This window comes from Thunnus thynnus, chromosome 4 (assembly GCF_963924715.1).
Source record: "Thunnus thynnus chromosome 4, fThuThy2.1, whole genome shotgun sequence".
Classification (NCBI taxonomy): Eukaryota; Metazoa; Chordata; class Actinopteri; order Scombriformes; family Scombridae; genus Thunnus; species Thunnus thynnus.
The window spans coordinates 24,266,531-24,738,480 of NC_089520.1; the positions used below are offsets into that span (position 1 = coordinate 24,266,531).

Genomic DNA, 471,950 nt, shown 5'->3' on the forward strand with positions numbered 1-471,950 from the left:
TGTGTGTGTGTGTGTGATGATAGGAGAAGGTCAACAAGGAGTGGTTTTTCTCTGATCCTCTGCCCCAAATCTCACTGCATGCTGCACACACACACACACACACACACACACACACACGCACAAAAGACTAATAGAGACCATCTGTGTCAGCTGACAAGAGAGGAGGTAGAGACCCCCTACAGATCCAGGAACAAGACTGTGTTATCTTGACTTTTCTAGATATGAAAAATTAAAATTAAACATTAGAAAATTAAATAAATGATACTAAAAATGTTGCTATCAGATCTGTTCACATACAAAGTATATCCTCAATGATCAATACATGTTACCCATAGCACTTGTGTGTGCTAATGTTTATAATAATGCACATAGGTAAAAATATCACAGATTTTTGAATTCAAGAGAAAATATAATTCCTGAGATCAAATGAAATAAGATTCTAACTGAATTCAGCTCTGCTTGTGAGAATCCATTAAATATTACAAGCTAGTTTAACTAACTATAGTAGTCAATGAATTAGTAAATTTACCTAATCTATTCGTGTGCTCAACTTATCTTACCCCATCACCTACCCTCTGGTCTCTCTATGGGCATCCTGCACCTTGTTTCTATGGAAACAGCCTCTGAAGAAGGCAGGCATAAAGGGACAGGAAGAGATGCTGAAATGGCAGAAAAGCTTCTTTGTGCTCACAGAGGGTCTCAGAGCACAGAGCGCCTATAGAGGGTATAAAGGGTTAATGGCACACACACACACACACACACACACACACACACACACACACACACAGCTTCCACCTTAGGCAAAATGGGAGATAAGGAGCATCACCAGACTCCCTAAATCCCCTTGGAGCCATACCACCAGAGCTCTATAGAAAACTTTTACTAGGACACAAAGTTTTGTTAGTATTATGTTCAAAGATTTGTTTTTAATATTTTTTTTTTTTTCTTTAAAGACTGGGATTGTGATTTTCTGTCATTTTGCTGTTATGGACAATTATAGCTGTTGTATCCACTTATGAGTGCTGTGACTAACATGTTTGCATTCTTATAAAAAACACTCAAAGTATATAAAAACACAGACATGCAAAAAAAGTGTGAAATCCCGAGCTCACTTGCGTCTGCAAACATCCCACTCTCTCTCACTCACACTCTCTCTCTCTCTCTCTCTCTCACACACACACACACACACATGAAATCTCACTCCATTCTGTATCGGAAAATTGGATTGCTGCTCCTGAATAACTTGATTATGAACAGCCTCCCTCTCACACTGGGGCGGTATCACTTAATAAAGCTAAGTGCATTGACACACTCATACACACAAAGACACATGCACATACACCACAGCAGATCTATATATCAACCTATTACATGAACCTGTTTCATTGAAAAATTAACTGTAAAAAAAATATTAACTAAAACTAAGCTGAGAGAGAATATATTTATACAATAAAACAATTCTCTGGTCACAAATCAGGCTCAAATAACCCATCATTCAATCAACCACATGCTTATTGCATTGAAGTATTGGCTGATTAGGATCTGAAGGCTACCTAAAGGTCAAATATGTCAGTATTTGGCATGCAACAGGGCTTCTTTAAGTCAATACATTCATGTGTTGTCACAGCTAAGCAGTATGTGGGCCAACAAAGCACAGAACAGGCATGGAGAAACATGTGATGATGGCATGTGTTATGTTACAGCATTTTTGACACTGCTTTGGCAAAAACATGATCTAAAGGTTTTGTTGTTTTGTTGTTGTTTTTTTTTTTTTTTTTTAAATGTAATGGCCTATTAGAAAGAAAATGTGGGTGTGCAGTATTTGGACAAAACCATACCTGCACCACTTTTTCACTTTCCTCAGCTATCTCTGAAAATGTAAGTAAAGGCGTCCAGAAAAACCAAAAGATATATAGTACCAGTCAAAAGTTTGGACACATGTAACCATTCAGGGGTTTTTTCTTATTTTTACTATTTTGGACATTGTAGAACAATACTAAAGACATCAAAACTATGAAATAACACATATGGAGTCATGTAGTAAACAAAAAAGTGTTAAACCAAAATATCTTTCATGTTTTAGATTCCTCAAAGTAGCCACTGTTTGCCTTGATGACAGCTTTGCACACTATTGACAATATCTGAACCAGTTTCATGAGGTCATCACCTGGAATGGTTTTCAATTAACAGGATGTTAATCCTGTTAATTTATTGGGATACAGCAAATAGGTCTATTCGACTAGAGTAATCCATATTATGGCAAGAACTGATCAACTAAGTAAAGAGAAACGACAGTCCATCATTACTTTAAGACATGAAGGTCAGTCAAATTTCAAGAATTTTGTAAATTTCTTCAAGAGTGGTCGCAAAAACCATCAAACACTGGCTCTCATGAGAAAGGAAGACCAAGAGTTACCTCTGCTGCTGAGGATAAGTTTGTTAGAGTTACCAGCCTCAGAAATGTCCAATTAACGGCACCTCAGATTAGAGCCCATGTCGGTGCTTCTCAGAGTTCAAATAGCAGACACATCTCAACATCAACTGTTCAGAGGAGACTGCATAAATCAGGCCTTCATGGTTGAAGTGCTACAAAGAAAGAAACCACTACTGAGGGGGACCAATAAGAAGAAGAGAATTGCTTGGACCAAGAAACACAAGGAAACGGACATTAGACCAGTGAAAATCTGTACTTTGGTCTGATGAGTCCAGATTTTAGATTTTTGATTTCCAACCATTGTGTCTTTGTGAGACGCAGAGAAGGTGAATGGATGGTATCTGCATGTGTGCTTCCCACCATCAAGCATGGAGGAGGAGGTGTGATGGTGTGGGGGGGTTTTGCTAGTGACTCTGTGGGCAACTTATTCAGAATTCAAGGTACACTTAACCAGCATGGCTGCCACAATATTCTGCAGAAACACGCCATCCAATCTGGTTTGTGCTTTGTGGGACCATCGTGGGGACAATGACCTAAAACACACCTCCAGGCTCTATTTGACCAAGAAGTACAGCGATGGAGTGCTAAATCAGATGACCTGGCCTCCACAATCACCTGACCTTAACCCAGCTGAGATGGTCTGGGATGAGTTGGACTGCAGAGTGAAGGAAAAGCAGCCAACAGGTGCTCAGCATATGTGGGAACTCCTTCAAGACTGTTGGAAAACCATTCCAGGTGACGACCTCATGAAGCTGAAAGAGATATTGCCAAGAGTGTGCGAAGCTGTCATCAAAGCAAAAGGTAGCTACTTTGAGGAATCTAAAATATGAAAGATATTTTGGTTTGTTTACTACATAATCCCATATGTGTTATTTCATAGTTTTACAGCCTTCAGTATTGTTCTACAATGTAGAAAATAGTAAAATAAAGAAAAAACTCTGAATATGTTGGTGTGTCCAAACCTTTGACTGGTACTGTTCATTGCTATTCTTTCTTGGGAAAGTTGGGAAAATTTGACACACATTTTTTTAGTCATCTAATCAAATTTTGACTGATTGTTTCAGAGTGTTGTTTAAATAAGCAGATGTGAGATGACTGCTGGTTTTTCAGAAGGAATTAAAACAAATTTTATAAAAATATGTTAATATATGAAGGAAATGTAACATCCTCCTGTAACATTGCATTTGAACATTTTAACACATTTCTACATTTCATTAAGTTACTTAGCAGATTTAAACTTTACATACAAATCATCAGCTTATAAATACAATGTATTGTGTGGTAGATTAAACTACCCGGTATGTAACAGGATATGAAGTAATTCAAATGAGCTCCACCTGAACCAGCTACAATTTTAAAATGTTGCTTAAACGTGAATGCATCAGCATTCATAAAACGACAGTTATATAATATGTATAATATACAACACTGCCTGCATAATAAAAACTTTTATTTTTGATACTTATGCTGTACTTTTCCTTGCGTAAGTTATAATTTTTCATGCAAAACTTTGACTAGCAGTTGTGTATTTTTACAGCCTTATATTGCAACTTGTAGGTAGCAGGTTTAAATCCTGTCAGTTTCCTTTGGATTTACTACATTTTACTGGTCAAGTTGTCTCTTTACTTTTCTTACTTTATCCCAAAAACATGAAAACATAGCTACACAACACAACTTGGGATTTGTCTGTGATTCATTGGAAACTGGTTTGAACACCTGTGATATGTTGATACAGTTGAATTGCAGCTCTGTATCTCCATCTAGTGTTAGACTGTAGTACATACAAGTAAGTTATTCAGACCCTCACAGTTTCTCTATAGTCTCAGTTTATTCAAAGAAGGCTGTGATGAATCCCACGTTAAATCCATTAATTTACCTCAAGGAATCTTGGAGTCTGGATCTGTATGCACACAGTGTTTTTGTTATTTCTTATGAATGGCAAATTGAACTTGATTAATTTTTTGCAATTGAAATATAACAAGTATACATCTGTAGGCTAAAAAGGGTCTTATCTGAACAGAGGCCCTATGGTGCAAAAAACATTTCAAAACATCTTTTGCAGCTTTCAGGCCACCGTAATTGAGTTTTAACTAATCACATAAAGTCATAGTGACTTCATGTCATGAAAAAGAGGAATTCATGATACATCCAGCATAATTGAGACATGCATTACGTAAGGATATTCTTTTGTACCCTTATTATAAAGTCTTGTAAAAATATCCATTTTTTAAAAAAAAAAATCATCATATTTCAAAAATGGGGGGAATCTATTCAGTTGGTTGCAATCTGCAACCTCACCGCTAGATGCCACTTAATCCTACACACTGCTCCTTTACAGTCATATGCATGCTTCTTGTAAGATGTTGTAAAACTGTCTGAGTTTGAAGTCCCAGAAAATCTGAATTGTCTATGTTTTTAATATTTGATTAATTTCAATCATTTACACTTAAAATATTGAAAGTAGTTGCTGTATAACATTTTGTAATGAAACACCTTTTCAGAAGAAACGTATCAAGTTCTCTATAATTTCATTTATTCTACAAATCCAACCAATCTGTGTTTTGCTTTTCCTCTTTCCTCAGAGAAGCACTTTGTGGATAAACATGAGGTCGAGCTGATCCAGTTGTGTTTTTTGTGCTTTTATTTTTATACTCCACTGTAATACAAAACATCATGTTGGGCTATTAGTGTAGTCTTCAGTTTGTGTTTTTTGGTGCTTTGTGTGTTTTTTCAAATAGAAAGAATTCAGTCTATTGTACTATGTATGATGAAAGCTTAAAGTTTGACGTCACTTTGGCAAAGTGATGTATGTATTTGTCTCAATAAAAAAGTCAACCTGCTGAAGTGTAATGATGACATCATGTTCTGAAGATCCTTTCTGACATGTGCAACTCTTTATGATGTCATGCAGACTGCTTACCTATCAAGGGACTAAACTCTGTAAGTTCCAAGCTGGAATCCCACAGAGACATATCTCTCAGTGAAACCAGAGCGTCCACTAGACAGAATCTACAGTTCGAGCACTACGAACACGACAATACTACAACTCCAACACCGCTACACCATCGGAATTACGGAGAAAATGGAGAATAGCAACATCTCAAGACCTGAGGTAAGAATTTTTCGACAGGAAATTCTTTTAGGCAAATTTTTTGATCTACTTATTTGGGCCAAACAAGTTTTTCTGATTTCTTCATCTTCTGTCTAAAGCTTGCACAAATATCATTGTGAATATTTTTCTAGATGAGGGATGGATTTTCAATAAACAACCCACATTGTGATATTCTAATATGTAGTTGGGTGCTGTGATATTTAATGTCACCATTGAGTGACTTTATTTAAGTGAAGTACAGAAAGTATATTTTAGTGTAGTTTGACAGACTGAAACTAAAGAAGACACATGTATTTAGTATTTGAGTGAGTAACGTATCTTGTTGCATGAAAATTGTAGTTGTTAAGGCTTCAAATAAAATATGAAGACTTTAAAACAATGAGAAATGCTCCATATACATATACTGTGCAGTGCATGTACATGCTGTTTTGAGAATAATCATTATCATTCAAGGTTTGTGTGGCAACAAATAAGAACAACTGTAAAATCATTTCTCACATTCAACTGTATAAATAAGTATAAAGACCTTCTGTCTTTTTGTGTGTATCCAAAGTTAGGATGGGACAGTATTTTTACCTGCATGTACATTTCTGTCTTTCAGACACTCACACAGCGCCAGGGCTCTGCCCGACTAAATGGTGCGGCCCATGACAGCCCAGCTGGAATGGAGAGGGAGAGCCCGCGCACTCCCAGCAAAGTCCTGCAGGCTCTGCGAAGAGCCCTGCTGGACTCCAAGAATGAAAACCAGCAGCTGGCTGAGGAGATGACTGCTCTGAAGGAGCAGATGGACAGCAGAGAGATGAGCTGGAGGAAGAAGCATCACGAGCTGCTTGAAGAAAAAGAGAATTTGGCCAAAACTCTGTTTCAGGCCAAAAACGACATCAAGGGCATGATGAATGCTGCGAAAGAGAGGCAACAGCACTTTGACAATCGGTGCAGGGAGATGGACTTAATAATGACACAAAAGGAGGAGGAAGTCCACTCTATGAAAAAGAAACTTCACCTCCAGAGACAGGAAATAACCAAGGTCATTAAACATTGGACAACTGAATATGACCAGGTTACTAAATTCTGGAAAGAGGAACATAACAAGATATCAGCGGCCTGCGAAAAGAAATCTGCAGAGCTGGAATCTTCATTTGAGCGGACAATCGCCAAATTACATGCAGAGTGGGAGAGCAGGTTTGTTTGTCAGGAGATGGCCGCCACTGACCTAAAAACGGTGCAGGAGGACCTGGAGCGAAAAGTGCGCCAGGTCACCCTCGAAAAGAGTGATCTGATAGCAACCATCAAGGAAAATAAGAAGGCTCTCTTTGACAATATGGTAAAAATAAGCCAGAAAGAGGTGGCCCTAAGGAAGAATGACACGGATTGGAGAGCAAAATATGACGCTCTAGAACATCAGTTCGCAGTGAAGCAGACCAGCTCCGAGAAATTGCAGCAAGAAATTGAAGATGAGTGGCGCCGGAAGTCAAGACAAATGGAGGAGGACATCAAGCTCCTGATGCAAAAAAATGCTGAACTTCAGGTACGTCACATCAGCTGATCATTTTGATTTAATAATAACCTGTTGGATTGACTTTGTTTTAGATTTAACCTTTAGACACACAAAATACTGAATTATATGCTGTCGCTGTCTTTTCAGGAGCTGGCCAGTAAAAGTGATAAGGAGAAGAAAAAAATGAGGAAGGAGGAAAAGAAGGCTCAGAAAGAAACAGAGAAGAGGCTGAAGAAGGAGAGGAAAGAGGAGGAGGAGAGAGAGAAGAGAGAGAAAAATGAACATGAGAGGAAGGAGAAGGAGAGATTGAAGAATGAAAAGAAAGAGCAGGAGGAGAGGCAGAAGAAAGACAAGAAGGAGCAGAAGGAGAAGGAGGAGCGGGAGAAGAAAGAGAAAAAGGAACATGAGAGGAAGGAGAAAGAGAGATTGAAGAACGAAAAGAAAGAGAAGGAGGAGAGGGAAAAGAAGGAGAAGAAGGAGAGGAAGGACAAAGAAAAGAGAGAAAAGAAAGAAAAGAAGGAAAGAGACAAGAAAGAAAAGGAGAGAGGGGCAACTTCCTCTTTCTCTTCCTAATCTCCCCCAACCCCTCCTCGTCCCTTCAGCCCTACGCCCCCAAACCATGCTAACCTCCACCCAACTCCAACTCCTTACCACCTCCTCCATCCAGACTCCCCCCATCTCATCATCTCATCCCCCATCTCCATCCATCCATCCATCCATCCACTCTTTGTCTCCCTCCTTCTCTCTCCTCTACAAGGGCAACATGGTGGACCAGTAATAAAGACCTAATCTCTCCCAACTGCTCGTCCCTTCAGCTCTACCACCCCAACCATGCCAACCTCCACACAACTCTTTACCACTTACCACCTCCTCCATCCAGACTCCCCCCATCTCCATCCATCCATCCATCCATCCACCCTTTGTCTCCCTCCTTCTCTCTCCTCTACAAGGGCAACATGGTGGACCAGTAATAAAGACCTAATCTCTCCCAACTGCTCGTCCCTTCAGCTCTACCACCCCAACCATGACAACCTCCACACAACTCTTTACCACTTACCACCTCCTCCATCTTCCCTCCATCCAGACTCCCCATCTCATCATGCCAACCACCCATCCATCCACCCTCTGTCTCCCTCCCTCTCTCCTCTACAAGGGCAACTCAGGGGACCAGTACTCAGCTCTGCAGCCTCACAGAAAGAAGAAGCTGCTGTCTTCTTTCTGTGAGGCTGCAGGTAAACTAATCATACTGTCAATATAAATGTGACAAGAGAGGCCCTACCGGTCAAGGCAGATGGCCGCCCACCTAGAGCCCGGTTCTGCTTGAGGTTTTCTTCCATTCAAAGGGGAGTTTTTCCTTACCGCTGTCGCCAAGTGCTTGCTCATGGGGGAATTGTTGGGTCTCTGTAAATTAAAGAGTACGGTCTAGACCTGATCTGTGAAAAGTGCCCTGAGATAACTTTTCTCATGATTTGGTCAAATATCAATAAAATTGAATTGAATTGAATTGAATTGAATTGAATTGAATTGAAAGGTTCTTTATGCAAAACTAGTTGATATTAGAAAAAAAATTACATGACAATAAACTTTTCGTTTTGGTTCTACTTGATCTGCTTAATTGCATTGAATTACTGTCACAAGAGCTCACTCAAAGCATTCTTCAAGGTTCACATCAAGGAGCATTCATTCCTCCTCCTCTTCATCATCTATCGGGTTCATACACTTCACAGAAGTAATAAATGGTCCTCAAACCTTTTCAAACGAATTCTGTTTTCTTTTTGTTACATAAGTATTCTTTGGTCTGCTAGTCGTTTTCCAGAACAGTGCAATTATTCTTTTGGCATGAGAGCCGGAAACAAAACTTCCTATCTTTGTAAGCCAACCTGAAGTTACAAGCTACAAATGACAAGTTTTACAAGACTACAAGAAGACGAATTTTGACCCTGTTTTTACGGCTGATTCCGACTGGTCAAACGTAGAGTTAATCTGTCCAATCAGAGGGCAGATGGTTCTGGTTGATCATACTGTCAATAAAAATGTGACAGGAAAGTTTTTTCCAGTGCAAAAATAGTTGCCAGTAGGCTAGTAGGATAAATTCAGGGCCGGCCCGTGGCATAGGCCACATAGGCAGTGGCCAATAGAGGGAGGGGGCACCAATTGAGTGGGAAGTGGGTTTTTTGTGTTTTTTCTTACCAACAGGTATGCTTTTATACAGCTTTTGGAAATACATATATGTTCTCCCTTCTTAATGGTTTTTCTGTCTTTTTCCCCATTAATTTACATGGGTTTTCATCTGGTCTGATTTTTCCAAAGCTTTACTGTTCAGTCAGTTTTTGCACAATAGCCACCAAACTTCATGTGCTACCTCAGGCAATGCCACCAAACACTCACTGAGTGACACCTTGACCCCCACTTGCCTTTTTGTCACAGTCTAATTTGAAAGAGAAAATTTCTCTGTGTTTTGAAATAACTGACTTGACCTTTTGTTCTTTATAATCATATTGAGTATATGTATGCAAAACAGAGCATGACCTGGATTAGGTCTTTAACACTGGATTTGGAAATGGTTGTTAGAGACTCCATCTGTGTCACTACAAGGCTAATAGCCAATTGCCCGTGTTGGTATTAAAGCTAAGGGTGGGTGGGTGGCAGTGCTGGAGTGGGTGTGGATTAGGGGCCCAATTTGGAAAACTTTGTCCCCCAGTCCATAATTCCTAATGGCTGGCCTGCTCTGGGAGGACTTTGTCTGGGATGGGGGTACCATTGTGGTTGATTTTAGTGTGAATTCATATCTGAAGTTCTTGGACAGGAGGTTGCACCTTTTTGGGGGCTCTGATCTCAATCTTTTGGGGCTTCAGTCTTTTCACTATAGGGCACCAACATATTCAGGGCCGGAACTGGATGAATGTAGATGTTTTGTTGTTGAGTTTTCTGATTTGTTAATGTGTTTTGTTTTTTCGTTTTCTAAAATGTGTTTTTGTTTTGTTGTTGTTTCTGACTTGTTAATGAGTTTCTGTTGTGTTTTGCACATCAGGGCCAATGTAGAATAGCCAACGTTTTATATCAAAGAGACAACAAAAAATAAAAGAAAGAAAAACAATAAAATCTCACTAAAACAAAAGAAAGTGATGAAGTCATCTATACCCTTACGAGTGAAAGGAGACCTGGTTGCCATCTGTCCAGGCTCGCACTGTGTCACTCTATTCTGCGGATCTTTTAACCATTAATCATTCATTATATGAGGACCGCAGCCTCCCCTGGAGAGAAAACACTCTGCCTGCTGATACAGAGGTTATAAATAACCATCCACTCCCCTGAACACTAGAGAAAAACATCAGTGCTGCTGGTATCCAACAGTTTATAGACTATTGTCTTCTGTGGGGAAGAGAAAGGGGAGCGCGCTTCTCTCACACAGGTGTGTTTTCAGGAGCTGTCCGTGGTTCTGAATACAACGAGACTTCAGAGAAACTTATTCAACGTCTCATTCGTATTTGATCCAGCACTCCACCACAGTAAAAATGGCTTATTTTTAAATGACTACTAGGTAAACAGGGGGGTGAAAGGCTGTTTGGTCACTTTTTCACTCTTTAACAGGAAAGGAAGAGAGTAAATCCAGGCAAAGGAGTTTTTTTGTTCACTTCTTTAACTTTTTAGACTATCCAGGAGGTGACAGTTAAAGGTCCCTCTCTCTCGCCATGCTCCCTGCTCAGGAAGCAGCCAAAATCTACCACACCAACTACGTGCGCAACGCCCGGGCTGTAGGCGTGCTGTGGACGGTTTTCACCATCACCTTCGCCGTCATCACCGTGGTGGTGTTCATCCAGCCCTACTGGATCGGAGACAGCGTCAACACCCCGCAGGCCGGATACTTCGGCCTCTTCCACTACTGCATCGGGAACGCGCTCACCTCGGAGCTCACCTGCAAAGGGAGCGCGCTGGACTTCGGCTCCATCCCGTCCGGCGCCTTCAAGACTGCCATGTTCTTCGTCGGGATCTCTATGCTGCTGGTGGTGGGCAGCATCGTCTGCTTCAGCCTCTTCTTCTTCTGCAACGCGGGCAGCGTCTATAAGATCTGCGCCTGGATGCAGCTGGCCTCCAGTGAGCACAGTCTGACCAAAGTTTGGCAGCAGCTGCACATTAGGAAGTTACTGCAAGATGTGGCTTACATACCTTAGACCTATGAGAACATACTATGCTTGTGCATGTTATCTTACATTATGGCACTTTCTATAACATTATGATGAGGCAGTATATGCTTAAGCGTTATAATCCTACAGTATGCTGTGTTTTTGTACATAAAATTAATGGGAAATGTCAAATGCAAAACTTAAGTATGCAGTTCACTAATTATAAACAAATACATAAACTTTGTATATTCAAAAAACAAAGCATTATGACAATGGATAGGTTATAGGTTGTATCTGTGTCTGTTCTGCATGCCCAAAAAATTCCAGGACCCCAGCATACAATAATATATGTAATATCACACTAGGAGGAGGAGTTTTATTCCTAGACTACACTAGTTCATTTAACCTTTAACCTTTCCCAATATGCCTAATTTTATTTAAAAAAGCATGGTCTCTCACTAAATTCAAATGACTTTATTGACCAAAAGCAAGTTTTAAAGGACTTCACATAGACAAAAAAGGTCTATTTTATTATAGGTCAAACCAATTACAAATCCTGCGGCAGAAAAATTAAAAGAGCATTATGCAGGAAAGATATAACGCCAAACAAAATCTAAGCAGGGTGAGGACACCAACACTAACCTTATACCCCAGCCTTAATTTGCTCTCCTTTCTATCTTCTTGAGGACACTTGAGAGGTGGGAAGAGGTGTGCAGTTGCATAATAGAAGTTGGACGGTGCACTGACAAATCCAAGAAACACCAAGTCTAGATTAAGTAAAAAAGAAAGAAACATTTCAATGTTTTCCTCTAACAGACAGAAATGAAACTCTCATCGTGTGTACTGAGGAAACGTAGGGACCCAGAACACAATCCTCAAAAGGCTCCAGTTATTAGACCTGAAACATGAGGCAGCTTGTGAACAGATGTAGCTAGAAGTGAAAGGTCGAGCCTGTATGAAAGAAATAATGAGATTAACCTGGAGGTGTGCTGTTACACCTTCACTGTCCCTTCCTCCTCTTCGTACGCCTCACATCTGCTGTTCAGTGTGTGTCTGTATATTAAAGAAATACTTAAATATTCATTTTTAATCATGTACAGTTTGACCTATGCTTGACCTATATTTGTTTTTGGATGATATCAACATTTTACTTGCTGATTTCTTAGTAAGCTCATGAGAAGCTGCAGTTTAATTATTTTCTATCTTGAAATGAGACTTGGAGAAAGTGAGCGTGAGAACTTTGGGAGTCAGTGAAGGTAAACCAGTGTGTGAGGCTCAGAAAGTGAAAGTGAGACGTGTGTGATTGTGTGTTAATGTTTCACCTTGTCACCTGATAGTTCACATGGCTCTAAACAGGGTGGCGGGATGGCACGAGGCCGGCTGTCAGTCTGAGGAGTCAATAATGGATGAACAAGTTAATCTCATGGAGTTGGGATGCTCTGGAGTTGCTAGGCAACACACTTGAATGAGTGCAGTGTGTAGACTTTATTTCTCTGGTGGCTCCTCTGTCTGTTTGGTTGGTTGTTTGTGATTTTAACTTAACAGAGCTGCAAGATGCTCTTTTCCCAGTTAACATGTCACTAATAAAAATCAAACACACAGTTTGACAGGTTTACCACATCAAAATTGTGGAGTTTGTGGATTTGAAAAAATCAAAGCCTAAAATGTTTTTAAAATGAATGACTGATGAAAGAAGTCCTTGATTTAAACTAAAATATAGCACCAGAAGTTCTTAGTGTGCCTCTATGACCTTCTCTCCACCCTACAATCAACATTTAATATCATAAAGAAAACATTGTGATAGAAATTTTAATTAAAATAAATTTCACTACATCATCAGATATCTTATCCTTAAACACTTTAAAAAAAAAAAAAAAAAAAGCCCTTAAATTTGAGCATCACCACCCTGTTCCTCTCTCTCTCTCCCTCTCTCAGGTACGTGCATGGTGATTGGCTGTATGATCTATCCTGACGGCTGGGACTCAGAGCCAGTGAAGCGCATGTGTGGCCAGCGGACAGACAAATACACGCTGGGCAACTGCACGGTGCGCTGGGCCTACATCCTGGCCATCATCAGCATCATGGACTCGCTCGTCCTCTCCTTCCTGGCCTTCAGCCTGGGCAACCGGCAGGACAAGCTGCTGCCCGAGGACTTCCAGGTGGAGGAAAAAGGTACCAGATTGGAGGGATGGTGGCAAAACGGTGGGACGTGGGAGGAGGAGACAGGCTGGACAATGATATTTAGATGGAGAGAAGTAAAAGAGATACAGATTCAGATGAGAGGTGGACAGCAGGGAATTAGCAGGAGGAGAGTTAAAGGTTTCAGTGGGGGTGGTGTAAGAGTTGTCTGGGGGTAAAATGAGGTGAAGCAGAGACTGGGCAACCTTGAAATGTCAAGGACCTCTGTGTTGAAGCTCTGAGGTTTGAATAAACTAAGAGCAAAATGATCAAAAACATTGCCTGAGCTGATGATTACATCACCTCATCTTTTTTTTTTTAGTAATGCTGTTTTTCTCTCAACTACAGATAATGCCTAGACCCCCTGTGGACAGCAGAGGGAAGAGATGGATCAGACTTTAAGAGGACTGACAAGGCTTCAGGACGATTAATCAGAATCTACAAATAATTTACAAGAAGTTCATCCTGTTCTCAAAACATCTCCACCTCCAGCTCCAACCTTAAGTCTTATCTAAATGTTATTTTGAATGAAAACAACTGGATTCATATTCTGTGGACTTTGGTTTCAGGCATTTTCTCATTAGAAGTTATCCATGCAGAGCAGAAGCACACTGTCCTAACTGACAGCATTACATTTTTTTTTTAATAATCATGTCAATATTTGTATGTATTTGACAAGCAAATAAATAGTGTTGTGTTCAAGGACTATTGGAGAGCATTTTGGTGCAACATCCCAAAACATGATTTCATCAGCCCTCAAAATAACCTGATGAATCTGTTGCCTCTAAATATGAATAAAATCTTCCTGTCGAATATCTGACATCACTATTTTACTCCTACTGTATCTGCTTTCTGGATGTTCTTATAATGTATTAGGTAAATGATGTGTTAAAAAAAAAAATCATCTCAGGGGATTTCTATCCAAACCTGTCCACGCTGAGTTGCTCCAACAGTGATGATTCATGAGGCAAAAACAATCCAAATAGATTTTGAAAAATGTTTATTCTTGTTACCTACAGAAAAAAACAATCAAAGGAAGAGGGGGAGACATGGACAGAAAAGGAGACTTTATAGAAAAAGAGCTGGGCAACATTACTTTGAGAGGAATGAAAGCAGTATTACAGCATCCGTATTAATACAATCTATTATTTTCAAATCCAACGCCTTAATGTGCAGTAGAAACACCTGAAACAGAGCTTCAGCTTTCATACACCTGGAAATCACCTGAATATTCTTCAAGGAATTTCCAAAAAAAAAAAAAAAGCCTTCAATCATTACTGACAGTCTCTTCTGGACACTGTACAAAGCTTATGCTGCAGAGAGGGAGAGATTAAAGGCCAACTCTTTGGTGCAAACTACTGTACACACTGGACCTGGATCCACATATAGTTTGACTGTTAATGCGAGAAATGATACATCAAGCCTTTCTTACTGGGCAAAAAGTAAACCAAGTATGAAACAGCAAGTTTTCTTTTGCCAGCTTGTGCATGAAGCAGAGAAGGAATCTGCATGTTGTTCACATTATCATGTTCCAAGTGCTTTTTTTCCCCAGGACAACATAAAACAATGTTGAAACGAAGAATAATACCTGTAATATGACAAATCTGCAATTTCTGAGTGTGATTTCAGATCAGTCTCCTTTCTTCCTGTCCAGCCTGTATACAAATGTACAAAAGTGTTTTTTTTTCCCCAAGGACAAAGCTTACTTAGTGCTAAGAATGATACTAGTTTCTCTTCATGCCTGTTAGCATTACACAGCTATTAATTCGAAGAATTAACAAAGCTAAAGGCATAAAAGCTGGCATGGCAAACTAGAGTACACACAGATTTGGCTTTATCAATGATCTAAAAGATAATGGTATGTGATTTTCATGGCAATGTTTGAGTTTTCATTGACATCTTGTCAACTTCCTTTTAAATCCATCCATTAACTATCTAAAAGTACCACAAGATCGGACAAAATAACGTGCTGCAGAGAAAGAGCTGGAAAAAGAAGAGAAATAACAAAAGGAAAAAAAAGTAGATAAGTATGCAGCCAGTAAAAAAGAGCCATAAATACAGGAAGAAGACGACCTTGGGTTCCCTCTATAACCAGTGTAATCCATCATTTTCTGGACAAAGACTCAGCAGCAGTCTCTCTCTTATTATGTGTAGTTAAGTGTGTGTTGGAGCATCTGAGAGCCATGACAGGAGGATGCAGGCACGATGCAGTCACAGGCTCTTGCAGACATGAATGTGTTTTGTTTACTGTATGTTTTTGAGGCCAGAATCTTCAAACCAAATGGATCCTTTCACAATATTAGGGGTAAAGGTGTGCATGGGCGGCCTCTAGGATGTGAGCCATGGATGGGAGAGGCACTGGGCTGCTGTGGCCCTCCTTTCAGGCACCAGGTCCAGCATGGGCAGCAGGAAGCTGCTGAAGTTGTAGGCCTCCTCTTTAGACCACTCGTACTTTTCTACTAACACGTCGAGCAGACCCCACGGCTTCAGCTTGGTAATGTGACGCAGGTCGCCTGGGAGAAAAGGCATTTAAAATACATTTCAATAATTACAGCGATGAATGTTAGGGTATTATGTAGTATTTAAAGATAGTTATTGACTCTCTGGGATTGAAATAGCTGAACTGGATTTAATTTGCAAGTTCTGTCCTCAAACGGAGCAGGTGGTTGTTCCCTTGAGTCATCAGGTGCTCAGTCTGAAACAGTAACTTTTGCACTGCATACCTGAGTTTATTTTAAGGACACTCTGGATTTAGCGACAGAAGACAGCTGGTGGTGAGGCGGGTGTGTTTACCTTTCTTAGTGAAAAACTCCTTGGAGTATTTGCCTGACAAGATCAGCTTCCGAGGAACTTTACCCAGCAGCTCGATGATCAGCGCTATGTGATCTACAGGGAGACAAGACAAACACACAGAGGAAAATGAGAGAATTTAGTCCTTTCCGACTAATGTAATCAGTCACCATTGTCACAAGTATTTGGTCTTCGCTCTGTAGATTTTTCAGTCTATGATGCCTCAGATAAATCTGTCATTAACAATCATTTCAGCATGTCTAGCCATTATTACCCTGTAGTTAGAGCCTGTAATCTTACATTTTGATGGCACTAACCTTCATCTCTGGAGTAGTCTTCTCCAGAGTGGGGTTCAAACAGATAGTCTCCAGTGGCAAGTTCAAAGGCCTGAGGAAAAAACACACATGAACTCAACAACAGGTAGATACAGAGTAGTATTTGAATAAACCTAAGTATGGATTTAAAGCATGTGTGTTTGTGCATCTTGTCATGATTCTTCAAAATCCTTTCAGAGGATTGTAGATTCAGTCTGAGGGTCAGTGACCATCTCCTCTCCATTAACAATGAAGGCTTCTCTGTCTTTTTATACTTCCCTCCAACAACAGCCATGTGTCTGTGTGTTTGAAGGCTGTTTTTAAGGAAAAGTTTTCCAACTCCTGATCTACAATCAGGCTTTAATTAATTCAAATATTCCTGTGTAGGCAGCAAGGTCAAACTTGAGGTCAAACTCAGTTAGTGGCGGTCAAGCTCCTCAAGAGGTACAAATGAGCCAATAAAGGAGGAGACGAAGAAACTCTTAAGGCTATACACATTATGTTTTGGTGCAAGGTGTGAGGTGAACATGGTGTAACAGTTTAATTACTCCACAGGGTACCTTAAAAAGTTTAAATAACTTCAGTTTGTCTTTCCAGCAGGTGTTTATGGCATCAGTTCCTTACAGTTCTACAGGCATTTGTATGTGTTTGTATCTGTTTACCATGCAGGCTGTGCTCCAGATGTCTGCTGGTGTGCTGTAGCCGGATCCTATCAGCACCTCAAGCGAGCGATACTGCCGTGTCTGGATGTCATCTGTGAAATGCTTATGCTGTGGAATGGAGGGAGGAAAAGGAAAAGGAGAGCCATTTTTTAAAAAATTGTTTTTTATTATTCAAATAGGTCATATTTAAAGCACAGGGAAAATTTACAGTGGACAGACCTTTCAAGTTACCGGTAAGATTCCTGAATTTAAAAAAAAAAAAGTGCTAATGTATATTTGTACTCACCACCCAGCAGGCGTTGCCCAGGTCAGCAATTTTAACCTGCAGCTTGTCAGCATTGATAGGCTCCAGCGGGTTTACCAACATACTGCCTGATGCTCCTGTTAAAGAGAGGAGAGGAGGGAGACAGAGACAGAAGAGGATGATGTGGAAAAGAAGGGGGAAGGATGACGGAAACAATTAGACACATGGGAGAAAACAAAGACAGTATGAGCTAATTGGTTTTGTTTTGTTTTTTGTCCTTCCTGTTAAGGGAGATGCTTTTGTTTGTCTGAGTCACTGTCATTGTTTTTTGTTGGTGGTGTTCTACTTGGTTAACAAAAAAACAAGCATAAATAACAAAACCCATCTTCGGGGTGGGCATTTTGTGAATCATAAATATAAACCAAAACTTGAGGCTGCTACTTTGCAAGTATGAGAGCTTACAGTTCACAGTAGAGGGTTTCTCCACCAAGTAATCGGTTAGCGAAAACAATATATGTACTGCATCTCTTAGCTTTACTAACAACCTTTGTTTTCTAATACAGCCTGCTCACCTCCGTCTCTTTCTGTAAACTGTACAGCCGGTTGGTGGGATACTACAGCTGAAGCTATACTGGATTTTTTTCCCCCTCAGTGTAATGGATATTGAACTGATGTGCATACTGAAACACATTATGATTTACACTGGACTGTATGTGCTGTTATACACCTTTAATAAACTCATGTTGTTGAATATGACATCAAATAATTCCTGAAGTATCCCTATCCGTAATTCTGCAGAATTCCTGGAGTGGCCACATATTCAAACAAGATTGTTAGTTTGGGGAAATGTGTAGAAACATGCATAAGACATCCAAAACCCAAAACATTGTTTTTAACCAACCATTTTGGCCGTCTTCCTCATCATCCTTTCTTTTGTTTTCCCCGAGAGTATCCATCTCCTCCTCCTTCTTCTCTGCCTTATCTCCCTCCTTTAGCTCAACAGTGACAGAGTCTGGGCTGAGAGAAGCTGGGAGCTGCGGTGGGTCGAGGTTGGGGTCCATGGATGAACCGTTACAGGTCTGGCGGTCTTCTTTGTTAGGTAATGTGTCGTCTGCCTCTGTTTTGGTTTCTGGTTGGTTTGCGTTCTGTTGGTCCTCCAGTTCCTCTGTGGACTTCTTGGTCCTGTGTACCTGGCTCTCCGGGCTGGCCTCGCTCTCCTGTGTGGAGGCGTGGCCATTGCAGTTCACTTCCATTCTGTTCTCCTCCTCGGCTGCATCCTCTCTCTGTTCATTTCCCTCAGACATCTGCTGGGGCTGCTCGTCGGGAGTCGAGTCTATAGCAGAGAGAAGCGTGGATTATTTAACTCAATTTCATTCTTTATCAAGATACACGTTTATTGATTAGAGCTTATCCCAGATATTATCTGTTCTTTCTGAATAGTTTTTAATCCATAAATTCAATCAAAATCTTTAAATTAAATTGAATCCAGTCAATCACCTGTGATAGTATGGTTAACAATGTCCTGCAGTGTGGCAGACATAGAGAGGGTAGTAGAGGAAGTTGTATCTTCTGTGGTCTCTGTCGTCGTCTCCTCATCCTCCTCCTCCTCTCCTCCTTCGGGTGTTGCTCCTCCCTCCATCTCCTGGATCCTTTTCTCCAGCAGCTCCGCCTGCTTCTTCTGCTTTTTCTTCATCTTCTTCTTTTTGTTCTTTGACATTTTGGCCACCTTGGCAAAAAGAACAAGAGGAGAGAAGTTTTTATTCTGACCTGACTCGCAAATGTATTTTGCACAAAGTCCTTGTATCACTTGATGACAACATAACTTACTGGTTTGGGTGCTGGGGCTGTGCTCACTGTAGGAAACAGGAAAAACAAGAGGATTACATTAGTGAACGACATATGTGGCATATCCATCGCCTCTCTATAATTAGTATTCTGCTCGGGTGGCTGAGTTGATTCACACCAAGCTGTACTAATAGACTGTGTCTGCGGCGACACCGGGCTCAGCGGGAGTCACACACTCCTCTGAGCAAGCTGGTAATTTCCATAACCAATCTAGTGGTGACTCATAGCAACACACAGTGAACCGCTCCTCTTTTATTAGCAACTTAAACATGCTTTTAAGTCAGAATCCTCAAGTTTATGAACACTTACTATATATCACACACACAGGATTAAATCATAGAGCTGGAAAATCATCTTATTCCCAATTTATGGCCCATTTGTGCCTCTTGACAACACTATATTGAAAACATTTTAGGGCTGCCCCCTAAAAGTCGCTGAGACGATAAATCAGTTGATAAATCCCTGAGTCATCTGGCATTTTTTCAGGCGAGTCGCTGCCTTTTTTTTGACACGTCATTATACACAGAGTAACACAGCGTGACAGCATGACAGGCTGCAAACTTTTACAGATTCTTGTCACTAAATGACCTAAATACACAACTGTGATGGAAACAGAGAGAAATAATGGAGACAGAGGACAGTGCGATACAGAGCGGCTGTTTCCTGCTCCAAGCTCACAGCTCCGGTGTTAAATGCAGTGAAGTCGGCTAAACTCCTGTTTAAAAAGACATAACAAGCGTCTCTTCCGTCTCCTCCTCTACCATCCAGTGTGATTGACTCATCAGCTGACAGCGCTGTCAGCAGCCGGCAGGAGAGACACTCTGTGCTGCGCTTGGATTTTATAACTGCACTGATACCAGGACGCACACGTTTTATTTCTCTGATTGGAAATCTGATGTTTTCACATCACAGATGATGAACAACAGCATTAAAACACGAGTCTTACAGATAAAACATGAGACTCATGTTGGCTGTGTGCCTGATTGTACTGTAACTGCAGTAACTGGGCGGAGACATGAATAATATTCTCATAGGAGGCTGTATTGAAAAAAACAAATTTATAATGTTATGCTGTTTAGTATGTAGAAAAAAAAATAACAGCTACAACAAGTATAGAGAAATATACACATCACTGTCCCTCCTGCCTTCCGAGTCGATGCATTGGTCTAAAGTGCCGACTGTGAAAATCCTGAGATGGGGACAGCCCTAAAATATTTATTAATTAAATGAACAGTTTGAGTCATGTTTAAGTATGTTAACAATTATTGATGATAAGGGCTTATATTTGAGCAGTGAACTACTGAATAAGTAAAATGTCAATCAATCTATGGAAAGCACTGGACCAGCTGAAAAATCTAAACAGCAAACCTTGTCAGAAAGTTGTCAGAAAAATGCAGACGAAAGCACAAAACTTGCTTAGAGGAGCACTGAGAAGGGAAAGGTTGTGACCTGCAGAACCGGAGGGAGGTGCAGCGCCAGTCTTCTGCCACTGCGTCGCTTCGGCGGCCATTTTCTTGATGTAGGGCTCATTGACAGTCAGAAGAATATTCTCTGGTTTGATGTCTGTGTGGATGATCTTACACTTAGTGTGGAGGTAGTCTAAACCCTGAAGAACCTGCAGGGACAGACCATAAGAGTAAAGCATGTCATGACAACTGTAGAATTCCTCAACCCATCAGGGGTGTTGTGGTTTTAGACTACACCCAAATAAGTGAAATACTTCTTAAATGTTATTATTATAAAAATACAGTTAATACTGTCTCGCAAAGATGCACTAGTATTTTATTTTTGCCAGTGTTTGATAGCACTGACCTGTCTGACACTGCACCAAAACCAAAGCATGAAAAGACTATTTTCCCATTTGAAGGGTGATTAATGATTTAAGTGATAACTTGTTTTCGTGCAGCTTTACAGTACCTGTCGTATGATGCTTTTCACACAGGGCAGCGGCAGGCCTTGATAATTTGACTTGATGATCCACTTCAGTAGGTGGTATCCCAGCACCTCAAACACCATGCACACATCTGAGATCCAAAGTCAAGGACTAATGGAACAGGACTTCTAATCTGACTTTAAATCTGAGCAAATTAGAGTTTTCGAAACCGACAGTGGACCTAAGCAAGTAAAACTGATAAAGCACACACACACACAACATACACACAACATACACATATCTACATCATTTTTTGTTGGGCAGCTGATTTAAAGTACAAATTCTTGTATTTGATACACAGATAACTAGATTTTGCAGAAGCAAAGCTTGACAAGGACTGTTTTCCAGGCACATACTTTGACTTTAATAACCTTTCATGGTTTTTCCATGACTGTGGTAACAATTTTTCTATATACGCCACAAAAGTTAACTTTGATTTCCAGAGGATGCTTGGGCGTACTGCCTGAACACACAGCTGTAGACTGGATGGCGTGGGAGAGAAAGGGATGGCACAAGTGTCAGTGCATCAGGGACTGTGACACTTAAGGACGTGCCAAAGCACACAGCTAGATGCACATCTGTGAACCACAAATAGCGGAGAAGGGTGTGAATCTGGGGGTGTACTAAAACTGAAGTAGACTTTAGAGAGCCAGATAGAGGACTCAATAATTCTGGCAGATCTTTGGCTCATCTTTTAAAGTAATGCGGACAAATGTTGCCCCCGAGGTGATGCAGTCTTACCCTTGGATACTAACACTAAAGTAGCTATTTGGCCTGGAATGAGTGTAATCAGTATGTCCAAGCTGTCACATTAAGACAGCAACAGTGGGAAAGACAAAAATGGAAAGACGCCAAGCAATTAAGTTGCTATTGTTGCACTGTTTCCTTCCTTCACAGAATGACGGGTCACGACAGCTCCTGCAAACCCTCCACCATGTTAACTAACAGTTAGCAAACTGGTCAGTATGCACCATCTTAAAAGGCACTCAATTTAGTACATTTTGTATACAGTCATATGTGTCAAATGTTATCTTTATTCAGTTTATGAACAAGATATCTCTTTGCAATAGCTGCAACTTAAAACTGTGGACAATAATATTGTATCTATTACTGTATTGCTGTATGATTAGATGTGGTGAAGAATGTAATGCATATTAGGAAAACTATAAAGTAGATTTTTGTATTTTAGGAAGACGTGAGATGTCACTTCTTCACAAAACAACAGAGGATACGAGTGCCATTCATGCCAGAAATTTTGAAGTCGTCTAGAAGCTGCACCACTTTCTCTCTGCTGGGGTCACTGGGATCTGTGTTTCTCACCTGGAAAACACAGACACACATACACACAATTGTAGGAGTTGTGGGATTTGAATATAACTCTGTGAAAATAGTAGTCTTGATGACTGAGTGTCTTACAGATTTGAGCAGCTTGATCTCATCCAGGGCCGTCTCTGTATAATGTTCAGCACTTTTCACAACCTTCATGGCCACAAAGCGCTTGTCCCTGAAAATTACACACAAACACACACAATCAGTAATTTCACTCATCACGACCACATAAGCTTCTTACAAGAAAGACGACACCAGGCATTTAGAAACCATTATACCATATATTATACCATCATTTCCTACAGGTGCATGATACTCAGTTGTTGCTGATCAAGTTTTATATAATTCTCATGCATATAATCTATAAATATTACATATGTAGGCGACAACATGGCTGAAATTCCTGGCTCTTTCTGTAACTTACTTATGAATACACACAGCAACCCTTAGCTCTACATGCTAGTCGGTCACTTCAACACTATTGAGAGAACACACTTCTTTGCTATCAGCAACTATGGCTTCATGAAGTCCACTAATTCTGTACATTTCTGTCCAACTTCCACATAGTTAAGCGGAGTCAAGAGGAGCCAACTTACTGGATGTCCCAGGCCAGCCACACAGTGGAGAAGTGCCCCCAGCCCAGTTTACGGATCACATGATATCTCCCGTTGAACAGATCTCCAATCTTCACATGATGATATCCACCTGTCCGAAGAAAGATATACACAGATCTGCTCATAAATGTTTTTTATTATTGTATATTGTGTGTGTGTGTGTTTAAATTAAGGTAGACTGCAGCAGGGTTTGAGTCCCACACATAAATATGCACACAGCTGTTTTGCAAGAGCATATTTCAGTCTTCTCATAATTTTAATCAGGTTTAGTCCAAGTTCATCTGTGTGTTATTACTGAAATATATTTCAATCCTGATAACAGTGAACTATGTGAGTCAATGCACTAAATGGACTCAAACATACACAAACACATTAGATATCTGAAGAGAAAACTGGAATGAGATTCGTACCCCTGCAGTAGTCGTTGGGGTCCTCCTGCTCATCGTCATCAGAGCCCAGGATCTCCTCGTCCTGCTCTGGGAGGGGAGAGTCTGCCTGACCCGGCTGAGAGCCGCCTCCACGACCATGAGGCTCTGGTCTGGGAGAGGAAGAGATATGGTGAGATTAAGAGGAAGAAATTGGAAAGGCAGGCGAGGAATGCAAAAGACAGGAAGGAAGGAGGGAAGTGCAAAGGGTGACAGTGGGACAAAGGGTTAAAGACGTTGTTGGAAAGGCCCAGAGAGGAAAAGAGTGATGCTGAGACGACAGAGTTACAGATTCGAGAACGTGGTTTCCATATCTCATTTTCAGAGGCAACGCACCCTACGCTTTAATCCAAAGAAACTCATAAGCGATATAGTAGATAAGGATCAATTCTAATTTCACCAAAATCACAAGCAAGCAAAGATCCCATTTGATATTTCTGTGAAAACAGAACAGTCGTGTAAGCACAAAAGGACCAAAACGAAGAGCAGTGAACATTGTATTTAAAAAAAAAAAGAGAAAAAAAAGTAAAAAAAGAGTACTGTAATGCTATGAGCTGCTACTCTGACTCTGAGATATCAATACTGAGAAGATCTGAAGATCAATCAGAATCTAGCATTGATACGGGAATGTTTCTGTTACAAAACTATGTCCAGAAATCACAGCAGCCATGTCTCAAAAAGACTAAAAGTCTACGGCCACGCTAACAGCTCTGTAAATGCTAACATGCTGATGTTCAGCAGGTATAGTGTTTACCATGTTCACCATCTTATTTCAGCATATTAGCATGCTAACATTTGCTACACCAAATACAGCTGAGGCTGATGGGAATGTCATTAGTTCTGTAGGTTTCGGGCTAGTGTGGCTAAAAAATATGTATCAAGTTAAAGTGACACATTTTTTGGAAGTTGTGATGGATGTTTAGATATTTCCAGCAGCTTCGAGAATATAACTGCAGATCATTTTAAATCGTGTCCAACTCTGTAACTGACACCAGTAACAGCTTAATTGAAGTGGTGGCTTTAAGGGTATCTTACACAGCAGCTTTCTGTAAACATGTTTAAATACCAGAGCCATTTGTTGATGGTTTCAGCCCTAAGAAGGCCGACAGGAGCATCCCTATTATTTAGTCACTCTAAATTAGTCAGCATTTGGGGTAAACTGCTGAAAAATACTGATAAGTTTAGTTAGATGTGTGTTTTAAGAACAAATCAAAGTGTCAAAATGCATGTACATACAAGAAATGTATACATGAAGCTACAGTTTTCTTTTTGACTGGCTATTCACTACATTTTGTTGAAAACACTGACATTATAAGGCTGCAGGTTTGCACACATAAACTCAGAAAGGCTCAGACAGAGACATCACGTCACCTGTGGAGGCCACAGAAACAGTGCAGTAGTAAAGTGGATCAGACCAGCTAAGTGACCTGGTTATGAGAGCTGCTGCAGCGCTGGACATTTTCAACTCATAAATCGTTTCTCACCTCTCCTGCTCTCTTCGGTCGAGAAAGTCATTTTAAGCTGTGGCAAAAATAGCAGACACTGGACTCGGGAACTGCATATTTTTCCCCTCGAGCAGCTCCTTAATTGTAACAACAGTGAGCAATAAAAGCTTCATAACATTTTAGTACCACCAAATATTAGGAAATCTGAGGGGTTGTTTTCAAAATGTGTCTATACATTACTTTTGCTACATCACACAATGTCATTTGATAAGTTGTTATAAAAACGATTATGGCCGCTTTGAATCCAGCTTGTAGTACTTTTGCTTTCAAGTATTAGTAAGAATGAATTAATATTTGGTCTAGAACTTCCGTCTGACACACATGATCATTATTAAAAAGTGAATTTTGAATGAAATTAAAACAAATCAGCCAAAGATAAGCAACATTTTTTTCTTTCAAACCCACCAACTGAGGCTGGAGCATCACCACAAAGAGTCCTTCGACCAAGACCTAATATCATTAAACATTAATTGCTGAATAACTGATGGTGATTCAACAATGCTTAAATGAGCAGATTGTGTTGTGTGAAACTGAACATGGTGGATTAAATTATTAAAGCTAATTCTCCAGTTGCTCATAGAGGACAGCTCACTGGAAGCTGACAGAGACTGTGTGTGTTTCCCTAAAAAAAAAAACCACAGGGTTGGAAATCAAACAAGTAAAACAAGCAGCCTGTGTAGATGGTGAAGGTGTAGCATGTCACTACTATCAGCACTCCAGAGGAAAGCATCCAGCTGCTCCAGCTGCACGTAGCTGCGTCAGTCAATAGAACATGACATGAAGGACTTGCGCACAAGTCCAATTACTGTCCCACATAATCATCTTTAGAGCTCAAACAATTAATCTATCAATCAATTGATGCAAAATTAATTCACAACTATTGTGATAAATGATTAGGTCCTTTTTTTCAAGTTAACATTCACTGTTTCCAGCTTTTCACTGTTTTATATCATTGTAAACTGAGTGTATTTGTGTTTGAACTGCTGATTTCAAGACGTCACCCCAGGCTTTTGGAAACTGTGATGTGCATTTTTCACCATTTTATGGAGCAACCAATAATCGAGAAAATAATGGCCAGACTAATTTATAATAAAAATAATCATTAGTTGTCCTTGTTTTTGTGATGTGTTTGGCTGATTATTCACTTTTGGATCAACTGAACACTGTTTGGTGTGTTGAAGCAGCTGCACACTAGGTGCTGTCCATGGTGCTGAAGGAAGAGACTGAACTGTCACCAGACCCTCACCATCAAGTCACAAAGACACATGACCAATGAACAACACAGACACAGATCAACCAATCAGTAACAGCTATGGCCACACCCCCCCCCCCCCCTCTTTAGGCCAACCAGTATGAAGCAATTACATGTATCATCTAAACCAAATGCAATTTCATACAAATTCCTCTTCATCTTTCAGCAAAATAAGCTCAACTTCTGCTTGGCTTGTTGCTTGCTGCTTAATGTTGTCTTAACACAAACAGCTGCACAAAAACTAAATTTAGATTTGATAAAAATGCTAAATCAGGAAACAAGACTAGGAATCTGGGCCAGCATTCCTGCACAGAAGGCATTATTATCCATTTCTTTATGTTTGAGTCCTAATAATGCTTTACTGTATTCATGCAGAGGATGGCTGTGCAGGTAAGAATGGCCAACAGCTTCCGGCAAGAAATCATGTTATGTCTATGCAGCATGAACAGATGTTGTCTTCACAGGAAACACTGTTTTTCTTAACAGCATTTCAATCCTCAAATGAACTCTCAGTGGTCTTCCATACAAACTGCATATGCACATTTGGACTTGAGTTATTGAGTCAAATGGAAAACACTGGAGATGGTGCTGAGGAGGATTTACAGCTAATTAAAGCAAGTTAGATATGATCTCTTAAGCTATGAGAGGGTCTAAGCAGCTGACTTTGCCGTACATCCAATCGAAGAAAACAGTTTACTGGGAACTGTCACTGCCTCTAAAACAGTAATTTAACGGTGGAGGCAACAAATTCAGTTTGATTATTTCGGTTGAGGGTACTTTGTTGTGATCTGCCTGCAAACAGTGTAAAAGTCATTAGGATTAGCATGGCTAGCTAATCAGTTCATTGGCTTAAGCCTGAGTAGAAGGACCACTTTGGATGCATCTTAGCAAAAACATGCTTACAAAGCTGCGTCATGTTCAGCTGCCTGCTGAACTCTACTGTTTGTGTTACTATTCCTGAGGGGAAACAGGGCAATTATGATGCTGAGATGAAGTCAGAGGTGTAGTGATTAATTAATAAATTAGGTCCTGTGCTACGAGTTAAGTCCATCAGTAAATAATCAGTGTTTGTTAATTCTTCAGAGCAAGGTTTTTGTTTAGATAAGGATTTATGTTGTTATGCTATGACCGATATTAAAAAAAAATCTAAGAATGCAGTTAACGAAGTTGTATCCTGCAACATACAAACCAATAATGATGTATCAGTGATAATCAAAATATCATCCAATAATATGGGCCTGCTGATATTGATTATCTGGTTCATGTGTGTAGGAGGCAACCAAAAAGATTCAGATTTATATTCATGCTTCTACATATTCACCCATCTGCTGTGAGATTTTTCTCTTGATTCTTCAAAAGAAAAAAAAAGGTGTCACTGATGTGGGAAAACTCACATTATTTGATTTGGTCAGAATATTTAAAAAAATGTTTGGGTCTTTTATTCAGTGTGTTTAGATTTGAAAAAGGTAGATCATGCTCTCATTATAGATCGTTGTTACAAAACACAACATTTGTGTGTTTACATTTACGCACACATGGTATATGAATTTATTCAAACACTACCTGGGTCAATCTCCTCCTTGTTTTTCATTGCACTTAAAGTAAAGACAATTTTCCATTTTCTCTCCTGCTTGCTGTCCCTCAAATCCTCAAACACAAAAGCGTTTGAGTAACAATAACTTCCTGATGAATATTAAAAAAAAGGACTAAAACTGCGCTTTGATGTGCTGGCTAATTTCTGTAATTAAAGCTGTGACCAAATGTATTTTCCAACAACCTTTTTTCTCCTGGCAGAGATGATGACAAGATGAAATTAATATTAGCCAACAAAAACTGACTAAATCTCTTCATGTTATTGCTGTTGAAAACAGACATACAAGCGTTTTAAAAGACTGAAGATAAAACACACAAAATATCTTAACATTATTGACGAATGAGATTGACATATATTGTTTAAAATCTGGCTCACAAAGTTTTTATTGACTAATATATTGACCTAAAATAAGACATTTAAAATACAAACTGTTTTCATTGACTAAAAATAGATTTAAATGTTGGTGATTCTTCATGGCTATGACTAAAACGTCCAGTTTTTTTCTGTTGAATTTATTAGTAAATATTTAAGATAAAGCAACATGAACATAGGTACCTTCAAGGACTAGATCTAAAAACAGCTTCCAAAATTAACACTATGTTCAGTAAGTAGAGGGCAAAAAGACATGAAGAAGAAAGAGAGAGAAGAAGAAATACAGAGTTATGTATGACTTAAAAACAACATTTTGAATTCAACAGGAGCATTCCCACATTCAAAGCCAACACACTGTGCCTTTCAAGTTTGTGCAGGCGAGTGTTTTCTCTCACCGCGGTACACTGACAGTTAGACAGAGACAGTTCAATGCCCTCTGTCCACCAGATAACAACAACATGAACAATCAGGATACTTCAAGGACTACTGCAACAATCAAAACACCTGGACCTAGTGAGCAATATATCAATAAGACATCGATATCATGATATGAGACTGTTCCAGCTGTTCTATTATTTACCTTTTCCCACTTAGTCATTATATCCACAGTACTGGTGATCATTTATCAAAAATCTCATGGTGTAAATATTTTGAGAAAGCACAAATAGTCATCTCTACAATATTGTCGCAATATCAATATTGAGGTATTTGGTCCAACATATTGTGACATTTGATTTTGACCGTATCACCCAGCCCTTCCTGGATCAGGATGACCTGAAAACGTCTCTGGCTGTCACGACTGCCCACACACACCCACAGCACTCTTACCTGCAAGATGCACGGATGCCCATGGGACGTGATGAAAAGAGGACAGGAGAGGAGGAGAGGAAAAAGTGCAGGTGTTAAAAAAATCCTCTCACTCCATCCGCTGGGTGAAAAAAGAAAGAGGGCTCAGAAGAGGACCAGGAGAGTGAAAAGTAGAGTGGAGGAGGAGAGAGCGATCACTGGTGATAACTGAAAAAGCAGAGATTACAGAGGAAGGGGGGTGGCAAACAGAATGAGAAAAGGAGGGAAGAAAGATGAAAGAGAAAGAGGATGGAAAGGAGCAGAGAGTGGGGGAGTACGAGTGAAGAGGGGAGAGGAAGAGGAGACAGAGGAGGAGGAACGTAGAGGCTCTGCTGCAGGCTCTGAGTCCTGGAGCTCAGGGCAACACACTCGCCGACTCTCTCGCTCACTTTTTCCTCTCACAAACACTAACTGCCTCTCTCTCTCTCTCTCTCTCTCTCTCTCTCTCTCTCTCTCTCTCTCTCTCTGTGTCTCTGACCGAGAACTCTCCTTGGCTGTCGTCAGCCTCTGGTCCGGCCCCCTTTACTGACAGCTGGGAGATGATTGGGTGATGCGGCACAGCACTGCATTGCAGGTGAGGGACGACATCAGCACCCCCCTCCTCCTCCTCTGACCAAAACAACACCATTCCTTCTTTCTCCTCTTCATCTGTCCATCATCGTCACCCTCCCAATCTTATATGCCAGCCAGTGTTTCACTCCTTTTTTTTTTTTTTTTTTGCACTGAAACAGCAATGCTACTGAGACAGTTTGTTGCGCACTCATTATGCCCCAGCCTCTGCAGTTGTTGCTCTTCATACTGAAGTGCTAGAAGCCTGTGTGAGGTGTTTCAGTATTTCTCTGCATCTACTCAAAAGTATTTTTAAGAAATGTGTGCCAGAATTTTTCTGTTTTTTTTTTTCTATCTGTACACAACGCCTATCTAACAAATCAAGTTGCACACTGGAGAAGCTTCAGAGAACACCAGAGGCATGAGCCCAAATGTTTGACTGCCATTTCCACTGAATCACTGTCAAATAACTCTTTGGCTTTATCTATATAATGTTTTATAACATTTTTTCACTCTGAAATGTATTATTTGACCTTTTAACTCTTGGAAAGAGTTTATCATGGCAGTATGTGACTTTCATCTCACCCTTATTTTTATTTTTTCCCATCTGTGACTTATTAATATAATCTTCTCTTTCACAGATTATGTTCTTTTATTTTTGCTGATTGTACAGTACTCAAGTTTTGGTTTGACAAATGATAAGCAACACATCTGTTCTCAGGTCTGAGCTGTCAAAGATTTACACAAACATGTCCTCATTCAGAGCCAATGACGAATGATGAAGTACTTCATTATGTGGATCAAGTACAAAAGTGAGTCCTTGTAAGTCATCCGTGCTTCCATCAGAAATGAATATTATTACTATGCAGCAGCAACGGATATCAGTATTGGTGCACCTCCAGATGTTGAGCTAATAGATTTTAACATCCCATTGCGAAATAATACTTTATTGAATTTTGTCAATAACAAAAAAAAATTCTACATTTTATTCAGTGAGTCAAACATCTCCACAGTTGTCTTATGTCAGTGTTGTGTGTTTAACATATTTAGAAACAAAAAAAGAGGCTTAAATAGCAATTACACATGTGAGGTATTTACTAACCACCCTGCTGGGCTCAGTGGTGACACGCAGCACCTCAGAGGCTTGCTCCTCCTCACAGCACAGTTGGCACAGTTTTGTAACTCTGAACAAATCCTGGTGATTCTTGCACGTATTAGTGGCTTGTTTCATATTTTCTAACAAAGATACAACATGTAACATATATCACATGTTAGACAATAGACCTTTTTCCACAGCAGACTTTTTTTTGCATTGCATAGCACGAGAAGCACAGGTGTAATTAATAACATCAATAACGAGCTGCATCCCATTTCAGGGACCTGCTATTGTGCACGCCCTGTTACTGACATGACTTACTGGGAGCTTTAACAGAACTGAGCCATCGTTAACGTGATTAGTGACACCTGTGCTTTTCCTGCTATAATATAAAAAGGTCTTTTTGGTGGCTGTTGGAGGGCATTTTTCTGCTGTCAGCGGATGAAAACTCTTATTATTTTTACAATTAGTCGACCAAGAAAAAATTAATATGCAACTATTTTGATAATCGAATAAATAGTTTAATTATATTTTCAAGCAGAATTGCCAAGAGTTTTCTTTTTCCAGCTCCTTAAATGTAACAGTGTGCCAATATATTTGGATTTTGGACTGAAGATTAGACAAAAAGACATGTGAAGATGTCACCTTGAGCTCTGGGGAGCTGTGATTGACATTTTTTCATCAGATTAATCGCTAATGAAAATAATCATTAGCTGGAGCCTAAGTGACATCAAAAACGAATTAAATAACTACCTTTTTTCACAGGATCACGCGCTAATCCCTTATTTGAAGTGACTTCAGACATTAGATTAGATTCATTAGATTAGAGTTGATGGTCTCAATTTTCATTTTATGATGAAGGAAACTCGTGAACTTCACTTCAAAATAGAAAAACAAGTGCAAGAAAGCTTCTGTCTCTCTCTAAAAGATGGACACTAGATGATAAAGTACACAATGTGTACAATGACACTAATGAGAAAAATAAAGTCCAACAACAATCCCCAATCCAATATTTAACAAACTTGTACACCTCTTTAAACCTTTTCACATTAGCTGGTGCTGAAGCTGTCCTGTGCAGAGTCTCTAACGGTCAGTTTTAGTGCGGCCTGGACCACATTTCCCTATGGGCCATAGTGATTGTGCCAATGAGGGCTGACATCTAATACAGACCCACCACCACTTGACATCTCCATCACTCCTGTGCACACATCTGACGTGACAGCATGTGTCAGCGTCTCCTGGTTTCTCCACCCATCCAGCCCTATCAGATCTCCAGAGCAAAAAGAAACAGGGGCACAGAGGAAGAAAGAGTTCTTGGGGGATGGAATGTGGCCAAAACGTTATATCCTCTCCTCCTCCCCTCCTCACCAACCCTTCAGATATAATCAATGCCAAGTGCCTGGGCAGCAGAATGAAACAGCAGCACTAGGTGACTGTACTTAGGAGCTGAGGGTGCATTGCACAGAAATGGTGTATGTGTGCTGCAGTGTTTTCACTTCAGCACTCCAACACCTGCTTTTTAAGGCATACAAGTGTTTCTGTGTATAGAAATGATGCCTTTTCATTTTTTTTAGCTCCTGAAATGTTCTTAGGTAGCTTTTATTTTCATGTTTGATGCTACACCATTTACACATTGCAGAGCTATGTAGTATGAAGGAAAGTATAATTTTAAGGAACACTATTAAAATGTTTCAGTGATTGCATGACTAATCATACTGAGAGAAAGACACACAGCTGTGTATACAAACCCAGTTAGACTAATGCAGGTTTTTCTTGTACTTCACAAAAAATTAGTCTCTTTGCACAAAAACCTGAAAACCCATCATCTTCATGGCCTGAAGCCACCTGCGTCCCCTTTACATATTTTTTGCCACTGACTTGATGGTTAGTTAACCTGCAGGGTGAGGACAGAGAGCAAGAGAGAGAAATAGAGGGACACAGAGCTGTAGTGGGCTGCAGATGATAAAAGATTTGAAGGCTTATGTAATGAACTGCAGCTATGGCTGAGAGAAAACCCAGAGAGAGAGAGAGAGAGAGTGAGAGATGAAAGCAAAATACAACAGAGAGCAGCAGTGCTGGTAAATACTCTGCAATACAGGCTACTCCTTTTCAGTCTCCTGAATGCACATTTAGTCCTAAAATTACATCTGAGGCACTGAAACAAGTGGTTTCATGTCTGAAGTGATGCAAAAAAAAGATACTGTAAATCACACAAGTGAAAAGGATGAGTTTAGCAATTAGCTCTTTCAACAGATGCCTGCAAAAATCCACCAGGGACATCATCAATCCTGTCCCTGCTCACACACACACACACACACACACACTAAGCAAAACACATGAGCAGGTAGTCAGGTACCTCATAGAGCGACAACAGTCAGCATCTGCTCCTTAATGAAAAATGGATCAGCCCATCAATAAGTCAGCCAAGCTCTGTTTAAACTGGCATCTTTAACACACACACATTCAAACTGAAACACTACTACCCTGACTCCCTACATCACACATTCAACCAGCGGTGCAGACATGAGCAAAGCCTCAAACTTGCTTTCTCTTTCAAGCACACACGCACAAGATTTGTTGTGCTACTCACTTGCATGTGAGACCACTGGCTAGCTTCACCACAGCTGTATTGATGGAGAAGATCCAGTCCAGGAGCCACATGACCCGGGTGACACTATGCTTACAGCTATGTTACAACCAGTCTATAAATGGGCTAAACTGGGTCGAGTGGCACATCAAAGCTAACCAAAGACTGCTGTGACCTGGGTCCAGGTCTGCGCTCAGCTCTCCTCTCCCCTGGCTGTTCAGCTCAACAGTAGCTGCTGCGTCCTCTCAGCACAGCAGCCACAACAGAGCGACTGACACGAAAGAGTGGGAGGGAAGGAACGTGATGGGTGCAAGGGCAAGAGAGAGCGAGACAGAGGAGCGAAGATATTGATTTATGCTTGGATGCTTGTCGCTTGCTTGATGGTAATCGACTGAAATGATGCATTTTCAACTGAGCACTGTATGTAAAATTTGACGTGTAACATTTGGTAGTTTTGCGAAAATGTCAACTTGTCACACAGCGGTGTTTGTTGAGTAGAATAATCCAAGTGGAGCCATACTGTCATCAAAAATTAACGTTAATTCACATTTTGAGTCAGAATGCTGTGAAGACTATGTTGGTGCCATTTTTGTTGTCCCAGAAATAAACTTAAAATTACCACAACAAGTAGGAGAAACCGTAGCCTAGTAACAACAGAAAAGATTAGTCGTCCAGCTATGAGCATCAATTTAGGACGTGATGAGGCTGCTGTGTTTAAGTCAAGCAATTATCTAAAAATGCTAAGCTTTTTTAGATGATTGCATGATTATTGCATGATGATTTTACAATAATTACTGTAAAAAAAAAAAAAAAGGCAGGAGAGGAAATAAGAATGTTATTTATCATCAACATAGACATAACATTGAATATTCAGGGTTTGTGCCAGAGTGAACCATTGCAATAATGTCCACCTTAAAACATGTACAAATACATAACAAGTAGACAACTATACAGCATTCACCACTAAATATAACTACTTTTACCTGTAATGATTAGAATAATAAAAAAAGTAACTTCAGTTACTGAGTAATATGGCTATTATCACTAAATGTGAGCTAAAGTAAATTATTGTGGTTTTCTACATAATTCACAGATGAATTATCAAGTTCTTTGAAGTTGATTAAAATAAAGGGGTGCCCCTTTCTCGACTGTCCAATTTTTGCATCATATGATTTTATCATTTTCTATAAATTCTCTTCTGTAAATTCTCAGAGTAATCGAAAAACAAAACATGTCTGAAATATATCTAATATCAATTCTCATATCATTTTGTCACACTCACAGTATGAACAATTTTCATGGCATGTTTATTCATGGGTGAATGACCGGGTGGGAGTCGGGTTGAAAAGGTTAATAATGTGATGGCTTTATTTGGCCAGAGATAACTGTCAAGACTGCTGAGCGACTAAGCATAAATGAATCTTTATAGAAAAAGAGGTAGGTGGACTGGCGTGTTGGCAGAGAGCAGGGAGATGGGTAACGGTGTGATTAGAGGGATAAGAGCGCAGAGGTTCAGTATATTTATATAGCTCGCCCAGGAGGAAGGAGATGAAAAGTGAGGTGAAGCCCAAACAGGTTGAAGGTTGAGTCTTAAGAGATGTGGAAAAGGGGGACGGAGGGCTGTCTTGCAAATTTACGAGATTATCAGTCGTTATTATTAGTGGTTGGTGATACTGTGGTCGGCAATGATGGAGAGAGTTGATGGAGACAGAGGAGTGAAATAGAGGACGAGGACTGATGAGGAGAATAGAAGAGATACTCTTATCTAACAAGACAAAAATCACATCATGATTTGCAGGTGCAGCGATCAAATATCTTTACTCAGGTAGAGCAAGTAGGTGACTTCAGCACAGAGCACACAGTGGCTTTTTGTTAGACTGGCTCCTTTCCATTATCCACATCTTTATCTTTTTTTTTTGCTTTTTGTTTTTAGCAGTGTTGTCCTGCATGGGGATCTAATGGTGTTTGTTCATTTCAGCACACAACATTTTTTCAAAGGATGTTCATATGGAATAAATTTGCTGTTCTTACAAGCTGCTGGACAATCAGCTTATTTCTGACAGCATTTAGCCTAAGGTAATGTCGACACATCGATAGTGACTAACTATACCTTCGAGTGTCATAAGATAAATAGTTTAACTAAATTTCTAAGTGACTAGGTGCCATTGCCATCAGCTCATGGAAATTTTTATTAATAACTTAATTTTCTTGTTGTTTTTTAGTTTAATAATTTAATCATCCATACTTCTTTGTTTAAACATTTAGTTTTGAACAATAGCAAATTGTTTCATAAGACATGGAAAGCTCCAAAAACGGAGTGGAGTATTTCTCTTCCCTGGGCATCGCCTGTAATGTGTAACCAATAAATGTTTATTCTAATTATCTAATTAGTTGAGAGAACGGTGAAATGCTGGCCTAAACAATGCAACAACTATTACAAAAGAAAACATAAAAAAATCCAAGCAGCTATTCCAAGCGAGGCCATTGAAGACATTCCTGACAGTTCTTGAATAACTGACATTTCAGTCAGATACACACAACAAACTGAGCTTCACAAATCTGATTTAGTGCAAGACATGTAACATTAAACATCTAACAGACATTGCTGAATTAACTCTCATTAGGTTGTTGGAGTGTTGAATTGATTTGGATCTCATCTCTCAGGTTTATTGATACTCTGTCAGCGTTCAGCATAAACAAACAACCTTTCCATTTTACATGTTGGGCTGAACATAACGAGGCTGGTCTGTTGTTTTTGCTGTTGATGTTATTAAAAGCTCAGTTGGCACAAATACACAGTTGGCTCTGTTACCTTTACAGTGTACTCCATTGGAGGTTTACACATTGTCATAATAACTTCAGCCACACGGAGTTGTTGTTGTGTGGTGCCTTGGGGTCGTTTGCATTTTTTTAAACATCATTCTTAGTTTAATTTGCATATAACAGAAGTGGCCCCTACCATCCTGAAGTCAAAGCAGAATACACAACAACAGTTATTGAATGATTTGTCTAACCTCAGATACATTTCACAATACATCACGTGTACCTACAGTACCAGTCAAAAGTTTGGACACACTAATGGGGAGTATACATACCACAAACACACACACACACACACACACACACACACACAAGTCTATATCAGGGTTCAGGTATCTTTCATGTTTTATATGTCAAGTCAAATCCACTTAAAGGGAATCTTTAAAAGTACTGATTGGGATTAAATGCCTGCCATAACCTAAATAATAAACTACTTCAGCACTTGAATGTCAAGGTCATTTGTTTGTATTGATGTAGTTAATTTACTCGTCCTTTAAAGGACCAGTGTGTAGGATTTAGTGTCATCTAGTGGTGAGGTTGCAGATTGCCAACAAATGAATCACCCTCCCCTTCCAAGCGTGTAGGAGAACCTATGGTGGCGGTGAAACTTGCACAAAATGTGAAAGGCCCTCTCTAGACCCAGTGTTTGGTTTGTCCATTCTGGGCTACTGTAGAAACCTGGCGGTACAACATAGTGGCCTCCGTGGAAGGGGGGCCATTCCCTCTGTAGATATAAAGGGCTCATTCTAAGGTAACGGAACCACAATTATTCTTATTTTTGTGGGATTATACACTAATTAAAACACACTTATGAATATTATATCCCTATATTTCTGCCAAGTTTGTTCCGCAAGATGCCACTAAATTCAGACTGCACCTTTACATCATACAAAGTGTTGCAACTCACAAACTTGCTCATAGGTACACTGTGATGCTGCATCTCCCAAAACCTCCAACAACACGCACCTTCACCTGCATGCTGCAAGCAGGGCAACTGCATATCACATCATTTCATGTCAGCAAGTCATTACTAGGAGCAAAGTTTTTCAGCCAAGTGAGAAAAAGCAGTTTAGCAGTGCTCCTGAGTGAACCTCCTGCTGTGTGCTTTCTAGCCAGTAAGTAAACTGTGAGATGAAAACAAACAGGGAGAGCTTTACAACTTACTTTTTGCCAGGTTTTCTGGGCCTTATCCTCTTCTTCCTTGCTTGCATTGCGAGTACTGAAAAGTAGAGGCGAAAAAAATAATAAGGCTTAACGCAACAACTCAACGCCCAACCTCACCCATATACCTCTGTTTCTCCACCTGCTTTAGCTATTTTGTGCTTTTAGAGAAACGTCCGGCCTGCAGGTGCAAAAAAACAACTCGTAGTTACGGGTTATATTAGCCACTATATGTCTGGCAGGTTACTTAGCTGAAATAAAAGCCTCTCAAACAGCTCAGTAAACCGGCCTCGGCGGTGTGTTGCCCCTTATAAGAAGGCATTTTAAGTTAGCTGCTAACAGTAACTTGGTGCTTTTCATTGTAAATACCACACATAGTTTGCCCAGTATCTTGTGGAGCACTGCTACATTTGTTAATAACGCTGAGGACCCTGTTTCTTATTTATTTCACCCAAACCTGTATGAAAGTTTTGGCGCAGACGATCACATGCTAGTCTGATGCTAGAGCTAGCATGCCGTTAACACACTCACTCACACACTCCGCAGAGCGCATGGTCCACTTTTACTTTTCATCAACTGTTACGTGGCTTGTTGAGACATTAGTTGTTACAATCCTTATGAGAATTAATCTGCCAGAGAAATGTCTAGGAAAACAGCGAATGTGTTACAAGTAGTGGGTGTAAAAAAAGCGTTTCAGAGTTGTTAGCAACGTTACCTTTTCTTTCCATGCTGATAACAGGCAGGAGAAGAGTTGCGTTCACGGACTGTTGGAAATGTCGAAAATCTGAAGTGCGCGAAAATGAACGACCCAACAAACAGTGGAATGAGCTACACGGGGCGGAGTGAATAGAAATATGCTGTATTTATTGCATGTATACTGTGTCTGTTGTATTTGTATAGTATCTTTTTGTGAACCGAATATTACCCATTTGGTCATATTGGTTATTTTATAGCTGCAGCACAGCAAACCTTTGAGACGTTCACTTCCTAGAAAGAGTTATGTAGTTAACTAGTTATATGCTGTTATATATTATTTCATCATGTATTATTTCCACTGCAAGTAAAAGGATTGAGTTCACAGTTTTTCACGTGTCCTAAAACAATAGCCAGGAGCCCAAATGAACACTGAAACAGGTTTTTCTTGCTGCAATCATTCCTCCTGTTCATACTGACCATTAGAAGATCCCTTCATAATGCACTTACAATGTTAGTGATAGAGGGGACAAAATCCACAGTCCTCATTCTGTGCAAAAATGTATGTAGTTTTTTTTAAGCTAATATGAAGCTTCAGCCATCCAAATTAGTCAAATCAAGTCAATATCTTTCAATGTTACAGTCTTTTTAGTGCTAAATTCTCTCTTTTTGTTACTGTACTTCCACTGCAGCTCAACAGGAAAACACTGTCCATTGAGACACTGAGGGATTTTTTTCACTAAAAAGACTGTAACTGTGGGAGATATCCAGTTTATTTGACTAACTCCGATGGTTGAAGCCACATACTATCTTCAGATAAAATTTTAAATACATTTTTGCTCAAAATGAGAACTGTAGACTTTGTCCCATCACTTACATTGTAAGTGCATTTCGAGAGGATCTTCTAATGGTCAATATTAACAGGATTGCAGTGAGCAAAACCTGTTTTATATGGACACCTGATTCTACGATAGACTTGAAAAATTTTGCATTTGTACTTTAAAGTAGTGGTTATATCTGGTCCATGGTGTTCAGGGAAGCCCAAAGGGCAAGATTTCTAAATGCAGAAGGGCCCCAGATCATCAAGTAACCAAATTATTAATATACATATGCATATATATAGCAGCCATATATATATAGCAATAACTGTCTAATTTCAATAAGATTATTTTCCCATGCAGATAACATTGAAATGACTCATAATTTCAGCTCACTCAAAGTCTAAAATTGAATTTAGTGTCCCTTAATTTTGAGTATTTCATGCATTTTTATTCATAACTTTCATGGGCCTTCATAAATAAGACTCATTAAAGTGAGAGTCCATGAGGGCCCTGAAAGCATCAAAGCAGCCATCAGCCTGCATGTAGCATTCAGACAGCAATCTGTTTTACACTGTGAAGGAGTCTAACCTAAAGAAGGTGAAACATATTGAGAGTATGCACTCACTCAGTTTTCTTCCTTTACGCATTTTTATTACCTATATTTTTATCTATTTATTACCATTTACAGGCTCAATTAACCTCTACAGGGGTTAATTGGTTGTAACTTTGATTCTGTTATTGCTGTATATATATAACAATGAGGATTCTGCCTGTGTTCATGTGAGTATCCATGTGTGTCTGATGTTTTATTTCATTTGTGAAGTGTGCACAGACTCCTTTGATGATTTACACTATAAATAAATAAAGCTTAAGTTTTATTTACATTTTAAATAAGTTTCTGTTTTGCTTCACCTTCCCTTTCTTACAGGTTTTGTCATCCATAGAAGGATCTACATGTTGACAGACTATTTGCTCTACTGATGCTATGCTGCCACCTACTGGTGCCAGCAGGTTCAACTGTGCCACAATATAACTGTACACTGTTACAGATTTGAAAAATAGTAGTTTTTATTTTCTAATGGTGGTATTTACAGGTGGCGTGGCCTGCTGTCTTAGTACATGTGGTATAGAACATAGTAAAAAGATATGAACACATCTCAGGCAAAGAAAGCATAACCAATAACCAAATTAACTATTGACATTGGGATATGGACGAGATAAATATCCTATCAAATTGATGCGGTTGTTTTAATATTACAAAGAATGAGGCTTCAGCTTTGCCCTTCAGCATCCAGTGAGTAAACGTACACTCTTTCCCACAAACATGTGCCCTACTAAATTATTCAACTGAATGACAAATATGGTTCTAGCATTACTCAAAAAAAAAAAACAATATTTCAGAATCACAGAATAACATCAAATCTTGATTCAACACACAAATAATAAAATAATACATTAGAAAAAGCACTACATGAGAACAAGCAGATGCCGATGAAATTGTGAAGACATTGATATTGTGTGATTGACATTAGCCAGAGCAACTGTGGATATAGCTTGTATGTCACATGTAAATGTGATTTGACTCCTAAAATGGTTCACATGGAAAACATTGATTGAAAAACAAAAACAAAAAAAAACAACAACATTTTTTTCCAATCAATGTTTGTACACATAAGAAATAGGAGTCTACAGAGTAGTGGTTTGTCAGCCAATGCAAGATGTACTTGGAGCACACAGTGTGTGTGAAACTGATGGGAAAGGATATGGTTGTCCACAACAACTTAACAACATTGTTGGCTCTGATACAAGCTGTAACTGCAGTCACAATGACTCAACTGACATATGAGATTATTGATGATACATTTGGTTTCCGGTACTGTAAGCTCTCCATAAATAATAAAAAGAACCTTAAATTTTGACAAATAATATTCTCTTTTACATCGATATACAAACATGACAAAAGATCATAAATACAGGGCAGACTGGTGCCCCCAACATTCAATAAACATTAATAGTACTGTGTTTTATAAATGCAATATGATTAAAGTACATTGTCAGATGATGTTGTGATGTAAAACATCAAATTTCAAGACTAACAAGCCACTTCTGGCTTTATCATGCTTGAGTGGTACTGTAGGTCGTGATAAGGGTGACTACGCTGAAACATTCCTCTGAAACAACAGTACAGAAGTGCTAAAAGAAGAATTCATACGGAGCAAAGGAGTTGACACTATAATCTAAAAGTTGAGTGAGTGAAATGAGCTAGTGGATACATACTTTTCCATACTCAGACTTTTGTTAAAAAAGGGACACTGTAACTCCTTGAATTCTACAAGAAAAACAAAGCCTTGAGTCTGTGCCATTGAGAGGTGAATATTTTACATATTTTTAGCCCATGCTATAATACACACTTGTATTAAATAACATATCTCTTTATATACCTTTTCTGACTAAACTCTGGTAATAAAATTCATACTGTGAAAGGGGTCAGCTATGACTGTTACACCAATGTGGTAACTGGTTTGACTGAAGTACTTCTGTACAAATACTGTTTGCTGTCATATTTACACAGATCTACGCACTGATAGAAATAACAGGAAATTCTAATGTGTGGAAGAAAGATACATTGTAGACACATCACTGTTCCAAACTTTTCAATCCAACTTGTTTTTCATTCAATGTTAATTCCTGCTAAGTTGTATAACTTTATAAAATACAGAATCCAATTCACTTTAAGATACTGAAATGTAATTACTTGTTTTCTGAATCAAAGAGGGGACACTAAAACAATAAATGTCTGAGGTAAAAACTCACTAAAAATATAAAGGAGAATTAAAGTCTGCCTCAGCGCGTTTGGCTGCAAGAGAAAGTAACAAAACCAGCAAAAAGTGAAGGACGGGATGAACGGGATGTTTTATCCCTGAAATCGCAACGTCCCCCGGAGATGAATGACGGCAGGCACTTGAATGTCGTGGTTGTGCGTGTGTGTGTGTGTGTATGTGTGTGTGTGAGGAGAGTGGTGGATAGTCACATGAGACTGATAGTCCTTAAAGAGTGTTTCTTGGAAAACGATGGATGCCTCCTCCTCAGGATTCCATTTCGTCTCCGTCGAACGACGGCGGCTCAAAGCTGATTACCTCCTCATAGGTTAACCCTGAGAGACAGAAAATGGGGATTTATATTTATTTACCAATTTACTGAATACATAACCTGTTTTTTTTTTACCCAGCAGTTCCAGTCCTCTTTACTATCCCCAATGTCCCAACTTACTCTTCCATTGCTCAATTTCCAGCTCACGGCTTTCGAAGCTCTGGTCATACGGTTCTGCTTCAGGCTCGTCGTCTGGATCGTGGTACTGGGCAAAGTAAGGGTGGGCCAGAGCCTCAGACGCTGTGATCCGCTTGTCTGTGTCCAGCACCAGCATTTTCTCCAGCAAGTCCACCGCTAGAGCACAGCAACAATGAGAGGATAATGGTGAGTGTGAGAGAAGAAAGACATGCACACACTTTATTAAGAAAAGTCAGTGGTAGAGAAAGTTGATAATAACAACCTGTGTTTAATCACATAAAAACAATCATCCAAACTCTCTTTCCTAATCCTATCCTCCTATCTAACATGAAAACTGTTATTACGTGGCTATGGGAAGTATTGTTTTCTACTGGACAGACGTACAGTAATTGAGGATAACTCTCAACATAAAAACAGGGTCTTCATGATACCACTAGAGGGACTCAGTGAGCCAGGAGTGGTGTCAGCGTGGCACAGACGCTGAAAAGAGAACTTACCAAGGGGGTTGGCGCCAATAAACACATCAGCAAAGTTCCTCTTGGGCATGTGGGGAAGTGAGTTGATGTAGTTCCTTGCCTGAGAGGGAAGATGAACAAAACAGCTAAACTGTAAAAGACCATAAAGAAATACAATGGTGCTACGACTGAAAACTCAAAATCTTTTGACATACTTAACTTTGATTTACTAAATTTGCCTGGTACGAAAATGACTTCAACTCTACATCCTTCTAGTAACACATGCTTCGAGCACTGTTAATTTATTTAAAACCCAAATCTCACACATTAAAACAACATGCCCCAATTTTTAACACTCAAGATCTGTTTCCCAAGGACCAAGACAGATTGCTTATCAGAATACACTGGCTGCACTGGCAAAGCACTCTCGGAAGCCTCGCTGTGACAAGCATGGTGAGTCAGAGAGGAAACGGGAATAAGTGGAGTGAGAGCAGGGGCTAATATGCAGACAATGCAAAAAGGAATGGTAGGAAATACTTCCAAACAATACATCAAGTCTAACGGTACAGTATGTATCCCTCTTGGATGTAAACATAGGTATCGGCTGGTGGACGTCTGAGGCTCGACACCCAGATTCCAGCTGGGGAAGAGCCGGTGCGCATGGGAAGGCGGAAGGGGGGGGGGCACGTGTCTCACCTCATGGCTGGGCATCCTGCTTATGAGGGAGGCTGGGGGCGTCCCCGTCAGGCGCATTATCTGCTGCAGCTGGTTTATATCTACAGCTTCTGAGTCAAGGGGCATCATAACATCAACAAGTCAAAGAGCATGGGGTGGTTAGGAGAAGTTGTGTATGAGGGGGTGGAAGAGGGGGAACACACACAGAAAGACAGTTTTTAAGCTTTGATATACCTAACCTATAATGGAGTATCCAGGTATTTACAGACTTTTATGGACACTGTAGCCCTGAGCTGCACTAGAGGCGTCTTACTCTGTCATATAAAGAGATTAGTAAGCTGTATGAGCTCATAGTACATGCTAGAGAGAAGTAGGAATCAAAGCCTTGTGCTGAAGTGCAATAAAGCCATTAAGAAAACGCATTTTCAGAGCAAAAAAAAAAAAAAAAGGTGCAGCGTAAAGTAGGAGACTGACTAACTCTTGCCAGGGCAACGCAGAGGCAACACAAACACAGGCAAGAGGAGTAGCGCAACAAAACCAGGTGGGGTGGGTGCTCAACACTCACAGACTCCGAAGAGATTTTCATCAAGAACTCGGGCCCTGGGGTTCCGACCAGCATCATTATAAGCTTCAACTGATCAATGTCTACCACACTCACATGAAGGAAAACAGGAAGGGATGGAGGGTGTTGGATAAGGAGAGAGGGGTGAGAGGTACAACAGTCAAAGCTGTCATCTGTGTCTGAAAAATCTTTCATTCATTCTGAAGTAAAAGGGAAAAGAAAAAAAAGTTAACCCAGGTAGTAGCAACAATGGATACTGAATAAAGACTGAAAGAATAAGAAATGTCCATTAACACCACACATTATCCGTTTTTCTAAAGAGTTAAGGTGCTGATGAAGGAGGCAAAACATAAGGAAAGGCTTTTTCCTCTAATGTCATGTAATGTTAGGTAATTATGAAATTAATACAACATGGCATGCAAGCCAACATGCTAAACTGAAGTTCAGAATTAGATGGTGGGAAGTTAGATGTTAGGTGGTGAGTAGTATCTGCTTCTCACATATTACTAGCACAAATTTAATAACCATTAAGAAAGGAAAGCGCTTTCTATCCTTAATGAACTGTGAATCCGCACTAAACGTCACAAATATAGCACAATGTTTTGGCAAAATAAGGCAGAAAGCCAAAAATAAGCCTCTCTACACTATATCTAAATACACTGTAGTTATATGTGCAGTGGCTTTTAAGATGCAAGATCTTATTTGCATTGCATTATTTGGTTCGTTTTTCATTTTTCCTGCCACACACGTGTAGCCTGTGTACACGTGTGCAAGGATCACCTTCATTGAGAAAGGTAAAAGGAGACAGACTACTCTGCTCTTTATATTCAGCTCAGCTCCGTAGGCAGGTAACTCCCCCACCTCTGCAGGTCATTTAGATTTTGTGAGAGTGCACACATCACCACACACACACACACACCCCCACAGAGCATGCAGTGAGGGAGTGGATGGCTTGATTGATCATTAAGAACACATTATACAACAGCCAGCCCATGCTATAGAGCTCAGCAAAATTCTGTATTTGAACATGTGTGTGTGTGTCAGCGTGTCCTGATTACAAAGCACCTCCCTGTGTGTGTTTTTCATATTAAAACATCTTTATTCTCTGCTACTGTGTATGGGTAGCTCTGTGGAAGGGAAACAGGAAGGTGTACTGTGGAGAAGCAGTAGAGACAACAGTGGGCAGCGCTGAGTCATAGACCGCAGGGGACTAACTCCTATCACACACACACACTTCCTTCACTATTATGGCATGCAGCTCACAAAAGTTAATAATCAGCAATGCTTTTGAGTGAGTTTGAAGGAGGTAACATTTTGAGTGTGTTTGAAACACTGAGGGAGAGTCCAGAATGCAGAGGACAATAAAACTCATGCAGCTAATCTATAAATCTAATCACAAGTCCAGCATATCCATACAAGAGCTTAATGCATCCATCTACTACCTCCTCGAAATTTACCGGAGACCTACAGGTTGGCTCCAAGGAGCCACTTTATTTTTGCATAGCATTGACATCGGTGGAAGGATACGGTCTGTGCCGGGGAAGAGTGTCCGTCCAGTAAGTAGTTCAGCCATGATGCAGCCCACCGACCAGATATCCACTATTACATGTAAACAAATGAAAAGGAAACATGCAGGATAATGATGCTTTAGAACATGTTACAACTTGTCTGTTTAATATTCTTTATCAGTGACTTTACATTCATTTGGTAATTACTTTTAGTGCAAAGTGACTTGCATTTTTTTCACCAAACTCAAGCTTTTCAACAGTATGACAGACCAAAACGACTGCATCACCTTGCAATGATCAGTACAAGGTTCTTTAAAACTAAAAAAATAAACAATTCAGCATTAATTTTTTTGCAGATTCTCTTAAACATACAGTACTGTTGCTTTTGAGATGAAATTTCTATTTTTGTTGCCTTATATGGTTCATTTGTTGTAGAATCAACTGTAAAAAAAAAAAAAAAAAGCTTTTGTTGTATCAAATATCTGCTGAGAAACCACAAGCAGGATCCTTTTGTTTTATTTGAAAGTCTTAAATAGTATATCTTTTTATAAGGTTTAATATTGCAAGAAATTGAGAAAGCATGGAAAAAAACAAGTGTTTTGTGTGATTATGCATTTAAATTTAGTGCACAAGACAATAAATGTATGAATTGTTGGTTAAAAAAAACACTGCTATTTGGAAGTATTTTGATTTTAAAAAAAGAAGATGTGGACTAAACAGGCACTCTATCAACAGTGTCACACAACTTATTTATTTGACAATTTACAACATCACAAAGCCACGTATGACAAGTGCAAAGTGGAATCAAATGCCACTTTGACAAGCGCTGCGTTGTATAAAAAACGTCATGTTGAATCAACCAGGAAATTGAACGTTGTCCTAGTTCCTTTATAATCACCATAATCATTTCTTGTGTAATACATTTGTAACAACTGTCACTACAAAAGAAAAAGCTACATATACCTGGTGAAATGGATTGTTTCTATTTTCAATCAGCAATTTATATTGAAAACAACAAAATAACTCCAAATTATTTTTTTCCCAATAGTTTAGATAAAACTGAAGTTATTGTGCTTGGCCCTAAACACCTTAGAAACACATTATCTAATGATAAAGCTGCTCTGGATGGCATTACCCTGGCCTCCAGCACCACCGTAAGGAATCTGGGAGTTATCTTTGATCAGGATATGTCCTTTAACTCCCACATAAATCAAATTTCAAGGACTGCCTTTTTTCACTTACGTAATATCTCAAAAATCAGGCACATCCTGTCCCAAAAAGATGCAGAAAAACTAGTTCACGCATTTGTTACTTCTAGGCTGGATTATTGCAATTCCTTATTATCAGGCTGCCCTAACAAGTCTCTAAAGACTCTCCAGCTGGTCCAGAACGCAGCTGCACGTGTATTGACTAAAACTAGAAAAAGAGACCACATTTCTCCCATTTTAGCTTCACTACATTGGCTTCCTGTAAAATCTAGAATAGAATTTAAAATCCTTCTCCTAACTTACAAAGCCCTTAATGGTCAGGCACCATCATATCTTGAAGAGCTCATAATACCGTATTATCCCACTAGAACACTGCGCTCCCAGTATGCAGGCTTGCTGGTGGTCCCTGCAGTCTTTAAAAGTAGAATGGGAGGCAGAGCCTATAGCTATCAGGCTCCTCTTCAATGGAACCATCTACCGGATTCAGTCTGGGGTGCAGACTCCCTCTCTATGTTTAAGAGTAGGCTTAAAACTTTCCTTTTTGATAAAGCTTATAGTTAGGGCCGACCAGGCTCTCCTTGGATCAGCCCTTAGTTATGCTGCTATAGGCCTAGACTACTGGGGGACTTCCCATGATGCACTGAGCTCCTCTCTCCTCCTCTCCATCTGTATGCATTCATGTAACATCAATGCATGTCACTAACTTTGCTTCTTCCCCGGAGTTTTTTGTGCTTTCTCATCTCACAGAAAAACCTGACTCCCGGGCCGAACCTTCGCGGTCCTTCACAGTCCTGATGGCATCCTTCCCTGGCTGTTGCTGCTTGTGCTTGTTGTTGTTGTCATTGTTTTTCTTCTGTCCCCCCTCCCCCTTTCCCTCTCTCTTTCTCTCTCTCAACCCAACCGGTCAAAGCAGATGGCCGCCCACCAAGAGCCGGGGTCTGCTTGAGGTTTCTACCCGTTAAAGGGGAGTTTTTCCTTACCGCTGTCGCCAAGTGCTTGCTCATGGGGGAACTGTTGGGTCTCTGTAAATTAAAGAGTATGGTCTGACCTGCTCTATGTGAAAAGTGCCTTGAGATGACTTCTGTTGTGATATGGCGCTATATAAATAAAGATTGATTGATTGATTGATTGATTGAGTTTTCTGCCCTTATGTTATATTGAAAGGTGAACTTTGTGTCCAACTACAAAACACACAGATGTCAGTGAGCCATTTCAACAGAAATGCACATGATGTAACGCTACATTTACTCTCAGCCCAAAACATTATGACTCAATGTGTGTGTGTGTGTGTGTGTGTGTGTGTGTGTGTGTGTGTGTACCTGTCATATTATAGTGCATCCAGTTGAGCATGATCTCTGGGGCTCGGTACCACCGGGTGGCTACGTAGCCCGTCATTTCATCGTCTGTGTGCCGTGCCAAACCAAAGTCCAGGATCTGTAGGGTCAAGATGTTTGTGTGTAGAAGAAGTAGAGAGGCACAAAGGGAAAAGGAGATGAGGAGGTGGTATACTTCATTGAACACCTTCCAAAATCACATATTGTGAATCTTGTTTCAAGTTGAGACTCACCTTGAGCTCACAGTCTTCATTCACAGCCAGATTACTGGGCTTTAAATCCTGAGGAGAAAAAGGAAAGAAGGAAAACTCTAAGACAGGACAGAAGAGCAATACAAACAGCATATAGGACAGATGATGTGGAATTTATTGTTTTGGCCTTCTGATAACGAATGATAATGGGACTTTGTAACTGATCCCACTTTGATAAGTTTCACCAGACATGTATTCAGATGTCGGAGCTATTTATAAGCTCATGCAACAGTGTCACAACTTACTCTGTGGATGATGTCTGCAGAATGGATGTACTGTGGGAGTAAGGAAGAAAATATTTACGATTACATTTAAATTACACACTAAATTTGAACACATCACACCTTGAAGTGCATTTCATTTGCCATTTTTTGATAACAATGATAGCTCACTGTACTCTGTACTGTGTGTGTGCGACCATGTGTCACAAATACAGGAGTTAACAAAACTACTCCAGTTTCTGCTAACTATTTCCCTGCTACTCACTTCCTGTGTGCAGAAATCGAGCTCAGCAAGTGAAGCAATCACGGGGACTGACATCAGAGATGGAGCAAGCTCTTATGATTTACAGTAACTTCTGTCTTAGATACCTTGACCTTGGTCCTTCTTACTTTGTGGTTACTGTGTCAGATGTCAAAGTTCAACAGAGAATTCATTACCAGGGACCATAACTGGTTGCAGAAAAACTTCAAACCAAAACTTAGACTAAAGCCAACAACCATCTGTTTCTTAGTAAGTTTCCGGTATTGTTTCACATCTACTCAGTCAAATCTGAAAAAAAAAGAACTATATTTTCAATATACTGATGCAAAGCAGTTAGTAACTTCACCTTATCAGTTCGGTAAAGTTAACTGATAAGCAGGGTGAAGGAGGTCAATGTGGAGCTGAGAAGTAGTGTTACGCTGGGAGCTTAACTGACCTTTAAGCCTCTGAGAATCTGATAGATGAGGAACTGGACGTGGTCATCAGTCAGCTTCTGACACTTGACGATGTTGTTGAGGTCTGCCCCCATTAGATGGGTCACCAAGTACCTGCAAATTATACAGCCAGTCAGATGCAGTGTCCATCTTCTTCTGGCATGTCTGTCTTCATCTGCTGCAGCTTACATTAATTCATTTTTCCTCTTACTATTATTACTTCTTGAGATATAAAGCATTTTTTTTAACTTTATTATGAACTTGACTGACTAAGTTATTACAATTAACTGTATTACTATCTGTAAAAACTATTTAATAAAACATAAGTTTATATATAAACAACTTGTCTGCATTACTATTCTGTGCACTACACCTATATTAAATAAAAGCCAGTGTTCATATATAATTCATGCACTTTAAAAAAAGAGAAAATGGGGAAGAAAGTGATATAAAAAGGGTGGAAAGAGCAACAGCAGGACAACAGATGCTGGATGCTTTTGTAGATACTGCAGTATTAATGGCATACAGCCAACAGATCAGCTGGAGAAGGCCAACGATTGTATATGTACAGACTGTATGTTATATCTGCTCCATCTGACCTCATTCTATAACAAGACGTCAGTCATAGGCTGGCGCTTGAGCGTTGTGTGTGTGCCACATGTGCTTCTCTGCCGTGCATTAGAGGGATTGATTTCACCATGTTACTGGTCACAAGAAAGAAGGGTCACATCTTTCTTTTTCAGTTTCAATGCAGCATGTGTGTGTGTTTGTGTGTGTGGGTTCATCTCACATTTCAACAAATGTGCAACATGCTGATGACGCCACACCATGCAGAGAATTCAAGGACGCTGATTGAGTATTCTGCACACATACACATACACACACACACACGTTGTACCCCCAGAGCCTGCCAGATGGCTGTTACCATGGAGACTGGCTGTTATATGCATAGTGCACGTGTTCACTCTACGTTCACCTTGATAAAACTCACCACATGCTGGACTTGTATGAAGTTATGCAGGATTATGGTGCATTTGTAACTCTAGCTTCACTCTTAATCTTAATCTTGCAGTCATCTGCTGATATGAATGGTTTCATTGTGTGAGAAGGAAGGCAACTAAAGCTATAGGAGAAGCTGAGGCAGAAGAGAGGAAGAGAAATAGATTGAAAGGAAAAGTAGGGAGTCGGAGACGGAGAAAAAACTAATAGACAGGAGTAAACAGACAGAAGAAGTCTGACTTACACATCATTGAACTCCTCTAAGCTCCTCCCTGGTGTAAAAACATCTAATAGACCAATCACCTGAAGACAAATAGAAAGGTCAAAGGTCAGAACACATCAGCAAAAGTTCGTTGTGTTACACATATTCATATTTAACAAAAAGACGGTTTTCATTAAGTTTCAGTGCCATGTTCATTATGTTTCATTTCCCCTTTGATACCAAAGACATACGTAAAGGTGTTCTGTGTCAATGAGGACAACAAAACCACAGCTTTAGTGTCATTTCTAAACTGCTTGACATTTCTACCAGGTGTTTACTGAATTAAAACCTTGAAATTATCCTGCATTATCTTAAGTTTCATTTTATTTAGTCAAACAAGCAGCCCAGTTTTGCTTTCTTACACTCCTCCAGTTTCAAGGATCTTTGCTTTTAAACTCAGTGACGTCAAGTGGATTATCCTTGCATTTTATTTTGGTTACCAAGAGGTTCAATCACATAAATGGGGCAGATAACCACAACAGATATGATTTTAGAGGAAGCAGTAAACATTATCTGGTTAAGTTTGTGCATCAAGCTGAAAGGACAGGCACCAGCAGTGCAATAATGGTGTGTCAAAGTGTGAACAAAGGAAAATATTTCAGTAATGTGTCATATTAGATTGAGTTACATCTGGTTTCATATGCTCAGAGCAACAATGGCCAGTTGTTCTGATACCATCTAACTTCTGAACGTGTTATACTTCACCGACATTTCAAAGGGTTTGGAGATTACATGTGTTAAAGTGTCACTTTACAAGATCTTTTACTCTTTTCTATTTTTCAGGAGCTACAATGAATAACTGAGTAATAATCGGTTAGTCATTTAGGTCATTTTTTATAGTAGAAAATGCCAAATATTAAGTAAGTTCCAGCTTATCATCTGCTTACCATTTGTGATGGTTTGCTGTTATTCTTGGTCATGTGTGATAGTAAATTCAATATGTTTGGATTTTGGACAGTTGGTTGAACAAAACAGGCAATTTGGGGACATCACCTTAAGCTGTAAGAAGCTGTGATGAACTGTTTTCAGGCATTTTATAGACCAAACGATTAATTGATAATGAAAATAATCATTAGTTGCAACCCTACTGCATATAAGTAAGACTTAGATAATGAGTACATCTGCATAACAAACTTGTTTTTATGAGCCTCGGGTTTGAACATAGTGAAGGAAGGAAGAACAAAGAGGAAGGATGATCATATGTCTGTGTATGTCTGCCCACATTTACACTTGTACTCATGCATGCAAGCACACTGGCAGAGTGAAGCCAGGGGTGCCAGCCCTGCCCCCGTCCCCCCTGGAGAGAGACCGAGTCGGATAGGTATTGAAAAAAACACAGTAGCAGCTCGCCCACACAGGGCACAAACCTACAGCTCATTGGTGGACCGGAGCCACAACAAACAGCTGATTGGTCTGCTCAGGCTTTCCAAAATCAAAACCCGGGGAGTCTCCTGGCAACAGCGTGAGCAAAACACAGAATCCCTCTCTATGTAAAGCATAGGTAGCTATTAAAAACACTTTGATGATTTAGGAAGAAAAAAAACACAGCTTTATGCAATTTCCCCTGTTATAATGAAACGGAATCTGACAACAACATGCTCATTAATGATGACAAACGACATTATAACTCATTAAATAAGATATAATAAGTATCTGGATCACCACACTAAGAAAAAAAACTAATTATGTTTCCGTTTTGAAAAATATCAGACATTGTCAGACATATTTATCTGACATTTTTATACAAAGTCAGCATCTTGCAATAAGCACAGTGATGTACTGTAGGCATTGATTCTGTATAATCCCGAATAATCCTCGTCCTCTGTAAAACCTGTTTTTCAAATGAATGCGCTGAGGTATTTCACTAGCAGTACCAGTGCACCGTGCAACACTAATTCCACAACAGGAATGTTCAAGCAGCTACTGTAGTGAAAGAAGAGCCTGTATAAAAAACAGCATTCAGTACAAGTTGTGTTGTGTGAGCTGAGCGTGCACAGACTGAACCACAGCTAGTTTAAATTATGTTTTGGAACGAGATATGATTTCATATCTTGTGAGAACTTTTTTCAACTCGATGAGGCCTGGATTTTTTTCTGAATGTGTTTGGTGTCATGTAATGTACTTTGTGTACATTCCTTCCTCTCAACCTTTCATCTAAACACACGTGCATGCAAGCGAAAAACTGCGTGTTTCCCCTCCCATCTCATTTATATAACATTTAACTACTGTACTGCGGTAAAGCCACTTCTGCATGCTCCGACTATCAACAATCCCAAGTCATGTTGCTAATAACCTCCTTTCAGTCATTTCTTAGGCTGATGAGACACAAACATATGCTGTGATCACATTTAGAGTGTCTGAGGAGGCGATGCATGAATTTCCAGGGTGTGAAACGGGTCCTTCAAGACAATTACGGGATGTAAAATAATATTCATATGAAATTAAACGAACTGTCAAGAGATGGGTTTTCATCTAACCACGAGATCTGCTGTACTGTTGGTCTTAAATTGCTGGTGGGTTTTCCCCTTTGAGATTTTCCATACTTCTTCAAGCTGCGAGGTCTTTTTTCCTCTGTGTGTGCGTCATTTAAAACTGCTTCACTTCGCCGTGCCTGCAGGTTGACGATAGCACAATTTCACCCTGTCACTCATCAGTAAGCACTGATAACAAGCTTTTTCTAACTATTACAATGGCTAACACAAAGGTACTGAGCAAACTCTTTACAATGTAAATTTCCTCCTTTTTTTCCCCTAAAAAGAAGCCAGCGCTAACAGAAACCTCTAGTCTTACTCACACATTCACCAATTGACTTGCTCCCACACAGAAACCCATCACCTGCACTTCAGCTTGACAAACCATACCCACTGCCATTATGTAATACATAAAAGCCACACTATTTGGTCAAAGTATTAGCTAGATGTACTGGCTAGCACACAGTGTTAGTACCTTTCTATAGCAGCAACTAGGAACTGTGTTTGCGTTTTATTTGTGGGCAAGTGTCTGCTTGCACACACACACACACAGAGACACAGAAAACCAAAACCAAAGCAGTGATTGCAGAAGAGGAACTAAAGCCACTGCCCTGAAGTAAAATGGCATGAATTGAAATTGCTGCAGCAACAACATGACATGAAAGGAGAATACACACTACACAAGGTGATGGGACTGCAGCTGTAAACCTGTTTGGTGACTCGCTGCTCGTAGAACGATACAGCACAACATGCTTTTATCAGTCGCGGGGAGAACCTTTTCTAACAGGACATCACATCAACCACAGCCCTCTTCGCATAAGGCCAGCGAGCTCATGTGTATGTTTACGCTGTCACACATGAAACTGACACTAGAAACCACTTAACGCTACATTTTGTTGCTATTACATAAATCCACTGATTGTGTTAAACTCCTGTTGTCGTGGCGTAGCAGGTTAGCTGGAAGGAGAATGATGTGTTCAGTAACGCCCTCGGCTCTGCTCAGTAGTTTACCTGTTTGTTCTAGACCTTGGACGTTCATAGAGTGAACGTCTGTGTGTTGATGCATGCGTGTACATACTGACGACTACATAGTGAATTAGGTGGCTGTAGATTGTTGAGACTGTCAAAACCACTGTTTGTCAACAAATGCCTGTCCTGTGTACATTGCCTTTGAATGAGGTCGTTTACATTCTTCACAAAAGGAGCTCATGTGAATGAAAATTGGAACTTTTGAGACAAATCAAAGCTCAATTTTACACTTGCAATTTGAACCCTTTTCAAGTAATTTTACAACAGCTTAAACTTTCAAACACTGCTGTTACAAGTGTTTTCCTGTTTTACAGTTTCAGTTTCTAGTTTCCGTCCCATAGACAGATCTTAACAATGAGCTCAGTCATTATCTGCTACAACAACAAACATACAGACAGCGTAACAAGATAAGTAGTGGTGAGCAATGCAGACCTGCCAACCCTTGACGGATTTTTTGAGTAACACTTTGGTGACCTGGATGCATCAGATGCAAATCACTGCTGTTCGCACAATGAATTATTGTACATAATTTGCATACATAGGCATAACAGTATATAATTTGCATACATACAGCTATCAAACAAACAAAAAAGTGAAGGAAACACTGATATGAAAATTCTTGATACCAATAATAGATTGTTTACAAAAATATCTGCAGGTGCCAATAGTGTTAGTGGGTGATTCATGCCTATGTTTGCCTGTTTGTCTTTCACCTGCCTAAACATAGCTTACCAAGGAACACAATTTCACTTACACACTAACCTACCACTACTGTTGCATTTATATGTCTATTGTTTACACCTCCACAATAATCAAACTTTTGAAAATATGATTTTCAGCTAATTTGAAAAGATGATGACAATGTAGCTGTAAAATCCAAACCAAACTGAACAGACTATTTTGTGGCTACGATTAAATAAATAAACAATTCTTTTCATTAAAGGTAGGTTATTACTTCATGTTATGATGACCTAATGACAATACAGGCTGAATATGAACATGGCTTAGAAACTGTAGAAGCAATCACAAAGTTATAGACTACAGTACCAACACACACACCTAGCAGACCACAGGCCCATTCTGCCTTTTACACACACACACACACACACACACACACACCTCCGGGTAACTTTCTAGGTAACATTATTTTTGCGGCACGTGCAGTCGCTTTGTTTCATCGTGCCATGATCTGCTCCTCTCATTACAGTTACGAGTTTGGCTTCAATAATAATTATGAATACACACTGTGAAAAGTGTAACTAACAATCTGCACCACAAAGACAATATAACTTAACGTTACTTTGCCAACTTAAATGCCTGGTGAACAAGCAAGTTAGCTTGCAAATTACGTAACATAAAATTACGTACTCTGCTTTGAATTATTACTTGTGTCTAATATGGGTTTTTTTCCACAAAGAAGTTCAATTACCTCATAAAATTCCTTAAATTATATCTACTCCTTCTTCCTCATTGAATAATTCAGAATCTATGAGTATGCAAATATTGTTCATTTCAAAAGTTTAACTGTAGGACACATAGACCTATAGGAAATAGGACCTATTTCACTGTAAAGTCATTCTCAGTGAATTCTTCACCACATCTGTCTAAGTTGTATACTGGACCCCAATTGGCTCCCAACTAGCTGTGATGTAACAAATTATGTTGGTTGCAGGTATACACATTGAAATCAGATTTAAAGTGAGCTCAGAGAAAGGTTCCCCCTTCAGCAGATGAATGAGTAAACAGCCCTCTAGCGTCAAACGCGGCACAGTGAAGCTCAAACATCCAACTGAAGTAACAATAAGGAAAACACTTTTGTGGAGGGGGGACTTTAAGTACAGAGCAGTACATAAATATAGGAGTCAGGAGATTTGAGGCTGTGGGTTGTGGTTGGGTCGGCTGCAGGTGACTTACATTCTCGTGCTTCATGTGTTTGAGCAGCCGTAGCTCTCTATAGGTTCTCTTTGCGTGGATGATGGATTGGAAGGGTCTGGACAACTTCTTTACTGCTACCTTCAGGCCTGACCCCACATCGAACGCTGAACTGAAAGACACACAAAGTGTATGAAAACCGGTAAGATGTTATTACAAAAAGCAAGCACATTATATCAGGCCAGGAATAGTTGTCATATCAAAACCTAAAACATTTCCCTTTATTTAACTGAGAATGAGATATTCCACTAGACTGCGTAGGTGGCTGTAGCCCAGTAAACAAAGCAAATATTGCATAACACTGAGCTCTTGGTTTCGCTTCTTATTATACACTGCAGCTTGAGGCTGTATTGGGGAACACGACCTAACGTGTTGTCGGATATCAGCTGCATTGTGTACAATGGCACAAGAGTATGAAAATCCACTAATTATTTACAGCAAGAAGAATTTACAGGAAACATTGGATTCTGAACATTTGCATTAAAAAAAAAGCAGAGTTACACCATCTTTTTTTCACAAAATGCTGTTTAGATGTTCCAGGGAGTTGGCACTATAAATATAGCCCAACCCTAACTGTCTGGCTTAGCATATGATGCCTAAGACTACTTGCCATTTGCTATTGAATGTGGGTTATTACAGCTTCATATAAGAATTTATTATTCTTAATTCATCCAAGAAATACCCTATTGACTACAGCATGTCTGTTTGTGGAGCCAATCCATCAAAACAGTATGAGTACTATTCTTATTATAAGAACACTGAGAACATAACAATGAAAGAAAAATATCTCCAATAATTAGGTATGTGACCCTATTTCCCAATTTTGTTACCTAATTTTGAACTCAGCACCTGCCCTTTAATTCTGCTGAAGCTGTCCACATGAGTGGGCAATGTGCATGTCCGTGTGTGCTTTGGTCCTCATTCATCCTTTCATTCATTGTATATTTCACTCACTGTAATGGTGTAACTGAATACCTCATTGTTACTGAAACAGGTGTGGCGAAAAAGGAAAAGAAAGTAACATACAAGCCAAAAGTGACGTGTGTTCTTGTTCTGTGGCTGTGAAATTAACAATAAGGGAACGCTGTTACTAAAATTTGTACAATTTGCAGTAAGGATAGACAGTGACTATTCTTCCGCTATGATCAAGAATTGATTAAATCCTATACAAACTGTAAAATCAAGACAATTGTCCACAGACAGACAAAGACAACATGAGGGTGGCAGAGATAAAGAGAGGCAGATGGGCCTAGCTTCCCCGAGAAGTGTGACATCACTGCATTTCCTGTATGTTTGAGGGAACACAACCCACTTACAATAAACCACATGCCTTCCAGGTCAATCACTAAAGCTGCACCACAAATGGATGATTGCAAAATCAGTCTCGAAGAAAAATCTGAGCTCAGTTTTGTGCAGACACATGCATGTTTTCCCTCACTGTGGCCAAACTGCTTTTGCAAACTAGATCATTTGCTGAAACTGAATCTGGAGTAACTGCAGGGAGTGGTTAAAAGACATCCATGCAGTCATGGGAGCAAGCAGCTAAAACCACCTGAACTACTGACCCAATCTTAAGCTGCACTGTAGCCTTTCAGTGAAGTTGAGCTGTCAACACTACTTATTAAGGGAGGAGAAGAGATTAATTTCCTCTGGAGACATTTTACAGACTGATTGAGAGATCTGAACTCACTTTTCATCTTTTATCCGCATATGACTGAGAATTCAACATGTTTTAGTTTATACTGTAGCTGTTAGTAGCGTTGAAAATAAATCTGCGTTGGTGATAAAGTTATGGTCCTGAGTGTTACGCATCCATAATAACAACATTAAGATAAGTGGTGTATTTTTTTCCAGTAAGAGATAATCTCCCACACTCAATGTACTCTATGTTCCAGTTTTGCAGAACAACTTGTATTTGTGTCACTTGTAAGGGAAAACCCATTTTCTGTAAACACAGACTAAATGAAAGCTACGTGACAAAACAAAGAGACGTGCGTACAGTCTTTAAAAACTGCTGCTAATCTGCAGGACAAACAAAACAGGTCTAAGTATACACCATTCAATTAGTCTGTAATAAATGCAAGTGCAATAACAAATGACCATAAAAATGTGGGCTGTAAAGGGAGCAACGTTCTGAGGCTGGCATCACAGGAAAGCAGTGATTGTCAGCAGTATGTTGACTGACAGACAAGCTGCCTGAGCATTCAGACAAACTTATGCTGTAAATCACAGAACACTGTCCTGTCCGTCTTGTCATCAGTTCTCTTTATTTAAGGTATAACGTGCACAAGAGATTAAAGAGAAAAATGATAGACCATCACATTAAACTGTCATCCATTACACATTCTTAAAGTGCATAAATAAACACCAGAGTCACCAAAACTGTGTGTGATCTATTTCTTTTGTAGATTTTAGTCAAATCAAACCACTGCATAAATTGTTATTCTCGATATGTCCAATCTGTACATACATGTATACATAAGACTCCTTATCAGAGCCTGACGTGTGGATTAGGGCTGCAATCATCAATTATTTTCATTATCCATTACTGTACCAATTAATTTTTTAATTAATTGATTAATTGCTTAGTCTATAAAATGTCAAAAAGTATGAAAAACTGTTCATTCATTTCCCAGAGCCCAAGATAACGTCTTCAAATATCATGTTTTGTCCGACTTACAGTCCAAAAACCAAAGATATTCAGCTTCTAATGATACAGAGAAAATCACTGCAGCTCTAGTGTGGATACATTTCTGCTGACAAACACTCACAATAGCAGCCTCATGACTGTAATTTAAAGTGTTACCTTAAAGTATATAACTTTGAACATTAACACAATACTGTACATCTCTGCCATTTATTATGTCATATGTAAAAGGATGACTAAGATGTTATAAGCATTTAAGTGCCACTTAACAGAACAGAAGAACTACAATTTTTCTAGCCTCTTTACATCTAATTATCACCACTTCACTCTTTTCAGCATTAAATCTGATATCAAAGTCATCACTAGGAGTGTATACTTAAAATGATTGGTAGTTAGATGACTAAAAACACAACCTGTGTTACAAGCGTTTAACAGCTGCGGCTGACACGTCACCCATACACAAGTCAAACAAGAATAGAGATAATAACCCACCCTGCCTAACCCCGTTCACTGACAATGACATAAAAGTCAAATGCAGCAATACCCCATCTAACCTGTATGACGTGACCATGTGCACATACTGAATACTGGTGTACAAATCCTTTCAGCGCTCACTTGAAGTTTTTCATGGCTGATTTAGAGGCATGCAAATGGTCAATCATATTCAAATTGTAACTGTAATATCTGACAAAGTTTTACATCAAATATGAACATTTCTCAGGCGTGCTTGCTTTCAGAGCAACCTTGATAATAAACTATGAACATAAAAAATTCTTATCTGCCCATCCTAATTTTTTCTGTCATCATGGAAAGGACACTTAGCAGTTATATAAGTCTACAGTTATAAATACCAGTATTTTAATATGTTTATGGGTATGACTAACAAAACTAATCGGACGGAGTCAGGTATTTAAAAACCAGTAAAACTGAGTAGCGAGAAGCAGAACAAGTTGTTTTGAGTGTTGAGTGTATTTTCGATGTTCAGCAGTGATGTGATCAGTTCCACATTCCCTGACATACGGCTTTCCAGTAGCTAGTGACACATCATCAGATCTATATCTTTGTCAGTAAACACTTACCTATGCTCACAGTGATTCATATAATCTGCAAGTAAAGGCTTTTTTACTGACCTCTTCACAATGTAGTCATGGAAAGCGCAATGACTTATTAATCCAGCTCTGTTAAAAAAAAAAACTTGCTTACTCTGATTATGACCTCAGTGAAAGTAAGATAACCTGGTTATGATGTTTGCATGGCAGCTGCAATAATCTCAGTATTTCCATACTCCAGCTATAATCAAATTATTACCGGGGATTTAAACACACACTCATTTTCTGATTAGCTTTGCTCACAGATGATGGTAAACCATAGAGTCCACCTGATCTCATAGATCAAGTTATTTATGCCTCGACTTTCCTAACATGACTAAACCATGAAGTTCCTCTTTTTCTGTGACTAGTTCAGCAACTTTTAAACAATGATTAATTATGAATGAGTCTCTTAGTTTATCCACCTTGCATTGTTGAAATGTTTTATAGTCTGGTAGCTTACAGCCTTTGTAGGCAAACTGTTGGGCTATTTTTTCTGAGACATTCATTTTAAGGCTTTTAACTTCACTGTTATTTATTGAGAGCATTTGAGAGTATACTGTGCAAAAACATGTCATATACTCAAAGTCATTGGTCAGACGGAGTTCACACATTTCATTTCTTCTATACTGCCTGAAATACAGAGATTTACAAAATCAAACCACATGCTGCCCTTCACTTTACATGTCAAAAAGCAGCATCCCGGTCATGTTTTGGATGCCACTGACAGCTGAAAAGTTCTCTCTTTTGAGGTTTCTCAGCACCCATGATGTCAGCACGCCAAAATGTGTTCAGGCTCTAAACTCTGATCCATTACTTTATACTAAAATGAACAGTTTTACTCCTCTGACATCACACAAGCATTCGGTCAGGTACCTCACATGACCAAATGCTGGTGTTAAGTTGTGTAAAATTGCTGGTTTTACACTTGAGCCTCCTATTTGTTTGGAGACAAGTCAACGCACATTTTCTCTGAGGTTAAAACCAAGTGCGTCAGCCAGAACTTGCCACAAATATTGCACCTTGTCGCCACATTTTTACAATATAATCTCAATCTGCAAAATATCTAAAGCTATACATTGTCTCTAAAGACAACACATAACATATTACAGGACGTGTGGGCAAGAGAACAAGAAAAAAAAAAAGGCTTCAAAGGTGAGACAAACTAGTGAAGAAAAGCATGTCCTGCTAGATGCTGAAACCACGTGTGAAAGCTGGTGACTTCCTAGGCAGATAACAACAACAACAAAAAATAAAAATGAGAAAAGTAGACAAAGCTGCACTCAGATTTTTTTTGCTCCAGATTTGTAGAAAACTCATGTCTCAACACATCAACAGCAAATCTTTCTAAAATTCTGTGCTGTTCATAAAGAAAAGTATGTTGTTGTAGAGCCATGTTGAGCTGAGAATGAGCCGTTGCTTTAATATGCATACATGCCTAGTGGGCCTGTATGGTTTCATGCTTGTTTCTGCTCAGCTGAGAAACCTGGAGTGAAAAACACGAGGCACTCGGCACACAGTCCATACTGTAATCCCAGCCAGCAGCGATTGCTGTGAACTCTCTCTTTGTACACTACAACCCTGGATCTCCTCCATGTAGGTCTTCTATCTGAGTGGCAGGTTGATGAGGAGAAATGATTAAAAAACTCCACGCAGTATATCCGCTTTCCATATTTACGAGTCGGGAGGAATTCAAGCTGAGAGCCTGAAGAAAGTCATGGCAGCAGCAACAAAGACTTTGCCGACTGACCGACTGAGCATGTATGTCCAGCTGACCGACAGCCGTGACATGCTGGAGGAAGTGTTGTGAGGTTATTTATACTTTTCAGATACCTTCCGAAGGGGTTTTATAACGCCCTGCTGTTTATACCACTTTTATTGTAAGCTATAGTATTCCAAAGGCTTGGTGACCATATGAAGAGATGAGTTTAAACATGACAGGTCTTTGCTGGGGTTGTGAAATACAGGCAACCACAGTGGAAAATTTTCTCAAAAGGCAACTGCATAGCAGCTGCAGGTAAGACAGAGAATGATGTGCTGTAGGGCTGCAATGATTGGTCAATCGAAAGAAAAAAAATAAGAGACTATTTTGATAATCAAATAATCTTTTCAGGAATTTTAAAAGCAAAACTGTCAAACATTCCCCAGTTACAGCCAGTCATTTTTGAGGATTTGCTGCTTTTCTTAGTCTTATGTGAGAGTAAACTGAATATCTTTGGGTTTTGGACTGTTGAAGATGTCACCTTGGACTTAAGGAAATAATAATAATAACGATAATACATTTATAGAGCACTTTTCAAGATACTCAAAGACCCCTTTCACAAGTTAAAAAGATCTGAACTATTAAAACAAAACACAAGCACACTAAAACAACAAGGTAGCACAGGACGTTAATCACACATTAAAGTCAGACCAAACAATGAAGCAATTAATTAAAGAAATAATTGCCAGATTAGTAGAAAATGAAAACAATCGTTAGTTGCAGCTCTAGAATGATGCGTCTGCCTTTTTTGTACACAGTGTGGAGCACCAAGGGCAGACATAAAGATATTGATCAGAGATAACTGATTTAAGAGAAGATAAACTTTTCATTTGTAAGCACTTTTCAGACCTGGCATTGATGTATATTCTTGGCACATTTCACAGGAATACGTCTTATATAGATTTTTATCAAGAAACATATTGTGAACATGAACACCTTTCCTTTGCACTAGTAGTTTCTTGCCCGGTGATAGTGTTAGGTAAGAAATGAGGTCATGGTTTATCCTTTGTTCACCACTAATAACTGGGCACATGGCTCAACAGTTCAAGTAAAATTAACAGTAAAGTTATAATTACGGGACGTTGCCGTCCACGGCCTGATGATGACTAAAAAGCGTCAGAGGCTGAGGCCACTACCTCACCTCGGGACCGTGAGTCATGGGTGCACCACAACGAGAGAAAGGGTGACATCATTCTAGAGTCATCATCGTCGTAGTCGGATGGGCTCCTATTCAAAGCTCTCACTATGCACGAGGGGGCCTACTTTCTGAAAACCACGTGACCTTCTGGCACTCTGCAGGCTGCACCCAACTGGAAAAATGCATAATGCATGCAATGTGCGGATGTACAAAGTACCAGGTTGTACATGCAGGACGACAATGCCATACTGGTGGAAGACGATTGTTTGTCTGGGTGTTGGTCAACCCTCGCTGTATAATGAGCTCAGATCGGATCTTTGGCAGATGATGCAAGCATGGACATGCCACTGATGAGCCCTTCTTCAGGAGACAGACTGATGTACGATTAAGGGCAGTTTGCCTGCACATTCAGACGCTTAAGAATCCAAATAAACTTGCTTGTGAAGGACTTATCGTGCTTACTGGAAATGTAACAGTACACACAGGTGTTTACGGGACAAGAGAAAAGTAGGACAGCAAAGCAAAATAATGTGCACAAAAACAAGAATAATCCCCACCCGCGGAGAATACGCGAGCCGCCCCGAAGCGTGCACGATGCGCTATCAAATCGTACAGTATGAAATGTAAACAAAAGGCACAAGTAATACCCCCCCCCCCCTCCTCTCTCTCTTCCACTGGCACCCTCCACAGATTGATAGGCAGCCCCGTAGAGAGGTAGCTCTGATGGGCCTCTGTGGGTAGTGGGGACCCGTTGTGCAACCGTGCTGTGTGCTCTCGATAGTTACTCTGCAACAACTGCTTACCATACGGATCCGTAAGCACCGGAGCCGACGGGAGATAAGTGCTCGTAGCGCACCGGGACCTCCCACACGGTTTTGTTGAGCTCCTGTCGGTAGAAAGTGGGTCTATCCTCCTGCGACATTCCTGCGGATTTCACCAGCAGCCCCGCAGTGACAAAACAAGCCAGCGGAAACTTCTGCCCTCTCTCTCTCCTCTCTCCTCTCCTCCCCGTGTGGCACGACGTGGTGCGGTGCTGCTCTCCAGTGAAAACTCACAATCGAGACGCTCCTGAATCAAACAACAACTTCAGCCGCCCAGTTGTGCAAATAAGGTGCAGTTGTGCAAAGAAAAAAGACCTCTCCGTGCACGTCGGGGCTCCTGGAGACAACTTCCTCCACAAATCGCGCTCGGGTCAGGCTGGACTAGCTTTCGCTGGATTTTTCGCCCTACTCTCGCGCTCTCTGTTGGGCGCGCGGAAACGTGAACGCGTACGTCTCTCCGTGACAGCGCGTTCCCGACAGCAGCTATTGTATCGCGAGAATTTAGTCACTATTGGGAAACCAGGGGATATCCCGTCCCCACAGCTGCAGACATGAGTGGGAATCTCCCTTTTTCAATCACTGTGTTTTACTACAATGTTTTACTAGTTCAAAGATAGATAGATAATGAAGCAATGTAAATTAACAATCACACTAGTGTTAAGGAACAGATTTATGAGATAAATTAATCAAGTCTTGACTAAACAACCTCAAAACTTTTACTAATGCAGCAATAACACTTGAAAATAAAAAATCTATAACGTTGAACTTCATGTTTTTTCACTCACAGTGATACCCATCACATATAATACTCTTAGCTGTCAAAGTCAGAAATGTGAAATTAAGAACAAAAATGTAATACTATTTACTAAGGCACAGCTAAATATCATTATTGCAGCCATTTCTTTTCAAATGTTGCATAATTGGTTAAATAGAAATCACCTAATAATAATAATATTAATAATAATGCATTTATTATTTGCACTGCACTTTTCAGTCACAGTCAATCTCAAGTGCTACAGTGTTATAAAAACATATAAAACATAAAGAAAATAACAAGAGTTAAGATGAAAAAGCCTTCCTGAATAAAAAGGTTTTTACATTACACTGGAAGGTTCAATAGCTGATTAGTCAATTTGTAAAATAAGGAGTACAAATGAACATTACAAACAAATTCTAAATAATGTTAGATTAGTGACACAAGAACATTTCCAAAGCAAGTCAAGTCAAGTCAAAATTTACTTAGCACATAGCACATTTAAAACAACCACAGTTGATTCAAGTGCTGAACAGGCTAAAATATAAAAGTAAATAACAAATAGGAATAAAAGAAAACAATAAACATAATAATAATAATGAAACAATTGCAGCACAATAGAAGATGAAGTCAAGGTGTCAAACTTAACTTGAATTGAATGCCAATGAAGAGAGGTGGGTCTTCAGCAGTGACTTATACGTTTCTAGGGTTTGAGCAGTTCTTATATGAATAGATAAGCCATTCCAGAAATTTGGGGTAGCCACCGCAAAGGTTCAGTCGCCTCTATTTTTGTGCCTGGATGATCCAAGAGCATGTAACTAGACTATGATGATGCAGGAGATATGCTAGATAAAGTGGTGCCAGCCCATTTAACACCTTAAAAGCCAGCAATAAAATCTTAGAATCAATCCTAAAATGGACAGGAAGCCAGTGGAGAGAGGCCAATACTGGTGTTATGTGATCATGCTTTCTTTTACCAGTTAGAAGACAAGCGGCTGCATTTTGTACTAACTGCAGATGACAAAGAGACGACTGTTCCACACCCACATACAGAGAATTACAATAGTCTAATCGAGAGGTAATAAAAGTATGAATAACGCTCTCTCAAAATCATTGGGAGAGAGATAGGCCTGAACTAACCCTGAACTAATCTGTCAAATTTGAATGAGCTATCAAAAATCACACCAAGGTTCTTAACAAAAGGTCTATTGTAAGAGGCTAAAGGGCCAAGAGTACCAGCAGAGTCATCCGATAAGTCAGGTTATCCAAACATAACGTTCTCAGTCTTATTTTCATGAAGATTGAGAACCCATCCAAGTTTTGATATCTTTTAAGCAGTTCAGCAAAGGCTGCATTGAGTCTTTACTTTTTGTTTTCAAAGGCAGATAGATTTGTATATCATCGGCAAAACAATGAAAGGGAATATTATGTTTCTTAAAGATGGATCCCAAGTTATGTACAATGAAAAGAGGATGGGGCCCAAAATGGAGCCTTAAAGGACCCCACAAGTAAGTGAGGCTGTAGTCAAAGAATATTTGCTCAGGTAAACTGAGAAACTCCTATCTGTCAGGTATGACTGAAAATATTTGAGGGCAGGGACTTTGATGTCTACGCACTGTTCAACGCATGATAAAAGGTCCTCAGTGTCAAAGGCAGCAGTCAGGTCTAAAAGCATCAGAATAGCAGTTTCCTGAATCAACAGTTAAGATAAGATCATTTAAAACTCTTAAAAGAGCTGGTTCAGTACTATGATGTGGTTTAAAACCAGAATGAAACTTTTCATAAATGCATTGCTTATCTAAAAATGTTTGGAATTGAGTTAGAGAGAACAGAAGAGTCCAGATTTCTCTTTTTGATAAGAGGCTGCACTACAGCATGTTTAAAAACAGCTGGAACACACCCTGAAATTTAAAAAAAGGTGAACGAATACTTGACCCAACAGTATTAAAAACTTCTTTTAGTAGAAAAGAGGGAATACTGTCTAGCAGGCAATTTGTAGGCTGTAGATGCTGAACTAACTCTGATAATAAGGAAAATGACACAGACTCAAACTGATCAAAGACAGCTGGGCACAGAGTAGGAACCAAAGGGTCTAGGGCAAAGGAAGTGGGTGAAGACCTAAGAGCAGAAATCTGGTCAATAAAAATTTTTAGAAAGTTTTCACAGAGTGTAGGTGTTGGCACAATATGAGCTGTATCACAAGGATTTATGAGAGTTGAGAGCATTGAAGAGACCCAGAGGCCTATGACTGTTATTAGCAATTAGATCCCTCAGAGTACAGTGAGGTCGGCCATAAAAAATAGATATATGACACAGCTGTAAATCTATAAGGGAGTTGCAGATTTCCCTAACTGAGACAGGAGACATTTGTGTATACAAAACTGCTGCCAGGGTGCTTGGCAGCTTTATGGTAGTGTGGAAACAAGAGAGTCACTACTGGAAAATAACTTGAATGATATCTTGGATAGTGTTTGACAGAAAGCATGTGGGAGTAACAAAATCTATGGTCTGATGATAACAAAATTTATCTTTTTGGCAATCATACTACAAGATATTTTTAGTGAAAGTCAAACACTGCACCATGCCCACCATGAAGAACAGTAGTGGCAGCAAAATGCTGTGTGGATGTTATCTCTGCGGCAGGTCCTGGAGGGCTTTTGAAGGCAAAATGAATGCAGCAAAATCCAGAGATATCTTGTAGAGAAACCTGTTGTGCAAGAGGACTGGGACTTCAGAGATGATTTATTTTCCATCAAGACAACAATCCCAAACATAAAGTCAAAACAACAACAGCTAAATCAGAGACCTCAATCTAATGCAGTTCGTGGCAGGCTGACAGTCCCCTTGTGCCTTGATAGAGCTTGAGTAGTTTTGCAAAGAGCAAGGAAAAAATGCAGCGTCAGATCTGCAAAGCTGATACTGATCTATGCCACTACTGCCTCTATTAAATACAGATTTAATGGGTGTGAATACTTATTCAGCTATTTCAGATTGATTTGGGGAGATTTTTCTCGTCTTCATGTTCTAGTGTCAAAAAATCATAAACATTGACCGTGATTAAAGGTTATAAAACAAAACCTTAAAAAAATCCAAAGGGACTGGGGTAAATACTTTTTATAGGCACTGTATGTCACTTGAAACCTGACATTTGTTATATAAAGACAACATACACAGACATTGTGTGATGAACATTTTACTCAAAATTACATTGCATCCCTTCCCAAAACATTTTCTTCTTTCAATAATAAAAAATAAGGTGGCATTACTAAACTTAGAATAACAGCATGTAATGAAGATGGCATAAGAAGCACCATCACTATTTGGCATTGCATTTAAATCTTCAGGCAAGTCAGATACAGTTATGCAATGTTCATAATGTTGAGATATGCCTCTTTTTTAGGTTATTACTCTTCTCTCTGTGACACTACAATTGTGATAAAAAATCTTAAGTAACCTACAGGCGAATTTGTAACAATCTGTGACATTAAAAACATTGTTATCCAAATAAGATGCACTGAGTTGGAATAAGTACAGTATACACCTGTGCAAAAATGTGTATTTCAAACATGAAAAAAATTAAGAGATGCCCAACAGAACTGTTAAGAAAAGAGATGCCCCCCCCCTTTCCAAAAAAAGAGAGTAAAATATAGTGTACACATAAACTACTTTATATATTAGCTTTGTTTATCTCCCCCTCCACCGTTGAAAGAAGACGGCATAGCTGGGAGCAAGCAGAATTGATTATTTTCAATTTGATCACACATAATCTCTGGCAAATCTTTATTGGTCATATTTTTTTCCAAATATATACAGCTAGGCTAATTTTAGGTTGTATACAGGTATAATGCAAAATGTTACACCTTTCACACACTGCCCTTCCATATTCTGCATCCTTCAGTATAAACAATTACAGGGTGTGGATGGAGACAACAAACAGTATTACCCAACAACAGAATGATACCATGTGACCCATCAGGCTCTCTCCTCTGTAGTAACTGTGGAGTAGATTCAGGATGCTCTTCATGTCTTCATGACTGTAGTGTAGTGCACACACATTAAGGGAGGAGTTATGTACCCAAACACCAGAAGGGGGCAGCACTGGCTTGTCTTTCACATAGGTCCACAGGGCAATGGGGCTTCATCGGTCACATAATCCAAGAGGTGTCCCTTGACAAGGATTATGACACAACCACTGAGATGAGTCCATCCCAAGCCCGCACCCATCCAGTCCTTTCATTCCGGTCTAATTCTATCATTTCAAGAAGACCACGTAGAAAGCCATGACCAGGCAGGAAGCCGCCACGGCAATGTGGAGCCGCGTCCCAATCACTGCAGCTGAGGAGAGAGATGAAGGATAAAGAGGATGGGTGAAGAAATATACAGGTGAGTGTTGATATGCAAATCAATAAAACCCAAAAAGCCTAAAGATGTGCAGTGCAGGCTGTAAATATTTGGACAGTGACACACTTTGTTGTTTTGGCTCTGGACTGCAGCTCATTGGATTTGTCTGAGATTAAAGTTATGACTGACATTTAAGTGTGTTTATGAGTGTTCACATTCATACTGGGGGTGCAGTGTGCAGAACTAGTTGCCCATTTGAAACATATTCCCCCCAATTTTAGAACAGTGTAGCAGAGCAATGAATACACCTTATTAATAAAACAACTGCAAAAGATTTCCAACCAAACAATAAATATAATACCTTTTATTACGTTATTTAAGTTTTATATTAAAGTATGTCAAATCACTTTTGGTCACCAAAAAACAAATAATGATAATCCAATTGTGAAACAGTCTGTTTTTGGCTAATCCAGTGACTTAAATACCTGAAATATCATGGTACTGCAACAAATTGATGCTAAATTCTTGTAATTCCAATTATTACCAGAAAGCAACATTGCCTGTAAAGTCCTGATACAATCAGATATATTAAAGAGATAGCTACTTTGGTATAAATGGTATAGTAATTATCTCACTGTATATACTGTCACTGTATCACCCACCTTACTCATATTTTACTCAAAGGTTCGATTAAAATCCATTGTGCTGGCGTATCAGCTGCAGATGATATACTGCAGCTAATGTTAGAGAAATATAAAATGGTGAATGACTATTTGACTGACTGATTTGGATTCTTTCAGACAAGTCTAACATCTTCACACTTTAAGATTTCATATTCTGAGGACACAACCTATTCAAGACTGAGTTTGTGGCATTCCCACATTCATTTTGTGTATTAATCACAGATGTGTCTTGAATCTGAATATTATTAATGTGTGATGTGCTGTACCTACCTTTGTAGAAGACTCCCCACACTCCTTTCTTCTCCGACAGCAGCCAGCTGTTGAGGCGAGGCACCTTTTTGAGGTACGCACACGTGCAGATGAACAGCAGTCCAAACACCAGGATGCCATCGAAAGAGTACACTACGAAGGAAGGGGAGGATGGTATCACACAGTCTGACTAACTGGACTTATTCAGAGAGTCCAGTTCATTACAAAACAAAACCTGTTGGCTGCATTAAATTAGACAGAACAAAGAAAAACTCAATAGAATAATCTTGACCATTGGAAAAAAAAGGTAAAAGTTTAAAATCACTGGTCTATGCCAAGGCTACACAGCATCAACAAATCTAACCTAGCGCAGCCAGTGATTTAAAGAAAAAATCCATCCTGAAATATAACTCACATATTACTTCTGTAGTACAAGATAGTGTTAATCTGTGAATTTGAAAAAGCTTTCCTTAATTTGAAAAAGTAAAGAGACAGACTGTAGATGATAATGCCAACAAATCCTGTAGCTGCTCCATAAACATCTGATGCTAAGATGCAATAAAGCACACCCATGGTGATTTTTTTTTCACAAGACTATGGGTACATATCTTAACTTTAATCTAATATCCAAAAATACAAAAACTATGAGGCAAGAGAGTAAGTTCTGTTTCAATGAACAATGAAGTATCTGTTCATGAACCTGTCACCTAAAAGGCATCTTCAACTAATGTTCTGATCCTGACGTCCAGCTTTGGGAGACAGATATTTATTTCTACTACTGCTGCTTTGTGTCTGATATTGTGAATACTATTTTAAGTAATTAAAACACCACAATGATAATTCTGGGATAAAGTGAATTTTTCTTTAACCAATATGTGCAATCTGTGTTGTTGATAATGATGAAGTTGCAGCATCATAAGAAGTAAGTAATAATTTTCCTTTGGTGTACCTCCATCAGCAGTTAACGCCAGTTTCATGCTGATTCAAGAGATTTTTCTAGCCTTGTTCGTGTGTTATTGTGGTGTAATTAACTATGTGGCATTTTTAGCATTAGCCACCGATTTCCTAGTCGAAGCTAGTTAGCCAGTTACATTGTAGCCTGACAAAAATGCAATGTCATCAGCATTAACGGGTTTGAATTCACAATTTCACTAAGGACTGCCAGCCGTGCATTAAATTTGTAACTTTTTGACAGTTATAAAATGAGTAAAAGGTTAGTTCATGTGCTAACAGACTGACTGTTTTCAGGGCCACGTCTACAGCTAACCTCACGTTAGCTTCCACGTTAGCCTTCCGTCCAATAAGTAACTTACAAGACACTTCTTAGCTAGTTTCAGAATACAGTAAACCTACCATTTGTCATATTTGCAGTTTGCACTTTGAAGATGTTATATGACTGTTTCTTCCTTTAGGTTAGCAGTCCATCATGTATTTTAAAGTGGAGATGTAATGCAGTCTACTTCGCAGTCATTCGGCTGACATTTCCGGTTTCACTGGCTTACTGACTTCTTTTATGGTTTTGTGTTTGTTGTTATCCATCTAGCTTTACTGCCATCTACAGGAATTTATGATTTACAGCTCCATGTACCCGTCCTTGAAATTTGAATTTATCTATAAAATCAGTTTACTCATACATAATTAAATGGAACCCTAATCCCTTGATCCCATCCATTTGTCATACCTCATTTGTCAAACATAACTAATAATGTTTTTAGAAGAAATAAGCTGCTATGATAGTTGTTTCTTACAGTTGTTTATTCTTGGGCTCCCCAGAGGGGTGAAAAATGAGGGTTAAAGCTGAAGCATCTGATACTTTTATGTTATGCACTCTTCTCATAAAATTACTTTACTATTGAAACTTAGGACAACCATCTCTGTGTGAATCACTGTACAGCATTTCGTTTTTTGCTGGGAACCATCTCATAAAATATTTTGCATACAACATAACCAAGGTGTCAAAAATGAGACATGTTTTGGGAAGGTGAAACTGAATTATTCTTAATAGACCACGTATAACAGAGCATGCCTGTATATTATATTTCTCCAAGTAATTCATGAAAAAGCTCATCATATAAGTGAGGAAAGTGAAAAATTGTTACAGTGTCGGGAAAATGTATCACCAACAAATGGACAGGCCTGGTAATATACACACATACAAATTTGGGTTGCACTTAGGTCTTTCATGGCATACAACAACATTTCTTACAGGATGTGGCCAGCATGCTGCTCTTTACCTTAAAGTAACATCAGGCACCTACAGCAGGTGGAACACAAAAACAGGATTAGCAAACTGGTGAAAAAGGCTGGCTCTGCAGTTGCTCTGAACCTGGACACACTTTAGGCTGCAGCAGAGGGAAGGATGAGGATTAAACTGGGCTTCCACCAACACTACAATGAGCTGACACCATTATACAGCCAGCTCATCTCCTGAGGTGCACCATGGAGCAATTTGCACTGACAATAATTAGCCTCTCTGCAGTGCTTTCTGTTGAAACAGCCCCAGCTTCAGCACGTCAGGGGGGTGCCGAGCAGGGCGCCTGCCCTGTTTGTGCAGAGCTTTAATCATGAAAACTTCTTCGTATCATTTTGCTATTTTTTTTTCCAGACCAAGCTATAGAGCATTCACTTATACAGTTTATTGTATGTTTTAATAAATATATCTGTATATTAGTATATCTATAACAACATACAGTGAACAATAATATTACAACATTGAATCAAAGGCAAGTAAAGTTTATTTATATAACACATTTCATATACAAAGAAATTCAAAGTACTCAGATCAACCAAAAAAAAAACCCACCTCTAATGTCAAAGAAAAATCTAGATGTAGATTAATAACAAATACTTGTTTACTCCCTTTGAGAGGACACACCTAAATCCCCCCTGCTGCAGCCACTTAATTAGTTAAATGGATATCACCTGTGTGTGGTCAAGGGGTCAGTTGATTGTAGAATAAACACAATTGAATCTGGCAGGAACTTTTACTAGGTTAGTATTATAGCAAATCACCATGTTGACGAAAGGACACCCTGTGAAAAGGTGATTGAAAAGCACAAGCCAGGTGATAGAGACTAGAAAATATCCAAGTCTGAACATCCCATTGAGCCCATTTAAATCAATCACTAAGAAATGAAAAGTGTATGGAACAGATATAAATCTGCTTAGAGATGGCTGTCTTCAAAAAATGCACATTTGAGTTAATGTTGCACCACAATAAAACATGAAAACTTCCACAGGATACTTCTCATACACAACCAATACATTCTACAACTATCATATATGTGTTAACTGTGAGTTTATTTAAGTGTACTTTTTTCATATGACCATATGTCCATATATCACATATATACTGAGTGTTAACAATTGATCATTTTCACTTACAGTCAAAGCTCTTTCTACTGCTGTTATTTACCATACCTTCTAATGACACTTGTTCTTTGTTTTTAGTTAATCAAGCAGTTCTATTTAATATTGTAGCAGGGCTGTCAGTTGCTACTGCTACACTGATTTCTCCACTGGGTCAAGAAAATTTCATTTTGTCCTCTGTTTTGATTTAACAGATGTAGTTTCAGGGAGTTTTCTTTATATTTAAAATGTAAGGCAGTAGGTCAGTAAAGTGTAATTCTGATATTGCACAAATCCCAAACTTTTCACTCTTTTACACAGTAACTTTGCATTTGTCCATACTGAAAATATTATTGCCAACAGAATTCATACAATGTGCTCAATAAAATAGTATTCCCACAGATTCAACATGAAAGTAGATTGTCTTTGGATCCACAAAGTAGTGATGAAAAAGCCATATTAGTTTTTGTTATAAGTATTTCATGTTGCATTACTCTAATCTTTACATTATCCTAATCCGTCCGTATGCTGTTGCTGCCTCAGAGACAACAGAAGTATCTCTCCTGAAGGGAATAAGGATGGAACAACGGGACGTAAGAAAGTTAATAAGATTTGATGACAGGACAGCGTGGCGCACCTGTTCAGATCAGCCTCACTGTAGCTGCAGCTTGCTGAGCGCTGTGAGTACAACACAGAGCTTCTGTTGCTTCACAGACTTTAGCACATCTTTCTTTTCAACAATGCGCCTCTACCAGGGCACACAGGTAAGATTGATTTGATCACTTTTATGCTGTTAGGTGGGGAAATGCTGATATTCAAATATGATGTATTTTCATTAATAGTGATTGAATTTAATTTGTGTTTGTATAATCACAAACAGAGTTTGGTTTGAGTTGCCTGTGCCTCTGTTTGGACAAGTGATGTTTGTTATGGGCTCAGGTTGTCAAAGAATGGAAGAACATTAGGAATTTAAACCATGATAAAGTTGTAAAAAAAATATGATTGATAATATAATAATGATCAGAAACCATGCTGATGTTATTTTGCACAACTTGTTGCTTCTGACATGGATGTAGCTGAGACAAACAGTCATTAAACTCATAGAAATCCTGGCTTGTGACCCTCTTTATACAGTATCTCTGAAAAATATTAACTATACAGTAGAGTTCTATGAATCTAATTCACAACACTTCACCACAACAAAATACTGAAAGCTCTATTACAACAATGATTACTTGTTTGTGTTGCTGTTTTGAGAAATGTTCATTCCTGGATGTTGCACCTTAATGGATATGCTGAGGAGTGATGAAGGGTCTGTGGGGGTTAAGCCATGTAAAAACTTTAAATGGCAACACATGTGTGTGTAACCTTTAAAACTCAACATATCTTTACATCATTTAAGTTTATATTTTTCAAAAGGAATTGACTCTCCGGTGTTCTGTTCTTCACTCAGGTATCACAAAAAATGGACCTTCGAAATAGAAGAGGTGAGTGGAAAACAAGTTCATGAATCTAAAGAAACAAATATTGACTTTAACAACCAACAACTCGTATGATAACAATACAACTAGTTTGAGCATAACAGTATAGTTTTTGGTGCTGACTGAAGCTATATCCATACTGTGTGTACAGAAGTGTGCTGTATATAAAAGTGAAACTGACACTATATGACTCTATGTGCTGCACCTGTGTTTATGTGTGTCAGAGAGACATCACTGTTGGACGGTCCCGCCTCGCCAGGTGATTGAGAGACAACAACAGGAGGGTGGTGACCTCATCAAGCCCTGGAGGCTGCGAAATCCTGTCCTGGCTTCTCCCCAACACAAAGCCCTTCACCAAGAGCTGCTCTTCTGCCACAGACGGTGAGAAGACACTGAGCTCCGTACCTGCTGCCTATGATCAGGTCACATACTGTAACAGGTCTGCACGCTGTGCTGTGTACACACAAATGTAACACCAGTCAAGATGTATTCAGATGATTTTGTTTACCCGTATCTTAAGGTGGACTCTTTTTGTTAAGTTGTTTCTGCCTTCCCGGAGTTTCCTGCAGTGTCTGGGAGATAAGCAACATGCTTAGGTGGTGTTTAACACAGATCGAGTCAAAGGTATAACACCTAATTAGAGATCACTGCTAATCTCTCAACAGGGGACTGTGCTCTCACTCTCTTGTGTCTGAGAAAGCAAAATAATATATACTGTATTGGAGAAGGAGGTTGCGTTTCAACAATGGGGTTCTCAGTAGAGTGCTAAACCCAAAAACCAGTTAGCTTGTTCCAAAAATATAAAAAAGGTAGCACATCTCAAATTTCCTAGTCAAGGAGGACAGAATACTAACATTTCACTTGTTTATTTGGCTCACATCACATAAGAGAAACACTTACGCTCTGAAGAATGCACAAAACACTCTGAAGAAGGCTCTGTGTAATAATAATTAACGAGTGAAATGTTAGTATTCTGTCCTCCTTGACTAGAAAATTTGAGATTTGCACACCTTTTTAAAATATTTTTGGAACATGCCAAATGTATACTGTATGTCATTCAGTTTAATTAAGAAGCACTCCAGGGAAGTTTCATAGTATTTTTTGGTTAAACTGGTCCTTTAATTACACTGTAATGAAACTCTTCATCTCTAGGGATCCACCTTCTTATCAGTCTTTTTGTTGGTGTGTCCTCAGAGGTCTGCTGCCCAGAAAAAGGCCGGAGCTGCAGTGTGTGCTGGAAAACAAACGGAGAGAGCAGCTCAAGCGCAGGGAGCTCGACCTCCTTCCTCCCTCCGACTTGGAAGTGAAGCTACGCAGGATACAGCACAGAATACAAGCTGTAAGTTAGCCTTGGGTTAAAACCACAAAACCTGGGCAATATTCCATTTACTTTTTGGGTATATGCGAGCCAGCATGCAGATACAGTTTAGTCTTGGTTAGGAATATATCCAAAAGTGTGCTGTATATAAAAGTGAAACTCTTGTCTGTCTTGCAGTATGAGCTGGAGGAGAAGAAGAGGAGTGAGAGTCTGCGGAACTTACCAGAGTTTGTCCGTGTGAGAGGAACCCTGAAGCATATCCAGACTTGTTTCTTATGATCACCAGTTCCTGTTCTTCATTTTTGATTGACAACCAAAGCCTTGACAGACACTGATTACTTTTTACATACTAAAAATTGTGATTTATAAAAGCTTTATATTTCAGATTGGAATATTCAAAATTCATGTACCATGTAAATTCAGATGGTGCTTTGGAGTTTTAAAATCCTCCTGAAACGTTCCACAATGTGAAATGCATTTCCTCTAAAATCTGAGTTTTGTAAAGACAACAACCTAAACGAGTGTATTTTTTTACACTAGAAACCTTCCTAAATAGTCTGACTATAGAAAGTTAGGTTACTGTATTTTGTCGTATTATATAAAGATAATTTTGTCTTCTTGTCTATTTGATGCAATTCTGCCCTCTGTAAAGCATGAAAAAGACTCTTGAAATAGTGTAAACAAAGTGAATATAGGCGACAAGAATACATTTAAAATTTTTAATAAAACATCCAGGGAGGCTGTACGTTAAAACAAACACTGAAACGTAAGACAAATCAGAATCTGCTAGTGACAACAGTGAGAAAATAGTCATGTCATCATTCACAAAAACTTAACAGCAGTCATAAAAATTACTTTTTTGCAGCATTCCTTAATTATTTAATCAGTACTCCAACATCATGTACCCGATAATCAAAGCTGCTGCACATATGTCAAAACTTTGGGACACAGCTACTGTCATCACAGGGTGAGTTTGAGTCAGAGAGTCCAACATCAGAAAAAAAAACAATCACTGATGATTTATTAACTTCAAAATCATGTGTCTCGTTTAAAAAAAGTGACCAAGTGCCAGCTGGTAGTCTGTATCAAGTTTCTCAGTCTGAATCTGTGGTTTGCTGCAAACAGACACTCACAAATAACTTGAAATCTCTGCACAGTAAATGTACTGACCTCCGCTTTCAAGTGTGGCTGTTGCCTTGGAAAAGTAAATATCATCACAAACTCCCCACAAACAAGGAACAAGAAGGCCTGCTGCTGAATAAAACACATTCAACCATTTTCTCTTACACATTCTGTGCAACACATGAAACACCGTGTGTACCGTTGACCGTAAACAAAAGCTTTACATTTAAAAAGTGAACATTTCTTGTCCATTAATCCTGTGAATTATATGTCCCGACATGTTTTATAAATACAAATTCTACTCACAAGCAGCAACCACATCCACTGTAGCTCTATCCCAACCGAATACCAGTGTGTTGGGTTTGCTGCATAATAAATTAACAATAAATAAAATACAAAAAAAAAAGCTTTCACAAACAAAAGTAGACATCATGGCAGGGTAAGAATCTCCAGTCTGTGTTCGCCTGTACTATCTATTACACTGAAACAACCTTAAAACATATCTCATAGTGTTTGAACATATAAAGCAAGAGGTACAGCAGATGAAGCACAGACAGAGGAGAGAAGTAAGCCACCGATGTGGAAGGTTGGCAGGAAGGAGAGCACTGACATGATTGTGGGTCCAGATAACAAGGCCAAAGGAGCTCACAAGGACAAGGAGTTGGCTTCTGACTCGTATCTTGTGATTTGGGAGTTAAGGGATAATATTTCTCAGCCAAGTCTATGTTGTAACATCGCTTAAAAGTTGTGAAACACAGCATTAAAAGCTCTAGTAATGTTTAAAACTCCACATAACTTTTTCTTTTATTTTGTTTTTCTCCATTCGAACCACATTAGACCAGATGTGGCTGAAAAACCATTTGACTTGTCAAACCCTGACTAAATTGACATGGAGACTCTGAAGATTGTATAAACCCAGTTTTAGATTTGTGAAAACACAGAAACTATTGTGTCTAGTGGTTTTTCAGTTAGACCTGCTCTTACATGGTTTGAATGGAGAAACCAGTGAAATTACCCTTTTTTTCAGGTTTTTTACAAATCTGAAACAGGATTCATAACATTGTGAAGTAACCGTTTCGCAACTTTAAATGGTGTAACAACAGAACTGGCTGAGGAACATTGTCAGTTAACTTTCCCGAATGCAAACTTTAACTTTCCTGAAGCCAACTTCATCTTTGTGAAAAGGAGAAACATTAAGGAATGCCGTCCTTCCTTTGGCAGCACTGTGAGGGTGGCACACTCCAGTCATACACATAAGACAATCGCAGCTTGACTTCCTCCTTGCAGAGCCGGCCGTCACGCTGCAGAGTCTGGTGCTTTTCCAACATGTCCTCCAAGCTCTGCTTGTGTGTCACCAGGTACTTGTTGTTGCAACCACGCGATTTATACTCTGTGTCAAAGCGTGGGTCATGCGTCCGTCGAACATCCACTGGTGCCAGCCAGGCGCCCAACGACACATCCTCACTCTGCCAGGTCTTGAAGTAGCCCGCATTAAGATGAACATAACGTACCAGGTCAGCCGAGAGGATGTAGCCACCGCCCAGCGCGTAGGGCAGGTAGTAGTCACAGAGCTCCCAAGAGCTCTCCCGCCACTTTCCAGCTGTTTTCACTCGCCCTCTCCCTGAGAAGAAGCCCCAGTACAACCGATTGGGTTCTTTCCCCTTCAGTTCCTCTTTCAGGAGGTCCAAGCGAGCAAATGTGTCATCATCTGCTTTGAGGACAAATTTGAACTCCACATTCTGGTCCAGCCAGGAGTACATGTGAAGCAGCTTGAGTGTTAAGTTCTCATAGGAATCTCGCAAGTCAGGCATTAAGAGCAGGTCCTTGTGCCGCCCTTGCTCTGTGTTAAGGTTCTGGAGGTCCTCGCTGGAAAGCCCTTGAGTTCCGACCACAAACATGGCCAGAACATCCGAGTCCCGCTTGGCCAGCCAGGTGCTGCGGATGATGCTCCTGCGCTCAGTGTACTTAGGTCCGGTCGTGATGAGGACCACGAGGAATGCTGACAAGTCTTTGGATGTGGAGGAGGGGTTATTCTGCTCTGGACGGGGTTGCAATACCATGGCATGGGGGGCTAAGCCTGGGGGATCTGCATGGCCCTGTTTCAGGGTTTCTGAGGTACATTTGGCCAAGAAGACAAGAACTACAGCAAAGCTGCACACAGTGCCAATGACCAGGGCTGTCTTATGGCGGCACACTAGACGTAACAAATTCATGGTGCTGAGCCTGAGGTAAAAAAAACAAAACACATACACAAAAGATTGTTAGTGTTAATGTAATTCAAAATATCAGGTGCCAGTAATATTAGCTATATGCCTACATGTCCACAAACAGTACCAGAAAACTTGTATCAGGTTGCTGAAATGAACAAAGTATAATAATACTTCCCCAAGTCCATTCAGTATTTTTTACCATGTGATTTAAAGGTATAATCAGTTTGACTTATAAATGACAAATGTGGAATGAAGGTAGAGACAGTAAGTACATTTGTACATTCTAGCCTGTTACTGTTGTGTTTACAGACATTACAGATGTGCAGTCTGTACATCTCATGTGTTGCAGTGTATGTATTATTAAATCTGTCAATCAATTTGGTGGTGAAAACTCGATTGTTGCGTTTTCAGTTTTTAGTGGTCCACCGTTTTTTTTACATTTAAATCACAAATTTGGCTACTGAACTAGTCAGCTGCACCTCCATGTTTCTATGGACTTAGCATTTGAGCTGTACAATGTATACACGTGTTACAACAGTGTGATAAGTTGCAATGACATCAAGATGATTTGTTGGTTACCTTAGCTGACAGAAACGTGTCTGTTCCGTGAATGAACGAGGCAGAGCGATCCAGAGACAGCAATTTTGCAGAGCTAGCGTTCACGTTAGCTACCGAGATAAGACCCTCTGCGCACTTTGTAAGCTCGCTGCACTCAAAGTTAACACACACACGCTACTCATATTGGTCTAAATATGGAAGGGAAACCACTCCGTTTAGCGGCGTTGGTTATTCAGGTCACAATAAGCAGGTTTTATCGTGTGCTGCTGAGTGAGTTGAGCCGTCAGATACCGATGTGTTCATTTTTTTCCTCTCCTACAGTGAAGCTAGTCAGATTTATGTGGCCGTGACGAAGAGGAAACGGAAGTGAAGCCCCCCGAATTAAGAGAATGAGAAAAAAATAACGTAAAATGAACACTTACATGGATACAGATTGTGTTTTCGTCCAATAAATGTGACTATTAGGAATATCCTACACAAATTGAAAGGAACTAACGGACATTTTTTTATTTACATGTAACGCCATATAACAGTAAAGAAGCGGTGACTTTGATATTGGTCTGAAAAGACATTTCAAAAGGCAGAAGGAAGAAGGAGGCGAGAGACATCCATGGCAGCAGCAGAAGTCTCGCCTGCTGACCTGCGCATGCGCATTACTGACGCTAGTGCTGCAGCGTCAAGTCCGGTAGAGACAGCAGGGACACGACCGGACATCACACATTTTAACTTCAAGATCTAGTTCAACATATATCTATGTATGTTTTTTGACGACTGTGACAGCCTGTGATATAGATGTTACGATCATACAGTATGTTCCACATAAGTGTTGCGATTGTGCTTTTCTTTTTTCCTACTCAGCACCAAAAGAAACAAGCATAAGTGGATCAATTAAGCATATTAATATACAGCATAGAATTAATTATTCAAGAAATGTACCAGTGTATGAGGATTTTTAAACAACACCATTAGTTCTTTTCCATACTGTTATGATTTTCAGTTTATATTTTGATTGTAGATATACATTTATAAACTTTCACTTGCCATTGCTCACAAACTGTTGACGCAAATATGGGGCAATATCGGTATATTATTATGATACCGATATATATTTTATATTATTTAGTGTTTGTTTATTTGTTTTTCTTTCTTCTTATTCCCCCTTTTCGAGTGTTTTTTAATTGAATTCCTTAATCTTCCTTCTTGCTTCTTTCTTTTCTTTCTGTAATGAACACCTTCTCTGTTATAAACACACACACACACACACACACACACACACACACACACACACACACACACACACACACACAGGTGACTGCTCTGGCAGGAATAACGGGCTTGCATTATTATAATAATTATTGTTATCAGTATTACCATTATATCTGGTGGGTGATGTTTGTTTGTTTGTATGTGTTTTGTTTTAAGGTTTTGTTTAGTTTTTATCATATTTTCTCACTGTATGTCTCTACCTCTGTCTTTACACTTTGTACTGATAAAAAAAAGAGAGAAAGTGATGGATATATGTTGTGTGAAACACTTTTTTATTTGTATTATTGAAGATGAATCTTAATTTATTATTTTCAGTTACTTCATTTATTTTGAAAATTGTAACCGGAAGCTTTGCATTTCCTTCATCATCATAGTAACATAGCAGTATGTCGTCTATATCTTAACTTAGCATTTGCAAAGTCAACAGAGCCAATAATGTATGCTCTTAGCTTGTCATATATATCCGTTATATAGCTTTATAGCATTACTTTACCGGGCAGCTCGATAGCTAACTAGCGTAAATTGACGTTAACGTTGGACGAAGACAAGCGATGGTGGTTACAGGAAGCAGCCCACCTCGGACCCTGCTCACCATCTTCCTGCTCATTTTGAGTGAGCATTTGGTGAAAACAGCTTCTGAACATGACCCTTATAAAATCCTGGGTGTCAGCAGGAGTGCCAGCCAAGCAGAAATCAAAAGGGCATACAAGAACCTTGCCAAAGAGTGGTGAGTGACTGACATCAGAAGTCCCACAGCTAGGCCATCACATGTCAGCTGTGGCAGATCAACATCATTTAGTTACAGTGCACGTTTGACACCTGAACTGCAGCTTGTTATCACATAATCCATCTCCAGTTGGTCTAATGTAGACTATTTAACAGATAACCCCATTTTTTAAAACCCTGCATGACCCAGCAGTGATGTGTGGTGTCCTATATGGGCTTTTTCAGGCATCCAGAGAAGAACAAGGACCCAAACGCTGAGGACATGTTCATCAAAGTCTCAAAGTCATATGAGGTGGGTGAAATGCACTCAGGCACACACAGTGCTCTGCATCACAACATATCATGTAGTACTGTAGCTCCGGCTGATGCCACTCACTTTCTATATGACAGTCAGTTTCACTTTCTTTATCATGGTCTCTCAGTGATTATTATAACATTTGATTAATAGCACAGTCCTCTCACCTTTTATTCTCTCTGGCATGCAGATTTTGTCTAATGAGGAGCGAAGATCCAACTTTGACGAATATGGACAGATGGATGAAAACGAGCCCTTCGGCCAGTCACAGCATCACCGTTTCCGCAGCTTCCACAACAGCTTCTACTTTGATGAGTCTTTTTTCCATTTCCCCGAGTACGCCAATTTCAAATGTGTAGTCTATCACTTATATATAATACTTAGACAATACTTAGAATGAGAAAACACTGATGAGAGTCTCTGTTGTTTTGTCCGTTTCCCTAGCTTGAAAGGAATTGTTACAATGTCACATGTTTGTGAAGACACTATTGGTAGAGGTGTACATCATTAGCATGATTATTATGTTTTGGATTTCTGCCTGTCAGTCAGATAAAATAAGACATTTAAAGACACCTGATTGAGCTCTGCTAACCTAAGAGTGGAACTTGTCTTTTTGAAAAACTTAACTAAATGGTTAATTAAAAAAAATTTGATTGGTAATAATTATTGGCAACCGTGATGTGCTATGTTGTCCTAATGTCCAAATACATCGATTTTTAGAACTCATAACACTTATTAAAGGAGAGAAATTTGTTAGTTGTTAGTTTTCTAAAACTAACATGTTAGTAGAATTGTCTTTTATAAGTTGTTTTGAGAGAAGGAGCATGATGTAGAACCAGAGAACAAATTGGAGTTATAGGTCTTAAGTCTTAAAAACACTCACTGTCTGCTTCTGACCCTCCTCCAGGTCCACGGACTTTGAAAACAGCAAGTACCGGCTTCGCCATGCACAGTTTAACAGCAGTGTCCTTCCAGACAGCCACAAGAGGCCATACCTAATCAAAGTGACCTCTGAGAGGTGCACTGCATGCATCCACATTGAGCCTGTGTGGAGGGAGACGGTGCAGGAGCTGGAGCCGCTGGGTAAGGCTGCTGTCACTACACTCCCATCACTCTGCTACCCTCCGTTTGCTTTACTATGCTAAAGACACCAGTCATAAGCTGTGGGATTTGGATTCAGTATCTATAAAAATTAATGTTTTTAGATTTTAACCAGATATATCCTGAAGCTCAGTACATAAAGCTAAAAAATACTCTAGTTGAGTTGTAGCTTTTGCTTTAAACAGCATGTATCCTCATAATGTTTCCATATTGGGGTAACAAGCTGAATGTCACACCTTATGAAGTGTTAGCAAACAGTTGCCTATTTACACTGCAGCTGATTTGAACAGCATCACCATTCATTTGCAATCGTGTTTCTGATGACTTGGCAAACGTAAGTCAGCCTGCCATTGAGCAATATTCACCCTCCTAACTCTGTTTTTGTTTTCACCAACTCCTGAGAAATACATTTGGATGCTTACCTACTGAATTCCCCACCATGCTCATGAACCAGTTGCTAACTTTGTCTGCCATTTGATGCTGGGCAGGTAGCTTATAGTCTGAGCTTTTTATGCTGAAGAAAGCTGCATGCTGCAGCTGGAAATGAGGTTAATGAGAGCAGTGAGAGTGAACCAAAACTGTAAAGTTGTGAGCCGTACGATCAAAACAATGAGCTGAAAGACACTAAAAAACTCTTGGGAAACTGCAGAGGTGATAAATATTTGTGGGTTTGTCACCATGAGTGACACCTCTCACATTACACATCATTTGACCCACTGTTCATATAAAAATATTGACAAATGCAGTTTTTGCCTACCTTGGATGCAAGGTTTAACAAAATATCCCTTTAAAGTTTAACAAAACTTGTTTGCTGAACTAAAGAAATGATCTTAAGATAGAATAGTTATTTGTGTAATATTTCATGGGTACTGTAGCATGTTTCCGTTTTTACTTCAACACCAGGTGTGGGCATTGGCATTGTGGACCGGGGTCATGATCGTGGTCTGGCCAACCAGCTGGGAGCTCACCGCGCTCCCTCCATCATCGGGCTGGTGAACGGCAGAGTGACCTTCTTCCATCAGGCCGTGGTACGAGAGCACCTGCGACAGTTCATTGAAGACCTGCTGCCCCAGAGGCTGGTGGAAAAGGTAACAACGTAAATGTAGTATGACTGCATGTGTGCAGTCTTTTCATTAATTTTAAGTCGGATACTCTCAATGGAATTTATGTAAACCTGATCAGTGATTATTTTTAACCATATAAAGAAAATCCAGGCTTGATTTAAGTTTACAAATATATATAATATATATGATTCAGAAGTTGTTGTTTAGTTTTGGTTCATTTCATTCCCCATTTCAGGAAATGATCTGAATATTAGAATTCACTAAAAGCATGGTATATACTATATAATGTAATGATGAATGCTGTGTAGAAGAAGGTTTTTTAAGATTCTGGACGTTTTGTATTCAGTTTCAGTAATTATGATGTCCATAGACTTTTACACAGAGCGACTTATGATGGTGAATGTGAATAATTCTGTTGTTTTTCTAGATCACAGATAACAACTATCTGGCTTTTCTGGATAACTGGCATGTGGAGAATAAACCCAGCGTTCTCTTGTTTGACCAAGTCCCTGTTGTTCCCCTACTCTACAAGGTAATTAATGTATTCAAACTCACATATGCACCATACCTAGCAAGCTACTTTCAATCTATTTGCTTTGAAATCTCCTCTTTTACACCTACTTGTCTTCTTTAATTTAATATATTTATAATATATTATCCAGTTAACAGCGTTTGCCTTCAGAGACTATGTTCGTTTCGGCTATGTGGACCAGGGCGAAACGCACAACATTCGGCTCCTGCGGCAGTTCAACATAAACACATATGCCCCCATCATGCTGCTGTTTAAGGAGGACACAGAAAAGCCAGTTGACATCATCCAGGTACATTATACATTATACAGTTTTAAAATTTTACATTAATGTTGCTATTTTTCCAGCACACCCCTTCTCCTACTTGTATATCCCCTGCCCTTCCTCTCTCACAGGCCAGAGGGATGAAGCGGCAGATCATGGATGAATTTGTCTCCAACAACAAGTTCCTGCAGGTGCCACGACTCGTCAACCAGCAGCTGTTTGATGAGCTGTGTCCTGTCAAGCAGTTGCACAGACGGAGGAAGTAAGACATTATATGAGAATGATTGTAGTCCCTCACTTAAATTGACCTCCTGTGTATCAGAAGAGCCTTCTGTCATGCCTGTCCTTTGCTTGTCCACTACTGCAAAATTGATGTAGAAGGGAAAGCAAAACCAGGGAAGCCTGACTTTGAATTCTAACATTTTATGACAAATGTAAGGGGTTAACTGAGCTGAATGGTTTGCAGGTACTGTGTGCTGCTGATCACAGGTGAGGACCAGACCTTTCTTCCGGGCAATAAGGCCTTCCTGGACTTCGCCTCAGCTAACGCAAAAGAGGTGCTGCGGTTTGCATACGTCTATCAGCGTCATCAGAAGCCTCTTTGTCAGGCGCTGCTTAACAACCAGGCTGCACTCTCACCTCAGGTCAGTGGCAGAGGCGCATGTGCTAACGGCTGTTCCAAACATACAGGGAAGCAAACCGAATTTTGTTATAAAGGTCAGAAATGAAATAACATTAAATAAAAGTACAATTTTTAGGTCTATTTGCATTAATCATGTGTTTGTCTTGTACACAAACTCACCAACATGTTCCTAAAATCATGAGTATGGCACAAATTAAGCTATCTGGAAAAAAATAGAATTTTCTATCCTCCACTCTAAACAAACTTTGAGGACAAAGTTCATTTGCTGATAAACCTTTTTTTATCCAGAACAAACCAAAATGGAGGTTGTATCAGATGAACACAAAATGTTCAGAAAGTGATATGTGTCAGATTACTGATATGTGCATTCTGAAAGGCTGCATAGCCTCAATTTGCAGTAAAAAAAAATGAAAAAGTGTTTTTTAACACCACTGACAGGTGGTGGTTCTGGAGAGGCAGAGTCAGGCTGATAAGGTCCTGTACCGCTCTATGAGTGGTGGCTGGAATGGCAGTGAAGAAGACAAGTACCGCTTACATGAACAGCTGGAGCTACTTCAGAAAGATCCCACCTACCTGAGCTCAGACACCACTCTGCCAGAACTCAACAACGAGATGGCCCCTGTAAGAGAGACCACAGACTCGTACACGTGAGTCTGACTGTGAAGTTTGAACTAGAGCATTTTGTGGATTAATCTCAGTTTTCTGTTTCATTGTTGACCTCCCACCAGATGTTTCTCATTCAGTGGATGAATGTTGCGTACGATTACGTCCTTCAAATATATGATGACCTTCTCTACTCAAACTGGTAAGACAACACTCATCCAGGGAGTCTGCAGCATTTAGTGCAAAAAAGCAAAAGACAGACATGTTGAGATGCACATGTAGGCTAAACAGGCTACATGGAGACTTCAAGGATCAAGGTTATTGGTTCAGTGGACTGCTGTGGTTTTTCTCCTACATGTTTCTGCTGCCAGCAGTATTTATTAATAGTGAAGATAACATGGAGCATGTTAAAGAGAGTTTAATCATGTGCTTTTCAGTAATGATGAACAAATTAGTATTTTGTGATCAAGCAAAGCTATTTCCAGAGATCACTTTGGGTATGCCTTATGATAAATGCACATCACTTCCTGTTAGTAATAATGCAAAACACATCTTTTGTTGAGACAGTCTGTAAAATTGTAACATTTGTTAGGGCACATAACTTTTTATTTAATCTTTTCACTGTCTAATGTGTTCCCAGTTGTTTAGAAGTCGTGGACATGAACAATAATATTACGATTTTAATGTGTCTTTCCTCAAGGAGAGAGATGATGCCCATCCTGTCGCTGATTTTCTCGGCTCTCTTCATTCTTTTCGGCACCGTCATCATCCAGGCCTTCAGGTGAGAGAGGCATGGTCCTTTTTCAGTCTGACACGTTGTAACCATATACTTTAAACCTGCGGTATGGAACTTTTACATATAAATGAACATCCGTTACATTCAAGCCCTTGTCAAATCAGTTCATACAATGCTGATTAAGCCTGTCACTTCCAGGTAAATCTCTGTATTTTACAGTATACAGAGTTTTTAATCTGGTGTCAGGTTTGACATTCCCACCCTGGCCAGATGAATGGATACTGCACATGCTCTTATGGACAGAGTGTGTGCACCAGAGTCTTCCGCAAGCTGAACCGGCTAACTTCCAGTTAGCTCTCTGCTAACTTGAATGGGGATAAAATAATTGAATCGTGCGGTTCTTCTAGACTTTCCAAATGTTATTAGACTGAATGGATCAAATACCGATAGTGAAATGAGTCTTTTTCTGGGGGTTGTGTGACACTCAAAACAATTTATCCCCCGTTTTACAGCTGCAACAGAAGTGACGGAGTAGGCTACAGTGGAGTCCATAACATAAGCGCATCAACAGTGTTTGTAATTACTCTCACTGCCATAGGGGGGAGACAAAAGTCCTGCACTCCAGCTTTAATTAAAAATGTCTCCAATGTAGAAATTTGTTCATCATATTTGTTTTCTAATTCTACGTATATGATTGTTTCTAGTTTTGACTTTTGATTCTCTTTTCTGTGCTGTATTTACAGTGGGCCAGGTGAGAGCAAACCCGCAGCATAAAAGCCAAAGGAGAAACCGCAAACTCAGGAAGAAGCATCAAGTAGAGCTTCTACCTCAGGGTAATGTAGTGACATGAAGCAAACACAAGATGGATACAGAATACTTTTACTAAAGGTCACAGCAGAACTACCAAAATCCCATTTCACATGGAAAATCTACTTTACTTATCAAGTTAGGGGAACTGGAAAGAAAGCAAGAACACCAAAGAACATTATCTTCACAGCTGCTGCATGAATTGTGTTTCTTAAAACTTATTTTGCAGTTGAATGTCTGTTTGTCCAACTGGGTGGACCATCATGGTTTCTTCTAACTTCTAACATGGTTTGTGAATGTGTAATAAAGTTTTGCAGCTGTAGAAATATTTTGTGCATGTGTGAAAAAGTTCAACAAAAGGTCATAACATATCATCACTAACAAGAGTACATTAAATTGAGCACATAAATAGACATTTTTATACATGAGACATGATCATATAAAAATTACAATATTGATAGCACATTACAATCATTCAACATGTGTTGCGTATGTGTATGTGTGCACGTGTGTATGGTCCTTAATTCATGGCAGTGTATGTACATAATATTTATGGGTGTGTGTGACCATTTGCATGCATGTTCACCATGTCACATAAATGTTTCACAGACTTGCAATAAAAAAATTAACATGTTCCGAGTCTTTGCTTTAAAAAATGATTTGGTAGTAGTCTATTTTAATAGCTGGTATTACATGAAGAGTAAATTTTAATCAGTAACGCAACATGTAATGATGTTGTAATGATGTAATGAATTTAAATTTAAAATGTAATTTTTAAATTATTATTATTGTTTAGAACCGTGTCAACGTTATAACCTTCATGGTGAGTGATGGGGACCTCTGCTGGTGACTTAATGCCACTCAACTATAATAATATCTCTATATATCACACTAACTAGCTAACTAGCTTAATCTGATGCTACCGGCAACCAATTCATTCATAAAGTGCCCGCGGTTGCGTTCTGAGGCACAAACGCACCCACACCACTGCAGCTGTACGCCGCACCGACTGATTTGGTCTGAATAGGGGCTAACACAAAAACGGCAGCCCCCTGTCCCGCCATGCCGGCTGTCCTGTTTATACACACAGTCGATCGGGCTCTGTGACTACCTCGGTAGCCGGCTTAGTGGCGGAACAACTCTGCCCCCCATTCAATGTTTGTACTTTTATACAGAACAGCGAGGCGGGGTACGGGCGCAGTATTCCCGCCTTGAACGGGCTGTGTCAAAGGGGCTATAGTTGGTTTGCCTTCAGTTTGAAAAGTTCCTGCCAGCGTTGACGCTGCTACTTTGGTAACGCTTGCGGACATTTGCGAACAAAAAGCTACACTACTGTTCAATTCTGGGAACATTAAGCAGCTTTCCTGAACATGAAAATATACATTTGGACTACTGCGTTGCCTTACAATAATAGCGAACTAACTACAAGCTAAATGCACATTACATCTAATGTTTACCGTTAATATTTAAAGCATCTACAAGTACAATTAAATCCACTTACAGATTGAACAGATTGCCACGCGTTTGTCGAATCGGATTCACATGTCAAAACAGGGTCAAACTTCGTACTCATAACTTGCAGTTTGTAGTTGTGACGTCAGTGTCGCACGAAAAGGTAGCAAATCTGTGTCGGTCTCTCTGACTTTTTGAAACCTCAGTGTTAAAAAAAATACTGCACAAATTTTAATTACACACACACAACATATTTCTACAGCTACAAAAACGTTTTACACGTGCTAATTATATGTGCGCACATAATTTTTTCACACATGCACAAAATATTTCTGCAGCTGCAAAATTTAATTACACACTCCTGAACCATTTCACAAGCTCAAAATATTTATGACTATTATTTGATTCCATACACTGTAAAAAAAAAAAAAAAAAATAGGGGACTAAATCTATAATCTCTATAATCTCCACAGAAATAATAGTAATAATTCCTGCTTGTCATTGGTCCATACAGCCGTCCTCCCAAGAAGGACTGTGTGGAGGTGACAGAGCTGACAGACATCACGTACACCAGTAACCTGGTGAAGCTGAGGCCTGGCTACATCAATGTCGTACTGGTGCTCACCAACGCCTCCAGGAATGCCCTGCCCAGGAAATTTGCTAAGGAGGTTTTCTCGTTCTCTGGGTAAGTTTCAGCAATGCACATGTTAGGAAATTAAAGGCCTTAATAAGAACTGTGCATCAGTATTGTGGAGGTTTTAATTAATAGTTTTAAAGTTTTATTTGTTGTTCAGAGCGTATTAATCTTTGTAATTTTGTGTCTAGTCACTTTGGTGATATTGTAATAACTTGCATTTAAATCACAGAACTAAGGCTAAATGATGGAGTTATATAAACATCATTTACTTAAGTATGTATCTGGTCCACTAAGATGATTGCATATTTTTCATTGAGCATTTGCTTGTTCTACCTATTAATCCCAAACCCCTCTGCCACTACAGGACTCAGACCCTCCACTTCTCCTTCCTCAACGCTGATAAGCACCGCCACTGGCTCAACCTCTGACGTTGCGCAGAGCGAGGGCCATTCAGATGACAATGAGGAGTCTTCAGACTACACCAGCCACGTCTATCATTTTTCCAAGCCAGTTTAGCTATTTTCAATTGGTCTCCACTTCAATCCAAAATGGTAAATCGTAAATAGTATTTGAAATAGGTGTGACCAGCCATTTTGCTGTGTTGTCAATGCAGAAAAAGCTAAACTTCCAACGTGTCTTCTTTGGAATGTAGTCAAAAAACTATTTATGAACAAAATCAAAACTATAGGGGAAGTTACTCATCAATAGTTAATCTTTCAATATGCGTTGTCATTTTGTCTGTATCTCTATCCTATGGTGTGCTGTTGGCATTTGAAATTGGCCAAAATTTCTGGTCCAGACAGCTGGTTCAAAGTGTAGATGTTTCTGAAGACTGACTGCCTGAAAGAAAAACAGTTTGTAGGCTGAATACTAATGTTCTATCATTTATCATCTATGGATGATAAATGAGCCAATTTCAGGATTTACAATTAAACAATAACTTTAATTGATTTTCAAATGTTAATCACATTTAGACTAGTAGTTTTAAAACAGGTCATTGTGAGAAGACATCAGTCTTAACATCTTGAAGGTCATTATCTGGTCTCAAACTAAAAATCATCTGAAAAGTAAAGATTAAAAATTATTGCTTATGTTAGGATAGAATATAGGCCTATCCAGAATGAATTGACCTATGCAAAGTATTAATTATCTGAATTATGGAGCTGATTCATCAGATGAGGCCAAAATTACGGAGGAAAATGGTTCAAAAGGTCAAAAGAGAGAAAATCCCCATTGAAACAGTCAAATGGGCTTAATGGGAACATCAGTGAATTTATGGTTAAAAGACAGAATATTTGATTATATGCACATGACATTAAAAAAACAACGATATGAAATAAATCTATATATGGTGCACTAACATAACATGAAGAGTAGTAATTGATCATGCAGAGAAATAATTAGTTATACTCATTTATATCCACCCCAGACAGTGGGTAAAAATATTAATTAAAAAATAAATAAAGATAAACATATACATTTATTATCTATTTAACAGTATAATAATATAAACTGCATACAAAAATGTAAACTATATATGCTTATCATGCTTTATGTCATTGCAATGAACCATACTATGCAGCTACTGTATTGATGCAGCATGTGGTCTGTTTGCCAGCATGCTAAAACTCATATTTTGATTTCAAAAGAAACAATATTTGTAATTCAATTCATATTCTAACATATGTCTTAATTAAAACACTAATCACTTAAATTTTGATAACAATTGAGTATTTACCAAAAAACAGTGGTAGTAGAAATATGCAAAAAATGTTATCTTCTGAGGGTACCAAAATCACCAAAGTTTTTTTGTAACTTCTTCTGGATCAGCAGGCACATGTCACTCATGTGCTTTGATAACTCAATATTGACAAATCTGATTGGCTTACAACAAAAAAGTGTAGTTTAAGTAACAAGCAGCTTCATTGGAAGAAACATCACACAGCAAAAAAAAATTTTTTTTTTTTCATTTGACTCAGAAGTTGCAAGTGGGCTTATATGGTAAGTGGGCTTAATAGGGACGTTTACCCTACGTTAGCTGGGTATTGTTCGTAACTAATGAATTAGTGATGTAGCTAAGTTAGGCCTGCCGTATTGTGATGGTTTCGTAAATGTTTTTTGCTTTTATTTCAGACCTGGTTTTCGTGTGTGCTCAGCAAAACAAGACAACATAGAGGAGCACCCGCAGTTGAAGGTATCTGACAATATCTGTCACTCAGTAACTTAGTATGAGGAATATCATTCATTACAATCGTTGTATTAGCTTACAGTATTAGATCATTTAGCCTACGTATCACCCAGATGCTTTATTTTTCCTAATAATATCATAGTCATTCTCCATAATAGTGACTGTGTTGATATGGTAGTTGATAGTGTTACAGTATCACTTTTCTTAAATATCAGATATCTAAGATATGGGTATGAGATATGTGAAGGCAGACAATTTTATTATGTTTTGGATTTTAATTAATAGTAGTTTGTTTCCTACTTGTAGGGTTTGGTTACCGAGTCAATTCAGGTACCATGTCTGCCATTATGAAGAGGTGGCTTCATTGGGAGACCACACTGGTTTTGATGCCACTGTGCGGGTGGATATCTGCACTGCTCAAACTAACATTGGGAGGTAAAGCCAATATTTTCACAATAACTGGTATAGTAAAACTCCCAACATTTTCAGTTTAAATTACACAATAAGGGAGAGACGCTTAATTTTATTTCAAGTGGCCAATCAGGCCACCAAGCCACTGAATTTGGTAGCCAGTGCAAGTAATGTCATGCCATGGTTAATGTTGATCCCTCTTATGTTTTATAGAAACAATCTCTTTGGACTTCTTACAACCCCTGAGGCTTACTCAGCCAGCATATCAGTCATTTAAGGGTAAGTAATAAACAATAGTGACATCAAAAATAGTAAAAAGAGGAAATATATTTTATATCAAGATTCTGTTTTATCCAAACAGCACCCGTGGCCCCTTGTCGTAATTTCCATACATTTTGTAAGAACTGAATAGTGGACTGCAGTAAAATTACTGATAAACAAAGTAGTTCTATTCAATTACTGTCCACCCCTGATAGCATGTGAGATACATAGAATGGATATATCTCTTTGTATCAATAAGAGTCACCCCTGAACCAAGTACTACACTTCAGGAGCAACAGCAACTGCAGGAATCTTGTTAGTTATGAACATTTCAACTGACCAGCAAACATGCACACACACACACACACACACACACACACACACTCCACAAACATTATATATACATGAGACATTTTATTTTGTGGATTTCAACTCTCACAGACTTCACTGTTACTTAATACGTGTTCTACATATGTAACACAAGAGTACAGTATTTTGTTGTATTATTCTCATAAAGCCTTAAACCTGTTACAGTAACCAACATGTCTGACTTATCAAGTCTCTAACTAGACTTTTCTCTGCCTCTCACCATTACATCAGAAAAGGGGCAGTTTTGAGAAATGTTAATAATTGATTTAATATTAGCATCTACTACTCTTCACAGGTGTACTGACAGAACAACAGGCCCATCCCTCCACAAGTGCCGCTGCTGACAGGCCACAAGAAGGTGAGTTGTGAATGTGCAAGTTTATGTTCACATGTGATTTGGTACTTTTGACAACAAATATGTCTATTTACACAGTAAGATTGTTTCAAATAACTTCTCCTATCTAGAACAAGCAGTTCATATGAAGGATGTGCAGCCTAGAAGCAGAGTTGTTCAAACCATCTGACTACCATACAGTCAGACCATATTCTAGCACTCATAGCTTCAACAGAGAGCAACATGCATAATGGCAATTTTTACTTTTGAGGACTGTTCCTTTATGTACAATGCCAACTTAAAATTTAAAAAATAAACATATCATTCAAACTTATTTCCTTCACACATTCAGGTGATATCTCTCTTGTGGAGGACATGATGGAGAATTTGAAAAGACGTGGCCAGGATCTCCTCTTCACTGCTGGGCTAGTGGCAATGGCTAAGCAGTATCACCTCCCGAAGACTAAACCCTCAAAACTAATGTCAGCCATTCACACTTTCGGGAAATCCAGCAGCCTGATCAGCAAAAGGGCTGCCACATTAAGGCAGGCTGCCAGATGTCAAGGCCTGATGATTGGCTGCCAGCCTACTGCTGTGGCACACAGGAAGTCAGGTTCTGGCTCAAAGAGGCATTTTTCAGCTGGGCGTCACAGCTTTAGTTCGTCAGTGGCTTTGAACACCACCCTTGCCAAAAAACACTGAGGAACTCTACCCCCTTTCCTTGGAGGCAGGATGTTGGGTTTCGACGCCACTTTATCCCTCTCACCCCTCTCTCAACGTCCTGCCTCTAAGGAGAGGAGTGAGAGGGGGTAGAGGAGCATTGAAAGTTAACTTTCACTCATATTAACAGCTTAAAAGTTTAAAAACTGAGTAAAATTGGTATTAACGGCAAAGTGCACAGTATGTTTGTAAAGGAGGATTGATTAGTTAGCTTAGTTACCTTTTGGCTTTTATATTTTTCTAAATTTTTGTGTCGTCTATTTGTTTATTTGGCCACTATAGACTGAATAAAACAGAGGGAAATCACTGACAGACAAGGTCAGTTGAGGATAAGTAGGATAAACACAATTAATGCTAATTATAATTATTACAACCCCTCCCACTCTGCTTGTGGTTCCTTGTGTGTGTTTTTTCTTTTCCTGTGTAGGAGGCAGAGTGGCAGAGGTGTGTCAGGAGGATGACCTGAATCAACTCATCCTGATTGATATATAAGAGGGCTGGATGTGTCAGTCTACTCTCTCTTTGCCACGCTGCTGCTGCTGCTGCTGCTGCTGCTGCTGCTGAGGCAGCCCTCTCTCACCTTTTCTCTATAGGCACCCGTTTTAGGTTTGGTTCAGTTATGCTGTCCTAGTTATCCTTATACCTTGTTTCACACTTTACAATACACACACACCCACATTCATAGCTCATGCACACTTACACCACTGACCATACTGACATCCATACCCCATATCTCATTAATCCTTAATTGCCATGTTAATTTACTTTGGTTTAATAAAATATCTTTTTGTTAAAACTTTATCATAGTGTGTCTCCAGTTTGTTGTGGCCAAAGAGCTAGGTCATGACAAAAATACTCAATCTTTATCATATATTAGATTGTGATAAGCATATATAGATATATAACAGTTTGAGTTTTTATTATAGCTAATTTACTGCATCTCTCTGTCAATAAGATTATTTTTTGTGAGAAAAAAAGTGTTAGTGGAGCTATCAAGTAAAAATAAATAAGAAGAGACTTGACGAACACCACGAGATAATTGAAAACGGGGTGAGGTACCATGTTTGAGTTTAATTGAAGCATTACCATTTGAGTAAAGTGTTTTGATAGATTTACAAAAACAGTCACCAAAACCAAATTTGTAAAGTGACTGATAAATAAATTAGTGTTCCGGGGAATCAAATGCCTTATAAAAATCCAAAACAGGATAACTCCATTTTCATTAATAAATTAAGAATAATCCAATAAATAGAAAAACAATCCAATATTGTTTGCAATATGCCTGTTTGACATAAAACCAGATTGTGATTCGTCAATTATAGTTGCTAAGGATTTCTTAATTCTATTAGCAAGAATAAGCCAGTACTTTGTAGTCATTATTGAGTAAACAGATAGGGCGCCAGTTGTCTATCAAATGCAAATCTTTTTTGGGTTTTGGAATGAGGGTAATAAGGCCTTGTGTTAGTGTAGGTGGTAATACTCCAAGTTCAATACTTTCAGAAAAGACATTAAAAAGAAAGGATGCCAGTTCATTAGAAAATGTCATAAAATTCTGTAGTGAGTCCGTCATTGCCCGGAGATTTGTTGTTTTTAAGGCTTAGAATAGCATCCAGAACTTCATCATGAGTTATTTTGCTGTCACAAAGTGCTTTATAATCTTAAGAAATTACTTTGCAGTTTTTAATGGAGTTTAGAAGTTGAGATGGTTTTTCTTCTAAAAAAAAGTGTAGTATAAACTTTGCTGTAAAATTCATACTGAACAAAAGGAAGCTATCATTTTGTGATCATTAACAAGTTTACCATTCATTTTCAAAGCATCTATGGATATTTTTTTCAGTTTGGATTCCTCTAAACAAAAGAAATAATATGAGTTTTGCTCACTTCCTCCAATGGTTTCATTTAAACTGCATCCATGGGAAAAACGATAGACGCACACCGGCTACATCCCACGTCCTGGCCCTCAGTGGCTACTAGAAATGCTTTTGCCTTATTAGACCCACTCCAGGTCCAGTTCCAGCTTCCACTCTCGATCCCGCTCCCATTCCAGGGAGGACGGACCAACCCCAAGAGAGGCTCCAGCAGGGCCACCAGCATAGAAGTCCACCACAAGCGTGACAGGCTTGGATTGTGGATAGAGAGACTAATGGAGAGTGATGGATATATGTTGTGTGAAACACTTTTTTTTAATTTGTATTATTAGACATGAATCTTGTTAATTTATTATTTTCAGTTACTTCATCATTTATTTTGAAAATCGTAACCGGAAGCCGTATTTCCTTGTAGACATGACTGACGGTTTGTTAATGCCCAGCATTAGCTAGACAAATAATGGCCTCATCATTGTAGTAAAATAGCAGTATGTCGTCTATATCTAAACTTACCATTCTTTAAGTCAACAGAGCCGATAATGTATGCTCTTAGCTTATCATATATATCCGTTATATAGCTTTATAGTATTACTTTACCGGGCAGCTCGGTAGCTAACTAGCATAAATTCCTTTTAACGTTGGACGAAGACAAGCGATGACGGTTAGAAGAAGCAGTCGACATCCTCGGACATGTCCAGCTCTGCTCGCCATCTTCTTGCTCATTTTGAGTGAGCATTTGGTGAAAACAGCTTCTGAATATGACCCTTATAAAATCCTGGGTGTCAGCAGGAGTGCCAGTCAAGCAGAAATCAAAAGGGCATATAAGAACCTTGCCAAAGAGTGGTGAGTGACTGACATCAAAAGTCCCACAGCTAGGCCATCACGTATCAGCTGTGGCAGATCAACATCATTTAGTTGCAGTGCACGTTTGACACCCGAACAATTGCTTGTTATAACGTAACCCATCTCAAGCTGGTCTAATGTAGACTATTTAACAGATAACCCCATTTTTTAAAGCCCTGCATGACCCAGCAGTGATGTGTGGTGTCCTATATGGGCTTTTTCAGGCATCCAGATAAGAACAAGGACCCAAACGCTGAGGACATGTTCATCAAAGTCTCAAAGTCATATGAGGTGGGTGAAATGCACTCAGGCACACACAGTGCTCTGCATCACAACATATCATGTAGTACTGTAGCTCCAGCTGATGCCACTCACTTTCTATGAGACAGTCAGTTTCACTTTCTTCATCATGGTCTCTCAGTGATTATTATAACATTTGATTAATAGCACTGTCCTCTCACCTTTTATTCATTCTGGCATGCAGATTTTGTCTAATGAGGAGCGAAGATCCAACTTTGACCGCTATGGACAGATGGATGAAAACCAGCCCTTCGGCCAGTCACAGCATCACGGTTTCCGCAGCTTCCACAACAGCTTCTACTTTGATGAGTCTTTTTTCCATTTCCCCAGGTACACCAAGTTCAGATGTGTAGTCTATCACTTATATACTTAGTTAGACAATACTTAGAATGAGAAAACACTGATGAGAGTCTCTTTTATTTTGTCAGATTCCCTAGGTTGAAGGGAATTGTCCCAGTGTTACATGTTTGTGAAGACACTATTGGTAGAGGTGTACATCATTAGCATGATTATTATGTTTTGGATTTCTGCCTGTCAGTCAGATAAAATAAGACATTTAAAGACACCTGATTGAGCTCTGCTAACCTAGGAGTGGAACTTGTCTTTTTGAAACATTTTACTAAATGGTTACTTAAAAAAAGATTGATTGGTAATAATCATTGGCAACCTTGATGTGCTATGTTATGTGCTATCTTAATAAAAGGAGAGAAAATTTGTTAGTTTTCTAAAACTAACATGTTAGTAGAATTGTCTTTTATAAGTTGTTTTGAGAGAAGGAGCATGATGTAGAACCAGAGAACAAGTTGGAGTTATAGGTCTTAAGTCTTAAAAACGCTCACTGTCTGGTTCCGACCTTCCTCCAGGTCCAGGGACTTTGCAGACAGCAAGTACCTGCTTCACCATGCACAGTTTAACAGTGACGTCCTTCCAGACAGCCACAAGAGGCCATACCTAATCAAAGTGACCTCTGAGTGGTGCTTTGCATGCATCCACATTGAGCCTGTGTGGAAGGAGACGGTGCAGGAGCTGGAACCGCTGGGTAAGGCTGCTGTCACTACACTGCCATCACTCTGCCCCTCCCCCCGCCCACACTTCCCACATGCTTTTCCTAAAAGCATCATAACATAAGGTTGATGTTTGTTCAGTTGCAGGCCATTAGAACAAATGTAATTCTAAGTATTAAGATGGCTTACAAAGAGCGGGCCATTTCTTTTAATTATTTGTAAGGGTTTATTTGTTCTTCTTGGTTCCCTGGAACAGAGAGTGAAGCCATTGGGAGGCATTCAGCTCTATGTAACTATTGTCTGGCACTGGAGATGAATTTAAAGTTAATTTAGCTAATTAGCAGTGTTCCCAGTGCCCTTCAGACTAAGGCTGATATTTAGTCTATAATAGCTAAGTGGCGGGCAACTGGAAATATATCTTGCATACTAATGTAACCCATTGCTTTACTATGCTAAAGACACCAGTCATAAGCTGTGGGATTTGGATTCTGTATCTATAAAAATTGACGTTTATAGATTTTAACCAGATATATCCTGAAGCTCAGTACATAAAGCTAAAAAATACTCTAGTTGAGTTGTAGCTTTTGCTTAAAACAGCATGTATCCTCATAATGTCTCCATATTGGGGTAACAAGCTGAATGTCACACCTTATGAAGTGTTAGCAAACAGTTGCCTATTTACACATGCAGCTGACATGAACAGCATCACCATTCATTTGCAATCGTGTTTCTGATGACTTGGCAAATGTAAGTCACCCTGCAGTTGAGAAATGTTCACTCTCCTAACTCTGTTTTCGTCTTCACTAACTCCCGAGAAAGCCATTTTGATGCTTACTTGCTGAATTCCCCACCATATTCAACAACTAGTTGCTAACTTTGTCTGCCATTTGATGGCAGGCAGGTAGCTTAGAGTGTGAGCTTTTTATGCTGCATGCTGCAGCTGGAAATGAGGTTGACAAGAGCAGTGAGAGTGAACCAAAACTGTAACGGTGTGAGCCTTAAAATCAAAACAATGAGCAGAAAGATGCTGAAAATTCTATATTGACAAATGCAGCTTTTGCCTAACTCAGATGCAAAGTGTTTAACAAAATATCCCTTTAAAATTTAACAAAACTTGTTTCAAAGCCTTTCTTTTTGGTTGTCTCAAAGTCAGCTATGGCTTGTTTTCTCTGTCCTGATCCATTAGGCAGTCCCTCACTAATTTCAAAGACTGATAAAAATCCCACAGCATGGAGTGATTCTTTCCAGAGATTTTCTCTTGTCCCAGAGCTGCACAGTGGTTATTTGATGAACTAAAGAAATGATCTTAAGATAGAATAGTTATTTGTGTAATATTTTATGGGTACAGTAGCATGTTTCCGTTTTACTTCTACACCAGGTGTGGGCATTGGCATTGTGGACCTGGGTTATGAGCGTCGTCTGGCCAACCAGCTGGGAGCTCACCGCGCTCCCTCCATCATCGGGCTGGTGAACGGCAGAGTGACCTTCTTCCATCAGGCCGTGGTACGAGAGCACCTGCGACAGTTCATTGAAGACCTGCTGCCCCAGAGGCTGGTGGAAAAGGTAACAACGTAAATGTAGTATGACTGCATGTGTGCAGTCTTTTCATTAATTTTAAGTCGGATACTCTCAATGGAATTTATGTAAACCCGATCAGTGATTATTTTTAACCATATAAAGAAAATCCAGGCTTGATTTAAGTTTACAAATATATATATAATATGTATGATTCAGAAGTTGTTGTTTAGTTTTGGTTCATTTCATTCCCCATTTCAGGAAATGATCTGAATATTAGAATTCACTGAAAGCATGGTATATACTATATAATATAATGATGAAGGCTGTGTAGAAGAAGGTTTTTTAAGATTCTGGACGTTTTGTATTCAGTTTTACACCTAATTAAAGTCTTTAATAATTATGATGTCCATAGACATTTACACAGAGCGACTTACGATGGTGAATGTGAATAATTCTGTTGTTTTTCTAGATCACAGATAACAACTATCTGGCTTTTCTGGATAACTGGCATGTGGAGAATAAACCCAGCGTTCTCTTGTTTGACCAAGTCCCTGTTGTTCCCCTACTCTACAAGGTAATTAATGTATTCAAACTCAGATATGCACCATACCTAGCATGCCACTTGCAATCTATTTGCTTTGAAATTTCCTCTTTTACACCTACTTGTCTTCTTTAATTTAATATATTTATAATATATTATCCAGTTAACAGCGTTTGCCTTCAGAGACTATGTTCGTTTCGGCTATGTGGACCAGGGCGAAACGCACAACATTCGGCTCCTGCAGCAGTTCAACATAAACACATATGCCCCCACCATGCTGCTGTTTAAGGAGGACACAGAAAAGCCAGTTGACATCATCCAGGTACATTATACATTATACAGTTTTAAAGTTTTACATTAATGTTGCAATTTTTCTAGCACACCCCTTCTCCTACTTCAACTTTTGCTTTACCACCCGTATATCCCCTGCCCTTCCTCTCTCACAGGCCAGAGGGATGAAGCGGCAGATCATGGATGAATTTGTCTCCAACAACAAGTTCCTGCAGGTGCCACGACTCGTCAACCAGCAGCTGTTTGATGAGCTGTGTCCTGTCAAGCAGTTCCACAGACGGAGGAAGTAAGACATTACATGAGAATGATTGTAGTCCCTCACTTAAATTGACCTCCTGTGTATCAGAGGAGCCTTCTGTCATGCCTGTCCTTTGCTTGTCCACTCCTGCAAAATTGATGTAGAAGGGAAAGCAAAACCAGGGAAGCCTGACTTTGAATTCTAACATTTTACGACAAATGTAAGGGGTTAACTGAGCTGAATGGTTTGCAGGTACTGTGTGCTGCTGATCACAGGTGAGGACCAGACCTTTCTTCCGGGCAATAAGGCCTTCCTGGACTTCGCCTCAGCTAACGCAAAAGAGGTGCTGCGGTTTGCATACGTCTATCAGCGTCATCAGCAGCCTCTTTGTCAGGCGCTGCTTCACAACCAGGCTGCACTCTCACCTCAGGTCAGTGGCAGAGGCGCATGTGCTAACGGCTGTTCCAAACATACAGGGAAGCAAACCGAATTTTGTTATAAAGGTCAGAAATGAACATTTTTATGGCAAAAATTTCACATTCATAAAACACCTCTCTAAACAGGGTTGTGGAAAATTAACATTAAATAAAAGTACAATTTTTAGGTCTATTTGCATTAATCATGTGTTTGTCTTGTACACAAACTCACCAACATGTTCCTAAACTCATGAGTATGGTACAAATTAAGCTATCTGGAAAAAAAAATAGAATTTTCTATCCTCCACTCTAAACAAACTTTGAGGACAAAGTTCATTTGCTGATAAACCTTTTTTTTATCCAGAACAAACCAAAATGGAGGTTGTATCAGATGAACACAAAATGTTCAGAAAGTGATATGTGTCAGATTACTGATATGTGCATTCTGAAAGGCTGCATAGCCTCAATTTGCAGTAAAAAAAAATGAAAAAGTGTTTTTCAACACCACTGACAGGTGGTGATTCTGGAGAGGCGGAGTCAGGCTGGTAAGGTCCTGTACCGCTCTATGAGTGGTGGCTGGAATGGCAGTGAAGAAGACAAGTACCGCTTACATGAACAGCTGGAGCTACTTCAGAAAGATCCCACCTACCTGAGCTCAGACGCCACTCTGCCAGAACTCAACAACGAGATGGCCCCTGTAAGAGAGACCACAGACTCGTACACATCAGTCTGACTGTGAAGTTTGAACTAGAGCATTTTGTGGATTAATCTCAGTTTTCTGTTTCATTTTCGACCTCCCACCAGATGTTTCTCATTCAGTGGATGAATGCTGCGTACGATTACATCCTTCAAATATACGATGACCTTCTCTACTCAAACTGGTAAGACAACACTCATCCAGGAAGTCTGCAGCATTTAGTGCAAAAAAGCGAAAGACAGACATGGTGGTGTACTTTTACTGATATTTTTGATATGTATGAAAAGCTGAGTCATGTTTCTGCATCAAGATATTGTCATACCCACCTGGTGGGGGCTCTGTAGGTACCTACTCAGTGTGTCCCATCACAATTGAGATGCACATGTAGGCTAAACAGGCTACATGGAGACTTCAAGGATCAAGGTTATTGGTTCAGTGGGCTGCTGTTGTTTTTCTCCGACATGTTTCTGCTGCCAGCAGTATTTATTAATAGTGAAGATAACATGGAGCATGTTAAAGAGAGTTTAATCATGTGCTTTTCAGTAATGATGAACAAATTAGTATTTTGTGATCTAGCAAAGCTATTTCCAGAGATCACTTTGGGTATGCTGTTTAATAAATGCACATCGCTTCCTGTTAGTGATAATGCAAAACACATCTTTTGTTGAGTCAGTCTGTAAAATTGCAACATTTGTTCAGGCACATAACTTTTTATTTAATCTTTTCACTGTCTAATGTGTTCCCAGTTGTTTAGAAGTCGTGGACATGAACAATAATATTACGATTTTAATGTGTCTTTCCTCAAGGAGAGAGATGATGCCCATCCTGTCGCTGATTTTCTCGGCTCTCTTCATTCTTTTCGGCACCGTCATCATCCAGGCCTTCAGGTGAGAGAGCCATGGTCCTTTTTCAGTCTGACACGTTGAAACCATATACTTTAAACCTGCGGTATGGAACTTTTACATATAAATGAACATCCGTTACATTCAAGCCCTTGTCAAATTAGTTCACACAATGCTGATTAAGCCTGTCACTTCCAGGTAAATCTCTGTATTTTACAGTATACAGAGTTTTTAATCTGGTGTCAGGTTTGACATTCCCACCCTGGCCAGATGAATGGATACTGCACATGCTCTTATGGGCAGAGTGTGCGCATCAGAGTCTTCCGCAAGCTGAACCGGCTAACTTCCAGTTAGCTCTCTGCTAACTTGAATGGGGATAAAATAATTGAATCGTGCGGTTCTTCTAGACTTTCCAAATGTTATTGGACTGAATGAATCAAATCCCGATAGTGAAACGAGTCTTTTTCTGGGGGTTGTGTGACACTCAAAACAATTCATCTACTGTTTTACAGCTGCAACAGAAGTGACGGAGTAGGCTACAGCGGAGTCCATAACATAAGCGCATCAACAGTGTTTGTAATTACTCTCACTGCCATAGGGGGGAGACAAAAGTCCTGCACTCCAGCTTTAATTAAAAATGTCTACAATGTAGAGATTTATTCATCTTATTTGTTTTCTAATTCTACGTATATGATTGTTTCTAGTTTTGACTTTTGATTCTCTTTTCTGTGGTGTATTTTCAGCGAGCCAGGTGAGAGCAAACCCCGGGCGTCAAAGCCAAAGGAAAAACCGCAAACTCAGGAAGAAGCATCAAGTAGAGCTTCTACCTCAGGGTAATGTAGTGACATGAAGCAAACACAAGATGGATACAGAATACTTTCAATAAAGGTCACAGCAAAACCACCAAAATCCCATTTCACATAGAAAATCTGCTTTACTCATCAAGTTAGGGGAACTGGAAAGAAAGAAAGAACACCAAAGAACATTATCTTCACAGCTGCTGCATGAATAGTGTTCATTGAATTACTGTTTGTGTACATTTGCCAGGGATTTTCCAGGATCAGTAGAGTAAAGAAGAAATAATAGTAATAATTCCCGCTTGTCATTGGTCCATACAGCCGTCCTCCCAAGAAGGACTTTGTGGAGGTGACAGAGCTGACAGACATCACGTACACTAGTAACCTGGTGAAGCTGAGGCCTGGCCATATCAATGTCGTACTGGTGCTCACCAACGCCTCCAAGAATGCCCTGCTCAGGAAATTTGCCAAGGAGGTTTTCTCGTTCTCTGGGTAAGTCTCAGCAATGCACATGTTAGGAAATTAAAGGCCTTAATAAGAACTGTGCATCAGTATTGTGGAGGTTTTAATTAATAGTTTTAAGTTTTGTTTGTTGTTCAGAGCTTGTTAATCTTTGTAATTTTGTGTCTATTCGCTTTAGTGATATTGTAATAACTTGCATTTAAATCACAGAACTAAGGCTAAATAATGGAGTTATTATAAACATCATTTACTAAGTATTATTATTATTATTAAGTATGTATCTGGTCCACTAAGATGCCCTGATTGCATATTTTTCATTGAGCATTTGCTCGTTCTACCTATTAATCCCAAACCCCTCTGCCACTACAGGACTCAGACCCTCCACTTCTCCTTCCTCAACGCTGATAAGCACCGCCACTGGATGCCGTCACTCCTTCGCTCAACCTCTGACGTTGCGCAGAGCGAGGGCCATTCAGATGACGATGAGGAGTCTTCAGACTACACTGGCCACGTCCTGGCCCTCAATGGCTACAAGAAATACTTTTGCCTCTTTAGACCCGTCTTCACAGGGGATGATCCCAGCGACGCCTCTTCCTCATCCGAGACTTCGTTCTCCTCTGACAGCAGGAGAAAGTCCCGCTCCAGGTCCAGGTCCAGCTCCCACTCTCGATCTCGCTCCCATTCCAGGGAGGACGGGTCCGCAGCCAAGAGAGGCTCCAGCAGGGCCACTAGCATAGAAGTCCACCATAAGCTTGACAGGCTTGGACTGTGGATGGAGAGGCTAATGGAGGGTACCCTACTTAGATTGCAGGTCCCTGCCTGGCCCTCTCTCGGTGAAGCTGCTAACAACTCTTCCACAGAGAGCTGAGGTCAAAGTAAGAACTCTGTACGATTGGTAGCTATTACACTACATGGTCTTGCCTCCTGATTAAGTTCTTTAGCAAGAAAACTGCAGTTAGTTCTCTTTGGCACAGGTAGGTTTCTGCACTGAACTGTTGCAACCTGTTTACAGATTGTCTCATTTTATCTTTTAGATAGCGTGGTCACATGAAAATTGATGGCTTCAAGTAGTGTGCTGCCAGTAACCTGATGAATGAACCTAATGAATCTGTGTGCATGTTAAATATCTGAGATGAACACTTATTGAGGCAAAGGCAAAGTCTGAGCTGCATGACGCTGCTTCATGAATGTGCCGAGACAGAAGGAGGAAAACAACAAAGACAGATGAAGTTTCTCCTGATGCACATACACACTCTGTGCTCTGATTGCAGGGCAAGTAAATCTTTACTTTTTACACACATGTGACTGCTGGGGTGTTTTCACAGCCAACAGACATGACATGATAGTACAAACATTAGCTGTAGTTAGCGTGTGTGTGTGTGGAGTAATTCCCTGTATGTGTGTGCTGCAGCTCAACACCGGTACTTGTGTTAATTCCCTCACTCTCGTCTTAACGATTATGAAATGAACTCATGCAACTCGAGATAAGCGCACATTTTCTTGCTCAACTTTAGCAGACACATCATCAAAGTCATTTGAACCACTTGGAGCCTCTGAAATAGTTTAGAGCCTGAACACATCTTTACACTTGACAGTCTTCTATCATTGAGTTTGACCATCATCATTGTTTCCTTCTGTTGGAGAATTCTGCTTTATGTCATCAGATCTCCACATGGGCTTTCTTTGGAAGCAGGTTAATAAGAATAAAGGCTAGAAAACTGAGCTTTTTGCACTGAATCTATAGATAAATTATGTTATTTTAAGGACCTTTCTTTACAGTTAGATCTGACACTACTTTTTTAAAATTCCAGGCTTAAAGGCATACAGAATTTCACAGCTTGGTAAGCAGCAATAATAGACTTATTTCATATACAGTAATAAAACTCACATTTCAGAACATTTTTAAAGGATTAATGAATAAAGAGGGTTCTCCCTAATGTTTTCCAGTGCAGCTCAGACCAAGTTGCCATGTATTTGCTGCTGTTTTGTTTTAGGGAATTTTGAACTGTGATGACATGAAATATCATTTTGGGTAAATGGGACCTAGAATGTTGAAATCTGCCTTTTTTTGTTTTGTGGTTGCTTCTTTTTTTGGGGGCATATTTCACATATTTTTAAGTTCTTGTCATTATTGTCTGAATCAGGGAGAAACGATACATCCACCATGTCGTACTTTAAGCCCTTAAACCACTGTAAATATTAATGCATGGAATAAGTAGACCTAAAATCTCTAATAAATGTATAGTGAATTTGCACTGGCAACTTAAATGTTTCACCTACTCTGTTTTGTCCTTCGTCTGTAATTGAATCATTTCCTGCTCAACAAATAATATTTGCAGTACACTGTAATAATGATTTTTTTTATGGCATTTGAACTTCATTTATATCCATATCCAACTGTAAGAGATGAAACATTTGGAAAGAATCTCCTTTTAAAACAGTTTATTTATTAAAATGTGTGACCTGCTTGGATATTTGTCATTTCCATTCTTTAAACTAATACATATTTTTAACTACAACAATACAGCATTCAATATGTTAATGCAGATGAATAGATCACTAAGGTACAATGAATTTTCCAGCTAATAGTATGGGCATTATCTTGATGTCTTATTAATATTAAAGTAGACGTAAAGTAAGGTTAAATGTGACATTTTTTCCAATCAGCAGATAATACAACAAACATTTGCCATAAAACAAACTACTGCTAAACACAATGTTCAGCACGTGCATTAAGCACAGTACTTGACAAGTTCAAATTATGGTATTAACACTTGTGTGTTTTTTGAACTAGAATACAGGTTCAGCACTAATTATGGCACGTTCTTCATGGACAAATCAGCAGGGCCGAACGAGACTGGCAACAACTCGTTCACAGTCATCTTCTGGTAGGTGCCGTCAGGCTTTGACAGGTATACGTCCCAACATAATCCAAACTGTGAGGGGATAAAAAAGAAAATATAACAAATAGCTAAATCCTCTTCTAAAAACATTCCTTCTCATTGCTTGTGTGTGGCCCTGACAAATCTGAAGACTGTTATTAAGAAACTAGCATGTGATATTCATTACTCACACAAGTGCTGGTGGGTGTAATTAAACATTTACCACCAGTTTCTCGGAAACCAAACCTCCAACTTGAAACTACATTGGTCTAAAACTGTATTAGTTTAGAAGTTTATTATTATATAAACATTACAGAATGAAAAGCTACACCAAGCCAGAATACCTCTCTCATGAACTGCCTGCAGCCACCACACGGGGAGATGAACTGGTCATTCAAGTCACTGCAAAGACAATATGAAAATAATGAAGCAGAGAAACAATATCTGCAGTTTGATTTTGAAACAAACTAAATGTGCAATAGTTCATAAAGATAAAAAAAAGAGGTCTGTCTTTTAAAATAGGATATGAATAGTGATTATGTGGCTGGAGGTGTACATCAGGAGAAATCTCTTAATGTTGAACACGAAGACCTTGTAGCCTCTGTTGAGTGTTTTAGACTGATGTCATTATTGTAATTATATTGTAGATTTTCTCATTCTTATGGGAAATTTTCTGTTTTCACAACATGTCTTCACCCTGTGTTATATTTGGCAAACTTTTGATGAACAGATCGAAGCAAAAACATGAGCAAAAATGGTTAAAAAAGTTTTAAAAAAAAGTTTTCCTATGAGTCCATTTTTTCTGTCTGGTGATGTGCAAACGGAAACCACAAAGAGTCATGGTTTGTTAATACAGAAATTATGACTGTGACAGGGTGGGGCACACAGGCCTTGCATCTTACAAGAAAAACAGAACTAACCTGGCAATGGCAATGGCCTTGAAACTTCTGTAGCCTTCTGACACTGCCTTCGAAATAGCGTTCCTCTCAGCACAGATCCCCAGGTTGTAACACGCATTCTCCACATTGCAACCTGCCCAGTGTTGAAGAAAATACACTCAGTCCTTGTTCAAAGTTTGCTGTGGTGGAAGTGGTTTAATAGCATTCCGGAAATGCGGTGAGCTTACTGACACAGAGCTGGTCTGATACAGTAGACTGACCCAGGGCAGAAGAAATGGAGAGACTTTATACAGTAAAGATCAAAGCACAAAATGGTGAACAAAAGCTATAGTAAGGATCAAAGTAGTGACCAACAATTGGTGAACCAAAGATAGGAGGGGGGGGCATTTACATACAAGATCAAGGTTTGCCAGGTTCAAGTCGGGAGGGGTCAGATCAGTAGAGGTCAGGAGGGTGACCAACAAATGGTAACAAAAGATAGGAGGGGAGGGCATTTACATACAAGATCGAGGTTTGCCAGGGGAAAGTCGGGAGGGGTCAGATCAGTAGAGGTCAGGAGGTGGAAAGGACACAAAATTGGCAAATGTTTGATCGAAGAGTTGTCTCAGACGTCATTTGATTATCAAGTCTCCAAACCAAATGTGTGTTCTCTATTGATGATTAAGTCTGCTCCTAAAAGGTATTCTTCTTCACCAGGAAACATTTATTTATAGTCAACGGCTCTTTGTAGTGCATTTGCTACCGTAAAATTAAATCATCACATTAGAAAAATGATCATATTTGATTTAAAAAATTGATTTAGAATAAAGATTATATCTGAAAAAAGAAAAGAGGCCTTTTCACCACGACAGAAGTTGTCTATTTACTCCTCTCCTGGTCAAACAGTTACTAAACGGGTCTTTGTACTTGCAGCTATTTGCCAGGCATTTGGCCCCCACACATTTCTTCTGAGGGACACGTGACTCGCTAAACTTTGTAGATTCCAGCAACACGGAGAGGAAAGTTATGTCTTTGCCTAAAAATAGAGAATGATTTGACGTCCCTGGCATTGTGTACAGTGCCAGTGATGCAACGAGAAAAGTATTTTTTCCGATCTCAAACAGTCTTGCCGCTTGTTTAAGAAGAACCAAAGTGTCAGTAACAGTTGAGCTTAGTTAATAAACTGTTCTGTAATCAATCCAAACATTAATCTTTTAAATTAGAGGGAGACATAACTACTATTTAATACCATCTCTCTGTTTTTCTATGAGTATATCAAGAGCAGAGTTATTATTGCATATGTGTCATCAAGACATGAACATTATTTATAAGCTAAATTAGCCACAGCTTGTCCAACTGATCTGTTTGTGACTGTCAGGCATCATTTTATTACAAAAATCCTGTCGGCAGCAGCCTGAGCAGCACACAGACACACAGACAGGTGAGCTGCAGCCTCTCAGGTGAACTCTGATGTCATAGTGAAAGATCCAGCCATGAGGTCAGGAGTTGAATGAAAAATAATACAAATAGAGGTTTTTGAGATGATTTAAAGATTTGAGCATCACTGTGGCTCTGTCATGAAACTCTTGAGTTGGGTCGCCTAAATACACAAACTGAAAGAAGGACAGAATCTCAGGTGAGGTTTGAAAACCTTCCAGCAGTGAGTTACAGAGCAGCACATTACCTACAGGTTTCTATACATTTATTTTATTATGACAGTCTATGATATGTTATTTTTTAAATATTAATTTTGGTCTCAGATTTATAGTTAAGTAGTTTATTGGTTCAAAAAAAAGTAGAAGTCAGGAAAAAAAGGAAAAATAAGTCCAGTTTCAGGCATGTCAACAAATTCAGTAAACAGTAAACACACAAGAGTCAGGCTCTTTATGTGTGTATAACTATATACTGTTATACACATATATATACTGATCATTGTCCTCTTACTTTAAAAAAATCTAAAATATCAGATTACAGTCAATTCTGTTACTTCCCCCGCATCTCAGATTATCTCAAATGATAACCTGTTCTTGTCAGTGACATGACAAGAACAGGCTTGTCATGTCACTGGTTATTTGTTGCTGCTGTTAGTGAACAATTTAATTAACTTTTACAGCACTTCTTTTTGGATTTACATGACTCTTTCGAGTCTAATTGCTGATGATGACAAACAACTTGATATAGTAGTTTGCATAAGAATTTAAAGAATTTAGAAAAAGCATATTAAGTAAAACTTGATTTCCTGTTCACCCTAAACCAAATTTTAAACCTCACACCAAATATTTACTCTAACCCAGACCCTAACAGTCTGTGGGTTAAGTCTCACATGAGCCTTACCTGTAAACATGTGGTCATCGAGGGTCAGGAGAGCAGCTCCCACTCTGAATTTGCTGTAGGGGCAGTAGGCTTGCTCCTTTGCATGCTGGGACTGGTCGATCAGCTTTTTAACTGTTTCCTGGGGGTCATTAAAATGCATCACCTTTCCACTGGTCTGCACTTTATCCATATTTGCGCTCTGGGTTTCGAAGGCTTCTTTTGAGTCAGTGAATGAGTTCATGATAGTCCAGCTTCAAATGTGAAAGAAACAGAGAGGAGGGAGGGGGAGAGGGTGCAGTCACAGCCAATCACTCACTGGGATGTCAACACTGTACTGTCATGAGGCAATGTGGGGCAGTTTTGTTGAAACCGTTACTCATGTATAATTGTTGAGCAGGTGAGATATTAAAGGGGAGGTTTAGGAAGGTTGTATACATTTAACTGTAAATGTCTGACTGAAATACAGACTATGGGAAATGATTTTCCTAATTACTTTTGTTCAAAACCATCAAATACACAATGGATAAGATCCCATCTATAGATAAGATCCTATCAATAAGGTCCTAGGTAGATGACCAATAAAAGAGGAGACAGTTTGAGAAAATAAATATCTTTATTAAGTTCAGCCTCTCTTTGAGCTCTGAAATGAAAGCTTCGAAACATATGTTCACTGATGGGTATGGTCCAAAATCTGTGACATGGTTTTACGTAGCTTTTGGAAAACACTAAAAACACAAAAAATACAAAGTGCATTTAGTTGCATATATATGTCAGACTTGGTCTATTATTTTTTTGCCCACAAAGCCCATTAAGTGGGCAAAAAAGTCACTTAACCCTTGTGCCTCACTAGGGACCTAAAAGGCCCTTTAATGTTTTTTTTTGTTGAATATTTTGGCTGTGATTATGATGTAGCCATGATTTTTGGCAAAAGTGTGTATTTTTTTATCCAATTTTGGAAATCTAACCACATATCCTATATTAAGTCTATAATATGCTGTGTAGAAACAATACTAACTTTCATCATGTTAGGGCCCTTTTAGGTCCCATTGAAACCCATTAAAACCACATTTTTTGATCCCATGGTTGCTACTACGTGAATTCATGCATTCTGTTTTATAAGACTTTTAAACTGAAGCCATGGCTTCAAAATTTTAGTTTTTACTATTTTCCAGCTGATTGAGACATTTTTTCTTTTTTAATCCGTTGTGCAAAATGCATACTATTTTCCTGGTTCCAACAGGGGCATTAATCCTCTATTATGAATACTGCAGCCAAGTATATTACAGCTTCAATGAGTTGTATGTGTGGGTAGGGATATCTAAATGTGATGTATGTGTGTGTGTGTGTGTGTGTGTGTGTGTGTGTGTGTGTGTGTGTGTGTGTGTGTGTCTTTTTTGATTCCATTGACACAATATTGCATAAGCATGCATTCTATTTGATTAGACTTTCAAACTGAAGCCCTGGCTTCAAAATTGTAGTTTTTACTATTTTCCAGCCGATTGAGCAATTTTCTCCTGTTTGCCCAGAAGAACAAATACATACCATTAGAATTTCTCTCCACTAGGGGCTATGCCAGGGGCATTTCATGCATTATCAAGTTTTGCAGGATATCGTAGCAAATTTATTCATCTGAAAATGGTTTGTTTGTATTGATATGGATGTGCAAGGGTGGTGTATGTGTGTGTATGAAAAAACTAGTGTCTGTGTGTGTGTGTGTGAATGTGTGTGTGCGTGCATGCATACGTGTGTGTGTGTGAGTGTGTGTGTGTGTGTGTGTGTGTGTGTAGCTAAAAATAGGTCATTTATATGGTCTGCAGGTCACATTACACCTCTCTCCTTCTCTCTCTTGCAGACACACACATACACATACCTTCACCCTCCTGCACAGACTTGTACACACATGCACACACATGCACATGCACGTGCAGGCCTTCTGACTGAATAAAATGTAAGATATTATACCTGATACAGATGCCTACGTGAGTTACAGTATAGTATATGCTATTGAGCTTTGAAGGTGTGTGTGTGTGTGTGTTTGTGTGTGTGTGTATGTGTGTGTGGTGTGGTGTGGTGTGGTATGTGTGTGTGGGTGTGTGGGTGTGTGTCTGTGCATGTGTGCTTGGAGTGACAGAACAAGTGCATATCTGTCACTCTGTCTGTGTGTGTGTGTGTGTGTGAAACAAGAGGGCAATTGATTTCCATGGCATTTTTTTCATTTGTTCTTATGTATGTGTCTTTTCAACACTGATTCATATGTTTTTGAAATACAGAGATAAAAGTACGTTCAAAGCCCCCCAATTACATAGATGCCCATACACACCCATACATGCGCTCCTTCCAGACATAGAAACCCGCAGCACCGCAAAGGCTCAGCGGGGCAAAAACCAAACAAGGCACCCTAAACCATTACTTTGTTTATGTAGCTGCAGTCGTAGGTAAACTTATAGATACAGCCATAAATTGAGCTATGCATTTATGTGTGACACACACACACAAACACATATGCACAAACGCACACACAGACACAGACCCACTCACTCACTCACAAATTCACTCACTCACTCACAAACTCACCTCTGTTCTGATTTTTTATATGTTAAATGTTGAATTTTGTTATTATGTCTATTAGAAAATAAAAACAGATCAGATTACCTATACCTATACCTTAATCTTATACTGCACAAAACATAATAATGTATAAATTTCAATGTTGTTGCTAATCATTGACATATCCCAGCCTGTGATAATCAAATTCCCACTTGCCTTTAATATATTGAAAATCTTTCAATTTTTGTGTTTTTTCTTTTATAAAAATTAGGGGTATCATCACAAAATCTGGCATTGAAAGGGTAAAATTCTGAAAATGAATGAATATTTGGTAGTTATGATCAAGACTGAAGTTAGTTTAAAAATTAATGGAAAAAAATAATGGAAAAATAATATAATAATATTATATAATATTTTTATGGCAGTCTTTGATGGGGACCTTTAAGTTCCCTAATATGCTCTATTGATACTATTTTAAAGCAAGGCCCAAGGGTTAATATGTATTTTACCTATGTGTGCTTTAATTAGTTCACACTCATGGGATGTACACATGTACACTTTCTTTATATCAAATATATTTATTTTCCTACCTACAGTATTGCATATTTATATAAAAGATAACAACAACAAAAATATCCATTTAGGCCTTTGGTTCCATTAGGATCCGTTCAACTCTTCACTCGCTATAAAGAGTCTCATCAGCTGTTCTGGATGACCCAGTTGATCCATCCGAGGTAGTTTCTAACCTTGGTGTAGACGCCAGGGTAGTAAGCATAGGCACAGCCGATGCCCCAAGATACAATGCCCTCAAATTTACCATCACAGAGAAGAGGCCCTCCTGAGTCACCCTGGAAATGGAAAAGTCAAGCGTTAAAAGTCTTTTTGTTCAGGAAGTGTGACAAGTTAATGTAAAACAAATGTTTGACAGATGAAAAATCAGCATTTTATGTGTTGCACAACTGATTGTGATTGAAAATATGGGCTTGTTTTCCTGCTGTAGTTACAAAGGTAACTAAACGTTTAAGGCTGCACTAATCAATATTTCTGTATTAACAGTAGATCAAATAAAGCCCACAACTCTCTCATCAGTTTTGTTTCCAGTGATAGAAGGCAGCAGATGGACAAAAGTAGCGAGAGCCTTCGAGAATAAGTGCCGCAACATTCAGTTCCATGTTCCACCTGATGTAACACATAAGTGCAAGCAAATGACAATTTATATTTTTGGAGAGAGATATATAAGGAAAGTAAGAGTAAGAAAGTAAGTAAGTTATCTCGGAAGATGTAGGTCTTCAATTAATTTTTGAAGACAAAGAGAGATTCTACTGACCAAATTAAGTTTAGTAACTTATTCCACCACTGAGGGACCACACACAAGAAGAGATTGAAATTTCCTGCCTCACAGTGTATAACTAGCCATTGTTCATTTTCAGATTGTAATTAACGATAAGGTGCATAAACCTGAAAGATGGCATTCATTTAGGTGAGTATCATCAGTGACTTGGCCTGAATGCGAGCAGTGACACAGAGCCAGTGGAATGTAATGAAAAGTGGAGTGACATGAGCTTTTTGTGCGCTGGCACTGATTTATATGGGTAGGGTTGTTGGGCAGGAGGGACAGGTAGAGGTGGGTATCATCAGTGACTTGGCCTGAATGCGAGCAGTGACACAGAGCCAGTGGAATGTAATGAAAAGTGGAGTGACATGAGCTTTTTGTGGGCTGGCACTGATTTATATGGGTAGGGTTGTTGGGCAGGAGGGACAGGTAGAGGTGGGTATCATCAGCATAGTGGTAAAAAGTTAAGAGAATCCATTGGATAATCGTTCCATGGAGTGCCAAGATGCAGGAAAAAAATTCCAAGAAGGCAGCTTTAACAATTTCAGAAAAATGCATTTTTTCCTACTTAGTTCAAGACTTATATTGCATTTTGATGTGTAAGTAAGAGTAAGAAAGTAAGTAAGTTATCTCGGAAGATGTAGGTCTTCAATTAATTTTTGAAGACAAAGAGAGATTCTACTGACCAAATTAAGTTTAGTAACTTATTCCACCACTGAGGGACCACACACAAGAAGAGATTGAAATTTCCTGCCTCACAGTGTATAACTAGCCATTGTTCATTTTCAGATTGTAATTAACGATAAGGTGCATAAACCTGAAAGATGGCATTCATTTAGGTGAGTATCATCAGTGACTTGGCCTGAATGCGAGAAGTGACACAGAGCCAGTGGAATGTAATGAAAAGTGGAGTGACATGAGCTTTTTGTGGGCTGGCACTGATTTATATGGGTAGGGTTGTTGGGCAGGAGGGACAGGTAGAGGTGGGTATCATCAGCATAGTGGTAAAAAGTTAAGAGAATCCATTGGATAATCGTTCCATGGAGTGCCAAGATGCAGGAAAAAAATTCCAAGAAGGCAGCTTTAACAATTTCAGAAAAATGCATTTTTTCCTACTTAGTTCAAGACTTATATTGCATTTTGATGTGTGATTACTTTACCTGGCAGTATTTGATTATCAGTTGCTGTGACAGTCAAAAGTAATCACATACTTTCTCTGTTAGATGGCTTCGTTCCTCACCTGACAGGAGTCTTTCCCCCCCAGGTAAGAGCCAGCACAGATCATGTTCTCCGTGATCCTGAAGTAGTAGTAGTACCAGCAGCTGGGGAAGATGTCCACATCCACAGACCTCAGCACAGATGACAGTCTGTAGCTGTTGACCCAAGTCACACCCCAGCCACTGACTGTGCACCGGGTACGGCCAGTCAAGGGGGGCGAATCGGGGGCTGGCAAAGGGGCTGGCTCGACCCTGGCATTGATGGTAGCTGGCCGGTCCAACTGAGCCACAGAAAACATGTCCTTCAGTCAGTCAGTATAAAAAGCTAGTACTGAAGGTGGCATTTTATTTAGTTGCATTACAAAAGAGTTTCTTTACTGTTAGTACAGAAGGTAGCTGTGTCACTGATTTTACACATAAAGGTCAGATTACTCATGGGTCAGTTGTGTACTTTCCTCTGTTGCGCTGGAGCGGCTTTTCCAAGTCGGTCAAAATAACTCTGATGACATCATCAGGTTTATTTCAGCTATGACTGAATTAAAAATGTGCAAGTAGAGTCTGAAAGACATGGGCATTTACCAGGCAGAGAGGGGCCAACAAAAATATTCTATCGGTTGCATTATGAGAAATGTAGGATTGAGTTTTTTTGGAATTTGACCCTATTATGGAGTAAAAGTCAAGATATCTTGGCCTCCACTGCACTGACCATGTTGTCCCTTTTTAGCCCCCAACTTGGAAGTGGAACATGGAAGTGCAATACTGTTGTATCATATCATTGAAGCATGTAAATATTGGTGCAGCTACATATTAAACAGTTTATATAGTTTATGATTTATTTAACATGACATTTTTCAATAGTCTGCCTCAGAATTGTGACTCATCAACATCTGGAATAGGTGACCTGATCAGTGCCTCACATTGATTTCATCTCACACCCATACTTCCAGGATCTGTATCTAACCAATATTTGCATCAAAGCACAGCACAATGTCATATACCACAGTCATCCCTTACCTTAAGTAGCATGATGTCGTTATCAAACGTCCAGTGTTGGTATTTGTAATGCTTGACGACTAAGGAGACATTGAACAGCTGCTCAAAGCCATCTTCACTGCTGATGCTGTGCTCACTCAGGACCACTTGGATCAGGTGATTCCTACAAGAGCAAAGTAAGAAAGTCAGGATTTTTAAGGTGCTTGTCTGTGGACAATAAAAACAATCCAACACCACAAAAAAGTTTGAGCAGATCATTTGAATGTTTGTCCTTGAAACTTAGACAGCTTTGAGATCACAAGCTGTGAGCCCAAATCAAATGTAAGGTGCAGCATGTGTTTCCAAAAGTAAATCTGACAGCTCAGTGTTAATGCCACAAGTGTAAAACTGCAGTAACTCACGGTCTCCAGCAGTGGGCAGCAGACACCACCCACTGCGGGTGAATGAGGGTGCCTCCACAGAAGTGGTAGTCCATATAGAGGAGGGAGGCTTGATACTTGATGGAGTAGGGGTACACCACTGCACCCCCGATGATTCTGTTCCCTTTCACACCTAAGAGTTAGACGTGGAGAGACATGAAGAGACTTCTGCTAAAATATTATGTTGTATTCATGAGTGAAACATTTCTCTATTATAAACATAATACATAATAAAATAATCTCACAGGTTTTAGTTTTTACTTGGGTAGAGTTACATTAAGTCAGTCGTATGTCTGTGGGTTTGAAACAGTATGTAAATATATTGTCAGTAGTAGATGCCACTGTTCCTCACCCGTTTGGTTTACAACAAGCAGCAGGAGCAGTGAGAGGTGACAGGATGCAGCCAAGTTCATCTTAGTTGCTACCAAACAAAAAATAATTAAATAAAAGACAGATGTGATCAGTATCACGGGCTATAAACTGGTAAACATGAAGAAAAGATTTTAATAGTGCTGGCTTGTCTCACACTTTTCATTCGATTGATTGCACGCTTGATAGTTAATAGGGTAACTATCACTTTGTTTGGAATGTCCAAATTTTGTTTGTTTGAAATGTGAAAATTCAAAAGTATCTTGCATCTCAGATCATTTTTATAGCATAAAGAGTTTCTTCACTCCTGCACTGCGGTTTTTTCTTTCCGTGCAGACATCCTGAAGAATCTAGAAATATGTTCCAGAAAACTCTCTAATCTCATGCAGTGTTAGAAAAGTGTGCTGAGACTTGAACTTCTACAATGAAGATCATCTTTATTCAGTGGTTTACAATTTATAATCACAGTACTTAGAGATTAGATACAAACACGGTGGCATTTTCACTAATGGCATTGCTTCTTCGCAGTCAATTTGAAATAAAAAAAAGTGGGTTTTTTTCAGGTTTTTAGTGATTCATCTTACCTTTAAAAAATCCTGCATTAAAATAATAACTTTTCCATTTGGTGCTCTGTATCTTCCACCTGGCAGCCATTAATCTACAGTCCCCACAGCTGATTAACAATAACACATGATCAAACTGATATCCATGTGATGCAAATTTCCCTCACCTTATTAAGAGTCAAGTGAGAAAACAATCCAGGTCCAGCATCCAAACACTGGCGCACACACTCTCACACGCTCCTCTCATACCGGGACATACAGTACAGCTTGAGAACTCTCAGGCCTCTTTTATACTGTAACCATGCCTGTCACTCTCATTGTTCCCTGCCATTGTCAGCCATATATCCAAGTGTCACGTAGTGAGTCTCTCACACATAGAAAGCAGAGAGTCTGACCTAATACATGGGAAAAAGAAGGGAAAAAAACAGTAGCCTTCTCTTTCATTACACTCTCTCTTTCTAAGGCCTTTGTTCTCACAGATTCAGCCCATTGTCTAGTGGTGGAGATAAAGTGAAGCTTTATGGAGATGAAACCCAACAAGCTTTAGAAATGATAGAATATACTCGCCCGACATGTTGTTTGTGTATCCATTGATGTTGCAGGGGGCAGGACAAAAGATACTATGATGTCTGAGTTTGATAAACTGTTTATCAACCTGAGACGCAGCAGAACACAACAGAATTTATTCTTCACAAGGAAAAACTGATTCTCAGAAATCTAGATTTAATTGAACATAGACTAAGAGTGCCTGAGGATGATATTTGGGTGAGTGCATGTCTTTTGTACCTCTGTTTTCCCCTCCAGTTGACTCGGAGTCAACATAAAACAATCATGTTAAAAGTAGAAAGTGCTAAATCAGTGCCTCAGCCTGGCCTGTGTTCATGTTGATAAGTCTGATCCAGCAGGCACACACTGTGTCTCCCGTGTCCTTTCTCTCCTCTCCTATGCTCATCCATCTCCCCGGGTGTCACTCTCATTTAGGTTCCCCGCAGTTTTATTTTGTTTTCCACTGTTAGCTCCCACACACGGAGGTGTTTGGTTTGTAACTCATAGCCTCCATACAGTCTACGCTCCCCAAGGTGTCATTCCAACTGTGAGGGTGAAAGGCGATAGCGTGCTCCTCTCTCCCTCAGGTGCAAAGCTGAGGTGACAAACAGTATGCCTTTGTGTGTGTGTGTGTGTGCGTCCATGTGTGTGAGACAGAGAGAGAGAGCGAGGCAGATACCTTGCACAATACTGCATGTGCAGTATAGACATATCAGCCTGAGAGGAGCACATGTCACTGAAATGTAGTCGGTACAGACACTTGTTTCCCTCATCCAGACTTTTGTGTTGATATAAAAAGATTGAAAGACTGTTTTCAATGACAAAGCAACACTAGATCATTGTACTGTTAATAAAAGAGCAGGACAAGTCAAAATATTAATTTTGTTAATGTTTTAGCTCAAAAAACTGTAAATGGAAGAAATGAAAAAAATCTGATCCAACTGTGTATGTAAAGGGTCAGTTCATCCAAATTAAAAAAAAACAACAACAAAAAAACAAGACACCTGTGTATTTTTTATGTGACAAGTCAAAATGTCTGATTTGAAAGACTTCTCCAGCAAATGAAATGCCTGACAAGCCATGGTATTTCATCACACTGGCACTAAAACCAAATAAATTCCAACATTGCAATAAAGCTGTCCTACTCAGTGACAAGCATGCAACATTTCCCACAATGGCTGAATCATCAAAATATCTGATGCTTGACAAATTCATATCATCTCAAGGTCAGTGGTAGAATATAACTAAGTACATTTACTCAAGTATTGTACTTAAGTACAATTACGAGGTACTTGTACTTTACTGAAGAATTTCTATTTTATGCTACTTTGTACTTCTACTCCACCACAATTCAGGGGGAAATATTGTACTTTTTACTCCACTACTTTAATTTCACAGCTGTAGATACTTTTCAGATATTTCTTAAATTACATAAAATAACAGCTTTTAAAACATAAAAATATGTTACAGATTAAACCATTAGTTCCCAAACCTTTTGGCTTGTAACCACTGTGTGTAGTTGTTGCTCCTTGTCATGTTACAGATGTTTGAGTTGTTAGCAGCGCCACGAAATAAATTATTGTTCAAGGCCCAAAGACCTATAACTTTCCAATATTTAACAAAAATACAAAGTTTAGAGAGAAGTCTGAAAAATGAATCCAAATTTGTGCAGCAGAACTGTTTTTTCTTCTTTCCTGCACCCAGCTGACATCAGTCACAGTCACAGCGACTGATTTTCTGCAAAACAAGTACTTTTACTTTTAATACTTTAAGTAAATTTAGCTGATAATACATCTGTACTTTTACCTAAGTAGTATCTTAAATGCAGGAATTTTACTTGTAATGGAGTAATTTTACATTTTGGTATTGCTACTTTTACTTAAGTAAAGTATCTGAGTACTTCTTCCACCACTGCTCAAGGTATATATTGTCATATCGTCCAACCCTAGTTCACAGCATCAAAAAACTACATTTGATGGAATAGTTTGACATTCTTGGACATGCACATTCATTTTCTAGATGAGAGTTAGTTGAAAAGATTGATACGACTCTCATATCAGTGCATTGAGTGTGAAGCTACAGCCAGGAGATGGTTAGCTTAGCTTAGCATGGAGACTGGAAACAGGGAGATACAGCTTGTCTGGTTCTGTTCAAAAGTTAAGCACCAATCTAATCTCGCACTAAAGCTCACTAATAAACACATCATATATTGTGTTTAATTGATACAAAAAGAGAAAATGTTAAAACTTCAAGTTTTGTTCTTTGCATACTGGCCAGGCCAACGTACAGATGTGAGAGTGATATCAATGTTTTCATCTAATTCTGGGCAAGAAAACAAACGTGCATCTTCCAAAATGTCAAACTAGTCCTTTAAAACAATTCAATGACAGTAAAGTTAGTAAGTAAATAAAGTTTTAGATCAAATGTCACATCTTTACATAAAAGATAAAAGCAAGATATAAAACAGAAATACTAAAATAAAATAGAGGTAAAAATAAATAAAAGGCAAATCTAAACAGGTTGGTCTTCAGCTGCATTTTAAAGGTGTCCATAGAAGTCCAAACACAGAGAATTCCTAAGCAATGACTTCAACTAGTGACATGTCTTTCCTGAAACAATGTCCTCAATGTCAACAGTTTTCCTTGGAACAGCTTTCTAGAAATATTATAAAACTATAAAACTTGTTGACATCCTGTGCTGTGAATTATCCAGAATAACCAAGACAATGTTTATGGAAAGAGAGCCTGCTGTTGACTTTTGTTTTACAAGTTATGTTTCATAGCTAGTAAAAGAAATTCCATTCACCCTCATTGTTTTATTGTGGTGGCAAAAATACACCAAAACACCAGAACTAAATACCACAAGTGGTGAACTGACTCTTTAAAACTTTCAGCTTGAAAATTTGCTATATTTTCAAAATATTTGCTTTTGCAAGTCATCTTTGTTTTGTCTGTACTTATGAAATGGAAAGAGAATATTATGTTTGAAGTTGATTGTGTGTGAAGTCGGGTTAGTGTTGGTCCAGGAAATACCTGACAGTGGGAGGTCACACAAAGCCGTCTCACCCATTCTACTGGGTGAAGCATCAATTATTCAGCTCGCTCTAAATGTGGGACAAGAGGAGGTCAGGGAGATTCTGCTCCCATGCTGTGGATGATGCTGACTTGCCAGAAGGCTGATGATGATGATGATGATAATGATGACAATCAGGCTGATGATAATGAGTTATTGTCATTGCTGACAACGATTCAGTGATGATAGATGATTCATACTCATACAGCTGTGTAGAATACCTGTTTTGTCTTGACTCAGATGTGCATTTCCCCACAGACACAAGGCAAAGTCATGCACGAACAACACACACATACACACACACACAGCACACAGTAGGCCATTGAAATATTTCAGCACGGATAAGCTTGGATGATGACATAGACAGAGCATGCTGATACAGTATAGATGAACCCGTTCGGCACAGTACCCTGTGTTGCCATGGCAACAATGTAAGGCCTTTCGACAAGTCAGGAGGGTCAGGAGGAAGAGTTGTGATAGTGCTGTGGTGGCAGGATGGAGAGGGGTGGGGGGCTGGGCAGTTTTTGAAGGTGAACTTTGTTGCTCTCTTTCTCTCTTTCTTTTTCAATCAATGCTACAGTGTTGAACTGAGGTGCTGCATGTCATGATAAACGATGAAATGAAAAACAAGGTTGTTAGTGACTGACTCCTAGTGTTTCCAGAGAGGAGTGGGTGCCCTGGATGGGAGCAGAGAACACTGGTAGTCTGGCTGTAGAGTGCAGTGGTTGAGCTGCTGGTATGGTGTAGGAGAACAACCTCAAACCTCTAAAGCTATGATGAATCCTCTTGTGTGTTTATGTGTTATACTTCTGGACCTCCTAACAGTCCACAGTGAGTACACCTTTTTCAGTTTTGTGAACGAACTACATGATACTTTCTTCCGTTTAAAATGTTGGATTGTGTTGTGTTTTAATGGTCGTAGCTTTTCATTTAATAAATGTTTAAGAGGGTGCTAGTTTCAGGGTTTCTAGTTTCACCCTTTTATCTTCTGCTTTAAACTTCCCTGTTTCCTAATTTGAAAGGACAAGATTTTATTAAAAGGAATAGTTTGACATTTTGTGAAATACACTCATTTGCTTTCTGGTAGAGAGTCAGATGAGTAGATACCACTCTCATATCTGTACACTAAATAGCACAAATGATTGGCCACAGTAGTAGGTGAAAAAATCTGAAGAACACCCCGAGGTACAGGTAGACATATTTTGTTGCCTTCATACATTGTCAGGCTACCTGTTTCCTCCTTTTTCCAGTCTTTATCAAGCAGCAACCACCACAGCTTTAGGCTAAAGCCAATGCGGAAGTACCTTAAAGTGCAATGCCACCAATGGCCACTAGATGCTGGCTCCACAAGATCCCTGGCTCCAACTGACTCCCATTAAAAAAGTGTCAACTTTTCTGGAAATAAGTTTTTTCAATGAGACATTATGGTCAAATAAACTATGGGTCCTCTAATAAATGTGCTGGTTGTCATTTTGGAAATTATTGCTCTGTTAGTAAGATGTGAAGCCATAAGCTGCAACTCTGGGCTTTCAAACCAGCTCCATTGCAAACCACTGGGTGATGTCACACCTCGCTAGGTCCATCTTAATATCGCTCGCTAAGTCTATGATGTTTATGCTAAGCTAAGCAGCTGCCATCTATAGCTCCATACTTACATTCATCTAAATGTAAGAAAGTAAATAAAGTCAAATAGTAAATAAGGGTATTTTCCAAAATGTTGAACTATTCCTTTATATTGCTTTCCTCTACTATACAGAGTTGAGAGATTAGTTTGTGATTACCCACGTTTACAGGAAGGAATAGTAGATATTTCCTGGAAATAGTCTGCTCTTACTGCTCGCTTCATGTCTTCTTTAGATCCTGAAGCCAATGTACAGTAGCTAAGCGGTTGCATAAGACAGATAGGGAGAGCCCCCACTCTAATGTTTCAGAGCCCAGAGTGAGGTGGTGACACTAGAAGGTCAGGTTATATTGGATTACCTTCATTATGCAATGGCCTCCCAGGTGACAGAAAACCACTAATTGTTAGGGCAAGTCAAGTGGCTTGAGGGGGGGATTGGGAGGGCCTCACTCCTTATGTTTCTCTTTTGTTCAGTGAAATCTTTTCATGTTTATAATATAGATTTCTTAAGTGTGAGTGAAATCAGTACTTCTAGATATCCTTTGAGCTGAGTGACTGAGAATGTTCAAAAACATATTTAACAATTGTAAAGTCATCTGCCACAACTCCTCTGTCTTGTAAATTTCTGTCTCTGTACAGGCCATGTACTCATGCAGGGCCGTATAGTAGGTGGCTACACTGCTGCGCCAAACTCCATCAAATACATCGTGTCACTGCAGAGCACCAGGGGCCAACACTTCTGTGGTGGATCATTGGTTCACAGGCACTGGGTGCTGACTGCAGCACACTGTAACATAGGGTAAGAATGTCCTATACTAGTTATTGATAAGCTGTTTATCATTTTCGCTGTTATTGTTGGGTGAAAATAGCCTACCTAAAACCATATTGTCATGATTTCCATGTTGGGAAGGTTACACACTTCTTCATCTGTAAAAGTATCCATCCATCGATGGCAATGTCGGTTGTTCATTCAGTCAGTTGGTTGGTCCGCACTGAAATACCTCAACAACTATTAGATGGATTTCCATGAAGTTTGGTACAGATATTCATGTTCCCCAGACTCCTAATGACTTGGGTGATAACTTCACTTTTCCTTTAGCACCATTAGGTCAAAATTTATTGTCCAATACTTTCTTTGTATTACCAAACACCTGCAAAACTAATATTCCCATCAACCTCAGCCATATTTATATTATATAGCATAAAACGTTAAACTAAGATGGTGAACATGGTAAACATTATACCTGCTAAATATCAGCATGTTAACATTGTCACTGTGAGCATGTTAGCATGCTGACCATGATGCTGACATTAGCATTTACCTCAAAGCACAGCTGTGCTTATTAGCCACTACTTGGTTAAGTATCATCAAGCAAGAAATCAAGGCTATTTTTACCTTGCCATTTTTATGATCTACACAGGAATGAATCTAAAATGTCACTTGACAGTTTTGTTTGAACTTTGTTTAAAGTAAAGATCAAACAGTTTCTGAAACACTTGCACAGGGAATGACATTCTTACTGGCGTTCTTTCAGTGGACGCTGTAGAAGTCACTGTGTAGAAGCTAACTTGGCATGATTTTATAATGTGAGCAGATGGTCCTAACAGATGCCTAAAAGCAAACATCCATTCTGCCACGGGTATGTAACGTCAAAACGATGCCGCTTGATCATTATGCAAAGTAAACCTATATACAGGCCATTGGGAAGTCTAACAGCACACAGATGCGGTCTAGTCAGCTGACCTTGGTACATCATTGGGATGTGTTTGTGTGTGTGTGTGTGTGAAGTGTGATCTTGTCTGGATTCAGGGAACTGGCCGTATTTCTGTTATACTGTCCCAGCCATGCCTGCTCACAGTAAGCCATTGTTCCTTGATAGACAAACACCTCATGGCAGCCACGGTCAACCGGTGTGCTCACATTGTGCTGTGACTTTGAATCCTGCTCATAATTGTAATGCATGTCATTCCACATCACTCTCACCTTTCTGGTGATAAACTATCTGATTCAACAAAAACACTACATCATCTTTCTTGCTTTAGAAGTGATCAGTAATGATCATATCTCAAGGACATGATGTATTTAGTGCTGTATCTATTAATAAATGTGATGTAAAATGGAAATGCCTTGTTTTAGGGCAGAGCACATGATGATAGTGGCGGGGGACTACATCGTAAATACCTTTGAGGGCACTGAGCAGTACGCTAAACCCTACAGGCTGGTCACGCATCCCTTATACAACAGGAGCACCAACAACGCCGACATCATGCTCATTAAGGTACCACAGGAGCACTACAGAGATTCAGCCAAACAATGTTATCAAATTCTTACACAACAGGGATTTATCTAGAGAAAAGCACAGTTAAAAAATATGAAATGTTATATATATATGTATATGTATATACATACATACATACATACATACACACACACACACACACACACATATATATATATACTTTCATAGATATCAGTCAGGAGAACATTAAAACAAATATATTTTATTGTTAGTAGAATAAAGTATTTTATTGTAATAAAATGCATTTTCTTCTCATACGCTATATATGGGACAGTATATTGGATAATATATATTTCAATGACAAAAAAAGGTCTATCACATAGCCACACATTTATATCATCATAATCACAGCAACCGTCTGTGGCCAGTAGGCAAAGCAACATTTAACACAACAATAAAATCCATGTCAAGTGTACTTGATGTTCTACAATGATATCTTGTATTACATAAATGTGTTTTTATAAATCAATGAAGGTCTGTATCTTTATTTTGATTCCCACAGCAGAACAAGCTATACACACAACACTGACATATTATCACCTTATAAAGGTGATATGGTAAACGGGTGAACAAACAGTTGCCTATTTGCACATCCAGCAGAAACGGACCAACATTTATTTGAGATTGTGTCTGAGGCAACCTAACAAATGTAAACCCGATATTGAGTCTCCTTTTATGTGTTGGATGATAATTCATCACTATGAGCAACCTATTTCACATTACACATACACATTTGATCCACTGTTACTATAAAAAATATTAATTAGTGCAGCTTTAACAGTTATCAAGAAAATAATGTATATTTGGATAATGTTGACCATTATAATCATACTACATGCCTACTCAGAAACTCTCCTCTGATTTTCTGTCCAGTTACGAGCCCCCATAGTGCTGAACAAATACGTGTCCCTGGCGCCTCTTCCCCGGCAGGGGACGGGTGTGGTCGAAGGCAGGGTGTGTCGGGTGTCCGGTTGGGGCTACAACAGTCTGGGTGGAGGCCATGCACCCTTCACCCTGAGGACGGTCACAGTGCCCATTGTCTCGACTGCAAGGTGTAACAGCAGCGAGTCCTTTAATGGAAACATCACAGCAAACATGATCTGTGCTGGCTACAGGACTGGAGGAAAAGATGCATGCAAGGTACAGGAGACGACTTATGTTACACCTTTAATCAATGTCACGCAGCCACTTAAAACTGTTTCAGCTGCAAAGTAAGTGGGTGTTGCATGTTTCCAATCTGCTCCCCTGTGAAAAACAAGATCATTTGATCTTTGAAAAGCCATTAAATCCATTTTGAAACATAAATTCTCCAAGGTAGAGGCCTTGATTCCTAGTGTATATCAAATAGCACAAGGTCATCCTCTTTTCATCAGCTCACATTAGAGTGAAACAATAACACAGTTTGTGGAAGCTTATTATCACAACAGTATGAAGATACAGTTCATTGTGTCAGTGTTGGTTCAGATACAAACTTTTATTAAGCAGACGTGGCCGTCCACCCTCAGGAATTGTATTAGTTATGATAGTTGCGGAGGAGAAAGAAAAGCAACCTGAAATAGCATCAGGACTGAAAACATGGTGGTAATTTTGAGATACGGTTACAGACGACAGCATGTACTGATTTGGTTATTTGTATCATGAAAGAATTCTTGCCACAGTCTTCAGTGCGAGAAGAACATTACATGAAATTCAATGTGTGATATACCAGTAGGCTATATTTTTGCCTCAGGTAAAGAGCTGAATGACTAATTAAAACATGCTATATTTAAATCTGCAGTAGGCAACTTTGTGTGTTGGCATTTCTAAGTGGCAGCAAGATGTTACCGTTTAAATTTGCGAAGGTTTAAAAGCTATCATCACCTAACAATCAAGGTAAGCAATAAACAGTAAAACTGGCCTTTCCATGACGGCAATGTTAATGGTGAGAAAAGCTTTTCACAGCAGGTTCAGCCATATATGATGATATATGAGACTTTTGTATCTCACGTCTCCATTGGTCACTTCTAATGTGCTGTAAAAATTCCCCTTGGCCCCGAAAAAAAGCAAATGTGAATTTATCGCATGTATCACATGAGTCCATGTAGTTCTATGCATGTGAAACTGCATTTCACATAAATTCACATAATAGAGACACATATAGTTTTCTGAAATTTGATATTTCACAAACTAAGTGTAGTAGGCCTGTTTTTTGTGCTTTTTTGTAAGGCAGTGTCTGTGCCAAGACATTTATTTTGGGCTAACATGATTTTACAACATCTAATTTGGGAATAGGATGTTCTCGCAGCCACAGATTTGACCATCCTATTCTTTATTGTCTAGCCAGATTTACAACAAAGAAGTAACCTAACCTTGCTGGGACATCTAAGATACTGGAGAAGTAAACGCTTCTTAAAACGGTTGTGACCGAGACCCCCTCTGTTCGGACTGTAGCATAATTTAGTCTTTATTGTAACACCAATCAAGGACATTAAAGCAGCATCAATGCAACACTAATGGTTGTGGCATGGTAACTGATGTGGGATGTGGTCTTGTCCTTGCAGGGAGACTCTGGCGGGCCGCTGGTGTGCGGGGGGCGTGTTTATGGCGTGGTCTCTTGGGGCAACGGCTGCGGTGATGCTAAGTTTCCGGGAGTCTACACGGCTGTGTCCAAATTCCGCCGGTGGATAGACCAAGTCATCTACGGGTCGTACTTACGCTGCACCAAATACTGAAAAAAAGGATGAAACAAAGATAATTAAAATAGCCACTGATGCCTTAAAAGGATCATTCCCCCTGAAATGATTAAAGCTGCCACAGACCAGAGGTAGTTCTGTGTATTCTGTGTATTTTTATCATGTTTTGAATACCAATATAATGATGATTATGTTACATCATTGTTGAAGTTTCCATCTGGCATAAAGTTGTATTTCTTCATAGATACTGCAAGTTATCTAGTTGTGAACATTGCCAGCTACGGTTGTACTAATTGTGTGCACAGGCACTTTATAAGCCTATTGTCACAGCAGTGGTAGTACTACAGGAATGATTTGTTGTGACCATGACACCATTGTAGACTACATACAGTTATTCCTGTGATATGAAGTTCATAACCTGTGAAAACCTTTTATGGCAATAAATATTCATATATCCAGAGATCATAGCTGTGTCAGACTTTAGTGGTGAATGTCTTTGTAGTTTTTGTTTGTGCTCTTCTTACTAGCTCCAAGTGGTGGAAAAATGTCATGTCACAAACTTCCATGCAACTTTTGAATCAGAATCTGACAACAGTTGTGGGGTCATTTGTTTACCCACACAACCCACAGTTACTCAAAACTGGAATAATCCACCCCCACATAGGCCTGATGAAGCAGATTATCTGGGTCTTTGAGTATTAAACGTTTCATAAATAATAACGAAAGATGTTTTTTCTAAACTTCTACTTTGGTTACATTTTTACATTGTTGTGGGAGTTCTTTGGTTTGGTAATTTTCAGGTTTTCTCCTATAGCCTGCTTTTTTCACATTTTATAAAATCTCATAAATTTTGCTCTATTCTTTCCTATCTGACTTTTCAACTGACTCACCCACCCACTACCCACTATAGTTATTTGGTAGGAGATTAGCCTATGTTTTATGTAAAAAAAAAAAAAAAAAAAAAGGTTAAGGTTAAAAAAAGTTGTTTCCTTTTGCCTTACATTGAATAGCAGCAGGTGATCTGATATGAGAGTTGAGCCTCTGATAAAATCATGGCGTCTGTAAGTCCACAGGGAGTGGGCGTGTCATGACTGCACCTCCTCTATGAATAGTTGAGGGCATAATAAGTTAGTTCTGCTGCAGGGTCTGATATCTTGTGTCATCACCTTTCATTTCATTGTCTGTGTAATGATATTTGGTTAACTCTTACATAGCATTCATATTCTGACCACTCATAGTATGGAGTGGGTCATTTTTGACCTGGCACCACAAGTGTATTTTGCATCTATATATATCTAACACATGGGTGATTCATCCTTCATTAACGTTTCAGAGAGCAGAGATAGTGTTTTTTTTAGGTTTGACACTATTCGTTTATAGAGAAAATACATTCACCATCACACTATATTATGATCTCATGTTATCTAAATCAAGGAGAACAAAACAGCCATAATTATTTCTTTGAATTTTATTGAAAGTGAGGGGTGCAACAAAATTTTTGAATGGTATGTTTCATTATAACCATCGATTAACACTGCCTGTAAACCACATGCCCTCCTTTTCTGTCAACTGTACACAATCAACTCTGCACAAACTGGTTTGCAAATTTCAAACTAACAAAACTGCAAAAAAACATGACCTTTAGAGTCCTTTTTTTCTTGTGCAGAAGTTGCATCTCCCTCTCTTTTGTCCCCTTGTGACAATTGACTGTGGGACTGCAGACTGATCAGGGCAAGATTTGGACTACTTTGCTGCTGCGGCTGCTGTGGTTAGCATGTGGGGAAGGTGGTGTCGCCTTTTCATGAGAGAAGTCACAAGGGTCTTTCCTCCATTTATTCTATGTTGTCCTCCTCTTCTAATACTTTCTGTTCAACTCACAGTCTCTTTTTCATCTTGGAATAACAGATCCACCAAATCACTCCTTCTACTCCACCAAATCAGTGAAATAGGCTCCCAGGTACTTTTTATAGCCCTATGAAAGCTGCCCTCCACTACAGGGAGGACTATGTTGGGCAACCACTATGTTGGTTGCAGGGGAATTGATGGGTTTGATTACTTTGTATAGGCTTGTTTGCAGGTGCAGGTGCCTACCTGGGTGGGAACCCTGGCAAATGTAGCAATATGATGGGAATACAGGCGGTTCTTGTGACAGTGTCAAGTTCCCCCTTGACCTCTGTTCCCATCGTCCCAATGACAGATACACAGACATGCCAATTTATAGTTTCACTTTACAGATTCCACATAACCAGACTTCACCTTGATATGATGCCCTCTAGTAATCCCTTTGGATAAATACAGGTCAAATTTGACCCAGACCACTCTCTATGTACAAATATTTATACCATTTGCACAAAAATAAATCATTTTGACATATTTCCATTTTTGTATATTCTCAGCCACTTTAGGAAAAGTCATAAAATTTCAGGCTTGTAGAATGAAATTTATGGTGTTTTTACTCCCCTCAAATGTCAAAATGGGTCAAATTTGACCCTAACAGTACGTAAGGGTTAAGTTCCTCGAAGAAAGGAGGGTCTATGTCAGGATTTAATGGGTGTCCTCTGCTGCATGTCCTTTACTGTAGCCTATATCTGTTTTGTAAGACAGTCCCTTTGTGCTGCTGTTCCTATACAGAATACAGATTTAAGTAAACACGACAAACAGCAGTGGGTGGTAAATCTAATGAGAATCAGTTGGTTCCAACCTGAAGGAAATCCTTGGGGCACGATTAAGCAAGCAAGCTAGTTGTTTAATGCCACCCTTGGATCTGGAAACTTTTCTCAAACTGGTTCCTATTAGGTTTGAGGACATTATAACTATGTCTATCATTACTAATTGTTTTATTAATGAAAATTTACACATGACGCCATTTCAGGAATACATTTAAAATTGACATAATCTGGGTGTTATTTTAGTTTTTGGAGGGCCTATTAAAGAACAACTGTGTTTATTTTTCTTCAACATCTCAATATGATGTTTTATCTGGATAATTTGCAGGTCATGAGTTCCAGGGTTCACTCAAATCTGCTTAATCTGGAAACATGAAATAATCTGGTTAAAAAACACCTGTTCCGGGGTTAACCCAGCAAATATCCTGATAATTTAATAAACCTGCTTCAACCCTCATCCCTTTGACCCCTTCTACGTTTAGCCTGTATTATATAGTACCCCAGAATTTGTGGTGAAAACAGTGCAGGCCCTCAAGGTGGAACTGGAAGTGCGCCATGGGGCCAAAAGTCACAACCCAGCCCATGAAACTACTGCCATCCTCTGGCGAGGTCTGACTGGATTGATATATGAAGGCTAATGTTAAAACCTTGTGGCCAAACAAACTGCATAATCTGTAAAACTGTAAAGCAGGTTTTAGTATTTAACACCTTTGCATCGTCGAGTGGTGGCGCGTAAACGGCATTTTCCAAAGATCTGAATTGGTTCACATTTACGTGCCATCTTTGAATATAAAATCGCTATTTGTTTGATTGCATCTAGATCCCGGAGAGTGGAGCATTGGTACACCACGACTCCAGCTGGAAGCTTCTCTGGGCTGCACCAGAAAACCCCCGTACAGCTCCCTCGCCAGGTCTCCCCGGGATCCGTGTTTTGCATCGCTCCTCAATTTGCATTTCTTCCTCAGATTTTCCGTGCGACGGGTTCAGCCGCTCGAAACCAGCGGGCGCTCCACGGCTCTATTGTACGTGCGCCTCCATTTCCAAAGCAATACGCACAGAGAAGAAAAACACCTCTGGAAATTTTGAATAATGTTGCCGAAGCCCCAGGAGCGGGGAAATTGAGGACATTTTGATTCTACTGTTATTTCTGTTGCGTACCTACGGAGACAAACACGTGTCTTCGGGGTAAACAGAAAGGACTAGATCGTGTCAGCAGATTGCATTGTTTTTTCTCCTTTTGTTTGTTATAGACGACCGGGTTCAAGCTTGGCGACGAGCTATACATTTCAGTTTGTGCGCCTTGGTGATAAAGACGCATTTGGAGATGTCGGAAGTGCTGCCTTTCAACGAAGAAAAAATGAGTCATTATGGAAATGAGGGCGACGAGGGACACCTTTCCTTCACCTGTCGTCTTCAAGACACCAACAACTTCTTCAATGGCTCACAGAATAAACGTCCGCCGAAACTCGGACAAATAGGCAGGAGCAAACGGGGTAATTATATAATTAAGGCGTTTTCGTTTGTATGGTGGTGTGTTGAATGCGCACATAGGTTAGTAGTGAACCATAATTAAGGATGCCTCTGTGTGAAGCCAGATAGGCAACACCGTTGCCTTTGACATGGTCTTCAGCAGAGTGTAAGATCAGAGAAATAGTCTATTCTTTGAATGCGTGTGGGATGAATGGGTTTTTTAATATTCTATTCGCATTGCAACACAAGTTGGATGCGCAATGCGTGCTGTTAAATGCCTTCTGAATGCTGCTCAACAGAGTTGTGCTGAATGTCCTCTCCCTCAATGAATGTTTATGATTGAGATTTATTTGCTGTGTAATTATGATTTGTGTCAGCGTTGATAAAATATGGCTGTTTGTGTTTTTGCTTTTGTGTGTCCTGCATCCCTGATGAAATCCTGATGGTCCTTGAAAATTGAGGCTCACTTGTGGTGCCACATACATGCACAGACAGACACACAGTTGCACGTACAGTAGTGCACAGACACAACATGGACAATCATGGCAAACAGGCAGACATGTAGGAACTGGATCTGCAGGTGCACAGTGAGAAGGCACGCAGAAATTCAAACATTTCCAAATGTGCATCACGCACACAATCACACTCATGGTTATCTTTCTCTTTTGCATGTTCTTACTCTCTGATGCATGCGCACACCACTTTAGCTCATACAGCGCAGTGCTAATAGTTGTGAGCTTTAATGCCCTCCTGTCAGTCAGTGGTGAATTTTCAAGACGCCACACCAAGATGAGCCCCCCCTCATTAACTCTCTCCCCTGTCATCCACAGTTGTGATCGAGGATGAGAATGGCGACGACGAAGCACTGAAAAATGGAACAGAGAAGACCCCGGCAGATGCTTAGAGCGCTCGGCTCATCACCCCCCAAAAGACACTCTTGAAATTTTTTATGGCGATATTTACCAGTTTTAATCCAAAGACACTGTATATAAGCACTTTCTCTCATGTGGCAGCAAGCAGCACTTCCACACCCTCCTCTCCAAGTCAGTCATGGCCATCTGGGTGACACACTGGCAGGGGCGGGAGATGGCAGTGAAGGAGACCCCCAGGTGGACCCCCCCCCCCCCCAACACATACACACAAACAAACACACCCTCGATTACAGGGTTTCGCCATAAATCCAAAAGCGGGAGAAGACAACAACGGGGGAGCGGGGGGGCGATGTGGATGAAGGAGGCGACGAAATGCAGAAATCAGGGACAGGATAGAGAAATAAATCTAATATAAAAACTAAAGCACACACTTCTCCTATATATTATCAATCAAACCTATGATAGCATTCTTTCTGCTCTTCATTTTGATCGAGGGCAAATGAATAACAGAGTTTGTAAATATGGAAAGGGTAGCCCATATTTTCTTGCACAAAGTGGGAATTGGTAAACTGTTTGTTCTCTGTGTTGAAGACTTTATTTATTGATCCTTTGGAATATGTCTTTTGCAGTGACTTGAGGCCAGAGGGAGTGTTTTTATGTATGTTGAGAAAACCTTGAGCGAATGAGAGTGATGTTTTTTTTCACTTAACAATTCTCGATGTTGCCTGAGTGTTTTTTGTTACCATACTTTGCAGCTAACAAGTCATTTATATACAGTGTACCTCCCACCTGTTTGTAAGCTTCCCAGGCTTTCACCTGGATTGGTTGATACTGTAACTTGACTGTACACACCCTATTGATAAACTATTTATATTGCATTGTGCATTATCGTGTGTGCCAAATCTCATGAGGGGATATACTGTACCGGACAACTTGTTCTTTTATGTGCTTTATACATTTAACTCATACAGTTGTTTTGTTGGGTTGCCATTTTTAGGGCTCTTTCTTAAAACACTGAAATACCAACTCATGCATGGCAAATATGAAATCATGCATGCACGGCAGAAGTTCTGAAACTCTTGTGTATTCTTGAAGCACCTCGTATACAGCTTTGAATGACAAACCTCGAGAAACAGTCTTAATTCTGCGTTGTACTGTACGATTCACACTGATTTGTACAGTGGCCTAATATCTTGTAATAAAGATTATGACGAACTACTATTTACTGTTTAGTGTTGATTGTGGTTTACAATTTACGATAAGGAATGATGTACTTGATGTTGCTTTTTGTTTTTTTTTTAACTGTTTTAAAACTGTAGCAAAAACACGAAAAAATATAGTTTTGTATCAGAAAGATAAAGACAATAGCGAATAGCTTAGCTGACTTTTGGATGTGTCCCTTGTACAGTTTCCCCTGTTGTTATTGGATTGTCTATCTGGCTGCCAAGGAAGGTCAAGTCAGCATTTTCCACTGTGAGAAAGTAGCATCCCATTCCTTGGAAAGATCAGAAATGGAAGGAGACAGAGATGGGAAGAAAGACGAGCAAATAATCACACTGAGAATTTGAAATCCACACTTTGTCCTGATTTGTTTGAAGGAGAGTCGGTTTGGACAACTGCACAACAGACTGTAAAAAGTGCTTAAGTATTGCAAATGATTCTGTGGGGAAAATGTACACCGCTGCTTCCCAATGCAATAAATGTCTGTTTGCATCTAAAATCTCAGCTCCTCTCTTTAATCAAGCCCTCCCTTTAATTCCATGGCCAGAGATGTAAATGGTGCAGGGGCACCGAGGCATGAGGAACACTGATGAGACGTGACATTTCCAACTCTGCTGTGGTGACTAAATGATTCATGTTGTGTGACGAGCCTCTGTCAGCGTACAGCATCTTAAACCCCGGACCGCCGGGATGTGTGCTGGGAACACATACATGCAGCAAACATACACACACACGTAGGCACTCACATGTCCGTTTCAGCTCCAACTGCAGGCTAGACTAACATATTGCCAGTCTCTCTCCCTCCCCAGTCTTGACAGACATGAAAGGGGCTGCCTGGGCCGGGTACCATGGTAACAGATGCACCTTGCACTCGATGGGTGCTGCGGTGGGTTCGGTGCAGAATAGTCTTCCCTGAGCCTCAGCTTGATACCATCGCTATCTTTAATGGAATGTTCTCCATTCTCTTATCTCTGCCCTCCTCTCTCAAGACCCCCTATTCACTCTGTGGCGTGACCGCATTATCCTGCCAAAATAGTTCCTTCTTCCAAGATGGCAGTCAACCATGACGATGGCGCCTACTGCAGCAACAGCCTATCCCCTCACACAGGATGAGAGGGTGTTACATTTAGGGAATAATAGTGTATGATTTTCTGTGTGGTGGATCCTTTCATCTGAAATGTTGCAGTGAAAACTCGGTGTGATTGGTCTGAGCTTAGTTCTCAGTCTTAACACAAGGTCAGGTACCATTCCCATACATTCAGTTAACCTGTAGGACTTGACCAGAAGCATACTGCTGAACATCACACAGGCTAAACAGTCACATCATCTATTTATCATAGAAACATATTACAATAATTGTTAACTGATTGCCTTTCAGTCAAGTTGAAGGTGCACAAGTTGTCGCTTATTCAGTTTTCCTGTATTTCGGATCTTCATGATTTCTGAAACTTTTCTCCTTGCTGCATTACATAATTTTGCAGTGTTTGCAACAGATACACCAGCAATCCAGGCAGTAAGTGCACATAGTAAATAAAAACTACAAAGGCAGCTACACATGTAAATCTATGTTGAATACCAATTTCTAGCATGAGTCCATTTTAGCACAAGTTTAAAACAGACAGAGTGGATTTTCTAGCCACAAAAAGGTGACCAGCGAAGGTACAAAGAGGCCAAAGAGTTGCTATATGAGCTGCAGGTGCGTCAGTCACAAACACTGCAAAATTACACTGCAGCTCAATAATCATGATACCAAAATGCTAAACATGGGAAAACTGCATTAGCAAAGAGGAACAGGTGTGACATGTGTACACACACTGACACTGACAGACACCAAATGAGAGATTTTAATAAAAATGACTGGCAAGTTAAATCAACACCTCTGACAGTGTCAGCTTCAACAAAGGGCAGGATTGTACAAAATCGAGGTTCTGATCAAATAGTTGGGAAGATTTAATAGTTGATACAGTATATCAGGTTACTGGGACAGTGTCATGGTGACGTTTTGCTTTTTTGTTTTGTTTTACCAGAACATTTTCTCAATAAAACAATATTTCACCACCCGAACCTTCAAATATATTGATTCTCATGCATCATTTTAATTGGATTCCAGATCCATGATGATGATGGGATGATGACAGTGGTAATTCTTGGTTTCAGTGAAGAGTTCAAATCTCCTATGTTCCAAATGTTGTTTCCAATCCTATTTAATGTCCATGTTTTTGTAAATGTTATATTGTATATCAGCACAGATCTTTACACTGATAGTTCTAAACTGAAAGGGATCAGTACATGCCCTATACTGTTACAAACTGTAGTTCACAGTGTGTTTGTTGTCCCCCCAAAAATCGTAAGAGGTAAGTCAGATGCATCAGATGCGACTTGAAGCTGAAATTATGAAATATGCAGACAGAAGGAAGGTAACTCACTTCTTCAGTCTCACTGTGTCCTCCAGTATTTGCACTAGTATTTGCAGAAATAGAAATAATCAGCTTGTTTTAATAACTAGTAAAGTTACCCATTTATTGTTTCATGTCTTTAAAAATAGAAACTTACAGAAAAGGAAAAGCAAAAGAAAAACAGAAAGGGAATAATAATAGCTGTCATTCTAACTAGAGCTGTATATTGGAGTTTATGAAATGTCTTTCAAGTAATTTTCTGATCAACAGTCTGTTAGGACATTCCTTTTATTATTAACTACATTTCCTGGGGAGGCGCAAAGGTCCAACTTAAAGTTACACTTACACGTCGTGTGCATGGTTACTGTCTGCTTCAAATGATTTCCAATGGATTAAAACTGAAATCTTGAAAGTGATAAAAGCTGCAGATCAGAGTGGAGGAAGTCGCAATCTGTGATCTGAAATATATCACAAAGTATCCAAAAGTCCAGCTCTTCACTTTTGCCTGAGCCACATTCTGTTTTTAAAGTTCATTTAAAGTTTGTCTTGCTCATTTGTCCTTCACAATTATTTTTATATACAGATATAATTAACTAAACTTCATGAAAATCTATCTTCTTACTGTCCATCTGCATCACCATGCATGTTATCACAATGAAAATCCAGGAGGGTACACACATACAATACATATTCCCAGATAATCATAAAGACATGTCTCAAATGCAGGTTATGTGTTTATCACACAGCACCTCATAACTGTATACTCAGATGCTAAATCCTAATACTGTTATCACAGAGATACAGCAGATGCTGCTCACCTCAGGCTGTCCAGATAAGTTCAAATTCAAGCACAGACTTTGGCTAGGTGGCCACCGCTGCTGGAAGAGGCTCAAAATTACACTTGACAGTGAATAGATCCTCCATTATTGTCATTACTGTAATGGGAAGCTTTTGATTAACTAAGTCAGTCACTATTTGGATAATATTGTGGCAGATGGGTTTTGTAGTGAGGACTCATGAGAGGCTAATCACTGGTGCTGTGAAAGTGGGCAGACAGAAGTCAAGAAGTGGATAGTTGTTAGGTTACATAAGCTCTGACAGGTGTAGCAGAAAAAGAAAGAAATAGGAATAAATGGGGAAAAAGCCATTCATGGGAGAAAGGGAGGGAAGGAAGCATTCATAGGTCACTGACACAAGGAGGAAAACCACACCCTGCAAACTCCCTGGCTGCACACACACTGGACACACACTCTGGCCTGACTGATTCTCACATGGTTGTCCCTGAAGAACCCCAGAGCTCTACTCCACTGGACTCCTGAATCTGACCTTTGTGTGGTAAGCATGGCGCAGGGGAAATACCTGCGGTGACCTCACACACTGAGCCACTCACTGGGAAAATCAGCTTTTCTCTTACTTGGTGTGAATCAATGGGCTTTATATGATGCAGAAATAGAATCTGTATGGCATGCAAATGGCTGAGGCAACATTTGCATTTCATTCCACTGCATGTGTGCATTTGTGTGTATGCATATGTGCAGATGTTGAGCTATTTATTCAGATTTTTTTCTATTTGTGCATAGATGTGCACACCTAATTGTGTGTGTGTATGTGTGTGTCTGTGCGTGCATGTGTGTGTGTGGTGGGAAAGCTCAATTGGCATTGGGATCAGGTATTCTCTCGCTGATTGAGACTCTTCTGGGAATTCACAAGGACGACTGCTGATGGGAGGGAAAAGGGAAATGCAGTCCTAGTTGGGAAAATAAATAGATCCTTTTTGATACCACACCAGTATATTGTGTCTGCTCCTGACTGGGGTTTTACGTCAAGTTTTTTTTGGGCAGAGCTGAATCAAACAGAAAAGAAAAACGAACCCTGCCTATGATATGATAGTGAGTAAAACACACTTTGGTTGCAGCTAAATCATGACTCCAGATGACGTCAATCTTTCAAGCAAGTTCCCTATCAGATATCGGTCCAGCTTTTATTCATCTACAAAGTCTGAATCCCTACCAAAAAAAATCCTTCGACTGTGGACACTGTCCTCATGTATTGTTCTTGTTTAAAAAGGGTACAGGTCTAACAGATGGGACCGTCAGGACAGAGTAATAACAATGGACAAACAGCCAAAAAAGATAGAGACCACTCCGCATTAACATTAAACACTCTTTCTCTCTGTTTTCCAAGGAAAGTGAAGAGAACTGAAGAAAGGGCGGAGGACGGGTGGCAGGCAGGCAGATTGGAAGAGAGTGGGAGAGCAGCACGAGAGGGAGATGAGGAGATAAGAGTGAGATGGAGAGCCAGGAGAGAAGGAGGAAAAGAGAGGGATAAACAAAGTGAGAGTGGAGGAAGAGAGAGGAAGAGAGACAGAGGCTCAATATGATGAAATGAATGCCAGGGAGAAACAGTTCAGACCCACCAGATGGTTACTATAGCAACCACATCCCCGGTCTCTCTCTTTCTCTACCTCTCACTCTCTGTCTCTCTCTCACTGCCTAGTTGCTTTGTTGCTGCTTTAAGTCTGTGGAGGGAAACCAACGGCTGAGAGAGACAGCTTTTTTCCATTCTGGTGCAGTGGCATCGTAATGCCTCATATAACCAACTTTACACACTTGCACTTGTGTACATTAAGTATGATGATATTTATTGCATGCTGGTTCTGTTTTTGACAGCAGGTTTCTGTCACAAGCACTGACTGGTTTACTCATGTGGTATAATTCCTCTGCAAAAGCTTATGTATGTGTAAGGGTTAGGAATGATTAGCCCTGCATTACAGAGCACGGCAGCAGTGCAGGGTCATGAACAGTTCAAGGAAATGACACTAGCGAGAGTCTCTTGTGACCTTAATAAATGCCGTGTTTTACCTTTGACCCTGCCTTGCTCACAGTCACACAGGCAACTACTGTGTGGTGGTTTGTATTGCAATGTGTGCATTGCTTTAAACACCACAGACAGATTGAGATGCTGTAAGCGTTCTCCTCAAGCTCAGCAGCAGCGCACTACAGTTTCATACCAGGAACGGGCATCAGATGTCTCCATCGAGATCGTATTCATCCCTGCATTGAGCAAAGCGCCCCATTAAACACACACACAAGCATATGCATGCTCTCAACTGCAGCCTGGCACCATGCATGCACACCATGCACACATTCACACACACACACACACACACACACACACACACACACAGACACAGACACGCAGGCACCAGCCGGGAAATATCCAAAGTGGGATACACAACAAAGGGAAGAGCTTGTGGGCCCCCCAGCTAATCTCATGCATGGAGATCATTTTCAAAACAGAACAAAATGGTGGGCCATCTCTCGGTGGCAGAGTGGGTCTCCGCAGGGCCCCCGGGGCGGGATGGCATGTAACTGTGTACGCGTGCCTCCTGAATAAAAGATGCTGACCTAGATGGAAATCCGCCATTGGTCACTTAATTTGTCCTACATGCGTGATTGGCTCGTGCCCAAACTTACAAGTGGCTGAGGGTGGAGGTCACGGTCACGTAAGATGACATGATGCTAAAATGCTGCAAACTTCGCACTGACAGTTTGAACAGAAATATCTGTAAGATAGAAAATGGGGAATATGATGCAGTTGAAATAAATATTTGGGAGTTTTGAGAATGTATCATATATTTTGTTAACATATTGCGCTTCTATCATTTCAGTTCACCAGGTGCAAAATTTGTCCTTATTTGTCATATCTGTTTGTCTGTATGTGTTGTTCTCTCACAACCCCCCCACACCCCAATTAAAGAGCCCAATGTTTCACCTCTGGGGCTTCGTCCTGCATACATTTTCAAAGTCAGACTCATAAAAGAAAACATGAGAAGCATTTTTAGTTGCTCCATCATCAACTAGCATTACACAGCTCACTGATGCAGATTGGATTCATGCAATGTGCCCGAGCCGGACCACGTGGGACTAAACATAGTACATATGTCTGCAGGTCTGTGAGCATGAATGAGCCCGACTGAAAGGGTGTTTTGTATCAACATTGTACTGAGCCCTTCTACATTATTGATATGCAATTTGACTGCCCGCCATCAATAAATTATTAAGGAATTGAAAATTGTTGAGCCGGGGCTTGACAGCCTTGAAGCTCTTTGGCCCCGATAGATGAATGAACACGGCTGCATGATTGTCAATGGATGTGAACTCCAAACTGCGTGAGCGAATGAAAAGTCTACTTAATCCTTTTTTTTTTTTTTTTTAGATTTTTCAAAGGACTCGGGGCTATTTAGCCCCCACCACATGTTATGTAACAATCCAGCTGTTTATTGAGTGAATTGGTTGGGGTTTAGTGAGAGCTGGGTCTCCCCTGGAGAAAGAAGGGAGGCTGGATCCAGATGTCTGGCCAACCTTGGGACTGAAACACAGTATGTTGAATCCTGGAGGCTCAGTCTGTGAGAGTCCCACACACTGATTCTCCCATCTTACCTTTCCCACACCTTTGTGATAAATCCAACTACCCTTGATCTGCCTTCGATCTTTGTATCAATCACTTGAAACACTGTGAGGAACTCAAATATTCAAACGGACCACTGACAAATGTCTTCTTAGTAAACATTTATTGCAATGGTCTAACATCACGCAATATATAACGCTCACATCTGTCCCTCAAAGGCAGAGCAAAGACCAACAGGTGAGCCCAAACCAGAGCAGTTATAAAACATTACCCAAATAGAGGCCAAAATTGATAAGAAATCCTTGTGTAAATGCTTGTGACCAGATGGTTGGCAGTTCAATCCCAGCCCAAATACCACCACCGAGTTGTTCTTCAGAGAGGTCTTTAGCCCCCAACTGCTCAGTGGAGCTGCCCACGTCAGAACATTGGGCAGCTTCCAGGTGTGAATATGTACAGTATAACTGTGAGTGTGATCAAGGCGTTCTTGTGAAAGAAAGCATTGCTCTCAGTGATACACTACTTCCCTGAAGAAAAATTAAAAAATACTCCTCCACCAACTGTATCAGAATAAACTATACAAAAAAATGTATTTTGTCAAATACAGATTTCCCGAATACAGATTAATCTGAGTCCTCCATTTTTTAACACACAGTAGTTCGAGAAACACTCAGACCTGTAATACAAAGCTCTGACTCCAAAGCCGCTCCATCCACATTGAAATTCCTTGGTGATGTCCACTCTGCACCATCAGCCTCTCTGGCTAAGCCTCAGGAATACCAACCAGCTGTCAGCCCCTGACTCTCTCTCTCTCTCCCTCTTGCCCTCTCTCATGCTATCTCACTTTCTCGCTCTTTTTCTGTATGCTCTCTCTTGTTGACAGAAAACAAGTGCTGTATCACCATTTTAATTCCGGCGTGGGTATGCAGGTTCTCTCTTTTTTTCATGGAGCAAGCAGTGAGGAGCCGGCACAGAGTGAAGGATCAGGGGTATGCATCTTAATGACTTCCACGAAGAAGAAAGTATAGGGAGAAGAGGTCTAGGGAAAATCCTCCTTTAATCTCCTTCTCTCCCCCTCTGCTTGTCTCTCTCTCACCTCTGGACCCTTGGATGCAGCCTGTCTGTGTTTACAGGATTTGTCTCCCTTTGATTCTGATTAATTAGCTGACGACCGAAGACCTGAATGTTGCCATGTTAAAGACAGAGAAAGAACAAGTAGACAAACTCCTGCTACTGCATAGTTTAACTTGTCGTGTTGCCATCACTTCACAGTCGTACCACATCCAGCAGTTATAATGGAACCATGTTGGTAGCCATTTTGGAAAGGTTGCGCAAGTCTCATTATCCAACCAGTCACTGGGGCCATAATAATCAGTGTGGGCACTCAGATGAAAGTTAATTTATTTACACCATATGTTCAAAAGTATGTAGACACCAATGTTTACATACTTTTGTGTATTTTTTGGTCTGTGGCCATTTTCCATGATTTGGACCCTTTAGTTCAAGTTAAGGAAAATCATAATACATAATGATACTTTAGACAATAGTGTGTGTATTTTTTGTGGTAACAGTTTATGAAAGGCCCTTTCCTGTTTCAACATAACAATAGCCTACTCCAAGGAGCACAAAGTGAGGTCTATAAACAAACGTTTTTCCCAGTTTGGCGTGGAAGACCTTGACTGGCCTGCACAGATCCCTGACCTCAACGCCATCCAAAACCACTGAGATGAATTGAAACACCAGCTACAAGCTAGACCCTATCACCCAACATCAGTGGGTGACCCATAATGCTCTTGTTGCTGAAGGGGAACAAATCCCTGCAGCCAGTCCGTCTCTGAAGAGTGGTGGCTGATAAAGCAGCGTCATGATGCCTGTGGATTTGAGATGTTCATTAATCACATATGTGTGTTGTGTGTTTGGGTGTCCCCATACTTTGTTTGGATGTCCATAGACTTTTGGCTTGTTTGTGAATCCTCCTACTACAGTAACATGCAGAGTTGTGTCCCCTGACTCATCATATAACATCTAAACCAACACATTTATAATGTCACGGCAACTACTAAATCCTCATGTCCTCCGTCACCAGTAGTTCATCTGATTACCATCTTCTGTCTTTCTAAACATGCTGTTCCGCACCTTCCCACTAGTCGTCACAACAGAGTCCCCGCCTCATGTGGCCCAGTCACCAGCACAGCTGCCCTCAGTCCCAGTGTGTAAAGAGGTCAACTAGCACTCACTTTCTGCTAGATCATCTGTGGCTGAGTGGTCTAACTCTGCTAACCTTTGTTCAGTTCTGCCTGTCTATCCTTGTTATGCCTTCATGCAAACCTGTTGTTGCCTGTCTGCCTTTAAGCCCTTATTGAAAGGACTGTCCCCAAGTAAAGACTATTTTTACCACATCTTTCCCGCCTCCTGAGTCTGCATTTTGGTCCATTCACTAGACTGTTAGACCTAAGACGACACTGAATCTGAACCACCTGTGTTGGGCCAGTTTCAAGGTGAAATAATTTAATTATTCACTTTCTTTAAGCAGTTATTCCTTCATTGTTACGGGGGTCTTTCAAACTAAAAATAACCAAAACAATGAACAACTTCTACATTTGCTTCCAAACTGAGGGCACAGCTGACGATGAACCGCTTGTTCACCCTCTCGCTGTTCAAATCAGCCTCGAGGCAAAGTATGAATGATTGAATGAATGGATGAATTAATTTTTTATTTTCATGTCATACCAGTGAAATGGACCATCCCGCATTGGATTACACGACACATGATAATGCTACATAGAAATAAAGTCCTAGGTCAGTTTACGTTCATGTGGTAAAGAACGATAAATCACACACACATTCCCATAAACAAAAGAGAAGTTAAGCAAAACCTGAGTTACACAAATACGGAACAGAAACATACATAAAAACCACATGTGTTTCCCAAAATGTATTACATCTCCTTTTTAATTCTGCTATGACAGTTTTTTCTTATGTTGCGACACAAAAGAAAAAACTAAATTTGTTCATCACTGCCAACATAATGTCCAGTCATTAAAAATACTAACAATGTTTTCATTTTAAAATTAGTTTCCCATTTTCACACAGTTTCGAGCATGTGATGTGATGTGTTACTGTATAAAGGTAAGGAGAGTATAGGAGAGTATATATACTTCCTACACGAACAGTGACATAGCCTACTGTATATTTATGAGCACTGTAGTGTTTGAGCAGTCTTATAGACATTATGTGTTCAGGGGTTGAGTGTTTATCTTACTTCAGATTGTTCACACAGAAAACCGATTTCTACTGTGACCACTCTGCTTTGATATCCTTTCTGTCATATTCAGCGCTTAAAATGAGTCCTTATGTGGTAATACAAAGTCCTTCTCTCTGTCTCTTCCAAATTCTCCGGAGACCTCAAACCTTACTTTTACTCTTTCAGTTGCCATGGATACCTCCGGCAAGGCAGCTGATTGGAGGCAACAATAAACTCAGCTCTTTTAAGCCTTTGACAAATTTGTCTCCAAACTGACGATCTAAGAGACTCCCTGTATCTTCCCTCACATGCTGACACACATCCACACGCACACATACATGCAGATAAACTTGGACTGACGCACACACGAAGCGGCGTTGACCATTGGATGACAGTGGAACAGAGATCAATGTAATCTTCTTCAGCACAATCCAAGGCCACTGTCATCATCTATCTGTCTATCCCAGTGGAACAGGGGAAATGTGTGAAATCAATTCTGCATTCAATTAAGGAGCAGCCAGCCACAGCAGTCTGGCTCCAGAGGTGACCCTGCATGCTCCTCCATGGTCCTTAGTAGAGGCCAGCTCTGGTTAATAGCCTGGTTTCCACTAAAGCACCAAACAGGGAGAGAAGGCTTGCTTGTTAACTGTACTGCAGACTACATCTAACTGTGCCAACGCAGTAAGGTACATGCGTCATGGCTGAAAAGACTGCTGGACTGTGGCTTCAGATAATGAGTAGTGCTTTCTGTCAAGAGATCACGACGCTCATGGAATTATAAAGTGTCCTTTACAAGCATCACAGGTTCCTCCAAAACTTTAAAAAAACAAACACATTTACTGTTTGACTAAAGATTAGGTGTCGAGAGCTATTGATCGGTCAGTTGGTTGGTCCACCAACCAACTGACCGATGGGGGGGGCTTGCTGTCATTTACAGGCTGGCCAAAAACGTACACCTATTGCTGTTGGCAATTTTATCTCTTTTGAGCTACTCTCATTCACATCCTCCCACCCTACTGTCATTTTTGGCTTGTTATATCGCCCTCTCAAATCAAAAGGTGCCTTTTTGACAGAATTTGGTCACTTACTTTCCACCACTACACTAACCACTAACTATGAGAAGGTTTTACTATTAGGAGACTTAAATAGCCACATCGACAACCAGAATGACAAATTCGTATCTGAGTTCCTCAATTTTATCCATACTTTTGACTGTACTCAGCATGTCTCTTGCCCTACCCAACACGGTCATACTCTCGATCAAATTATTATTTATGGCTTTAATCCGGTAAATCTCTAGACTATGAGCATGCACGTTTCTGGTCATGCTGCTGTCTTTTTCAATGTTCCTCCAGTGCCTGCGGTCTCTAACCCGAGATGCCCGCGACACTTTCAACCCATCACTTCACTGCTAGATTTCTCATGTTCTGAGGAGGAGCTGCCTACTAGATTCATGCAATAATGTGCTGACACTGTAGCTCCTTTTAAAATGTCTAAAGCCTGTCCAGCTTTAACAAAACCACCACTGTGGGTTAATGATCATGTCCAGAACATTAGAAGAGTGTGTAGACGTGCTGAATGGAAATGGAAGGCCGCCAAATTAAGGTGCAATTTTGATGCCATGAAAGAGCTTTTAAACGAGTTTAACAACATTATAAAGGAAGAAAAATCTTCTCACATCTTACTGTTGCAAATCCTCACAACCTCAAGTTGCTATTTAGGACCATTAACTCTCTTATCCACTGCCCTCCCAATTCCAATGAAGTCTCTTCTATTGAGAGACATTTCAGTCCTTTTTTGTCAATAAAGTTTCCAGCATTAGAGCTCAAATCATACCATCTGTGTTTATTCCACCATGCGGTGAGGTGTATCAGATTTTTTCATTTTATCCAGTATCCCAGACAGATTTACTGAGATGATTAATGGCATGAACTCTTCCTCCTCTCCTTTAGATGTTTTACCCACAAGATTTTTAAAAGAGGTTTTTGCCTTTTTATCTTCAAATATTTAAGCAATCTTTAACAAGTCTCTGTCTTCAGGGGTTATTCCTCCAATTTTTAAATCGGCTGTTGTTCAACCCCTACTGAAAAAATCAAACCTTGACACCAACAATCTTAATAATATTAGACCCATATCTAAATTACCCTTTCATGCTAAAGTACCGAAGAAAGTGGTTTATTCTCAGCTCATATCTTTTATGAAGGACCGTTCATTCTTTGAAAAGTTTCCGTCCAGTTTTCGAATTCATCATATTACAGAAACTGCACTTCTAAAACTTTTAAATGACATTAGGATGAACTCAGATTCTGGCTGTTGTACTGTTTTGGTGTCATTAGACTTCTGTTGTGACCTATATCTGTAACGCCAATATTTCTTTCCATTTACTGACGATACAAAAATCTATTTGTTCATAAACCCATCAGACCTCACCTCAGTTACCTCACTCACAGCCTGTCTTGCAGACATAGCGTCCTGGATGTCCAGTAACTTCCTGTTAAACAATGACAAAACGAAAGTGATGGACCCAAAGCACATAGTGATTGTGTAAGTCAGAGTTTAGTTTCCAAGGGTTTGCAGTGCACCCATGAGGCCAGAAATCTGGGAGTAATCCTTGATTCGGACCTGAACTTCTCTTTTATTTACATTTTAGCAATAACACCAAATCAGCTATCAATTAAATCAGGAATATTGCCAAGATTAGATTTCTTTCATTCAGCGATGCACAAACTATTATTCATGCTTTGGTCTCCAGCCATCTAGACTACTGTAACTCATTATGCCCCAGAAATCCATCAAGCGCCTCCAACTTGTACAAAATACAGCAGCTAGGGTTCCTACAAGAACTTGAAAATATGAGCACATTTCCCCTGTTCTCGCCTCACTACACTGGTTACCTGTGGTGTTCAGAATTGATTTTAAAATGTTATTGCTTGTTTTTAAATCACAGCGCAGCCTTGCCCCATCTTACATTATTGACCTTTTCACCCCTTACACCCCTGCTCGTACTCTCAGATGTGCAGACCAGCTGTTGCTCTCAGTCCCCAGGGCAAGACTTCAGACAGGAGGTAGTAGGGCATCTGCTGTAAGGGCTCCACAACTGTGGAATAATCTTTCACTGCAGAGAAGCTACCTCAGTGTCCTCTTTTAAAGCTCATTTCTATAAATGTTAAGATTTGTATTTATTGTCTTTTACCTATGTTTCTATTTCTTGATTGCATTGATCTTATTTTAATTTGTAATTGCACTGTGTATTTTCTATTTTTACGTCTGGGAAGCATTTTGTAAACTTGCTCTTGAAAAGTACTATATAAATAAAGTTGTTAATTATTATTACTATTATTATTATTATTATTGTTGTTGTTGTTGTTGTTGTTGTTGTTGTTATTTGTATTATTATTATTATTCCCTGACATTTCCTCTAGCTCCACAAGCAGGTTGATACTTTTCTTTTTCATTCACTTATCTTGACAACTGTTGGGTGATTTGTTGTAAGATTTTGTATGCTCACGATCCCCAGACCTTCCCTCTAGCGCAGGTCAAAGTTTTATTCATCCAGTGAAATATCTCAACATCTAGGCCTACTCAATGGATGTACAGACTTTCATGGTTCCCAGTTAATGAATCCTAATAACTTTTGTGGTCCGCTGACTTTTCCTCCAGTGCCACAGTTGTGACAGTTGTGGTTTTGACTGAAATCTCTACAGCTTTTGGATGGATTATCATTAAACATGTACACATGTTCATCCCCCCTCACAATGAAATATTATCACTATTTACTTTAGCACCATTGTCAGGTAATAAAAAATATTATGTCTAAATACCTGCAAAACAAATTACTTTCCCATCAGTCTCACTTCCCAAATATTTGAGATTGGATGTCTTTAAATCCTATTTTCACAATTGTTTTTAATTTGCCTTAATATATAAACAAAGGTCACTCTTTCTGTATGTTTTTATTCATATTTGACTTTACCACACAGTCCTCCCATCTCTGTTACTACATGTTTGTGAGCTTTCTTTACTTAACATTAATTAACAACGTTGCCTAGCTGACCAAATAACATAAGAAGACAGAACATTTTCTTTCTCAATATTGCTATTAAATGTAATACCGTGTTAATAGAGGCCAAAGCAGATGATTACTGGTAACAACGTGGGTTGGTGTGAACATTCACATATGCATTGTGAAACTGTGCCCCCTCAAAAAAACTGACTGCATGACACCCTTGGTCTCAGCTGTAGTCTGTGTTCAGTGCTAATTAGCAAATGTGAACTAAGAGGGTGAAAATAGTAAACATTATATCTGCTAAACATCAGCATGTTAGTAATGTCATTGTGAGCATGTTGGAGCCTCACACAGCTGCATGTTTGTAGACTCGGTCATGTTACTTCAGAACAAATTCTCCTGACTTATACAGTATTTATAGAAGTTGGACACATGGTTTCATGATTATGTGATGATATGTTGTTTCACCTAAACGTTGGAGTGGTCGAAAATATCCATGCAGCTCAATAAATGGCAATTTATGCTTTCAAAGGGAGTTTTTAATCAGGATTCTGCCTCTCTCAGTCAGTGTTAGTTGTTTCTTTTTAATGATGATGATACACTGGTTGCATCATAGGAATTCATTGATGCTTCTTAGTTTCTTTATTTGGGACTCTTCGTATTTGGGACTTTCCCCTCATTATTTCAAGGCTCATTACCTTGTAGTTGTTTTAAAGAAGCTTATATGACAACAATGACGTTTTTGTGAAAACTTATACAAAGGTTTTACCTCAAAATGTTTTCAGTGACCTCACAGAAATCTCAGAAAAGGTTTCTTCATGAAGTAGTGCATTGTTAGCTCACTGAGAAAAAGTCTTGACTTAATGGTATTTTCTAGATTGAAGAAACTAACTGGAGGACGGACTTGGAAGGGAAAATCAATTGTATTAAAAAACATTCACTGTACTAGCAGATGGCATACTAATAAATCCCCAAACTGTAAATTTAGATTCAGTGTGATGATTAGATGTAGCTTCTGATACACCAGCATGGATATACTGTACAGGCATGACTGCTGCTTTATTCTAGGCCCTCCTATAAGAGCCGCCCCACTCTGATGCATCTATTTCAGTACAACATCACTTCACCCTCCAGAAGCATCCTCTCTTGTTTGTTACCATCCCTCCCTCTGACTGTAGAGCCTGCTTACAGGTCCCTGACATTTAACTTTTCTTTTATACAGCACACAATGTAGGAAACAGTGATGAAGAGAGACAATGAGAGATCCATCATATACAACACAGATACAGATAACTGCTGTGGCTGTCTCCCAGCGCTTCACTACTTTTGGGATATTGTCCTATCTGGCTGTTCCTACCCTTTGTGTTTGGATCAACCACTAGGGGGCCCAAGGGCAATGATGAGCTGTGTGGGGCCCTGATTCAGGTCTCACCTCTACCCCCTAGTCCCCAAGTAACTTAGTGAAAATTTAATTACATTCAAATTTATTAAGGAAAATTCACATCATATTGCAGGTAGAAATATTAATTATATTTTTCTCTCAATTTATTATAAACTCTAATTGAAATTAGAGCTCAAAGAAGCCAAATTTCACTGCCTTGAATGTTACCATCTGCTGTGTTGATGTGCATGTAACAATAAAATCTCTTGAATCTTGAATCTAAAATGGATAAGGTTTGAGTTGATAAATGTAAAAAAAAAAAAAGGTAGGGGAGAATGGGGTAACATGAGCCACTTTTTACATTTGATGATTTTACTGCAAAATGAAAGTGTTTCAAATAATAGTGACTATATATACCTCAGGTTGTTGTGTGCCCATGGAAATTAAAACAAGTTATCTAATTATTATGGTTTTTGAACAATGACCCATCAAAAAAAGTTAGTCCCATTGCACAAATTACCCCAAGGTAGGGGTAAAATGAGCATGGGGATGGGGTAAATTGAGCGCTCTATGGGTAAATAGAGTTACCATTAAATAGTGATATAAAAATTACACAAAATCAAACAAATTTGAGATAATTTTGAACTTTATTAATGCCATCAATTTAACAAAGGCAAAAACTCTACTTTTCAGTAAAATTATATGTTTGTGTCCTGTTGTTCAACATGTTACCTAAACACTTTCAGTAAAGATTAAACTGTGATCTTTGTGTGTTAGCTACAGAAAGAATGTGTGTGTAAATGTGCTTTTGTGTATACAGACAGGTGACAAATTAAAAGAAAAACTGGTCCAGGTCTGAATGCTTGGCCTCTACAGTGAGGGGATCTGGTGGCTCTGTTATGCTTTGGGGGGCATTTTGCTGGCATGGTTTGGGTCCACTTGTCCCCTTAGAGGGAAGGGTCACTGCTAATCAATACAAAGTTGTTGTGAGTGATCACCTTTATCCTATGATCAAACATTTCTACCTTGATGGGAGTTGCTTCTTCCAGGATGACTCTAGTGGAAATTTAAGATGAATTCACAGAGAGCAAGTTGTCTTTCAGAGTTTTATTGCAATATCCAGAATACATATTTGCAAGTCCAGATCTCCCAGTTTACTAGGCTTAAGAGATATTGAATGAAGTTCAGTGTTGGTACTTGCATATACAGCCATATGCATCACGATCATCCCATATTCATCACTCTAACAATTATTTTTAATCAATTCACCGGATCTCTAGGGAGTTTCTTTCAGTCTCTGCTGAGAATTAAGAGTTGAAGGCCAAATCCTTATCTGCCTTTCCTCCTTGGACGTTCCCTCTAAAGTTACAGTGGCCGGGTCCCACACTTCTCCTTTGATAGTACCTGTTAGGAACATTTTCACACAGGAAGCAGAGATCAATGAGCTTTTGACTATAAGGCAGTGTAACATAATCTTAAGACAATAACATAAGTGTATATGTTTCCATTTCAATGACAATGCCCCAATTCACAGGGCATGAGGGGTCACTGAATGGTTTGATGAGTATGAAAATGATGTGAATCATATTCTATGGCCTTCACAGTCACCAGATCTCAACCTATTTGAACACCTATGGGAGATCTTGAACCTATGTGTTAGACAGCGCTCTCCACCACCATCATCAAAACACCAAATTAAGGAATATCTTTTTAAAGAATAGTGTTCATCCCTCTAGAAGAGTTCAGAGACTTGTAGAATCAATGCCAAGGTGTATTGATGCTGTTCTGGTGCTCCAACACCTTACTAAGACACTTTATGTCGGATTTTCCTTTAATTTGTCATCTGTATGTACAGCATGTTTGTGTGCGGCTTAAACTTAACATCAGTCAACAATTAGGTATCTATTCATCAACATTGTAATACTTGTAATAGTGATCAAACATTAACATGAACAGGGTCTCTAGTCTCTAGAATATCAGAAAATAATTTTTTTGGGGTTAATTGAGCCATTGACTCATCTTGCCCCAACATCACTGGCACGTTTTACCCCACTACCTCCATTTTGACAAAACTGTTTCACACAGTGGCTCAGATTTGGCTCAGATTACCAAACCATTTTGCAATAAAACATATTTCCACAAACTAATTGTCACACAATGAACCTAGGACCCTTGAGGCCGCTGAGGGTTTGGGGGGCCTTGGGACAGGTGCCTATGCCTGGTTGGTAATCCAGGCTTGCCTATCCTCTTTGTCAGGCAGGTGCACAAATAAAAAGACCTGCAGCATCTTTGTTGTCGGTGTGTGTGTGTGTGTGTGTGTGTGTGTGTGTGTGTGTGTGTGTGTGTGTTCTATTATTACAAGGGGCGTATAAAGCAGTGGTTCTGAAAGTGGGGTCCTTGAGAGGGTTCCAGGGGGTCCCCAGCAAAACGGAGAATCATTTATTTTTACTATAATTTCACCCATAAGTAACACAATGACAGAATTTGTCACCATTCTGTTGTTGGGTTTCATACACTTTCTGAAATAAAACATCTAAAAGCAAATATCGTATCAGATGGGGGACCCTGGGACAAAATCTTATCATATGGGAGCCCGGGGTCTAATTTGTGTCAATTTAGGAAAAGTTTGAGAAGCACTAATATAAAGTATTCTGTAGGGATGAGCCTATTCACAACGTTTTGACTCCATCTACAGGTTCAGCAGAGTAGTGCCTCTTAATATCCAGCCTCTGATCTGCCGAATCCTAACAATATAGGTCGAATTAAGTTTTATAACTCATAAAAATAAAGTTATCTGCTCGAACTTTGAGTTTAGGTCCCAGTATTAGTGGCTGCTGCTGTGCAAGCCGGGTGGGAACTTTTAATAAGATGGGAACAAATTTATTTTGGCAGTGACATTACCCGGACATGTGAGCGGTTGCACCGGTGTACAGGATCGGTTTCGGCACGCCATTGTGGAAAATAGTTACATTCAAATTGCCAGACTCCTCGCTGTGAGCTAGCTGTCCTAGTTGAGTTATCCTGAGTACAATAACTACAGAAAAAACAATGGCTACGGACTCCTGGGCGCAGGCAGTGGACGAACAAGAAGCCGCGGCGGAATCGGTAAACCTGAACTTAACGTTACACAACGCGAGCTAACGTGTTGTTAGCGTGTTTGGAGGATGCTTTGGCCTGTTCTGGCACAATGTTGACGACAAACTAGCTTCACAGACTTATTTGTGACAGTTACAATTTTGTTTAAAGATACCGAAGCACTGAATAAAGTGGCTCCAGTGACAGTCTGTGTCAGTAACGTTCATATTTACTTAGAAACGAAACTAACGTTACCGGGTAGCCCCGGCTTGACGTCAGAGCTAACCGAAAGTTAAGTTAGCTTGAGACGAGATGATGCGTGCTCAACGAGCTTTGTTAGCTGCAGCCACAACTCGTTGAGCCAGCTTTAGCAGGCGAGAGGCTCCAAAATAGCCCCACTGAAGAAGCAGTGGTCCTGACTCAGCCCTCGTTTGTGCCCCTGGTGTAACCGTTAGTATCAGGACTGGCACAAACTGGGCTAATCCTGACTTTCGTATAATGGCAAGCATTATTTTGTCAGTCTAATAACTGTAAACTTTCCTGTGTGTCTTGTGCAGATCGGTAACCTCCAAATAAAAGAGAAACCAGAGGAAAATGGTAAGTGTGAAATGCTGCATTAAGAATTCAAGAATATCCAATGATGTGAATGTGAGAATCATTATTAATATCGCAGGTACCTCTGCAAATGCAACAGACTCCAGCAGTGCAGCTGCAAAGTCAGAAGCAGAAGGAGAGAACAAGACTGCAGAGGACGATGACAATGGTAGGCATTTAGTCCACTGAACAAGTTTGACTGTTAAATAAATAATATTACATGTGCAATTTGTTATTTGCCTCCTGTCTCCACTTATTCCCCCCCTCTGTCTTGACTTCTGTCATCCTTTGAGATGCTTGGTTGTCAGTTACTATATGTGTTTTGTTTTTTTTCCAGAGGACAAAGCAGCTCAGTCATTGCTGAACAAGCTGATTCGGAATAATCTTGTCAATACCACTAATCAAGTGGAAGTTCTTCAAAAGGATCCCAACTCTCCGCTCTACTCTGTCAAGTCCTTTGAGGAGTTGCGACTGTAAGTGAATCTTCTATTTGTCCATTCATCTCTCATGTTGCCCTGCAGTAATGTGGGGCATTGGTTATTAATTTTTAATCAATCATTACTTAGCATTTAGTTCAAGAGGGTGTTTTAGAACCAGAAAATTCCACCGCCAAAATGTGTATATGCAAGTGACGAGGTAAAGATTTGACCATTTTCTTCTGTGTGCAGGAAACCACAGCTGCTTCAGGGCGTGTACGGCATGGGTTTCAACCGGCCATCCAAAATCCAGGAGACTGCCTTACCTATGATGTTAGCCGAACCGTGAGTATGCCTTATTGAAATCTCACTGAAACTATATAACTGAAAAATTAATTCACTCATACCTTTTTTAGTCCCTCCAGGATTTCACAGAGTTTTGTTGTGATTATTGCGGCCAAAAGTAGTTGATTTTTGCAGCGGCTTTTCTCAAAAATTGCAATTACAATTTGCAATGTTTTATGAGCTCTCATTGCGGTATAATTGCAGGGATTAGGAAAAATTGCAAGAAAAGGAAAATAATGTAATTTCTTTTAAACTACTACCAATGAAGAGTCATGTAATCACTTCCTTCAAAGTTATATAAAAAAGAAAATACTGTACTTGAGTTCCATTTATAAGCCTTTATTAAATAAACATTACCATTTGCACCAAATAAAATCAGTCAATAATGTAATTAAAATAAAGCCAAACATAAAAATGTAGTTTCAAGTGACCATTTTTATGTTTGAGGTAGATTATGTCCATCTGTGCTGTCTGAACAACACATCAACTTGTGTTTTTTCTGACTAACTGAATGCAACCTCATTTGGGAACATTTTGGGAATTGTTTTGCGCGGTCTATGGCAGTAATTTTTGAAGAAGTGAGATTTGTCCATCTTCCACCTGAATGTGTTTCTGAATGCGCACTGCAAGTATGTAAGTGACCACGACATGACATGTGTTCCAAATCACAAGCAGCCTATTCATTTGGTCATTTCATGTGGAAAAGATACTGTAATATTTCAAAATTGTAAGTTCTTGCGAATATTGCAGCGATTTCTGCGAATTAGTGTTAATTATTGTAATTTCAAAATTTCCCAGAGGGTCTGCTCTTTTCATTAACAGTAAAATTTAAAATGAAATGAATAGCCCCTTGCATCAGGTGCTTTTAAATACAACTAACAACAATATTAATTCCCTTTTTCTTCTAGTCCACAGAATCTGATTGCCCAGTCGCAGTCAGGAACAGGGAAAACCGCAGCCTTTGTCCTGGCCATGCTCAGCCATGTAGATCCCAACAACAGATATCCTCAGGTTGGTGTTGTCTTCCCTCGATGTACTCAAATTCTCCAAAGATCTCAAATTTATATCTTCATCATAAGTTTCAAGATATGTGTGACATGTCTTTTGGAAAATAACTCAAACAGTGTCCTACCTGCTCTTTGTGTGTCCTCTTTTCTAATTATATTAATTCTAATTCTGTCCTTCACAATTTTATACGTTTATTATATAAATATTAGGGATGTCAGTTTCAGTTAAGTTTGCTTTTGATAGACCAGCACCCATTAACCAGTAACTAACCGGTTAATTTTTAAGAAAAGTTGTGATATAGCTTTTGTTTGTGTTTGTGAGAGCTATGCAGCAGTAGGTGGTCAGTGATAGTTTGTCTGCCCTGGCTAGCTTGACTTTTAGCTCATCCTCCTTCACCTCAAAGTGTTTTCATTGCATTTAGGCACAGTGGCTCTTGATGGCATAACATACTCAAGGTACCAAACTAGGTCTTTCAATCCCTCGCCCTCTACCACACTGAATGGCAGCCTATTGGTCTCAATCATTCGGCACACCAACTCGGTGATAGCATTAGACTGGCACACATCACACTCTCTCCTGGCTAGCAGTAACATGATCTTTAGCTGTGACTGCAAACCATCCTCGGACATGGCAGCCAGGTGTTTGTCATTACTGTATTGGCCCGAATATAAGGCGACCCTGATTATAAGACAACCCCCCCCTTTTTGGAAAATTAGGTTAACATCACTTTTTGAATATAACTTGCATCATAGTATAGTTACATACTCACACTCTCCTACTAGGCTCTTTGAAGCAGTCAAAAATTATTTCCTCCAGCAGTTAACATTTATACGACTGCCTGTTTGTCTTTTTGAGCTCCTTATCATCTGTGACAGTGGTTTTTGGCAGCTTGACATATTCCATTTCTGCAGTAGAGATGCCGGAAGACACTTTGGACTCGATTTCACTTGTCATGAATTTATTTCCTCCATGACAGAAAAACACATTACACAAGCCTTCAGACACTCCTTCAGGTTAAACAAACAAAACACTTTTAGTGCTGACTGACTCTTAACACATTCACTAGAAACAGACTTTTAAGACCCCTGCTAGCCTAGCAACATTAAGGCTACAAATGACTCATAATGCAGCACACTGGTTTTACACCGGTACTTTATCCATTCAAAAAGATCTGATGTTGTGAACACATCATTTTCTAGCTGTTAGTGGAGTGTGTATGCAAATTAACCTACAGACCAACATGCGTAACCGTTCAAAAATATTCTCTACGGTTAACCAATTAACGGTCAAGCGCTGACATCCCTAATGAATATTTCACGTTGATAACTTGAACTAAGTGATGAAATCAGTCACCTCAACTTTAATCCTTTTATCCCACATTTCCTTTCTCTCAATCAGTGCCTGTGTGTGTCACCCACCTACGAACTGGCACTTCAGACCGGCAAGGTGATCGAGCAGATGGGCAAACACTATCCTGAGGTCAAATTAGTCTACGCCATCAGAGGAAACAAGTGTAAGGTTTTCTGCTTTCCACACTGTCATAAATAGTGAGAACATTTTTAAATGAAATACTGCTGCTATTCCCCATCTGACAATTAAATCGTGGTTTTGTGTGTTGATGAGCACTTGTTTCTTGTGAATGTTCCAGTGCAGCGAGGCATGAAGCTACAGGAACAGATAGTTATTGGCACACCTGGTACCATGCTGGACTGGTGCGGGAAGTTCAAGTTCATAGACCCCAAGAAGATCAGGGTGTTTGTGCTGGATGAGGCTGACGTTATGATCGCCACACAGGGTCATCAGGACCAGAGTATCCGCATCCAGAGGTGAGAATATATGCCACACACTGAAATAAAAAAATACAAATGTGCGAAAAGCTTGAGATAAGTGGAGCTAACATCAATGTTGCACAAGATCATGCAGTGTGTTTATTCACCTTATCATCGTATCTGTTAATTTGGATCATCTCAAGCTGAGTTTCTGAGATGTGCACCTACTGACCTTTCATTGCTCTCTTCCTTTCCACACAGGATGCTGCCTAAAAACTGCCAGATGTTGCTGTTCTCTGCCACATTTGAAGAGTCGGTGTGGAACTTTGCCAAGCGCATCGTGCCTGACCCCAACATCATCAAATTGAAAAGAGAGGAAGAGACGCTGGATACTATCAAACAGTACTACGTGTTGTGCAACAGCAGGGAGGAGAAGTTCCAGGCCCTGTGTAACATCTACGGCGCTATCACCATCGCGCAGGCCATGATCTTCTGCCATGTGAGTTCTCACTGATGGCTTGAGTTTACCTTTTATTCCCCAAACAGTTGAAAATGAAGACAGATTTCTAATGTTTCCTCTAGTTTTTGGAGCCAGTTGAGTTTCTATTCTGATTTTGAAAGAAACTATTCAGATATCCACACATCTACATCTGTATACAGAATTCTCAATTTTAACCCTTTTTTCCCTCTATGTTGTGGTTCAGATATTAGAAAATAACTTAGACACTAGCTGACTTATTGGAAGAGTTTGCTCTTTATTTAACCAATATTACAAGGCCTTCGCCAGGGTGTTTTTACGAGCTAACTCTTCCTGTAAGTCAGCTACTATTCCCGAGAAGTACCTTGTTTGCTGATGAAGTACAAACACTAAACATTTCCCTCTGTGTAATCTAGACAAGGAAGACTGCAGGCTGGCTGGCAGGGGAGCTTTCCAGAGAGGGCCACCAGGTGGCGCTGCTCAGTGGAGAGATGCAGGTGGAGCAGAGGGCGGCAGTCATTGAGCGCTTCAGAGATGGCAAGGAGAAGGTCCTGGTCACCACAAATGTTTGTGCGCGAGGTAAGGAACAAGTGGAGACATAACGGGATGAATCTGTGTCATGTCATCATATGACTTCTATTAAGCTGTTACATGTACATTGAAAAAGACATTCTCACCATATTTAATAACAACTCTGGACTTTTGCCACTAGTTAAGGGCAGGATGTGTGGCCCAGAGTAAGCATGTGTTTAGAAATACCATGTGGGAAAAAGTGGATGTTAAGGTGTATGTATTGAATGTAAATGCACAATGCAATATATCTTCCACAGACTGTAATATAACTACAAATACGGCTCACTGCTCTCTTCACTGAATGGAGTGGAGCAGTACGGCCAACAGAGAAGAAGAAGAAGAGTGGAGCCATCTTTGTTGTTCTGTTACTGATTAAATTGTTGGACTAGCGAAAGCATATTTATTCTACATATTTGAATGTGGAATTGTTTAGCAAATGCAAAACTGAACAGTGTGACTACAATAAATATACAGAATATAATTCATTAATTGTGACATTTTCTTTGTTTCCCTGCTTGTCTTATACGCAGGCATTGATGTCGAGCAGGTGTCCGTGGTGATCAACTTTGACTTGCCAGTAGACAAGGATGGTAACCCAGACAACGAGACATACCTGCACAGGATTGGCCGCACAGGTCGATTCGGCAAGAGGGGACTGGCCATCAACATGGTGGACAGCAGGATGAGCATGAACATCCTCAACAGGATCCAGGAGCATTTCAGTAAGTCCGACAGCAGCTTCACACTTACGATCGAGTTGATAAGGTGCATTAACACAGTCTCTCTGTGGTGAAATGTTCATAAGCTTAACAGCGATAAAAGTTGTGATTATGTAAATACCATATGTATTGTTGTTTCTCTTAAAAAACATTTCCCCATTTAGGGAGGTGGTGCTTCTCAGGCTGCTGATCTGTTATGTTTTAACCCTCTAAATGAACCCCACCATCATTTCTCCCTCTACAGATAAAAAAATTGAAAAACTAGACACAGATGATCTGGATGAAATTGAGAAAATCGCCAGCTAAGGAGAACTGCGTGATGGCACGAAGGACACCAACTTCCCTTCCCCCTCTACGCTCTCCAAGGACTGTACGCTCCTACAGTGTTTTATGCTTTTAATTTTTTTTTTTAGCCATCGGAGAAAAGAGCAAAACCACAAACAGCATATGTTTACACGTAGATATGTCTTCTCTCAGACAAGTGTTTTGTAAGTCTCTGGAACATACCCCATTTCACTCTTTGTACTTCTTTGAATAAAGTCTATGAGTTTATTGCTGTGTAACGTGATGCTGCAAAAGCAGCGGGCATAGTCGACTCTCTTTTACTGAACACACATGGATTTTAAAAAACACTTTTTGGTGTTGGCTGTAATGGTGGCATGATACAAGCTATTCTGTCTAGAGATTCACAAAAATCTAATAAAAAAAAAAGACAATTTTATGTGCCACAAAGTTTTTAATTTTAAAGAAGATAATGAACAAACTAAAACTGAATGTAACCGTATCATGTTGACTATTACAGCATTTATTGTGCCACTAAAACTCCGTACAAAGGGTGAAGTTGGGTATGCTGCTCCGAGTGGTAGTTAAATCATTAAGATTATGTTTCTGAGATGGTGATGGTTGGGTTTCAAGGGTCTATGCAAACTTATCAACCTGCGATAGCTATTATCAAATACTATCAACATGTATTCACATGACAGAAATTAATCCTGAATTAACCTCAGCTTTTAGCATCAGGGTGTGTAGTATAATGTCAAAAAAGGCTCAGTGATAATACACTAACTCCAAGTCATGAACATTTAGATATTTCTGTGTTTAGCCAGTAATCAATCATCAGCCAATCACGTCTCACATGCATGTTATTTATGTCATTTTAAAAACAATTACGGCCATTATCAGGACAGGCATAATCATTAGTCTTCTTTTTCCTTCATCTGTCTCGTAACACCTGATTTTATTCCAAATGTGGCCATCCAGGCCTGATGTGATCATTATCCCTTTGTGTCTCACTGTCCCACACAATCTTATCAATCAGGGTCTCCAGTTTGACTTTAGCTCAGCTACATTCTTCACCCAGACTGTGCTGTTATTAAGGATTGTGAGTTTAAAAAAAAAACAAAAAAAAACGCAATGCCTTCCTCAAGTGCATTATATATACATATGATTTTGTTATTGATATTCTAAGACATCGGGCTTAATATTCTGACTAACACTTGAAATTTTGATTATATATTGAAATACGGGCGTCTTTAGGATGTGTGAATTATCTTCTTGAAACCAAATGCTGAATTGACTTGAGGACCAGAGGACCTATGCCAATCAGATTCACTGTGTTACTACAACATGGTCGCATGGATAGAAGACATGTACTTGTGTACATATTTGAAAAAATTTTAGGTAAAAGAAATAGTGTGACTGAATTATTGTAAGTGTGTCACTTCTAAGAAGTGCAAAAACATTCCTCGTGAGGTTCAATTTTGACAGACGCAGCACTTCGAATAAGGTGGGCCGAAATCAGTTAAGCTTTCACCAGTGGGTGACGGGACAAAATTAAGGAAACGGTGTGATGTCTGGTGTATTTGATCAACACACTGGAACATTAAGGGCAGTGATTGGTCAGTCTGAACCTTCTACAAACCTCATCTGGCTCCCACCGGCACTGAGAAGACTGTCGGTGGTAGTTTTAATGGACTGTTTATGGACAACTTGCTGAAAATCATTCAACTCAATGAGCAGATGCAGCCAAATTAGAGGCAAGTGAGTGTGTGCTGAGAATCCGCTAGAATGGTCTGTAAAGACTTTTGGGTAAAGAAGCAGTGTATGCAGTTTCTTTTGGACATTTGGATGTATACATTATCAGCGAGAGTGTGTGCACTTTGTCGATCCATAATGTAATACCACTGTATGAGAGCCATGGACACACAAAGCAGTTTTGGCTATAGAACTTAACACTCTTCTCCACATGTTGTATACCTTGTTTGATATTTGTCAGAACCTACAAAAACCCAGTTCATACTTGTATACATAGGAATAATACTGCCTGACTAGGCTTTAAGCAAATTGTCTGTTGTAACATGAAGGTCATGTGTAGACAATGATAGGCTCGAGGTGTGTGGTATTCTGTAGCTGAGCTGCGTTCATGGACACAGTTATGTATTCTTAATATGTTGATTAAAAGAACATGTAGATGTTCATCTGTATGTAGTCTAATGCTTATTTGTGCAAGTGTGGAAATAGATTTGTTACACTCAATAAGACCACAAGCTGCCTTTTGTAGCCAGAAAAGAAACATATAAATACAAAAACTTTATTACATTCATTGTATACAGCTGCATGAAAGTACATAAACATGAATGAACTTGTTCAAGTCCGATTAATCCTCTGAGTTTCCACTGGAGGGAAGCTGCTGCTCCGACGTCTGCTGTGAAAGCTGCAGGTCTGAGCAGACAGAAATAAAAACATGTGCTAATACAAGAAGAGTGACGCTTAAAGAAGGTTTTACTCTGGAATAACGCAATCACATTTCCCCAGTATACGGGTAGCTTGTGTACATAAGGGAGTCACATTGACAGGAATTCTAGTTAGCCGGATGTATCAGCTTTATCTGACAATTGTCCTTATGCTAACAAGAAACTAAAAGTTCCATAGAAACCAAATTCTCAATGAGTCAAAGGTGCTGGTCTCAGACATTGTGACTACATGGTAAATTGAGGAAACTGTGCTGGCAAACATTTTTTTGTTGCCGACACAGGCTCAATGACAGGAACAAATAGTCACTTCAACTAGAGCCTCAAAAATGACGTCTGAATTCAATCAAAACCTCACTGAGAGTGTAAACTAAAGAAAAGACTACTCTGTATGCTTGTATGCAACCAACAATATATGTATATCCAAACAGGTGTATTTAAGTTACTGGTCTGTTAAATGCTCAACCAAAGAAGAAGTTTTGTCTGTATAATTTAAAGTTTTTAGAGGGCTGGAGTGGTAAAACTATCCAGAAGAAAGAAAAAAATTTGAAAACAAATAGTTTTTTGTTTTTTTTGTCTTCCGTATCCCACTAATCATACTGCAACTCCTCAGATTTTACTTGTTATCGTATCTCTGGAGGCAAGCCTTGGTATCGCTTAATTGTTACTTATTAATGACATTCAATCCACAGCTGCCTCAACTCACCCAACACATCAAATGAGTCATACAGATACATTATGATTTATAATGGATGGAAAAAGACCAGTATAATACGATACAATATGAGGATGTGATACTGAGAACGTTTGTCATTGTATACAGTGTAAATTTAAACAGCTATTTTTGGGGGGGTTTTTTTTAGATTTTGGGGGTTTTCCAGATGTAGTTTTAGTTGGAATCCTTCTTACTTGTTTTCATTCAGCCCTCACTCACCTGTCTCTCTGTAGTCCACCTTAGTGAGGAAGAGGCCACGGGCTGGAGCAACTAGGCCCTGTGGGTAGGCCAAAGAGTCCCGAGCCTCCATGATCTCTTTCAGCTGTGGAACCGAGAGCCTCCCCTGGCCCACTGCCACAAGGGCCCCTGTCATCCTCCGCACCTGGAGCGACAATTTTTACACTGATATTACTGAAAGTATCACAAAAGACAGCATCTTGGACATTTTACTGGTCACTTTTTTTTGGTTGAAGGATCTTTAATTATGAGCCATATTTTTCAGTCACCAGCAGATGGTGCTATATAAACATCATGAATTTTACACAATCACACATGCACACCTTAACAGGAGGTATATCAGAAGAAATTGAAGACATTGAGAAGGAACGTACCTGCTTGTAGAGGAAAGATCTACTCCTAAAAGTCAGTTCCCAGAGCGGCATCTCCCTGAAAGAGACACATTTTTTAAATTAGCACAAATGATACATAATATAAAAAAAAAATAATACAGTATAAGAATTGCACATGCATCATTTTGTCTCTATATTGGGCAATAGGTGCACAAATGTTTAAAGGCTTATTCGGAGCCCATTTAATAACACATTACATTATTAACGTCAAGTCCAGCAGGCATGACAGTCTATTTGACAGCACTGACTGAATGTGCCATACTAAAGAAAGGTTAAATAGTGCCACAAGGGCTTAATTGTCATTTCAGAAGCAAAACAATATCTTGAATGGCTGTCAGATCTTACTGATGATTACTAGTCTCATAAGGACAAGTATATAGGAAGAGTGTGGATCAAAATGACACCAATTGACTTATTTCTGTTCTACGCATAACACTCAGGGGGAAAAAAACAGAAATATATGAATAAAATACACCAAAACACTTTTCTTCAAAAAATGTGTTTCACTGGACCAGGCTCTGCAAGTGAATTATTTATTTTAACTGAAATGGGCTCCTGTCTCGCACCATTATGTGTTAAGACGCGTCTCTCCTTTATCTCTCTTTTGTTAGACATTTCAAGACTTTCCCCGACCGTATGGACAGAGTTGGAGGCTGATGTGACATTCATGCTTATGCCAGACATCAGATGGAGCCTGGGACACTCCTCGTGCACAGATTTGTTTAAATGTCACATGCTGAATAGGCCACTGCAGCTTAGGCCCAACTGGATTATGTGTAATGCCATAGAAAATATGAATTTGTTTCTTTTGCAATTTGACATTCAGTATGTTGTTTCAGCATTTAAGTCACACCAGTCCCTTTTCCCCCAAATCTGACTGACTTTATATTTTGGGTGGGGGGATATTGAGCAAACAGGCACATGGTAAGAATTGGGTCAAATGCAAATTTAACTCAGCGCTTGCTGTCTGATTACATTTGACATGTAAGGAGTGCAGACAGATTTATACAGCAGGACTGTTAGCTCCTGGACTCTGTATGAGGGACACTATCTTTGGATATGGATGAGGCTGTGTCTCATATGTGCATCTGTGTTGTCTGGCTACTTCTTGGAGAGACACACAGCGACTGTGGCTCAGGAGGTAGAGCAGGTCATCCACTAATCGGAAGATCGGTGGTTCAGTCCCCGGCTTCTCCAGTCCACATGTCGAAGTGTCTTTGGGCAAGACCCTGAAGGCTGTGCCATTAGTGTGTGAGTTTGTGTGTGAATGAGTGTTAGAAACACAGCCTCTGCCATCAGTGTACGAACCTGTGTGTGAACCTGTGTAATGTAAAGTGCTTTGAGTGGTCGGAATACTTGAGAGGCGCTATATAAATGCAGTCCATTTACACACGGTAACCACAGATAGAAAAAAATCTAGTGTGTCATACATCAGCATTTTTTCTTTCCTGTCTATATACAGAACTATTGTGAGTAGCTAATTCTGCTCAAAATAAACAATCAGTTCATCAGAAAATTAACTGGCAACAAGTTTGATCCTTGAAAAGGAAATCAAACATTACTGGACACATACTTTTAACCTCATAATGGCACTGGAGGAAGGACCATGAGTGTCTGTAAACAATTTCATTTTTGAGATATTTCAGTCTGGACCAAAGTGGTGAGTCAACAGACCAACATTTCCATCCATAGAGCCACGCTGTTAGCATGGCTAACCATCAGCATGAAGACACCACCTTGGGCTCTAGGAAATTATGATAGATACTTTTCACATTTTGGGACATTTTAATTTAAAAGTTAAAATGCACCTTTAGATAGAAAAATACCTCAAAATAGAAGACTATTTGATGTTTGGTAAATAAAGTGGTCGGCAAGAATGTCACTTTTTATTCTAAATGAGGAAGCTAGTAGAATAAAATAATGTAATTTCTACTGTACTGTACATGTATCTGGTATAACGTGGAACATCTGCATCCCAAAAATCCTCCACATCCTACTTGTATTGTATCACTAGCAGGCAGAATGTTTTTTTCCAGTAGCAGATAAAATTTACAATAAATCCCGACCAGAAGTGAACACTGCTTGCTTTGAAATAAGAGTGCTGTTCACTTATGTATGACAATGAGATCAACCATTTCTGGGACGAGTTGGGGGGGGGGATTTCATTTTTGTCATGTTGAGCAGAGACCAGACAACTCAGCCTCAGATACCACAGCTCCCTGTTTTAGGATCAAAAATTTAGTTCAACGTTTGGCTTTTCAATAATTCACCGCTCAGTTTCTTCTCGTTTTATCACCGTTACTTAGAATAGTGACCCTCATGAAAAAATAACGACACAACTCAACAACTGCAGACTTTCTATAGGACCAAAACGTGACTGAGACTAAAGTTAGCCCACATTGGGCCATTCATGACCTCATAAAATCTGCAGAGAATAAAAGAGGGGAAAGGTTTTTGTTAGGTGAAAATGCCACCATGGAACACAAATGTTATGAAATTTGTTACAGATCTGTAACCCTGATGCTCACAGCTTGTTAATGCACCACACGTGTTGGGGTTCAGGGACTATGTGACATTTACTCTGAGAACTGCTAACAGTCTGCCCATGTCCATATTGTGCACCATATTTTCAGGGCAAATAATTAATGCCCATGAAAGTGGTATTTGGCATGCAGAGCGACCCCTGTGGACCTGTAATCTCTCAAAGCCCACATGGCCCTTTCTCCCTCTCCCAACCCCTCCTCCCCCTCCATCTCTGTGATGGATTATGTTGGATCCTCATTGTATAAAGTATTTAAACCCACATCAGATACAACCACAAACACAGCACCTTAATTAACTCAAACAAGAGTGCGTCTACCTGTATGATCTAACATGCGTGACAGTTAGATGTGTTATCTTGACTAATAGCACGAATCAGGATGTGAATCTAAATATAACTTGAGTAAATAAAGGACAGGCTGTTCTGAAATGTGTATGATTTAGTTCACACAGAAACTTCAGTTTGTCAACATTTGGAAAAGATTAGTTAGTTTGGAGTCTAGATCACAGTCTGTCTGACCTGATTTCCCCAAATATCACATCAAACATACCACTGAGTCTAACAGACGTTCGGGAAGGGAGATTTTCTAGGCCGTATATGCAGCGTTGGCTGAGTGGAGTGACTGTAAATGATTCAAAACCTTGGCCACCTTCCTAAGTTTAAGTTGATGCAAGATTGAGAAACACAAGATCTATCCGGGAGTGCAAGAGCACATGCATAATTTCTTTACTTTCCTGGCCTTTTTCTTCAATCAGTTCCCCTGTCACTGTGTTGCTGCCAACATCACTGTTGGCTCTGGCAGGCTGCAGACAGCCACATGCTACCTCTGTGACAGCCTGCCACTTCACCTGCCAGCAATAAGCTTCACCCAGAGGGCACAATGGGCTCAGAGGTTCATGCTCATCCCCCTCAATTTCATTTCGTCGCTGCAGGCACCCCTAACTGACCAGCAGGGGTTCACTGAAGCAGAGCTAAGAAATTAAAGCCTGAAAGGTTAACCACCTGCAAACTCAGCCAATTGTGTTTGTTGAAACACACAAACCAGCAAAAGGGATTGTTGTCTTGGAACTGAACCCAGTCTATGCAGTGCCAGGTGAGTCTTTTGCCTTTTCTGCATCATTTTTTTAAAAGAAATAAAATTATTTAGAATTTGAGAAGCTTCCTAAAATATTCTTATTATTTCATCCAAAAGCTGCACTGACGAGAATTTCACATTAACGATGGATCATGAATATGCATAATATGAAAAGGATCACTCATAGTGTCGAACCCACAGAGAATTATCATCTGAGACAGTTCTACTCAGCTCTCTGGAACGTTTTAGTGTCTTTTAACTCATTGTTTTGGTTTTACAGCCTGCAACTTTACAGTTTTGGTTCAGTCTCCAAACTCTCATCAAACTTGTTTCCAGCAGCAGCAGGCAGGTCATTACATCCTTATAAGATGATAATGTACAGCTTGTTGCCTCCAAGAGGCCAAAAAAGTATGCAATTAATGACAGTCTGCATTGATAAATGTTTTTAACTGGGTGTATCTATAGACCGCTGGTAGCCAATGTGATCAGTCCTCTTGAATATAGTCTAACCTGTGGAAGTGTGCATGTGCGAAGGAGCTTCCTGGCTGTATGTTGACCACATCCAGTGTCTTGACAGGATTTTTAAAAGGCATGTCGGCGTTGACCGCCCTGAAGCTGCTGAAGTCATGAGTCCCAACAAACAGGGCGGCAGCCTCGTTCATGGCTCCCAAATCTAGCTCCCTAATGAGGGACAAAAAGAAGAGATTTTTTTTTTTAATCTGTGAGCATGAAAAACAATAAATTAAGAACAGGAAAAAAGTAAGCAGCTGAGGTCAACAAACTTCCCAAATCAACTTTTGCAGGCTCAGTGTGACACTGCAACTTGGCCTGAATGTGACCAGTGAGGTCAGATAAATGGGATGAAGTGTATATATTAAGTACAGCAGGTTTTAAGGTCTCCATGTTCCGACTTTCAAAGTAGAATAATTTATGGGCTAACTTAGATAATATGAAATTTTCTGAAGCACAATGCCACGTGAGAGAGCAGAACATGTCAACGACAGGCTCATTTGAGGGAGAGAGCGAGAGAGGGCCCGGTGCTCTGATCTTCTACAGTCTCATGCTTCTGTCTGCTTAAGTATGATCTGACGGAGAGAAAGACATTTACAGTGAGCAGGGAAAGGGAGGAGTGTGCTGAGTGACTCGCTAATTAAAATCTTAACGAACTAATTTGAAATCTTGAGCATGAGAGTGAGTTAGTCATGAATGAAGATGTGACAGAGCACTGCAAAAAATGACTGAATCTTAAAAGCTCATTAACTTTACGGGTTAAGTCTCAACTTGCTTGATCAAAAGATGTTTAAAGCCCATCACATTTTCCTAGAGCCCAAGATGGCATTTTCAAATAACTTGTTTAGTCCAAAAAACAGTCCAAAACCAAAGATGTTCAGTTTACAATGATATAAAACAGAGAAAAGCTGCAAATCTTCACATTAGAGAAGCTGGAACCAGAAGAAGTTTGACATTTTTGCTTAAAAATGACTGACGCGATTAATCGATTTTCGTAGTTTACGATTCATTTTCTGTTGATCGACTAATTGATTAATCAGCTAATCATTTCTGTCACATTAGCTCTCTTTTCTATCTGCATATCTGCAGAGCATTACCCTAAACTGGCAGCGCATTACGACTCTCTCAAGGACTGGCCCAACAAAAATTCTTCCTATGGATCAGGTGGAATCCAAAAAGTACCGCTAGTTATTGTGCAGTATATGACGTGGATGTGAAATTAAAGTACATGTCCTAAGAATATGATGATTAAAAGATTTTTCATAGAATCCTGCTGGTTCGGGTTTGTTATTGAGAAATTAACTGAAAAAAATCAGTAACTGCTTGCTTGTTTTGTTGGATGATTTTTTTACTTACTTTACTTTGGGGGCGACAAAAAGTGTAAGTAATGATAAGTTAATGATAAAGTAATGAGGGACTACTTCGTGACTTATCAGTAGGCTATTTGAGGGTGTGCAAAAATAGTAACTAATGTTTAAATAATTAGCAGTGAATGAGTAGTTACTACTTTCATGTTTTGTGCAGCTCAGCAGCACTTATACAGTAAGGCTCGGCACATCTATTCACAGATAATTGTGAACTAATCATTACCTAATGATTCATTAGTACAGTAACTAGACAGTAACCAGTCTGTTCTCATCATTATCTATTGTATAGTCCTCGGAGCAGAGTTATTTGGGAAGTGCTTACTAACAATTAATCAATTATCAGGTCATTATCGATTCATTCCACAGTAACTACTTACAGTTTTGTTTAATGTATTGTAAAGTGTTATCGGTGAATTAAATTTAGTGCAGACAATCAATGGTTTGTTGATTAATTGAGGAGTCGGTTGACATTAAATAAAAATCAATATTAAATTAATTATCAAGCAAAAATACCAACTATTGTCTAGTTTGAGCTTCACAAATGTGAGCATTTGCTGCTTTTTTATATCATTGTAAAGTAAATATGTGGGGTTTTTGAGTGTTTGTCAGACAAAATAAGAAATTTGAAGTTGTCAACTTGTCAACTTGGGCTTTGAAAAAATGTGACAGGTTTTTTTTTTTTACTGTACTATTTACTACTATCTTCAACTGAAAAATAATTATCAGTGTATCAATAGATAATACCCTACAGGGGTGTGTAGGGTTCATTGGGGGTTATACTGTGGGTATTGAAAAGCAGCCCATGTTTATATTTCTGTTATGTTTGAAAACCTGATATGAATGTACAGTAAATAAAAAATAAATAAATTAAAAAAAGAAAATGTGAAGTGATCGTTTACATCATGAAACGCATCTTTCAATAATAAAAACAAATCTGTTGCAGTGTGACAATCACTGGATTTCAAAACATTGAGCCTGTTTCAGAGCTAGAAAATAGTTGCTCTAAGAAATGCAGACTAAATGGAATAGTAAAATGAACAGTGGAGATTAATATTTCTTGCAGTGGGAGAGATGGGGTGGGGTGGGGGGGGGGGGGGGGTAGTGTGTGATGACGAGCGAGAGGCAGATCAAAGAGAGAATGGAGAGAGGCTGCTGAGGCAGACGCTCAGGGGTGGAAGAGATGGATGCTGAAAATGAGAGAGGAAGGGATAATGAAGCAAAGACACCAGAGAGAGAGAGAGAGAAAGAAGGGAGGGAAGGAGAAATGGAAAAAGGAAGAGAAAAAAAATGGGTGGGAAAGCGAAAGAGAGAGTGGAAAAAAAAAGAAAAACACACACAGTCAGGGTAATGTGCGTGGGTGTTGTTCTGCATGTGTATAAGCCCGCAGCTTATCTTGCCCTACTTTTCCCTAAAAAAGTGAAGAGGAGAGAGCAGACAAATGCTCATACAGTACGTGTGCTGTCTGAAATGTGTTTCTTCACGCTCCCTCCTCCTAATCACAGCTAAAAGAACATCATCTCTATGAAGCCTTCGTCTTGTCTCTTTCTCTCTTTATGTGCTCTATCCATCCTTATCCCTGTCTCCTTTCTCTCCCTCCTCCTCCTCCTCCTGTCCTTTGTTTGCTTTTGGGATGTCGACTCAGATAAAACACTTTATTTGACTGGCCCTAATTTGCAGTTTCCGGCATGGCACGTGTGGATTATTCATGTGTTTAACATGCCATTGTTTCTGCAAGGCTTGGCATGAGCTTATTGAGGGTGTGTTTGATTGTGTGTGTGGTGCATGTGTGTGTGTGTCTGAACCTACTTGTTAGATTGGGTTTGAGTCTGAGCTCAATTTTTATTTTTGAAAGGAAATCAAAATGCACACTCACACAGATATACACACACAAGGATGAAGGATAAAAAGACAGATGAATGAATGAGGGGCTAGGCGGTGTATTAACTGGGGGGACTCACGTGCGGTGGAGGCTCCAGCACAGGTCGCGGTCTGTGAGGGGAAGCTGAGAGAAGTGGGAGACTCCCAGTGCTATCCGGTAGACATAGGTCCGAGACAGGGCACGGAAACGGGCGTGGAAATCATCAGGTACACGATGGGCATGGGTGATCCTGGCAGGGTGAAAATTATTATTAAGTTATTAGGATTCATTGCCTGGGAAACTTGAACGTCTGTACATAATCTGATGCCAATCCGTTGTGTAGATGTTGAGATATTTCACAGGATAAGTGAGAACTTTGACCAGCAGGTCGCGGGAGAGGAAAAGTCAGGCGATCACCAACGTCATTAGGGTTCATCCTCTGGGAACCATGGATATTTATACCGAACTTCATGGCAATCTATCCAATAGTTGTTGAGAATTTCCATCTGGACCAAAGTGGTAGGCCGACCAACCAACAAACCAACATTCCCATCCCTTGAGTCATGGCTAAAATTGAAGTCTAGTGGATGTTTGGACAAAAACTAATTAACAAGGCGTCCTTTTTGCAAACTGTGCTTCATTTCTTCCTCAGATTGAAGCAGTCCCCAAACACAGATGGGGTTAATACTCTCATTTTGTATTGCCAGCAATAAATACAATGCACAAGTCGATGTCTACAATGCCGACGTTGCAGCTTTTTACACGAAAGCACACCCCTTGTCGGAGTGCTAAAGAGGGCTGCCAAGAGTCCTGAAGAGCCAAGCGCTTATGCTCACACAGCTAGCATCACGACAGAATCAGACGCTGGGAGCTCCAGCAGCAGGGGCATGACTAACACTGGACACTTCCCGTGTATCTGTGCACACAGAAGCACAGAGGCAGGGGTGGATCATGTATTAAGTATTAATGTATTAATTGATTAATTGAATCCACTAGAGGGAATCAATTCATCGGTCTATGTGATGTACTGAAGTAGAATCAAGAGTGTCAATTTTGTCACATTTCTGATCAAAGTTCTACACATGTAATTAAATTACTCTTTATATGATCCACTTTGTGCTGAAACAATAAACTAGATTGTGCAGGGTAATAAAACATCTCAGATTTACAAAGCGTGTCAATAAATATAGTCTGAATATTTCCGTGGCTCAAAGCTTGTGTGATAATGTGGCTGAATGAGAAATCCAACTGATACCCACTTAAATGTGGAGCCAGTTACCATCATACCTGCTGCTACGGAGATCAAGAAAATTCTGAAAACATGTTCAATACCTTGTTTACTGCTGCTTTCTCTGGAAATCTAATCGGTACACCTTGAATCTTTTCTTTTTTGCTTCACTACAGTTTACATTATGATCAATTATGAACCCAGGAGCTATGCACTTCCTGTCATCTGTGTTTAACTGCTTGTTTTGAACTCTGACCGTATTCAACTGTATATAGCAGCTTTTACATTATTAAATGTCATGCTTGTTGTTTATACTGTATTTAATATAACCACATAGACCTTCAACTGCATATACAATTTATTGGTTCTGCCCACATATTTCAATTTTTCAGTACTGACATAGCATTCAGCTGTACTGTACATTTTGTATATTAGTTTATTTTGTATATATCACAGCTACATCCCTGTTTACCGTCTCTACCCCATTCTATACATTCATTTATCTTAATTCATCTCTATTTGGTTGGATGCTAAACTGCCTTTTATTGTTCTGGTACTTACTGTGTGCAATAACAGTAAAATTGAATCTATCTAACAACCAATTCATTTTTTTTAATTAAGTCAGTTAAAGCTAGCTGCTCCCAAAACCAAACTTGTTTTACAGAATAATTAGACTATCACCAAATGGTCCAAGCCTCAAAAATATTGTGTGATTTTATGGACCAATGATAATGAATTCTTAAATACAATGTGCCTACATGTAAACCTTAAAAAATAAATAAATACATTTTACAAAAAGTGAACATTGAGGCTTCGACATCAGTGAGAGGGTGATCAGAGTTGTTGTTGCAGCATTTTCTTTTAAAATGGTCAAAATCATAACTGTGCAACATAACACAAACATTCACAGCTGATAAATACAGTAAAATTCCACACTCTCTCTCTTCAACAGGTCAAAGATGTCATATACAGTAATAATACAGTGACAAGTGGGGGATTCTTCATGCTTACATCTGTAAAGTGAAAGAACAAAGAGCTGCAGCCAGCTGTGCCAGTGTAAGTGTGACTGCGCAAAGCACACCAGCAGCCTACAGTGTTCATCCACACATGCTTGTGCCTGTACAAAGAATATGAAGTCAGTGCATTCACGCATGTGCTGTGTGTTTTACGAAAGCAGGAGATGATGAGGTGTAGGGACATTGTTTGCATGCAGGAGTATATAGAGGTGTGGGAAAAACACTGCTCAAATGTACACATCACATGTATGTGCACAGGCATCTCGTTTTTCAGTACACAACAGTGCATGTATATCAATCAATGTGTGTGTGTGTGTGTGTGTGTGTGTGTGTGTGTGTGTGTGTGCACAATCTGAGAAACTAGGTTATGTTTCCAGGGGAGGAGATTGGGTGCGACACGTGGCAGAGGAAACCCTTGCGTCTGCCTTCAGCGCCTGCTCCAATGTGAAGTGACAGCCTTTGCCTGGCCCCCAAACCAAACCACACACACACATAAAATTTTCATAAGCAGTGTACAAAGCATGGCCTCACACATTTGGGAACTGGGGCATTGTTTGGCGTGGCACCACTTTGCTACTCAGCAGTTTCCCCCTTTTGGGAAAGGAGCCATTCATTTTAGGCTAATTGAGGCAGCAAAGAACACAAGTGAACCCCGGCTGAAGAGATATTTTTACAGTGTGCAGTCTATCTTGAAATCGTGCTTTGGCTCTCTGTCTCAAGAGGCAGCAGACCAAAGCTGTGAGCCAGGAGCCATATTCTGATCGTTGCTGAAACAAAAACTCTTTCTGGTTACCTCTTCCCTCCAAGTGAGATGTGAAAAGATGGTTTGTGCTGCCAGAAAACGACACACTGAGAGAAAAAATAAATGCTTTTTTTATGACACATCAATAAAGAAAACTTGTATCCAATCTGAACATTGAGAGTGTGTTTCTATATGTGTGAATATTAACGGTAATTGATTATTTTGGAAACATTTTGTCTTTATAACATAATGCACCAAAGGGCAAAAAGTGTTTGTTTGTCAGGACGCTTCACATATTAATCATGAAGGTAATTTCCATTCAGCTAGATGTGTGTGTGTGTGTGTGTGTGTGTGTGTGTGTGTGTGTGTGTGTGTGTGTGTGTGTGTGTGTGTGTGTATTAATGGATGCTATAGACCAAAAAGCAGAGCAGGGATAATCCTTTCTAACCGTCTCTCTGCAGGTTTAGGGATTAGCGGGATGCTGGGAGCTTCTCTTTTCCTCCCTCTTCTCTTCTCAGTCTGTCTCCCAAACGACTCGTTCTGCTTCACACTCTCACTCTTCTTGTCTGTGTCAACACATGTTTGGCCCTTTAACTTTGTCTTTCCTCATCCTCTCTCATTAACTCATCCTTCTCTGTTTGTGCCCCTTCTGCTTTCTCTCTTCTCTCAGACAATAAAGCTAATGACTAAATAACTCACAGCAGTCTGAATGAAAGAAGTCATAAGAAAAAGACTAAAGAGGATCATGCGGGATTTAAAATACTTACTGTACATACAATACTATCTGGAGGTGCAGATAAAGGTTTTCCTTTAAATGTTCAACAGGTGAACTGGTAACATTTCACCAAAGCTATATGATAACTGTTGGACTTGACATTACGCTTAGTCATATCCACACAGATCTACTGTTGTTTTTTTGATTTACTACAAGAGGCATGTCCTCAGGCCATACTGTACATACATTGTTGTATAAATGTCAGAATAAATGTATGTATGTTTTACTATTTGTGTACTTTAAGGTCTTAAACACAAGAGACAATTTCATTTTTGTCCACAAGAATAAACGGACAGCGCTTGTCAACATTATTTCATCATAGACAGACGGTATGCACATGATGTCAGCGTATGCCCCCTTGAGCTGCAAACATGCGAGATGCAAAGATGCATCCACATGGAGAACACTGCTGAAATGGTAAAGAGCTGCTGTGTGGCAGGTCGACTGCATTAATAGTTTCAGAAGGAATTCAGGCAGCAGTAAGAGAAGAAAAGCAATAAGAAGTCATACTTGTTTATGTGCAACAAGGACACAGTTTTCTGAATTAAAACATTTAGGAAAACCACTGTGTTTTAACAAAGCAGTCCAGAGACAACCACAATACCATTTAAAGTCCTCCTGATCTTAATCTAACTAACCATCTGTGTCAGGAAAGTTCATTTCTGGCCACAAGTCCAAGTCTACAGAACAGTGTTTTAATTTTTGAATAAAATGTACAAAGATATTAGTTTCTCTGATCTTATATGACAGGAAAATGTTTGGTTGTTTGCGTGAGTTAACTGTAAGACTGAGACGCACAACGAAATAGTGAAACACTACTAATGAAGTCACTTTCGTGCAGAAGAAAAAAGGTTTTGGGATCAATCTGATTAATTAAATCCACAACTGAGCGAATGATTTTGAGGGGAATGTGGCGGCGAATGTGTCCAGCTGTGAACTCTGCATGACTCTGTGCCCTTGTAACAGTAGAACAAAATCTGCGTTACATTTAGACCTGTATGAGGGAGATTTCCCAGTCACCTCTAATGCTAAACTTTCAACCTGGCTCACCTGATTTGTTCTGTCCCAAGGTGGAAATTGAGGGCCTCAACCAGAATGTCTTCAGTAAACGGCGGCTTATCGTTTTTGCGTTGGAGATCAAAGTGGGCAGAGTTAGAGAGGGCGTGGACGCCTGCATCTGTCCTGCTGGAGACCGACAGGGATACGGGGTTGAGCGGCCTCAGCCTCCTTATCGCATCCTGCACACAGACAGAGAAAGGCAGAGAGATTATAATGTTAGGTGTTATTATATTGTAAAATCTGTAGTGTAACTCATAGAATTTAGATTATCTTGTAAAATAGTCAGGCATTTTGATGTGTGATCAATATCTTTGTTGTGTGTGTGTCGTGTGTGTGTGTGTGTGTGTTTGTGGCGTTCATTGACAGAGTATTAGCCTCCTTGAAAGGTTATTAGGCATCATTGGCTGTAAGACTAGCTGCCCAACTTTTTTTAGTCACGTATGCTAAGATGCCAGTGGGATGGTGATGTTGTCTACAGTAGCTATAGTTTTGTTCCACTGAAGCATGTGAAAGTCTTACATAAGTGTAGCCACTGAAAAAGAACGATCTTATCTGTAATCATTCTTTATCTCAGAAGTCATATCAGAAAGAAAGACAGAGCTCAATAATGACCCAGTCCTGAATCAGTGGTAAATTTTGTTTGAGACATCATTTAACCTTTATCCAGCATCCAGCCATGTATCTGTCAGTAAATTAAAGGATGATGTTACACTATTTGTTATAGGAATACGTGTCTTTATGCCTTCAGGGTTTGTTAGTGTTAAGTCATTTGCTGGATGTTGGGCTTCATATATCAACATTTATGTACATTGTTGCTGTTTTACCTGCAAAAGTGTAAATCCTACGTGAGATCAGAACAAACTAACCATCTGTGTCAGGAAAGTACACAATCTGTCTGTCTCCAGGCATTTATGAATGGAGCTAAAACTCTCTCTCTCTCTCTCTCTCTCTCTCTCTCTCTCTCTCTCTAGTCAAGTCTATGTTTGTAATCCATATGACAGTGGTGGAAAGTAACTCCATTTATTCAAGTACTGTAGTTAAGTACAATTTTGAGGTACTTGTACTTTTTTGTATTTCCATTTGATGCTACTTTATACTTCAACTCCACTACATTTCAGAGGGAATATTGTACTTTCTACTCCACTACATTTATTTGACAGTTTTAGTTACTTTTCAGGTGAAGATTTGACATAATGGATAATATAACAAGCTTTTAAAATACAACACACTGTTAAAGATGAAACCAGTGGTTTCCAACTTTTTTGGCTTTTGACGTCTTACAAAAAGCAGTGTGTAGTTAGGGTCACATTTCAGATGTCTATGAGTTGTTAACAGCTGCAACAAATAGTGATTTTTCCTTCTGAACTTCTCACATGGTTTCATTTCAATAAATGTTCAAACGATCAACTATTTCACCAAAAATGAAAGATTAGAGAATAAGTCTAAAAACTGAAAACAGATTTGTGTATCAGAACTTTGTTTTTTCTTCTTTCCTCTCCCATTAATCATCTCACGGGCTTTTACTTGTAATGGAGTATTTTTTACATTGTTTTATTGGTACTTTTACTTAAGTAAAGGATCTGAGTACTTCTTCCACCACTGCCATATGATGAATAGTATCCAGGAATTCATCGCAACACCAGACTAATAAAATGATCCAGTGCATTGCAGGAGTCTGGAACAACTTTAGAAGGAGTAACTTAGTTTGTTTTATGGTTTGCGAGACAAGAACTGCTGTTGGAGGGAATTGAGGGAGGAGGGAAAGTAAGTGAAAGGTAATGATTTCAGTTACCTCCAAGTGGTCCTGGACCCCCTTTTTTCCCCCCTGCTGCTGTGGAGGCACTTTCACTACACCACTGCAGAGAGTAATAATAACAATAGTTGTAATAGAAATAATAATGAACACATTTTAAAATGTAAACAGTTGTCCTGCAGTGTAACCCACCTGTATTTTGTTCCAATGTATTGAAAAAAGATGAGGTAACGTGCCGGGTTGTGCATGGTCTCTCCAAATGTTTTCTGGATCACATTGTTCACGTTTACAAGCGTGAAACGTTACACTGAAAAAAATCCTTTGTTATGAGTCAAACTTTGACAGAGGTCGTGTTCGGAGTTCATGTGTGTCTCTGACATGCCTGGAGCGACAACACGAACCGCATTTCCCAGTAGCCTCGTAGTTGTATTTGTAGTCCGGAAGTAGAAGGGGAAAAGACGCCAGCTGTAGTTTTTTATTTGTCAGGTTGATATATCAATCTGCTCAGGGTCTAAATAAACAACTGCAACCTGTGTGTCGACACAAACAGTTAATGAACCACACCGATATTCACAACATCACACATAATGTGAATATGTGGATATCTCGCCGCTTGCCATCTTTAGCAACATGTTTACTAATCTTTTTGCATACATGTCCCGGTACCGTCCACATGTACGGTAAGCGGACGCACTACAGAAGAAGAACTAATCTTACAATTGGTGTGTCGTCTTAAATTCCACGTTTTCCTCTGGATATTTGGGTGAAGAGTCTTTGAAAGCTGTTCCCTCGTCGGTCCCTCTTTGATTGCGTCATAACCCTTAGAGGAGATGTGTGTCGTCATCGCTGACTCTGACCAGCCCCCAAACCAACAGTGAAGCCAGAGACCATGTGGTTTTGTGGAGATGGGTCAGTGGGCTAAAGACAGTTAGAAACACTATGAAACAATCATGGAAACTAATATTGATATTCTGATTATAATGTACTGCGAAAAATATGAGATACAGGACAGATGCAGGACTTTCCAAAAAGAAAAAGAAAAAGAAAAAAGAGAGAGATAAACATCAGATGAAACATATGTGGAATAATGTGGGCCACATTTTTGAGCAAGTGGCCCACCCATTTCAAAGATCATTGCTGGTCTCTATCTACTCAGCTTCCATCATCTATTGAGTTTGATTACAACTCATTTTTAAATAGCAGTATGTTTGGGTGTATTAACATTAGTCATATTCTCCAGTTTGCTCATTTCAACTTTTATATTTGAATGAAATAGACAAAAGAACATCACCAGTAGGCTAAAATGTATCCTAAACAGCACATTTATACATTTTAGTTAAGAAGTTTTTGCAGCTGTTATCTATAACAGCTGTAGTATACTACAGTATTCTGTATTATATGATAGGCTATGATATGACATTACCCATATTATATATATTTGTTTGAAATGTTGCATTGTTAATATTGTGAGTGCCCGTGACGTTTAGAAAATAAACTTTAGAAACAATCCACCTTTCATCCTCCCATGATTCATTTTCTCTCTCAAGAGTTGTTACAGCAGCTTGTGACTAGTCGGCGCTCTCCTCTCCTCTTTCAGTCTCTACAGTGCAGCTACGCCTCTCTCCTGTCTCGGCAGCAGCGGCGGTAGTGTGTAGTAGTAATCTGCCTGCCGCGCTCTGAGCTCGCATTTTGTGTCACGGTGCCACCGGGAGAGGGGCGACAGACTGCTGCGCGTCAGGGGACACCAGTCACCATCCGCACGGTTCAAGCGACATCCCGCCGCGGGCAATGACATTGGCAGACTGAAGTGGGAATACACGACAAAACGCAAAAATGACGGTGGACTTTGAAGAATGTATAAAAGATTCCCCCCGATTCAGGTAAGACTGCTCCTCGTAGGCTCATCACTGGGGTGCGCAAAAATGGCACACCTTCTTTTACGCATGATTTTTTTTTTTTTTTACACGGGGGCTGAACGCTTCTGCTTATGCAGAATTTGTCGCGGCATCAACAGGGTAAATGATACAAGATGTGGCGTTTAATGTCTGGATTCGCTCATGTGTTCAACAACAGGATGTCGTTTTTCTTTCCTTTTTCGTCCTTTTTTTGGCAATTTGCTCAGATCTTCAGTCATATTTCTTGGAATTTTACATTTGTCATCCTTTGGTTGGTTATTAAAACATTTATTTGCTTTGTGATGCATTTACTGGCAGGGATGCGTGTGTTAGTGTTTCCTGTGTGATTGTCTGATTTCTGGATGTGGGTTGTAACGTTAGCTCAGTACATATTAAAGCAGGGACACTTATTGCAACGCACAGTGAGGAGTCAGACCCATTTTCCTTGATTTCCAGGCCTGATATCATGCTTTAATCAACCCCTTGACATGCAGAAATTGGCACTCCTTTATGTGGAGTAAGTGGGATCCTCCTGTATTTGTGAGAGTATTGCAGCATGGCACACAGGTTGGGTGCAGTCTATTCATTTGCTGTCAGAGGAGGCCTTGCAGTCACCCAGTGAGTCTCTGTGGTCGCTAACTGGAGAATAGATGGCCTTGCAGCAGTAGCAGTGTCCTGGCTGGCAAATAGGCAGCAGGGAGAGGAGTCCACTCTCTCCCTGCAGGGACGGAGCTCCTTTCCCGGGCATATATCCAGCTGTTCGACCTCTTGCCTGCCTGCTGGAGGGTTGTAACCACACTCAGCCCACGTGCCAGTCTGGCTACACTCCTGTGCAGGGCGATGGGAAACAAGCAGGGAAGATTCTAACAGCATCTAGGCCAGGGATCCCCTGTTAATGATGTCAGGGTGTTGAGCTGCATATGTGGTAGTGCCTTTTATTTAGTGTTTTACTGAGAAGGAGCAGAATGTGATTCAAATGTGTATTCTGATTATAGACAAAGACACTGAATGCACTTGGTAGTTAGATTTTTTTTTAGATCATACTGTATTTCTGTCTTCTCTTGTGTTTCTCTATGTCAGCGTCTATCTGTTGCCTGTTCGCTCTCTGTTCTCCATGTCTGTCGTTTTGTTGCTTCCCTCTCTCTCTTCCTATCTCTCTCTGTCACACACACAGAGTATCCTGTTTGTTGAATGCTGTGTGTATGTCTACAGACTAACAGATAGTCAGCGATTTGTGAGTGAGCAAGCAGACAGTGGAGTAAAAGAAAGAGACTGAGAGAGACAAGCATCCAATTTGCTGTTTAAATCCCACCTCAGTGATGGATGGCCCAAGACAGAAGGTCACAGGAAGAGACAGACAAGCAGCTCACATTCAGACACTTCCCGTTTTCCCTCCTGGTTCACTTTCCCATGGTCTTATGAAGACTGTTATTTGGAAAATTCCACCACTAACAAAGGAAGCTGATGTTTCCTTGAATCAGGTTAACAAGCAGCAGGGAAAATGTAATGTTTGCTTAATACCATGAATATGATGATGAAACATGGTGATAATGATGATGATGATTCTTATAGCTGTGATGCGTTAATCATAACATTATCCACGTTTCTGAACAAATATTGGTGTCATTTAGACCATCACTGTTTATCATCATATTTTTAGCTAGTCTGCATATTTAGGTTTCTCAAAACAGGATATGATGTTTATATGCACAAACACAAAACCTAGACACTCCAAAACCTGGTTTTAGACAGCTTTGACCCTAAAGATAAAGGTGTTGAACATCAACAAATGAACATTAATAAAATTGGTGGCAGGTCTGTTCTCCGTTTTGTGTGATCAGTGTTTCCAGATCTGTTCATTACGTTGGTGTCAGTGGCCTCTTGTCTTTCTTTCTCCTCCATGTTGTGTCATTTTGGAGAAACTGGGGGAGAGATCCATTCCTGTCTGTCTTCCCACACATGGTGCTAAAACAGCTCACACACACCCTCTCACTGCAGGTCTTAACTTGCGCCAGTCCCTTTATGTGTGTTCACATGATTGGGTGTGCATGAAAGAGTATTTTAGGTATGCCCGAGTATCTATAACACACATCTTTTTGTTCATTCTCTTCTGCCTGAATGTATAGTAAACTCTTTTTTTTTTCTCTGACCTGCCTTTTATTCAGCAGTCACCTGCTGCTTTCATTCAGTTTATAACAATTGCTGAGGTGAAGCATGTGCACCTGCCCATAGTTGTTGGTGCTTAAAGGTTGTAATCTGATTCCCTTGAGGCACATTGCTTCCCAGTGCTTGCCATCATTGGTCAGCTTCTGGCTTGTTTCACACTGAGGGTTAGCGGAGTTTCTCTGGCTTGTGGTTTCATTTTGATAGCAGTGGGACAAGTTGCAGTTGAGATCAGTATCATAAACTAAAAACAACTGGCATTGTATGTGATATCAGTGCTGGGAATTACACATTACAAGTGACACATTTCCATACTTTCCCCACTTACAACAACATGTATCACATTACAGTTAATTATTGTGAGTCACAGTTACTGAACTATTGGGTGTGTTTATCTCAATGTAAGTGTTTCAGTGTTGCTTTTAAATTTACATTTAGTCCTCTCATTGACTACCTCGTTTGGATGTAAGTATCAATATGTGTATATGTGGGTGTGAGCTGTTGCCTAGCAACAGCTGCTGTACTGTAAGTGAGACAAGACAAATTGAATGGATGGAAAGAGACTGTTATTATTTTAAACTTCACAAAAAGAGAAAACTAACATTGTTAGATTGAAGTTATGTCCAAAAATACCAATTTACTGCTTTAAGATCAACTAGCAATATGTTCTCTGAAAAAAAAGCTCTGAAAATATTGTTTTGTGTCCACGTGTGTACTTTCTGTTTTGATGCAGATTTTTTTTGTAAAGTAACTGAAAAAAATGAGTTTTATCAGAGTATAAAGTAGGTAATGGTGGTTATGTAACACATCCTAGTACTGAATTGTCATACCAGAGACTCAGACTCATATCGAAACCATCACTTAGTGATAATATCAAGCTTACAGTAGGTGTGTCTCCGCTGCATTATACCTTTGTCATATGTAAACTGATGACAAAATCGAAAATACTGTAAACGGAACAGCAGATGTTGCCTGCAGTAATAGGTATCTCAGGTCAATGTGTGAACAGCCAAGGAGTTTACAGATCTGGAGAACCAGCCACACCAGTCTGCCTCTGTCTCCGTCTGTTTTCTCTGTCTCTCTATCCCACCTACAATCGCTGCATCGAGCTATTCAGACAGGTTGAGTGAGTGAGTCAACAAGATTAAGAAAGTGACAGGAGGAGACAGACAGACAGACGCAGAAGATAGTTGGTATTGTGAAATGGTGTGACACAATTTGTCTATTTTACAAACCAAAGCACAACAGATTTGTAATAGATTTATGATATCACTTCCATAAAAATTTCATCCAATAATACTGAATTGTGAATCATTTTCCATAGGACTGGAAAGGACCGGGTTGCATTTGTCACCCTCATATTCACAGCTGAAAGTTGCCAAACCTGCCTGTTAGATTACCTGATATTCAGATAATTTCTTCAGGTGTCAGGTAGCTGTTTGTCACACCGCACAGCCAAGAAAACGTTAACTAGAATCACTTTTGACTTCAAAAATCACAAACACATTTAGGTAGCTGTTTAACTGTTCTCTGTCCAGATGTTATCATTATTATTATCAGATGATCAGTTCTTTCAATGTTTTCTTTGTCATGTCTGATATCTAACTTCTTCAGTTTAGCTCCAGTCAGGTGTACGCCTCCTCTGTGGTTGCTATGGTTACTTGCAGGAAAAACCGAACGGAGGTCACAACCTGTCAGTGTGTTTTTTAATAGAGGCGGACATTCTGTGGGAAATGTAAACATGGATAAACTTAATTGGCTTATTATTTTTCCTGCCCGTTCTCTGTACCTTTGCTTAAATATACAATACAGACAGGTACTGCACTGTATATTTAAGCATAATATATGATGTAATTGCTTTTGCCTACATACTACTATGAAATAATGCTTATTGAAAATCCAGAGAAAGACAGTCTACACTGTAATATATAAATAAATAAATACATGAGGTTCATGAATGTCTTAATGTTTACAGAGCTTTAGTGAGCAGGATTTGGTGAAAAAGATTTGAAAGCTCTGCGCATTTTTTAAAGAGAGGCTTTCGGCCCTTTTTTTTTTGGTTTCCTACATTATTTTAATAGCATGCTTCCATTTATTGGTAGATTAAAGTGCCTGTGGATGCTCTGGATATCTGTCCGGTGCCCTGGTTTCTCTTAACAGTCTGTATTTTTATTCCTTACCTGCGTCATCACTCCTAATCCTCCTTTTACACACACCATCACTTTGCTTGTCTGAGATAATGAATTCCTATTGGTCAGCGAACTGTGAAATATGTAAATACGCACCGCTCTGCCATCTCTCGTCGGAGGAGGGAGAGTAGCGCCGCTGCTGTTGCCAAGGGTGACCAGTTGCTTCGGTGGGCATGGCAAGGATGTAGGGAGAGGCTCGTATCCGTCCCTTTCAACACACACACACACACACACACACACACACACACACACACACACACACAGCTGGTAGCCGTGTGTTCCAGGAGCCAGGTGTGTGTGTGCCAGCGGACAGAGTGCAGTTGTATTATTTGGAGAGTAAATGGGGCAGAACATGGTGACGTTGAAACAGTGCAGATGATTTAACAGTAGAAAAGAAAATGTGTTCAAGTGCTGAATAAGATCACCTGTTGCCAAAGCGGGCTGACATTGATATACTGCGTGTTTGCTAATGTGATGATGCCTGGAAAGGGTCCCATGAAGGCTGAAGCCATAGATGTATGAAATGCCAGCTTTCAACTACACATACAAGTGTCCTTTCTTACTCGTCTTTGACTTATTTCTGAGAAAATCTCTTTCAGAGCCACTTTGACCTTCTGAACCTCACCAGAAATAGATCCTCTCTACAACATCAAGCCCTTGGCAGTTGTCCGGCGAAACATTTAGAAAGATTCCAGACCACTCACATTAAGTTGCTAATGTCAAGACACTCATTCCTGTCCACTCTCCCTGATGCATCCATGTACACAGACGAGAAGATGTGTGCTCCGACAGAAAGAAAACGACTCTGCTGGCCTGCAATAGAATCCCTATCCTCTTACCCCCCCATATATGGAGATTCTTCATCCACATTAAAGCTTTAACAAAACAACTTTAACAAAATTGCACTTGCTTGAGAATTCTGTTTTTTCTTTAAAACGCTCAGTCCCAGAACTTCCATCAGTGTTTATTGGCAAAACACCATAAAACAGCAAGCAAATCTCTGGCATTTGCCCTTAATCTTGAGGGATTTTCCCCCTGGAACAATAGGTTTTCCTTTGAAGGTATAGCAGGGTCAAACAATTTATTTAAGCTCAATTTAGTGCCACACAGGGGAAGATGTATTTATATGTAGGTTTAATATCTCTATCTTCAATAAAAGCCTTTTATTAAATCTGGGCAATGCAAATAATGTGAACTGCAAAATACCCCTCACTTCACATTATTCTTGTTATGAAATGCACACAGATTTAAATGGATTTAGGTGACAGTGTGATCTAGAGCAGATGTCCCCAACTTTGGATCAAAGCAGAAACAAAGTGCATATACTGTATCTGCTCCACAAAATAATGTTGTTTTTTTTTTTGTTTTTTTTACTTTAATATTTGCCTTTTTCTCTTACTGAATTTTTTGATCTCTTCACGCTTAAAGAAATTATTCAGATAAATTTTTTAAAAATCAGGTTTTGGTTGAACGGGTCACAATCAAGTAGATACTGCTTCCTTTTAAGGGATCATGAGCCAAAAAGATTGGAGCTACTGATCTAGAGTGCAGTAAAAGAAGCTTTTTCCTGAAAGCTAAAAGGACATCACTGAATATTTATACAATATAGGAAAAGCTCTCCTCATGTTTAATTCATTTGTTGTTGCACATACATGATTTCATAGTTTTAAATTAAATGAGTTACACTCGTTTCAACCCTCACTAATAGTTTCACACTCTCACACTGAGTGATAAAAGCTCTGAAAGGTTGGACGTGGAGCAGATCCAGGATCATGGAGGCAGTGATGTGGGTCACAATTTTTGGTAAACTCCTTATGATGTTAGTGGTAGGATCAGTACTCCCTATCCTTCTCCTCCCCATGGAAGAAACCATTATTGACCTTTTAAACTCTCTTAACCTTAAAGTGTCACAAAAAGACAATGCAGAATTTCGACGCTGGTAAAAATATCCGATATCCCCCATCAGTTCACATAAATGTTTTAGTTCCCACTGTGTATGTCAAGGTGGGTAGTGAAGCACTCCAACTGTGAACTGAAGGAAACACGTCTTTCATGTCACAGGCATGAAAATTTGTTGTTACTTCAAAGAGTTGTGGCAGTGGAGGTGTGGTGTTACTGGGCAGGAGGAGAGGAGGTTTGATCCTACTGGAACTCCAGCATCTGTGTTATCCATCCCTGTAATTTTCAGGTTCGTGGTATGCTTATTCTCCTCAACGAAAAAAAAGTCAATGTTCAAAGACAGTGGAACAAGTGAACAAAGACGGCTGCCTCAACCTTGTTGTTTTACTGTTACATATGCATTGAATTGAAGCCCCTAGATGACGGAATGCTGTCAAACTAAGTGAGAACACTGCTTCAGTAAATTAGAGCCATGTGGCATCATATCTGACGCCCTAAAGAGGTGAATTCAAATGACAGAGGTGGAAAAAGAGGCTGAACTCAATAGCTGTTTGTAGACGTTTATTTGATCCAAAAATCTAGAGGCGAATGATCGAGTTTTTGACAGCCCCAGAGCTTGCAAGCTTCATATTTGCTAACACAGAACGGTGTGCACAGATGACGGCTGCTTCCCCGCTCACAAGAACTAGCCTGCTTGCCTCTTGTGTGAGATTGGGTTTTTACAAATAAATAGGATGTGATGGCTTTATCCAGGGTGATCATTCATACAGAAGCCAAATTCAAATGACAAAAGAATAATAAAAAACCCCACACGTAGACTTGAGAGGAAATCTTGAAACTCCGCCTGAATCTTAAGTAGCACATTAGAGCAGGCGTGTCACTGCGGTCCACCTGTCAGTGATGATTGATTGAATTAGGTCCACAGCACATCAGGAAGGATTAACAGGGATTTCTGCCTTATCAGAACCCCTGCACCCAATACCAATTTTCAACAACTGTGCTTTTAATAAATCAAGCCTATTTTTTTCATGAGTGCTGGTATTGATCCTTGTTTTTGGAGGCTGGAGACGGTAAATTAGAAAAGATATTGTGGGGTGGATGTTGGATGTGATCTTTCTGCATGGACATTGAATGATTATATTTTCTGCTTTCTGGCACTGAATTTGAATCTGAAGTCTTACAATCAGAATTACTTTACCAGCTCTGCCATTGAAAATAAAATTGTTTGAATCATAAAACAGCACAGCCTGTCTTTGTTTCACGCTTTAGAAAACATAAGTTTCCCTCAGTTTTGTTGCACCTCTGATCAACATGATAAAACAAGCAGTGCTCTCATGAACCTGACTGCTTTTACATCACTATATGCTGTAGCGATGTTCAGTGAAAATCATGTTTATGCTGCCAGTTATTTTGAGCATTTAGATTTTCTAACCAAATTTTTAACAACGGGTGATGATTATTATGAGTACAGCAACTAGGCCTGTATATGTTTTTTTACTGTTTAATTGTCCTTATTTGATTTTCTTTTTTATCTGCACGCACACATGCATATATCTGTGTGCCTGCTGGCTAGTGTGTAGGTTAATCATATTCTTATATTCCTGTTTCTGCCTGCTTGTCAGGCATGCAGTAGTTTGACATGTTCATGAGAGAGCATCAGTCCAGCACGTGGACACTTCCACTGAATCCACAGCGCAGCAGATTTCCTGCCGCTCTGCTGCACGTGTTGCCGGGGGACTTAGTGTTGGACCCATATATGAAATAGGATTATCAGTAACCACACTCTCTGATTAAATCAACTGGATAGCCTACACACCCTATTAAAGCTCACACACTATAACACTCTTACCCGGAGAACCTCAATACAATTTCCCTTCCTGCAGTGTGCAGGATAACGTAGAATTGCTGAAACTGGTTTGACACAGTTTATGTCTGATTGCGGTTCAAAGGACTTGCACTTGTGAGACATCGATCTGTTGGACAGAGGATTTTTTTGCTTGTTGGAAATATTAATATTTTGCCAGTTCATGTACTGTCCAGGGTTTTATCCATTATATCAATCTGACTTAACCTATCTAGCCTGGGTTATTTTAAGACCTGTCATTATGGTACAAGTTGATATCATCATATGGTGCTTGAACCTCAGTGCAGTTTAGACATTACTCTGATTTTTCAGAGATTAAAAACAAGGGCAGCAGGGGTGTTTTGTCATGGATTGTATATGTACAACTGTGCATTCAAGGTTTCGATGCAAACATTTGACTGTTTGCTAAATCTGGCCCGGCTGTCAACCTTCCATTCGAGCACAGCACAAATGCAGTTTACAGTGATGGTGGCACATTTACCACTTAAAATCATTTTTGAAACAATATGTCTTCGATTTCACAAAGAAGAAAATAAAGCAGGTTTCCCATTTCTAGCCCACAACTGTGGATTTTGGATCAAAAATTATGACTTGCTGGAAGATTTCAACAACCATAGCTTATGAAATCTGCCAACTAATTAACAACCCCCCTGAGATGGTTGAAAGCTTTGTCTCTGTCTGACCCATTTTAAATCATGAACCATGCAAAAGGGTCTTAAATAAGCACATGATACCTACATACATGATATAATGCTAAAAGACTGTCCAAAGTTAACATCCTAAAGAAGCAGTAATGGTCCTGTATTGTGAGGTAGAGCTAGTTAACCACGGTATTATAGATAGTATTATAAATGAAAATGTAGTCATTATTTAAACTTCCCCAAACCAAATAAAGAGCAGGATTGTTACCCTTAACTCTGATATAGTAGCCTTCTGGCTCCCACAAAGTGGATCATTTGGTCCTGAATGGGGCTTTTCTAATGTAACTTGAAATCCCAGAATATAATTAGTAGTAGTAGCTACAGGAGCAGTATGCTCCTTGGCGTTGGACGCCAGGATACTCCTGTAGGTTCATATAGCTAGTAAGCTAGTTAGCCAGGCATGCTAACATTCACACTCTATGCCAGAGCAGAAATACACTCTGTTAAATCCATTCATTATACTCTTGCTAGGTAGTGGAAAGGCTTGAAGACAGATACCGCCCTCCAGTTTGAGTTTTCCAATTATGGAGCAATGAATGATAGATGAGTAGGTGGACTAAATGGTAATAGGCAATTAATTAAAAACTCTAATTAATGTAATGACTTCAATAAAGTCACGACCATTAGATGCAGCACTCGGAAAAGGAAGCTTCAAAATACATAATGCATCATTCAATCTAGCTCAAATTAGGGATATCAGACAATGTGAAAAGGGTGCTATTATTTTAAATGACTTCATATGAAACACTGGAAAACAACTTAACTGCAAGGTCGGTTGTGGTTTGTGGCAGATGTTGAGATGCTTTCTCTAAGCATCGAGGCTCAGAACAAATTTGATTCCTGTCTTGATTTGTAAGAGTGAAAAATGTGGCACGAACTGAACATTCTCACAACTCTCCTGCTGTCCCACGGTTCATTTTAAATAACCTCTTACTGCAATCCTTCTTCCCCACTGAGTTTAGGATTTGGTGGAGAGTTTGTTAAAATCTTGCCAAGTCCTGTTGAAACTCGAATCAAAACTATTAAGTAAATTGCCTGCATCTCGTTCCCTGGGCTGCTTTCTTCATCTTGGCATTGTACAGTATTTTCTCAGCGAGAAAAGTTTGTCTATCCTTGGGTGTCCTCTGCAGTTTAAACACAAGTTTTGTATTCATTGAGTGGCAGATTTTAAGGCTTATCTGGTTTCAAAACTCTGGGGTCTGGTTTGGTGTTGTTGTGGCTGTTGTATCTCTTGTCGTAATGACTGACTGACAAACAAGCAGACTGACTTTTGGTTTAAGCGCTACTGCTTAAAACTGAAAAAAAAGTGGAAGCAATGTCTGAAATGGGAGCCCCAAAACTTGCTGTGGAGATTTCACTCCCCAGGAAGTCGTTAAATCACAGGGGGAAACGAGCGGGACCAGCCGGGAATATGTGGAATGTATCTGTGGTGGTCAGACTTCAGTGCTGACTGCCACATATTTAGGCATCCATAAACCCTCTAAAGACATTAGTACGTGTATGTACACATGCATAATGCTGTTAAAATGTAGCAGCATGTGTGTGTTTGCACATACAGTACACACATTAAACTGTTCAGCATATGGTGCCATAGTGTGACATTCAACCAATTACACGGTCATTTTCTACAGGGTCAAAGGGTCAATCAGCCGATGGTTTCTCACACTGCTGAACAGTGTCTCCAAAATACCCAGCCTCAAAACAGTGAGGTTTCTGTCCGAAGAAACAGGACTTTCAACGTCATGATGGCATTTTGTTTGTTTTGTATTTTTCATACACAATTTGCAGTTCTTTATACAGCAAGAGGAGCTGAAGGATCAGTGAATCATTTCTCATCCTGGAAGTATTTGTTGGTCAGGGTAAACCATTTAAAAACTAAGCCATACCATGTAATATCAAACTGAATTTAGACAAGCAGCGGGTTTTGCAGTCCTCATTGTTTACATCCCGCTCCAGTGACTCACGTTAATACTCAGAAATGTGTTGGGACAAGCCACTTCCACGAGGCTGTTTGTCCATCACACATACACACACAACAATACTCTTCTGTTGTGTATAATTCAAGATCATTGTCGGTCAAAGAAATCCCTGCCTCTGACGTTGGTATGACTAACCAACTGTAAAAAGAAACATCTAGCCACAAGTGGAGTTCAAAGACAATGTGCGATTTATCTGGTGCCCTGCTCGCCTTCAAAAAACAACCCAACTGGTTTGACCAAGTAGCAGAAAAAAGACAAAGAGATAAAGAGTGAAAGGTCGTTTGTCAGTTCTGTCATCCTTCTCTTTCACTGCGGAAGTCGCACACATTTGTCTTCCTTTCTTTTTCTTTTGACATTTATCCTACAGGTATTCTGTCCTGTTCTCACCCCGTTTACCTCCTCCTCTCACTTCTCTCCTTCCGCCCATTAATGGTAATGCGGATGTGGGATGGATATGAATCAATGTCAAGGCTGCGGCAGCAAGGGCGATTGAGTTTCATCAGATTACCTGAGTGTCTGTCTGTCTGTTTTTCAAACTGGATGTGGTAAGGAGGATGCAGGAAGAGAAAGCCGCGTGACTGGAGGCATGATAGATGGATGACAGGATAGGGGAGATGATTCATGGTCATTTGTAGAAGAGTGGGAGCATAGAGACAGATGGAGGAATGGATGCAGAGGAGGTGTTATGAAGGACAGAAGAAAAATTCTCTCCATCGTTTACTGTAGTGACCGGTGTTGTCCTGGTAACCTGCCTGATATTTCTTACATTAATACATTATTTGTCACTTGAGTTACATTGCAAGCTGGAAATGCAATCAAGCACCTAAGAATGAATGAAAGCAAAAATTGTACAAGACAGCGAGAGGACAGAGCTGGAGTCCAGTAAGGGAAGAAGATAACTGTGTCGTTGAATGGCGGGTACTGCTCAGACACTGTAGTGACAAATGAAGTAGTCATGTGGTTCACTCTGGCTCATAGGGGTCTCATGCAATCTAAGAGGAGAGCAGCGTATATTTGTGTGTGTGTGTGTGTATGTGTTGACTCTCACTCTCTCACATCTGGGATCCAGTTGAGCAGCTGGTTCAGATTTGGCCCACCTTTCTCTGGCTTTGTTTTAGTTCTGCTCCCTTAGTCTTGAGTGCTGTAGTTTTCCCTTTACATCTTTATTATTATTTTCAGCTTCATACATTGTTTTTCTCTTGTGCCCTTTTCAGCGTTCCTTCTCTGTCTTTCTCTTCCTCCACCCACGTTCCTGTCGCCCCGGGCAGTATGTGACACTGCGTGGAGGAAGCTAAGAAGGATTGCATCAGAATTTTGGACCACTGACTTTTAACTTCCGGTGTCTTTAGTAAAGACATCCATTAACCCGCTAGCTTAAGTTTTTTTTTTTTTGATTTGTTTGATTTTCCTGGTTGTTCCTCTGTAATCTCGGCGAGTTGAGACATTAATCATTGATCGTTCCCTCGCAGGTTGTTGACACAGGCTCGCTGTGTGTTTGGCAGCCCATCAGCCCTGATCCTCACTGTATCCAAACACCCCTGCAGTGCTGAAACCACAAGTATGATTGACACGCCAATCTTCTATAGAGACACGAGAGGAGACAGGAACACTGATTGCTCTTTTAGAAACTGATGGATTCTCTTTCCAGATTCCCCGTCCTTACATTATTCAGCCTGCATCTTTGCCTCAGATCTCTGTGGAATTCCTCGTAACCAAATGAAAACATTCCCATCTGCCGTGTCAGCAGTCCCGCTCTTTCTTGGACCCATCATTCCCGCCCCCACAAAGTCACACACACACACACACACACACACATGCACTCTCTCACACGGGGAGCGCTTCCTTCCATTTGTTCGACGGATTGCCCATCGCATACAAGTGGAAAAATCAGAACAGCTGAGGCACATTCACCGGTCAATAATGGACAATATGTCTTGGAGCAGGAAGGAAGGATGATCATGCTCAATATACCATTGCTTTAGTATGTGGGTGTAAAGTCATGTCGGGAATTACAGTATGTTCGTGTGTGTGTGTGTGAGAGTGTGTGCATTTGTCACTGTAGAGCAGACAGATGTATCTAGCTGAACAGGGAGGTTCTGTAAGAGAGATTTTGGCCCGGAGAGATGGGAGATTAAGACTCAACGCTATATGAAACGAGCAGAACTAAATGTTTCATGGTCACTGCCACTTGCAGTTTACATTGGACAAAGGAGCAAGAAACCAAATCAGAGCGTGGGCAGTTAAGGCTGCATTTTCACTGCTGCTGAGCAATTTTTATTATTATTTTAATTGCATCAAATAGAAGAAGTAGCATAGTATGCATTTTTCACTTTTTGGTGTAACTTTAGTAACTTGGTGTTCTACTTGAGGATTTACATAAACTGTGCCAATTTCAATATTTTATATTTTATGGTCTGACATGTCTCTACAAATCTAATTTTTAGAAATGCATAGTGCATCTTACCTTAAGGCCAGCGTTGCACCTTTTTCTTGTAATATGCAGTGGAGCGTCATAAAGGTTTCATTCATCACAGTTAAAAGAGTTTGACTGTTGCCGGTTAAAATGCTGACAACATGTCATCTGTCAGGGCAGCTGATACTACGATCAGCTGGGAGTGTAAACAAGAATAGAGAGCAAACAAGAATGACAGGTGCCATGACTCAGTATTAACATGAACTGTGTCTTATATAACGATAATGTTGGCTAACACTTTATTTTTTATGGGTCCCATAGTTTCGTAACCTTTTCCTAGGAAGGAACTCATAGGTAACTGTATTCAACAGACTATTCCTGTAAAGGATTACGTAATTTGGTACTGATTATCGGGAAAATAGAGAGACTTCTGCACAGCATTTAGTCTTTTGCTCTTGTTCAGATTACTCCTTTTGAGAAATCATGCCAACACCGTTTTATAAACTCAACCGTGACACACTGTAGGATGTGTAGGTGCACATACACATGTGGTCTTTGACTGTAACTTCATACATGTTCCAGACCCTGGCTCTCTGTCCTGCATGCTTTGTTTCTCTAGCTGTCTCAGTGTGCGGGGGTCTTGCGTAAGACCACCCGTTGTGTTAATGTAAACCTGTCTCTTCATTCTCTCTCAATCCCCGGACCTTCAGTCCACTTTCCATGCCCTCAGTCTCTCTTTTCTCCCACCATACCAATGCTGCATGTCCATGCATCCAATACTTTATACATGCACACACGTCATATTACTACATGTTTTAACACATGCGAAAATCTGCTCATTGTTCTCAGCTGTAAAATAACCCTCAAGACTGTACTGGATCCTTCATCCAACATTCGGTGTTACAGGCTGTACTTTGCAGTGAATGAATCACCAAATCAGGCCAACAGAAATTTAAAGAGCTAATGGGGATCACTGCACGGACTTGTCCTAGTGTTCATTAGATGTATAAATGTTTATCCCAAACTGAATCTGTCTGGTCTGTGGGCTCTGTGTCCTGTGATTCCCAGATTGTCTTTGTGGCCTGTTCAGCAGATTCCAATTCCTTCCTTACATCACATCACACACGTAAAGATAAGGGACTGGTTGTGTATGTCTGATGTGTGTGTGTGTGTGTGTGTTTCGGGGGAGGAGGGGGGCTGGGTATGTGAGTAAGTGATTTATTGAATGGCCATTGAGTGAAAACATTTGGCTCTGTGTGACTTTTAAAATTGTGCTGAGCAGTCATTTTGTGACAAAATCAGTGGATCAATGCATCAGATAAAACTCTGGACAGTTTGACAGTTTTTCTGAACTAGTTTGACAGTTCAGATTTGCTGAAATTTGACTTTTTGAGAAATGAAATTTGATTTCATTGCAGCCAAACAATAATTTACATTTATATGTATGGAGCAGCTGAAATTGGTCAAACTGCAGTTAAAGCATGATTAAAGGACAATTTCACAATTTTTCAAGTCTGTCTTAAAACAATATTCAGGTGTCCAATTTGACATTGAAACAGGTTTTGCTCACTTTTCATATTAGCTTCACATAAACTTTTAAATACATCTTTGCACAGAAAGAGGGTTGTGGATTTTCACTTGCATTGAAAGTGCATCATGATGGGATCTATTTCTAGGTTAATTTGGACACCTGACTATTGTTTAAAGACAGACTTGAAAAATTGTGAGCCCATCCTTTAAGTTGATCACTTTCACCTCTGATATCACCATTGCCATTTATAAACTATCCTTCCATTTTCAAGTATAGCTGGAGTCTATCCCAGCATGCTTTGGGTGAGAAATGGGATAAGCCCTGGACTGATCACTAGTCTAGTCTGACACAAACAGACAAAACACACCTGCAAGACCTGCAGGTCTTTGCTCTGTGGGAGGAAACTGCTCATGCTGAGCCACCATGCTGCCATGAATAAACTAGAAAACAGTATAATAGTTACTTTTAATAAAGACAGAAAATATATATACAGTATACGTTAGCTGGAGTAGTAGTAGAGTTATTTTTTATTGTTGAAATCAACATCTACCTATCATGCTGTGGTAGTGTGTACAGATGGTCACAATCTACTGTATAATTAAAGTAGAGTAAGAGGTTTACCTGCCACAGTAAAGACATTTTAAAAAGGTTTTTCTTATTACTTTCAAATGAAGTTATGACACTCACATACATTATGTTAAGTAACCAGGTTCCTTAAAAGAATAAACAAAAAAGCGTACTGTATATTGAGTACAGTATATCAGCATACCACAGCAAACCAAAACCAGACCTCATGTTGCTCTCTGGCCAAGATCTGATCAAATTGCGTGAGATAGATGTACATGATCAGTTGATTGCTTAATGCCAACCTTCCTGAGTTTTTGGCCTAGATGAACTGTTCTTAGCTGGATAAAAGTGTAAATCGGAGGTTGTTTCCTCTTTCGGCAGATCTGACTGTGGTGTCAGCAGGAGGTTTATTCCGCTGATGTTCAGTCGGTCAGTGCTGCCAAAGATAACAGGAGGGAAGCAGGCTGTTGTGCAAACCTCACTTTCCTCTAGCTCACAGCTGGTTTGAAGCTGCATCTCCTCTCTCACATGTAAACACAAAAAATGGGCACACATACACCTACGCACACACCTATAAATAGACATTAGAACACATATCTTTACGTCAGCTACTGTAGGTTAGTGTGGGAAGAGGAATATGTTTAAATATTAAGACATTGTCACAAACTGCTTGTTGTCTGCTTACCAAGCCATGACCTATCTGTGTGTGACAAACATTAACATCTTGTTTGGATATAAAAACTGTCCCACCAATAACACAGCAGGACATTGAAGCATTGGAGAATTAGATTTTTACTGTCACAGATCGAGTACAAAATCCAGCTAAATCATAAAATCCACCTTAATCTCATTATTCATATCCGACGTGGTGCACTAATCACAATAACTGAACAGCATCAAGACAGTAGGGGTGGGCAATGCAGATTAAAATATCATTATCTCAACATTTGAAGTATTGGAAATCAAAGTGAAAGTTTGACTCATTTTCATCCAATTGAATCAAAGCATCTTTGTGTTTTACTAGAAATCCCAATTAATTTAATTATGTTAACCAATATTTAAGCTTTCATGGTGTGACGGACACAAAAAATGTAACTGGTGGGTGTCTGAATGTGACTGTGCTGCAGGCAGTTTGAATCAAGCAGGAGTCCCATATGTCACATGTTGTCCTGCTGTCTCCCAGTATCTCCTTTTTCTTTCTTCTTTTAACTGTCAAATCAAGTAAAAAGGCATGAATGCAAATCTAAAACAATGACACATCTTTCATTTAGACATCAGTATGACCACAGTTGATACAGGAATTTTTTCATGAAAGAGTAGTGTTGAGAGATGGAAAAAACAATAAGTCATACCTTAAGTCCAACCTGTGTCAATGCACTATACTCTACATGTATGTTTGCGTTGGCTTAAGCATACATGCATATACATGTATGTGTGTGTGTGTGTTTCGGGGCTGAAACAAAAGGCAAGCCTTATCTGTGCCAGACATTCTTGAGTATAGAAGTCATGCTCTGCGCTGTGTTAATAGGAACAGTGGCTCCTTGTGCTTAGCAAAGCCGGAGGAATGCAGATTTAGCTTACCTGTAAACCTTGAGTTGTCCTTCTGTATTAGTCTGCTAATATCTCTATTATATCATTTTAAATCATGAGTGGACATTTTACGAACCAGACGGGAACAAGTGGCAAAGATTTTCTTTTGACAGCAGGTGTATAAAACTTCCTCTGTATTTAGTAACACAAGTGCTTTGCAGAGGTGGCTTGAACCCAAATTTTAGTACATTTTGATCACCACTAGTCACAAGCTAGTAACGATTTTCAGTGAAGATTACCTCACGCTGCCGTCTTAACGCACTGTGTCCTGAAAAGCCTGTCTCAGAGGAAGCAAAGGGCTGAAATATCCTTAAGGATAACGTGCACTTTCATTCTGATTTTAGTTTCTTTTTCTGGCTCTCAGCTCCAGGCGTGTGGGGGTTGTGATATATAGCTGGCTTAGTCATTCAGCAACACAGCATCATAATATCTGCTGAGTTCTTCTAATGTAGAATCATCACTGTATGGTGAGTAACATATAGTTTGTTTAACAGTTTAAAACTCTTTTTTTTATAAGAAACTGATAATGGCAGCGGAAATCTCCCCCTGTGCCTCTGGGCAAACTGAGAACTGATTCTCCGATGTAAAGATACAATTCAAAAGACACAGTAACGTCAATTCATGGCTCAACAGAATCTCGTACTTGAGCCAAAGCCATACTGAACTGTATACTGATACTGTTCTTTTATAGATCATCGGCCTAACTGTACTGTTTGTTCTATGTGTACAATTCCAAACGGGGAGTACTACTGTATCCACTACATACAGTTTTTTGTGTCTAACTAAGACATGCTTATATACAGTATATCACAGACGAATACACAGATGTGTACACTAGACCTAAGATATAATACAAGTCGCTGCTGTCTGTCCCACTCTTTGTGCATTCTTCTGGTGGATTATGAGTTGTTTCCCCTCACCCTTTTGTAGCCAATGTCTGTCTGGATGCTGGTTTTGTATTCAATGTGATTCCATCCCATTTCAACACTCTTCTGGCATCCCTCACCATCAGCTGGCTGTGGGTGGGATGGATGCTAAGAGGACAGAAGCAAAGGAGTCCTGGGAACAAGTGCTTATATACCACAGGGGGGGTCTTCTTCCTCCCCTGCTTTTCTCATACATGCGTCGGAGTGCGTGACGGCTGCTGCTCATTCCCCACTGGGCACTCACCGAAGGTTAAAGAGGTTAGAGTATGGGATGAGCAAGCAGTAGCTCTCTTTTTTCGGCTGTCCTTTTTGGTTTCCTGCTGCTTTCCTTCCTTTGTTGCCCAAACAAATCACAAGTCTTCCTATGGTTTATCAGAGTTGTAGATGCAGCACAACTTCTGTGTCTGAGTTTCTGTTTGACTGTCTGTCTGTTTTCCAACTATTTCCTTAACCCCCTAATTGAGAGCATTGAGAGCAGTCATTTACAGCATGTGGGGAGCGAGTATGGGAGCGCACATTCCTCTGAGTGTGAGTGGAGCATGATCAAACGTGCCCTCGAGCCCTAAATGGTTCAACACCAGAACTCCCAGCTCCTCCCAGGCCACAGCTCCTCTCCACTGGGACAGAGGGCACAGAGGGCTGCGTTGGCCTAACTTGTGCTCTCTTTTGTCAAATTTAAAACTTGTATATCAGGTTGCTTATCTGGATGGCATGTAAGAGGTTTGAGGATTGGTCAAATCGCAATAAGCACCTGTAATCAACTTTCAGTCAATTTTGCAATATTTAAAAATGATCTGCCAACAATGAAGTTATGAATACTGGCACAAAAAAGACCAATTTATGGTTATACCATTGTAAGCAGAGCCATGATATCGCAGATCAGAGCTGTTGCTTCCTGCTGTGAAGATGCAGAAGAAATGAGCACAACACCATGAGCAACATTAAGAGGGATATTTGTAATGGTAATCAGAATTGTTGACGCTGAAAACGCACTGGAATTTTTCTGCCCCTTTAATGCACAGTTGGGATAAACATTAGGATCAGCAGGAGGGAGGGAGCCAGCTGTGTGTGTTTGTGTGTGTGTGTGTGTGTGTGTGTGCATGCGTATACTGTCTGTTTATCTTGGAAATTTTTTTTGGAGTTTTGTGGCTCATGAGCAGATCATGGGTACATAATTTTATGACCGTCTATTTCTTTCTCTCACGCAGGTTTAAGACATTCTGGCGACAGAACAATTAGTGCCACTCGATGATGATGATGTAACTCACTTTGCATTTCTTGAAGTCAGCAGAGTGGCTTCCTGTGGAAAACAGTCACTGAGGTTTTTTTTTCCCGTTTCACTTTCTGCCCTCCTCTCTTGGCAAGAAAGGAGAGAAAATGATGTATTTTCCAAGAAAGAGCAGTTCCACCTGGCTTGAGTTGCGGTTACAATACATTTGAGGGAAATTATTTCTGCCTGCTTCGCACTGTGAAGCGTCCAACACACTTCCTGTTGGCCTGTTGCTGGAATGTACTCTGGAATGATATAATGACGTTTCCACATCCCAGACTACTCTACCAGAAATATTTATAAGTGCATCGTGTTTATAGAAAGGGCTGTACAGAACGGCTACTTGATGCATCACATTTATAAGCTAATGTTCTGCTTTAGTGAGGCCAGCAGGCAGGTGGTCCGACAGCTGGTGGGAAGCAGAGAAACTGTATCTTCTCTCTTATAGTATGTTTGTGGCAAGGCTTTGTTGAATTATATAGCTACTGCACAGACAAATGTGCAAGCAGACAGTGACGCTGACCCTGGATTAACTGTGATCTCAGTGCCGCTGTTGTCTATTATCCTCTTCTGCTCATAAGATCCTGTAAACGTTTGTAATTCCATCAGATATCTCTGACAGATGCTGAGCCAATATAAAACAATAATCCCACAGTGTGAATACTCACATCTTAATGAATCCCAGAGCATTAATATTCTACTATAGTTCACTATTTACACCTGACATTTACCGTAGTTGAACATTTTCGCGGTGCACTTAAACAATTAGTTATAAATAATCTTAATCAACAAAAATTCTGATTTAATTTTATTTGATTCAATTCTGAATTGTTTAAGTCTCTTATTAAGTAAAAAATGTGCTGGTTCCACCTTCTTAAATGGGAAGACTTGGTGATTTTTGTCTGTATCTTTATATCATTTTAAAGTAAATATCTTTGGGTCTTGGACTTTGAGGACATCATCTTGGGCTCTGGGAAATTGTAATTGGTATTTCTCACCATTTTCTGACATTTTAAAGACTGAACAAATAATCGATCAATCCAAAACATAGTTGACATATTAATTGATAATAAATGTTAGTTGCAATTGATTTCTGTCCTAAAAGTTGATCTCGCTCAGAACTAAAAATTCAAAAAAAAAGAAAAGACAGAAAGTTTGATAAGATACAGGTGTTAATTGGATAGACAGTGTGAAATCGAATGTGATGAAGGAAATAACACAGCGTTTATTGCTTTAAAGGAATAGTTTGACATTTTGGGAAATAAAGTTATTCATGCCTATCAGGGTACAAAGGATATACAGCCAGCTGCTTAGCTTAGTTTAGCGGGGGGAGCCAGTTAGCCTAGCTTTGCCCAAAGGTAACACCTCTACCAAAACCAGTAAGGCTCACTAATTAACATGTTAAATCTCATTTTTTTAATCAATACACAAACTGAAGTGTAAAAGCAACACATTGTGGTTTTATGTAGCTTTATGCACCGGACTAAGGCTCAGTGACTTCCTGGAGTCTCCTCTGGCCTCTGAAGTTATAACTTGTTCATTTGTGAGCTTAAAAAGCGCTGGTAGGTGGATTATCTCAGCTAACTCTCATTAAGAAAGCGAATAAACGTATTTCCCAAAATGTTGAACTATTCCTTTAAGTATAATTTTAAATGTTAACCATGTGTGCTGCAGTTGTGATGAGTTTTGCTGATAAGCACAGGATCAGCACATTGCTCTGTCTCACTCAGCTCAGTTGTGTGTAATACTTTTAAACTGAGGCTTGGATACGACACACAGGATACAAGTAAGGGTTGTTCTTTTTGTCCGAATCATGTTTGGTCTCTTTGTCTCATCAGCCATCAGCACAGTCAAATGTTTTTTCAGGGAATGAGTGTGATGTTTGTTGTGTGCCGGAAGGGGGGTTCAAGGGGAAGCAGTGAAGGCATCTTTGTTAGCCGCACATAAGATACTAGTGTTCGGCTTAGCTTGTTATTGGTGTGAAAAGGCAGTCTGTTTGGGCAAGTGTGTGTTTTTATGTGTGAGGATCATTTACTGGAGGCTCTTTTAATTGAGTCCGCGCACATGTGTGTGGATTTACTGTGATGGTTTTGAAGTGCAGCTGAAGTGTTAAGATTTAATCAGGAAACTGCTTTGTTTTTTGTGATTAGTAAAATATTCACGTGCATACATGATCACAAATTATTTTTTTGTTCTCTTTCTGGTCCTCTTGTATAAAGACTCTCTCTCTCTCTCTCTCTCTCACACACACACACACACAAACACACTCTGTCCTCAGCTCCGTGCCAGTAGCTAATAAAGGAGGGTTATAGACAGACAGCAGGCAGACAGACAGATTGTCAGATGGACAGAAGGAGGCGTGCACAAATGAAACAAAGAAGATTTCTGGGGGGAGAAGGCTGTCATGGAGAAAAATTTAAATTAGACAAGGCACATTATTATTTCAATATATGATAACCATTTGATGATGCGGAAGAAGAATGTAAAAGCTGTAAATGTTTGTTTAAAGTGACTAAATTTAGTGTTAGTATAGGGACTGGCTGATTGTGGCTCAGGATGGAAGAACAAAGAAAGGAGGGATGGGCTGGAGTTACTTTCCCCACCCCAAAAAACCACCTGCATCTGCTCACTGTCGACAGACAAAGCAAAATGATCCATCCTAACATTTGATCTATTGTTTAATGTTAAAATCTGCAATTAACAAAAAAAATATATACTATTTTTCCAATAGTGTTCATCTTTGCGGATTAATTGCTTTAAAGTGATGGTATGTAGAGATATGGGAAAATAATGAATCACGTCATAAAATAAATATTTGAAACCAGTTTTATTTATAACAAGTAAACTAATATAAACACTCTGGCAGACTTTTCACCTGTTTTAAGACAATATAAACAGAAAAAATGACTTGCTGTAATGATAATTTTGCAGTGAGCAGCAGGACTGACCACAGAGCCTTTGTAGCTTAAGGATCAGTACTGTCGCTACTGAAGGGCACTTTGTCTATGACAGCGTTCACTGCAGATCTATACCATAAGCCACACTGCAAGCACTGGCTCACCTCTGTAACACATTGGCCTGTCCGTGATGAAGATTGTATCAGCAGGTGACTGATTTTCTCTCAGGAGAAGAGGAAGTGCTGTAAGAACACAATAACAGGGGGAAATGAGCATTTTTTGGTAAAAGGGGTGAGCTGAGAAGAGTGAGGGAGATGTACAAGGACAGACACATCAGACAAAGAGGAAATTGGTCAGTAAAATAGCGTGAGTAATGCTGATGCCTGTTGCCATGGTGATTGGGGTCAATGAATGGTTGCCATGGAGCTCCCTACTTGGAATTCTGGGAAGGGTATATTTTGATGAGTGTGTATGTCTGTGTGTGCAGTCTGTGCGTAACTTGTGGGTGGATGATGATGAAAGTGTAGATTATGAATGAGAATGTACAGTTTGAGTCTGTGTGTGTGTGTGTGTGTGTGTGTGTGTGTGTGTGTGTGTGTCTGTGTGTGTGTGTGTGTGTGTGTGTACCATGTGTACCAACCATGGATTTTTACATTTCTCTCTCGTTATGAATTGAGCTTGAAGTTAATTGGTAATGTTTATGTTTTGGTTGGTTATGTTTGATGTATTTCATGATGCTATGTGCTAGAAGTGGGTGATATATAACAAAAAATATATAAAATCATCTATCACGGTATATGTATTTTTTTATTGTTATATTAATATATATCATGATATAGTAAATTTTCCAGAAAATACATTGATTAACTGATAATGGTTAAAATGACCTGGCAGAAATGTCTGTTTTGTTTAATGCAGTCAATTAAACATTTTACAGATTAAGATTTGATACTAAAACACATTGATACTAAAATCATATATACGAACATCCATGTTACCATAAAGTATTCCTGTTTATTGCGTACTGCAGCATATCCTACAATGTCTAAATACAACCAGAAATACTAAAAGAAGAGCTACCACAGTATAAATAGTATGGTGGTTGACATATTTTCATATATTTTCATATCACACACTGCAATTGTGTGCCATATCTGATATGTCTGTTTTCAGTGATGTCATGTATAATGAGCCCATGAGGGCTGGGCTCCATTAAACATGGATGCATGCGTATAAGACAAATTTAAGCTGTTATTACAACAGCAAAACATGCATGGTGATCCTTTTAAGTAACTGTATTCATGGTTTTCCACTTAGTGCATCTTCTAGGCATGAAAATGTTGGTGTAGATAAATGCTCCAGCTGTCGGCAAACAGTTGTTCACGCAGGGGGAAAAAGAACCCAATGACTCGTTTACTGTTTGGTCTTTGTGTAGCGGAGAGTCAGGTACCTGTTTGTGTGAAAGGAATTAATTTGGCGGAGTAAATGTTTTACACCTGGCTTTGGCTTGTGTCCTAGTAGGACAGTCTTCTGATGAAATCATGTTTAGTAGTTTTAGTAGGTTTCTGGGTCAGTGTGTGTGTGTGTGTGTGTCATATTCTGTCTGTTTCATTTGTTTATTTATGATTGTTTGTACACACATGTATTTGCGAGACGGTGGATTTGCGTCCCGTCCACCTGATATCAGTCGAAAATGAGGTCATTGCCCATCACAGCCTGACATGCTGAGTCAGGTCACGAATAATACAAGATTAAAGACGCAGGAATTGTATTATCAACTGTGGTTGATCAAATGATCTGTCTTTCCAATATATCAGTAAAGTCCTGTATGTATGCTTGTATTCAGTCAAAATGTTTCATGCACATCTGTCACACAAACACACAAATATAAGTGCACTTTAGGTCAGTGGCTCAGATTAGGAAGCACCACAGAACAGGTTGACCGTAAATTAAGACTTATCCAGGACACACATGCACACACAGACTTTGCATTGATGACTCATCCGTCTTGATGAGATGCGTCATTTTTTAGTTCTACAACTTGGTATTCACTGCTCCAAACCCCTTGTTTAACTTGTGTCTTACTCTACATAGTCGTTTCTTTTTACTCAAGGCACATAATGTGTAACAGACATGTATCATGTCATTTCCAGTGAATATCTTTGCTGATGTCTAGTTGTATGTGAGTATTTTTGCCATTGGGTCCGAGCTTGTCGGGTATCAGAGGCCTTGATGTTTCCCTTGCCGCTGTCCTTCTGGTCCTTGAAGTGATGCTGATGTGGATGCGATGCCAAGCGACACATCGAGTCTGGAAGACATGGGGGGCTCAAGCTGGAAGCCGTGTGTGAGTGTGTGTGTGCATGCATGTAACTCTCGTGTGAAGAAATGGGAGAGGATAGCCACGCAAGCTTCATGCTAGAGTACACACACACACGGCGTGGCGGACGAGAATAGACTGTGTGCACTGTGGATGTTTGTTGGGGCTGATGGGAGTCCACGTAAAGCTAGTGCACGTGAGGTTCCCTTCCCCCATCATTAGTGATGTCAGACCCAGTACAGTATGTTACCACTAGCAACAAGGATGAGCCCATCCCCCCTCCTGACTGGGTTTGTAGGCTGCATCATCATCATCATCTTCAGAGCAGCTTTAGGATGATCCTCCCATGTGTAAACACACACAAAGGAAACAGGTGCCATTAAGATAAGATTTTAAAACACACGCTCACATACATGTCATCTTCGTCCTCTCTTCCCTGACATCTTCATTCAGCTGTTGTGTCTTGCAGCATTACCTATAATCCTCCCTGGGAGTCAATCTTCCTCCATTTCACTTTAATCCCATAACTCTCTGGTGTGCTCAGTCATAGGAAACACGTTAATAACTGAGATAGTGTACACTTCAGGGGCTACTGATGAGGCAAGTGAGGACAAGCAGACATTAACAATGCCAGGCATCCTCTCAAACACACACGTTTGCCTCCACAGAGCCGCTTTTGGTACTTAACCTTGGCAGAACTGACAACCACATATCGACGTACATGCTGGAAAAAAACAGAACTTGCCACAGTATCTTTTTTTTTTTACCACAATCATCCTGTTATCTGAAGTCTGTACTGAGGTTTTATCATCAAGGTATCTGCTGCTGGCAGTACTGTATCAAATGTTGTTTGTGCTTCCTTGTCATCAGATGTCAGTGAGTATTTATTGGCAGTGTGGCTTGCCCGACACACGACACACTTGTAATGAGCTTATCCTCTTGATTGAGCAGCTGTTTGACATTGAATGTTCTGGGTGCAAAGTGACTTAATGGAGAACATGATGCTGCTGGATTTGACTCACTGCTTGGGAGCCGAGTGTGTGTGCAGTGTTGTATTTCTAATTGACATGCGGCAAAAGAGCAGAGAGCCAGTTTGATGGATTGTGCTGGATGCCAGAAAATCTTGCAGCAACAATACTTAAGTGCAACAAATTACGCAGACAGCTTACTGAAAAACTCCCATCGCCTCTGTTTTCCAGCTCTCTCACTGTCTTTGAAACAATATAAATCAAGCCTCTTTGGAGACCACACACACGCCTGCTCGCTGAGTCAGTGTCATGTTGTGGTGGAGCAAAGTGCGATCTGTATAAACAGTGTGTTTTCTGGATGAAGACGAGTGGAAGAAAGGCACAAGTCAAGAATTAGCCGTGCATCTCTAAGCATTGTAAAAAAAAGCTTACAAGCAAGCAGAGAGGAATCTTAGGAATGTTGTTCTCTGAAGCAGGTGCTAACGCCGCGGACTGATATCCCAGCTCCCCCGTCACTGTGTTCTTCCCCTCTAAAGCAGAAACAGACTGAACAGGGCAGGCGTTGCTTCTTAAATGTTCTTCCTCCAGGGGCCTGTACTATGAAGCGAGATTAGTACTGTAGGTTAGCCAGCTATCTTTGGGCTTAACTCAGGTTTTCTGGTATCACGAAGCTGGCTCACTTTTAAGTGGGATAAATCACCATGGCAACTTATGCTTAACAGCTAACTCCAGAGCAGGGGATCAGATGAAAACCTGTCAACATCCTGACCACTGACCATAAATGTGGAGATCACTGGAAAAGTCATCATTCATACAGGATCCCGACATGGACAAAAGTCCTGAGTTTACAATGAAGTGAAGAGTAAAAAAGAGCAATATATATTTTTATAGGTCAGTAGAAACATTTCATTGTTCCAGGCTTTCTATTTTCACTCTGGCTCTAACAAGCAGAGAGATTGTTTACGACACTAAACACATAATGATGATTTTAGCTGCATTTTAATTATGCAAAGTTGATTTTATCTCCAGAGTGACAGCTGACAGTGTGGATGATTTTACACTCTGCACATCAGTGCAGCTCAGAATAACATGAGACAACTGTGTGATGATAATTAGAAATAAAAGTGAAAGATTGTCTTTTACTAGAAAAATAATCCACACACTGTTAATTGGCTCCCATGATTATAAATGCAACATTTGGGTCAGATCGACCTCATCAGTCATTAACTACATTTCCTCTCTTTGCTTCGGCAGCAGAAACAGTCTGTCATTATGTGACATATTCAAAATGGTTTCTTCATCATCCAACTAAATAGCAAACAGTACTCACTCTATACTTAAGTCATAATAATTCCTACATGTATTTTAAGCCTTAGCCTACTTTTAATATATGGAAATGATTTCTAGTGTTTCTACATCTTCTTATTCTGTTGTATGATTACAGGCTCATTTACATTTCAATTTTTTGAATATGACTTTTTGCTGTTCCTAAAACTGAAGTTTTCCACAGGTACTTGGTATCATATGAAGTACTTCATTCATAATCAACAACCCTGCCTCTTTCACATGAATGCTTTCATAGTTGGCTAGGAAAACCCAGAGTTGACTGAGCTAGTTGGTAGCCATCTTCATAGTACTGGTTATCCCGGCAAACGTTAATGTCAGTGTTAGGGTCAGTGAAGCCAGCTCACCCAAAGATAGCGAGACTATGTTAAACCTGCTTCGTAGTGCAGGCCCCCAGGTCTGCGAAGCATCTCTCCTGTGATGTATATCAGCTGTCAGGGTGTTTTAGAGTGTAAAAAAAGTTGAAGATGAGGGCAGGGTTGTGATTTTATGGTGAGATCATCACCTCCCAGGGTTCTGCTGTTACGGTCAACATGTTCCAGCACGTGCAGGGTGTGACGTTGAGACTTCCAAATAAGCTCCAGCTGACGTTGTTTCTGGGTAATTCTATGTAATTTTCACACTTTTCTTTTAAGTACTTACTTTTGAGTCTAGTGAGCTATTTTGTTCTGTATGTATCAAAGGAATAAGAAATTCATTTTGATGTACCCGTAGTATGACCCCAAGTGCAACCTTTGTGGCCTACATACAGTGAAGGAGTTGCCATAACAACTGGCCCCATAAATGTGCATGTGTGTGAGTGTGCTTGCACACTAATGGAAGAAGACCCTCTAGGGGGAGGATGGTAAAGGCTTCTCGCCCACCCAAACCACCTGACACACACACACACACACACACACACCCTGCTGTGGGCTGTCATGTCCCATTATCTTCATATTAAGTCTACAGTAGATTAACATGAAAAATAAAATGACACCTAATTCAGGAGTGCTTTATTGCATTTTGATTATTGTTGAGTTGCTGGCACCTAATCTGAAACCTTCTGTGTTGCTGCTGCTCTTTTTTACCTTATGGATACTTAAGCGGCGGTCTGTGTCTCTGCATGATGTCATTCATTGATTTTGCAGCTCAGCTGTGGCCACTAATCTTCCAGAGTGATGCCTTTGTCAATCTGGTCATCAGGATTAATGATCAAGTCTGTGAGACTGTGATGTGTGGTGACTGATTGCAGCTTAATTTGCAGTAGGGATAAAATACTATAATTGTTTAGATGTTGTGGCTCCTGCTTGAGTACACAAAATGGCAAAAAGTAGGCTACAGTATTCATGCGGCTTTACGCCATCTGTTTGATCTCTTTACTTTCTTCTTTCAGTCACGCTTTCATGTCTCATTTCCATTTTATTCCCTTTGTGTCACTTTCTTTCTTTTTATGTTGTCACAGACATCCATTGGAACTTAAATGATAAAATATCTGGTTATTTACTTATTAGTCATTGTGACATTGTGGTTTACCGCTAATCCATGAATTCCTTCCGAACAAGAGTTTGAATCTTGTTCTTACTGTGACTTTAATGGTTTTCAGCTCCATGTGTGGTTCCTCTTCTCAGAAATTGCAGTCTTGCTGGTTTTTGCAGTCTGGCGTTACTCTGACTAAACTGCGTTTGTTCTCTCTTCAGGGCTGGCATTGACGATGTGGAGACAGACGTGGTGGAGATCGAGGCGAAGCTCGACAAGGTACGAACCAAGACCATGAACACTAAAAGAGGGACATTCTGGATTTGACTGACACTGTTTGAATGAAAAATGCCACCGCATGTCAGATGTTGAGCACTTTCTTTTGACTATAATACTGTGAAACTGTGCAGAGACGTCTGTCTGCCTGTTTCTCTCTCTGTTATTGTCTTTCTCTTTCCATCTTTGTATCAGTCCGTCTTTCTCTCGTCCTCTGTTATCTAAATGTCAAGGCTATTGAAAGCAGGAAAACAGTGCAGGCATGACTTATTATATCCAATAGGTTTATGTGTTGCCAAATAAAACACACACACACGGACACACATGGGTGCTGGTGCACGTTGAGGCTGAGCAAACACTGATTAATGTCACAGAGGCAGCTTTATATTCTGTAGTATGGAAGCATCACTCACAGCAGCCCTCTGTTATCTGAACATTTGGTGTCTTGGTTTGACCTGCTTAACCAAAGAAAATGTGTCGTGCAATACAAACACTGTTTACTGTTAATCGTTAGTGTTTTAGTGGAATTAAGCAGTTAAGGCTCATTTACCCCTTTAACACCCACCCACTGTAGACACCGTATTTTTCAGGTCTCAGTTACTCTGCAGTGCCTTATACCTGTATGATTTTTACGGTAGGGCATTCTTTTTTTAAATGACTACAATTACCAAAAAGAAAAGTCTTATTTTATTTATTGATATAGATATTACATGTTCATATTCACTTTTCATAGTACTGGCAGCCTTTTAAAATTTTACATAATACTAGCAGAATAATAGGTGGTAAAAGGTTAAAGAAATAATGTAGATTAGCTGCACTCACCTTAAAAAAATCATCATCATGAATTTTAGTTACACTGGTTAAAAGCAGGCTGGACAATGGGAATAAATCGGTGAATCATTGTAACACGTTAATGCTCCAAGTATGGAGGACGAGCAGGAATGGACGGCTAATTGTCTCCAAGGAGTCTATGAGCTCAGACAATACCTCTTTAGATAAACTAATAGACTTGTAGGCCAGAGAGCATTCACAGGATGAGATCATGTTAACGTAGCTAAGTGGTGACCACACCTGCTTTCTACTTCGATCTCCAGCTCACTCAGTTTGTTTTTTCCAGAATCGCCCTTTTTTATGTTTTTCATTCGCTGTGGTTCAAACACTTTGTTTCTTGACATCAACAATAGATCAAGAGAGGTCACTCACAAGTGTAGGGTCCATCTTGTGCAGCCTGTGGATAATAAAAACAGATTCAGGTCCTTTAAGCTGCACAACTGTGTCTGTTAAAGTGATGAAGTGGTTATTTAGATGACTGTGACATTTATTTGAGGTTGCAGTTAATCTCAGGTTCATCAACGGGTCGACATGGTTACTGCTTGCCCTCCACTCTTAAATTAGCAAGCCAACAGGCATCTCAAACGAATGTGTATGCCCCCATCCCATCACACACACACACACACAATCACACACATCCACAGATTACTTCTGCCCCCAATAGGTCAGGACCCTCCATTGAACTTTGAGCTCTGTTTGAGCACCATTGAAACATGACCAGGGTTGGGGGGGTTAGAGGTTTCCATCAGGGTGATTTGTTCTTTTCAGCAGGGGTCCTCACGCTGCTCTCTTAGGATGCTCTGAAGCTGCCTGAGGGACATTCTGACAACATTGAAAGCTCTTAATAGAGAATGTGTATGAGATTGATGACAGCAGATCTCTACCTGCAGTGATGTTGACTGCTCTGGCCAGTGTGAAAAATGCTGTTCATTGTAATGGTTTCCGTCCCTGCTTGCCAGATTTTGCAGCTTACTAGTATACTGGAGTGAACAATGGTGTAGGGTTACTTGGTGTTATTTGATTTTATTGCTGAGTGTAGTTTTTCACGTTAAGCCAGACCGTTGCCAAATTTTTAAATGCCCATCATACACCTCATTGACTAGCAGAAGCTCTACAAGAAACTGCAATTGTTTTAGTCAGTCAACGTGGTGAGGTCTGTCATGTGGCACCAGATGTGGCATTTTGACACCAAGTGGACCCCTGTGGTTCTTCTGGCCCATTTGTCAATAAATCCTGACACATGTACTGTGCCTGTAATACTCAGACCCAGCGGGGCTCAGTCCAGCACGTGATGAGATCAGATTCCCCATATCAGCCAATTTGTTGACAGATATTTTGTCAGAGCAGCCCGGGAAGCTTTTGTGTGGATTCATAACAGTGTCAGTCATGTACATGTGAATATATACAGCATAGTACACATCAGCTAACAGCACATTGTATACACATTTTACAGTTTGTGCATTTTGAGTCTAAAGCTCATTTCAGCAATGCCTATTTACTTTTCAGTTATTTTTTAGTCAGGCTGTGCAGTTATTGGTCCTCACCCACTAGTTTCTCATCTCTGGCTTGTGCAGAGTAAAGGACTTACTGTCAACCACCCAGTAAACCACACTCACATAGCGACAACCTTGGGAACCCCTGTACCAAATGAGATAATTAAAGGTTTAGTGCACTCTCTCTTCTGCGTACCCCCCCACTGACACGCCAACACGCACACACATGCTGTGAACTCTGACTCTGCCCCGCACACAGCTGCATCAGTACAGTGGTAATGACAGTGTACCGCTCTATAGCTTATCATATTACCCATAAAGTGGGAAAGTGTAATGGTTGCCAGTTCATGTGGTTTTTAGTAGAGTGCATACCATCGCTGTGAACTGTCTGCACCTGGTAATATTCATGTTTACAATTAGGTTTTAGCTTTTGTCGGCTGTGTCCGATATCAAGTAGTGCAACCAGTACCTCTCTGCCATTTTATTTGACTGCCTGAATTCTCAGTGTGAAATATACGCACTATACAGCAGCGGTTCCCAAATCGCTTTTTAAATCCTGGCATCCCCATTCCCATCCCCACCACAACACAAACACACATGCAACTTTTTCAGCTGTAAATGACGCCATTAATATCTGTTAAAACAATTTATAAAACAAATAACATTCATGTGAAAGTGTGAAGTGACATACATGATCTTTCATCAGTTTTAAGTAAATTAATATTGGCCTATTCTCAGTCAGTTTTAGTCTATGCTGCTCTGCAGATTTGCAGATGATATTGATCTTGAAATAATTTATGAATAAACATTAAATTTGCAAACTGGCTGAATGTATGTCTTTAGTTTTGTTGTTTTTTTGTTTAACGTGCACAGTCTGAGAAACACACACATTACTTTACACATTGATTTTCTTTTTCATGTAGCTCTCTAGTTGCTTTCAGTGTTGCAGTAACGGTTCTAGCATATTTAACAGGCTTTTAAAAGGATAAGGCTGGTGATTTTCTATATTTTTGTTATTGTCAACTAATTTCAGCTGCAGAGCCAAGCCACTGCACTGCACTGTACTGTACTGAAGTTCTGAAAATTTACAATGAAGCACAAAGTCAAGAGGTTGTGATATGTAATAGAACAAGCTAGCAAAGATCTGTAAATGGAACTGCGCTCCCACACATGCGCAGTGATGTCTGTCGTAAAAGGAACTTCTCTCCTGAGACTTAGAACATGATCGCTGTTATTAGTCTTTGAAGCCATTTCTGAACAAACTACCATAACCATTGCCTTCAGGGCAAAGGAACATCTCACCCAGTGCAGCGGTGTGGCTCATTTACATGTTTGTAATAGTTTTTGGACAACAACAAAGGTCTACAGCACAGAGGAATACTATATATCAGGCTTTGGAGACACACACAATACTTGTAAGTAGGGTGAGTTCATGTTGGTTTGGCTCTGCACATTAGATTTGTTGACAATAAGAAAAATATAGGAAATCGCCAGCCTTATCTTTTAACATAGTGATTTCAATTTTTATTGCTTGTTTGTTCTATTTTGACAAGTCTGAATAGAATTTGTTAATGTAAATTTTCACCTCCTCTTGTTATGAAATGTACTGTGGAGAAAAAAAAACAAAAATTAACAAATCTCATGCTCTGTCCTAAGGCACTCTCTTTGAAAACTACTGTTACAGTACAGTGCCCTCAAAAAATCTCACAATGGAAAAAAAAGCTTAATGTGTACACTATTTTTTACTAAAAAATCCCACGGTGCAATGCTTTGCCTTTGAGAGATGAGTAAATTACAGTTATATGACCCTGTAGTTGTCAGTGATGACCTGAAAATGAGGATTTATGAGTATTTAAGTGTGTGAAATCTCAATTTACTTCTCACTATCAAGTAAAATATTAAGTGTGTATTATATGGGGAGCTGTAAGTGAATGAAGGGACTGATTTCAGACACAGCTATAGTCCTGAGTTCTATCTGCATGTCAAGAGTCTATATAATCTACATAGATTATAAAGCCACAGACCCCTGATCATCTTATTCAATTACATTTCTAAATTAGCAGCTTCAGTAATGCCTGCACTGGTCTTGATACAGACATGAGGATTATTCTAAATTTGAGTGTCCTCTTAGATTCTGTGTGAGCTTTGTTTGATTTACGTAATCACTGTGACTATTAATATCCCTGCGTCGCATTGTCTAAAGCATGTGACTCTTTAAATAGACAGTGTTCTTGTTGGGTGTTTAAAGTGATGATTTTTATGTTGCTCCCTCTAGCTGGTGAAGCTGTGCAGTGGGATGATCGAGGCGGGCAGGGCCTACGTCAGCGCCAACAAGCTCTTTGTGAACGGCATCAAGGACCTGTCCCAGCAGTGCAAGAAGGAGGAGATGATATCGGTGAGTAGGAGCAGCGATATCTTAAACACTGAGCTCAGCTCTGCTCGATCCTCGCCAAGGAACGTTGGAGACAGAAACATACAAACACCACACGGAGGGTCAGCTCCAAAATGACTGCTCATCTATCTCAAGCCTCTACTAGGACATTCCAGCGATTCCCCACATGAATCATAATCGTAGAGCAGTATAAACAGTATTGTCCAGACGTAGAGTCGTCCAGCTGTTGTAAGCATGAAAGATGTGACCACATGCAGACAGGAGATGTTTACGCTGAGAGTTTACATGGCTGGAAGCACAGAGAGATCGGAAACTTGCTTTATGGTTTTCTTTTAGGAAAACATTTGGACTACATTTCCTGTCAGTACTGGTGTCGCCTTGGTAGCTTTAGGGTGAAGTAATGGAGACATAACTACTAAATCTGAAATTTGTTTCATACCATGTATAGATTCAGAAGATCTTTGTGAACAGTGCAGTATATATACTGAGACTTTTAGGGATTTAGTATTATTTATGTGAAAAAAAAGTTTATGTTGGAGACTTGTTTACTTACGCAGTATGTGTTTGTGTGTGTGTGTCCATGTTGTCACACTACACTGCAGGAATGCCTTGAAAAGTGCGGAGAAAGCCTCCAGGAGATCGTCAACTACCACATGGTAAGACAGTTTTACACACACACACACACACATACACACACACACACTTGTTTTAGCCACAGGCGAAAGGTCAAGGTAGAATGGTGTTCGGACACGCCCAGGTCTTCTTGGCATGTTAACGTCTTTCAGACATCCAGTGCCTCCTGGGCCCAGTATTACACAACACACACACACACACACACACACACACACACACATACACATGCACACACAATTTAACTATGACCTCACTCTGTGACGGTGAATCTGTCCACACAGGCTAGAGCACATGTGTGTGTCTGATTCAAACCACATGCTTCACCATATGTGTACAAATGCACAAACTTTCAGTCACATACAAAACACACACACACCCATACATACATACACACTCAGGTTTTTATTAATACAACTCTGGAGCAATTTCTCCTCATGACTAAGTGTGATTAAGAAATGTCTCTCTCTGGAAATCTGCTGAGACGCTGGTACAGTTTTGAGAAGCCCAAAGGCAGTTCTGTATCAAAAGAGATATTATGATATTTTAAATACACAGAAGTCATTAACTTTTACAGTTACATGCATGAGTCTCTTTCACAACACTGTATTACGATTATGATTGCCCTATGTGAAATGAGGTGTTTGCATGCCTGTGTGTGCTGGAAAGGAGCAACGGAAGTGATATAGAGGCAGCTGCAGAACACAACAGTCAAGAAGCTAGTCTTTTTTAAAGTTATCACACATCAACTCCACAATGTTGATGGACCAATTGGACATTCCTCAACCTTTAGATAATTTTAGTGAAGTGACATTGTTGGTAATACAGCATGTTGCATTCCGAATGTTTGTTTGTTTGACATGGAGATTAAGAAAACTGATATCTCTTACATTTTTATCAGAGAGATAGCCAAGAAAATTGGGATATTTCAAATTATACTGCCAGCTTCCAACTCTTTCTGCTGGACTGTGACTTGTGCTGGTGTTGTCCTGCAGACTAGTGTGCTGTAGCTATTGTAGCACATATCAGCAACTCTTATCTTCCCCTTTTCACCTCTATATTTTGCTTTCACCTTATCAGAGACTCTTATCTTCCTCTTTTTGCATTTACATTTCCACTACCCCACCTCTTTTATTCTGATTTGCCACCTTTTTGTCAAACTAACCACTGCCTTGGATGGGGGACTATCTGTTGTGTGATTCCTCCCAAACTAAATTCAATTTTCTTTATTTTGCGAGGGGAGGGTATATACATTTAAACAAATATACTTTACTATACAGCATAAATGAACTCCAGTAGTTGAAGGGCATTCACACATTGTTTGCTAAGTAAAGACTGTTGGACCAGCAAGACACAAGCACATTGTCCACAATATCAAAAATAATGTAGATCCTGTATATTTTTCATTCATGACCCCTCCCTCCCCTGAATATGTTTCATTCCACCAGGGTCAAGCCTGTTTAACCCCGAGCTTTTCAAATCAAATCAAAGTGCTGAACACTAGATGGGATCCATCAGCTGCAATATCCAATCTTCTCCACATTCTTTTTCTGTTTTCTGTTGTTAGCTTTCAGCCTCAACATATACAGTAGACCATTACCTTAAAACAATCCGGACAGTACAGCTTTTTCCGTTTATTTTATTTTTTATTTTTTGGCCTCTCCATCTTTCCTCCCTGTCCCCTCTTCTCCGGCTACTCCCTTCATTTACCCTTCACCACAGGCGTCCCGCTCGTCCACTCTAACACCCAGGAATTACACTAATAGCTTGTCTGGCAGACCGTATGAATGGAGGAATGGCGGGAGGAGAGGGAGAGACATGGTGAAAGGAAATCTGTCTTTGTTCGACCACCCACTGGTGCCCAATTCTGCACGTTCTCAGCTCTCCTCAGACACAAAAGGAAGCATTCAAACGGGAAAAACTATCGGCTGCTGCATAGCATGATAAGCAGATGTGTTTACTTTCAAACATACAAATCCCACCCCAAATCTTCACAGATTAGAATCCTATCATAGAGGATTTCAGCAGATTTTTGTGAGATTGCAACATAATGCAACTTTCTCTGCTGTAGTGGAACCTGCAGAAAGCTAATTTGCTGATTTGCTTCACAGCACTTATTATGCATGCAGGAGAGATGAATGATGGGATGTCTGTGATAATGAACACTGAGGATCTTGGAATGTGAGATCTTTGGGGATGAGTGTAGACGTACTGCAGGTTAGGTTGCGTCATGCCCAGCAGGGCACCGTAATCCAGAACAGGTTTGGGTGGAATATTTGGATTAGTCTTTCTAACAGAGCTGATTTAGATCTCTTTCTGGGAATTAATTCTGTGTCATGGAACTGGCAGATAAGTCACACAACCGTGGAAAGTACCAAACTTTGCACAGCAAAACTTGTCAACAGTCCCATGACACATTGGGTAGAATTACAGTTAATATAACAAACTAGTAAGCTAAAAAATGATGGTGAAAGAGTTGATCCATGATGCATTGCTGTTTGCCATCTCTCAGAACTGTGGAAACAGAAACATCCCTTCTCAGTGAAGAGATGTGTATTATTAAATCACTTCCAGATAAATAAAAAGAGATATTTTTGTTACATGTTGACATGTGTAGCCTAAAACAGAAAAGTTCATCTTTATCGCTACAAGCAGAGAGTTGCGTAAGTTGTGAAAGGTTGAATTTGAACAATATTTTAACTTTTGCCTCTGTATATTAAAGAGACACTGTAGATTTTAAACATGAAGTTTAGGTTACTCATCATGAGGAGTACTATTAGTACTACTGAGTACTACTCAGCCTGTGAAAACAGTTGTGTAATTAAGTCTTCTGTGGCGCTTGAGGGAGCTTTCCAAAGTTTGAAAAAATAACCCTGATGATGTCATCAGGGGCCTAATTGAGTTACATCTTGGAAGTTGAGTTGCATTTATGGAAGTGCAATACTAAATCACTGGAGTTCTCCTTTAAAAACATATTGCATTACAATGTCTTAAAATAAATAGGAGAAAGTGGCTGCAGGTGCACTCACATCTATAAAGGAGTAGCCCAGCACACTGTGGCAGCCTTTTGGAAAGATATTTTAAAGCTCTACAGTCACAGGGGAGTAGCAGATGATTTATATTCCCACAATCAGAGTTGGTATTTGTGAACTGCTAAAGCAAGAAATGCAGAACCAGACTGTGATGTCTTCAGGCTCCCCAGGGACATGGACAGAGGCTTACACACTCGCAAACACGTACACACACATACATTGCTTAACGCTGTAATCCTCAATGTGTATGTTTAGTAACAAAGGATTGCTATAGAAATCTTAATCCACAGGCTACAAACAGTGATTGTTGTATACATTGTATGTGTGTGTTTGAGGTTATCAGAATCTAATCCAAGGGCATGGCTGTGTGTGCATGTGTGTGTGTGTGTGTGTGTGTGTGTGTTTATCTTTTCATATATGTTTTGGCTGTGCATTGAGGTATACGCCGAGGCATCCATGTTGTCCATGCACATGAAGAATCAGCAGATACAAATTGTCTGTTCACCAGCAGTCGTTCTGTGTTCATCACATTAGGAAGTGTGGAGCACAAATGTGGAAATGAAAGAAAATTTCTTGTGAAGATGGAGAGAGGGTTTGTTTTCCAATGGGCCAGGCACAAGAAAGAGAGGGAAAGAAGTAGAGAAGAAGGAAGAGAGGTGAAGGACAGGAGGATGAGAGGAGAGGAAGGAGGAGGAGGAAGAGGAGGAGTGACAGACCCATAGTTAACAGGAAGAGAAATCTGTGAACTTGTAAGGCTAAAAGTCTGTTTAGGCAGCAGCTGAGTGCCTGCATGTGTGTATGTGTGTGTGTGTGTTTGTGTGTGTGTGTGTGTGTGTGCGCGCGCGTGCCCGCGCATTTTTGTTACCTCTTAGGATCCTTTTCCGGTATAAACACTGACCTTGTCGGGACCAGTAGTCCTCATGGGGACTAAAGCCTGGTCATAATGGGGTTAGGGGTAAGGTGTGAATTTAGGTTAGATAAAGGTTATAGTTTGGCATGAATTGGTTATGCTTAAGGTTGTGTGTGTGTGTGTGTGTGTGTGTGTGTATGCGTGTGTGTGTATGCGTGTGTGTGTGTGTGTGTGTGTGTGTGTGTGTGTGTGTGTGTGTGTGTGTGGCATCATCTGTCACACTAATAATGTGGAAGACTTTATATTGCCATCTTGTGGTGAGAAGTAGCAACTACAGATTTGAACTGTTTTTATAGTTCTTTTGAGTGCCCTTCAAAAATACAATATTTAATTGTACATATTTAATTTATCTTTATTTATCCAGACATGACAGTTTCATGTTTCCATCTCTCTTTCCTTCTCTGCCCACAGATTTTGTTTGACCAGGCTCAGAGGTCGATCAAGCAGCAGCTTCACACCTTCATTAAAGAGTAAGTATAGTTATTACACTTCATTAAGGAGCTTCATCCAGCTGCTAAAAAGAAAGAGTTTGTACATCTGGGTAAAGAATGGTGCAGTGATAAAGATGGACATCCTAGGCACACCAAGTATTTTTAGGACTAGTGACTGTGTGTCCCTCTACAGACAGGTGACCTGTAAACCTTGAGCATGATATTAAACCACTCTATCAAGCCCAAGATATAAATGTCTTAAATGTAAATGTCAGTTGCAATAATCAATTGTATATAGATGGTTGATTGGTAAGCTGGACATTTAATTACCTTTGTGATTTCTTATTAATTCTGCAAAGAAAGTATCCTACTTGGTTTGTCAAAAATGCATTTTGTGCAACCAAATGCAACGCATGCCTTGGAACCATAAAAAACAGTAAAAAAAAAAAAAAAATGAAGTCAGATATATCCTGACTTTTAAGGATTCACAGATTCAATGGTTTTTATTCATCTCATGCACACCACAAGGTTTACAGTATTTGAGTTTATGATTTCCCTTCCTCCACCAGGGATGTGCGCAAGTTCAAGGACACCAAGAAGCAGTTTGACCGGGTGCGTGAGGACATGGAGCTGGCTCAGGTGAAGAACGCCCAGGCACCCAGGAACAAAGTCCATGAGGCTGAGGAGGCCACACAGGCCCTCATCCTCAGCCGCAAGGCCTTTAGGCACCTGGCCCTGGACTACGTACTACAGGTGAATCACACACACACACTCAACCTCCAGATTATATTACCTGTGTTGTCCAGTAGGTGGCGCTGATACTCAACAGCTGAGCAGCAACAACTGCTGTGCCCAAATTTTTAAAAAACTCCAAAAGGAAAGACAGCATTTGGTGCTGTTATTTTAATGATTAAATCATATAAAACACTCCCATTGATCCCAAAGAGAATCTACATTTAAGTTTTCCTCTTTGTTTTTGGCAGATTAATGTGCTTCAGGCCAAGAAGAAGTTTGAAATCCTGGATGCAGTGAGTAACCCAGATTTACCTCCATTAATTAATTTCACATTGACATCTGACCATAGTCATATATGTTCGGTATATGTGTGAAAAATATGTATATGTGGAGCCCCTGCGGTTTGTGTTTTGGAGTAGGGTTAAAAATAATTTCTCCTGCAGATGCTGTCCTTCATGCGTGCCCAGTACACTCTTTTCCAACAAGGCTTCAACATCTTGGATGAGATTGACCCCTATATGAAAAAATTAGCTGCACAGGTAAGACAAAACACGCAAACACACACACACAAAAAAGAACAGATGTGGAAACACACTGCACTACGACTACTATCAATACAGTTACAGCAGCCCTGTATGGCAAATAGCTCTTATGACAAATAATACACACATTGGAATAATTAAACTATTGTGTATTCAGCTGGCACTCCATTACCAGATGTTATTTGATTTTTTTCCCATCAATATATTTTGCAAGAGAAACTATTTGTTACGTAATTTCTTACTTGATATTGTTGTATATTGCTATAATAGATTGTGGCAACATCTTTATTTGTTATAGAAAAATATAGCACCAAACCAAATATTCCCCATTTCCTTGATTCTTTACTATATTTCTCTTGAACCTGAAGTGTTAAATCAAATTTAGCCTCTTGAATTGTGAGGTGTGGCAAGATGTTCTAATTCCAAAGAACTTATGCCATTTTCTATCATATTAAGACATTTAGACAGTTAGAGAACACATTCAATAAAACAATTACACTATGTTTGCTGACCACAATAAAACAGGCAGGGCTGATAAAACTGTTCAATCACACACATTAAGGTTAAGTTAGAATTTCAGGATGTGCACCTGTGTGCAAGCACATGTGTGTGCGTTTTTCTGTTTCCAAGTGTCTTTAAATTCGCCGGTCTCCCTGGTTTTCTTCTGCTCTGTGCAGCTGGATCAGCTGGTCATCGACTCGGCCATGGAGAAGAGGGAGTTGGAGCACAAACATGCCCTCATCCAGCAGAGAGTGAGACAATGACACAACTCTTATCTTATCTCATCTTAACACCCCGTTTCGTCTTGTCTTGTCTTAATACCTTGTCTCTTTCCTCTCCTCTCACCTACGTGCAGCAGTTATAAAATGCCAACACCTCCCTGGTTGCACAAATTCATGCCACAAAATGAGTTCAAAGTACTCCTCCACTTTTTATATGAAAGCAAAGGCACAGGACAACATATACACTAGTGTGGGGGTTAGAAAGACGTTGTTGTTATACAGTATATTTTTAGATATGATTCAAGTGCCAACATTTTCTATCAAAGAAGTGTGCAATCAGAGTCATTTTAAAAAGAAAATGTAAGTCATAATACACAATGTATAGATGATTGTGGTGTATAATAAAATACATCACAATCGTCTTAAGAGACATTTTGCAGAAAGAGAGTTTAGAGAAAGAGATTACTTGTGTTTTTGAAACCTTTAGAGAAGGATGTTATGAGCTATGTCACTTTCCTCTTCATTTATTCTTTTTATAGCCACTGCGTGTTTCAGTTTTTCCCCTAACTGCTGACTCTCTTATTTGCACCTTATGTATTTCATCATATCATGTTTATCATCTTGGAATTTGTGTTAACAATAGGTGCTATCTTAATGGGAAACTCAGATAAGCTTCCTGAAAGGTTGCTGAACTAGATTTTTCTCTTGACACAAAAGCCGTATCAACATTTTTCACTCACTTAGCATGACGGGTTCCTACTAAGTAAGTAGAAGAGACTCGAGAAAGAGATTGACATTACAAAAATGTATTTACTTCACATTCTAGAATCCGTCTATAACAGAAATGTATCTTGTGTCAGCATCAAATGCATTGTTTGAAAAAACAAAAGGCTCTCCATAGAAGCTTTGGATTATTTTTACATTGTTTGTTTCGTGACTGGAGCTGTCATCTAATCCTTTGTTTTTTCAATTCAGCGAGGCACGAACAAAAAAGCCTCCAAAATAATTAGAGCTGCTTCATCAGTGTTGAATTATGTTTTTTCTCCCGGCTCAAGTAGTTCCCACAAAGACAGTTTGATGTATTTATTTTATGGGTCGCTCAGCTGAATAAAAAAAAATAATTCTTTTGAACCCTCCCACTGCCCAACATGCACAGATGCACAAAAATCATCCGTCTGTTACCTGAAGAGATGCCAACAACATGCCAGTTTTTCTGCCCGACTTGGCCCTTCCCTCTGAACGATTTAGTTGCCAAGTGGAGGCATCTTGCCAGACTCAGCGAGCAGCTATATGCCCGACCTTTTAGCAACCCTTCCTCTTTAATCTGAAAACCTGCCACAGAATATTTGACTACTACTTATGTTTACTTATACTACTTGACTGTTGATACTATTTATGAATTCCCTTACCTGAGATAACAAGGTAAACACATCTCCACTGTTTCTTGGAGGCCTTGTGTGTTTCCAGAGGTCTCTGAATAAGCAAGCCAATTGCTACGCATGTAAAAAAGATTGATTCAGACATGATGTGCTTAGAATAATATACATTTGGCTTCATGTAGTGAGCTTTAAGTGGCCGTGTATATGTGTTAAATACTTTTATTTCTTTTTCTCTCTCCCTTTCTTGGCCCTGGTCTGACTGTGTTCTTCTTCCAGACGCTGATGCAGGTGAGTTCTTTTTTTTTTTTTTACTTTATATGTGAAACATTAAATTCATCCATGAACTGCACATTACATGTCCAGTGCTGCAGTGCAAAACATCCAAATATTGCAATCTTTTTAGAGGTTACAGAGGAAGCTTGAAATTGTGGGAGCATTGTTGCATCACGTGATGTTTCGGGACAAACACAGCGGTGTGGCTTCTGGCCAATGTTTTTTTTTAGTTGACCTACAATGTTGGATTTTCAGTTTCTGTTCTTGAGATGTTTTCTCTGAGTTCTCTTGATAACCTGAATGCAGCCACCAAAAAAATCACAAAGCCTTACAATTTAAACACATTTAAATGTTTGGTCACTTACAAGTAACCAATAATAACTTAGTTCAAGTTATCACACTACACATTTAGATACTAACACTTCCTACCCTGAATGCCTACTGTGTGTTCACACAAACACCTTCTGCTCATATAATGGTGCCTCGTGAAATATAGACTGTGTGTGTGTGTGTGTGTGTGTGTGTGTGTGTGTGTGTGTGTGTGTGTGGTTGTTTAGCAGTGTAGAACAGATTGATTGACTGATCTATAGAGAGCAGTTTTATGGTCACATGCTGGCTCCTATTGCAGGAATCAATAGGTTCTTCTGAGTTGTAGTGCAGACGTGTGTGTGTGTGTGTGTGCGTGCCATCTTTTAAAGCGTGAATGTGTGTGCAGGAGGTCAATGTTTGTCTAGAAACGTCTCCACAAGCAGCAGTTAAATGTTGCTCAATGCCGTTGCGTGACTACATGCATCCACTGAACTTCTGTGTGTGTCTGCAGTCATCTGTTCATACTTATGTAGGCATGAGAGCATTAGCTTGTTTGTCTATGATTGTTAGATGCTTTTGTTTGGATTTTTTTTAGTGTAGCCTCTCATCTGCCTGCTTCCTCTTCACAAAGACACACTGATTGTCATACTTTTCTCCACCCTGCCAGTTACGCTCAGCTCCCTCTCTTTTCCTACTCATGTACTGAGACAAGCGCTTCTTTCCCATGAATGCACATGCATACACACACACATTTTTCACCTTACTTCAGTCTGCCTGACTCTCTCTTTGATGAGCGCCACTCTCCCAAATATCCTCTTTTTTCTGTGCTGCTCCACTTTGTTCTATAAATGTAACTCTAAGGATTTGTCAGCACGCTTATTAGGAAGATATAATTGTCAAAGTAGAAGCTTAAAAATAGCTTCCCAGCTACAGTGTCTTTTTTTGTTTGTTCAAGCAGCATTTCCCTTTATTATGCTGTTTTGTTCTTTGTGAAAATGAACCAGCCAATTCAAAAAATGCAGTAGTTTTTGTATTATATGTGTCATGGAAATTTGAAAAGATGAATTCACAGAGAGCAAGTTGTCTTTCAGAGTTTTATTGGAATGAACAGAGTTCACATTTGCAAAAATCTCCCAGTTTGCTAGGCTGAGGAGATACTGTATGAGGCTCAGTGTCAGTATCTGTACATACAGCCTCGTGCGTCACCCATATTCGTCACCCTAATAGGTATTTTTAATTAATTCACCGTATCTCTAGGGAGTTTCTTTCGGTCTCTGCTGAGAATTAAGACTTGAAGCCTGAATCATTATCTGCCTTTTCCTCCTTAGACTTTCCGTCTCTGCCTCTTTCTAATGAGAAGTAAAAGTTACGGTGATCCACAGCTCACCTTTATGGTAACTGTTGGCAACATTTTCACACAGAGAGCAGAGAGACAAAGTCTTACAATGTGCTTTTGGCTATAAAGGCAGTATATCATGATCTTAAGATAATAACATAAGGGTATAAGTTTCCATTTCAATATGTTATCGAAGACATTGTTTGACAGTGCGTGTCAAAAACAGTTTTATTTTCCCTACCTCTTCTTTCTGTCTGATAGAGTGCAGTATAATAATCCAGTGTGAACTCTCAGGTATTGGGATTAGTTCAGATTTGGGGTACGGTGCTTTTATAATTCAGGATGATCATTTAATCTTTAATCTGGACATGTTTTACTATAACATGTCACGTTTTCGTCTTGAAATACAGGGCCACGCCTTGCTCTAATATTGACTAAATATTCACTCATCAAGTGACAAGAACAACGCCTGTGGAGTTTAATCTCAATATGGCGACATCAATTCGCACTGAATATTAGATCTTGATATTATGTAAAATCATCATTGCCAGTAGGAGAAGGGACTTTCTCCTGCAATCCAATGAAATAAGCACAGATGCAAAAGTAAGATGATCTGAGCACAGCTGGCCCTGTTCTCTGATGTTCTCCTGTAGTTCCGGCTCTGGTAAACATGGAGCCAGAGAGGTCAAAGTGTCACTAGAGAATGGCGAGATCTCACCCACGATGCGAGCACGATGCCAGCTTCAAACCCACTTCCTCCTATGTCCACCGCTAGCTCCAGCCAAAGTCAACAGATGGCATCATGACTCATAGCAGGGGGTTGAATGTGAAGGCGAGTGACAGAGAAAGAAGACGAGCAGCAGAGGACAGATACAGACAGAGGGCAGGATATAGATATAAGTTCATTAGTAGGTGTGGTGCGTTTGTGTGTTTAAAAGGAGAGGGTTTTTTTAAGTTGTTTGTATGCGTGTGTGGGTGTATGAGATGAGATGTCAAGAGCAGGATGAAGCCACTGATTGATGACTTTGTCTAAAAACTAGTTAGTTATTTATAAATCTAAAAACTGTGCTTGAAATCACTCTACTTCAGCCTCTTTCACAGCATCCTGCTAATGCATTTTGCCAGTGGTTTGTTATTGCAAACCAGAGTTTAGAATGAAGATAATCTCTGTCTTTTGATATTACAGACTACACTGAGAAAATGTTGCCGTACGTCATTTCAGAGTTTCTCCCCTGAGCAACATGAGACAGCAGAGTTTGTGATGTATATGTATACATCCTTTATTAATAGGCCATTAAGGAACTGCAGCCTTCATATACAGGAGAGAATAAGTACTAGAGTGGTTTAGGATGTTGAGTCAGACAAGTAATTTTTCAGTGGGAGGAAGATTGATAAGAAAAGGGAGGAATGAAGAAATGCAAGATATGGAAACACTTCAACAATTACAAAACTATTAGGAAACTTCAAAGCTGTAACAGAGGTGCAGGCGTGTGTCAGAGAGAGGACCTCTTGTTGTAAAAAAAAATGGAAAGATTGCAGATTAAGGGAGGAAAAAACACCTTAACTTGACATTCAAATTTTCCCACAGATATTTCTTCTAGATTGCTGTACCTTATGTATCATCCATTCATTTAATTATTCAATTCAAACTGCAACCGAAAAACATTTTCCGCTTAAAAAGTGAAATCCAATAAACATTTTTTAATTTATTTTACATCATGTCATCCACAGACCCTTCACAATCTTTTCTTCCTCTCCTTTTTGTCTCACTCTTCATCACCCCTTACTTTCACTGTTTTTGGCGACTGTGATTGCCTCGACTGCTCCCTCCCTCTTTATAGGCCCTATATTACTCTCTCTCTCACTCCACTGATCACATGCTCCCTCTGCCCCCTCCCCCCTACCTATTCTGTCACAGCTTGCAGTCTTTTATGTGTGCAGGACTTCATTGTGGCTCCCAGGGGGATTGTTGCCTCAGTCCTCCCCTCCTCCATTGTTACCGGATCTAGCTGTACAACTTTTTACATGTGACAGAGAGGTAAACAGGAAGTTTCAACAAATGAGCGATAACTATGAGAGGTTTGTAATGTAAACCCAATTTATTTACTACTACTCTCTATTACTTCAACCTGGTTATTTGAAGCAAAACAGTGTGCGTTTAGTGTGTTTCTAACCAGCCCTCCTATAGCACACTACAACCAGGGACTTAATAATACATTTGTTGTGTTTCTTTGTTTGGTCTTTTTGAAGAATCTTTTCATGATCATTTTGTCCAACAAATATACACACGCTTCCTTTCATCACATATGTTTGAACAGCATATTAACAGCAGGATGCCAAAACTCCTGTTTAACACATTCTCTGTATTTTTCTTTCCTGTTAGGCTATACACTGTTTATCCAATGGGGATATATATTTTTAATGTCAGTACTCTCCATATTGACATGTACAGTAACAAAAATATTCTCAACAAATAAACAGCCTGCCATTCACCCCCCTGTAAGATTTTGCCATTACATTTATATTCAGGATCATAGTTAAACTATTTCCTTGGTACCCTCATTAACACCCAGCTTTCCTCTTAAAGTGTATATGTTTATGATGGTTGTGTCATTCTTATGATGGGTTGTATTATTGAACATGTAGCTGGTATGTTGTCTACCCAGTGGACAAAATAACAAGACACACCTTGTTATATAATGCCAAAGTCATATAATCTTTGTGGTATGCATTCATTTTGGGGCCCCTGGTTTTCATATAGGCCTGAGGGTCTGGTGGTATCCGCCTGTGCCGTTGGACACTTGTGCGCTGCATTCTTCCACGGTCCTGGCTGATTTAAGGTGGGAAAGGGGGGCTCCGGGCGGGTGTTTGGGGAGCAATAATGTCAGCTTGATTAAGCAGGAATAGTTTCTTAGGCGCGGACAGATGGAAAGCTGCCTCCACCAAAACTGCGGATGAAACCTCGGGCGCCAGAATAGCTGCGGAGGTTAGAGGGGAGCCTTAAATCGCGGTGTGGGGCGGGGAGGAAGCACGACGCGGCCGCACATGTGCAGCCCCCCCGGCCCCCTGTAAAATGAAATGTTTGATCTCCGGCAGCCGCGACGGGGTCAGCGGGGCACGAGGACGCTGTGACAGCTGTATGATAATGAGCGCCCGCGGCACATCCACGCGGCCTAAGCTGGAGGCAGGTGGCGCGGAAAGTGAAGGAGCGGCACGAGCGCGCTGCTGTTGGCTGACAGTCATCCGGACTCGTGAGGGATGCGCGTGCGTTTCTCCGCTGCTCTAATTTGAGGGATATTTTAGAGATGCTCTTCTCTCACCGATATTTATTATTATAAATTATTATTTATTAAGTTATTTATTCTCTTGTTAATGCGATGCTGTTGGATGTCAGTGTGGTAAAGATGAAGATATTTGGCAGACTGGACTTTATGCTGGTGAGGAACTTTATTTCTTTGGCTCTGTCTGTTTTCTTTAGCCTGCAGAAGGTTTTAATTTTTTAACACTGACCGTACTTTTAACTTTACCATTTCTAATTTTGTGCATTGAAATTTTGACAACAGTCAGTACAAAAGCTCACATGCAAAGCCATGCATACTGGGGTAACTGGAGCTATTAGAAAGTAGCAGTAAAGACGTTGATGTGTGAAAATACTTCATGTTGTCATTGCTAAATAGAATTTTGCAAGAACAAATTTTTCTCTTTTTGGTCTTTCTATCCTCAAAGTTGATGAAAATAGCTCATTTCAATATGTAGGAGGTAGTCTTCTGTGGTGCTTGTATGCATGTGTATCTGTGTGTGTGTGTGTGTGTGTGTGTGTGTGTGTGTGTGTTTGTGTGTGTGTGTGTGTGTGTGTGTGTGTGTGCATGTCTCTGTTGGAGGAAACAGCCAGCAGGGAGAAACACTGTTGTGTCACATCCCACCATGTTTTTACTTCACATGGCCTCAGTGCTTCCACACAAACCTGGAAAATAACACACATGTTGCTTCAGATCAATATGGCGGTTTTATTTTAATATCAAGCCACATGTGACTTCTCTTTCATGGATTCCACACTGTTCTATACAAAGCAAGCAAGAAGACGATCAATGTGGTTTTCTGAAGAACACACATAACAATAATGTATGTTTGTGTTGTTGTCTGCCTGTCTGCAGCTTCCCATTTGCCGAGTATTACCTTGCCCCAAACCAAAGGACTTATTACTAATAGTGAAACCTAATCTCAGACTTATCTCCCATTTAAATCAGTTTATCTTTTGTATTTCAACTCTGTGTGAACAAAAAAGATAAAAAAAAGTTTTAGCTGTCATCTAGATAACCTGATGAACAGATGGCCAATCGGGAGAGGATGAAGTCATTTGTGAAGAGACGTGTGTGAAAGAAAATCAATTCATAACAGAGGGATGATGCATTGTGTCAGCTCAGCTACTGTATGTGGTGCTGATTACGTTCAGGTGGACTTTTACACTTATCACTCCACAATGCCACCTGACCTAATCTTCATGCAATCCATTCAGCCTCATATTAGCTTCAGCTGAACTTTGCAGTGTATTTTTGCACAGAAAGAGAAGTTTAGATGTTGTCCACTCTCACTTATATTGGAAACAAGGGATCTCTTTGCAGCCAGCGTGGACAGAGGGAATGATTACATCACCGATAACCGTTTCATTGTACTGGCTATAGTTTATAGAGTTTAGAGGATGACGGCAGTTGTTTTTGATGACACTGGTGGGGTTTCTTTTGCCAAGAAGGAATGTATACTGTATCCAGAGAAATGAACAAAATAATGAAAAACTCAGCCTTTATAGTCCACTAGTTTTAGGCTACTGGTACATTGGCTGCTCACTGGAAATGAGATCATGAAAAAGACAAGAAGCCAGACCCTAGCATTGATCTTGTACACCTATGTGTTCTCTCCACAGGACTTTTCCTACGACGACCCCAAGTTGGAATTCAATGTGGATGCGCCCAATGGTGTCGTCATGGAGGGCTACCTCTTTAAGAGGGCCAGCAACGCTTTCAAGACCTGGAACAGGTAAAAGAGAAGAGGGAGTGTGATAACAGAGTGGGAATCCAGTCTAACTGAAGCTAATACGATAATCAGTGCACATGCAAAACATGCAATAACAGGGTAATGTAACTGGAGCTGCAACGATTAGTTGACTGACTGAAAATTAATCACCAATTATTTCTATTAATCGTTTTGAGTCCTTTTTTGTTTTTTGCTAAACTTCTCTGGTTCCAGCTTCTTAAATGTGTATATTTTCTGGTTTCTTTTGTCTTTTATGGTATTAAACTTAATGTCTTTGGGTTGTGGACTGTTGTTTGGGACAAAACAAGACATCTTACATTGCATCTTGGGCTTTGGAAAATGATGATTGATATGTTTGACCATTTTCTAACATTTTATAGACCAAACGACCAATCATTTATTGAGAAAATAATCGACAGATTAATCGATAATGAAGCTCCAAATGTAACAATAAAAATGCATGTTTTGTTAGGAGAAAGTTTGTTTGTGACATATTTTTAAAAAGGGTTCAAATATTTTATACCAAATTCTTAGGGCTGAAATGTCAAGGGCCTGATTTTTATGTAGAATTACTTGAAAATTTAAAATAGTTTATATGAGGACAGAGATAACTCTCCATTTGCCTTATCCCAAGAGTCAGTCAACACAGTGTTTTTACCCCAGCAGACCTGATTTCAGTGTGGAGGCATTTGATTTATATCTAACTTCATGTCTTCTACCTCCTCAAGGCGGTGGTTTTCTATACAAAACAGCCAGCTCGTCTATCAAAAGAAACTCAAGGTACAGTTTGATTTTATGAACGTGTCATGGGTGTTTTTTTTATGCAAGGAATTCCTGCAATTCACAGTACTGGAATTCACATTCCAGTACATGTTCTGCGTTTGGCATTTAAGAGTTGGCAACGTCATTATTGAGGTTGATCTGATTGTTTCTAGTTTGCATATCGGTGGAAGAAAAGTGATTCATGTAGTGACTTGTCCTTCCCTGCCAGTAATGAGGAAACTGATTTGCTTCATGTAGTTTAAATGTGATACTCCTCTCTGCCAATGATAGGACTCTTTGACAGTTGTGGTGGAGGACTTGAGGCTGTGCTCAGTCAAACCATGTGAAGATAATGAGAGGAGGTTCTGCTTTGAGGTGGTTTCACCCACTAAGTAAGTTTGTGTTTTTTTTGTCCAAACAGCAAATTTCATCCAAATGAATACATTCTAAAAATGTCTTTTTTGATATTTTGCCGGTATGTTTTTTGCTTTGCAAAGTAGTTGTTACATGTTTGCATTTGGAATTGATTAAGTATTTTAAAGCTGGCTTCTATAAACCTGCAGGAGCTGCATGCTGCAGGCTGAGTCTGAGAAGCTGCGGCAGGCATGGATCCAGGCAGTCCAGGCAAGCATCGCTTCTGCTTACAAAGACATCGCAGACAACTATTACATTGAGGTATGAACACACTCTTTACACACAGCAACAGTCACATGATAACACACACGTGCTACTTTTTTGCGTGATGTGTCTAGTCTGGACAAAGAGTAAGCTTAAGCCCCACAGAAACTTGACCACATGTTGGTCCAGGGTCGCTACAGAATCACCTGTCACCTTCTGTCTGTGCAGCGTTTAGACCGGACAGCCTCGCCCTCCACTAGCAGCATCGACTCTGCCAGCGAGCCCAGAGAGAGGGGGGAGAGGGCGGATAAGGGAGTTCGGGGAGGGGGAGAAAGCCTGCTCCAGAGGGTACAGACCCTGCCAGGAAATGAACTGTGCTGTGACTGCAGCCAAACCGCTCCGTGCTGGGCCTCCATCAACCTTGGAGTGCTGCTCTGCATCGAGTGCTCAGGGATCCACAGGTAACTGCACTTTACACAAGGAGAGAGTTTGTGTAGAGACAATGTGAGAAGAACAACAGTTGAGCTGATCCACAATATGAAAGCCTTTTTTTAAATTTAAACCAGGTGACTATTGCATACGGAGTCATGTAAATTCCCTTCTCTGTCATCAAACACAACACAGAGACAGAGTTACTGTCTCTGAGATGTCAGTGTGTGTAAAAATAACAATGTATAGCAAGGTGATCCAGGAAAGTAGCCAGCCCAAAACAAAAAAAGGTGAAAGCATTCCTACATTTTTAAAGCTGGCTATTTATAAAGATGAAAACAAATTTTATTTTCACACGTGGGGAAGTCCTCACTTTGAGCTTCCTCTTGTTATGTCACACTCTGCAGAAGTGACTTTTGGCCTTTTTCTGTTTGTTTTTTTATGACAATCACATAGTCAACCATGTGCATCAAGCCATCACATTTTATTCACAGGTAATGTTTTGATTGATGATTTCACGGCGATATACAATTGTCTGCTCTGATATGCAGGTGTTTGTCTAACACAATTCCACTTTCCATTGCACTGACTCATCAATCAAAGCTCTGTTGTGAATAAAGACCAACAGTTATCAAGACAGCTGTAACAACAGATCATTTTGGAAAAATGTGAAAAAAAACCTACAAACATTTGTCTTATTTTTTTATCAATTGTCAGTGGTTCATTTGAAGTCATCAGCTTGGATGCTTAAGTAACAAGACAGGCCTTTTTTAGGCTTAGTTCAAGAGACTTCCAGAGTCTCTTCAGTGTAGGGAAACAGAAAATGTTGTCCACTAGCTTCTGCCACCCCCGCCTGCTGGAATAGAGGGAAGGAAAAATGTGCTAAAATCATCTGGTTGAATATAAACTCTTCTTACCCTTCAATTGCTTTATATAATCTTTTTCTTGTTTTTGTCTCTTTCAGGAGTTTAGGCGTACACTGTTCTAAAGTGCGTTCACTAACGCTAGACTCATGGGAGCCAGAATTACTCAAGGTGCGTCTCCCCAACACATTTGCCTACAGCTTCTCCTGTCTGTGCTGTGCTTTTTTCCCCACTGGAGTTGCATTTTTAATTGCTTCAGTGCATATATGCTGTTTTTTTAATTGTCTCTTTCTGTCTGTTTCTCCTAGCTAATGTGTGAACTGGGGAACACTGTGATCAACCAGATTTATGAGGGAGCCTGTGAGGAGCTTGGCGTGAAAAAACCTGGACCGTCCAGTTCAAGGTCAGTGTTTTAATCCAGCTAAAGCATTTGGCAAATAAACAAGGATAGCGACATTCCGATTCCTTCAGTAGCCCATAATAGAAATTGGTCTTCCATCACGCTAGTCAAGATAGTTATCTGTATTTGTCATGTCAATATGTAAAATTGTCAGTTTATGATTCTGTCCCTCCAGACAAGAGAAAGAGGCCTGGATCAAGTCTAAATACGTGGAGAAACGCTTCCTAAAGAAGATGAGTGGGAGCGAAGCATTGGTGGAGGGTGAAAGAAAGTCCCGACCCTGGACAGTGAAGAAGTGCCAGCGACACAACAGCTCTGTTCGGGCCCCCAATAAGGCTCGCAGGAAATACCACCGCTATGAGCCCGGCAGCGCCTCACCTGCAAATCTCTCTGCAGGTCAGTGTTATGATTACGGGTGCCACACCTTCTGTGTAGTCTTAAATCTTACCTCAAGATTCATGTAAATAAAGTCAAGAAAATTTTCTACTAAATCATACTAATAGGAAGTGAAATCTTTCTTCTCTTTCTTTTGTCTTTCGGCAGCAGCCGCAGCAAAGTTTCGCCGGGACTCCCTGTTCTGTCCAGATGAGCTGGACTCACTTTTTTCCTACTTTGACACTGGCTCTGGTCCTCGCAGTAAGTCCGCAACACATCACGTCAGTACAATTGAGGGATGATTTGTTTGCATAATAATCTAAATATAATTTGAAGTTTAGAATAGAAATAATTTAGGACATAACATTTTAAGATCATTCTAATAAAATCACTCACAAATTTAAATTCACATTGCGATTCCTTGACAGGTTTGCTGTTAATTGTGCAGTTCTACCAGTGATGGTGGTGTGTGTATGAGCGGTACAGTATGTGCTCTGTAATGATTAACGTGTCCGTGGCTTGGCACTGCTTGGCCCCGCAGGTCTTAGCAGTGACAGTGGTCTGGGAGGAAGTACTGATGGCAGCACTGACATCCTGGTGTTTGGCTCAGTGGTGGACAGCGTCACAGAAGAAGGTGAGTCAAGGGCATGTACTGTATAAATATGTATATAAAGTAAGGGTACATGTGTGTTTATGCACTGATGTAAACATGCACACATTGGGGACAATAAAATTCTGATAAATCAAAGAGATTGTGAGAAACCTGATATACAGCTTCATGTTTTTCTGTTGTGGATTGTAAATGTAAAGTAATTTTGAACTTCGTATGTGCAAGTTGGTTTTCATATAGTGCAACAATCATATAAAGACAAGTCAAGATAAACTGGCACCATCCCTCAAATTAAAGCTGCATTTGCTTCTGAGAGAGTTTGGAATCTTAAATCATCCCTCTTCCTTTCCATCATTGCACTTCTCCCTTTCCCCAACCAACCCTCAGAGGAGGAGTCAGAGGAGTCCTCCAGCGGTGAGGTGGAAATTGAACAGGAAGTGTCTTCAGACCCCGAGGACCCAAGGGAGCTCCATCCGGGGGCGCTCCTCCACCGATCCTCCCGTCTCCACAACCTGCCACTTATGGCGGAGGCATTGGCGCATGGGGCTGATGTACACGCTGCAACTGAGGAGGAGGAGGGAAAAACACCACTCATTCAAGCCGTGATTGGGGTGAGACACTATTTGTTCTGCCTGCAAGATTATTTCGATTTTAATTACTGAACTCTTCTTTAATTTATTTTAAGGTTCAAAGTTCAAGGAAGTTCATTGTCATTCCAGAGCGTGTTGGTACATGACAGGGAACGAAATTAGATACTCAGCAAATTAGGTTTTACTACTCAGCAATAGTAAAACAATAAAATCAATAACAAAATCTGAAGAGGTACATGATAAGACATTATAAAACAGATAGCCATTCTTAACAGTGGTATAAAGTCGCATTGCTCAGTAAGATGCAGCAGTTAAACTATGAGATAATTTCAGTGTGATGCAGAGTTTATCAGTCTCACAGCTACCAGGAAGAAGCTGTTCTTTAGCCTGGTGGTTCTGGCCCCGATGCTACGCAAACTCCTGCCTGAGGGGAGGTTGGCAAACAGTCCATTTGCAGGGTGGGTGGAGTCCTTTATGACTAAAGAAGCTTTATTCCCACACCTGCTGATGTAAATGTCACTGATAGTGGGCAGGTTGCTGACAGTGATCTACTGTGCAAATTTAACTACCCACTGCAGTGCCTTTCTGTCTGCAGCAGAGCAGTTGCCGTACCACACGATGATGCAGGAAGCGAGGACACTCCCCACCAAACACCTAGAAGCGCACTGCCAAGGCCCTTCCGTTAGTCCACAATCATCTCCTTTGTTTTCTTCACGTTGATGCAGGGGTTGTTTGCTCTGCACCAAGCCCCAAGTTGTTCCACCTCCTGCCTGTACTCTGATAAATCATTGTGAGTGATGAGTCCCACCACTGCTGTGTCATCTGCAAACTTCACAGTATGATTGCTCAGATGCTTGGCTGAGCAGTCATAGGTCAGTAGGGTGTACAGCAGGGGGCTCAGGACGCATCCCTGGGGGGAAGCGATGTCAAGGATGATGGGGGAGGATGAGATGTTGTGGATACTAACAGACTGGGGCCTATTTGTTAAAAAGTCCAGTACCTAGTTGCATAAGGATGAGCACAGTCCAAGTAATGACAATTTGTTCACTGGAGTTTGTGGGATAATAGTATTGAAGGCAGAGCTGAAGTCCAAGAAGGGCAGTCTAACATAAGAGCCTTTGCTCTCCAAGTGAGTGAGGGTCAGGTGAACCACAGATAAGATGGCGTCAGCAGTGGAGCGGTTCTCTCTGTATGCATATTGATGGTGTCCACTGTGATGTTGATGATGTCCTTTATGTCGACCATGACCAGCCGTTTGAAGCACTTCATGACTATCGGGTTAAGTGCTACCAGGTGATAATCATTCTCTTTGGGACAGGGATAATGGTGGCAGTCTTGAGGCATGTTGGTACAGTCGCCTGGGAAAGTGAGGTTTTGAAGATGTCCGTCAGCACCTCTAAAGCTGGTGTGCACAGTCCCTAAGGACCTGGCCTGGTATGTTGTCCAGGCCAGCAGCCTTGCAGGGGTTGACTTTCTGCACATCTACTGCGGTCACACTGAGGGGCAGCTCACCTGGTGGCAGGGTGAGCCTGGTGCTCGGAGAGGCATCGGACTCCTCAAAACGAGCGTAAAAGGTGTTGAGGGCATCAGAAAGAGACGGGATATTCTGTGTCTCTTTTGTATTCAGTGATGCTCTTGATGTCCCTCCACATGCTCATTATTGATCATTGGTGCAGAAGTGACCCTGGATTTTGAGAGAACACAATCTACTGGTCTTAACAGCAGCCATAAACATCCATAGCCATAAATGATTATAAACAAGGGTGAATTCTCCACCCTGAACACGCCTGCTTATTTTTACAGTTTAGTGATAAACTCACAAGGAGTCACTAAAACACCAGTCATGTTAAATTATTAATAACCAAAAATGTGTCTAACTGTCTCTCTGCCAGGGCTCTCTCATAGCTTGTGAGTTCCTGCTTCAGAACGGAGCTGATGTGAACCAGAGAGACATGAGGGGGAGGGGCCCTCTGCATCATGCCACCTACCTGGGACACACTGGGTAAGAAAGACCTGCGAATTGTTAGGAACATGTTATGTGCTTCTGCTTTCTCTGTGACTTCTGGTTAATTTTTCAGCCTGAATATCATAAAAATAAAATGTGGAAACTGTAGTGTTAACATAACATCCTTTCAAAAGACAACTGACAAACCTCTTGTTCCAAACATTTCATCGGGGTTGTGTGAGGAAACATTTTCCTCTGCAACACTAACGGAAACTACTTTCAGCCAAATTTTATAGTGGCCCTGATCTTTGATCTTTCTTGCCTTATAAGTGTACAGTATCTTCAGCAAAAGCAAATGAGAAACTACAGGACACTGTACTATCAAAGAACTGAAAGATCTCTGCTACTCTCACTGAATGACCTACGTCTTGTCTCGCTGACATTGTGGTTTTTCATCACATGCTGTTCCACAGCATCAGGAGGTGTTTTTTTTTTAAATTATGTGTGGGACAGCTTAAACAGGCCATGAAAACAAACTGTAAACAGAGACTAAAGCACAGAGAAAATGGCAATATCTATCCACAACTATCAGTTTATTTAAACTTTCTCCTTGTCTTTTTGCAATTTATTCCTCATATTTTTACCCATTTCACCTCTTACAGTTTATCTGATGGTGTCCATAGTCCTCCTGTTCAGCATTCTTTTATCTGTCTGTGTCTTTTGCACAGCCAGGTGTGTCTGTTCCTGAAGAGAGGAGCATCACAGACAGAGGTGGACGAGCAGGGTCATGACCCTCTAAGCATCGCTGTCCAGGCTGCCAACGCAGACATCGTCACCCTGTAAGTGATCCCAATTCTTCTTAGACCTGAAACACTTCTTTAGCTTTTCCTGTGTTAGCAAGTTCGTGATTAACATTCATACATTGCTAATCATTCACGCTTCAGAACTGTTGAAATTTGAGTGATCGATCAAGGAAGTGCTACTCAGTGCTTTCCTTCAAAAGTAAGAAGTGCCTCAAACACCATCTGATAAACAGTTTTTTCAGTTATTTGACTGCACTGTTTTAATATCAAAATGTAACTTTAATGTATTATGATAGAACTAAACAAATCTAAATATCAGTTAATAGAATTTATTTATTTTCTATTATTATAAAAGCAGAAGGTGATTTTTCTGCATTGTATCATTCATTGTTAGTGACACAATATTGTCTTTACTCTCTCTTTCCCTCCCTTCCTCCTTCCTCTCATTCACCACTACTTACCATCTCACCACATTTCCATTCTCAACATCTCAATCCTTTCACTCCCTTTGTATTTCTATCTTTTTTCACCTGCTTCCCTGCCTCTTGTATTATTTAATTTCTCTTCTGCTTCCATGTGTATCCCTCTTTTCTCCTCTGTCCTATGTCTTTCCTCTGCCCTCTCTGTTCTTCAGATTGCGTCTTGCGCGGATGAACGAGGAGATGCGAGAGGCGGAGGCCCCCTTGGGACAACCAGGTCAATATCCCAGCAGCAGCCCCACTGAGCAGCAGTATAGGAAGTGCATCCAGGAATTCATCTGCCTCACCATAGAAGAATGCTAGTGGTCAATTATGTATCCAGGAGCATAACTCGTGCTCTCTCTCTCTCTCTCTATACACTATGTATGTGTATGTATATATATATATACACACATATACCTACACTGATCAGCCACAACATTAAAACCACCTGCCTAATATTGTGTAAGTCCCCCTTGTGCCACCAAAACAACTCTGACCTCTCGAGGCATGGACCCCACAAGACCTCTGAAGGTGTTCTCTGGTATCTGGCACCAAAACGTCAGCAGCAGATCCTTTAAGTGCTGTAAGTTGCGCAGTTGGGCCTTTATGGATTGGAATTGTTGTTCCAGCACATCCCACAGATGCTCTATTGGATTGAGATCTGGGGAATTTGGAGGCCAAGGCAACACCTTGAACTCTTTGTCATGTTCCTCAAACCATTCCTGAACAATTTTTGTGGTGTGTCAGGGCGCATTATCCTGCTGAAAGAGGTCACTGCCATCAGGGAATACTGTTGCATCCACATGAATGCCAGGACCCAAGGTTTCCCAGCAGAACATTGCCCAGAGCATCACACTGCCTCTGCAGGTTTGCCCTTTTCCCATAGTACATCCTGGTGCTATCTCTTCCCCACGTAAACAACGCACCAGGCCACCTTATTCCATTGCGCCATGGTCCAGTTCTGATGCTCACGTGCCTATTGTAGGTGCTATCGGTGGTACACAGGGGTCAGTATAGGCACTCTGACCTCTGACAGCCTAGCCTTCGCTTCCCATGCATATCAATGAGCCTTGGGTGACTATGAGCATGTCATCGGTTCACCGGTTTTCCTTCCTTGGACCACATTTGGTAGGTACTGACCACTGTATAGTGGGAACACCCCACAAGACCTGCTGTTTTGGAGATGCTCTGACCCAGCCATCACAATTTGGCCCTTGTCAAAGTTGCTCAGATCCTTACGCTTGCCCGTTTTTCCTGCTTCCAACACATCAACTTCAAGAACTGACTGTTCACTTGCTGCCTAATATATCCCACCCCTTGACAGGTGCCATTGTAATGAGATAATCAGTGTTATTCACCTCACCTGTCAGTGGTTTTAATGTTGTGGCTGATCGGTGGTGTATACCTTCTAACTGGGAATCTAAAATAATCGTGTAGGAGAAGTTGCCCTGATCTCAAGTCTTTTACTTATGTAGATCAAGGCTTATGGGTAACTTCTTGGGAACAGGGCGTCTGAAGAGAGAGAGCCACTCACTTAATGTGGGGGTGCCTCGTGTCATAGGGAGACCCCTGATGGACCTAACTCTACTGACAATACAGTCATCACCTCCATTTTTTCTGCATCGCCACTACATTTCTGCTTGCCATTTTACTCGGCACCACCCATGCAATGCTCGCTACATCACACACAAAGTAAAATGACATCTGCTTTTTGGTGTTTTGTTAACAAAGTTATCCTCTAACTTATCATAATGTGGTGTGACCTCTCGTGTGAGGGTGTGGGTTTACTGTTGCCTAACAGCTCTTACCTCTGAAGAATCTCGCTGCATTAACCCTCTACACTTTATATCTATCCAAACCATCTATGTACCCATCTCTTCTTAATTGGAGATGTAAATATGCATATTCAGAAGTTATATGGGTAATCTTTAAACTATGTACTGTGGCATGAGGTGAAAAAATGGTATTTGTTCCATTATTAAAAGAAATAGAGTAACTGACAAGCTACAGTAGAGGCAGGCAGAGTAGTTTACTGTGTATAGAGCGAGGTCAGGAAGGGAAATAAAATGTAAAACTGTGACAAAAATGCTGAAGGGCTTTCAGGGGGAAAAGACCCTTGCCTGCTTTGTAAGATACTTTGTGACATGACGAGTGAGTGAGCGAGTGAGTGAGTGAACAGGAGAGTAAATGAGCGCATGTGTCAAAGAATACTGAGAGACAGAGTAAAATAATATGCTATTATGATACATTATGTAAAGGAAAAAAGAAACTGTGCACTTTTCCCATCTACAGTATTATAATTTTGTTTATTTTCATTCAGTTAGTGTGGCTCTTTTATTTGTACATTGTTTTTGTCCACTAAAGTTACTATCTATCTATCTGTTGTCTATTTTATTTCTGTCTTTTTATTTATGTTTATCTCCCCAGAGGACCAGTGCAATGCATTCTTGGGTGCAGTTTACATCTGCATTTCTGTTAATGATTGTTATTTTAATATCAAAGCATTCATTGGAATTACTGACAGGAAGTCTTTATATCACATCATGTAATAACACTCATAAAAGGCATTTTGCTTTTGTTTTCTCTTTGGAACGGCCTTACGTTTCTATATATATTGTAATCAGCATTCCAACACTGATAGCTTATCAAAGGAAATCCTAGTTATGTATTCCGTTTTTATTTCACTAATTGCAGTCGTTCATTGTTTACTAGTGAGGATGAGAATTGGGTCAATTGTGAAGGTGATGTGCAGACAAACCAGAGCAGCAAGAACTAAGTCTCCGGGCAGTGCAGTTAGGAAGTGTATAAAACTGGATTTGCATCTCACCCTTAAACATTTCTTTTGTTTGCCGCTCTTTACAGAACAAAGGTGACTTTATCGGTATATAACCACAACTCCATTTTGCTGTAAATACTCATCCATGTTACAATATCTGTGGTGAGATTATAGAGCACATTTTAGTGCAGTTTACACACTTGTGGGGTGAAAGGACTCATGTCTTCCCTTGCTGGTCAATGCTTACAGTAAACTCTGCATGCTTTGCCAGAATTGTTTTTGGGAAGGTCAACATGATTTGCATTCTTAGCATGATAAGATATTTTTCTATGGTTTGATCACTTCGTGCAGTGCAGTCCTGTGAAATAAGCATGTACCACCATGATCCCTCTGGTGTCAGATGTTCCTTCCTTTTTGCACCTCTCTGCCATTCTTCCAACCACAAACCAAGTCTTTGGTTTATCTTCATCATTTCTGTCTTTTTTTTTTGTTTCTACAAACGCTTATAAACAGTAGTTTTAATTATTATTTTTGTAATGTTGTGGTTTTATTTTCCTCTGCCAAAGACTTTTTAAAGGGAAAGTGTCTGACATTGTTGTATGATATCACCGTTTTTTAAAAACTGAAACTGTTGAGAGTAGATACAGCATAGTCTTACCATGCTTTGTGAAGTGACAGAGTGGTAGAAACACTGTTGGTGTACTCACATGTTCAAAAGAGGTTACAGAAATGTGACTGACCTGAGTTCAATGTACTGCAAGAAGTAGAACCAGTCTAGGGGGTGATGTGAAGCTACTGTGACCAAACTGTTAAGGGCTCTCGCCCTAGCAGAAGTATTAAATGTTGTGTCCTTTGTGTTTATTGACATTGGAGTGGTTGAAGGTGCTGTCTCAAAGAAAACATGCTGTAAATAGTACACTTATGTATTTTAACTCGACGCCAACTGCCTGCCTCTCAGCATTCAATCACGGATCCTGACTGTCTGATCTGTTCTATGTTTGTCTTTTTATTCTCTTCCAAAACAACCTGTCAGGCAGAACTGTAACACAGTTCTGCATTACTTGGAGTTGTTCTTCTGTTCACTGACATTTGGATATCTTTGGAATACTTTCTTCCTTGTCTTTAGAAGCACTGAGGGGAAAAAAAGAAAACAAAATGCATACAATAAAACTGAGAAACTCTTGATGAACTAACCCTGCTTCCTGCTTTTTGCTCCTCATTTCTGTCTCCTCTCTTATGTATAACATTCTCTCAACATCACAGCAATACTTGGAAGAGGTTTAAGCTAATTGCTCTAAATTATGAATTAATACAATTCTAATTGTTTGCAGAAACATAGCTATGTTGAAACCTTGCCAGGTGTTGGGAGAATGCTACAATCTGGTTGGGTGTATCTTTTGGTCTAAAACAAACTTTTGGGTTGCACTTGGCTTATTCAAAGCAGTAAAACCTTAATGATAACAAATATAAAGGAGGTGCAGAATGTCAACACTATACCTATTTATATGCCATTATTTAAAGATGACTTTAGTCTTTAGGGTATCAAATAGTGTCTGAGTTTCTAGCCTGTAGCAGCAACACTGTGCCTTGAATAATTCAGTGTCTCCAGTGTGTAAAACATTTATGTGATCTCACAAGCATTGTTACACCATCTCTGAAAAATGTTCTCACATGCCAGAAATGTCTAATTCCTCACCTTACATTAAAGGAGAACAACAAATATCCAACTGGGTAAATAAACACTGACTGACATGTCATTGCTTTTGTTACCACAGGGGTTTCCATGGGCAGCAGGAGGGTAAAATCCAAGGATGTTCGGGATAGAGTGAGTGAAGCATCCTGGGCCGTCTTACTAAGGGACTAGTGTGATACTGTGACTCTTTCTGCTCTGGTGGTGTGGGTGAACTTTTTAGGGTGTCTTGGTCTGTCACCACTTCTGACAATCACGCTCTCTGGGAAAATATTTGGAGCTGTCTCGATGTGAATCTCTTGGGTAGAAATTAAGCATTCATAAGTACACAAAAATCTTCTGTGGAAGAGCATTGTGTCCTTATATGATGTCCTAAACTTCAGCTACAATGCAGCATTCAAACACACCTGGGAATATGTAGTTTGACCCCAAACAAAAACCTGTGGGTCACAGACAACCGGTAAGTACAACACACCTTATGGTATAAAATGTGAGTTAGAATATCAAACACATGTATTAGCAGTATGAAGTATACATGCAGTATCTGACCCAGGATGATATAGGAGTGAATTGGACAGGATGCTCACCACTCTGTCCCTTTAAATTCCTAATTTTCCATTTTGCAAACTAACCCAGACTCTAATCTAGAAAGGTAATCTTTCAGAGAAATGTACATAAAATAAATAACTTCTACACCTGGTAGAGCTTTTCCTTCTGCAAATGAATTACTTGTATAAACAAAAGGTGTGAAAGAAACAAAACTTTTCTTTTCCAGCAGTGGGGCTTTGTTCTTTCATGGGTTCATGAAGTGGCATATCTGCTTTGTCCTTCTGCAATCTCCACAGTGCTCTGCAGTGGAACTGACCCCCTTGACTTTAATATCCCCTGTTGCAGGTGTCATCCCCTGTGTTGATGTCTTTCGCGAATTTTCTCTCCTCGCGTCTCTCCAGCCCGAGAAGTTGAGGAGGAGAAGCATACAGTTCAGCTGCTGCAAGATGCCATAGTGACCACTGACTGCCACGTTATCTGACTATTCTTCAGTCAGTTTGGAGTCAAGAGGGAGGCAGCTACATGCTCTAAAAAAAGACATTTTGATGTTGAGGAGTGAGAGCTGCAAGCATAAGTGATGATCAAAACCTGCAGGCAGTAGTTATCTATTTTATAACAGCCTTGTAATTGTCCCTATTGACCTTGTAAATATATTTGGTCAAGGCCAAGATGTCCTTGGTCATCTTAGAAGTGTATAGATTAAATGGTTTATTTGCACATGTGTTATTTCAGTTGATCTGACACCAGTTTTAGTAATGGTAATGAATTAGCAGCAGGAAATAGGTGCTAATAATTTCAGTTTGCCATTTCTGTAACATGTTAGTAGATCTGCAAGCATACCATGTTGTTTTTAAAGCGGTACTCATCAGCATTTTAGTATTGCACTTTCACAAAGTTGGGGGACTCACAAGATAACCCAAAAACAGAGGATACCTTTCCTATAATGCAACCCTATAGCATATATTTGTCACTCCTTTTCTGGTAAAGGCCCACCACACCTCTACTTTTTTAACACAGGCTTTCTGCTAAAAAAATGTGTAGTCTCTGGAGGCACAGAGCTGGTTTGTGCCAGTTGGGCATTGTTTCTACTCCTTTTCAGTTTTACATACAAAACGGCACATGACTTATGCCTACTTTAACTGCTGGCTCTGTGTAACATAAACAAAATATCACACATACTACCAGCATCATAAATGATACAGACTAATAAAAACACATGTAAAGTACCCCATTAATGTTTTGTATAATTTCATTTTGTCAAATGCAAATCTCAGATGGAATGATTTTCAAACTGTTTTTCAACTGGAGGAAGAAATAAAACCAATAGCTCAAAGTAAACAGCCAAGGAATGTTTTGTGTGTGTGTGTGTGTGTGTGTGTGTGTGTGTGTGTGTGTGTGTGTGTGTGTGTGTGTGTGTGTGTGGTTGTGTGTGTGTGTGTGTGTGTGTGTGTGCATTTCAGTCTTATGTTTTCTTTTAAACTTTGGCTAACAAATATAGCAGCATGAGAATTTATGCAGCAGGAAGCGTAAATGCAAGGCACCAGCAAGAAGACCTCTGAGATGGCTGAAGAGAAGGTGCAGAAAACATCCTCAGAAGACAGTAAAGTGTCTTGGTGATTATAATTTACTATAAATCTAAGTATTACGATCCTAAATTATTTTATGTTAGTTTACCAACATTTATTAGATATTATTGGACTTTTTTCATAAGATAATACTTAGGCATATTATTACAGATCAGTTTGTGTCAGTAAAGCAGTACCCAGTAAATTTTTCAACCGTTGTTAAAACTAACGAAGAAGAAAACCGGAAGCGTCAGTTTCATTCCTGCTGCCGCTGGCTAACGCTACGTTGGTGTCATCGACTTATCGGTTTGGGGTTTGACAACAGAAACAACAGCCTTATTTCGTGTCCAGCCACGAATCCCTATTTTCACTGGGGTCTCTGGAGAGGTATGTCTGTACTGTACACGCCTTGTAGTGCGTTAATGTGAGAGAAGTGCGGGTCAGCTATCGTTTGTATCAAAACTGTGTGTGCTAGCCGCTGCTAACGGTAGGTAGCTAAACATAGCTGTGGCCTACGCTAGTCGCTGCTGGCCAATAACTCCGTATACACAGACAGGACAGTATGAATGTGATGTTATTAGCAAATCATATACTGTCATTATTCAGCTGACAGTTTGTCCCCAACTGTCCGATATCTATCTAATAGCTAATGTATCGATCAATTCAGTTAGCCGGAGATTTAACGTGAGCGGAGCGGATTAGCCTCAGCTAACGTAAGTTGCATTAACGCTAAGCAGTCTCTGTTATTTATTTAGGAAGTGACACTGACATCATTTCAACACTGTTACAGTACACGTAGTTAAAGATAATCAGCGTTACATTGTCAGCTGTTTGCCACATGACAGTCAGCTAATAGAAGTTATGTTGAGTGCAAATGGGCCAAGGTGGAAAGACAGATTTTTAAAAAGTACGTTTTTAAATACTAATATAGTCCAATACCCTCTATATTTCCATTTGTGAGACTTGACCATGTTTTCAATTGGAATGTGTTTTTTTTTCCAAATTAGCTAGCTGCATTTATATGACGACTTTGTAGAATATGATTCTCAAGTTACAAGCAAAACAGAGAATGAGCTCATAAAATGTAATTAATGCATCGCTGTTGTTGTGAATTATTGTTAGATTAGCCTACTTAGACCTACTGCCACCTGATCCTACAACTAGCTGGAAATATTAGTCGAACAATAGGTTAGTTAAAGGGGCAATTTCACTGCAGTAGGGCTGTTGTCAATCAAAGAAAATCTTGGTCGACTAAAATCGTACATAATCTTCAACTAATCGATTAGTCGCGCGGGGGAGGGGGGGCGGCGGCGGTGTAATGGGACAGAGTGCACAGTAAACTCGGCAGCCACACATTTCTCTGTTCTGTATTTCTCTTGTTTTGTGTCTTCAGGTTAGGCTAACCCATTGTTGCTAACTTTGGAGCTAACCCCCTTCACTTTTCCAGCATTTGGGGGAACAACAGACTTTTTAGCATTTATTAACTGACACACTGTAGTCTGTACTGTACATCTACTGCCAGACTGACAACTTACTACTAACCTTTCCTCTGCCCCGCTCGCATCCACCGTCACTTCTCTGCCCCTCGCTCTTTCCCACACGCTACGCAAATATACACCTTAAGGGAGCCACGCTACCAATAGTTTCCCAGGCAACGACAGAGGTTGACTCACATACCGGAACAGCACTGCACAGAGACTCCCAAACGCTGTCAATTTCAAATCAAAATCAAATAAAATAAATTTTTTTTTTGGCCTGGCAGGGGTTCTCGTTGTGTCATTATGGAGAAACACAGATTCAGTAAACTTTCAGTACGTTCAATAAACGTTGAGTATAGTTAGACCCATAGACTGTATAGCAGCGGTCTCCATTAGGTTGGACTAATTCAAAGTTGTGAAAACAACGAGGGTGTTTTGAATACACCCCCGTTTTCACAGGTCATTTGTTAGTCTGTACCTCTCGCCGCAGGAAATAATGGATTACTCCTGGAAAGCTATTGATGTAGCACTTTTCTCCTTATGAAAATAACACAGATTATTCAACCAATGAGAATTTAGTCAGACCAGAGCATATCGACCAACTAATCGACCAGTCGACCAGCAGACTACAGCCCTACATTGCAGTGAATATGATGATTTCTTACAACTAGGTCACCTATATAGTAGAAATGTGCAAATTATTGCAGAAATTGGTGCCCTATGACTACAGAAAACTGAGAAAAAGGCTGTAAATTCCCCATATTGTTGTTAAGGGGGAATCCAACATCCAGAATAGATTGCGCATAATCCCATCCAGTCCACTACTGATGGCGTTTTTATGGAATACAGGTGGTTTCCCAGCAGAGCGGCCGGTTAGCAGAGAGAAAGTTAGTGAGTTGCATTATATCTCTTTACTGAGGCTCATTTTCATTTACAAAATGTTTTTCTTCATTGAGTCTGGACATGTCTTATCAGTGTGCAAGGATCAGAATACAAAGACGTGCCGGAGTTAGTTATGCGGATCACTGCAAGCTTACTCAGAACTGCACACAAGTCAGAATGCTGTCAAAGCTGCTGGTAGACAGTCAAAAAACCTCAGTCTGCTGTCTTGGTTTGGGAAACAATCGTGGACGAAGGGGTGAAAAACTGCAAGCAAACACTTACTCTTTTATCGTTTTGGACCATGAGGAACTCAGACCTAAGTGCTCAAGCTGAATGAAGCCGCAGTTACAGGTAACACAGTCGCTGTCGCTCTGTATTCAGAGTTGGCAAAGTCAGATATAATATTCTGTCAGAAAACAAAGTCAGGTTTACCAAAGCACCACAAAGTTTGGTGCGGTGCAGAGATTTTAGTTCTGTCTCTGTTCTCTCTGACGATCCTCACTGGGCACCGGTCGAGGCTGTAAAGCTACCCTGGCTGCGGGGCCAGGGTACATCATGTGGTTTTTATGTATGTATGTATGCATGTATGTATGTATGTATGTATGTATGTGTGTATATATATACAGGCACAAATCGGACAATATATACCTCGATATGATATATTTGTGAGATAAAAACCATAGGAATCAACTTGAAAATCGCTGAAGTCGTCTTTTAATCAACAGAGCATTTTCAGCTTAGGCTTGCGTCCTTGCCCTTTACGCATTTCTTGAATCTTTTAATTATGTTATGCACTGTAGAGGTGAAATATCCAAATCCCTTCCTATCTTTCTTAAAGGAACATTGTTTTTTAAACATTTCAATAATTTTCTTACACATTTGTTTGCAAACTGGTGTTCCTCGGCCCATCTTTGCTCCTAAAGGACTGGGCCTTTCCTGAATGCTGCTTTTGTATCAAATCACGATTACAATCACCTGTTGACATCACCTGTTTCAAATCACATCATTATTTAATTATTTTACCTCATTACTAGCCCTAAATTGCCCCCGTCCCAACTTTTTTTGGGATGTGTTGCAGGCCTGAATGGCAGGAATGGATGAATATTTTCAAATGAAGTAAAGTGTACCAGACAAAACATGAAATATCTTGTGTACATACTGTCAGCAATGAAATACAAGTCAAAGTAAATCTAGAAATCACTGTTTTCTTTTTTTTAATTTGCATTTTCTAACCATAGTTGGGTTTGTAAATAAGTGGCTGAGATGTTGAGGATTAAGACATCAAGATGTAGCTGGACACAGATGATTATCTGGATACAGATGTTAGAGTCATGTAAACAGAGATATTATTAAGCAGGTTTATGATGTTCCAGGTAAACACCATATCCAGAATAAGATCAAAACCAGGATACTTGCGTGCATGTAAACACACTCTGACACTACTGAATGTTTAAGTGTGATGTGTCAAGAGTTATGTCAACTGTCAGACAGTTTTAATTGTGAACTGGGGTTGGGACCTCACTACAGCAATATTGCAATCCCAGTGACTCCAATGACCCCCAACTACTATCATCAAGTTATGCCTTTTATTTTTTTAAACTGTACTTTCTACCAAGCACTCTCTAACTTATGTCAACAATCAGGTGACCGTAGTGCTCGCAAACAATCTCCTCTGCTCCACTCAAAGCTGCAGATAAGTTTTACAAACATAAAACTCTGGTTGCTACTTGACAGTTATAGCTTTCCACAGGCCAATATGATACTATCACAATATGTATCCTGCCAACTTTGGTACATTATGATATTTGTTCAGCTGTAGAGGAAATTATAAAATAAGAACAATTATATGTTGTATTTATTATGTATCCATCATAAATTTTCATTGACAGCTGAGATGAAGCAGTGCACAAAGACTCTGGACCTGTTTAAGGCGCTCACAGCGTCATGAATACGTGCCACCATCCAAATATGAAATAGCCATAAACTGGCAATAAGCTGAACTGGCAGAAAGAAGAACAGATCCAGAGTACAAATGTCTGCTGCAAGGAGTATAAACTGTGGATAAACTTTTTAAAGGATAAATATTGATTGCCTAGTATTACAAGCAAATACATCTTGGCTGTGGTGCCACATCAGTAACATTTTGCTGGGGACCCAATCATGTTAAATTATAATACCTTTCTTTTGCATGTCCTCTAAATCCCCCAGATGAACAACAACGGGAATAAGAGAGCTCCAACCACAGCCACTCAGCGACTTAAGCAGGATTACCTCAGGATAAAGAAAGACCCTGTGCCTTACATCTGTGCAGAACCTCTCCCCTCCAACATCCTTGAATGGTAAGGTCTCCATCCTTGCAACTAGAAATCACCACCAGATAAGAAGTTGCATTTCAGTGCTCTAACTTTGAATTTTAATGTAATCAGTGTAGTTAAAACAACCACCACCAGTTAACAAACGTTGTCAATAAATCACAAGGGTTCATTACTATTTTTCTTTTGAAAATTTTCCAGATATTTATATTTTTAATATTTAAAAACTGTCTTAATTCCAGTAGAAATGATTTTCCTGTCACACTTTCTAGTCAAATACACTTATTTGTTCACGAATTACATGAGAAGATTGATACCACTCAGCTGGTTGCAACCACTGGTTGCCAAGAAATAGTTAAAGCATGTAACTCCCTGTAAAACTGTTTGTGTTAAACAAATGACACATAAAGTGTTATTTGGGAGCTTTAGAGGTACTAGCAGGCACATTTCTGAACTTTAGAGACAACCAGGCTTTTTAATGCTCCCCTCTGCTTCTGGGCTTTATGGTAAGCTAACCTAACCGTTTCCCAGCTCTAGCTCCGGTGCACAAACATGAGTAGTATTGATCTTCTCATCTAAATTGCAGCAACAGTACCCCAAAATGTTGTACTGTTCCTTTAAGCAGTGTGCCCTTACAACAGGAAACATGTCTTTCTTAAAGGGTCACTTTAAACAAATCACACAATTACTTTAGTGGTATCTAGCCGTGCATATAGTTTTGATTTTATTTGTCCAGGTTTCAAAATGTCTGAGACTGAGTTGTGCCAACAGCTCTGAACTTCCAGTGAAAACTATTGTCGGTGTGTTCTGTAGAAGACCTTGAGAAACTGGGGGCGTTGTTCCTGTAAAGACACATATCGGTGCCTTTCTTGTTCAAATGTAAACTCATTTATTGTGAGTGCTGTAAATGACTCAGCTCCATTGTATTGGGATGAAGGCAGACGTCTCAGAGAAATGTCTGAAAAACTGTCTGCATGAGATACCACGAGAGGTGATGGGTAAAAAAGAAACATGGCAGTTTTTTAACAATGAGCTGAAAAAATCGCCTATAATTAATGAACAGCCCTGAGCTTATGTTTGTGCTTCATAACACAACAAAACAAACTTGTTGAATTGAGCTCAAGCCATGCCGCCTTAGATTTAAATTCTTGAGCTTGTAATAGAAACAAGCCATATTTTAATGTTTCTTCTTCCATGGAAAATCTTAATCTCCCAGGCATGTGCACTAGTAATTTATTCTTCTTATTCTTTTATAACTTCCACAATGCCTGTAAAACCTGTAACCTATAAATCCATGTAATGTGTCCCTGACTCTGTTCCTGGTTTCCTCCTGTGATCTCTTCCAAAGAGCTGTTGATTATCATTCACATTAGCTTTACCTAAATTACACCCTTACTATAATAAGTTCTGATTCATATTTATTTAAAAATCAAGTCTTTGCCTGAACATGCCTTCAGCGTTGAAGATATATTTACAAGAGAAGAGTCATAGCATTTGTTTTGCTGGGCTGAAACTGTTCTGTTTTGATTAATTGAATAAATATGACTCCTCAGCCATCTTATTTTAGCACCTTAATCAGCATCCGCACTCACTATCGGTCACATTTAAATTATTTCTCTTGAATTTGTGTACACTAACGTCAGTTGTTTTGTCTGCTTGGAAGTAAGTGCACTCTTATCACAGCATTATCAGGGAAGTGAGGAAGAAAACCTCTTGAGTTTGTTTTAGTCAGTGCCAGGTCACACAGTCAACAAATATCATAATGATACATGTCACTTTGTTATTTTTAACGTGTATTTAACCAGAGTCCTATTGAGGTAGAAAACCTCTTCCCGATGTGCCAACAAAGTCAGTCAGACAGATTAAATGAGCTAAGAACTGAGGAGTCAGTTACCATAAAAATGTCTTGAATATGACCAAAGATATCAAATTCTTTCACAGATTTTTTCTTTTGCAGGCTATTTAAAGTTTCAATCCCAGATCAGAGCTTCATCAGTTCAAAATGGTTAAAAATTGTTACCCCACCTCTGTATATACAGTACATACCTTATATTTGTAGTTTGGAGTCGGTGTGCACCTAAATGTGATGTGTGTTTAATTACCTTCTTCCTCGCAGATTTACTTCTCGAGACTTGAATTTTTTCATAAAGGTCTTGAGGATGTTGCATAATATGCATCTTTACCACATGACCACCGGGACAAGCATGAACATATTTATTTAAGTCAATGGAAAAGTAACGAAAACATTTAAAGGACACTGAACCGACTGTGGGCACCAAAAACTCTTTGTTATTTTTGTGAAAACTTAGCAATCACACAACTCTTTTCTGTCTTCTCCAGGCACTATGTAGTTAGAGGTCCTGAGAAAACTCCATATGAAGGTAAAAGCCTCCCACAGTCACGTAACACATACTTTTGTTCTTGTGAATGATTCAACAAGTTGATTCCTGCTGGTGAACGTCATCTCACTCATGAGATCATTTTTTATCCCTGCCATGTCATAATGCCTTTATCTGTATGTGTAGGAGGATATTATCACGGGAAGCTCATATTTCCTCGGGAATTCCCCTTTAAACCACCGAGTATCTATATGATAACACCAAATGGGAGATTTAAGTGTAATACAAGGTAAGAATATTGTTTCCTTTTAATGAAATGAATAAGAATTTAGGAGTTTGTGTTCTGCCACATTGCTACTCATTTGTAACTTTGCCTGTTGCTCCACAGGTTATGTTTGTCCATCACAGACTTCCATCCAGACACGTGGAACCCTGCGTGGTCCGTCTCCACCATCCTCACAGGTCTGCTCAGCTTCATGGTGGAGAAAGGCCCCACCCTCGGCAGCATTGAGACCTCCGACTACACAGTGGGTGCAAATAAGTGACTGAAAAATGCAGTGCACTGTTATGAACGAACTGTCTCAAATATCTGACATGCATTTCATTCTTTTTCCAGAAAAGACAGCTGTCAGCCCAAAGTCTGGCCTTTAACCTCAAGGACAAAGTGTTCTGCGAGCTGTTTCCTGATGTAGTCGATGTGAGCGCATGATTTCTAGCTTGCAGTCTTCTTCTTCCTCTCTTTTTCTTTTTATGTTGGTCTAATATTCTTCCATCTCTTTCCATCCCTCCAACAGGAGATGAAGCAGAAACAGAAGGCCCAGGAGGAGTTAAGCGCCCGCACTCAGCCCCTCCCCTTACCCGACGTGGTGCCTGACGGTGACCCTCAGCACGCCCACTACGGCCTCCCAGCCCTCAACGGAGGTCCCGTCCCGCTTGGGGCCGCCAACCCCGCCCCCGGTCTGCAGCAGGCCAATCGCAACCATGGACTTCTAGGTGGTGCTCTAGCCAACCTGTTTGTGATTGTGGGCTTCGCGGCGTTCGCCTACACAGTCAAGTACGTGCTGAGGAGCATAGCCCAGGAGTGAGAGGAGCTGGTGTTTGAGGGCGGTGCTCCCCCCTCAGCAGGCGAGCCAGCTAGTGGACTCCACATTCTACAAACACACTACGTGGGGAGGGATGTTCAGTCCTGGGTTAAACCTCTCCTCCTCCACCGCCACCACCATGGACTTTGGAAGACAGAAACTCAAAGCCGACCCACCCAGGAAGGATTGAGAGCAGGGGGAGGTGGGGGAGTGGACGGGAGTGGCAGCAGGGCCGGGGGATTGGAGGGTCTTATTAAAACGGTTGTGATCCACTCTGTGCTTCAGTGGTTTATGTCAGTGGTAGGAACAAACTTGGCTCATGGGTTGTGGAAGAGTGTAGAACAGCAGCAGTGTTGGCTGGTCACAACAGAAATAATGTTTGCTTGCGTGAAATATAACGCACCATTCTCCTCTTGTACTATAACGAACATTACTTGTAAAAGCTTGTTTCCTGATTACATTTCGAAGCAGGTAATTTGCTAAAGTACGTCACCCCCTACTCATCACCATTACATAAAGTATTTCCTTCTGCAGTGTTTCCTTATTATTCATGAGATCATAAAGTTTCCTCAGGGTGTGACTCTGACTTACTTTCAGCATGTGGCCACTGTTGCAAAGCCAAGTGTTTTCAGAGAGAAAGGGGACGACCACAAAGCTGCTCTTTGTGGTCGTCCCAATCCATTGTGTACATTAGAAGTGACCTCAACTTAAAGGCAGAATGAGTAGGATTTTCCTAAAAAACAGTGTATAGACTCATACAAAAGTAATCCCTCTGTCATCACTAATGACCCACTAGAAGTGTGTGGCGGTGTCTGTATCAGACTTATTTTATTCTGCTGTGTTCGTCACGTTTCTGAGCGTCAACCTTTAGGAAGTGGGTGTGTAGCCTCCAGCCAATAACAGTGTGTCGCTTGTGAGGTTGGGACACTGAAAAAACATGACAACAACGCTGCACTGCAGCGTAGCACTTCTGGTGTCGTTGAGCCGGGAAGGAGGGACCAACTTTGAATGTTGTGTTTACAAGCAACATTCCAACAAATTTTATTCAGTCTGCCTTTTTAAAGGACCAGTGTGTAGAATTTAGTGGCATCCAGCAGAACAGACTTGGAAGAAATGTAATATAATATTCATAAGTATGTCTTAATTAGTGTATGATCCCATAAAAATAAGAATCATTGTTCAGTTTGTTGCAGTCTGCAACCTCACCACTAGATGCCACTAAATCTTACACACTGGTTCTTTAATGTGAACGTTTTTTGTCATCACAGTCAGTTCCTCTTTTGTACAATTCCATGGAATAGCTTGAAGGCATCTGGTTTTAAGAACCGGTTTCTCTACCTTCAGTTTCATTATGTCATTGTCATTGAGCATTTCTGCATGGGATGTATGTGTCTGGGTCAAGGAAGTGTGTTCCTAGGAATGTGTTGACCTCCAGATCAAATGGAGCACTTAATAACAGACCAGAGGTGGTCAAAAGACCACCTCAGTGTCAGTGTCAGGCCTGTATTCCTTGAGGTTTCATTATGTGCCAAAAATGTGTCTGCATATTTTAAGCACAAGTGGAACTTGTGCCGCCTGTTGTCAAACAGGAAAGGGTAACAAAAAGATGTACAACTTATCAAAGGTCAGTAAGCTCATTAGCAGTTCAAGTCAAATGACTAATGAGAAGACAGTGTACGAGACAACAGCAAAACAACATGTGCAAGTAGTTAGAATTATACGCAAGTATGGTTCAAAAATAGAACATCATACACTTGTCTACACTTGTAGGCTGTACCACCCACCAGAACTTACTGCTGGTGATGCATGCTGGGCTGAGGGAAGTAGTCCTCCTAGAACAGACAAGTGTATTTATATATGTATATCTCTCTACATATACAAAGTATATAAACACAAACTTGGTGTGTCAATCTGTAAGACAGCTGCTGATATGAGTCCAGAAGTTCATCCAGTCAACCCATGAGCCAAGCACTGAACCCAGTGTCTGCACAGAATTTATTAGAGACCAGTACATTTTTTTTTAATTGGCTTAGCTGACCAGTATAGCACCACTCTATATAGGTCCAAATAAGGAGACACGTGAGAAGAACCAACCTTTTGTTCTGTATATTTTCTTTTTGATATTTTTTTTTTCTTTTCATTTTTTTGTGTTTTGTTCTCTTTTATTTATAGTTAAAGCCTCGGCTTGTCTGTCATGGTTCTTAGGAAATAAGTGTTTGCTGGGCAGGGCTGAGAGGGCAAACACACACACACACACACAGACACACACACACACACACAGACAGGCCATGGCCCAGGCTCACATAATTGCTGATAATTTACTGTTGTGCATTGCATTTAGTAAAGATGGTTCTACTGTGTATCTGATGTTTCAACAGAAAAATGGTCTGAAAGCAGGAGATTTGCCTTTCTATTGCTCTTCTTTTCTTGGCACCATCTTTAAAACAAAACAAAACAAAAAAAAAAAGACACTGATGATGGGAGTGCGTTTGTGTGATTATACAGCAAATGCCTACATTTCCATGCTTCAGTTAATCTTGTGTGACATTGTATGTTTTCATAGTAAATGCAAATAAATTACCCTGCTCGGCAGGGCGTTTTAGAAGACTATTTTTAATCTGCTTGTGACAAATCATACTTTGGAAATGTCCACAAACATATACCGAGTTGTCATTTAACGAGATCAAAGTTTTATTTTCTTGCGAATAAAGTCGAAATTACTCACCAAGGCTATAATCTGTTGATGAGATGCCACCACAGGGTACACGAGTGTGTGTGTGTGCGTGCGCATGTGTGTGTTGGCACTTCGCTGGCACTTCGCTGGCACAGGATATTGTTTACCTGAAGCAGTGCTTCCTTGGAAATACACGAATCCACACGTGACGAGAAACAAACCACGCCTGAGTAGGAAGGTCTTTTATAGAGCACCAAGCAACACAAAGAGCAAACTAGTCAATCCAGTAGAGACTTAACCTCCAGCAATAGAGCAGGAGACTGTCAGTGCTGCAAGTAAGTATTGATTTATGTCTTACTGTTAATGGAGCTTGTTGATTGGAACATTCATTTATTGAGTATTTCATGTAATGCTCATTTTTACTGATTTGTCATGTGCGCAGCAGGTTGTTCCTCAGTCACTCTACATCATCATCATGTTGGTAAATGAAGAGCGTGAGTGCGTGGTGTGCTGCTACGAGTACTCCCGCAGCGAGCGCATCCCGCGGGTCCTGCACTGCAGCCACACCTTCTGCGCCCCCTGCCTCGAGAAGTTGTCCACGCTACAGGGCGCAGTCCGCACCGTCTCGTGCCCTATGTGCCGCTGGATCACCTGCACTCGCGCCAGCCTGACTCTGTCCGGGGCCCTGTGGGTCAACACGGAGATCTGGGACCAGATTTCGGAGGATCAGCTGCAGCAGGAGGAGGAGGAGGAGGAGGAGGAGGATGAGTCGGATCATAAGAGAAACGCTCAACTCATGGAGACAACGCTGTAAGTGTGGAAACGTTTGAGTATTTTAAGAGTAGCTGCGGTGTCATTTATGCAAGACTCGTATCTGAACAACCTCTCTATTCGTTCTTCTTCAGCCCCGACTCAAGGCAGCCCGGTTTGATGTCCACACTCCAAAAGATGTTCAGCTGTGTGCTGATGCAAACACAGGAGATGGAGGGCTGCTGACAGTTAAACATCTGCCTTCATCCTTCATGTGGAGATTTATGGACTTTATGAACGAGGCAGCGCGTCAAGTTTGCAAGACTCAGTGCGGTTTACATGAGCTGAGTTCAATGTTATTGTGGACGAGAGGCGGCCTGCGACTGCTCAACAGCTTCATGTCAAGTTTTGTTAGAGCTTGTAAATGATGTGAACTGCACTGACAAGTGAGTCAACAAGTTTAAACTGTGAACCTGTTTGAGGTGAAATACTGTTCTGTTTGACTATGTTTTCACTGCAAAATATTTGTGAATCAATATTGAATTATCGCTAATCTGAAGTTGACTTTAATGAGAGGTGCTGATTCTGATTTAAAGCACAGATTTCATTGGTATAAGGGATGCTGCATTTTGTTGTGTGTATGTGTTTGTGTGTGTGTGTGTGTGTGTGTGTGTGCGCGCGCGTAAATTTTGTGTAAATTATTGATATCGTTTTACTATTTTTGCCACTTTTCCCATTTTGTTTTCTCGAAGAAAATCAGATCTGATGTGGATCTCAGTGTAAGATTACTTGTGTTTTTTATTGTATATATCATTGACTCGAAGGATTGAAGTTCTGAATTCTGTATTCAGATGTATTCATGCAACATGAATACAATCATAATTTTGTTTGCTCAACAAAGTTAAGGTTTTATTGATTGTTGACTCAGGTCTTCTGTTTATGGTATGGACATTTGTGCACATTTCATTCCATTCATCTGTGAACAAAAGTGTTACTGTTTAGGACATTATGTTCTGGTATCCAAAGATCCAAAGGCACCGTTTTAATAAAAGTTGTTCAAAAGTATCTCTTCATCAGTGTCCAGTATTTATTTGTCTTGCCTTGAGAGAAAAACCTCAATTTAGTCTGTGTCGGGTGGTAAATCATAAATGCTCACCTGTGGCTGTGTTCACACACATCCTGAGAATATTCTCACAGAACTCCTGACTTATTCTAAACATTTCTAGCAAGGAGTTCTGGTTTAGGAGTGATTTAAGAAACTTCTCAGAGCAACTCTGAGCAAGGAAGTGAGAGAAACTTTTACCTTAGTGAGGAGGTGTGGTTGACCTAGTTGCTGGGTATGACATTCTTTTAAAAAGGTGTGATTTGTTGATCCAAAAAAAAAAAAAAAAAAAAAAAGAAAGAAAAATACACACTTGGTGATAATGAGCATATAATGGACAGTGAAATTGATGGGCTCAATCATAGAATTTAGTCTCTCTTAAGAGACATGATGTAATTATAAATACTATGTTATGCAATGAACATCTCTGTTAAATAAATTGTGAGCTCTACTTTAAAAGTATCCTATGAAATGTTTGAAAATATGGGCAATATTTAATATACTCCGGTGTATACTACACCTGTTTTCATTGATACACTTTACTGTTTTATATTTATTCATTTATTTTAGGACTTGTGTTGTGTGAATGTGTGAGACTATGTTTTACTGTATTTTTAATGCACCAACCAGGAGTTGCACTCCTAATTTCGTTGTATCTACAATACAATGACAAAAAGGCTTTTTATTCTATTCTATTCTACTCTATTCTATTGCCTACTTGTGCAGTAGTCTATTCACACGCTGATAGTTGTTATATTTATTTACGTTTATTTAACATGCTGGTCATTTTAGTATTTAATCTATTTGATATTAACAGGTGGAAAATGGCTCAACTTTCATCAGTTTTTTGCTGGCCAGTCTGTATAGATATCAGCATTGGTTGGTATATATATATATATATATACATATATATACATATACATACATATATCTGTGTGTGTGTGTGTGTGTGTGTATATATATATATATATATATATATATATACCAACCAATGCTGATATCTTTTTTTTCAGCTGCCAGCAAATTCCAAATTTTCCCAGTTGCCAAATATCTTGGTGTTGTGATCATTTTCATTTGTGGCGTTCTTGTGTTATTGCATTGGGTGGAAGATGTGAGCGCGTCTCTTATGAGATCTACCACAAACATTCTTGAATGATCTAATCTGTAACATTTCATTAATTTACTGTCACTCAGCGTTTGGAGAATATTTCTCCTTCCTTTTTGTCTGTCCACCATTTTCACCTCTGCTTAAGAAACTCTTTAGCCTCTTAAAAGTCTTCCTCCTTACTCCGAACAGTTTTTCACCTTAGAAGCTCTCTTAAGGGCAAAGACGCTTTGTGAATAATTTTTTATCTTTACCAGGATCTAGTCTTTACTGTGAGGGGAAATTCTTAGAAAACCTCACTAGGAGCAACTCTTTGTACTGGGAGACTTCATGAAGCTCTATATTGATATTGATTTATTTTCGTTCAACACATATAACACATACACAGGCCAAAAGCAGATGTTTTCTGTGGTTTGAAGTATCCTTGCATGTACTTGTATGAACACTGCGGCTATGGGAAGAAGTTATTTGGATCAGTTCAGTTTTTTTCCAAGTCAAAACAACAAACAGAAGCAATGACACATAGATGACCTTTACGGATTTGTTTACCTCAGGTGTTAGTTTGAGCAATTCACCTGAACACTAGAATATTTTTACTTGAGTAAAAGTACTGTTGATATAAAGAATTTTCATTCAAGTAAAAGTAAAACTATTTAGATTTAGATTTAGATTTAGACCAATGAAACTAAAGAAGAAGGATGGGTCATTAGCAGACCACCCCATCTCTCTCCTCCCAGTTTCACAGGTTATCAGTCTGGGTGATGGAGACACCGCTACATTGTTGTGTTGTTATTCAAGGTACATTTTATTTGATTTATATGTTAATTCAATAACTTATTTGTACACAAGTTACCTTAATTCTATGCTAGATTTACGCAGATGCGATTGAGGTTAGAAACAGACTCACATTAAGAAGTCAGCTAATATATTAAATGAACTCTGAGCCTCTTAATGTTATGTAACCTACTATAGCCAACAGTTCTTTTTTATATGACGACTAAGCAGACAGCAGGGCACCAGACTGTTGGGATTACAAACTGTTTTTATCACGGCAGATATTACGTCATTCTTAATTACGATAGGGTTCGTCTATAGTCTAACAATGCACAATTAATAATCAGAGGAGGCTTGTAAAGAAGCCTCCGATCGAAATAAAAGGAAGCGAGAAGGAATGAAGAATACAGATTTTGTTAACAATATTCATTTATTTATTTTTTCATGTGCCATGGTGAGCATTTTAATTTGACTGTGAATTTGACATGAGCCCTGTTCAGTATGCCTTTGATTATCTCTGGATGCTATTCGGAGACCAACAGCAAATAAAGAATGCGCACATTTCGCAAAAATCAGCAAAATCAGTCAGTATTATCTGAAGTGTTTTTTCTTTCATTTAGTAGACATTTCTTCATCAAAAGTCAGACGACGGAGATATGTTGGGGTTTTTTTTTTAGTGTGCTTCTCTATGCATCTCCCACATCAGGCTTCCATACAGTTGTTAAATAAAAATTAATTAATAACAGGAACAGTCGGCGTGTAGTGTCTGTTGTTACTCTTCACGCTTGTTGTTGTTCAGTTATAACCGAATGAATTAATGAATTAATGAATTAATGAATTTACATTTTCTTTTTGGCTGGTTTTTCAGAACACACCACAACACACAACAAGGGCGGCATCTGTTTCTGCTCCATTGTTCAACAGTTTTTCTTCTTGTAAATTTCCACCAGGAGCAGAACCGGAAACAACCTCAATGGGAATCCAGTTGTAGTCTCGCAGTGACCCTGCCAGATCCCCAGGCTCGGTGACTACAAACTCAGTGACTTATGACACATTATCCTTAGATGTAAGCGATCTTGTCTTGTGAGTCATGTGAAAGAGTTTCAAAGTCTTCTAGTGTATGCTAGGCATAATGTGATGCTATAAATCCCTTTTAAATAAACATTTTTAAACATTTTAAAATGTATAAAAAACAAAACAAAACCTTAGAACAAACTATTGATATTGCGTGTATGTGTGTCGTCCACAAATTTTGTATTATTTCATAATTTAAGATTTAAGCCAGTATTCATTTATTTTCTGTGTTTTTATGTTTCTGGATTTACTTGAATATGACTCCTAAATATCGAGAGTTAAATGTCAAATAAATATCAAACCTGTTTGTTGAAAGTTACAATGAGGACATTTTTTTCTCATTTAACAAATATTTGAACAGATTTTCTCACATTTACAAAATGTTTAATGCATTTAATACATGTGAAAAATGCGTTTTTATTAAATGTAAATGTCACACTGCAACTTTAAACATAAAACATATTTTAAACATATGCACAATTATATTTTTTTAAATCTTAATCTACTGTTTTATTACTCGCCTTGTTCACTACAGCAAGAAGCTAAGGTTCAAAGTTATTACTGTTAAAGGTCATTCATGTCTGAACTTGTCAGCATGGGGCAGTGTCTTGTTCAATGTATGTACCATTGAAAATGCCTGGATAACTTATCTTGTTTTTATTATCAGTGCTAATACCCCCAGCAGTTGTCTGACGTTAGCAGGTTCATGACCAACATGAATCTTGGTAGTTCCACTTTCAATTCAAATGAATTCACTCGTGGGTGTGAAATAATGAACGGAGTCATCTTGAATTTGTGATTATTTTATTGAAAACAGTGACAGTGGATTATTTGAACTGAAACCTTTTCCCTGAATTAGTTCTACCAAGTAGCATCTTTAACTATACTATGTTAAGATGATACATGAAATACAGTTAAATATTCAGACGTTACAACACAAAACTGATGCAAACACAACAGGGAAGGATTTACTAAAAAAGCTTTCATAACCCACATTAACCATCCCGAGAGTCACCTCCTTTAACTAAAGATGGTGGGAAGAAAACGCTGATCTGCTGTTACACAGTGGCTCTGCATACCCCACCTGAATCCAGACAAGACCAACAGTGGGACTGCTGTATCCACACTGTAGTTATCTGCATGTGGAAAACACAGAATTTCAACATATTTTCCAACATTTTTTTTGGGGGGGGGGGGGGGGGTGAATACACTGCGTATGTTTAGTGGACGGCACCACCTTTGACTCAATCACGTAGAAGACATAACTGCTAAATAGCCTTTGCACCAAACATTAAATAACAGATCAGAAAGCCTATTTGCTGACAGATTGCATTCTCTTATTTTTTTTTTTTTAATTTTTATTTTTTTACAATCAGTCACACTGTACTGCAGTGTGGGTACATTGCTACTACATCCAGAGGAGCAGTAAAAACTGGCCATAAATCAATTTCACAAGTATCAGGTCCTACACATTATGGGTCTAACGCAGAATTCACAGATATAGAATATTTTTTTCTGCCCGTGTGAAACTAGATTTTTCATATTTAAAAAGTAGGGAAACAAAGTTAGTTCTTTTTTTTTTCTTCTTACAATTAAAAACAAAAGCCTTTAACGTCGTTCCTCAGGATGGTGATCACACTCGTCTGTACTTCATAAATACATTCAGCACTCAGTTGATGCAGTTTTAAAAAGTTTCTATTGCATAAGGACATGATTTTTTTTAATCTTGCCTAAACACTCACTACATTAACAGACTATCACATGTGCACTTAAATTAACATTGATCCATCACAGTTTCACCACCTTTCTCAGCTTTAAACAAAACCCTTATTCGACATCTTCGTGGTCCTTCCTTGTACTGCCTCACGCTGACAAAACATAATTTAAACATTGAGTAAAAGACATATTTGTGAGTAAACAAACATGGGTAATGTACAGTTATTATTATGTTAGCTAAAACACAGGGATTCACTTTAGTGTGAAAACTTTGTAACAAGTTTCATGGAAAAAAACAAAAGACAAAAACAAATGACTTGAAACTCTTTGTGAGCTAGCCTTTAACTAGCTCTGAGTCAGGCGCCTGAAAGCTCGCCTAAAGTGTCGTCGCAGCTTGTGACAGGAGAATAATCTCTCTTCACACAAAACCTCAAGATAAACAGGTGTAAAATACCATTACCACAATGCCTTAATTGTACATCTGAATAAGATGGGAATAAAATACGGGTTATAAACAATATTTTTTCAAGGGAAAATAATTGATACAATATCAAATAATACCAATGAACGTTTCAAAAACACTAAAACAGTCTGAAAGAGCATATAAATGATAAATGAGGAGATGAAATGCTGCCTTGTAGTCAAAAGCAGCAATCAAATAAGTGACCAACAGTTGTTCTACAGTTTAAATGTCCCTTTGTGATAGTATATGGGGAAGTAGATTTTTTTCTTTTCTTTGTTTAAAGTGTGTGTGACTGCTTATAGGTAGGGGTACTGTGTGAGGCGCCTCGGGCTTAGCTGGTAGGCACTGTAAGCCTCAGCCCGGGGTGTCACACTAACGTAGGGTGAACCAGCGGCGAACTGATGCTGGTAGGCTGCTGGGAGGCCGTGCAGCAGACTACTGACAGAGTCCTTGCGGCTGGCCGAGTCTCTCCTGGAGGAGGATGAGGTGTATGTTGCTGCATAGGCGGAGGGGGAGTGTCCGTGGGTGCTGTGACCACGGCCCAGCAGCTGCTCCATGGCCTGAGAAGCAGAGGAGAGAGCGGTGGAGGCTGGGTAGGTGTACAGGCTGGGGCCGGGGGCTGAGGCGGAGGCCAGGGCGGACACCTCTGGGAAGTTGTAGTGAGCGGCAGAGACGGCTGGAGGAAACGTCTGCTGGCGACGCAAAGATGAGTCACTGTGAGATGCTCCTGAACGCTCCTGAGATGAGGAAACCACCGGCTGAACCTTAACAACAAATGTGAAATATCACTCAGTACACGTGCGACAGCGAGAAAGCAGAAAATCACTTGTACACTATGTCGCTAAGTTTCTCTCGACTTGATAATAAACACTTTTGGTAGAATCCACCTTTGTTGTAAACTACAGGTGGGAGACGAAATCACAAAGAAACACTTCAACTTCAAAGCAGCTGATGCTTTTACAAATTAGAGCACTAGTTGCAAACTTTTGGCTTGTGATCCTTTGTAGTCAAGTCACCCCGACTTGTGATCGCATCACAAGTTGTATGTGTCCATGAGCTGTGAGTGGTTCAACATCTAAAGAGTGATGTTTCCTTCTCAAATAGATTTCATGGAAAGTTTTTAAGAGTCCAGAAGAGATCAAACTCCACTATTCCACAACAAACAAAGATTTGAGGAAAAAAACAACCTCTTGAGGAGTCCCAGTTTGGGAACCAGAATTTGACAAGTTTTGTTTTATGGTACTTGCACATAGGTGAGTAAATGTTAAAATACCTGCCAATACATCGTTTGTCCAGCAGAGAGCACTTTAGACTTTGTTTTTTTAAGTAGTACTATTTCTGTGTCAGTAATATCTTTGATACTATGTCACCAAAGCTGAAGAATCTGTGCCAGAAATGTCTTTATGTGTTGAAATAAAACAGTTATCAGTAACTAGTCTTGTGTTTGATGACCAACAAATGCAATGTGAATATGTTGGTGTGAGCTGGAAAATCACACAGCATCAAAGAGGAACAGCAGTCACTAGTTGCAAAAGACATCTTCCAAAGACTCCTTCCCCTTGACCTCCCAACCTGTTATTGCCAATATGTGCTATTAAATGAGGAAGATACTGAAGTGTTTACCCATTCTCCCATGGAGTGCTTACGATACTTACAATTGTCTACCTCTGTGTAATGCCAGCACAAAATGAAACTCTTCAACATGCCAACACAAGTTAAACTCTTCACCAGAACACATTAACAAATAGGGCTGTCGCAATGACGGAATTTCCCCTGCAGTGATTCAGGGTAGCTCAACAGCAATATGAATGTCCCTTCATTCGGAAATCGACAGCGTTTGGGAGTCTCTGTGCAGTGCTATTCCGGTACGTGAGTCAACCTCTGTGTCGTTGCCTGGGAAACTATTGGTAGCGTGGCTCTGTTAAGGAATATGTTTGCGTAGCGAGAGGAAAAGAGCGAGGGGCAGAGAAGTGACGGTGGATGCGAGCGGGGCAGAGGAAAATGTTAGTAGGAAGTTGTCAGTCTGGCAGTAGATGTACAGTACAGACTAAAGTGTGTCAGTTAATAAATACTAAAAAGTCTGTTGTTTCCCCAAATGCTGGAAAAGTGAAGGGGGTTAGCTCCAAAGTTAGCAACAATGGGTTAGCCTAACCTGAAGACACAAAACAAGAGAAACAGAACAGAGAAATGTGTGGCTGCCGAGTTTACTGTGCACTCTGTCCCGTTACATTACCCCCCATAGCGCCGTTGTGGCGGTTGCTTGCCATCCACCGTAGTTGGCTTGTCTGTAGTATTGCAATAGTGCGGTTATTGCGACAGCCCTATTACCAAAACTGACCAACTACCACATCTAACCTCATATACACATTATCACAAAAGAAACCTCACCTGGCTGAGATTTAAGGGGTGTGACTGGCTCGGCATCAGTCCGTGACGGTCCATGCTCTCCCCTGAACTGCAGGGCTGTCGGTTAGATGACCTCTTAGGCTTCATGTAGTTAACTGGGGATCAAAAGTAGTAGGTATTACTTAATGCTGCTTTTAAACCCAAAGTAAAATTCATTATTGATAACACACAACAATAAGCAAACAAAGGGCTCTCACCAGTCTCTAGGCGGCTGCGAGAAACTGCTGCTCTCTCTGACCCCTGGGTTTTGACTGAAGGTGCCACCACTGCCAGAGACTTTGCCTGGCGTGATGACACGGTGCTAGCTGTGTTAAGTGTGCGGGGCAGAGGAGTCAGAGGGCTGGCAGTAGAGGAGTCTGAATCATGCACCGTCACACAGCTGATAACATTAGTTCGCTGGCTCAGTCCAACACTATGAACAGAGAAACTGTTATTTCACAGGTCATATCAAGAAAATCACTTCATTAGGGAGGAAAAAAAAACAACAAATTTTGAACGTGTTTGATGCAGAGGAGTGTCTGTTTCTCACCTGGCAGGATGGAACTTGCGCTCATCCTCTGTGTCAGTGTCACTGTGGATAGTGATGATGCTGACCGCCGGGCTAGGTGTGTCGGAGATGACGATTGGCTGGGACAACGTGGCGCTGGAGCTGGGTGGTGTCACACCACTGCTGCTGAGCAATGTTGCAGTGGATATACCCCTAAACAGAGAAACAGAGCAAATATTGAGTTTTACGCCCAAAGAAAATGTGATTTCAGCTGTGATAACAGACAAGAAGCAGATAAAACTCATGAGCCACTTGGAAAATTGTGTTTAAATCTACTGGACAGGAAACAAAGTTGTAGAAAAAACAAACAAACAGTCTAACACAGAAAATGACTTCAATTTAGCATTGTCTGCACAAAACACTAAGTTGCTCCTACATTTTGTTACTTTTGAATCTATCAATAATTTTTTGCATGTACTTCAAACAGTGTTTTTTAGCCATGCTAGCAGCATGGCAAGGTCAGTCTGTTGGTCAGTGATTCAATCCACCACCAGACTGTAATATCGCAACAACTACTGGATTGATTGACATTATATGGACCCAGAGGATGAATCCCACTGACTTTGTTGAGGCCCTTCCTTCTGCTATAGTGCCACCATCAGGCTGACATTTGTAGTTTTGAAAAAAATGTCTCAATGTCTCAACAACTATTGGGTGGGTTGCCTTGAACTTTGGTTCACACATCAGGTAAAAAAAACCCTAAAAACTAAAGACATTCCCATGAAACTCAATTGTACTTTGTGTTCAGTGCTAATTAGCTATTGTTAGCATGCTAACACAGTAAACTAAGATGGAGAATATGGTAAACATATCTGCTAAGCATCAGCATGTTAACACTGTCATTGTGACATGTAGCATACTGACATGAGCTTTTAGCTCAAAGCAGCACTGCTGAACTAAAACCTCTCAGAGCTGTTAGCATGACTGTAGACTCTTGGTCTTGTTGAGTAATAAATGCTTGAATTTTGAAGTGAGAAACATTACAGAAATGACTAAGTAATGTGCAACAGCTGGTTGTGGTTTTGGTTGAGTTCTTTTTAGCCATTGAATACCAACCTGTTTCTGTTCTCTCCACGTCTGGCCTTGACCTTCTTCCTCTCCTGCTGAGTCCTGGCTTGAGTTGTGCTCCTATTAAGGTCAAAGGTCAATTAAGTTAGTGTTGGGAACCACTGTTAAAATTATAACATAAACACAAAGGAAAGCTGACTATCCTTGACTATGTGAGTCACTGTAAAACCAAGACTCATTTAAATTAAACACTTTTGCATTTGATAAAGTGGAAAACAGATGGCTGTAAAATAGTGAGAATCTACACTGGGTGTGTTTGTGTGCATCAGGACTGTAACACTAGTTGGTTGACCCACCTCCAGCTGTGTCCCTGCTGCGTGGCAGCATCTGAGTGATGGGCGTCCAGGGGTGATTCGGCAACAGTCGACTGGTGGGCAGAACTGTGGATAGCCACGCCTGGGACCTGCTGCCATGATGATGGTATGAGGATCTGTTGGGCTCCAGTGGGCCAGGCCTGCTGAGAAAAAAAACAGACACTCACACTTCAGTACATGTAACAACAGGGATCATACATTTATGAATCGACACAAATAACTGGATTGCTGGAATGGGCCAGACAAACTGAGCCATGCTGAGAAATAAATCTAAAGACCAGAGACAGAGACACACCAATGGCCAATGTCTGCTACAGGCAAAAGCACAAAGCTAGATAAGCGAGCAACCTTTCCCAAGCCATTCCCTTATTATAGCATTGCCCTGCAACAAATCCACAAAATGATATCATGCAAAGCACAAACAATGAAGCACTGTAAACAGGTATAAAGACAAGTATACACAAAACCATGGTGCCTGTTAAAGAAGAAACACTGAAGAGAGTTAGTTAAGTTCACTGATGCCAAACTGTCTGCTGATAAGCTGTCTTGGGAAAAGGCATGCCACATGTTGTGGGGCTGGAATAGAAGATATGTGTCAGAGAGTCAAGCTGTTGAATAGGAATTTTAGTGTGCTTTGTAGCTGCAACATCCTTTGCTGAAACCAAGGAAGGACAGGACAAGAGAAGCTGCAAGCAAAGCGCAGACCAACTCAGCAACACATGCGCTCCATGCCCTCAGCACACCTATGGGGAAAGACTGTGGGGGAGAGAATGGAGGAGTGAGTGAATGGTGTTGGGAGGGGGTGTCCTTTGGAGTGGAAGAAGATTGTATGTTTTGTCAATTTGGATCTAATGTCACCAATATGAAAGAAAATGTTGATGAATACCAGGAGGGATAAATGGCGATGCCAGTCCAAAGAAACTGTTAATCAATAAGTTTTCAATGATTTTCCAATAAATAAGCATCGACCAACTATGATCCTGACATCCATGACAAGTCCGCATGTGTAGAAGGGAAAATATAGAAATATGATGCATAAAATAAAGAATAGCCCCATACGACGTGTTGGTGCAGACGGAGAGGAAAAAATTGCAAACAAATGAAAAGAAAAGGGAGAGTGGGGCAGGAAAGAGAGAGAGAGAGAGATGGCATTGTTAGTGGTGGAGGGAGTGTGCATGTCTTTCTTCGGTCATCGTTGCTTTACCAGCACTGTGGCTGTGTGCTCCAGGAGGGTGGGCCGACCCACCCCGGTGCCCAGCCCGAGGGGCAGAGAATACTGGGGGGCAATGCCTGCTGAGGGAGGGTGCAGGGTGGCCACCATCAGGGGTGTGCAGGAACCCTGGAGGAGGGAGGGAGGATAGGGGAAGGCAGTGTTAGGGTATGATGAAAAGTTATGTCCTTCAAGGCTGTTATTGGATTTTGATGAAGGAACAGAGTGGATGAAACCAGCTGTACAAGAGATGCACGCTGGTCATCTGGACACCTGACCTCCGCCATGTGCAGCAATTATTCCCCATTTTAGCAAACTGAAATTAACTAATTTTTTGAGGCAGATGAGTCTCCAGCACTCCACATCTGGCCTCAATCGCAGCTAAGAGACTGGGAATAAGACAGGCCTGGCCCCCAGTGGTAGTCCAATCACTTCTGGAAGCAAATCCAAGGCGAGATATAATCAGCAGAAACAACAAAAACAGCATGAACCATTTGGCCGAAGCCAAATCTGTGATTTCAAAACTTAACTGGAGTAAATGCATTTAAATAACAAGCATCTCCACTGACAGCAAAACTTTTATAGAAGAAAACATGTCAAAATGTCCCCACAAAACTTTTACCAGCTCTGCTAGCAGCAAGAAAAGTCCCATCAATGTTTACAAAAGGTTAACACTTCTCTGAGCCAAATATTGAGAAGTGTACAATGCTGTAAACTGGCTAACCTAATGCTACACATCCCCAAAGCCAATGGCAACCTAACCTCTATTAACCCTTTCCTAGGAGATGTACATATGGACAATGCATGTTTACTCCAGGTTGGACCCATTCAGATGAGACAACCGTCACTCTGGTTGTCACTATTCGTAGACTCCTGTCCGTCATTAAAAAAAGAGAATTTAACTGAATTTAGGACTACATTGAATAATTACCAGACAATAGTTGAGTTTCTGTTGCACACTCTCTCTTGCTCACATATGTACACTTTCTTTGTCTGTCCCCATCCACCCCTCTCTCCCTCATTCTTTCTTAATCCTCTCTCTTTTTTCAGGAAGTCTGTTAAATTATATTTAAAATGCCTGTATCATTCAATGCATTTGCATCCCTGATAGAAATAAACTAAGTCTGGCAGCATTCAACCCTTGTCAAACCCTGGCTGAGAGGTCTGAAGACATGCACTGACCCATTCAGATTGACCGCCAATGTGGGTGTCACACACCCATCACTGTGTCAGTCTGAATCTGGTATAAGTGTTCTGCAAATTCCCTGTGTCAACTTCATGTGTGAACATACGCCAAACAGGATCTTATGTGATAATCACTCCAGCAACTTATCTACTTTGGACTACATAAGACTCCTGTAACTTTTAGCCACAGCTCTTGTGGAAACAAAAGAAGAAACATTCTCATGTAAAGCCTGCAAAAGGTTACATCTGTCTTACATATGATGACACATTATTTTGCAGCAAGGTAAACATATCTTCACTGTAAAGCAAGAGACAGGGTCACCAAAAATAAAATAATGAGGGGAAAAAGCTGGCAAATACAAAGCATTTTTTACAAAGCATACTAGGGGTGTAACGGTACACAAAATTCATGGTTCAGTATGTACCTCTGTTTTAGGGTCACGGTTCGGTATGATTTCAGTACAACAGGAAAAAAGAAAGTTAGAAAATAACATTTTGGTCTGTTATTTTGAAAAATGTAAGCATCCAACAGTGGCTCATTGGCAAAAACAATTACTGAAACAGTTTAGTTGTGCTGCAGTAGAAAAAGAAAACAACCTTTCTGTTTCTTGCAAGGAGTCAGGACACCTGCTGACAGCTGTTTTATGCTGATTTATCTTAACTGTATATAAAGTAGTTCAAACTAGCTCCACCTCCAGCAGCTACGACAGTAACATGCTGCTTAGACATTGATGCTTCAGTATTAATAATCTAATGATGTCATATATAACAATAATAATAATAATAAAATATCAGTCAGAGGGACCAAACCGCTACTTTTATTTATTTATTTTTTTAAATAAAGGCAGAGTGAAAAGCTGACTGTCACCGAGAGGGAAGGGTGGCGGGGAGATGCAGTATCGTTTCACTACAGCGATAACATAGCATACAGAGCATATTTTAAATAAAAGCGTTGCACTCGGTGGGTCTCGGTTGTCATTCTGACAGCAGCAACACTACAAGGTGACCAGGCTACTTTGGCTAAGTCGGCTAGCATACTTCCATGAGCATGCTTCAGCTAAGTGGTGTGCTGCCATAATGTTCAGGGTGGAACTCGTGCTCTAGAGTTGTTGTTCCACACATCGGAGTAAGAGGATTATTAAACTATTTTGACAGCAATTGTTTGGGTCATGGAGCATACAGAACCGAGGAAAGCCTTGTATCGAGCCAAACATCCTGTACAGAACAGTTTGGGATGAATACACGTACTGTTACACCCCTAGTACATACCGGAAAGAAGTACATCGTAAAATGTATTATATAAAACCAGCAGGATTAGCACCTCACATTTGATACCACATTCATACACCTTACAAGCTCTTACCTGTGTAAGCATACTTGGCTGGATCTGCAACGACTGTGCAGACTGGTTCTGAGGTACTATGGGTACAGAGTTCTCCATCCTCACAGGGAAACTGGAACTCTTACTGGATGGCTGTAGCCCTAGAAAACATTTCAACACAAGATGCCAATGAATAACTTGATGCTGATAAAAAAAAAAAAAAAAAAAATCAAACAGCTCAGAGAAGGTTTGAATGCACAACAGGTATCCTTTAATAATCGGGTCTTTTAAGTATCCCTGATTACAGAAAAAAGGGGGATACTGTAACATATAAACACTGTATCCAGTTTTCTGACATCTGAAAGCAACTTTATCCTGTACCTTGAATAGTGGAGGGTGGGCAGACGATCAGAGTCTGCTGGAAGGGTTCTGTCTGGCTACACAGCCCAGCAGGACGCGTCGGAATCGGGACACTCTGTTGAGCCAGCCCGGGAATGTTGATTGTCGCCTGTTGGTACAGAGCTGGCTGGTAGTTGAGCAAAGGCACCGCTCCCCCCGCTGAAGGCACCTGTTAGAGGAAAAACCACCAATCCACCTCTAATTAACACCAGCAGAATTACAGATCTCTAAACATACGTAAAGCTGTGAAGATGGAGGGCATACCTGGTTATGCTGGTTGAGTTGGCTACTGAAGGTAACGGTTAGGTTGCCCGCTGCAGCGCTGGGGACTGCATTGGTAGAGTACAGGGATTTGCCACTGTCATAGGCGTTCCTGCGTTTGCAGATCTCCATGTTCTGGAAGCACGACTTCACACTGGAGACGGCATTTCAGCAATTACATTTCAATAAAGCCTCAACTAAATAAACAAACAAACAAACAAACAAGTGCACCATTTCCTAAAAGAACGTGTGATTAGACAAACTTACTGGGAGCTGTGTGGATAATCCATGAGGTGGCTCATTGTGACGAAGGGGTGACCCAGAGTTTTAGTGGGTGTGATTCTCTTGTCAGCATCCAGACGAAGCATCCTCTTCAAGAGGTCTATAAACTCTCGTCTGTCAGCTTTCTCAGCCAACATGTCCGTCCCCTCCAAATGAGATGAAAGGTTGACCTGGAATAAACAATATAAAAGCAAAAAATGTCAAACAACCACAGGTAAAGAGATTTCCTGGTTTATGTATATAATACTGTTTGAGTGCAAAGATGAGCAACTGCACATATAAGATGTTATTCTAAGAAATTGCCATTTACCTGCATCATGTCATCCAAACAGTTGAAGATATATTTCCTGGCCTCCTTGGATTTGATGCCCATCTCCATTTCATGCTCTGATGGGGTCTGAAAAATGCATATGTCTATTTATCTTTTGTTCTGAAACCATTTAATATCTAATATCATCTAATATATATAATATCCCTTTACAGCTTACATATTAAGCAGATAGTCTGCATGACTGATATATGTTTTTATTAACCTTGAGCCTCCAGAGTGGATAGCTAGAGTCAGGGCCTCGGTTGAAGAAGCGGCTGGTCTTAGTGCCGGCACTCAGTAGGTACTCCGCTGGCAGGCCTTGAGTCTGAGAAATGTAACGGATCTGAACACAGGAAAAAAACAGTTCAATAATCAGAGTTAGACAAAACAGTAAGTGTCATTGATATGACTAAAATTTACAGATTTAAAATTTACAAACTGCAGTACCCTTACAGTTTGTTGTTTGTTCCTCTGCATTGTTTCTAGGCTCATAGTAAAACTAACAGGACTCAGTTTGAGTTTCTACAGAGCACATACAGCACCTTTATGACCTGCTACCAATTTAAGATCAGCAACTTGCAGCCTCTATTCTGTCTCGAGGTTTGACCTTTGAGCAGAAATGACTTCACATATTTCTCACTCCTAGATAAAGCCTGTGAAACACTGGCTTAAGCTGTGGTACTGACCTGGTCATACTCAGAGGCTCCAGGGTAGAGAGGCCAACCCAGAAACAGCTCAGCAATCACACAGCCTAAAGACCACATGTCAATGGCCTCACAGAAAGGGAGACCCAAAATGATCTCTGGAGCCCTGGACAGCAAGGAGAAGATTAAAGGACTGGTACCAAGGAGACAGAGCTGTGCTACAGACTTTTGTCAATATAAACAGATCTGTTACCTGTAGTAGCGGGACTGTAAGTAGGTAGAGCAGACAGCCTTGGAAACATGACTTGCTGAGCCAAAGTCAATGACCTTCACCCTGTAGGGCTGTCTGAGAGGATCAACCAGCATGATGTTCTCAGGCTTCAGGTCTGCGTGAATCAGCCCCAGGCTCTTCAGCTTCATCAGCGCTGTAGCCACCTAAAGATAAAAAGACATCAATAATCGTCTGGATGCAATAATAAGAATGGAAACAGCAAAGTTCTCACATTTAAAGTTTATATTAGCAATAACAAAACAAAAGTAATGGTACGATAGGTTATTACATGATAACTGTTGTCAAGAGTACAGTTTACACTAGAATAGCGCCTCGTGCTTGTATGCCTCCGCCAACCAGTCAAGTAGCAGTTTACATCCTTGTCTGTCCAGACTCATAATATTTGTAGTGAAGACTTTGAAGGAATTTAATAAAAAGGTATTAAGTGTATTTTCCTTGTATGTGTTCACACGTTTGACCAATAAAGCTGTTTCTGATAGAACACAAAGTTGTAGCCACGACAGTAGACAAAGCTTCAGATATGGATGTTGCTGCAAAGACATTACAAATACTAAAATGTGGACGCTTCACACACATCTTCAACGTATGAGCACAGAAGATCTAAACAATCACCACAGTTTCAAGGTGGGCATCCGAGATTAGTGTCACCAATTCAGTGTCTGTGAAATGTGAAATATGGTCACAATCTCCCCTTCTGTTTCTGAGTTATGGTGTTGAATAATGGCCAGAAAAGTGTTTTTGCAGAACATTATGATGTTACAGTGAAGCTGACCTTTGACCTTTTGTGTACAAAACATCATCACGTCATCATTTTATCCTATTAGACATTTGTGTGAAACTTTGTCATAATTAGTGTATCAATTCTTGATTTATCAGTTCATCCTTGAGTCCAAGTAGACATTTGTGCCAAATTTGAAGAAATTCCCTCAAGGTGTTCCTAAGATATCACATTAACGAGAATGGGAATGGACGGACAACATGAATCATAATGCCTCCAGTCACGGCTGTCGCCGGTGCAGAGGCATAAAAAACAACAACAACAACGTTTTATGAATATCTGCCAAAACATTTGCCAACCTGCTGCAGGATGGGTCTGATGTGCCGTAGAGGGAGCGGGCTGAACTTGCTGTGCTTGAGAAAGTCATACAGGTTCTGCTCCAGCATCTCAAATACCAAGCAGGTGTGACCCTTGTGTTGGAAGCATTCATATGAACGCACAAAGTTGTACTCATCTGCGTTCTCTGCACTCAGCCGGTTCAGGATGCCCACCTACAAAAGAGGAACAAATAATTCCACATAACATGTCAATTAATGCTGGTTCACTCATGTTTCATATAAAAAATGCAAGCGCAAAGAAGAACATGGTAATTACATGATATATGTGGGTCAATTACAGTGATTACAAGTTTACTTTGGCTGATTTCCTCCAGAATGATTAATGATGCTGCATCATTAGTATCACAGCTGCTGACAGGAAGACACTTTACATCTTCACATCTTAATCCAAACTGTCTGACGTTCAAAACTTGTGTGGCTGACTACAGAGGACATAACATTTATATCTATCTGGGTTATGTCGTCTGGGGCCGAGCACTTTCAGTCACGGTATCTGCAAATATGAACTGCAAAGTTAAGAAAAACGTGTTTACGTGTGTAATTGATCATTTAAAACACAAAACGAGCCTGTGGCACAGAGGGACACAGCGTTAATAAACTTGCTTTATATGTTGTGTTACGAACAAAAACACTCCGTATTAGAGACTGTGGATATTTTATGGGGAGTTTATCTGGGTGTGCCACCTAGCCATTGGCAATTTGTTTTAGCTCCACTTTTCAAGCCTAGCTATGTGGTGCCCCACAAAATCCTTTAAGACATTCAACTCAGTAAAAAATAAATCTCAATTCAGCAAAGATAAAGTTGTCATATATATTGACTGATGTCTGGAGCACTTTCATATGACACTACTTTTTTAATCAACAAACAACTGAATATTAGCATTCAATACCATATAATGTGTGTTACATAACAATTTTAACAATAAACAAAAACAAAAACTATTTTTTTCCCTATTCTATCAACTTGCTTTTGTTCCACTAAGGGACCATTCTTGTGCAATTGCTTGGCATTTACACAAGCACCACATAGCTTTAATAACTTAAAACTGCCCAATACATTAGACCAGTCTAACATCACATTCTTCCTGCCATTGTACTCATTTAACTATAGCGACATCAAATCGAAACAATCGAATGTCCCCTTATGTTAACAAGTAACGGTACAAACACTTTATTTTCTTTCTTGTGAAAAATCCCCCAGTTATTCATTTCACAGCTCTGATGATTTTAAAAGCACTACAGATCTCACAGGTCAAACATGAGACAAATTCTCAAAAAATTCTTTTTGCAGTATAGCTATGCAGTTTTGTTTGATTTTTTTAAATGATGAATTTTGATGTTGGTTTTTATTTCTTCCACTGATATATCTAAAAATGTTACAGGCCTATAGAAGGTACTTAATGAAAATGTTGCCTAGTTATTTTTATTATGTGATGAAACACCAACTACACACAACAAAAATATGAGAATTAACTAATCTCGCAGCATCCCTTGCAAGTCTGTGTGGCAGCCACGTGAGAACTGTCCTACACCCCCATCCTAGTCAATGGCATCCTTTGCCATTGTTGTGGTATCAGCGCTGCTTGACAAGTAGCGCTCTGGGAAGACAATGCTGTCAAATGAAACCAGTAACCACTGTACAATTAGATTTACTATCAAAGCAGGATTCACAAATGTTTTCTTGGCAAAATTATGTCTAGTTACCTCAATTTGGCCCTGACGGGCATATGAGGGATGGTTTTTCAGAATCTTGATGGCCACAATCTCATTGGTACCCCTCTTCCAGCACTTAGCCACTTGTCCAAAGGTGCCTCTTCCTAAGAACTCCAGCACTTCGTAGCTGCAGGACACGGAGCAGAGGATCTCATGCTGCACCAGCTGATAATCCCCTTCACCATTGGAGCTGCTGCTCTTGGTGGTTGGAGCCGAGTGAGGTATAGACTGGCCTGTGCCCCCTCCTCCACCGCCTCCTGTGCGGGTGGAGTAAGTTGCTGCTGGAGCTGAGAGCTCCTCCAAAATTTGTACGCTGCCACATCCACTCCCACTGCCTTCACTTGCCTCCTCTATCTTCCTCTTCTGCCCATGTCTGTGCCCCCTTGTTTCAGAGGACGTCTCGGCATGAGTGTAAGAGGAGGACGTCGCCTGCTCAGTGACACGCCGACTGGAACCACGGGGAAGACTGCCAGTGCTATCAGCTGCCCGTACCACCACTTGACCCCTAGATCCGGGCGCTGCAGGGGGGAAGACCAGGGACGGTGCAAAGGGTGGCACAGCCATGGCTGGGGTGAAGGTGTATGCAGACTGGCCCGCTATGGAACTGTAAGCTTCAGTGGTGGATACGTCCCAAACATTACTCTCCACCTTCAACTTTTTAACACGGCAAAAGGCACTGGAGGAGATGGAGGGAGGAGAGAAGACCTGCAGCTGAGAGCTCATAGCTGAAAAGAGATTAATCTGAATTAGATATCTGAAAAAGAAACTATACCACATAAAAAAACTTGAAACTTGAAGTTATAAGTACACCCAACTATCAATGCTAATGTAGAGCTTTGCCATATACACTCAATGTCCAGTTTGTTAGGTGCACCTAGACTGTTTTAGCTTTAGTTAATATAACAATCCAGCCCATCTATAACAGTGAAGGTAGACAATATTAGAAACACCTCTCAGTATATAACAATATACAACAGAACACCTCAACGAAAACTGAACTAGAACTGAAACGTCTAATCATTTCAGCAATTTTTCAAGCAAAAATACAAAATGTTCTCTGGTTCCAGTTTCTTGTCATATATGTTGGAATATCTTTGAGATTTGAACCAATGCGCGGCCAAAACAAGCAACAGGAGCACCGAACACTGGACTGGAAAGTGATGGACCTTTTTTCACTATTTCTTGAAATTTAATTGACTAAACTATTAAATCGAGAAAATTACCAACACAATACTTAATAATGAAAATATTAGTAGTAACCTTTTAGTTAGGTGTACCTAATAAGTAACAGAGTGTACGATCCAACAGCCTTAACATAGACACTGTTTAAGAGATTCTGTAGCCTGCTGGAAATGTGGAGCAGAGGAGGGTACAATGTAAATACTGTATGAACATACTCCAAAAGCCAAAGGTTCTGGGTGAAGATTCACTGTGATAGTGGGAACTTCACTGGCATAAAAACTTAAAATTTTACTGACAGTAAGGTATTTTCTGTTTTTCTGCTTTTCTGAAGGACTGGATCTAGACAACAATAATGGTTTAATGGCAAATTATTCTCATGAGCTTATGCATTTGTACTTCCTATGAGAATGTCATCGTTTCCTTCTCTTTATTCCTAAGAAAGCCCCTTCATATTTTGGTTGACCCATGTATCCTGTTACTTTAGCTGGGAGGGGTCTTGGAGGGGTGGGAGTGGGACAGTAGTGAAGTGCTATAGGCTGTTTTTTCCTGAATTTCCGCTGTATTTTTTCTTAATGTCCAACACTGCCGTTACAATTCGAAACAAATACTGCAAACCTTAAAAAACACACACCACAAAAAATATCCCATCTGTGTCATACCTTCACTTTGAATTTCAGTCACTGCTAGGACAGCAAAGCAGCGTTTTCGGGTAGTGACGACTTGACATATATACAGGCCTTTTCCTGAAGAGTCTGATTGAGCTCCAGTTAACAATGACATGGATATAAAGTGTATATATGTTTTGACTATAGAATAAAATAAATTGGAAGTGCTGAGCACCTCAGAGATGGGAGCTGACAGGCTGACTGTGATGGACCACAGCTGTGATCGCAACTGTTATAAAATATAACCAAACCACAGCCAGGAGATCATACATATTGTGCGGTTGACACTTAGCTGACCATAGAGATGTAGCTTAACCACAATGACACACCGATGTTTAAGGATCAAATCAACAAGGCAACGTTATTTAACTCGCTAAATGCTAACAAGCTAACGCGTTAACTTTCTGAAAAAATGGCGTTAAAAACCTAGCAGGCTTGTCTCGCAACACACAAAGTTGAGTTAAATGTCACTGGCTAAATGAAAAGCAACATTAAATACAGAAATTGTTCTTACATACCGGATTGGATGTTATTACACCGTCGAAAAAACGGCTTCGTCCGAGGTTTAAATCCCACTGCAGTCTGCCGAAGCAGCGTTATCCGATTAGCCTCCGCTTGTTAACGTTTGATGCTAAGCTAGGCCTGCATTGTGTCGAGCCAGGCGGCAGCAGCAGGCGTCACAGTGCGGAGCTTTCAGGAGAAAAACACATACCTACTTACATTAACTAATCTAGCCCTAAAATATGTACATTAGTTGATTAAAACATATAATATATTCTACTCTAAAAACCGTCTGTCTTGAGGCAGCAAATTCCACTTTTCACCGGAACAAACCACGTCCTTATATCAGCTGCGAATCTTACGGCATTTCCGGAAATTACCGTAAATACCCTGACTTCAGCAGGCGAACACGCAATTATTAACAAAACAGAGCATTTCAGCGGATCTTTCGACATAAAATATAACACACGACCGCTATAAAAACACTTTATGCTCAAGAGATTTGGTCGAGTCCCATTTTTGATAGTTTTTCAGACAAAAGGCAAAAGTAAACAGCATTCTTTACGGTAAAAGAAATTGACGTGACGTAATAGTTTTGCCGGTAATTTTCCTTCAAGCCTAATGTGTTCCACTTATGGACTGACTCAAACATGCCTTAAGTTTTGTTTTAGGTGTCAGTTTGACACCATTAGTAAATAGTCTATGAATAACAGAGTAAAAACCAAAACAATTCTGTAAATATTCTGAATGAACTTGAATTAAGTGACTATTGATTAATTTTTCCATGACGTCAGATAGAATTTACTAAAACACTGAAACATGGTTGTCATTCAGTTTATATAATAACACATTGTCAACTTCCATGGACCTATCCAATTACCTAAAGGTACACATATGTACAAATGGTACTAACAAATAGTCATAATGTTGAACCCATCTTCTCCACAGTACACACTGTACAACATACATTTTTAAAAAAATGTCTCTGCAGGGAATTGTCATGTCATGTTAAGGACTATAGGTTCAGTATTCTGAAAAACCTTGAGATGAGAGTTATTTTGCCTTGCAAACTATAGAGTCTGTTGCCAGAAAGTATGTAGACCTAAGGCAGGTGAAACCAGTTCAACTTTCTTTTCAAGAGCCATGGGTGGAATAATTATCAGGCAAAAAATAAGTTAAAGTGCAAATTTTCTTTTTATTCTGATTTCATGTTACAGCAGAAATTATGTAAAGCATTCAGAAGACATTTTCCACATATAAGGGCAATATTCAAAACACTTTGCATGGCCTCAGCAACAAAATATTCTTTTAAAAACATCAACAATTTAGTGATGCTTGTGCATGCACAATTGAAAAACAAAAACAAAAAAAAAAGTTAAAACTAGGCTACAAAAGAAGAGGAATGAAAGACTGAGATAGGCATGGAGAACACAACAGCAGGCAAGGTGGGAATACAGCAGGAAATGAGAGAGGGAAGACGGGGTGAAGAAGAGGAAGGCAAGGAGAGGTCTAGCCATAGATTATCTATAAGGGTCTACCATTCTAGCATGCAATGTGGTGTTTGGCCTCACCCTCTCAAAACACATCCTGAAAGGGTATACCATTCATTTTTAGGCTGACTTATGAGAACAGAGGCCATCTCTGCGCATGTCTACCAGCTGTCTACTATGGCAATATCTCAATATCTTTTAACTTTTTTCTACTCTACATACTCTTTTTACAGTCACCATCCTCTCCAAAAACATGAACATTTTTAATGGATTCTCTGCATCTGTGTTTAGTTTCGTGTGTGTATTCTGTGTGTGTTGATAAGCGCAAGCATTTGGATGTTGCGGTGTATGTGTATATGTGTGTGTAGACAATATATATATATATATATATATATATATATATATATATATATATATATATATATATATATATATATATATAGGAGTTTGAAGCAGTGTTCTTTGTGACTTTAGTTGTGCTGATGTGAGAGGAGGGGCAGTTTAAGAGGAGATTCAAGTGATTACCATAGCATGAATGCTCCTGACAGCGCTGTCCTAACCATGGCTGTCTCTCAGTACGATGACAATTCAGAAAACATGTGAAACACACATAATAGAGATCTTCCAATTGTAAATCTGTCAACTTACCATCTCATACAAGTTTACTTAAATTAAGAAAATCAAGGTGATACGTGGCTATTACTTATTTTTGCATTATTTTAATAATTCTTTGTATTAACAATCTTGTGCGTTTATGACAAGAGCAAGTGTATAAATAGAAATTTCACTTATTACTTGCTTTGAGTAGAATTTATATTTCAGCAAAATCCTATAAAATAAGGGACTTGGAGATATTTTCTTGTAGAAAAAGTGACGCAAGGTACAGCTAGGTTGAAGCAAACAGATCACATTCACTGCTTCACAAAAATGAGACTGGATTATCAGTAGTGAGTGTTGATCAAGAACGTCATTTGAAAATTTGCGGATACTAATTAGTCAATGAACAACTGGAGTATCCCTAATATACACAAATATGCACATACACATACATATGCATACAAAGATGTACACAGTCCCCAGTAGCGGTACAACTCAGCGTGTGTGTCAGCGATCGTTACACTCCACATACCATCTCCCTGTTCTTCAACCCTGAGTAAAATCTAAGGGAGAGATTTAATTATTCCCAAAGACATAAGCACAGAGAGAAAGAGTGTGGCTTTTTGTGTGCGTCTGAATGTGTATAACTTTGTATGTATGCGTTTACAAGTGTGTGTGTGTATGTGCATCTCTGTGTGAGAGAGAGAGAGAGAGAGTGAAAGAGAAAGACAATGAAAGAAAGGATGTAGGACAGTTATTTTGTTCTCTGGAAAACTGCTGGGTTATGCTTTCATTTAAATGCCGCAAGAACATTTTTGAGGAAAGACGAGACGAAGTGAGTCCATGCAAGAAAACACATCTTCCTCCCAACAGCGACACTGGGGTGTTGAATAGACTTGTGACAGTGCCTTTCACACACAGAAGCTGGATTCTATGGTTTATCTTGTTCGAATACTGCAAAACGCACACACAAGTGGGGGCAAAAAGTGATACTGTAATTACCAGTTTGTCTGATAAAGCAACACATAGCATCAATCAGACCATGAGCATTCATTCATACCACTGACAAATCAGAGCGTCTAACCTAGACTCAGATCAAGTTTAACACTGTCAAGTTCATTTTTAAACACACAATTTAGGAAAATAAATAGGTAACTGGCAACCTTTTTTTTTTGGAGAACACAAAATAGATATTTCCTGATATTAGCTTGCACTTTTCTGTTATTAAGCAGGCACTTTCTAAACAGAGCTTTCCAGAATTCTAAAGTACACATTGTATAATGGCAGTGACAATGAGGAGGAAAGAAAAAATCAACATATTGATATGTAAAAAGTGGGGAGGAGACATTCTGTTTGAGGATGGAAAGCTTTGACTGGAGGCCAGGCTGGATCCGCTGTAGGTGTGAAAATGGTCTTAATAAAAGCTAGTATGTTGCTGAAGCACAACCACATTGTCAAGAATGTAGCGCCCTCTTTCCCTTTTTTTGGGTCATCAGTCATTGCATTCACATTTAAACGCTCATAGTCGTCATCATCTTCATCACCATTTTAGTATAATTTTCATACTTGCATCATCACCGTCTATATGTAAGTCTGCCTTAGACAAACTTTCAGAACTTTTAGGAGGTCTACGGTTGAGCTATTACTAGATCTCTTCTACTGTTTATTGTCTGTGTGTGTGTGTTGCCTCTGTGGATCTTACTGATATCTTTTGGGTGTTGGTTTCCCCAACATAACATATTGTTAGGCAAAATAGCATTCATAATAATTGGCACTACTGGCAAAAAGGGTTTAATTTTTGCTAGCCAAGAAACAAAAGCACAAAGTGTAAATGTTTTGTCTGAAAGATCATTGTTTCAGCTAACTTTGTTTTCCCACTTATAATTCTAACATTAGATTTTTCAGTTGCATGCTTTAACAAAATGTTCTTTTCAGTAACACTTATACTGGATACTCTTAAAGTGAAGCAGTTAAAATCCTCTCACAGTCCATAGCCACTAACATGTTCTTTTTGCTGTTTCTTTGTCTTAAATCTCATGCACATTACTCCGTTTGTAATATCTACATTATTTACAAGCAATACAGCCATCCTGTGTACCCAGGTCTCTGTCTTAAGTTCTCATTATGGGAGTAAAATAATTTATAATCTTAAATACAGTCCTCTTATGAAAAAGTTTCAGGGTCCTCGTATCCCCTTACCTCGTCAGTTTATATACAGGAATATGCAATAGTCCAAAATATGGATTTGATTGCCCGTATGGGCTAATATGGGGACCAATGCCCTGTATAGGGGCAGGTATAGGACCCATGTCCTGTACAGAGCAAGCATAGAGACCTCTCAGAGTCAAGAAGAAGTCAAGGCAATGGTATGTGACTCTCTCCTCAAAACCACAGTTAGGATTTAGAGGTTCACGCAAAGAACAAACTAACAGAGACATTTAACCATTGGAACATGTCATATTTTACCACACAAGGGGGGAAAACCAGTCTCAAGCTTAACCACTCTTGAGCCAATTAAATAAATAATTAGACCCTTAAATAAATAAAGTTTAAAAAAGCACCCAAAATGAAGTCATTTGTCCTTACACAGTTCACATTACACAGGGCAAGGATAAGTTGATGAGGACGTAAGTGAGACACAACTACACATAGAAATACAAAAGAAACAACACTAAAGCAGTTTGGCAAGCATGCAGGAGCTCGTGGCTCAAACACATGCATTGAATTGAACAAACACGGACACACCACGTCAGGCTAGCAAAGTGCTGCCTCTGAGAACGACTCCATACAAAGTCCATGTAACAAATTAAGACATCGTTATTCAGACCCCAACCCTTATCTAACAATGCCCCTCTTACATTCAAGTGCAGTTCCTCCCCTTTTGATCGGGTGACTGATTAATAGGTTTGTAAGCCTGTGAGTCAGAGTGGTTGGTGGTATTGTGATACACTGAGTCAGCAGAATGATTTGCCACTAGAGCTCTTCAGGATGATGGAGAGGAGGAATAAGCGAAAAAACCTTGCATGCAAATGCAACATAGAAGTGAGTTTTTTGGTTTATGTTTTCTTATTCTTTCATGGATCACCGTTTGCATACAAAACGCAAAAAAGGTTTTCTACATGTTCAGCATGTCAAAGTAGCCTTTCTCTTGAATCAGCTGTTCATCACAGGAGCCTTTCGCCACATCCAGCCGCCGCCACGAACGGCAGGATGTCGCTGCTAGGCGCTTCCTCGCTTTCTCTCGTTTGACTCGTCGACTTGCTCTTGCAAAGAAACATACCCATGAAGAGTGCAAAGAATGCCATGAGGTTAATGTGATGGCCTCCCAGTGAAACTGTGGAGGAGGATCAGTGCTGTGGGCAGAGCCAGGTCCCTGGGCTCTACCCAGCAGTCTGTCTGTCTGAGCTGCCATGATGGACACCTATCCTGTCCTCAGTCTGTCTGGGAAGAGTTTTTCCCTCTTGAGAGAAGAGGGGAGAAAGAGTGAGAAAGAAGAGGCAAGAGAAGGAAAGAAAGGGGTGGGAGAGGGGGTTGGGGGTAGAAAGCGAAGGAGTTTGGGGAGGATGGAAGAAAGGAGAAAGAAAAAGGAGAAGATGGAGGGCGGGGAGGATGTAGAGATTGCTCACAGGCTGAGGGGGCTGTGTGTGGGGCCTGGCGGTGGGCTCTCAGGACCCCTGGCCTTTCTCTGCTCTCTGGCCCTGAGAAAAAACCAAACATACATTAGAGACACATTAGAGAGATTTTTGTATGCAGGTCTTTTGAAGCATGTTTTATTATTATTGTATCTGCAGGCCATTCTCAGAGCAACAGGGAAAGTTATTTAATACCTTATCCTCCCCACCCATCAAGGCACAAAAAAAGAGACTGGCAGGCCAAGCAAGACACTTAAAGTCCCCTAGTGATGTCAGTCAGAACATGCCCCCAGGAAGACCATATGCAAGAATCGCTCCTCTATCTATCTGTCAGTCATGCAGAAGTACCAACATCATTCAGCAGTTCTCGCATAGAGACAGAGAGAGAGAGAGATAGAGAGAGAGAGAGAGAGAGAGAGACAGACAGGGAGACAGGGAGGGAAGAAGAGAGAGAGCGAGAGGGAAGGATGATAATCCAGGATCTCCTCTCCCCCTCCCTCTGCTGACATGCATACAGGCATCAGCCACCAGGAGAGAGGGATAGAGAGAAAAGAGAGAGAGAAGACTCACCCGTTTCAGAGGCCTATCGTCCATCAAGGGGCTTCACAGGAACAGTAAAACAACACCAACTATTAGCACCAATGTAGTGAGCGCAGGTGTGGCAGTGGGCTGTAGGTGCGTGTGTGGGTAATGTGTATGAGTGTGTGTCCTTGGATGTGTGTGCAGTGGTGTGGAGAGTTTTATGCCTCACCTGTGGCGGCATCGGAGCAGGAACCTCAGGATCTTGCGAGCAGCCTGGTTCTGTTTTTTAGTTAGGAGGCTGCTGTAGATGAAAACATAGGTGTAAGAATTGTTTTTACATAATTATGTCTTGTGTGTGAGTGTGTTTGTGTGTGTATTTAAAGTACCTGAGGGAGTGTCTGTAGGAGCGGTAGTATTGCTGGATGAGGACTGCTGCTCTACGACTCTGTTGGAACTTCCTCTGCTCATGGAAACTCCGGAAACGACTCTGGATCAGGATGGCTGCCAGGGTCATCCTCTTATAAAGTGCATACTGAGAGAAAAGACAGCAGTGTTGAAAAGCCCTCTGTCAGCATTAAATATGTACCTTTGCGCTGCTAAATACTGAATCTGAACACAATTTTATTTCCAAATCAATGTTACAGATAAAAACAAAATCACAAAAATATGATAACCTTACGAGATAAACTAAACAATATAATGAATATGCAACGACCTTAAATGAATAAACTGAATGTAAAACTAGTTTAGGTTCATTCCAATCTACTTTGCATAACTGAGATCAATATACATATATAAATATACACCTAAACCAGAAATGTGTGTCTAAGCATGTTAGTCAAAAAATTCATCTCAGAATCTGCCTAAACAGCTGGAGAGACTTGTGAAAACACAATTTGAAGTGACTACAAACCAAGTTTTGTGGTTATAAACATTTCTCTTTGAAATCATGATCATGACTGAATTTCACTCAATAGTTTTGTTAATAAATGTCTATAATAGATCAAGCTGTTTGAAGCAAAATCAAAAATATGTGTGATAAAACTGACTGGACAGTAAATAAAACTTAAAAAAATAAAACGTTGATGGTTCTAACTACACTATGAAAGTATTATACATGATGATATTAAGCCATATGGCTTTGTCATAGATTACATTGGAGCTATTAAAAAGATAAGAAGTTAGTACATTAAAGAAAATAAGGACAGGATGTGGACAAGCCACATTTATAATTTCAGTTTACTGAAATCAACTGCCAATTCACAAAATAGATTTTAGCACAAATCAGATAATTAAAAATTAAAATTCAAATATTTCATGTCATTTTAGGCTAAGATTATAGAGAAATCACACCTATTAGTGCTATTATTTCTGGAAATTTAATTCTTTACTTTAGGTCTGCTTGACATGATGGCAAGTGGTGAATTGATGCTAACTGTATGTTAACTCTTACCTGCTTGTATCTCTTATAGCAGCGCTGAATCACTGCTGCAATCTCTTTGCGTTGTTCCTGAATGGGACCCTGAGGAGAGTTACAGTGTTTGTGTAAATGTTCACAGTCATCTTAAGCTTTCACGCGAATGCAGATTAAGCAAGACAGAAACAGGAAGAAAGACGAACTGAGTCAATGCCAGAACTGTAAAAGCGGTAGTGACAAAATGCATACAATCTGTATGAGCAAACTCTGGAGGAGTAGAGTAGAGGTCATAATACTGGATACCTTGTGTTTTCTGAGGGAGTGCAGAGCATCCCTGATGGTCTCATACAGCTCTCCCTGCTCTGCTTCAGTCATTGTTAGACAGGAAGAGTCCGTTTTCAACCTCTCCTCTTTCATAGCTGCACAGAGGAAGGAGCTCCAGTCAAAGGAGGACGACAGGGCTTGCTTAGCCTGAGGACTCTGCTGATCCTCTGGCCCTGAGAGAGAGTTTGGTTTGGGGCTAGGAGTCGGGGGCTTGAAGTTTAGAAACCTGGAGAAAAGCAGAGAGCAAAGCAAAAGTCTGAAGTAAGTATGTTAAAAAGACTTATGCTATTTGATGAGATAGAAGTGACATAAATATGGTTGAATTTTATAATTCTTTGACTCACCTCTCCACTTCACCAAGGTAACCAGACAGTAACCTGACGTCACTGCTGATCCCCACCTTCCCAGAGTCTGTTTCAGTCTCCATTGTCTCCTGCTTAAGCCTACCAGTTGAAGCCTCCATGATGTGATCAGCTAGCATCGTAATGTCCATCTGCAACACACACACACACACACACACAGCAGGTGTAACTCACACATGTAAAACACCTGGTGCCCTTTAGTGAAATCATCTTTAGTTTTGGCATTTATTTTCATAATTATGCTGATGACACTAAACTACGTGGTCTTATTCAAGGGAATGACTGCTTTCAAATCTGTAAATTATTGGCGTGTAAGTGAAAAAGGGAATGCATCTCTTAACTCTTAACTCAACTGTTCATCTCATACAAAACATATGACTGTCTGTGTCATGCTAGATATGACATGAGGGTATTTCTAACAGTTTGATGGTTTTGTATCAGACATCCTTCAGCATCATACAGCCACATGTCTTCCAGTGGAGCTGATTATCTTTCCAGACGGAAAAAAGAAAACTGCAGGCTTCAAAGCTTTTTTTATTATTGCATCGCCTTTTTTTGGAACAACTTTCCTGCTGTTATTAGACAGCCACACGCTACAAATTGCTACAACCAAGCTTAAAACTTATGTTATCGCTCCAATCTATCTTTTCAGTGTAAACCAGTTAGTATTGTTCCTGTCAGTATGAAATTTATATGTGTGCCCTTTTTCCCATTCTTGGTCATTGATGTTAGTGTGTGCCTATCTGTGAGTAAGTAACTTTTCATGGTGGTTGTCTGTGGTAAAGATGGCACTGATGTCATCTTCACCAGGTACCTTTCTTATGACCATGATGATATCATATCATGTAAGATCTGGATCTTCACTGCCCCCCCCCCATCTAGTTATTTCCTGTATTTTATTTATTCCCTATATTTTGTTTAAGTTACAGTTTGTTGTCTTACCCTTCTTGCACCCATCCCAAGGTTTCTTTAAATGTTTAACCTAATGAGGAATTCATTGGAGGTTTTTTGCTTATTCACATTGAGGGTCAAAGTTTGGGGAGAGTTGTTTTCAGAGTTTTTAATTTATTGTTTCATGAATTTTCATGTACTTTTTCCACAAACATGGCATGCATACAAGCAAGCTGCACACATTGTCCATCACATACAGTACAAAGAGTTCAGTGTTCAGGTACAAGATCAAAAACTGCTCCTAACAGTCTGCTCCCCCTACCTGCAAGTCCTCTGCGTTATCCTGATAGGTCAGCAGCTCTGTCTCCTCTCCCCTGTCAGACAGCACTCTTTGGCGCAGGTGAATAGCCAGTCGTTCTTTTCCTAGAATCCTCCTGGCTAGGCTACGCTGCCCCAGAGTCTGTCTCAGACTCCACCTGGTGCCCCCTCCAGACCCCCCTATCCTGGCCTGCAGGTGGGAGAATGGGGTGCTGGGCAGCTGAGGACGGTTAGGACTGGAGCCGGCAGGAGGTGCGCTCTGACAGCTGAGGTTGGAGGGTTGAGTTTGTAGGGTGTTTGGTTGGAGAGAACGTTGAGGGTTAGGACTGGGGGAGGAGTTGAGGAGGGAGTTGAGGGTGTTGGTGCCGGGGGTTGAGTTAGCTAGCTGTTGCGGGGTGTCTGGGCTGGGTTTGAGTCTCTTGGCTGGGGGTGGACCTCGCTGTTCTCCCTGGGTTCCCTGTGAGGCTCTGTGTCCTGTTTGGCTCCAGTTCTGGTTCTGGTTGTCTGGCTGGCTCTCTGTCCTGGCTCTCCTCAGCTCTGGAGAAACAAAGATAGGGCAAAATAAGAGCAAGTTTAATAATGACAACATTGATTCCTATTACACTGGATATACTAACCCAAAACATAAAAACACCCACTTATGCCTAGAAATAATTAGCCATGGTGATAATGTTCAGTTTTTATTTCAGACTGTCTACAGAGAGATCAGAGGAGTATCCAGAGTCACTGGAAAGAGACACTGCTGTAGAGTTTTACAAATATAATCTTTAAATGAATAGTTTGATATTTTGGGAAGTACTTTTATTTGCGTTGCTAATATGTAACTGGAGCCTACTGCTGGTTAGAAAATCTAGCCCTGTCCAAAATCCTGTTCCTAGTGCTTCTACAGCTCACCAATTAACATCATAACATTATATCTTGTCTGTTTCATTTGTATAAAAACCAAAGTGTAAAAACATCAAGTTGTGGTTTTAGTGAGTTATGTGCCAAACTATTTCTTGGCTGGGAGCAGTTGCAGTTGCCAGGCAACGGAGACTCCAGGAAGTTACTGCTTCTGTTACTGGTTACTGTCATGTAAACATTTTCTTGTGTTTTGGGTCAACCGACTCCTTAACGACAGACAAATTCTTCCCTGTTAGTGATACACCACCATATATAATAGTGGACTTTCCCACCTGAGTTAGAGTTAGGGGTGGGGCTGTTGCTTATTCCACTGAGCTGTGACTCTCCTCTCCACCTGTCCATCCAAGTGTCAGCAGGCTGGCCCTGAGCTTGAGGAGTCTGTTGCAGCTGCTCTAAGAGCTCAGCCAATCGAGTGTGGCCCCGGGATCGGGCGATATTGAGCGGCAAGCGTCCCAGCGAATCAGGAATAGCCAGAGCTCTTGGGTCCCACTGGTAAAGCACCAGTGCTGCCTCAGTGTGGCCCAGAGCACATGCCCACATCTGGGGAGGCCAAAGGAATACACAAGTCACACACAGCCATGAAAAGAAAGACACATACACTCAGACACACATATGAGAATATTGATCGCTCACCAGTGGAGTGCAAGAGAAGTGGTCTACGTTGAGAGGATCCACCTCAAGCTCGAGGTCAATACTGTCAGCGTGCTTAGTGCTGCAGAGCAAGACAACAAATTAATTGTCAGAGTCTTCAACTTCATGATGGTGTGTCATGTTTGTGTGTTACTCACCGCCAGCATATGAGTGTCTGAATGAGCCCTGCATAGCCCTGAGCTGCAGCCAGATGCAGTAAGGTCATTCCTCTGGAGTTCTTACTGTGTACGAGCTGATTGGATGAAGCCCAGCATGGCTGAGACATCATCTTCTCGCACACCACCACCACGCGACCCTCAAATGAACCCTGATCGGGAGAGATCTGGGAGATTAGACAGAGAAGGGCACAATGAGTTAAGCGTGTAAATCTCTCAGAGTGTTATCTACTGTTTCCTTTATTGTTTTTTCAAAATGTATTTCAAGGTGTCCCTAAGTTTCATTAGAACGAGACAAAGTTGTTTCAAGTTGTTTCTTTCAGAGCTCCAAAACTACTGTAGGAGTTTATTGGACTATTATCATGCAGTCTTCAAGTTTAATCTTCATATTTAATTTCAATGACTCAACACAGTTTTGCTTTAATTAAACATTTTAATATTTTTAAATAAATAAAACAATTCCTACTTTGTTTCATGTTGGTTTACCTGTACTTCCCACCTGATGAGCGTATCTCTTCAGACTTTTCAGATCATTTAGCTGTAAAGGAAAATTTCACCTAAACAAAATCACATCCTTCTGCCTTACTTGAGACTGCTGATCCGTGGCTCTTCCTCCCTCCACTCCTCCCCCCTTGGTTGCTATGGTTTCTGAGCTGGGGTTCTGATTGGTCATTTCAGCCATCCTCTGTTCCATCTGCTCCAGGCGCTCCAAGATGGACATCCTGAACTGGGTATCTACAAAAAAATGAAGGTGGGATACACAGAGCGTGTGAGCGTAGCTGGATGTTAGTTGTATTTAAACAAATCAATACTGTGTTTTAGTAAATCCAAGGTAGAGAGGTTTATAGAGAAGCTCTTCTCTGAGGGGAGAATGAATCACGAATGAAAATCAATAAAACCCCAAACCAACAATAGGAACCAAGTAAAATCGTGTGTGTGTGTGTGTGTGTGTGTGTGTCTGCATGTGTGTGTGACCGAGTACACATCTAATGACAAATGTAGGTTTTGCATGGCTGTATGTGAATGTGACCCTTTGTTCCAGTGCTGCTGCAGTTTTGCTGCAGTGCACATTATGTCATCGCACCTGCTGCTCTCTCACTTAGTCTCTCTATTTTCTCCTCTTATTTCACTCCTATTTTTCTTTCTGCAGCACACAAACAGAACAGAGCAGAAAGGTGGAGCCATGTCAGTGACACAAAGGCTCAGGCTCCCCCCACTCCACTTCCAGCGACACAGCTCATCTGAATACGAAGCAAAACACTCCACTGTTTCAGCTGCCACACACATGAGAAGCACCTGTTAATGTAAATAATGTCATGTAAATGTAAACAGAAATGTACATAAAAACACATGTACATCCACGAAAAGTAAAAGTACAGTACAGTAGATTTCTGGTCGCAAAGAACACTATGAAGGTTGCCATTTGCTACAGGATTTATTTGTTGTTTAATTCTGATAAGTTAATAAATTGATATATTAAAGTATTATTTCTAAAGCTGACAACAACATTTTATAGAAATAATGCAATGTATATATGGGGATTAAATGGACCTTTAATTACCCTCCTTAAGCACAAATTACTCAATTATTATTATTATTTTCAAATATATCTGTAATATTACCTCCAAAAAGGCTTTTAAATGATCTTCACAATTCATTTATCTACCTGTTACACGTTACTTAAGTCTAGATGCTGCAAAGTGCATGTTGTGAATAATAGAAAATTAAGAAAGACCACGGGAACACTGGAAACTCCATCTTTAAAGTAATTTAAGGAGTTCATTCAAAAATTAATGAATATATTCATCATTTCAATACAATAATGGAATACCATTTTTTCTTTACTCATGTTTTTTAACCACATATTTTAAATGCAAATTTAATTACTTTTGAGTGTATTAATTACTTGGATTATAATTAATCACTGCCATCATTATTCTAATGACACATTTCAGGTTCCATAAAGGAGCGTCTACTATTTTCTCATTGTTATGCTATTGAATGGCACCTTCATCTGCTTTTCAAAGTTTCTTTGATGGTTAGTTGTTGCTGTGGATTTGTTGAGCAGCGTTGGACTCTACAATACTTTTCCTGTAATAACACAATGAGGTTTTTTTCATTTTTAATATGCCTTTGTCTCTAAATATTTGTGCCTGCACAGGCACAGTTAAAAAAGCAGCCAAACGAAATAAATGTACAGTTTGTAAAGGTAACAATAATTAAAGGTGGGCTGATATACTGCATGTAATTTAAAGTAGTGTTCAAACGCTTCATATTTGATTATAATTAATTTACTATTTTTATTATTGTTCAATTCAACATGTATTCACTCAAACTAATTTTTAAAGTGAGTTTGATGATGATGGAGGGCTTCAAAACACTTTAATGTGTTTCCATCCCAGGACCAGTATTAAGGCATAAAATTTCAAATTAACTAATTTTCACTTTGCTAACACATCAATGTTCTCAAACTTAATTAAATTCATACTGATTAAGTCTTTTAGTCAATCAAATTCAAGAGGAAAGTGTTTCCTAACACTCTAATGATTCTTAACACACACACTTATGCACACACACTTTGTGGCACATGGTCATATAAACATTCAGCAAGCATAAGCATTCAGTAAATTTACATCACAATGTATAATTGTGTTTGGGTGATCAACAACATCCCCACATGTCTCAGCTTACAGGCCTGTTATTATCTGGGCCTCTACAGGAGCCACATTACCCTCCTTTCATTTGTTATTTGGAGTTCAGTGGCGCTGTCCACTCCTGCTGGTGCTGAAAATGAACAGGTCAACCAATAAGGCTGATCAGGCTTGTTGTTATCAGGTCTGCAACCAAAAACCAAGCAGTGCCTTTTAGTTCAAACATCTAGCGCGCAAACATCGTGATACATGTGGTACATGTGGCATTTCCTCCGTCCCTTTGTCTACCAATCAGGGAAACACGTGTAACACAAACATCTGACTGAAATGCAGAAGTGGCTCAAGGCTTTAAAGCTATGAAGTCGGAATTTAGACAACAGACACACTTATGTCCATCCAAAAAAAACCAAACCTAAACCATGCTACAAACAACACAGACCTGAACACTAATAAAGAGCTCATTTTGAAGTTATCAATTTAAAATCAAATAAACTACGAACCCAAACAGCGAGTCTCTCTATCTGCTGCTCTCTTTGTTCCCGCTTCTGCGACTCACACATTGCTGCTCCGACCGAGCAAAACACAACTAAGTGCAGAGAGAGAGAGAGAGAGAGAGAGAGAGAGAGAGAGAGAGAGAGAGAGAGAGAGAGAGAGAGAGAGAGAGAGAGAGAGAGAGAGAGTCCACGTTGTGTCTGGGAGAGCAGCGCTTTAAATCCGCCCGCCAGACTGGGAGCTGCAGGAGGCTCGATCGTCATCGGCACAACAATAGACTGCACACAAACTAAACTGGAGCAATGACATGTGAAAAAAAAATCGTGTGCTGACGCATATCTGCTTAGAGCTATTTATCTCTCTCTATTTTCCCAGCAGGCAGTGAGCCTTTGTGGTACATTTGAGGCCAAACAAAGGACCGGAGCGAAAATAGGCAGAGCGCATATCAAGTCTCGCTATCATCGCTGAAAGTCAAAGTCAGAGCCTATATATAGCATATATGAAGCCGCAGAGCACACTGCTAGTGCTGCTCGACATTTTGACTGTCATGAGGACTGCGATTGTGCCATGATGTCCTTGCCCTTCACTCCAGCAAACAGGCAGCCTGCTGTGACCGTAGAGCCGCATTGCCGCATTGCGCAACGCAGAGACGGGGGCGAACACAGGACATGCCTCGCTGAGGAGACCCGTGTGTTTCCGAGCTGCAATTGCATCAGGAGATATATTTGCACACAGAAGCTTACCCCCGCTGCTCTGCATACATTTACAACCAAACCCTCTGAGCTCACTCAAAGAACACTTAATTGCCCTCTAACATCTTGCAGTAAGTTTTAATTTGATTCAACATAATTGGAATCTCAGAGGGGCAACATTAAGCTTTCACGAAATAAACCAGACGTCTCGCCAACATGCAAACACTCACAATGGAGTTCATAATAAACCACTGTGGCCTAAACAAGTCCAACAAGACAAAGCCCAAAGTCTTTATGAATGGGGAACTTGTGAAGATGAAGTGTACAGGTGTACAGCTGTCACAGAACAGGTGTCAAAACAGTTTAAAAGCTTAAAGTCTTGGATCAATCTGCATGAGGAGCACAGTTCAGCCAAACATCACCCAGCAATGACACCATACTGGTCAGTACAATAGTAGCTGTAGATACAACATCTCTTAACATGACAGAGCACCTAACAGGTGTTCAAAAATGTCAGTGCGCTGGATATAAAGGCCATACAAAAAAAGTAAAGGATATAGTATTCGATTTAATTTAAAGTTTAACTTGCCTGATTAAAATGAAATAAAACAGCATGTATAAAAAACAGAAAATGATACAAACACAAACACACACTCTGCTGTAATGGTTGTTAATACGTTTCCCACCAAGTGCACAACAAAGCAGTTATGAACAAGTCTCATTTTGTTTAAGTAGCACAAGACAATATGATAAGAATGTAACTGTACATCCCGGTGTGTGCAGTCAAAACAAACAAACAAATGCTCTCACCGTCCAGGGACAGCCAGTCATGCTGAGAAGACGGGAGAGCAGGAAGGTCGCGCGCCTTGTATTCAAACACCACAGAGGAAGAGATGACCTCACCGCCCATAGCTACCTGCAGCATGACGAGTCCTGTGTCATGGGCTGGAAACAGACATGAGGAAAAAAATTAGTGTGTGGAGACTGATTTCAGGAAAGTATGTTAACCATTTTCTTCAATTTTGCACCCAAAGTATAGAACACCTTACCTAAAGACATTAGAGAGGCAGGATTGGTTGAAACCTTTAAACAACACCTAAAAACATATCTTTTTAACGTAGCCTTTCTATAGCACCACTTTGACCCATTTCTGTGCACCATATCCCACCATCTTTAAAAAATTTTATTCCATTTTAAGGCTTTTTTTTCTACTTCATTGATTGATTATGTGCTTTACTTTAGAATTTTAGCTGTGTTTCTTTTTTTAAATTATTCTTGTCCTCTTTTTTATGCAAAGCACTGTTTTCCTTGTTTGCCACCTTTTAATCTACACGTTTCCTGTTTAATGTTCTTAATGTCTGTCTTGGTTTTTATCTCTTTATTGTAAAGCACATTGAGCTGCATTTTGTATGAAAGGTGCTGTACAAATAAAATTATTATTATTATTATTATTATTATTATTATTATTATTATTATTGTATACTGTGAATGTGTGGTGTTGCTTTTGTCATAGTGTACCTACATGAGACTATGTGCCTTGCAGCTTTTTCCTGATCGCACTTAATAAAGCAGTATGTGACTAATGTATCACTTACTATACCATCCCAAAAAACATTTCTAATCATAAATGTGTACACTGCATGCCTGCCCGTATGCCTCATCACAATGTTCTTTTTGTATTGTTCTTATCTTCTTTTATAGAAGAGATTGTATCTCTTGATAAGCGACTGCAGCCCACATTGTTAGACTCTCACTCTGTATTCTGGAGAAAAACCTTTTTGCTGGAAATTGCTTATTTTAGGGATCAGTGAGGTGAAGTTTGGGGTAAGGTTAGAAATGGAGCAAAATAACGTCAGTAATGAGAATGTCTGCACAGTGGCTGCTATATATTTGTGTGTGAGAGACAGTGAGTGTGTGCATACACATGTGTGTTACCTGGGCAGTAGCAACGCAGCACCCCAGGCTGGATGAGGGCAGCAGGGACACTGATGTGGTCAAAGAGACAGCTGTATTCACTGCTCGACTCCAACCAGGGACCTGTGATGAGGACCTTTACTCCACCCTGCAGCACAAACACAGGCTTTAGTCTAATATCTCACCTACCTCTACCTGTTTGTTTACAGGGAGCCATAACTGAGTAACATGTAATTTTCAACATAGTTAACAAAGAGATATGGGAGCCTCTGTGAGAATGAGTCACATCACTGCATGCAAATTAAAATGTCTTGTTGCCACAATTTAGCAGTCTGTGAAGATGTATGTACATGTGTATGCAGACTTGTGTGTGTGTGTGTACATATGATGTCTTGTAAATGTGTTTGAATCAAATATCCCAAATTCCATCTGTCACAAAAACACACTTCAGAGACAGAGTGGCCTAAAAATTGAAAGTTTTGTTTCCTATCATATAAATATAAACTGATAAGTTACTGACAAAGGAGAGTAAAAATTCTGATAGCGGCCCCTAGAGGCCATGCTGTTCCTTACATCCAAATGGAACAAGGTTGTTCAAACCATCTGAACAACATTGCCATGTGTTCTCTCTAGTGAAGCTAAAAATAATACAAAAACAACATATTGTCCCTCAGAAATTATGGAGTCATGAAGTTCCAGTGCACAGTAGTGAAAAGGGTAAGAGTTGCAGCATTTGGTGGTATTTTCTTTTTGGCATTTGTAGTGCTCCATTTTAGTTCATGATGAAAATTATGCCAGCAGCCTCTGGGTCTTTGGGGGAAAACTGTTTCAAGAAACTCAAAACTGTGAAATAATCAGCATGATGCAACACCGATGATCCTGGAACAAAGCTGCAGAGGAATATTAGCTAAATATGTACAAGTATTTCATGTTATTTGAACCTTTGATGCTGCAGATATTTTAGTTATTAAAAGTCTCTTTTAACTGTAGTAACAAACTTTGACAAGTGTTATTTTGAAAATGACAGAAAGCAGTGGTTTGAGGCAATGCAAAGTTTCATCATAACTCAGTGACTTAAGTGGTGTCTGAGATATTATATATGTGGTACATGGATGAATTAATGAAGCCACCCAGGGGAATCAGTGTAATATTGAAATTTCATTAAAATCCAATCAGCTGAGTCTGAGATATTCTAACTCCTTAATGACCACACAGCCAGGCTGGCGGTCTTGGCACAAATTGCGCTGTGCATGATTCCAGCGTTTAACGTCAGTACAGGCCACCGTCAATCATGTGATGGAGGGACTGACTTCACTGCAGGGAATAATGATGAATAAATAATGAGTGATAATCATGTTGGGTTTACTAACCTCTGGATAAGACCACTCTGGGGAGTAATCTGTCACACCAAACAGCCTCCCAGTCTCCTGCAGCAGTCCCAGAGCTCCCTGCTCCACCTCCGAGCCCTGCAGGTGGCCTGCTCCAGTGCCCTGCTCCTCTCCTGCTGCCCCCTCCTGGGGCATCAGAACCCCAGCAACAGCTGCCCCCACCCCACCTCCAGACCCCTCAACTGAGATGAAATCATTGATAAGATCAGAGAACTGGCTTCCGAATGAAGCCTCAAAGCCTTCCAGACTGATGGCCGCTCCTGCCCCAGCTGTTGCAGCTGACACCCCCCCACCTTGCTGAGGAAGAGGAGAACTGTAGAGTGCCCCCTCAATGCCTGCACCAGCAGCTATCGACTGTGGACTGGCCACCACTGAACTGCTGGTCCCTGACAAGCTTACACCATTACAGAGAATGTCACTATCCCCTCCTCCCCCTCCCCCTCCTCCCCCTCCTCCTCCACCACTTCCTCCACCCTCCTCTCCTCCTCCATTGTCATCTGTGGGTTGCAGGTAGTGCTCTGCGTCCACACTCGTGTAGGCCTCATGATGATCTCCAGACTTAAGAAGTAACTCTCCTCCATTCTCAGGAGCTTTGTCTAAGCCCCCGACCTCCCGATGTACCCTGCTGCCGGACTGGTCGACGTTCGTATCCTGTGGTGTCAGAGGGAAGGAGCCCACCGCTGCTCCTTGTCCATTCCTTCCACACAGGGCCTGCTGGTCTGGGCTGGCTTGGTGGAGGTGTGTATGCGGGTCTCCGTTGGTGACCGGAGAGTCTGTTGGCACCGTGGGCAGGCCTATGTAAGCCTGGGCCTCGCCTGATTCCTGGGTTGCCTCTGTACCATTGGTCTGCAGTTGGGAGGGCTGGCTGGTCTGTGGGGAGGCCTGGAGGAAGAGGTTTGGGGAGGGGTGATGTGCAGGCTGGTTCAGACTTGGGACACAGGCTGATGACATTACAGCACTGAAGTCCATCTGCTCCAGGGTGGTACTGGGGCTGAGGCCTGTGCCTTCTCCCACATAGCTACTCTGATTGGCCAGCGGCTGCTCCAGGGGTGCAGCTTCCGTCTTGATGTTGTTGACGAGGGCTGGGTTGTAGACAAAACCGTTTGAGGAACAGTGGAGTCCTCCATCATCACCGTTACACCCCTCAGTCTTCCCTCCACCCCCTCCATACGTTTGGCCCTGCTTGGGGTTGTTGAGGAAGCAATCAGGGTCAAAGGTCATGGTGGTCTCAGGAAGGCTGACTCCTCCACCAGAGTCTAGAGAGCTGGAAAGAACCAACTCTCCTCCCTCCCCTAAGCCTACCCCACCAGGAAATGATGCAAACCTCTGGTTTTCAGGGGCAACAGCCAACAGGATGCCGGCAGTGGTGCTTTCATGGGTGGATGCCAGTAGGTGGGTGTGGCCAGCAGAATAAACCGAGTCCCCGGTCAATGTGGTGACCTCAGACATAAACACGGCTGTGCTCTGCGACAAGCCAGCCCCAATGGCAAGTGCGGGACTGTCAGCCATGTCGCTGGTGATTGACAATGGGGAGCTTTGGGTGGTGTCAGGGACCTCCACCTGGTTGGTGGAGGTGGACGAGGACACCTCCATGCTGCTCTGTGGGAGTAGGGAGGGTTTGGTTATCCTGCCATTCCTCCTGTCTCCTCCGCCTGCTCTGCTCCTGCCCCCCCCAGGACTGGGCTCTGTCTGGCCCTCTGACACATCGCTGTTCTGGACTTCTGTGCCATCTGCTTCCTCAGCTCTCTGGCCTGCCGCTACGCCGGTACCTGCTGCAGCTCCACCTCCTGCTGCTGCCCCTGACTCCTGCTTGGATGAGATGATGCGCTGCTTGACGCTGGAACATTTCTGATGCAAGCTGCTTCCAGCACCTGATAGGAGACATCAAAACAAAGGAAAAAGACAATGCAAACTGTTCTATAATTTGCTAATGTCAATCTTTGTAGTAATATTGCATTACCTCACATACATTTGACAGTATGTAATGGCGCCCTCCAGTGTTCGGAATGTACACTGAAAACTGAGGTCATGAATACTAACAACTGCTACAGATGCTTGAGCTTCAAAAATGTTAAATACATACGTGCAAACTGCCTAATTTGCTTCTTTTGCAAGAGATTTCAATTTCAACATCTGAAAATATTATTTCCAATTTCTAAATTAAATGTCCTCATTTACATTTTTTGGAATTAGCAGGCTCATTTTTAGAGTAAAATAACAAATACCATACTGTGTAAGTGTCAGACACCTGATGCCCATAAAAACCACACGTAAGGGATCATGTCAGTGATCGAGAGAGGTGCCAGGAAAAGAAAAGCTGAAAGCTGTTTTGTGTGAGCAAATGAGGGCATGTGGAGTAGCAAGAGGGAATATGATTCAGTGGAGAGAGTGAGAAGTGAGGTACTACTTAAGTCAATAAGCCACTTAGTTTTGGGCAGCTGTCCTTATTTGCCCTTCCAAATCAGATCAAAGATGGGTGAGATTAGGTAAGCGTGTGTGTTGGAGTGTGTACTGGAGTTATCTACCCTCTCTGATGCTCATTTATGAATAATACATGCTGGATATTTCAGGCACCAACGTCTACTTTCTCTGTATCCCTCCCTCTTTTTTGGGTGCAATGTGTATCAGCCTGTAGGTGGCAGCATGGCGCTGACTGTCGAAACCATCAAAAGCAAAAAAATCTCTTTATCTGTGCAAAGCTTGGCTGTACTGAATGTATCTTCTTTAGGTGTCTCTTAAAAGAACAATGTTGTCTTTAAATATCACTATTTTATAATGTAGCGGAATCACTACACTCTCATGTTGATAAGAAGGACAAAATGTTTAAAATCTTTCATCATCAACATTCAAACAAAACTAACCTGAACCCAGCTTTCAGAAAATTGTTATTTCTTTTTGGCTTATTTGATTTTTCTTACCTTGATGTTTGTGCTAAATTCTGAACTTATTAACTTAAATTATAAAGAGAGAAATTTTCATATCATCTCCCCTGAATTGCTGCAGTCACCCGTTGTCTCAGCTGATGAAATTCAAAAGTTCATTATACTATTACATAATAGTATGCTATACTATTATGTAAATTGTCTGATTTCCTACAGATTAATGTTGAGGCTTGGCTACAGCAGGTTTGGTCATCATCTTTTTCATCATTATCATGATGAGTGGTATTGTTATTGACACATAGTGACTCATTTTGTCAGACTTAGGAAAAGTGTGAGGGCTGAAACATGAGAGCCTGAGAGTAGGAAGGAGGTGACAGAAGACTCACACATGGGTTTGAGTTGTCCAATGAGCTCCTCCTTGCTCCACTTGGCCCACTCCTTCCTATCTGTGTTGATAGAGCAGAGGACAGGACCACATGGCTTCCCGCTATCATCCACTGCCGGTACATTCAGATAGTGTACCAGCACAATGTCTGGGTTCTACAGCAAAGGGACACACACACACACACACACACAGACATGCACACACATGGCATTAGTTTAACATGGTATTTATTCATCAATTCATTGTCATGTTCTTACCACATATGAAGAGAGGAAGAGAATAAAATGACACAGTCTATTTACAGAGGGAGTGGAGGGAGGGGAGATGGGGAAGGAAAGGTTGAGAGAAACTGGAGGTCAGGGAGGAGGTCGGACATAGCGTGTCAAATAAGATCCTCTCACCTGCCCATAAAAGATTTAACAGCTCAAGCCCACTCATCACTCTCTCTAACCCTGCAGAGGCAGTGGAAGTGTCTACATGTGTGTTTGTGAGTGTGAGTGTCTGTGTGTAGTATATATAGAGAGAATGAGGGAAACAGAGGTAGAGAGGAGGTCAGGGTAGTTCTCACTATACTGTAGGCCACCAGCAGACCTATGGAATTTCTCCCCCATTAATGATTCAACAGGTGTGTTCATGTTCATGTGTACTTGTGTGTATGTGTACGCGTGTGTGTGATTGAGAGAGAGAAAGAGAGATACAGAAAGAGAGAGAGAGAAGCTCCTCTTGATGAAAGATTCAGTAGACAGACTCAGGTGAGGGGGAGGACCTGCTGAGGTGGAACACTTTTCTCTCCAAAAGAGGATGGCACAGTGGGCTTCTACAGCACCACACTGTGCAATGCAACAGCACTCACAGACTGATTTATGATCATATTCATTGATGTGTTTTGTTATCTCTGCAAAGAGCAGAAAACGGCACATTACAGATAAAGCAAGTCAAATTTCCCTTTATAATCTTCGACTGCAAGAATCACACTAGTCGGGCACGCTGAAAAAGAAAATATATTGGGTAAAGGCATACTCAATTTATGGCCGGTGGCTGGAATGTCCTTGTAAACTTCATGTGACAAATTATGCAGGAAATTCTGGCGAAGACTACATAAATATGTATGAATTTCCATATTTTAAATGAACATCACTGGGTATTCAATATTTTCTTTGAAATGAACAGAGAGAGACACATAGCGAGGGGAAGTGTAAATGTATGCGGGCATGTTTAAGATTCAACGTGTAACCTGTCGTCTTAAGATGATGAGGTCCTGGTGACCATCTCTTGCATGGCCAGCAGAGGGAGAGACGTGTGTGTGTGTGTGTGAGTGTAACTGCTGCTCTCTGTTGTCTTTCACATGAGCAGTAGAGTGAGTCCAACATCTCTATGAAAACAACATGTTTTTATACACAGGGGACACCTGTGCACGTGTGTGTGTGTGTGTGTGTGTGTGCGTGCGTGTGTTTGTGTGAGCGTTTTGTGTGTGCTGTTCGTAGCTCTGGGGTGCTTTCTTGGAGAAGACCACATAGAGAGTAGTGCCTGAGTCCTTGAAGCTCACTACAGGTATTGAGAGTCAGGGTTAGACAACACACTGTGATCTGGAAGTTACAGTCAACTTCTGGCAAAGAAATGCTTTTACTACTCAGCAGTGTATGTTAGCATCATACCAGACCTATAGGCACAGCATATTCTTGGTATTCTAACTGTGTGTGCGGGTAGGACACTAAACTCAGCCATGCCATCCAGTTTTATTACGGCTCCAGCTTTGTGATAGTATTTTCAGTATAGTCCACCTCGTTAATTTAGAAGAGGAGGATGTTTATTGCTGGTTTATGCTTTAGCTTACTGTTCTATTTAGAAAATATAATGGGCAATTTAACACATGAAACTTAGTGTAAAACTAATAATATACTATATCATTTCTGGAAGTCCACTTCTGTGCAGAATGGCGAATAAAGCCTTAACATAGCTGGAATAAATGTTCCAAAATGGCCATAACGTGAGGGCCTGAAATGACAAAGCTACGCGGCTTTAACCAGTTACAGCTAATAACCAGTTATCACCACTCCATAATTGTTGCTTAAGTCTTGTTCTGTAAATACATAAATATGTGAGAAAAGGAAAGGCTGGGAAGGGGGGCGGGCTTACCTGCAGCAGCCAATAGCATCTACGGTGGAAGGTGGGGATGATGGAGGAGTGGACGTAGCAGCCATACAGACACTAGAGAGAGGAGAGGAGAGGAGAGGGGAGGAGATTGCAGGGGAAACGAGAAAAAGAAAAAGGGAGGAAGCAAGACAAAAAAGTGAATACGGAGAAGAGGAGGAGAGGACAGTAAAGGAGAGAACAGTAGAGGAGAACTTCGGTTATACCCACTTAGGCTGTATTGATTGCGGTGCTAAAACTGAATTGCAAAGATGCTGTATGCGTTTTTTCCTAATGTCTCTTCTAAAATATCATAAATCTGATGTTGACAATAACAGCACAAGAGATGGTAAAATGTACTGCCTCGGCAGAACTAGACATAGCCAACTAGGAATTCAAAAAAAGTCACAATGTTGACAGCTTAAAGACTCTGCAAGAAGGATCCGTAATAGTGAAGAAGACAAAGAAAGAGGAGTGGAGTGACAAGGTGTTAAGGTGAACAAGATGAAAAAAAAAAGGAGGTTTCAAAGTCTCTAGCACTGACTACATTCGGCCGGGGATACTACGTGTGCGTGTGTGTGTGTGTGTGTGTGTGTATGTGTATGTGAGTGAGGTGTAAAATCAGACAAATGTATAATTACAGAGGCTGAAACACAAATTTGCATGACTTCACAATATCTAAGTGTTTGTGGAGTGCAAGAATGGGTGTAGTTTCGAAATGTTTCAATACTTATCCTCTTACAATATCTGAGTTTGTGTACCATGCATTCAAAACAAGCTTCTGTTTGCTGAACATTTTTTGATATTCTGGTCAATACTCAAAAAGTGTTGAGATTTGATACCAAGCTCTAATGAAGTGTGTGTTTGTAGTGTTTGGCAGAGGAAAGATGAAATGATGACAGAAAAGCATTTTATCAAGGTCATCAATGCCACTTTTTCACACGCAGTAAAATCAGAAATCACACACACACACACAGACACAGACACATGCACACACACATACACACTCATAAATTGGATGTGTTTAAAGACAAAATTGCACACACAAACACAAATACTCAGCAATCAGGCTGTATATAATCAACACTTAAACTCATTCTGTTTTCTTTCTCATACACACTCATATTTTCTCGCCATTTTGCCTCTTCTCAGAAGTAGCCCGCCCTCTATCTAAAGTGTGTTTTGCCAAAGGCAGAGTGCATTTCCATATATTTCCATTCGATATGAGGAGGCTCTCCATCCAGGGTTATGTTTTTCTCTCCTGCTTCCTGCCTCTCCCCATCCTCCTTCTCTCCCTCTGCTCATCTCACTGCTCTGCTCTGCTCATTCTCTCATACCCGTGCCCTGCTCTACACGCTGCTTGCTTGCTTGCTTGGGGGGTCCTGGGAAGAGGTGACACAAACAATTACTGAGCATATACCAGGCAGAGAAACACTTGCCTTTGTATGTGTGTTCATGCACGATTGCAGAAAAATGCATGTGAGATGAATGTCAATGTGAGTGTGGGGTCGTAAATAATACAGGTGCAGATGGGAATACTTGATCTCAATTATTCCCTTTACCTCTGTGTCTCTTTCGCCTGTCTCCTGCTCACCTTTAATGCACAACTATTGAGCCTGCCATAAACATCCATGTGCTACCTCACTGTCCCTCTTTTCCTTCTACCTCATCCTTTCTGTTTCTGACACATGCATGCTCACTCCTCTCACCTCTTGGTATATTCCTGCTGAATAATCAATTTTTGAGCTGGCTGATGTGACTCGAACACACACACACACACACACACACACACACACACACACACACACACACATATACACACACATGCGCGCGCACAGACGCTGCCTTGAGACTGGATCGATACCCCTCTCTGTTCTGCTGAAGGAGGCATTGACATCATTCCTGGCCTCAGGCCAAACACACTCTTATCCTTCAGAGAGAGAGAGAGAGAGAGAGAGGGATAGAGAGAGAGAGAGAGAGAGAGAGGAAGGGAGACAGGGACACAAGCAGGGAGGGAGGGAAAGAGAGGGGGGCACCACACTCTCTCAGGTAACATATTGGCCTGTAGCTCCAGCATTTGTGTTTGTGTGTACATTTGTGTTACATATATGTGTCTACTAGGAGTGAAGGAGAGTAAGATAAGGACAAGATTGGCAGTGAACTCGTACTCAGCACCAAACAAGATTTTCGACTTGTTCTTCCTTTGCAGCCTCTTACCTCTACTCCCTGGACTTTGAGCTTCATATGATCCTCTCGGGTGGTCTTCCCGTCTTTCCTTTTCTTCCAGCAGTAGCCATCTTTCCTGTACTTGACCTTCTTACGGTTGTAGAGGATCATAGAGCCATTTTGAGGCCTGTTGGAGGACAGGATAAAGAGTTAGAGACAGACAGAATATTGCATTAATTTGACTAAACAGAATAAATGTTGCGCACAGTGGTAACTTTTGTGAAACTTCAAGTCCATGGAAACTGACTAAGAATTATTTTCATGCTGAAATTTTAAACTATCAAAAACTGTCGTGCATTGCTGTTTTTTAACCAGTCAGCACAAGCAAAAACATGTTAATGGTTCCAGTTAGCCGCTCCCATGTAACCGCCTCTCTCTCATACACAGACTCACACTCCTACGTGTTAATATTTTAGTAGGGTGATTTATCAGCGCAGCAGGAACATTGGCCTCTAAGCTGCCATTTTATATACACCTGGTGGGATGAACATGCATGCACACAAACACACACACATACACAAACGCACACGCTCACACCAGGAGCCATACGTGTAGAGAGATCAGAGATGGCAGGACCTACCGCCATGTGTTCTTTGGGCTCAATGTCAAACCTGCTGCTCAGCAATCAATCATTACACCTCTAAAACGTTAAGGACAGGTGCGTGCGTGCGTGTTCCTGGGTGTTTGTGTGTAGGTGGAGGAAAAATGCTTCTTTGCCTTATCTCATGACAACAGAAAGAGAACAGGCCCGTTAACAATCAATAAACTAGCACATACTCACAAGTGCTCTCTCTCTCTCTCTCTCTCTCTCGAACACACACACACACACATTTACACACCTCCTCTCTCCTTTCCCTGCCCTCCTCTTCTCGATCAACCTCCAGTCTTTATCCCTCTTATCATACTATCTCTTCATTTTATCTTTACTGCTTCTTCAGTCCCTCCATTCTCCCCTTTTCCACTCATTTTCATCTTTTCATCTCATCTATTCCTTCTGCTACCACCCTAGCCTCTGTTTCTGCTCTTTTATTGTCTCCCCTCCCCTCCCCTCCCCTCCCCTCCTCTCCTCTCCTCTCCTCTCCTCTCCTCTCCTCTCCTCTCCTCTCCTCTCCTCTCCTCTCCTATCCTCTCCCCTAGAGTTTGATGTAGACACATCTATATGGACTGAGATGATTGCAATTTACTCAGAACACTGTGTGTAGTGAAATTGAATTTACTTTGAGCTGATTTTCTTTGACACCTTAAATCTGTTCTGTTTTGGGGTGAGCCTACCAGCTTCTTAGCGGAGTGGAGACCCCCACCCTCCGATCAAAGCCGAGTTTAGTCTCTGTCTCAAGCAGTGTGAGTCATCTCAGAGCTGCTGATTCTAATTATGTTATGGAGAAGATGGATGAGATCAGATGTGTGCCTGTGTGTGTGTGTGTGTGTGTGTGTATGTCTATATGTACCTGGGAAATTGGGTCCTAGGGGTAATATAAGGACCATGCCAGTCTCTGCTTATTTTGCAAAGTGTAACTGTATTTATCAGTGTCTAAATAACATATTTTCTCAATTTTTTTTCAATTCAAAGGCTTTATTGCCATGAAAACTACAAGAAAGATTTTTGCCAACAGCAAAAGTAGAATTCTACAAAGTATTTTCTGTTCTTCTTTGAAATTCCTTCTTTACCACTTGACCTGATTTTTGTGTATCCCAGTGTACAGAACAGCGCACCCTTCAGGCAGTGGCTGCATAGCGGTTTCATACACATTTTTGATACACACATTTTGGCAGGCTTTCCTGTGATTGTCATGTGGGCGATACCTACAGGCTGTCAACTCCAAGGTCAGGCCCCGCCCCCCCCCCATCCACCATTTAAGGATTAATGTTACATGTGCTAGCTGGTGAAAGCAGCAGTATGGCATGATTAATGGATGGATTAAACACATACAGGTAAGCTTTCTTTTTGTAAATAGGTGATCCTTTTACATCATGAAGTGTTTAGCTCGTGACAATAACTTTTAGCCATGTTTTTTGCATTAAAAAAACATATTTCTATTTTGTATGTGGTAGACAGCTAACGTTAGCTTCAATTGTTGTTATGCTGCAGGTGATGAGACAGTGAGGCAACTTATGTTTGTCTTAATGTAAAGGACATTCAAGGTGCGGTATGATGGTAAACTTTTTGATATAAGGACCACGGATAACACGTTGACCATTTGGCCCTTTGGCTGACTGGTTAGCGCAGATGTCCGTGTCCTGGGAGACTGGGGTTCCAGACCCGGCGTGGGAACTTTCCCTTACTGTTACATTGGTGTCAGAAGTGGGATGGCTAGACTGTGAGACCATCAGACAGCTACAAGCAACCCGAATCAGACAAGTCCAGTGTTTGATCCTCTCAACAAGGATGAGGCAAAACAGGTAAGCTTTCTTTTTGTAAATAGGTGATCCTTTTACATCATGAAGTGTTTAGCTCGTGACAATAACTTTTAGCCATGTTTTTTGCATTAAAAAAACATATTTCTATTTTGTATGTGGTAGACAGCTAACGTTAGCTTCAATTGTTGTTATGCTGCAGGTGATGAGACAGTGAGGCAACTTATGTTTGTCTTAATGTAAAGGACATTCAAGGTGCGGTATGATGGTAAACTTTTTGATATAAGGACCACGGATAACACGTTGACCATTTGGCCCTTTGGCTGACTGGTTAGCGCAGATGTCCGTGTCCTGGGAGACTGGGGTTCCAGACCCGGCGTGGGAACTTTCCCTTACTGTTACATTGGTGTCAGAAGTGGGATGGCTAGACTGTGAGACCATCAGACAGCTACAAGCAACCCGAATCAGACAAGTCCAGTGTTTGATCCTCTCAACAAGGATGAGGCAAAACGTCACATGGACCAACATGTTTCATGGTGCTGTTTGTGCGTGTGTGTGTTCTGTCGCCCAAGTGTGATATGATTTATATGGACACCGGTATGTAAGGGCTTTTCAGAGTGTAATTCAGTAAAGTGTCTTAGGGTGTGTAAAGCAGTGTATGACAGAAATATGACTTGTGAGGTCCATATAGTTTATAGGGTCCTGCCTCCAGGTGGGGTTGATAGTGGCATCACTTATTTTTAAGAATACCTGGACAACCTGCATTTGGTCTGTATGTTAGTCCAATGTGTATGATAAGTTGTTTAGTTACATCTGATGGATGAGGACCCAGTCACTGGTAATATGTGGAATGCAAAATAACATATTTTTTAAAAATAATCATAGCAAATCTAATAACTATAAAGGCACAAAGTCACTCAACAAAAGAGCTTTCACCCAGTGCAGCCGATTAGTGTCACCATCCCAGCAAGTGGGTTGCAAATAGATAATCAATGAAGAAATCAAATGCTGAATTTTTCAGTGAACATTCTTTTGAAAGATTCTAGTTTTCATATTGACAGTAATCATTCGTCCTGTCAAGTAACTAGAAAACGTTTTTAGAGTGGATTTCTTTCCCTGAAAGCACACACAGAAACACAGCCATGATACCTTTTGCATAATGTTACACAGGGAACATCCTGTTGTCAAGATATTTATGGTAATACCTACTTGTTCTATTTTTTAAGCTATTTAATTACGTTTTATAGGTAAACCCCAGATTTTATTGTGCCCTTCTTTTAAGTTTTATGCTTTGTTTGTTGGTTTTATGCTTTGGTTGCATTTTGTCTGTGAAGTACTATTATATCTGTTAAGTACTCATTTTAAAACAAAGCACTCTCTGTGTGCACATGAAAATGTCTGTTAATCCTTTTTTCCAAACTTTCTCATTGGTGCAATTAGTGTAATTATTATTTTTATCTATAAATCTCGAGAATCCTGCAAGACTTGTAAAGCTGTATTTCCACACTTCCTTATTTTTATCCTCTCTCTTAAAGGAAACAAACAAATAAGACAGACAAACCACTGTGTTAATTTTCAATCCATCTGTTCTTGTTTTCTATTGTAGATTGCCACCGGGAATCATTTCTGGAGTCCAAATGAAATGGATACAGTTGTCAACAGTGAGAAGGTAAGTTGTCATGTAGACATTTGATGGAAATCAATTTGCTTTTTAATACTTTGAAGATATAAACATATGGATATAAAATGTCTTGCTCCTCAAACTGTCTGGTAACAATAAATGTTACAATAAAACATTTCCAATAGTGTCAAAAATATAGCCTGGTGTGTGCAACAGTATCCGACTTGGACAAGTGCCTCCAGTGTGTGGGACTTGTATCCTCCTTCGAGTGGCTTGGCTATAAATGCAGTGGTGAGATATTAAATGAATTGGCAGTGTGTGGCAAAAGGCAGTAGGTGGATATATGTGCAGTAGGTTGATATATGCGTATGATTAACCACTCTATAAACACCTATGGAAAATTATCGTTGTACACAGCATAGGCTACTATACCAACTATTTTTCAGTTTAACAATGGTGTCATTATGAAATTGAAGACAGCTACCTCACTTTATCAGAGCGAGATCGATTGCAGCGTGTGTCATATATGTCATATAATTGAGATTATGCAAAGATGATTCATTTTGCCTCATCGGCACTGACCAGATCATATCAATAAGTGTCTCTTCAGCAGTGAATATTTTTGCTGTTTCTTTTCAATAGATCCACAGTGCGAGAGCGTTATTTAGATCCCTTTCTGACAAGCTAGCATGACATGGTACCAATGGATGCCTTAGGTCGTCTAGTTTCATATGATACCAGTATCTTCACTGTAGCTTTAAAAGTGAGCTTGCTACAGCCTCTGAAAGACAGTAACTCGAGGACGCCGGCGTCCTTGGGGAGTGTAAGTGGTTAAAATGTATATATTCAAAATGTGTTACAGTTTGTTCAGAGGTCTGGCATAAATCCTGCCTCAGACGAATGGTGAATGATAACACCCAAGACCTGTCCCAGGTGAGTATCTTCTTAAGGTTTCTTTAACTCTATAATATACTGTCTATAACTGTCCATTGCCATGTAAAATAAATTGCTTTCTCACCATTTCAGGAGCAACAGTCAGATCTGCTGTCAGATCAGGATAACATACGAGATGATGATGAGCACATGTCTGATGATGAATATGTACCAGGCTCAGAGTCACAAGATGATGATGATGAGGATGATGCAGATGCAAGCATGCAGTGATACCTGATGTTGAAATATCTTATGGGTCAGACACAAGCATCCCAGTTGTGCCCAACACATCAAAAGGTTGGTTGCTGTGTGTCTTTGGATTGAACCTTCAAATATTCTTTGTCTACACATATGACCTGTTTTCACACAGTAGAAAGCAGAAACGTCAACTTTCACGTAGGTGGTCACACTGACGTACAGCTACATAGAGGCCTGTCACACAACGCAACAATACACAGTTACTTCCAGTGTGGAAGTTGCTGGGACGAACAGACCAAAGACTTCTCCTTAGGCTATTATTATTATTATTATTATTATTATTATTATTATTATTATTATTATTATTATTGTATTGTTGTTCCAACTATCAAAACCAACTGAATTCAAAATGAAGCAGACTCAACCAACAAAAGTTACCAAAGTGGCACACACAACACAACAAGCAACAAATTTTTTATAAACCACATTTTTAACCTTTCTATTTCTACTGGTGTACTTCCTAGAGTCTGTAAAACTGCTCATGTCGTCCCCCTGCATAATCGGGTGGAGAAAGGAGTGATCTGAATAACTAGAGACCAGTATCCGAATGATCTTGTTTGGGTAAAATTCTAGAGTCACTGGTAAATTGTAAACTTAAGGAATTACTCACCACAAACCTTTTACATTTTTTAAGCAATGTTGGGTTTTGTTCGTGCTTATACGTGATTCCTGAATTACCTATCTGATTGGCAGCGGTCAGTGAACTTGGGAAGTATTCGTTCAGAGTTTTTACCAATAACTAAGGGTGTTCCACAAGGTTCAATTCTGGGTCCAGTTGTTTTTTTATGACATAATTACAATATAATCTTACAATATTTTATTAATAATATCTCTTCATCTTTAACTAATTGCCATGTACATTTATACACGGATGATACAATATTGTATTGTATTGCAGACTCTCCTCAACCAGCCGTGGAGAACCTGCAACTTTACTTCGATGTTCTCCAAGCCACTCTTAATGATCTTAAACTTTACTGAATGCACATAAAATTCTGTTTATGTTCTTCTCTAGAGCTAGAGGTAATGGTAGCAAAAACTTATGTTCAAACTAACTTCATATTCCCACCGTACAAGGATCCATTGTTGAGAGTTATAGAATTAAAGCACCTTGGTATTTAGATAGATGACAAATTCACATTCAAATTTCATATAGACAATCTTTTCAACAAATTGTGACAAAAAATTGTTTTTTGTACAGAAATAGAACTAACTTTCCTATGTTTTGTAGGAAAAGGACTGATGAAGCTGCTTTTCTCTATTATGGATTATGGTGATGTAATTTCTAGGCATGCCTCTGCCTCTACTCTTAAGCCCTTGAATGCTGTTTACCACTCTGCTCTTCAGTTTACTACCGGTGATGTTTATAACACTCATCATTGCATCCTGTATGTAAAAGTTGGGTGGTCTTCTCTGTCTGAGAGACATGACTGGCATATATATTTATTTATCTACAATGAGCTTATTGGGAAGCTGCCATCTTACATCACATCTATGCTAGATTGGTCCTCTGGACCACATCACACTCAGTCTAATGACTGGCTTTCACTGCAAGTCCCTCGAGTTTGTACTGAGCTTGGAAGCTCTGCTTTTTGTTTTCATGCTCCAACTGCCTGGAACTCTCTACAAAGCACCCTAAAAATGAATACTTTGGTAACCCTTGGACAAGTTAAACCATTGATCACTAACCACACACTCTGTTTGCACCTGTTTTAATTGATTTGTTTTTATATCTTGTATCTTTTATTATCTGTCCATATATACTTGTTTTAATTGATTTGTTTGTATCCTGTATCTTGCACATTTTATTAACTGTACTTATATACTATATTGATTGTTTTCTTTTATCTTGTTTCTTTTATTATTATTATTTTTATACTCTTTACTTTTTACTCAACATCATTGTAAATGATGACCAGCACTCAATGATTTATTGAGTGTAAATAAAGGCAATATATATTTGTTAATATGGCAATACTGATCCACTACCAGGCAGGTTTGGAGAAAATGGCCCTCTATACTATATAGACCTGTGTGTGTGTGTGTGTGTGTGTGTGTGTGTGTGTGTGTATGTGTGTGTCGGTGTGTGCATGTGCGTGCACGTGGACGGTGCCCGTGTTCCTCGCAAACCCTCCGATTCAAGCAGACATAAATGCTATTGATTATAACTGGGCTGTGATGTGTGGGATATAAAAAGCTTTTCCACCGTTCAACAGTGTAGCAGAGCGAAAACAGAGAAGGCAAAGTGGAGGAGAGCAGGAAAAAAAAAGACGGCAAGATAAAGAGACAGAGTGGGTGAGTGAGTGAGTCCGGTAAAGGGAGGAGAGAAGGAGGAGCAGATGAGAAAAGTGAGAGGAGAGGGAGAGAGGAGGTAACAGTTATTACTTTGAACTGATGAGGTATTTCGGTGAGGGGAGAAATGAAGGTCATTGATTGTTATCTTAGTATTGCCCCTACAAGTGTGCAAACGCGTGCGCACGTATGGACTCAAACACACATGCACGCACAGCCACGCACACGCATAAATGTCACTGGCTCCGTTAGCTGAGCCCCTTTCCATCTGATGGGATTAGGTGTAATCTGTTCTAATCGTGCCTCGTGTCATGTGTAAATGGGATTATATCTAACTGCTGCTCAATAACACCAATATGACTGCTGCTGCTGTTGCTGCCGGGAGGCTGAGGCTATACGGCAGCACAACCAATCAATGAGAAATCCATCCACAACATAAACTGTGCAGCTGGCCTCAGGCTGCTCCTGAGAAGAGTCCTTCAGCTCGCACAATGGGAGCGCGGAGGCATCACCTCAGGCTTTCAGTAGTGTCAGTAATCAGAAACCGCTACACTTACTTTCCTTTTTCTTTCCTTTTCTTTTTTTTCTTTCTCTTTTTTTGTCATACCAACATCTGTATTAACTAAAGTAAATGTCAATAAGGTGAATTGTAAATTATTAAAATTGCCTTTCTTCTTCATTCTTTCATCCTCTCTCTCTCTCTCCTTCCATCCTTGCTTCCTTCCTGACTATAACCTCTCCCCATTCTAGGAAAAGAGCTACCTACGGTTCATTTGGATCGATGAATATTCAGTTCTGGCATGTGAATCCCCGTTCACACCCCATCTTATATACACACACTCCCCCCGCCCCCTTATGTCTGAATTATACATCACTTATCCTAATACATTTACATTCATTAATACTCCATTTCCAGCTGACTAGGTGCTTTACAGTCCGGCCATGTTCTGGAGCGTTCTCTACATGTAGAGTAGCCCGTCAGCAGGACCCTTTGGAGACAGTCGACGTACATCTCTAATGTTTTAATCAAACACTGGCACTCAGTCATTGGGATTAAAACAACATGAGTCACTGGCTGATTAAGCGATGCTGTGTTTCTACGTGGGTGTGTGTGTATGTGTGAAAACCAATGTCTGCGCTCTCCTCACCTGGTTTTTGGCGATGTCGTCAGCCACTCATCATGTTTCTCAAAAGTGATGAGATATGCAGCAATCTCCTAGAGAGACAAAGACAAGACGGAAAGGTTATATTAGTGTGTGTGCATGAGTGTGTGTGTGTGTCACGGGGAGATAAAACATAACAGGTATTTCCAGATGACCTGCTGATGCCCACAGAGAGTGTGTCACTATCTGATTGCCACGGTGAGGTCTGGGTGCCTGATTGGTCACAGAGCAGCCAGTCAGGAGACAGATATAGAGGACAGACCCTCAGGGCCAGCAACCAATCACACTCACCGACACACCGATGTCTCCCTCCACTGGGGAGGAAAAGCTATCTCCTAAATACACACACACATGCTACATAAATACACACACACACACACACACGGTGGGGGTGCAGACCCATACACTAGCTGAGAGAGTGCGCTGATAGGAAAAGTTTTCTTGTACTTTGCAGTTTCACAGTTTCTCGTCAGATAAAGCCCGCTCCTAACTTGATTCTTAATTCCTCCGGCTCTCCTCTCCACACTATTTCTATTCTTCCTCCACACTCACATGAATCCAATAAGGAAAAAGAAAGTTCAAATCATACAGGTGCATTCTACCGAGAGTAAGGGAAAACAAAACGTCCATACACACACACACAGACAGAGACACACAGAGATGCAGCCAAAAGAAACCATTGTTTATACCTCCTGCTTTTTAGTCGCTCACGCAACACCGCCTTTTCCCTTTGCTCGGTGAACTCTCTCACCCCTGGCTTCCTCCTTGAAGCATCATTCTTTCTCTCCCTATCTCTGACTCCCATCTCACCCACTTGTTGTGAAAGACTATGAAATGTAAATTGTCCTCTTAAGGCAATCAGTGTTTGAAATGTGGCACAAAGCAATAGTGAAGAAGACATCAACACTCCAGCACTCCTTCATCTGCCCCCTCAGATCAACAGTCTCCACTCCAGACCTCCTCTCCTTCTCTTCCTCTCTGTCTCTTTCTGTGTGTGTGTGTGTGTGTGTGTCTGTGCATGTGTGTTTTTAGGTATTTGTCCCAGTTTGGCATGAGAGCACTCCAGCTCCACGCCGATCAGACGAGATGAAGGGACAAAGAGGAAGACGGAAAGAAAGGCAAGGAGAGACGAAAAGAGAGAGCAGCTGGAGGGTGCTGGCACTTAACTGGATTGTTTTTTAGTATCCTCCATTCAATCTTCACATCCCAACCCCCCACTTCCTCATCCTGCATTTATATGTGTGTTTATTTTTGTATATGTGTGTATGTGTGTGTGTGTGTGTGTGTGTGTGTGTGTTTGCGTGCGTGCATGCGTGGGAGGGACTGCCATCACACCATTAATAATTATCACTATCAAGCTGGCCACTGTTAATGTCTGTCTGTCTGAGCCACATAAAACTGCACTGAGCCGAGTTTAGGCTGGGCACGCACACAGGCACATTTTTTTTATCCACACAACAACACGCATACACACTTATACACACACACACACACGCACGCACACACAAACACAAACACACACTCTAACACTTACACACAAGGAGTGCCTCATTCATTTATGCATCTATTCATTAGCTGTGACAGGCAGCCACCTCTCCTCCTCCCAAACCACTCCGCAGCAAGTCAATATCCTATACGGCCTCCACAGCCCCGGCCAGGCACTCGGGCTCCCCTAGTGACTGTCAGCCAGTGGGAGGCGGTAGGAGAGAGAAAGAGGAGAGGAGACGAGGGGCTGGGAGAGACAGAAGGATGGGAGGATTAAGAAGGAGGGAGAGAGACTTGCAATTAAAGGCCTGCCCCATAAGAGCCATTAAAAAGCCAGAAACAGAAGAGTCAGCTGAAATGGCAGCCTGACACACACTCTCAAACACACCCACACACACACACACACACACACTCACACTGGAGACACACACTCCAGCTCACTCCCTCGCCAACACACACACACACACACAGACATACACACACATGGCCATGTGAAGAGTGACAGAAGTGAGATGGTGAAGGTCGGTCCTCAGGAAGTCACAGTTATTGTCCCAGTGGACACCAGTGATGGAGCGCTTTGTGCATGCCTGGCGACACACTGACCCTTCAGGAATACTGTGAGTGTGTGTGTGTGTGTCTGTGTGTGTGTGTGTGCATGTGTGTGTTCGCTGTGCCAGACACAGGGACAGGGACAAGTGTCTTTCTCCAGGGATCTACTCTAGAAACCCAGACGCTCTGCATGTCTGTGTGAGCCTACGTAATAATAATAATACATTACGACAGGCCCAACTGGATGCGTGCATGCGCTTTTCCAAACACACACCTCTTCCAGTCTGTCAGTGTTGTGAGAGCTAGTGAGAAAGAGAGAGAGACAGAGAGAGAGAGAGAGAGAGAGAGAGTTACTTAAGAAATATCTAACAAAGCAGAGAGCATGAGTGGGAAGTTAGATTGGAGCGAGCGATGCAGTTGGGGAAATCAGCCTCCCACTCACGCATCACTGAGACCATCTCCCTCCAAGAAACTGGTGGCATGTACAGAAAAGCAGACAGACAGACGCACGCACATGCACACACGCAAACACATTCACACGCACTCCTACAGGCCTCAGGGAGATTTCCAGAGGAGGCAGGGAGGAGGAGGGGGGGTGGGGGGTCGCCTACACTGCAACAGACTTATCCAGGAGCTTTCCCCAGGGAGATTCCGTTATAGGGTCTGGCCACAGGCTAGTATGCGTATGTGTCTTTATGTGTGTGAGCGCGTGCACGTTTGAAGCCTAATGATGAGCATCACCCCGACAGAGATCTGGGGAAAACAGAGTTGTCTGTAAACTGGAACTGTCACATCCATTCGAAGTGCCTCAAATGAAGGCTGCCGCTGGTCCTCGCCACAGAAATCGTTTGGCATTGAACAGTTTATTTTGGTGGTACAGGAGGTAGAAAACTGAGGTGTCCTTTTCAGCTACAGAATCCATTTTTGCCTTTCTCCTTGAGTGTGGTTAAGTCTTATATACATATATGGAGGAAAGAATTGCATTAGCATTACCAGGGGAGGTCTGCTGATGCTGTAATTTGTTCCTGAGCACCTCCACCGGTTTTCTCTCCTTCCCAGAACAACCCTGTCAGTGTCTGACGTTAATAGACACTCTATCCAAAATTGCCTCCTGTTTTTATTATTTTATTTTTTTGCAGACTACAGGCTTCTGTGTGGCTTTATTTTCATCTGGAGCACTATCTCAGCCATTCGTTCAACCCACATTTTTATTGATCATGGTCTATTTTTAAATAATTTCTGCTTCAAAGATTCATTGTGTAAATGAAGTGTAACAATGGCAATTTTATGCTAAACCTACATTGTCATGCAATTTGATTATGACCGTAATAATCAATAATCTATTAGAATTGAGAGGTGCCTGCAAACGTGACAAGACCAATCTCTTAGCATTTCTTCTGAGTCCGGAGTGACCTCTAAAATCACCAATGTCACAGGGCAACGGCTGCTTTTCAGAAGACTCAGAACTTGAGATCATGTTGCAACAAGAAATCTGAATGCAGACTAAATTGTGTTGAGCTGATGTAAATGATGCAACGGACTATCGTAAACCAGACCGATAATGTCTTGTTTGCACTATGTTCCTCTAACCTGGCTAATTAAAATGTGTAGCTCTCGACAGAAAGAGAGCCAGACACTGAGTTACGATGAGGATAATTTTGTTCCGTTCTAGCCGCAAAATAAAATTTCATCAAGCTTATTGTAAACCAGAGCAATAATGTGTAGTTTGTATTATATTCCAAAACTGCCTCTCTCCCCAATGTTTGTTACTTTCAACAGCCTTTATATTACCTCCACTGGCTAATACAACTGCTTAATGCTGTTTCCATAACAACTGTTGCAAAGCCCCTGATCAGAATTCCTCTCAAGCTTGCCTTGTGTTTATCATACAAACACCTCATCACACACTGGGCAACACACACATGCACGTACATGGACATAAAAGGATTGTACACACATGAATACAAATGGGCCTGTCTATTAATACACAAAGTCGCTTGTGTGAAAATAAATAAATAAATGGAAATAAAACTTGTCCCGGCCTTCTGTCTATTCTCTTGTTCTCTCTGTGAAACACACACGGATTCGCGCACAGACACACATTTGGTGCTGGTCTGTCATTGGAGGACGAGGTCTGACCTTCAGCGGGGACCCTCCCCTGTCACCTGGTCGGGAGAGGGACATGTGCGTCACATCCATCTCTGTCACACCGCAACTCTCACAACATTCATACACACACACACACACGTACATACTGTACACACACACAAAAAAATACCTCCCATGTCAAAACTAATGCATGCTAGGATGCACAGGCATGCACACACACATACACACATACACACACACACACAGACCTAGAGAAACTTGGTCTCAGAAGAGTCTATGTGGTGGCTGCTGCCCATGTGAGTGACGGCTTTATAATGAAATAGTCACTCTCCCTTCTCATTCACTCCCTCACTCCCTCTCCTTATGGTTTGACCTCTTTACATTCTCTCCCCTTCTCTCCTCCCACCAGTTCACACACTTCCCTCTTTTTTTCTGTCTCATTTCCCTCTCATCTCCCTTTCGCCAATATACAGAAGTCCAAATGGTGAAGGTGGCTACACACACACTCACACACACACACACTCACAGTATGTAAAGTAGCACAAACTTTTTTTAGCAGACACCTGAGAGCAAGGAAGAGTCAGCCCCAACTCACAGAGGGAACATCAATCGTATTTCTTTTTTTTTTTATATAAAACTTCCCCTCTCTCGCACACCTTACCTGTCCTCTTCCACTCGTCTTTTATTTGCATTTGCAGAGACGGCCCCTTCGCTCTCAGCAGGGGGGTGAACACATCAAAGATGGCAACAGGTGTGTGGTGTCAAACACAATGCCAGGACCCCTGCTGCACTAGGGCATCTTGGATACAGTCTATCACAGCCCGCAAAAAACTGCCACAAAGTAAACCAGGAAAGGACGCACGCACACATATACACACAGAGAGACGTATATTTGAAATCTCTAATGACGGATGTGTGTTTGCTGGTGGGAGGTGGAGGGACGAGAGTGAGAGAGAGAGAGGGTAGGGTGGAGTGGTGTCTCAATGAAGAAGTCTCCAGTGGTTGTGTTAACCCCTGATGCCTCATCTCAGCGTGAGTCATTCAGCCCTCTGAGGCTCGTCTCTGCTCTGCTATTGTTGATGTTATTGTTATTGAGGAGGTTTGGTATGCTAAGGAGAGAGAGAGAAAGAGGCACAGAGAAAGAGAGAGAGATGGAGAAGTAGTGGGAGAGAGGAAGAAATAGTGTGTGCCACCTCTCATTGGCATAAATACTTGTTTACAACAAGACATAAATTGGCACCCTGTCAGTCAGTCTCTCTATTTCTCTCTCCTCTAACTCCCTTACTCTATTTCCCTCTCTGTCTCTATCTGTCTGTCTCTCTCCTCTTCTCTCCCTCTGTGCTGCTAAGCATATTACAACACTCCCTGGTTCAGCCCTCTCTCATTACCATATTCTAATTACATTCGTTAAGGGGAGCATTTGGGAGTTTAATGAATAAATTTGAAAGATGGGTCTCTGTGGCGATCTTTATGTTTGTCTCCTCCTCAACCAACTAAAGATGGGAGCATATGTGTGTGTGTGTGTGTGTGTGTGTGTGCGCGCGCGCTCGAGGTTGCACACCTGTGCAGTGTATGTGTGTGTGTGTGTACTCTTGGTAAATATCACTGTTGCTCCATTTCAAAAGAAACAAACAAATCTAGTTAACTGCTGGAGCTCACGTTGACTCCGCTCTCTAAAAGAATCAATTCAGAATTCTGTTTGTCTCATCCAAATAAAGATTTCATTACATTTGTTTGTTGTTTTGGAAAAAAAAACAAAAAAAAAACGTGGAGCCACCCATGTTGAAGCCATGCATATTTAACTCCCCTCAAGCTTCAAAAACAAACTGCTAAAGACAAGCATCAATTTAGAGATGTACAAATTGTCTACAATCTCGGTTTATCTTCTCTATCGACAACAGACCTCAGGGATCCATACCGGGGAGATAGACAGGTAGAGTAAAAACAATCATAAGCAAAAATAAACATTAAAGGTTACCAAACCTGCTCTGGTGACTGGCTTCCACTATTGTGCAGTTTGATCTGTCTCTGCCTAGGACGAAGCCCTGGGCTGTAGACTTGAATAGACTGTTACTATGGGCCCTGCACTCACTCTTTCAGGGTATTGCAAAATGCGAAATACTTTTCACACGGTTTAATAAAGAACTCCCAAATGCATTCCCAATTCGGATGATTGCCAGCTTGTGCTTCAAGTCTAGGAGTGAATGAGTAAAATTCACCTCTTGCTCAGAAATAACACTTTTTAAAAGCTTTTTGCTTGGCCAACTGCCACTGATTACTGACAATTAAACAATACAAAAAGCAACAGAAAAAAGATGTGGAATCTAATTTAACCCCTCCCCTGCAGATTTCACATTTACATCTGCAACTACAATTAATTAAAATTATGCTTTTTTCTTCTTCAGCTAAATACACTAAATTTGGAATCCCAGAACACAATTTTTTTTGTTGACATGAACAGTCATAAGCACAAATCAGGAGTCAGCAGAATTTGTCTGGAGCTCCTTTATTACATCTTGTGGTAAAAGGCCTGGATTTGTTTCATTTTAAATTCAGCTTGATGTAGACTATCTTGAAATCTGTCCACGACTTTCACTCTCCACTGAAACCACTCCATGAAGGACAGACTGTACTCATCCACAGCTAAAAAAATACATGGACAATGAGATGATGTAAGTGATAATATCTGATGGGCATATGCTATGCCATTAATAGTTTATAAGTGTGCGGTATAGTATATCAATAGATCCAAAGGGGCTCCTCTTCACAGTGACTACAGTGTGTGTACAGTGATGATGCAATGCAAAAGGTAGAGCCTGGTGTCATCATGCTCTCTTCAAGTACTGTGACTCATGCTGTGGGCGCCAAAGTATGTTAGCTATCTTTAAACTTCTATATAATGTTGTACATGTATATAAATAAATAAAGGGTGGGGAGGGGGGGGTAACCAACATTTTTACTGTTTACAGACTAGACAGCTACCATTTTCATTTGTGTTATTGCTGTCTATAGAAACTATCACAACCTTTCCTTAAATCTGGTTCTTTTCAGACATTAAATACATGTTTTTTTGGCACAGATGGTTAATAATTGCTCTAATTTAATGCACTTTTAGAAACTGAGGAGGAGACAGACATCAGTCATTGCCTGCCGGGGTAACTTTCCACCTCATATGAACTGTAATGGGCTGTGACTTTCTAGTTCAGCGCGCAGTGGCACCTTATAGCCGAAAGAAACTTACAGCTTAGTTTACAGTCTCTCTGAAAAAGTGATGCTGATGTGTTGATGTGTATTGGACAAAGTTAAGTCTCGCTAGCTGGCAAGCTACATATACAAGCATACTGCCAGAACATACAGGATATGCTGCCAACAAGCGGCAATTATGTAGTTAGGCTTAACACTAGGTAATACCTGTTTTTGAGCTGGGAAATTGTGTTGTTGCCATGTTTTTCTTGTTTGCTGGAGTAGTGATATAACACTTCCACTGGAAAATAATTGAATTTTTGGGACTGAGTGATTTCTCTTCAGGTTTTTTCTTCTATTTTTTTTTTTTTTTAAAGAAAACAGAGGTGTTGTTAGCAAACACCTTCCCTGTCAAACACCCAAAGGCATGAATGAACTATTCTAAGTCTTTGCCATTTGGCAATGACACAAGTTAGATGCTTTCACCTAATATGCAGAGGAGTTTATCATTCCCCCACACAACATTTTACACTGTGCATTCAAAAAAAATGAATTAAATGTATGCACAGTCAGTATGCAAATGTGGCATAAGTATCCCGTATATAGTTGCCTCCTTAGAGTGCAAGATGATGGATGATACATTACAGCTGAGCTAGTCTTAGACTAATGACACAGCTGCATTACAATACACAACTTGGTACACAGCTAATATCATATATGCAGAGAGACAGAACCCACACAAGCACACACTCTCCCTCTCTCTCTCTCTCTCTCTCTCTCTCTCTCTCTCACACACACACACACACACACACACACACACACAAATGCCACCTTGTTTAATCCACTGGGAATCAGTGAAATTTGATTACCGTGACTTTTACAAACACACTCCATATGAGAGTAGACATTCCATACATCAGCAGGAGGGCGGAGGATGAGGGAGGAAGAGGAGGACAGAGACAGGGAGATGGAGAAATATGTGATGGTAGAAAATACTACAGTTTGATAGAAGGAAACACTGGACATATGCACACTATGGTCTCTTGAGTAGAATTGTTCAGATATCACAACCAAGACTGAAAGAGCAGCACACACACATACTGCACACACACACACACACACACACACACACAGTATCTCACCCTAAGTCTAATACGGTAAATGTGGGAAGTGATGTATATTTACAAGTAAATGTATACACCTCCCAAGGTAAATCTTGTGAATGTGTACATTTCCAGGATAATGTTAGTGGAAAATGCTAGTCACAGCACCATGAGATTCACCGTGCACTCACTGTGTTTTATTGTGGATACAATGTAGAAGCCAGCTAAATTACCCGTTTGGCTTAGCTCCTGTAATAAACTGAGATCTGTGAGGCACAAGAGATACAACTGAGTAAGATTATAGCATCAGAAAAACAGGCAAAACTTATGTTGGGTAAAGCTTTCATACATGCCATCACGTTTGACCTGCATCATTGTATGAGGGTAGAACACAACTGAGCTCATTTTTTCCCCCTATAAACCTTTTAACATTTCCAGGAGAGATGAGATGTACTTTTAGTAATCGGAAATTCATGCCTTTTTTTTATTATTATCTGATCTTTTTGAGAAACATCGAACATACATACATTCATGTATAAAAACATTGTGTACACACAAGGTTGCCTCCAATGTTAAAGTCTTAAATTGTGATTCTGAAGAGTTTACCAAAACAAAACTCCATGAGGTCAAAAACCTGTTGATGAACACTGTTTGGTGTGCAGTAAATACGGCAGGAGATCTCCACGATAATGTGACTTCTCAACTCATTAACAAAGAAACACAGACATTAACAGACTTAACTTGAGAAATGCTACCAGTGAATGCTAAATACTTATGTTCATACTCTGTGGTTGATAATTCACATTTCTACTAAATATTCATAAACTATTCCGCAATACACATCTCTGTTATCAAATCAAATGTCCAGAGAGCAAATTGATAACGAGTAAAAAGCAATTAAAGTGTTCTGAAACACCACAGCAACTTGAAATGTTTTATTATGTTGTATTTTTTGCTAAGAAATAAATAACATTGATTTTGCACTGACAATGCAATTAAACAGCCACATAATCTTACCAGTTTTAATTAAAAATAGAGCTGCAGCCTGCAAGTGGCCATTAGTGGGTTGAAGCTCATGAGGACAATACACTCAGATCTATGTGATATCACAGTAAACAAAACTGACAGTTTGACCTCACCACAACTTAACACTACACTAACAAATGTCGTCTGATGCAGACTGTTTGTTTCTGTGAAGTATGATTACTTTAGTGTTGTTTGACTTTTCACATATTCTCTGCCAGTTTCTTTTTTTTTGCGTCCTTTACAAATGTTTACATGTCTGGATTAAGCATGAGGTAGGCAGTTAATAATGATGTCTGTAAAATGTACAGAGGCAACTTTGCATGGACAACACAAGTGTGTGCACACTGGAGAACATCCCAAATATTTGAATGGAGCTCAGCTTCAAATATTATGACACACTAGGAATAATAGTGCCATAACCATAATCTGTCAAAATATGCAGAGTGCAAAATGCTGTAAAGACTGGATCAACATTGTGCTAACAACAGCAGAAAAAAATACATAAAATGGAAAACAGATGAATACTACCAATGCAGAAATGAAGCCAGTGAAACGCACACTGAATTGATGTTACGTTAAAATTGTTTGAGGGCTACATTTCAGAAGTTTTTGATCAATATGTTAGAACTTTAAGTATAGTACAATTGTCTGACTGATATATATTTTTACAGGTTGGTAGATTTCAAATATTAACACCAAACTTTCAACACTTTCTCATTCAAGTAGGAGGGTGTGTCTAAACCTTTGACTGGTTCTGCACATACTGTTGTGCAGTGGGTAGATTTTGAGCACAGGGTAGGCTACAGTTTCACATTCATCTATCCTTTATGCACAGCTCTAGCCCATTATTGCTAGTGGACAACGCAATAATCCTTACACAACAATAAAGCAGTATCAATTGTCTGTAAAAACCTCTGAAATGACTCATGTGGAGCTCATGCAAGTGAAGTCTCAGGTGTCCGCAGATGTACTCAGTGTATACTTATCATATGAATTTACAGTAAAATATTGTTTAATAATGGTGAGTCTGGAAACTGCCGCAGAGTGAGCAACAGCAAATGAGCATGAATAAAAACTGGTCATCAGGGTAGTGCTGCCTGTGTTTTGGACCTGCAGACCATACAAATATATACCAAGACTTGGAGTAACAATTACACAAGTAGTCAGAGAGGAATTTACAGATGTTTTTTTCTTGGCAAGTACTGCTGGACTTGTGCGCCATAATTTGCATAAAACCCAATATGACAAACTAGAACTGCCTGTGGAGTATGAAAAAATGGTTGACTGAAACCTACCTTCGTAAAACATAAGCAGAGAGTACAAAATATATATTGACAAAAAATCTGAACTAGGCATATTCCTTTATAAGTCTCTAAGCTCCAGATATTATTAAGTCAGAAAACTAAGACGCTAAAGAAAAACCTCATCAAAATCAATAGGGTTCCAGCACCTGTGGTGCTTGATTTACATTGTAATGTTTTGTTGACATCTTGCTGCCATTTGGGGATGTAAACATGCAAAATTGCCTTGTGCTGCTGTAGAAATACACTTGACTCCAATAGCTCTTACAAAGTCTGATGAGCAGAAAGTTATCAAAGTTAAATAAAGTTATGAAGTTATCTAGACATAGCTCTACACATACAGTGCAAGTACTTGAAATGGGAATACAAGGACCATCTGTGTGTGTGCGCTCACATGCACACACATACACATTTTAATGCTTTATCTGTCTCCGATGAATTAAATCTAATTTACACAGGACTCAGATATTACAGCGGTTCTATGTGGGGACATTTAAAGATACAAAAAGTATTGTATCCACTGCGCAGCCTGGCTTCTTATTACAGCAGACACTGCTGGTCATTCACTTTGCTTGGAATCTAACAGGAACACACTCACTCACACACATGCAAGCGCACACAAACGAGCACCGACATATACACAACACCCCCACACTCACAGTCACACATTCCCACTGTTTAATATATTTCTGTGTCTCCAGTTAACAATATTTTGTGTCAAATTATAGTGGGCAAGATAAATAGTGGGTCTGTGCGACATGGAGAAAATAGAACAGGAGGAAAATGTGGAGCTTCCAGTTGGGGAGGAGGAGGAGGACAGAGGAGAGGAGAGGAGAGGAGAGGAGAGGAGAGGAGAGGAGAGGAGAGGAGAGGAGAGGAAAGGAGAGGAGACGAGAGAGAGGAGAGACAACACTAACTCCTACCTCAGACACCTGGCTTTCCCAGACCAGACTTGAAAAACCTGGTTAATCCCATCTCTTTGTGAACTTGTGTGTGCGGAAATAACTTGACTGAAAGTCACTGAAATACTGATCCAAACAATCAATGAAGCGTCTATGCACATGTCCAATATACCGTGTGCAGTCCCATTTGCAAATGAAAAGCTTGTATGTTAATTACATGTATCAGCAAGGAAATCACATTTATGAATAGAATGAATCTAATTGATTATTTGCATTGCTGCACATTTAGTTCATATTGTCGGTCTGGCCAGCAGGACAGTATGGATGTCTGGAGTTCGAGTGAAAATGGAAGTCACAACAGACACAAAATGACGTTGGGTGTTAATTGGGCTATGCTTGGCTCAGAGAGAGATGGAGAGATAGACAAAGAGGAGGAGAAAAAGAGAGCGGGAGGGAGAGAGATAGCCTGGAGGACTAATTAGTGATTATAACTTGGCGCTCTCCAAACATAAAATATTTCTCAACCCAAAAGACAGAGGAATGATTAAAAATAAAAGAATAGGAATCAAACACAAGGAGCTGTGAAACACCCCTCTGGTATTGTGTGTGCGTGTGTGGTGTATGTGTGTGTGTGTGTGTGTGTTTGTGTATACATGTGTGCATGCATGTGTGAGTGTGTGTGTGTGTGTGTGTTGGCTTCTTTGCCCCCTCATTAAACCATGCTTTACTCTGGTAAACGGCAACAGCACAGAGCTCAATGTCAACTGGAGAGGTTACAGCCATAGGCAGGCTCTGGGACACACACACACTGACATGGATACACTCTAAGTCTCTCACGAACATGTTATCTAACAAATGCATGAACGGCACACCCATTTCATTTAAAAAACCGAAACTTTCGGTAAGTTTCCAAAGGCACGCTACTTTTGTCTTTGTTCTGACACAGCCGACAAAATGGAGAGTGTCAGCCTCTCCCGGCCCCGCACCAGCATGAGCTGGACATTAGCAATTCACACATCAAAGTCATAAATCAAGGGCACCCTTCACCACAGTATAAATGGAACATGGAGGCCTGAAAATGGCTGTCAGCTAACTGTATCGTTCTTACCATAATGGATCCATAGTATTTTTTCCACATAGTCTGACATTTAACGTCATCCCTCCTGTGTAACTTTTTCCTGCGTCATGTTTTACCTACGGGGGAAAAAAAGGCAAATATCTCTACAGAAATGTAGGAATACAATTCATGCATATTTAATTCAATGTATCTATTTAATGGCTCACAAACAACCGTAATGACATGAATAATAAATTAAACATGCACACACACACTCATAGACACAAGCACATGCACACAAAGCTTTGTTTGGGCTAGAAACTGAAGCGTACACAAGCTGAGAAGCCGCAGCACGCACAGGTGAGTGTGAATGGGTTCCTGACATTTCTACCTGAGATTTAGAGCTTTTGTCCTTCACCAATTGTTTTTTCTTTTTTTTTTCTGTCGTACACGTTTGGCATCGCGAGCAGACGAATTGACAATTTCACCTCTCTCTTATCACCTTCGATGTACTGCACAATCATGAACGCCGTTTGTGTCACACTTGCAACATCGATCAAACCATTAGCACAAATACACACACACGCACGCACACAAAGAGACACATCCAATCTGTTGCCACGGCAACACCTCCCCTTGATGCACACACACACACACACACACACACACACATCCACACAAGGCAGATGGGGCAGTGGTCTAAAATGTATATGCTTTTTGATCTGCTTCTCATTCAAGCTATCATGTTAGTGTCATGCAGCGGCACAGCCAGACATGAGCGTGCGTGAACTGTCAACTAGCTGCCTTCACAACATACACCTACCAATAAATCACGGCTTCATAAGAGCAGAGGTCTACAATAAAACACTGCATGTTTCATATCATGTTATTTCATATCATTAATACCAAAATAATGCCTTCTTCTTACACCTCGCTCTTTTTTTTTTTTTTTTTTGTACAGTTGAGTGACATGTGGAGCAGACTCGCATGCAGAAGCATTGTGGCACAGACGGCTGTCGTCTGTGTGATGTACTGAAGTCTGTACCAACCCGTTTGACAGAAGCTTTTAAAATGCACATTAGATCACTCAATGGCGCGCAGACATAGCATGTGCGTGTTGGAATTTAAGCTTTTGGAAGGGAATTTTACTCGTTATTCAACTCAGTCTTGCCTCTTAAAATATGAGTCAGGAAGTCAAGGGTCCCCAAAAGAGTAATCATATCTTTTCAGAAGCTTGAGTCCCAGGACCTAACTATAAAGTTTGTCTTTGTCTATGGTAAAAAAAGTTATTCTGGTGCTCCAAAGAATTTGCTGAAACCAAACAACAAGTCACTCCCGAGGGAGGGATAAAACAGGCTCTACCATCATCTGTCCACCTGAGTGTGGTTTGTTATCTAAAACTAGTCTATAGTCTATTACCATGGACAGATACACATACACCCCCAATCTATTATTGAACAAAAGGCTCACGACTCCGTTCAGCCCTTCGGGGAGGAATCCATCCCTCCATCCCAGAATAATTTCACACATCAGTAGATACACAAAAGAGAGAGAAAGGGAGGAAGAGAGGGGAAGGGAAGGGAAAGAAGAGCGGAAAGGACGGAGAGGAGGAGGAGGAGGAGGAGGAGGAGGAGTGGACGGGGTAAAAATGTATAGGGTTACAGCTCAGTGCTCGTGGGGGGCTAAGGTGTCGTGGGGAGCCATGCGTGACAAAACAGAGATCATAGGATCTTATGCTATCACGCACGTGTGCGAGAAAACAAACGCAGACACACGGAGATACCCGCACACACTTACAGAGACATACGCACGCCAAGAAAAAAGGTGAGAGTAAGGACATATCAGATGAGGACTTGTTAGAATTGGTTCTGACTTAATCAGAGCTGGAAATCTCTTTATCTATCACACTCTCCTCTTCTTATTCACAAAGAAACACACACACCCACACACTCACAAACTAAGGATAATCCTAATTCTACATGCAGACATGTATAAACAGCATGCAGAAACCCACCACCCATACAGTGACAAACACAAAACCAATTCTTTTGATAGAGATGTAACACACAAAAACAAACATGCACACCCAAACACACACACATATACAAGTGTGTCTACACACCAAATAATTACCGGGCCTTTTAAAAACACTATTTGTCGACACATAACACATCACCACACTTTATGAGCAGCATCCAGACCAGAAAAGGATTATATTTCCAGCTAACAAACAAACACACACACACACACACACATATAGTAGGGATGTGACTGAATAAATAAATTGAAAGCTTCAAATCTGACAGCTGATTTGACAGCTGATTGGTCAGGAAATATGTCAATATGTACATGTAAAATTGTATTAGTGCATTACCCTACAATCTACAGTGGACATGTAAAGCATAATGTGTCTAAAATTCGATGACCAACGATGATTTCAGTTTTCAATATGTTGCTGATGAAAACTACTGTACTTCTCACAGAAAAAAATCTATTATTTTGTCGCAGCTGCTACGAAATAATCGACCACAATAATCGAGAGCTGTGCGTATCTCTAACAGACAAGCTCACCCACATATGTACAAACACATAAACAGAATGAAATACATACATGCGGTAGACGCACAAGCAAGCATACACAAAGCTCCCCCCCTACAAAAGCACGAAGCGAGAGGAGCGGCAGACACAATGGAGTGTTTAAGTATGCAGGAAACTTTATGCCTGGGTGGAAGAGGAGCTTTGAAGGAATTCGCTGAGGGACACCCAACCTCCCCCTGAACTGAGCCTGTACCTCCTCATCAGAAAGAGAGCAATGGAGAGAGAGCGAGAGAGGGAGGAGGGGGGGAGAGGCAATGAAAGATAAAGATACAGAGGACTAGATGGTAAGTTGGAACGGAGACTGATGTAGAGAAAGTGGGAGAAAAGGTGGGGGGGTGGGGGGGGCAGCAACAAGGTGCTCTGGTCTAGTCCCTGCGCCTTGTGTACAATTGCTCTTGCTTAGGCTGATGTGTGGAAGTCCCTAACCGGCAGCAGCGGTCACGTTGTTCTGAACCACACACACACACACATGCATGCACACACACTGCCTATTCATGTGAGCACACTGTTCAGTAGGCGCTGTGCTTAACTCCCAGTATGACCTTCATTGAGATGGATTGCATGAAAAATGTAATGACTTTCCTGAGAGAAAAACCACAGGCCAAATCAGCTTTGCATTGCATAATAATGCTGGACTTGGTAATCAATAACACAAACACACAAACACACATCCATAATGGAGTGCACAGCCTGCACATGGAGAAAATGTCTCAGCAGAGGCCAACCACATCACAATGGATGGAGCAAACCACCAGTGGAGAGCTGTGCAATGCATAAACAAGGAGCTATTGACGATAAATGCCTGCATCCATTTCCACCCATCAAACACTTCCCTGAGCTAACAGCTTAAGTCTGGAACAACATGCAACTCTGAAAAGCTTTTCACACCCCAAATGTTTAGCTCAGGTTTTTCTTTGGCCTTGAGTAAAGAGTTGTCCGAACCTAATTTGTCCCCATTTTACACTGTACCACTTAGCCAGCAGCAGAATTGGAGTTCTCTATTGTTCATGCTATAAATATGATGCTAATTTTGGCCCAGAGCAGGGCAAACGTAGCCCTATATTAATGGGGGGTAGCCATGTATTTGGGTGAATAGTCAAAGCATACCAAAAGTTCAGTTCTAAAGTGTGGTTAACATTGAGTAAAGTGAAGTGGAAAAAAGACCTTAACATTACTTTCCCTTTAACTCGTTTTTATGATCAAATCCTCTGAGTGCATGGTCATTGCTTTTGTTGTTTATACCTCACAGACGGCTTTTCATTTTCCTTCCTATTTTTTATTTTTTGGCGGACAACTTTACACACTGTAACAAAAGCATCATTTTCACACATAACACAAGACACAACGGAAAAAAGCAACTTTGAGCAGAAATGTGCCTCACATTTAACAGCTTTCTATGGTTGCATAGCAACAATGTGAGGTTCAGAAAACAATCTTTATCATACTGACCATAGGCTTTTTTGGACCCAGAAACACCCAGCAGTGGAGACATTCAATCTGTTGTCTTATTTCTTGTTTCTTAGCCTCTAAGCCCTATAGTTTCAGACCCATGAGTCCCTGTTTCCTACGCCGTAAACCAGAGTTTGTTTGGATTACAAAGTGAAATAGACAGCAATGTGCCAAATGGAAGGTACTGTCGGTGGGATTTTGGCTGTGAGCTCACGTTGTTTTTTTATTTCCTCGTGTCACTGTTTTAGGGTCCCATAATGAAAGGATGCCCTTGTCTTTATTTACCTCCTCTTCATCACTCAATGTGACATTAGCTGGAGATGAGTCACCAGCAAAAAAAAACAACAAAAAAAACAAAACAAAAAACCCCCAAAACTGAGTTCATCTCACTGTCACGCATATTTTGAGTGTGTCTCACCTCGTTGGTGTTCCAGCGATGGCGCTCCTTGGGCAGAGAGGAACATTTGGGTAGACACTCCAGCAGCTTCTTAGGAAGGTAGATCTTCAGCTGGCCCGGCTCATCTGTAGCAGAAGGGGAGGGGGTGAAGATAAAGGAAGATAAATGAGGGATGAGTAAGAAGAAGAGAGAAATTTCTCATCAGACACAGAGACATAGTGAGAGGAGAATACCAAAACGCAGCATCTCTGGGATCTGGCTGAATAAAATAATAGCAAGCTTTTATTGAGTAGCATTTTAATGACTTGATGTGACCTTAAAGGGAAATTTTGCCACGTTTTATGTGGCTATCCAATCAGTTTTGATGGTAAATGGAGTCAATTTGAAGCAATAAATTGCTCAGCGTGCACTATATTGACTGAGAAAGCTGAGTTTTCCTGCTCGCGGAGTGCCTATATGTATCAGGATGCATTGTGCACGAGCTTCTGATGCCCAACCCCCAAATGCAGTCGCAGCCTCGGCTTCTCTACGCTGCATTCCTTCGGCCGTATACTCTGGCTCGAATAAATACGGCTGAATATCCGAGTCAGCCAAAACAAAAAATGTATCCTCCTCCATAACATCCTCTGCACTCATATTTTGTGATGCCATTTTAGTTGTTGGAAACTTAGGTAGTTTGCAGTACAAGCAAAGTGAACAAGAAAGTTTTGTTTTTGAGAGGCACCTAGAGCACGCCCCCTGGCTACCCAGAGGCAAAATGGTCCTTCAAGCATGTGACTTTGTTAAGGCTTCTGAAGGACATCAGAGGCTTTAATCATTTTGTTAAAAGAAAATGATCTTTGATAATTTTCTGGTTATTTTAGATTGATCAGAAATACAGCAAATAATTGTTGGCAAATTAGTGAAAAAAGATGTCTGTGGCTGATATCTTTTATGTCCCAGTAAGCATGTTAAACCTAATTAAAGAAACAAGAGAAAACAATCACATTGCACACCAACTAAATCATATATTTCCAGGGCATCTTAATGTAAACCCATCTTATTATATGTTTTTAATTTATGGGTGACATGGAGTGAGGTAGACAACTGTATGGTTGCTAATTTTATCAATCAAGGTGCATGGTACAAAGAATAGTTAAGTGCACAGAGGGAGTGGCAGCAGACTTAATTTTGAACAGTAGGTGGAGGTGCACAGCACACCTGAGGCCCACAAAGAAACAGATTTGGATTAGTTAGAATCCATTATCATACATTATCTGTGCATTTGGGGTTGGTAGCGATTGTAGTCAATCACATGGGCATCTCTTATCCCCTTTAAAAGCAATGCTCTCCCCACAGTGTTATACAGACAGTTTAGTAATGGAGCAGAGACTCCAGACTAACTCCTCCAGAGAGGAAACGAACACTCTTGTTTAGGGGCTGGAGGGTCACAAATTTACAGCAGCTGAAATGCCGCAACAAGCAGATGATATTTAATTTGAAGTTGAATTCATGTTTCTGGACATATTGAAAATCCTTAGAGCACCATGTTTTCAGTGTGTAATGATGAACAGTTTTATTTGGAATGATTCACACACCAACACACAGGTGAGGTAACTGTAAAAAATCAGTTAGCCCTCACCTTCTTGGTATTATTGCCTTATCAACAAATCCCATAAAAAGAACAGAGCCAGCAATGAAATGACGCTACTTACAAGTATTGCATGTATTGCCAAAGCCTGATATAGCTTAAGCTGTATAACAGTTAAGCGTTATAGGGTTCCATCGCCGTAGCTACGCCTTGACCTCTACTTGCTGTCAAAAACTATGAAAACACATTACTGCACTTGGTGACATGTTTCTTCATTAAAGTGAACATGGGCGCTGTAAATTATTTTGAGTTGATCCCATATACACCATCCTGCTGTTGTAAATGACTCACCTACACATCAAATCTGTGGCTAAAAATAGTTATATGTACTTTTGTTTCTGTTTGAATAACATTTGCTTGTTTTAGGAATTTACTTTCTCTTTTTTTAAACCGATATATATTTATTGTATGACTTGGATTTACATCTTCAATAGGAACCAATGGATTGTAGATGAGTGTCAAAGACAGGGCAGTAAAGTCAGAAAGTATTGAGAGAGAGTCTAACACATTGTTGGTTTTGGTCTTCTCGTGGGATATATTGATAATAACAAAAATAGGGAATGTTGCCAGCCTTAAATTTGAAAAATCGTTGTAATATGGGCTACTGGCAGAAGAATATATATCAAAAGTGAAACAGACAAGCAAAACATGAATAATAGGGGTTTTTGTACTTTTGTAGAGATCAATAAGAGTGCACCACAACCAAAACATGGTGGCTTTGCCCCCTCTGTGCCTCTCCTCTCACTGCGGCGCATGGAGAATCACCAAAATACTGAATAGACGCAGGTGAGGGGAAAAAAAATCCCACTGCGCCTCAGGAAAATACCATTTCCCCGGCGCAAAGCGTCCACACAAAGATAGAGCCCCTGGTGTGTGTGTGTGTGCGTGTGTGCGTGTGTGTGTGCCTGTTTGTGAGTGCGTGCCCAACGGGTGTGCTGCTCAGAAGTCAAAGAGAGCAAGCACTCAAAGGTTATTGATAAGCATTTGAGTAGAGGGCGTCCATTCATGACTCCCCTGGGAAGATAGGAATTATACTCTACCTGAGGGCAGACGACAGAGCGAGAGAAAAAGAGCAATAGGTGGGGTGGGAGGGTCAGAGCGGGAGACGGAGAGAGGCAGGGAGACAACGAGCTAGAGACAGTTAATGAAGAAAAAAAAAAAGAAACTTCCGAGAGAGAGAGAGAGAAGAATTAGAAAGTGAGACTTTTGCAAGGACAAGAGATGGAACAAGGTAACACAAATACAAGATGAGAGAAAAGTACTGTAGCAGGACGGGAGTGGGGTCTATGTGTGTGTGTGCTCATGTGAGTATGTAGGTGTCTGAGCATGTGTGTGTTTGTGTCAGTAGGAAGTGTGTTCAGGCACGTATGCTCCCCCTAATCAATTATGCATTTATTAATAGAAGGCCTGAGAAGACAGAATTTCAAACAGCTGAACGGTGCAGCAGCTTAGTTAAACAGCTGAATGGTGCAGCTTAGTTAAAGCCTAATTTCTTTTTTAGCAGCACTCCAGCGTCTCTGCTATGAATGCCAATCAGCGTTTAAACCCCACCCCTCCTGGCTATAACCCCCTCCCCTCCCCCTGCTGTTCTGAAGAATTCTCATCAGAGCCTCGCCTTTGAAATGTACCAGAACCACCACATCAAACAAGCCCGTTGCACATGCGTCGGCACACACGCAAACACCCGCACCCACACGCATGCACGCTCATACATGCAAACAGACACGCACACACACACACACACACACACACACACACACATATGCTCACAGTGCTCGGCGATCAAAGAACACACATCACAGTATTTGTCCCAGAGTGACTCTTTTTTTTTTTTTTTTTAAACCAGTGACCTTGGTACTGAAATCCCTTTCAAAGCACACCTTCATGGACATGAACATCATCTTAACCTATTCTCTCATTTATTCTCCCTGCTGACGAGGAATGGAGGACCAACTTTGCAGATTTGTTGAATGCTTGTGAGCTTTTACAACCCAAAGAGTTGTATCTTGTATTTCTAACAACCCCGAAACAGAAAATGCATCTCTGTTTTAAAAAATTCAGCCTGTGTGCTGTCACAATCCTCTTTTCCATCTGTTCAAAATGACTCTCAGTGGAGCTGTATTGTGGTGTGACACGGGGCAAAAACTTCTCTTTAGTTTCTGGCTACCCAGGAAAATGAACCATCCTGGGAGACAGGGGAAAAAACATCTAAATATAGAAATACAGCGTGATTCACATTTATATTTGTATTTTAAATAATAAAATAATTTCAATTCCTGCATTGCTTCATGTAAGTCCTTAAGCAGTGAGCCACAATAACTGTACATGGATCACTCACTCACTTTCAAATCTAGTAAAAAGAATCCAAAGTGACAAAGCTTGAATGCTAATGTGAAACTGATGGCTCATTAAGTCATACAGAGGTATGCGTGCTAAAAAGTGAAAATGTTCGACCAAAGTGAAACATTGCTTTAGTAGCCTATCAAATGCCATAATTTAGACTGGAATCACAGAGAAGAGCGGCCTGCGACTGATGAATATTTTACCTCATAAAACTGTCATCTCCATATTTAACACAGAAACAAGCCAATGCCCTTGTGAGATGGCTGTCAGTTAATTATAAAACTCTCCTCAGTAAAGAGAAAGAAAAACGCTCCAAATGCAACTCTTAACTCTTCCCCCTACTGATATTAGGAGGCGTCAGGGGAAATTTTCACATTTTCCCCCCTTTTCGGGATGAAATTAATGTGACAGAAAGAAAGGCTCATTGCACAGCAGCTAGATAGAGGGAGGGAGGGAGGGAGGGAAGAGAGGGAGGGAGGGAGGGAGGGAGGAGGGTGGGAGGGCAGGAGGGAGAAGAGCCAGGGCAGGGAGAAGAAAGGGGTGAGCATAGCACGGGATGAGCGAGAGTGCAGGAGGAGGGAGGGAGAGACTAGAGAAAGAGGGAGAGCAGGGGGCGGAGGGGAGGAGGGGGGGAGGGATAGAGAGATGGGCGTGCATGCTAATTTTATCATTCTGCTGATAAACTTTTCCTCCAGTAATCCTCCAGCTGGGACGTGAGAACAGATAGGAGACAGGGATAGGCCCGGGAAGTCTCAGCTCATATTAAACAGCCATCCCAAACAGAACTCTCTGTTCTATTCTATTCTACTCTGCTTTTCAGATTTCCTAAGTCTTTATTTGTGACTGTCTTGTTTCCTCTCTCCCCTTTTGACAAACTAAGAGGGGTCTGGTGCAACTATGGGGCCATTTTGAGATGAAAAAGGGGATGCGGCGGGGGTGTGTATGTGCGTGTGTGTTGTGGTTGGGGGGGGGGCGTTTCTACATACCTCCCCCCTCCCATACCCATAACCCCCACCACAACCTCACAAAGCACCCTGTCTGTCTGCTCCTCCTCACATCTGTTTATTTTCCTCCAAAGTGTCCCCCTAACACACACACACACACACACACACAGGCAGAGGGGCACACACATGCATCTGCGTCATGTCCTCTGAAATCAATAACCAATCAAAGCAATCATTGTCTTTATAGTCCCTCTAACACACCACGGCGATCCACACACAGCCTGGCACACACTCACACAAATACATAACCGTGCGACGACCCCAGATTACACACTCCATCTCACTTCTAGTTTAACCAGGCCCATTGAGGATTAGAGATACATAATGCCATGTGTACAGATTAGGTATGACAATAAACTACTGATAGCCAAAATAAGCGCTGCCTTCTCTGTGACTTTCTATGGCTATGTGCAGATGAGTGTGTGTGTGTGTGTGTGTGTGTGTGTGTGTGTGTGCTAATACTGTACCGGCATGCATGAATAAACATGATGTGTTACAGAGCTGAATTGGAATGACGTCTCAGCAGAGAGATACAGAGATAGAGTGTGTGTTTGTTTTGTGTGTGTGTGTTGCGTGTGTACGTATGTGTAAGTGTGATCTGTAACAGAGCAGATGAGAAGGAGACCTCAGTTCCCGCATCACATCATTCTGCCAGAAGGCTTTTATACTTGCTCCCAGAGTCACCCTGTGCTACAGACAAAATGTGCGCGCCACACTTAAACACCCTCATGCACGCACGCACACACACACACACACACACACACACACACACACACACAATGCGCACATGCACGCACAAACAGTGTGAGAAGCATTTGTGTGGCTCTTACTGTTGGCGTCAGTGTCGTCACTCTTGGGAGGGGTGTGTCCTGTGTAACCAACAGCAATCCTGACCATTCGCTCTGGATTTCTTATCTTCTTCAGTCCTACAAAGAGATAAAAAGGAGAAGGGGGAAAGAGACAAAGACAGAGACATATTTAGCAGACGCTCCAGACTCTGGTTTCCTTGGCAGTTGTACACCTCACCTCATTCTTCCTCCTCTTAAGCCCAGAGACAAAACTCCAAGTGATATGCATGTGGGCTGATCCATTTTCTGATCCACTAACTTGCATCCATTGTGTCCCCTGATCGATTGGCCACAGTAGATACACTGCCTCCGTGTGTGTGACTAACTTGTACCCGGCTTTAGTTTCTCTTCTCTCTCATCATTTCTCTGTTTCCCTGACCACTGTTGCTATGATACAAAGTAGACCAACCAGTGCAGAGGGAGATGGTCTTCCAGGCTATATGGTGGATGTTGTTCTCATGCCCACTGGTGTACTCTGCTGATCAGAGTCACGCACATCTGCCAGGGGATGGAAAGAGTGGATGGCTGTCTCCTGCCTCAGTCGCCGCGATTCGTTTGGCTTTCATTCAGCTTGGCTGAGGCTCGTAAATTATTACATCCTCTCTACACATAACACTGAGGGCCAATGGACAAAAAAATCTCCTCATGCTGTGAATGTGTGTTTGCGTGTTTGGGGCAGGGGGGTAGTTTTATATTTATGTGGTACTGATCTGCCCATGGGCCTTCTGTCTCATCTACAGTTCTAGTCTTTTCACGCAACGGGACTCTCAACCCACGGCCTTCTCTCTGCCTCTGGCTACACACTGCATGCTTGCCTGCTCGCCTGCACGCGTATGTGTGTCTGACTTTAAGTGCTGTGGTCCTGAAAATGTATTTTATAAATGTATGATCCAACTTGTGTGGTTCAAGTTCTCCAAAAATTTGCCCTTAGAGAAATCCTGCTCTGCATTGCTCCCTAGTGGGGAGAGCGTTAAAAGTCCATCCCCCTGTCGTTTTCAATATCATTTTGTTGAGGACGGATCAGAATAATCAATTAAGAATAGTCTTATTATAATACTGATGTCAACAGCAAATTTTCAGTGCTGTATGTCATTTTAACTCTTAATTTGCTGAGGAACCGTGTCTCATCCATAATGTTTATCAGCTTGATAGGCGTCTGTGATACCAATACTCTGAAGAGGCAAGAAAACGAAAGTGATACATAACACACATTAACAACCAGGAGGTGTTTATAAACAAATCAAACACACGAAGAAAAAAATAAAGATCTCATTAACCCATGAGTTGAGATAGAGATAATATTGCCATGGTGATGTTGGTCATTCCTTAAATAATTCATGAATGAATGAATAACAGTCTGAATTAAATAGCGGCCGTGTGTGATGAGAATGACTTCAAGAGTTTAGTTGAGGGCTTAAATTTTTTTAACTAGATTCATACATGATGTGACCTAAAACTGACACACATACACTCCACCCCCACCCCACCCCCCCCTCATCTCCAACCTAAATGCAGCCAGATTCTCACTTTCACTGCCTTAGCAACCATAACCACACATCAACACAAACATAAACACACACACACACACGCACACACACACACGCACAAACACACACACACACACACTGGATTGTGACTGAATGCACAGCTGGTCTGGGAGGTTGCGTGCCTGTCAGGAAGGGGAATCTAGACAATCCAGTGGTTTATTTTATGGTTTAGGAGAGACAGAGACAGATAAACACAAGCGCGTGCACACACAAACATACACACACACACACACACACACACACACACACACACGGAGCATCTGAATTCCTTCAGCGTGAACCACTCTCATCCTCTCATCCCCATCTCCCCTTTTCATGCTAACCGCTTAAAAAGCACTCATAACCCAGCTACTCAGGGGGAAACGCTGGCGCGCATCGGACGGTAAAAAACTACCCTCACTCAGAGCCCACCGACAGGACAACTCTCCTTCCGTTATTTATATGCTGTCGGTTAACCGTGCTCCGCTTCAGCACCAGCCTCCGTGTTTTCGGGACGGACGGGCTGGAAGAAAAGGGGAAAGCCCCGCAGTTATCTCTCTCCTCCTCTATGCCTCCGTCCGTGCATCGCCTCGTCTGAACCCTAAATAGCAGGACTCTGCCACCTCAAATAAAAAAAAACCCGTTATTTCTCTCTTACCTTCCGGCTTGTTTTCGGCAGCCATTTCCCCTCCGCCGCGCGCCTCATCCCTCCTCCTCCTCCTCCTCTTCCTCCTCCTCCTCCTCCTCCTCGACTCGACCTAGTGGTGGTGGAGGAGGTGGTAGTGATGGGGAGGGGGGAGGCGGGGGGGGACCACGCGCGTGCACAGACAGAGAGGACAGCTCAAGGAGGGGGGCGGGGCTGAGAAGAAGAAGAAGAAGGGGTGCGGGGGACGAGCCTGCCGCGTTCACCGAGGCGATTGGTTCAAATGGTGATGATTGACAGCGGGGATCCGTGATGGTGACTCGCGGAACTCTCCATCCCTCCGTTTATTCCCGTTGACACCGCCTCCCCCCCCACCCACCCCCACGACGTTCACGCGCACTCTTCCTCTCTCTCACGCTCTCTCTCTCCCTCCCTCCCTCTCTCTCTCTCTCTCTCTCTCTCTCTCTCTCTCTCTCTCTCTCTCTCTCGCTCTCTCTCTCTCACGTCACTGAACGACGTCTGTATTCGAGGACACCTTGACAGCCTCCCACAGCATCATCATCATCATCATCTTCTTCTTCTTCTTCTCTTTCTCACACACACATACATACACACGCACGCACGCACACACACAAACACACACAACGTACAGGTCGTGTATTTCTTCACATGCAAAAACCCAGCGGACTGTTGAAGAAAACTGCGATGTAAGGTCGCGTCTCGCCATAAACGATGAGCTCCCCTTGAATTTGGATGGAAAAAAAAGAACTGCCTGACTGAAAGAGACTTTTTAGACGCGCGTGGGCTGGCGGGTGCTGTCACTCGCTGTGGTGCTGAAAGCTCGCGGTGCTGAAAGGACAGCTCCACACGCGCCTACACAGGCTGTGCGCACTCGCTACCTGCATCCTTTGAGCCATGTTATTGAACTGAAGTTTCACCCCCCCCCCCCCCCCCCCCCCCCCCCCCCCCCCAATCCCCCCTACCACCACCCCCTCCCCGCCTGCCCTTGTTGTTGCCTATTTTTGGCACTAGCAGGAAGTCGTTGTATCGTTGCTATAATATCCCGACGGGAAGTAAAGTTTATAACGTGCAGACAACAGGCTATTCTCTCTGATAGGCTATTTATAATTCTGCTGTTTTAGGGCATCCCCACTAAATAGTCCCTTCCCTTCATGGCTTAACCGAGACCCTTTTTTTCTCCTTTTTTCAAATCCACACTGTCACTCTGTGCCTCGGGGTGGAATATCGCTTTTGCACCAAAGCCTTGTGTTTGACAGAGACAATCCTCTCCATAGGTATGCTTCACCGAAAACAGAGGTTTTGAATGGCTCGTCTTGAACTACGTATGCTTTGCGTAGCATCTGAGTACAGAGGCACACAAGGTTCTTGGCATCCACACAGTTGAAGCAGAGTGAATGACAATTAGGAACATACAGTATAGAAGATGTAGCCAAAAATGAGGTCGGTTTAACTTAAACCTTCAAAACAGTGTGTGTTTGTCCGATAGATGGAATTATACTGCATGCACATTGATAATTCAATTATCATGTCATATGCACAGCATAAAGGTTGGCAGATACTATTTTTGAAAAAAAAAAAAACTACATACTGTATGCTATGAACAAAGATACTAAACTATACTTTGATTTAAAGTAGTGGTGTATTGGTGGTGGAAAGTACCCAACTGCACTTAAGTACAATTTCCAGGTATCTAATTTATGACAAATAACCAATTAAGAGTGGTGTAATATCTACAGCAAATATTCAGTGCTTGTGTAAGTGTTGTTACCAACACAATACTGTACTTTTTAAGCAGTACTGAGTATTTAAAATATTAACATGCCACTTACATGTTAATGAATCAGTATGATAATGCAATTTTATCATTCAAATTTATTTACAGTCAGTAAAACTAGCATTTACCATAATTTTAAAATACTCCATTGCTGCATTCAAAATGTGACTTCAGTGTAACAGTGTTATTAGCAGAATGTACTTAAAGTACCAAAAGTAAAAGAACTCACCATGCAGCAGAACCACTCCTGCCAGTGTTATATACATTTATTCATTTTCATTATTGGATTCTTGTTACTGAATTATTATTACAGATGCAAAATATGTGAGCAGCATTTTAACATTGTAGCTGGTCAAAGTGGAGCTAATTTAAATGACTTTATATATTGTTTTGTAGTTTAACTTGTAGAGAAGCATTGTATTTGTAATAAAGTGACATAACAATGAAATAAAATCAGGTACAAGTATCTGTTACTTCAAAATTGTAATTAAGTGGGCTACAGTACTTCAGTAAAAAATAGCCTGCTTAGCCTTTCTACAATTGGTATAGCCTATATCAGAGGGGGCATCCTACATAATGAGTATGTTTACTTTTTATACTTAAGTACATTGTGATGATAATACGTATGTACTTTTAGGCCTAAATATGTAAAAGATTTAATAAAACTTTACTTGTAAGCTAAACGAGTATGTTTACATTGTAGTTTTGCTACTTTTACTTCTGTATGTGTAAAGCTACTTCTTTTGTCAGGTATTGATTAACATGCAGTGACTGGACAAACACACCACAACTACAATAACTAAGATAAATTATATCTACCCTCACTTTACATTACCTTGGAAAAATGTATTGTTTGGATTCACTGAATATGACAGGAAGCTCAATTCATTTGCATACTTTTTTTGACCAAATTTTATATTAACAAATCCAAATTCTTAAGCAGAAGCCAAACTTTTCAGAGCTGACTGTCCATATCAAACAGAACATTTCTTTAATATCTAAATGTACAAACAAAAAAGCTGTTAAAACATGTAACCATTGTAAGCTTTACAACATATTGATTAAACTATTTTATAATTATAACCTTTAGTCCCCCTGGTGTGTTTGTGATTTTATACTCAAGTTGTATACACAAGTGCTGTAAACTTGTTGTATACTTGTTTCAATAAAGTAGAGTAAGATAAGTGTTAAAAGAAAATTGTACAAATTACTTGGATTTTGATATGATATTCTTTATAATTAATTGATTATACTTGAAAGGTATTCATCCTAGGGCTACTTCATTACCGTAATGACCGATAGTTGTTCAGTCACTGCATGTTACCTGGGTCTAATTCATTACCGTAATGACCGGTGCTTTTTCAGCCAATCAGTGTCATCGGTAGATGAGATAGGAGCATACCGACTGTTTTCAACGAGAAAGAAAAGAAACGAAGGGACATTCGCTGATTTTCTTACACACTGACAAATACAATAACCTCTAAAGTACATTACACATCTTACAGTTGAATTTTTTTTGTCGTTTTAGAGGCGTCAAATCTGTTTTTTCGCGCTGAGCTCAAACTCAAAGACGACCAACAGAGGGCAGCAGATCAACTTCCGCTCCTCCGTTTGTCTGACCAATGAGCTTCCGCAGTACAGGACCAAACGCAAAACATGGCCGCGTCCATAGAAGATGATTTTGAGTCTAATAACCAGGACTACTACTCTCTACTCAACGTCAGGAAAGAGGTACGGTTCGAAGGGTGTTGTGCAGTGACCTTGTGAATGTATTGCTAATGAGTGAGTGACCTGTGAAGCCGCCGACAGTCGGTGCATCATCCCCCGGTTCAATGACGGTCTTCTGCATCAGCATCCTCCTCCCGAGTACACGCTGAGGCCGGCTGGTGTTGCAGAGACACGAACAAGCAGGACATTTTAGCATGTACTTTACATTAATGCAGACGGGCTTTGCACTTTGAAGCGGGTAAAGGCAGAAATAGCATGTCTGCACCTTCTCAAATCTCAGTCCTCATAAAGCTGAGAGGCCTGAGCAGGGCTTATGCCTGGATATTTAACTGGATAGGTTACAGTAGTTAGTCAATGAGGCAGACACCATAGCCTAACAAGAAATGACATTGTTTTTACACTTGTAATTCCATGTTTGATGTAAGCGGCAAGTATATTAGATCCTTCAATGCAGCAATGTTATGTCAGCAAAACAGCTGAAACAGTTCATCATCAGAAAATTCATCTGCAACACACGCAGCTTATGTTTACATACAAAAATGCTTATGTATTAAAGCAATAAATCGTTTCATCGTTATTTTTCAATAAATAATGAAATGCAGAAATCTCTCAAAGGTCAAGAATTTTTAATTTAGTTTGTTTAATGTGATAGAAAATTAAAATTATTTGGGTGCTGAACTTCTGATCAGACATAAATAAACAATTTGAAGACCTCACCATGGGCTCTGGAACCATGGCTTCTTTTTTTTTTTTAAACAGACCAAACAATTAAAAGATGAATCAAGTAAAATTATTAGGGGGATTCATCCATGATTAAAATATTCATTGGATGCAGCCCAGCTCAAGAGTGAGCCCTATCCTCTCTCTGTTCACAGGCTACTCTAGATGAGCTAAAAGCGTCATATCGGAGGCTGTGTATGCTCTATCACCCTGACAAACATCGAGACCCTGAGCTGAAAAGACAAGCTGAACAGCTTTTCAACCAAGTGCACCAGGCGTATGAAGGTAAGTAAGCTCGCAGGTCTATGAAAGTAGAACTGAAACCGTAAACAAGCAGCTATAAAAAAAAATACAGGACAAAAACATGAAAAACAAATCCATGTAAACAGAAAATCTTTCCCCTCAGTGCTGAGTGATGCTCACTCTAGAGCCATCTATGACATCTTTGGAAAGAAAGGGCTGGAAGTGGAAGGATGGGAGGTATGTTTTCTTTGTAACTAACTCTTTGCCCCTCAGTCGAGTGTTTTTGCCTCTGCATCATATGTTGTACAGTATGCAGTAACATATCTTCATAACCATTATGGTAATGATTGCTGTGTAGGTGGTGGAAAGAAAAAGAACGCCAGCAGAAATTCGAGAGGAATATGAAAGGCTGCAGCGAGAAAGAGAAGAGAGGAGACTGCAGCAAAGAACTAACCCCAAGGTTTTCTCAGTCACAGCTGCATCACATTCCTCTGTCAATTTTACTTCCTTCATTGTATTTCCTGTGTGGGCTCATATGTTGATATTATCAGAAACTTTGTTTAACACAGTTAGATTTTGACTGTGGACAGTTTCCACATTTAGTCTTTTTTAATGAATTCTGTCAATCTTGCACTATTCAGGGCACCATCAGTGTAGGTGTGGATGCAACAGACCTGTTTGACCGCTATGATGAGGACTTTGAGGAGATGCCAGGAGGAGGCTTTCCTCATATCGAAATCAACAAGATGCACATTTCCCAGTCCATAGAGGTATAACACTCATAAGTATTTGTCGTTAACCCACCTGCTTTCCTCACTAGGTTTCACTGTAGTGTAGTATTGTCTGTTTTATCAGGCTGTTTCTTGTTTGTCTTTCTTCAGGCTCCTTTAACAAACTCTGACACAGCAGTGCTGTCTGGCTCGCTCTCTACACACAACGGGAACGGAGGGGGCAACATTAACATGACCGTTCGCAGGGTGACGTCAGCCAAAGGCTGGGGAGAGGTATACACACATACATTCAATATGCAACAAACTGTATGAAGCACATTATTTGAAGAGGCATAAACATATGTAGTCTATTCACCTAAAGAGGGACTTTTACATATGCTTTGTGTTAAATGGAAGGACGGGATAATACAGATTAGAGTTATTTTGGCACATTTTTGCTCCTCTGTAATCACTTCTTTCTGTGCAGGTGGAGTTGGGGGCAGGAGACATACTGGGACCTCTCGTTGGGTTGAAGGTGTTTCGCAATCTCACTCCTCGGTGGTAAGGCCCAACTCGCTGATATGAGAAAACAATAATATACACTTTATTAACATATGAACAGAGTTCTCCTTCCCTTTAATTCTCTCTCATTTATCTCCTTTCTGTCATTTCTCTATGCAGTTTCTTGACAGCCCAGTGCGGTTTGCAGTTTTCTCCTCGTGGTTTGCGCCCAAGCTGCTCTTTGATGACAGCGCGCCACTTGGACCAGAACACTATGGGTTATCTTCAGTGGCGCTGGGGGCCCAACAGCGCCATGACCACCAGCGTGGTGCGGGACACAAAGCGCACCCACTTCACTCTAGCTCTGCAGGTACACACATGCAAGCCGAAACATATACGCATAAAGGCACAGTTACTTGCTGTCCTCATGGTAAATATGGTTTGTACTGTAACTGAAATAGAGCTGTTTGATTGAGGTTTTCTATTTTCTTACTCCCAACCCCACCCCTTCCAGCTGGGTGTGCCTCACTCCTACCTAATGATGAGCTACCAGTTCAAGTTCCAAGATGAGGACCAGACCAAAGTTAAAGGCTCTGTCAAGTAAGTCTGACTGCCAACGCTATCTTAAAGGACTTAAGCACCCTTTTTTCTTTAAACCAAGCAAGCAAGAAAAAAAGATATCCTGTTGGTTTTAAATAGCCAATGGGATATCTCATATGTAAGTCCAGAGAAGAAATGTGTGTGTATTTTTTTAAATGTACCTTCACTTGACTGTAATAGCAAGGAAACTGTTTTATGACTTGAATATAACACTGTTTCTTTCTCTTTTCCTGGTATCTCGACACCATGAAATAATGCTTTCTTGATCACAAGGGAACAGCTTGATTCATGTTTGTGGTCACACTCAAAAATACTTTTGTCATGACAAGGAAACAAACATTTAGTGAACGCAATACAACAACAGGCCATTTTGTCATCACAAAATAAATAAATACATAAACACCTTTATTTCAAGATCAAAAACATTATCATTGTTTTTATCATGCTCAAGCAAAACATGGCAAGCAAATAATTTCACAGAAAGAAATAAGACTGTATAAACCATTTAAATATGTGAGCAGGAAAAGAGTAGTTTCATTAAATTGCAGACTGCACTTCAGTGTTTATAAATGAATTTGGTATAGATAATAGATACAATTGTACTGTTTACTCTGTCCCATTCTGCCCATGTTATTGTTTTCAGTAGCTGCCTACCTCCATCTTTTCATGGTGTCTGTTCATGTCTGTGTCCCTCCCTCTCCAGGACAGGCTGGTTTGGCACTGTGGTGGAATATGGAGCAGAGCGGAAGATCAGCCGACACAGTGTCCTGTCAGCCACTGTCAGCATCGGCGTCCCTCAGGGAGTCACACTGAAGATCAAGTACGCTGGCCAAACCCCAAAATATGATCTCATTCTTCTGTGGGTCCCTGTATGACTGCAGGGTTATCTAATGTGTGTGTGTGTGTGTGTGTGTGTGTGTGTGTGTGTGTGTGTGTGTGTGTGTGTGTGTGTGTGTGTGTGTGTTTGGGCTGGTGTCTCCATGCAGGTTGGCACGTGCCAGTCAGACGTACCTGTTTCCAGTCCACCTGACAGACCAGCTGCTCCCCAGTGCTGTCTTCTATGCCACCGTGGGACCCCTGCTGGTCTACCTGGCCATCCACAGACTGGTCATCATCCCATATACACAACAACAGAAAGAGCAGTCAGTACATCTCCTGCCTTCATAACTTCCCATTCAAAACTGACACTCAGCAACAATCTTACTTGGACTCAATAGTAGAAAATCTTAGTGCTAGGCTTGTTTTCAGTCATGTTAAAGATCCATCACTGTTTGGTCTGGATTCTTATCAGTTACTAAATCCCACTGTTTAGGTTCTTCTTAACAGCTGTGTTTTTTGCAACATTTTTGTATGTACTGTATGATCAAAAGATTAGATTGTCCTTCATCTGATAATGAATTCAAGATGAACTGCAGACAAATGCAGCATTTCAGTTGTGGGTGCTGTTAATACTAGAGGGTTTTCTTTGACGCTTACGCTGTCATCGTAGAGAGTCTCCACAGTGAAACCCAGTGGGCGATTGTTGATGTCTGCTTTGTCTGTCTGTGTGCTTCTTAGAGATCTAGAGCTGCAGAGGAAGAGCTCAGCCACAGACATCGCCAAGAAGAAGCAGGAGGCAGAGTCTGCTGTGAGTGCTTGCATGCAAACACACAGTCGCTCATTGTGTGTGGGATCATTGATCATTGTTTCGTGGTTCAGCTCTCCTCATCTCGTCTGAAAACCTCTCTCCTATCCGATTCTATTTCGTTCTCCCCCTCCTCCTCTCTCCCTCGGCTCCTTCTGTAGGTTGTGCTGATGCAGGAGTCTGTGAGGAGAATCATAGAAGCAGAAGAATCCAAGATGGGTGAGGGAAAACACACACACACACACACACACACACATACACACACATACACATTACACCAGGGTGAGTAACTGAAAACCTTTTTTAGTTCGCAGCCAGTCAAAACTTGGTAAAAATCCAAATGTGTAATTCAGACGCATTTCTCATGGTCAAGGGCATAATACACTGTAGCTTCAGGGTTCTGTTTTTCGAAGTCTGACTTTCATCATCTTACAGTAGTGCTGTGAAACAAGTCATGATGATGTAGCCCACCTCCATGCTGCTGTGTTTACATAGGTTACACTTGTAAATCTGTGCACAGAACACCAGAGTACACACTGGCATAAATCAAAACTGTGATTTCACTGTGCTAATAGATTTCCTGCCATATTTATGTAAAGGGTGCATGTGGATATTTGAGGAGTCACCCTCTGGGTGTGTTTACCTTACAGATGCTCTGGCCAAGGATTAAAGGGAGAGGAGTGTTGAATGATATCAAGCTTAACTGTTGTTATGCCACAGCTTGAGATAGCTGACATGTGTTTTGTGTTTATACAGTAGGAGGAATTCACACAATAACACCTTAGATGAAAGCATATAACGCTTGAACTGTATATTACTCTCTAGGTCTGATCATCCTGAATGCCTGGTATGGAAAGTTTGTGTCAGACACCAGCCAGAAGCAGGAGAAAGCCAAGGTCATTGATGTCACTGTGCCTCTACAGTGCCTGGTCAAGGACTCCAAACTCATCCTCACTGAGGCTTCTAAGGTGTGTGTGTTGACATGTTAGCCTGTGTGATTGTGCATTTGTAAATCCGCATGCATGCATTGCTTATGAATTGCATCCGTGTGTGCAGGCGGGGTTGCCGGGCTTTTATGACCCCTGTGTAGGAGAGGAGAAGAGTCTAAAACTACTGTACCAGTTCAGAGGTGTCATGCACCAAGTCATCTCTGCAGACACTGAGGCGCTACGGATACCCAAGCAATGTTAGTATGCAGCCACTTTACATAAGACCCTCCTCTACATTATCATGTAGCCACACTAATTACAACATGACTAAAGCCTATACACATCAACTCTTAATCAATATTTTTCTGTCTTGTCAGCTCACAGAATTGAGTCCGAGTCCTAGGAGCCCACCACTGTTGGAGCACCAGAGGGCAAGTGAAGACACAAACAGACTTTCTGCAAACAGAAGAACCCAAGAATAGAGGGGACACATCAAAAATAAGTCTGTTGCTGTCCTCTGGTCCTCCTCTGTCATGGTATTAGTGAATCTGTTCCTCCACTCCTCCCTCTCCTGTGGACCATCTCCCAGGTTAAGTAGAATACAGGAGTCAGCTCTGAGTTTCTACAAGGTGTTATTTGTGTCTCTTGTCTGCTACACCTGACAGAGCTGCTCAAATATATGCCTGCTGCAGTACATCAGACATTGGTCCTGAACATAGTTTTATATATGCACTACACAGAGGGACTGATAGTCCCATCAATGATGAGCTAAAAGTGCACAGATAGATTAAAACCTGTGTCTTGACATTGACAAGCGTGCAGCTGTGTAAACAAATGAGCTGTGCTGTAATTTTGCCCCATATCATTGTAGTCTTTGTCCTTTCTGTGCATCACCCTTGTAGTTTTGAATCTTTTGAATGAATAATGTTATAATATACCAGTCATTTCACTAACTCATGCAAACATTTAAAAGAAAACTATGCAGGATCAAGTCTCGTATCCCTGAGGCTGGCCAGGACTGAGGACTGATTGTGTAACTCATGTTTTTGTTTACTTGTAAAAAAAAATGTCTCATCCTAATTTATTATGCCTTTAGTGACATGTCTGCTGCTCATGGGGGTGCAAAGTCAGGCGGTGCAAAAAATGGTGCTCAAAACCTGTGAGTGTTTGGATGTGGGAGTGTGGGGAAGGATAGCACAGGGAGGGAAAGCGATAGAGTTGTGCTCTATGGTAGTGATGGTAGTGATCCAACCACAGAGAGAAATGGCAAAAAGGTTCATTCAGAATTTATATCATCATCTCAGGCTGCATTGCAATATAAAAGCAGAACTTCCATTTAAGATTTGGTTTACGACAGTCTTTATTGATGAAATTGCAGCCAAAACAGAATTCTTGACAATGATTTTTAATACAGTGAGTTATAGCTTGTAGCAGGCACAGAGCCAGTGAATAACTACTTGTGTGGATTAGTAATCATTTTTCAAAATTTGAGATATGAATGAAGACTTTCAGTAGAGGGTGTAGGTCAATTCTTTCCCTCACGTAGTTTATGTTTGCTGCTGTCAACAGTGACAGTTAAATTTTTGCATTGAAAAAAGGTCTGAGTCTAGACCTTTGAATCCACCCACTCCACCAAGTGATTCGTCTAGCATCGTGACATGAAACAGCGGCTTCTCGGTTGAAAAAGCAATCGATCCAGTGAGCGCTGCAGGTGGACTAATGATTAGTCAGTCAGCAGTATGGGCGGGACTAACGCTGTTGTCAAGCCTTGTCAAGCTGTGTGATGGAACCAAGGAGGAGTAAAACTAGGCAGTGCTGATCAAATGTGAATCAAGATTCTGTTACAGCATTACCTATTTCTCACCTCAAATGTTTTCAGAAACATATTTTAGTGTGTATGAGAGAGTTTGTGACTTGCCCACCGTGTCGAAAACGGACGACCCAAAACCAAACACCGCCCATCTCGCAGTACGTCACCCACCACATCACCACCAGCTGGAGCGTTTAGTGGTGATTGAAATGAATCCCCCTCCCCCACGGAAATCGGTTAGAGTGGAGGCAATGTAAGACTGAAGATGGACAATTCTGTCTCATATCAGGCAAAATTCCTTTTGCAAGATAGATATTGGTCTCATTGATGAAATCTAACAATTGTAGTCGTGGGAACATGATTTCAGTTGGGGGGTTGCTGATTATTCTCCAGACACGCCAACAGGATCGGTCAGGATCTAATGTTAATTCATGTTCTGTGTTCTTCTACACATCCAAAAGGTCAGCTGTTACACACACAGTGCAGATTCATACAGTGAAATCTTTTGGAGCAAAGTCGTCCTTCTGTTAAATTCTGAGCTCCATCAGAGCTGTCTAAAAAGTTTTATTTCAGAAGCTAAAAGTTTAATTCTGTTTCCCCTGGAGAAACACTCATACATCAATACAACACACAATAAAGAAATCATCTTAAAAGCTTGCGCTGCTCGACATAATTTGAAAAGCAATATAGCCTATAGGGACCGGTAGAGGTGGAGTGTAATGTCCACTGAAAGCGGCCGCGTCGCGTTCAGTCTCTGTGAAACTGCCAGAGACAATTCTAACCGCCATGTGTCAGCTGGGTCCATGAGCCACGCGTCTCACGCCTGTTTCTTTTCCCCACTCCACTCTCTACGTGCAGGGTCTATTTTTGCCAGACCAGCTCACACACGACAGAAAGAAAGAAATTAGCCCATTGCAACAACGCAAATGGGCCTATAGGTTTCCAGCCACCTGGAGGCAGGGGTGCTGCACCTTGGGGTGGGGGGTGCAACTCCAGCACCCCCTGCTTCCCACAGCCATGATTGTAGCTGCCACATTAGTTTGTCTGCATGTAAAGTGAAGCTTCATGTTTTTACTGGACAGAACAACAGCACTGCCAAATTAAATTTTGTTTTACTTCATTAAGCTACACAACAGTTTGGATTTTTATTATAGCTACATCACAGACTGAATAACATATTTTACTGCATCTCCCTGTCAATGAGGATACTTTTTGTGACAAAAAGTCTGTTAATGGAGCTTTGAGTTGATTATTTTGTCAGCACAGTCAGGTAGGTGTGTTGAGGACTTGGCAAGTTCTGGGGAGGACGTTTTAATAAAATAAAACAAAATTGAATATAGACTGATCGTTCATTTTAATACATTTATGTTTATTGAAATGTGGTGATATCTGTACATATAGAGCCCCAGAGGCAGCGCTGTTGTTCTGTCCAATAAAAACATGAAGCTTCACTTTACATTCAGACAAACTAATGTGGCAGCTACAATTGTTAGATTTCATCTGTGAGACCAACATTTATCTTCCAAAAGGAATTATATCATATATCAAAATGCTGCGGAGCCAGCGGTGAATTACTAAAGAACTGCACAGATCAGTTCATCAGATCATTTTCTCCCCGAGATGACGATGCAGGACTCACCTGGTCTCACCTGGCCAGTGGCCCTGAAACGTCTCAGCAGATTTACAACCAGGCGTTATTTGGATAAACTGACCATATTTTGGGAATCTATATGATTACTTTCTCGCCTGAAAAAATATTAAAACTTAATAAAGTGACATATTAACAGTCCTAGAGCAGAAATTACAACAGTCTGGCTCAAAATCATTACCATTTACCTTGGGTATCATCAGACTGCAAGGTATACTCTGCGCCAAAACGCTGACAGAAAGTTTAAACTGAAAAACAGTGACACTGAAAAAAAACTGACAGCGTAAAACAAAACTGTCACTGAAAAAAGGCAGACACAAAGAAAAAATCTGAAGATTGACATTGAAAAACATCATAACGTAAAAAATATCAACATAAAATAAAATAATAAGAATGTCATTCCAAAATTTAAATGTCACTGTTCTCGCTCTATACAGACCATAACTTGTTACTGGAGCTGACCTGTGCCACACTATAACCATTTTACTCATTATGGCACATTAACTATACTACATTTGTTTTGTACACTGCTTCTGTGCCATGTCTTTTCATTTGATATTGTTCTCTGCCCCTCGTTTTATTTAGATTCTTGAACTGAATGAATCTGCTGATGCCATGTCTGAGATGCTACAACAATATTTGTCAGCCAGGGTTTTTACTGCTGTCTTTCATATAATCTACACTGGGTAACTTTACCTCGGCTGTAGCTATTTTTCATCACTGTGGTGAGGATGACATTGGGAAATCTTATATGCTATGATGCACTTTCTGCTCAGACATAAGTAGGTATTGTAGCACATTTTTTGTTTGTTTTTTTTTAAATATCAGATGCACACTACATTAAATACACATTTCCCTTCTAATCAGATTTTATTCCTTATCCCAATTGACTATTTGTGTCAGTAGCTATGATGTTCTTAACTTTAGGTGGATTAATACTGTAACTACAAAGGGAAGTTCAAGAGTTAGTCAGTTATTCCTTATTTTGTAGGGGAACCATGTCATGGACTACAGGGAATCCCTGAAAACCACTACTGAAGGATACAAATGGTATTTTATTGAATACAAAAGTAATATTTTGCACAAAATGTACAGTGTTTAAAACCAAAATTAGAGTTTAGTTGTCATGGAATCAGTGCTGAAAGCTCTAAGTGTAGCTCTACAGTTATCTTTTAACTGAACTTCATAGGATGCATTAAAGAAATGGTGACAACTCCAGTTGAATTAATAGTCATCTGATTCTGGTTTCGCCATCAGTAGGTGGGAGTACTTTGATTGGCCTGCCAAACTAGTAGATAGTGGGTAGTCTCAAGAATATAATGTGAAGCATTGAGATGCATAACTCCAGTGAGATTTACAATAACGATCTATTGAACTTGATCTGCATTTGGATTGGAGTCACTATTACGAGAGACTTTTTGCACTGATTCTGTTTGTAGTGTTTGTCTTTTCTCTGTTGTTTGAAATGTGCTGTAAAGTGTTTTGACGGGTGTGCTGGTCACCTCTGCTCTAGCGCCACCGTGAGGCCAGCAGAAAGACTGCTCCCTGCAGTTACATTCCAACCCATCATCCAAAATGACCCACGTTAGTATGTGTACTGTATGGTTGAAGAGCCTGTGTTCTCCATCCTGTAAAGACTACAATAAATATGAACAAATCCAGATGTAGTGTTTGATTTCAAGTTGTTATAGAAAATGCACTGTGGTATTATGAACAACAAAAAAGCAACAGGTTAAAATGGTAACTCTTTATTTACAATAGTTTACAATAGTTTCACAGAAACAGTTTGCACCACAGTACAGACAACGCTTTCTCAATAAGGGGATAGGACAACCCAGGATCAGAATAAACGAGCTGTATCACAATGAGCATTGTTAACATTAATTACACTGATGTCTTTAAGACGCGGACTAAAATTAGGAATTTGTGCCAGAATATGTCTTCGGGCTCTCTTCAAGACATACAGTGCATGTCCTGAGAAACAGCAAATGATTTTAGGTCTTGAAACGTCTTAGAAAACATCATGACCTGGGTAATTGCTGGGTACAAACCAGTTAACCACACATTTGTAAATGCCAGAAGACAAGAGTGCAGAGATGAGCTTAACCACTTTAAACTCTTGGAAAGTCTTGTGTTCTTTACAAACCACATTCATTATGTGTTAGTCGTTCCCTGGTCAAGTCATTGATTCTGCATTGTAAAACCCCATCCTGGACTAATATCCAAGGTTCTAGGTCTAAAATCACTCTACAGCAGGGGTTGGCAACCTATGGCATATATTTTTTTTATTGAATTTCTCTGCGTGCCCACCGTGGGCATGCGGAGCAATTCAGTTAAAAAAAAATTGTATTCGCTTTTTTTTAAGTTAGAATTTTTTAAAATATAGCCTGATGATGAACTAGATCAATTTGATTTAAAAGACTTAAATCATTAATTAATAATGACAGCAATAATTAATGACAGCAAGAAAGCGCAAACAAATGACGTGGTCCATCACCCCTCCTTCCTCTGATCTGCCAATGAGCGCAGCATTAAGCGGTAGTGAAAACGTAGGCTAGCAAGCTAGCTTTCTTTTTTGCTTTATTTCAAGAACAATTGATGATGGCAGAAGCAAAAAAAGGTTATCTAATATACGCCTCTTTCAGCTATTTTGAACAAACAAATTCGGAATTATTTCACAAAAGGACCGAGCTGTGTGCACTCTGCTGCGAAAATGTGTGTTGAAGTGTAAAACGTAATTTCGAAACAAGGCACAAGAAAAACTTCAAAGATAAGGCTATTAAAGCTGAATAAATCAAGAGGGCAGTGGCCCAGTATGGGAAGCAAGGCAGTGTGCCGCCAAAAACCAAACTACAGAGGGCAGCTATAAAGTTGCACGGTGCATTGCTAAACATAGGAAGCCATTCTCCAATGGAGAGAATATAAAGGAGGCTTTCCTCAGCAGTTCAGATGTCATATTTGATGGGCTACCAAACAAAGACACAATCAACAGGATCAAAGAAATACCCGTTTCTGCTAGAACTATAGACAGGCGCATTACCGACAGGGCTGAAAACATAAGGCACCAGCAAACCCTTGCATTGCAAGATGCATCGGTATTCAGCGTAGCTCTTGATGAAGAGTGTGGATGTAAACGACGTTCCACGTCTAGCAGTGGTTAGCAGATATTGTGACAAAAGAGAGATACGCAAGGAACTTTGTTGTTTAAAGCCCATGCATGGCACCACTAAAGAGGAGGATGTGGCAAAAGCATTTACTGATCATTCCTCAGGAGAGAAGAGTTGATAAAGAAAATATTTGCCGTTACCACTGACGGAGCAACCGCCATGGCAAGGAAGCAGAAGGGATTCCTGACTGATTGAAAATCATATCAGTTTCATTGCATTATTCACCAGGAAAATTTGTTTGAAAATGGTTAACTATATTGTGGCTCATTCCACTCCAGTTCAGATCTCTGCTGGAGGAGATGGACAGTATTCACAAGGATTTGCTACTCCACTTCAGTGTTATGTGGCTGAGTGGCGGTAAGGTTTTGGAACGGTTTGTAGAGTGCTTTGATGCGATCAAGGCCTTTCTGATCGAGAAGGAGCAAGACTACCCTGAGCTGTAGGATGAGAAATGGCTTGTGAAACTCATGTTGTTAACGGAGATCACAGGCCACCTCAACAAGTACAACCTACAGCTGCAAGGCGCAGGCCAGACAGCGGAGGCTCTGATGCATGGATGGCATTTGTGGCGAAGATTGGACTCAACTTGCATGACATTCAAAGTGGAACCTCTCGTTACTTTGAGCACCTGAAGGAGTTGTCAGTTGTCAAACCATCAAGTGCCATGACATCAGCATGTACATGCAAGAGCTGAAGTCGGGAGTTCTGTACCAAATTTCAGGACTTCCGGCAACACGGCCCATTGTTTTTTTGATAAACCCAGAACACTTGAGGGAGAACAGCATGTCTCTGTTTCAGCGGATGAAGATTGAGGAGTTTGAAATGCAGCACACAGAACTAAACGCATCCTCACTAAATTCACACAGCTGCGCAAAACACTGAAAACTGCCAACTGCCGACATCAATCAAGGGGCCTCCATTCTGGCCTGTTGGGAAAGCTTCCCAGAGAAGTTTGACTGTTTGAAGAAGGTGGCCTTCACATTGATTTCAATATTTGGATCCACGTATATGTGCGAACAGATATTCTCACATATGAAGTCAATTTTGAGTCCCACGCTCTCCAAATATGGACCAGAGATTATGCAGCTCAGCAAAGAAAAGCAGGGGCAAGGGTCGCACTAAATTGGTAAGATTGAATCAATTTTCTTTTGTATTGTACACATAATATAGAGAGTGCACGTGTGTAGAGCGTAGATCTTTTGGCATGCGGAATCTAGACGGGGAAACAAGCAGCAGTAAATAAATAAATAGATAAATGCTCATTATGAAAATGAACTGGCACTCGGGTCTGTGATTTTTTTTTTTTTTTTTTTAAACACTGTAAAGTGGCACGGGACATCCAAAAGGTTGCCGACCCCTGCTCTACAGTATGGCTTTTATATAATCAGAAACAACATGCAGCCTACACAGACAGGCCCAACAGCAGATGGCACATGAATAACAAAACTTAAAAATATTTCATCCAAATTGCAGCAAGTTTTAGGGAAAAGGTGCCCTTAAAAAAAAACATTTTTCCATCAAACCTGCTGCATATGGAAGTAACTGAATACTGCTGTGAAAACTTTAGTGAGAGGTGATGAGGGACTTGAGATCTGCTCTTCTGATCTGACCCTTCAGAGACAAACAAAACAAACCGACCCTGCCCATGGTACTTTGCAGATATCCATTTCTCCATCTTACAAAAGGCCAAAAACCACGGAGCTTAGTTGAGTCAACTCATAGCAGCACATGCATTGCCAAACACCCTCACACAGTTTTTAACCATTCAAAAAAAAAACAAAAAAAGAAAAAAAAAAAAAAAAACCACACACTCACATGCATAATTTCAACTGGACTCTTTAGAGAATCTCTCTAACAATACTATTCCAGTTAACTAGATAGCTTTTTCTGTTGATACTTTAACAGGACGGCCATAGAAGTTCCCTTCTATAAATATATTTGTCTCTGAAAACTTTGTCTTGAGCATGAAACCGTTGAAAACTAACAGAAATACAATTCAAGGCATGGAAAATAAAAGTATTCATGAACAATACCACTGTCCAACCCTGTCTGAAGTTCAGCAAAAATCACTGACCAGAGGCAACAGAAAACACCTTTACTGAAAACCAACTGACTTATCTGAATCTTGTCTATTGTCTGGCTTTTTTTTTTTTAAACTATGAAATAACAAATTCTTTATTATGAAAAACAAAAAAATTGCCAGAAACAGGAAAAAAAGAACACTGTTTAAGCAATTTTGAGAAGCAAAGTGTGTGAAAGCTCCACGGGTGGCCCAATAACATCTCGACTCAAGAGTAGCGGCCGAGGCTGGAAGACAGCTTGTGAAGAACGAAAGGAACAAGCGCTTGGTTCAGTTGTATGGGGCTTGAAGCCTCAATGATATTCTTTTCACAATGTCTTAAATAACAAAACAGAACAACAAACAGATGAAGCAGATGCAGACTCTACATCTTTGTTCTATTGGATTATACCTCAGCTTAATACTATAGCACCATCTGAAGCAATAAACACAAGGCTTAACTTGTTTTCTCATTTTAAACGGTTAATTGTGTAACATTAATAGAGGCATCTTAGAGGAAATCAAATCCAGTTTAATCAGAAAGACATACCTGTCCCTATCACAGAAAGGTCAGATGGATTTTTTTTTTTTTTTTTTTTTTTTCTTTTAAACGTGAGAAAAAGTGCAAACCGTCTTTCCCATAAATCCCAGCATGCACCATAGTGGGTGGCAGTTGTGAGGGTATTTTCTCTATATGGCAGTTCAAATGTTTCCAGTGTTCACGAGACACAGAGTCCCAACAGTAGCGGTTTGCTGCTATGCTAATGTCATCTACAGACAGACATCCATTCAGTGATTGCCTTACGCACAGAGTCTGTAGGGAAGCAGAAACAAACCTTAGTAAATCTAAAATAGCACTCAAACGGTTTTCAAATGGGATAAGGGCTTGGGATAGGTCCACCAAAGTGTTTATAGAAAATGTGGGTTCATGGCTGACCATGAAGGACAGACTGCTGAAGGGTGCAAGACCTGAATTTGAGGAAGGGTCAGTCCAGCAGGTGGAGGGGACACAGGAGTGGAGGGGGTCAGAGTTCAAGGTTCGGCCTGGGGTCAGTCTAGCAGATGTTTGCGCGGGCCTACGCGTGAGCGGTGGGAGCGGCGGGCATCTGGGGGTCCGTGAGTGTCTCGGCAGCTCTGGCACACATATGTCTCTGGCACATGGCTCTTGCGGATCTTGGCGCACGACAGGTGGATCCAGGTGTTACACTTGTTACACTCGATCATGGCCCGGCCAGCAAAAGGCTTCATGCAGAAACACGTCACCAGGTCCCACGAGTCGTCATCTGAGAAGACAAGAAAGGGAATACACTGAGCATTCACATCGGTCTCGTCGGCAAAGCTGTAACAATGTAATATATGCACCACAAGACCCCACCTGAGTCTACCATGATGTCCTCATCCTCTCCTGATCCGTCTTCGTCTCGGAACACCACCTGTTTCCCCTGGCGGAACACTGTTCTGCTTCCCGAAAAGCCCTCCACCTTCTGTACCTTTACCACCCCTTCTTCAAGGTCTCGACCGTCCCAGTTCCGACGCTCTTCCTTGGGCTCCTCTTTGGGCTCCTCTTTGCAGGGGGGTGGGCTGGGCAGGTGCTGAGGATGGAGGGGGATGCTGATATCATCATCAGGCTCTTCTTTGATTGTTCGGCCACCAAAGGAGAAGGGGGACTGCAGTTCTGGGACTGTCGATTGGACCTGCTGACTGTCCTCACCAGCCTGATGCTCCCTCTCCTTTCTCCTTTTCTTCTTCTTCAGTTTATCAGCTTTCCTGCGGTCATCTGGATGCAGGGTGGTGATTGTGTGCTGTGGAAGAGAAAGAAAAAATTATTTATGTCAAAATGACAGCAAATCTATGATTTGGTCTGATTTTAGAGGATGACGGTCAACATATATCAGGCTAATGATGCTGACATTGACACAACTCACATCTTTCTTGGTGTGACTGGACAGCGTGGCCCCTGGCTGTGGACGTTTCCTGCTCCTGTCCTGGGGGACCTTGGAGGGGCGCTGGGGGCAGGAGGGTGAGGGTCCCGGGGTCCAGCCATCACTGTCTGCTGTGCTGCCTGTGCTGTTGGGGGGGCTGGAACTACTGCGTAGTGGCGAGTCCTGTAGCAATACATGGAGAAGCAGGGGTCAGTAAGTGCATACACACATCAGGAGATACAGCTGGTGATAAAACATATCCAAAATCTGCAAGCAATGAGAACATTGCATCCACTCAACAGCAACAATTAAATTACCATTCTGTAATATTCCTCATTAACAATCAATGCATTGCCATTGTACCAAGGATTTGCATGATATTGTACTAGTTCAGAGGTCTGGGTGTGATGATGCAGCCTATGTCAGAAATTCCCTTATAAATATAAATGTAGTGTGATTGGTGTTATGAATCCATTTCTAAAAGCAAATAGTAATGACACTGCAGGAAATGCTTAAGTATTGTCATGACAATTTGAATTTTGGGCTGCACTATTAATCATATATATATTTTTTTTATTATTTTAATTCAGACCTCTAAGTATTCTCATGTTTTGTTGCCAATAATTTAGTTGTATTTGCATTAGCAAGGAAAACTGCTGCATCGAATCATCGAACATCAACAAATAACAAGACAACCTTGCACCACGTGACGAAATGTGCACAGGCAGAGGGGGCGGAAATGAAAACAAATCTAGCACGTGTAAGAGAAAAACACAGAACCGAAACCGTGAAAGAAAGACCTTTGAAGGAATAACCACAACTAAATCAAAGTGAGTCAGATTTTAGAAAACCCCAGCACTGACGGTGGAGAAATACATTTTTCCAAGTTCTGACTAAACTGTGCTCATAAAAGGGTGTCACACTTTGTTGTCCGGTTTTGGTCTGATGACAGGAAAAAGCATGTAATTTTCAAGGAATGTTTTGCTATAGTTACAGCACTGGAGAGTACCACAACACATTTCGATGAAGCTATTAAGGCCGTGACAACTTTAACCAGAACATCCCTGCCACCTGGAGGGTCTTACCTGTTGGAATTTGAAGGAGAAAGAAAAAGGTGTGTATAACAACAGACAAATTTTTGGGCTGTGTAGGTGAATGCTTTTGAGACTGTTACTTGACTGAATCCAATGTTTTCAACCACAATAAATGTGTCGATAGCTTGTAGTGTGCTTACATGTAGGTGGACAGTGTGACCAGGACTACTTGACACACAATAGAGGGCTCAGCTAATGAGATGACAAGCAGCTGAAGCTGAAGGCTAGTGCAACTGAAGGAAACTATGAATGTAACAGAAAGTCGGAGCAAGAACAGAGGCCATGCAGCCGTGTAACCTATAATACAGTCAAAACTGAGATCTTGTTGACAATGAGACTGGACCGCTTTAGTCTGTGTTAAAGACCAAGCTCAGGTTAGTTCTTAGTAGAAAGCGTGCTGAAACAAAAATAAACAGCCGGAGAAACTACGGAGACAAAATAATCTGTTTAAGATAATTTCATTGTCTGTCTATCAACTTCCTTATCTCTAAACAGAGGATACAATCCAAACAATGAATATAGCTTCAAGTTGCAAAACATTAGTTTGCTTCTAAATTCATCCAGCAATTTTTCTTCAGGGGGCAAAACATTCAGATTTTATGTCATTTATTGTCCCTTTTTTTTTGGCATCAAGAATATAATGCTTAATAAATGTATATTAAATACAATGTTATCTACTTCATTTGCCTTTGTTTAATAATTTATTTTCCTATATTACCAGGACTTTTTCTTTTTGACTTGACTTCAATTTGTTTACATGTGAACAGATATTGTAACTCTGGACAATAATGCTCAGAATTAATGTAATGTTGTTAACCGAGTGAATTAGCGGCAGCTGAAGTCCAATAATACAGGTGCTGACATGAAGATGTGTGTAATATACCGGCGCTGACCGCCTTGTTTACTCACCTCTTGGGGGTAAGGGATGTAACCAGCATAGGCCAAGACAAAAGTGCAAAACTTATTAAAATCTTCAACTGTCCTCCTCCTCCTGTATGGCGGACTGAAACCCTGAAACACAGTCACGTCATTGAAACATTAGCTGCATCAAACCTACACATCCCGACATGGCGTTTATAACATAAGACGACGACTGATAAACACATACCTTGCAAAACTAAACCAAACTAAAATATAACATGCTGCTTAGTAACACAAGCTCAAGTTTCAATAATTGCATGAACACATTCCTGGACACGCTGGTGAAAACCTCGATAAAAACAAACTACAAGCGACAGCCAGTGTTAGCTACGTCGGCTAGCAATGGACAGCAAATAAGTAAGTGTCGGTGGAGTTGAACTGGCAAACAAAACTATTTAACTACGTGATTTCGTACTGAACATTGTCAAAGAGTCACGCTGGGTCATAAAATCATCAGCTGTTACTGAGGATAAATGCAGATGGCGTGAATATGATGCTTAGTTAGCCGTGGTTGACGTTAGCATGCGCCGCAGTGATGATGGACTGTTTAACTGCTTTAACGACACCAACCATACAAAGTACCGTCCGAAGTAACATTAGTGACTCATCCTCACACGCAATGCCAAGTTTTAGTGGCGAAAGTTGACGGTTTGACATAAGCTTGTTTGAATACCTTTCGTGTATAACTAATGTGTCAACATTAGCACAGCAGGCTAACGCTAACTAGTTAATCACCGTGTGCTGCACAAACCTGTAGCAACTTGTAGCGATCACTGCAAACTAACGTTACTCCATGTAAAACAGGAAAAAGAAACAACATAAAAACAATGTCTTACCTCTGATTGAAATGCGTGGGATGTCGATGGGTTTATGTCACCCATCTTTACCGAGTAACGTTAACCGACCACCTGGCGTTTTGTCGATAACGTGACAGGCTGAGTAAGTTAACGGGGCTAACGGATACCGCCTCCAATCGTAAACACCGATGTAAAAAAAAAAAAAAGCAAAACAACAACAACAAAAAAAAAACACCGAGGTTACCTTTAGCCTTTGCTTTGCTAGATACCTAACGTTGTAGCTGACGTTACCTATGCTAAAACTGGAAGCAACAGTGTTCACTCAGTTTGTCAGGGAGCTGTCCAAATAGCTAGTGGGCTAAAAGTTGTAAAAACGTGCATCCCGTGATCGGTGATCGTCCCACCGAGCTGTCCGGTAATGTCTCCGTTTGATCCAGTTTACTGACTGCTGGGGGAGCGGCTCACTTTGGCTGTTTCCAGCTGTCTGCCTGCCCCCTCTTCTTCATCATCATCATCATCAAATCTACGGCGGTTGCTAAACGAAAAAGGTTGGGTTTTTTTACCCTTAACTTTATTGACAACTAAATGAAAAAGGTTCTTCAGCGCCCTCATTTGGTGTGTGACGTATAAGGATTTTAAATTAAAGGATAGGTTCACAATTTTTCAAGTCTGTTTTAAAACAGACAAAAATTATACAACTGTTTTCACAGGCTTAGTAGTCAGCTCACGACAAATTAACCGAACTCAGTGTACAAGCGTTGACTTCTGAGTCCTTTATGATGACCATAAATCTCATGACACATGCTCTTTGAATTTTATAAAACCATTGATCAAGGCTGGTCTTGGGCAAAGCGGGCAGCTGCCCTAAAGTTCAGGATTCCCAGGGGCCCTGACGGGCCTCACCTTCACTGTATACTTAGTGAATACTGTACACTTGAGGCCTCGTCTTGTTGAGATGCCCTGTGTCAAAATCTATTATTACACAGTGCCTATAACTAAATCAATGTTTTTTATATAAAGAAAACAAAATACATAGTGTGCAGAGAGGGAGGGGCGTGCAGGAGTCAGTAGGAGGCCACAGTTCATTTTTGCCTTAGGCACCCTAAGCAAGTTAATCCAGTAGTTCTATCAACCTGTTTTCTCAAGCTACCACTGCTTTTCAATCTTTCTTTCAATCTATGGTTATTTTCTCCCTCTAAAAATGACTGTATTGTAATGTATTAATGTATTGTTTTGTTCTTTTATTGTTGTTTGTTCGTTGTTGTCAATAAAAATATTGCAAGTGGAGAAAGAACAACAAAAAAGGCTACAAAGCTACTGCCAAGGTAATCAACAGGTTTGACTGAAATAAGACAATATCTACACTAATTGCTCAATACTCAACAATATATTTGGCACAAATCAAAGTACATTTTTTCTTTTGTTTTACAGCTTTATTGAAATAAGTATGCAACAAGTTTACGGCACCTTGTGTATACAACTTGAGTCTACAATCACAAACACGCCAGGGAGACTAAAGGTTGTATTAAAAAAAATTAAAAATAAGTAGTTCAATAAATATCTTGTAAAGCTTTTTTGTTTGTACATTCAGACATTGAAGAAATGTGTTGTTTGATATGGACAGTCAGCTCTGAAAAAGTTTGGCTTCTTGCTTAAGAATTTGGATTTGTGAATATAAAATGTGATCAAAATAGCAAGCAAATGATTCAAATAGAACTGTGAACAGACTTTCCTGTCATATGAATCCAAGCAATACATTTTTCCAAAGTAATAAAAAGTGAGGATAGATATGATCAGCAATAAATCATGACAATTTACTCTAGTTGTTTTGTATGTAGGAAAGACCAAAATAAATGTGCCAGCGTTTCTCTGTGCTCCCCATAAAAAGTAAAATAATATTCCACTTTTCTAGTCTTTTATTGAATACAATTTGTGTATGTTGTATTCAATGAAGGATTTTTATTAATCTAAAACAGCTGTATGCCTACACAGACAGACTGACAGACATATAGATAGATAGATAGATAGATCGATAGATAGATAGGTAGACAAAGACAACAGACCCTCAAAGCCAACTTTCTGATAAACCTCTTAGTGGATACTACAGGCAAGTAGCTGCAGCGAATACACTTTACCTAACAACAGACATCTGATTTATGTGAGCAAGAACTTTGCTCATTTGCATAGCTTTGTTTACCCTGTTAAAATGCATCTGTGAATAAAGTCTCTTGATGAAGAATTATACAAAATTGCCACCAAATAAACACATTAGAACAAGTGAAATGGGCCATTAGGGCCAACACTTCCTGTGGGGAAAAACTGGCATAATTTGATTTGGTAGTCAAGAGACGTGCAAATAATCATCCAGCACAGTGGTTTTCAAACTCTGTGTTGTGACACACCAATGGCTTGTAGCATTGGGACAGGTGTGTTGTGGGAAGGCTGTAATGCCGTTTTTTCTGATGTATAAAGAGATGATGGAATCACACACCGCACTAATGAATACAACTGGACTGAATTTTTGGAAATTATTTATTTCATTGAATTTCCACTCATGTTGCCACTACACAAGCTCCATTTTCAGAAGTTTCCTTAATGGCTGGTGCCCATCTTGTTTCAATCTTCTTTCCACCCCGTCTTCACAGTGTTTTGTTTCACTGATAAAGAAAAAACAAGAACAAAAACAGTGATGTGGATAACACACATATAATATTAACACTAACCCTATATTAAGAAAGTGAGAAACAGTATGTAAGAGAAACATAAATGCTGTATCGTAGAAACAGGTTGTGCAGGCATCACAGTCATTAAATTTAATGCTTTTTGGATAAATCATCTCATTCTAACTTTGATTACTGCAGGTCAGTATAAAGCAAACTCAAATTAGGGTTTTCTCAATCATGAAATTTTAACTGAGTGTCATACAAGTAATTGTGTTCAACAATTTAATTATCTTTTTTTGGCTCATTTTAAGACAAACTCTCACTCTGCTGCAGATAGATATATTTAAAATAGCTCGTTCTATAGTGTGGGTCTACCTCAAATAACGAAAAACGGTTTCACCACAATGTGGATTGATATACTTAATTGTTAGAAAGGATCGGCTGACATTATTCATTGAACATAGCTAGCTAATATTAGCTTAATAACATAAAGGTATAGTATAATGTAGTCACCGACAAATAGTAGACATGTTCAAATATAATTTTAGAGTGCTGCATTTGAGATGTTCATATTAACATGGCCAAAGTTTCAAATAATGAGGTAAACGTATGTAGAAGTAATCGCTGTGAGCAAAAAGCACCGGCTTCAGACTACTCTGAACACTTGGTTTCCAACAGTTTTTTCTACTTTAAGCCCAAGCTGACAGATTTCTTTATATGGTCATCTGCTCCATGCACAGCACGCAAATTCACTGCCCTGCTCCGCTAACATTATGGCATTTTTCCATTGTTTTGGGGTAGTCACAATGAGCCATGACTGGAGTTGAGCTGGCACAATGTGAGTGTTTTTCCATTACACAGCAGGGCAAAGTAAAATAAATCCGTCCATCATTTCCTGTAAATTCTTCACAATAAGTCTCTCATTATATAGTCATTAAAAAGCTTTTAATATGAAGCAGTAAAGCAGGAAATGTTGGGTTTCATCAACAGTAACGTAACATGACTCTGATACGGCTGCCCCTCAGCAGGCCTCCTGGAAAGCTGGCCAATCAGAACAGAGTGGGCTCACTGGGAGGGGGGTCTTAAAGAGACAGGAGCTAAGACTGCCTGTAAGAGACAGAGGCTGAACTAAGGGGTTGCATAAAGAGCCGGTATAAGATAAATAAGGAGTTTTTTTAAATGTGAATCATGTAAAGCTAATCTAGGGGAGCTGATTCTTTTTTGTAAATTGATACAAGACAGAATAATGATGTTCTTTTCACCACACTGCTCGGCCACGCAAGCCCCATGCACTGACTGAATGTTGTGTTGATGTGTATGTGTGTGCGACCAATCACATGTGATGACAGATGGAGATCATACCGTCAGGTTAAAAGCAGGTGTAGCTGACCTGTGTTTTTTTCTCTTTGATTTATTTAATTTCATTTAGCATATTTAACACTGGCCTGATGCTATTTTAGATATTTGTAATAGTGTTTGATGTTTTTACGTTATTTAAGGTTTTTATACCAAACATAATGTAAAATTACAGTATTATGGAAATTATACATTTTAGTATAATTGAATAATTTACGTGATGTATGTGCACACATCTCAATCATAGGTCAAAACACAGGTAAATTTGGCTGAATTATAAAAGCCAGAAGTGGGACTAAATGAAGAGTCGTTTGGGAGCCAAAATTAAAAATTTGGGAGGCTCTTATTGCCCAGCTGAGCCAAATGATCTAGTTCACTAAAAAGAGCCGAAATTCCCATCAATAAACTGTTGTGGGGGCTCTCCAGCTGTACAGGTCGATGTCCGCCCCAGGTATAAATGTACCTAGATGTTGATTGCTGACCGTCATGTGGAGGGCGCTGATGTAACAAACTCCCAAACGGAAATTCCTGTTTTCTTGTTCCGGTTGCTTTGTTTTTTTGAGGCTCGGCGCGCGGTGTACATGGTGGAGGGGACGGTAGAGGGAAGTCTCAGGAATATTTCGGTGTGGCGTTAACATTACTGGTCAAAATGTCTAACACCAGATTCCAGCATTTTCGGGGCTTTTTAACGGAGCGTTTTACAACCGTTGCTGTGGAGATATTTGAAGAAGTTGAAAGTATTGTGGAGGAGTTCCGCGAGGAAAACAAACGCCTGCAAAACCTCCTGCACATGGTGCTGAACCCAGAGATTAAGTTACCCAGGATAGGTGTGTAACTTTCAGTTTACCTACTGACTCCAACTAACTGATGGTAACGTTAGCTGCTTTAATTTAACGTCAGCACTGCAAACACCTCAGCAGCTAAGTGTTGAACTTGAGTACAGTTTTGTGGTAGCCTACTTGTACCTTAAATGTTGTTTCTATTTTATGCTGATTTGTATTTCCGCTCAAGTACTTCTACCAAAACACTTCCCAACTAAAAAATACCCTTGAGATGAAATATTGTTTCTTCATGACCAGAGAATAGAAACCGACAAAAAAAGCTGAAAAAAATTAAAATGATCAAGTCAAAATCATAAAACATTTAGAGTGAAAAACAAAGTGCATACGCAGATGTGTACATAATACTTATATATTATATTGTACTATTTTCTCCACTACATTTATTTGACATTTTTTTTATTTATTACTTTACAGTAGAGCTGCAACTAAGAATTATTTTATTATCGATTCATCTGTTGATTATTTTCTTGATTAATCGATTGTTCTTTTGATCTATTAAATATCAGAAAACAGTGAAAAATGTAAAGTATGATATCATAGAGCACAAGAAGGTGTCATTAAATGTTGTGTTTTGTCCAAAACCCAAACATATCCAATTTACTATAATGAAAGACCAAGGAAAGATGATTCTCACATTTAAGAACCTGGAAGCATCAAATCTTCAACCCCTCTTTTTTGATCAAAAATTTGCTTGAACGATTAATCGATTATCAAAATAGTTTCTGATTAATTTTCTTTCAATTGTTGCAGCCCTACTTTACACACTAAGATTTTACATACAAAACTCATTAAATATTATAGATTAAGCTACCCAACAGTATAATACAATTAGCTCCACCACAAACAGCCGCAACATTAAAATTCAGCTTTTCAGTGTCATTCTGCAGCGACCACTGTTACTTTTGATAGTGGTAAGAAAGTAGTGTTTAAAAAGACCTACAGCTTTAAGATGCTGGGACTGTGGCTGTAAACTTGTTAAACCCAAAGTGAAGCAAGAGATTTGTAGTCAGTAAAAACTTGTGTTTTCTTTTTCTTTCTTTCTTTTTTATCCCCACAACAGATGTTAGTAAATACACTGTAACCACAGGTGGCCAAGAGCAGCCCCCTCAGCTGAACACTGATGTGGACCCAGAAATATCAGAGCCATTGCCTAAAAAACCTAAAGAGGAAGAAATTGAATGTGACGTAAGTTGGGCACTAGAACCACGAGAAGGTCCGCAGGAAGCCGATAACTCCATTACCACAGATTGTGTTAAAAATGACCCAGACGAAGAAAACTTGAACATGCCGAGCATCGCTGAGTCATTCCAGATTAAAGTGATGGAGCACAACCCCGACTCCTCAGCCACTCTCTCAGCAAATGATGAAGTTGAGGAGTTCTTGGGAGACTCAGAGGTAGCCTCAGATTGTCAACAGCTATCCATAAGTGAAGAAAGCACAAATGAAGATCTGGGACCTGAAAAAAAGAAGTCATCAAAGAAAAAGGTACACTTGTTCATACGTTGTTGATACCTTAACACCCCGTAGATCTAAAGCTCTGCTGAATAAATCTGACTGTGACAGGCTGGTGAAGCTTTTTCATGTAGTATACAAAAGCACAAGTCGAAAGTAGTTATGGCTTACATCTGTTGCCAAATGCTGCCACATTTTTGTCTTTTGTTGGAGTATTTTGTAAGACGTGATGGAATGAATTAACCAATGTTGTTGTCCTACTGGGAGAAACAATTTTTCAGTTGAGAACAAAACATTTTTGTAATTGTTCAGCTTTGAAAAGACACACACATTTTCAAATACTGTTTCTGACCCGCTTACAGGGCACAAAATTCGCACCAGTCTCCAGCCAAATGCCTGTAAAATATGCAAGTGGTTGATGGATTTCCTTCACTCGCCAGCCAAATAAAAACAATGGTAATCTCCTGAGTGGCTAGTAAAATTTGAACATTCACCAGACATTTGGCTAGTAGACAAAAAAGTTCATTTTACACCCTGCCTGCTTAGGTATGGAACCAAGTTTTGGTTACTATTTGACATGTTATTGCTGAAATGATGATGATGGTGGTGGTGGTGATATTTCATGATAAAGTAGGCTTTTTTCTGATAATGTAAGTGAATGATAAAAATAGTTATTAGAGCTGTAACAAATGGTTATTTTCAATATCGTCAATTATCTTCTTGATAATTGATTAGTCGATTGGTCTATAAAATGTCAGAAAATGTTGAAAATACTCATTACTGTTTCCCAAAGCCTAAGATGACATCCTCAAATGTCCACTTTTGTCCTGACAAACAGTCCACAACCCAAAGTTATTCAGTTTACTGTCATAGAGATTAAATAAACCAGAAAATATTCTAATTTGAGAAGCTGGATTCAGAAAATTTAACTTTTTTTCTAAATAAATGACTCAAAGCAATTATTTTATTATCAAAATAGTTGGTGATTTGTTTTCTGCCAAGTGATTAATCCATTAATCGACTAATCCTTGCAGCTCTAATAGTTATAGTCAATTATGTGATAGATCAATTTAACACAAATAGTATGTTGAAGTCAAAGTGTTTATATATAATTTGTCACAGGGTTTCATTGTTTCTGGGAAAAAATGTAATGCAGCTTCCCAGCGACAGGAACGTCCTGAAAAATTACAAAATTGAACAAAATGTCCTGTAAAACACACAGTTGTCCTGGAAAGGTTTTAAACATGCAACAGAAATTATGGTGAGGTTACTATCACAGATGTTTCAAGCCTCCAGTGTCGGCTGGCAGAAATGACAGCGCTGGTCGTGGATGAGGCGAATCCTACAGGATCACATTTTCAGTGTTTGATCTAATAATTGGTTTCAGAGGTCACTGAACAAGTACAGCTGAGTTTCTACCTGTCAGAAATTTAGTAAACTTAATTTCTGGAATGGAAATTGTCTGTCCTCAAACCAAGAAATCCAAGTGTGACACTTTTGGTTTAATTGACATAAGACGGACTTGTTAATTCTGTAGAACTCCTCCCTGACCTCATTGTCAGAGTACAGCAACTTAACTCTTAGTCTCTAACAAGACCTTCATTAAAAAGACACATATTAGTATCCAGGTCTGAAAATGTCCTGGAAATATCCTGGAAAGTAATTATATAAAAAGAGTGGGAAGTCTGTCTTGTGTGTCACGTCTTAACAATTGCTGTTACCTTGAGGCCCTTAAGGACAAGTATTGCTATCAAATGTTTTGTTTAAATTGCCAGCCTGGTTCTTGTTCAACAATCGATGCATGAAATAATACGTTCTTTTTTTTCTTGGGTGGACATCTCGCTACAACATAGAAGAAGCTAAAGCGTTCCCTGCAGAGAACCGTGCTAGAATTTCCAAGGTAAGAATGGTGAGAATCTGAATTGACGCAGTGGTACCTGTTTGCTCACATATATCTAATACTGTTGGTTGGTTTCATACAGGATGATGCCCTACAAAACTTTCATTGCTGCCCCAACTGACTGCCAGTCTTTTCTGGCAAGACTCACTGAAGCCTATAAGGACATTCCCGATGACAAGAAGCCTCTGATAACCAAGATGGGCCTCACAGAGGATGTGGAATTAGTGGACTGTGCTTTTGGTAAAGTCCCTAAAGGTTGCCCCCTGTCCTACCAGTGCCCTGTGCCATCAAGTCAGGATTACAAAACACATGACGATGCTCCCCCTCGACCGCTGCTTCCCCTGCCTTATCACAGACTGGAGCAAATATTGAGTCTTCCTACTCTCAGCGCCAGGGAACAGGAGCATATAAATGTCATGGAGATCACCTGGGAGGGAGCGCACAGTCTGGAGTACGCCACACGTGAACACAGGGAGTCCATAGAGGATTTGCGGAAGCTCCGCTTGACCACCCGTTTCAGGGAGATCTGCAAACTTAAACCAGGACCAAGTCATGCGGAGCACCTGATATTCAAGATACAGAAAGGATTCTCCAGGTGCAAGACGGCACAGATAGAGGAGGAAATGAAGACTGAAGCACTTCGGGAATACTGTCAGTATTTGTGTGTCAACTGGTCCCCCTGCGGGTTGGTTGTCCACCCGAATGCTCCGTGGCTGGGGGCGCTGCCTGACGGATTAGTGTACGACCCAAATGAGAAACCCTGTTACGGGCTGGTGCATGTGAAATGTACCAGCTTCCGGAGCTTCATCGACTGCAGTTTCCTGAACTGCAAGGCTGGAGTCTTGAACCTGAAGAAGACCAACTCGTGCTATTGGCACATGCAAGGAGAGATGATGGTGACAGGCACGTCGTGGTGTGATCTCCTGGTGTTCTCGGTGGAAGACATACTGGTTCAGCGCATCTACCGAGACAATGCCACCATCAAGCTCATGAAGAGAAAGTTAGATGATTTCTTTTTCTATTACTACCTGCCAAGTCTGTTTGACAACAACAGCCAACATTGAAACATTGAAGTTTGAGTTTTTGTGGCATCGTCACACTGCTGTCATACACTACATGCTGTTCCCCTCAGGTGCTTGATTTTGAGTTTTAGCATATTGCAAATTACTTGAATTCACAAAATACTTTTTCTGAAGACTTATGTTCTTCTGGCTTTATTAAATATGAAACGTTCTTATTATTACAAGTATGTTTTGATTTGCCATGGATACATTTTTGATCTTTTGTATTGTCTTTTACTTTGAAATGGCTTTTGAGCCGCATCCTCAATGCAATTATAAATTTAATTTTAGTTTTTGTTTGCCATGTTTACCCTTCTTACTACCCACCAAAGGTGCCCTGTTCTGCATGGCACGGACTGAAGAGATTATTTTCATTATTGATGTGCTGATCATTTACTTGATTGTTTGATTAACCCTTTGGTCTACAAAATGTCAGAAAATAGTGAAACATGTCCACCCATGAGCCCAAGCTGACATATCAGATTGCTTGTTTTGTCTGAAACTCGGAGATATTCAGTTTACTAACATATGAGAAAACCAGCAAATATAAGAAGCTGGAACGAGGGACCATTTTTTGGCATTTTCTTTTAAATATTACTAAAATGATGAATCAATTATCAGATTTGTTGCTGAACATTTCTGTAGATCTGTTAATTGTTCCATTAAGATTTTAATCATTGTTTGCTCAAGTATAAGAAGTTCCACAGGTTCAAAGGTTGACACATTAAATTTCAGTTGACTACTGAGCAGAAGAAGTGGTAAATCCGCTGATTATATTACTGTAGTTCTGAAGCAGAGCATGACTTTAAGCTGAAGATTTGAATGTTCAGAAATAAAATTCTAACCACATTAAGTCTGTGTCAATAGTCTTAAATTATCCAGTAGTCTCTAGTCCTAACCTGAATGTTCTGTGCTCAAAAATATGCTTAAAATCCCCTTCCTACTCAAAAATGTGTTTTTCTTCTTGTTCCTACATTTGGATGTGCAGAATGATGCACAGAGTGCAGAGTTTGACTGTTTTCACATTCATCTGCTGAAAGTGGAAAGTTTCTTTGTGCTCACTGAAAATCTGAGTTAAAGGTGCAGTAAATGACATTCAGCCTCACTGGATGTCAGCAAAGAACTATTTGCTGTATAAAGATATAGTGGAGTAATGGTGACCTGAGCAGTGAATGAAGTCACACTCCCTCTGTGTGTGTGTGTGTGTATAGTGTCATCCGAGTTTCTCTGTTCTTTGTTTTGGTTGCTGCACCAGCCGCGTGTGTACATTAGTGCATGTGAGTCCCTCCTCACCCTTCATGTGTCTTTCCAAGATGGCGACCGCGTTCTCACATTACAACTAAACAGTACAATTAAATATGTTTCTGAAAACATTTGAGGCGAGAAATAGGCAGTGTTGAGTTTGACACACGAGTAAATGGCACACGTTTGTTGTGCTAGATGTTGGTGCTATAGTGTGACATCTAGTGGCTGAATGTCATGTATTGCAACTTTAAAGGCGTGTACCTACAAGCAGGTTATGTGACATCACAACTGGTTCGGAGCCAATTGTGGTCCACTGTGAAACATAATTGTGATGTGGAAATGTGAAGCCTCCAGTGCACAGACAATAAAAAAATTGACTTTATGGTGAAGTAGAAAACATCTTGTATCCATCATTTAGACTTTTGAACTGAAAAATATTTACATATTCATTTTAATGAGGGAGAAGGGGGAGACATAATTTTATGGATTTTTAACAAGTTAATTGAACATTTTTGTGGAGAATTCATATAATACACAAATTATTATTCCAAGCAGATGATTTTAAAACCTGACTGGAGGGGATCTTTATTCTTTAACATTGTGTTAGCTGCATGATACTTCATGACTTGGCCTGATGCCTATAAACATGACTTGAACAGATGACAATCTTCAGATGTCCGCTACAGAAAATGAAATATTATTTCTGTTTGGGGTCTCAGAGACCCCACGGTGGTGAAATAATAATAATAATAATAATAAATAAAGTTAAAATGTCCTAATCTATTAATAACTTTTATGCAAACAAAAGAATATATATTTGTGCATGCATAGTTAATACAACATATAAAACAAAAGGTTCACAATATTTCAAGTCTGGCTTAAGTGTCAGTAACAGTCAGGTGTCCATATGAACACAAAAAGATGTTTTCCTTGCTGTAATCATTCCTCCTTTGTTCATACTGGTAATTAAAAGATCTCCTTCAAATATGCTTTCAATGTAAGTGATGGCAGCCAAAATCCACAGTGTCATTTTGTGCAAAAATGCATTTAAAGTTGATCCGAAGCTTATATGAGGCTTCAGCAGTCTGAGTTAGTCAAGTGGATATCTGCCACATTCAGTCTCTTTATCATCAGATTCCCTCTTTGTGTTTCCTCAGACAGTGTTTCCCTGTTGACCTGCGGTGGAAGTATAGTAACAAACAACAGGGACTTTGGCACCAAAAACCCTGTAACGTTGAAAGATATCTACTTGATTTGACTAATCTGGACAGCTGAAGCAGCTTCATATTAGCCTAAGATAAACTTTTAAGTACATTTTTGCACAGAAGGAGGCTTGTGCATTTTGGCCCCCATCACTTACATTGTAAGTGCATTATGAAGGGATCTTCTAATGGTCAGTATGAACAGGAGGAATGATTATGGCAAGAAAAACCTGTTTAAGTGTTCATTGGGGCTCCTGACTGTTTTAAGACAGACTTGAAAAATTGTGAACTACTGTATTGCTACTATATACCTCTAAACAGGTAGTGAGTAGAGTGCATTTTAACTTATCTACACTTTATAATACTTTCCATCACCAATGATATAATTTGCTGTAATAACGTTTAAATTCCCATCATTCAGTTTAGGTCAAATTTGTACCCATGACAGCTGAAAACCTCTCAGTCACTAATACAAATCTGCAATATAATTTATGTAGATCCCAAATGTTCCAAAAATGACTTGACTGCATGTCGTTATAGTATTGTATTGACATTTCTGCCCTCCTGTCTGACTGTAGGCTGATTTTGCAATCGGTATGTTAAACTTAGACTAGCAGTTAAACTAGGGGACACCTTCAACCTGAGGAGGGGTCACTGGTGTTTAGCTGAGGGCTGGAATAAAAACATTCACAAGACAGACAGACGACCGGCCCGTAAACAATACAGTAACACTGAAAAAGAGAGGTTTCACCAACTCAAGTTTCCCTCTGCTGCAGACATGTGGAGGTGGTAGACGTGTTCATGTTTCCTCCTACAGGGGGCGCTGAGTTCACCCACCATGTGAGATGGTCGCAGGATTTCTTTGGTTAAAATTAGATGACGTAGGGCGCAATGTGTTTTTGAGGCTGGACAGAAAAAAAAGACAACACTTCTGTTTTAGAAACGCGTTGTCATGTTTAGCATTTATTAACCATTAGTCAGCAGGACTCACACATTGAGTCACGTTTTGTCCTCCTGCCCGTTCGCAGATTGACCGGATACAGTTGTTTTAAGATCACCAGCTCGCTGCTCTCTCTCTCTCTCTCTTTCTCTCTCTCTCTCTCTCACTCTCTCACTCTCTCTTTCACACACACAGACACACACACACACACACACACACATTCTCGGTTGTCGTCTTGTCGAGCTTGTTGTGTCTCTGCTTTCCCCCACACCGGTGTTGTTTTTGTGACAATGGGTGTAAATAAGACGTACATCAGTATCGGCTATGCCGTGGTCGGTGTGATAGTGGGGTTTTCTGTTTTCCTGACGTGGACCATGTCGTTCAGACAGCCGTGGACTGCAGCCATGGGAGGACTGTCAGGTAAACACCACACCACTGTCTGTCTTTAACCATATACATTACATGTGTGTGTTTTTGCATAGAAAATCTGTCTTATGCATGTTTTTATTCCAGCTCTCAGCTAAACACCAATGACCCTCCTCAGGTTGAAGGTGCCCCCTAGTTTAACTGCTAGTCTAAGTTTAACATGCTGATTGCAAAATCAGCCTACAGTCAGCCAGAGAGGCAGAAATGTCAATACAACACTAACAATGACATGCAGGCAAGTCATTTTTGGAATATTTGGGCTCTACATAAATTCCGTCGCAGATTTGTGTTAGTGACTGACAGGTTTTCAGCTGGTCATGTGTACAAGTTTGACCGTAACTGGCTAAATGCCACTGTAGGGAATTTAAATGTTACAGGAGCAAATTATATCATTGGTGATGGAAATTATTATAAAGTGTAGATAAGTTAAAATGCTCTCTACTCACTGCCTGTTTAGAGGTATCTAGTAGTAAGTTTTCCTTTGTTATAACATGTTATGCCTGAAATTTTAAAGTACAAGTTCACAATTTTTCAAATCTGTCTTAAAGCAACAGTCAGGTGCCCAAATGAACACTGAAATAATGGTTTCTTGCGTAATCATTCCTCCTGTTCATACTGACTATAAGAAGATTCCTTCATAATGCACTTACAATGTTAGTGATGGGGGACACAATCCACAAGCCTCCGTCTGTGCAAAATTGTACTTAAAAGTTTATCTGATGCTAATATGAAGCTTCAGCCGTCCAGATTAGTCAAATCAAGTAGATATCTATCGATGTCTTTTTAATGCCAAAGTCCCTCTTTTTGTTACTATACTTCCACAGTTGAGCTGTCAACGGGGAAACACTGTCTGAGGAAACATAAATAATTTGATGCTAAAAAGACTATAAATGTGGCAGATATCCACTTGATATGACTAACTCAGACTGCTGAAAGCTTCAGATCAACTTTTAAATGCATTTTTACACAAAATGTCTGTGTGGACACACTGTGAATTTTGGCCTCAATCACTTACATTGAAATCGCATTTGAAGGGGATCTTTCAATAGCCAGTATGAACAGGAGGAATGATTACAGTGAAGAAAACCTCTTTCAGTGTTCATATAGACACCTGACTGTTGTTTTAAGACAGACTAGAAAAACTGTGAACCTATTGTTTAAGGGACCATATCAGTGTTTTGCATGTGTGTCCCCCTTATTTTTTAAAGTAAGTTCTAGTTTTTCACATTTTTGAACTGCGTTCTGTCCACTATTCAGGCAAATGTTGGTTGCTATCCTTTTAAAACCTTTACAAGTTTATTTTATACTGTTGTGAAAATGCAAAACACATTAAATTGAAGACAAATGTCAGTATTGATAGGAAAAAGTGCCACTGGGCTGAAACAACACTTCCTAGAGTCATTACGTAAGCACAACAGACTGTGTTAAGTGTCATATCCATGGATCTGACCTTTGAGCAGCTGTTTAGGTTTGCAAATTCATATCTATAACCTCTGCACTCATCCGTTCACAGGATGCGCTGTTATCTTTATTAATGGTTGTTCCCAAACACACATGTTCCAAATTAGTCAAATCAAGTCAATATCTTTCAACGTTACAGTCTTTTTGAGTGTCAAAGTCCCTGTTGTTTAAGCGACCATATCAGTGTTTTGCATGTTTTATCCTCCATATTTTTTAGAGTATGTTCTAATGTCAGTATTAATGTTAAGAAAAAAAAGGCCACTGGGCTGAAACAACTCTTCAGAGATTCATTAAGTGTGCATAATATACTGCATTAAGTGTCGTATCCATAGATCTGACCTTTGAGCAGCTGTTTAGGTTTGCAAATTTATATCTATAACCTCTGCACTCATCCGTTCTCAGGATGCACTTATATCTTTATCAGTGGTTGTTAAATGCACATGTTCCCAAGGAGCAAACTGTCTAGTTCCTTTTTTGCAGCATCATCTGTATTCTTTCACACTACTAAAGCTAGTGACCTGCATACATTAAGTTAACCCCATTCCCTGACGAACTGGCAGCAATATGAAATATTACTGATATTGTAAAAGTGGACACTCTTCCTGAAAGCTGCATTTTTATTTTCCTAAAGGAAACTGGCTGCAAATAATGTTCTTTTTTCCTTGAACAAAAATGACTTGTGATTGAATGTAGCCTACACGTTCTAGTCTATAGGCATGTGCACCTCACTGAAACACTGGGACTGAAGTTAAAGCTTCTGTCAAGTTGTTGCAGTTACAGTAAGACACAGTGAAGGTTGTTCACTGAAGCGTCACAATACTGAAGCAGTTTTAAAAAAAAAAGAAAAAAAGAAAGGGGAACATGGACAGGGAAGCGTGATTCATTGAGTCAGCAACTGGCAACATCATGCTTTGTCATGATGTGTCTGCCACTGAAAATGCACAGTCACCCTTCACACCACCAAGAGTTCATGACATCCAAACTCAGGTCAGCGGCAGTTATGTGATCAGTTAGATAGCTGTGAGTGTTGACTTTACACTTTATATGATTGTCATTTTGACAGATTTTAGTTTGTTTTCCAAACTTTACATTAATTTCAGAATGTACGAAACTTCACCACATAAACTTAACTTGCAAACACAAGTAATCAATCATTTGATCCACTTTATTTTTCTCAATTTTGACAGTCACATGTTAATACAGCTGAGAGCAGAGAGTGAAAACTTCTTGTTGGTGCACTCAGAAGTAAAGTCTACAGAGGATTTTACGCAGTAGCTTTTAAATGTGGTGATTTGCGTTTTCAGAACTTCCAGTCCCTTATTGCAATAATGATGCAACAATAAAGAAGCTAAAACCAAGAGAAAAAAGTTAAAATTTTCTGGAAGCTTTATACTCACAGTGTATAACGATTATTGCATGAAGTGTGTTGAAAACATTTGGTGTACTTTGAAAAATTAACGTGTAGTTGAAAGATCAAAAATAGGTCTTTTTAAAAAAGTGATTGATTTATGTGACAAAAGTCACATGAAAACTAACTTTTTGACTAATATTTCACCGTTTGTTTCTGTGTCTCATCCCTCAGGTGTGCTGGCACTTTGGGCCCTGATCACCCACATCATGTACCTGCAGGACTTCTGGCGGACCTGGCTGAAGGGCCTCAAGTTCTTCTTCTACATCGGGCTTTTCTTCTCTGTTACGGCGGTCCTAGCCTTTGTCACCTTCCTGTCTATTGCCATCAGAAACAAGGAGTGTAAGTCATCGTTTAAGTCCACACTGCTCTCCTGTTTCATATAACTTATGATTATATTAGTGATGTTGGTCTTCAGAGTTCTGGATGCTAATCTCTGTGTGTCCCCTCCCACCCACAGCCCTGACTGACCCTCAGAGTCTCTACCTGTCCGGCGTGTGGAGTTGCATGAGTCTGAAGTGGTCCGTCCTGCTCTCCGTGTACGCTAACCGCTACCGTAAAGAGTTCGCTGACATCAGTATCCTCAGTGACTTCTAAGGGCACTTAAACATCATACAGTAACTATACAGACTCTATAGTGCACTCACTGTGTCTCTGGCTTCCCACCATGAGAGTGATGGAGGACATTTAAGAGGAATCAGACAAGAGGCTGAAATACTTTGTGTTATGGATGAGCACTTTGATCCTGGTCACAGTGTCTCCCCCAAACCTCCTCTGATTATTTTTTATTACGTGTGCAGGATTTGATGTCGACTCGGCCACTTTATAGACGAGTCCAGCCCTGTTTTATATGACCCTTGATAGATTTTATTCTCTTACGTCTTCACTTTTCTCATATTTTGATCTGTCACGCAATTCCCTTGTGACAAAAAAAAAAAAAAAAATCCAGAATATGGGAATAGCTGCATCACAACACACCCCTCAATTGTAATTATTTGTTGCAGTTTCATGCGATGGCCACTAGAGGGTGTCACTCTTCCAACAATTATATACTGTGTGCAGAAAGCGTGTGCTTGTCATCGCTCATTTTGTGATATTGCATCTGTTTTCTTTACATTTCTGTATCAAAGAATGATGAAATAGCCTTACAAAAGAGAAATACATTTTTTTTTCCATCACAGAGATCAAAAGGTGAAATCTGTATTATCAACTTTGCATCAAGCTTATAGCAAATACAGTGTTTCAAGTTGATGTAAATCCAAGCGCTGCTTTCAGACAGCTCACCGCTGAGTGTGTCAGGTCAGCCAAAAACCTGCAGCATCAACATGAATGCTTTCATGTGCAATTCCAAATCAGCACCACATGTCCTGGTTCAATATATAACCGGACTATTAACAGGCATTTTATATGTAAAGAATCATTTTGTGTATTATATTTATCAGTGTGACAAAAAAACACTCAAAAAAAACCCAACAGCATTCGATGCCACAAGCATGAAAATGGGTGCTGCTTGGGTCTGTTGATTATATCTCATTTATTGTTTTAAGCAGTGATACCACTAATGTGCATGCTTATGTATTAATGTTGTTTGATTTAATGCTGCCCACATCAGAATAATTTACAGCGTTTATATTGTTGCTAAATGAGATTATGTTGCTGTATTTCCTTTATCTCTGTACACTACCATGTTAGAAATGAAGTATGGCATCGTGTATCCACATGTGTCTCTTGACTGAATGTAGGAATGTATGTTTGTACAAGAGTGTGTCTGAGAGTCACGTTAATAAAATATGTTTTTTGACATCCCCTCTGCATGAAATCTGAAAACACTCGTGCCCAGTGGCTAGTAACTGTTCCCCTTTTCAAGAAGGAATGTGTCGGCATCTTTCACAGTTTCTGTTCCTCCAAAACTTTTAATTCCTTTGTGCTTTTCAAAGGAACTGTGGCAGCGGAAAAACAATTTATTATTTTCTTCATAAGGCTTGTGACTTTCATGTAATGTGAGAAAGAGTCAAGGAGGCAGATTGAAGGTGTTACACATTCTTCTTCATACTAAGCCCGGGCCACGAGGGTCAGTGTTGGGCATTAGAGTGGGATTTGCGCCATGAGAGGAATGAACCACTTTTCCCACCCACCCCGCGCCACATTTATGAAGAAAAACACCCCACAGCATTGCAATCGCAACAGTAAATGCAGGGCAATAACCTGCACTTTGAAGTCAGGCAATTATTCCATCCATCCACATTTTTATTTTGTCCCTCAAAGGGAAGGTGGGGGGTTGGAGAGAGTTTTTGGTGTATGATTTTGTTAAGGCAGCTGCCTGATAGAAGGACTTTGAAGTTGATGTGAAAAATATGTGACTGAATTATTGCAGAGCTATCAGGGTTTGGTGAATTATAGCTCATTAATAGATTAATTCATAGGACAATATCTGATGGAAAATGTGTCTTAAATCTATGTTGAAGAAAAACTCACTATACTAATCTGGCATAGTGTTCCTTTATTTACAAGAACTATCAGGAACTTTGATCTTTAAGCAGCCACTATCATTATTTCACTTTCTTTGTTGCTTTCTCCTTCCTTCCTCTGTGTTTTAAGGACATTTTTGGTGGTACTTATATCTTAATTGCATTACACTGGTTTGTTTGTAAGCCCCCAGAGTCTCATTGCATCAAGGTAATTGCAATGTTGTGGTTAAATCACCATAGTAACATTTTTTATCTGGCTGTTATAAACTTCGACATTAAGAAACTGAAAAACAATCCGGCTCACTTTCCACTGAGCAAGCTGGGGGCTTTGGAACCAAATGCGTCCTATTAAGTTTATACACCAGCCTGTAAAACGTGTGTGTGTGTGTGTGTGTGTGTGTGTGTGTCTGCGTGTGTGTATGTGTGTTTGTGTGGTATGTAAAGAGAGGGAGGGGTCTCATTTTATTCAATTATGGGACTCCTTTCTACCCAAATCAAGGAAGGAAGTTGTCTCAAGTGTTGAATGCAGTCTGGCAGAGTGCGGTGAGACTGGAAACAATAGTTTATACATTGAAATAACACAAATATCCTCGACATCCTGTACAGTTTGATACTAAAGAGCCACAATTATTTGTTTTTCAAAAACTGACTTAAAATCTATAACAATCAACCAACAGGAGAAATTCAACAGATGATGTCAGGATTAAAGTATCTGACGTTATTTATAGAAAACACAAAAACACACACGTTACACCTTTATGGGCATCCACCTGTCTACTCTCAGACCTGTTTATGTGTACCTGCTGACACATTAAAATGAGTAGAGACAACAGATTTTATCCTCTTTGAGGGTTAGATATTTATTACAGCATTCTTTCTGTTGGTGTTGACTGTTTATCATTGGTTTATAAAGTGGTGGTAGTAAAAGTTGCAATACCACATTGTAAAAATACTTGATTTGGAGTAAAAGTCCTGCATTCATAATTTTACTTAAAGGTACACTGCGTAATTTTTTTGTATTCAAACAAAAGCTATGTTTACATTCAGTGTTACTCACTGAGGCCTTGAATGCATTTCCTTCCTCATACAACATACACATACCTCATACAAAGCTGATTTTTAAGATATTTAAAATACGACATTGTTTACGTCGATGTTTACTTGCTAGCAGTCTGGATGATAACTTCCTTTGTTGACGCATTGCTGCGTTTGTTGCCGTGTTACCGCCACCAGCTGTGAATTAGTGGATCAGCATGCACGAGTGCTAAACTCGATACAAACAAATCAGCAACCCACTTGTAAAAACATTGCTCCATAGTGCTCCTAGTGGCCAACAATTCCACATGGTACCTTTAAGTAGAAGTATAAGAGTATTAGCAACAAAATGTATTTAAAAAGTACTCATTATGTGGCAAAATGGCTCCTTTCAAAGAGTTATAGTATTGTACTAAATTACTATCACTGTTGCATTTCTGAAAAAGCTGCATTTTTATGTTATAGCTGTTTACTCACAGCAAATTTTGGCTACTTTATATGCTGCTGGGTAGTTTAATCTAGTGATATTTCGACCGCGAATGAGTCGGGCCTGCTCCCATCTGAGAACTGATTTCTTTTTCTCTTTCTTTTTATTTATTTCTTTTGTAAATTAATACAAGACAGAATAATAGGATGTTCTTTTCGCCACACTGCTCGGCTATGCACGCTCCATGCACTGACTGAATTTTGTGTTGATGTGTATGTGCGTGCGACCAATCACATGTGATGACATGAGACAGACATCATACCACCAGGTTGAAAGCAGGTGGGGGGCATTTTTAACACTGCCCTGTGCAATAGTGGTTGATATTTTTGCATTATTTAAGGTTTTTATACCAAATGTAATATAAAATTATGGTATTCTGGAAATGAGAAGGTTTAGTATAATCACATTGAATAATTTAAGTGATATATGTGCACACACACCAGTCATAGGTCAAAACATTGCTAAATTTGGCTGAATTATAAAAGCCAGAAGTGGGACTAAATGAAGAGCCGTTTGGGAGCCGTAAGAGCCGGCTCTTATTGCTGAGCTGAACCAAATGATCTGGCTCACTAGAAAGAGCCTGAATTCCCATCACTAGTTTAATCTATGACAGTGCATCATATTTTATAAACTGGCCACATGTTTTGTATGAAAAAGTGTGATTTAGGAACTATATCTGTCAAATAATTGTAGTGCTAAAGAGCACAATGTTCCCCTTTGAGATGTAGTGTACCATAAGTACAAAGTAGCACAAAATGAAAATGCTCACGTAAACTAAAAGTATTTTACAGACTGTACTTATGTGCAGTACTAAAGCACATGGTAATGTACTTTGTTTCTTTCTACCACTGATAAAAGGTGAACAGGTTTGACTGTGAATCGTGCTGAGCGTGAAAAGGACATCGGTACTAATGATACAAAATTGAAGCATTAGATCTAAAAAAGGAAGCGTCAAAGAGAAAAAAAAAGCTAAATGAAAAGAAAACATCTTGAATTGGTAGAGAACCAGATGGCCTCTTTGACATTAAGAAGCCGCTTTGGCATTTTAAGAAGGCAGTCCCAGAATGATTTCCGAGGAACTTCCGCAAAGCGTGGTACAAAGCCCACAGATATTTAAGCAATATCCATAGCAATTTACTGTTTTATTTACAAACTGAAACATATGTTTCTAGACCTTTGCAGCCTCCCTCCCTCCCGTCCCTCCTTATTACCACGCTGATTTACTGCTGCAGGATTTCTCCCACACTATTTGCTTCTTTCCTCCCTCATTCTCTCTATCTGTCTATCTTTATCATCTTCTCCCATCACTCCTCAGTCAGTCAGACCTTTTTATGTCGCCTCCGGTGCAGCCTGTTAACAGCACAGTAGATACCCTACCTTTACACTCAGGCATTGTTTTTTTCCTCCTCTGACTCTTGTGTTTCTGTGTGCGATGCTGTCTGTGCCTCTGGGACCACTGCGAGCTCGCATCTGAAACATTTTAGGGAGACACATATTTGCTGTTTTAGAGCACAAAGGGATATGCCATGGCAGAGGCTGTTTGAAGTGGCTTCACAGGGGGAACCAGAACCAGAGCGAGGGATTTGAGAAACCATAAAGAAACGTTAGCGCAATGTAACTTTGGTAAGGTCATCTAATCTAATGGAAGTGGGGATTGATTCAATGTGAAGGCGTACTCCTTTGAAGCTGGCTGCTGAGCTCTGTTGATGTTTCTAATGCAATAGCTCTGTTCTCCTCTGTACCTTGCAGACAGGGCTTCACTGTACGTTTGACAGGAGTGGATGCGTGACAGTGTCAAATCCTGGAGATCCTATGTTGACACTGCTTCCAGGAACCGGTATTTGAAGTGTGACATATTAGATAGCACCGTTTGACTCCATGACAGGCTCCTTATCTGAAGAAATTACCCTCAAATTGATTTGTGGTTTGGAGTTGAGAAAGAGTTGTGTTCATGGAGGGCCAAAATGGTGTTTTACTTCCTTTTATATCAAGAATTTCAAGATATTCAGAGTTGATCCTACATTTTTGAAGGCTTATGATAAAAATCAGGACCCAAACACGTTATGTCCGTGTTCCACAGAGACTGAGCAGAGAGTGTACTTTAATATTTTCATCATGGTTTTAATTTCCTTTTTATCCACAACCTTTAACGACTCTGATTTGGTCACCGTATCTGTTTTGATGGCAGCATTCAGGTGCAGAAAGTTTTGTCAAAAGTTCTCCTGTAAGCAACAGCCTTGTGGCTCAATAAGCTCGTTTGCGAAGTTCACGCTAAAACAGGATTTTCCAGCCCAAAGGGCCGCATGGTCAGCCTATCTGCTGACTCACTGACAGTGTTATTAGTGTTTGCAAAGAAAGTGAAGCTAACATGTTGAATTTGAACAGCCAACTCAGCAGTGAAAATGGCTTTCATGTGATGATTTGCTATAAATAGTGCTGGATCACATCAGTGTCTTACTATGTGGCTGATTGGAGTGGTTTTCATGTAAAGTGCAGATCATGATAAAAATACAAATATCTGTTCTTTTTATGCACTTAGAGGTTCCTGTCCAACTGTACTTCTTATGTGTTCCTCTGTTTCACATTATCACATGCACACGCAGACCATATGTCCTGCTGTTTACACATATGGACATGATGCAACATGCAAGCAACCTCTCTCTCTCTTTCTTTCTCTCTCTCATACACACACACACACACACACACATCACTTTTTACTTAACTTATAACTGATCTACAAAGCATTAGTGTATGACGTATTAATCATCAATAAAGCTGTTAGTTATGACTTTTAAAGACTTTCATGTATTGCAAAATGGATTTAGATCTGTCCACAGTAGATGTGTGCTTGTAACCATCATGCATTGCTTCCTCCATGGACGTCCCAGAATGAGCCATGGGAGTTACACCCATGCTGCTCAGCGCACACCAGCCCAGCATGCCGTATCCCCAGCTCAGCTGTGAGCTCCACTGGGACTGTTTGTAATGTGCCATGGATGGACCCCAGCACTTAAACACTGTAATCAGAGCCAGGGCAGGATATTAGCTAAATTACACATGAAAGCAGGGACATTTGAAGGAAGCTTGAGCACTAAATATTATGATAAATTACGGCCTAATGCGAGAAGATAAGTCACAGCGAAACAAGAATAATACAGGCAGGCACGCAGCAGGGGAGGGAAGTGTTTTTAATGTGAGATGGTGCTTTTATATTTGAAAAACATTTATGTTTAAAGTACGTATAAACATTTTGACAGAACGATCTCACCTCAGGGTCCACTTAGTAGCCGTTCTGGAGCTTTTGATTGTATCACAAGATCTTCAGCAGATGGAGTTTGTCATTTGTCATGGAATCGTAGATCCATTTTTCTGAGTACTTTAAAGCCCCTGAAAACCTGGTACCATATTGTGAGTATTTCTCTATAAACATTAAATATTCATGACACAATCAAAGTTAAAGTTTGTAAAAACATCCTGTTATGACTCGTTAAGAGTTTAACTATCAAAAAAAACAAAAAACAAGTTGATCTGCTTCAGCAGGACTGTGTGGCAACATAAGCAAACAACCAACCGACAGTCATCACATTTTGATTCGCGTAAGAAGATAATTAGGATAAGAGGTTTTCAGGGCCTTTAAAGCCCCTTGAAATTTGGCTTGAATAAGTAAAAATGCATAGCGATAGAGTGCAACATCATACTAAGAAAACCACACCCACCAGAGGGGAAAACAACCAGTGCCATAATATGCAATCGAGGGCTGAAATGCTAACAAAATGCCTGTAGCTTGCTAAAAACATTAGATTTCAGCATGTCAAAGGATTATTTTAGCACCATATGTCTACCAGAGAGGAAAAGGTAGTTTGTAGCATATGCTGAAACTCGTGTCATTGTATGTGCTTAGACACAATACATGAATGCAAGGGCTGGCATCATGTCTACAGTAGAGATAGAACAACTGTATAGCAAACTCCACTACATAACAGGCTGGCATGACACTTTTCACAGCTGATATGGCCACTACAGTTTGTAAACATAGGCAGGAAAATTACAGGCACAGACATATAATCATTTCCCATTCAGGCTCTTTTTACTGTTAGCATTTCAGCTGAATGCAGGTTAGCTATTCTGTGATATAACATCTATTACAAACACTGCATACCTTTCAATTAAACCGCTGTTCTGTTTTTACATTTATATGTGTTCTCTGTGACTAGCAGCGTGTCCAGGTATATGTGTCATTTTTATGGTGTGTGCAGCTCAGGTCGAGACTTTCTCTCCCACCACACAGCACACAGTCCTGTACCCGCTTTTGTCTTCTTAAAGGCTCAGTTTTTCAGTTCGGCAGCTTATAAAAACTTAGTTCTGGGTTCTTTACCCTGCTGGTAGTGCATCCCATCACAAAGCAGCTTTTAGGCATTTTTCTGTTTGCTAGGAGACAGAAGTGACAAGGAGGCACTTTCACACAATACAAATTCGACGGAGAGTGATGAATTGTTTACCCCTCCATGGTGGGCAGGACTTATTTGCGCTCTGTCTCTATATATGATATCAAAGTTGAGTGTCTCATTAAGTATCCACAAAAATCTGAGGGAAAATAAATGTCCATAACTATTAAAAACCCTGGTTCAAAAAATAGCTCATTTTGCTGTTTAGACCATTTCTCAAGACTGTGTAGGCATGGCAGATCATGTTTTGATTGACACCTGCACCGGCTACTGGGGTCTGGCTAACTACAGTAGCTGAGACTGGGTTTCCATGGTGTGCTTACTCACTGAGCCTCGCCTCCAACATGGTAAATATACTACATTTATTACATGCACCATTATCACTAAAGGAGGCAGAGGACTAGCTAAGGGAAGCCATCGCTAACTGCTAAGCTAAAGTCACGAGCAGATTTGAAAAACATCTAAACAACTGTGTGATTAGAGAGAAAGTCGCTGATAGAAGAAGAGTGTTGAGAGTGCTAAAACAGAACTAGTGTACATTTAATTTAATTAGCTGCAGTTGAGATGCTTAGATGCTACCAGTGACACAGAAACTCTGGCAACTGGAAATGAGACAATACGCTTACCGCAGCACGTCACGTCATTTATGATTGGTTTGCGGACTTAATTATGTAATTTTCGTGATAAATGTCTGAGCGTAACCACGCCCAATTCAAACCCAATATCAGGAATGTTTACAAACACTTAAATGACAATATTTTGAATTTGGATTGAAACTAATTTCTAATACTTTTTAGACGCTTATTATCATGTACATAAGACCCTAAATTACATAGTTAGAAGGCTATTGTGGATTTATGTTTCCAGTGGCTTTAAGGACTTCTCATAGAGGTTGGAGCTTTGTAATCTCTTTTAGTAGTAGTAGTAGTAGTAATTTATTTCGGTTGTTATTAACAGTTCAAGAGGAATGCACATAGAGATAAATAAATAACAGTAAGGCATTAAATTAAAAGGAAAACAACAAAAAATATTAACTAAGAAGGTGTAGGCTTAAGTTTCACCTTATCATAGCTTTCCTTTTTACATTCTAATAGGCAACTCTTTCACTTCTAGGTTTAGGCTACACAAAAACAAAACAAAACAGAAACAAAACCAAAAGTTCCAAACATTTCATACACAATATGATCATTCCTCAGTTTTATATTTGTTTACCAAAACCGAACGGAAACAAAAAGTTCAAAAACATTTCATACTCAAAGATGGTCATACCTTAGTTTTAGTTTTTTGGATTTGTCATTTCAAATGTCAGACTTCAAATAATAGTTTGATATTCTGGGAAATTTCTTTTCGCTTTTCTTGCCGAGAGTTCGATGAGAAGATCAAAGATTGATGCCACTCTCAGACATGAGAGTGGCATCAATCTTCTCGTCGAAATCTTGGCAAGAAAGCAGGTTTTCCAAAACGTCAAACTACTTCTTTGATTCATTAACTAGAAAAGGCAGGTGAGGATTCATTCTGTGTTTAGTAATGATAACTTTGAGCTTTTAACCTTTTTTTTAAAAATCGACACCCACACTCAGTTTGCAGCAGACCTGCTTTTCATCCACACCTCTTGTCTCATTATTAGTTTGCAAGCTTTCCCCTCCTTCACCCCAACCCAGCCCCATCACCCCCATCCCCCACCTTCCATGCACCTTCACCCCTCAGCTCCCCACCCCGCTCCTCCCGAACCCCTCTAAGTGGATACCCCACAGGAAGGGCTTCTCCAGGGGGGAAATGGGTCCCAGATGTCTGCCTTTGTGCCACTATAGGCTCCCCGGGAGGGATGGAGCCGTGGAAGGATGGGTATGAGGAGGGGGCGGGGGGGGGGGTGAGGAGGGGGAGGAATGTGCTGTGTGCAAACATCAATAACAGCAGCCAAGAGGGCGAAGAAACTCTCAGGGTGAAGGTGAGGAGGAATTTAATGATTGGTTCCTTTTGTCCAGCCAGTATAGATTTCCAAACACATCACTTATGATTGGTCACACTGCCGTGCTCCTACCAGCTGAGTACGTCACCGAGGCACTTCGACCTTTCGCCGTATGACGGTAATCGAATTGACTGCATTACGAACTTAAAAAAACTATTTCCCCCCCCCTCCACCTCCACCCCCTCTTTTTTTTTGTTCCTGGAGCACTTCAAAAGTTTCAACATGGCCGCTCCTCAGTGCAGTGTTTCAGTTCAGACCAAACCATATGGCGGAGAGACAGAAACAGACAATACATCGGTCTTCTTTGATATCCAAGCACCCCTGTGTGCACGTGTAAGCCTATATATATTGATATATATTGATATATCTATGATCTATTTTCAGCACCAGAAAGAGTTAATTATGACCCCCGTGGAAATAAAACGAAGAAGAGAGCAGGGCCTGAGTGTTTAGTGAAACATTATGTCAAGACTCTGACAAGGAAATGAAATGTGCAACATCAATCAGCCTATGAGGACAGAGATCAAACGAGCCTCCACACTCCTGCATCTGGTTCTGTTTGGACAGCCTCACTTTTTTCCCCCTTCTCCCTCTCCTTTCTTGTCCTTTTCTTTTCCCCTTTTCTTATTCTTCTCCCATTCTCTCTCTTTTCTCCCCTCTGTTCTTCTGTGAAACGGTCGTGCCACGACATTCCTGTTGGCCCACTCGTTTCGTTAGCTCATTTTTTCCATGATGGTGGCACGGACCCATGCTTTCACTAAAGGTAAGCGGCAACTCCCGAGATTAGCCTCAGCAACAATGACTTTCCTGTCCCTCCACTGTCTCCACCAGAGCTCCCAATAAGCCCAATTCTAATACCAGTTAATCCTGGAGTTGACTTGGCCTGTTATGTAAATACAACCTCATATAATTCACTGTCTCCCTGCTTTGATGGCCAGATGAGGTTTTTTTTTCTTCTTCCGAGTTGATTGAACCCAACTGGGATCGAGCTACTTTCCGTTCAGTGTCGCTCTCTGAATGAAATGTAAACCAGTGCAATCACGGGGCTCATCAAAAATCTTCTGAGCCGCTCTCCTTACATACAGTCCTTCACATGCTGCCGCAATCACACCCAATTGTTGGCTAGAAGCTGTCAAGCACCGTGTCAAAAATGATGTGAGGTTCAGTTACAACCCATGAAAATTTTGTTGGTAAGTACCAGTTTCTACTAAAATGTCTCATCTGCCTGTGTCTTTATGAAATGTCTCTTGACAGCGGCTCAATTTCAATTCAATCTGTTTTGGAAACATGAAAGATTGTAAAGAAAAAAAAAGCTAATGTTTGGAGGTGTTGAAATGGGAAGGCTTCTATTAACTATGCTATCACCAAAAAGTACATTTCTGCTAAATTCAGTGGAAAACCTCACCGCAAGATTTCTCTGCAATGATGCACATGTGAGTCACTCAAGTGGTGACGCATGAAGGTATAAATGGACACAATGATGGGAAACTGATTTAGATCTAAAGGTGGTCTTACACAAGATTTAGTAATTTGTCCAAATTGTAGGTCGCTCTACTCTTGGTGTCCTCAACAAGTTCAACAAGTAAAATCCCAACGCAGATTGAACAAACATGACCCCGAGCTATGCGCTGTCAATTTTTTCAGGAGGACCTGCCTGCTGTGTCATGACTGCCAGTGTGTAGAAAATGTGTTTAAGTGGCTGCAGACCCATTTTGGTTCGCGGTGTGGAGGTGGAACATGTGTTGGCTCTGCCTTGAGGCCATGTTTGGCACAATTAGGTGCTCCCTCACCTCTACAGACTGAGGTCACTGGGCCACTGAGGTCAGGGGTTATTTAGGGTCCTGTCTGCGCTACCTTTCCTGAGCCAACATGAAGGAGCAGGACAGCTGATGTCAGCTGTGATGTTAGAGGTGTTTGTTCATTAAACACTTTTCTAAAACAAGCACAGGTCTGGTGTTAGATCATGAATGTCTTAAGATGTGTTCAGTGTAGTTTACAGAGACAGTTCTTTGTCAGAAAAAGACTCATCTTGTGAAATTCTTTCCAGAATGCGTGCTTGCACAACCTCACATTTTCTCTCAGATCTACTGAAAGCCGCTGCGGCCAAAAGAGATTTACGAAAAATCCTTTTTTTGGTTTGCAGGACTTCACGGTCTGTCATGGCAAAATTTATAATTTGTGCCATTTATAAACATAAATTCCACATCATAATGTGCATTAACCTATAAATCCCTCCTTCATTCTTCTAATCCGCAGTATTTTCATTGACTCGGTCCATGTTGTGACCCGTGGTTTAACAGATTTGTTTTTATATCTCGTTATCAGCATGATAAAGATCATGGAAGACAAATGTTATTGTGAATTCACACTTGTTCACATGATAAAGGGAAAAAAGACAAATTTTTAGCAGTATATCAACGCATATGATTTATGACCGTTATGCACATTCACTGTAAAAATAAAAAAGCTTTCAAGAATGTATGTTCATAAAAATACCCTACAAAATGCTTAACATTAAAGCTTATACTGATGACTGTCAGAAATAAAAGGTTTAGATTGATTTCTGCCCCAATAATGGATTTGATGAACGGGAAGGCAGACACAAGGGTGCATGCGGACTGACACTCCAGCCTAAATCTGGAACCCATAAAGCCTCAGACATCTCTGCAACATTAGACAGAGCACTTCTTATTGGCCGAGAGGACCACTTACCCCCTTCCTTCATCACCCGCCCAGCTAACGCACACTTGCTGCTTTCCTGCCTGGCTCAGGCTGGACCACGCCTTCTGGAAGTTTGCTGAGCCAATGAGAAGTGCCCGCAGGCCCTGGGTTAGCGTTTGGGTATAAAAGGGGCGGAGGTGGACCTGCCTGTCAGATGGTTTGTTGTTGTTCTGTCTGCCAGGTTGAGAAGGGAATGTGAAAGCGAGAAGTTTAACAAGGTAACCAGGAAACAGGACAGCCACAGCGACGTTCAAGCCAATGGAGATTCAGCAGCCGTAACTTTCGTTGACGGAGGACAAGACTCTTCTTACACAAGCTTGTCAAGTTCAGGTTTGTAACTGCTGTCAGAAAGGCTGAAAAGAGAAAAAAAAGCCTTACAGCATCCTGTCTTTGCAGTGGAGTTTGGAAGGTTGTCAGTGGACGGTACAATGAGAGAAGAGGTGTCCTGCACCAACTCCCCTGAAGGAGGGATGGGGGCCAGCGAAGAGGAACTGGAGAGAGGATCGAAGAAGAGCCTCCAAGCAGGAAATCGAAAACGCTCCCCTTACCCCAAGAAAGACAGCCTCGGTCAGACCGAGGAGAGCAGCACCGGCAGTCCCAACAGCCTGCTGCCGTCTGGGCCAAAGAGGTTGAAGAAGAGCCCTTCAACAGTGGTGACTCTTGCTCCCACGTCGCTGGGCCCCAGGCCGGACCAGCCCTTCGAGGACCTCCACTCTCAGCGCGTCATCGCCAACGTGCGGGAGCGTCAACGCACTCAGTCCCTGAACGACGCCTTCGCCTCTCTACGCAAGATCATCCCCACGCTTCCTTCAGACAAGCTGAGCAAGATCCAGATCCTTAAACTGGCCTCGCGCTACATCGACTTCCTCTACCAGGTGCTGCAGAGCGACGAGATGGACGCTAAGCTGGCCAGCTGCAACTACCTGGCCCACGAAAGACTGAGCTACGCCTTCTCAGTCTGGAGGATGGAGGGGGCCTGGGCCATGTCCACCAGCCACTAGGACCCCATCACACGTCTCTCCTAAACCCTCTCGTGTCCACATCTCCACCCCACCGCCTCTGTCTGTGTTTGCACCCCATTCATGACCTCTGAATTCTTCCCTTTTGGTCTGATCTTAATCTTGTTTTATCTCAAACCTTTGCATACGTTGCTCATCCTGCTTGATCTATGTGCTCCATGATAGTTCACTCCACCTCTACACCAGCTTTAACAACAATGGTTGGATCTAAAACCTTTCACAGTTCACCCTGTTCCCCTCCATTGTTTCCACTCCCACTGCTCTCCCTTGTCTGTCCCACAGTTTAGTCCAGTGCAACAAGACGCTTCACTGCAGCCCCTCAGGTATGTACACACATGCACAGACACACACACGCACACACAGATACACATGCATAAACCACACACACACACACACACACACACGAAAACATACTTCTGGATTCTCCATGTCATCAGCAAATTGACGTGAATATACACGTTCAATGTGTCAAAATAGTGCAAGAGTGCTTCAGTACGTTATTTGTAGCCGTTCAGCTCGACAAATAAATAGCGATAATGCACTGAACAAACGAAATACATTAGCAGGAACTAAAAACATCTGCAAATCTGTGGCGGTCACTCAAAAGCAAAAATAAAATAAAAACATGAACAAATACATTTACGTATGTTCTATGTTTTGATTTTATAAATCAACTGGGAGACACAAAGCAAAAACGTTCTCTCACAGACTAAAGAATTTGGAGCACATTAGTTCCTATGAAGTTCAGCGAGGAGACAATAATTGAGCACAGAATATTTACTTATTTATAAGCAAATAATAAAACCTCTCTAGAAATGTAAACAATTAAAATGTGTTTGAGTACAACACATCAACCCATGCTGAGTAGGCCTCCGTTTCCAGGAGTTTGATATTTACAACTATGACTTTTTAAAACTTTGTGTTCAGATGTATAAAGACACAAAGAACAAAACAAAACATCTAATCACTTTGTGGAGGTGTAGTTTTTGAAATTTTGAATTTCTACTAAAATATGCAAAAAACAGTATTTGAAGGTGTAAAATTATATTTTATAAAAACTAAATCTGAACTACACTGTAATAGAAAGTTCAGTATCTTTCAGTAGATTTAATAATACAGCTGCAAATCATTAAAATCTAATTCCAGTGATCTTATTTCAATAAGTTTCAAATGATCTTCAGTTGTTCCATGGAACAAAATTATTTTTGATCCCAGATCATTAGAACTGCTACATGTATTTTATTATTAGCATTACTTTTGGCACATTTTTAATACATAGCGCACCCTTAATTATTAGCTGGTGGTTTGTTGGTTGTCCCATAAAACTGATATAAATGTTATGTAGCTCAGAAAACACGAAGTAAGTTGTCAAAGCAAATGTTGATTCTGTGTCGGTGTGTAAATTATGCTGCCATTTTGGGCAGGAACCTCTAAAAAGAAATGTCAATCTTAAGAGACCATCCTTGTTAAATAAAGTCCTCGAAATGTTTATATAAAGACTAAAAATCAGATCCAAGCAAGCTTGAGCTCACAGCCTGAATAGAACCTTTCACAAATACAAAATGTTTTACATAGAATTTACGAAATAATTGAAAAATTTAATACAACAGAAATAAGATAAAAACAAGTCCATTAAGTAGTAAAAAGAAATAAAACAAATGTTTGTATATTCTTTTGATACATCCAGTATATGAACATCTGCCTACATGTATATAAACCTTTTGTAAATAAAGTGTTTTATATATAAACAGGAACAACTCTTCTGTTTTTTGAAGCCTTGACCACAGTAAATCACACGAATAACAAAACTGTAATAACGATGTAACTTGGATAAAATATAATGAAAGGTTGAGCAGAGATTTAAAGAGAGCTGCTCTGAGCACGTTGGCGTTTTCACTTTATTAACTAAAATGAACTAACAGCATATCATCACCGTGATCTAAACTCTCCAGGTCCAGTGTTTGACAGACCTCTGATGTATTTAAGACAAATGTTTTCCTCCAGAATCTGCAGGATCGACTTCACACAGGGACTGTTTTTTTTCAGCCATTTTAACAGACACCAGATTCCCGCACAGGTACAGCATGAAAGGAGGGAAAGAAAGGGAGAGTGAAGTGAAAAAAGTGGAGGCACATCTCTCTCTCTCTCTCTCTCTCTCTCTCTCTCTCTCTCCCCTGCAGCCTTGCCCTCTCTCCTCAGGATCTTGTATCCAGTGTCGTGCAATCAGGCCCCGCCGGGGCCCAGACAAGCAGGAACCTTTAGATTGGAAACAGTTGTGAGGTATTAGGAAGGTGTGTGTACCGGGGTGAGGGTCAGGCACACTGGCCTGTGTAGCCTGTGTCAGCACGTGTACATGTGTACTGGTGTGTGTTTGTGTAGTTGTTTGTAGTGAGCTGTAATTAGCTGTGCAGCAGCGTGCACGAGCATGTGTGTGTGTGTGTGTGTGTGTGAACAAATCTGCAGATTAGCAAACAGGAATACGCTTACAGATATAGTTTCAGCGATTTTGATCTGTCTTGTCTCCTGGTTTTAGTTTTTTAGACTTTATGGTTGAACTTCTGCCGTCAGGAACATTGACAACATCCATGATTTGAATCAAAAAGAGTGATGGGATGAAATATGATTAGTTGCAGAGACGGTGTAGAGATGAATGTGTGTTGATGTGCTGGAGGGAACACACACTTTTCCATTAGCTAGATGATAGGTAAAGGTAAACACATTTCAAACAGACACTAGCACAGATCTGCGAGCAGATGAATAAATGACTTTACAAACACGTTATTTACTGCGCAGGAATCAGTGAGTCAGAAGTAATGCGAGTGCTTTGAAGTATTGATAAGAGAACACTTCAGCAGCACATAACTCTACAGTATCATATATTACACAGGCACACATTACATTGTCCAGACACACTCACACACTCACACACACACGCAGCCGCCGGCCATGTGCGCACTGCAGGTGTTCCACTGTTGTGTTGTTATTAAACCTCCAGTGGCCTCTGCAGTAGACGTCGAGGGCCCCAAGAGCTGCGGACTGAAAGTCAAGGCCCCAGCACGTGGAGCCGAGTGTCCTTGAATGCAACGCGGTAGTTATTACCCGCCACTTTGCCTGCTCTGCCTGTTATCATCAGCTCTGCAGGGGCCGTCACAGAGAGTGCTGGAAACTCAAGGCCTGCAACTGTCCAGAGCGTCTCCGTTTAGGAAACAGATGAGATTAGAAAGAGTCAGGAAAACTTCAAAGACAGGAAAGTGTGCATGCATGTGTGTGTCTGGAGGGTATTTTGGAGATATGTACCTGCTATAAATGATATGTAGATAGATAGATAGAAACTTTATTGATCCAGAGGGAAATTTAGGCATCCAGTAGCTTACAAGTATATCAGTATATCAGTGTATCACTCATACATGTGAATATTCACTGTGGTGTCATCAAAATATTAAAGTTGCTACCTCTTTTTAAGTTTTTTGCCCCCTTTTATCTACATGTCATCTGTGGCAGATGGTATGCCAAGGGTGGACAAAATAATAGGAACACAGTTTTTTTGTAGATTGTGTCAAAGGGGTGTTATTGAAACTTGGTGGTAATTTTTTTAATGCTGCACTTTGTGTCATGATTGTATTGAGTTGCAGTGAATTTCAAGATGGATAATCGTTTTTAACTTGATTCACACCATCAGTATACTTCTTGAAAAGCGGAAGTGAATCTAATCGTTTGTATTTTCAGCGTAGAGGAGACTTCGGTATTTTCCTTGAGAATCTATAGCATGCACACGCACAAACATGCGGACAGCTTTGTGCATTTTGATGTGGGTGTCTGTCTCAGCGTGAGAACTTCAGAATGGGGGGATTGTTCTGTTTGAGTTGGAGAAAACAATGCTCTCCTCTCTGTTTATGCTATAATCAAAATGCCTGTCACTGCTCTTTCCTCTGCCGGAACCCCTGGCTCAGCTGCATGCATGTGTGTATGTGTGTTTATGTGTGTGTGTGTGTGTGTGTGTGTGTTTTGCAGTTTGGACTGACCAGCTGTTGGATTCTACTCTGTGCATATTAAATCTCTGGCTTTCACTCCGGACTGATCTGGGACCAGATGTAAAGTCCTCTGCGGCTCATCTGCGTTTTAAAAGCCTCATCCAGAAGTTGTGGCTTCTGATAGTCATCTTTATTTTTAGAGAACCAAACTGTGAGACGGGCAGGTGGGAGGGTTGTGTATGTGTGTGTGTGTGTGCGCGCATGTGTGTATGTGTGTGTGTTGGCCTCGCTCATATAGCTGCAAGGGTAAAGAGCCATGGAGGAATGACTTCTGGTTTGACACGTAGGCAACAAAACGGCGCATAACTGAAGTCCAAAGTGCATCAGGATCTGTCAAACATGGTTCCAGTACAGCATGTCATTCACATGCACCAACAGTTCACAGAAACATGACAAATAGTTACTGTGTGACTTTAAATAAATGTTTGAATTATTTTCTAAAAATTAAAATGGAAATAAATAGCTCCAAAAGCATCTTTAAATGTACTTAGAATCCAATGTGGGAATGGTGAACTCTGCTACCACCAATAAAAACTATCTATATAGAGAGATAATTACTGAATATAAATACATTGAATGGCTATTCTAGAAAAAAATATCAACCATAAATAGGATCAAAATGAGGCTTGATTTCATGAAAATCTTTATAACTTTAAATATTGTTTGAGCAGAGATAAATGTGAGTTTAAATGAGAGTTTCAGAAGTAACTTTTGTGTAAAAATAAAAAGCAAATGCGTATGAAATTTGTTACATTACATGAAAGAGAGAGAAAAAAAAATCCTTTGTCAATTTACACGTTCATGCTTTTATGGCATAATGGAAGTCATGTGACGAGATGACACCCGCAAACATACTTCAAACCTCTGCTTGAAGGGTGGAAAGGAAAGGAAGGCTGTAATCAGGGAGAGCTGAGAATGCTCCAGATGAAATGTTTGCTACTTAAAACAAGAGAGAGGAGAAGTTAAGGAGCTGTAGGGATTTTTCCACTTTCCACTAAACAGAAGTGTTTGTTTGTTTGTACACACATTTTATAACCTCAGCACACATCTCAAGGCCTTCACTGGAGTGGGGTTTTTTTTTTTTTGTGCATTTTTGCACAAGTATGCCACCCACTTGAGACGGATGAAACACAAGTGTGAAATGTCTTCATATCTAACAACGTTAACAGTATGATGTTAACTGATCTTTGTGTTTCTCATCTTTGCAGAAAACCGACAAATGGAAAATTCTCTACACTCAAAGAAGAAACGTATTCCTGCCTCACCAGTCATCCCAACTTTTTTTTTTTTTTTTTTTTAACACTTTTCCTCTTTCTCTGGACACGTGCTCCATTCGTGACACTGAGATGTGTTCCTCCAGCTTGACTCTTTTAACAGTTTTCGCTGTGTGTTTCTGAAACACTGAACTCTGCTGAAGAGACGTGACAGTCAAGCAATGAACATTTTTGAATGAACAAAACAAGAAAAAACTTAACAGCTGGCCTGCGGTGACAATGAAACAAAATGGCTGCTGGTTTCGAATGCCTTGGGTAACACCTTGATAACCATCATCCAGCCGACTCTTCACAGCGTCTCGCATCGGATGACTCACTGCCAGACAGACATTAAGATGACTAATGATAATGGCACAGAGATGGTTAGAGGGCGGTCACAGCCAATGAATGTTTACAGCTAAAATGCTAATAAGCTAATCACTCTGGCTCTGAAAGCCCTGACTTGTGGGAAAAGGAAGAGCACGAGGAATCTGACGCAGATCTTCTCCTTTGTTGTGCTGTAGTAACTGGATCGCTTTCTGTGTATTTTGGGGTTGTGTATCTGTTTGTGAATTGGGTGTACGCACACTTCAACTCTGCTTATGCATTACACTTGGCTTTAATGAAAAAATGTCCATGGGAAACCACTGATCACTCAGCCACTATTCCACTTGTGTTTATTTTTTACTTCACTTGTGCTGTTATTAGTGAGCGATGTGTAAAGTTTTATTTTATATAATGCAAGAAAATCTGATTCATGTATCTCTATTTCCTGCAGCTTTAAGAAATATCTTTGCAGACCTGCTGTGACCATTTCCATTGACTAATGCAAAAAAAAAAAAAAAAAAAAAAGTAAAACAGCAGAAAGTACTTTGTAAAATGTGCCAAAGTGATGATGGAGTGATTACAGCCACATTATAGAGGATTCATTTGTAACCATAATTACTGAAATTGCTGTTTGATCGTGTTTCTTTTTGTCTTGATTTGCATCTGCTCTGGATCATCTTTATTGTGTCAGCTCCTGTGGACAATAAAATGTTTCTCGATGATGTATGTAAGTGCAATATTTTGATAATGTGAGGAATAATGCATTACACGTCAGCATTCACTGCTTCAGATATTAGAGGGAGCCGCGGTGAATTTTCTAAATAAAATACAAGAGTAATGAAGTTCAGAAGGAACAACAGACATAAACAAATCATCTCGATCAAATGAATATAATTTACCTTTATTAAGGTTTTTTTGGAACAAAAATAGTAGAAAAGACAAAAGGCAGACAAAAAAAAAAAACAGAACAAAGTCATTATGTACACTGTACAGAAACTAAATCAGGCAGTCAGTTATGTGAAAACTGGACTTGGCCTGCAGTTTTAATTAAGATCCAGTTTGTTAAGGCTACCTTCACACAGGTTGGTCAGCATGACACTTCAAGGCACATTGGCTTATAATTTGGTCTCTAAGTGTGCACACGGTTAATTTTTGAGATCAAATACAAAAATACGTCATTTGCATTAATTAAGACAAAATATAAGACATTAGATGTGTCAGGTCACTGTCGTGAATGTTCTCATAAATCTAAGTAAAGCTACACTCTGCCATCAGACTGTCCTACGTTAAGTCTTCTCTCACCGTCATTTGTTTTCACATTTTCATCACATTAACAAAGATTTGACAAGTTTCTGGTTGCACGCACAATGCAACATCAAGAAAGAAAGAAACAAAAGAGCAAACATACTGCATTTAAAAAATAATCTATAGCACCGTCGTAATTGTGTTAGACATGCAAAGAGCACTTCAAAGACAGAATCTGAATGTATAAATAGAAGTCATGTAGTATTTTTTTTTTTTTTTCTTTGAGAAATGAATTTGTTTATATATCCATCCTGTGCTTTTGGTGCTGTTCAACAGTTTGGATAGAAAAAAGAAACATTCACAAACTCTTCAAAGTCTTTGAAGTTCTTTAAGCCATGCCAGTCCAGGGGCGGCACATTGTTCTCATAAACTTTGGTTGCGCTTAACCTGTGTCCAATTGCACTGTGTGGATATTCAACTATCTCAGTATTATTGCTCCATCCTAACTGCTAAAATGTCGCTGTTTGGTCCGGGGAGCTAAACATCCCCGACGCTGACAGTAAACAGAACAGCGTTGAGTCAGTAACGAACAAAGGAGAGCTCGCTTTGTCCTCGTTAATAAAGAAATAAAAGTATAAAAGAAGTTTACAAAATACAGCAGGAATGCTCATCCACAGGTACAAAAACTGGTCCACTTAACAAACATGATTTAAGTTCAGATTTTAAGAACCAAGTCACTCTCACCCTCATTTCCTGAGGGCAACGCAAGTGCACTTTGTGTGTGTGATTGTCATGAGTCTCATCCAAAACGTCAAAATCCACCTCCTGACAGAGCAGATCTGCTTTGTCACACATACAATCATTTCTGAGTGGTCACGCTGCACTGAGGCATCGGGGGATGATTTCTGACGTGTAAAGAATCTCTATCAGACTGATCGCTTTCTCCCCTGATACCTCGGTGATTTGAGGTGTTAGTTCTTCATTGTGACTAATGCCTTCTATACAAACTACAGTATCAGTATTAAGATGCACTTTATCAAGACTGCTGCGTCTTCTTTAGCCTGTCGGGGAGCGATAACAATAACTGCAGCAGTCTAGAGTCATGCTGCATGTGCTCGCCCGACAGGCCAGGAAAGAAGAAGAAGAAAAAAAAAAGATTTAAGAAAATATGTGGACATACAAAACAATATGAAACATATGTATCTCAGGCTTCACTGTAGCTGGATTCTTAAACAAAAATGTGTGCCATAGGTCAAACGATTGAATATTCAAATAAACTAAAAATATGAGCAAACAAGACGTTTGATTGTCAACATGGCGATATGGCTGCGTTTTGTCCAGTTCACATTGCAGAACGTACAGTGCAAAATGATCAGAGAAGCTCTTGATCTTTTTCCTTCATTGGACCTTTGTCACATGACATCATCATAGCGGGACGCGTCTTTTAAGTGCAGTGTATGTCTGCTCTCTTTCACAGGCACATCCTGTGGGGACGACTCCTTCCGCTCTGAGTGATTGGCTCCGGTAAGCCGAGGTGACCTCTGACCCCCCCTGCTTTCAAGGTTACGACGGTCCGAGTGGTCTCGTGCGGGTCTCGTGGGAGTCGTTTACAAGGTGAACGTTAAAAAAAAAAAAAAAGTCACAGAGCTGTGCTTTGTCAAGAGTGTGTTCATGCTACGTCGCGTTGCCAGCTCCCAATGCTACAAGAGAGAGATGATCCTTCATAAATCTGCCTCTGGGTGTCTTTTTAAAAAAAAAAAACTTTCTCTCAGTTCAATAAGTGATGATCCATCCTGTAATGAGAATATGAATGTTGTTCCTCAGTGTGTGTTTGAATCAGACTGCGGCCAGTAGTAATGCAGGTGGAGGAGTTTTTGTGAATACAGTGGTTGAACTGAAGAGGACATCTGCTTCCAGTGATGGTCCAAATGCATATCTTTGTGTGTGTGTGTGTGTGCGCGTGTGTGTGTGTGTGTGTGTTTGTGTGTGTTTCCACTGAGACTTGGTTGAAGGCAGCTGTGAGGAGATATTTTCTTTACATGGAATTGCCTTTCTCCGTCAGTTTTTCTGGATGTTTCCTAAATAAACGATAACAGAAACATGTGAGAAAAATAACGGCCATTTTGGCAAAGCGGGATATTTCAAATAGCATGTTTGTGTTTACCTTTCGGGGGCGATAGCTCCCATCGACAGGGAGGCGATGGCGCTGACGGCCTCGCTGTCCGAGTCCCGTCTCAGCCTTCGTCTCTGGGCCTGCAGGTAGGACAGATCCACTGTGGCGGCTGAGTCCTTCACACTCTGCCAGTACTCACCTGCAGGAAGCAGAGAGATGGAAAAAAAAAAAAAAGGGAGAAGAGGAAGGAAGGAGAAAGAGAAAGATTAATGGTCTCAGTCGTTGGTATTTCAATGTTGTTTTCATCTTGAATGGTTCCTTGAGGGAAAGTGCCTGGACTGTATTATTAAAAGGCACTACTTGGTGTTTGATCATCTGGCTGTGGCCGTTTGATCTGATTATAAGCACTGACTATGATATAAACAGCCCGAGGTCTAAATATCCATGTTGATAATTTCAGAAATGTAAACTCAAATGTTCTCTCAGGCTCAGGACATGCTTGAGTCCTGTGACACGCAGTGGAGGGAAAAATCAATCAGTGAGTGTTCGTCTATGAGTGTGTGTGTTCTGGCTGTGCGTGTTGATGGGAGAATGCAACTCACATATATTTCACCCCGGGGCCTAAATTATGGGCTTAACATTTTTGTGGCTTTGCAAATATTTTTAATTAATCTAATTTGGTTGGGATAACATTTGTGTGCAATCAGGAGGGGATGTTGCGAAGGTCGTGTGCCAGAGAAGTGTTTGAAGATAATTGGAGCCAGGGAGGCCGTGTGAGAGTGTGTGTGTGTGTGTGTGTGTGTGTGTGTGTGTGTCTGTCTGTGTGTGGGTGGGACGGCTGGAGGGAGGGATGGGAGACAGGGATGTAAAGGAGGAGAGGTGGCCAGAGAGCAGGAGTGATGAGGAAACAGAAGGAGGATTGTGTTAAGTGGAGAAAGAGAGAGACTAAATTATAGACAATGGAAGATGATGTGCTGAATATCTTGTAGAGTTAGAGAGAAATAAAAGAGCTCATCTTTTAATTGTAAATGAAGGAATCATTAAACTAAAAAGTGGATCAGCAATCCAAAAAAGCTTTCCCTTACTCAAAACATGATCAATCAGACTCAAATCCTTTTTGTAAAATATCAATAAATGTGAAAGTTGCTCTGAATTTTTTTTTTTTTACCTATTACACCTATTACACAGGTGTAGTACCGACTGCACAGTGGCTGTACTTCTCTCTGCTCTAAAGCAAATTTTGGGGCATAAAAAAAAAAAATACTTGACCTGACTTGAATCTTTCATGTATAAACTGGAGAACATGGTGCTATAACTTTCAGGTGGTGCACCAGTGACGGGTGTATTTCTCGTTTTCATCTTCATATGAAAACATGAATTACAGTCGCTGCCTTCAGCCAACCCTTACAGAGCGATACCAGCTCGCCGAGTACAGCTCAATTCTTGAAAACACATTTTTCTTCTGGATGTGTGTTTTTTATTTTACGTTCAAGAAACCTGTTTATTCATTTCAAATCAGCCAATGGGAAAACTGTTCGCATTGTCGAATTTATTGCGACATTTCAACAGTGAATATAAAATTGGCTTGTCATCTGAAACGGATTATGACCGATCTTTGAGAGAATGACGCAGGAACGGTCACTGAGACTGAAAGTGGAAGTGAGAAAAAGGAGAAATCACAGTTACTGGTGAGATAAAGACAGAGATCAAAAACTGTAGAGAAAGAACGGAAACATTTGCTAGAACTTAGTGAAAATTCAAATCTCTCAAACAGCTCTGCAGTCTTGAACTGAACAACCAGCAACAATGTGCAGATCATTTGTTCTGCGAGTTGTTTAGAATTCTTAAACTGCCTTTGTCCGAGATCCATAAAGCAGCAAATTTAACAGCGCAGACCACTTCAAACTGTGTATGTTTATACTTTCACACAGTGCTGTAAACCCGCTGATTGACATGTCGCCGATGCTACATGCTGTTGTTTCGCTCAGTTGTCACTTCTCACCTTGAACCTGGATGACTCTCTGCAGCGACTGCACAGCGTTTTCACAAGGCTTCTGGTCCAACACGGACTGGGATAGAGGCTCCACCTGGGAAACGACGCGGAGCCAGTGGTGAGAAGATGCAGCATATCTCTACAGATTCCATGTATGCAAAAAAACAACAACAAACAAACACACACACACACACACATCTCACCTCCATGCCCAACAAGGCGCTGACGCAGGCTTCAGAGGCATCACAGATGGCCTTGAGGTCATGTCCCCCCTCCAGAGCCAGTACCACCCGACCCCCGGCCAGTGACATCAGCTGACGGGTCAGGAAGCCAAAACCTGGTAGAAAACAAACACACACAGGTTGAGCCAGACATCAACTGGACAGCTATTTATCCAAACATATGGATTAATGTGATTAAAAAGTGTGGTGCTACTGTTCTTGTAGATATCCTTTATCCAATTCAGACCATCATTTATGATTAAATGTATGAATTCGAAGAGAAGGACAAGAAGAAGAATAAAGTAGTAATAAGTAGTTCCTTTACTTTCTCTCCAAAGTGAGTTTGTTTTGATCTAAACTCCTGTGTTACCCTGAGCTTCTCAACTGATGCTAATGTCTGGCATCAATACTTGAAGTAGTTCAGCTTTAAAGAGTGTTTATCCACCTGAAATTAATAAATTAAGCTTCATCATTCTGCTATTTGTCCCACACATTAGTTGGAGTGATTTATTAACACAAGCTAGCTTGGTCTCTGCTTTTATGCTGCATTCAAAATGAAGATACTAACATAAAATGCAGAACAGCTAAATATTCTATATATAAATATTCTTTTTCTGTATGAGGCAGATGTCAATTGGGAAACTGAGACTCTTCTTCACCTACACCAGGCAAATAATTTATTAAGAGTTTGAAGAGTATAGATATGTATAAATAAGTGTGATGGATTTCAGACTGCGCTTTGTGTAATATTAATGCTTATTCATAAATAAATCCACGTCTGTGTGTAAGAGGATGCTAATGTGAGTGTGTGCTGTATGTGAATGAGGGGCTGACTGAGCCTTACACTTGGCTGTGACCTTGTAGCCTCCCAGTGGTGACGAATGTCCTTCGACAGCATCAAAGCCGGCTGACACCAGCACCACATCAGGGGAGAACTCGTGGGCAATGGGCATCACCACAGCTCTGAGGAGGAACAGAGGAAACAACATGCTGTAAACCAAACATGTTCACTTCACATGTACATTTACTCAAGCGCTGTGGCCTTGCTGAAATTACATGCATGTACATTTGTGGGGAGATGAGAAGTGGGGAACAGTGAGTAAAATATAATAATTTGCGAGAGGAAGTCATTCTGGCAATGATGTAAGATCAGAATAGACTGGAAATGATTTATTATTGTAATAAAGAGAATTTAAAGTTGCCTGTAAAGAAAAAAATATCAAACTGCAATCACTGCAAGGTTGAGGTGATTGATTTGCGACTGGCACATTTTTCTGGATTGTTAACTGTTAACATTTACTTCACTGTAAACTCCATCCATTTGAAAATGATGAAAGATCAATTACTGACGGCCATGTTCCAAGTGCTTGATCTCTGTTCTTGATCCACTCTTGGTAAGTGGCCAACACTAGTAGGTAGGGGTAGCTCCCAGGTGTGAATGTGTGCAACTGTTTAAATGTGAAGCAGAGCACTGCTGAAAAAAAGAAGCATGCAAACTCTGCAAACCTCTCCTGGATATATAAAGATTTTTTTTTTAAAAAACGGTCAGAATCACATAACTTAAGACAGGTGGGAAACACTGAAAATTTTATGTTTTTGCGAGTGACACAAGCAGATAAAAATGAGACCCTTGACATATCTGTACTGAGACACCCCTATACACTCTACTCAGGGGAGACCACTTTCCTCGCTTCTATCCTCTCCTCCTCACTTCCTCTCCTCTCCCGCTGCCAGTTATTTAGCAAGAGCGCACGGCCCATGCCGCGTTTGATTCTCTCTCTCTTTCTCTCTCTCTCTCAGCGGCAGTTCAAAGGCGTTTGTGTGCGTCTGGTTCCTATTAGGAGCTCGTCCCTCTTCTCACGTCACTGACAGCCAGCCATCTGGGATCCATTGGGCCTAATTACGCCGCCTTTGGATTCCCTAACAATGCACCCCCCACTTCTTCTCCTCTCCTTTCCTGTATTCTCCTCTCCTCCATAGTTCATCATTCGGCAGTAGCCACCTAGAAATGCACGGGGAAATATGTGCATGCACAAATAGGTGCAATTCACACGTTAAAATACATACAGTATCAGTCAAAAGTTTGGACACACCTTCCATTCACTTGAATGAGAAAGTGTGTCCAAACTTTTGACTGGTACAGCACATGTGCGTGCCCTTCCTTTGAAACCGGGTGTTTCATGTGTGTGCTGTGCTACCGGTGATTAGACTGACCTTAAATTCTGACCACCTTGGTAGTCCTCCGCACATACACGCCACTACGTCATGACACTTAATCTCGACGCAGCTGAGTTTTCTGTTGATTGTACTAGAGTCTCACCACCACTCTGAACCACAATATTTCCCCTGTCACTAACACACACCCAAAAACAGAGACGCACATCATCAACGACCGCACTCTGGCTAGTTTTCTGTTCCATCCTGAAGAAAAACACACAGTCTGGAACACCCTGTCGTCTAAATTATGTATTCAAACTGAATTACAGAACTGGCACCGGATTAGATACTTAATTGCATAAACATGAATTCATGATGCATTAAATTTTGTCTGTATGGCATGTTATGCATTTATTCGCATCAGTTGATCCACAGAATGGTGGCAAAGTCCACTGAAAAAGCATTCAAACCTTCATGCTGTGTGTGCTTTTACGAAAACCTTTTTTTTACCCTTCCTGTGCTGTTTTGTTCATTTCACTTCCTAAAAATCTTCACTATCTTGCAGCAGTTTTGCAAAGTTTGACTATTACTGTTGACTTTAGGTCTTAATTAGAAAGTTTATAGTGGCAGTAAATATGGGGTTGTTCCCTGGCATGATGACATGTGACAAAGGTCTTTGGCCGGATATGCACCCCAGACATCACAGCTAAAGCTGAGGTTATGTGCCTCAAACCGCTGGACCACCAGGATACTCCTTCTTCTCCAAGGTACTTTGATATACTGTAGGGTAGAGTTTGTAGGGGTAACACACAATACGGTACAGTACTACAGTGTGGTTTGCTGAGGAAGTTTTACACATGAAAACACTTGCCATTTCCCAAACTGGATGAAAAATACCAAAACCAGGCGGCTGCTCAGGAAAGGACCAATTGTTCCTTAATTACCATCCAGAGCTCCAGTAAACACTGGACTTAGTGTTTCTGAGCCTGCCTATTGGGTCTATGGGTTTTTTTTTTACCAGTACGGGTTAGCTCATTAGCATCTTTCCTTTGACGAGGGGCCCACCCACTGAGTGTGCTGCATGAAGCACCATGTAGAGCTCACATTTTGTTTCATCATCTGGTGGCGAGCCAGTGTTGCTAACAGAAACACTCTGAGTTCATTACAGTATAGAGTAGAACCAACACTTTTTCATTCAGGAAAAATAGCCTGAATGAAATGAAAAGTGGGGTGAGTGCAAAGGTTTGTCTCAGTAACACACTGATGTTTGGTTTTTAGCTCAACAATTAATGCAAAGTTACAACTGACTCTTCGTTGATTACTGACAAACATTTTTCAGAGGAAATCATTAAACCTGCTTGAACAGGATTCAACATTACAGTATCCTAGCATTGTAATGCAGTAAAAATATGCAAGTCTGCCAGGTGTTGTGTTCCAGTGCAGATGGGATATTCCAAACTCCAATATCTAAGAGAGGGCTTAAACCAGGAGGAGAAAAATATGGCTTATGGTTTGTTGTCCTGGCACAAACACTTATTATTTATATTGGTGGAAGAAAACAAGCTTTCCTATTTCTTGTCAAAAGAGTGTGTTTTCTGCCTTTTCTTAGCCTGGCTGTTTTATGCGGCCATTGTGAATTTGGCAATTTTATCAATTAAACTAGCTTACTGACATCACTGTACTTCACTGAAGCTGTAAGTGACTTAACGTGAATAACACACTTGACAGTATCGCCAATCATTTGATTGACTGCTGATTAGCAAATAATCACTTTGCTTAATAGTGGAGAGAGTGTCAAGTTGAAATAGGAACAAGTTTACTTGGTGTATTATGTTGTCACATTTTTGTACTCATTTTTTAACCCTCAGGCGCAGTCACAGAAGTTTCAACCAGAATATGAACGTAGGGGCAGGACAGTTAAGCAAGAATAATAAAAGACCTGCACCACATGCATAAAATCCATGTTATCCCATACAGCTACTGACTGTCAGTACCAGATGTTTCAACTGAATAGAGCATGGATATCCAGTTTAATAATCAGTTTCAGCACAGACAGAACACTAATTTATCTGCTCCTGCTGTTTGTGTTTCTGTTTATGTAGTGTAACTAATCAGCTGTTCACTTAACAGTATAGCAGACTGCCAAGGTGACTAATGTAGCTATCATCTATATTATTTTTTGACTAATAGTAACCTTTTTATGCATATTATGATAACTTGATTTAGACATTTTACACATCAGGAAATAACAAAAATTTGAATCATCCATATATTCATATCCACATCCATACTTGAATGAATCAAACCGGAAACCCTTACAAGCAACACTAATGTAAGTCTGACAAATTAAATACTAATGTGATGCTGTGGGGGTTGAACACGTATCTCAAGCTGTTTTAAGTCTCTGCAAGTTGATTTTCATTCTGCATTGATAAACAAACCTATGGCTGCCTGGAAGGTAGAGAAACACCAATATGAAAACTATGTTTTGATCTGTTTAATAGTTGGCAGTAATATATGCAAGTATATCAAATTTCTATAAAATGGGCTGTAACATGCTGAAACCACCAGTAAAGACCTGTAATTTTTGATTTGAAATTGTCAAGAGCTACGGAATGAAAAAAAATATGATGTAGCTAATAGAGGCAGGTTGAGTCAATTTTTTTTTACCTGAATGCAGCCAGGTACTCAGCATCACCCATGGGAGGGTTCAAACCCCCAGTCCATCCTACATTCACGTTGAAGCCCTCGCCTGCACCTGCACCCACCTAGATGGAGGTAGAGAAAGGGGGAGAGGGAGAGAGAGAGAGAGAGAGAGAGAGAGAGAGAGAGAGAGAGAGAGAGAGATTAAGAGAGAGAGTCCCTGTGAATGTCAACAAAGTTAATAAATCCCAGTGAAAGTTGAGAAACGGCATGACACTGACTGATTTGTGTCAAATGTTCACACAATCAGCGCCGCTGTTGCAAAACGTTGCATTGTAGCAATTGAGGGAAAGTGACTGCATCTCTTTAAGGCAACACCAGGGAGTGATTATGCTTCCTAAATTAAAGACGGATGGCTATTAATTCAACACCCCTGTCCCTCCATTTTGATTTTGATACAATTTGTCAAATGGCTTATAAATCACTCTGAGCCACAACAGAGTTACACCCGTTTATGATTCCCAAGCTTTAAGCTACAGCTATATTGGGAAATATTTCACATTTGGCAAGTGCTGCCTGATATATAAAAAAAACAATGCATTAGAATCACATAATGTATGTTGTAAAATGTACTATTATTATATTTAAAATTAAAAAAGCTTTGTAGTATGGTATATATGACATTTCATATAAAACACGCATGGTATACTACTCTATACTACACATTTACATTAACATTTTATAACATACTGTTCATTATTCTAGTGGATTTTTTTGCGGTATTGAGATTGGAGCGTTCTCCCTAAAATGCCAGGCAGAGCCGAGGGAGCTCCTCTCAGTTTGACCTCACATATTTGGGGCAGAGAGTGAACTGAGGCCCGGGTCTTGGAAAGAAGGTCTAAGGATTCCTGCCTCTCTCTTTGTAGTCCTGCTAGCAGCCATTTAGCTGTTCTCTGAGCCTTTCACCATCAGTCAATGTGTCAGTTTGAGGGGAGAGAGAGGAGGCTGATTGACACACTCTTGGCAACAAGGCGCAGTAATTTCCTTTGTGTGTGTGTATATGTGTGTGTGTCTATGGGTGTGTGTGTATGGGTGTGAGAGGATGCTTGAAAGAGAAAGAATGCTGATGAGCATCGCAGAGCGTCTGTCTCCATTCTTCTCTCAGTGGACGGGATGTTCACAGGGCAAACGAAAAACACATGAGGCCTCCCGTCCTCTGCCAACTGGTAATGTACCCGCATGTACGCGCACATGCATGCGGGGACACACACACACACACACACACACACACACACACACACACACACACACACACACACACACACGTACACACACACACACACACACACACAAACACTCAACACAATTCCTGCTATTGCTCCAAGTCTCTTGCACTCCTCTCTGTCCTCTTTCATGTTTCAAGAGTTGCTGGACTGGATTAGGCCTTCGCTGGTTTCTGTGTGGTACTCGGCACTCTCTGTTATGGCTATGACATCACACCCCTACCCCATGGTGTGTTATATACCTACACGGGGGACAGTGAGACTCCAGAGGTTTACCACACAGCTCAACAGAGGTTGAGGGGCCACTTAAGGCAAAGCCACATCCAAGCGAGCGGAGCGTTTTATGTACCGTCCCTCATCAGGGGATTTTATGGGAAAACATTGACTATTTTATCCTCATTATTGTGGGGGAGAATGGGAGAATAAGAGGAGGGCATGTGGGGGATTGAATGGGTGGTGAATGCCACCGTGGGTTGGGGTCAATTCATCTGACTTGGGATAGTCATCACACTTGGTTTCTGGTAAGACCGCAGGCAGAATTCATAGGCATCTCAATTTCCTGTATGCAAACATAGGCATGCAATTCCACTGTACACATCCTGTTGTGAAGTTCTGACTTCCAAAGCACTGACGTTTCTCAAATAAACTGAAGTAGGGAAATACAACCTACAGTATACACACACAGACACTGTGTGATCTGCTCACGTTGAGTTCACTGGATAAACACATTTGCAGCATTACGAAATTCTGTGTTGAGTAAGTGAAAATCTTATGCTGGAAACAACAAGACATGCACGACAGTGGACAAAAGTGAAAGAGCTAACATGATAATTTGGATTGTAATTTAAATGATTTATGTTAACACTTGTACACAAGCCCTTTTTAGTTCAGATGTATATAGCTCATGTTACCACATCAGGTTGTTCAGATGCCAGCGGAAAAAGTATCATGACAACTCTGACGGGTCTTAGGCTCAGTCGTAAACAGATTATTTCAATCCTAAACCCCTTTACTCTATGAGATAACAGATCCATAGTAACCTGTCCTATTTTTTTTCCTGAGCATTGCAGACTTTGACATGAAAATCAGTCATCACAACCAAATTGAGGTTATAATTGGGCTTTAAATCACGCAGATTATTCCTCGATTTATTGTTACAATCATTCTTCCTGTTTTGACAAGTAAATGCTAAACACAAGGCTCCTGAGCTCCCTAATCTCCCACTAGAATCACATAATTACCAAATTTCTATGCCAACATATCTATCTTCACATGAGACATGGGTGGCATTGTTATGAACTCTGTATCAAGAAAACAGCGGCTGTATTACTGTAATATGCAGAATGTTCTCTACATGGTGAACCTGTTGTATAAAGGCTATTAAGTTACTGTGTTTTGTGTACATGTAGGCAGACATAAACACAGACACATACACAGCAGACATCACCACGACAACACAAACAAAAACAGGCAAACAGCACAGCACTATTGTGGAGGGATCGTTTTGTACTAACCTCGCTGGGATGTCCGCTACCAGGAAAGAAGTTGCCATTGTCATAGCGATGTAGAGAGATGTAAAGGACACTTGGGTCATCGTAGAAGGCTTCCTGGGTGCCGTTGCCATGGTGAACATCCTGGACAATGATTGGATGACAGGTTAGGATATTGCTGAGGACTGAGGCAGGTATTTCACACATAACGAAAAACTTGATGGGTTAGAAAATAATCTAAATAATAGCAAATCACAAAAACTCTATAACAGATGTAATTGTATTATCCAATTTTTTATTATAAACAATACATAAAACCCATGATCCAAAAAGCAGAGAGCTGGGTCTGTAAAACCCGCAAAGTTTTTCCCTGTCAACTGCAAACATGTTTTTTTAATCTTGAAACTTTTTGATGAAACAGGTAGTAATTAGTGTTTGATGTAGTAATATGTCAGACAGTATGTGTGTAAAGACATGGTGCAGACTCATATACACACAGATGGAGAACAGAGATGACGACCTGGCTCAGGATCAGTATCTGCACGTGCGTGTGTAGGTGTGCGTTCATATGACTGTGTGTGACTCCGTGTCTTCTATAAGCATATGTGACAGTTTTCAGATCACATATGGAGGCCAGAGATAACAATATCTAAATGAACTAAATGATAAATAAGAGTGCTACTGTACACTGTTGCTCTGCTTCTGGGACCTTGTTTGTGCCCATAATACATTTGTGAGCCTGTGCTTGTGAGTGTGTGTTTATTCCTGTCCATGTGGGGACCAGTGATGCTGGTCATGCGGTGGGTCCTCACCCAGTCCACAATGAGGATCTTGCTGACGTTGAGTTTGTGTTGGAGTTGCTTGGCAGCGATGGCCACAGAGTTGAAGAAACAGAAGCCCCTGTGGACAAACAGAAAGGAGGCAGCCACATGTGTTTATCAGGACATCTTCAGCAAATTAATATCACAGAATCACCATATGGACCTTAGGAACCTCTGAGACATGTCTCCAGTTATGTGGCGTCATGTGGCGGCTATTCAGTCCAGGTTGTGACTGTCACAGCACTGACTCTAATGTGCAAGTCATTGAGGGAAACTGTTGCCGCACAAACATTTACGACAGATATTTGAGAAATAAGTTATGTTTTATTTCAGGTTGTTTTGTATTTCATCTTCCACTGCTGACAAACAAAAATGGCTTTTCATATTGGAACATTATGCTGAGTCAAAAATCCCTGCACTCCTGAGAAATGCAGAACCCACAAATTTTGTGACAAACAGAAAACCGAGCTTATCATAAAATTCACTCCACATTCCAAATAATAACACTGTGTGAATTGCTGGCGGGACGTGTGAGATGATTTCAGAGAAATGAACTCATAGCTTGGCGCAGCAGTTCCCTCAACACTTACTGTCTACAGTAAAGGTATGCAAAAAAAAAAACTGTTGATGTATGAAAAACAATGGAGGAATGTTGGAGGTGGCAGTGTCAGCATGGGTCGTAAAACTGCAAGCGTGTGTGTGTGGACGGTCTATCGTATATGCTGTCCAAACTCTGCTCATCAAGAAAAGTCATTATCATCCCATAAATAACTGGTGACAAGCACTGCTGAGCACACACACAGCTCCAGCTGAATGTGGTTACTTGGCTAATGTCTCTTATCAAAGACTGACACAAAATCCATGCACACACATACAGCGTGCACACACACACACGCACACACACGTGCACTTTTCTTTTGAGGTGCTTTGCACTGTGTCTTGAAAGCTTAAAAGGAACTGAGTGGAGGAGGTAGTTTGCCTCGAGCATCAGGCAGGTAGCACACAAAAAAAAACTCAGCAGGCACACACACATTAAGATAGAGAGACATAGGCTCTCTCTCACTCTCTCTCTCTTGCTCAGAAGTGTAGCTGATCTGTAATAAATCCTTTGAAACGCTTTGCAGAGACCTCCTGGCTCTTGGTATGTGTGTGTGTGTGTGTGTGTATGTGTGCATGCTGCTGTACTTACAGAGGAGAGGAGTGGCTTGCATGGTGTCCAGGGGGCCTCACCACTGCAAAGCCATTCTGTGAGAGGAGAAAAAAAAAAACCTTAACACCTTGTTGCTTTCATGAACCAGACGTCAGTTTGAAAAGGTTGGCATCTTTAAGCTTACACCTGGTTGTGCTGTTGTAGATATTGTACCTTTAACATTATAAACAATGGCTGAAATATCCAGGGGATCTACTAAAGTATACTGAAATTCCTGAGAAAACACATAGCTCATATGATATTTGGTAACAAAAACACACCTTCAGCTCTCCTTGTGCCACCTTCAATGCCAAGTCTGTGACACAGCCTGCAGCAATACGGGAAGCTGCTGACGTGTGAAGTTCATTCCAGATTGTATCAATATCTACCTGTCAGTAAAACAATGATAAGACAGTGATTAGTTGAGGATTACTGGACCACAGTGATAGAGCTAAGGAAGCTGTTATTAATTTCTTCTGTTATTGACTAATGAAAAGTAGTCTGAATCAAGTCAAGTCAGTACAAAAGTCTGCCAAAGATGTTTTTTGAAGATGTTGATATCTTGACAGAAAAGTCAGCAAGTTTACCACATTGTATTTCAATGTGTTGCCATTGGCCAATACTGAGTCTATAATCAACAGTTCTGTCTATGAGGATTTGCATTCATTACAGTAACTGAGTTTTACTTTAGACTGCACTGCTCCTATTTTGAAATAATAAATAACAGTATTTATTATTACTCTGAGATACTGTATAAAGTAAATAATGGAAAATGAATGACTTTAATGTATGTGGATACTCGCTGCTGAGAAGGTCACCCTTTTCAAAAATTTTCTTGACATCGTCTTTCTCTTTGTTGCATCCATTCTCAGTATAAACCCAGACTTGTGTGTTTTAAACTTGCATTTCTGGTGGTGTGCTGCGGTGGAACAATGAAATCAGAGGAATTTCTTTTATCACAGACTTTGCCATCTTGTTCCAATCACCCCTCTTCACCAGAGCAGTCAAAGGCCGGAAATCCAGGCAGATCAGTCGTCTTATCAACTGACACCCAGCCCCCTTCTTCTTTTCCTGCCTCCTCTCCTCTCTTCTCCTCTTATCTGTTTCTTCTGCTCTTGTTGTGCTTCACGACAGTTTCTCATGGGCATCATTACCTGTGCTTCACACTATCAAAGGAGAGAAGTCTTTTGTCTTCTTTTTATCCTCTCCATTGTTCCTTCTCTCATTGTCCTTTGTTTAATTTTCTCCATTCTGTTCTCATACCTTCACATTTAATCTTCTTTTTCTTCTTCTGTACCCTCATTCCCTGTTTCTCCATAACCATTCCCTCTAAATAAAATCCAGTTTCACTGGCACGCAACCCTCCAAGCTACAAGCTCTTTGTGTAACCTCTTCTTCTCGGCTTCCTCTGTCTTTCTCACATCTCTCACCTTTGTACAGCCTTTGATTTCTGATTGGGTTTCAAAGTTATCTCAGCCAAAAACAATAGCGTTAGTAATTTGTAGTATTATTAGCTTAATTGTGTAATGAGGCATAATCAGCCATGTAATGTTTGCTGTTCAGTAATGCAATTAGATAAGTGGAAAGATTCCCACATGACTTGTGTTTTAAAGGGGTCTGTGATGTGTGTGTGAGCGTGTGTGAGCGTGTGTGTGTATGTAACACTCACCCCAACTCCTCCACATGGTAACATCACAAAAATCCGTTGAGACAAGATTCCTGCAGGAAATTGTTGATGTGATTCAATATTTGTCATCATCATCATCATCATCTTAGTACTATTATTATTATTATTATCATCTTACCAGCCAACTTGCGGTTATCCAGCTTGAGGCGGTGGAGAGGGTTGGTGCCGTACAGAAGCACATGTTTCTCTGAATGGACTGACTGCAGCTCTTCCAGAGTGGCCTTCCTACCGCGGATACGCTGCACACACACACACACATATATGCTGTCTATAATAGTGACTCTGGGTGTTATATGTTGTTCAGATTGTAAAGCCCTCTGAAGCACATTTGTGATTTTAAGCAATATAAATAAAATTGACTTGTCTTATGTGTGTATGTGTCTGTGTCATACCTCACACTGGCTCCTGAGTCCTCTTTCATGCAGTCTGGACCAGATGCTCTGGACCCTCCCAGCATGCTCAGGGTGGCGGCTGTTGTCCCCACAGGTACACTGGTGCTTCTGCATCTGAGCGTCATAAACCAGACCTAGACACACACACACACACACAAAACAGCCATCTTAACCTTGCTTTTGATGACTCATAATCCAGTCGCACATGAATTGTAACTGATACTGTATACCACAAGAGTTTCTCAATCGAAAACCTTTCTATGTCCCTCACCTGTGGTGAAGCGTAGCTGGACGTCTGCAGTAGGGCTGGACAGTGACAGGGAAGCTATGGGTGGGGGTGGATGTGGAGGAGGAGGCAGGGAGGTGGAGGCGGGAGAGGACTGGGTCCGGACCAGAGGCTGGTGAGGCCACATCAGGACAGGCACACTCTGGGAGTCCAACTGGATTCCTGATCTATGGATCACCTGCCTCTGTGGTTCCCAGGGCAGTGGGTGAAGTAGAGAACAGGAAATAGGGGAGTATGTAACAGCAGCAACACATGGCAAAGGCAAACCTCAACATACTCATAAGTCCATTGCCTCTCTCCAGAATATCGCAACTACTCATTATTTGGTCAATTTGATACTGCTCGCCGAGAACAGGCATCTGATAAAGAAAATCCAGCATTGCCAAACATCCTGCCACAGAACTGTAATTCCCACTCTTTTCATCTTGTATAAATAAAGCCGCAGCGCCCCCTAATGTCAAAAACATGGTTCAGGCAAGTGAATTCATGTACATAAGCAGTAGAAAATCTAAAATTCTTTCATATTTTTTTCTTTGTCATTAGTCATATGATCAATGACTTTTTTTCAATTAAAAACTAAATTCTAAATATTAAACATGACTGTTCAGCAAATTACTAAAATACATTATTGTAAGAGCTTTATAGGGCATAGGGCATAAAATGCATGGCCTGTTAATCCGTCAATGGTGCATTCTAAAGTCTGAGGTCTGAGGTCATTAATCAACCTAAATGAATTATCAGGGAGTCTATGTCAACATACTTCTTCTACCAGTACTATAAAGAACATTATGTAGTACACTTTATGTAGAAGTATTAAGAAATTGTTCTTTTGGGGGGAAAGTAATGCATCATCCTTCTGGAACTCTGTGTATGTGTGCTTGTGTGTGAGCGTGTGTGTGTGCGTGTGTGCAGATGCAACAGTGTGTTTATATTACCTGACTCACAGAATGTGAGGGCTCAATCAAGCTCTCCCGTGAGGAAGTAGTGGACTCTGTGTCGTAAACTGAGTCTGTGCTGGCAGTGCTCTGTCTCCTGCGGTAGCCTTCTTCACACACTGAGCCAGGCTCCGAGCCGCACACAGACCCTGGACCTGACCCTGATCCTGATCCAATCTCCTCCAGGTCCATGTCCTCCGATGGGATCTGTGTCAGACGAGGCTTCTCAATGGACTTGCTCATCGACTAATATAAGGTAGAAGTTTTACAGTGTTTACAATCTTAAGGTTGCAAATGTTCTCTTTAAGATATAATTGTCTACAACTGACAATAACAAATGATTTATGTGTTAGGTCTAATATTCCAAGTTTTTATTTTACAGAGGTCCACACAAAGACGCTACAGAATCACTTAGAACCACCATAGAAAGACCACTGTCAGTATTAGAACTAACTGGTTTGTGTATTTGTGTTGACACTTGTCCCCTCTCACCTTGCTCAGAACTGCATTCAGCTTGAACCTCTCCAGCCCGCTCTTATGACATTGCTGGGACAGTGGGTGCTGGGTGTGAGAGTGATGGCTGGCATGCAGGAGGGGTGAGTGGCCATAGGGCAGAGGCTCTGAGTGTGTTCGCTCCAGGGGTCTATGGGAGGACAAGGTGACTACGCCATCTCTTCTGGTGGGGGAGGTCAGGTGAGGCTGCTGAGGCTGCACAGGAACGGAGCTCAAACCATGAACTGCAGAGAGGAGGCAGGAGAGAGGAACAAGTTATATCGGGGAATAAAGATGAGGGCGGGCAGAAGGAGAAGAGGCAGAGGGGTTAGGTTACAAGAGGAGAGTCAGAAAAATAAAAAAGGATAGAGATAAACATGACAAAAATTGGGTCAGAAAAAAAGTGATTTAAATGGAGAGAAGGGAAGTGAAATGGAAAAAGGGGATGATAAGGTGTAAGGGAACAAAAAGAATAATCTAGATAATTTTTTAATTATTTTTAATTTCTGACTGAAAAGTAAAGGCGTGCAGAGTGAATTGGTCATACATGGCAAAAATATAAAATAGTTGTATTTGATGTTCAAAATAGTAGTACGAAGGAAAATCATCCTTTTTAAAAAATATTTTAGTTTCACTGTAGAACTCAGAGGTGATAATGCTGCTTGCATTTACAGCATGTCTGTATTATGAGCAAAACGGCATCACTGTCAAGTGGCAAGTAGAGGGCGCCCTTGTGCTATTTGTAATATACAGACAAAAGACGTGTAGTACAAGACAGGACATCAATGTACCTACAACTTATGATTTGAAATTAAGTATGAGTGTTGTTGATGGTTATTAAACGGGCTTTTTGTTGTGACTGTCAGGATCTAAATGAAAAAAAAATTAAACAAAAAATACAAACACAAGTGTACATAAAATAATTGGTAATGCTTATCTTGCAGGTAGGGGTAAGCAATGAAACTTACCTGTTACCTTCACAGAGACCTATTTAATTAAATATGCAAACCTTGTACTGAAATAAACAATCTACTTTCAATATATAAATAAAATATTCGCTAACATAAACAAAATCTACTCACTGCCAATATCACAGGAAGGGAAATGAAGGATTATAATAGATTGTTCAAACTCAAATGACTCAAATGACTAACAAACAACTTCCTGAATGAATGACATCTCTTCCTGATTACAGACAAAATAAAAGACCACACTCTGCATTAAGTCCCTCCCATCACTTCCTCTATACCAAGTCTACATTTGACTTTAGGAAAGAGGTCTAAGGTAAGTCCTGGAGGGTTGGTGGGATATCACCTTTACTTCCATGTTCCTCACTTAACCATTCTTGTTTGGAAAGGCCTTCCTTATCATTTGACCACTCATTTCCTTAATGTGTTTTTTTTTTTTGCTTTTAGCAAAACCACATTCTTTAAAGATCCCTTCCAAACATGTTTGAAGATATATATAAAACACTCTGCTTTGAACAATAATTTGTGTCTGATGTGATTTTCTACAAAAAAAGTTCAATTATCTTGTTAAAATCCTTAAAATGACACCTACTCTGTCTCCCTCATTAAAAAATCCAGAATCTGTAAATATACAAATATATTTCATTTCAGAAGTTTAACTGCTGGACACAAGATGTCTCCTACTTCACTGTAGAGTCCATTCTCAGTGTTTGTGCACTGGAAGCTTCAGGTTTCCCCATCACACTTTTGTAAGCTGAATATTGAACCAGAATTGGCTTCAAAACTATTTGTGATGTCACAAATCATGCCCATAGGCCTGCCCCCTAAAATTGGATTTTCACTGAGCAAAGAGAAACTTTCCACTTTCAGCAGATGAAAGTGAAAACAACCTTCTGTCAAACATTTAACTAAGAAAAAGAAGAAAAACATATTTTTAGGTGGAGGGGGACTTTAACATTTGGTTTTGAATATCTTCTTCTTATCATATGTCTGTTTTCAAATATTCTCTGTGCCACCTTGCCCAGAATGTGTTTCAACAACTAATATTTAAGCAGTTTGGTATCTGAGAACCATCAGCTGCTTCCCATGTTGGATGTGTGAGAGGGGTTTAAGACCAAGTGCATTTTTGAGTGAGAGGGTGGTTCTCCACGTCGGTCTCAACAGCATGTTCAGGTGCAAGCTTTAAGTCCTTGGAAGCACCAATCAAGTTGGTGTCATGGCCTGACCACAGTTATTTTGGCGCTCCCCTGATGGAGAAAAATCTTTGCAGTGCATTTTTAAAACCCGTACTATTTGACTTGATGAGGTCCACATGGACAGATCTTGTGGACATACAGGTAGATAGCGCTGCCAATCTTTTGCTGTTGGTACTGTCACCTCTAGTGACAGTCACTCTGATGACTCTGCAAGGCCCCAAAACATCCCACCATACATACATCAAGGGTTCATATTCATCTGTAAAGGGCTAGAGCTTCAAAGAACAACTTGAAGGCAAATGTTGCTTTGTTTAGATGCAACCAATCTCTTCTGCACATGCCCCCTCTTAATGTTGATGTGTTCTGTCTTTGTAAACTCAGTACCATTGAGACTTCTTTTGCAGAAATGCCAACCTACACAGCTTGGGGCCCGTTGTGGTTTGTGGAAAGCTTGTGCAATATGTCGCAGCTTCTGTAAGGCCTTTGCAATCACATGCCATGAAGAGATATAATCAAAGCATTTAGTGCTCAGCTGCCTTTCTGAGACCTTGGTCAAGATGGCTGTCGCCTTTGGATGGAGTTTGGGGATCTGTGGTTGGATTGATCAGCTGAAAGGAATTTTTTTGATGCTGAACTCTCAGGCTCAAGCAAAAAAATTGGCCCAGTCAGCCAGCTGGTGCTCTGTAACTGTCCTGCCAGTACAGTACTTTTAGCATATTCTGCTGGATTGGTCTCTGTGGGAAATTGTCTCCACTGGTCTGGGCAGCTGGACGGCTTAATTCGCTGTGCACAGTTATTCACATTAATGTAAAATCTTCAAGCATCTATAAATAACCAGTCAGTGTAGAAATGCTACGCTCTCTTTGACCACTTCAGCTATTTCTGTAGCCAACATACAGTACAGTGTTGCACAGAGTTCCAATCTAGTGTTAGTGAGTTCTGCTCTCTGTAGTTCAGAGACAGCCAGGGATGGGCATCCATCATGTTGTTGATGTGTTTGTTTGTATACAACAAGAAATGTGGCACATCCCTGTTTCCTTCTATCTTTCTTTCTGAACCAAAAAAAGGTCAGGATCCTTCCCAAACCTGATGAGAACACCCTGAAGACTGCTGAGATTTGGCCCTGGAAGCAGGACATCATTCACTGACATGCAGTCAAACCAGGTTTTTGTGGGTGGCACACCCCAAAAAGAGGGAGGCACTAGGCTTCCATTTCTTTTTATCGTAGTGGTGCCAGCACAGCATGATGGTTGTCTGAGATTCCTTGCACGGACTCAAAGAAGTCATCTGTCATGGTAGTTTCATTCTGCCACAGTTAGATAAGCCCTTGGTATGCATACGGTTGATTATTTGAGAGGCCTTCTCTTGGCTGATGAAAAGGTAGGGGAGCCATCTAGCTCCCTGTGTCATCTCCTACAAATCCCTTGTCCATTAACTGCATAATCCTTAATCCTCTCTGGAAGACTGTTCTACCCAAGTGGTTTTCTTGGGTGCATTAGGGCTTAGTCCATCTTCATATACTGAAAGACTGTTATCCTTGAATCCCTGGCTGAAATCTTCCTTAACGCTGACAACATTATCACAAGGGAGGAGGTGATTATCCAGGAAGCATATTTTAAAGGTAGTGACTGGATTAGGAGTGTGAGCTCCACTGACACACACATTGCCAATAATGACCCATCCCATTTATCCTGCAAATGAAAGGGCACTCTCCACAACTGGGCTGATTACTCTTGCCGTATCTAAGGACATCAAGCTAGGTAGGTATCCATCTTCCTTTGCAGCTTCAAGCTCAAACAACAGATCACCAAGTTCACAAAGTTGATGGTTCTTCTGTTGGTAATCTTAGAGAAGATCTGTATTTTTGAAAAAAAAAGGGCTCTTTCTATGGCCTCTGGTGAGCTGTAGCATTCCGCCAGTCTTGTACAAATTAGATTGAGGCCAAAAGATGGGTGCCTGATGTTAAATGCTTTAATCCTGTGAGCATGCTGTCTCGATTCTGTTCCAAATCATTAACCATTTAATGGGCAAATCTATCTTATTCATGGGCAGACAGATCTAAACCCTCAACAACACAACTGTTGACTTCCAGTAGTCACAAGTTTTGATCTAACTTCATTCTCACGGTGGGTCGCATTTTACTCTACGTTCTCTTTTAACATTGGAATTGAATTCAACTGTTAAAACTGTTTCTTCACCACTACAAAAAATACAAAAATAAATGTGTATAAACATATTTGGTAATGCCTCTCTTATAGGCACATGTAGTTCCTCCTATTATTCATACCACCTCAAATGCATATAAAGTACTGCAATTACTATTTCTCTTTCAATATATACATCAAATATTAACCAACATGTTTATAAACAAAATCTTCTCACTGCCAATGTCACAGGAAGAGAACTGAAGAAAGACGACTTTAGATTTCCCAAAAAATAACCATGTGCTACTAACAAATAAGGTGAAAAACCTGCATGAATGACATCAATTCCTGATGACAAATAGCAAAATAAAAGCTTACACTCCATCTTACAGTTAAGTTATACCATAGTTAAGATTATTGAAATGTGCATGTATGCTTGTTTCTTTGTGTGCGCACTTGGATGCATGTGTTCTGTACATGTGCATATCACCATGCGTTTAGAGATACTTCTGTTTCTGTAATACAACACATTTATAGTTGCACAACTCACGAGAGACAAGTTGTGAGTATGTGGTAAGCCCGGTATGTGGTTCCAGTATGAGCACAGGCTGCAAGCGCTGAGACAGGCCTGGACTGCTGCTTTCCAGAGGCAGGTAGACCTGAGGCAGCGCAGATACTGCCAGAGGCCTTGCTACTCGCAGATCAGCCTGGGGAGACAAGAGAACAAGAGAGGAGAGATGATGGTAAGAAATGCTGGAGGGGTCACTAGGAATTAGGGAACCCCTCATCATGGTTACAGATTACACACATGAGAAAAATAGGGGATTAGTCCATAATGCAAGGGTTTAATGGGCTGTTTGCAATCTAAGGAAATACTCATCAACAAACACATTAATATTTTCAGGTGAATTAACTACCACATGACTGATTCACAAGATATGAAAGCACCACAGAGACGAATAGGGAAGTGAAAGCCTGAATATACCACATGTTTCTATAACTGTTCAAGTTTGCAGGCGCTATTTTAGACATTTAGTCTTAGAGATACTTTTATAGTGTGATAACATCTGTAAATGTACTTATTTATCCTTTACACTGGTTAATGATTCAAGAACTTATTTGTAGTTTTTTTGTGAAATAAAAATAAGTAAGTCTATAAAAATGTTGATTGAAATATTGATTCTAGAGAGAATCCAAAGAGGGTTAGGGTTAGACCCTAGAGGGTAACATTGCTCACATGTGCAGGCAGCCCAGCAGTGATGTTGGGCATGGCAGTTGGGTTGGGAGGCAAAGTGAAATGGGCCAAACTCCCATCCTTCAGCAGCAACCTCTGTGCCTGAATGAGACATAAATTTTGATCATAAAGATTATCTGTGCAGATAATCACATACAAATGAACACATCATCCATTTTGAGCATAAAACATGAACATACACATGAACATAATAAAAGTCATTTCACTTCTCTCCTTAGTACCATATATTAAGAGAATGGGCTGAGCTTAAAGTATATAAACCTTCACACAGGTATTCAATGTAATTCTATTTAAAAGGTTATCACACAAGACTTGTGTGTTAAAACCTGATAAACCAACACTACTAGTATAACCAGCCAGGAAAATGATGGGTCATTTGGGATGGTGAATAGAAAATTAATTTATATTAATGTTTTAATTAGATAAGAAGTGATCAAGTTACATGTGTTTTTGTACAATGGGCCATCTGACCTTCTCAAATCTCCCTGTTTAAAGCATTGGGAACCATTACTGTACTGCATTAAAACACCTCATAAACATTCAACTGTTGTCCTTTAAAGAGTAGAGGTAAAATCACCTTGTGATGATGGACTGTTCTGTACCTACTGTCTGTAACTATACAGACAGTAGGTACTGTAGGCCTTTACTGTTTCATTCTTATTTGCATTTTTTTTAGAAAACAAGAGTTTTGTAAGAAAGATTTTTAAACTTAATGCATAAGGGAAAATAATGGGCACCAGGTCTTATATAATAGAAGACAGAGACGCATGGAAGTTAACGTCTTGTCCTCTTGTGTGATGTACACTTGAGCAGGGCACTGAACCCCTACTTGCGAACTCATTGCTCAAGTCAAGTCTGCTAAATTGCAATGATGTAAACATACCTCATGGGCCAATGGGAGGGCCCCGTTGTCTGAATGGAGGCTGTCGTTGGGTGAGCTGCACCCTGATGCTGGGGTGCTGTTTCTGCTGGGAGAGGAGTCTGGGTGACAGAATTGATACACTCCGATCAAACTCATGACAGCCAACACAGTCAGAAAAAAATATGTTCATACAGCACCAAACGATGCACGTAACAAATTGGAAAATTAATCAAATTGTGTCAGTGCAGTATTCTATTACAGGATGTGTGTTGCTAAAAATACATCTTTGAAGTGTCTCATGTTGTAAAAGTAACACAGATGGAAATGGCACATCAAAGCAACATTAACTTGAAATAGCTAAAAGAGCAGTGCAAATAAAATAGAAGCATAAGATCATGAGAGTGATCCTGCTAAATGTAGATACTCTACCCAGAGTTTCTGTCCTGTGCTTGACAGCGGGAGGGGCACTAATCTTACGCTGCAGCGGGTTTGGCCTAGTAGTGATGAGCTTCTTTAACTTCCACTTCAGAGTGGGCTCAGAGACTGCACACACACACACAAATACAAATAAATACACAAAGAAGCATATGCGCACACACAGACATGAACATGAACATAATTATATCCCCTGAGGTCTCATAAAAAAGAAACATACATATAACTCATAAACAGCAGCTTGACGATAAACTGACTGATGTCTTACGCATCTCGTACAGTACATCAGCAAGACTGCACCCACTCTGTAAAGCATGAACTATAATGATGCACTCAATTTCCATAACAAAACCCAGTTAAAGCAATCTGCCGCACAGCTGAACAAAGCAAATGCCTCGACCGTGGTTAATGGCATAAAAAAGTTCCATGTTTACATTGCTCAGGCTTCAATAAACCCAAACAAAACAATCAATCAGTGGCTGGCTCAGGGCAGATAAAAGGCAGCTTTGTGTTGTCGCCGAGCCAAAAAAAGCACTGGAGGATGTGTGTGCGCTGGCACCCAAGGTTCTAGGGCAACGCAAATAAATAATGGCATTTTGAATGGTGAGCGTGCTTGCTGAGATCTACAGGAAGATGAAACCACTCCCACTCTCATTCACATGGCGAAGGAGACCTGCTCTGGACTCTCACGCAGTTCATTTTACACATACCTTAGTTTAAGTTATATAACTGCTTTGGTCTTTGTTTGTGTCACTGTCATTGTTGTTTTTACGACTCTTAGGTCTCTCTCTGGCCCTGCAGGCCTGGTGCTTAATGACTTTGCTTCGTGTTGATGGAAAGTACACTCCTGAGTAAGGTCATTCTCTCCCTCACCTTCTTGTTCTCCGGTCCAGACTATGTAACATAATGACGGTTTGCTGAGACACTGAAAAAGATCACACTGAATAAAATATCCCACTGAGCTATGCAGTCAGATGACTCTGAGTCTCACTCAAATTATACAGTGCACACCGCAACAAAACAGATCTGCAATGGAAAATCACTTTCACAGTTTTTACTGAAGGGTGGGAATCCCCAATCACAGACACAAACAGCCAGAGGCAACTCACCTGTCCTGCGCAGGGAGAGGTCTTTACGCTGGTCACAGGGTGTGGCCTGAGGCTTTGGGGACATGTCTGGCACTGGTAGCCTTAGTAACCAAAACAGTAGCAGATCAGTGGGTACGTGGAGATTTTGTTTAATAAAGTGTTTTCTTTCATTTTCTTTAGTTACTGTTATTTAAATCCAAAAAGGAAGGAGTAGTATTATAACAATAAACTGTCACAATCATAAAAGTCTGCAGCAGCTGAGTTATGTTAGCAGCTTTCACAGTGTGATGCATTTAAAAAAAATCAATAATCTTAGAGCAGGGCCTTTTTGCTTTTCCTGTTTGTCTCACTCACCTGTATCCTGGTGTAGGACTGCTGTGGTTTGGAGTGACTCTATCATGGGTGGGCTGGTTCTTCATGATTATGTGTTCCCGGAGTTTCTGCCTTACCAGGGGACTGGCTACAGCACCTACCAGTCAATAAAGTCACTCCATCAGGAACAAGTCAGAGACTTGGATCATGCACATTTTAGTCATATATGGTAACATATAATCATACAATGAGAAAATGAAAAAATGTGTTTGATAGCAACATCTGAACAGCTTTTCACAACAAGGCGCTATATATCGCTGTAGTATCAACAAGCAGTCTTCAAAAGTAGGATCCAGGATATTTGTCACTTTCATCTATGCTGTCTTCATTTCCTCTACATGATAAAAAATAAAAACAGCTACCAGTGTTTCCTGACACAGGCTTGTTGGTTCGCTATGAGTACAATTTCCTTGGAATCTGAGAATACACTACAGTACTGTTGGAAATCCCCACCTTTTTCATTGAAACATACGGTGTTCTATGACTCAGATGAAGAGCACGTCAACAACCTTATAGTCTTTCACAGAACTTGCAAAAACACATTACAGTATGAAGAAATACTCACTTTGCTCATTCTTACTCTTTTGTATCAGCTGTTGCAGCTCTTCTCTTTTCTCGTCCTCCATCTCTCTTTGCCTTTGTTCAATGTTATACTGAAAGGGAAAAAAAAAGAGATATTAACACTGACCTGTCTAATCAGCTTGGGTTGTGCATGTGTGAGATTGAAAGGGACAAACATATCACTACTGCCACAGTCTCTCACAAAGAAACAAATATCTCTACATAACTGAATATAAGACTTCATGTTTAGACTAAAGAAATATACAATCACAGTAGGACAGTACCAATCATCTGATCCATAATAAGCATCGATTAGAATCTAATGCTGACAACGTGGTCTGTTTACAGTAACCTGACCTTCTTCTTACTCATTTCCTCTGAGTATACAACCTGTGTAAAAGTGTGTGGTGAAACCAAGCACCTGATGGGGCAGGAGGATGACCTATGCTGTCATTTTTGGACTGTCATTTTGTCATTTTTAGTATCACTTGCTGTCACCTCTGACAGACTTCACTACTGGCTCAAGAGTGGTGTTCTTCTGATGTGCAAGTTTGTCCTTACCTGCAAGTGCTGTTGGGAAAACTGGGAGCAATGCTGAGAGGAGAGGGGTCCCAGGAAGAAGGGAGGGTGGGGGGCCAGCATGGCCGAATCTGGGCCTGGATGTACCAACCTGACACTTAGGTCCATGGGCTGCTCCCAACTTTTGGGTAATGAAACCTGATTGCTAATGATCACATCCACTACAGAGAGAGAAAGAGACAAAGAAAGAAAAGCACATCACTGTATTGAAGGTAAAATTGTCTATATCTACAGGTTTATTTATGGTTAATTATGGTATACAATATAATTTAATCTTTGTGGAGTATCTGTTATTTAAAGGATATCTACTTTCCTTCTTTTATGTGGCTTTTGTCCACTTAACACACTCAGTCACTTGAACACACTACACACATATAAAATTAGATAGATAACAAGAAAATCTCCTAGATTTAGTCTGTGTGCTAAAGAAGTACTAATGTCTTAGGGTGTCCAGGTCATAACACAAAAGGTCACTTGAGGAAGTATGTTTTAAACAGATATTCACAGAAAAAGTCCTTGAACAATTGGAGCGTCATTTACTGTTTGTGCTCAACATAAACACGATGAAGAGTGCACTAAGTTTATTTGGCATAAGTGTATGCCCAGATGTGTACTTGTACTTGAACTCTGCACGTTCACCAGTCATATTTCATTTCATTCAAGTCTTCCTGCCTCAAGTGAACTGGCCATTGTCCAACACTGCATTCAAGAAAGCGGAGGAGAGGGGCGTTTGTGTGTGTTGGAGGGGCACATGAGAGAGAAAGAATGAAGGAAACGGGGTGGGGAGTGGATGTGAACATTGTGTGGTCAAGGCATTTGGGTCAGGTACATTAATCTGTCATCTCCCTTCCAGGTTTTACTAAAATTAAAGAAATAAAAGGCTAAATTTAGCATCAGTGAGACAATTGAAGCAAAACTCAGTGTCTTAACTAAAGACATATGTCTTTTTAATAGGTGCAGGGGAGAGAGAAAAGGTTTTGATCCATTTATATAATCCAGAGGCCATTGTAAATATGTAAGTGCAACCTTAAATGATTCATAAATGATTTGACTGTAACCTCCATGGCACAATATGACTTGATAATATGATCTATAAAACATACAGGAAGGCTAATGATAACTGGTGGTGAGAAAACATGAGCCTCGAGTTATTCTCGACTTTTGTGATGCACCATATACTGACAAAACAAAAACATATGCAAGCTCACAGATAACTTGATACTGTTTTCACGTGTCAATGCGACTGACACCTGAAACCAATAAACATGGTGAGGAATGTTTCAGTACTGATACAAAAGCGGAGACAGATACAGTATGGAAGGAGACACCTTACTCCTCTGGGGCAAGAGGGACAGCGGGAGGGAGGGAAGAACATGGAAATTTACTGAACCCTTATGCCTAAATGACTGCAACCCAAAATATTACTCAACATTACTCATATGATTCCTGTAAAGGGCCGTTTCTTCACCGGCTGCACCCTGCTGAACTACATTAACCACTGCGGATAGTGCTGTAACACAGTAACAACTCTGCAGTGACAACACTGCCCCGCACAATTACAAGAATTGACAAAAAGATTACATTATCAAATCTACTACATTGATTAGCCACAAGACACAAGTACAAAACCAAAATGCAAAAATAGCAATGCAGAAAAGTCGAGAAGACACTGCTTCTACAGTTAAACACATTGTGAAGTGTAGCCTTCAATGTCTGCTATTATAATTAAGAGCGGCTTTATCAAGAGAGTATTGGAGAGTGGCTTGAATAAGCTCACGACACTTCAACAAGTTACAGAGACATTATCAAATCTAGCTTTCAACAATGCAACAAAACAGCCCGAAGCAAACCTCCATATGCAGGCTACACACAAGCCCCACTTCCACTCAACTTCCCTCCTGTTGGAGCCATAAGTTGTACAGACCCAGGCAGCTTTATTTGGCCCTCATTCCCAACAGCAAGACTGACTCAGCCAGAGAGAGAAATAATCATGTCTCTGAAGCCGTTTCAGGTTGACAGAATTCCTCTGAAGAAGAAAACACTCCCACGCTCTTATTACTGCAGGTCAAGTGAGACTTACACACAGTAGAACATGAAAAAACAGGCAGAGAGTTAATAAGACCAGAACTACCTACAATACAAGATAATATCTCACAGTTTAAGCAAAGTGGTTTCAGTTCTGTTGCCCTGCTTGATAGCCCAGATACAGAGTTCATAATAACAACACAGGTTCATGGGGACAGCCATGGCTTTTCATGTTTCCTGTATGTGTGAGAGAAAAAAAAAACTAAAAGATAAATAAGCTTTTATGTGAGAACTGAAACTCAGGTTACGGGAATAGTCATATAGGGAAACATAGGATGGCATGCCTCCTGTAAAAATTATGCCTGCAATTTACACGCTTCTTGCTCTGCACAGTTTTCCTGCGTCACTGGAATCTTACCTTGCCAGGTAACTCAAGGAAGCCATGACACATCAGACACATCAGAGACTCAGAGAAGTATTTTAACAAGTCTCACACGCAGCTCGTTCATGCCTGTGTCACAGTAGAAGCAGAACGGCTGAAATTAGTGGGGCTTTTTTTTTTTTTTTTTTTTTTAGCTTTGGATGATGCATGAGTCGCAATAGAACATTGTTGAATGTCTGTGTGTTTTCAAAGGAAATCAGACGATCATAAGGAGGAGCTTGATGGTGGTGGTGGGAACACAAATCTACATATTCTCTCTCTCTCTCTCTCTCTCCCATTTGCCCGCATACACACACACATACACACACGCTTACCAAACAGCTCCCCTGAGAGAAAGGAAATGATCAGGAAGTCAGTCTTGCTTCTCGTCTAAACAGAAAAGAAACACCTGTGGTATATTTTTACCCAGAAAATACAGCAAAGACCAGGCTGCCGCAACCATATGTATCTGAATACTATTCACTTTGTGGGACTAAATGTCTTCTCAGAGACACATGATCAACACTTACTAACTTGTATTTACTACATTTTTTCTGTGTCACTCTGCACTATTAAAGAAAAGGCCACTCTTCGAAACAAACACATGTTTGTCTTATCTGTGTGCTTTCAGACCAGAGTTTTAGCACTGACACTGAAGCTGTGACATTAGGAGACTTGCACATGACTCATTACACGACTGGACACAAAAACAGCTCAGTCACAGCCTTATGAATTCAACCAGCAATCCAAACTACCCTCACTCTGAAGGATTTCAAAATGTGCTTATTACTTCCTTACCAAGAGTTCACTAAAAGAGGACATTTACAGTACATACTTGTTTCAACATCACATCACAAAAAAAGTAATGCGATGGTACAGTAAGTATTTTCTACGGCCTGCTATTTATTAGTTGTGCACTAAATAATGCTGGACACATTTTGCATTTTAAAACTGAAAAGAAATGCTATTTTTATGATAAAATCTGGAACATTTTAAAAATAAGAACTGCATCTAGATAAGATCTGTGTGCGTGCTTCTCTGTCTCTCATTTGATCGTTGTGGTGCTAAAAATAGGCAGGAGACAAACTTCTGGTTTCTGTAATAGCATATTCGTTTCACAACCATCATCCTCTTTCTGTGGGCCTTCTGCAGCTACACACTGAGGCACTGACAAACACAAACACACACACACACACACACATACCACACATGAACACACCTGCATGCACACAGTCGTGCGCGCGCACACACATACATAAGACACTCGCTCACACAGAAACAGCGACTTCCTGTTTCTAAAGTTAGTCTGCACCATAACATCCTCTTGGTTCATTTAGGCAAGCAGAAGCTGCTATTTTGGTTGAATGGCTTCATTGGCTCATTTCTGCAAGCATGAGAGTTACAGATGTCCTTCAGCAGTATTTATATCTACACTGCGGCCCTTAAATTCGCTTTGTTTATTGTTGGGCTGGAGTGAACACCACATTGGTATTGGATGGAGTTACGTCTGGAAGTCACACATCAGGTTAAGTGCTAGTTACTATTTGTATACATAAACACTGGGAGCAAGCTTGAGGTTTCTGGATGGTTAGATGAGCAACAAAGCAGAAAGTGCACAAGTTCAGAAACAAAATGTTATATGAAATATAAACAGATAACATTGTTTCAATTAAAATATCAAGCATGTCAACATCTGCTGAGTGTAAATTCATTAAGTTTACATTCAGGCTGACACTGCGCTCTGCATTAACAGACCCACTCTCTCACACACACACATACACAATAGCAATTTTATGACAGCTTCTCCACCATGTTGCCCACCTTCAGCGGTTCCTCCTGCCCACCACCTCTGCCTCCGTCTTTCTCCTTTCTCTCCGTCCCCCCCCCCGCCCCCGTCCTTACGTTTAGAGGAATCCACAGCTGTTGGGGACATTCTGTCCCTCTGCTTCCGAGCAGCTGGAGTATCAATCTCCTTATGTGTGCATCCATATGTGTGTGTGTGTGTGTGTGTGCGCGCTTGTGTGTGTCCGTCCTATACGCGCCAAGATATTAATAGCTTGCAGTTGTTTCTTTTGAGTGTACACAGCAGGTCTTTGTGTTTGCATAAGTAGGATCTGCATGTGCGACAGTTGAGGGAGCCGATACATGTGTATCTGTGTGTCAGTGCACGGTGTGTGTTGGTGCCAGTGTATTAATAGTGCCCATTTGTTTCTTTTGAAGGAACACTGTAGCTCTTTGTACAACTTTCAGTATATGCAGCCATGCCGGTTTATTTTTAGTGTCACCTGTCAGTAAACACTTGTGTTATTGTGCGTAATCATGCGAGTGCACATGTGTTTGAGGACATTGAATTTGTATGTTGCTGTTTCTTGGCATATTAATAGCATGACACCACTTGTTTTTACGAGTGTGTGGCATGTGTGTGTGTGTGTGCTTGTAAGTGTATTAATAGCAATCCCAATTGCCCACACATGCGTTTGTATGTGTATGGCGTGTGTGCAAGTGGCTGTCAATAACTTCAGCCTTGAATCGGGCCTGCTGCAAATGGATGTGGACCAAGAACGTGTTTACTACAGCCGACAACTATGTGCGAGCTGATGGATTACTTTGTCTCAGTATCAGCATACAGTTTATACAGAAATTGTAATAGATAAATGTTTTGTCCATTTAATTTAGCCTTAATACAAATCCTCTATTTTTTTCATTGTTTATTAATTACTTTCTTGATTACTCCATCAATAGCTTTGTATTTATTTTGCTAAAAAATGTCAGAAAATGTCATCTACAATTTCCCAGTGCCCAAAGTGATGACTTTAAATTGACCAACAGTCTACAACACAAAGGTATTCAATTTACCAAGATTCAAAACAGATAAAATCTTGACATTTAAGAAGCTGGAATTAGAAAATGTTTGCCGGTTGCACTTGAAAATCACTCAAATGATTATGCGATTATCAATATAGTTGCAGATTAATTTTCTGTCAATCAGCTGATTGATTAATTAACCCATAATTTCAGCTCTACATTTCTACATGAGAGGGATCCTTGTCAAAAATGTCTGTCATGCCAAAAATATGCAGCCTATACATCATTATTGGATGTTTATCATTTTTTTAACCATTGCAATTAAACTATATTTAAAGCATACCCCACAGCTCAATTTTCTCAGCGGCTTAACAGGATAATAGCACAAGCAAATATGAGGTTCCTTCATCGTCTACAGTAGTCTTTTCTTTGTTTCTCTCATACTCTGTCAGAACTGTTTTGTACTGTTCCTGCCACTCTCTTCAACCAAAAGGTCAGATGTCAGAGAGTTACAGGACCTCTCTTGATGTTGTGTCCCTGGGGCGGTGCGGGAATAAGGTGAGGGGTCACCGGCTCACTGTGGAGTTGTGTGTATACGAGACAGTGTCACAAGCTAGCATGATCTTTAGTGTGATTCTTCAACTTGATTTCTCACAGACCAAAACAGACTGACAATTGTTAAAAATGGTTTCATCATTTCTCCTGTGGGTTCCAAAGGGTCATCTTTTTTGGAAGGGGAAAAACAGCTAAAATTGGCCCAGGGTGTTGTCATAAGGTTGGCATGAGACTGAAACTTTTCTCTTTTGCTCCGCAGACACACACAATGTGTATTAGTGCTGAAAGAATGGGCACTGATGCTTTAATGACCTGGCAGGTGTTAATCATTCATAGCTGAGAGAGGTGACACGGTACACACATCCTCATTCAGACATACCACATACAAATGATCACCTTAACACTGAGTTCAATTATGCAAATTAAGACCTGACAGGAACATCAGCTGACTTCCTTTATGTACGTCAAAAGAAACAGTGACTAATCTAAGCGTGGACCTATCTAGGTCAGTGGTCTGTGCACCTAATCTCCACCCACAAACATTAATTTCTGCTCTGTGACCTCGACATTACCAGATGTTACCTGAGGGAATATGGCCTTTACACTCCCACACACACAGACATACTGCCATGTATTTGTGTTTTACATGTAAAAACCCGATGCACAACATGATGAAAATTATTTGACTGAGAGAACAGGTTCTCATGCCCACTTCCTTCTATGCAGAGAGTCGCCCATCTGTCTAGAGTATACTGTGTATCGGTCTGTTATTGCACACTAGGTTAGACGACTATTTACACAGAAAGGCTTCTTTGTTTCAAATACACCCTGCAGTCAATATGAAGAAGGTTACTGTCTTCTGCGTTTACTGCTGGTTTTGATAAAGTTACTGTCTTTGTTTGAACTTTGTTGATTTGCCTAATACTCTCCATCTTTTGCTCAAAGACACACACACACACACACACACACACACACAATACACAAATACAGTGATAGTCTCTTTGCTGTGTTTTTGAGGAGCAGAGTGTATCAGCAGTCAGCTGAGTTGATCTTAAATCAGGAACAGGAAATGTGATCTTGGGCTCTGGCCGGTCCAGAACACTGTGCCTATTGTCAGGGCACTGCTGTGGCTCACACTGGGAAAACACTGGGGACTTTTAAAGGTTATCTGTCCTGGGAAAAGGTTGATATTCACTTTCACAACTAGCCTGCAGCACAAAGGTATACTACCCAAAAGGCGTACCTGATGATGACCTGTGCTACTTACTATAAATGTAAATGCCTATATGAGGTCATTGATAGTTGGTTATGCTTCTCTGTCAGTGTTTATTTAACCAAGGTCGAACCAGTTGTCAGATGCATCGGGAATAAGTGATTCATCCACTAGGGGTGGAAGGTCCCTTAATAGTCATTGTAGTCATCCGTGCGGCATGCAAATAAAACAATACACTGAACTTTTAGGACATTGTGAGTATGTGTCCAGTCTAGAGCTGACACAGTTAATCAATTAATTGATAAGTTGATTATCAAATAATTAATAGGAAAGTATTGTGATGATTAAATATTTGTTTATTATTATCTTAGACTGTGTAAAATTATAACAGGAATTTGTCATTTTAAAGACAAAATTATGAATCGATTATTCAACAAAATACATCTTTAAAAATAATCTTAAAAATAATCTTTATTGCATTTCTACTTCCAACCCGGCAATCAACACATTTATCACATGATTTAAAAAAACAACAACAAAAAAACCCAAAAAACAAAACGGAAAACTTCAAAATGCAGGTATGCATTTAGGATTCTGAATTTTAATTTCATCAGATTTTACTCAATGAAAGTATATTACATTAAGGCCTAATTCGTAATGAAACTCAAAACCAAAACAACTATCACACCTCTCCACCTGTTTCCCTGCGTCAAACCACACCGTCAAGAGTCTAACTAAACATCATCACCATAAGTCTTTAAAATAACTGAATTTCAACAACTTCATACCTCAAGAGCAAGACAAAACAACACTGACTGCTTGCAACCACGTTACAGTGCAACTGCCTGATAAAAATTATATGAAATACAAGTTGTAGCACCGATTATCTTCAACCTAGTCGGCCTAGAGTGTGACTGGTCGCTCCTGATGGCAACAGTAGGAAAGATGTGACTGTAGCTGACATCAAAATGTTTTTGTGCACAGGAATAAAAAAAAACAACCCATAGAAACGACACGCAAACTATGGTTGCCGCTGCTGATTATTTTTGTTATCAATTAATCTGTTGATTATTTTAAAATGATTAACTGCAGGAAATTGACAAAAAAGCCACAACTAAATATGAGCCCAGAGTGACGTGTTCTAATTTCTTGTTCTCTCCCACCAACATTAAAAACTCGAAGATATTCCGTTTACAATATTTTGAGACACATTTTGAGTGTGAGTGGGAAAAGAATGGCCCTATAATTTACTTTTCCCCAGAGTTTCACTTTAACCTTCAGACATAAGAGGCCTGCTCAGTGTTTACAACTGTGACAAAGCCAAACCCATAGGCTGTCACAACTCACAGAGCAAAGGGGCCTTTGTGATCCACAGTTTGGGTAAGTTGACACCGTTCATGTAGAATAAAAGGCTAGTTATTATGATCAAAGTCTTTATTCAGTGATACGCTTACATGCCTGTATACAGTGTTTGCACGCTGCAGGGACAACCATGTACGTTCACAGACATTTAGACATTTACCCATTCAAAGCAATAATGCTCTCTGCTAGTTATCTGAGATGATGTGAGGAAAAAGAATGAAGGAGTGAGGGGGAGATGCGAAAGGACACAGAAAGAGGGCATAAAAGTGTAGGTGGTGTCGATTCCTTTGGCATGGCCAACACGAAACTAATGTAACCGAATCCCCGCAACAGCACTGAAGCTATGACCTCATCCTGTCCAGCGAGAGAACCTGGACACATGAGAACATTATTCCACGCATGGCTAGCTGTGTGTGTGTATATATATATGTGTGTGTGTGTGTGTGTGTGTGTGTGTGTGTGTGTGTGTGTTTTCATTTTCAAGGGACTGAAGGGACTTGGGTGGGATCTAACAATTTTATGACTTCTGTCATAATACAGCACACGCACTTAAACACAGCTGCCCACCCGATGGTCCATCTAACAACCAAACATTTGTTGCCTAGTAGTGAATGAGTCAAACATTTCAATGACGTTATGGGCAAAAATGCATCCAGTGGGAAATTCTACACTAGCACTCACAAAGAGGCCTTAATACCATAATTACACAATCATTTGGCTTATTTATCACCTTAAAATAGGTTTTTACCTGTCAGATTAGGATAATTACAGGGGAAACCTCATGTTACAGTCAATTAGTTCAGGCAGGTGATAAAGTATTTACTAATTCAGGCTGCAGTATCATTACCTCAAGCCACATTTTCTCTGATTTTGGAAGAGATTTAGGCAATTTAAAAATGCTGTATTACATTTCTTAATAGCAAAAAGGGGAAAACACATCTGCACATAGCTCTACTGTGTATCTACAGTTGTAAATCTCAGCCAGGTGAGCTTTTACACCTGCTGCTGAGGATAACATGGATTGAATCTGTGTTAAATGTCGCCTAACGCTAATTGGTAAGCAACTGAAACTAAACTTCACAATGAACGTTACCACAAAACACGCTAAACAACTGTTTAAGTGTAAGTATTTCAGCTCACACAAGTTCCCGTACACAAGAAAGCAGTAAAGCAGCAGTCAAGATCTTTTTTTTTTTGAGTAAAGTTAAAGCCTGTTTTTAAAAGTATTGGCACACGTTTTAACCGCGTTTGTCGGCTACTTCACGGTGGACGTTAGCAAACAAACATCGCCTACCTGTTGGCGGTGAAGTTCAAAAGCGACGCATTTTCAGTTTCATGCGACACTGGAGAGCTGACAGCCAGTTTTAAGGTAGTAGGAGCAAGTCAGACAAAACAGAAGACAGATAAAAACTTGGTCCAAGTATCCATCCTGGTCATTGGCTCTTTTTTGGGACTAAATTGGTTGTTACTCTGTCAGTTAGCAGGCGGGTCTTGGACTTAAAATCAAAGACGTTGGTTTCAACCGTCACCGCGCTCTGCTGCCAGAACTGTAAACATACAGTAAGCTAACCTCAAAATGTCTCGATAGTCGGAGAGAGAAAGTGTGTCCACCGCTCCACTGCCACGAGAGCTGCTCTCCACTTATCTGCCTCACTGAGTCTGCCTGTCGGCGGTGAAACTTCTGATAAAACTTGCTGGCAGTCTCACTTTCATCCGTGTGTGTGTGTGTGTGTGTGTGTGCTGCTGGTGTGAGGGCTCCATCTGCTGAACTCAGCTGGGTAAGGATGCTCTGTGTGTGTGTGTGTGTGTGTGTGTGTGTGTGTGTGTGTGTGTGTGTGTGTGTGTGTGTGTGTGTGTCATAGGCTACTTACGGGGACAAATTTCAGACTAAAGACCAGTTGATTAGGGACAGCTTGTCCTACTGTGGACAACAGCTGTGTCCCCAATTGGGTAAAAGCTGATTTTTGGGTCAGTGGTTAAGGTTAGGTTAGGGTTAGGGTTTGGCAAGTAGTGGTTATGGTTTGGGTTAGGGTAAGTCTCCAGGAAATGAATGTAAGTCAATGTAATGTCCCCAAAAGTGAACTAGGACAACGTCTGTGTGTATGTGTGTATATGTGAGAGTGTGTATGTGAGAGTGTGTGTGTGTGTGGTCCAGGTATTCCTCATGTTGTGGGGACTCGCCTACCTTATAGGGACAAAAAGCACATCCCCTTGATGGACATCATTAATTTCAGGGTGAAGACTTGGTTTAAAGTTAAGGTTAAGGTTAGTTTAGGATTATGTTAAAGTTAGGAGAAGAAATGAAATATGTCCTCAGAAGTGATGGAAACATGACTGTGTGTATGCGTGCGTGTGTGTGTGTGTGTGTGTGTGTGTGTGTGTGTGTGTGTGTGTGTGTGTGTGTGTGTGTGTGTGTGTGTGTGTGTATGTGTGTGTGTGTGTGTGTGTGTGTGTGTGTGTGTGTGTTTTGCCTCTGCTCTTTTTGCTTTAGGCTACATCTGGAATAACAAAGAAAAAAATAAGACTGGAAAGAAACCAGTCTACCCAACACCACAGTAGGCCTATATATCACAATGCTATTCTAAAATGTCTACAAATACGCTCCATCTCTCTAAAAAAATCTATCATAAAACCTTTTGGAAGTTAATACAATACACAATGAAAAAATACTACAATTAAAAGTTCTGCTTTTATTCAAAATTAGGAAGGGTAAAAGTAAAGCTAACATAGTCAAATCAAATGTCAAATGTCAATGTGTGCATAGTCTGAGGCTACAGGTTGAAAAAAGGGTAAGTCTTAAACTTTCTAAAACTCTTAAGATAAGGTCAAAAATACTTTTCATAAATAGTTCCTTAACAATTGAAATTTTGGAGGTATAAGCAATATGACAAGCCAACAGCAACATTAATGTGACAAGCAAATGGCTCGCAACATAACTAATAATTACAACTAACATTTCAAAATGTACAATATTGTCAATGGAAATTACTCATTACTCAAGTATACTCGAGTACCAGCACTTCAAATCTTATGTAAGTACCATAAGTGCTTGTATCTCTTCCAAAAATATGGCAATACAGGCACCACAGAGGGTAGAAGTACACTGAAACTTTAAAGACGCACTACAAATCCCTACAGGAATATAAATGAATGTAACAATGATTAAGATGATGTAAACCAAATATAAGTGCTCACATAAGCCTGTCAGACTTTTGTTTATCAACCTCAGACAGGATATTTTAAGGGAGGCTGTGAGCCCAGAACAGAAACAAACTGACCAGAACTATATATATGATCAACAGCATAACCAGAAAACCACAGACACAAATGTGAAATAAAGTATATGCAGATTAGTGTGGGAGGAAGGCCTCACATCCACTTTACACCAAATTTCATCTGCTGCAAACTTAAAGTAGAAAGTCCTTTATACTATAAGTCCTAAAGTTATTGAATTCTGGACTAAACCTGCGTATGCCACTGGTGTAACATGCTGCTTGTTTTGTGCCAAGTTGTTAATTTTACTGTAAGCCGTTAAAGTATGTGCCAGTTTCCTGGTTTTATTGTGTTGTAAAGGCGATTTTTTATTTCTTAGGATGCACACACATTCATACGTGCAAATTCAGGCATACACCCACACACACACACAGAGCACAACAACAAATTTACTCTTAATTTGCACAACGCTGCTGGTTCTCACACATTCTGAAATATCGAACAGTCTCTCAGTCTCTCCTTTTGCCAGTGCAAAAGTTCACATCACTGTATCCATGAAGATAAACCAATCTGGGAGAATACAACTAGTAAAAGACAGTGAACATGAGCCAGTGTTTTATTTCATGTGACCCAAGCTAATCCTGCTCCTATGAGGTTTGCCGTTGTTCACTTAAATTGTGTACCTAAGGGGAAAATTATGGCCTGAGTTAGAAAAATTGCTATCAACAACACTCAGTCTAATTTCAACAACAGTGTGTCTTTTCCCCTGTGCTCTTGGCAGGACTTAACAGTCCATCCCCCCAGTCATGGGGTTGACTGTGGCCTGAATAATTTGAGATACGAACAAGCAAATTGAATTTCATTGCAGATCTTCCATCTTGAAGCACATGCTTCAGACAGAGCCTCCTCTATTTGCAAATAGAGTGAGTAGAGTGTGCTTGGTATCTGTTGCCACATTTCCCCTGAAATTAGCTCATTCAGAGCAGTTTCTATTTAAAAATGACATCTTAAACAAATTAATTTACTGTTTTGGTATGGCCTTCATAAATAATTTCACGAGCCATTATCAACACGTCATTATTCATTTTAATACTAACGCCAACAATCATAGAGCTCTGAATAACGGCTTTAACGTTATGGCAACTGTTATTCAAATTATATTCACATCTGAAATGTGAAACATGTAGGAGCTGAAAGCTAAAAGTAAGTATCCAGTTTGAAAAGTACTCAAGAAATCTACTCAAGTACAGCAATCAGAGTAGTTGCAAATTTTTATGTTCCACCTGTGGCTCTGGGGTTGGATGCTGTACTTTGATGTTAGGGGTACATTTTTCCCTATGCACATTTGAATGCAGATATTTAGTGCCTGATAGCAGGTTATGAGGTAAAATAGTCTAGTTGACATTTTGATTTTAAAAAATTGAGCTACAGATAAAGTAATTTAGAAAGATTTGCTTTAAAATGATCAGTTGTCATGCAAAATAGATTCTACACAAAATGAAAAACAATACCTAATATCATTAGGCTGCTTTTAGTGGCCACTTTGAGTTTTTATAAGTTGGACTGATGAAGTTGGTGCCAAAGTCAGAAGTCAATAGAACTCTCCCTTCTTATCTTTCCCCCTCACACTATTTCTACAAAGTCTGTGCCATCATAAGGGCAGTGCCACATGGGGCCAGAAAAGTGACAGTTACATTTTGGCATCAAAAATAAAATTTGGTATTCAAAACAAAACCTGAACTGGAAAGGAAACATTAGCATTGAAACACTTGTATTGGAAAAGGTTGTATTGGCGCTGAAAAAAAAAGTTCCACTGAAAAATAAAACACAGGCATTAAATTTTTTTTTACAATCTTACAATCTTATTATCTTATTTTATTTAGATATTTTTTTGCATTATGATGTGTTTTTCAATGTAAATCTTCAGATTTTTTCTTCATGTCTGTGTTTTTTCAGTGACAGTTGTTTTTTACGCTGTTAGTTTTTTTTCAGTGTCACTGTTTTTCAGTTTCAACTTTCTGTCAGCGTTTTGGCGGAGAGAGGAGGGCCCATGCTGGGCCTACATTACCCAGTATATCTCGCGGTCTGACAGAGATATCCGAGGGCGATGGAATCATGGCGACATTTGAGCCAGACTGTTGTAATTTTCGCTCTAGGACTGTGAATATGTCACTCTATTAAGATTTAATATTTTTTCAGACAAGAAAGTAACCATTTAGATTCCTAATATGTGAATCAATTTATCCAAATAACGCCTGCTTATAAATCTGCTGTGATGTTTCAGTGTTTTCAGACATGTGAGAGCAGCAGGTCATCTCGCAGCAGCAGCCCAAGTCCTGCATTGTCATCCTGGGGAGAACATGATCTGATGAACTGATCTGTGCAGCTCTTCTGTAATTTATGACTGGCTCTAACGTCTCCGCAGAATTTTGATATATGATATAATTCCTTTCAGAAGATGAATGTTGGTCTCACAGATGAAATTTAACAATTACAGCTGCCACAGTAGTCTGTCTGAATGTAAAGTGAAGCCTCATGTTTTTATTGGACAGAACAACAGTGCTGCCTCTGGGGCACTACTGTATATGTACAGATTCATTCGACCCTTCAGTAAAAACATCCCTGGCTTACAGTAAAATGAGAGAATGAACAAGATGCTGTGGAAAAATCATCCTCGAAATCTTCGTTCAAAGAGGCCCGATTTTACACAGAATCCCCAGGACGATTTTAAAAACTGAAAATCTGGACAGTGAAGTGGGGAAAAGACACATATGGCATACATGGGTAGGACTCCAAGGTGGAGTTTTGTGGCCAGTAGGGCTCACTCCTCTTCCAGTCACAGGAAGCCAGTAGGAATGAGCGGAATGCAGTCAGGCAATACGGTGATGGAGGGAGCAGCGGTTGCAGGGCAGATTGCCAAAAAGAATGAAAGAAAAGGGAAAAGATAGGGAGAGAGTGAGACAGTGATTAGAGAGTGGAAAAGGCAGGGGTGCAAAGAATTAAGCATGTCTCCAGAGCCGCAAAGACACGCTCACATACCAAAAGAAACGCCCAGCGACAGCTTTTGTAGTTGCACAAGTGTAATTGTTTTCTCTCTCTCTCTCTGATATTGACAGTCTGATGTGGATAATGCGCATGGCATTGGAGGAGTCACTGGAGGAAATGCCACAGTACATTATTGTGACTGGTGGAATGTGTGGAGTTATCATTCGGACAGATTTCCGGGTAACAGTCGGAGGCTAGGGGTCCACAAACAAGAATTTGCTTTTTTCTATCCAGGAGGTCATCCTAGCTCACAGACACACACACACACACACACACACACATATACATACACATACATGCAGAGCCATGCACCGACACGTAGACAGCCCACTCAGACATGCACACAGATACACACAACATGGCCATACATACAGGGTAAGCATACCATCTGTCAGGTTTGCTCTTCCTCTCTTTTGTGGTCATCACCTTATTTTTAAAATCACACATTTTTCCCAAAAGGCTCAACAATCTGTACAACATGCAAAACCTTCTATCCTTAGACTCTCAACCTGGATCAGGAAAACTCTACTAAAAATCATGAAACAGGAAAAAAAAGGGGAAATCTCCAAAAGAGTAATAGGTGCAATAGGTGTTGTGTATGTAGTGAGCAGACAGAAGTAGCAGTTGTAGTAGTAATAGGTAGTAGTAGTATAAGTAGTATGTAAGCTGGTACCATTCATGAGCATTGAAGGAATGTCAAACATGTCAAGAAGAAATTCAACTAAACTTAGAATCCAACACTGTGTCGTCTTATATTAAAAAAAAAGGAAAAATCCATTTCACATGTCAAACAGTGGTTATGGAAATGTTTAGTTTTCTTTTCATCTTTCACTCACTTGAATTCTGAATAATAAAGCCCATTACATGTGTGCAGGTAGGCCCCACTAAGCTGTAGCTAGCAGACGTGTGGTAACTTTGAACTGAGAAGGTACTGGAGGCTGCTTGCAGTGGTGGGTCGCCTCGAAAAGTCTTTCGATTCCCAACAGCAAAGCAAAGTCAACCCACAGAGAGGAGCGATAGCACTCAGCTCTCGCCTAGTTTCTCTGGAAACTGACTGTGATGTTGGAAAGTGTTGCTTTACGACGCCTTCACACTCCTGTGCACGCACGTGTGGAAAAAGGTCAAAACACTGAGTTCAGAACAGCATGTACCCCTTTGAAAAGGTTTGCGACGTGGCTTTCTTCAAACCTGTGAGATGACAATTTCACAGAAGCTGCTGTGAACTTAATGCTCATTTTGAAAAAAAAGTCTTATGATGTCTGTTGTTTATTAAACTATAGACAAATGAACTTTTATAAGGTTAAAGGTCCAACAGCCAAATATAATGGGATAAATAATAGATTTCTGAAAATGCTCCTGCATGTTAACCCACATTATGGCCTGGATGATTATAAAAACAGAGAGGACTGTGGAAAAGTCAAAAACTTGTCATTAACATTTCTTATATTTCCTGCTAATAGGGGTTTCCATCTCCATACAAGTCTGAAACTGTCTACAGTAGTTACAGTGTTTCCCCCGTGACAAAATCTTTCTGACAGTCTTGTACAATTAGACTTCCCCGTGACACTCACATTAAAATGAGCTCAGATTCTCTGAGATCAGATTCTTGTAGTAAAAATACTTTTCCACCAGGGGGCGGTACTCAAATAAGTGACTGCATTATTTATTTGTTATTTAAACAGAAACAACAGCCTGTTCAGGTGTATGAGATGGAAGTGAACTTTACTATGGGCCACTTAGTATCATATACATCAACCAGTCATCTCAAGTTCCTTCTTCATCCCTTTACAGTGCTCACTTGACCTCAGTAGGCAGCCTCTGCTGTCATGAAGAACCCTCTTCAGACCAGAGCGGATTTAATGAGAGGTGATCCATTTTAGATCACCATACTTTTGGTCGACTGTGCAGCCAAGTTACTGTACTGTCCTTCAGAAACTTGGAAAACGTGATGGAACCAATGCAAATCCAAAAGTCATTTTGGTAATTGAAAACAATGTATTTAAGTTTTGACTGGACTGACACTCTCAGAGAGACAAAAGCTTTTTCAAGATGTTATCATGGATGAAGATTTCTAAAGACAAGACATTACTTTTTGAAGAAAAGGAGAAAATGGCTTCAATACTGTACACAAGACAAGACTGTTACGTCTTTAAAACTGAAACATACAACATTGTCACTAATCTCCCTGTGCCCTCAGTCAACACCCATTCAGCTTGATCTAGACACCCATGGCGTGACTCCTTCACAGAGATGTAGTCTGAGTCAATGACCCTGAGAGAGGGAGAGTTATGTCCCTGTGGGCCACTTCCAGCTGACTGTGGCCTCTTAACCTGCTGCCCCTCGACCTTTGCAAACTAAACAAACTCGGAGTCTGATGATTTATCACAGCGACAGAAATACAGACCAACTTATACAGTTAAGCTGCTGAGATGGATTTCCCATTTGGCGCAGGATATATTTTGTTCTCACCTAACTGAATAAAATCAGCATGTTCTCAATATAAATAGTATGACACTAAATCACAGAACAGTGCAAATATTGCTTATGATAAACTTGCTTTAAAGGCTTTCAGTTCGACAGATAAATTTTCACTTTCAAATGGATTCTGAGACACTTAAAACGTATTAATTATTTGATTAGCAGGTAGTCTGAAGTTCATTTGAGAGATAAGGCTGAAATGTTGAATTCCTAGAATTTATAAAATCATTGTTTATACTGTGAGTGTGTACAAGGCAGTGGTGGAGGAAGCACTCAGATCCTTCACTTAAGTAAAAGTACCAATACAGTATTGTAAAAATACTCCATTACAAGTGAAAGTCCTCCATGAAATATCCTACTTAAGTAAAAGTACATAAATATTATCAGCTTGATGTAGTTAAAGTGTTTTAGTAAAAGTAGTGGTTTGGTCCCTCTGACTGATATATGATTATATATGACATCATTATATTATTAATACTGAAGCATCAGTGTGTAAGCAGCATGTTACTGTTGTAGCTGCTGGAGGTGGAGCTGGTTTGAACTACTTTATATACAGTTAGCTAGTTTAGTCCAGTGGTTCTCAACCTAGGGGTTGAGCCCCTCCAAAGGGTCACCGGATAAATCTGAGGGGTCGTGAGATGATTAATGAGAGAAAACAAAGTTCTGATACACAACACATTGAACATTTATTGAAATGAAACCATGTGAGAAGTTTAGAGGGAAAAATCACTTTTTGGTGGAGCTGTTAACAACTCATAGACATCTGAAATGTGACCCCGACTAAACACTGCTTTTTGTAAGACATCAAAAGCCAAAAAGGTTGGAAACCACTGGTTTCATCTTTAACAATGTGTTGTATTTTAAAAGTTTGTTATATTATCCATTATGTCAAATTTTAATCCGAAAAATAACTAAAGCTGTCAAATAAATGTAGTAGAGTAGAAAGTACAATATGTTCCTCTGAAATGTAGTGGTGTGGAAGTATAAAGTAGCATCAAATGGAAATACTACTTAAGTACTTGAGTAAATGTACTAAGTTACTTTCCACCACTAGTACAGGGAGGCATCTGTCCAGGGAGAGTTTGTATTCTTTAAGCTTCAGTTTGCCAAGTTTTCATCAATATTAAACTCTTTAAAACAGCAATTTGTGATCATCACCACAGGGATAAGGCCACATAAACCAGAAATGTCATCACTATACCACCCATTATTTTCAGAGAGGACATAGACAGCTGGTGTTGTCACAGCAACTTAATCAACTCTCACTGTCTCAACCAGTCCTCTTTCCAGCCTTTTACTAACTTCTCTTTCTGATGTCTGTTTCTCTATGCTCGTCTCCTTCAGCACTGCGTTGCAGTGAGGGACTGTTGTTTTGTGTCTCCTCATTCTTTGCACACTTTTTGTGGACAGACTCTCTAGGGTGGGTGGGTCTGTTTCCAATTTTCTCCCCTTCCCCGTCCTGAGAAACAACACTTCCAAAACCAAACAAATAAAACCAAAAAAATGAGGTACCCTTTTTTTTTTTCTGACCACAGTGTTCTTCTTGGCATTCTTGCACATTTTACATACCTACATGATTTAGAAGAATTTGCACTGATAACAATGTATATGGTATATTGAATCCAGGACAAACTCAAGTTTCTCATAGCTGAAGCCAACCAAAGCTGCCAGTGGTAACAGCACAAGACTCAGATGGACAAAATCAACAACTGGACCAAGAATCTAAAGCATGGGCAAAACATCTGCAAAACTACCAGAACAGCTAGAATTCTCTCTTCAGAGTATAGTACATAAAAGACTGACTATTTTGGTGATTTACAGTCACTGAAGGACACATTTTCTACATAGCTGTTACACATTCTTTTACAGATAGATATAATATGTGCAAATACGCAGTATCTCTTACCGGTTTTGGGTGCTGACATCCAGTAAGAGGTCCCTCCGTGTTCCCACAGCAGTCCAGTCAATCACAGAGGCAGCGGTCGGACAGGCTGGGAGGCTCGGGGAGAAGATAGATCCTGCTTTGACAGGGGAGTGGTGCTGCAGCACTGGAGCCCGGCTGTGAACTGACAGAGAGAGTCACAGTCAACTGCTTGACACAACGGGCTCTGGATTTTCTATGTCTTGCACTTCCTCTCATGTGAGCTAAACTTGCTCTCTCTCTCTCTCTCTCTCTCTCTCTCTCTCTCTCTCTCTCTCTCTCTCTCAATCACTCCCTCAGATTCTGTTTTTTAGAGAAGACACAGTTGCTCTGCCCTATCAGCCCCCTGTAACTTTGTCAGTGCTGCCCTTGCACCAGGAGCTATGGGGAGGGAAGGAGGGAGGGAGGGAGGTGTGTGTATCTGTATGAGTGTGTGTGTGTGTGTTTTGGAGAGAAAGAGAGAGTAACAGATGTGTGTTGTCGCTTGTGTCTGACAGACAATAGCAGGAAGTGTTGCTTTAGGATGCACAAAGCACAGAGGATCGAAATAAGAGAGCTGGATTGAGCAGTACATGTGTTAAAAGACATATTACAGCGGTATTACCCTTTGCTTTTTAAAGTCTGACTAATACTGTAAACCACCACCTCCAAATCAAGTGTGTTGTTTCGGTGCCGTCTTTGATTTGACACCATAGTGTAACTTACACCAGTTTTGGGGCATGAAATGTGTTCTGGTGGGACAAAATGGCTCTGAAGCAGCATCTAGACCCAGTGAAAGGTCAAAAAATAATTGATACCATTTACTATTTAGTGATGTTTTTCTTTAAATGTTGTTAATTACCCACTTAGTTTAATGGAGATGTTAAAATATATTCTCTCAACAGGAGATGATCATCCACACAGCTTATTTACCAGTTTTCTCTACTTGTAAGATAAACCTCAGTCCTAAAATATCCTTATTGTCAAGAGTTACAAACACACATTCGCTACTGGTTGTTTGAAAGCAGAAGTTGACTCATGGTGCTTATCAAAGGCAGATAACTCCCGTACGTAGCACAGCACTGAACTTTAAAAAAAACAAAACAACAAGAACTCCATGACCCAGTCAAGCTCTCACAAATGGAGCATTCAGTGTGATTACTTACACAAGGCGACATATTTCACCCCGGCAATTACATTTCAGCCTGAGTGAAATTAACAAGCGAAAAAACATCCTGAATGTTGGTGATTTAGGAGAGAACAATTCCACATTGTTACATCTAATTAATTACAGTAGTCTATTTGATTGTGATCTTATCTCTGCAGATCTACAGATCAGCTACTTACGTATACTTGGCCCGCATATTAATGAGAGTGAAACTGAATCAGTAGAAAAACATAGCTTAAAACTACATGATATCCTGTAAATGCACACATTTTCTAAGGTACAGCAACTTTGAGACACAACGTACTACAACGTACATTTCCCCGGAAATACGGGCGGGAGAGCCGAGTTACTGCATGTGGTTTTCTCACAGTTTTGTTACTGTGTCACCGCTGAGATCTGTGAGTAGCAAGAGATTCATTCATATAAAAGTACGGCATCAGAGAACTGACAAAGATGGAACATGTGTCTAATGCATTTTCATGCGAACTAACAATTAGTCATGGGATGAGGGTGGAGCACATGTATTCAACATATGTGTACTTTGGCTGGACCGGATTTTGTATTGTAGTGGAAACTTGGACACACTAACTTTTACAAGTATTTACAATGTATTAAATCATGACCCCAACCTCTTAATACTGGTCAATATCCTAATTTGATTACATTTTAAGAAAATATTCCAGTAAAACAGTAATGAAACAGTAGTGTGAAGTTTTAGTTTTAATGTGCTGATTTAGATATGTTGCCCATGACTACTACGAGTTAGTCAAACTAGCTTGCGGAGCATATTCCAGGTGTTTGGCAGTAAAATAATTACACTGTGAGTAAGAAAACACTTTCAACACTGCATGCTTGGAGGCATGCAAGACCATCGTTTAAAAGTATGTATTTCCTTGAACAATGGGCATAATTTGTCAAACCTTCAAATAGTTATTGATCATTTTTATTCAAGAAAAATGGGGAAGACATCATTGATTGTTTTGAATAACCCAGTGAAGTCCTCTCCATTTCTCATGACGTTCAAAACACTGCATGTAGAAATCTCCTAAAAGTATGAAGATCAATATAATTAGCATGTTTTTTTCTGCCCTTACTGAATCAACGCATCTTTCATCTGACCAAGCACAAGCTTTTTGGCAGACATAACAATGCCACAGACAGACATAACAAGTCAGTGGCCAACAATGTGCTGCAGCTAAGCCAACACACATTAGTGCTGTTAGTTGAATTAACCTGTGTTGACTTTTAGGGAGTGCATGCACCAAGATTTCTGCTGTCTGTGGAAGAGAAATGCAGCTAGAAAGGTCGACAGCCCTCCTGACCTTAACTGCTGTGTGGTCTGGCTTCTTTGCTACTGCACTAGCAGCAACGGATTAGCTTTGTGGTTCAAATGTAACTTCATCCATTGGGAAAACATACTGACCAAAGGAAACTCATGTTTGGGGGTTATGACCCTTTGTCCTCATGGCAAGTTAGAGGGATTCTGAGGTAGGCTTTTCTTGGTTTCAGTTTCTCCTCAAACAAACTTTCTAAAAAGAGGAAGATTGTGATGTGCACATTTCCAATCTAAAAAAAGCAATGAATTGATGGTTGTTTTTGAATTTCTAGTCAGAGACACTGCATGTTTTGTTTTGCTTTTGTCTGTGTTTCAGCATTTTCGATTTTTGATTTAAACTCCCTTGCAGAGATTTCCCAGAATTTCCACTTAGCCACGATGAGAGCATGTGGGTGCATAAAGGAAACAATCTGCATTAGATGAACCCACTTTTCAAGCCCTGTGAACACAAATTCCTCCAAATCTGGAATAATCAAAGGGACTTGGGCACCCATGAAGCTGTGGTTGAGTTGATACAAATAGCTAACCTGTTCCTTTTGGAGTGCAGAGAGGAAAAGAAGACAAAAAGAAAGCTGATAAACTGATAAGAAGCAGGTTATGAGTCCTTGAGGAATACAATGGGATCTGAATCATCTGGAAGCATGAGGTGTGCATGGGCCGTTAAAAGACCTTAAAGATCAGTGTTAGGAGGTGCAGGAGGACAAGGGGGGCGTCGTTATCTGCCAGAGCAGTTGAGACAGATCACAAAAAGAGGAAAATGCTGGAAATATCTTATCAGCATTTGAATGGCCATCTTTTTTCCCATTGTATGTTTCAACTTATCTACTTCAAGATTACCCCTTATGGCATCTGCAAGAAATTTTCTGCTATGTGAAGAGTGTTTCAAAACTTCCTTTGGTTGTTTGAGCATCAAAATTGCCTCCAAAAATCCTTTCCCCCATATCCTCCTTAGTGCTTTGCATCATTTGAAAGGTTTTGATAGTAGTACTGATGTAAAACCTGAGTTTTGGGGACCAACACCAAAACTAAACCTTTTTGATACCTTACTCCTGTTAATATAAACACATTTTTCTACACAATCCTTCACAATCAATCTTAAATGTTGTCTAAACACAGGCAGCTGTGCAAGAGCTTTGCCTAAAAGTGGCTTAAACTTTTGTTTTAAATTGGGAACTAAGTGATCAAATAAGTTATCAAGATTACAAAATTGGCCCAATATTCACTTGACAGACACATTTCAGACGATACTGAAAACATATTGCAGTACAATACCAAGCCCTAATCCTCCCAATGCTCCCGATAAAAAGTTCAATTAATGCCACAGAAATTTATTAAAAAAATCCAGATTCTATGAATAGGCAAATATTTTTCATATCAAAAGTTTAACTGGTAGACATGAGATGTCTTCTACATCTCTGAAACATCAGTATTCAGAGTATGTGCACTGGAGACAGCATGTTTCCTAATGAGTAGGTTGCATACTGCACCATGAATGGCTTCTGAACTAGTTGTGATGTCACAAATCATGCTTCGAGGTACACGCATTAAACTTAAGAGAAACTTTCCTCCTTCAGCGACTGAATGTGTCAAAGTCTGCACATCAATCATTCTGCACAGTGGAGGTCAGTAGGTGAAGGTGAAGTAACAAAAAGAAATGCACATTTTTAAGCGAAGCGGAACTTTAAACTACAAAGTCTCTGTCGTGACTGCAAAGTGTTGCCTTCTTATATGCGGGCATTGATGACCTCTTGAAGAAATACACCCGTTAACTGTGTTGAATGTGGTCACACACACTTCCAAGAACGCTGGCTGTTGTGCTTCTCAGCCTTCAGTCAGCCCGAGCGGCGAGCCGACCCCTCTCTCTCAGGAAGGGGGAGTTTCCTGAAAGGTCACGGTTGTTCCAGCCAGACCAAACACTGGCTAATTGCTTTGTTGTTTGTCGGGTCGGTGCCTGTTTTTGTGTTGCACTTTTCCTTTGTTTAGCATTCCCAAGTATATTACCTGAGCCTGTGGCCAAAAGATGGGGAGGACGGGGAGGGGAATTTGAGGAGTGGGAGACAAAGGGAGGGAGGGTGAGCTCTGAAAATACGAAGGAGGTGGTCGCACAGTGGATGCTGTGATTAGGCTGCCATTGGGCCCCCCGTCTCTCTTTTTCCTCTCTCAAGCTAAAAATAGCAGAAGTAGGAAGGTGCTTATGGGACCTGGGGGGAGGACCGGAGGGGACAGGACGAGTGGGGACCGCAGTAATTGGCAAGAGACAAACAGCTGGGGGAGTGTGTGTGTGTTTGTGTATGTGAGGGGGCTCCATGCAGCTGTACTCTGTCTTTCAGGCTCTAGATCCCTCTCAAATTGTTACATTGCCTCTTTCTCTCTCTCTCACACACACACAGCAGGAAGGAGAGTAATGGGTCTCTTGACAGCCAGAGCCCTAAAGAATGAAAGAATGTGCAACATGAGGCAAGGGAACAGCTGTATAGAGAGAAAATGGGAGGAGGGGGGGTGAGGGAAAGGAGGGTGGGAGGCAGTTGATTCACAGAAGAGGGGCGAGGTACAGCCGAAGCAGAAATGATGAAAAAAAGCAAGAAAAAAAAAAAAAGAGTAATAGAATGCAGCAAGGGTGGACATTCCTGGAAGTGGAATCAACAAATTTATCGGTTTATGTCAAACGTTGGTCTAAATCAAACCCAGAGTGTCCTGGATGGGATTGGAAGCCGATGGAAGCAGATGTTTTGCTCAGCTGTTGCAGAACCGATCCGCTGTTGGGTGGATGTGCCTCCGATTAAGTGGGCTCTCTGTAATGAAACAGCCTTGGGAACTTGAACGGCTGAGAGAGGCTGAATGGACAAGACCAACACAAGGACGACAAACTGCAGATCCCTTGTGTGTGTGTGTGTGTGTGGGAGGACGTGGGTGGTAGTGGAAATAACATGAAGTCACCCTGGCAAAGAGGGTGCTGGCTATTTGGTTTTGGCTCTGTATGTACTACATCTTCATATGTGAAAGCTGAATCACGGAAAAATGACTTGACTTAGGTGTGTTCATTTGCTACATACATATCCGTACAAATACACATCTCAACACTGTAATGAGCTGTTAACCACCTATTTTAGGGAACACCTGGTGAAGATAGACATCTTTACATTGTGTTTCTCTGCTTTTTTTGTTTAAGTGCTTTTGTCACTGTCTGGTTTTTTTTTACGCTAGAAAGCATCTGCATGTGGTTTATTGTGCCACTCCCATTTTTCAGAAGACAAGCAACATTTTTTTGTTCTGCATGCACGCAGCGGGGAGAAAAAAATAGCATAAAAAAAAAACAAAAAACGGCACGGCAAAACCACAAACATCATGAGATAGAGCCAGAAGACTGCAGTACCACACGTGTAACGTAGATACAAACACGCACAATCATGCAAGCACACAGTAACACAAGTATTTGAGTCAATCATTTAAATGGACTGAATGAAGATAGAAAATCACTTTCTGTTTCTCTTCTTTGTGTTGCTCCTCAAATGTAGATGCTTACTATCGACACAGACACCTGAATCACACATGCACGCTTTGTTTCAAGAGGTTTCTGCGTCTGAGGCCCACTTCTTGTGAAATCCCCTCCTTCTCCTATCTGTACCGAAATACCACTGTCGCCCTGGTTGGTGATGACACTTATCGCAGCATCTGAAGTGTGTTTGTTGATATGTGTTTGAGTGTTTATGTGTCAGTGTGTGTATGAGATCAAGGTTGTGCAGGGACTACATACCACCATGCACCTGTGTGCTGACGGAAATGTGATGCGAGCCCCCCCCCCCCTTGTCCTCCGCCCCCCATCACCACAACACACACTCACACACACACACACACACACACATACACATATTGGCCACCTGTACTGTCTCTTGTCTGTCTTGTAACCTTAATAGCTAAGCACTTTCTCACTGCAATTGTGTGTTACCAAGAAAATTAAACTTATATCGGTTTGTCTTCGGGACACTGATGTAAAGACAGAGCGCATTTACTAAAGATACAGAACTTGTTTAAGATACAGATACACAAAGATACTATATACACAATTTAGATTATTAATTTCAACAATGGTTCATGTAATATTTTTTATGTGCTTTTGTTAAATAAATGTTTCAATGGTATTTGATCAGAGGAAGGTTCTGGTGTTGTCAGAAATTGATATCTGTGCACATTTGTGCAAAATGAAATGTAATAATTTCTCTGTAGGAATGTAGAGGAATAGGAACTTCAACATAAACAGACACACACTCAAAGATATTAACAGGCACACACACACACAGTCACACAAATGAGTGCTTCAGACTCACTGTACATAAATGAGACTCCAAGATCTTAAGAGGACAGCAGGAAAGCAGTAAAACTGTTTTCTTTAATATACAAATAAGTAAAAATGCAGTCAAAACTGAAACTAAATCTTCACAGTGTACGTGTGAAAACATGAACTTTATAACACAGTGGATGATGGATCTGAAAAGATATGTCTTTTATACATAAAAAAAAATCTGATTTTGTCTATTTTACAGTCAATATTTTCTTTCACCCTTTGTTAATATCCTAGTGTTAGACGTGTTTTTTTCTCTTGTGTGTGTCTCTCTGCTGTATGTAGGCCATGGTGACCACAGGGCTGATCAGGAGGTCGACAGGTGTCCCCCTGCCTCCAGCTGTGATCAGAAACTCTCTCTGGGGTTTTTTCTTAGAAAATGCCCCGCTGCAGAGGCGTGAACACACAGCTTCTGAACTGCTCATATTACACACACATCCAAAACATATCTGACTGACAATAAGTGTGTCATATTTCACAAAATGTCATTTAGTAGCTTGCATACATCAGAATCACAGTATGCATACATTTACATGGCACACATCCGCCCAACAAATGCATTAGGAACCAGGAAGCATTGACGTGATCTGGTTTGCATGGCCACTGTCCCACTGCAGAAAAAACCCCTATGCACACTTGCACACCCAGTAGCACACTCCAGTATGAAACTTGTGCTTTGGTTTATCCACAAACCTGCTCATCTGACATGTGGCTCATCTTACGGCAATGTTTTCTGTGCTCTACACCTTTGTGTGTGTGTGTGAGATCTCAGTCAAGCCTGAGATACTAAATGTTCAGGAAACCACAGAGACACTCGGCGTGAGCACCACACAGTGACATTTAAAATCATATCCAGACATACAAACACACACCTACTCACATGTAATAGGCACATACTAGTCATACTTTTATGTCAGATGTTAAAACTTATATATTGACTGCAATACTAAATATCTAGACAGACATGCTGTATTCATACTGGTCAATTTATGAATGAACAAAAAAAACAAAAAACACAATTAAGACTGTTGCCCTAGCATGCTACCATGCTGATGTTTAGCAGGTATAATGCTCACCATGTACATCATCCTAGTTTAGTGTGTTAGCATGCTCACATTTGCTCACATTTTGCAGGTTATTCGAATACATAGGATGTGATTTTATGATCCCTTGTGCCTGTGGAAGGCCCTCCATACTAAACTAATGAAACTTGCTGTTCTGTACAAACAGTGATAGGGACTGATTCAGTCCCTCACTGATGTTTTTAAGTAGGCGCCTTCCATCATTAACATTTCGTCGATTTGCTCATCACCAGTGAATATTATCTGGGACATAATTGTCTACCTCAGCATTATTGGGTGTTTCGGCCTTTTATTCACAATACAAATTGTGAGCTGAGGCTGATCAGATCCGGGTGTGTGCCCCAGTCCTCTTGGGGCCCGACTAGGGTCTTTCCTCCTCCGCCATATCCACTGGCTAGAGTGTTCTGCAAACCCTGATGTTTCCTTGATAGTCTGGCGCAGGGCTTGGCCGTGGATTCCCAGTTCCTTCAGATGCCTAGTAGTGGATATTGCTACAAAGACCCTACAACCAACCTCCACTGGATGGACCACTGCTCTCCAGCCTTGCTGTTCTGCACCTCTTCCTCTCATTTTCTTCATCAACAGCATCCTCTCAGTTCTACAAAGTAGACAAGTTGGACCAGAGTACCAGGTCTGGTCTCAAGGTGGTTGTGACTATTTCTGATCGGTTATAAACCAAAATAGTGGACAAATTTAAATGAGAGCCTATGATGGGTCTAGATGAAAAGTCAGGGATCACCAAGGTGACTACAAATAATTGTGAGGGGAACCTGAATGTCTGTACCAAATCTCATGGCAATCAATGCAATAGTTGTTGAGAGATTTCAGTGTCAGTTTCATAATCTAACAGCATTGTTTTTTTCTTTGTCTTCTCATCATGACTGGAAACCCTGTGAATCATGAAGGTGGTGGAACTTTGCTACAATCTTGTAAAATCCTTTACTGACTTAAACACAGAACCTTTCTCTTACTGTAGTTTCATATCACTACACTGAAAACTTTCATTCTTTTTCTAAACCATTCTAAACATCAAGAAGGTGTGAGCTAACTCCAGTTTTCAGATGAAATAACAACTCATCTTGGTAACAAAGGGACTTTTCACCGCCACCTTACATGAAATGACAGTAAACAACATATGACAGACGACATCAGACGACATTGCTGAGAAGATTATCATAATTAAGGTTATTCTGCCCATCCATTTTCATACTTGAGCTCATATCGTGAGAAATATCAACTGAAACCTCTCAGCGCGTCACTACAAGGGAAGGATTTTGTTTTTCACTCATGTAGGATTTTACCTAAACTCAGAAATGCTAATCAGGTTGCTGATTTTGTTCTTTTTCCAACTATTATTAATGAAGAAAAGCTCTGCTGTGCATGTAGGTTTTTTTTTAAAGCAATGCCCTACTTAAGATTCTCACAGATACAAACCTGGAACAGGCTTTGTGCAAACAGTCTAACACGGTTCCAGTGCAGAGCTACTGGGAATTTAAATGCCTCGCTCAAGGCACACTGGTAGCACTTTGTACAGTTTCACAGTAATGTTTTCCCAGTTTGTGTTGAGATTGAAACCAGTGACATTTCATTTGGTTCCATCTGAGAAGTTTTAGAACGAGCTCAAAAACACAATATTGTATGTGATAGTTTCACCAATGCCTTTCAGCTGACTGTACAGTAAGAACATGTGTTGCTTGCTGAGCTCCTGGGAGTCTGCTTCAACATTTCAACATTCACAAAAATGAGTATTATGTAACATTCATAGCTTTGAATGTAATTAAACCAAGTGATCCCTTCAATTTGTATAAACTTAGCCAGGACATTTAGATAGTAATCGTATAGCAATAACAGAGTAAACACAAAAAAAGATGGATGACTGGATGACTGGGGTTCTCATTCATCAGTAATTCTCACTTATCCACAAATATATATTTAACTTACAAATACTGCAGTATATAAATACTATTTTCTATAAATAGAATGTTAAATCAGTGTTTATTGAGCGCACCTTAGAAACTTTCCACCAACACTCCATGTATAATGAAATCAGGGCTGTTATAGAAACCACATGACTCAAGTGGTGAGAAAGTGAATAAACACAGTGGCATGCTGTGTATGTGTGTGTGTGTGTGTGTGTGTGCTCAAAGTATAAATATAGGGCAGGGAAAACATGGAGGAAATGTTTGGCCGTTAATGCGACTTTGCAGCCATTATTTTCCAAGGAGAACACTTCCTCACACATACACACACACACACACACTTGCACAGCTTCTTGCAGCTCTGCCCGCTTCCTCTTCCCTGGAAAGTAAGGAGGGCACAAGAACAATGTCCAGCTCAGGGGGGGTGGGGAGGATGAAAAAAAACGATGTGTGGAGAAAAAGAAAACATTCTTCATTCCAATGTTTTTTCTCTTTTCATTTTTTCCCCCTAAATCTCATTCTTTACAATTTCTTAAAAATGTGATGCTCATCCTGTTTCACATCAGTCACTCAGCTTTGTAATAATAAACAACTGGATTATTCACACTGTGGCTCATGTATCGAGCCAGTTTTTGCCTGCTATGCTTCTGTTAACAGTCAAGGAGTGTTTTCTGCCTCATGAGAGTTACGTCTCAAAATCGCTCTTAAAACGCAGGTTTATTGTTGCTCTGTATGTATGTATTTCCTTTCTGTTTCCACCTTCAGCTCTATGAGAGGAGCAAATGTTATTTTGCTACACTGAACGCCTGAGAGTAGAGAAACATCCATGGGCCATGCAATGCGTTCCTCACATTCTGAACCAAAACCACATGGTTGGTTTAGCTCTAATGATATTTGGATGACTTGCATAAAGGGCATCCAACATTCAATCTAAGTGGGCACAGAATCAATGGAAATGAGAGGAAGAAAGAGTCCTCTCTCTTTTACCCTGTAGGCTCATGGACAGACAGTCAATGTGTAGCATGAGCGCCACATTACTAATCTCACTGCATCGCTTTTTGCTTTGTCTTCTCATCATGACTGGCTGTTTAGTTTGAAATAAAACTCTCTCTCTCTCTCTCTCTCTCACTCACACACACACGTACAAGAGATATGCACACAGAAAACAACACGCCCTTGTTATTACTGGAAAGTCACAACTGACATCCCCCTGCAGGCGGCTATGTGCCATATGAACAGTCATACCCCAAGCTGGGGCGCAAAAATACAACACTTATTATGCCAGCAAACATTCTTAGCAAAACAGTTATATTTCATCCAGAGGCTGCTGTCTATCAGTGTGCACATGTGCTGCTTGAAGCTGCAGCATCTGATAGTACTTATATATTATCAGTGTTTGATAACACGAGGGCACCACCCGTTGGTATTAATACCCCCATAGACAGAAATAAATGCTTTTGAGGACCACCCTGTTGTGCTTGAACATTGAGGTCACTCTGCAGCGTGTGTGCATGTGAGGACGTCTTTATCTGGTACCCATGACTCTCTCTGCCTCACCCAAAAACCTAACGAAGTCATGTAGTATTCCAAGAAACTGTCCTGGTGTGACCCTGACCGATGAGCGCACGGTTCAATTCACCCAGAAGCAGCACAAACAGCCAGAAGTGAAATGATATTTTGAGATTTTCTTGCTATTATTTTTAATCACAGATTTGTTACATAATGTATACATATAATATATAATATATAATATCTATATTATATGTAATTTTACTTAAAATAATACCCATGACATGTGAAGAACCTGGTATCAGTATATTCTAATGCTGAATAAAGTTACATTTTCATTGAAGAAAAACTTTAAAGCTGCATGAATGTGAGTTTTTGATCACTTGTCATATTTTCACCATATTGAGTTTATATGTTGAATGTGTCAGTTTCCTGTTTACACATTCAGCACCATTAGCATTTATTTCAGGTTGTGTTTCTGGCCACCTGATGAATGTTAGTCCAATATTTACTGTAATTTCAGCTCTGTTTTGGTCTCCACCAACTCCTGAGGGAAATATCTTTCTCTTTAGCTGCTAAATGCTCCACTATGTTCAACAGCTGCCTGCTGTGTCTGGAAAATTGGTCGATGAGAGCCGTGAAACTCAATCAAAACGGTCCAGGTACGAGCTGTGAAACCAAAACATTGAGCTGAAAGACATTAAAGCACTCTCTAGAATTTAGGGAAACTGCCACCAGTGTGATAATTGTCTGTTGGTTTGTCACTACAGGTGACACCTTTAACAATACGCTTTGTAATATTTTTAAATATTAATATAAAAATATTGATTAGTGCAGCTTTAAAAGAAAAAATAGATATCATTTCCTTAGCTGTGGTCTAGAGATTAAAGGAACACATTTTTGTCAGCGGAGGGAAAAGTAGGAGATTTGAATGAATGTTCAGACTGATTTTAAAACATTTCATAGTAGAAACCTCATTAACTTTTGGTAGATGTAAATGTTGCTTTGGCTCATTCAAGTGCAAATCAGTCCCAACTGATTGAAAATTTAGAATAACATGAATGCAAGGTGGCCTGACTCCTTCACTTCTCATGCAGATCTGTTTAAATCTGAGTGTCGCTGGCTCACCTTTGCTCACCTGAACGTCGCTGCTTGTCAGTTGAGCTCATTATCTATGGAGGGGAACGTTCAGCCAGAAATACGTCCCCTGTGGAAAAGTACAGGGTGTTCAGTTTCTCGTTGCTCTGTTGTGAGATAATGCAGCCAGAAAGCCCTCACCTAAGGGATGTTGCTGCAACCAGAGCCTCTCTTTCCTTCATCTAACCTCCTGCACAACGCAACGGCTCAGCAGACCGCATGAGCGCAACCTTATCAGCAGGCAAAAGAAGTGCCTCTGCTTCGTACCAGGGCTGACAATTAACTGTCGTGCAATGACTGGATTTCTCTGATAACCTTTTATTTGTTCCTCCTGCACATTACTTCTCATGCAATCTCTCTCCATACATGACCAGCCGGAAAGATGTGTGCTGAGGTGAGGTCAAATCTCTTTTGACATATGGTACATATGTCAGATGTAACTTGATACAAACCTCCTGTGTGTGTTAACCAACTCTGTTGCGCTTCCTCACCCACACACACACCACATCCTTGTGGTGAAGTTGTCCAGTGTGACCTAACTGATCTTAACTGATTCTGACTGACATCAGTGCTGAATCAGAGAGGTCATTAGGTCAATGAGGGTGCGCAGGCACATGTAATGAGAGACAGTGCCCTCTGGTGGCTGAATGGCACCATGCAAATATTTAAAGTTGATCAAAACAGACCAACATTGAAAACCTTAAATGATAAAATTTAGAAGAAAAAATGAATTGAATTTGAGATCGAAAAAGAGACAGACTATAGTAGTTGTAACTTCCAAAAATATGGAGCAAATATAATGAAGAAAATAATTTATTTTCCAAGAATGTCAGTTTCTCTATGGTGTGAAAACATGTATACATTTATTTCACTATGTTTATCAAGAATTGTAAGGACACAAATTCCCTTAGGGATGAATAAAGTTCCTTAAATTGCATTGATATGAAAACCTATGTAGTGATAGTTCATTTGTATTTAGGTAGTAGTGAAGTGGGAATCCCTTTCTACCATCATGAAGAAAACATTTTCAAAAAGTGTTACCACAGTTCTACTCAGTCACTTATGTAGGAATTAAAGACTACATATAACAGCACACTTCATAAATCCCTTATAACTTGTATTGTGGATGTGCCTAGAAAGGTTTTTGTGTAAACAATTCGTGTCTTATATAAAAGACAAAAAGCAGCATTTGATCAGCAGTGAAGTAAAGTGTATAAAGTGTATTAAACTAATGACATGGTATTATTAAAGATCAGCTAATATGAAAGACAGATCACACAGAAGCCTGCTGCTATGTACAACTGTTTATTTTTGATTTGCAAAACATCTGACAAAAATAACATTACATAAACACCAATTTATAATAGAAAAAAGAAGATCTTTGAAAAAAAATGAGACAAAAGGTAAATTGCAATTACATTAGAATTTAGGTGACTTTTTTTGATAATTGGAGCCATATCATGCTGACCTACACAGGCAGTTTATGGCTAGTAGATTCATCAGTATGCATGTGTTACAAACATTACATTAAGTGCTTTTGTTGGTTCAGGCATTTAATTGAATGTGGCAATGATTTGGGTTCACAACGCAGGGTTAGAAATTCAATGCCAAATTCAAATTTACTCTTTATAAAAGATCAATATACATGGCTGACAGAGTACTAAGCAATAAGCCAATCTCACACTCGGACAACCTTCCCATTCCAATGAAGCTGGGGAACATCTGAAGCCAGCTTCGTTAACACCCTCCCCCTGCATTAAAAGGGTCATATGGCACACAGCTCAGGGTAGATGTGACCATGGCGACATTGTTCCTTAGTATTCACTGATTAATAAAAACTCTTTAATTTCATTCAGTGTTTACCTGAAGCAGTTTGACATGAATACAAAAAAACTTGGTTTAAATTCACCAAAGTGAGTAGTTGCTCCGTTAATATGATACTAGGATCTGAATGGAATTTTTTTTTCCAATAAGCACCACTAAGTTGCGTACATTTCAAATGACACAATCTTCCAATGAGGCCTGTCGTGCCGCTGGGGGCCGACACTTTGGACGATGCCCACATTATGTTGTGTCAGTGACACGCGACTTGGTGATGCTCAAGATAAAAGCAGCATTGCATGGATATTGAGGATTTCACCTCTCCTAATTCCCCTCATTTGACCAAACATCGGCAGGGAATGATGAAGGTGCAGGAGCAGACTTTAGGACAGAAGGAGAGGTGAAGACATGGAGAGGTGTATGGAGGAAATGACGGGGCGAGTAAGAGGGACAAGGTAAGGATGGCGTACTACAGAGCAAAGACCATGCTAACAGTACCAAGTGGAGCGCAAACACACCTCTCATTTCTCCTACTGCCACAAAGTCTTTCAGGTTGTTCCTTCTTTACAGCCGCACTCACTCCGCAAAGTTCCTCTCCTCAATTTGCCCTTAAGAACTAAAAAAGATAAGGTAGATATCAGCAATGTGGCAACAAGATTAATTGCATCTGTTGCTGAAAACCACCTAGATATCCCAAGGACAAAGTTGCAAGAGAGAGATGTCACTTTTAGAGTAAGTGCAGCCTCATCCTAGCCAGTCTGAGCCCCGTTGGTCAGAGTGCAGGCACTATATTAAAAACACTCCTGGTATTTTGTGCGTAAAAAAAAAGAAAAGAAAAAAAAGGCAATGCTAAGTCTGAGAAGAAAAACTGTACAAAAAAAAAAAAAAAAAAAAAACTATGAATGACTTCATTAGCTGGACTCTCCCAAATCTGTGAGATATCTCTGAGGTAATCATTGAAGTATGACTCATTAGACAGCAATAAATACCAACATGAATACAAATATTACAAAAGTAAAAACAGAGGCAAATGCTTAATGCTAAAGCAAAATCTGAGCTAAAAGAGGTAGGTTTTTTAGGTAGATTATGGTGTACATCCATTGTGGACACTCCTTTTTTGTAAGAACTACATTAAGTTGATTCCATTACAATCCCTGTCCTAATTGGAGGAACAAAAATAAAGACTTGAGAGCCTTTAGCGTGGGAGATGGCCAGCGGTTTTTTCTGCAAACGATATCATACATGTTTTACAGACAGGGTTTGTAATGGCAACAGTTATACAAAAAACTTCAAAAATGTCTACTAACTTGATAAACTGTAAAGCTTGCTGGTGATAGTGTACCATGAGTTGTATATTGCATTGTTACTGTGTTACGTTGCCAATCTTGAGGGTAACGGGAATCTAAACAGAGATGGATGCATCTCATTTGTGGTAGATTTCCATCGCCGGATAGTTTTCAAGTTCCAATATTTGAACAACCACAATGCAGAGTTAAAACTTACAGATTCTGAGCAGCCTACCATGGTAAAACCAAACAGGAAAACCTGGGGATGCACCATATTTACATTAAACTGTATCTGCATGTTATGTATAGTGTGACGGATGAGGAAAAACAACAAAAAGGGGAAACAGGGGGTTTCCCGATTACGATAAAACCTCCAGTCAGAATTTCCCTGTCACAATTAACGGCTATATGATACATCTTCAAAAATTTTCCCGTTCGGTTTTTAGATCCCCAAGAGCAACTCCTCTTTTACCCTGTTCTTGTGTGGAGGGAACTCTCCCTGTGGCACTTGCATGTTCACCAAACCTCCCACTGTATTAAACATACACAAATCAACACTGCATCTCTATCTCAAAGAAGACAATAGAACAAAATCAAACCAATATCTACATACAGAAGTATGTATTCAGAAAAATCAACATGGAGACTTTTCAAAAACTTCAAAAGTCAGTGTTCAGTAACCAAGCACATCATACCCCTCATCAAACTGACATACTATACATATGAGTGGTACTGCCTAGAGACACTCGAGCCTCAACTCCTTAAAGTTCAATCACAGCAGGGAAATTTGTGGGACACATGGAATTATATATATATATATATACACACTATATAATCCCGATGATTTCAGGAAGAAAACCAAACTCATGATTACAGGAATATGGAAACATCCAAAATCTATTTACTATCTGGGCTATACAAATCATCTATACGTTAAGCCCCGACTGCCGGCTTGCAGGGTGTCACAGTGACTGGTAGCTGATGTTGGAACAAAGCCACAGTGACGGGAGAATGGACTTGAGATCCTACGGTAGAACCCATTTGGGCTGAACAGATTAAAGCGCCAACTGTCTCAACTGTCAACGGATGAGTAACACATACACATACTGTATGCTCTCTCTCACAATCTTCCACTAAGATTACAGAGTAGCCCTGGTCTGCTGAGATGATGTCACAGGAAGCTCTAGGCCTGACATAGGAAGCCCGTATGGCCAATCACAGGAACCGTTTGAACAGATGTCTTCTGCCACACAGCAAATAGAAGACAAAAAGAGACCATCATCATCATCATCATCATCATCATCATCATCATCATCATCATATCATCTCTGCAAATTATTTCCCTCTCAAAGAGACTTTTTTGGCTCCAGCCAAGTGGCCTCTAAGGGAAATCATCCACACTGGGAAGGAAACTGACTTCTTTGGGGAACTGTCTCGACATAAGAGACGTCACTTGATGTAAATTTTACCATACTCCCAAATGCAGCAAGCCATACACAACTGGCCTCTAAACCTAAGCATTTAAATTCTCTTGGAAGTTTGGTTTATAAGCCATTAGATGCTGTCTGATGAAGCATAAGCCAAAGATGACTGACAGCAGAGAGAAGGCATATGAGTTCCTACTGCAGACAAGCTTAAAAGAATCTTCCAAAGCCATAGATAAATAGCATATGAGTTTAGTAGATATTATAATGAGAATATCCGAGGCTCTGGAGTCATCATTTCGATGCACGGTAATGTATCGGTGTATAACTAGCTTGGTGATCTATATGGCTTATATTAGAGAGCAGCACGGTATGTTTAGCTTGTCCTCTTTCTGAAAATAAACCTTGGAAATTAGTCAAATACATCAACCCACCACTAAACAAAATAATAATTTGACTGTGTCAAATACGCAAGCAATCCCTGTTTAAGCCATTCCTAACTCATTCTTACCAAATACATGTTCAAAGTCAAAAACAAAGAGCATAGTGTCTCAAAACATAGTGATAATGAATCAAAAACAAAAAAGGGTCAATATTGTATTTGCATATATATTTTTGAAAAAATTAGCCTTGAGAAATATCTATGTAGCCCTATGTACAGCGGCGGACATATTATATATACCTGGTATTTACATGATGCAGCCACTAGAGGGCTGCGCAGCATACATCATCAAACAGGAGGGCCTGGGCGAAGAGGTGCGCACCGCCGCCACAACCAGGCCCTCAGACATTCTAGAAAATCCACTTCCCAGTCAGAAACGAAAGGGGTGTGATATTTGTGGAGGTCTGAAGCAGCTTCCCAAGCTCTCCACCCACCGAGCTCACTGTATACTGAGGAGGAACAATTCATGGAATTGTTTTTAAAGGTGAAATGACGTAAAAAACAGAACAAAAAAAAGCATCCATTGCAATTACATCCATATCTATGCCAATTCCAAGTATGGTATGCAGCTATATATTAAACAAGTCAGGCCTCTTGCTTTGGCCTTGATTTACTATTCCAGTTAGATTTGGCATTTTAGCCCTTTAAAATCTGTGATAATATAGATACTGTATATCAATACATAGGCTTGAGTAAAAGGTGGTATAACAGTGCTTAGGATACATGTGGTAGCAATTAACTATTTACAGGGAAAACAATTCAAAAAAAAAAAAGAGAAGAAGGAAAAACAATTACAAAAAAAAAGAAAAGAAAAGAAAAAAAAAAAAAAAAAAAAGAGTAACAAGCCATAATGCGGGCTTGGTTTGATTGACAGTTAGCAGTGTAAAAGTAGCTAACACATTTAGTGGCTAATTCTCACCTCAAAACCAGGCACCCCAAAATCAAAGACTATATATTCTGTACTCTGCATTATAAACCTAAATAATGACATTTTTCCTTCATAGGTTGTGATGCTAGACAGACAACTTGCTAGCATGTCGATTGGCTGCATGCGTGAAAAAAAGCCACGGAGCAGCAAGGTTGTTTTTAGGTACTGGAAGCTTTTGAGAAAGTAGTTGACCATACCTTTGGTGAAAGGTGAAAGGCATGTGTTTGAATCGTATACACAGTCATATACATACGCTGCCTTGGAGAGAAGCAGATGATGAAAAAAAACAAACAAAACAAAACAAAACAAACAATAATAACAATAAAGTATTCTGAAACATCAAACATTTAAAGTAATGTGCAGGCACTGCTTTTGCACTGATAAACTGAAATGTCATCTTTGCTGTATCTAAATTGTTCTGTGTAAAAGTTACTGTTTCACATAGGTGATGTAAATATAAAACAACCCCAGTAAAACCAAGAGGTAGCTCAACTGAATGGCTAAATGAATAACTGAGTATGCTTGTTGTGTGGGTGTGTGCACGACACGTACACACACAAAATGTCCAGGCATTTGAAGCAGCTGTTGGTTGATTTAAATACAGACAAAAACACTGTATATAGGCAGACATCGTATGTATAGTTTAATTTGTATTATATGAAGTTCCCTTGTTTACTGTGTCTCTTAACATCTGCTTGCTCTCCATACAACCTTGGCCTTTTTGCCAAGATAAACTTCTTTAAACATGACACATACACGAAGACACACACACACACTCACTCACGCACTCACTCACACACACACACTCACACGCACCACTTTCTTTCTTCCACTTGCTTCATACTCCACACCTGCGTTTAGTCCATCCAGCACATCCTCAGCTCCCTCCCTCCATTTTTTTACCCCCAGGGGACTTGTCTCCAGCTTCCTCTCCACCGCTGAGGTTCAGAGGCGGCCCCCTAGGACACTTCACTGCCAAACACCTCCAACACCAGCGGGGTGAGCTGCATGCTGTGCTCCGGCTGGAAGGAGAGTGAGCGGTACTGCTTGGAGTGCTCCTCGTTAAGGCTGCGCAGGTCGGCCAGCTTCTGGATCATCTTGGCGTAAAGCAGTCTTCCTCCTGGGTGGTGAAGCTGGATGTAGGCCTGTAGGGTCTCTGACAGCCGGTCTTGGAGGGCTTCGATTCGTGCGTGGTCCTGCACACCTGGGCGGTCTGCAGGAGCAGAAAGAGAGACTGGTTGGTTGGTGTCTTGAGATAGTTATGGTCGTTACACAAGTTAGAGAGCAACAGAAATTGTTAATTAAAATTGAAATGTTGTTGGAAAGCTGATGATTACAATGTTTGGGTTTATTATGGAAATCAACATAAAATTGCATTATCTTTGTTTGTATTTCTACCATTCTGGTCAGGTGGTTGGCTAATTTTAGAACAAGGAGAGCACATCTATGCAATGTTAATGAAGTGCCTCATATACACAAAGGGATGCAAATATCCACTTAGTTACACAAGCTTGCTTGCTTGCATGACTATACATGCATAATATATGCGCTATATAGCCTGCCAATGCATACTGTATGCATGAATGTGTGTTCAGATAGGCTAACTCACACGAGACATGAGACCCTTCGAGCAGCTTAGGCCTGTGCTTCAGTGCGGTTCATGCTGAGTGACACCTGGCAACAATCTTTCAAACATTCACTAATAAAAATGGTTAAGTTGATCTTTTGCCTCAAATATTCACTAATCAAAAATGTTTAAGATGATCTTTTGCCACAAAAAAGGTTCTCTTTTGGCAAAAAAAAAAAAAAAGAGGCAAACCAGATCACTCATAAACAATTCATGATGACCCTCTACATGTTCCCTCCTCCACAGTCAGACCTACAGTACCTGGAGAAAGCAAGCAGATGGCCATCAGCAGCACATGTTCCTCCTCGTGCAGGTTAAGCTTCTTCAGGCCCACCTGGAACTTCACTAGCGGCTCTAACAGCTCCAGAGTGTGGCCCGCTATAGGAGATACAACACATCATACATACATAAATACACGCACACATCTGTGCAGCATATACAACTAGCTCCATACTACATCACAGAAAGAAGGCCCTCTGGGGAATGTTACCATCCCTTTTACTCATTAATATTTCACTTTGACTCTTGGAATCATCTCTGGTGAGGATTTGTCTTGTATGCATTCTCATTTGTAATCACTAGAAACTTGGGAATTTCTTTTGAGGTGCAAATTTGAATTACAATCAGCTTACATTTTGTTTTTGTTTTTGTTAACATTTGGGGTCTTAAGTGGATGTGTAAATGAAAAGCCATACAAATACTGATCAAACATGCTTACTGATTACGACGACTACATCCATTTTCTCATTTTACAGCTGTGGCTGTGTATTGAACCTCAGACCAAGAATGCTTTGTCAGATTAATCTTTCTAATTAATTATTCAATTGTTTTCTAATTGAATAATTTTCTTATTTCTATTCTGCACTTTATTTAGGCAACAGTCTTCTGACAATATGTTGGTTTGAAAAAGCTTAGTTTAAAAAAAAAAGCTTTTCTTGAGAAACATGTTTATACTCGCAAAATGAGGTATTGAAAAGAAAAATCCCATGTGGAAAAGTGTTAAAAATCATGGGCAACAACATACAGTATGTACTACTGATTACTGCATGAGAAAACCTATCTGTATTTCACCTATTGTCATGTTCAGGTCAAGTATACAATGGATATTTTAAGAAGAGTACAACAGAGCTGCGTCTCCTGGTCCAGACGGTGGTTATTTTGTGCAGTGAGCAGGTCAGGAGTGACATTCTTTAGTTGATCCCAGAAAACGGGTTCTTGTTTGAAAGGCAAATGAAAGTCATGCCCATGGGGGCTTCTGCCTCTGCGGATATGTAGGACTGGTTTTGCAGAAATATGTGCATTAGCAACCTTTGCCTATGGGTGTGTATACAAGCCACTGCCAGTAACTTATCTAGACTCCTACACAAAAGATCCAGTCACCTCCTTAACGCCGGGCTGCTTCCTTCAATCTCGAAGTAGGATTGTTAATGTGTAACAAGCACGTCTTTTCTTCAACTATCAGCTGTGAAAAACTGCACAGCAGTCACAGTACATGTGGCAGCATTTAGACTGACCTTTAGTGACATCACTGATCTGGTATTTAAAGTCAGGCGCACCACAGCTCCAAGACATGTCTTCCAGGTTGAAGCTCTGATTTGAGCGCAGCATGATCACCTCAATGGCGCTGGACTTGAGCAGGGCAATCTGGTCCTCCGCAGTCAGCTCCCTGCAGAGAAAGAAATCACCTAATACGTTAGTGTGCCACAAATAGTAAACTCTTAAATCAAATAACCAAACTCTCAAATAATTTAGTGTTGATTATGTTAAACATTACGGGAAAATGATGCAGCCACCGGTAAACAACAAGGAAAGATGCAAACCAAGTACCTTCCCACTCAGTGTACTCTATTACACCATGTGTGTGTGTGTGTGTTTATATCTGAACTTGTTTCTCATTTGTATATTTCATTACACAGGATTCTGCTTATCAATAATTTACTGACTATGGGTTCAAGGTCAGTCACATTTTATCAGGTATATGGTGTGCATGAAGAAAAAAATAAACATCCAAATGTTAATTTATTTTTTCTGCTTCCTGCTGTGATGGGTTACTGTGTATAGAAAACTCATGTGATAAACATTACTGAACCTAAAGACGTTTTAAGCATCATCACTGTCAAATAAAATCCTGCATCTAGTAATGTTATGAAATGTGTTGAAATGTTTATGAAATGAAACGACTGGACCAGCAGGAGAAATAAGCTGAAGGCTTCTAATCTCTAGGGGAGGTCTGGGGTGTTTTTCAGGGCTTAAGAGGGAAGATCATACGCGGACAAACATTCCAAAGGTAATCCAACCACGTCCATCACTCGCTGCCAGTGGGAATGACAACTTTCAAGAAATACAGGCACCGACTCGTTTTAGCCTCGACTTTGGGGTGACCCCCTAGAGCATTTCTCCCTGTCAACACACTGTGAGACAAACACGCTGCAAGGCAACAGTTGCCATGTTCAAAACAATAAAAAAGCTCCAGCCAGCCATCATAATGTTGTCTTTACAGTCACAAATAATGTGCTGGCTTGTGTCTTCTACTGGCATAATCAGGGGACAGACATTAATAATTCTTAAGGATTGTTTTGAACGATTCAAACTTTCACTAAAAGCATTCTTTTCTGTTGTATGTCTGTCATGTGCTCACTGTGAAACTTTGTATATTCATCCTGAAGACAACCTGAGGGTGCACATGTGAGACCGACCGGTGACTGTCGAGCACTAGAGCGGCGTCTTGCTCTGAGGTTAGGCAATCACCTACTAACATACTTAAGTGCTGAACTTCACACGAACAACACGACCATGGCAAATGAATAACCTAGTCCAGCGAAGGAACAACATAACAAACAATGTTCTAATCTGAAGATTTTCCACAAGCTACATGTGATATACAGTCTATCAGTAATCTATGGCCTTTAGACCAGAGGCATTACAGTGGCACAGTATCGACTCATGAGGTAGAAAAACAAGTCGGTGTACAAAGTCTTCAACGCACATTTAGGTAAAGAGTCACTTGGAGATATGCAAATAAAAAATACATGCAAAGAGGATATCTGGAAGTTGTGTCAGTACACCTACGTTTAGGCAAAGATTTTATTCTGCCAGAAGACACTGTTTGGTTACAGGGTTGCAAACAGGTAAGGGGTAAAAAAGGTGAGAACATTGCATGGATAGAGAAAACCTGCCACAAGAAGGGGGGTCCTGGGGTATGCCCCCCTGGGAGAAGACTTTGAAAGATATCGGCTAATTTTTTGCTCATTTCTAGTTACTTTTAAGTATATTTGCATCTGCCTGAAAACTTATTCTAACAGCCATTATGGGATAAAACAATCCTACATAAAACACATAAAGGGAATCAATAGATGTGGGAGCTGAATACACCAACAAGACAAAAACAAGAAGAATAACTTGTAGTAACTTATTAAAGTTAACACAAGGAACCTTTAAAGGGTTATGAAACAGTCCCATGATGCCTCTATATGACCTACATAAGCGCACGAGACCATCAGCGAGAAGATTGGCTATTTCTATATAGTTAGTATTCTAAATGCCTGCTACCAGGTCAGATTTCCCGCGAAATTGGATGAAACGATTTACGGCATGCAGACCGGAAGAGCCTATGTTTACATCACATGTAGCATCGTGGCATGAGGAAGAAAAAAGACTTTACTAGGACAGGGGGGGGAGGACATTTCTCTTCGCTTGATAAGGTTACAAGTAAAGTTAGACTTCTCGACATGAGAAAAAGAGAGAAAGAGCGCGAGCGAGCTGAGAACACCAGTGAGAGAGCAAGGGGGAGAGAGCGAGAGAGAGAGCAAGTGGGAGAGGGGGAGAGGGAGAGAGAATCAGTGAATCTGATTGTTTCACCGCAGTTATGCTCGAAAGCACAAATAAACACGCCCACACTTCCACACAACCCTGCGGGAAGGTGCTGCATTGCCAGATTTGGTATGAATGCAGCCTTACAGGTGTATGAATGGTACGAAAACAAAGTTTACTTTGCCTCACCATCGTCATGTTACAATTATTAATTTTACATAGCCACACAAAGATACATTACTTCATTGCTATACGTCCTGCAAACAGCTGTGTTTAAAAATGGAAAATAGTATCTAAAATAAGTAGCGTCTTTCTTTCCCTCGCTTCCAAAACAAATGCACACGTTAGCCAAGATCTTTACAACACAAGGCAGGTGCTCATGAGAAATGCAGTCTTCATTCCGTGAAAACACTACTGTTTTTGTCCACAGGGGCCGCTAAAAGAAATACACCAAAATGACAGTTCCTTGTAGTAACTTTAACACAGGCATGTGAGCTTACATCTAGTCTATATGCAAAATTACATTAAAAGTAAAATAAATGCAAACGTGAATTTGTCTTTGTTTTCTATAATAAAACTAGGAAAAAAATAAGGCTATTACCAGTACGACCGGCCCAGAACTGACTCAAAACTGAATATGTATGCATATAAATGCATCAATATGGCGCACTTCGAAGACAATATTAATAGCGTTAAAATGAACCAATTCTGCATCTAACCCGATGTTAACCTTTCCTGCTTCAACGTCCAGACCGTAGTCAGGAAGCACAGGGGAGACTTTGTGTTCTGCTCCAGGGTCGAAGCCAAACATTTCTCCGCTCTCTGTTTAGGAGCGGCTGAGATTGTCATTAAAATGAGAATAGCTGGTCCACCTTAAAGGTCAGTCCACCTTTTGTGAGCCTGGTCAACCCATTGTCGCTAACTTTGGGGCTAACCCTCCTCACTTCAATCAGCAGGTGGGAAGCATGACACAGGAACTTGGCTTGGGTCTTGAGGAGTTGTGGCATTTATTCACCGACAGATAGCCTAGACTGTACCTGCACTGCACTGCTACCTTCACAGCTATACTGCTAACTGCATACTCTTTGCTCTGGTCGCCAGCCTCAACTCTCTCTCTCTCAATCTCAAAACAGCGAATTTTGCCGAAAGGTGAGGAGTTTGCATCTCTGGGTTACATAAGCAGGACTATTACGAATGCAAAATCAACAAAGAAATCCAGATCAACAGAAATTCCTCTGCAAAGACTGAAAGACAGAAGAAAATGTGTCTCTATCTCTATGTCACAGTGTTGTCAGCTGTGAGCTTCAACAGATTACTAAACAAAAAGTGAAAGTCAACCGTAAACTCCAAATGCAATCCAGTACAGATTGGAAACTTACGTAACAAGGACACAGAATTGGCAACATGTAATTATTGCGTTGGAATTATTTGTGCTGACCAACATTTTTTCTTGCCATCCTACATTGGTCATTGTCCAGAATTTAGTGAGACCAGCTTTTGTGCCAGTTTATAAGCCTAGGAATCAAATTTTCCAGACAAGGCATGTTTTTTTTGGGTCAAAATCAGTTATCAACAACTAATGCAGAGTGACACATTGAAAACTCTGACAAAAAGATAAAAGAAGCTCTTCTCACACTCACATACACACATACACACACACACACACACACACACACACACACACCTGAACCCGGGGATCATCTTGGCAAAGCCAATAACCTTCTGGATGCTATAGGAGACCAGGTCAGCCAGGTGGGGCAACATGGAGAAGCTGGAGCCCTCTTCCTCACTGGAGTCAGGGCTGCTGCCCTGCTCCTGGTACATCATCAGCAGGTTGTTGAAGTTCATTTTGGTGTCTACTGACTCTGCAGTGAGAAGGATGAATGCAGCAGAAAGGAGACAAGAGAAGAAAAGAGGACAGAAGAGAGTAGAAAAAAAGGGCAACACAAGTGTTTACATACACATATACATGTAGACACAGCACAGCAATGTCACACTATTCTTTTATTAATACAAATGCTCTGTGCTGAGAGAATGGGGAGAAATCAGAAAACTACAGTAGATAGGGGGCTTGTTGACAGAATGGATTATCTGAAAGAGTGTCAGGTCAGTAGAAATGAGATAAAAGCTTAGATGACAGTCCTGACAACATGTGAAGCATGTAGAGCTAGCTGGGGTTGTTTTGAGTCATTTGTCTCCGCTGATAGTTGGCGGTAAGCCACGTGACTGTGTCTCCTGCTGTGTTCACTCCATTAGTGATGGATGCATTAATTAACTGATGTTTACTAGTAGGAGTCAGGTGTCTACAGGGTGCAGGTTATTCACAGGATTTACACTGGATTCTGAGTAAAGCAGTGTAACAGATTATATAAACCAACGTGCAAACAGCTGAACAGGAAAAAAATAGCCTGACTTAAGTCAAGCATTAACTCTTTTAATATTATTATTCTTGCTGTTTTCTTATTGTCCTCGAATTGTGTGATAGTTTCCCTTTCTGATGCAAATTAAGTTGTTTTTCTTTAATAAGTCAGTTCATATTTTTAGTGATGTGAAGACCTTTTTTCAATGTAATATTTGATTGAGGAGGATTCTTACAAAAGTGCAACTGTGCATGAAAATCTAGTTTAATTATTTCTTACAGCAATCAATATTTTCACTTGATTTTAAGTGTGTGTTTCTTACCTGGAGAGTGACTGAAGGAGTCAGAGGAGGCATCGGATAGAGAGTGGAGAGAGGCAGCTCTGCTGGCGCTACGTGTCACTGGGCCCTCGCGCACAGGAGGCTAAACAGAAGAAAACAGCACATAGTGAGACCCCAGAACATATTTTAGATTTATACAGAAAAATGCCTCTTTCTACACTCTTCATTTATATGAAAATATAGTAGATCAATTAGAGCTCATTATTCAGATTCTGATTTGAAACAGATTGCTGGTTTGAACGGCCTCTCAAAAAAGAACAAGGTTAAAGAGGAGCTCTAGTAGCCTTGGCGTTAAGACATTGACCATGAGCCACAATGTTCTGTTTCCATCCCGCTGTCATCTCTTTATGGTCTGCTGTATAATAAAGGCATAAAATGCCCAAAATATAATAAAAAACAAATAAATAAAAAAAGAGGTTGAACTGATGGATTTGTGTGGACAGGATGAAAATGTACTGCACCACAGGTTAGATATCTGAGGAGCAGGGGTGTTTGAGGGTAATAAACACAGAGTTTCGGAGGAGAAATGGCTTAAAGGACTGCTGGGTGTGAGGCTGATGTGTAAACCAGACAAAACATGACTGCTGCTGATGGAAGCAGAAATAAGTTCTGATTTGAGAAATTAGAACAGTAAAATACTCTGAGTATGCTAGATAACGCATTGCAGAGTAACAAAAGGATCCCAGTGGTCAAAGTAATGTCAATATTGTTATTTCATTGGACTATGGAAGAAACAAACCGTAAACCTAAGGTGGTGTTCTTGTCGATACTGGTCCAACAGAGCTGAAACTGTTAACACTATCATAACAATATCAGCTCTCTTTCTGTTTTTATCTATAACAAGCTATGTGAAATATGTTTGGAATAAGTTATGCTGAATAATTATGATTTGATATCAGGCATCATGGCATTGAGACACGAACCCTAAAACGGCAGAAGTCAGAGTAGGAGTCATCATATGTTTTGTGGTGGGCCTCCACCAACGTGGCGATGACCTGACTCTGCTCCTCAGAAAGCCGGGGCCGCCGTGCCTCCCTCTCTGCTTCGCGCTGTGCCTCCTCATCCTTTCTCCGCTGAATCAGGTCCTTCTTCCTCTGTACTTCCTCATCTGTCAGAATGACTGAAGGCGGGGGGGGGGACACAAGTGTAAAGAGACAAATCGTTAGGATTTCAGACACAAAAAAACACACATGGAGAGCACAGTTTTTGCATTAAAATTACATTAATAAAACAATAGGAAACATGTGAGGTAAAGAGACAGTTAAAGATAGTCCGAGTCACATAATTCAGGTGTATCACATCATATATCAGTTGAAGGAACACAGCCTCTAAAGCTTTGCAGTATGTACTTATGTTTTACATTGCAATGACAGCTATGTCAATGTGGTGCAGGGTGGTGGTGGGGAGTTGTTATTCTCTGGAGGAAGAGAATGGGAGGGGACCGGTCCATATGGAGACCCCTGCTGCACTGAACAACTGAGCGCATTGTCTTTGTTCTGTTCGCTCCTTGTTGTTGTAGCCACTGAATTAGCTCACAGACAGAGAGAGAGAAAGAGAGAGCTGGGTCTCAACAACATGCTGCTGTTTTTGCAACAGTTGTGGCAACAGAAGTGCATGCCACTGGCTCCTGTTCATGTACAGTGAATCGCAGTGTCGCTGCCACTACTCTTGAGGTATTCCCACAAACGCTTATTGGGGGGGGGGGGGGGGGGGGGGGGATTCAGCTGGCAACGGGTGGCCTTTGCTTAAAAGAGGCCTGTGGACAATATCCGGATATCAGGAGAAAACAAGAAAGATGTACATGCTATTTACAGACAATGAAAATAAACAAGACTGTGTGGAAAGCAGAGACCTCGCTAGATTGTACATAACAGCAGGTGTTTAAACTTCAGATGGAGTATACTTATTGTATACAATGTGGGGAGGTTCCACTAGTTCAAATAGAACATGTAAACACTCTAATGGGGGCAAAGACCCAGGGATACGTGACCTCTGTCCAAATATTACATAATATTTACAAGAGGGACAGTAGGCCCCCAAAACTGCAAACAGCAGTTGTGTAAATTTTTACTATCAATCCAAGAGGAAGAGACAAGATTGAGTTTTTTAATATTTCTGTATATAATGTATAAATATTTTATTAATGTCTAAATTGTGGATGGTGACCTTGGGTTAGTTCAGGACATAGTTTGATCCTTATTCTGCAATGTTGGGCAGCTACAAAAACTGCTGGCCTGATTATCCAACCCAAGCATTTCATACTAATTAATAGAATAAATTATTCTTAGAAACAGGTACTTAATCTAAAAGGGCCAAACTGGGATGAAACAGTCACTATTTAAATAGATACAGTAAACCACATAGTGTAAGGTCAGAGTGATGCCCGTAAGACATATGGGTCACCTGCCATACTTACACTCTTTCATCATGCCAATGTCCACACAGCGTTTGAGCCGGCATGCCTGGCAGTGGCGCCTGTTGTCCTTGGTGATGGTGCAACTGCCGTTAAAGGGACACGTGAAGGACGCCTTGCGCTTCATGCTGCGTCTAAACAAATTATATGCATGTTACAGCCTGTTAAAATACACAGATATTGCAGTTTATATAACATAAGGCTGAGACTTGCTGTAACATAAAAACCATTTAAAATTCCAAGAATTTTCTCAAGTTATTAAGAATCTAGTTACAGCTCAATATGTGTGTCGGAACGTTTGTAACTACGTGGACAATAGAGCTTTGTGCAAAGGATGTGAGTTTAGATGCAGCAGTGCGGCACTTTTGACAGTGTATTGCACAAATAATAATCCTGGTAGAACTGGATAAATATTTTTGTCCTTCAAGTCTGGGGTTGGCTGAAACAGCAAAAATATGGATGCGTGCCAAGGAATCCAGAGTTAGAAGATAAACCTTGCCAAAAGGTGACGCAAAGTGTAATGATTTAGTCAGTGATGGACATGTATGTATGAACGTTTATACACAGTCGTGAGGAAAAACACACATGCTTAGTGAGAGTTCAAACAAGGGCCAGTTCAGGGACGAGGAAGGAGATTATTAAACATCCGTCTATTTCATCCTCTCCCTTTAAATACACTGCCGAGAGGAACAGGCGCAAATGGACGGATACATGAAACGCACACAAACTCACAAAATGATGACTTGCTCTAGTTTTGTCTTAAGTTAAATTGGAAACTTATGTTTGCGTCGATGAGCAGGCAATGGCCGAGGCATTAACTATAGTATTGAGCTCTTTACCTGCTACCGGGCATTAGTATGAACATGAATGCTAACCATAGTTTTGCATGTGCTCTTATGTAACTGTGGGTGGCAATTACATTTAATGTGTGTGAGAGTGTGGGTGGCCGTTACATATGCTAGTTCAGACCTGCGTATGCATGCTAATGTGTATGTGTGTCAATAACTTGGTCAATGTGCATCTTTTTGTTCCCATCAAGGTGGTATGAGCTAGTGTGCTAGCCACACAAAGCATACTAAGCGTGTGTGTTCATATCTTTGTGTACTAAATGTGTCCATTTACATTTGACTGTTTGTAACTTCACACACTGGCGCATGTGTTTGTGTACCTGAAAAAACCCTTGCAGCCCTCGCAGGTCATGGCGTTAAAGTGGAAGCCGGTGGCTTTGTCACCGCATACGCCGCAGATCCGAGGAATGTTCCTATCGAACTCATCAGGGGCCAGAGTGGACGTACTCACAACCGTGGGCTCCATCACTAAACAGAGAGAGAGGAAATGGAGAAAGAAAAACAGGAGAGAGAGAGAGAGAGAAAAAAGACAGATGAAACCAGCTCCTTGTTATCCAAACCGTTCACTTACTCAATAACTTTGCCAGCAATGAGCACAAAAAAGGAAAAAAAGAGGAAAAAAAAAAATGAATCAGGCTGCCAACTTCTAACATTTGAAGTACAATTAAGTATATTTTCTTAAATTATAGTCTTTTTAATTTTGATGTGTTCTGTTTTGCACTAGATATCTGTGAGAAAAATGATCATGAGATTTTTAATAAAGTGATCATGTTTCAACTGCCATCTGTTTTTATCTTATAAAGGTTATTTTAAAAGCCCTACACCAAGTCAGACACATTTCCTGTAACCTCTCTCTCTATGCCAACCAAACTGTGTCCCTTCCTGCACGAGAGACTCAAGTCCACAGTCTACCCTTTGGAGGTGAACTCAACTTCAGTGTTTTTGTCCTGGGGCAAGGAATTGGAGCAATATGAATCAAGTGGAAAAACCCTTGTTCCACTCCAAAATGCTGGATCTGGGTTACATTTGATTACATAGTGCTCTGAGTATCTATTTCACTTAACAGCCTCGTGAGAGGGAGAAAAAAGGCATGTCACCGCAAGGCTAGCATCCTCATAAACAAACAATCACTGTCCTTTTCACAAAGCTCCTTTCTTACTGTTTTCTTTGCTTCCACTGCAGAGTGAAAGCGAAGCAAATGATGGAAGGAGATGGAGAGAAGAGGGAAGGGAGGGGTGTGTAACTAAACCGATACAAACCTCAACAAACTCACAAATCAACAGCCAGAGAGGTAAGGACCCAGCTGAATAATTTAAAATGTTTTGACAGATCACTCCATCATTCACTTCTAATTAACAAAAAAAAAAAAAAAGCTTAAAGTCCTCCTGTAAATGCAAAAACTGTATTCTTATTTCTGTTGTTTTTCTACTCAGTACAACCGTGAATGTAAATAATATGCCTTTAAACCAAAGTGTGCTCCTGACCAATTCTATTAACAGGACATTTAGTTCTTATTTAAACCAAAGGTCAAAAGAAGAAAGCAAACAGAGCATCTAGTCATTGCCTTACTGCTGCAGGCATCACGGACAGCAGTAGCTCAAGCATTTACAGCATGTTGACGTCTTGGATCACGGCACCACATGCTCCGACCAGGAACATCTGATACGACGAGGTTACGGTACAGTGAAACAGTAAGCCTACACACAACTGGAAGTAGCAGCAACTAACAGCAAATATTTGTGGAGGGAATTCAGCAAATGGGTTGAACAGAACTCTGATAAACAACAGACCACAGAGAAACTTGTAGGTTGATGGGAAAACACTTCAGACTGCTTGGCCACATCACTGAGCTCCTGAAGCCGTGAGCTCTGGCCAGTTGATGTAAAGAAAACTCTGAGCAGACAAGTCATTTTTTTCACATTATACAGAGGGGAAAAAAAACAGACACAGCAGATTAAATCTACATTGTTAAGCCTAACGAATACAACATTTTAATTGCACTTGACAAAGTATTAAGTATCAACTCTGCACAGTGATTCTAAAAGTTTCTGCGAGCACTGTTTTGTTTTGTTATGATGACCAACTAGCCTCTAGTGACAGAATAGGCAAGGGTGTGTCCTAAACTCTCTTGTTTTCCCTGATTTTCTCAGTGCAGAACTTGTTTCTTTCTCTTCCACTCACCCTTTCACACATCCCTCGTCTTTTCAAGAGCAGAGGTAAAGTACACACGGTGAGTCAAAGGTCGTTAAAAATGACATACAAGGCTACATGGGCTGCACGTTTAAAGGTGACTTTTTGAAGAATTAAACCGTGGAATGAAAGTAAATCATCACTCATATTCCTTCATGACAATATCACAACAGGGTTTATCTATGGCCACATCAAGATAAAGCCTCTAGGCTATTCACTGTATGATAACACTTGCCATTCAGGTGATGTAATATGAATGGGCACAGGTTTTACATTTCAAGCATTCACACTCTTTGTAGCCTGTGCTGCTAATGTGAGTTGTTACCCTGCCGGCCAAGACTCTCAGGCTATTTGGATTTTCTCTGTCTAAGCAACAACATTATAAAATACACACTTAAACAGGAGATTTCCAATGCAAACTGAATTATCTCATTTCTACAGCTGAGGTTTACACAAAGCTTCCTGGGTAAACCCCAGAAGTTGCAGCTTTATTAGTGTTGTGGTTCTTTAATGAAACAGATTTCATGGAAAAATACAACTTTAATATAAGGCCTAAAGTTGGGTTCCTGATTATTTTCTTTATTAATTGTTATGAAATGTTAGAAAATAGTGAAAAAATGGCATTCGAAGTTTCTCAGAGGCCACGGTGATGTCTTCTATTTGCTTGTTTTGTCTGACTAAGCCTAAAATGTTAAGATATTCAATTTACTGTCATATATGACAAGGTCAGACAGCAAATTGTCACATTTGAGAAGCTGGAACCAAAGAACAATTGGCATTTTAGCTTGAAAAATTACAAAAAAACCGATGAATCGATTATCAAAATAGCTGCCGATTAATTTTGCTGATCAATTAATAGACTTATTGTTGCAGCTCTAACCTAAAACACTTGCTAGATGACAGGATGGCCAATTCCGTTTTCACACAATTGGGACATAAACAAGACAACCAAGAGTTGTAGCCTCCTGTTGTGAAGTAGTCAAACCACCATTGTAGTTGCCCACCTGTGTTCCACACTTCTGGGATGTCTGTTATCAAAAATTTTAGATTTTTGTAGAGTG

The 471,950-nt window shown here is 40.3% G+C and overlaps 27 protein-coding genes and 1 long non-coding RNA gene across 60 annotated transcripts in view; 16 read left to right on the forward strand and 12 right to left on the reverse strand.

Moving 5' to 3' along the window:
* The first annotated feature begins 5,000 nt into the window (after nucleotides 1-5,000).
* On the forward strand, nucleotides 5,001-8,650 carry LOC137181792 (DNA ligase 1-like). Its single transcript, XM_067587793.1, has 3 exons — nucleotides 5,001-5,546; nucleotides 6,148-7,074; nucleotides 7,192-8,650. The coding sequence occupies exons 1-3, from the start codon at nucleotides 5,517-5,519 to the stop codon at nucleotides 7,615-7,617; spliced, it is 1,383 nt and encodes a 460-aa protein (XP_067443894.1). The 5' UTR covers nucleotides 5,001-5,516; the 3' UTR covers nucleotides 7,618-8,650.
* Nucleotides 8,651-10,333: 1,683 nt separating this feature from the next.
* Nucleotides 10,334-14,241, forward strand: lhfpl5a (LHFPL tetraspan subfamily member 5a). Its single transcript, XM_067587800.1, has 3 exons — nucleotides 10,334-11,139; nucleotides 13,104-13,340; nucleotides 13,695-14,241. Exons 1-3 carry the CDS (start codon nucleotides 10,737-10,739, stop codon nucleotides 13,703-13,705), a joined length of 651 nt encoding a protein of 216 aa, XP_067443901.1. The 5' UTR covers nucleotides 10,334-10,736; the 3' UTR covers nucleotides 13,706-14,241.
* An 88-nt stretch (nucleotides 14,242-14,329) lies between these two features.
* srpk1b (SRSF protein kinase 1b) lies at nucleotides 14,330-38,098 on the reverse strand. 4 transcript variants are annotated; one of them, XM_067587795.1, is made up of 16 exons: nucleotides 38,000-38,098; nucleotides 37,288-37,342; nucleotides 23,488-23,615; nucleotides 23,060-23,168; nucleotides 22,551-22,638; nucleotides 22,367-22,454; nucleotides 21,119-21,225; nucleotides 20,651-20,816; nucleotides 19,184-19,209; nucleotides 18,854-19,082; nucleotides 18,258-18,689; nucleotides 17,399-17,493; nucleotides 17,113-17,220; nucleotides 16,454-16,523; nucleotides 16,140-16,232; nucleotides 14,330-15,859 (listed from the first exon to the last, which is right to left on the reverse strand). In XM_067587795.1, the coding sequence occupies exons 1-16, from the start codon at nucleotides 38,010-38,012 to the stop codon at nucleotides 15,675-15,677; spliced, it is 1,992 nt and encodes a 663-aa protein (XP_067443896.1). In that variant the 5' UTR covers nucleotides 38,013-38,098; the 3' UTR covers nucleotides 14,330-15,674. The 4 variants fall into 4 exon arrangements, with proteins under 4 accessions (XP_067443896.1, XP_067443895.1, XP_067443897.1 ...); XM_067587794.1 differs by lacking the exon at nucleotides 38,000-38,098 and adding an exon at nucleotides 37,816-37,975; XM_067587796.1 differs by lacking the exon at nucleotides 38,000-38,098 and adding an exon at nucleotides 37,820-37,974.
* A 1,743-nt stretch (nucleotides 38,099-39,841) lies between these two features.
* Nucleotides 39,842-63,583, reverse strand: mapk14b (mitogen-activated protein kinase 14b). 2 transcript variants are annotated; one of them, XM_067587798.1, is made up of 12 exons: nucleotides 63,128-63,583; nucleotides 55,672-55,801; nucleotides 50,240-50,298; nucleotides 48,999-49,110; nucleotides 48,325-48,354; nucleotides 48,062-48,109; nucleotides 47,814-47,928; nucleotides 45,306-45,377; nucleotides 43,238-43,317; nucleotides 42,584-42,662; nucleotides 42,069-42,242; nucleotides 39,842-41,952 (listed from the first exon to the last, which is right to left on the reverse strand). In XM_067587798.1, the coding sequence occupies exons 1-12, from the start codon at nucleotides 63,244-63,246 to the stop codon at nucleotides 41,885-41,887; spliced, it is 1,086 nt and encodes a 361-aa protein (XP_067443899.1). In that variant the 5' UTR covers nucleotides 63,247-63,583; the 3' UTR covers nucleotides 39,842-41,884. The 2 variants fall into 2 exon arrangements, with proteins under 2 accessions (XP_067443899.1, XP_067443900.1); XM_067587799.1 differs by lacking the exon at nucleotides 43,238-43,317 and adding an exon at nucleotides 43,782-43,861.
* A 3,493-nt stretch (nucleotides 63,584-67,076) lies between these two features.
* tmem167b (transmembrane protein 167B) lies at nucleotides 67,077-70,667 on the reverse strand. The gene is made up of 3 exons (XM_067587802.1): nucleotides 70,526-70,667; nucleotides 69,194-69,325; nucleotides 67,077-68,234 (listed from the first exon to the last, which is right to left on the reverse strand). Exons 1-3 carry the CDS (start codon nucleotides 70,533-70,535, stop codon nucleotides 68,152-68,154), a joined length of 225 nt encoding a protein of 74 aa, XP_067443903.1. The 5' UTR covers nucleotides 70,536-70,667; the 3' UTR covers nucleotides 67,077-68,151.
* Nucleotides 70,668-71,983: 1,316 nt separating this feature from the next.
* Nucleotides 71,984-75,825, forward strand: si:ch211-160o17.6 (protein FAM107B). Of its 2 annotated transcripts, none has more exons than XM_067587809.1 (6): nucleotides 71,984-72,214; nucleotides 73,064-73,200; nucleotides 73,974-74,007; nucleotides 74,226-74,382; nucleotides 75,196-75,340; nucleotides 75,497-75,825. In XM_067587809.1, the coding sequence occupies exons 2-6, from the start codon at nucleotides 73,099-73,101 to the stop codon at nucleotides 75,596-75,598; spliced, it is 540 nt and encodes a 179-aa protein (XP_067443910.1). In that variant the 5' UTR covers nucleotides 71,984-72,214; nucleotides 73,064-73,098; the 3' UTR covers nucleotides 75,599-75,825. The 2 variants fall into 2 exon arrangements, with proteins under 2 accessions (XP_067443910.1, XP_067443909.1); XM_067587808.1 differs by having other exon boundaries at nucleotides 71,999-72,214; nucleotides 73,064-73,284.
* Nucleotides 75,826-76,024: 199 nt separating this feature from the next.
* On the reverse strand, nucleotides 76,025-79,846 carry b3galt6 (UDP-Gal:betaGal beta 1,3-galactosyltransferase polypeptide 6). Of its 2 annotated transcripts, none has more exons than XM_067587806.1 (2): nucleotides 79,632-79,846; nucleotides 76,025-78,664 (listed from the first exon to the last, which is right to left on the reverse strand). In XM_067587806.1, coding segments are annotated over exons 1-2 (1,032 nt in total). In that variant the 5' UTR covers nucleotides 79,634-79,846; the 3' UTR covers nucleotides 76,025-77,634. The 2 variants fall into 2 exon arrangements, with proteins under 2 accessions (XP_067443907.1, XP_067443908.1); XM_067587807.1 differs by lacking the exon at nucleotides 79,632-79,846 and adding an exon at nucleotides 79,231-79,622.
* Nucleotides 79,847-80,821: 975 nt separating this feature from the next.
* LOC137181798 (dnaJ homolog subfamily C member 16-like) lies at nucleotides 80,822-91,956 on the forward strand. Of its 2 annotated transcripts, XR_010928187.1 has the most exons (17): nucleotides 80,822-81,202; nucleotides 81,427-81,493; nucleotides 81,687-81,832; nucleotides 82,404-82,579; nucleotides 83,501-83,685; nucleotides 84,089-84,193; nucleotides 84,324-84,482; nucleotides 84,587-84,717; nucleotides 84,922-85,099; nucleotides 85,537-85,719; nucleotides 85,827-85,903; nucleotides 86,402-86,482; nucleotides 87,181-87,270; nucleotides 89,211-89,381; nucleotides 89,698-89,884; nucleotides 91,467-91,527; nucleotides 91,828-91,956. XR_010928187.1 is itself a non-coding variant. In XM_067587805.1 (13 exons), exons 1-13 carry the CDS (start codon nucleotides 81,027-81,029, stop codon nucleotides 87,209-87,211), a joined length of 1,695 nt encoding a protein of 564 aa, XP_067443906.1. In that variant the 5' UTR covers nucleotides 80,822-81,026; the 3' UTR covers nucleotides 87,212-87,878. The 2 variants fall into 2 exon arrangements, 1 of the variants encoding a protein (XP_067443906.1); XM_067587805.1 differs by lacking the exons at nucleotides 89,211-89,381; nucleotides 89,698-89,884; nucleotides 91,467-91,527; nucleotides 91,828-91,956 and having other exon boundaries at nucleotides 87,181-87,878.
* Nucleotides 91,957-95,879: 3,923 nt separating this feature from the next.
* On the forward strand, nucleotides 95,880-105,905 carry dnajc16l (DnaJ (Hsp40) homolog, subfamily C, member 16 like). 2 transcript variants are annotated; one of them, XM_067587804.1, is made up of 16 exons: nucleotides 95,880-96,327; nucleotides 96,552-96,618; nucleotides 96,812-96,957; nucleotides 97,491-97,666; nucleotides 99,010-99,194; nucleotides 99,619-99,723; nucleotides 99,854-100,012; nucleotides 100,137-100,267; nucleotides 100,472-100,649; nucleotides 101,150-101,332; nucleotides 101,440-101,516; nucleotides 102,139-102,219; nucleotides 102,918-103,007; nucleotides 103,293-103,463; nucleotides 103,803-104,308; nucleotides 104,468-105,905. In XM_067587804.1, exons 1-15 carry the CDS (start codon nucleotides 96,140-96,142, stop codon nucleotides 104,299-104,301), a joined length of 2,436 nt encoding a protein of 811 aa, XP_067443905.1. In that variant the 5' UTR covers nucleotides 95,880-96,139; the 3' UTR covers nucleotides 104,302-104,308; nucleotides 104,468-105,905. The 2 variants fall into 2 exon arrangements, with proteins under 2 accessions (XP_067443905.1, XP_067443904.1); XM_067587803.1 differs by having other exon boundaries at nucleotides 103,803-105,905.
* On the reverse strand, nucleotides 105,861-109,778 carry cdab (cytidine deaminase b). Its single transcript, XM_067587811.1, has 4 exons — nucleotides 109,528-109,778; nucleotides 107,236-107,347; nucleotides 106,660-106,717; nucleotides 105,861-106,369 (listed from the first exon to the last, which is right to left on the reverse strand). The coding sequence occupies exons 1-4, from the start codon at nucleotides 109,745-109,747 to the stop codon at nucleotides 106,247-106,249; spliced, it is 513 nt and encodes a 170-aa protein (XP_067443912.1). The 5' UTR covers nucleotides 109,748-109,778; the 3' UTR covers nucleotides 105,861-106,246.
* Nucleotides 109,779-112,625: 2,847 nt separating this feature from the next.
* On the reverse strand, nucleotides 112,626-116,237 carry LOC137180813 (anionic trypsin-2-like). Its single transcript, XM_067586060.1, has 5 exons — nucleotides 116,219-116,237; nucleotides 115,998-116,148; nucleotides 115,618-115,759; nucleotides 114,627-114,884; nucleotides 112,626-112,901 (listed from the first exon to the last, which is right to left on the reverse strand). Exons 1-5 carry the CDS (start codon nucleotides 116,235-116,237, stop codon nucleotides 112,752-112,754), a joined length of 720 nt encoding a protein of 239 aa, XP_067442161.1. The 3' UTR covers nucleotides 112,626-112,751.
* Nucleotides 116,238-121,326: 5,089 nt separating this feature from the next.
* On the forward strand, nucleotides 121,327-128,448 carry LOC137182280 (trypsin-like). The gene is made up of 5 exons (XM_067588605.1): nucleotides 121,327-121,396; nucleotides 122,826-122,985; nucleotides 124,324-124,465; nucleotides 125,360-125,626; nucleotides 127,027-128,448. Exons 1-5 carry the CDS (start codon nucleotides 121,339-121,341, stop codon nucleotides 127,195-127,197), a joined length of 798 nt encoding a protein of 265 aa, XP_067444706.1. The 5' UTR covers nucleotides 121,327-121,338; the 3' UTR covers nucleotides 127,198-128,448.
* A 2,224-nt stretch (nucleotides 128,449-130,672) lies between these two features.
* On the forward strand, nucleotides 130,673-133,387 carry camk2n1 (calcium/calmodulin dependent protein kinase II inhibitor 1). Its single transcript, XM_067587812.1, has 2 exons — nucleotides 130,673-131,317; nucleotides 132,125-133,387. The coding sequence occupies exons 1-2, from the start codon at nucleotides 131,149-131,151 to the stop codon at nucleotides 132,196-132,198; spliced, it is 243 nt and encodes an 80-aa protein (XP_067443913.1). The 5' UTR covers nucleotides 130,673-131,148; the 3' UTR covers nucleotides 132,199-133,387.
* An 18,339-nt stretch (nucleotides 133,388-151,726) lies between these two features.
* Nucleotides 151,727-160,275, forward strand: LOC137181803 (ATP-dependent RNA helicase DDX19B). 2 transcript variants are annotated; one of them, XM_067587813.1, is made up of 12 exons: nucleotides 151,727-151,926; nucleotides 152,454-152,493; nucleotides 152,570-152,659; nucleotides 152,828-152,963; nucleotides 153,159-153,251; nucleotides 154,160-154,262; nucleotides 155,658-155,772; nucleotides 155,908-156,085; nucleotides 156,290-156,527; nucleotides 156,923-157,085; nucleotides 157,610-157,801; nucleotides 158,043-160,275. In XM_067587813.1, exons 1-12 carry the CDS (start codon nucleotides 151,870-151,872, stop codon nucleotides 158,102-158,104), a joined length of 1,467 nt encoding a protein of 488 aa, XP_067443914.1. In that variant the 5' UTR covers nucleotides 151,727-151,869; the 3' UTR covers nucleotides 158,105-160,275. The 2 variants fall into 2 exon arrangements, with proteins under 2 accessions (XP_067443914.1, XP_067443915.1); XM_067587814.1 differs by having other exon boundaries at nucleotides 152,591-152,659.
* A 99-nt stretch (nucleotides 160,276-160,374) lies between these two features.
* Nucleotides 160,375-176,851, reverse strand: pusl1 (pseudouridine synthase like 1). 2 transcript variants are annotated; one of them, XM_067587815.1, is made up of 9 exons: nucleotides 176,535-176,850; nucleotides 176,010-176,347; nucleotides 175,857-175,920; nucleotides 174,056-174,243; nucleotides 169,345-169,494; nucleotides 166,020-166,190; nucleotides 161,875-161,929; nucleotides 161,483-161,645; nucleotides 160,375-160,519 (listed from the first exon to the last, which is right to left on the reverse strand). In XM_067587815.1, exons 2-9 carry the CDS (start codon nucleotides 176,063-176,065, stop codon nucleotides 160,455-160,457), a joined length of 912 nt encoding a protein of 303 aa, XP_067443916.1. In that variant the 5' UTR covers nucleotides 176,066-176,347; nucleotides 176,535-176,850; the 3' UTR covers nucleotides 160,375-160,454. The 2 variants fall into 2 exon arrangements, with proteins under 2 accessions (XP_067443916.1, XP_067443917.1); XM_067587816.1 differs by lacking the exon at nucleotides 166,020-166,190 and having other exon boundaries at nucleotides 176,010-176,851.
* A 474-nt stretch (nucleotides 176,852-177,325) lies between these two features.
* On the forward strand, nucleotides 177,326-240,327 carry acap3b (ArfGAP with coiled-coil, ankyrin repeat and PH domains 3b). 6 transcript variants are annotated; one of them, XM_067587819.1, is made up of 26 exons: nucleotides 177,326-177,697; nucleotides 206,007-206,064; nucleotides 210,661-210,780; nucleotides 211,380-211,433; nucleotides 215,761-215,819; nucleotides 216,350-216,533; nucleotides 216,764-216,808; nucleotides 216,959-217,054; nucleotides 217,735-217,809; nucleotides 219,435-219,446; nucleotides 225,998-226,110; nucleotides 226,836-226,887; nucleotides 227,161-227,261; nucleotides 227,433-227,544; nucleotides 227,716-227,948; nucleotides 228,881-228,950; nucleotides 229,088-229,182; nucleotides 229,355-229,575; nucleotides 229,726-229,815; nucleotides 230,087-230,188; nucleotides 230,552-230,775; nucleotides 232,647-232,756; nucleotides 233,428-233,538; nucleotides 234,137-234,198; nucleotides 238,515-238,564; nucleotides 239,324-240,327. In XM_067587819.1, the coding sequence occupies exons 1-26, from the start codon at nucleotides 177,651-177,653 to the stop codon at nucleotides 239,390-239,392; spliced, it is 2,565 nt and encodes an 854-aa protein (XP_067443920.1). In that variant the 5' UTR covers nucleotides 177,326-177,650; the 3' UTR covers nucleotides 239,393-240,327. The 6 variants fall into 6 exon arrangements, with proteins under 6 accessions (XP_067443920.1, XP_067443922.1, XP_067443918.1 ...); XM_067587821.1 differs by having other exon boundaries at nucleotides 177,327-177,697; nucleotides 230,096-230,188; nucleotides 239,324-240,326; XM_067587817.1 differs by having other exon boundaries at nucleotides 177,328-177,697; nucleotides 229,723-229,815; nucleotides 239,324-240,326.
* A 155-nt stretch (nucleotides 240,328-240,482) lies between these two features.
* Nucleotides 240,483-251,246, forward strand: ube2j2 (ubiquitin-conjugating enzyme E2, J2 (UBC6 homolog, yeast)). 3 transcript variants are annotated; one of them, XM_067587827.1, is made up of 7 exons: nucleotides 240,483-240,591; nucleotides 245,112-245,242; nucleotides 247,556-247,596; nucleotides 247,741-247,843; nucleotides 247,943-248,081; nucleotides 248,171-248,251; nucleotides 248,349-251,246. In XM_067587827.1, exons 2-7 carry the CDS (start codon nucleotides 245,112-245,114, stop codon nucleotides 248,637-248,639), a joined length of 786 nt encoding a protein of 261 aa, XP_067443928.1. In that variant the 5' UTR covers nucleotides 240,483-240,591; the 3' UTR covers nucleotides 248,640-251,246. The 3 variants fall into 3 exon arrangements, with proteins under 3 accessions (XP_067443928.1, XP_067443926.1, XP_067443927.1); XM_067587825.1 differs by having other exon boundaries at nucleotides 240,489-240,553; XM_067587826.1 differs by lacking the exon at nucleotides 240,483-240,591 and adding an exon at nucleotides 240,774-240,930.
* Nucleotides 251,247-251,507: 261 nt separating this feature from the next.
* On the forward strand, nucleotides 251,508-253,468 carry LOC137181807 (RING finger protein 224-like). 3 transcript variants are annotated; one of them, XM_067587830.1, is made up of 3 exons: nucleotides 251,508-251,645; nucleotides 251,753-252,120; nucleotides 252,216-253,468. In XM_067587830.1, the coding sequence occupies exons 2-3, from the start codon at nucleotides 251,786-251,788 to the stop codon at nucleotides 252,304-252,306; spliced, it is 426 nt and encodes a 141-aa protein (XP_067443931.1). In that variant the 5' UTR covers nucleotides 251,508-251,645; nucleotides 251,753-251,785; the 3' UTR covers nucleotides 252,307-253,468. The 3 variants fall into 3 exon arrangements, with proteins under 3 accessions (XP_067443931.1, XP_067443932.1, XP_067443929.1); XM_067587831.1 differs by having other exon boundaries at nucleotides 251,756-252,120; XM_067587828.1 differs by having other exon boundaries at nucleotides 251,508-252,120.
* A 3,434-nt stretch (nucleotides 253,469-256,902) lies between these two features.
* hipk1b (homeodomain interacting protein kinase 1b) lies at nucleotides 256,903-274,062 on the reverse strand. 4 transcript variants are annotated; one of them, XM_067587833.1, is made up of 18 exons: nucleotides 273,728-274,062; nucleotides 271,354-272,087; nucleotides 269,611-269,802; nucleotides 268,495-268,676; nucleotides 268,284-268,407; nucleotides 267,821-267,940; nucleotides 267,598-267,684; nucleotides 267,273-267,457; nucleotides 267,009-267,159; nucleotides 266,727-266,913; nucleotides 266,388-266,506; nucleotides 263,834-263,968; nucleotides 262,612-262,769; nucleotides 262,304-262,375; nucleotides 261,230-261,400; nucleotides 260,898-261,112; nucleotides 260,683-260,795; nucleotides 256,903-259,058 (listed from the first exon to the last, which is right to left on the reverse strand). In XM_067587833.1, the coding sequence occupies exons 2-18, from the start codon at nucleotides 272,083-272,085 to the stop codon at nucleotides 258,591-258,593; spliced, it is 3,411 nt and encodes a 1,136-aa protein (XP_067443934.1). In that variant the 5' UTR covers nucleotides 272,086-272,087; nucleotides 273,728-274,062; the 3' UTR covers nucleotides 256,903-258,590. The 4 variants fall into 4 exon arrangements, with proteins under 4 accessions (XP_067443934.1, XP_067443933.1, XP_067443936.1 ...); XM_067587832.1 differs by having other exon boundaries at nucleotides 262,612-262,772; XM_067587835.1 differs by lacking the exon at nucleotides 263,834-263,968 and having other exon boundaries at nucleotides 273,728-274,061.
* Nucleotides 274,063-274,887: 825 nt separating this feature from the next.
* Nucleotides 274,888-333,672, reverse strand: LOC137181809 (calmodulin-binding transcription activator 1-like). 4 transcript variants are annotated; one of them, XM_067587840.1, is made up of 22 exons: nucleotides 333,523-333,672; nucleotides 331,321-331,416; nucleotides 325,535-325,638; nucleotides 308,340-308,407; nucleotides 299,724-299,859; nucleotides 297,513-297,584; nucleotides 295,378-295,531; nucleotides 292,092-293,980; nucleotides 290,743-290,869; nucleotides 289,618-289,752; nucleotides 285,559-285,707; nucleotides 284,955-285,139; nucleotides 284,800-284,878; nucleotides 284,439-284,706; nucleotides 283,268-283,800; nucleotides 282,037-282,185; nucleotides 281,672-281,918; nucleotides 281,405-281,473; nucleotides 280,338-280,483; nucleotides 280,181-280,249; nucleotides 280,000-280,030; nucleotides 274,888-279,495 (listed from the first exon to the last, which is right to left on the reverse strand). In XM_067587840.1, exons 1-22 carry the CDS (start codon nucleotides 333,545-333,547, stop codon nucleotides 279,463-279,465), a joined length of 4,764 nt encoding a protein of 1,587 aa, XP_067443941.1. In that variant the 5' UTR covers nucleotides 333,548-333,672; the 3' UTR covers nucleotides 274,888-279,462. The 4 variants fall into 4 exon arrangements, with proteins under 4 accessions (XP_067443941.1, XP_067443939.1, XP_067443938.1 ...); XM_067587838.1 differs by having other exon boundaries at nucleotides 280,181-280,252; XM_067587837.1 differs by lacking the exon at nucleotides 280,000-280,030.
* LOC137182281 (uncharacterized) lies at nucleotides 301,589-305,145 on the forward strand. The gene is made up of 4 exons (XR_010928296.1): nucleotides 301,589-301,664; nucleotides 303,694-303,756; nucleotides 304,571-304,641; nucleotides 304,735-305,145. It is a non-coding gene; the product is annotated as an uncharacterized lncRNA (long non-coding RNA).
* Nucleotides 333,673-336,750: 3,078 nt separating the features above from the next.
* On the forward strand, nucleotides 336,751-347,476 carry LOC137181810 (dnaJ homolog subfamily C member 11-like). The gene is made up of 16 exons (XM_067587841.1): nucleotides 336,751-337,033; nucleotides 337,906-338,035; nucleotides 338,157-338,230; nucleotides 338,352-338,453; nucleotides 338,635-338,763; nucleotides 338,875-338,997; nucleotides 339,191-339,264; nucleotides 339,385-339,574; nucleotides 339,719-339,804; nucleotides 340,508-340,624; nucleotides 340,791-340,946; nucleotides 341,362-341,431; nucleotides 341,590-341,647; nucleotides 342,254-342,396; nucleotides 342,485-342,614; nucleotides 342,735-347,476. The coding sequence occupies exons 1-16, from the start codon at nucleotides 336,959-336,961 to the stop codon at nucleotides 342,758-342,760; spliced, it is 1,683 nt and encodes a 560-aa protein (XP_067443942.1). The 5' UTR covers nucleotides 336,751-336,958; the 3' UTR covers nucleotides 342,761-347,476.
* A 71-nt stretch (nucleotides 347,477-347,547) lies between these two features.
* Nucleotides 347,548-356,342, reverse strand: phf13 (PHD finger protein 13). Its single transcript, XM_067587845.1, has 5 exons — nucleotides 355,815-356,342; nucleotides 354,967-355,068; nucleotides 352,967-353,146; nucleotides 352,417-352,843; nucleotides 347,548-352,324 (listed from the first exon to the last, which is right to left on the reverse strand). The coding sequence occupies exons 1-5, from the start codon at nucleotides 355,857-355,859 to the stop codon at nucleotides 352,092-352,094; spliced, it is 987 nt and encodes a 328-aa protein (XP_067443946.1). The 5' UTR covers nucleotides 355,860-356,342; the 3' UTR covers nucleotides 347,548-352,091.
* LOC137181811 (uncharacterized) lies at nucleotides 355,199-365,902 on the forward strand. 3 transcript variants are annotated; one of them, XM_067587844.1, is made up of 4 exons: nucleotides 355,199-355,335; nucleotides 361,697-362,121; nucleotides 363,942-363,988; nucleotides 364,071-365,902. In XM_067587844.1, the coding sequence occupies exons 1-4, from the start codon at nucleotides 355,236-355,238 to the stop codon at nucleotides 365,050-365,052; spliced, it is 1,554 nt and encodes a 517-aa protein (XP_067443945.1). In that variant the 5' UTR covers nucleotides 355,199-355,235; the 3' UTR covers nucleotides 365,053-365,902. The 3 variants fall into 3 exon arrangements, with proteins under 3 accessions (XP_067443945.1, XP_067443944.1, XP_067443943.1); XM_067587843.1 differs by lacking the exon at nucleotides 355,199-355,335 and adding an exon at nucleotides 360,297-360,621 and having other exon boundaries at nucleotides 363,945-363,988; XM_067587842.1 differs by lacking the exon at nucleotides 355,199-355,335 and adding an exon at nucleotides 360,298-360,621.
* A 2,488-nt stretch (nucleotides 365,903-368,390) lies between these two features.
* LOC137181813 (heme transporter hrg1-A-like) lies at nucleotides 368,391-373,537 on the forward strand. The gene is made up of 3 exons (XM_067587846.1): nucleotides 368,391-368,856; nucleotides 371,906-372,073; nucleotides 372,192-373,537. The coding sequence occupies exons 1-3, from the start codon at nucleotides 368,727-368,729 to the stop codon at nucleotides 372,326-372,328; spliced, it is 435 nt and encodes a 144-aa protein (XP_067443947.1). The 5' UTR covers nucleotides 368,391-368,726; the 3' UTR covers nucleotides 372,329-373,537.
* Nucleotides 373,538-383,385: 9,848 nt separating this feature from the next.
* LOC137181816 (twist-related protein 2-like) lies at nucleotides 383,386-391,615 on the forward strand. The gene is made up of 2 exons (XM_067587851.1): nucleotides 383,386-386,198; nucleotides 391,115-391,615. The coding sequence occupies exon 1, from the start codon at nucleotides 385,285-385,287 to the stop codon at nucleotides 385,855-385,857; it is 573 nt and encodes a 190-aa protein (XP_067443952.1). The 5' UTR covers nucleotides 383,386-385,284; the 3' UTR covers nucleotides 385,858-386,198; nucleotides 391,115-391,615.
* Nucleotides 391,616-391,927: 312 nt separating this feature from the next.
* On the reverse strand, nucleotides 391,928-439,275 carry LOC137181814 (histone deacetylase 7-like). 4 transcript variants are annotated; one of them, XM_067587848.1, is made up of 25 exons: nucleotides 438,917-439,275; nucleotides 419,876-420,054; nucleotides 419,319-419,406; nucleotides 418,736-418,850; nucleotides 418,403-418,482; nucleotides 417,288-417,401; nucleotides 416,880-416,977; nucleotides 415,979-416,077; nucleotides 415,292-415,448; nucleotides 410,434-410,678; nucleotides 409,942-410,148; nucleotides 408,992-409,190; nucleotides 408,721-408,854; nucleotides 408,447-408,567; nucleotides 408,311-408,360; nucleotides 406,923-407,030; nucleotides 406,642-406,697; nucleotides 405,444-405,531; nucleotides 404,656-404,775; nucleotides 401,886-401,983; nucleotides 397,903-398,021; nucleotides 397,041-397,174; nucleotides 396,847-396,931; nucleotides 394,896-395,043; nucleotides 391,928-394,809 (listed from the first exon to the last, which is right to left on the reverse strand). In XM_067587848.1, the coding sequence occupies exons 1-25, from the start codon at nucleotides 438,933-438,935 to the stop codon at nucleotides 394,767-394,769; spliced, it is 2,904 nt and encodes a 967-aa protein (XP_067443949.1). In that variant the 5' UTR covers nucleotides 438,936-439,275; the 3' UTR covers nucleotides 391,928-394,766. The 4 variants fall into 4 exon arrangements, with proteins under 4 accessions (XP_067443949.1, XP_067443948.1, XP_067443951.1 ...); XM_067587847.1 differs by having other exon boundaries at nucleotides 409,942-410,187; nucleotides 438,917-439,273; XM_067587850.1 differs by lacking the exon at nucleotides 438,917-439,275 and adding an exon at nucleotides 429,845-430,027 and having other exon boundaries at nucleotides 409,942-410,187.
* A 13,417-nt stretch (nucleotides 439,276-452,692) lies between these two features.
* The window catches only part of LOC137181817 (vitamin D3 receptor B), a 30,805-nt gene continuing 11,547 nt past the window's right edge, over nucleotides 452,693-471,950 (reverse strand). For all 3 annotated transcript variants that reach the window (XM_067587855.1, XM_067587854.1, XM_067587853.1), the window contains 8 exons: nucleotides 469,020-469,167; nucleotides 467,855-467,985; nucleotides 466,362-466,558; nucleotides 465,421-465,520; nucleotides 464,423-464,603; nucleotides 460,443-460,594; nucleotides 459,190-459,306; nucleotides 452,693-458,514 (listed from right to left, as the gene is read on the reverse strand). In XM_067587855.1, the coding sequence (XP_067443956.1) occupies nucleotides 458,261-458,514; nucleotides 459,190-459,306; nucleotides 460,443-460,594; nucleotides 464,423-464,603; nucleotides 465,421-465,520; nucleotides 466,362-466,558; nucleotides 467,855-467,985; nucleotides 469,020-469,165 (1,278 nt within the window). In that variant the 5' untranslated portion in view covers nucleotides 469,166-469,167 and the 3' untranslated portion in view covers nucleotides 452,693-458,260. The remainder of the gene's footprint in view (nucleotides 458,515-459,189; nucleotides 459,307-460,442; nucleotides 460,595-464,422; nucleotides 464,604-465,420; nucleotides 465,521-466,361; nucleotides 466,559-467,854; nucleotides 467,986-469,019; nucleotides 469,168-471,950) is intronic.

Excerpts from the sequence above, each read along its gene's own strand:
- LOC137181792 (XM_067587793.1), top strand. The coding sequence starts at position 5,517 with ATGGAGAATAGCAACATCTCAAGACCTGAG. Across the intron at positions 5,547-6,147 it reads GCAACATCTCAAGACCTGAG|ACACTCACACAGCGCCAGGG; the intron begins GTAAGAATTTTT and ends TCTGTCTTTCAG. Across the intron at positions 7,075-7,191 it reads AAAAAAATGCTGAACTTCAG|GAGCTGGCCAGTAAAAGTGA; the intron begins GTACGTCACATC and ends CTGTCTTTTCAG.
- lhfpl5a (XM_067587800.1), top strand. The coding sequence starts at position 10,737 with ATGCTCCCTGCTCAGGAAGCAGCCAAAATCTACCACACCAACTACGTG. Across the intron at positions 11,140-13,103 it reads CTGGATGCAGCTGGCCTCCA|GTACGTGCATGGTGATTGGC; the intron begins GTGAGCACAGTC and ends TCCCTCTCTCAG.
- srpk1b (XM_067587794.1), bottom strand. The coding sequence starts at position 37,837 with ATGCGCTCTGCGGAGTGTGTGA. Across the intron at positions 20,817-21,118 it reads TGAAAAGCATCATACGACAG|GTTCTTCAGGGTTTAGACTA; the intron begins GTACTGTAAAGC and ends CTGTCCCTGCAG. Across the intron at positions 17,494-18,257 it reads TGAGGAAGACGGCCAAAATG|GAGCATCAGGCAGTATGTTG; the intron begins GTTGGTTAAAAA and ends TCTCTTTAACAG.
- mapk14b (XM_067587798.1), bottom strand. The coding sequence starts at position 63,246 with ATGTCGCAGGAGGATAGACCCACTTTCTACCGACAGGAGCTCAACAAA. Across the intron at positions 55,802-63,127 it reads GGTGCTTACGGATCCGTATG|TTCAGCGTTCGATGTGGGGT; the intron begins GTAAGCAGTTGT and ends TGTGTCTTTCAG. Across the intron at positions 48,355-48,998 it reads AGATTCTCAGAGGCTTAAAG|TACATCCATTCTGCAGACAT; the intron begins GTCAGTTAAGCT and ends TTACTCCCACAG.
- tmem167b (XM_067587802.1), bottom strand. Across the intron at positions 68,235-69,193 it reads GTGGGGAGTCTTCTACAAAG|CTGCAGTGATTGGGACGCGG; the intron begins GTAGGTACAGCA and ends CTCTCTCCTCAG.
- si:ch211-160o17.6 (XM_067587808.1), top strand. The coding sequence starts at position 73,099 with ATGGAACAACGGGACGTAAGAAAGTTAATAAGATTTGATGACAGGACA. Across the intron at positions 74,008-74,225 it reads GGACCTTCGAAATAGAAGAG|AGAGACATCACTGTTGGACG; the intron begins GTGAGTGGAAAA and ends TATGTGTGTCAG. Across the intron at positions 75,341-75,496 it reads TACAGCACAGAATACAAGCT|TATGAGCTGGAGGAGAAGAA; the intron begins GTAAGTTAGCCT and ends TCTGTCTTGCAG.
- LOC137181798 (XM_067587805.1), top strand. The coding sequence starts at position 81,027 with ATGGTGGTTACAGGAAGCAGCCCACCTCGGACCCTGCTCACCATCTTC. Across the intron at positions 84,194-84,323 it reads TTGTTCCCCTACTCTACAAG|TTAACAGCGTTTGCCTTCAG; the intron begins GTAATTAATGTA and ends TATATTATCCAG. Across the intron at positions 84,483-84,586 it reads AGCCAGTTGACATCATCCAG|GCCAGAGGGATGAAGCGGCA; the intron begins GTACATTATACA and ends CCTCTCTCACAG.
- dnajc16l (XM_067587803.1), top strand. The coding sequence starts at position 96,140 with ATGACGGTTAGAAGAAGCAGTCGACATCCTCGGACATGTCCAGCTCTG. Across the intron at positions 96,328-96,551 it reads AAGAACCTTGCCAAAGAGTG|GCATCCAGATAAGAACAAGG; the intron begins GTGAGTGACTGA and ends GGGCTTTTTCAG. Across the intron at positions 96,619-96,811 it reads AAGTCTCAAAGTCATATGAG|ATTTTGTCTAATGAGGAGCG; the intron begins GTGGGTGAAATG and ends TCTGGCATGCAG.
- cdab (XM_067587811.1), bottom strand. The coding sequence starts at position 109,747 with ATGAACTCATTCACTGACTCAAAAGAAGCCTTCGAAACCCAGAGCGCA. Across the intron at positions 107,348-109,527 it reads CGATGACCACATGTTTACAG|GTTGCAATGTGGAGAATGCG; the intron begins GTAAGGCTCATG and ends AACACTGGGCAG. Across the intron at positions 106,370-106,659 it reads GCAGGCAGTTCATGAGAGAG|TTTGGATTATGTTGGGACGT; the intron begins GTATTCTGGCTT and ends ATCCCCTCACAG.
- LOC137180813 (XM_067586060.1), bottom strand. Across the intron at positions 115,760-115,997 it reads GCTGCCCACTGCTGGAGACC|GAATCACCTGATCCAAGTGG; the intron begins GTGAGTTACTGC and ends TTGCTCTTGTAG. Across the intron at positions 114,885-115,617 it reads ACGACATCATGCTACTTAAG|TTGGACCGGCCAGCTACCAT; the intron begins GTAAGGGATGAC and ends TCTGTGGCTCAG.
- LOC137182280 (XM_067588605.1), top strand. The coding sequence starts at position 121,339 with ATGATGAATCCTCTTGTGTGTTTATGTGTTATACTTCTGGACCTCCTA. Across the intron at positions 121,397-122,825 it reads GGACCTCCTAACAGTCCACA|GCCATGTACTCATGCAGGGC; the intron begins GTGAGTACACCT and ends GTCTCTGTACAG. Across the intron at positions 124,466-125,359 it reads CCGACATCATGCTCATTAAG|TTACGAGCCCCCATAGTGCT; the intron begins GTACCACAGGAG and ends TTTTCTGTCCAG.
- camk2n1 (XM_067587812.1), top strand. The coding sequence starts at position 131,149 with ATGTCGGAAGTGCTGCCTTTCAACGAAGAAAAAATGAGTCATTATGGA. Across the intron at positions 131,318-132,124 it reads AATAGGCAGGAGCAAACGGG|TTGTGATCGAGGATGAGAAT; the intron begins GTAATTATATAA and ends TGTCATCCACAG.
- LOC137181803 (XM_067587813.1), top strand. The coding sequence starts at position 151,870 with ATGGCTACGGACTCCTGGGCGCAGGCAGTGGACGAACAAGAAGCCGCG. Across the intron at positions 151,927-152,453 it reads AAGAAGCCGCGGCGGAATCG|ATCGGTAACCTCCAAATAAA; the intron begins GTAAACCTGAAC and ends TGTCTTGTGCAG. Across the intron at positions 154,263-155,657 it reads CCAACAACAGATATCCTCAG|TGCCTGTGTGTGTCACCCAC; the intron begins GTTGGTGTTGTC and ends TCTCTCAATCAG.
- pusl1 (XM_067587815.1), bottom strand. The coding sequence starts at position 176,065 with ATGCACAACCCGGCACGTTACCTCATCTTTTTTCAATACATTGGAACA. Across the intron at positions 174,244-175,856 it reads GGGTCCAGGACCACTTGGAG|GATGCGATAAGGAGGCTGAG; the intron begins GTAACTGAAATC and ends GTCTGTGTGCAG. Across the intron at positions 161,646-161,874 it reads GATCTTTCCTCTACAAGCAG|GTGCGGAGGATGACAGGGGC; the intron begins GTACGTTCCTTC and ends TTGTCGCTCCAG.
- acap3b (XM_067587817.1), top strand. The coding sequence starts at position 177,651 with ATGACGGTGGACTTTGAAGAATGTATAAAAGATTCCCCCCGATTCAG. Across the intron at positions 226,111-226,835 it reads GCTTTCAAGACCTGGAACAG|GCGGTGGTTTTCTATACAAA; the intron begins GTAAAAGAGAAG and ends TACCTCCTCAAG. Across the intron at positions 227,949-228,880 it reads GAGTGCTCAGGGATCCACAG|GAGTTTAGGCGTACACTGTT; the intron begins GTAACTGCACTT and ends TGTCTCTTTCAG.
- ube2j2 (XM_067587825.1), top strand. The coding sequence starts at position 240,509 with ATGCAAGGCACCAGCAAGAAGACCTCTGAGATGGCTGAAGAGAAG. Across the intron at positions 247,597-247,740 it reads TGAGAAAACTCCATATGAAG|GAGGATATTATCACGGGAAG; the intron begins GTAAAAGCCTCC and ends CTGTATGTGTAG. Across the intron at positions 247,844-247,942 it reads AGATTTAAGTGTAATACAAG|GTTATGTTTGTCCATCACAG; the intron begins GTAAGAATATTG and ends GTTGCTCCACAG.
- LOC137181807 (XM_067587828.1), top strand. The coding sequence starts at position 251,720 with ATGCTCATTTTTACTGATTTGTCATGTGCGCAGCAGGTTGTTCCTCAG. Across the intron at positions 252,121-252,215 it reads CAACTCATGGAGACAACGCT|CCCCGACTCAAGGCAGCCCG; the intron begins GTAAGTGTGGAA and ends GTTCTTCTTCAG.
- hipk1b (XM_067587832.1), bottom strand. The coding sequence starts at position 272,085 with ATGAGCTCTCAGCTGCAGGTCTTCTCTCCTCCCTCCATCTCCTCCAGT. Across the intron at positions 262,773-263,833 it reads AGCACACAGCCACAGTGCTG|CAGGCCTGGCCCACTGGAGC; the intron begins GTAAAGCAACGA and ends TTTTTTTCTCAG. Across the intron at positions 261,113-261,229 it reads CGCAAGTTCCATCCTGCCAG|TGTTGGACTGAGCCAGCGAA; the intron begins GTGAGAAACAGA and ends CTCTGTTCATAG.
- LOC137181809 (XM_067587836.1), bottom strand. The coding sequence starts at position 333,547 with ATGGCTGCCGAAAACAAGCCGGAAG. Across the intron at positions 297,585-299,723 it reads TCAAAGTCCAGGGAGTAGAG|TGTCTGTATGGCTGCTACGT; the intron begins GTAAGAGGCTGC and ends TCCTCTCTCTAG. Across the intron at positions 281,919-282,036 it reads TACCTTGGTGAAGTGGAGAG|GTTTCTAAACTTCAAGCCCC; the intron begins GTGAGTCAAAGA and ends GCTTTTCTCCAG.
- LOC137181810 (XM_067587841.1), top strand. The coding sequence starts at position 336,959 with ATGGCCGCGTCCATAGAAGATGATTTTGAGTCTAATAACCAGGACTAC. Across the intron at positions 338,036-338,156 it reads AGTGCACCAGGCGTATGAAG|TGCTGAGTGATGCTCACTCT; the intron begins GTAAGTAAGCTC and ends CTTTCCCCTCAG. Across the intron at positions 342,615-342,734 it reads GCTACGGATACCCAAGCAAT|CTCACAGAATTGAGTCCGAG; the intron begins GTTAGTATGCAG and ends CTGTCTTGTCAG.
- phf13 (XM_067587845.1), bottom strand. The coding sequence starts at position 355,859 with ATGGGTGACATAAACCCATCGACATCCCACGCATTTCAATCAGAG. Across the intron at positions 352,844-352,966 it reads CCAGTCACACCAAGAAAGAT|CACACAATCACCACCCTGCA; the intron begins GTGAGTTGTGTC and ends TCTCTTCCACAG. Across the intron at positions 352,325-352,416 it reads GGACATCATGGTAGACTCAG|ATGACGACTCGTGGGACCTG; the intron begins GTGGGGTCTTGT and ends TTGTCTTCTCAG.
- LOC137181811 (XM_067587842.1), top strand. The coding sequence starts at position 360,444 with ATGTCTAACACCAGATTCCAGCATTTTCGGGGCTTTTTAACGGAGCGT. Across the intron at positions 362,122-363,941 it reads AGAAGTCATCAAAGAAAAAG|AAGAAGCTAAAGCGTTCCCT; the intron begins GTACACTTGTTC and ends GCTACAACATAG. Across the intron at positions 363,989-364,070 it reads ACCGTGCTAGAATTTCCAAG|GATGATGCCCTACAAAACTT; the intron begins GTAAGAATGGTG and ends GGTTTCATACAG.
- LOC137181813 (XM_067587846.1), top strand. The coding sequence starts at position 368,727 with ATGGGTGTAAATAAGACGTACATCAGTATCGGCTATGCCGTGGTCGGT. Across the intron at positions 368,857-371,905 it reads AGCCATGGGAGGACTGTCAG|GTGTGCTGGCACTTTGGGCC; the intron begins GTAAACACCACA and ends CTCATCCCTCAG. Across the intron at positions 372,074-372,191 it reads TGCCATCAGAAACAAGGAGT|CCCTGACTGACCCTCAGAGT; the intron begins GTAAGTCATCGT and ends TCCCACCCACAG.
- LOC137181816 (XM_067587851.1), top strand. The coding sequence starts at position 385,285 with ATGAGAGAAGAGGTGTCCTGCACCAACTCCCCTGAAGGAGGGATGGGG.
- LOC137181814 (XM_067587847.1), bottom strand. Across the intron at positions 417,402-418,402 it reads CCTCTCCCTGCGCAGGACAG|TCTCTGAGCCCACTCTGAAG; the intron begins GTGAGTTGCCTC and ends GTGTGTGTGCAG. Across the intron at positions 416,078-416,879 it reads CCCTCCCATTGGCCCATGAG|GCACAGAGGTTGCTGCTGAA; the intron begins GTATGTTTACAT and ends TGTCTCATTCAG.